This window comes from Camelus dromedarius, chromosome 18 (genome assembly GCF_036321535.1).
Source record: "Camelus dromedarius isolate mCamDro1 chromosome 18, mCamDro1.pat, whole genome shotgun sequence".
NCBI classification, from domain to species: domain Eukaryota; kingdom Metazoa; phylum Chordata; class Mammalia; order Artiodactyla; family Camelidae; genus Camelus; species Camelus dromedarius.
The window spans coordinates 9,206,063-9,734,091 of record NC_087453.1 but is presented as its reverse complement, the minus strand read 5'-3'; the positions used below and the strand labels follow the sequence as shown (position 1 = coordinate 9,734,091).

The 528,029-nt window shown below is 44.1% G+C and overlaps 8 protein-coding genes, 1 long non-coding RNA gene and 3 other non-coding genes across 28 annotated transcripts; 8 read left to right on the top strand and 4 right to left on the bottom strand.

Moving 5' to 3' along the window:
- The first annotated feature begins 59,925 nt into the window (after nucleotides 1-59,925).
- ARFGEF2 (ADP ribosylation factor guanine nucleotide exchange factor 2) lies at nucleotides 59,926-144,115 on the top strand. Of its 3 annotated transcripts, none has more exons than XM_010978636.3 (39): nucleotides 59,927-60,145; nucleotides 73,414-73,444; nucleotides 74,098-74,221; nucleotides 80,865-81,011; nucleotides 81,952-82,131; nucleotides 82,474-82,708; nucleotides 90,699-90,767; nucleotides 92,407-92,558; nucleotides 94,887-95,017; nucleotides 96,261-96,495; nucleotides 97,123-97,222; nucleotides 97,978-98,117; nucleotides 98,884-98,992; nucleotides 99,674-99,857; nucleotides 101,528-101,639; nucleotides 102,160-102,365; nucleotides 104,344-104,428; nucleotides 104,533-104,704; nucleotides 105,315-105,466; nucleotides 106,520-106,648; nucleotides 107,703-107,861; nucleotides 111,053-111,200; nucleotides 112,420-112,519; nucleotides 116,651-116,691; nucleotides 116,794-116,963; nucleotides 121,050-121,201; nucleotides 124,224-124,396; nucleotides 124,807-124,967; nucleotides 125,524-125,654; nucleotides 125,801-125,930; nucleotides 128,181-128,316; nucleotides 129,178-129,316; nucleotides 129,420-129,474; nucleotides 130,572-130,686; nucleotides 133,297-133,427; nucleotides 136,630-136,798; nucleotides 137,808-137,946; nucleotides 139,712-139,829; nucleotides 140,401-144,115. In XM_010978636.3, the coding sequence occupies exons 1-39, from the start codon at nucleotides 60,025-60,027 to the stop codon at nucleotides 140,575-140,577; spliced, it is 5,358 nt and encodes a 1,785-aa protein (XP_010976938.3). In that variant the 5' UTR covers nucleotides 59,927-60,024; the 3' UTR covers nucleotides 140,578-144,115. The 3 variants fall into 3 exon arrangements, with proteins under 3 accessions (XP_064353080.1, XP_010976938.3, XP_031289509.2); XM_031433649.2 differs by having other exon boundaries at nucleotides 59,928-60,145; nucleotides 82,474-82,627; XM_064497010.1 differs by lacking the exons at nucleotides 129,420-129,474; nucleotides 130,572-130,686; nucleotides 133,297-133,427; ... (2 more) ...; nucleotides 139,712-139,829; nucleotides 140,401-144,115 and having other exon boundaries at nucleotides 59,926-60,145; nucleotides 128,181-128,302; nucleotides 129,178-129,312.
- Nucleotides 144,116-152,411: 8,296 nt separating this feature from the next.
- On the top strand, nucleotides 152,412-187,709 carry CSE1L (chromosome segregation 1 like). The gene is made up of 25 exons (XM_010978638.3): nucleotides 152,412-152,541; nucleotides 160,330-160,425; nucleotides 162,832-162,974; nucleotides 164,999-165,100; nucleotides 165,176-165,321; nucleotides 165,674-165,764; nucleotides 167,332-167,439; nucleotides 168,858-168,950; nucleotides 170,742-170,909; nucleotides 171,032-171,161; nucleotides 172,052-172,117; nucleotides 172,469-172,671; nucleotides 173,127-173,211; nucleotides 174,219-174,280; nucleotides 177,933-178,069; nucleotides 179,070-179,173; nucleotides 180,438-180,535; nucleotides 181,767-181,917; nucleotides 182,056-182,264; nucleotides 182,669-182,766; nucleotides 182,862-182,947; nucleotides 183,373-183,454; nucleotides 184,729-184,875; nucleotides 185,848-186,079; nucleotides 186,994-187,709. Exons 2-25 carry the CDS (start codon nucleotides 160,335-160,337, stop codon nucleotides 187,081-187,083), a joined length of 2,922 nt encoding a protein of 973 aa, XP_010976940.2. The 5' UTR covers nucleotides 152,412-152,541; nucleotides 160,330-160,334; the 3' UTR covers nucleotides 187,084-187,709.
- A 7,275-nt stretch (nucleotides 187,710-194,984) lies between these two features.
- Nucleotides 194,985-244,540, bottom strand: STAU1 (staufen double-stranded RNA binding protein 1). 12 transcript variants are annotated; one of them, XM_064496999.1, is made up of 16 exons: nucleotides 244,291-244,527; nucleotides 234,756-234,826; nucleotides 228,453-228,741; nucleotides 226,662-226,786; nucleotides 223,519-223,675; nucleotides 221,452-221,590; nucleotides 220,285-220,450; nucleotides 210,804-210,902; nucleotides 203,931-204,317; nucleotides 202,759-202,902; nucleotides 200,712-200,858; nucleotides 199,321-199,396; nucleotides 198,782-199,101; nucleotides 198,043-198,165; nucleotides 197,189-197,274; nucleotides 194,985-196,515 (listed from the first exon to the last, which is right to left on the bottom strand). In XM_064496999.1, the coding sequence occupies exons 3-16, from the start codon at nucleotides 228,655-228,657 to the stop codon at nucleotides 196,500-196,502; spliced, it is 2,190 nt and encodes a 729-aa protein (XP_064353069.1). In that variant the 5' UTR covers nucleotides 228,658-228,741; nucleotides 234,756-234,826; nucleotides 244,291-244,527; the 3' UTR covers nucleotides 194,985-196,499. The 12 variants fall into 12 exon arrangements, with proteins under 12 accessions (XP_064353069.1, XP_064353070.1, XP_064353071.1 ...); XM_064497000.1 differs by having other exon boundaries at nucleotides 203,931-204,299; nucleotides 244,291-244,526; XM_064497001.1 differs by having other exon boundaries at nucleotides 204,087-204,317; nucleotides 244,291-244,525.
- Nucleotides 244,541-275,108: 30,568 nt separating this feature from the next.
- On the top strand, nucleotides 275,109-291,583 carry DDX27 (DEAD-box helicase 27). Its single transcript, XM_010978647.3, has 21 exons — nucleotides 275,109-275,279; nucleotides 276,936-277,082; nucleotides 278,235-278,294; nucleotides 278,561-278,726; nucleotides 279,324-279,367; nucleotides 279,493-279,579; nucleotides 280,268-280,373; nucleotides 281,487-281,660; nucleotides 282,336-282,486; nucleotides 284,552-284,651; nucleotides 284,788-284,929; nucleotides 285,845-285,998; nucleotides 286,794-286,875; nucleotides 286,987-287,164; nucleotides 288,337-288,443; nucleotides 288,640-288,742; nucleotides 289,461-289,555; nucleotides 289,651-289,774; nucleotides 290,305-290,392; nucleotides 291,246-291,320; nucleotides 291,449-291,583. The coding sequence occupies exons 1-21, from the start codon at nucleotides 275,187-275,189 to the stop codon at nucleotides 291,465-291,467; spliced, it is 2,295 nt and encodes a 764-aa protein (XP_010976949.1). The 5' UTR covers nucleotides 275,109-275,186; the 3' UTR covers nucleotides 291,468-291,583.
- A 1,320-nt stretch (nucleotides 291,584-292,903) lies between these two features.
- On the bottom strand, nucleotides 292,904-319,155 carry ZNFX1 (zinc finger NFX1-type containing 1). 2 transcript variants are annotated; one of them, XM_031433638.2, is made up of 14 exons: nucleotides 319,011-319,155; nucleotides 316,771-316,885; nucleotides 310,567-312,375; nucleotides 306,604-306,735; nucleotides 305,132-305,280; nucleotides 304,361-304,510; nucleotides 303,214-303,328; nucleotides 301,901-302,151; nucleotides 300,112-300,251; nucleotides 298,954-299,108; nucleotides 298,440-298,585; nucleotides 297,519-297,629; nucleotides 297,096-297,191; nucleotides 292,904-296,420 (listed from the first exon to the last, which is right to left on the bottom strand). In XM_031433638.2, the coding sequence occupies exons 2-14, from the start codon at nucleotides 316,829-316,831 to the stop codon at nucleotides 293,982-293,984; spliced, it is 5,754 nt and encodes a 1,917-aa protein (XP_031289498.1). In that variant the 5' UTR covers nucleotides 316,832-316,885; nucleotides 319,011-319,155; the 3' UTR covers nucleotides 292,904-293,981. The 2 variants fall into 2 exon arrangements, with proteins under 2 accessions (XP_031289498.1, XP_010976950.2); XM_010978648.3 differs by lacking the exon at nucleotides 319,011-319,155 and adding an exon at nucleotides 317,477-317,635.
- Nucleotides 319,156-319,729: 574 nt separating this feature from the next.
- On the top strand, nucleotides 319,730-323,208 carry LOC105087865 (uncharacterized). Of its 2 annotated transcripts, none has more exons than XR_837044.3 (5): nucleotides 319,730-319,753; nucleotides 320,083-320,198; nucleotides 321,133-321,209; nucleotides 321,583-321,666; nucleotides 322,976-323,208. It is a non-coding gene; the product is annotated as an uncharacterized LOC105087865 (long non-coding RNA). The 2 variants fall into 2 exon arrangements; XR_837045.2 differs by having other exon boundaries at nucleotides 322,968-323,208.
- On the top strand, nucleotides 319,926-320,016 carry LOC116147555 (small nucleolar SNORD12/SNORD106). Its single transcript, XR_004131114.1, has one exon. It is a non-coding gene; the product is annotated as a small nucleolar SNORD12/SNORD106 (small nucleolar RNA).
- On the top strand, nucleotides 320,980-321,070 carry LOC116147557 (small nucleolar SNORD12/SNORD106). Its single transcript, XR_004131116.1, has one exon. It is a non-coding gene; the product is annotated as a small nucleolar SNORD12/SNORD106 (small nucleolar RNA).
- LOC116147556 (small nucleolar SNORD12/SNORD106) lies at nucleotides 321,339-321,430 on the top strand. Its single transcript, XR_004131115.1, has one exon. It is a non-coding gene; the product is annotated as a small nucleolar SNORD12/SNORD106 (small nucleolar RNA).
- Nucleotides 323,209-349,689: 26,481 nt separating the features above from the next.
- LOC105087866 (somatomedin-B and thrombospondin type-1 domain-containing protein) lies at nucleotides 349,690-359,505 on the top strand. Its single transcript, XM_031433637.2, has 4 exons — nucleotides 349,690-350,321; nucleotides 352,793-352,871; nucleotides 355,248-355,424; nucleotides 359,037-359,505. The coding sequence occupies exons 1-4, from the start codon at nucleotides 349,991-349,993 to the stop codon at nucleotides 359,152-359,154; spliced, it is 705 nt and encodes a 234-aa protein (XP_031289497.2). The 5' UTR covers nucleotides 349,690-349,990; the 3' UTR covers nucleotides 359,155-359,505.
- An 18,096-nt stretch (nucleotides 359,506-377,601) lies between these two features.
- Nucleotides 377,602-469,919, bottom strand: KCNB1 (potassium voltage-gated channel subfamily B member 1). Its single transcript, XM_064496998.1, has 2 exons — nucleotides 469,332-469,919; nucleotides 377,602-387,290 (listed from the first exon to the last, which is right to left on the bottom strand). Exons 1-2 carry the CDS (start codon nucleotides 469,896-469,898, stop codon nucleotides 385,281-385,283), a joined length of 2,577 nt encoding a protein of 858 aa, XP_064353068.1. The 5' UTR covers nucleotides 469,899-469,919; the 3' UTR covers nucleotides 377,602-385,280.
- A 10,965-nt stretch (nucleotides 469,920-480,884) lies between these two features.
- On the bottom strand, nucleotides 480,885-515,730 carry PTGIS (prostaglandin I2 synthase). 2 transcript variants are annotated; one of them, XM_031433635.2, is made up of 10 exons: nucleotides 515,606-515,730; nucleotides 507,385-507,508; nucleotides 505,464-505,642; nucleotides 503,585-503,728; nucleotides 500,883-501,034; nucleotides 495,330-495,511; nucleotides 489,175-489,343; nucleotides 488,057-488,238; nucleotides 486,718-486,869; nucleotides 480,885-484,199 (listed from the first exon to the last, which is right to left on the bottom strand). In XM_031433635.2, exons 1-10 carry the CDS (start codon nucleotides 515,677-515,679, stop codon nucleotides 484,055-484,057), a joined length of 1,503 nt encoding a protein of 500 aa, XP_031289495.1. In that variant the 5' UTR covers nucleotides 515,680-515,730; the 3' UTR covers nucleotides 480,885-484,054. The 2 variants fall into 2 exon arrangements, with proteins under 2 accessions (XP_031289495.1, XP_064353067.1); XM_064496997.1 differs by lacking the exon at nucleotides 515,606-515,730 and adding an exon at nucleotides 514,927-515,017.
- Between the last annotated feature and the right edge of the window lie 12,299 nt (nucleotides 515,731-528,029).

Genomic DNA, 528,029 nt, shown 5'->3' with positions numbered 1-528,029 from the left:
CCTTCTCCCTCCTTCCCCATCACATTCACCCCTACCCTCCAAGATCTTTAGTGGGGAGCCCTGAGATCCATGTATATCTCCAGGACAGGGGCCTAAAATAGGCTATAGCTCGGAAACATTCTGCAAAAGAACAGAGAGAAAAGAGGGGGAAAAAAACTTTCAGTTCAGCAAGTTAAAGGGGAAAAAAAAAAGCAATCGTAACGATAGGGAAATTCTCTTCGACAGGGACAATTTTAGAGTTTCTGTTACCATGTACTTTGCAAATAGTGGGAAATAACCATTTCGTTTCTGTTGCATAAGTTTCACAGTTGTGGGGAAGAAGTTAATGCTGCTTGGAAACATTAGAGAGTTCCTTCTTCCCTGATGAGACGCTCTCAGATTCTGCAGGCTCAGGATTTGAAGACCCCCTTCCCAAGCTCTGCTTTAAAAAAAAATGATAATAATAATTAAGATAAAGCAAGCATTCTTCTGTATAGCACAGGGACCTAAATTCAACATCTTGTAGTAGCCTATAGTGAAAAAGAGAATATGAAAATGAATATATGTATGTATATGTATGACTGAAACATACTGTACACCAAAAATTGATACAACATTGTAAACTGATTATGCTTCAATAAAAATAAATATATATATAAAGCAAGGAAAAGCAAGGGGTGGGTTGTTTTTTTTTTTTTCCATCCCAAGCTGAACAAGCCAGTTGAGAAATGAGTTATCGGACTGCCCCTGCCCAGGATTGCCAATCATTTCCCAAATGCAAATGAGTTCTCAGTAAGGCAGGCCAGCTGCCCAGGGAGCCTTTCCCCCATTCAGAGCACCAAGAGCAGCTTTCTGAGAAGAGAAAAGAGGTGTCTCCACCCATGGCATTGGACAGAACAACGAGACAACCCAACCCAGTGCTGGACACGCAGGCCAGGGTTCATTTCTTCAGACCAGAATATAATTCTCTTGCTGATAGTCTTAGCTGAGCCATCCCCAACTGCCCAAGTCAAAACTTCTCCAAAGGAACCTTGCTGTTGGAAGCAGATAACTCCAGAAGGCTCTGAAGGTCTGATTCAAACATCATAGATATCAGATTAAGTCAGGGCTCCAGAGCTTTGCCAAATCATATTCCTGCCAGAAAGCATTGGAAATACAGCCCGGAGAAAATAGAGAAAGAAATGCTTAGGACCCTCTGTTCAAATCCTGGCTCCTTTACTGACATGGTACCTTGTCCTTTTCCAGCCTTTGGAAGTTGTCGTAGCTCTAGAGACCAGGTGCCTGGGTTCAAATATCTGCCCCACCAATTCCTAATTGTGTGACTTTGCACAAGTGACTTTGTCTCTTTAGACTTTGATGAATCTACCTGTAAATAAGAGACAAAAATGGGCCAAAAGGGGTTGTTGTGCAGATCAAAATACTTAATAGATCCAAAATCCTTAAACTTCCTGGGCCTGATACTCAGTTGAGTGTTAGCTATTGTAACCAGGTGAGGCCATGATGTTTGGAGATGTGGCAGCCATCTTGACACCATGAGGGAGGACATTGCTGACCAGCTGATGACAAAAATGACAGATGGAAAGAACTTGAATCTCTGATGTCGCTGAGCTCCTAAATTACCCAACTGTGGAACCACCCTGCCTCTGGACTTCTTGTATTATAAGATAAAAACATTTCCTTATTGTTTAAGCCTAATGAGTCAAGTTTTCTTTATTTGCAACCAGAAACATCCTAACTGATTTGCTTCCTTTCACCTAGATTTCTCCCTACTTAGGTGACCTGAATCCTCTGTTTATAGGATGATCAAACACCCCAGTTTGCATGGGACAGTCCCAATTTGTACTTGTTGTCCCAAGATAACTATTGTAAATAACATCTCAGTTGGGATGATTATGGTCACCTTACCCTTTGAAATAAGCATTGCCCACTTCCTACTTCTGTCTTAAAATGCAGATGCCCCAGAGAGGTCTCTCTCCACCACGTTGCTTTCCCAATGAAGCAGGGATCTAAGGTTTGTAACATGAAGACGGGATTAGGGGGGGCGGGGAGGGTAAAAATTAAGAAAAAGATTCAGAAATAGATTGGTGCATAAAAGGTAAATTCTACAACTTAGACGAGGCCAGAGATTGACCTGGATGGTGTATCTTGAAATTCTGCAGCGAGGGCTGCCAGATGGTTTCCGCAGACATACTGGACACACATTTATATGTCTGGGTTTTTTTGGTTTTTTTTTTTCAGTTTGTTTCCTGGACTGAAAGCTCAAAAATAGGGCTGCCCAGTCCAAATCCAGACACCTGGCAATCCCAGTGGTAACTTTTACTGAAAGTTAATGGTTTCCTCTTTAGCCAGCAGAAACACAAACAGCCACACCCTCTTTAAATGCCATTTATGCTGCAGCCTGCCTTCCAAATTTCCTGGTCAAATTGCATTCCTGGAGCCTCTATTGAAAGGGAGAAAGTTCTAATAACAACTATTACCATTTTTTGAGCATTCACTATGGACCAGGCACTATTAAGATGTGACATCAAATTTTTACAATTGCCCTTCATGGTAGTTTTTATCATTATCTTTTACAGATGAGAAAACTGAGGCTCTGAAAGGAACCCAATCAATGGCCGTGTATTACTGAGGATAAAGACAGGTGCTGTGCAAAGACCCAAATAGTAACACATCTTTAAAAAAAATAAAGTTTATTTCTCTCTCACGTTACAGTGCAGGCATAAACAACCCAGGGAAGGAATGGAGGACTCAAAGTATTGGGGCCCAAGTTCCTTCCAACTTGTAGCTCCACCATCCTTAATGTGTGGTATCCACTGTGTGCTCCAGCACCACTTTCCAACCAGCAGAAAGAGAAAGGGAGAAAGGAAGGGAATACTGGTTCTTTAAATATCCCAAACCAGAAGTTTCATACATCACTTCCATTCCCACCCAACAGGCCAGAACTTTACCACCCAGGTGTGTCTGACCCCAAATCCATGCCAAGCCATGTCTCAGGTGTTCCCAGTGGACAGTGAGAATCTTGTTTTCATCACAGAAGAATGCCAAGCACACCTAAATATTAATTGAATGAATGTCTCCATACTCATTTTGGCCTCCAGGTTGAGAGAAACCTCACCATGAGTGCCGACACTGCTCTGGGCAGCAAGAAGAGTGAACAAAACAGGTAAGAGCTCCTGTCCTCCTGGAGCTGACATCCTAGGGACAGAAGAGATGGCCAGTAAAGACCCCACTGTGTAAAGCACAAAAAATCTTCCAGATCATGGTAAGGACTGTGGAGATAAACAAAGCAGGTAAGATGACAGACAGGGAGTGCTGGGCCAGTGAACCCCAGGGGGAGAGAGAAGGCTTCGCTAAGGAGTTGACATTTTGATGAGGAACCAGAAGCGATGAGGGAGCAGGCACTGTGTGTGTTCCAGGCAGAGGGAACAGCAAGTGCGAGGATTTGGAGGCAGGGGCAGCCAGGACTGGAGAAAGCAACGGAAAAGGTCATAGTAGGAGATGTGATTAGAACAGAGAGGAAAGTCAGATACATGATCTGTGTAGGTAGCTGTAAGGATTTTGGCTTTTTCTCTGGGTGAGTGGGAGCCATGGAAGGTTCTTAACAGAGGAGAGATCTGATCTGACAGGTTCTAACAGGACTCCTCTGACTGCTCTATGGGAAAAGACTATAATGGGATAAGGTCAGAAGCAATGAGACCTGTGAGGAGAATACTGCAATAGTTCAGACGAGAGATGTTGATGATTTGCACCAGGATGGTGCCAGGGGAGATAGGGAGAAATGGTCTACTCTGGGTATATCCCAAAGATGGAACCTATAGGATTTGCTGAAGTGCTGGGGGTAAGAGAAACAGAATTCCACTTGACTCCAAGGTTTTAGACCTGAGCAACTGAAAGGATGGGCTTGGAATTGATCAGGACGGGAAGAGTGCGGGAGTGTTGCAGCAAAGTGTGTTACACCTCAGTTGTGACAGCAACCTGGATCCGGGCGAGAGACCAAGCAGCACTCGGAGAGTTGGAGAGCTCAGGTTTATTATGCTGGTGGGCCCGGAGGAGTTAACACTACAAGCTCTGGACCCCGTCTGTAGGTTTACAGAGGCTTTTATAGGCTGCCAGTCTATACTTTGCAACATCATATGTAAATAAGTTGTAACAAAGTTGACTAATTAGGAACAAGCTTTGTAGAAATGGACCAATCAGGAGTGATAGAAATGGACCAATTAGGAGTGATAAGTGAACCAACCGGAAGGTAGTTCAATGCAAATGATGTACTACAAATGGACCAATCAGGAGTTAGCTCAGGGAACCAATAGAATCTTAGGGGTAAGTTCCTCTTTCCTAGAAGCAAGCAGTTTCAGAGGCAAAAAGGGAGGCAATGCTGCTTGGCCAGGGAACCGAATGGTGCTGTCGGGAGAGTAGTGGCCCTGCCTGGAGGTCCTGCTGTCTTTTTCATGGGGCTTCCCACCTCAGGAGGGCTAGGTTTGGGGGAGGAGATGGAGAATTTGGTTTTGACCATGGGAGATCACAAATTCAATAACCAGGTAGAGATGTTGAGTGGGCAGTCAGAGACACGACGTAGCGATGGAGTCTCGCATGACCTTGTTTCCCCTCAAGAAATGGAGCAAAGAGCAAGTTCCCAGTTTCGCACAGTCAATTCCTTCTTGGCCCCGAGCATCCCTTTCCTCATCTGTTCAGTGGACTCATTAAGACTCCTGCTCTACCAGCTCTCCAAGGGAACATGAGGACACAGCGAGATCGTGCAGACCCCAAAAGGCTTAAGAAAACTGACGAATGAAATTTCTTCCCCTACTGCCCATATTTAGGTCCTCAGAAATGGGAAACTTAAGCAGAAAAAAAAAAAATACACAGATTCAAAGAAAAGAGAAGTCATGGCAGAGAAAGAACTCCATATAGCTCCCTGCAACCGTGTGCATAAATTTTGAAAACATAATATGGAGCTAACGAAGCCAGATATAAAGGCACATTTTGCACGATTCCACTTATACAATGCTCAAAAGCAGACAATATTAGACTACAGTGCTTAGAGGTGTTCACTAGGATAGCAAAGCTATAAAGGAAAGAGTGCAGTGTCTACCATACAAGGCAGGGCAGTGGCTTTCTCCCAGACTGGTGAGTAGGGGTCTGGGATTCGGATGAGTCATACAGGAGCCTTAGGGGGCTGGCAGTGTTGTGTTTCTTACCCCAGGTGGTGATTTCATAAAGGTTCACTATATAATAATTTATTACAATTTACAAGTATGTTATCTACACTTTTCTCTCTGTGCTCTCAATTTCTCAACTTAAAAATGCATCAAAACCCTTACAAATAGGCATACACACCTACGTTCATATCCTTTGACCAAGTTATTCTCAGTCAGGGAATCTAAACGACAGAAATAATCACACACTCACACAAACTTTGATTCACAAAGATGTTCACTACAGTGTTACTTATAATAGCTCATGGTTATTTGAAAAGACCTAAATTCTCACTAATAGGTAAATGGTTAAATACATTATGGTATATATCCACAATGTGGGAAATTATTTAGCCATTTAAAAGCCTGCTATCAAAGTATATTTAATGGGGGGGGGGGTAAGATATAGCTCAGTGGTAGAGTGCATGCCTAGAATACACGAAGTTCTGGGTTCAATCCCCAGCGCTGCCATTAAAAATAAATAAATAAACCTAATTACTTCCCCCCAACAAGAAAAAAAAGAAAATACAACATACTAAAAAAAAAGTATGTTTGATGTAATAGGAAAATGATCATGATACATGAATAAATAGGGAGGGAAAAAGTGGAATCAATTACATACAGACTGTGATCCCAATATTGTCAATAAATATTACATATTCATACCAAAAAGACAGGGAAAATATGCAAAAATAACAATAATAGTTACATCTGGGCAGTGGAATTATGGATATCTGTTTTCTTCTTTACACTTTTATTTCCCAAATTTTTTACAATTGATATATATTACTTTTATTCTTTAATATGTTGCTTCTCCTGCCTTTTTTTTTTTTTAATCTGGACCCTAGATGCGCACAATTGGTTAATCACTCTCTTCAGGCCATGGCACACCGTCAGTCACATCAGAGTATGGCTTCTACTTTGTTTCATTTTCACTTATTTTTGCCTGCATCACCCATCTCCACTCCTCCTATTTTCCCCTCTCCCATGGACACCCACCTGGGTATATTTAAAGTGTGTTCTTTCTACCCATCTGCCATACATTTGTTTGGATATATGTATGGATATCCAAATAGACATAGTAAAAGATACATAAAGAGAGAAAATGTTTTATGGTTGGTTTTAAATTTTTGCGTAAATGGCACAGAGTTACGCATCCCATGGTGTCTTACTTTTTCACCCAACATCACGTTTTTGAGATCATTCCTTGTTACTCTTTGTAAATATAACCCATTACTTCCGACTGTTGCTTAGTATTCCACTGTGTGCATGTAACATGGTGGTAGACTGCTGGCTGGTCCCCAAATGCAGTTTCCCGCTCTTCCAGGACACAGTGAAGGACTACATTTCCCAATCTCCTTTGCATGTAGGTGGAGCCACAGAACGGAGCTTCAGTCTATGAATGCAGCAGATGTGATGCATCTCCTTCAGTCTTGGATCATGAAACCTCTCCCATGCCCCCTTCTCCATGATCTTTTCCCTTCTAAACTCATTGGGATGATGACCCCAGAGTGACCTTGGAAGCCATGGGTGGAAGGTGGCAGAGCCACCCTGGGTGAATGGGTCTGAATGGCTGCATAAGAAGGGAGAGAGACCACCAGTCCATGACATTCACCTTGGTGCAGGTTATGTGAGCCAAAAGCGAAGCGTCCATGCGGTCTGAGACTTTACATGCTTTAGAGTCTACTATAGCAGCTAGTATTAACCTTAACCAATAGAACTGTGTTCCACTTATCCACATCCCAGTGCTAGACACTACTGCAGACTCCTTGAAGCCACACTACAACAAACATTCTCACACATATTTCCATTTGTATCTGTGAGCAAGGTTTTAACTTGTTAACCAAAAATGGAGTTGCTGAGCCACAGAGTTTGTGTGTATTTTGTGTACCCCTGATCAAAGCAATGGCAGGGGCATCCACTTTGGGGGGCCATGACAGCAGAAGCTTTGATTTTCAGTTCATCCCAAGTCAACATTGCCAGTTGGGGTGACCCAGCAGGGTCATCACTGGAGCCATCCCACAGGCGGCCTTTGGCATTGCTCTTGGGGCCTTCGCTGCTAAGACTGACCTCACGGGCACCCTTGAGATTCTGTGAGCTCCCTATAACCGTTCATAAAATTACTAAAGTGAGTTCTGTTGTTTCCAACTGCAAACCCCTGACCTATGCTAGATTGGGGACTGGCAAATGTTTTCTGCAACCGCCAGGTAGTAAATAATTTAGGCTTTCAGGGTCGAACAGCTTGTGTCACAACTATTTGATTCTGCTGCTGCAGCCCTAACCACAGCCAAAGACAATATGTAAATGAATGGATATGGCTGTGTTCCCATAAAACTTTATTTATAAAAACAATAGCCAGCAGGCTGCAGTTTGCCAGTCCCTGAGGTAGGCAAAAAAGAGGTCTCTCCTCTCTCTAAATCTCTATGTAGATATTATGTCATGTTTCCTGGGCTTAGCTCTTTGATAAGCTCCTTTCCTCAGTCCATTTTGGGGTGCCATTCAGAGTCCAGCACATTACCTTGCCTACAATGGACTGATGGAATGAATAAAGGAGTCAATGAATGAATGAATGGCATCGATTTAGAGGTGGTCCTAATGAACAACCCAGGCAAAGGCCAATCAGAACAGGAGCCAGCTGTGGACCAGCGGCATCCAGTTCTGCTCCACTGAGCCCCATCTCTGCTCCCCAATCCTCACACCCACCCAACCACGCTTCACCCCACATCCCTGGTAGGCCCCAGTTTAGGGGTTCAGGTTCCAAATTTCAGAAGCTAATGAGGGTCAAGGGCAACTGTGGGGGACTCGGTGCTCCAAAGCAAACTGTGTTCCAGTGACTAATTCATCTTTCACTCCCGATATTTTTATTCATCGCAGCAGAAATGTGTATGAGTCACAGCGCCTGTTAGAGAATTTTTTTAAATGCATCATCGTGTGTGTATCTTCAGCCCGCAGACCTGCAAGATCTGGGTGCTGTTGGCAGGGGGCTAATGATTTCAGCAGCTACAACAAAAGCTGTCAAGTCACACTAACCAGGACTCCTTTTTCCCACTCTCATCAGCATCCAACAAATTAAAAGATAGAAAAAAATAATTGATTCAGCATCTGATTGAGGATGTGGCACATAAATACTGAGGCCACCACAGGCTTACAGATCCTCCTACCAAAACCTCTCCCTTCTTTTAAGACTCTGCCATAGCACCTCCTCCTTTCCAAAAGCCTTCTTGATTAATCTGACCTCAAAGACCTTTTTCAGCTCTAAAGCCACTGTGATTTGTGAATCAAATCTCCCCATCTTCTGATCACATCTCTGCCCTGCAGTGGATTCCTGCAGCCCTTTCTGTAGAAAATTCCTATTCTACTCCTTTCTATCAATTTTTAGCCTTCTTTCTGGAGTGTGAAGTCACTTCCACGTGGATGTGTTCTTTCCAGCCTGGTGGGGTGGACAGAGCCGATTTGAAAATCATTAAGAGATGCAATCAGATCTCCACTTGGCCCCTGGCTGGTTGTGTGACTTCGCCTCACAAAGCCTCAGTTTCCCCATCTATAAGTAGGGGTGACGCTGATAATCATAACAGAGTAAATGTTGCTAATGTTTCCTGAGCCACTCGACTACATGTTCAGTACAGACAAGGGTTTTTAATTTGTTTTGCTCGCTGCTGCATCCCCAGGGTCTGAACAGAGCCTGGCTCTATGTAGGTGCTCAACAAGCATGTGCTAAGAAAATGAACAAATGAATTGTTTCCCATATTTGCCTGCACCATCCTCCTAAGACTGAAGACACCATTTTTTGCAAACAATAACCATTTCCCCATTTCCTTGTCAAAACTCCAAGTTTGGTGACCATATGCTTCTGGGGAGAATGAACCCTTTCCCACTTGCAATGGTAAATCTTAAAGAGTCTTAGCCAATTATGAGGAACAGACAAATGACACATTTTTAGCTAGTAAGACTTGATGCAATAGGACAGGGGCTTCGAGTTTTTCTCTCTCTTAGAACAGGACTTAGGAAAGAAAAGGGATTTCTTCTTTTCTTCTGGCCTGTGGATGTTGCATGAAGACTCCATGTCAGAGCCATGGCAGCCATCTTGGACCCACAAGGAAAGACTGTGCCATCATGGCGGATAAAAAGGGCCTGGCCCCTTAATTCTGCTGTTGAGCCACTGAATTAACCACTGAGCACCTATTATATACCAGGTATTATGCTAGACACAGGGGGGAAAGTAGTGAATTTCATCCTTTGTGAAGTTTATATTCTAATTGGGAGAGAGATATTAAACAAACAAATAAACACATACCAATGATAGCTAAGAAATAAACAAGGTATTTTCACAGGGAAATATAGGAAGGCATATACCTAGATAGGGTTTTTCACAAAGACTCTCTTTAAAAAGTAATGGTTAAGCTGAGATCTGAATGCTGAGTCAGAACCAGCCCTCTGAAATAGGAGAAGATCTTCCCAGGCAGAAAAAAAATGGCAAGTGCAAAGGCCCTGAGGCTGAACCACATTTGGAACATTCCAGGGGCAGCAAGGAAGCCAGTGAGGTGGGAACAATGAGTAATGAGAAGACTAGTAGGAAATGAAGTCAGATTAGTAATATGGAGACAGTAGATGCATGAATTATATGCTAAGCACACAGGGCAGCCAGGGGGCCAGGGGAGGAATTTAAACAAGGGTGTGATATGACCTGACTCAGGTTTGGAAATGGTCACACTGTTGGGTGGAGAACAGCCTGCAAAAAAAAAAAAAAGATCATAACCAACCCTTTTATAATACTGTTTGCCAGGCACTGTTCTAAGCACATTTCATATATTAACTCACTATATCCTCATAAACAATAGGAATGATTATGGTGCCACTTACAGATGAAGAAACCGAGAGTCAGAAAGGCAAGGTGACTTGCCCAGGGTCACACTGAGTAAATCAGAGCCAGGACTAGAGGAAACAGGGAGCCTAGCTAGAGGCTATGGTGTATAGAGCAAGCGGGGGTTGTTTGGCTTGCTCCTGACCAGCAGTACCAGAGACAGAGAAGGGCACGGATCAGGAATACAGTGTCAAGACAAAAAGGAAAGACCTTTCTGGTGGTGTGCGCAGTATCCTGTCTGTACCTTCTGATTCCCTTCTCCAGCCGAACTTTCAACAGGACCCTAGCTGGAAGACAGGTCGCTGCCTCCCAGTGTCCTCCCTGCCCACTTTATGGGTGGAGGTCTCCACCCTGTACCTGGGCATCTTGTTCATCTCACATGACCAGCCCCGCTTTGGAGAACTGCCCGACGCTGCTACGACTGTCTCCCACCTTGGTCTTGCCCTTCCCCGCCACACCTTCGCCTGGATGCGAAGATTAAAAGCCGCCAAAAAGCTGGGGCCGCAACGCCTCGATCTCAGAGGAAAGCACTTTGTAGACGCTCCCTGAGCCTCAGCAAAACTTCTATTGTGTTGCGGAGACTGAAAACCAGCGAGTGGCCCAGATGCTCCCTGGCCAAAGATCCCGCGAGCAAACACTGCGTCCCAGCCCCGCTGCTGGTCTGAGCTCCCGGCAAGGCCAGAGGGGCCGGAGGGGAGCAAGATGTGCGCTTGACCCTGCGGTCTGCTGCAGGTTACAGCCTCTACCCACCCATGCAGCTCACTCAAAGCCAACGAAACCAGAAAGGGGGAGAAAGCCGGTGGGTGGTGTCCAGCTTGACCTTTCAAGGAGAGGCAGGAGTTTCTACAGAGTGTCCGGGAGTCCCCTAAGTATCTGTTCCCAACCTCTAGGGGCCAGAAGGTCACCCTCCCGGTTCCTCATCACCCCGGGATGGGTTCAGTGTTGGGTGGACCGACCCTTGCCTGGGGCCTGCTCTGGGGCTTTCTAAAAAATGAAGTGCACAGACCTGGACAGGGAACCCACCTTGTGCAAAGCACAGTGTTAGGCTTTGGGGATTCAGAGAAAAGGAAAGCACCCTGTCCTCCAGGGGCAAGGTGGAGGTAAGATGAGTTATGCAGAGGCAGAGGTTTGGAGGCAAAATCAAGGAAGCCTTCACGGAGGAGGGGGGGGGGCTTTTTCAAGGGCTCATTTAGAGACAGAGAAGATGCCCCATGTGCTCAGCACAATTATAAACTTTTTGACTGCATAATCTTTTGCCCTGAATTATTTTTGTTTTCCACAGTAATCAGCACTGAATATTGATGCTTTCTAGTTAATTTTTGTCAAAAAATTAAATTCTTGCCCTCCTCCCTCTCTCTTTCCTTCTATAAAAACAAAAAAATTTTAAAAACCCTCCTCAAAATAACTAGGCAAAATGTGCACAAAAGAGGCATATGTTCTTTTTTTATGTAAATGTCTAGTCCGTGTCCTTTTCTTTCCTTTTTTTTTTTTCCTGATCACTAAAGCAGTATATGTACATTGCTGAAACTTTTGGAAAACCCCAGATGAGCATATGAAGAAAATGAAAATCACCTACATTTTCATCATTTAGAAATAAACTCCCTTAATATGTCAGAGTATTCCTCTCCAGGCTTCGGTGGTTATTACTATGAGGTGAAAGTCACTACAGTGAAATGCACAGACCTGAAGTGAATGAGTCAATGAATTTTGACAACTCCCTACACAATGTACACCCCCCATCAAGACCTGGAGCATTCCTGTCATCCCAGAAACTCCCCTCAGGTCCTCTTCCAGTCAACCCACAACCCCCACAGGCAACCATCCTTCTGATTTCTATCACCATAGATTAGTTTTGCCTGTCGTGTAATTGGAATCATATGGTATGTGCTCTTTTGTGCCTGGCTTCCTTCACTCAGCATAATGCTGTTAGATCCATCCATGCATCAATAGCTTGTTCCTTTTTATTGCGGAGTAGTGTTCTAGTGTGTGGATGTCCAGCGTGTTTGCCTAGCCACCCTGTGATGGTTTTTTATGTTGTCTCCACTTTGGGGCTGTTAGGAATAAAGCCACTCTATTGGTGGACACATCTGTGTGTGGACCTAGGTCTTCATTTTTCTTAAGCAAATACTTAGGAGTGGAATTGCTAAGTCATAACGCTTAAGTTTTACCAAAAATTGCCAACAGCTTTCCAAAGTGGTTGTCCCATTGTTCTATTTCCGCCAGCACAGTATGAGGGTTCCAGTTGCTTACTATTATTAATTTTTCATTACACAAATAATACATGAGTGTTATCTCCCATAGAGTTAAAATGCCTTTGGACAATCACCGGGCACCTGCTGCTCCCCCTAGAATAACACTGTCAGCAGTATGGGGTGCTTCCTTGCAGAACTTTTCCTATGCATTTATATACATAAATAAATACCCAGTGAAAACACATCGTATTATTTTGTGGTGATTCTTTCACAAAAATGGGAAACCATCTCCCATTATATATTTCTTCATTACATTTACCACCCTTGGCATACAATTTTTTCCCTGCCTCTACCCTCCCCCAAGGTAGGACATTAGCTCAGTTAAGGTAAAGAGTTTATTTTGTTCACTGCTGTATTCCCAGTACCTTGAACAGTACCAGGCAGAGAGCAGATGCTCCATAAATATCTACTGAATGCAAGGAGAGTGTAGATATTGTTCCGGAACTCTCTTTTTCCCCCTCTATAAGTCATAGATCTTTCTGAGTCAGCACTTAGAAATCCATTTCCTTTCTTAACTTGCTGCATAGTATTCTGTAATAGGAATATGCAAATTTTCTTTGTCATTCCCCAATGGATGGACACTTGGGCTGCTTCTGGTTTTCCATTATTAGGAACACTGCTGCTGTGAACACCCTGTGCTTGCCCTCTTGGGCACAGTATCTCCTTAGAACAGTAGCCCAGGAGGGAACAGCTGGGTCGGAGGGTCTATGTAGTGTATATTTCAGTAAAATTGGCCAAAGAGGCAGGATTCTACCACCAGATACTCCAAGATCAACACATTGTCCAGTTGAGACATGGGGTGGGGGAGTGGGATTAATGATAAATGGATAGAGTATCTATGATTTGGCCAAATGGGGGCAGTGGGAAGATGTAGCATCAGAGTTGTAGTGGGAGAGTTATTATGCCCACACATCCTGAAGCCAGACGCTCTAGATTCAAATTATGGCCACCATGAAGCTGTATGACCTCAGGCAAGTTACTCAACCTCTCTGTGCTTCAGTTTCCCAACTGAAAAACAAGAATAATAATAATAGCCACCTCCAAGGACTGTTGTGAGAATTAACACGTATGTAAAGAGCTTAGAGCAGGGATGGGCACTTGTTAAATATTCACTAAGTGTCATCTGCTGTTACTGTTTAACAACCAACGTGTGTTTGTGTTTAAAGAACACCTGCAACTCACTTCAGTCATTTTCTTCACCTTCCTGGCCCATCTCGGCGATGGCTTTTCCATCCACAGACTTAGGGCATTTATTCCAGGAGAGGGAGGAGAGGCCTGGGAGGAGGGGGCCAAGGGGAAGGGGAATGCAGGGAGGAGCAGCTCTACAGGAACCAAAGGAGTTTCCAGAAGCAAGGGCTGTTTGTTCTGCAGCAACAAAAGCCCCAGAGGTGAGTACAGGGAAGACTGAGAAGAGGCTGTAGCAGCCTGGCAGCAGGGGAAGTCACCAGTGACCTTTGGGAGGAGGTTGGGGCCAAAGCCAGCTTCACAGGGCTGGGGCCAGGGCCAGTGCTTGGGAGACGGAGGTGGTCAGAAGCGCCAGTGCTCTTCTGAGAAGTCTGGCCGGACTGGACTATATCTGGAAGGGGAGAAACCATGCATTGATTTTTAAGGTTAGGAGATCTAAGCAGGTTTAAGGGGAAAAAAATATTTCAAGAGCCGCAACTACAGGGTCTGAGAGGAATGGAGCCAGGGCTGGTATATTCAGGGCCTGACCCTCTGAGAAAGTTCCCACTGTGGTTAGATGTTCCACAAATTTCTACTGAACAGATAACCATGGGGAGGGAAAAGGCCGCTTACCCACCCACCTCTACATTCACTAATTTCATTGTAAGATACCAAGAGATAAAAAACACAGCCCCCACCCTTAATTAAGGGTGGATTCCAACCTAGTTGAGAAAAACACACAGGAACACAAAAAAAGTAAAATCATGATGAAAGATTTAAAACATGAGAGACAGACCTGGTTTAGAAGAAAGACTGCAGAAGGCTTTGGTGGCCCAGAGGGAGATATTGTGATATTTGACTTGGTTGCCATCCGTTACATAGAGGAAGTTTTCACAATAAGATCTAAATTTCTTACACCCCCACATCCTAAACATAAGCAAATTCTACAGCTCCACCTTCGACATGCAAGTATCCAGAGTCAGGTGACTTTTCCCCACCTCCATTCTCACTCACCTCCTGTCCATTTTCCATAGGCAGCCAGAGGACCTAAGTCTGGTTCTCTCCCTCCTCTGCTTAGAACTCTCCATGGCTCCCACCTACTCAGAGTCAAAACTAAAGTTGTTACAGTGGCCCCAAGGTCCTACACGGTCTGCCCCCATTACCTCTCTGCCCTTAGCTCCTTTGACTCTCTCCCTTCTTCCCACTGCTCCAGCCACACAGGCCTCTTACTGTTTCTAGAACATTCCAGGCAGGCTCCCTCCTTGGGGCCTTTGCATTTGTTTCTCCCTCTGCCTGGACTGCTTTTCTGGGCAGGAGGGGTTACTGCACAGCTCATTCAGTGAATCTTTCCAGCCTTTACTCAAATTCGCCCCTGCTCAGGGAGGTTTCCCTGCCACTTATCTAAATTTACACTGATTCTGACACTTCCGCCCCCTGCCCTACGTTGTTTCTTGCGCTTACCACCATCTAACGTGCTCCATGGTTTATTTATTTTTTTCACACCTGTTCCTTGTGAGTTTGCAAGCAATGTCTTCAGGCTGTTTTGACCCCCTTTGGACTCTCCAGTGTCTGGAACAGTCCTGGCACATAGTAAGCTCTCTGAAAACACTTGTGTAATAAGTGCATTTCCAACTTCTCTTAACAATCAGAAGAATTTGGCAACAATGGGCAGGAACTACATGGCGAGGGGCCACCACTTTTCTGTTCACCGCAGTCCCCACCAGCCAGCTTCACTCCTTGCTTTTGTCCCCTGCGTAGCTGACAGAGCAGTGCATAGGGAGCCAAGAGCCCAGCATTTTGATCCCTACTTTTCTGTTAAATCTCTTTTTCCCTGCCACCTCCCCATCCCTGCACCTGCCAGCCTCTCTGCGTGGAACACCCTTCCAGAAGAGCCTGGCAAACTCCCTTCATCTACTAAATCAAGGGTCGACCAAATCCAGCTGCCAGCCAAATCCAAGCCGCCGACTGTTTTTGTACAGCTTGGGAGCTAAGAATGGTTTTTACATCTTGAAATGGCTGGGAGGGAAAAAAAAAAAAAAAACAGAAACGAAAGACTACTTCGTGGCACATGAAAATTATACGAAATTCAAATTTCAGAGTCCATAAATAAAGTTGTTGGCGCGCAGCCCCGCCCCTCCATTTACCTGTCGTCTGTGGCTGCTTCTGCGCTGCAATGAACAGAACAGAAGGGCAGGGCTGAGCGGTGCAACAGACACCGCGTCGCCTGCAAAGTCTACAACATTTTATCTGGCCCTTTACAGGAAACATTTGCCAACCGGGGTCTAAATCCCTCCTTGAGATGGAAAAAAACAAAAAACAAAAAACCACCAACGTCTTTTTCAGTCTTAGCTCCTCTGTGAAACCTTCCCTAGTTCCTGGGACCCACTTTGACCTAGGGAACCACCTCATGTTACTGCACACCGCACACTCAGTGGCCATTGTTTGTTTGCTCTATTTGTCCCCTCCCTCCTCAAGGACCTGGACCTCCAGGCTGAATCCTCTAGTATCAAGCGTATCGCCTGGCTGTCAGTAAATACTGGTTAAACTTTTCTGGGCCACCTCTTCCACACTCTGGGTTCAGTTTTCTCATCTGTAAAGCGGGAGCGTTGATCCCGAAGATCTCCAACACAGCATGGAGAAAGCACACCTGAGTCCTGGCTGGACTGTACAAGACTGTTTGCCAAAAAGGATGTTTGGTTGTTTGTTTGTTTGTTTTGTTTGTTTTAAAAAGGGCATTGTGAGAGCACTAAAGGGCACAAACTCATGGACTGTGGGCCTGATTTCAGCCCAAATATTTTTTGCCTGCTCTGCAACTGTTTTAAATTTTCTTTTATTTCCATGCCAGTATAACCTAACCTACTAGAAACCGGCGCACTTCGGTCAGGAGTAGTGTCTATCCTGCCCTTGGGGGCACCTGAGTTTGCCATCTCTGGATGGAGAGTTAAAAGGTCATTACAGCCACGATGCCCAGGAGCCCTAAAGAAGCGTCTGGAGTCAAAGGTGAGGAATGTAGTTAGGCCAGTTGTTCCTGGATGGATGTCAGAATCACCCAGAGGGTCTACAGTGCAGATTCCAGGCCCGGCTCAGACCCACTGAATCCTACTCTCCATAGTTTGCAGCACTGGATTTGGATTTTTTTTTTTAAATTCTCCCCAAATGCTTATTCATCGCAGGTGGGAATACATATCAAATCAAACTCTGCCGATGTCAGTTTGTCTGTACCTGTCAAAATTATAAATATACCTACCTCTTGATCCGGTAATTCCACTTCTGGGAATCTATCTTCCCAACCAGTGCTTCTTAAACCTTAATATGCTTACAGATCCCCGAGGTATCTTTCTGCAGTGCAGGTCCTGACCTAGCAGATCTGGGGTGGGGTCTGTGATGCTGCAGTTCTAACGAAGCTCCCAGTTGATGCCCAGCTGCTAGTCCTGGAATATTTTGAGTAGCGAGGATCTGCATCTCCCCCACACACATACACAGGGATGCAGGTGCAAGATGCACTCATTATCCCATATTCTGTCATTGCAAGTATTGGGAATAAACTAAATGTCCATCAACAGGGGACCAGCCAAATAGGTGTATCCCTATAATAGAGCATTACATGGCCTTGAAAAATATCAAGGAACCTCTGTATGTACTGGCACAGACTGACCTCCAGGCCATATCATTAAGCAAGCCCCAAATCAAGGGGCAGAACAGCAAGTGGAGAGTGCACGGACTTGTATGAGGGGGGGTGGGTGGGGGAATATTTCTGTTCGTACTGATGTATAGAAGCACGGAATAGCCTGGTAGAAGAAACTGGTAACTGAGTGCCTCTGGAGACGGGAACTGAGTGGATGGATAACAGGGGAAAGAGGGTGACATTTTCCTTTACCCATTTGAATTTTGAACTATGCAAATACAATGCCTGTTCAAAAAAGAAATAAAAATTTAAATTATAATGACGCCTAAATAAAAAGACTCACCATGTGCCTCTTTAGAGAAATCTCACAATATGTATTTAGACCATCAGAAAAGCAGTCCCAGGGTGGGTCACCTCCTACCTCAGTACACCATGTGCATATGAGTGTGCACACGCATGCATCCAGCTTTGAGGACAGTCTGTGCAGGGTGTTGGCAAGCCTGCTGGGTTTAAACTCTGCAAACCTCTGTCGGATCCCACTTCTACCAGCCGAGTGGCGCAAAGCAAGACATTCAGCCTCAATAAGCCCCTTTTCATGGGGATGATCAGAATAACACTGGCTGCCCTGCAGACCTCTGCAGGTGGAAAGTGCTTCAAAAACGGTCAAGTACACACATAAAAAGACTAATTATAATATGAACCCTGATGGTGAGCAGTGGGTGGGGCAGTCCCAGCTTGGTTTCCATGGGGTCTCGTGCTTACCTCCCAGGGCACCATGCAAGGTGGAAACCCAATATCTTGACCTTTGCAGTCAGGCAGCTGCTCTGAGCAACCCCTGGCAGTGCTAATCTCCAACTCTCCTCCCACCATCTAGTCCAGCTGCCAGGCTGAGTCATCTGGGGCCGAGGGACAGCACATGACCTGTGTGTGGGACTGGTGTCAGAGTGGTGGTTGGGGGAGGATGGAAAAGGCCACAGAGGCTGCCACTCCCCTCTCAATGGGACATTTCCTGCCTGAGAAAGAGATCTAAGCCTAACCTTAGGTCTTGAAGTCAGCTGGCTGCCTGGCTGTCTGGTAGTACTCCTCCTCCAGGAAGTCCACCGGTATGTATGTGTGTGTACAAAGAGGGGGAGAGAGAGTACAAAGGGATGATAATAAAACTAACAAATATTGAGCACTTACCCTGTACCACTCTCTGTCCTAAGTATCTCATAGTTTAAACTCAGTGAATCTTCATTGACATCAGCAACATCATCATCCCCACTTTCCAGACGGAGGCCCAGGGCAGCTAGTTAACTCATCCCAGGTCACACAGCCCAGATTCAGAGACAGGCAGTCTAACTCCAGAGCCCCAGCACTGAACCTCCCAGCCACAGGGAATTTCATTCCTGGAAGGGGTTTTTCAGGCGTCATTTATGCTGGCATCTGCCAATGTCACCTTGGGCAAGGTAACTCTGAGCTTTGTGTTATAGAGCCTCAGTTTCCTCAGCTGAGGAAGGCTCATGGTAGCAGTTCCCACCTTTCAGAGCTGTTTGGAGGCTTGGTGATGAGATATGGAAGGTCCTGCACACAGGACCTTTCACCTGATATTAACTCTTCTGAAAATCATCACTGTTGATCTGATTAACACACCTATTAGTATTCAGTACTCTTGAATGAGGTATAGAAAATATCCAGGCCTGTGCAAAAAGGAATCAAGTCTCTCTTCTTAGCAGTTTTTCCGTATCATTCATCTGTAACATGTAACCTAAATACCTTACCTTTTTTCCTGTTTCTGTCAACCCCTGTAAGAAAGCAAGATAGGGTTAACGAGGGAAAGTCTGTAGATCCTGGCCATGATCAAAACCACTTTTTTTTTTTAAAGACGTCAAGAATCTTGATTTCTGCTGAGAGACTCTCTCAGAAGAGAAACCCATACAGGGCACCAAGTCCAGCCTGGTGACGGGGGAACAGATGAAATTTATCTTTCAAGGTCACTTCCACCTCTGTGTCCCCAGGGAGATTAATTCAATTCAGCAATTACTTAGTAAGTGTGTAGGCTGTTCCAGGTTCCTGCTGGGGACTGGTGAGAAGTGCTAAATGAGACAGACAGAAATCCCCATCTCGCAGAGCTGACATTCTGGGGGAAGAGTCAGTCATAAACAAGTAAAGAGATCATTTAACGTCAAGTGTCAAGAAATGCAATGAAGGAAAAGAAGACACAGTAAGAGCATGGAGAGTGATAGGAGTAGGGGGCTGTTATTTTAAGCCAGTGATGGGGGAGGCCTCTCCGAGAGATTTGAGTAGAGAGCTAATAAAGTGAGGGCAGCCCAGGAAAGAATATTCCAGGTTGAGGGAGTAAATGGCATATGCAAAGGCCCTGAGGCAGAGCCAGGAGACAGAATTGTAGGAAATGAGTTTGGATAAGCAGGTGAGGCTTTGCTTCTCTCCTACTTTCTTCTCTGCCAAACTGGGATAAAGACAGCAGCCTGCCAATCCACCTCCACCAGGAGCCTCCAGGACATAATGGATGGGAAAATGCTTTGAGAGGGAGACCAGGGACCAAATGAAATGTTATTAATGGACATGCTGTACAAGGCCCATGCCAGGGACACTTTGGGACAGTGTCATTTCTCCTCCCTCCTGGAGATTCTGTTATCCCAAATACCACACTGAGAGAGCCAAGTTCAAACATTTCTATTCTGTCATTCAAGAGATGTAAAAGGTAGGGCCCAGGGAGGGGAGTTCACATAGCACATTTCTGCTAGAGCCCCAGTTTTCAGGACTTGGCTCCAAAGTGTAACAAATATTGAACCATCCCATTCTCAGGTGAAGATGAGAGTAAATAAAATCAATAGTCTTATCTCCTTAAGAAGTTGTTACTTCCCTCAGGGCAAGAAGGAGGTAAGACTGTTTGTTGAGGGGTAGGGCTGGGGGAGGTACACTTTGCAGAGCAAATTACATGTGTTAAATGAGCAGCTTCTCCCACAGACGGTTTCTTTGCTCTCTGCAAGCAACTTCTCATTTGTGTGTTTCAAGATATTCCCCTAACCTTCCTAGGTCTTCACAGCCCGTGCTGAGCAAGATTAGAGAAGGCTCTGGGCTCTTTGTCACCTTTTCACGCATGAGGACACTAAGACCCAGAGTAGCAGAAATAACTCATCTGAGACTATACAGCAGGTTTATTTGTTCAGCCAGCAGATATGCATCATGGTGGACAGGAAAAACATTGGGGAGCAGACCACATAGAAAATAACATAATGAATAAGATAATTTCAGAGAATACCAAGAGTTACCAGTAAAATAAAACAAAGCGACTGGCAGGACTAATTTAGCATGGTCAGAGAAGGGTTCCAGGGAGGGTGACATATGAATGTGGCCTGTTAAGAAGCAACCAGTCTTGTTCAAAGCCAAGCAGTAGATGGTTCTAGGCTGAGGGATGGCACATGCAAAGGCCCTGTGGCCAGAACAAGCACAGTATTGGAGTAGCAGAAAGAAAAGGCCATTATGGCTGGAGCAGAGCAGACCAGGGTGAGGGAAAGGGGGGAGGATATCAAAGAGGTGGGGTCAGGGCTTTGCAGGCCGCTGTGGAAAATGTGGATTTGATCCTACGGGCATGGCTGCCAGTGGAGGGCCCTATGGTCTTAAAACTCATATCTTCAGAACCAAGGCTCACTCTTCCATGGCTCCCTTTGGCCTCCTGCACATCCTGGTACTTCCTCAGCTGACCCTGGAAGTGCCCGGTTGTGAACTTAGCCCATGACTCTAACTTTCCCCCTCCCAACCCTCAGCTCTGATTTCCCAAAAACTCACTCAGCATCAACTGCCTTTCTCACAAGCAGGCAGATCTTCACCTTGGTTTCTCAAGTTCATGCTCTCTGAGAGCCTTGCAGGAGATGAATTTACATCTCCCTCCTCCCTGGCAGCAGCAGGAATTGGGGGTGGGGAAAAAGAGCAGAGAAGTCATTCAGGAGTGAATCTGCCTGCAAGTTAGGTAGAAAGGTAGAGAGAACACGGGCCAGACCTGATGTGAGGGGCTTATCAGCCCTGTCCTGGGGCCTGCTTCCGTGGGCCAGAGCTGTCTCCTCTGGCCTCACTCCTAGTGTTAGATGGTGGCAGATGGGACCCCAGAGTGAGGCTCGCCAAAAGTGACCAAGCAGAAGGGACAGCATCTCAGGAATCCTGGTGGGGGAGGTGGGGGTCTCAGCTCCCCCCACCAAATCACCATCAGGCCTCCAAAACCGTTTCTTGGTGTTATCTTTCTTGGATGTAGGCACTTGAAGGCTTTTTTTTTTAATTGAGGTATAATTGATGCATAACATCATATTAGTTTCAGGTGTGCAGCATAATGATTCGAAACTTGTAAATATTGCAAAATGATCACCACAATAAGTCTAGTTAACATCCATCACCACACAAGGTCGCAGATTTTTTTTCTTGCAGTGAAAACTTTGAAGATCTATTCTCTGAGCAACTTCCAAATACACACTACAGTATTGTTAACTGTAGTCACCGTGCTGGACATTACGTCCCCCAGACTGACTGATTTCATATCTGGAAGTTTGTACCTTTTGACCCTCTTCACCCATTTCACCCACTCCCAGTCTGCAACGCTGGTAAGCACAAGTCTTCTCAATATTTATAATAACAGCTCAGACTTATTGAGCACTCACTGAATACTATGCACTATATTAATACTTCACAGTTTTAACTCACGAAAACATCTATGTCAAATGGAAATTAAAAGATTCTTAGAAAACTTGGTGATTTTTATGGACTTCAACAGGCCAGCTAACTCAAAACAACTACAAAAACAAAATCAATGCCTTTGTTGAACCCCCCTTCCCTGCCCCCCATGATATGCTACCTGGAAGACCCTCCCACACGATTGCACAGGACTGCTCTGGAACCTTCCTTCAGGAAGTCCTTCCAGACACAAATCAAGATGCCTGCCTCACCTTATACCCACTGGGAAGGCAGCTATAATAAACAGTATTGGGGAGGACGTGGAGAACTTGGAGCCCTTACGTACTGCTGATGGGAATGTAAAATGGTGCAGCCACTGGAAAACAGCATGGCGGTCCCTCAAAAAATTAAAAATAGAATTACCATATGATCCAGCAAGTCCTTTTCTGGGTATATACTCAGAAGAATTGAAAGCAGCAACTCAAACAGGTATTCGTATACCCATGTTCATAGCAGCATTATTCGCAACAGCCAGAAAGGTGAAGGCAACCCAAGTGCCCATTGATGGATAATGGGTAAGGAAAATGTGGCACCCACCACAGAATATTATCCGGCCTTAAAGGGGAGAAAATTCTGACATGTGCTACACAGTGAATGAACTGTGAGGAAACTATGCTAAATGAAACGAGCCGGTCACAAAAGTACATACATCATAGATGAGAACGAACCACTGATTGTCAAATAGTTATCAAACAAACAAACAAAACAGAGTGAACAAACCACACTTTTAAAACTGAGTCAATACTTTTAAAAAAAAGTAATAGACTTCTTTAGAGCCACTTTGAGTTTACAGAAAAATTGAGGGAAAAATAGGAAAGTACGGAGAGTTCCTCTATAACTTCTCAACCCTGCCCCAAGTTTCCCCTATTATTAACATTGGTGTGGTCCTTTTGTTACAGTTGATGAGTTAATATTGACACATCATTATTAGCTAAACCCATAGTTTACATTACGGTTCACTGTATGTTGAATATTCTGTGGGTTTTGATGAATGTACAATGACAGGTACTTACCATTGTAGCATCATACAGCACAGTTTCAATGCCCTAAGATTCCTCTGTGCTCTGCCTGTTTATCCCTCCCTTCCCTTCCCTGAAACCCTTGGAAGCCACCAATTTTTTTTTTACCATCACCATAATTTTGCCTTTTCCAGAATATCATGTAGTTGGAATTTCAAAGTATGAAGCCTTTTCAGATTGGCTTGTTTCACTTAGTAATATGCATTTGAGTTTTCCTCCACGTCTTTCTGTGGCTCAATAGCTCATTTCTTTTTAACAATGAATAATATTCCACTGTCTGTATCACCATTTATTTATCGATTTACCTATTGAAGGACATTTTGCTTGCTTCCAATTTATAGCAATTGTGAATAAGGGCTTATACATTTGTTCTTGTTTTTGTTTTGTTTTGGTGGGCAGAGGTAATGAGGTTTGTTGGTTTGTTTGTTTATTTTTAATGGAGGTAATGGGGATTGAACCCAGGATCTTATGCGTGCTAAGCTCACACTCTACCACTGAGCTATACCCTCCCCCCGCCATTTTTAAATATTTTTTTCAATTGTAAAAAGCAATGACATATGATTGCCATAGATTAGAGAAGTGTAGATAAACACTGAGAATGAAATAAAAATCTCTCATTTTAAAATGAAGAAACTGAGGCTCAGGGAGGGGATGTGACATGTTCACTCAGTCATTCCTCCAGTGAATATTTATGGAAGACCTACTATGTGCAGGTATTATCCTGGGGCAGGGGACACGGCTGGGAACGAGAAGATTAGGTGTCCGCCCTCCTAGAGTTGACATTCTAGACAGAGAACAACCAAGGAAATAAATAAGTAATATGAATAATGAAAAACAGTTCTTGTTTATTGTATACTCTCTTCGCGCCAGGCATTGCTCCAAAATCTTTGTGTGCATTAAAGCAGTTAATACCTGCAAGCACACTGGGAAGAAAAACTATCATGATCTCTTTGCAGATGGGAAAACCAGAGTCCAGAGAGGTTAAGTCACTAACCTAAGGTCACACAGCTTGAAAGTGCAGGGAGCAGGATTTGAAGCCAGGTGATGGGGCTCCCAAGTCTGTGGGCTTACCCATGCTCTAAAATTAGGGGGATCATTTTAGACCAAGGATTGGTGGCAAAGCCCAGGGTTAAACCCTCATCTTCAGCTTCTTTGTGTCTGTTTTGTGCTGGGGCCCCTCTGCCTTTCAGGGTACTGGGAAGCCAAACTCCATTGTTCTTCTGGCTTCTTCCAGTCTCTTAGCTATGGTCCCTGGGGGTTGGCAGGAAGGGCTCCTGGCTGGCCAGGGCTCCTAAGTGCAATCAGATCCCCTTTATTTTTAAGCCATTAAATCCCTGATGACAAACGCTGCTCTTCGGAGGACCAGGCTGACCTGACCAAGAGAACAGAGTCGCTGGCTATGGAAGAAAGCTACTCACCTCAGCCGGTGTTTTTGACAATCAGGCAGGGAGGGGCGGTCTCACCCAACTCTACTTCCTGCCCTTGCGATTCAAAGTCAGCAGCAGAAAAAGCCAAAAGTTTGTAGAGCTGTGTTGGCAAGGCTCTGGGGAAATGTTTGGGTAGTCTCGGGCACAGGGGTGAGAGAAAGTTGCTGTAGCTGCTTTGAAGAACAATTGACAACTACCCAACCTCAAAGGAACACAGCCTTTGACCCAGCAACCCCGGGGCTGGGGGCTCATCCTGCAGACATCCTCTGGATCCTCAAGCATGCCTGTCTAAGATAACACATGTACAAACCCATACATAACAGCAGTTTGCAGCAAGAGAACTGGAATAGCCCTGTAGCTCACCCATGTCTTAAACAGGTTCCTGGTGAAATAAATAAGGTCCGTACTTGCAAAGAAATTCTATACTCTTGTTCAAAAGAAAAAGTCGGCCCTCCACGTGACTGAGCTCTCTTCTTTGTGTCTTTTTTGTACTGGGGCCCCTCTGCCTTTCAGAGTTCTGGATAAATTGTTAAGAATAACAAGATAAATTGTTAAGGGAAAAAAAAGCAAGCTTCAGAACATTATATGCAATCTTGTCTGTACCAGAAAGAAGCAGGGAGAGAAGCTATGTCTACAGAGGTGTTGAATCATGAAATAAGGCTGGGACTTGGGGCCAGGCATCCTATTTCTGCCCCCCACCCTGCTGTGTACTCCGTATCCAAGGATGCTGAACATATACAAACATCACTTTATATGAGGGAATTGAGCATCCACGGATCTTGTTACCCATGGGGGTCCTGGAACCAATCTCTCCTGGAGACCACAGGATGATTGTACTCAACCTCTCTGTGCCTCTGTTTCCTCAGCCATAAAATTGGCTCCTAATAGCTGGCTGGACTTGTTGGAAGGATCAAATAAAATAATCTACGTAAGAGGCTCTGCTCAGTGTCTAGGACATAGGAAGTGGTCAGTAAAGAATAGCCATTCTAAGAATAATGATCAGCATTATGCACAAACTTTCTCCAGAGGACGACACACAAAACTGGGTACAGGGGCTACTTCTGGGAACTGAAGGATGCTGGTGGGACAGAGGACTGCTGACTTTCAGTGTATACTCTTTTTGAAGCATTTGATTTTTTTCTTTTCGCCTTGTGCATGTTTCAAGAATATTATTTAAATAGGGGAGCAGAGCAAATTCCAAGTGAGAAGGAGCAAGTGAATTTCAGATGGTTTTCCAGGTGGGTTTTCTGAGTGACCAGCAAACTGGGCCCCATGGTTCACAGTCTGGCTGCTCATGGGCACCACCTGGGGGATCGTTAGGAGGGTGGGACCTCAGTTCCACTCAGACCTGCAGAAAGAGAATCTGCATCTTGACAAGATGTCCCGGTAAGTCACCCGCGTGTATGAGGTTGAGAGGCACTGATTTTCAGGCTGCAGCCCTGGGGGAGCCTCCAAAGTCCAAAAGACAAGTGTTTTTCAGTTTTGTGTCTCAGCCGAGCAAAGGATGAATGGAGTGAGTGGCTCCTCTCTTGGGATGGTGGCGGGGAGGGGAGACAACAGGAAGAATTCAGAACTCTGCCCTCTCCCAACCAGAGGCTGTAGCACGTGAGGTCTGAGGCGTGTGGCTTTCAGCAGCTCCCCACTTAGGGTTTAAAATAACTTTCTGGTTAAAAAAAGAAAGGAAGGAAGGAAGAAAAGGGAACCTCCCACTGCAGTCCCCGCAGCCCCGACATGAGAGGGAGGCCTCTGCTCCCCCCACCCCAGCCCCAAGCCCACTTTCTCTCTCCTTGGAGACGGAGACGGAAGCATTGCTCAAGGAGAAATCAAGTGGCAGATTCGTAGAGCTGAAGGGCCTCTAAGAGAATCCACTTGAAGCTTCTTGTTGAACAAGTGGGGCAATCAAGGCCCAGAGCGGGGAAGTGGTTTGTCCAAGGTCACACAGCAAGTTAGGGGCAGAAATAGTTCAGGAATCATAGAGGTAGGAGAGACCTTGAAACCACCCATTTCAGAGTTGCAAACTGGAGGCCACACAGGTAGTGCCTGAAAGGGAAGAGGATCATCCGTTCCATCCCACAGGCTGCAGAGCAGGGACATGAGCTAAGCTGGGCTCGTGAGAATCGGTTCTGGAACTTTTGTTGGTGCTGGGTGCCATCTTTGCATCTATTTACAGGAGTAGAGCCTGCCAACATTTTTTCTTTTTTAATTGTAGGAAAATGTACGTAGCATTTACTATCTTAACTATTTTTAAGTGGTCAGTTAAGAGCACTAAGGACATTCACATTGTTGTGTAATGAGCCTGCCACCCTTGACAGAGATATGGGTATAAGAAGTGCATCACTCTTTTAGTTCTTGTCTAAGAAAAACTGCAGGGAGCGAAATGATAAATGGCAACAGGCAACAGGGAGCAGTGGGGACTGTGGCAAAACAGAGGAGCATGCAACCCCATCTGAGAGGCGGCCACTACTTAGCTCCAGCTGACTCTTGCCTGCGGGAACGCTAGTTCCTTTCTATGTGAAAACCCCTGATGTTTTAAATTTGTTTTTCAAAATTCAAAACTGAAAACATTTTAAAAAGGTAAATAGAAAAATTCTCCCTCGCACTTGGGTCCCCCACTCCCATAGGTGACAGTTGTTGCTTTCTTTTTTTAAAATTGAAGTGTAGTTGATTTACAATGTTGTGTTAGTTTCTGGTGTACAGCATAGTGGTTCAGTCGTACATACATATATACATATTCTTTTTCATTATAGGTTATTACAAGGTGTTGAATATAGTTCCCTGTGCCTTGTTGTGTATCTATTTTATAAAGTTTGTATCTGCTAATCCCAAACTCCTAATTTATCCCTCCCCCCTTTCCCCTTTGTTAACCATAAATTTGTTTTCTATAACTTGATTTCTTTGAATACTTAGTTTCTTTATAATTATATAAGCAAATTGTGACATATACATACATTTTTTCTTGTTTTCTCCATTTTTACACAAAAGAGAGCATAATAAATGCTTTGTTTTACATCCAGCTTTTTGCTGAACAATTTACCCTAGAGAACTGACCTAATCAGTACCTGGGCAGTGTCCTCGTAGTATTCTTTTCTATGGAAGATCCATACTTGATCCAACCCATTCCCCACGAATAGGCACTGGGCCGTTATTCGAAACTGTTGCATTACAAACAATGCTGCCTGAATGACATCCAACATAGATCATTTTTGACATGTGTACATGTATCTGTGGGCTAATTTCCAAAAAGGAGAGTTTCTATATTTGCATTCTTTATATTTAACAAATTTGCCAGATTGTCCCTTCATAGTGAGTCTACCACCAGCCATGTTTGTCCAAGGTCACACAGCAATGTATGAGCCACTGTTTCCTCACAATTAAACACTTTATTGTTTTAATGTTGACAAGTAAGCTAAAATGAAACAAAATTAAAACAATATGCATCCAAACAGACATGCCCGTGGGTCGCATCAGCCCCAGATTTACCAACTTCAACCCTTCAAAGCCAGAAACGTTGGTTGGCTTGCCTCAAGTTGCTCAGTTAATGAACTGCAGAGTCAGGATTCGAATCTTGACAGCCTGATTCCTATGCCTAAACTTGATCCACTTCCCAGCCAACTACCAACTTGGGGGGCCCTCAGCTTTGGTGGTAAGAAACTAGGGCTTCTGTGGAGTTACTTTGTCAGCTTAACTGATTGAAAAAGTCCCAGGCTTATTTGCAAATGGTGACTGTAGATGGAGCTGTCCCCATGCCCAGCAAGTACCCTCCTCTCAGATGTTATCAGTCAGCTTTTTCTGTGTAACAGCAAACCACAAAAATCTTATTTATTTCTGTTCTTTTAACCTAAGTCCCTTCACCCAAGTGCTTGAGGAAGCCCTTTATTGTAGAAGTAAGTCTGCAATTAAAACCCAGAAAGCAGCTTCAGACACTGACAGACATGAGCCCCACTCCTGGTTCAACCTCTTGTAAGCTCTATGACTTTGGATAATTGTCTCTTTTAAGCTTCCCTTGTCCTCAACAGTAATCCAAGGATAATAACAGTCCCCACTTTGAATTGTGGTAACCGTAGTGGACACAAAATAAGTACCTTGAACATGAGAATCAGGCCCAGCTCACCAAGACGCTCAGGCTACAAAAGGCTCAAAGGAACTGGGTCTGCGTGAGAGGAGGGACTCTCCTTATACTCCTCCACGTCACAGGCTCATAGGTCAAGAACAGTGGACAAAATCACCCATTCTCACAACATTGTGATTTTTTTCCTGTCATCCCCATATAAATGGATATGTGTAACTTGCATACACATGTAAAATAATTCCTTTATATTTATGTTGTGTTTATGCAACTAGATTGAGAACAGAGACTGTCTTCAAGTGGGCAAGACAGACATGGGAACGGCTAAATCTTTTGCAAGGTAGAAAGAAAGAAACAGCGGCTGCCAAGGGCCATGGGGAAGGGCAACCCATTCCAGTCAGAGCCTGGAAGGGCTTCTGGACTCTTCTGAATCAGCCCTGGAAGGAGGGTGAGGGGAGGTTAGAAGTGCTAACATTTATTTAACAGTTATTTGCTTGGCATTCTCTTTCCTGATTTAATTTTTTTCTACTGAGGTTTTTTTTTTTTCTCTCTTTGAAAAATAACACAAGTGTGTAGGTCAGATTTTGCATCAGAACAAAACTCTCATTTATTTCTGGCTCATGCATCTGTGGACTTTGGGAGGAGCTACTGTTGATCTCATGATCTCAGAGGAGCCTCTGAGCAATGGGTTTGATTTAGATATGCCCCACATGTCACTCACTTCGGAGGGACTAGTGGGCTACCCAAGGCATGTTCTTCTCATAGTGAAAGGCAGGAGCACAGGGGACTAGCCCCACTCCACTGGCACATTTCAAGCCTTTGTTTATATCATGTCCACTAATATCCCGTTGGCCACAGCCAATCACGTAGCCTAGGGCAAAGGCAAGAGATGAAGTGCATCCCTTCCACAGAAGTAGAGGAGAGAGGGCACACATTTGCTCACCAATAACTGAGTCTGCCACAACCAGAAATACGTGAATACAGTTGCATTAAAAATTCAAACAAGAGTGGGGTGGGTATAACTCCATGGTAGAGCACGTGCTTAGCATGCATGTGGTCCTGGGTTCAATCCCCAGCACCTCCGTTAAAAAAATAAATAAATAAAATAAGAAAAAAATTTTTAAAAATTTCAAACAAGAAAGTATAAAAGCATAACAAGGGAGGAAAATTCTTTACCATCCTCTCCATCCACCCCCACTCCCCAGCCAGACATGATCACCCATCAGTTTGGGTTGAATCCTGTCAGACTTTTTCCCACACTTTCACACACACACACACAGGAAGTTTTTATTTTACACGTGGAGCTCACACTCTATGTATTTTCACATGACAATTATGAGGATCTAATTATTTAACTATTATATTGGCCCCATGATTAGGCTTTTTGAGTTGTCGTTTTACTTTTTTTTTTTTAATTGAAACATAGTTGATTTACTATGTTGTATTAATTTCAGGCATGCAGCAAAGTGATTCAATTATACATAAACATATATATATTCTTTTTCAGATTATTTTCCATTATAGGTTATTATAAGATATTTAATATAGTTCCCTGTGCTGTACAGTAGGTCCTTGTTTATCTTTTTCACCACACCAGGTTTTATTTGTATTTGAGGCTGAAATCATGATTGTAGTTAATCCATAAAGAATATTTTGACCGTTTCATTCAAATACATGTTCATAATTAGTGTATTATACTTTGTTAGTTTTTTTAATTCTCACTTTTTATTGAAGTGTAGTCAATTTACAATGTTAGTTTCAAGTTTATAGCAAAGCGATTCAGTTATACATAAACATACATATATATTTTTTTCAGTTTCTTTTCCATTACGACTCACTATAAGAAATTGAATATAGTTCCCTATGCTCTACAGTAGGTCCTTGTTGTTTATCTATTTTGTATAGTAATGTGTATCCTTTAATCCCAAACTTCTAACCTACCCACCTCTTCCCCACTGCTAACCACAGTTTGTTTTCTATGTCCATGAGTCTATTTCTGGTTTGTAAATAAAATTTGTATTTTTTTTAAGATTCCACATATAAGAGATGTCATATATCTGTCTGACTTACTTCACTTAATATGATCATCTCTAGGTCCATCCATCCACGTTGCTGTAAATGGCATTATTTCATTCTTTTTATGGGTGAGTAATATTCCATTATATATATACATACCACATCTTCACCCATTCATCGATGGACATTTAGGCTATTGTAAATAGTGCTGGAGTTGCCGTTTTGTAAATGAGGAATCTAAGGTGAAGATGCTCACCCAAGATCATCCACCTCTTAAACAGCTAAACCAGGATTCAAACCCAAGACTTGCCAAAAATTATTTTCATTACAGTGAGGCTGCCTCTATAAAAGGGGGATACAGCTGTGCCATCAAACTTGTTACCAGCCCACTATGCCTATCCTCTGGGATCACTGAGAAGGAAATGTGTACGTCTGTGACTGTGTTTGTGTGTGTGTGTGTGTGTGTTTGCAAGTGTGCACGTGCGTGTGCATGCTGAGAGTGAGTGAGTTTTAGGAAAAGGAAAAAGGAGTGTTCACTATGACCAGACTGTGTTTGGAGCTTTGAGAGACATGATGTAGAGAAAAGACCCTCACCCTCAGGTCACCTATAATTAAGCCAAAGAAACAAGGAGTCTTTCTTGAGGCAGTTTAACAGCACAGCAAGATGTGCTGGTTGGAGAATTGGGTGCTGGAGGAGGACACGGGCCTTAACTACATTCCTAGAAAATGGGAAGAATTTAGAGAAAGGAGCAAGGACCATCTTGGCATGAATTGGGAACAGTGGTGATTGCTACACTCACAGGACGCAGCAGGGGTGATGTGAGTTTTTCACCAGGGGGTTAATTTAAATCGGGGTCAGGAAAGGCTTCTTGAGGGACTGACATTCAAGTAGAAACCTGAAGACTGAGTGGGAATTAGGCAAAGAATAAGGGAAGAGAGGGGACAGCAAGTGGGAAAGCCTTGACTGAAACTAGAGGGGGCTGGGGCATCCGAGGAAGAGAAAGGATTCCTGGGCAGTAAGGTAGAGGGTGGGAATGGAGGCAGGGAAGTGGTGTGAGTTAGGCTGGGCGGTCAGCTGGGGCAGGGTTTGCAGGGACTTTAGCTGATCTGGGAAGGCGGCTAAGAGGGGAGAAGTGTGGCGGGAACTTGAGCTGGTGCCAGAGGATGATTGCACGTTTGTGTGACTGCGCAAGAATGATGTGGTGATCGTATAAGAGAGCAAGGTCAGGGCAGTACGTGGCTCTGAATCAGGGCCAGGGTAGGTGCTATGTAAGTCCTGGGATGATTCCGGATATGATTTAATCTGTTCAGGTCTGCAGCTAAAAATTCAAGGTTGCAAAAGGGTGCCTCAAATAGCAAAACTTGAGAAGCCCTTTGCATGGAGTTTGAACAAAGCACAAAAGAGACAAATTGTGATGTGTTTGTGGTGTGGAATAGAGGAGCAGATCGGGAAGGGATTAGCATTTGGAAGATGCGAGTGCCCGGCCAGAGACGGGAACAGGTCAGAGGGTATGAGCTCAGATTCCTGGAGGAGAAGGACACGAGGGAACATTAGGCGGTTCAGCTGGGGGTGGGCTGTGCAGAGCCTGCCACACCAGACACGGGAGCTGAGGAGCAACAGGATCAGATGGTTCATAATATTCTGCTGGGCTCACTCTGTGCTCTCTCGCCCCAAGGGACTAGAATGAGACATTTGGGGCCTTTCCCCCCTCTTCCTCCACACAAAGACACACTTCTTGGGGAGGTCACGGTGGCAGATGGGGGTGACAGATCCTGTAATCCTATCCCCAATCCCTGGGTCAGGGAGCCCTTTCCCCAGTGGGCTCCAGCCTAAGTCTGCTGTTAAAACAGAGGTTGGAAAACTGTTTTTCTCATCCACCTGGCCTCAGGTGGATGGGATGGAAGCCAAGCGGAGTCCTCTGGAGACAGCTCTGGCTGCAGGATCGGCCCCTTAAAGGACACAAATGAAACCCAATTCAACATGAAAGATGGCGGAGGTGGCCAAGTGCTGATCTTATCAAGCTAACTCCTCCTTGGAATCAAAGAAAGGGAATAGAGCCTTCCTTGTTTTCTCTCCTTTTTCCTTGTTTTCTCTTCTTTTACGTCCTGGTTAATTGCCGGACAGGGGTCTGTGAGATGGCAGATGTCAGGGACTCTCAGACTGTAATCTGGCCTGGGAGGCAGGCAGGTTTCCCAGCCACCTGGATTTTTAACATTTTCTTGTTGGAAGTCACATCCTCAAGCAAACTGTTGAACACCATTTGGGGGAGGGACAGAAAAGGTACAAGGCTGTTTTTGTGTAAAAGGAGTCTGTAATCTACATAAAGGCAGGAAAAGAGGCACAGGTTCTTTATTGATCTCACACAACTGTAAGCTCGTTAGGAGCAAGGAACTAATCAAAACCACCCTGGCATCTGTCTCTGGAACCAAGCACATAATGGGGCTCAATATACATGTCTTCTCATTCAGATTTCTTTTACTTGTATTAGAAACCCAGCTCAAAATAGCTTAACTGAAAAGTGAAACACATTGACTTACTGAACTGAGAAATCCAGGGCTAGAATGACTTCAGGTATGGCTGGATCTAGGGGTCGACCGATATAATCAAGGTCAGGCTTTCTTCTTCCCCATCACTTATTCCTTTGTTCTTCATGATGGCCTCATTCTCAGATAGATTCTTACTAAGCGGTGGCTCTTAGTGGCAAGAATTATGTCTTTAACAACCCCAGTAGGAAGAGTTTCTTTTCTCCCAAGATCTACAGCAGAATTGCCTGGACTGGATTTTGCTGGACTGATGTGGGTCACAAGCTGATTCCTGACACAATCACTGGCCAGGGAAATGGAATATGCTGATTGGCCAAGCCTGGGCCCCATGTCCATTCCATATTTGTTACATGAATAAATATGAAAGGCTAAAGATAGCAATATAGTAACTGACATTTGAACAACAGAGCAACTAGAGTGATTCTTTTTAAAACCCACATCGGATCATTTCACTCCTCTGCTCTGAACCTTTCATTTCACTCAGAGCAAAAGCCCAAGTCCTTACAATAGTCAGCAAGGCCCTACATGATCTGCACCCCTGCCCAGCTCCGAGTCCTCACTGACTTCCTCTCGCACTAATCTCCCCTTGCTCACTGTTTTCCAGCCAGGCTGTCCTCCTTGCTGATCCACAATTAGGCACATAGTAGCCTCAGTTTCTTTATTAATAAGATGGGAATGCTTATAGGAGACGTGACATTTTGTCTGCCCTGCATTCCTCTTCTTCTGACACCTCAGGGACATCCCCTCACCCACATGTGTTTCTGGATGTGTTGGCCCCCCGCCCAGATCCAAAGATGGACTTGTGACTGACCAATCAGAGCATTCCAGCAGCGTTCCAAAACCATTCACAGGGCTTGGTTCAGGGATGGACATGTGACCCAAGTCAATCTAATGAGATTCAATCTTGACACTTTCATAGATAAAAAAGCTCCCTTTATGCTAATGACGTTTGAATGATAAGTATTAAGCAACCAGAACTACCACATGGAGAGGAGTCTACTTGACAAACACCAGGGAAAGCAGTGCAGTGAAGCAGGGAGAGGAAAACCGAGTTCTGGTGGTATCTTTGAGCCCCTGGATGTAGACATAACTGAAGCCCGCCAGACTTTACGTGCCATAGAAGATTCTCTTCTTTACTCAAGCCAATTTGAGTTGAATTTCAGTCCCTTGTAACCAAAAGACCACATTGAAAGGCTGCTGTTGTAAGGGTTAAATGAGATTGTAAATTATAAAGTGCTAGGCACGATAAGTGCTCAAAAAGAGAACCACTATTAGTAATATTTTATGATTCTATCTTCCGCACACGTACTGAAATCTGTTTTCACTTTTAAAACTTTTACTTAAGAAAAACATGTTTAAAATTCTGTGTCATCAGGGCTGATATTCACTTGGTATCAGTGTGGCCACCTGGGTTATTAGAACACTGAAATATTTTCATAATGGTCGATGAGTAGCACCACTCTGAATCTCCCAAGTATTCCCTGGATCTCCAGGATGCACCCAACCCCTTTCCTGGGACTCCCTAGCCCAGCCTATAATCTAGCACCTAAAGGGTTAACACCAGGGCTGGCAGGAGCTTCCTGGACCCGCTCTCTGACTAAGACCTCCTCCAGGCTACATATTTTTGATATCACCTCTGGGTACATCTATCAACTTTTCGATATGCATGTATTGGATAGAAACTAAATTATCAACAGCTCCACGAAAGAGCCTCACCCTCCAATCTCTCAAATCACCAATTATTGCTAATTGTGTAACCTCTCCCGACCCTAAAGATATCAGAGACATAGTTTTGCACACTGGTGACTAAGCAGGCATGGGCACCTGGCCAAGTTCCTTTTTTTCTCCCTGCCTGTTACCTTGTAGCGCTCCTTCCTGTATTTCTACATCACGGTCGTATTTATGATTCCTAGTGGCAATCTGATATTCCTTTGTTTTAACACACTATGGCTGGCCTAACCCTTCCTCCACAGTGGGACATATGGTCCGCTTTTGTTCAGCTTTTCAAATTTTCAAAACTAACTCTGTTGGAAATTGAATTTCCATGTGGTGCCCATCTTTTGGGTAATAAGCAACGGATTTCCTTCCCCATTCAAACTTCAGTTTTGCAAATCACAAGACACAGTTTAACTTTTTGTCTGCAAGTGATTTCGTTGTTGCTCTTTGAAATAAGAATCCATGTGCTTGATTGTGTAATGCTGCCATTTAATAAATTATTTACTTTGACTCTAAGTCCATAAAGGATTTAAAGTGGTTTATAAAAATATGTACAAGATGAAATCAATACATGAGGGAATCAGGGAGAAGAAAAAATAAGGAGCAGTTTATCTGATAGGTATTGTGCTCAGCTGCTGGTAAGAGAGACCAGAAATAACACTGGTCCAAACACCACAGACATTTATTTTTCTCTTATACAACTGAAATCTGGAAAAAGGACCAGAACTGATGTGGCAGCTCCACAGTAATGGAGGAGACAGGCTCCTTCGAGCATCTTGCTTCGTTATCCTTAGAATGTGGCTTCCATCCTCAAGGTTACCTCATGGTTCAAGATGGCTGCAGGGACTCCAGCCATTGCAGCCCCATTTGGGCATGAGGAAGACGAGACAGAGAAAACCCTGCAACCTCAGCTTTCTTTAAATAGCTTCATGGAAGTTCCAGTCCCAAAAGTCTGTTTTTCTATCGTTGGCCAGAATTTAACCCTAGTTGCATAGGGAACTGAGAGGTGCGGTCTCTTAGTTATGCACATTGCCACCTCAAATGAAATCAGGGCTCAGTTACAGTTACAAGGGAAGAAAGGAGAATGGGTAACAGGTAGGCCACTAGGAATCTCTGCTACAGGTAAGAAAATGGAAGAAAGCCGAGAGTTCAGCTGATTCACAGAACTGCCTACTATAAAGATGTTTTAGGTGTCTGGCTGCCAGATTGTCACTGAGCATCCTAGTGACGATGGCAGAAAGGAGCCCATGACTAAATAAAAGTGTATTATCTAAGCAAAGAAAGCAAACCCATTGCTCAGAAACAGCAAACAAACAAACAAACAAAAACTTACCTTCTCCCAATACAGAGGTTAAAGAAAGTCTATTCACAGGTCTTCATGAGGAAGACATGGGACATGGTGGATCATATCCTTAACAATATTTCTGCTATAAAGGAACAACATGATTCTGGGATTTGCTTCAAAAACTCAGGGCAAGGGAGTGAGTGGAAATATAGCTAAAACCAGATAGGCCATGAGTTGAAAATAGCTGGACTGGGTGATGGAGACATGGGAGTTAGTTATGTTTCCCTTTACTTTGGTGTATCTTTAAAATTTTTCCGTAATAAAAAAAGATTTAAACTCTGCAATAAATCCTTTCCTACAATTGCTTTATAAAATGTTCCTTTTAATAAACTCGCTTTTAAGTTTAATTAACAGACAGTTTCTATCATATCTACTCTCATATTTTTTGGCCTTCTTAACTACCTTATTTATTAACTTACTTTTTAACAGTTTTATTGAGATATAATTCACCTCCTGTACTATTCACCCTTTTTTTTTTTCTATTCACTCTTTTAGTGTGTACGCAATTCACTGGCTTCTCACAGAACTGGACAACCATCAGCATGATCTAATTTTAGAATATTTTCATCACCCGCAAAAGAAACTCCATACCTATGAGCAGTCACACCCCACTCCCCTTTCCCCAACCCACCCCAAGCCCAGGACAACCACTGGTCTACTTCCTGACTCCATGTATTTGCCTATCCTGTATATTTCCTATAAATGGAGTCATACGACATCGTATTTGGTGTATGATTAGCCTCTTTCACTTAGCATAATGTTCATCCGTATTGTAGCATGTGTCAGTGCTTCATACTTTTTTACAGCCAAAGAATATTCCATTTTATTGATATACTACATTTTGTTTATCCAGTCATCATCAGTTGATGGACACTTTGGTTATTTTCAATTTGGGGTTATTATGAAAAATGCAGATATGAGCTTTCACATATAAGTTTTTGTGTAAATATGTGTTTTCATTTCTCTTGGGTATATACCTAGGAGTAGACTGGCTGGGTCAAATGTAACTCTATGTTTAACATTTTGAAAAATTGCTGACTGTTCTCCGGTGTGGCTACACCATTTTACATTCTCACCAGTAACGGTTCCAACTTCTCCGTAGACTCACCAACACTTACTATGACCTATCTTATTTATTTTAGCCATTCTAGTCGGATAAAATAGTCTTGTGGCTCTAATTTCCCTAATGATTAGTGATGCTGACCCTATTTTTACGTGATTATTTGCGATTGTTTATCTTCTTTGGAGAAATGTCTATTCAAATCTTTGCCCACTCTTCAATTGGTTTATTGTTTTTGTTTTGTTTTTATTGTTGGGTTATAGGTGTTTTTTTTACATTCTGGATACAAGTCCCTTACCACATATATGATTTGCAAATATTTTCTACCATTCTGTAGCTTGCCTTTTCACTTTCTTGATAGTGATCTTTGATGCACAAAAGTTTTTAATTGTGATAAAATCCAGTGGATCTGTTTTTTTTCTTTACTCACTTGTGCTTTTTTTGGTGTCATGTCTAAAAAGGCTTTGCTTAATTCAAGGTCACAAAGATTTGCTCTAATGTCTTCTTCTAAGAATTTTATTGTTTTTGTTCTTACTTTTAGGTCGATGATCCATTTGAATTATTCATTGTGTGTAATATGAGGAAGGGATCCAAACTGTTTCTTTTGCATGTGGATATACAGTGGTCCCAGCACCTCTTATTGAAAAAATTATCCCCATTGAATTATCTTGGCATCCTTGTCAAAAATCAACTGACTAAGAGTAAGGATTTATTTCTACCCTTTCAGTCAATTCCTTTGATCTATATGTCTGGCCGCAAGCTGAAACCACATTGTCTTGATTACTGTAGCTTTGTAGTAAGTTTTGAATTCAGGAATTGTGAGTCCTCCAGCTTTGTTCTTTTTCAAGGTTATTTCAGCAATTCTGGATCCTTTGCATTTCCACATGAATTTTAGGTTCAGCTTGCTAACTGAAAAGAAGCCAGCTGGGATATTTATAGAAATTTCTTTGAATCCATAGGTCAATCTGGGGAATATTACCATCTTAACAATATTAAGTCTTCTATTCCATGAGAATTGGGTGTCCTTCCATTTATTTAAATCTTCTCTAATTTCCTTCAATAATGTTTATAGTTTTCAGAATACAAGTTTTGTACTTCTTCTGTTAACTTATTCCTAAGTATTTTCTTCTTTTTGAAGCTATTGTAAATGGAACTGTTTATTTAATTTCACTTTTGTATCTTTCATTGGTACCTTATAGAGATGCAATTGATTTTTATATCAATCTTATATCCTGCAACTTTGCTGACCTTATTAGTTCTAATAGTTTTTAAAGGAATTCCTTACCATTTATAATGTATAAGATTATGTCATTTTCAAAAAAAAAGGAAAACAGTCCTTCTTCTTCCTTTTCAATCTGGATATCTTTGATTTTTTTTCTTATCTAACTGACCTGGCTAGAATGTGCAGTACAATACTTAATAGACACACTGAGAGAAGACATCCTTGTCTTATGCCCAATCTTAGGGGGAAAGCATTCATACTTTCATCATTAAGTAGAATGTTAGCTGTGGGATTTTTGTGCATGGCCCTTTACTGGTCTGAGGAAGTTCCCTTCTATTCCTAGTGGGTTTTTTTTAAATCACAAAAGGGTAATAGATTTTGTCAAATGCTTTTTCTAAACCTACTGAGATGGTCATGTGGTTTTTGGCCTTTAGTCTATTGATGTGATATATTATACTAATTGATTTTTGAGTGTCAAGTCTACTTTGCATTCCTGGGAGAAATTCTTGGTGTGTAGTCCTTTCTATATATCTCTAGATTCAGACTGCTAGTATTTTGTGGAGGATATTCGCATTTATATTTATAAGGATATGAGTCTGTAGTCTCCTATTCTTGTGATGTCATTGTCTGCCTTTGGTTTCAACCTTATAGAATGAGTTGGGGAATGTTCCCCGCTCTTCTAATTTTTGGAAGAGCTTTTGCAAAATTGTCATTAATTCTTCCTTAAACATTTGGTAGAACTCACCAGTGAAGCCATCTGAGGCTGGCTTTTCTTTGTGGAAAAGTTTCTGATTACTAATTCAATCTCTTCATTTGTTATCAAATGTATTCAAATTTTTTGTTTCTCCTTGAGTCAGTTTTGGTAGTTTGTGTCTTTTTAGAAAGTTGTCCATTTAATTTAAGTCATCTAATTTTTTGGCATAGTTGTTCATAGTGTCTTTTTATAAACCTTTTTATTTCTGTAAGGTCGGTAATGATGTCCTCTCTTTCTTTAGTAGCTTGAGTTACTTTGTTTCTTCATCAATCTGGCTAAAGATGTGTTGATTATGTCAATCTTTTCAAAGGACCAAGTTTTGGTATCATTTATTTTCTCTATTGTTTTTCTATTCTTCATTTGATTAATTTTTTCTCTAATATTTCTTCTATTGGCCTTAGATTTATCCATAATATTTTTAAAGTGGCTTTTCTAAATTATTTTCCACAGGGCCATGGATCTCATTTGGTGAAGAAAAAGGATTTTTCTGATCAAATGATTTTGGGAAACACTGGATTTGATTATATTAAGTCATTTCTTTTGCTTCTTTGATTTTAACTGTGGAGCTTCTCAGAACCCTTGCTATTTTTTTTTTTTTTTTACTAATATTGAGAATTTCCAAGAGGGGTTTTATTATGCAGGATCTTCAGCAGTTCTTTGATTAGGAAAGTCATTTTTCTATAAGGCAAATTTGGATCCTGGAATTTTGTGAAACTCTAAAGTTTCCCAAAGTTTTACCATGCATAAAGACTTTATATGGCTAAGATGTAGACTGACCATATAATTTATCATCAAAACAAGCACACTTCTGAGACTGAGGGGGGTGGCTATTAATAGTTACGGTGGAACAACAGGTGTAAAACCCAACTATCCTGGGTTTTAAACCTGGACAAATAGCTGCACAATAAAGAACCAGAACACCTGTGTTGGACTCCCAGGTCCATCATATCCAACTGTGTGACCTTGGGAAAGTTGCTCAACCTCTGTCTGCTTTTGTTACCTCAACTATGAAAGGGGGGAAATTATAGTATTACTTCCTTTGAGTTAATGCATATAAAAAACAGCATAGTAAGGAGTCTAAAATTAGCCACTATCATCATCATCTCCAATACCATACATCATTTGGATCTAACAGATATAGCCAAGATAGGGACACTGTCTTGTTTGATTGTCATAGCTCTGGTACCTGGAACAGAGTGTGTGTGGTACATTGCTAGTGCTTAATAAAAATTTCTTCAATGAATCCATGCCAGTGAATGAATGAATGACTAAATAAATAAAACATCAGAGAAGGAGGGCTTTCGTTTAAGAGCTAATGGCAACACCAAATACTGGCAAGGATATGGAGCAACAGGACTTCTCATTAATTGCTGGTGAGAATTTAAAATGGTACAGCCATTATCAACTACATTTCAGCAAAAAAATAAAATTTAAAAAGATGGCACAGCCACTTTGGAAGGCAGTTTGGTAGTTTCTTGCAAACTAAACATACTCTTGCCATACCATCCATCAACCACACTCCTTGGTATTTACCTAAATGAGGTGAGAACTTACATCCATATGAAAATCAGTACGTGGATATTTACAGCAGCTTTATTCATAATTGCCAAAAACTTTGGAAACAAGCAAGATGTCCTTTGGTAGGTGAATGGGTACATCCAGACAATGGAATGTTATTCAGCACTATAAAGAAATGAGCTATCAAGCCACGAAAAGACATGGAGGAACCATAAATGCATATTGCTAAGTGAAAGAAGTCAATCTGAAAAGGCTACATACTACAGGATTCCAACTATATGACATGTGGAAAAAGCAAAACTAGGGACATGATAAAAAAAAAAAAAAAAAAAAAGATCAGTGGTTGCCAGGAGTTAGGAGGAAGGGAGGGATGAATCTGCAGAGCACAGAGGATTTTTAGGGCAGTGAAACTACTCTGTATGACACTATAATGGTGGGTACACGTCATTATACATTTGTCTAAACCCACAGAATGTACAACACCGAAAGTGAACCCTAATGTAAACTATGGACTTTGGATGTAACGATGTGTCAGTGTTAAGTTCATGATTGTAACAAATGTACCAGTCTGGAGGGGAATGTTGATAATGTCGGGGAATGTCAGGAAGGCTGTGTACTTTCCCCTCAATTTTACCATAAACCTAAAACTACTCTTAAAAATAAAATGTATTACTTTTTTTAAAGGAAGAAATTCCAGAAGCCTCCATGATATGGCCAGGAGCATAGCAGTGCTCTGACAGGTCCCCAGAGGATGCTCATCCAGAGCCTGGGCCTCTCGATCCTTCTGCCTGGCAGTAGCCACTTGCAGAACCCAGACTAAGAACAGCAGCCCAGTACATCCCCCTGCAGGGACCTCCCTGCATCCCCAGGCACTGCTCAGTGGGATCTGGTCACCCACAAGCACTTACCAAATTCTCTGGGCTCTGTGTGTGATCACCCTCATCTTCCCAGGCCTTGCTCTGGCATTTCCAGGGAAATGCCCAGAAATCATCAGTTCTCATCTCATCCAAGTGTCTGACACAGGGAATGGGGAGGAAGCTAAGGGACAAAGGGAATTTGGCCAGGATTACATGGCAGGCACAGGAGCTGAGCTGGGACTTGTTTCAGCGGCCCTACCCCAGGCTTAGCTCAGCCTCACAAGTAAGTAAAGGACAGAAATAAGAGCAAGACACAAATTCAAAAAGATCTGTGCACTCCAATGGTCACAGCAGCATTATTCACAATTGCCAAAATATGGAGGTAACCTAAGTGATCACCAACTGACGAATGCATAAAGACAATGTAGTGTGTGTACATATATACACACACACACTGGAATGTTACTCAGTTATTAAAAAAGAAGGAAATCTTGCCACTTGCAACCTCCAGAGTGGACCTGGAGCGTATAATGCTTAGTGAAATAAGTCAGACAAAGAAAGCTAAATAGTGTATGTTATCACCTATACGTGGAATCTGAAAAATAAAATGAAGGAATATAATAAAACAGTAACAGACTCACAGATACAGAAAAGGAACTAGTGGTTACCCAGCAAGGGGGTGGGGTCGGGGGCAAGATAGGGATAAGGGATTAAGAGGTACAAACTACTATACGTAAAATAAATAAGGTACAAGGATGTATTATGCAGCACTGGGAATATAGTCATATTTTATAACAACTTTAATGGAGTATAATCTATAAAAATATTAAATCACTCTGTTATATACCTGAAAGTAATATAATATTATAAATCAACTATCCCTTAATAAAAAAAATAGGAGCAAACATTTACAGAGCACCAACAACATACCTGGCACACTTCTGAGCTTTTACAAACATAAACTCATTTAATTTTCACGCCAATCCCACGAGGTAAACACTATTATTACCCCCATTTTATAGACAAGGAAACTGAGGCACAGAAAGGCGAAGTCAGTAGCCCAAAAGTCAATAGCTAATAAAGATCAGAGCTAGGTTGTGAACCCAAACAGGCTGGATCCAAGGCTCAGGCTCTCGATCACTATGTGTTCTGCGTCCTGTGTTCACAGTGCTTTACAGTTTGCAAAATGCTTTCAGGCATACACCATCTCATTTAAGCCTCACAACAACCGCTGGAGGTAGGTAGGACAGCTATTCCTATCCCTATGGGGTGTGGCAGTGAGGGGACAGCAAGTGAGAAAGTTGAAACCCAGAGAAGGCAGGTGAGTTGCCCAAAGTCACGTAATACACAGAGTAGAACCTGGAGGTGGATGGGCTTGGTTCAAATGCCAGCCCTGTTCCTGACTGGCCACATGACCTTGATCAAGCCAATGCATACCTCTGTGCCTCAGTTTCCTCATCTTTCTTAGAGTTCTTACGAGGATTTAGTGAATTCATACATGGAAAGCACTTAGGAAGGGGCTTGGAAACTGGGCTGGGACTAGGGTGAGGCACGTGAGCAACTTGCTCTGGTGCAAAATTTAAGGGGGAGCCAAAAAACTCAGTGATTAAGATAAATGGTATTTGTAATGCCCTATTTTTAAAAGATCAAAATGACTGTAAAAAATCCATAATGAATAGAAATATAAACATTTTAAATAGACAGGGGCTGTATCGCAGCTTTGCCTCGTCTCAGGCTCCCACAGGCTCCGCACAGCGCTGTTACTGATCCTGTCCTTACCTAAACTGTTGGTAATTTGTTCATTGCGGAGTTTTCGTATTCATCTTGATTTTTGTAAATACTGCACTAGAAATGTCATTTCTCCCAATTATGGAGTTTGTCTGGCTTACTTCAGCCTACCTAGCCCCAGCCTGGATTTGCAGAAAGGAAGCCCTCATTACAGGTGAGCCACTGTTATTGCTTCTGCTGGTTGAATGCTGACTCTGCACCAGGAACTGTTATGAAGCGTTTTATAAACATAGATCTGCTCAACACCAAGGAGAGAAAAACAGAAACAAAGTTGAAAAGCAAGGGACGGGATGGGAGAAAATATCTGTTGCTTATACAGGCCAAGAATTAATGCCCAAACTATGTCAAAAACTGCTACAAATTCAAGATAAGGGAAGGGATTGAACAGGTACAAGCTCCTACACATAAAATAAATAAGGCACAGGGATGTGGGGTACAGCACGGGGAATATAACCAATGTTTTATCACAGTTTTAAATGTGATAAAACAATTAAATGTGATATCACAATTTTAAATGGATTATAAACTATAGATATTGAGTCACTATGTGTAGCTGAAACTAATATAATATTATAAATCAACTGTACCTCAATATAAATAAATAAACTTTTTTTTTAAAAAGAACTCTTACAGATTAATTTTTTAAAGGCAACAGCAGGCAAAGAAGAGAAGCAAGCAATTCACCAAAGAGAGAAGACAGATGATCAACAAAAATATGAAACAACTTCGATCTCACTAGTTATGAAACACACATTTTGAAACTGCTATTATCAAGTATTGGCAAGGGTGTAGGGACACGGGGTTTTAAACCGACAGCAGCCTCTTTGGATGGAAATTTGACATATCTAATAAATTAAAATTGCACACACCCTCTGGCTGAGCTAACCTACTTCTTGTCTACCCCAGGGAAAAACAGGCCCACGTGTACAAGGATGTTTACTGAGACTTTGCTCATAATGGCAATACATTGGAAACACCCTAAATGTCCTTCAAGAAGAAAAGTGAGAAAGACACGGTAGTATGGCCAGCAACCCCACCCCTACTGGGGAGCCCAGGTCTATGGCAGCAGCTCTGATCACCTGCCCTGGTCTACGGAGGCCAGCCCTGCCCCTAGGTTCTCACACCCGCACTTCTCCCGTGGGTTTGGTGAGTGGAGCATTCTCTGGGTCCTTCTGCAGAACAGACTTGTAGGGCAGGGTTTTAGTGTCTCCACTCTAACAAATCTGCATTTAGGGGCCTTGGATCTCTTCCTTCATGGTCTGCTGAGGCAGTTCTGGCATTTCTATCACACTTGGTCTGAGTCCGCATTTTTTTCAAGCTATCCTCCTGGGAGTATGTGAGCACCATCCATCTCCTGGGGAAATGCCAAGGTGTTAAATCAGAGGGAAATACTCACCACGGGTAAACTCGCCCATATCCAATATCCCGTTATCTCCCTACATGCCTGCCCCTTGACCCAGCGCCCTCTGGACCCACTCCATTGGTCCTCTCTGACTCTGGTTGGTATGTGTGAAACTGATCATGCAGCCTCTTTGGTGTCTAGTCCCCCTCCTCCCTTAGCAGCCCAGTACATCCCCACATCGGGCTGCACTGCAATTTGACTCTTGGAGATAGGGGCGGGCCCTGTTTGTTGGATCTCCTAATCTAGAAGTGTTCCAGAGTTGCAAGTCCTCAGCATAATGGTTGCCTCCAGCCTCTGGAATCACACAGCCCTGAATTTGAGCTCACTTCCCAGTTGTGTGGCTGTGGAAATTTACTCATCCTCTGTGAGCCTCCGTCTCCACATCTGTGAAGGGCAGGGAACTGCACCAGCCTCACAGGGTTGTTGTAAGGATTAAACAAGACAGCACCTGAAAAGTTCCCCACAGAGCATCTGCGAGGCTGGACTGCACCGTTGGGTGAGCCCTTCCAAACTTGAGACTCTGTAAATAGGAAGAGATGCTTCCCAGAAACCAGTGGGGAATTGAAAGCACTGTCAGGCATTGGGGGAGGGGATGAAAGGGACTTGAGGGGGAAAAGGAAACGCACACTGGGTTCCGCTGCAGCTGTGCGGTGTGCATGGGGTTCTCTCCAGATGCTTCTCTGTTGTGGGTATTCTCCTGCCCACTGAGGGGTTAGTAACATCCCTGGCCTCTACCCACTAGATGTCAGTAGCACTCCCACCCCACTTTGTGACAACCTAGTATCCCCCGGGGGAGCAAAGTCATCCCCAGCTGAGGACCACTGCTCTAAAACTAATTAAGATTCCCAGTAAAACTGGGATCGTGACATGATAATATCTGCCTTGTAGGGCAGCAGTACGGATTGGTATTTACGATGTGTTTACTGAGCACTTCCTACAAGTCAGTGGCTGCGCTGACGCTTGGCGTTCATCAGCTCATCTAACTCTCTAGACCATACTACTTGCCACTGCGATCCTTACCCTCACTGTCTGGATGACCTACAAACTTCTCTCTTTCCTTCAAATTCAAATCCAACTAACACCTCCCAAAGGGTTGTTACGGGCAAGGACCAGGGGAGATATGGTACATATACGATCTTAATGGTTTCTGGGTGGATTTGGCCGAATGAGACACACTTGCTGGAGATCGGAGGGTGAAAGGAAGGGGGGATTCAGGGCGTTTTTCCTCCTCTCTCTGCCTCCGACAGCAACTTCAGCAGCTTCTGTGTCTCCTCTGCAGCTCCAGCTCCTGTAATACAGCCCCTCCCTCAGGGGTCCTGGCTCCAGCTGCCTGTCAAAGCTTCCACCAGGGCGCCAAGTCTCCAAGCCAGCAACACCAACTCCTGTTTTTACTCCTCCTTCTGCAAGGGTGGCAGCCTCTTTCTGCTACAGTTAATCACCAAGCTGCCTAACATGGCCTTTTTGGTTTCTCAGCTCTTCCATTTCCCACATAACCAATTCCTATATTGTAGTCCCTCAGGTTGAATACCTGGAGGTGTTTCTGCTTCTCTGATTGGACTCTGCTACACACCCTTCTTCCTGAGTTAGACACACGACTGTCTGGAATCAGACTACATTTCCCAGGCTCCCTTGTCACTAGGTGTGGCCACGTGAATAACTTGTAGCCAATGGGATGCAGCTCAGTCCCATGGTCAATGCAAAGTCCTCATCCAATTTGGACCACTCAGCAGCATTTGACAAAGTTGCTCACTCCCTCCTTTTTAATTTTTAATTGTGGTAAAATATACATAACATAAAATTTGCTATTTTAGCCATGTTTAAGGGGACAGTTCGGTGACGTTACATACATTCATATTGTTGTCCAACCATCACTACCATCCAGCTGCAGAACTTTTCATCTTCCCAGAAAACTCTATACCCATTAAATTCTAACTCCCCATTCCTCCCTCCCTGAGCGCCTGGCAACCAGCATTCTACTTCCTGTCTGTCTGAGTTTAACAGTTCTAGGTGCCTCAGAGAAGTGGAATCATACAGTATGCATCCTTTTGTGTCCAATTTATTTCACTTAGTATAATGTCTTGAAATTTCACTCATGTTGCAGTCTGTGTCAAAACTTCATTCCTTTCTAAGGCTGAATAATATGCCATTGTATGTATGTATCACTTTTTGTTTATCCATTCATCTGTGAATGGTCATTTGGGTTGCTTCCACCTTATGGCCATCGTGAATAATGCTGCTATAAACATGGGTGTATAAACACCCATTTGAGTTCCCTGTTCTCAGTTCTTTTGGGTATATATCTAGAAGTGGAACTGCTGAATCATATGGTAATTCTACGTTTAATTTTTTGAGGAAATGTCATACTGTTTTCTAGTGGCTGCATCATTTTACATTCCTACCAGCAATACTCAAGGGTTCCAATTTCTCCACATCCTTATCAATGCTTGTTATTTCCTCCTTTAATAAAAAAAAAAAACAGCTTCATAGAGGTGTAACTTATATACCATGGAATCACTCTTAACAATTCAATTTCAAAATTTCACTCATTTTACAATTCAACAATTTTTGTGAAATTTACAGAGTTGTGCAGCCATCACCACCATTCAATTTCAGAGTATTTCCATCACACTAAAAAGTTCCTTCAAACCCATTTGCAGTCACTCCCCATTCCTGCCAAGCCAGCCCCAGGCAATGCTAGTCTACTTACTGTGTGTACACGTTTGCCTTTTCTGGACATTCACATGGATGCATTGTGGTCCTCACGTTGTAAACGTATCAGTACTTTGTTCCTTCCAGTTGCTAACACTATTCTATTGCACTGTTTGTTTGTTTTTATCCATTCACTAGCTGAAGGACTAGGGTGCTTCTGCATTTTTTCACTTTTTTATTGTAGTAAAATATATGTAACATAAAATTTGTCATTTTTAAGCATACAATTCAGTGGCATCATAATGTTGTACAACCATCATCACCATCTATTTCCAAATTTTTCACCAATCAAAACAGGAACTCTGTTACTGTTTTTAAACAATAATTCCCCATTACCCTCTCCCCTCTGAGTTCCTAGTAACCTCTTTTTCCTGTCTCTATAAATTTACATATTCTAGGTATATCAAGTAAGTGGAATCATAAAATATTTGTCCTTTTGCATCCAGATTATTTCATTTAGCATGTTTTGAAGGTTCATTTACCTCGTAGCATGTATTAGTATTTCATCCTTTTTAGGGCCAGATAATATTCCACTGTGTGACTAGACCACATTTTGTTTATTCATCCATCAGCTGATGGACATTTAGGTTGTTTCCACCGTTGAGCTATTGTGACTAGTGCTGCTGTGAACAATCCTGTACATGATCTTGTGCACCTTGTTTTCAGTTCTCTTGAGTACACGCCTTGGAGTGGAACTGGCTGCGTCATATGGCAATTGCATAGTTTCACAGCTTTGGGGTCTGTGCTGGGTGTGGCGGGACAATGGTTTTCAGCCTTTTGAACTTCTCAAAGTCAGTAAAAATACAAAACAAGTGATTTGGCGATCTACCTAAGACGATCTACTTTTTATATTGCCAAGTAAAGACTTTAAGATAAAAGAAAATTAAAGAAATATTTTCATCATTACTTCACAAAGAAAGAACATTTTAACCGCCACTAAAAACAGAGAAAGATATTACAACATTAGAATAAACAACAATCGTTTAAGTCTGTAAAAATTTTACTACATTGTTGTTTTCCCCAAAGTACCATGAACTGGTTAAAAAAAACCTTCTCATTGTCTAGTTAGGCCATGCATGTGTATATGTATAGTAGGGGGATGTTGGGTAGCCCAGTTCTAGAAAATTCTGAGATGTGTAAAAAGTGGTTCTTGCCCAAAGAAGCTTCAGGCTCCAAGAAGAAGAAAAAAAACAAGATAATTGCTTTAATCGAGGCACAAGCAACAAGAGAACCCAGCGAGAGAAATTAGTTTTGACTGTGGGAAAACCAGGTGGGGAGCAGAGATGTGAACAGGCTGAGATGAAGTCCATGTGCCCGTATGCCTGGGAGATAATTTTTACCAGGCCAGAGAGAATCTGCAATTCCTAGAGTCTTGGTGCTCTTAGGAGTTGAGAGATTCTATTGCCAAATAATCTCTTCCAGTTGGGGCATTAATAAAACAGTGGAAAGACTTGGTTCCCTCTCCTCCTGGGCCGCAGAGGCTCTGAGAAACATCACCTCTGGTAGGATCCAGCATGGAAGTTAGCCTTAAAGTGCCTGCCCCCCCGGGGGCAGGTTTGAGAGGGAAGCAGCAGCCCCCAGGAGGGTCAGGAGACATATGGGGTCCTAGCACCATCGTGAATGAACAAAAGGTACCTGGGCCAGCAGACCTCAGAGGGCTGGGCTCCGTTGAGACTCTGAGACCCCACCGCCCCCAACCCCAAGCTCCTAAATCCCCTTAAACTGGGGGGATGGGGCGTACAGGGCAGTTGTAGCTGAACTCATTTCGGGAAGGAATTACCCTCTTAGCTTTCCTGTCCCCCAACTCACCGCTGAAAGCACAGAAATGAGGAAAGGCCATAACAGAGAAGGTAATGGATGACAGAGGTCATAGGGAGGATAGGGCCAGTGCATCAGAATCAAACTGGGCTGATTTTCATGCGAGACTGGCAATGAAAATAAATAAGAAGATGTCTCCAGACTTTTGTAAAATGGGCTCATGGAAAATTGTGGCGAGGGAGATTTTTTTCTGATTAGCTCTGGGGAATAAAATAAGCCAGTGCCAAATTCATGCACAACATAGCTATCATATGTTCTTCTGGTGCCAAGGTAGCTCATGAGAGTGAAATTTTAAGGCAAGATGAGGAAGTCAAAACATTTTTCCCTCCTTTTTTTCAGAGGGAGTCAAACAGGACCAGGAGGCGAGTCTATCTGAACTGCCTGAACATTGGCGCCCTCTGATGGCCAATATGTAAGTTGCATTAAGGTTGAGGACGGAGGTAGGGTGAGGGTCTTCCCCTTTTAGGAAAAGAGACAGATTGGATACACTAAGACGTTTTGGAGATGCTCACATTGCTTAAGAGGACTGTCCATTCAAAGGTGTAGTCTTGGAGTTGGAGTCTATAACATCCTTCTCCTGAAATCACATTTTCCTATGCTCCTTGGCTTGATAAATGGCCTCACCATCTCTCGTTCCCCAAATAAGAAACTCGGGGGTCATCCTAGACACCCTGCTCTCCCTCACCTCACATTCAGGTAGTTCCTGAGACCTGATCATTTAACCTTCTAAATTTGTCTTGAATCCGCCTGCTTTCCACCACCTCTACTGCTACTGCTGCTGCCGCTCTGGTCCAGGCCACCGCCGTCACCTGCCAGCTGGGAAACAGCAGAAGTGTTCCTGTTTCGAGTATTCTCTCTGAGACCCATTCTAGCAGGGTGATCGTACCCTTTGTTGTCAAATTATTTTTGATTAAATAACTGTTCTGGTTACTGCAGAACATACAACCTCAAAACTTGGCAGCTTAAAACAACAACAATCAGTACCTCTTACTGTTTCTGTGGGTCAGGCATTCGGTAAGGGTGGGGGTTGGCAGTTCTGGCTGGAAATTTCTTCTGTGACAGCAGTGTGACAATGACTGGAGCTGGGACCATGGGAGCCGGAGCAGCTGGGGGTGGGGGGAGCAGGTGGCCCCCCATCTCTCTCTCTCTCCACCCGGGCTCTCCACGTGGGCTGATGGGCTAACTCACAGCATGGCAGACGCAGGGCAGGGTGCCCGTCACACGGCAGCTCAGGGCTCAGGTACAAGTGTTCCCGTGAGCAAAGTGGAAACTGAACCTCCATTTATGATCTAGCCTCAAAAATACATAGCATCATTTCTGCCCTACTGTGTGAGTGGATACAGCCTCAAAAGCCCAGCCAGTTTCAAGGGTTGAGGACACAGACCTCATCTCTCAATGGGAGGAATGTCCGAGAGTTTGTGGCCGTATTTTCAACATGCTGCAATAACTAATTCTTGGTAAAAATTTAAAATATGATACAAATAGGTCTTCAGCCACCCCCGGTCTCACATTAGTTTACGTGTTTATTGTCTGTTTCTCCACATTAGAAACTAAGCTTGATGAGAGTAAGGACGCAGGCGTTTTTCTCACTGCAGTGTCCCCAGTGCCTAGAACAGGGGGCGAGAACCACATGGTGATGGAACAGAAGGAAATGTCACTCTCCTCTCTGCCTAAATGAGGCCAAAGCATCCGTCACCACCCAGCTCACTCCCTCCTCTGTGGCTCTCTTAAACTCCTGCCGTTGTGATTTGCCTATTCACTTGGAGTCACTTAGTCATATACTAAGTTGCCAAATTTTAAAACCCAAGTGCCTTGTAGAGTTGATGAGCTCAGCTGTGGGAGCCTGGCAGCCTGGATTCAAATCCCAGCGCTCATGTGTGTGACCTTGGACAAGAAACCTCATAAAGCCGTAGTTTTCTCTCCCATAAAAAGGAAGTACTATTACTAAGAATCTCCTGGGGGTGGTTTTGTGTCAGTTTAAGCCAAGCTCTTAGAACAGCCCGTGGCCTGTGAGGCGCACCATGTGTGTCAGCCACAATTAGCTCTCACGTTTCTGCATCATGAGAGTTATTTTTCCAGTGTATTTTCTTTATTTTTAAAACAGCTTTGTTGAGCTTTAATTCACGTATCACACAATTTATCCATTTAAGGTGTACAATTCAATGGGTTTTAGCATAGTCACAGACTCATGCCACCATTAACCACGATCTAATTTTAGAACATTTTCATCATCCTCCAAAGAAACTGTACGCATTAGCAGTCATTTATTCTTCCCCTCCCTCCCTAGTGCCTAAAAGCCCCTAATCCACACTCTGCATCTGTGGGTCTGCCTACATCCATGACATTTTATTTCTTGTTTTGTTTCACCTTGACAGTGTCTCATTTCCCACCCTCAATCATAATGAAGCATAAGATCCAGGAAACCCTGCCTTCTCCTCTTTTGTGTCCTGTCCTGAACTTCAAATAGCTCTTCGCCCAGTGGGTATCTACTGATAAAGTAATAAACTGGCCCTTTGCGTGAGAACACATACGGAGGACCTACTATGTGCCAGGTAATGTGCTAGGTGCTTTATATACATTAATTCATATTACACACACACACACATTGCTATGATCCCCATTTTACTGATGAAGAAACAGAGACATGAGAGGGTGAGTAACTTGCCCAGGGCAACACAGCCCCCAAGTAGGCAAAGCCAGAATTCGAACCCAGACCATTTGCACCTGGAGTCTACACTCTTTACCACTGCACCATACTTCTTTTGAGGCCAAATGCATGGGATTTCTTCACTTATGATCAGTCCCAGGAGACCTTGCAGGTGTTTGGGAGAAACTGGTAGCTGTTCTCAGAGATGGTCCCCACCAGCCAACCTCTTAGTATTGCCGCCTGCATGTGTCTCCTCAAACATTTATTCTGGCCTGCCCTCACGACTCAATTTAACCACTAGAAGTCAGTGGAAGGGATGCTATGCCATTCCAAGATTAAGCAGCTTCAGCTTTGTACTTTGGGGAGCCCTGAGCACCTCCATAAGAGGTCTGGCCACTCTGCTGGCAGAGACTGTGCAGTGAGGTCACACAGGGAGAGGCCCTGAGTCCACGTGGACAGCCCTGTCCTGGCGTCTCAGCCATCCTCTCCATGGTACCAGATGTGTCAGTGAAAATTTTGGACATCCTGGCACAGCAAGGCCCCCTTATGCAGCCCAGAACTACCCAGCTGATTCCAGTCAACGGCAGAACTGTGAGAAGTTATACATTGTTCCTGTAAAAGGCTAGGCTTGAGGGTAGATGGTTGGGCATCAGTAGATTGTGATGTAAGGCCACTTCCCTGGGTAAAAGGTCCAGAGAGGGTCTGATCTCAGGATTCCACAGCCAGCTGCCCACATGGTGATGAGGGCAGAGCACAGGGCAGAAGTCTTGAGATCCTGTCCCCGCTGGTAGTCAGGGTGCAGGCTCACGACCTCCGCTCAGCCCAGCAGAGGTGTCAGCTCAGGACATTGAATCAGGAGTTAGCAATGCAGAAGGGCAGGAGGTTTTGACTTGTTCTGCAAGGGGGTGATGATGGTACTACACCAGCATCTTGTTTCCAGTGACAGCCAATAAGATAAGGCAAGAATGGAGACCCATATCCAGTTCGGACAACAATGGCATCCTTTCCAGAATCTTCTTCTGGTGTAATTTCTGATCCCCTAACATCCCTCACCTCCCATTTATTTTCTGAACCTGGATCTCTACTCTTCTGATTAGTTTCATAAAAGACCTGTCATCATTCTGATAAAGCTCTTTTTCTAACTAAGTTAGCAAATTAGTATATTGATTAGGTTCGGTTGCACACATAAGAAAAATCCAAAGCAACTGTGACTTAAACAAGACAGACAATTTTCTCTTTCGGAAGGAACTACAGAGGTCAGCAATCCATGGTCTTCAGAGATCCAGCATCCTTGTGTCTTGGTGTTCTGGCCTCCATTTTAGCACATTTGCTTCATGGTCTGAAATAGCTGCTAAAGCTCCAGCCACTGCATCCACATTCTGGCAAGAGGGAAGAAGAGAGGACGAAGAAGGACATTCCCCACTCTTTTAAGGAGACCTCCTAGAAGTCTCATTTAACACCTTTGCTTATCTTTCATGGCTAGAACTTAATCGCAAGACCACTGTTAGGTATGAGAAAGGCGGGGATGGATGGTCTTTAGCTGAGCAGTGAGGTACCCAGCTAAAAACGAGGGTTATGTTCCTAAAGAGGAAGGAAAGAATGACCATTGTGGTAGGCTACTAGAAATCTCTGCCTTGGTCTGTCTCTGCTGTGTTCAACCACGAAGCTTGCATGGAAGAGCCAGACCAGTCAGTGGCCACAGGAGAGCAAAGGACCTTGACAACAGCTGTCGTGTTGACCCAGCTGGTTCCCAGCCTAATTTTCTCTAATTTCCTTTTCCAAATTCTTTTTCTCCTCCCTGTTTGTCTTGAATCCCCACTGGCTCTCCCTGGCCCCTGAGTCCCTCAGCTTTCTGCTCTATTTTCTAGCCTATGGTTCCACCCCAGTCTAGCCTCCACGCCATTCTGTGCACCATTCTTTTCACCTGGAAGGGCCCTCCTTGTCCCTCTGGCTCATCTAAAGTTATCTGTGGGAACGTGTGTCATGCCTTTGGCCACTCTGTGTTTGGGAGATTTCCCACCTCAAGTGTGGAGGGCAGGGCCAGACCTGACCTCCAGCCTCCCTTGTGACAAGGGGCTGGCGTGTGGCCTTGGCTTTGCTGATCAGCCCCTCCCAGATCAACCTTCAATTCAGAGATGAGTGACATGAAGAAGGCCCACCTGAAATTCCTCTGGTGAGAGTAGCAGACAGGCCTGCAGTTTGCAGAAGTGGGAGTCCTGGAAATCCTCAGCGTTGGCCATGTGGCCTGTACCCCAGGGTGGTGGCAGTGGCTCTTTCTAAGGTAGCCCAGCAGTGAAATGTGGACATTGCATCCAGCTGCAGAGCCTCCAAACCTGATTCTCTGGCCCTCCCAGAGTTTCTATCAGTGTCTTAGGATATTTTAATAAAACTCTTTTCTGCTTAAATTATCTAAATTCTATCGTTCACAATTCAGCACCTTGTCTGATACACTCACAGTCTGGATATTAGTTCCTTCCAGCTGCTGTAACAAGTGGCCACAAACTAGTGGCTTAAAATACCACAACTTGATTACCTTACAGTTCTGGGGTTCAGAAATCTGAAATGGGTCTCAACTGGGCCAAAGTCAAGGTATCAGCAGGGCTGAGCTCCTTTCTGGAAAATCTGAGGGAAAATCTGTTTTCTTGCCTATTCCAAATTCGACAGGCAGCCCACACCCCTTGGCTTGTGGTCCTCTTCCATCTTCAAAGACAATAAGGGCATCACTCTGACCTCTGCGTCTGTCATCACATCTCCCTCCTCTGGCTCTAATTCTTCTGCCTCCCTCTTTCATTTATAAGGGTCTTTAGAAGGGTCCCTATAAGGACTCTTGTCATTATATTCAGCCCACAAAGATAATCCAGAATAGTCTTCCCATCTCATGATCCTTAATTTAATCCCATCTGCAAAGTCCCTTTTGCCATGTAAGGTAACATATTCACAGAGATTCCAGAGATTAGCACGTGGGTGGGTATCTTTGGAGAGCTGTCAGTCTGTCTGCCACAGTTGGGTTCCCCAGAGGCTCATTCTGAGATAAGGGTTTGGATGCACATGGTTTATTTGAGAAGCACCAGTCAGAGAGTGGGGAAGTGAGACAGGGAAGGGAAGGAAGCCACGACAGGGTGAGCAGCCACAGAGCTGTCTGTTCATCACTGGGTGGCTCTCCCCAGGGTGTCAACCCACTGGCACTCTGGTCTTTCCCAGGCTCGGCCAAGCACACATCTGTGTCCAGGGAGAGTGCTCAGGCCAAGGGTCTGGCATATTTAAAAACAAGAAAGTACCAAAACAGCATGTAGCAAACACTGTCAGTGCCCCAGCCATCTGCCCTGGGCACTGACCACTCCTGGCTGCAGAAAGCTGCTCCCCATTAGGCATGGGGCTTGGCCAGCCTGTGTGCAGGGCACTGTGTCAGAGCTGAAGCCACCAGAAGCAGCCCTTAGGCAATGATGGGTGGGAACTAGGTGAATGTATACCCGGCTCCCTCATCCCTTGGCTGGGATAACTCTGAGGCATGTCTACACTGGCTCCCAGAATTCTCCAGTGGGATGGAGACCCAGATGCCCTCAGTGGTGACTGGCTTGATAATCACACCTGCCTTGGCCATGTCCCCACCCCTCCTGCTGCCGTGTCCCGGGATCACCTCTCAAACACACTTGAATCCCTGTGTCAGGGTTCTCTTCTCGGGAAGCCCAAACCAAGATCCAGGGACAAACAAACAAACAAACAACAAAACCCCACACCCGTGGTGTGTTAAGTATTTGCATTGGGCAAGTTAACACTTTTTGAGTGCAGCTGGACACATGGACATAAACAAGCAGAATACAATTGCTGTACACATAACCTCCTTTGGAGAGAATCTCAAACATCTACATTTGAGGCTTTTCCTAACTATGAGGCCCCAACCAAACGGTGCTTCTGCCTCGAGCCCCCTCCCACCCTGCTGACAGGCATTGAGGGGGCTGCATTTGAGTTTTGCCTTAAAGTAAACAGAGAAAATAAATTTGTTTCCAAGGGAGCGGTGACACAGAGGCGCTGTGGGAGCAGGGCAGGTCTTCCAGGACGGCTGGGCGGATAAAGAGGCTGTGTACAGTGGGAAGAAACCGACTGGCAGCTGGAAAGGCCCGCTGCAGGCACGGCCCCAAGTGCCTTGGATGACTGGGTGCTTGTTACCAGTCGAGACATTACTCAGAGGAAAGCAGTAGTCAAAGCAGACACTGTTGGTTGCCAACTTTATCCGTTAGGACTAGGTTCAGCTACAAAAAACAGGGAACTGAAAATAAAAGGTACATATTTCTACCTCATGTAAAAGCCAGGGGGTCAGCACCCCCACAATTAGCATGACTCTCCAGAATGTCAGGGACCCAGGCGCCTTCTCTCTTGTTGCTCTGTTGAGAAAAACTTCTATCCCCAAGATTGCCTCATGCGTCCAACATGGCTGCTGGACAAAGAGAGGCTGGGAGTGGGGTTGCTGGGTAAAATGCAATGTATCTAGTTAAATTTAAATTTCAGGTAGACAGCAAATACTTTTTAAAATGTAACTATGTCCCAGGTATGGCATGGGACATACTTATACTAAAAAAGGTGTTCTAATGTTTACCTGAAATTTCAGTGTAACTGTTGTAACAAATTACCACAAAGGTAGTGGCTTAAAGCAACACAGATGTATTCTCTCACAGTTTTGGAAGGCAGAAGCATAAAATGGATCAGCAGGGAGGCGTTCCTTGGGGAGGCACTAAGGACACTTGCTTCTCTGCCTTTTCCAGCTTCTAGAGGCTGCAGTGTGCCTTGGCTTGTGGCCCCACAATCACTCCAACTGCCTCCATCATCACGTCTCCTCCTGACTCTGACCCACCTGTGTCTCTCTTATGAAACCTCTTGTGATCATATTGAGCCAACCAGAAAATCCAGGATAACTTCTCTATCTCAAAACCCTTAATTTGGGGGGAGGGTATAGTTCAAGTGGTACAGCGCATGCTTCGCATGCATGAGGTCCTGGGTTCAATCCCCCACTACCTCCTCTAAAAATAAATAAACCTAATTACTTCCCCCACAAATAAAATAATTAAATAACACAGTAATAAATAAATTTTTTTTAAATCATCTATTTAAAACAAAACCCCTTAATTTAATCACATCTGCAACATCCCTTCGGCCTTTTAACATAATGTACTCACTGAGGATTAAGATGTGGATATCTTTGGGGGCCATTATTATGCCTACCATAGAAACACCGATGTTACTCCCAGATAACCCGCTGATTGAATGATTAAGTCCTGTGGACCCCAATCCAGCAACCTCCATTCATTCATTCATTCTATAAGTGGTTATTGAGCACCTCCTACGTGCTCTGGGCAGAGAGCTGTGAACAAGATAGACAATGTCTCCCTCTTCATGAATGCACACATTACCTCCGTTCACTATTCTAGAAGGAAATTCATAATGAAATCTTCCTACGCACATAATTTTTTTAAAAAGATAATGACCTAAGAGACAAAGATGAAACAAAAGGAAAGCAATGTATAATTTGCAAATCTTATTTCAATACTTAAGTGCTCAGGCACAATTACACTAAGAGATGTAATAAAGCAGTCAGCTGCTGGAATCTAAAAGTCGAGTCCCCTGAATTACAACAGCTACAAATGCAGGCTGACCAGGGGTGCCATTGGGGCAACTCAAATACCATGGCTGGCATCAACGGTGGTGATGTAGTTTTGAAACGGTGAACGGCATTTGGTAAAGTTCCAGACAAAATACAGTCTTCCCTTGAATTACAATCGCAGTTGCATTCCTGGAAAATTCAATATATATTAAAACCATACCAAAAATTCTTTGTGTTCATATGTAAAGCAGATGTAGGTTCAGATCATTATCAATAGGTTTTTCACCTCCAGGAATGTGCAGTCCAGCCACGCGGGACAAGTATAACTCTGCTATCTGGGATTGTCCAGCTGTTTGCAAGATGTCGTCAAGCATTCCTGCTCCCCCAGTCATGATAATAAAAATACTCCCCCTACAAAATTTCCAAAATGCCCCTGAGGGTGGCACTGCCCTCATGGAGAAGCACTGATTGAGAGGCACAGAGGTGCTTAAGCCAAGCCCTTGATGGGAATAAAAAGGAATCCAGACTGGCCAGAGAGTCCTGACAAGGAGGAAAGAGGGGAGAGATGTGGGCAGGGAAATCGGCCATAGTGAGACACTCAGACTCAATTCCAAGGGCATTGGGGCGTCAATCACCACAGAGTCTTCAGCAGAAGAGTGACGTGGCTTGATCTCATTCTACGGGGTGGCTCAGAACATGTTACTCAGTGGACTGCACTGCATTTTTCTGAGTTTCACACATTCATTTACTCATTCATTCGACACATGAGGATCGAGGGGTGCCTCAATGATGAATGGATTCCTGTGTAACAAGCTATTCCCAAATGTGGTGGCTTAAAATATCAATTTGTTGTTTTCCACTAATCTGTGGGTTAGCTGGGCAGTCCTTCTGCTGATCTCCTCAGGGTTACTCACGCTGCCGAATTCAGCCAGTGGATTGGCTGCAACTGGGCTCCGCTGGGAGCCCTGGAATGACGGGCCTCTCTGTCCTTATGCTCTTTCTTCCAGATGCTCCCTGTCCCTCTGTGGCCTACACCCTACCCTAGTCAGATGATAAACAAGTCCACAAGTGAAAAAGGTCAGAAAGTGCTATAGGGAGAAAGGGGCTACTTTAAACATGGGGGTCAGGGATGGCTGCCCTGAGATGTCTGAGCTGAGACCTGAGCATCCGAGCTGCCTGCGTCAGAAATTTCTGAGATTTCCAAGAAAGATACTGTCTTTGCATGAGCCCAACAGCACCACAGCTCCCCTGGGGGAGGTGGCCAGTGTACGGTGGCTGTCCAGGCTCCAGCGGACATCACCAAAGCTGTTCTGATTTCGCTGGCAGTGGGAAGGATGGGGCACTGAGGGGAGAATATCTGTCTTCTCGCCCTCAATGGCAGGCTTGTGTGACACTGGCCATCTCTGTTGCTTCTCCTGCCAGCTGCCCCCAAATACCTGCTGCCTCATACACTCACTGGGGGGAACTACAGGTTTACAAAAAGAGGTGGATACACCGCACAGGGAGGTGCACTCAGGGTGGTTCTCCCTGGCAGCACCGTGCATAGATGTGGCACTAGAAACACAGAAGTCCACTGGCCTGGATGCCAGGAGTCAACTCTACTCCAGTAACAGGAGAAGTGTGTGGAAAGTGTGTGTCTTGCCAACAGGACTGGCAAAATCCTGTTTTGGGAGCGTGTGCATGAATACACCTTTCAACCTCTCCCTGCCTCTCGCCCTCCCTCTGCCTTCTTTCACCTGCCCTTTCACTCCAACTCCTCCCTCCTCTGCTCTCTCCCTCTCCTAGTGTGCCCTTCTCCCCCTTCACCTCCCTCCCATTTCTTTTTCCATTTAATTCCCCATCCCTCTCCTCCTAACTCCCCCTTCCTTTTCTTTCTCTCCCTCGCCTCCTCCTCTCTTCTTTTCCCCTCCCTTCTGCTCTTATCCAAACCTCTCCTCTTCCTCCCTCCTCTCTCCTCTCTCCCCATCTTCCCCTCCCTTTCCCCTCACTTCTCTCACCTCCCCGCCTCCCCTCCGGCCTTCCCGCACCATCTCACCTGCTCTTCTAACCCCCCTAGCTTCCTCTCTTTCCTCCTCACCTCCTCTGACTCCCTTGTCACCTCTCACTCACTTGCCACCTTTCTTCCCATCTTCTCTCTCTCCCTCACCTCCTCTCTCTCCTCTTCACCTCCTCTTGCCCCTTTAGCATCTCATTCTCTTTTTATCCAGTCTTCTTTCTCTCCTTCATTCTTCTGCTCCTCCTATCTCCTCTCCTCTCCTCATCTCTTCTCTGACCCGTCGTCTCCACTCTCATTGCCTCTCTTTCTCCTCACCTTCTCTCCTCTCACCCCATCACCACCTCTCCTCCCTTTCACCTCCTTTCTTCTATCCTTCACTTCCCCTCCTACCTCCACCCACCTCTACTCACCTCCCCACCTTTCCCTATTCCTTCCTCCACTCTCAAGGCCCCCTTCCTCGCCCACCCGGCATCGCCCCGCCCCTAGCAGTAGGCCCCGCCCCGCCTGGGGTCACGGGGTCGACGGACGCGCGGCGGCCGTAGCAGCCCTGCCAGTCACGTGGTCACGTGACGCGCTCCAACATGGCGGCGCCGTGGGGCCGCGGCGTCGCTTCCTGACGGGGCGGCGCGGACGGACGCCGGGACGCCGGGCCCGCAGCCTCGCTTGCCCGTTCGCTCGCGCCGCCCGCCCGCGGGGCCGCCAGCCCCCGCCAGGGCCGGGGCCATGCAGGAGAGCCAGACCAAGAGCATGTTCGTGTCCCGGGCCCTGGAGAAGATCCTAGCCGACAAGGAGGTGAAGCGGCCACAGCACTCCCAGCTGCGCAGGGCCTGCCAGGTGGCGCTCGGTGGGTGAGCCGCCCCGGCCCGGCCCCGCGCCGGCCTCCCCATGCCGGCCGTTACCCTACCCGGCCTCAGGCCGGCCTCTTGAGCGCCGCTTCCCCTCCACCCCGAATCCCACCCTCCCGGCCTCCTCATTACTCCTCTGGGGAAACTGATGCCCTGGCAGCTCGGGACTGGCCCAAGGTCACCTGGCAAGTTGGTGACAGCGTAGGCTGGCTGTCCAGCCTCGTAGCCCAGGGCTCTTGCCACGACTTCTTGCTGTCCTGCTTCCTGGTTCCTCCCCTCACCACCCTCAGAAGCAGCAGCTTTTGCCCTAAGTTTTTTCTTTACGTGGGTTCTGCTGGTTGGAGTTCCCCTTTGCGAGCAGAGCAAGTGGGAAGAGCCGCCCAGCTGGTTTAGGGCTACACCTGAGGCCTACTTTGGAAGTGCTCAGTTAGTGAATGTTTTCCTTTCATTTGGGGATCTCCCGTAAGTCCCTCCAGGAGGGACTGCACCTCCCAGGTATTGTAGTGTGCAGGAGCTCTGCTCGTTCCGGGCGGTCCACTGAAATAGAGGGCCTGTGAGGGCAGATACTTGTCTGTTTTATTCACCGCTGGATCCTCTGCGTGTGCAACAGCGCCTAGCACACAGTAGATGCTGACTGAATGGACCCACAGACTATAGGAGAGAACTCTTGATTCATAGCTCCTTAAAGCCTTGGCAGTTGATTCCAGCATCAACATCCAATCTTTTAGTTTCAGTCATTCAACAAGTATTTATCAAATGCCCGCTGCGTACCAGGAATGGTGATTGGCACCAAGGATACAGTGGGGAACAAGACAGACAAGGTATTTGCCCTTAGGGAGTTTATACTCAGGGAGACAAAATAAGTAAATTTAAAAATTAGACAATTTTGAATACTAATAAATACTTTTGTAAAAGTAACTTTTTAATAATTAATTTACTTTTGTAAAAAACTTTTTGTAAAAGAGCAAGATGTGATACAGAGGGCTTGAGGACTACTTTTTATAGGGTTATGAAGAAGTAATCTTTTCTGAGAAGGTGACATTTGAGCCAAGTACTGAAAGACAGGAAGTATCCACCGTGTGGAATTCCAGGGGAAGAGAGTTCTATGCGGTGAGGATCAATACATTTGACCAGAATTGGCTTCAAGTTACTTTAGCACCCCAGTGCCTTTGGTTTGAAATCCATAAATAGACCTGTTTTCCCTAACAAGTCACCAGGTAAATGGAAAGTTTGGTTTTCCGTGACAGAGTTTGAGGTTACCATCACCTTTCTCCCTTCATTTGGTGCAAGGTACTCTGGGACTCTTGGGGCCTAGGAATGAGTTTGTGAACTTTACACTTTTCTGGGAGGAATCCTCTGGCTTTCATCAGATTCTCAGGAGAGTCTGAGGCTCCCTCAAGGATCAAGAACTATTGATGGCAAAGGTTGTTGCTTAGATAACCCGGAAACACATGCTAGACCTGTGAATTCAGGATCAAGTGGAGGGATTTACTGAGATTTAGGTTTGTAAAGCTTTTTTATTCATAAAACCAAGACTAACTGTTGGATATTGTTTTATCTGGAATGTAGGATAAGCACTACAAAGTAGTATGTTAGGCAAAAGCCTGATACTTAACAACTCCACTTTGAAATCTGCCTGGATTCTATCCTCTCAGTGTTACTTTAAGAGCATTGTTGCAGAAGTTTCAGAATAGTTATTTGGCAGAAAAGTTTTCATTTCCCCCTTTAGAAAACTTAATATCAAATTTTCACCAAATTGTATTTCACATTGTTGGAACCTACTTATAAAATTGTCATGTAAGTCATAAAGGGTCATAACATTGAGAACTTACTAGGTAATTTTGCATCATACATCAACATCTTTGTTGAGAAGATTTTTCCCAAATTGTGGAATGCATATTCAGTGTTTTAGTAGTGAACTGTAAGAAATAGCCTACACTGAAAATATAAATTCTCCATTAAAAACATTTTTCTTGTCAAACAACACAGACAAGTTAAATAAAATATCCCATATAATGTTATTTGAAAAAAAAAAAAGGGAATAGCCTGTAAAGGAACTAATTGGACCAGAGGTTAATTGAATAGCAGATTGGTATTGTGGTTCATCATCATCAGATTGATTAATAGGAGCTATTATAAGGGAACCTGTGTAAAGTATTGCATTAAACTGAGCATCTTTAAAAAATTTTTTTAAAATAGTACTTGTGTGTCATTGCTGTTAAATAAAAATGACTGTTTTTACTTATAAACAGAAGAAAACATATAGCAAAGTATCTGGTGATGTTTCGCTCTGCATCACAAGGCCCAGTTCTGTGTCCAGTAAGAGGAGCTGAGAGGAGCCTGGGTACAAGAAGGGTTACGTTATGGCTGGTGTTTTAGAGCTTACCGTGTGTAGATTACCACTCATTTTGATAAGAGGAAGTGTAAACGGCCTCTCAGAGTTGTAATGCTTGAATAATAGGAGCATTTACAGGAAATAGCTTCTGTGACATTCCACCAGTTGTAGCATATTAGGGGGAGGGGACCAGGGATGCACTGGGCTGTACCGGGTAGGAGTTGGGAGTGTCCTCTCTGGACTCAAGACTGCCTGGGTTCAAATTCCTTGCCTTCCACTTGCTGTCTGTGATCTTGGACAACTCTTATGCCTTCCTCATAGGGTGGTTATACAGCTGAAGTTAATTGAAGTTAACGTGCAATAAACTTGGCATGTATAAAGTAGGTGCTCTGTGAAGGCTTGCTGCTGTTACTTATTTTTATTACTTTAAGCTGGGACAAACCATAGACACTGTAAGTGCTCTGGCTTGACATTCTTAACCGACGTTGGTTCCTCGTATAGGGATGACTTAACTGCTGTATTTGGTTTGTAGATACAATAAATAAGGATGTAATTACATGACTAAAAGGCTTTGTTTATTGGAGTATTAACTTGCTAAGCTCAATGAAGACAAGGGTTGTACCTTGTAAAAGCAGTGATGATTAGGCTGGAATAGATTTGGAGTAATAATCTTGAACCTTTCAGCTCTCCAGTTGGGGCACATAATTACATTTTTAAACCTCACTTTCATAACCATCTTATTTAAGAGCCATTTTCTCCCATGATTTCATTTAAGTTACATTTCTGGTCTTAAACTGTATGAAATTTGGAGGCTTGACAAGAATAATCTGAGTGTTTTTAAATTGGGTATGGAAAAATTTGGAGGTCTGGAAAACTTTAACTAAATTGTTCTAACAGTACTTCTCATATATGATAAGATACGCAACATCTTATTTAATAATTTAATACCCACAAAATGCTAAGTAAGGGCTGAGTGCCCTGTAATTGCTAGCTGTCATTAAACATACCTATGTTTTTCATACGAAATTGAGTGGCTTTAAAAAGTCACTTATTTCTTAGAGCAGTTTTAGGTTCACAGCAAAATTGCACGGGAGGTGCAGAGAATTCCTATATACCTCTGCCCCCACACATCTGTGGCCTCTCCGTTATCAGCATCCCTCACCAGAGGGGTATGTTTGTTATAATGACGAACCTAACGTTGGTGCGTCATTATCACCCATGAGTGACTTTTTAAAATCACATATTATATAATAACTGTATGGTATCTACCATGTACTAAGTATTTCTGTGTTCCAGGCGCAGTGCCGTTTGCTTTACACGTGGTTTAGTTCTTACTATTATTATCCTCATTGAGGCCTTAGAGAAGTTGGCTGACATAACTCAGCCAATAAGCAACGGAGCTGGGGTGTGAACGCGGACAGTCTGACTCCAGAGCCCAAGATCTTAACCATGACTGTCATGCTGTGTTGCTTCTCCATATGAAAGTTTTTGCATTGTATATAAAATACTCAGAGAAGTCATAAACGGTCATTATACCGCAGGGCAGTTTCTATGCAGTGAAGTTTTGGTGAAGTTTCAGTAAGTGAAGCATTCAGTAAGTGAAGAGACCATATTTTTTGTAGTTGAATTTTGAGATGTAGTATTTGACAGCCTTTAATTAAAAAGATTACAGCTTTTTTTTTCTGCAGCTTTTTACTGCATATGTCTTTGGCTTAACGTAGGGACTAACAGTAAGAAAGAAATGAGGATAAAGAGCTGATTTCCTATAAATTTCATTTGAGTTAAGTCTTTCTGATTTATGACCTCCCTCTTCATCAGCAGTAACTCCCTCTTACTCATTCTGGAGTTGTGACATGTAACTGATGTCCGTCCTTGAGTACAGCAGGCAGAGGGAAACCAAGACTCAGAGCAGCTTGCCCACAGCTGCACAACCAGGTGGGAGACAGCTGTAACATGTAGTTGCTGTATAAATCATAAAATCCACTTTGAGATTTGCTACTCTGACTGGTTCGTATATGGGATTTAGAGACACGTGAGTGATCTTAGCTTGAGCTGATTGGTGGCACAATGGAGGTGGAAACCAGAAGGTGGAGTGGCTTGAGGCATGAGTGAGAGGCGAGCAGACAGTGAGCACACACCTCCTTCCCAAAGTTTGGCTGTGCTGTGAAGAGGCGGAGGGAGATGTGGATCATGGGAACTTTTTGGTTTTCTTCTTTTTCTTTCTTTAAATGTGGAGAAGCCTTGAACTTGTTTAAATGTCATTGGGAAGAAGCCCATTGAGGGAGTACATTCATAAGTTTAGTTATATATTAACTTACAGAAAACATACACATGTCTGTATAATATATGGTAAATTGTTTATTTCCTCAGTATAATGTTGTTCTTCTAACTTTGATGTGTTGAAAATAACTATTCTCACCATTAGGAAGAACCTAAAGTGCAACTTTTGAAAAATATCAAAGATATCCCTAAATTGTCATAAAGTAAGGCTTTCAGTTGAAATACAGAACAAAACCTTTAATGTTAGCAAATTCTGTCATTTTCATGACAGATTCTGTTTGTGAGTGCTGTAGATTATGAAAGTGTTGAGAAATACTAGTACTCGGGACCCTGACATTACTTTTTGTTGAAAAGCTTTAGAGTGATTCCTCAGGAGAAGGTCATCTGTCTAGAAGCAGCACTAAAAATTGCATGTGGTTATCGAAAAACATTTATTTATTGGATTGGCAGAAAAATCCATTGGGAGCTTATTGATTAGTCTTGTGACCCTGGACTAATAGCTTCTTGGAGCCTTGGTTTCCTGGGATGAGAAAGGTAGTAAGGCCTGTGTCACAGGATTATTATGAGGGTTAGGTGAACTAATGCAGGAAAGGGATTGACGCAGTACCTGGCACCTGACAAGTGACCGACTGAAATTCAGAGGCATTGGTTTTCCCGTATTGAAAGGAGAAGGAACTGAATGCTTGTTCTTCTCTGCCTCCCTCGTGGGTTGGTTTATGGACGTTTTTGCTGGTCTCTGACATTTTGACACTGGCGAGGCAAGTGGTTGGAAGAATTTAGAGCTCAGTCCGGCACTTGTAAACCTCAGGGGAGACCCTGTAAGCAGTGCTGGGGAAAACAGTAAGACCATTCTTTATGGAAAAGAGCGAACTTGTGAGAACGTGTGCTTAATGAGCAAGTACATGGTGGCTCCTGTGTAAATAGCTCAGGACTGTGTTTAGTTCTTACCATTTTCACCAGGCTTCGGGGGCCTGCCAGGAAAATACTTGACTTTCTTTCCAGCAAGCTTATCTTAGAAAATACTTAAATGTTTGCTAATTCATTCCTGGAGTCTTCCTGTAAGAAGCTTCTTTGGGTATACTGTCTTGGTTGTAAATGAGTCTTTTAGCCTTTTTTAAATTAGGTATTTCATTAGGTTTTATAGCTTTGTGGGGAGAATGGCCTTCTTGTGCTAGGACATAAAATTCTTAAATTTTCCCTCAGTCCTAAGGAGTAGTCAGTGCATACTTGTTCTCTATATAGTCTTTTTGTCTGTTGACTAAACCAGGCTGACATGTATTCAAAAGATACTTATTTGGGTGGCATACCTGGTGTCATGATACAAGGGAAATAAAACAAAGATCCTGTTCTTGTGGAGTTTGCAGTTAATGGGGAAGAAGGGCACTGTTCAAATGATCATGTCCTCTGAGACCTACTACCAACCTGACAGGTTCTGTGAAGGAGAGAAACGTGGTCTCAGAAGGGGAGTGAACAAAAAGATGAGGAAAAGCTTCCCTGAGGAAGTCTTGAGAGCAGAGTGATAAATAAGATTAAGTCGGTTAGGGTGAGAGGCATTTTGGCAGCATGGGGACATGGCAAGCATATACAAAGGCCCTGTGGCAGAGAGGAATGCAACCGTTAAGGAAACTAAAAGATACAACTGCTTGTGAATCTAGAGTTACCTCAAATTTTTAAAAAGGTTTTAATAATAATAATTAAAAAAAAAAAAAGAAACTAGAAGAGGCTGCTATGTGGTTGGAGCATGGTAAATGAAGGGGGAGAGTATTTGGGGCTAAGGTGGGAGCGATAGGCCAGGGACCCTCCTTGGAAGACATTGGAGATGATGGTGAGGAGCTTGCTTTTTAGACCAAAAGCAGTGAGATAACACTAAAGAGCTCTAAACAGGGAAGAAGATGATGGGATGGCAAGGTTTGTATTTTGGAAAAATCACTTGAGCCATTTTGTTCAGAACATCTTAGAGGAAAACCAGAGGGACTGCCCAGGGTCATTGAGGAGGCATGTACCGTCATCCAGGGAAGAGATGTTGATGGCCTGGACTTAGAGCAGTGCCAGTGGAAATAGAGCAAAGTGAATGTCTTTCCCATTTGTCTAGAAGGTAAAGCTAACAAAACCTGGTGATGAATTGGGTAAGAACATGAGAAAGAGAATCAATAAGGCTGTTGAGTTTTTGACTCACCCAACTGGATGGATGAGTTCTTTAAGATGGGAGTGGGAAGACCATCTGGGGAGAGGTGGGTGGAGGAGGTTGATCTGAGCTGGGACTTGGATGTGTTCAGTTGCACCTGCCTTTGAGCATCCAGTTGGACAGGTGGAGTAGGAACTGGATGGATGTATGAGCCTGATGTTCATGGCAGGCCTGCACTGGAAATCCAGATTTGGGAGTCATCAGAGCTCAGGTGGGAATTGAAGGTGCAGGTGAGGATGAGAAGACCTGGGGAGAGAGTGTACAGAGAAGGAAAGGCAAGGAAGCTTGGGCCTGAGGAACCCCGGCCTGCCTGGCTGGGCAGAGGAGGCTGCGTCTGCCAAGGAAAGGGAGGAGAGATGGCGCAAGAAGCAGAGGGCAGATGAGAATATGTGCTCATGAAACCAGAAGTAGAGAACATTTCAGGGAGGGTGAGGTCAGAAAAGTGAAATGCTGCAGGGAGTTCAGGTCATGTGGAGACGGGAAACATGCCCATCAGATTTAGAGACATGTGGGTCATGGGTGACCTTAGCTTGAGCTGTTTTGATGGTGCAATGAAGGTGAAAACCAGACTGGAATGGGCTGGGGCATGTGTGGGAGGTGAGGAAATAGACGGTGAGCACACACAACTCTTCCACAAGGTTTGGCTGGGGCGGGAAGGGGAAGGGAGAAAGATGGATCATGGGAGTTTTGGGCTTTATTTTTTCCTTTGTTAAAAGATAGAAGAGACTTGAACTTGTTCAAATGTCATTGGGAAGGGAGCCAGTGGAAGGAGAGGTTAAATAATGCCAGAAAGAGACAGTTTATTCCTTCAACAAATGTTGAGTGCCTGCTCTGGGCTGAGGAATTCCTGGATGCTGGAAATTCAGCAGTGAACAGAGCAGACCAAAGTCTGTTGTCACAGAGTTTATATTCTGCTGAGTGAGATGGATAAGAGAACTGATAAAAGTATGTCAAGGATGGTAAATACTGTGACTGAAGATTAGAAAAATCAGTATAATATGAAATAAAGCAGGTAGGGGATACAGAATCACATGGAGGGATAGGGTGGCAGTTTTAGGTGTCAAGGGCAGGCCTTCTGAAGAGATGACCTTTGAACAGTCATCGGAAGGAAGTGAGGGAGCAAGTCTTGTGGATATCAGGCGAGGGCATTCCAAGCAGCCAAATAGCAAGAGCAAAGGTCCTGAAACAGGAACACACAACAGGTAAGCTGGGGGCAGGGTGAAGTGAGATCAGGGGGACAACAGAGGACCAGATCTTTTAGAGGCTTAGAGGCCAAGGTCAAGATTGAGGATTTTACTCAGTGTGAGATGGGAAGCCAGTGGGGTGTTGAGCAAAGGAGCAGATGTTACCAGATTTACATTATAATGGTTACAGATCATCTGTTTTGAGCAGATGTAATCTGATTTACATTTTTAAGGGAATCCCTCTGACTGCTGTGTAGAGAAAGATGTAAGATGGGTGGAAGGGTAAGCGCTGAAGCAGTGAGACAGGTTAAGGAGGCTGTTGGTCCAGATGGGAGAGGATGGTGGCATAGCCTGGTGTAGTGGGGATGGCACAGCGTGGTGAGAAGTGATCAGATTCTAGGTGGTGCGGAGAGCGTAAGTTCTTCGGAAGGCAGGTGGGGATGGGAGACTGCAGAGGTGGAGGGATTGGGCACTGTTTTCTAGCAGGAGAGAGCGTGAAAAGGAAATGTATCAAAATGCTAACTGTGGTTCTCAAGCTAGTAGGGTTAACAGGTGATTTTTTCATTTTCTTCTTAGTGTATATTTCTGTATTACCTAGCTTCTCTTTAGTGAGCACCTGTTACTTCTAAAGTCGGGGAAATAGTCTCCTTAGAGTTTACATTTATATTTATGTGACAATGTGAGGCAAATCTTATCTTAAATTCACATACTTAAAATAGATATTCCCCTTCTGCCTGTAATAACAATATTAGTAATAATTTTGCTGAGTTTTTACAATGTTCTAAGCATACTAAACTCTTTTAATGCGCTCTCTTCTGCTAGGAACAGTTGGTGTCCAATGCCTCTCGTCCTCTCTCTTTTGCAGGGTGGGTGCAGAAGTGGGTCAGTTTTTCGATTGGCTAACAGGAAGTTGAGGGGGTCTCCTTGTGGTGTCTTCTAATTCCTGCATGAAATAGGAGGCTGTTCTATCTATTGTAAGTAAAGAGGAATGTTGGTGATTAAGAGAGAGACGGGGTATTTGAGGAGAGTAGAGAAGTGTGCAGTAGTCTTTGTGGAGAGTTAGAGAAGGGGGGCTTAACTGGCAGTATTCAGGGTGCCATTGTGGTTGGTGATTAGGGCCTTTGTAGACTCACTAGCTTGCCCTGTGGTCAGAGATCTGGTCGTTAGGTGGAGGCAGTCGGAAGGAGATGGTCATATAATTTAACTTGGGGTTTTGCCAGAAGTTAAGACTAAAGGTCAGAGGGAGTCAAGCCTGTTGTTTTCCTGTCATTCAGGTAACAGTCTTGCTCGGGGGGATCCATCCTGGAAAATGAAGAAAGTGGAAAGCTGGCAAGTTGGCTTTGTTGAGTCTGACAGGCCAAAGAAGGGTCCTTCTTCTGGAGCTGTTAGTAGGTCAGCTGGAAGGAAAGAAGGCTGTGGGCAGAGAACAGGCAGGAGCTGGAAGTGGCACAGTTCCAAATGGAAACAAGATTCGGTGTGCCCAGCCACACCAGGCTGCCTCTGAGCGGAGGAGGAGATCAGGGGAGGGAGAGCTGGAGGAACTGAGGGCAGCGTTGTTTTGCATATTAGGGAGGAGTGTTGTAGATCAGGTGTGTCAGGGGCAGTTGAAGGTTCGAAGGGATGTGGTGGGACTTTGGGGGAGTTGACTAGTGATGGCATTGTCGAGGTTGGTGATGGTCCCTGTTGGACTCAGCTTGGGAGTGGAGCAGGGAATGTGAGCCCGTGCCAAAGTCATTGAAGAAAGGGGAGGTGTGACCCGAGAGGTTTGTGAATGACAATGATGCCCAGAAAGGATTTCCCCAGGAGTGAGCTGCCCCGCCCCGCCCCACCGGGTCTCTCACCTTTCCAGCCTGCTCATTTATTGCTGCTAATTGCCCAGTTGGTGGTTAGGAAAGCAATGCCTGTTAAATGTGGAGCAATAAACTGGAGCAGGTATGCCTCACCATCTGCTCCGCTTCCTTCACCCCTCCCTCCTTTTCCTTCTCACTGTCAGGGGGCTCTCGAGTATTGGCTCTGGAGCAGACGGTTGGGGTGTAATCCTGCAGTAGCACTTCCGGGCTGTGACTGTGGGCAGGGGACTTCCCCTCTCTGTGCCCAGTTTACACACCAGTATACAGTTATGAGAGGAGTGCTGTTGTCCTCCTGAGTTGTAAGGAGGACCAAACAGGCACCTGCCCCTGGTGAATGTTAGCTATTATGATGATGATTTGTGTTCCACTAATTTCTTCTTTCCCTTGGCTCTGTTTGGTTCCACTGATGGGACTAGAGATTTTGCACTATTGCTGACTCCTGTTTTAAGATAAGATCAAGAGAACTGACAATTATTTACCACCTGTGTCTGCCTGCCACTGCCTTAGCCATTAATACCTTGGGTTTGTCAAGAGAATTAACCTGCATCCAGCTGCCTGGTTATAGTCTCTGGAGCGTATGGGGCTCCTTTTTATCATCCTTATTTTTTTTAGAGTAGGAAATCGAGTTTTAGGGAGGTTTAATAACCCACCTGGCATCATTCAGCTAACATATGTCCATGCCAGGACTTGAACCTAGTTCTCTCTGAATTTCCAACCTGTTTCCTGTCTTTTACCGCTCCAGGCTGTGTGAGGCGTTCTTTGCCCCATGCTGCACACCTTTTCCCTGTTCTTTTTTCTGCCTCTTTCTAATGGGAAAAAAATTGTATTATCCAAATATATCTAGAAGCCAACTGTTAGGGGAGACCATGTGAAACTACTGTCTGACCACTTCCAGCTTTTGTGTGGTTCCTACTGATACATCTCTCTGCCTCGACTGTTCGCAGTAGCCTCTTGATGGGCCCAGGTTGTAAATAGGTGCCCTGAGGCCGGATGGGGCTCAGAGAGTAAGTAGGACCAGCACCAGTGCTTCCAACTATGGTCTCAGCATTCACACTTTGAATCGGTGACAGCAGAACCAGCATTTACATTGTTCCGCATTTATAGGTTGTAGAGTAATTCTGCGTGCTTATTTGAGAGCCCTGGTACCCAAGAGGTTACGAACACGGTCCCTGGGGCCTAATTTCCTGGGTTCAAGTCCCAGCTCCACCTCTTACTAGCTTGTAACCTCTCTGGATCTTGTTTCTTCATCTGTAAAATTTAGCAGAGTTTGGCCTGGAGCCCTGGTCCTCTGGCTCCTTAGTTGCTCTTTGCTCTTTGGCCAAGCAACGTTTAGTTTGTATAAAACGTGGATGTTTTGTCTTCACTGTGCTGGGCATAGTCCTTAAAAGCTACTTTTATCCCCTGCAGTTACTTTTCTGCAACCATTGAAGTACTTTCTCCTTGATTCTTCCCTGTCCCTTGAAGCAAAGGTTGCAAACTGGAGTCCAAGGTCAGGGCAGCCTGCAAACCAGTTTTATTTGAGCGCAGTATTTCTTTAAATCATTGAAATTGCTTTGAATTATAGTTGGAGCTTTCACTTAAAATCCAGATTCTGACTTCTGGAAAGATCAGAACAGGCACCTCCGGGCTCAGTCAGCTGGCACTGAGACTCTGCTGGGGCGCCCCTTGTCCTGTTGGGTGGGGAAGGGGACCTCCCTGCCCCCGATGTCTTAACGCCCATCCATGTTTCTTTGGGAGGTTCCCTCCCTGGCCTCAGTAGGCCTTTGCTTTTATTACCCTCGGTGCCTCAGTGAGCACGTAGCAGTCCTGGTGATTGATTCACTGATCAGTGGGTTGGCACCCATGGCATTCCAAAACAGACTATTTTAGAGCTCAGAGGCCAGCAGACTCTCTCAAAGGCCTAATTGCTTCAGATACACTTAACATCTAAACTTAACTCTGATAAGGTGACATGGTTGGAGGAAAACCTTACATTTAAGACCAGGCAGCAGTGCCCCTTCTGCACGTCACAGAGTGACAGGTGATATTACCACCAAGCAGAGCCTTGACGTTCTGCATGTTGATTTCTGCAAGCTGAAAGCTTGGCCACCAGCCTCCCAGGCTGGATTTCCCGAGCCACTCCCGCAGCCTGGGGCCTCAGCTAGAAGCCAGAGCTGCTTCCTTAGTGAATTCTTGTCCTTGAAGGGCAGGAACCATGCCACAGAGCTCTCTTTAGGAGACAGTCACAGGCCTTATGGTCCATGAGCAGAATGTTTGGGATTAGTCATCTGGGTGTGTCTCCTGTTTTCTTACACATGTATAGTAAGAGCACATGGAAAGATGGGCTTGAAGGTTAAAGTTGCTGCCTCTAGTGAGTCCAGTTACTCGTTTTTTCATTTCCTAAGGGTCAGTCTAGAATGGAGTTGTCCAGGAAAAGGAAATTTTCACTTCTAGAACTGTGTTCTGGGGCGGCTAGAATAACTAATGCCATGTGCAAACTAGTGGCTTTCAAGAGACTGTGTAAAGAATGCTGGCCTTTTGGGGGTTATCTGAATACATGGCATTCAGCTCGACCCGCTTCATTGGCCTGCTCTGGTAATATGGTGAGCCCGCCAGCCTGACACGTAGGGACATGTCGGGAAGTTAGGCATGTTTAGATGGGATGTTCTTGTGTCCATGGCACAGAATCTTGTTCTCCTGGACGTAAGACTCTCTCTCTGAGATTGTGATTTTTGAGTATTGACACTGTTTCCATAACCATAACCTACATGGTAAAAGTTTTTAAATTAATTTTAATTCATAAAAATTACATATGCCTTAGCATAACAATATGAATGTACTTAATGCCACTGAACTATACACTAAAAAATGGCTAAGATGGTAAATTTTATGTTATGCATATTTACTACAGTTTTTGTAAGTGCTAAAGAAAAAGTATATATATCATAGAAAATGTGGAAAAGAGAAAAAAAACTCGTCATCCCCTTACTTAGATAGCTTTCAATAGTTTGTTGTATTTTTCTGTGGATACACAGTTGAGATGTTATTGTATTACCATAATATTGAGTTAGCTATCGTTAACATACATTTTGCAAATGGAACGTGGACTGTGGGGTCAAAATGCCTGGGTTTCGATCCTGGCTCCTAGTTCCTGACGTGTAGCAGGAGACAAGTTACCAAACCTTTCTTTGCCTTGGTTTCCTCATCTACACCAGTGGTTCTCAGCAGGGGCAGTTTTGCCCCAGGGGACCCCGCAGCACATAGTAACTGCTATGGAAATGGTTGCTGTTATTAATGATGTTGTCATCATTTTTATCACCTCATATCAGCATTTCTTTACTTAAAAATCTTCATAAACATTCTTTTTAATAGTTTCAGAGTATCTTTTGGTAAAAGTTTTCTTTTATATCCATATTGCATGCTCCTAACATGCCTTTCCTTTCTTCCCCACCAGATGAAATTAAAGCAGAAATAGAAAAGCAGAGGTAAGCTGGGGCACTTTCTCCTTGCTGAGTGCAGTATGAAGGGAGCAGCCTTGGCTGTGGGAGCCGCATTCTCTGCATGTTTTCTCGAATTTCTGATCCTCGGGGTCTCCTAGCACCGCACTGGGCACACGGCATGACCCTGTATGTGTCTGAACTGATACCAGGTTACTGGCTCAATAATTGCATATTTGGAGGAAAGGATAAGGAAGGTCAAGTTAATGCTGTTGTACCTTTTATTGACATAAGGGGCACAGCCCTTGTCTCCTGTATGTCCTGCTTCCTTAGGCAGGAAGACAGATTGTCCTGTTAAGTGGCTGCTCCTTGTCTTCGTAGTAATGCAGCCAGTGAGTCACGTTTCAGAAATACAGCTCTGACATGGCAGATGCCAGGATTCAGTCCAGGATGCTGACGATACAGCTTGTTAATCCGAGACCTTGTTCTCTGCATGTGGCACTTTGGTGTTTTTTGCTAAAGCATGTGTTTCAACTTTTCATTGTCTAGCCGCATAGGTGCAGTTTGCAGGCACTTTTAATTAAATGATTGCACGTGGGATGAGAAGTTAGCGTGAGGTGTAGGAAAAGCAAGCCCTCTTTTTGTTTGTTTGTTTGTTTTTTTCATTTCCCCTCTCTGGCCATCTCTTGTTTTTTTCCTAGGCTTGGTGCCGCTGCACCACCAAAGGCAAACTTCATCGAAGCTGACAAGTATTTCCTTCCATTTGAACTAGCTTGCCAGTCCAAGTCCCCACGGGTGGTCAGCACATCCCTCGACTGCTTGCAGGTACCATATTTCAACTTGATAGTATAAAGGATGTTCTCTCAAGCCACAGGTGTCCTTACACTGGTGCTGTGTCAGTGACCCCCTGGTACTCAGAATGCTTTTAGGGGTGATGGAGAAAGGTGCATTCCAGCCTTTCCTTCTGAGGTCTTCTGAGGGAGGGAAGAATGAGGGGTCTGACCTCTTTATCTAAAAAAGAATTTATTTCTCTAGAAGTATTTTGTTGACCTCTCTTATGTATGTTTTCCTAAATGAAACCTTTAGCATTGATTGGAATATTTGGTACATACACGGGCACGTAACGTATTTTTATGCAACTTCTTTATTGATGGCATTCATAACATTATATTCATAACATCAAGCAGAGCGATATAGTCAACTCTTGTTCTTTGTGGTAATGGTCTGTACTGTCGCTGTGAACACTGAATTAGCAAATGCTGGGCCATTGTTCCTAGAAGAAATACAGTTAGGTTCCTGCGAGCCCTTGGTCACAACATGTTCATCAACTCATCAGAATATAACTTTATTCCTTGTGTGTTTCTGTTTAAAGGCACTTTATTTAATATATATTGTTGATTTGTTAGCACTGAATTCATGGTCAACAGCACTGCCGCATGCCTGAACAAAGCTTATCCCACGCCATTTCTCTGTTGGACACGTCCTTCTGCCTTCTTGCTCTTAGGAACACTAGACAGCACTATGGTTGGGGGCCATTTTAAATGGCGAAATCACCAGCGAAAAGGACAAAAATGTGAAGAATGTGGCACCAAATAGATAGCAAAAAAAACACTGCTTACAGTGTGAGAGGTGAAACAAGAAGGCAGAGTCTCCTTATTCCACGGGGCATTGGTGGTTCAGTGGTAGAACTCACACCTCCCAGAGTCTCCTTATTCAACCTCGTCTGGAACCTTGTGCATCAAGTGATTTAATTCAAATTTTTCACTGCCCAGCGGTGACTGCAAATGACTGCAGAAGCATCCCAACTATTGATTTAGGGCTTACAATAAATTTTAGTGAGTGGGCGCATTTGCAAATACAGAATCTGCAAATAATGAGGATCCACTGTATTTGGGGCCACAAGCAACCTTGTTGTAAATTAGTTTTTTACTGATGGAGAAGCAGGAGTGGAGAAGTTGGGGTGACTTGTCCAATAGTGTGCAGAAGTGAGGGACAGAAACAGGACTACAATTTGGGTTTCTTCATTCCTGCTTGTATTTTTTCTTCAGATCTACTCCTGAGACTTCTGGTTACTTCAAAGAATATTTATTTTTAACCCCAGTGGGCAACCTACATCAAGAGAAAAGAGCTTGATAAATTTTTTAAAATACATTGAAGAGATCCACAGTTTACCAGTACTTTGTAGAACAGGGTTAGTGAATAGATTCTGTGTTATTACTGCTTAGAAGCTGTATTGAAAAAAATACCTGGAACCTTGTCTGAATTTCTTGAGGAAGTGCCATGATTGATTGGTTATGTCTGCTGAGGCACAGGGCTGCCAAGTGGCGGTGGGCATGCCACATTTTTGGCATCTCTAGTCTAATATTTACTCTATTAATCTTTCTTCTTTGATGTATCTATACTTGAAAATTGATGACAGTTTCTTCACAGAAGCAGCTCTTCCAAATGAAAAGCCGTTTTCTCATTCAGTATAATTCTGTCCAGATTGTCCTATGTGAAGCATGTCATGAGCCAAGAATGTTTAAATGGCAGGCGCAAATCCTACTTCTATCCTAAAATATTTGTTGCTGTGAACATTTTCTGAGGGAATTTGGCATAACTTTAATTTTAGTTGTTTCGTCCTCTTGTTAAGGTTTAGTTTGGAAGTGGGTGCTGATAGTTGAGATTATTGACGTACTGAACAGTGGCTCACATATCGAGTGCTCAGCCTGTGCTGGGCCCTGTGCTAAGTGCTTTATCCCCATCAGCGTGTTTAATCTTCCCAACAACTGTCTGAGGTTCTTGCTCTTATCCCCATTTAGAATCAATGAAACTGAGGCTTAGAGAATAAAATGGCCAGCGCTGTCAGGTTCCCCTGGCCAGGCAGTGATGAGGTTGGGTGGGTTTCTAGGACTTGTTTTCTAGTCTCTGTTCCTAATCAGGGATCCTTAAACTACAGCCATGAGCCAAATCTGGCCTGCTGCCTGCTTTGGTAAACACAGTTTTATTGGAACACAGCTATCTTAACCTGTTCAGGCTGATACAAGAGAATACCACAGACTGGGCGGTTTAAACAAGACACATTTATTGTCCACAGTTCTGGAGGCTGGGGAGTCCAAGATAAGGTGCCAGCTGTCTAAATTCCCGGTGGCCTTCTTCCTGGTTTGTAGACCACCAGAGTCTCAATGTGACCTCATGCGGCAGAGCAGGCTAGCTGTCCGGTCTGCTCTTACAGGGCATTAGTCCCGTCGTGAAGACCCCACCCTCTTGACCGCACCTACACTTAATCACACCCTAAAGGCCCCCACCTTTTAATGCCATCATATTGAGGGTTAGGATCTCGGCGTAGGAACTGGGGAAGCACAGACCTTCAGTCCGTAGCAGCAGCCGTGCCCTGTCGTTAATGTGTTATCAGTGGCTGCTTTCCAGCTACTACCACGGCTGAGTTGAAGAGTTGGAATGGAAACCTGCAAAGCCTAAATATTTAGCACGTGCTCCTCTACAGAAAAAGGTTGCTGACGTCCACTGTTAACTATTACCCCGTAGTTCTGTCCTCTTTAAGTAAAAATATGCTGTGTTTTCCTGGAAATAGTCCGTTTCTGGAACTCTGTGTACATGTGAGTCTGATTTCTGATGGAAACATTGACATCCTGGTTTACTTCAGCAGCTTGAGTGAAGTACCTGTCCCGAGGGTTATGGCCCATGATTAGCTTTCTTTTTTTCTTTCAAGAATGGAGGTTCTCCATAATTTAGTAGGTACACGTGGATTTCTTTGGTTAGTGTACAGAATGCAGAATATGTTGTCCTTTTTATGACATTGGAGAGTGGCTGGGTGCTCCCTGGAATACTGAATGAAAAAAAATTCATTTCCTCTTGGGGTTTATCCTTGCAGAGCCTGTTTGGCTGGCCTTTCCCAGTGTGGGTAAGGTCACTTCTGCCTTGGAAATGGAGGGCCAGCATCTAGGGGTAACGGTTGATTTTGGCAGTATTGAAGCCAGCTGCAGTCGCGTCCATATTGTGCCCTGGGCGTTTTCAGGCGTCCCTCTCTGAGCTTGGAGAGGTGATGGGGTGCTTGCCGGTTTGGTTTGCCCTGAGCAGAGCTTAGAATTCCCTCCCCCACAGGGAGAAGCCTAGAGCCTTCCCTTGCTTCTCGCTTCTCCCGAGTGATAAAGACTGTCTGTGTTCCTTTCCTTCATCACCTGGTCTCCACATACCTCCCCAAGGCCAGGAAAAGTGTAGGGGAAAGAGGGTTGGTTCAGTCTTGTCTAAACTAGTGAGTGATCTCCAAGTTTTTCTGGGCACATATCAATAATAAAAAGTATTTTTGAGACTATCCTCTCAGAGTATTCATTATTCTTTAATTAGAAGACTCCTGTTATTAAATTACATACATTATAAAACGTATAAAAATAGACCTTTTAAAAGGATAAGATTAAAAAAATAGATCAAATTAAAATTCTGATATTTTCTTTCTATATCCCAGTGAAGGCTGTAGGAAATCACTGGTCTAAGCCATCATATTTATACCACGAGCGTTATCCTTTAGCTCTTATTTCTAAAAGACTTTGGAGTCTTTAATGCACATTTTAAAATCTGTTTGTAATAACATAAGCTGTCCATGACTACGTTCTCTGTTAAATTTTCTTTTAGAACTTTGCAGATAAGGCTGAAGTCCTGTGGACCACTAGCCCTAAACCCAGTTTGCCTGTTTAGGTGTATAGTTTTCCTTCTTTCTTTCTTTCTCTCTTTTTTTTTTTTTGTTTGTTTGTTTGTTTTTTAACATAAATAATACCACTTGTACAAATTTTTCTGTGGCTTGGTTTTTCCAACAGTGGTTTTTAATGTCTATTAGAATACTGCATGCAAATATGGGGCATTCCTTTTGACTGATACGATATGTTACGCCACCGTTTTACTTACCCCTTCCCCTGTAGAGGGGCATTGACAAGTAGGGTCACAGTGAGCATCCCGGCGCAAGCCGTCTCCTGGACACAGGTGTCCGTGAGCCAGCTCCCCTAAGGTCTCCCTCCTCTGCCCTTTCCCCATCCCCGCTTTGCATCGGCCAGAGACAGGCAGGAACTTCTCCTCTCCACCTCTGTCAGTCCCCCAGAGTCCAAGCCACCACCATCTCCTGGGCAGCTGAGGTGGCCTCCTCACGGGTCCCCCCTTCCACGCCTGTGGCCCTTCAGCCTGTTCTCCACTCAGGAGAAGGACTTAGAAATGTATCCCAGTTCCTGTTCATCCTTTGCTCAAACCTGCCAGTAGTTTCTGCCTCACACGCTGTGCAGTACACTTCCCTCAAATGAGCTTGCCAAGCACACTCATGCCCCCGGACCTCTGATATGTTTCCAGGCTGTTTTCTATGCATTTACGAAAATACTTATTCATGCACAAATTGTTTCTGTTTTCCAAAAATGAGATAACGCTATGCATTATCACTGCAACTTGCTTTAAAAAAAAAAAGTTTTTGGCTTTGGTCTCCCCCCACCCCACCCCCTGCTGCCCCCAAGGCTATAAACTCCACGAAAACAGGACTGTCTTGCTGTTGTAACCCCAATTTCTGGCATAAGGAAGGGTGAGAAGGAAGAACTTAGAAAGACCCACCGGACACAGGAACTGTGCTTTCTTCTGGCCCTGTCTCACTACACAGACAAGGGAGTAAAATTACACTTTAAACCCTTTTCTATTTGAATGGTAACGTGCCTTTTAAGGAGTGCACAGAGTGGGGAATACTTCCAATGTATTTTCATATTTGAATTAAACACCAGGAATTCACCTCCATCTTTGCTTTGCACCATCATTGTTGGGTTCTGTGTGGCCTACTTTTCAATATTCACATTTTAGGAGTTCGTAGACCATCCTACTCATAACCCACTGCTCAAAACACACTTGAGTCCTATAGGAATAAGGAGTGAGCAGTGTCCAAAACCAGAGCTCATTTACCAAGTAGCCAGCGCTACCCTGACAGAAGCCTGCACATGTGGCCACAGTGAGAGGGGATGCGGTAAAGGGCATCCTGACTTGTTTTTCAAAAGGACACTTGAACCCCTCTCCATCCTGGCCTGGAGCTCTCTGGGCTGAGGCTTGGACAGCTCATTCCTGCAGTGTCACACTTATGCTCCCAGCCACTGTTTCTCAGTCTGGTTTTCCTTCTCATTGAATGGCAGCGCTCGCGAGGCTAATGATGGGGAAAGCCCTTGAGAAACAGCATCAGGGCTCAGCAGGGCTGTGGGTCTTCCTGTCGCGGTGTGGCGGCACCGTGGGTCGCCTCAGGAGCTGTGTCGCTTTGTGCAGGAAGAGGCAAGAATGTGACACACCAGAAACCAAAAAGATAAAGAACAGGGCAGTGTTTGTGATAGACACTGGAAGCAGAGGCTTCCTTTGTATCCTCGACGTCCAGAGGGGTTGTAGCAGATGAGAGGTTCTTTCATCTGGTCACCCATCAGAATAGCCTGGATAGCTTGGGGAAAAACCTCGGCTCCCAGGCTCCACCCCGTAGGCTCTGGTAGAGTAGGTCTATGTTGAGGCGCAGAAATCTATAAGGAGTGCCCTCGGGTGACTCTGAATCTCAGCCTGGCTTAGCCACCATCCTGACCTTTGAGTTCACTCCCGCCTCTCAGATTCTCCAGGGTAAAATCCAGGTCATGAGTGAGGTGGCCCAGGCAGATGGCCCCTGTCCAAACTGACCTGTCACCTGACTGAGAAGGCACAGCCCAAGCAGCCACTCGTCTCTTTAGCCACATGGGTGACATGCAGTTTGATAATGTAGGTGCAGAATTCAGTTAGTGTTTTTCCTTTAATTTTTGGAATAGAAAATATACCGACATGATTCAAGATTCAAAAAGAATGAAAGCAAGCGCTACAAAAATGTCTTAGTCCCGCCCCTGCCCACACTGCTGCGCTCTCCCTGAGCTCAAGCAAAACGTATTATTAGTCTCTTATGTATCTCTCCGTTTGAAAAAAAAATACTTTTTTTAAACATCTTTGAGATGTAATTCACATGCATACAGTTCACCCATTTGAGACATACAGTTCAGTGATTTTCCTATATTGTCAGGGTTGCGCAGCCATCTCAGCAGTCTCATTACAGGCCATCTTTATCCTCAGAAAGAAGCCCCGTTTTGCTTAACAGCAGTCACTCCCCATTTCCCTCAAATCCCCCCAGCTCCAGGGAGCCGCCAACAACTCTGTCTCTGTGATGTATAGTTTCAACCCCTCCATTGTTTACACAAGTGGTTATGCACTGGGGGCTGTTCCACACGTGCCTTTTCCACTGGACATTCTTGCACTGTCACGAGGCCCTTCTGCCATCGAGAGTGAGGCGACGTGCTGCTCTCGGGGTGGCTGTGCCCGCCGCACCCCAGGGGAGCAGAGGGATCTGTGGCAACCGGAAGTTAAAGGCAGTGCTCACTGCCTGCCTTTTAGTGTCGTGGGCGGCCTCAGTGCTGGCCAGACACAAACTTCTCATCTCTGTTCTTTCTGTGTTTAGAAACTCATCGCATATGGACACATCACCGGCAACGCCCCCGACAGTGGAGCCCCCGGGAAGCGGCTGATTGACAGGATCGTTGAAACTATTTGCAATTGTTTTCAGGGCCCTCAGACGGATGAAGGAGTTCAGTTACAAATAATTAAGGTATTTCTGTCTGTCTGCCCGGTCTGGATTTTGAATGAGAAAGCTCATCCCCCTAGGGGTTTAGATTTCTAATTTACCATGTGTTAGTTGTCTCAGGAGGTGCTGAGCTGGAACAGAAAAATGTAAGCATCACTTAGATCTTTTGTTAAGTGTCAGAATTTATTAGCATGGTCTGAGACAGGAAGAGTGGAACCAGGTGTGGTTTCAAAGTAAACAGTTCCGCTAATAACTACACAAATTGCTGGTGAATTAAATTGACGTGAAATCCTCTGGTCTTTTCCCTTGAAATTCTAGATTTCTGGGCTGCCGTTTCTCAGCAGGTCCTTGTGTTGTTGCTTTCCTGCAATTTGCTCCTGTCCTCTTGTCCTCCTTTCCCATTTCCCTGTTGCATTTCTGCTGCCAAGAGTGGCTTGGAGTGGGGTGGTCTGTCTGTCTGTCTGTCAGAGTACAGATCAGGGTGGGTGTGGTCAACATTTCAAACCTTAAGTCCTGAATTTGCTTTGTGAGGGATGGCTTCGTGTTAGCCACACCTTGCCTAAAGCTCCCTTGAAAATCCACCAGGGAACTGGGAAACTGACTGCCTGCCCCCCACCCCATCAAATGTGTATATTTTATGATTAATATAGGTGAGATCAAGCTGGAGCATTTTTCCTCCTGAGAGGAGTGTCTGTATTTTTGGCTTTTTAAAGAGTAAGCGGGTAGAAAGCAACACAACTTAATTACTTCAGATAATTTGGATTTTATGAAGTCAATTATAATTTTTTATCTCAGAGCAGTAGGGAGTTGGCTCTTGGTACTAATCATCCAGTTTAATTTGCAGAGCCATCTTCTTAGACCAAATCAAGTAAAAACAGAGCCAAACCCTGTAGAAAAGTTTGGCTGTGATAGGATAGGTGGGGGGTTTGCTCCTGAAGGTGAAGATTGCGGGTTGTTGTTTTAGGCTCTCTTGACGGCAGTGACGTCCCCGCACATTGAAATTCATGAGGGCACGATCCTGCAGACGGTTCGGACATGTTATAATATCTATTTGGCCAGCAAAAATCTCATCAATCAAACCACTGCCAAGGCTACCCTTACTCAGATGCTGAACGTCATTTTCACCCGCATGGAAAACCAAGTGGTGAGTGGTAGCAATTTTCGGTTGCTGGGGCGGAATACCATCCCATACTGTGAACTGTTTCATGTGTGGCCTAGGTGCCTGGTGAAGATTCACTAGCATTTTAAAGTTTATCCCTTCCTCCTCTGCATTCTCTGTTTTTGTTCTTTAAAAAGCAGAGAGAGGATCTAGCATGGGTTTTGAAATTTGCATTCAGAATTTGCTTTGAATTTGTTGAAGGAATTTATTTCCTTTTTTAAATTCTCTCCGTTTGGAAATTTTTTATGCAACAAGCTGGTATATTTTCTGTTCCTTATCAAAACCCTAGAGCCATTTAGATTGAATCCCTTTTTTGTTGCCTTTCAGTTGCAGGAGGCCAGAGAATTAGAAAAACCAGTCCAGTCGAAACCCCAGTCCCCTGTGATCCAAGCTGCAGCCGTGTCCCCAAAGTTCAATCATCTGAAGCAGAGCCAGGCACAAAGCAAACCAACAACTCCTGAAAAGACGGAGGTAACCAATGGTGAGCATGCCACAAGTGCTTCTGGCAAAGTGAGCACGGAGAACGGAGATGCGCCCAGAGAAAGAGGCCCATCGCTGTCAGGTACAGCCCGTGCGCTGTCCCCATCCAGCTGGGACAGGGAGTCATCCTGTACCCAAGGGGCAGATGAAGGAGTTGTCTGATGTCATCGCAGGAAACCTCTGACAGCAGCTCTTCTATTTCTGGGCTTTCCCCTTGACTTCCCCTTTGCTTTTCTCTTACAAAACACAGCCAGCAAGGCCTGGTGTCTCAGGCCCCATGGGTACAGTTGGGTAGTTTTCTCTAGATAGTTCCTGGAATAGCTCTAGCTACTGCTGCTTAATTTCAGCTTCAGTGCCATGGGTTCAGCATGGAGCACTTGTCTCCCAGTAGTTAATCATTCGGGTGGGTAGTCGCTCAGTGTCAATCTTACCCTCCCAGAGGAGGACAAAGGCCTCATCTGTCATGTATCCATGGGCTCTCCCACTGCCCAGCAGTTAGTTGCTATTTATGGATGTTTGTGAAAGGATCTAGAAGGTGGGTGGGTGGGTGGATTCATAGAGAAACAGATATATAGATAGCTTTGTTTTCTTCTTCTGAGACCAAATACACTACTTGGTTTTGTGTGCTTTTTTAAATGAAAGAGACATTGCACACCTGATGAATAGTCTGAAAGTAAATAAAGCATGAAGCGTGAAGTCTTGGATTGAGTTGTCATAGAAGATTGTTTCTGAATGTTCACATCTCTCTCTAGGCAATTTGTATGAACCAGATCCTAAATTCATATACTTTTTTAAGAATATACCTTCTTCCCAAGTGATTCTGCCAAATAACTCTTCACTCTCACTGGTAGAAGTGCATACTTCTACGTGAAGTATCTGACCCACCTTTATAACTCATCTCATGTCTCCTTCTGCCCCATTATTAGTAATGACTTCTGTTGGTGGCCAGAGGGCCCCATAGTTCAGCAGCTTTTGTTCAACTGTAATTTATCAGAGTGCTTGGCGTCCAATGGGAACAGACCAGGTGTTGCTAGAATGTGGCTCTGTGTCAGTTCGCTGAAGGCAAAGATCAAAGGGAGTTGCCATTAGAACTGTGTATGTCTCAGGGTGAACATAGTTACTCAGTCCCGCTGTCTTGTGTCTTGGAAGGTGCTCAGAAACTCCTGCCCCCACCCTCTGTATCTGTTGTCACCTTTGCCTTATTAACTCTCAGGGCAAGGACCAGGCAGGTTTTTACTGTATTCCTTATCAGGCTGTGGCTAATCAATAATTATTAATATTTATGCACACTGTAATAAGCGTGGCTGTGCGGATGTGGAAACAGGTCTCTCTGAGCTGCATTAAAGTGCTTCGACTACAGTCCCTTTTATACCCGGCAGCCAAAGTGATCTCTTAAAAGCATGAATTAAATCACTACCCTCCTCTACTTAACCCCTTTGATAATTTCCCATCCTGTCCCACTCAGAGTGAAACCTACGCCCGCCCCATCCCCAGGGCTTCCAGGACCCTGTGTGGCCTGGCCCCTGCCCCCTGCCCATCTCTCTGTCCCCTTCTTACCCTTTCTTTCCCTTGTTTGCTGTGTGATGCGCAGCGGTGTTTCTGGTTCTTGAAAGTGCCCTGCTTGCTCTTGGTGCCTTTGCGTGTACTGTCCTTTTCCCGTTCTCCTCTTATCTTCAGGTCTCTTGGGTCTAACTCTGAAGCTCCCCATCACTTCTGTCCCATCATCCTCTTTTATTTTCTTCATAGCACTTAATCACTACCTGGAATCACTCAAGAGTTTTGTGTTTACTTGTTCCCAATCTAAGACCTAGGCCACCCTGTTCAGCGTTATGTTCCCAACACCCGGAATGGTTTCTAGCACCCATGGCAGACACTCAGTAAATATATATTTTTTTTAAATGAGTGGGGGAAAAATTAATTTCTAGAATGCAGCTTTGCAGAAACACAGTAACTTAAAATTCTGCTCCAAGATAGAATGCTCTACACTTAGTATATTGCTGTGGATTTTGTTGCCAGTACTTGGTGCCCTCCGTGACGCTTCTCCCAGGATGTGGGAATCAGATTGTTTCTAAGAATCAAATCGCAAACCTACAAATGGTAGGTCAGAATGGAGGTGCACTGTCACCATTAAAAAAAGTGACCAGCTTCCAGTTCTCCAGATGTGGCCCTTAAGAAAGAATGAGTCCTTCAGGAGGATGGGTTGAGGAGCCTGGGAAGCCTGGGAGGAAGACAGCCTGAGAGGCAGGTGGTGGAGGTGCCGGCCCAGGGGACACAGGGTCCTGGGTCTGAGTCCAGGCGAGAGGCTGGGCTCTGGAGCCTCAGTGACAGACAGCACGTCCAGCTCTCCTGCGGGCTCCATCGTGTAGGAATCGCCATCACGTGGCCACCCCAGACTAGCCAGTCATTGTGCCAGGCATGGTGCTGGCTAACTGGGCACTCCACACACATTGTCCTGTTTCACTGGGAACCGTCCCCTGGCCTTCTTGGGATAAGTTGCCTCCCAGTGAAATTCGTGTAGATGACAATTCACTGACAGACCAGAGCATCTTTTTCCCCTTAGCAGTTTTTCATCCCAAATTGATAAATCAACAATTTGTCAGTCTTATCAACCTGTCCAAGAAGTGGATCAGATCGCTCTTTGTAAACTCACAAAATGAGATTTTGAGCCTGTGCCTTGCTACCTTATGTGAATTTTGGGGCCTGGCCAGAAACCTTCCCTGGAGACCACACCCTGTTTTCCATTCATACCCCTTCTGATGGCCCAGCTCTTCTTGTCAATTTCTTAAAAAAAAAAAAAAAAGCTTTATTGAAATACAATCCACACTGCCTAAAGTGACCCATTTAAAATATACAGTTCAGTTCTTAGTATCTTCACAGCGTTGCACAGCAATCACCACAATCAATTTTAGGACAGTTTTATCACACCCAAAAGAAACCTTGTACCCACGAACAGTCACTTACCAGTTTCTTTTGAGTTCATTTTGAAGATTCTGACTTTTTAACTCCCAACATTAGACTTTAGCATTTTCACATTTATAGAGCCAATAAGTAGCTGTTGTAGGTGCACAGTTACCTATGTGTTCACGGATTTTTTAGCTGCCTTTTTTCTTCTTGCATCCCATTCTTTAAGGGAAAAACAACCCAACTCTTAAATATTATGAACTAGAGAACATGCGTCTTCCCTCAGCCAGTTGTGGAGGTTCTGATCCGACACCCTCAGTTCAGATCATGACTCCACCACTCGGTAGCTGTGTGACCATGAGCAAAATCTTTAACCTCTCTGAGCTTCAATTTCTTCATCTTTAAAATGAGAATACCACTTGTACTTACAGGTTTGTGAGAATTAATAACAGTGTCTGGCACTCAGGGCTCTATAAGTATTTGCTGATACTACCTTTAAGATTAGTTTCAGCTTAAAAAAATGAGCTAGTTTAGAGAAAAATTAGATATTTCATATGGTAGTCAGATACGAGGGTGGCAGGAACAAGGCAGCAGCATAACATGAGCCTGTTGCCCATGTTAGCAACACCAATCCTCTGTTTTAGGAATTTTATTATTTTTGTTGACAAAAAATAAGTCTCAGACTAACACTTTATAAAAACAAAATGTACCCACAGGTCCCCCTTCTTTCTGACTTGTTTTTGACACAGTCTGCTTTATAGGGAGGCTTTTCAACTCATTGCTTTACAGTATTTTTATTAGCTGTGTAATGTACATTTATTTGGGGACAATGAGTTGCCCAATGTATTTCTTACTGTTGAGGAACCATATTGGTGTGTGGCCAGAATGTGACAACAAACAGCTTTGTGCCCTGCTTTTTCCCTTTAGTTTTCTTACATACGACCAAATGCTTGGATGCTGGACATAACCAAACCCTAGTTTTTAGGAAACTGGAGTATGTCATATTTTATTGTTATCACGTGCTCACACTTGTCCTTTCCAACTCCAGGTCTCCCTTCTGCCACTTTGCTTTTTCCCTAGCACCATGCAGAGAGTATTATTTATTTAGTTATTATCCCAGCTAGAGTATAAGCACCTTGAGGATAAAGATCTTTGATTGATTGGTTGTTATTTTTTTTAACTGAAGTATTGTTGACTTACAATCTTATAATTGGTTTCAGGAGTACAACGTAGTGATTTGATATTTTTATAGATTATGCACCATACAGAATTATCACAATATTATTGACTGTATTTTCTGTGCTGTACTTTGTGTCCCTGTGACTTACTTATTTTATTTTATAACTGGTAATTTGTACCTTTTAATCCCCTTTACCTATCTTGCCCAAACCCCTTTCCTCCCTTCTAGTAATGGCTAATTTTCTGAATCTGTGAGTCTGTTTCTGTTTTGCTATATTTGTTCATTTGTTTTATTTTTATTTTCCACATATAAATGAAAACATGCAATATTTGTCTTTCTCTGACTTACTTCACTGGCATAATACCCTCTAGGTCCATCCATGTTATCACAAATGGCAAAATTTCCTTTTTATGGCCAAGTGGTATTCCTCTGTGCGTGTGTGTGTGCACGCGCGCGTGCGCGCATGCAACATACCTTCTTTATCCATTCATCTGTTGATGGGCACTTTAGTTGCTTCCATATCTTGACTATTGTGAATAATGCTGCAATGAACATTGGGGTGCATGTGTCTTTTCTAATTAGTGTTTTTGTTTTCTTCAGATGAATACTCAGGAGTGGGGCTGCTGGAGCATATGGTAGATCTATTACTAATTTTTTGAGGGACCTCCGTGCTGTTTTCCATAGCGACTGCACCAATTTACATTCCCACCAACAGTGTACAAGGGTTCCTTTTTCCCCATATTCTCACCAACACTTGTTAGTCCTGGCCTGCCTGTATTTCCTGACTTTCCTAGTAGAAAGGTGGCCATGAGACCAAGTTCTAGCCGATGAGCGGCCAGCCTAAGTAACTGGGGATGGCACAGGCTTCCAGGAGGGCTCCTTACTAAGGGGTGTGACTCAGCTGAGAGCCCTGTTCCTACCCCCTTCTCCTTCTTCCTGCCTGGAACAAAATGGCAACATAAAGGAACCATAAGGTGACCCTGAGGATGAGAGTTACATGCTAAGGAATCTGAGATGGGCTTTCCCGTGTCTCTATTTTCTGTCTGGTGAAACAGGGACCATGAGGGATGGGGGTATGTGGGCTCATAAGATGCACTCACTCCATTCAGTCAACAAATGGACTGCCTGTGTTTAGCACTGATACAGGTATTTGGAATATATCACTGTTTAGAACAAAGATCGTTCATCAAAAAGATGCTCACAGCTAATTCAGAAGTTTTAGAAAGCAGTGCATCGGCACAGCAGAGGAAACAACAGAGAGAAAATGCAACCTGCGGACTGGGAGAAAATACTTGCAAACTGTACCTCTGATAAGGGGATAACATCCAAAATAGCTCAGAAACTCATACAACTCGATAGCAAAAAATAAGTAAATAACCCCATTGAAAACTGAGTAAAGGACCTGAATAGACAGTTCTCAAAAGAAGCCATACAAATAGTCAGGAGACAATTAAAACGGTGCTCAGCTTCACTAATAATCAGGAAAATAGAAATGAGAATCATGATGAGATACCACCTCGCTCCTATTAGGATGACTGTTGTCAGAAAGATGAGTTGTTAAGGATGGAGAGAAAAGAGAACCCTTGTACCCTGTTGGTAGGAATGTAAATTGGTGCAGCTGTTACAGAAAACAGTACGAGGTTCCTCAAAAAATTAAAAGTAGATCTACTTTATGATCCAGCAATCCTATTTTTGAGTATATAGCCAAAGGGAATGAAATCAGGGTCTTGAAGAGAGAATCTAAACCTCCCCATGTTCGTTTCAGTGCTACTCACAATAGCCAAGATATGGAAACAGCCTAAGCATCTGTCAAAATGATGAATGGGTAAAGAAAATGTGTTTTATACACACACACACACACACGCACGCACGCACGCGCACACAATGGAATATTATTCAGCCTTAAAAAAGAAGGAAATCCTGCCATTTGTAACAACATGAATGGACCTGGAGGGCATTATGCTAAGTGAAAGAAGCCAGTTACAAAAAAGACAAGTACTGCATGATTCCACTTACATGAGGTGTACCTCGAGTAGTCAGATTCTTAGAGACAGAGTGAGAATGGTGGTTGGGGAAATGGGAAGATGTTTGTCAGGGGTACAAAGTTTCAGTTATGCAAGATGAGTAAGTTCTGGAGAGCCAGTGTACAACAGTGCGACCATAGTTAACAGTACTATGCTGGGTACTTGAAATGTGCTGAATGTAGATCTTAAGTGTTCTCACCACCAAAAAAAAAAAAAAAAGAGGAAAAGGAAAAATATAAAACTGTGAGGCAACGGATGTGCTAATTGGCTTTTTGTAGTGATTATTTTATAATGTATACATATATCAAATCATCAAGTTATACACCTTAGATATATAGATATATAAAATTCTTGCCAGTTATACCTCACTGAAGTTTGCGGGCGGGAGAAGCGTGTGTAGACTAAACAGTGCATACCTGCAGACCAGGTGTACCCAGCGGCCACCGCTTTACAGCCTCTGATCTAACTCACCAAGCCTGCAGCAACTCTGATAAAATGTATTCATAAAGCTGATACTTCTTGGGTGTTGAATGTGTACAAGGGACTTTGGAATGTATAACAGAGATTAGAAACTGTTGTCATAATTCTGTTAAATCATAGCATCAGAGAATGTTGGAATTGGAAAGGAGCTTGGAAATATCTAGTTACGTGTTTACCAGATCGTGGTTTGGACGGGATGATTTTAGAAGACTCGTAGGTGAATGGTTTTTATTTGAATAGTTACACATTTGTTTTAGCATGCATTCAGAAAATATAATTGGCATATGAAACCTGTGGTTTTGTAAACATTAATTATTGCTTAAGACGAGGTAAAGAGCTTTGTTAAATATATATATGTAATAAAGTAAGTGGTGCACGAACATGGCAGAAATTCGAAAAGTTGTATAAGAGTGACTAAAGCATGGGTGACACTGATCTCGACTAAATCATCTCATTTGGAAGAAGAGACAGGTTTAGAAGATTTTGACTGTGGCTGCAGGCTTTTCTAACTTCCATTCAAGTAGTTTTTTGCCTTCTAAGAAAAGCATATAACATCAGTATTTTTCATGTAAATTTGCTTACTCATAAAAATAGTTACGATGGTTTTATTTGTCAGTTAGACCTCAGTAAAGCTGGGGGTGGGGGCAGGGAATAACTAAATAGTTATGGTGGGTTAAGTGCTCAATGTAAATGAAAATATTTCATGCTGCTTCTCTAGGACCTAGAGGACCAAGCACAGAACCCATAAAAATAGTGGCTTGATTGAAAATACTCATTAAAGAAGAGCTTAAAGGGTTATTTTGGTTTTGTTTATTTAACATGATGGCCTTTTTGTCCATGATGTTTTATAAATCAGTGATGTTTACTTCTAAAAATCTAGTCAAGTGCTGTTTGCTAGTTCTCCTAGAACTAGTTTTCTACAAAAACAAAAAACAAACAAGCAAAAAAACCTGGTACTGAATCTCTTCCACTTAAACAGTTAACATTTTACAGAACAATTCAATTTAAAATTTAGTAAATTCTCAACTGTCACATTAGAAATCTCACGCTAAGTTTTGGGTTTACAGTGTGGGAAAATGAAGCAGCAGAAGGCACGTTATTTACCAAGGCTCTGGAACTCGAGGGGAAGGGGCGAGACAAAGCTTCACTTTTGTTCTGCCAGAAACCATGACTGGATAAAATCCAGCTCCTGCCTCCAACCCGGGGGTGGTGGAGAGGGCCCTGGGCTGAGCAGCTGTGACTCAGGAAGGAAGAGGGTCTGAGTGTTCCACAAAGGGAAGACAGAGTCATAGCAGATGCTGCCCACGAGTTTGCAGAGTTTGCAGGGCATGATCAGATTTGGCTTTGGAGAGTGCTTCTTTGCACCCTTGCCTTCTGAAATGTGACTCTAGAGAACGTTGACTTAATCTCCTTCTCCATCTTCCTTTGTTTTCCCTGGAAATGCCCACGTGTATGTGTTCGCATTTGTATTTGGTGTTTGTGTGTAGGGACCGAAGATGGAGCCCAGGAGGTGGTGAAGGAGATCTTAGAAGATGTGGTCACATCTGCTGTTAAAGGTAAGAACCAAGAACCCAGCCTTTCCTCCTACTCATTCCTCCACAAAAGTCCTCAGCCAGACGTTTTAGTGGAGGAGTGTCCTCCAGGGAGCTCATGGGAACTGAGTCTGTCCATCTTTCATATGTAATTCAGAAATTACTTGTTAGTGATGGATTTTATTCCCACTCGGTTTGGGTTCAAGAAACACAGTCTGACAGTGTTAGGGTTGAGTTCTCCACATGGAGACACAGAGGACTGTTTCCGTATCATCCAGGTTTTTCTAGGAGTGGGCAGTGAGCCCTGAGGTGGTGAATTTCCATGGCCAGCCATTGATGTGTCCAGGAGACAGGTCCCATGTCAGCAGGTATCAGAAGCACAGGGAAGCTTTGTTTGTTTTGTTGGACTTTGTTCATAACTCCCTCAGTTTTTGGTGTGGCTTCACTGGATTTAAACTTGTAGAGCTCAAAATGTCTACTAGATGATTTTGTTTGTTTGTTTGTTTTTACCCAAAATCTCAGGTCAGTGCTTATGTGTTGAACACTCAGCTCCAGTGCCAAAAAACTATTAATGGGATCAGAAATTGATAAATTAGTGGTTGCAATCAACATGTTTAAATGAAAGAGAATAAAATGAAAATAAAATACAAACTGAAGGCATTGCATATAGTAATGTTAAGCATTGTTTTGTGAAATGTGTGTTTCAATGATGTATTTATATGTGCACATGTATACTGGGTCATAATTTTTAAAATGTGTTTCTTACTGAGGATCAGGTCAGAGAAATTTGACCCACTGCTCTCAGCCCTATCTTTTTGTTAATTTAAGGTACCACCAAGCTATATACATAAATTTCATTATTTGTTTAACTCTGTAAAAATGTCTTTAAAATAGAATAATTTTATTTCATACTCAGATTTTTTTTTCTGGGGCCCTCATAAGAAGTCCTCATGTAATGAATACTTGCCTGTCTTGTTCCCTGCAGTATCCCTCAGCCCCTAGCACCGAGCTTGGCACGTAATAGGCACCTAATAAATATTTGTCAAATGAATGTCTGCCTCGAAAACTGTTATGGAAGATTGTGCTTACTAAGTTGTTTGGTGTCCCTTGTATGTATAAAGATCCACATGGTAGATTCCTCATACAGCTCAGCTGTTCTGCTAATCATCAGATAGGCTTTCTTTATTTAATTTAATTCTTTGTCTTTTCCTTTTCCACATGGCTGCTAGGAAGCTCAAGCCTATATTTTTTCCCCAGTGACTAAGGTTTTCTATCATAACTGTCAGACTCTTTTCATTTACATAACTCTTGTTCTTTAACCCCTATATTAAGAGCCCTTTAAAAAAAATCTGTGCTTTTTATGTTTAGTTATTTCTAATCTTCTTTGAAAGTAGGTAGGGTTACGCAGGGCTGCTGTATTGCACAATTCTGGAAGCATCACTGACCTGGACCACAATATGAACAAAGGCACCTGGGAGTGGGGCTGTGGGTAGTAGACATGCAAAGCCAAAGCACTGCTTTGGCCAAACCTTTTTCAAAATTATGTCAGTCACAAGGCAGTGGTGCAGGGAAGGGGGAAAAGCAGTTGCTAGTTCTTCCTGGTCTCAGGCCAGCTTATAGGGTAAGTACTAACTTGGTGATGACTTTTGCATTGTATTTTAAGAAGCAGCACAAAAGCATGGTCTGACAGAGCCGGAGAGGGTCCTGGGCGAACTGGAGTGCCAGGAACGTGCTGTTCCCCCAGCAGCTGATGAAAACTCACAAACCAATGGGATAGCAGATGACAGGCAGTCCCTGTCGTCGGCGGATAATCTGGTATGTTGGTGATCCTCTATCAGATGCATTTCGATTTGCTTTTTTAGAAAATGCAGAATTAAATCTCTATCAGAAGAAGTGAGGGAAAACCAGCAGGCCCTGTTCAGTAATTTTGTCACACCGTCCCGGCCTGATAGTCTGTGTTAGTTGGTTCCATTCTTGAAACACGCTGATGGTGGGTGGTATATAACATTGTTGTTAAACCCTGTTTATTCAGACTGTTTAAAACTTATATATCTCCTGCCCTTATTCTTTTCTCCCAAAATGGTACACATTCATTATAGAAAAATAAGAAAATATTGAGAAGGAAAAATAAGGAGATAAAACTCATCCCTAATCTTCTGACCCAGAGGTAACTCCTCAGTAACATCTCACCTTTATCCATCTAGATTTTTCTCTCCCTCTCTTATTTATTTACCACTTAAATGTAATAATACAACATACAAGCTGTTTTATAACCTGCTTTTTCAACTTAACGTATATTATGAACATCCTTTCAGGCCCCCATGTCTGCTACGTTATTTTTTTTTTTAAACAGCTTTGTTGTCTTGAACATATAAACAATCAAAACAGGACAAAATATGATATTAACATCCCATCTGAACCCACTCTCTCTCTACACCTTTTCACCAGTGTTTCTCTACCTTTTAAATTATCCCCCCACCACACACACACACAGGAGCTTTTTTATGTATTTCTTTTTCCTAATCACCACCCCCGTTCACAAAACTTTAAAGCCACTGATAACCTAGGTAGCTGTTTATGTACTGTATGTATATCTGTGCTTTATACCTAAAAAGAATAAGATTTTTTTCCACATACCCGCTGCCAGGAACCAATTTTTGCCCCTGTCTTAGTCTGTTTAGGCTGCTATAACAGAATGCCGTAGACCGGGTGAATCGTAAACAACAGAAACGCATTTGTCACAGTTCTGGGGCTGAGAAGTCTAAGGTCAAGGTACCAGCAGTTTCAGTGTCTGCTGAGAGCCTGTTCCTGGTTCATAGACAGCTGGCTTCCTGCTCTGTCCTCACGTGGCAGAAGCGGCGAGGGAGCTCTCTGGGGCCTCTTTAATAAGGACACTGGTCCTATTCATGAGGGCGCCAACCTCATGACCTAACCACCTCCAAGTACCATCACAGTAGGGATTAGATTTCAACATATGAATCTGGGAGGGACACAGACATCCAGTCCCTAGCAGTCGTCTTGGAGTTGTATCATCCCCATTAAGGATGCGCTTATTTAGGGATGTACTTAAATCCGTCCGAGGGACTTGTGTCTTACATACTAGGCTGCAGTTTGCTTTGTTCGCTCAACACTGTTTTATGGATATCTTTTCACATCAGTGCTGTGTATCTGTCTAGATATATATGTCTAGCTAATTTTTTTAATAATCATGTGAAATTCTATCATAGATTACCATAATCTATTTAACCAATTCTCTGTTAGGTTTTGGGGTTATTTCAGTTTAATCACAGGAGGCAGTTCTACAGTGAACATCCTTACAGATAAATCTCGTGCCCGTCCTTAATTCTTTCTTTACGAAAAATTCCTCCAAGTGGTACTGCTGGGTCAAGAGTTGGAAGCTTTAAGGCTTTTGTTCCTTAACATCAAATTAGCCTGCCAGGAAGGCAGTGCTTGAATTTCTACTACCTGGAAGCTCTCGGCATTCCTTTTCCCATTCCCTCATTAAAACTGGACAATTGCATTCAGATCTTTGCAGATCTAGTGGGAGAAAGAGCCTGCCTTAATAATTAGTAGTAAGGTTATTTAGGTTTAGCTGTCATTTGCATTTCTTGGTGAATTGCTCACTCATGGTTTTTGCCTGTTTTTCGTTTGGGAGTAGAGTTTCTGTATTCCCTTAATGAATTATGAGAACTTTTTCAAGATATTCATCCTTGTCGTATTACAAATATTTATTTAAAAATGTTTTAAATGTAGCTAACTTAAAGAAGTTTATTTTAAAACATCTATCATTTTCCCCCATTTTTCCTGCAATAGTATTCTTAGGAATACCTTTTTACGCAAGCTAATATAGACAGTTACCTCTATTTGTTTCAGGGTTTTTTTTTGTGGTTTAACCTTCCCTCATTTATCATTTTAAACCATCTACAACCACTGTTTGAAGTACAAGGAACGAGGCTTGAGAATTGCTGTAATGACTCCCCCTAAGCTTCTGTTTTGACATATTGTCTCCTCCCCCATAACCGTCACTTCCCCCACTGAATGCATAATGTAAATTTTCATGAGATAATTACATTTCTTATTTTTGAAAAGAGTTATTCTTTTGTTTGGACCTTTTGATTTTTCTCGTCTTTGTTCTAATCTTAGGAATCAGATGCACAAGGACATCACGTGGCAGTGAGGTTCTCTCACATTCTGCAGAAGGATGCCTTCCTGGTGTTTCGCTCCCTTTGCAAGCTGTCCATGAAACCCCTTGGTGAAGGTCCCCCGGATCCAAAGTGAGCAGACAGCAGTTCTTGGCCATCTATAACCCAGATGATCCAGGAGACTCTCTAGGGTTCCAAGAAACCCCATGCCTTGTCCCCTGGTTGGTGTGAATGCAGAAATCCATAGGATGGTTTTACAACCTTTCAGACTTGCAGGTCCCTAGTCTTTTCATCATGAATTGTCTCTGTGTCCCCATCAACCAAGATTACTGTGCCCAGTTTTGCTTTCCTTGGTTTATATGCTAAAAAAAAAAATTGTTATAGTGAATATTCACCCTCTTTTTACTGACTAATGAACTTAATCTCGTGATCGGAAAGTCCCCTGTCAGGATGCATACAAACCTCAGTTTCCTGCCCTGGTTGGAAACTTTGCTTCATGGATACAGATTTAAGCCCCACATTCAACCCAGGAAGGCCGGACCTTTAGAGTGAAGGAACGACCACAAGGGTGGTAGTGCTGTGGAGTGTCGAAGCAGAAGTTCTGGAGCCATGGTGAGCTGCATTCAGCCCTGGCTCATTTGAGCAGTGGCTCCATGACCGTATGAGTTACCAAACCTCACCTGAAAAATGGGAATATGGAAAATCACCTTATAGGATCAATTACATAAAAAGATAGAATGACATCTCGAGGTGGGGGGAGCTTGCACTTTTATAGAGTTTTATAGTCATTATTATTATTATTATTATTATTATTATTATTATTATTATTATTATTATTATTATTATTATTACTCACTAGTAATAATCTTCACTCTTCTGTTGAGACTGTGATGATCATTAGGGAAAGGGCTCTTGGAAGTGTCCCTTTCTCTCCATCCCCGTGGCCAGGGTGGGGAGCATGAGGCAGGTGGAGGGAGAGCACTGTTTCCGTTGTCTCTGAAGGTGGAGCGGGACAGATGTTTTAGTCTCTCATGACTGACATAAAGTAGTTGGTTCTGTTAGTTTAGTGGCAGAACCAGCTTCCCAGAATCAGTTTGCACTTTCTTACCCCTGCTGTCTTCTCTGCTTTATGACAGGGAGAGGGAAGTAATGGGAATCGGCAGCCCTCGTTTTGAAAGGCCTGCAGGTTCTGTGAGAACCCACCTCATGCCATCCGCCCTCATTCTCTTGACATTTAGGTCCTGTCACCAGTTCTTAACTCCCCGGCTTCTCAGAAAGTCCTGCTCACGGATAGAGGAGTGCGACCTTCTCAAGAAACACCCTTCTTAAAATTTTCTCTTTTAGCACTGTCATGGTTTTTCCTGTTCTCTGCCAGATCCCACGAGCTGCGCTCCAAGGTGGTTTCTCTGCAGCTCCTGCTCTCCGTGCTGCAGAACGCCGGCCCGGTCTTCAGGACGCACGAGATGTTCATCAATGCAATCAAGCAATATCTCTGCGTGGCGCTGTCCAAGAATGGCGTCTCTTCAGTGCCTGATGTCTTTGAGCTCTCTCTTGCCATTTTTCTTACTCTTCTTTCAAACTTTAAAATGCACTTGAAGATGCAGATAGAGGTACAGACTCCAAACTGATTTTTTTTTTAATTTGATGATGCTTTTACATGATGAGTTAACCGCTGGCAGCATAGTCACCAGGAATCAGTACTTGCTGGCACCCCAGAGAAGAGCTTTTTGAGTGAGAGAATACGTTTCTATACAAAGTTACTGCCCCTAAATCTTGTGTGCCGTCCATTTGAACCAGAGGTTTAAACTGTATGGTCTGGGTATTGGGCTCAGTCCCCCAGACGTGTTTGTTTGGCCTATAAATTGTTTGAAATAACTTGAATTAGCTTCCAAGTTGAAAAACCAGATTCTCCACAAAAATGCAAAATTCTGATTTTTCTCAAAAAACTGTAACACCAATCCTGCCTTTCACATGACAGTTCCCGGTGGTTTCTCAGGAGCAGTTGCTCCCTCGAATAGAGCCCTGCTCTCAGTTCTCCGTGGTCTGACCCGATTAGCTGTTCCCGCATGAGGCCGGGTTCCAGGGCTGTTCCGCAGCCTGTCTGCGCCCCTCTTCCCCCTGCCCAGGCTGCTTCACTCAGGGGCTCTGCCTGTTCTTCAAAGATTTTGGGGTTTTTGAGCCCTAATTTAAACTGTCTATTAATGAGTGTCCTCCTTTGGCCTTTCCTTATCATATAGGTCTTTTTCAAAGAGATTTTCCTGAACATTTTAGAGACGTCAACGAGTTCCTTTGAGCACCGGTGGATGGTCATTCAGACCCTGACGAGGATCTGTGCAGGTGTGTCCGCCCTGTGGGGGCTCGTCCATTTGACTTGCCCAGAAACACTTTTGATGCTTTCATTCTCCCAAGTCCAGATTAAGACCTTTAACTCCTTCTTTTAGAGTTTTAATGAAGTGCTGAGAAAATTCTTAACCTTAAAGGCTAATGCTAGCCAAACGACCAGCCCCCGCCCCCCCCCCCCCAGTTCTCCTCCTTTAGAAGGTGACCAAGATTGGTTTGCCTGGGACCTTCTGGGTTTTGCATGGAAAGTCCCATGTCCTTGGAAACTCCCTAATCCTGAAAGACCAGGATACTTGTCACCCTCCCTACAAGCTGAACATGGTTTATAAGTCACAGGGTCCCAGGTATTGGTGCTGCCAGGCCTTGACTGGATGCTAAGGTAAATTTGGATTCCCTTTCACTATACAGTTGTGTGTCTGTAAACCGAGCATCTGTCATCAAATGTAACTTCATAAAAGTTACACAACTTTAAGAGGTGGATGGGGCCCTGGCTCTCCCTTTTTTGATGAGAGTGAGCCGTGCGAAGGTGGAATGTACCCCTGGAGATTTCAGTTAGTGCCAGGGCAGGCCTGGAAAGAGGGCTTCCCATGCCCCCAGTACTCCCGCCGTACATTTTCCTAGTGAGGTGTGTCCAAGCTGAGTTAGTAATTCACTGGGAAAAGTTTTTGACAAGAGAATCTCATTTAATAAGAAAACATAACTACTATCTGTGTCCCATCAGAATTTCTAACATCCGTGTGTTATTTTCCAAGATGCCCAGTGTGTTGTAGATATTTATGTCAACTACGACTGTGATTTAAATGCTGCTAACATTTTTGAGCGCCTCGTAAATGATTTATCCAAAATCGCTCAGGGAAGAAGTGGACACGAGCTGGGAATGACACCTCTGCAGGTAAAAACACTGAGAACACTCACTCATATTTAAAGTTCATTCATTTCAATAAACATTTATCGAGCACCACCATGTGCCCAGCACTGCCCCTGGGGTTGGAGGCCCAGCAGAGAACAGAACCCAGACACGTATGCACATGTGCACGATTGTTACAGTCCCGACACGTAACAGCAGGCAGTGGAGAAGTCAGCTGCAGAGGGCAATAAAGCAGGGATAACAGAGAGAGGGTGTTGGAGCTGAGGTTGTTGCCATTTTAAATGGGGTCACTGAGTAGTCTCCTGGAGAAGGTGACCGTGGAGCCTGAGACCTGTAGGGAGTGAGCACACTCCCAGTCACCTTCCCGCAGATCGTGTGGAAACAGGATCCCAGGCTCCAGTAGCTGCAAAGGAGATTGCCTCTTATTAAATTGCCTCATTGTTAGATTTTTTAAAAGGGGGCATTTTAAGAGGTTTTTTTAAAAAAAATTATATGGCAATGAATGTGAACTTCCTTTTAAAAATTCAAATAACACTCTTCATTTTAGGAAAGCACACATCCCGTAGTTTTGCGGCTAGGGTGTTTGTAATGAACAGCTTTAAAGATGGTCAGGGTATTTGTAATGAGCCCTCAATATTTCTGTCACCTGTTACCTTTCCCTTGGATTTTGTACTTAATAGCACTGAATGTCAGAGATCAGCTCGTGTCCTCCCAGGGTTCCCGGTGCCCTGTATGTGTCTGCACTTAATTCATCAGCTAAGTCTCTGTGCCGTGTCACTTTGTCATTTAGGAGCTCAGTCTGAGGAAGAAAGGCCTGGAGTGCCTCGTGTCCATCCTCAAGTGCATGGTGGAGTGGAGCAAAGACCTGTATGTGAACCCCAACCACCAGACCAGCCTCGGTGAGGGAGCCCTGCCGTCCCCACTCCCTTCCCCGTGGGCTACTCACGGCTGTTGGGACAAGCTGTCTTGGTAGAGCTGTCTTAGAATTAGCAGAACTTTAGTTTGCGAAAAACCTGAAGTATGTTAAGGGTGCCGTTATTTAATCCATCTGGAATTTGTGGGGGGAACAGTGTGATTTGTGCTGTAATTTCATTTTCCCAGTGAAGAGCCAGTTATCCCAACATATTTTTTTAGTAGTCTCTGCTTCCCTCACTGATCTGAAGCACATCTTTGTGATATATACCGCATCCCCTGTGTGCATAAATCCTTTTCTGAATTTTCTGTCCTGCTCCGTTGATTTGTCTGTCCTTGCACCAGCGCCGTGCTTTTCATACGCCTGGAGTTCTGCAGTGAGTTTCAGTTCCTGCTAGGACAGGTCCTCCTGCTCACTGTTCCTTAAGCGTCTTGACTGTTTTTGCACTTTTATTCTTTCCTGTGGATTTTTGCATTATCTTATCAAGTCCCACAAACAAGTAAGTTGTTAAGTGAAGTAACGGAGTTACATCAGGGTGTTCGTGATCCATACAGCACAACATTAGTGTTAGAGGCCTGGGAAAGGGAACTGCAGAGCCAGACCTCAGCTCATCCCTGTCTGTGTCCCATCTGCTTATTTGGTTTCCTTTGCTTTTATGTCATCACAGGTCAGGAGAGGCCCACAGATCAGGAAATGGGGGACGGGAAAGGCCTTGACATGGCAAGACGGAGCAGCGTGACATCCATGGAGTCCACAGTATCCTCGGGAACTCAGACAACCGTCCAGGATGATCCAGAGCAGTTTGAGGTCATCAAGCAACAAAAGGAGATAATTGAACATGGCATTGAGCTGTGAGTGTGGCTGTTGATCTAGCTGAATCTCTTGGGAACCTTGCACTGACTCCTCAGGACTAAATGCCTGTTACAAAAGACTAGAGCCGGGCCTGATCAAGCCAGGCTGTGAGTGAGTGAAGGAGGGTGTGAGAGAAATTTAATAGCTTTGTGTGGTTGATGCCCGGTCTTTAAAAAAAAATTTTCCTAATTAAAAAAATTAAACCAGTTTAGAAAATACAGAAAAGTATAAAGCAAGAATGTTAAAAATCACTTATAAAATTACTACCTAGAGAAAATCACTATTAGTAACATTTTTTTCTATTTATTATGAAAAATTTCAACATACAGAAAAATTAACTTTTGCCATATTAGTGTTAATCTGTGTATGTTTCCCCCTCCCCCTGGATCATTTGAAAGTAATTTGTAGCCATTATAATACTTCAGCTCTACATTGTTGAAAAGTAAAGGCACTCTCCCATATAGCCACATCATCATCATTGCAATCACTGGTAAATCTTAATGTTTCTTTCCAGTCTTTTACACACAAAAATAAATAAACACACAATCTTACATCCTGTCCAACTTTTGAAAGCTCCGTTGACTTAATAAACTCAATTTATTTTAAAGGTTGATGTTACAATACTTATTTATTAAAGGGTTGATCTCATTTCCACTCTCACTATCCCAGCATCCCCCCAGTCTGTTCTCCCACAGCAGCTAAAATAATCTTTTAAAAACTGAAACTAGATCTTATCACTCCCCTGCCTAAATCATTCCAGGTTTCCCAATTCCTCACCACACCCTAATCCAGTTTCCAGCCTCCCTCACTGACCTCATCTCCTTCCAGTACTCCTGAGTCACACAGTGCCTTGCAGTCCCTTGAACACCCCAGGGTCTTTTTGCCACTGCACCCTCTGCTTGGAATATTCTTGGGTCTTTTTCATCCTTTAGGCTTGGCAAACATCTCAGAGAGGCCTCCTGTAACCAACGTCATCTAAACAGGTCGTGAGTTTGTCTCTGTCCCTGCACCATATTCATATCCTTTCCCCTCAGCCCTTGCCACAGTAATAACAGTACTTAAGCACCATTAAATCCCAGAGTGGACAGTCTAGGGCTGGTACCGTGGCTCTTATGGACGTCAGAGATCCAGGCTCCTTTTATCTTCCTGCTTCGCCATCCTGAATACAATTTTCATCTTCACTATTGCCTCATGATTTACTGTGACTGCAGTACTCCAGTCATCACACGTGTATTCTGGGGAAGGAGACAGAACAAAAAGTACATACTTCTCAGCCAAGTCAGCTTTGTTAAAAGTCCTTCCTAGAAGTACCCACACCTCTTCTGCCCATATCTCAGTGTCTGGAACTTTGGCACATGGCCATGCTTTGTTTCAGGGAAGCAGGGAAATGTAGTTTTTACCCCAGGTAGTTGTGTGTCCAGCTAAGCATCTAGGTTTTATTAGTGTTGGAGAAGAGGAGAATGGATACTGGGTGACAGCCAGCAGATTCTGAACAGCTAGGTCAGAACTTAAAGGTGAAACTAAGAAAAGCTGCCAGGACACACAGGACCTTCCTAGCTGATAAGTGACAACTTGTTCATGGTGTTATTACAGTTTGCCCTAACCCCAGCTTTTTCCATCCTCCAGATTTTGAAATAAGCAACCTGTGTTCTGTCTCTTCTTGAAACAGTTTCAACAAGAAACCCAAGAGAGGGATCCAGTATCTCCAGGAGCAGGGCATGCTGGGAACGTCAGTTGAAGACATCGCCCAATTCCTGCACCAGGAGGAGCGCCTTGATTCTGTAAGACTGGGGGTTGGGCGCTTGCATGCGGCTTCTGTCATGTGATTCTGAGACCTTGATGGTTTTAACGTAGAGATTGGCCGACCCTCAGTGCAGCGACTGTTGTCATCACCGCTGCTTAGGAAGGTCCTACTCATCCCTTTGGCCAGTCTTGCAGAAAGCTCTTTAAAGGGAATAAACTAAGCTCCAGACAGGTAGTTGTGTATTTGGAGGGACAGTGTCAGAGCTTAAAGTGTCCCTTGAATGCTAGAAATTGTTATGGGTGCCCATCTGCAACTGACCTCCCTCCTTAGTGTACCCCATCATTCTTCCATTTTTTAGTCTCTTTTGCCTCCTCCTCATCCTTCATGGCAGGACAGATTGAACCTGGAGTGGTTGGGTGGGTGGGCAGACCCAGAGATTCAGCCTGTTCTGGGTGTTTAGAGCTGGGGCATTCTGCTTCCCGCATTTGACCAAAGCATCTTTAACTGGGCGTTCATATTTGACAGTTTGTAGATGTGAATGAGTGTGTATGTTTCAGACCCAAGTAGGTGATTTTCTGGGAGAAAGCATGAAGTTCAACAAGGAGGTGATGTATGCCTACGTGGACCAACTTGACTTCTGTGAAAAGGAGTTTGTCTCAGCCCTGCGGACATTTCTAGAAGGTTTCCGCCTACCTGGGGAAGCCCAGAAGATTGATCGGTTAATGGAGAAGTTTGCTGCAAGATACATAGAGTGCAACCAGGGGTGAGCACCGTGTTTAAGTCCCTTCTGTGCCATTGTTTTGTTTCCCTCATAGCACCAATCTTAATGTGGTTAGGGGTTGAGTTTAGTCTTTCTAAATCCATATCAAGCTATTAAAGGTTCTGTTGACTATGTGCCAGTCACTGTGCTAAGGAATTATCTCACATAAGATCTCCCAGCAACTGTTTGTGTGCCCTTCTACAGGAGATTGAGGACCAGAGAAGCTAAGTAAGTTGCCTAAGACCACACAGCTAGAGCCCATGCTATTAAGTATGACAAAAGAGCAATTTTATGAGTTGAGAAGAGGTACTCAGTCACCTCTTCCTTAATCAAGAGCAACTCCCTGACTTAATATACGGGGTAGATCTCAAGGATTTTAGTTTTCCTTTGATTATATACTGACGAGCAGGTTACAGAAATGCCTGTCTATCTTATAAAGCCTACTTAAGTATATGATTTCATCTTGGAGTCTTTTTTTGATGTGTTCATGTTTTCATAGGAAGTGGAAATTGAAAAGAGAGCTGACCTTTATAAACACTTCCTGTGTGTCAGCCGTGCTGTGAGTTTTACGTGCATTTCATTTAATTAACAGTAAGCCTGGGAGTAGCATCCCTGTTTTATAGGTGAGGAAACAGGCTCTGAGAAATTGAGCAACCTGTCCGAAAATTAATCAGCTAGTAAGTAGCAGAGCAAGGATTGAACATGAATTTGTCTAACTCAAAAGCTCATGCTCTTTCCCCTGAAGGTAAGACTGTCTGTAAAGTAGATAAACAGCAAGGTCCTGCTGTACAGCACAGGGAACTGTATTTAATACTTTGTAGTAGCCTATAATGAAAAAGAATATAAAAAGGAATATATATGTGTGTGTGTATATATATATCTGAATCACTATGTTCTACACCAGCAATTAACACAACCTTGTAAACCGACTGTATTTCAGTTTTAAATAAATAAGTAAATAAACTGAAAGAGAAAAAAAGAATGTCTGAATATACTATGAACATGATGTGGAGATTTTTCAGTGGAAACATTATGATAACAGTTTTGCCTCTCAGGTCAACTTGGTTTTCATAATTCTTGGTCCCAGTCCTCCAAGTGCACAGCGAGCTGTCCCCATGAGATGCCATGGTCAGCAAAGGCAGCATCTGGTCACTTTAACCAAATGGATACTAGAACACGCTGTGAAAGCAGAATCAGATGTGATTTACTTTAAACATATCTCTTGTGTGGACCCAGAGACCTTGGTCTGTGTCCCTTAATCAGTAAATATGTGACCCAGTTAAATCTCACGTCAGAATGCAACCTTTACTTTCTTCAGAGCTTCTCCTTTTCCTCTGGGGGGCAGTTTGGATAGACGAGTTTTTCTTCAGCCTCATATATCACAAAGCTGTGCATCTACAAGTTTTTGTCTTTTCTTGCCATAGGACTTCACCAGTGTATTGTTTATTAAAACAACATAAATATTTTCCTATATATTTCTGCTGTTAAATATAGTGGATAATGTAAACTTTAAATAGCTAATAACTGGATGGGAGTTTTAGTCGTCTTTCTACCTGGTGCCTGGCACAAAGTGGATGCTCTCAGGAATAGGACCAAAGTGAGGCAAGTGACATGCTGAAGGTACAGACTGTAAGGGGCCTCACACTCAGGGTCAAGCACTGCAGGGTCGACACCTGGGGGCAGGGGAGCCTTGCATGCCTCACCCTAGTCCCAGCCCCAGAGGCTCCATAAGGATCTTCTTAAAAATTTGACTTAAAACTGCTTAATTCAAAGAAGTCCAAATCTGACGTGTATTCTTAGTTAGCTTTTTCTGTACTCTGGGTCATTCTTTATCACTCGGAGATGGAATCATGAAAACTCTAGATCGTTTGGCATCACATGGAGCAGTGGGCCTGCTTTAGTGACGCTTGTCTCCTGTCGCCCTGGACCTTCCCAGCCTCATGCGTGTTCTTACGTCTGGAACCTTTTTTTCTTTTTTCAGGCAAACACTGTTTGCTAGTGCGGACACTGCATATGTCCTAGCATATTCGATTATTATGCTGACTACAGACCTGCACAGCCCCCAGGTAAAATATTTTAATGATTTATATACTGTAATGGCTAAGTAAGTAGCTTTATTTGGACCATTGGATGTCTTCTAAATGGTTTATTAATTTTGTTTTAATTTCAGGTAAAAAATAAAATGACAAAAGAGCAATATATTAAAATGAATCGAGGTATCAATGATAGTAAAGATCTACCTGAAGAATATCTCTCAAGCATCTATGAAGAGATCGAAGGCAAGAAAATTGCAATGAAAGAAACAAAAGAACATACAATTGCAGCCAAATCTACTAAGCAGAGTAAGGTCTAATGGCAGATTATTTCTGTTAATTCCAGTTTTTGAGTATCAGAATGCATAATTAAGTTCCCTGAAAATGAATTTAGTTTGCATATCTAGCTATCCGAATAAGAAATGTGATTACATTAGTTACTGTGATTATGTTGGCTCTCTCATAACATCACTTATCTTCTTGCTAATTTTGCAGTTAGTTACAAGAGGGAATTTAAAATAATCTGAGAGCTAAATTATTCCCCCAAAAGATTCCTTAAAACTTTGCTTTAATACCAGTGGTGATTGTGCCAACTTTGATCAGAATTCTTAGTTCAGGCCCCCGTGAAGCTGTCGGTTTCTTTCCTTAAGAGCAGCAGAGTGCTGTGTTTTAGACACACACTCCAGAGCCACGCTGCCTGGACCCAAGTCCCAGCTCTGCTGCTTATTAGCCGTGTGATCCTAGGCAAGTTACTTAGTTTTTGCGCCTCATTTCCCATCAGTAAAATGGTAATACTTGTAACGGATGCATGAGATGTTTGGAAGGATTTGTGAGTTCATTGTAAACCTTTTGAAATAGCCCGGCACACAGCCGACACTCAGTGAGCGTTAGCTGCAATGATTCTCTTACTTTCTTGTAGGTGTAGCGAGTGAAAAGCAGCGACGGCTACTGTACAACTTGGAGATGGAGCAGATGGCTAAAACAGCCAAAGCCCTGATGGAGGCCGTGAGCCATGCCAAAGCCCCGTTTACGAGTGCCACTCACCTGGACCACGTCCGGCCCATGTTCAAAGTGAGTGTGCTGAGAAGATAAGACATGGCTAAGCCAGATTCTAGAGTTGACCAGCCAGAAGCTAGCCAGCAAGTTGATAATGGCGAAGAGACTGAGGAGAGGAGAGGCCAAGTCCAGGTGTTTCTTTCTGAACAGTAATTAGAGCAAGTCCTTCATGGAGGTTCTTTGATGACACTGGGGATGCTGCAGACAGGCTGAATAGTCAACATGTCCAGTTTGAACCCTGCCTTTGCCACTTTGTAGCTCTGTGACCTTGGTCAGGTTACTCAGCCTCTATGATCATCATCTGTGAAATGGAGACAGATACAGAGTGCTGCAGGGCTGCTGGGGGGATTGAATGAATTAATAATTATTCAGGCAAAATTTTATGTGATATCTCATCTCAGTGGCCTCAAGGTTAGTTTATCAGTTGAGATTAGGTGGAAGTAAAAGACAGTATCCTGAGGTCTCTCTGTTTTAAAAATGTCTAGAAAAGATACACATACATAGCATTCATTTTTCTTTAAGATGTCCTTATAGTAACTGTTAATAGCCTGTTGGTCAATTCTAGATTTTTGTGAGCTTTTATTTTCAGGAAATTCACAAGAAAATTGGAGGAAAAGTAAAGTCAAAATAATTTGAACTAGGAATATTTCAATAAACTAAGTTTAAAGAACCTAAATTTCTTATAGATTTTACTTTGCATGCCAACCTCTGATTGGTAATGGATGCCTGCTGCACTGTGTAAAGGATTCTCGAGCCCTGATTAGCCTCAGCAGAGAGTGGGGGGGGGTCCTCTGATTAGTGATGTCTGCCAGGAGCACACAAGTAGACATGGTGGTGGCACACTAGCCACGCATTTGCCATCCTTTCTTCCGAATTGTACATTTAGCAAATGGCCTATCTCTAGTCGGAGCTTTGACCACAGTTTAGGAGGAGTTATTTTATATTGTGAATGAGTCAAAATAGCTGTGAACTTTGCATCCTGGCTCTGCTCATAACTGACAGTGTGGCCTGTAAGTGCTCTTTCACACTGAAATTCTAGACATTATTGAAATCTTCCTCCTTTGGTAGCTGGTGTGGACGCCGCTGTTGGCCGCCTACAGCGTTGGACTGCAGAACTGTGACGACACTGAGGTGGCCTCCCTGTGTTTGGAAGGCATCCGATGTGCAATCCGGATTGCCTGCATCTTTGGAATGCAGGTGGGTGTAAGTTAGCAAAGCTCCAGAGATGCTGGTGGGCTGTGTACTTTCAGATTTGGCAAAATTTAGAAACTATCAAACGTTTCCAATTAGCCAAAAACGTCTCAGCAAACTCCTTAGTCATGCCCACTGAGAGGAAGCCCACAGATTTGTGGTGACAACAGCCTCATTAGGGGAAAAAACTGTAGATTTGAATTAAAACCTTCTTTGAAGGTAGGTGGGGTCCACGCTACTCAATTGAATTTGACAAAGCAGGCTTCCTATCCATCTGCCTAACTGCCTGCCCTGGTGCTTAAAATACTGTTTTTCCTTTCAAGTTCAGTTTATTATTATTTCTGTTATATCCAGGTCTTCTCTGGGGGAAATAAATAGTTCAATGCAGAAGGAATACGTCTGTATATCTTTTGACTCTTGAAGGATTCAAGCAAATAAAATATAATTCTCACACTGTTAAGACACCAGGAATTTTTCAATCCCATGCTTCATTTTCTAAGTTGTTAAGAATTTGCACCCATTCATTTTGAAAAGCTCAGTCTTCTGTTCCTTTTTATTTTATAGCTAGGCATTTTCTTTTGGACCAAAACCCTAGGCTTTGACATCAGATAATCTGGGTTTCAAACCCCAGCTCTGTTGCTTCTCTAGACATGTAACCTTGGCCCAGCTAGCTTCTCCCTAAGACACCCTGTATTTCCTCATTTATAAACTTGAGAAAATAGACCTACCTTGCAGAATTGTGGCAAATACTAGCATTTGTGTGACAATCTTAGCATTCAACAGAGTCCTCCCCCACTCCCTGCAAAGGGCGTGGCACATGGTACATCAGGTGGAGGTCAGTTGCAAAGAGGGCTAGTTCTTGAACAGGTGATGTGCAGGGAGCCTCCTCAGGGTGTTCTGGTAGCGGGAGGACAGCAGCGTGGAGTAACTGGCACGTTTGTGTAAAAGCCTGTCCACGTGTGCACGGAGGGCATCAGGGAATCCAGGCACAGGCCCTTCTACGTGAAAACGGTCTCGCTCAGGGCGGGGACTCAGCGTTCTCCCGTCACTTCCGTTACAGCTGGAACGAGACGCCTATGTTCAGGCCCTGGCACGCTTCTCCCTGCTGACGGCCAGCTCCAGCATCACAGAAATGAAGCAGAAGAACATTGATACCATAAAGACACTCATCACGGTGGCTCACACTGACGGCAACTACCTCGGGAATTCCTGGCACGAGGTGTGTATCCCTTTGAGAGCCTGGTGATTGCCTTTTTTCAGTTAAGATGAGTCCTGCTCTCCTTTGATTTAGTGTCAGTCTCTGGTTGACTCCATTTTTCTTGAAGTCAAGCCTAACTTTAACTGTGGGTTTTGTCTCACCCCCAAATAACTCGTGTATCAGAAAGTTAGGCTCCCTAGGGCCACGGAGAGTAAGATGCCTTGGATGCACCACCTCATAGGGTGTCCCCATCCCCAGTGGCCAGTGTCCACACGGAGTGCGCTTCTGTTATGACAACTTTCTTCCCACATCAGCACCACTTTTCCCAAGTCCTTCCACCTCCTGAGAGCTCTTACTGCCAGTGAGTAGATTTAAGGCAAAGCCTGAAGCCTGATTTTTCTCCTAATTGTATCAGAAAAGAAATGGTCACCATCTACGGTGAGCCTATAGGGAGATTGCCAGTGGGTTTCCATTTTTATTTAACTAAACCATATTCTAAGAGTCTCACCTGAAGAGAGAATTATTCACGTGTACAAACGTGTTTGAAAGGTCATTTATCAAAATTTTAGTTGTTCTAGGGAACAGTTAGGTTAGAAATAGCCTACATGTCCCAACAATGAGAGATTGCTCGTTTTTAAGAAAAGAAGTGTGAGGCACCACCATGTCGAGTGTACGCAACCACGTAAAGCGACGTTGCTGAAAGGAGAGGCAGCCAGATGTTATGTGCTCCCTGATGGAAGCACACGGCACCACCTAAGAAAGGTTTTTGCCCAGAACTCCATCCTGAGTCAATTCCAGCCTCTACTGCCAGCTTTCAGGAAATAGAGGAGACAGAGGAGCACAGTAAATGGTTAATGGGAATGCAGTCTGAGCGCTCCAGGATATGACAGATCCTTGGAGCAAGTGATCAGGTTCTTCAACAAATAAATTGCAAGAAAAATAGTAGTTTGGGCGACAGGGGGGAACCTAGATTAAAAGAGACTTTAGAGAAAAAAAGATAAAGATGTCATTAAAGACTATCTAATATTGTAGGAAGATGATCACAGTATATTAAATAAAAAATCATTATAAAACATTGTGAGGCATCGTCCCTTGTGCCAAACGTACACAGAGAGTGAGTGAGGTTTGAAAAGACAGACAAGAATGTTAACACCCTGAGAGTGTTAACACCCCATCTGAATGACACAGTTATGGAGGTGGTTTATTTTCTCCTTTTTATGTTAAATTGTATTTTTTAATTTCCTAGCCATCTACAGCGATTACTTTTTATTCTGGAGAGAAAACTATAAATGAGTCGAGGTGAGAGCTTGGAGAGTGGTGGGGACCGTGATGTCCCAGGAGAAGAGCTGCGCTCCGCCGCCTCCTGCCACAGGCGTCACATAGTTAGGAGGCGCGGCCCAGAGCCAGCCGGCTGGACCCGATCTGGGTACCCGCCTCTTCCTGCCTGGGTGGCACGGCAAGTTAAGCAGTCTTTGAGCCTCACCTTCCTTCCTCCTCTGTGAGGTGGTTGTGAGAATAAAAGGAGTTAATACGTGGGAAAGGGCTTAGAACGGTATTTGGCAGGTAGTGAGAACTCAGTAGATCCTAGCTGTTGTCACTGCTGACATGGCACTCACCTCAGTCCCTTGTCACCCCATCTTTCCTTTCTTTTTCACATCTCTGCAGTATTCCATATTTGAAAAGATGGTGGGGGGTGTTGTTTTGAGTTGTGGCTTTTTTTAAGAAATAATGTCCTGTTTTCTAAAGAGTCACAGTACTGGTGAATCGATAAATAGCTGCTTTCTTTAACCTGAGAGAGATTAGTGTGGTGCTTTTGCTGGTGGCCAAGTGTATGGCTGTACCTGGAAATTTAAAAATGAATCAGCCACCTGGTTGATGGTCAGAAACCTTGAGGCTTCGGGTTAGAGTCCATCAGGCCTTGGCCGTGAGTGTTACCGACATGCTTGAGATTCGAGTTATCCTGGCTCTAGAAAAGGGAGGATGTTAACAGTTCACTAGTAGTGATTTAGTAGCACCGAGCCATGTGGAGTGATCAGGGGATGGCTCTCTCTGGTAGAATTAAGTACCTTTCTCAGTCAAGAGGAAGGCAATTTATAATTGAAAATACTCAGCAGTGGTCAGTGGTATGGTAGAGTCCCATACTCTGGGATTGGATTGTAAGGTCACCATGAAAAGCAAAACTCAGCTTTAGTCAGAAGTCCCCATGGAATTCCTTAGGAGGGGTTTACCTGGAGATCTACATGCCATCCCTCAGTAAGTTTCATGCAGCCGGTTTTTGCTCCAGTAGAAGTTGAAAACAGTCTCTGTTTCTCCGGGTAAGCTCCAGGTGGGAGAGGGCTCATGTGCAGGTACGGGTTCTTGAGCACCTGAACCACTCCACAGGGCTGGAAGATACAGTCTTTTCTCCTACTGCGCACCCATTCTAGGGCACTTTCTCATTTATTCAGTTAATCAAATAATAATCGCCAACTATTTTAAGTGCTAGGGATGCAGCAGTGAACAAGACAGAGTTAATGCTCTGTTTGCCCTTAAGACAGAGAACAAACAAATATATGGCATAATGCCAAAAAGTAGTAAATACTAAGAAAAAAATGTGTAACCAGGAGATGGAAAAGGGGAGGGTGTGTGATCTCATGTCTCTCTGAGGGACACATGTCTAAGCTGGGCATCTGAGGGATGAGCCATGGGGAAGACCATGTTGAAGCATAAGGAACAGTGAGTGCCAAGGCTCTGGGCTAGGACTAGACGTGTCAAGTTAAAGGAGCAGCAGAGAGGCTGGGGAGGCTGGTGTGTTGTGTATCTGAGCGGTGGAGTGGGAGGGCAGAGGGGTTGGCTAAGTCAGACTAGGTGGTGCGCTTACTGAGTGGTGTGGTGGGTGAAATCCCATTCTCCAATCAGATGCTTTTTCTTTATTGAGCACTAATTAAATTTGCATAATAAAACATTTATGTAGCATAACTGTATTTTGCCAGTTTTTCTTTTGCTTGTTTTTTCTTTCCCTTTTTAATAGGAAAAAAAAAAGTGAAGTTTGTCTTCCAGACCCAACCAGGTTTCCCAGCCGGAATTAGGGCAGGCCATCTTAAGAGCCTCAGATTTTGTTCTTCTGAAAAGCTGCGTGTTTCAAAGAACTCTTTAACGACTAATGTAAGATTATAGTGCCCTTTTCGGGCTATGAAGTGGGAACTCATTCCTTCATACCTTCCTTTCCTTAGATCTTGAAATGCATCAGCCAGCTGGAGCTCGCTCAGCTGATAGGAACCGGAGTGAAGACCCGCTACCTGTCTGGGACTGGGCGTGAAAGAGAAGGGAGCCTGAAGAGCCACACGTTGGCGGGAGAAGAGTTCATGGGCCTTGGCCTCGGTAAGACCCCAGGCCCCACGGCTGGCCGTCCTGGACTCACGGGTTAACCAGAATGAAACTCTTCTCGTCTCATCAGGACTGTCACGTAGATCATCTCCTCCTTATGTGCCAGATGACAGTGTGTTTGCCAGTGGAAATGGAGGCGCTGCCTCAGCTCTCTAAATTGTGATTAAACTGTCGAGTAAATGCCTATGTTATCAGCAGTGGCAGGGTGCATTACTTTTCTTTCTATACATATAACTACGTGGGGGTGAGGGGAGCCATTTGCTTTAGAAAGGCTGCCTGCAGCCTTAGTACGTGGTATTAGAGGAGTGGGTGTGCATGTCTCTAGGTTTTAAAAGGTAGATTCAGCCTCTCTTCCATGTTCATTTGGGGGCCTTTTGTTAGATGGTATTCTTCTGAAAGTAGAATTATTTTTGACTGCATATTGAACTGAGAGACTCCCTTGTCAGTGATACAACATCATCATAACAGTAAAAAGGGCAAGCAAATGTGCCAGGTCGCATTCTAAGTGCTCGGTTTATATACTCTAATTTATTTAATTTTTGTAACAACTCCGTGAGATTGGGGTTATCATCATCCTCATTTTGTGTAAATGAGAAAAGTGAGCTACAGGATGTGAAATGACTTGAACAAGGTCACATTAGGAGGAAGTGGCAGAGATCAGTTCCAAACCCAGGCCACTTGATGCAGAGAGCAGGCTCCTAGGTCGTTCATACCGTGGTTGAAATAATGCAGTATGGTTGAAATAATGCAGTATAACAAAAGGACAAACTATGAAAATGGAGAGGTGAAATAGCAACTACTTCTTAGGGTGTATGTGAGGGTGGGTGACTGGAGTGAGACCCTAGAAAGCGCCCCAAGCCTCCAGGAGGTGTAAACCATTATGTGTTCTAGGGGCTCTGGGTTAGCACTGATCAATTTGAATTTCTAAATATAAGCATTTACTACTATGAAAATGTAGAAGACTATTAAGAAAGGGAGATGTTTGGTACAAACAAGGGAGCTTGTAACAAGAATGTATTCTAAACACTAAACACCACAACCTAAGTTTAATTTTCTTCTGTCATCAATTGAGGTTCTTTTGTTGTTTGTTTGTTTTGCCTGCAAATCATTCTCATTTATGTCTCTTGTCTGTTCACATTGATGTCACCAGATACTTTGTTCTAAATAGCTGATGGTTTTTGAAGCACTTTTGATTTTGTGCATTGTGTTTCAGGTAACTTGGTGAGTGGTGGAGTGGATAAAAGACAGATGGCCAGCTTCCAGGAATCAGTTGGTGAGACCAGCTCACAGAGTGTGGTCGTAGCTGTAGACAGGTAATGATTTTGTTCTCTGGTGAGAGTGGATTACCCAGTAGCTTGGCATCTTCTATATGGTTACTGAGTGTGAATGAGTTCTAATTTGTTTGACTGTTAAAACTATTGTCAGCTCCAGATCACTCAAGCTAAGAAAGATTAAAAGTGGCACACGTGATCCACAACTACTGATTACCTTCAGATTTATTTGAATTTTGACCTTGAATTGTATCATAACCTTTTTAAAAATAATTTTAACTTTGTGACCAAAGTCATGTCAAAAACAAGCATTTTTTGTTTGTGCTAATGTTTTAAATTCCCTTGTTTCCTTGGTGTAGAAATTACTTTTTTAAAATTTCAAGACGAGTTTAGGATTTAAAGCCTACCCATAAGTGAATGTTGGCCGAGTTGACATTTTCCATTTGTTTCCTCAGAACCTTCCTATTGTTTCTGTTTACTTAAAACTTGACCTCAACATCCAAGAGAAACAAAAGCATTCTCATTTGAAGATACTCATTAGGTACTAGTGCTTAAAATATGAATTTTCTTAAAATCAACAAACTCCTGAAAATTACCATTGAATAATCACGTACATTAAATATAGATAATTTTGAGGTGATAGCGGTATGGAATTAATGACATAATTTGTATTACTCTCAGAACAATTTCCTTAGCATTTTAAACCCTTTATCAGCATACTTTTCTTACCTTGCTCCTATTACTTCTCTGCTTCTCTCCAACAGAGATATTGTCTGTAACATACTTTTGATGGGTTTTCTCCACTTTTTTCCGCTTAGGTTTAGGCTAATAGAACAAAATATTTATTCTGCCATTAACCACACATTTCTTTCCTGTTTCTCTGCCTTAGCCAGATAGCAGACAGTAGCAATTTTGCCTAGTACCTTTTTGTATGCTACTCCATTTTTTTAAATTGAGATATAATTCACATAAGATTTACTCTTTTAAAATGTACAATTCAGTGGTTTTTAGTATATTCAGAGTTATGCAACCATCACCATTAATGCATTTCAGAGTATTTTGATCACCCCATGAAGAAGCCCCACATTTATTGCAGTCGCTCCCCATTTCCTCTCCCACCAGTTCTGGTAACCACTGACCTACTTTCTGCCTGTGTGGGTTTGCCGATTCTGGACATTGTTGAATTGTCTGTTTCTCCCTTTCAGTGCTGTCTTTTTTGCCTCATTGTTTAGGGGCTCTGTTGTAGATACATATATATTTATTGAGGTTTTTTTTTTTTTGACAGATTAAATATTTTATTATAAAGTGATCTTTGTCTCTAGCAGTTACTTTAGTTTTAAGTCTTTGCTGTCTAATATTAGTGCGGCCACTCTTGTTCTCTTTTGGGTACTGTTTGCGTGCTGTATCTTCTTCCGTTCTTTTACTTTCAGCCTACTTGTGTCTTTGATTCTAAAGTGAATCTCTTTAGACAGCATATAACTGGACCATATTTATTTTAATCCATTCTGCCAGCCTCTTCCTTTGATTTAATTCATTTACATTTAATGTAATTGCTAGCAGATAGGATTTAATACCTGCTAGTTTTAAGTATGTGTTATGTCTCTTTTGTTCCCTTGTCTCCATTATTATTGCTGTGTTTTGTGTAAAGAGATTTTTTTTAGTGTATTGTTTTACTTCCCTTGTTAATTTTATTGTCTTTTTAAAGTTATTTTCCTAGTGATCCTTGAAGATTAGGATTAATAAATCTTAACTTTTAATATTCTTCTTTGAGTGAATAGCAACTTAATTTTAATAATATGAAATTGGCTCCTGTTCTCTCCCTCCTTTTCTGTGCTATTATTGTCATAAAAATTATGTCTTCGTGTTTTTTGCCCGTTAGCACATTTGTAATTCCTACTTTTGCTATTGTCTTTTAAATCAGTTAAATAAAATGAGTTACAGACAAAAAATGCATTATCGTTTATATTTCCTACGTGGTTACCTTTACCAGTGCTCTTCATTTCTTCATTTCAGTTATTATCTGTTATCCTTTCATTTCGACCTGAAGAACTTCCTTTAGTATTTCTTTTGGGCAGATCTATTCACAATGAATTGCCTCAGTTTTTATTTATTTCAGAATATTTTAATTTCTCCACTTTTGAATGTTAGTTTTGCTTGATATAAAATTCTTGGTTGATAGTCTTAATTTCAGCACCTCAACTATGTTATCCCATTGCCTTTTGGCCTCCGTTGTTTCTGATGAGAAATCAGCTGTTAATCTTATTTAGGATCCCTTATATGTGATGTGTCTGTTCTCTCACTACTTTCAGGATTTTCTCATTGTGTTTGGCTTGCAACAGTTTGATTGTGATATATCTGAGTGTTGATCTCTGAGTTTTCCTTACTTGGAGTTTGTTGACATTCTTGAATGTGTAGATTGTTGTTTTTCATAAAAAATTTGGGAAGTTTTTAGCCATTGTTTCTTGAAAATTTTTTCAGCCTCTTTCATTATGTGTATGTAGGTATACTTGATGGTGTCCCCCAGGTCTCTGAGGCTTCCATTTTTCATTCATTTTTTAAAGTTCTTTTTTATTTCTGTTCATCACATTGAATAATCTCATTTGACCTGTCTTCAAGTTTACTAATTATTCCGTCAGCTCAGAACTGCTGTTGAGCCCTTCCAGTGACTTTTTCATTTCAACTTTATAATTTTTAACTCCAGAATTTCTATTTGGTTCTTTTTTATTATTTTAGAGTATTTATTAATACTCTCTATTTGGTGAGATATTATCCTCATATTTTCCTTTAGTTCTTTGAACATACTCAGAGTAACTAACTGAAAAACTCTGGTGAATTTAATAACCTGGGCTTCCTCAGGCATGGTTTCTGTTGTTCTTTTACTGTGAACGGGCCATCTTTTCTTGTCTCTGCATTTTTTGCAATTTTTTTGTTGAAAACTGGACATTTTAAATAATGCAATGTGGCAACTTTGGGTATCAGATCCTCCACTTCCTGCTCAGGGCTGGTTGTTGTTGTCCTTACAATTTGTTTAGTGATTTTGTTAAGCTACTTATATAAGTCTATATTCTTTTCACATGTGGTCATTGTCTCTGCTCAGTTAGCCTTGGTGGTCAGCTAAGAATTGGACAGATTCCCGGGACTGTTAGATCCCCTGGCCTTTGCTGAGGGGTTCTGTGTGCATTTTGGGGCTCTCTTTTGCTGCTCAGACAAGCTGTTTACAACTCTGCCTTTGCCTTGACTTCTTGTTCATGGAGAGCCTTAAGGCCAGCCAAATGAGAGCTTAGGGACTTATCATATCTTTCCTGGGTGTGTGCAAAGCCTTACACACTCAATGGCTGTCTAGAGTCCCAGGAATGTGTTGGAGCTTTTTAAAGCCACCTATGGACATTTCATTCCCAGCTTTTCCTTTTAAGTTTTTGGCCAGTTTTTTGTTTGCCCCAATTGTTATTGCCACCTCGGGTAAGCTACAGTGCTAAACACTGATTGTTTTTGGTAAAAGGCCCCTGGGGGAAAAGACTGTTTGCATTGAATGAAGTACGAGTTAGGTCAAAAGATTACAAATCCTGTAAATGTCAGTTCTCAAAGAATGATGTTTTGGGGGCACTCCAAGACTTTTCTGTTCTCGCAAGTGGTTATCATGCTCCTGAGTTCAGTTACTGTGACTTTGAAGCTGTTGGTTTTCAAGGCTCCTATGAAGCTGGAGATAGTGGAAATAGACCAAGTTAAAAATACCACAGTTTGTTACTTATACTGAGATTCAACCATTTTTTTTAAATAAACATTTTTTAGGCCTTTGGTAATTTCCAGAGTTTAGTTCTGAAAAAGTTGATTTTTAAAAATTTTTTCCAGTTTTTTGATTGTTGCTCTTATGGAGGAGCAGCTTTTTAAGGTCATCACTCAGCCACTCCACTGTCGTGACATTACACGCTATATTACATTTTGACTCTTCCCCCCATCCCTTTGCTGTGTCACTTCCTCTTTCTATCAGTATAAGCACTTCTGCTGCCACCTCAGCTCACTGACCAGTTGTATACCTCTGATGCCTCATCATTTATTTTAGTGGAAGTGCCAGACCTGAAATGTTTCCTTTCCATCTTTTCTAAGTGTTTAAAATAGAAACTTCTGCTTCCATAGCTAATTTTTATTTTATTATGTCTGGAATTTTCTTCCTAGAATTTTTACGGGGTCAACCAGACTGGATGGAAATGCAATAGGTACGTATTTGACTCACCTGTGACAACTACAGAAGCCTCGTGTTGTGACTGTCTGACCGTTACTAACGAGGCCTCGCATGTGTTGTTGGGTCTGGCCTGTAGTTGACTTTGTCCGCTGGCTGTGTGCCGTGTCCATGGACGAGCTGGCTTCCCCCCACCATCCCCGCATGTTCAGCTTGCAGAAGATTGTGGAGATATCATACTACAACATGAACCGGATCCGACTGCAGTGGTCCCGAATATGGCATGTGATTGGAGATCACTTCAATAAGGTAACCCTTCAGATTCAAAAACCACCCTATCAGCGTCCAAAAAAGACAGGCAACTAATGTCAAAGAAGAAGTAATGATGAGGGTTTAGGTGCCTGTGATTCATTTTCCCTGTGGAGTCAAAAACAGCTCATAGTATCCTTATCTATTGATAGAACTCATGAAGAATGAATTAAAAATCTATCGGTATCAAAACTACTTTAATAGCCCATATTTAGGATGTACACTAACACCACAGAAATCGTTACAGTCACTAGATGAATGTATTGGTGTTTGAAAGCATTGCGAAATCCTGAAGCACCTTCTGGATGACCCAAGATTAAGTTATGTTGCATATAGTTTCACTATAAACATCACTACCTTGTATTCTGGCATCCATGGCCACCGCTCTTCTGAAACCTTTGTCAAGGAAACTAACATTTATTTAAATGAGAAACAAGTCAGAGACTTCTGTGCCCTAAAACTGACAACTACTGAGAGAAAACCAGGCCTTTCTCCACTAGGGGTTTCACTGTATACATACAGACACATGTATATTGAACCAGTGAAATCAATATACGTATTATGTGTATGTCTGTATCTGTAATGTCATTTGCTTTATAAGGGAAAACTAACAGCTTAATAACACTGTTGTTTCCTTCCAAAACACGGTCCATGATTCCAAAAAAATTTCCTTAGGCCTGGAGATACAGAGTTATAATGTAAATGCTTAAAAATAGTGTTAATAAAAGATAGCGTATCCACAAGAGAACTGCTCTTCCTACATTGACTAGAAGAAAATCATAGAGGGGAGGAAGTAGCTCAGTGGTAAAGTGCATGACTAGCATGCAGGAGGTCCTAGGTTCAATCCTCAGTACCTCCATTAAAAATAAATTTTAAAAAAGCCTACCAACCCCCTCCCCTCACCCACCAAAAAAAGAAAGAATCTGCCATTGGGATACAGAACAAGCAGTAGAGTGCTGGCAAATGATTTGTAGCATCTGCCGATTTCTGTGGTATAAATGCCCCACCACGATCAACTGAAAGCTAGCAATGTGATGTCACTAAGTGTGGATTAGGAAGGGTTGGGCACTGTTGTCTCTCCCAGGCAGCTATTCTAGAACCTCACTGAAATGAGGCATTGTCACATGTAATCTTTCTTCTAACTTGGTCCATCAGCTAATCAGAGTTCTTTGTTTACTTTGCTTCCTTATCAGCTCAAAGTAAGGCACCTCCAAGCACACCATCTGCTTAACAAACTGTCAGAGTGCCTTGTAGCAGGGAGTAAACAGATGAGGTCCCTGCCCTAATGGAGGTCATTTGCGTTTTATGATAAAATTACTGATGGTAAAGGATCAGGTAGTGCGATGTGTCAGGCCTCTCTAGAGGTGATCTTTCATCTGAGCCGTCAGTGAGGAGGCAGCCCTGAGAGCCTGCACATGACCCAGAGCAGCTGTTTGTTGAGTGAATAGTATCACTGTCAGCTGAAGCAGTCATTCAGCTCAGCAACCATGTTTCCCACAATTCTGGGTAAATAAATTCTTGGTGGACCAGTTGGCATCATTAATGTGAACTTGTTTGAGAGAGAAAATGTAAACGATTACCATGACTGTACCTTGTAGTCTCATCCAAGCCTATGACAAGCTTGGGATCTAGGCTGGCAGATAGTAATTAAGCATGTCGTGGTTGTCAACCTCATTACAAATGTCCATTCCATCTAATCAGTGCTGTTAAGCACAAAGTTGTGGAAAACTTAGTTGCTCAGTCTGGGGCTCATCATTCTTTCCACCAGCTCAGAAAGCTGTTCTGTTTCCCCTCGGGAACTGGAGCACATGAGAATCTGTGGGTTTAAGGAAGTGGACGACTGGTACAGCTCTCTGGATTCTAGCATAGTCATTGGGACAGTCACATGTTTCCCTTCTTCTAAACTAGGGCATGTGTGCTCCCAGGGTGTGCTAAGCTGCACTGTAAGCATGGTGTGTATTCTTGAAGCAGGGATTCCTGAATCCTCCTGGAGTTTTAGGCAGGGAGTAATATTCTCATTAGTCTCTAATTACATCAATATTACATGAACATTTTAAAAAACGTTACAGCAAAAAACACCTTTGACCATCCTCATCACCAACAGACCCTCCCCTAAGCTAATTATTTTTTATCAGTTCAGTATACAAACATATCTTGGAGATGCTGCGGATTCAAATCCAGACCAAAGCAATAAAGTGAATCACATGAATTTTTTGGTTTCCCAGTGCATAAAATTGTTATGCTTAGTCTATACTGTAGTCTGTTAAGTGTGCAGTAGCATTATGTCTAAAAAAAATGTACCTTAATAAAAAAAATATTATTGCTAAAAAATGCAAACCATCATCTGAACCTTCAGCAAGTCATAATCTTTCTGTAGTAACATTCAAGATCACTGATTACAGATCACCGTAGCAAGTATAATAAGAATGAAAAAGTTTGAAATATTGGAAGAATTATTAAAATGTGACACAAAGTGAGCAGATGCTATAGGAAGGATGGTACTAGTTGACTTGCTCAACACAGTTGCCACAAACTTTCAATTTATAAAAAACAGTATCTGTGAAGCTCAATGAAATGAGATGTGGCTGTAAATCTTTCCATTTTTCGATGCACATATATGTGTATGTACTCATAGAAATGTAGATAATGTTGTCTTGGTTTGTTTTGTTTTTTTAAAAAAAATGTAAGTAGTATTACATGTATCATTTAGTGACTGGCTGCAGCAGATCTCCAGAACCCTTTTCATCTTGCAGAGCTGAAACTCTGTACCCATTAAACAACTCCCCATTCCTTCCTCCCCCTATTCCTGGCCACCACCGTTCTACTTTTTGTATGAATTTGACAACTCTAGGTACCTTGTGTAAGTGGAATTATATGGTATTTGGTTTTTTGTAACTGCCTTATTTCACTTAGCATCATGTCCTGAAGGTTTATCCATGTTGTATGTAGCATGTGACAGAATTTTCCTTTTTTTTTTTTAAGGCTGGATTTATTCTCCCTTTTTAACTGCCAAATATTATTTTGTGTATATGAATATACCATTATGTAGCCATTTTCCTATTGATGGTCCCAATTTTTTTTTTATTACAAATGATACTGCAGCATTTTTTAAAGGTTTTTTTGTGGGGGGAGTGGTAATTAGGTCTACTTATTAATTTATTTATTAAGTTGTTTTTGTTTTTATTTTAAATGTAGGTACTGGGGATTGAACCCAGTACCTCGTGCATGCTAAGCACTCACTCTACCACTGAGCTATACCTGCCCCACCTCCTCTGAAGCATTACTTTTGTTCAAAGTAAAACATTTTCTGGTCAGACCACGTGTGGGTGAAATTCCTTGCTTGGAGCAGGCTACTGCAAAGTGCCCCGATGCCTTGGCAGGGCTTCCAGTGGGAAACATTTCCTTGCTCTGCTCTTTGGGATTCTTCTTGAGGGAAAGATCTGAGAAGCACCAACTGAATATGTATACTCATAACTCCAGTCCCTAAAAGTAGGTAAACCATAGATAGGTACAATTTTAAGGAAATTGAAAAGCCTCAATATTTCTGCTGGATTTTTCAAGGCTGATGATATTCATTTATAATTTCTTGCTTTAGGTGACAGACATGGGAAAGTATGAAGAGGGTGTACAGAGACTCTAAAGCCTTTTGACCTCTTTTATATATTGAATAAAATTAAATAGCACTTGGTGGAGGTTATTTAATGGGTAGAGTTTCAGGTTTGCATGATGAAAAGGGTTCTGGAGATTGGTTGCACACCAGTGTGAATGTATGTAACATTACTGACTGAACTGTGCACTTAGAAATAGTTCAGGTAATAAATTTTATGTTCTGTGTATTTTGCCACAATTTTAAAAAATTACATAGCACATTTTGAAAGCATATTTAATCAAATGTGCAATACTGATCTTTCACTGTTAAACTTAAAACCATATAGGTCATAGCCAAGAAACACCTTTTTTTTCTCCTTAGGTGTTTTATCCCAGAGCATTTGTTTTGAAGGCAGGCTGTCCATTGTTTATGTTCAGAGCCCCGTACCCACCGTTGCTGCACTGTGCCTATTTCATCTCGCCTCCTGTCCTGCTCAGGTCGGCTGTAACCCCAATGAGGATGTGGCAATCTTTGCTGTTGACTCATTAAGGCAACTCTCCATGAAGTTTCTTGAGAAGGGAGAATTAGCCAACTTCCGCTTCCAGAAAGATTTTCTGAGGCCCTTTGAGCATATCATGAAGAAAAACAGGTACGTGCATTGTTCTGGCAGGCCCTTGGCCATACCCCCACTGGGGGTCTAAAAAGGCCTCCTAACACTAACCACGCAATTAATTTTTTCCTCCCTTGTTGGTGGAAGCAAATAAAATGAGCAGACTGTGATTCACATGTATTGTCACTAAATCACCCTAAGATCTACATGTAACCTTTCCCAGAAGATTACAGATTACATCACTGCAACTAGTGGAAGTGTGTCATGCATCCTTACTGGGGCTGGTACTGGCATAGTTTGGAGATAGAGCCACTGCCAAAGCATCCTTGGGCAGGATCAGGAACTGTGGGACCCAGCATTTCTGCCCCGGGGAGCTGGTAAAAAGCCAGCATAGCTGTCCCTCCGAAGCACTCCCTGTTCATCCACTCACTTGGCCTGTATTTTTTTTTTTTTTACTTTTTTTAATTGAGTTATAGTAATTTTACAATGTTGTGTCTAATTCCAGTGTAGAGCACAATTTTTCAGTTATACATGAACATACATATGTTCATTGTCACTTTTTTTTTTCCTGCTGTGAGCACTTGGCCTGTATTTTTTGAGAACTCTGCTATTCTCAGTGCGTACGGCAATAAAGAAAGCAGTCAAAAACTCCTGTTTATGATTTGATGATCATTGCAGCTGAGCCATGGGGATACAGGTGTTCATCACCCTATCTGTCTACTGTTGTGTATTTGACAGTTTCCATAATAAAATATTTTTAAACCCCTGTTTATATTCCACTGAGACAGCTACAGAAACGAAAAATGCTTAGTGAGTCAGTGTCGGTGATTGCTCTGAAGAGCATTCAGTCACAGTATCGGGGTGAAATAGAAGGACTCCCTTATGTGGGGCAGTCAGCTGACGTGTGTTTGGTAAGGTGAGCCTTAACCAAGGTGAGGAACAGGCCAGGAGTGGCTCTTTGTGTCTTGGGAAGAGTGTTATGAGCAGATGGAGGAACAAGAGCAGAAGCCCTGTGGTGGAATGTCCTTGGCATAGTTAAGGAGGAGCAGGGAGGCTAATGTGGTGAGTGTGGAGTGAAAAAGGCAAAACGTCCTAGAAGCTTAAGTCCCAATCTTGTAGGACTATCAGCCTTTGTAAGGACTTTGGCTTCTTCTGTGTGAGAGATGGAAGCCATTGGAGGCCTTTGAGCAGAGAAGTGAAATGGCCTGACATATTTGAAGGATCATCCTGCAATTTGTTCATGGAAAACGAGAGGCAGAAGGATGAGTTAGGTGGCCATTGGAGTTGTCCAGGTTTGGACAGAGGAGGTAGCAGTGGCGAGGCCCCATGGGACTGGATTCCACATACATTTTGAGAGGAAAGCCTGCAGCATGTGCTGATGGGTAAGCTATGGGACATAAAAGGGAGAAATGTCAAGGATGACTTTTGGACATCACCCTTCATGCCTGCCTTTATCCCTAAAGAGTATATTCTGGATCTGCTGGGATTATTTTATTTTTTAAAGAAAATGAAGGCTCACAAGCTCAAAGGCTTTAAGCCAACATGGGCAATTTTGGGGCAGCAAATTAAAAAGGCAGCAGAAAAGTCTCCTTGACATGTCTCTCTGTCTCTTGGTGTCTGTATTCTTCACAACATTGCTTATTTTAGGAGAACCAAAGTTAAGCCCCTTCCAGAGTCTGGCATCAGCCCTGATACTAGCATATGCACAGAAATGCTGTCCTGCCTTTGGGAGCACTGTCGAGAGTGGCCGAGGAGTCCGAGACCTCACCGGGCTAAGCAGAGTGCTCAAGCCTGCCTGGCACCAGAATCCCTCATCTCCTAACTGCAGCCTTCCCTGCCCATCCTGCTGCTGCCCGCCCAGCACTTGAAAAGGGCCCCAGGAAGTTTAGAGTCACATGTCACCAGCTGACACTGTTGGATCTGTAACTTGCTGTAACGTTTTCAAAAGTATGTTGGTGGTATGCGTCACGAACCTTAATATTTTTGTGCCCTTTGACACAGTAAGTCTGCACTTCTTTAACTCTTTCCTAAGGAGTTAATTTGAAATACAACAAAATGCTGTGAATCACACAAAATAGTCTTTGAAAATCCAGAAACCACCTGTCTATACAAGAGTATGGAGTAAATATTGGTACAGCCCCAACATGGAATACTGTGCAGCTGTTTAAAATGCTCACAAAGTTAACATGGGAAGTGCTTAGTTGTTTAGTGAGAAGGGCAGGTTATAGAACTGGACAGACAGTGTAATAACAAAGAGTATATGGTGTATCTCTCTGTATGAAATACCATACCATCATATAAAGGTATCTTTTCCTTAATGTTTTTTCCTGCATTTTGCAAAACATTGTCATCATATATTTTAACAATCAGGCAAAACCCATTTTAATAAATATGTATAGTCATTGCCAACAAGGGAAACAACCATGAATTCATTTGTATTATGTATTAAAGTCACCCAGGTATGTAGTCAGTTCTCCGTTATCTGCAGGTGGCAAATCTTCTTTGTGGACTTCTAGGCAATTTTTAACTCTGTTTTGACTTTCTCCTTGCCTTCTCTAAATGAGCTTTCCTACTATCAGTTAATATGGGTCCTGCAGACAAGCATGAATATTATCCTAAGCCAGATGAAATTTGAAAGACAAACCTGCAATCCCAAAACCACTCTAATGTCTTCCAAAGCTAGTGCCATAGAAGGTCATGTAGCTCCTCTAGCTAGCTGCAAGGGAGGCTGGGAAATTGAGGGCCTGGCACATGAGACAAGACTGTCATGTTGTCTTATACTATTTATTATGATGAGATTGGGCATGTTGCTCCCCAGAAGAAATCAGATTTCTATTATTAAGGAGGTGGGAGGATGACTGCTGGGTAGGCAACTAACTGCCACACTGACTGTCTTAGTATTTTTTCTTCTCATTGTCTCTAATTTTTTTAATAAATGTGGATTACTGCATGCTTTAAAAAAAATTTTTTTAAGTGCTACTTCTGAGCAACAGGCTGTATTCATTTATCTTCCCACTGTCCAAAGTACAGATGACAGGCTCCTGCCCCATTCCTCCTTCAGGTCTCCAACCATCCGGGACATGGTGATTCGCTGCATTGCCCAGATGGTGAACTCCCAGGCGGCCAACATCCGCTCAGGCTGGAAGAACATCTTTGCTGTGTTCCACCAGGCAGCCTCAGATCATGATGGGAACATCGTGGAGCTGGCCTTCCAGACCACAGGCCACATCGTCAGTAAGTGGCTCTGTGCCCTCTTGACTAATGTCCCACGTGCAAGTCTAGAAGGGTGACCACTTATTTCCCATCTGTTTTACTCCCAAAAGGGGCTTCCTTGTTTTAGCTACACTGTTGTGTGATAATGTGCTTAAAAGCGTGCACGTAGTCAGCACTCAGTAAATGTTTGCTGCATGAATGAATATTTGGGCCCTTGTATCGTTGCTTGAGCTCAGGAACCAGTTTAGTTTAGCCCACACTATACTCAATGCATTCATTCTTGAATAATTTAATAAGAAGCTCTGTGTTCCAGAGATACTTACATGCTGTTCTTAGATTTTGACAAAAGTAATCATCTCTGGGGGTGTGTGTGTGTTTAATCTTCATTTCTAGGTCCTCGTCTTATAAAAACTATGCCTTTGTTTCCCCAGCAACTATTTTCCAGCACCATTTCCCTGCGGCTATTGATTCCTTTCAAGATGCTGTGAAGTGCTTGTCAGAGTTTGCCTGCAACGCTGCTTTCCCTGACACCAGCATGGAAGCGATTCGGCTCATCCGCTTCTGTGGGAAATACGTCTCTGAGAGGCCTCGGGTACGTCTTTCCTCGCTCGTACGGGCAGTGAAGGAAGGAGTCATGGGCAAAAACCCTCGCTCCTGGCGAATAGCTTTCTATCTCCTCTTTTATTTCTGCCTGCTTCTTGGAGTTGTTGTGAGAACTGTTAATCCAGGTAAAGCACCTTCACGGTTATTGACCCATAGAAGCACTTAGTAAAAGCAGCTGCAGCCGCTGCCGTTACTTTACGTAATATGTGTTACAGTAACGTTCCAGAAAGACCTACACTCTTGGATCATCCTGGATATTTTGCTATCACCATTTGACCTTTATTGCTTTTCTTAAAGTAACACCTCCTGCCCCCAGGATTCTTGTGATCCACCCACTCAGTTCACTCTAAAACCCACGAAGGTCTGAAGGTTCATGTGTCCTTGGGACAGGCTTGTCTCAGTCTCCTCAGGGTTTCTCATCGTTCCCTTGCTAAATGGATATTTTTAGGAGATGAAATATTCAGGGCATGCATTTCGTGTCGTTCTGTTTCAGTTCCTTCCCTTCACTTGCTTAGTCTGCCTCTGAGGGGTGATTCTCATTGTAGGTGCTACAAGAATACACAAGCGACGACATGAATGTGGCTCCTGGCGACAGAGTCTGGGTCCGAGGCTGGTTCCCCATCCTCTTTGAGCTCTCCTGCATCATTAATAGATGCAAGCTGGATGTACGGACAAGGTACCATGTGCCCGGGTGGCCCCTCTTCCTTCCGCACTGAAAGAGCCTCAGTCACCTGCCCCCCCGGCCCCTGCTGTCCCACCTCTTCTCTGCTGGTCTCTTCCCCCACCCATTCCCTCCTCCTCGCCTGGCTTTGTTTCCTCCAGAGGACTCACCGTCATGTTTGAGATCATGAAGAGCTATGGCCACACCTTTGAAAAGCACTGGTGGCAGGACCTGTTCAGAATCGTGTTCAGGATTTTTGACAATATGAAACTCCCCGAGCAGCAGTCGGAGGTAGGTGATGACCAAGGCGTTACCCTGGATGGGATGGGAGAAGAGCCCCTCTGGCCTTTGTCTGCCTCTGGGGTCGCATCGTCATCCAGAGTGCACGAAAGTCTTAAATACTGAGCCATTTCAGGTGTGTTTTGAAAGTGGAAGCACCCTTCCTGGCACTGTTCTGCCAGTATCCACTGGTGCTGAGACCCTCCCCACATGGGGAACCGTAAGAGGGAATAAATCAGTCTCCCGACTCAGCCCTCGGGCACTGGACCCGCCGGTCAGCAGGCACCTCACTGGTCCTCTTGCTTACTCGGTTCATACTGACTTCTGAACAGTCAGTAAAAAAAATGGATTGTCTCTGGTCCATTTAAAAATCCATTAAAAGGATTTTGAGTGAAGTTACAGTTGAAGATCATGTTGGCAATATTAGGCCATTTTTTTTTTTTTTTAAAAAGGACGTCTCTGTGTGTCTTTGTTATTTCTCCTCTAGGGGTAGGGAGTCCCAGGAGAGGATACTCTTTCCCATGGTTTTTAGATGGGAGAGTAATTTTTTCACCTTCTTTTAGAAACAACATTCCCTCCCACCCCCTGGTATAAAATTAACATGTTTAATGAGGAATGTTAGCAAGATACAGAAAATTCATAGTTTTTCCATTGAGAAATTAGAGTTAATGTGGCCAGTTTCCCTAAGTCTGCTACATGATTCAGATATGGTTGAGGTCATAGTAGAGATACAGTTTTCTAATTTTATTTTAAAGTAATTTTAAGTTTTCTTCATTATAAAACAAAAAAAGAAAAACAAGCAAAAATTAAACACCCACAGTTCCAGTCTTCCACAGGTAAAAACCTTCTTTCTTAACTTAATACGTATTTTTCCAGAACTGTAACTTTTCATCTGCAGTGTTTTTAAGGGCTGCAAAGCATTCCTAGCTGTGGATGTTCCATAGTCCATGGAAAATTGTTTTCAGTTTTTCTTTCCTTAAGCAGCACTGAAGTGGGCGTTTTTTGCAGCTACCCTTGTACTTGTTATTTATTTGTGATCTGACTGTCAGGTTTGGGGCTTGCACGTTACTGAGGCTTCTTGATACATACTTCTGAGTTGACCAGAATAAATCTGTAATCGTTTACATTGCTGTTTGCAAGTCATGAGAGTTCCTGTTTCTCCACATCCACTCCAGCTCTTTATATTTGAATTTTTTTAATCATCAATTTCATAGGCCAAGTGTATCACCTTAAAAAGTTCCTGAACAGATAGCAAGGTTGTGTATTTTCCTTCCTGTCACTGGTCATTGCATCTCTTCTTTTATGAATTGCTTTTTCATATCCTTAGTCCATCTACTGGGTTATTTATTTTTTTCCTATTGATTTATGAGATTTTGTAGCATAAGAATGATATAGCCTATCCTTACATATATTGTGGATGATTTTGCCCACTTGGTGTCTTCTTTGTTTTGGAAAATACTGGCTTTTAAGTCAGCTAATGTATTAGTTTTTTTCCTTTATGGTTTCCACTTTGGGAATCATGCTTAACAACCCTTCCCTTTTCCATGATTTTATAAATCTCTCTATATATTTCCTTTGGTAATTCCATGGCATTTTTGTTTTAATTTTTTTCTTTCAGCTTTTTGAGATAAAATTGGCATAGAGCACTGTGTAAGCTTGAGATGTCTGTAGCTTAACGATTACCACAGTCAGTTTAGTTAACATCCATCATCTCATGTAGATGGAAAAGAGAAAGAAAACTTTTTTTCCTTGTGATGAGAATATTTAGGATCTACTCTCTCAGCAACTTTCAGATCTTCCAAATGTTGTTCCTCACCTCCCCAGGATTTATTTATCTTATCACTATTAATTGTACCTTTCGACCCCTTCATCCATCCATAATCTCATTTTCATTTTTTCCAAATCATTCAAAATGTTTGTGAATATCACTTTAAATGACTGTTTAATGTTCTGTCATATGGATGTACTCTATTTAATCACCACCTTATTGAGCATTAGTTTATGTCTATGTTTACAGTGTATAAATACCATTGTGGTAAACATCCTTATTCATGTTCCTTCACCCACAGATCTTTGATTATTTCCTTAGGGTCCATTCCTGGAAGTAGTGTTAACTGCATCACTAGATGTGAACATTTTTAAGACAGTTGGTACATACTGCCAAATTGCTTTTCAGAACAGTTTTGCCAGTGATATGTGAGAATGCCCATCTCACCACTGGGAGAGTGGCTTTTAAACATTATCTTTTAATTGTTTTTCCAGAAATCTGAGTGGATGACAACAACTTGCAATCATGCACTTTATGCTATTTGTGACGTATTTACCCAGTTTTATGAAGCTTTGAATGAAGTTCTTCTTTCGGATGTATTTGCACAGTTGCAGTGGTGTGTAAAGCAAGGTACTCTGTGTGTGGTTAGGCATCGTTTTTCTTGACACAGTCCTTAATGAGAGATTAAGTTTGTCAATATATAGTAGCATGGATGTAATACCAAGGAATGTAATATATAATTTAATTACTGAAAATGAGTATTTCTAATTTAATTAGAACATAAAACGGTCTCTCCACCAAGTCAGTTTGTAAAGCATTTCTTACAAGATAAAATATACTAATTTTATATTTTGAAAGATGTACCTTTGTATATTACTATTCTTTCTACTTTTGTATATGTTTGAAATTTTCTATAATAAAATGTTTTTTAAATGTACTGTGAGAATCAAGATCAGTAGCTTCATCAATAAGCACTTTTTGTTTGAGTGCTTACGTATTTATCTTAGTGTGTATTAGGAGAAATACCCACATAGCACGTTAGACTTGGATCCCCTCGATAGTTTTGACTCAGGACAAGGTTAATATGAAGGTTAAATTTTTCAAAATAAGTATTTTAAAATAAATGATCAGTTGATACTGACACAGCAAAAATTGGAAATGTAACGTTTGAGTGACTAACTTTTTAGAAACACTGGTCTAATATTTTCCATCTTCTTTTACCATTTCTCATACAAGAGGCCAGTTAATTAAGTAGCAAAGTGTTGAGTTTCTTCCATCTCTAGCAATAAAGCTATGGTAAATAATTTTACTTTTTTATAGCCTACTTAAACTCTAAAAATTTTAGTATCATCTATAGTGGTGCTTCATTAATTAAAAGCCTACAAAACCACCAGTTGCATAGTCCCTACCTCACAATAGGAAGCAGCAGCAGCCAGGCTGGAATCCAAACAGCATTTGAAGTTCAATGATAGATGTTGTTTTATTTTACAGATAATGAGCAATTGGCTCGATCAGGTACAAATTGCTTAGAAAACTTGGTAATATCCAATGGAGAGAAATTCAGTCCTGACGTCTGGGACGAAACATGCAGTTGTATGTTGGATATTTTCAAAACCACCATCCCGCACGTGTAAGTGTTAATGTGATCGCTGCTGTTTGTTCTGCAGTGCTTGTCCTGAAGCGCGGGGCTGCCTTTCACACTGATCATTTTCCTTCTCTTGCCTTCCCTTTAGTTTGCTGACATGGAGACCTGTAGGAATGGAGGAGGATGCAGCAGAAAAACATATGGTAAGATTTTTTTTTTATTGTCTTTTCTCTGATCACATATTATCGAAAAAAATTTTTTTGAATAAGGAGCCAAAAGAATTTGTGCTTTTCTCATGGGAAGTGAGTTTAAAAGGTTGCAAGATCTAAACACTATATATGTTCATTAGCATGTTTTTTAGAAAGTACAGAAAAGTATTAAGCAGATAAGTCAGCTTCAATCAGTAAAAACCACAAAGAATTTCTGTTTTTTTTCTTTATGTGACTGAGCACACACAACCCACATACTTGAAATTTAGGCTCACTTGGAACATAATGCATTACTTAGCACCACTGTGGGCATTTTTCCATATTCTTAACTGTTCTCTGAGAAAGCCTCTGCAGTGGCTGGCTGTACATTGTTGTAATTTATTTAGTGAATTCTCCCTCATTGGACTCTCAGGTGAGTTCTGGTGTTCCGGTGTTGTAACTATCACTTTGGTATAATTATCCGTAATTTATTGCCCTCCTGTTGAAAGAGTGCTTTCCTCTCCACCGATGAAATAGTAGTTTTTATTTTTTGTGTAAGGCCACATAAAGAAGTTCTAATCCAAGTCTCACTCGAAAATACTTTGTTTATCGGGAGGGGTTGTATTATTAACTTCTATTTCCAAAAACTACAAGGTCATTAGATTTTCAAAGGCATTTGGGACATAGCAACGTGAAAATGAACCACATTATATAAACATTTTCTGTTTTTTCAATCTTTTTGCTCTCAACTTTTTTTAAAAAGCTTCTGCACTTACTTATTTTTGAACTTGATCTCATTAAAATTTTGTTACACTCATCATGAAATCATAATATGTAGAGAAATGCCCTCTAAGTTGGAATAAGAAAATGTGAAATTTGACACTTGATCTTAGCCCAAAGGCCGAGAAGCGATGAAAATGTGAAATTTTAATGGGAAGGAAAAATAATTGGAATTTGTAATCTCTCCCATGCAGCCTTTGAGAAGCATGTGGTGTAATTATACTTAAAGCTGAGCAAGAAGTTGAGTCGGCAGTGTTACAACAGGCACGGCTCTGTCCGGGTACTTGTGGATGGAGAAATGCACGTTGAGTTTCTCTCTGGTTTACTTTTAGGATGTGGATCTGGACCGTCAGTCTTTAAGCAGCATAGATAAAAATGCCTCTGAGAGAGGCCAGAGCCAACTCTCCAACCCAACTGATGACAGCTGGAAAGGCAGACCGTATGCAAGTAAGGCCACTTCTGTGTTGTTTTGATTTATTCATTTTAGGTAGGTAGCACATTTATGTGATTCAGATATTCAGAAGGTACAAAAGGGTAAACAGGATAAGCCTTTCTTGCACCCCCGCCGTCCCTGTGGCAGCCGTGTCTCCAGTTTCTCGTGTACCTTTCTAGAGACACTTTGTTCATATGTAAGCAGACGCATATCCATATACACAAACATACACATATGTGTCTCTGTTTGTATATGAATTCTCTTCCGCTCCTCTTCATGCAGGCTGTAGAATACCATCTATGCATTATTCTTTTTTCACTTAATATAGATCATCCGAAGTCAAGTACCTAAAGTGCTCTCATGCTCTTGAATACCACTTTATGTTGCCTCAGGTTGTAGACGTACTATTATTTGCTTAATTGGGTTCCTACCAGTGGACGTTTATGTTACTCTCAGTCTTCTTCTGTTGTAATCAGTACCGCAGTGAATCACCTAATACATGTGTTGTTTGTGAGTCTAACTGTACGGTAAATTCCCAGAAATAGGATTGTTGGATTAAAAGAGAAGTGCATTTGCTATTTTGACAGATAATTCCAGACCGCTGCCTGTTAGTTTGTACCTGTTTGCATGATCTTTGGGAACATCTAGGTGATATTTGGTGTTTTTTGAGTAGTTTTAGTTTGCAGTTTTCTAATTATAAGTGAAACTGAGCAGTTTTTCATGTGTTTAAAACCATTCCTGTTCTCTTTTCTGTGAACTAACCTGTTCATAATCTTCACTCATTTTGTATTGTTCATGTTTTTATTGGCTTGGGGAAGACTCTGTGCGTTAGAGATCCCTTTTCTGGATATGAGTTTCAAATTACCTTTACCAGTTTATCTCTTATTGTTGCTTGTCGTAGGTTTTACTGTCTGTCATTTTTTTTTTTAAAGGATTAACAGTTGCTGTGAGCCAGGCACTGTGCTGTGTGTTCCGTGTGTGATCTCATGCGATCCTTGTGCTTGCCCTTTGAGGGGGCTACTGTTTTACATTTGAATGAACTGGGACTTAGGTGATGTGATTTGCCACCATGTGGTAGAGTTGGGATTCAGACATACTTTTGGCTGACCAAGAAATGGGAACTTTTCTGGTGTTAATCTGGTCTTCTAAAGGTTATGTTTCCCCATTGTTTTTCTTCATAGCAGTTTCACCCTCTTCTCAGCACTCCAGGCTGTAGGGGTTAATATTGACATTAACTTATGAAGCAGCACATTAGACAAAGTCATGTGTGGTCACCATTATCTTTTGAAGGCATGAAAAACAATCACCCTAAGAATCCATGAAAGAGACACCATGTTGGAGACGGACAGGCTGTTCCTCAGTGTCTGCAGCACATCCTGTCTCTCCAGTGTGCGGGGAGAGGACAAGCTGCGTCCTCGTCAGCCCCAGATAAAGGGGTCGGCATGTGTGGGAGGGGCAAATGGACATTTCTTTAAATGGTGTGGTAAGTGCAGCAAGATGTTTATGCCCTGAGAGGTGCCTGGGACTTGAGACCCCTGCCATTCCTCCAAGGAACAGTGCTTTTGTCTCTCCCAGTCTCCTGTCTCAGCCTCTCTTCTGGATCTAAGCTGAATTAGAGCAGCAGGCAGAATCTCTTACACATCATCCGTATTGTTTTCTTTCCTTCTTTTTATTTTTGGTCCAAGATGGTGTCATTGAATTGGCACAAGTTAAATGTCTGCTGCAATTCCACTATATACTTTTTCAATTACGAAACTAACTCTGCATGGAGAATTTTTATATGTATATATAGTTTCTAAGCCACTTTCAAAAGCTTGACGATGACCCAACTCCTTGTTTTTATTTAATATTTACTATTTAATATTTTCAACATTCTGATTCGATAACAAGTTGAAAAGGAAGCTCTACTTCGACTATAGTCAAATCAGCCAGCACTTACAAAGTGCCAGACATGGGCCGTCCCTGAGCCCAGGGATTAAGATGAGATGTTAGTCAGAGTCTAGTCAGCAGACAGAAACCACATCAACAATTTGAACAGGGAATTCTACATTAAGAATCGCTAACCAGTCAAAGATAGCTAACCACCAAAAGAGGTAGAATTCAACTCTTGAGGGGTATGGAAGTAGAAAATGTGGAAAGCAGACAGAAGGTGATCCAGAAACTCGGAAGTCTACCTTTGGAGAGTCCAGCTACGCAGGAACCTGTAGCTCCTGTGGTGACAGCACGGGCCGGAGCTGATCTGTGGGAGTGGGTCTCCAGGCAGCAGGGAGACGTGCTGGAGGACATGGGGCCTGCATAGCTGGCGCCCTTCCCTTCTTCAGGCCTCTGCACAGATGGCACATTTTCAGAGAGACCTTTCCTGACCAGTTTGTTTAAACTTGGAACCCTCTCATGACACCATCCGACCTCATCCCCATCCCTACCTTACGTCCTCATCGTTTGACGCACTGTATTTTTTTTCAGTAGTTTGCTGTCTGTCTGTCTCTGCTGTGGAAACGGGTTTTTGTGCAGCTTATTCACTGCTGTGCCACAGCGTCAGGAACCGTGCTGGCGCATAGTAGGAGCTCAGTGAGTTCAGTACTGGCTGAATCGTTATTAGGGTTAATCTTTATCATCTAACATAGATCAGAAACTGTTTGCCAGCCTCCTCATCAAGTGTGTGGTCCAGCTGGAACTGATCCAGACCATCGACAACATCGTGTTCTACCCTGCAACGAGCAAGAAGGAAGATGCCGAGCACATGGCTGCTGCCCAGGTAAGAGCAGGCCCGGAGGAGGGCGCCCTCATCTGTGGGAAGGCTGCTCAGGTGCAGTGGTGCGCAGGGGCACGCTCGGACAGGCTCCTGTGCTCATCTCTTCCCAGGCCAGCGCTCAGTGACACGGTACTCGTAGCTTAAAATTGGCCCTGATTGGGGTATTAACACCACAGAAATCAGCAAACACTAAAAATCAGGGATTCCTTCCTTTTTTTCATTTCCCAGAGAGCCAGTTTACCAGCACGCCACTGATTAGATCCCACCCTCCACCCTGGTGCTTCAAAAAGTGTGTTACCAGTCCCAGGAACTGTTTCTTATAATTGGTAGCCAGTTTAACCATAAATCACTGAGAGGGAAAATATGTGGATAAAGGTACCAGTTCTTCCTTCAGAAAGTTCACTCTTCTGTCTTGCATGCAATCTTTTATATATACCGTACGCTTGGAAACAGAATTCATTGTCCAAAAACTGGACTGTCACCTTACACCACTGGTTGCAAACTTAAGTGCTCCAGGGGCTGGTGGGTTCTGTGAGCGCCCGCGGCAGGCTGGGTGGGACTGTGAAACCGGCGAGTGCCAGCCCAGCCGGGGCCTCAGCCACCCCCCAGCTCCGGCGGCTGACACTGCTGCTCTCAGGTGGGGCAAGCTGCGAGGGTCTTCCGGGTTTTCCAGAGGAGGCAGAACCAAGATTTTTTTCATATAGGGATTCTCCTGTTTATTAAATACTGTCGTTCTTGATCAACAAAGTACATCTGTGGGCCAGATCCAGCCCAAAGTTTGTCCCTTTTTTTTTTTTTTTTTTTTTACTTTTTAAGTACACAGTTGAGTGGCTTTAGTATATTCACAGAGTTGTACAAACATCTCCACGGTCTAATTCCAGAAGATTTCTATCATTGCCAAAGGGAAACACCTAACCATCAGCAGTCACTCCCCATTCCCTCCCCATTCCAGCCCTTGGCAACCACGATCTGTTTTCTGTCTCTGTGGAATTGCCTAATCCAGATATTTCATGTTAGTGGAATCATATCGTCTGTAAGCTTTTATGTCTGGCTTCTCTCACTTAGCATAACGTTCTCCAGGTTCATCTGTGTTGTAGCCTGTATCAGTGCTTCATTATTTTTATATGTGGCTGTGTAACCTTCCATTGTATCACTGTACCACATCTTGTTTATCCAGTTGATGGACATTTGAGTTGTTTCCATTGTCTGGCCATTATGAATAATGCTGCTATGAACATTTGTTTAGAAATTTTAATGTGAACATATCTTTTTAATTCTCTTGAGTATATACCTAGGTGTAGAGTTGCTGAGTCATATGGTAACTCTGTGTTTACCTTTTTGAGGAATTGCCAGACTGTTTTCCAAAGCAGCTGGACTATTTTACATCCCATCAGCAGTGTATAAAGGTTCTAATTTCTCCACAGCCTCACCAGTAGTTGTCTTTTTTTTTTATTATTATCAGTATAGCAATACCAGTGGGTGTGATACTTCATTGTGTATCTCATTGAGGTTTGGATTTGTTTCCCTAATGACTAATAATGTAGAGCATCTTTTGTGCTATTGGCCATTTGTGTGTCTTTGGAGAATTGTCTATTTCAATCCTTTGCCCATTTTTAAGTTGGATATTTATCTTTTTATCATTAAATTGTAAGAGTTTTTGTATATTCTGGATGTTGGTCTCTTATCAGACATTCATGATTTGTACCTCTTTTCTCCTATTTTGTACATTGTCTTTTCAGTTTCTTGATGCTGTCCTTTGAAGCACAGAAGTTTTTAATTTTGATAGAGTCCAAGTTACTATATTTTTCTTGAGTTACTTGTACTTTTAATGTTATTTCTAAGAAAACATTATCTATTCAAGGTCACAAAGACTTAGGCCTACATTCTCTTTTAAGCTTCCTGATTTTGGCTCTTACATTTAGGTCTTTGATCCATTTACGAGTTTACTTTCGTATATGATAGGAGATTTTGCACCCTAAAGAGCATCTACCTTCATTCTTTTGTACATAGATGTTCAGTTGCCGCAGCACCATTTGTTGTGTAGGCTATTTTTTCCCACTGGATTGTTCTAACACCCGTAAATATGAGAATTTATTTCCGGATCTCAGTTCTGTTCCATTGATCTGTGCCTGCCTTTATGCCATTACCACACTGTCATGATTATTTGATTACTTACTTTAGTAAGTTTTGAAATTGAGAAGTATGAGCCTTCCAACCTTGGCTTCTTTTTTCAAGATTATTTTGGCTATTCTGTGTCACTTAACATTTCCACACAAATTTCAGAATCAGCTTGTCGGTTCCTGCAAAGGTATCAGCAGGGCCTTTGATGCGGATTGCATTGAATCTATAGATCACTCAGCCCTTTTGCAACGTCTGTCTTATAGAGGGGGATGTGGTCCATTCCTAGAGGGCTCGACAGATACAAAATCCGTAAACATGTCTCACATTTTAGGCAACATGTTCAATGAAAATCTAGCACTCCATACCTATTTTTATGGTTTTTCCCTTCACATTTGAAAACATAGTTGTCAAACTTTTTAAAGTTCATTAATCACCTGATGAGGCTAAAGATGCCACTTGGGCTTTGGTTAACAATTTCTGTCTTTCAGTATGTTTTGAGACACACCTGTCTCATGCAGTGCAATTTTTCTCATTTTCCAGTTGCTCTTTTTTTACTGCACATATTTTTTAATTTACATATATGTACTGTTCATTGTTTCTAAGAACATTTAGAGCTTTAGCTTTTTAAACTTACGTAGTTACCAAAGGAATAAAGCAAACCACAAGATAAGAATTAATTCAAAAAGATATATACACCCTGCTGTTAACAGCAACATTATTTATAATTGCCAAGATATAGAAGCATCCTAAGTGCACATCAATACCAATTTCTTGATAAAATAAAAAACAGTGCAATCCTGTAGTGAAATAAATTGAGAAATCACACTCCTGTTCACACAACGAAGGTAGTGCTGACGAAACTGAGACTTCGGCCGGCAAAGGCCACCGTCATGCAGGAGCCCAGGTGTTCTTTCCCTGGCCACTGAGCAGAGTCTAAATGGGAGACCGCTCAGGGTGTTGAGGAATGAAGTGTTCCTTCTACAGAGGATGAGCTCTGGACAGTTATGATGGCCTCTATCTGATACCACGATATCCAAAACTATTCCACCTTCTTTACTTAGCTCTCCTGTCCTCCCCTCTTTAGCAAGACACACTGGATGCAGATATCCACATAGAGACAGAGGATCAGGGAATGTATAAGTGCATGTCTTCCCAGCACCTCTTCAAGCTGTTGGACTGCTTGCAGGAGTCTCATTCATTCTCAAAGGCCTTCAACTCCAATTATGAGCAGCGGACTGTCCTGTGGCGAGCAGGTAAGGAAGGCTACACCGCAGGTCGGACAGGTGGTCACACTGGTCACCATCCTAAAACATTAAAGCCTTTGGAAAATTCCAGATATGGTACACGTAGCTGGAATAACTTGCCATATCTTCATGCTTGAGGTAGAAAGAGATGCTGGATATGTTTCATCCTAGTACCAGGAGTACTGCCTGGCACACGGAAGAGTCAGTAAGTATTCAATGGAAAAACAAATTGATAGAGAGTTGAACTGATCTGGCAAGTCAAGAAATGTTACATTAACTTGAGATTGTGTAGCTAAATGTGATATAAAAAATGTGATAGTCTAGGAGAAACAGAAGCATTCATCCCTTTTTTGAGACTTTTGTGGATTCTCTTTCCCACCTCCACAAGTTAAGAACCTGAGTCCTGGAGGTGGGTGTGTGTGTGTAGACACACACGTATATATGCAGATGGGAGTCTCACTTGGTGAACTTTGCACAAAAGTGATACTTTATATAATTTTTATGTTGTTACCATCACTTTTTCTCCCCCAAGTACCTATTTTAACCCACAATTTTAAAATGTCATTTTTCTCTATGGCTTTAAAATATCTAGATGTTTTGTGTCTTTGACTAAAATCAGGTTTTGCTTCTCAGAGTGGTTTACATGTCTCTATGGCTGATTGGTACTGCTTTGTTTAAGAAAATGCGTTCTTACGCACTTCGTGAAGAAAAAAAAATCTTGCAACTTAGAAACATGCTAGAATTCTTAAGAGCTTTTACACTTGAGAAGATAAAATGAATGACTTCTCCAGCCAGCGAGCAGAGCCTAAATGGAGAGCAGCTCAGGGCGTTGAGGAGCAAAACGTATCCTGTACAGAGGAGAGGAGGTCAGGGCTGCCTTCATCTGACATCACAGTTGAGCCGTATTAAGAATGTGAGCTGTTTCAGTGTTTCCTGAAGTAACTAGATTAGGTTCCCGTGTGATTTCTCAGCATCACCCTGGAAGTGTGCACTATTTATATGACTATCTGCTGTCTAGGTTTTAAGGGCAAGTCTAAACCCAACCTCCTAAAACAAGAAACCAGCAGCCTGGCCTGTTGTTTGAGGATCCTGTTTCGAATGTATGTCGATGAGAACCGCAGGGATTCCTGGGAAGAAATACAGCAGCGACTTTTAACGTAAGAAGAATGGTTTCTGGTTGAATTTCTTACCTGTAGCACACAAAGTGCTTCACAACAATGTTGTATTTGAAAAAAGTAGATGAAAAATACCTACATGTTGACGCCCTCACACACTGTTTTCCTTTTTGTTTTTTCTTTCTATTTGGTAACTCTTCCATTTGACTTTGTTTAATGCCCTGAAGAGGGCAAGGCCCCATTTTTCATCCATATGTTTCTTAAAGCAGAGAAACATGGTCTGGAGAAGCTGAGCTCAGAGTCATCAGGCCCAGAGTGAAGCCCTGACTAGGTCCTCTGCAGAGCGCGGGCTGCCCTAGCGTTCCGCCTAGTCCTTCTTTCGCAGAGGAGCACATTAGAGTCCCGTGGGTACCAGGATGTACTTGGGTTATGTGGAAATGCAGCATTTGGGAGACAGTGGAAGCCCTGGAGAGAGCCCCCTGCAGAAAAGTAGATCTTTGCCACCCAGTTTCTTAGGCAACTGTGAGCACGATGCTGTGTCTGAGCCTCCTTTCACTCCTTTAAGATTTAAAAACAGTAACATGCAGTGTTGGCAACCGTGCGATAAAGACATGCACACTCCTGCACTGCTGGGGGCAGTGACAGGGTCTTTCTGGGAATCAGGCGGCATTATTTATCAAGAGCCTTAAAACAGTCAATCTCTTTCTTTGACTCAGTAATTCCACTGTTAAAGAAGCAGGATCCCCACACAGAACATTCATTACAGACTGACTTATTATAAAGAGAAAAAATTTAAAACATTTCCACCGTAAGCCCCCCTGGCTAGCTCAGTTAGGAGAGCATGAGACTCTTAAAACAGCTCCACTGTGGAGTTGATAACTACATTTTGGTGTATCCTATGATATAATATTACACAGCCATTAAAAATGAAGTTTTTTAGTGGGGAGGGTATAGCTCAAGTGGTAGAGCGCATGCTTAGCATGTACGAGGTCCTGGATTCAACCCCCAGTACCACCTCTAAAAATAACCTAATTATCTCCTCCTCCCAAAATAAAAAAATAATAATTTTTAAAATAACACAATAGTAAATAAATAAAATATCTATTTTTGTCATGAAGTTTTAAAAAAATAATTTTCCTTCATATGGGAACATGTTCATAATACAAGTTTCACCACCAAAAAAAAGCAGGATGTGAAACCATATATACTTGTGATTTTTCAGCAAATGTTTTTTAAAAATCATACCCAAAAAAACTGGAAGGTAGCATGTCAGAATATTGTCATGTGTCCCTTAAGATGATAGAGTGATGGGAATTTTTTTCTCTTTTATAATTTTTTGCACTTTTCAGTCATCTTACAATGAGAATATGTAACAAATCATAAACTGAAAAAAGAATTAATTGATTAAAGGGGACACCAGTAGCTCATTTCAACTTCTGTCAAGCCCAAAAGAGAATTACCTACATTGTCTCATAGTTTCTCTAAAGGAGGTACATCAGTGTTCAGTTCTTAGCACAACACATTTTAAAAATAGCAATTGTGTGAGATGTGAGAAGAGAAAGCCAGCGCCAGGCCTGCACGAGGCTAGCATTTAACATACTTCATTATATCTTCACAGCACCCCTTGAGTTTGGTACAGTTATTCAGTCCCACTTTACAGGTGAGCAAATCACTTAGCCTCAGTTTCCTCAGCTGTAAAATGGGAATAAATAATTGTATTTGCAGGAGTAAAGAGTTCTCCACGTCAGTGGAACTGTCAGCTGTTCATCTTTTGTTTGATGTGCCTCCCCCTCTCTGATTCTCCTAGTGTTTGCAGTGAGGCCCTCGCCTATTTCATCACGGTGAATTCTGAAAGCCATCGGGAGGCCTGGACAAGTCTCCTGTTGTTACTTCTAACAAAAACCCTCAAAATAAATGATGAAAAGGTATAAACAAGTGATGTCTCCACAGTCTGGGTGGGCTTTTTACTCAGCGTTTGAAGTTAACTACCTTCTCCATCCTTCCAAGGGTGGTTGCATAACCACCGCGTTCTAGGTGTACTGGAGAGACCTCAGTGCATTACGGACAATGGATGCCTGAGGTTACTGGGGCTTTTTGTCTCTAAGAACCCTAGTTGAGAAAGGCTGAAGTTGAGACCAGGCAGGTTGCTGTTAAGCAGCTACAGTGATTTTCAGTGTGGCTTTGTTGGAAGAGAGGGTTGAGATTGTGAAACATGAGTTTAGAACTGAAAACTTGATTTATTAAAATGAATGTTGACTTTGGTATCAAGGCTGTCCCCAGATAATTTGTGTTTGGAGTTCAATATAATCAAAAGAAGTTTTAATTTGCAAATTTTTTGTACTAATTTTCTAATAGCAAGAAAAAGCACAAATATTGCAAGAAGTTCCAGGGTGAGACGAATACTTTTGAAGAACTTGTGCTGAGAGATAGTTCCACGTCTAATTCTCTCTCTCTTTCTCTCTCTCTCCCTCTCCCTCCCCCCTTCCCTCTCTCAAGTTTAAAGCACATGCTTCAATGTACTACCCCTACTTGTGTGAAATTATGCAGTTTGACCTGATTCCTGAGCTCCGAGCTGTTCTGCGAAAGTTCTTCCTAAGGATAGGTGTTGTATATAAGATATGGATTCCAGAAGAGCCATCACAGGTACCAGGGACCCTGTCACCAGTGTGGTAGCCCTGGCCCCTGCGGGCCACCGCTCCAGCTCTGCAGAACTGTCACCATGCCACCTCCGCCTGCCACGTCTCGGGAGGGGTCAGACTGCAGAAAGTCGGCATCTTGGAGCTCAGAATGGCCCGGATGGAGATGGGCTCTGCACCGGTTCCGCCCGAGGCCCTGACTCAGGCGTTGTATTTCTTTACACCATCGCGTACCCAGTTACCGCAGTCGGTGGGGAGTCTGTTTCATCTCTGTCATCTCACTTTACCGACTGAACTCTGTCAGGTCTGCTGTCACACATGCCATGGTTTTCAAGCAAAGGCCCACGATTGGCTGTAAATGTTCTGTCAGAGGAAGTCACTCTCCTTGAAGATACTGAACATAGCTGTATAGGTTCATGATTCTTAGAGAGTATGTTAATAAAATTTTTTGTAACGGCTAAGCGCCACCTCAAATACGCTGGGTTTTTTGTTGTTTGAGTGTGCTAGAGAAGTTTGAGTGTTTTTGTCAGTTGTGAGTCAGCTGTAGTTATGTTAGTTTGGGGAAAGGTGGGGGGAAAAGGGTTGTTTTCTTTTTTTCTCTGTTTTGTTCATGTCTGGGTGATTTTTAAAACATTTTACAAAAAAAAGATATTACTGAGGATTTGACTGAAGGCAGAGTTTAGTAATTAAGTTAGAATTAAGAGCTTGCAAGGTTTTAAAAAAAAAATGTAGTGCCTCCTGGCTCTCTTTAGTAACCTGGGGAGAAAAAGTCTATAGGAAAAAGTAAACAATTTAATGAAGATGATTAGTCTTCCTTGAAGTAAGTATTTGTGGAAGGGTATTAAATTAAAATTTCCAGAATACATTGTCCATCTAATATATGAAGTAGTAACAAAAATGAAGTAGTAATTTAAGAGAATTAATTTATATTTGAGTAAACCTTTTATTTTTACCTCAGAATAGTGAGTGTACCAGTTGTTGGTATCCCTGCTTGGCACCGTTTCCACGAAAGGGGCCCTCGAAAGAGGCCTGGGCACCGGGCGTGAGAAGGGTGGCTCCCGGGAACCTCTGAGCCCTGTGTCACGTCGTGGGTTCAGCCAGAGCGGACCTGTGTTGTTGTGAGGCCAGCACAGCTGACTGCCACCTGGCGGGAGGGAGCATGTGTTCAGTGCTCCTGCTAATTTGAGCCTAAGAGCTGAGTCCTTTGGCAGGGTTAGATTCTGGGGTCCTTATTATGTTGATGATGGTGCAATAACTCTTAACTGCAGCAGAACTGGATTCTGGTGCAGCCTACGTAAAGGCGGGCGGCCTGCGAACACGGCCCGAAGCCTGCAAGCAGTATATTTGGGAGCTTGATTTATTCTCAGTCAGTGAGAAGGAACACGCGTTCATCTCTGCCCTCCCATCCCCTGCTCGCCGAGGGCAGCGCTCAGCATTGGAAATGTCAGTTACCAAACCTTCAGGTTGCTGCCTGCGCCCTGTAGTCCTGCAAATTGGGTTGTATTGATGTCAACTCTGGTGCCTTAGAAGTTAGTAAGCTGGGAATCAATCTAAAAAATCGGATACTTTTTCTTTATAGAGAAGGACTTCTGGTGCTTTTGTTTACTAAGAGACCGATTTCTTATATTTTTTGTGTTTAATAGCCTTGAAAATGTTTGGTTTTGGCCAGCAGCACTCTGTCGACTTTTTTCTTTCCCCAAAAGTGTTTTAATTTCTCTACCAAAGAAAAAAAGAGCAGGTTTAGGTTTTTATGTTATTTACCTACATGGGAGAAGAAAGGCTGTGAAATTAGCAGGAAGGGACTGTGGGAGAGTATTTTTCTGTGATGGAAACTGTTAGCACACTTGTCGTCCTGGTCCCAGAATCCATTACGTCTTTACACCGCAGTGTGGAGCCTACATCCTAAGACTGACTTGCCGGCACTGTGGCGCCTCACAACCTCGGCGAGTCAGTCCCCATCAACACGTGCGCTGAAGGTGTAAATGGGGAGCATGCAGGTTTGTTCATACTTAGATTTTCTGTACAGCTGCGTCCCTAGTTGGAGATTTTTCTTTTCCTTCTGAAGCTCTCACGACGTTTTCGTCACTAAATGTGACCGCAAGACTTTGCCCATGTATTCCTGCCTTCTCTTTCATCTTTACCTCCTCTTGCAGAGTGGGAAATGTGTAAGCACATTTTGTTCCTTGCTGAAACGTTCAGGTTTAAATTTCTTTTCAGCTGTGTTTCTCAAAAGATTCAGTTTTCTGAGTGAGGCATTTGAATTGTACCAGCATGGACCTTTTAAAAACTGGATGTAAAACGATTTAGGGTGATTTTTCTTGTCGGTGGACCGTGACATACAGAGGAAATCCCTTACCTCCAGTGATAAGCCATTCAGCCTAAATCCTATTTTGTGAATAAATCTATTCTAGCTCGCGGGGAACGTGGCTCGTGCCACTCAAACACTAGTGAACGGGGTGTGTGTGACTCTAGCACCGAGCCGGGGTGCCATTCGTTAACAAGGTTATTGAGGAGAGCGAAGCATTTCCAAGGCCTTATTTCTTTCTCAGAATGCTTTAAGTGTTGATTATTTCTGCTGGGTCTCTAGAAATGATTTTGTTTGTTACAATCCTGCTGCTTTGAGCAATTTCGTTTTTCTTCATTGTCCTTTAGGGAGATCACCAGCTTTGGCATCTTAACAACAAACAGTGGATGGGAAATCTTATTTCTAATATGCATCTTTAAAGTCAAATACACCTTTTCCCTGTTACTCCTCATGGACAACCAAAGAACATATATTACGGAAATTGTATAATAATAATCTGGAAACAACAGTTTCCTCTGAGAGGTGACTTTTGTACAAAACACACATACAAAAAAACAAAACAAAAAAAAAACCTGAATTTTTCTGTTGTTCTTTTGTGATTATGGCTGTACATTTAGTAGTCTTTATAGTTATTAAAAGGAACCTACTAACAGATGCAACTATGAATGTCTCATTCAAATGTTTGTTGTTATGATGCACATGGATATTGGTTTAAACAGAAGCTGGATTCTTAATAAAACTGAATTTTCTGATTTCTGTTTTAATATTTGTGTTAAAATAGACATAGCTTGAACTCACGTGAAATCCTGGAATTTTGCTATCAGCAGCTTTGTAGTTTGGGAAACAAGGAAACCAAAGCTGACTATTTAAAAGAATGACTATGTATGGAAATCCTTGCTCTCAAAAAAAAGACACTCATCAAAAGTGTAGTTTTTCTCAGTGTTCTAATTTTTTAAAAACTTTATGCACATTTGCATCAAATATTTCTTTATGTGCAAAATGTATGTTTTACCTCCTTAAAATGCCTAAAAGTTAGATAATAGCTACTTTTCTTTAATCTATACACGATGATTAAGTGCATTTAATATTGGTAATTTAATGAAAAGCATTCCTTGCCCAATGGATGTATACATTTTTGAAAGAATAAGCAGAATTATATAATATGAAATGCTATGTAAAGTTTTCTATGTAAAATATTATGTACAATACGTTAAAATGAATATCTCATGCTTTAATCAGGTGGTAAATCAATAAAGTTTTAAAAAGTAAAGCTGCTTGTACTATAGTAATTAATTCATACCAAACCATGGTTTTGGGTTAGTTCTTGTGGCAGGTATAAGCTTGTGGTTTTCAGTTGGTGGTATAATTTGGCCTTTATATTTAACTAATATAATTATTAATGGGAGAACATTAATTGTGGGTTTTCATTTTTTTTAAGTAAAATTCCCCTTTCACCTTCCTTCCTTCTCACTGAGAAACGGAAAAATGTCTCGTTACGAGGTCACGAGAAGATTCTTATTTATCCCATTAATTAGTCTGACCTGTGGGTTCATTCTCAAGAGAAGACAGAACTCTCCTCCTGCCGGCATGGAGGCCAGGGCCACAGAGGAAGGCTCACAGGGTGGGCAGCGGGGCACTGAGTGGGAGATGAAGCTCAGTTTCATGCAGGGAGCCGACATAGGACGACAGGGAGTGCTACGCTCAGCTTTACTGCCTCCCAAGTGCACAGTCCATTCTTTCTGAAATATCTGAAGTTATAAATCATGCTCGTACTTAAAATAGTCCACTGCTGAAATTGACTAAAACGTGGTCGTCCATATTAATTCCCTGGTAAAAACTCTCTGTGGCTCCACATTTCACCTGCTTCCAGGCAAGAACAAAGGGATGGCCCTTTGTTTCCAGTCTTTATCTCTTCAGAGCAGACAGTGCCTGAGTTTTATCTAGAGCAGTGGTTTTCAGTTCTGCCCGCAGGGAACACTGAGGACCCTTGGTAATGTCTGAAGACATTTTTGGTTGTCACAACTGTGGCAAGGGGTGGCTGTGCTACTGGCACCTAGTAAGTAGAGGCCAGAGATGCTGCTAAGCCCCTCCCCTCCCCGCGCCCCACAAGGAATCACCCAGCCTCAGTGTTTGTAGTGCCAAGGTTGAAACACCCTGAACTAAAGTGACCTCCTTCCTCTGCGTAACAAAACTCTCTCAGCATGGTGCTGTAGGACCTAAAAGTCCATCTGTGGCAGATACTTTCGGCTTTCTTTGGCCTTCCTGCTTACGCATGCTGAGGGCATGCTGAGGTCACTGGTTGCGGAAGGGCACAACTCCAGCTTATTTAAGCATTTTGAAAGGTAATTTTAGCATCGTACCACACGTGTATGCTGCCAAGAAACTGGAACACGTTTTAGGCAAAAGTATGTTTTCTTTTTCAGAGGACTAGAGTGGCCCCCTGGAACCTTTTTTTTGCAAACCTGTGTAACATGCCTGTTACCCAGTCTAAGATACCTGAATTGTCCTTGGATTAGTGATTTATGTCACATCTTAGAAGCATCCAGCTTAGTACATGTAGCTGCATGCCCACAGTAAGAGGAGGAGGAGAAGGGGTCGGTCGGTACTCCCCAGGGATTCTGGCAAAACGTGATTTTATCTATTTAAATGCGTACTTCCAGACAAGTGCCAATCTTAACGTGCTCAACTGAAGACTGAGCCTTTGAGGATAATTTTATACAGTAGTCAATTTTCATCTTTCCGGGAGATTCCCAGTGTTTGCATAAAGCTTCTATAGCCTCCTCTTTTTTAACCTAATTCAGATTTGCCTAAAGCATTTATTTTGATTTATGTCAAGAAATACCCATGTGTTCTAATAAACTTCTTAGCTTGAGTGAATTTGAGCTTAAATCAGGGCATATTGATTTCCTTCTCCAGAGCACTGTGGATTTCTGAGAAGCAGGCAAAGAGCAAGCACCAGTCTGTAGGAGAGAGGCCAATGGACAGATCATGGAAGCTGGAAGGAAGAACTCTGCAGAAGGTTTTGTGCTAGCTTTCTGCCCTTTGGGGCACTAAGCAGGCTATTAATGTCATTCATTCATTAACATTAATGATGCTAGTGAACATCATTAACAGTTATTGATGTTGACTGCACTCCAGACACCTTACTAAGTGCTTTGCATACAGGAAGTCTTTTAAACTTCACCATAACCATATGACATAGATAGCAGTATTAGACTCCTGTTAGATGAGGACAGTGAGGCCCAAGAGGCCCACTGAGGCTTGATCACAATTGGAAAGTGGCAGAGCTGGGACTCTGACCCAGCCACTGTCTTCAGAGCACACACACACCAACCACACTACATTTCACTTCGCCGGTTCATCTGGGGAAAGGGGCGGGAAACCAAGCAGGGCATCCGGCAGAACCCAGTCCTGGTCTCTGAGGAGCTTCTGTTCCAAGGCCCCTGTTTGTAAATTGAACTGCTTGGGTATTACAAACCCCTGAGTCAGAAACAATCAGTACCCGATCTCTTAAGCTACCTTTGTAGGGCTATTCCTTGGGCCTCTTCCTGACTAGCTCAGACATTCAGAAGTCAAGGAAAGGAATGGTGTCTAGCAGAGACAATGTAGGGCCCATAAGCCCTTGTGATTTGTGCCTTCGTTTTTCCACTTGATTACACACCTTAAAAGTCACCAATTTGTGACTGCTTTAGCATTCCACACTTGCTCCTGCCTCAGGGTCTTTGCCCTTGCTTTTCCTCTGCCTGGAATGCGCTTTCTCTGGAGTGCTTCATGGCTAATTCCTCTTCCTGGGTTCAACCCAAATGCTAACTCCTGGTTGCCCTCTTGGTGTTCTCAGAGCTCACTGCCATCTGCTGTGATCTGTTTAATGTGTGTCTCCCGCTGGAAAGGGGGAATGGAATGGGGGCAGGAACTGTGGCTATTTGTGTGTGACAGTCTCACCAGCTGGAACACAATACCAGATAGAAAATTCATTCAATGAATTTCTGGTGAAAGAATGCAGGGATTTTTTTAAAGTGGAAATTCTAGGATGATCCTGGGACAGTTCACAATCTCAGGGCAATGCAGTTATTTCCTGTGCTTTCTTGGGTTGATGGCAATTCCACTCTCCATTTGCCTCGCTCAGCTTGAAGAGGCAGCTGCCACCCAAAGACCCACTTCTGTTCCCACATGGTGGAAATCGGTGCTGGGCACCTGCTTTCCCCTGAGAGCATTCGGGAAGGTGCTCAGTCCTCAACTCCAAAGGTGCCCAGAGGGCTCCAGTTTGAAGCTCTGTAGTCTCTGGATTCTTGCCAGTCTCACTTTGCCCCTCCCCTCCACCAGAAGAGAGAAAGAGAACTTTATTCCTCCTGTTAGCCTTCTCTAGTGATCACTTTTTATGCTCTTGCCATTTCAGCCATTGTTTAGCCTTTTTTTTTTTTTTTTTGTCATTTCTGTGATAGCACCTCCCACCAGAGCAATGATCAAAGTAATAATGACCATTTACTGGATTCTTAATGTGTCAGGAATTTTCTCTGCACACATCATCCCCTTTAATCCTCACAACCACTCCATAAGGCAGGTACTATTATTCTCATCACATCCCATTTTTTAACATGGGGCTCAGAGAAGCCAACAAACTTGCCTACGGCCACACTGCTGGATGTAAAGCCCCACAGGTCTGGCTCTAGAGCCAGCCTCTTAACCACTGTCCCATACCACCTCTCCATGCTTGACAGCCATTAGCCCCTGTCCCCATCCCTCTCCTCCACTGCATCCTTCATGTTCCCTTCAGCCCCTCCCTAAGGAGGGATCTCACACAAGGGCCAGGCTATTTGATGTGCTGGAGGATAGACACTTGTAGGTCATTGGGCACTGGCTCCAGAGGATGGAGAACACAGCCCACTACTGACATCTGCTGGCTTTGGGGCAGAAATACAAATGTGGGCTCACATGCAGGAAGTCTAAATTTTAGTTTCGAGGTTATATGTCAAGCTAGTAAGCTTCTGAATAAAAACATTCTAACCTCCTTCTTTGATAAATACCTTTGTAATGCCTGGAAGTTCAGATTCAAAAGTCGAATTTTCAGCTTCCCCAGAGTTCCATACCAGAACAGAGCATCATGGGGAGAAGTGGCTTTTGTCCTGTACCCTTTCTCTCCCCTACTCAAGCCTCAGTCTGCACCACAAGGCTTTGAATATGTGTGCATGTATGTGTGCATGTGTGTACATCCAGCTCTGTCCAAACCCGCTGCAAACACAAGTGCCCCCGAATCACACTTCCAGCTTGGGGATGCTCATGTCTGCTGTGCACTTGCTCTCAGAAGTGACCAGCCAAGAGGTTTCCACAGACCCTGGAAGAAGGCTCAAGGCCTAAGAGTGGGGACTTCCAGGGTTCTCTGTGACTGAAACGTGGTCTGAAAAGGGGTGGCATGCGTTCCTGGTGAGCACGGAAGCACACCCACTTGGCCCACGGCCCCCTCGCCTGCTGGCAGGGAGTGGCTGGAGGAAGGTCAGAGTGGAGCCCTCTAAAGCGCAGGGGCCAAGGCAAGGGCCCGAAGGCTTGCCCAGGTCTAAAGTAGTACCACCTGGGAAAGCGGAGGACTGGGGACAATGGGAGGGCATCAAAAATACCCTTCCAGCGGTCATAACAGATGGTCCTAACAGCTTACACAGTTGGGCTCTGACTGTTTCCCAGGTGCTCTTTCGTGGGCTTCATACGTATCAGCTCTTTAATCTTCACAATCACCCTAAGAGATAAAACAGTATTTTTAACCCTATTTTAGAGATGAGGCAACCAAGCTCGGAGTAACTTGCCCAACGTCACACAGATGGCATTGGGAACTTAACCTGGTGGTCTGGCTCAAGTCCACGCTCTTAACTAATGTGATACAAAAAGATGAAAGAAGAGTGGCAATAAAGGATGGTGAACGGTATGTCAATTGTATCTCCATAAGGCTGGGGTGGGAGGAAGGCAAGGAAATTGTTAACGGAACGAAAGCAGGTCCAACAACATTGCTATCGGACAAGACAAAATGGGAAAAGGAAACCTATGAAAGGGCCAAAGAGGACTATTTCACATTATCAAATGATAGACTTCACCAACAAGAAATGGCCTGAAACTTTATCTACCTGACAGCATCAGAATATAAACTACTGAAGTACCCTTTAACAATAACACAGCCAGAATCACTATGGGAGACTCACATGCCTCTCAGAGAACATCAGATAAGGAACATTTTTTTAAATAAGGGGATCGAGGACTTAAATATTCACTATATTGCCTACAGCCAATGTCCTAGTTAGCGAAAGATCAAATGCTGTTTTTACTGTGTGAAGTTTCTACCATGTGCACGCACGTTTAAAAAGGAAGAACATTGCCTCCGTTTTAAAAAGATAAGAAGTGACAATCTGACACTTCTCAATTTTAGCTATCAACTCTCTCCTGCATCTCAGCTGGGCCTTAAAAGGAAGTCTTTCCATACAGTAGACACATTGTTTTTATCAGGGTTTGGAAAGAAAGGAAACTACATGCATACTCAGTTGTTGCTCCTTAAAATGGCTGAACTATTTTCATTGGTTTCCAACACAGCAGCAGCGGTAGCAAACCTAAGAGTGTGTGTATGTGGTAGGGACAGAGGATAGGGATTCCCATCACCCGTGCAGGGAGAGTGGGGAGGGAGGCCACACAAGCCTTTCCATGGCCCTTACCTGCATGGTTCTTGGCAAAGGGCAAAGAGCCCTGCTGGAGCCATGTCCACAGACATGATAATCTTGGCACAGCTCGAGGGCTTCCTGCAGAAACTGGCAGTGATACTAGACAGACACAAGACGTCAGCCAGCTTCCTTCCTGACTGGCTCTCAGGGATAAAAAGCTGTTAAGTCATCAGGGTCGCTCTCCCAAGGACTGGAGGAAAATGTCCAGGAAAGCAGATTAGCAGGATCAAGGTGACTACTTGTACTAGTGGGGCAATGGTAAGAATACATCTTTTTCACCAGTGTCCTAAAAATGTACACTTTTCTCAATGGACTTCACCTATTTAGGGCTTTTAATTCAACATTCAGCAAATATTTACTGAGCAGCTACCATGTGCTAGGCACTGGGGGTACAGCTGTAAATAAGATAAAGTATAATAGAGTCCTTGGGCAGGTAGTGGTAGAGGGGACGATTAAAAAATAGACAGTTAATCGCAGGGAGTGATAAATGCTAAGAAGAAAATGATATAATGGAACTAGGGCTGCCAGATAAAATATAGGACACCTGATTCAATGTGAATTTCAGATAAATATTGGTTTGTTTTAGTGTATGTCCCATGCAATATTTATACTAAAAAATTATGCACTGGTTTTCTGAAATTCACATTGAACCGGATGTCCTGTGTTTCATTTGCTAAATGTGGCAACCGTAAACACCTCATTTTTGGGAGGGGGCAGAGGAGGGGAGTGGGCAACTTCAGTTGGAAGAAAGTGGAAGGCCTCTTTGAGAAAGTGACATTTGAGCTGGCATCTGAAGGTACAGAATAGCCAGTTATTCAAGAATCTAGAAGAGCATTACAGGCAGAGAGGGAAGAGCAAATATGAATGCTCTGAGGTAGGAATAAGCTTGGAGCTTGGAAGAAGGGGAAAGGGAGGTGGGGGTGGCTGAGCTGAGTGAGGGGGGAGGGGGAAGGAGGAAGGTGATGAGTCAAACAGCTTGGCAAGAGTGCCAGATCTTGTAGGGTTTGTCGGCTACAATAAGAAATGTTGAGTAATTTTACCAAAAACTTTTATTTATAATCCTTTCACTCAAATGGAGCAACTTTTTACATTTTCTGCATAGGAGATGCTTTTATATGCTTGTAGCGAGGATGTGGTCAGGAATAAACAAAGCCATCAGGACTGGTGCAGAGGTGACTGGACGTTTTAAAGAGAGAACGAGGGATGAGGGGAGAGGGAGGCTCAAGTGAAAAGTTACGAAGGGTTGGTCAGTGTAAATGTGATTAGGCTAGCTGTGTCTGCGAGCTGGCAATCATCAAAGTTAGGCTTCTAGCCTCACACAGAGAATGGGAGACAGAGACCCTGCCTTCCTGATGATTACATTTCAAAGGAAGAGCTTTCAGGTCCTTGAGAAAGACACTCCTGAATTGTAGGAGACACATATATAATATCTCCAAGGAATGGAGGAAGAGTTCACAATGTAAGCCCTTTACAGTAAAGCTCTAAGAAAGGGAGGTTGGGGCCCATGCTCAGGTCTTGGTTAGAAAAAAAACAGTACATTCTCCTGGCAACACTGAGCTTTCTTAAGCAGTCATGGGAGAGGCCGGGGCACTGGCATCATCCGAGCGACACGGCCTTATGCTGCTAGAAGCCAGTTTTGAGTTTGGTCATCTCTTAGCGTAGAGGTTTGGACAGAGTCATTATGGGCTGAGGGCTTTGCTGTTCTCAATGCCTATATAATTTTGTGTTCTTATATGTGTTTCCTTGAATGATGATAAAATAGTGTGCCTTTCAGTCCCAGGAGTAAAAAGCTAGCAATTCCAAGGATTGGCTGAGTGGAGACAGTTGGTCCTGTTTAAGGAGGAGGAGGTGGTGGCCAAAACTGAAGGTTGGGATTTCCGGAAGTCACCACTGGTTCCTCTCTTTCCCGCACTCAGTGTATCATAAGATCCATGGGCTCTACATCTGTCATAAATCCTGAGGCTGTCCACTTCTCTCCATGTGCACTGCTACTTGCCCTAGTACAGTCCCAACATCTCCCTCCTGGGTGCTTCCAACAGCCTCCTCACTGGTCTCCCTCCTTCAAGCTCTTCCCCCAGTCCAAGCAATAACTGGTGTGGGCCTTTTAAAATATACCTTTGGTGGCCGTCCTGTAACGCACGCACTTAAGACACAGTCCAAACACTGGCTTATGAGGCAGCCGTACATCATCTGGACCCTGCTGGCCTAACTTCATCTCCTGCTAGGATCCACTTCATTTTTTAAAGCCCCAGCCTAGCTCAGTCCTGCCTAAGAGCCTAGAATGCTCTGCAGACTGATCACACTGCTGTCTCCTTTTGGAAATTCAGGTCAATTGTCACCTGTTCGGAAGCCTCCTCTGGCCCATCCCGTTGAACTCATGTCACTGCCTGCCATATCATCCTGTTTTTTTTTTTTTTTAACATTTTTTATTGATTTATAATCATTTTACAATGTTGTGTCAAATCATATCATCCTGTTTTTAAATCCTCTTCGTTAACACTTACCAAATCTGAAAGTATTTCACTTGTTTATTCCGTTTCTTCCTCTAAAACATAAGCTCCATAGGGGGGCAGAAAGTTCTCTTCTGTCTGAGACGCTTTGGATATGATTTTGGGCAGTTCGCTCAACAGTTTTACAAGGCCTACTGCGTGCCCGACTCAAACTAGGTCACAGTCCAGCGGCCACTCGCCGAATCTGTGCTCACCTCAGAACAGGGATTGTGACGCCCCTTAGAGCGGTCAGAGACAAACGGCACTGTTGCTTGTGACGTCAGCGCAAACACAGAGCGGGGCCGTGATTGGCCATTCGAGTTTGGGTGGGGCCGAGAGCCCTTGGTCCCGCCCCCCGCCTCGGCCCCGCTCACGCATGCGCCCTGGCCGCAGCCTCGCCGCCGCGCCATTTTGCCGGGGTTTGAATGTGAGGTGGAGCGGTGGCAGGGGTGGGTAGTGCCGACTACGGTCCGCGGCTGAGATTCCCTTCTCCGTTCCCGTATTCCCACGAGGTAAGGCGCGGGCGTGCACAGCTTGGCATGGTGGCCTCTTGGGACCCAGCTGGGGGAGGGATGAGGCGCTCCCGACACTTCCGAGCGCTGGAAAGCAGGGACCGCACCTCTGGGAGAGAGTGGAATGTGGGCCCGTGCCCCGGGCGGTGCCCTCGGTCAGGGTCTTTCCTTTCACTGATGGGTCTCGCCTCCCCTCGCGGCGTCCCCAGGCCTGAGGCCCTGGCCCTGTGATCCCCGGGGCCTGCGAGGGGCGAGGGCAGCCCAGGCGCGGCCTAACGCGAGCGGCGCGAATGCCCGCCCCTTCCCCTCCAGCGCTGCGCTGATTGGCCGCACCGCTCGGGATGGCCTCTTCTCATTGGTCGCACCCGCGCGTCCGTTTTCGGCGCTCTCGGCCATCCGCAACGTGAGCAGAGTGCGGCGGAGAGGCCTGTGGGCTGCGAAGCGGCTGTGCGGGTGTGCCGGCCTCTGTACGGACCGCCTCTTCCCCTGGCCTCACTTTCTAATTAAGGATACGGTGGAGATCCACCTCCCCGTGCTTCAGTCTTCTCGACTGTAAAATGGACATCGTGATATCACTTTGCTGAGTTGCTCATGAGGAATGGATTGTAGTCTTTGCTCCGGGGTCCATGCACTTGCCCAGTAACAGACAGTAATGGGATCCGCTTCTTAGGGGAAACCCTGTGGTGTGGTAGTTCGGAGCATGGAATTCGGCTTTGGAAGTAAAAGGCCTAGGTTGGTTCCAGATTTAGCGCGCCCCCGCTGCCCCCCACCCCCCCGGGGGGGTTACTTAGTGCTAGTCACTTCATCGCTCCACTTCATTATCTGCAGAGTGGGATTGAAAACACCTACCTCGTAAAGTGGCTGTGAAGGTCCACTGAGTTATTACCGTGGTTTACAAAGTCCTGCTTAGGTGACCATTGCCCGCGTCTCCCACCCATCTGTTCTCCTTAGCCATTGTAGCCATGTTTCTTATCTTTTTCTTAAACGTTCCGGGCGCTTGTCCTCGCTAAAGCATTTGGACGTGACTTTCGTTTGCCTGGAAATTACCAACATCAAATCTTTGCAAGGCTGGTTCCCTGTCCAAGCTTCGCTCACCTTATGCCGCCTTTGACTAACCTCTCAAAGGACCTCATCCCTTCAACTCTTCATCACATCACCCTAATTTTATTTACTTCATACCTTTTATCATTATCTAGAATCACTTACACAGTTTACTTGTTCATTGTCTTTCTCAGCTCCTGGCGTGTAAAAAGGAAGGACTTTGCCTGCCTTATTCATGCTGTACCCAGGTGGCCAGTGCTTGCCACATGATAGATGCAAAGGTATTATTCCTTGGAGGCACAGAAAGGGACTTTTTACTCTTGGATCCTAGTGCTCCTTTTCTCCTCCACTTGGGCCCCCCTAGTCAATTTTTTGGCCCCTTTTTGGTGTGTCTTCATTTTTTGCATAATTCTTGGGATTCTTGACCTACCCAGTCTTTTCCCTGTTAAGACCCTTTATCTTTCGTTTCTTTCCGTCAGTGCAAGGGAATTCTCTCTTCCCTTCTGTTTACTTTGATTTCTGCTGGTTGGGGGCTAGGATAGAAGGAATCCATTTCCTATACAGGGTTAGATGGGTTTGAGAGCGGTGGTCTACCTTTGGTATTAATTTGTTCCTTTAATCATTTAATAACTTTAGTGAGCATCCACTTAATCTCTGGGAATACAGTGAAGAAACAAAAATGGACGAAGTCCCTTCCTTCGGAGAGCTTATATTCTAGTGGAGGAAAGAAACAGGAATACACATAAATGAATTAGATAATTCTAGATAGTGACAAGTGACAGAGTGATGTGATAGATGAAGAAATCTTCTCTGTGGAGGTGACATTTGAGCTGAGACCAGGTATGGAAGGACGAGGAAAGAGAATATTCCAGGCAGAGAGAATAGAAAGTACAAAGGCTCGAGGACGGGAGCAAGCTTGGAATGTTGGAATATTGGAGGAAAATATCCAGCTTGGTAGAGTAATGTATGAAGCGAGAGGTATCTAGGGGCGAAGATCGTGTAGGGCTTTGTAGACAATGGAAAAAGCTTGGGTTCTTCTAAGTGTCATGTTCCTGTGATCAGAAAGCAGAGGGTGGGTTGAGGTGTGTTCTTGATGTGTGTGCCAGATAATTTTCATTTATTGGATCTCTCTCCCTTTTCCCAGATGTAAGGCCTCAGGAATGGTTCTCTAATGTGGAGGAAATATCTAAGAAAAAGCACACATCTGGGATCAACTTATGTCACAGATGTCTGAGATGGCCTTGGAAAACAATCTTTTATTCTGAAAGTTTCCATCTGTAACTGAGGGCCTGTGGGAAGAGGCTAGACTTAGGTCAAGCCATTCATTTAACAAGAAGAACTTGAAATTTAAATAAGTCTGTCATAATTGATCTAGTGTGGTACATGTTTTTTGATTTTTGTGTATTGGTAGGAATTTCCAGAGATAACTCGCTGGAGAAGTAAAGTATCACCTCACTTCTCATTTAAAGGCAAAAGAGCAAGTGTTTCATTTCTAGTGTGAATCTTTATTTTAAAGTCAATAACACTTTTTACATTTCTATATTGCTAATAGTTCATAGTATCAAAATACCTTCACCTATGGCCAAATAATATAACTTAATTAGACCGTAATCTTGTTGATATATTATGAATACCTGTGGCATATTGCCTAAAATTACCTAATTTGTCACACTTTCCCAAATCAGGGCTAAGCTTGGGTTTACAGACATTATCACTAAGGAGACAGAAGAAGAATTTGTTGACAAGTATTTAGTCCCTTAACTTACATTAACAATATGGGGTCTATATGGTGTTGTATAACTTACAGGGATTGTAGTATGCATATTTATATTCCACCCACCCATCCCTCCCCCATGGACACACATTTTTCCCCCACCTTTTTTTTTTTTTTTAAGTCTTATCCTAGCACCTCTCCGTTGTCATTTTTAGGGTCATTCTGTCATGTGGTCTTAGAATCAGATATCTCCAGCTCTTCTTATTTGTCACAGTCAATTGACCAAAATAAATGTGAAGCATTCTTCACTATAGTGTTTTGATGGGAAAAAAAAATCAGTAAAGACTACGTAGCTTTTGAATATAGCACAGAAATACTTAGGTATTTAGTACGTGCCCATCACTAGGGAGATTGCAGTGAACAAAACACAGAGTCACTACTCTTGTGGAGTTTACAGCCTAATAGAGGGGGAAGCATAGTAAAGACAGCAAATTTGTGTGCCTGATAAAATTTACTTGGAAAAACAGAGTAAGAGAATGGTGAGTGGCCAAGGTGAGTGCCCTTTTAGATGGGCATCTCTGAGAGGAGATGACATTTGAAGAAAGACCTGAATGAAGTGAGCAGTGAGCCACAGAGCTCTCCAGGGGCAGAGCTGTCCAGGCAGATGGGACAGTAAGTGCAAAGCCCTGAAACAGAAGTGCAAGCACTGGCAGATGTGAACAATAATGCAGGACAAATTGCAGATGCACATCTTTATTGAAGTACTTTCGAATGAACAGAAATTTATTATGGCGGTAGGTTGGTCCTTTGTTTATCTGACAGATGTAACTGAGTACCTACATTGTGTTGGGCCTGCTAATAAGTGATCTTCAAAGAATAGTCTCCAATCCCAGGCCACATCCATGTTTTAACTGCCTGATTGACATATTGATTTATACATTAGTTTGTGCGACAAAGAATGTCTACTGTGTGCCAGGCAGTGTTGAAGGTCCTGGGCATAAAGATGAAGAAGACAAAGTCCTGCCCTAAGGAGTTTACAAAGAAGAGATAACAAGTAAATCAGAGATATCTCAGATGATGATTAATGCCCTTAACAGTGTAACAGGGATGAGGTAGATGATAGTCGTGGAAGGCTCTTTTGGGTTGTTGACTGTGGGCTAACAGCCAAATTATGCTAAATATCAAATTAGAAGAAAGGGCATTATTGCAGGCAGGGAGAACTGTCTTGTCTGGTTTGAGGAACAGAAAGAAGGCATTTAGGGCTGGAACATAGTGACAGGGAGAAGGTAGGAGATGAGATTGGCAGGTGCTAGATTGCATGGGACTCTTTGTCATGAAGAAAGTTAGTGAATAACAGATTTATTGAGGAATGTATTTAAAAATTCAACAAAATAGATTCTGTTAACCTCTGTAAACCACACCCCCCTCAACACACACACAGTTTCTAACATGTTGCCTTGCATAAATCTTACAAGGTAGAATAATTTTCATGTGGCAAAGAAAGACCCTTTTTTTTTTTAAGCTCATGTAGACCGATGTAAATGATTTTGCTTGGCCACAGCAAACTTTCATGATTTTGTAACAGATTCAGCATTTTAACAGAAAAAAGAATGGGAAATCAATTGATTAAATCACTGCTTTACGAAGTGTGTTCCATAATTGGTTCTATGGCCACGTGATGGGAGGACCTTGGATTAAACAGCATTAAATGGATAACTTACTGTTCAAGTTCCTGAGGCCTTTAAAGTGAATCTCCAAAAGAGAAGGGATATGACGCACAACACTTTCCAAACTTTTGATATAAAAGCCAGAAAGAGTAGCCTCTCAGCTTGTGTGTGTGGTTGACTGGGACTTGATATTCAGGCCCATAGAGTGAGTGGTCTGCCCTGGGTCAAAGGAAGTGAATATATGGGCGGTGGAATCTACTTAATCAGTCAGAATACCGGCTTCCCTTGTGATTAAAAACATTTTCTAGTTCAGAGAAAGGACTGTATTGAGAATACAAATAGTTTCAAACAGATCATTCTCCTTAGCAGGTGGTGGTTTCTGGCCATGGAGGATTGCTTTGCACAAGCACAGCATTAGCTGTGGCCCTTTGTAGAATTTTGTAGCTTTTTTTTGTTGTTAAAAGTGAAGAGATGAAGCATTATGGCTTTTTAATTTGGATCTGACTTGTTCAAAATCTTGGTCATCTTTGACTTCTTCCTCTCCTTACTCATCTGGCTGCCCTATTTTTCACATCACCCTTCCTATTACTGTTCTGAGTGCTTACACTCAAGTTCCGTCCTCTTGTCATTATCATTTCCACGTGAGAGAAAGCCTTGGGTAATAGGAATAGGGTAGACCCATGGAGTCAGACTGATTTGAATCTGATCTTGTTTGTGACTTGGGGCAACTTAGTTAATCTCTCTTTGATTGTAAAGTGGTTATTGCAAGAAATGATAGGAAGCATATAAAACATCAAGTACTGTGTCTGGCTCATAGGTGTCACCATTCCCCCACTTTATAAAAGTGTCTTAACAGATCTTATTCGCTTCCTCTGCTCCATTCTATATATAAAAAACATTAACAGCCTCAAATTCCTATCCTCCAGTTTCATTAAGTTTTTACCCATTTAAAAAAACCTCTGGTGTCTTCCTCTTGTACATTACATCATGAAACTCTTCAGCTAAGTGTTGGAAACCTCTATGATCTGATCTCAACCTCCAAGTCCACTCACTGTTCCCCAAAGGAGCTAACTATGCATTCTTCCCCTCTCTGTGACTTTGCTCACACTATTTCCTGTATGAAATGGGTTCTCATTTTACTTTGCCTGTCCAAATCTATATATCCTTCCAGTTCACAGCCTCTGGGAAATCTTGGACAGAAATACCCCATTGACTTTTCTTAGCCACCTATCAGTTTAGTTGCTGTTGGTGTGATTCATTTGGCACTTATACTCCACGGGGACAAATGTGTTTCAGAATTCAGATTTTTTATTTTATTTTATTTTATTTTATTTGGAACGCACATACTGTAGATTATGAAACATCCCCAGGAGGACATGGGGATGACCCTGCAATCAAACACGTTAGTGTATCTTTAGTGAAACAAATTTACATACTAAGTGAGATTAAGTGGGTTGTATTTATAGCCTCAGGCAGTTCAAGCCAGGTTTTGCTGCCAGGTGCCACAAACTTGTTTAAAAAACCTTTCGGTTTGTAAATTTTTGAATCTCAGAACTGCAGAAAAGGGACTATAGGTCTGTGGTTGTTATTTTCAATATTCAGTTGTATCTTGTCTTCCAGCTAGGCTTTGAGAGCCTGAACTTGATTGCTTTTTGTCATAGATGTTTTTTAACTATAATAATAAAATTTTATTAACTGATTGTAAATGTAACACATATAGATAGTTGTAGGATATTAGGAAAATCTAGAAGACTATGAAGAGAATGAAAATCCCCTTGTACATCGTGTAGACATTACCACTGTTTATATTTTGGAGTGTATTTTTAGTTTTTCTATGTATTTCAGTATGTGTAAGTTTTTTTTTAAGATAATTTGAATTATGGTATATTTGACCTTTTTTTCTCTTAGCTTTATTACATTTTACAAAAACTTTATGTACTTAATTTGTTGTTGTTGTCATAGAAGCCCCATAATAAGTCATAATTTGGTGCATGGTTGCCCTAAAAAGGCTGCATTTCCCCAAGAGCTGTTAAGTGGCTTTGACCCTAAAAGCAGCTTATTAACAAGATCTAAGCAGTAGTCAGGCTTTTTGAGATAGGCTTGTTGAGATATGACTTGTCATGAATTCGTCCATGCTGTCACAAATGGCAGGAACGTCTTCCTTTTGTGACTGAGTAATATTCCATTGTATACGTATACATTTCATTATCCATTCATCCAGTGCTGACTGTTGTTAATAATGCTGCAGTGTGCAGGGGGGTGCAGATACCTTTTCAAGTTACTATTTTCCTTCTGGTAAATATCCAGAAGTGGAATAGCTATTTTTAATATTAAAATATATTCTATTTTTAATATTTTGAGGAATCTCCATACTTCTTTCCACGTGGCTGCATCAGTATACATTCCCACCAACAGAGCACCAGGTTTTCCTTTTCTCCACATCCTTTCCAACACTTGTTATTTCCTATCTTTTTGGTGATAGCCCTTCTAACAGGTGTGAGGTGATAGATGTCTTGCTGTGGTTTTGATTTACATTCCCCTGATGATTAGTGATGCTGAGCACCTTTTTATGTATCTGTTGGCTATCTGTATGTGTTCTTTGGGAAGATGTCTATTCAGCTCCTGCCCATTTTTAAATTGGATTTTTTTTTCTGAATTATATGAGCTTTTATATATTTTGGATATTAACCCTTTATCAGATACGATTTGCAAGTATTTTCTCATTTGGTATATTGCTGTTTCATTTTGTGGATGGTTTCCTTTGCTGTGCAGACACTTTTTAGTTTGATGTAGTCCTACTTACTTAGTTTTGCTTTTGTTGCCTTTGCTTTTGGTGTAGAAAGTAGCTTTTTGATCATAATCACAGCTGTCATCTTCTGAACCCCAAAATTATCTCCCCAAGTGCAAGTTCTCAGTATATGGTTTGTTTTCAGTACCTATGGTTACATGTTGTACATAAAGGAATTTATTCCAGTTTCTTTAATCTTAGAACTCTGTGGGATCCTTACTGCTTAAAATTTTAATTTCTAATGGTGGGGCTTCAGGAAAAAATCCTAGTGAGTCCTGTTTTTTACCCTTAACTTGCCCTTTTTCATAGCATTAAATCAGATAAACTTTACGGTGACTTTGATCAATTCTTCAATTTTGTTTTTCTGTGCCTATCTTTGAAATTATATTTTTTCTTCTTTATCTCAAAATTTTTTCATCACTGTTTGAAAAAAGCCTATCTTATCTTCTGGAACCTTGTCTCAGCTAAGAGTTAGGCTTATATAGCCCATACCTAAAACATAAATGGATGATTTTCATAGAAGGGGAGACACATAATATAAACGGGTTCTTCTGTGTAAATCACTGTGTCCCCTTTAGGTTCCATGGCAATGGAGCTCAGCGATGCAAATTTGCAAACGCTAACAGAATATTTAAAGAAAACTCTTGATCCTGATCCTGCCATCAGACGTCCAGGTAAAGAAAATGAATATTTTTTGTGGTTGATTTTATTCTTAAAGGACAGCTATGGGAAACCTTTGTGCATTCTGCCTGTTTGTAAATTTAAAAAAAGAGAGAGAGATTCATAATTGGATTCTTGGAATAGTTTATTTCTCATTCTCCAGCCATAAAGTGTGTGGTTTGCTGCTTACAGCTACTGTAACATATGGTGGTATGGGGTTTTTAAAGAGATTTTGGTTTGTTTTTTGAGTAAAATAGCTTTTATTTGGTATCTTCTGGGATAAAAAGGACTGGCATATTTAGAATGTTACGTCCCTTGACTTTTCTGAAAATCCCCAACCTGCCTCTTTTAGAGATATAATAATGAGGGCATAGAGATAAGAGTTAATTGCCTAAAAAAGTGATTAAGTGAATGAAACTAGGTAATTTGATACTGTGTCTTAATCCCCATGTTGGGTTTGACTTAATTAATGTATTTTAAGACCTAGGGTTCTTCCCCTCCTCCTTCCCACCATCCTGATTTTGACAAGTTTTAAATAGAGACTTAGTATAAGTTTAGAATTGCAAACTCAAATGTCCACAGAAGTCGGACATGAAGGTAAGTGAGGAAGTCAGGCCAAGTGGGGCCTGGTGATAATGGTGTTATTGTATGCCTTGGTTAAGGGGCAAATATTATTTGGAAACAGCTAACTCTGGGGGATTCAAACCAGTCTTTCAAGATCAGATTTCCAGCTTTGCTCGAAAAAATAAGGATATTTATATGAAGTATAAATTCTCATTTTTATTTGATAATTCTCATTTTTAAATGATAGCAAGTAACTTCAAAAAAATCTGAAACATGGTACAAACCAAACAGACTACCTCTGAGGGCCAGGGGTGTCTTATGAGTAGCAAGTTGATGATCCTTGATGTAAGTCATATTAACCAGAATTGCTCTTAATCTGCTTCTTCAGAATTTACGAATGTGCATTCTCATAAAGAGGAGGCACCCCATGAAGACCCAAATAAGTGCATGCACATGTGTTATATTTTATGTATGTCATATATGATAAATAGAATTGTACACATGTTAATTGTACACGTTAATGCATCCATCCTAGTCTAGAAAGGCCATTCTGATTTTCTCATTAATGCCTAAAGAAGTAATTTGTTCTTGGAAAAAAGGAAATTAATGGCTCTAATCTTAGACTTCCCTGGAAAACCTCTGCTAACACTGATTATTAAAAATTATTTTTTTAATCATTGTGTCTTTGTAAGGTGGGGATGCTGTTGTTTCATGAATCCAGGACAAAATGTAGGAATAAATTTATGTTTCTAAGAAGAACTACAAACATAGCATTTCTCAGGGATTGCTGGACACGAAATACTGACCAACCAAATACTGAAACAACCAAAGTGTTCTACTAAACTGTACAAACCATACAAAACCATAGTGTGTCCCTTCCTGAAAAACATTTTTCTGTTCAGCATTCTTTATCTTTCAAGAAACACATGTAGACACAAAACAGGGAGGGTTTGAGGATGGAAGTTAAACTCTTGGGACTCAATTTAGAAAGAAGAAAGGTATTAAATCACATGAAATCATAGAAAATAATACATGCTAACAGCAGACCTTTTCAGTAAATACTGGAACCTTGGAATGGATGTTGGCTTATGAAGCTTAAGATAAGAAAAATTAGAAGTGCTGTAACCCTGCACTGTGTGCTCAGTAAACCTAGGAGATTTACTGTCCCTAAGCGTAGAATGAGTTTAAAATATGCAGGTAAAATCTTTGTATGAATTTATTGCTGATAATAGAAATGTTTAGTTTGAGAGGAAAACTGAGGGCTAGTATGGTAGAATAAGGACTGGACTAAAACTTCTAGACAAGTTAGTTAACCTCAGTGGCCTTGTCTTTAAAATGAGGATACTACTGCCTACCTCTTTGGGTAGTAGTGACAACTTAGTATGTGAGTAAAGCACCAGACCCATAAGGGTAATAGTAATGTGTATTAGCATGACTTAACCCATCTACTCTTAATCACAGTATTATAAAAGAAATATTACTACCATTATTAATAGTAATCTTTCTGGAACAAGACTGGGAGTATGACTTTTGCCCTAAGATCACTTAATCTCTCTAAGAAGCAGATTCTCCTTCACTTGGAATGATCACAAACTTTATAGGTTTGTGAGAATCGGGTACATTAATGGATGGTAAAGTGATCTGAAAACTGAGGTATTATATACGTTTAATACGACATCATATATAGTCCATTTAATAGATAAGAAAAGTGAGGTCAGTATACCCATGATAGGTTCCCTAAGGGAAAATATTCTTTTTGTTCATTTTTTGATGCTTCAGTTAGAGATATGCATAGTTCACATGAAGTCTTAAAATTTGATTCTAATAACAAATCTAACATGGAAATTGTTTTGCAGCTGAGAAGTTTCTTGAATCTGTAGAAGGAAATCAGAATTACCCACTGCTGCTTTTAACATTACTGGAGAAATCCCAGGATAATGTTATCAAAGTATGTGCCTCAGTAACATTCAAGAACTATATTAAAAGAAACTGGAGAATTGTAAGTATTCTGTGAATACATAGTTTAATACCCTGCATATTTACAAGATTTCTGTATGCAGTGTTCCTGAACGATTCAGACACAGATTAAAGATAAAATTAAACAGGACCCTCCTCAACAAAATATTAGCAGGTCAAATCCAAAAATATACTAAAAGTGTAAAAATACACACCATGACCAAGTGGGATTTATCCCAGGTATGCAAGTCTCGTTCAGCATTCAAAAAATTAATGTAATCTATCACATCAGTCAACTGAAAACAATAAATCACGTGATCATATCAATAGGTGCAGAAAAAGTATTTGTCAAAATCCAACACTCATTCATGATAAAAATTCTCAGTAAATTTAAAAATAGATGGGAACTTTCTCGATTTGATAAAGGCTACAAAAAACCTATAGCTAACATCATACTTAATGGTGAGAACCTTGAAGCTTTCCCACCGAGATCGGGTACAAAGCAAGAACCCTTCTTACCACTCATTTTCAACGTTGTTGGAAGTCCTTGATGATGCAATAAGAAAAGGAAATATACCAATGGGGAGGGAGGACATAAAACTGTCTTTATTCACAGATGACATGATCATCCATGTAGAAAATCCAAAAGAACTGACAGAAGTTAAACAGGATATTTTCCCAAAGTTCCTATTTGTTTAAATCTATATAGATTAAATCAGTTTCATCACCTAGGTTGCTATAGAGTGTGAGACTTGGTTTTAACCTCCATTTTGGTTGAAATTTAACTTTGGTTCCCTGTCCGTTGAAGGGACATTATGTGGGAAGACATAGTCTAAATGAATAATTGAAACAATTTCTATTGTGGACAGGGAGAAATTATATAAAGCTGAAAAGCCACATTTTATTTTTATATATATATAAATGTGTAGAATGGAAAATAATTTAGATTTCAAGTTTTTGATAAGAGATTTGTCCTATGTGGGATATGGAAATAATTTCTAATTATAAGGTGAATCCTATTGTGCTGCAAGTTTAATGATCAGTGTAAAATTATACATTGAGAACGTATTTTCCCTACCTTAGCTTATGACAGTAGTTCTCAGTTGGGGGTGATTTTGCCCACCTGGGGATATTTGGAGGCATTTTGGTTGTCACAACAAGAGGTGGGTGGAGTTGCTGGCATCTAGTGGGTGGTTACCAAGGATGCTGCTACACATCCTACAATGCACAAGAAAGATCCCCACAAGACTCACCTGACCCAAGATGTCAGTAATGCTGAGGTTGAGGTAGCTCTGGGTTAGGATAAAGTAAAAAAAAAAAAGAAGAGAATTGTTTCCAGTGATAGCAGTATTAATATTTAGAAAGTATTAAAGTTGATAAAAATGATCAGTTTTTCTAAAAAGTCCATTTTAAATCTTAAATATTGAGAGTCTTTTTCCTCATTCCATAAAATAATTTAAAAATAGGAAATACGTTTTTAAGCTTGTATAGTCAGGTGTTACCACATGCAGTGAAGAAGTGACTTGGTGAATTTTAGAATGTTTAAAAATCCATCTCTCTGCTTGGGGACATGATAGCCCTCTCTCTTGATTTGTGAATCAAGTGAGACTTCCAGAATCTCTTTGGATGGTATAGTTCTGGATGCATTCAGACTGGTAATGGTCAAGAAGTTTTCATTGACAAGACCTTTGACTTAAAAGTGAGAGTCCAGTTGAAGCTTTTGAAGATGAATTTGGGCTAAATGGCATATATCTATATTTAACCCTGATCTCTTTAGTTTACATACAGAACTAAGATTCTTAATTGGTGTTAGAGAGTCAGAGAAGCTAATTAATTTGTACATAAAATATTTGCATTTGGGGTGGAATGTACATTTTTTCTGCAGCAAAATGCTTTCATCAAATTATTAAAAGAATCTGTGACCCATTTATGTAGAAAGAAGGCCCTACCTTCCCTATGTTTTTCTTAGGAAACTGGGAAATGAGAAATGGTTCTATTTTATCTACAAACCCATATAGTCATGGATATGGATTTTATTGTACTTACTCATTTGTGTTTTGCTTTTAGGTTGAAGATGAACCAAACAAAATTTGTGAAGCCGACCGAGTAGCCATCAAAGCCAACATAGTACACTTGATGCTTAGCAGCCCGGAGCAAATTCAGAAGCAGGTAATGTGAGGCTGGGCTTTTTAGGTAGGCGTGTGTGAAGAGCTTTCATCTAATTAGTCTTTTCCCTCTCCCCAGTTAAGTGATGCTATTAGCATTATTGGCAGAGAAGATTTCCCTCAGAAATGGCCTGATTTGTTGACAGAAATGGTGAATCGCTTTCAGAGTGGAGATTTCCATGTTATTAATGGAGTCCTTCGTACAGCACATTCTTTATTTAAAAGGTATTGGTGTATAAATTCATATTTTAAAAATACTTTTCTTTCAAATGTTTTCACTTATATATATTTTTGTGACTATTGTCATTCCTTTATGATAATCCTAGACTAAGAGCATAAGCCTCTCAGCTCATTATTGTGTTTGTTTCTTTTAAGTAGGATGTTTATTTCATATTGCCCTATTACTTGTGAAATACCTGGTCTTGCTAAACTGTGCTTGGTTCCTTTAAAAAGAAAACCAAGAATTTGCTTTTTATTTCAGAAAGCTGTCTAGCCATAGATTTTTCTCTAATCTGTCCTTGAAGACCTAAAATCAGTTAACAAAAACTTGTTAATTTACGTATTTTTAATTTTCTAGATACCGCCATGAATTTAAGTCAAACGAGTTATGGACTGAAATTAAACTTGTTCTGGATGCCTTTGCTTTGCCTTTGACTAACCTATTTAAGGTATGTAATAACATCTTGGTATTTTTTAATTGCTTGAATGTTTGTATAAATTTTAAGAGATTGCTTTGAAAGCTTATTTGATAGGAAAAAGAAAAAGAAAGCTTATTTTTATAGATAATGTTTAGAGCAGCATTTTCTTTTGAAAAATTTCAAACCCACATGGAAATAGAGAGGATGGTATAATGAACTCCCATGTATCGATTACTCAAGTTTAACTGTAAACAGCATTTTGTCCTTAATTAGTTCCCTCCCCTTCATTCTATAGGAATATTTAAAAGCAAATCCCAGGCATCATATTATTTCACTCAGGTATTTGAGTATGTGTCTCTAAAGGAATAGATTCATATTTTGATTTGACTGGTTATGGACTTTAGTTAATTCATGTATTTGTACATCGTCTTATAGTACATAGGCTACTTCGCTAAATGTGTTCTTCATTTTCTGAGAATCCTTTAAGATTGAAAGAGAAGTGCTGTTAACTTTTTTTCCTGGATGAGGAAAGAGGACAGTATCACATAGCTAATAAAAAAAGAGAGCCAGGCCTGAAACCTAGTTTTACTGCCTTGAGAAAAGCCATTCATTTACTGTTTCCAGAAAGGAAAGTTGTTGAAAGTTGATATTCACAAATTGCTAAATTTCAGAGTATGCACAGGATTTTTCACGGTTGGGATATCAGACTGATAGTACATTTTTGTTTTTAAATATAAAATTGGACAAAATGGGGTCAGTTTTTTTCCACCTACTGGATTGGCAAAGTTTCTTATTTCTTTTTAATAACATAAACAATTTTAACGAGAGTTCAGTGAAATGAACACTCTCATGTCCTGTCCACTGGATTATAAATGGTAGTAGCCTTCTGGAGTTTGACATTTTAATTAAGAAAACCTTAATGTTCGTATTTCCTAACTCTAGGATATAGGAAGCAACATTTGTTGAATATCTTTTACATAGTGGGTGTGCACAAATTACTAGGACCTTTTATGTATATTTTCTCATTTGATTCTCATATTCTCTATGAGGTAGGCATATTCTTTTATTACAGATGAGGATGTTGAGGCCCAGTAAAACAACGAGCTCAAACTCATGCTCATTATGAGTAACAGAGTCTGGGTTATATCCAGGTCTGTCTGGCTTCCAAAACCCATGCTCATGGCATAGCATCGGTAATACACTTTTTGAATCTCAAACTCGAAGAACTAGAGGTGTGCACAAAGTTTTTTTGCAGATAGAATAATGAACAATTGGAAACAACCTGAATGTCAGGTGACAAGGGAATTATTTAATGAGTGCATATAGAGACAGTTTTGTGTAATATATTTTTATATATGCACAGAGGAGAGTAGAAGGATCTAGACCAAAACATTAATGTTGGTCTTGTCAGTAGTGCTATGATGGACAATTTAAAAATAGATACTTTAACATATTTTTCAAAAGTCTTAAATGACTGTGCCCTACTATTTAAAAGCCAAATTTTGGCGAAGATAGATAAGTAGTTTCAGCCCAGTGCAAGGCTTTTTCACTTAGGTTTACAATCCACTAAATCCATGTTCCTAAATTCCTTTCCAAGGCCACTATTGAACTCTGCAGCACCCATGCAAATGATGCCTCTGCCCTGAAGATTCTTTTTTCTTCCCTGATCCTAATCTCAAAACTATTCTACAGTTTAAACTTCCAGGTAAATTTTTGTTTTGTTTCTCACCTTTGATTCTTATTCTTTGATGTCAAATATAAAGTTTTTCCACTTGATAAAGACTTCTTTGCTAGCAATGATTATTTTTTTATCTAAAAGAAGACATTAATGTTTTTCTTTTCCCCCCATTCTTTATCTACAAATTGTGTTCTGCATTACAGTAGTTCCTAGAGATGCTAGTGGGTGGATGTTTCTTGGGGGAAAGTGGCATTCTGTTAATCTAGTAGGTTAGGCTAACCTCATCTCATAAATCACTCTTGGGGAGTTACCCTGTGTTCTACTTTATTGAAGACACAAAGATCACATTCTCAGGCCTTCCTCTTTTGTTCATTTAAATGGGTATTAACACTGGGGCAACCATGTTTTGATTAGAGGCCTCTGACTAGCTTATTCAGAAAGGCTTTTAATGGAAGCATATCTGGGAGACCAAAGGCTAAAGAAGCAGATTTGGGAAGCTGTATGAACTAGTGACATTTCTGAGGAAGCACAGCCACAGTCTTATAGCAGAAAATGCCTGGTCACTCACTCTGTTGCTACTGAGAGGTAGTGGCCTCCAATCATTCTTTCTGTTCTTGAGTCATTACTTTGACTTAGGAACGTGAGGAGAGTCTTTATTGGTACAAATTACTATACTGAGATACAGAGGAAGGACCTGGCCTTTTCGTTGCTCATAGCCAGAGCCAAGAAACTGGACTTAATCTTTACAACATGGCTATACTCACAGTGGTAGGGAGAGCATTCCTCAGAAGGAATAGGGAGAATGAATGGGAGAGACAGCCCGAAATAGCATGCCTTCATCAGTGTTCAGCTGGACAGCATTTTGAGAAGTTCTTGATAGCACTGTTTTTGTTTATACCTTCTTTAGAAATGCTTCCTAGAAGTCGAGTAGAAGGAGGTGCTTAATAACTTGTTAGTCAGGGAAACCAAAGGAAGGGGGCATATAATCTTTACCTTTGGGGGCTTATCCCTCATTAAGAAGGCGGTACTGTGCCACAGGAATTCGGTAACTGCACAAGACAGTAAGCCTAACTTGGTGGTCGTCTCACAGTAATAAATGCAGTAGTTCAGAAAGGAAAAGGAATGTATTGGTAAACACTGAGTTTTGTGAGGAAAGTCTTCAGTCTTAGCTGGACCCTGAAGGAATAAGTAGATTCAGATTGGGACAGGAAATAGAGGTGGCCTCATTTATGGTTGAAAGCTTACGGAGACAGAATGATTTACTCAGCTACCAGACCTAGTTGGAGCCGAGAATTCTTGTCAGAATAGGTAATGGTTGGCTCAGCTGAGAAGTGTGGGCTTGAGTCTAAGCATGTGGAAAATACTGTGTGTGGTGGGGAAAACTTTTTAAAATAGAATACTTAATTATTTCTACCAAAAGTCTCAAGGCAGCATTTATTCTTCAGGATCTCCCTGAATTTTTTGAAGATAATATGGAAACTTGGATGAACAATTTTCATACCCTCTTGACATTAGATAATAAACTTCTACAAACTGATGTAAGTATTGTTTAAAATAGTTTCCAAGTAGGCTTTTTTTTAAATTAAGGACTTGAAATATAATGTTAAATGTCAATTGTATCTCAATTTTTTATAATGTTAAAAAAAATTATTTGAGTACTCTCTGAAAACATTGCAAAGAGGATAGACTTCAAAAAACGTTATTTGAGAACATTGAGCATTCTAATTCCTTAAAAATTATTTAATCTTGCATTGTTAATAGGTTGAATTCTAAGAATGCAAGTAATAATTGATTTTGTAGGATATTCTACGTTTGGTTGTTTGTAACGTGCAGAATTACTCTTCTTATAAGCCTCGCTTAAAGTCACAATTTACGGATAAGGCTGTTTTATTACATTATTGAAAGTAAGACCTCAGGTATTCACATTGTGAACATTTTATGAAATGAAAAATTACTTTTATGAAAATCCATTTTTTAAATAATTTTATGAAATGAAAATTAAACCTCTGTGATAGTAGCCTCTTTTGAAAAAGTCATGTACAGTGTGGGAAAGAGGGGACATGTTGAAAGTTGGTAATGTGTTAAAGTTTCTGATCTGGGTTTTGTAATACATACTTTTCAACATACAGCATTTATTCTGTCTTATTCATTTGCTTGTTTATTAATATATTTATGATTTACCTCTTAAACAAAAATTTTAAAATATTAAGAATACTTCAACAGCAGATAAAATAAAAATTAGAATTGGTGGTTCAAATCTGTTTGGGGGGTGGGGTGTAGAGAATCATTTCTTTGGGGGTACAGCAAATTTTGTCTCTGAGATTTACAAGCAACAAAAAGCAACCAAAAAAGATTGGGTTTCCATAAAATAATTCTTGCAGTTCACTAGGGAAAAAACACTCCCTCAGAAAACAGCTTGTCTTTACACTTAAGTCTAAAAAGAAGTTCTCCAGATGGGGTTCTTAAGGGCTCTGTCTGCCCATTTAACCATGTTCTACCCTGTGTCATCCACCTGTGCAGCGGCCCTTATATTTATGCCTTGAAGGAACTATTAGGGAGTTCTTTTTTATCTTTACTCAGTTTGAGTTCTTTTGCACATAACTCAAAAGGCATTTGTGGGATGTTGTTACATATAGTTAGGATAATTATATCCATCATTGCTGTGGTTTGGAGTGGAGCTGGCAAACTATTCCTGTAAAGATCCAGGTAGGAAATATATTTGGCCTTGTGGGCTGTACACGCAGTACTATAAATTACATCAATGAAAACAAGGAATGATGGTGGCTGGGCTTTAATAAAACTTTACTTCAGGAATTAGGCAGCTGGTTGACCCCTGCTTTAGATTGTTTAATATATACATATTTTTAGATTGTTTAATATTTTATAACCAAAATATTTTTTGTGACAGCATTACTTTATTGGGGGGAGGACACATTTTAAAATATTTGGAAGGAGAACCTTCAGGGAGATAGCAAGGCAATTAACCATGTTACAAAGGAAGGTGAGATGTGATCTTTATCATTCAGGTTTCTGGAGGATATATTATTTTAGTGTAATATGTATTTTATAATTCAACAACCAGAAGAAAAGCCTTTATTTAACTTGAAAACTTTTGAGAAGTGCTTTCATTAATAAATAAGAAGTATTTCATCTTTTATTTATTTGAAAGACCAGGCGAATAAATTGGCAGTGGCATAAATGTAGTTTACAGCACTTAGCTTGGAATATAAATTTTTTTTAAAGAGTTCGTTCAGGAATTTCAGCTTCTCTCCCTATTTGTGGTAGCGTTGAAGTTGTATGTTTGAGTTTTCCATTTTCTCTTATGTGAGGATGAAGAGGAAGCAGGCTTATTGGAGCTCTTAAAATCCCAGATTTGTGATAATGCTGCACTCTATGCACAAAAATATGATGAAGAATTTCAGCGGTACCTGCCTCGTTTTGTCACAGCCATCTGGAATTTACTAGTTACAACAGGTCAAGAAGTTAAATATGACTTGGTAAGATGATGGTGGAGATAAATAATTAAGACATTCCCTCCCCACCTCCCCCCCGCCCCTCCCGAAAAAATAAGCAATTCGGTTTACTTTTTAAAATATGCCTATTTTGTGTTTTATTGCAGTTGGTAAGTAATGCAATTCAGTTTCTGGCTTCGGTTTGTGAGAGACCTCACTATAAGAATCTGTTTGAGGACCAGAACACGCTGACAAGCATCTGTGAAAAGGTTATTGTGCCTAACATGGAATTTAGAGGTAATTGTCTCAAGGTGTAGATCTTTTTTAGGAGATTAATTAGAAGCTTGGTTTTTTTAAAGAGTATGTTAGTATATATTTAATAATTTAAAATTTAAAAAATTTAATAAGTCTTTTTCCTGTTGCTTTTTGTAACATATTCAGTCTAAGTTTTGTTTGGTTTAGTGTTTCACAGGGCAAAAGCTGTTTTTAAATAGTTGTCTTGAGACTAGCAGTGGTTGATAACTTTTAAAGACAGAGTTGAAGCCCATTTAGTTTTTGCTTAAGGTTAAGAGCCCTTACAGTCTGTATTTGTATACAAAATGTCTTCCTTACAGTTGGGAAGAGTGGGTAGTAGATGGGAAGGAATTGTGTATCAGAGCAGTCATTAGGTCATTCAGTCTGGGACAGAATGAGGAATAAAGGATAGCATCACACAGGGTTTTATCTCCTTTTGTGTTTCGATAAAACTATTTAAAGGGGAGATCTTTATTCTGATACTGTGTGTCCTGCTTGTTTTGGTGTTAAAATGACTTGTACTAAATATGGTGATTACAGCTACTAGGTCATTTGTTTGTTTAATGTCCTTATCTGGCAAAATAAAAAGTTGGTATTGCTAGATTGGTCACCAGTACTTTTGAAAGTTGTTGGTGAAGTCCAGTTCTGAGGACGCTCGCGCTGGAGCAAGTGAGCCTGTATCAGCTGTGTGCGTGACCTGCTAGCCGGCCTTTCCGGGCGGCGCTTGCTGCGCTAAGTAATGGTTAAGAGAATGTGAAGCAGTTATTCGTTAGGAAAGAACGCTTGGCTGTAGAACTTGGCGATTCCGCATACTCTTCTGCGTGCTCAGCTGTAAAAGTAGAATGACTTGTCATGTCTTTGAAGAGGTGATCTGAAATGTCGTCTCTTTGTAGCTGCTGACGAAGAAGCCTTTGAAGATAATTCTGAGGAGTACATAAGAAGAGATTTGGAAGGATCTGGTATGTATTTTGGTTTTTAGCTGTCAGTCTCTCAGCAAGCCCGTTTTAAAGTTGCTCTTTTTCTAATGAATAGAGGGAGGTGGGGGAGTTTAACTTGTACATAGTAAAAGGTAGCTCTTACATGAGCTGTATCAAAAGTTGAATCGTTTCTCTTCTCTTTTTTGTATACTTAGTGTTGATGATACTACTGTGACCTTTTAGGTTCACTCTCAGTGTATGTTTAGGGGGATGTTCTTTTCATTCTTTTTGTTGCTGATGGCTGTCAGATGGCAATTTGTTTTCTTATAAACTTGATGAGTTGGTTGGTGGTGGTTTCTTCCTCCCCTGATATATTTCTGCTTGATTTTATAGATATTGATACTAGACGCAGGGCTGCTTGTGATCTAGTACGAGGATTATGCAAGTTTTTTGAGGGACCCGTGACAGGAATCTTCTCTGGTTATGTTAATTCCATGCTGCAGGAATATGCAAAAAATCCATCTGTCAACTGGAAACACAAAGATGCAGCCATTTACCTAGTGACATCTTTGGCATCGAAAGCTCAAACACAGAAGGTGAACCTTTTCAGCATAGTTTTGTTTCTAAAACAGACTTACCAGTAACCGCAGAAGTCACAAAGAAGTAATAATATTTCTGATGATTCAGCCTACTCTGCTAGGTAATGTGTTAGCTCTGATCAGAATTCATAGCGTCTCCACAGATGACTTTATGTTGCTGTATTAAGCACTGAAGTTTCTTATGGACCAAAAAATTGGACAGATGCTGCACTTGTTCCCTTAGCTGAGACTCAATGTATAAAACATGCTAAACTTAAATTTAGTTTATCTTGAATTTAGAGAACTTTCTTTATTATATATTAAAATACTCTCATTTTATATGTAAGCAGTTTATATTTTGAAGTGTTCATCCCCATTTTTAACCTGATTTTCTAAATTTGCCTAAATTTCCAGTGTGGTAGCTGCATACAGATACTTCAGGTTATTTCACTGTTTTTGAATTTGTTTTTTAGCATGGAATTACACAAGCAAATGAACTTGTAAACCTGACTGAGTTCTTTGTGAATCACATTCTCCCTGATTTAAAATCAGCTAATGGTGAGTTTTGTAAAATGTCTTTAATACAGCTTAGACTGTATATCTGCAATTTTTATTTGTATCGTTACCTTAAACTACAAAATGAGTAACATCATGGCAAGAGTCATGATGCAGGCTCTGTGTCACCATGATGCTAAAAACACTGGCCCCTGTCCACGTTGTGGTTACTTGTTTTATTGAATAAAATCTCAAATGGTTTCCCCAGGTCTTGCCAAGGTGAAATTCACTTTCTGTAAGGAAAATGTTGCTTATATAGAGGGAAAATAGGAACAAGTAAGACTAAATTGTAACCCAGCTTTGTTAGCCTAGTACATAACTATACATATAAAACCGTGTGTGGGGGGGGGGGTGTGAGTACACATTAATGTATTAGAAATTATACTTTGGTTTTTGTTTTCCTTCTCATTTAAAATACGAACTCTTAAAAACAAGTAAATTTAAAGTACTTGAAACTAATAGATATTAAGGGTAATTTCATGTTTTATGAAAGTATGTCAATCAAGATTTTATATATATTCTTCTTTTTAAAACTTTGTGGAAAATTTAAATACACTAAAAGGTAGGGATAATATTGTAAAGAACATTCATGTTACTATCATTCAGCTTCAAGAATATTTAACAATTGGCCAGTATTCTATCCCTTTCACTAATTTATTTCCCACTACTAGAACAATCTCAACCAGAGACACATGCTTTTGATTCAGAATAGTTTTAATTCTGGAAAAAGATACCATCATTAGTTCATGGTCCAAATTATTTTTATTCAGTTATATAAGTAACATGTTGATTTGTAGTAAAACTTAAAAGTAAGGGGAAAAAAATAAAATTACTTACAGTCTTACCAGAATTAATAACTGTGTAGTAATCATTACATAATTAACTAAGCTTCAATTATTTGACATTTTGTTTACCCCAAATCATGTTTTAAAAATCTGATAATGTTGTCACCATATTGGGAGTAACAGTCTTAGCACTTAAATAACTGTGACTTTTTATTTTTTTAATAGTGAATGAATTTCCTGTTCTTAAAGCTGATGGTATCAAATACATTATGATTTTTAGGAATCAAGTAAGTAGCTTTTCATTATATGTTATATGCCACTTAATCGCTTAAGAGTTCTATTGTATACCAGCTTCTTTTCCCTTCTGTGCAATCTTATTTAATATCTACATCTAACAAAATTAACAATAACTCCTGAAGAACTTAGGGTTCCAGACCATGCTTAGTTTTCCTCAGTTTCTTAAAAATACTGTTTTACAGTGACCAAAAAAATTTCAGGTCCAAACAAGGTCTATACATTGCTTATGGTTGATTATATCTCATGTCTCTTAATTTACAACAGAGAGGTCCTTCTCTTTTCTTAACGCATATTATCTTTTGGAGAAAGCAGTAATTTATCTTGTGGAGTTTCTCATTCTACTTTTGGCTAATTGCATCCTCAGGCTCAGTGGTATAGTATGTCTTGTTCCTCTGTTCCCTGTATTTCTAAATTGGTTAATCTGAAGGGGTTGATTAGATTTTTTATTCCAGGTGGGGGAGGTGGGAAGCAAGAATTTGTCGTGGGTGTATTTTGTTTCATTAGGACACATACAGTGTCTGGTTGTTCACTTTCAGTGATTTTAAAAGTGATCATTGACATATTTTTTAATTTGAGATATAGGTAACCTAATATAAAATTCACCATTTTAAAATGTATACTTAGGCGGTTTTTAGTATGTTCATTCTTTTGTGCAACTCCCACTACTGTCTCGTAGATTAATTACCAATCTGAAGGAAAAACAGCATAAAATGTTTGTATGTTTTTCCCCTTTATCACTTCAGAGTAAGGAGTTTAGTGCCTTACAAGCTTCCGGGTCACTCCTGAGGGCCTTCTGATGCTCTGGTTGTTCCATCTTTGGCCAGTTGGGGCTGCATTATGTAGGTTCCTGTGTCCTCTTGACATAAACTTAGTAGCCTTTAACAACTTCCCTTCTTTCCTATGTGACAGAATATTTCAGGTTCATCTTGAACATTTCCTGCCCCAGGCCTGAATTAGCTACCCTTTAAAGGTTCATATATTTCCCAAATATTTTGAGCCCTGAATAATTTGTGGATCCTGAAGTATTTAAGTTAATTTCGAGCATAAATCTCCTTTATCAAACTTAATCTTCGTATCATTCCCCATTTTGATCGATTATACCCAGGCTCCCACCAACTGCAGCACCGTGGACCACAGAAAGGAAAACAGATCCACACCTGGGGCTGCTGTTCATGCAGGAGTACTCTGCTTCTTATATTGGAAATACAGGGGGCAGCTTTAAATCACCGACTCTGCCATTTAGTTACTGTCTGTAACAGCCTCCCCACAGTGAGGACAGATAAATTCTGTCAGTTCTACCCACTTCAGGACACAATACCATCTTGACAGTTTCCTGAAATGGAAAAAGAGTGTAGCTCCCATTTACTAATATTTTACTATTTGCCAAGTACAATGTTAATGCTTGTGATGGAATCCCACCTCATTTAACTTATATACATTCAGTTATTGGGCCTCAGCAAGGAGAATGAAAGAAATTCCACCCGCTTATGCTTGTCACTGAGCAGACACTTACTAGAGAGGGGAGACTCCAATCTGCTGTTCCCTCAGTGAGTCTCAGTTCCTTCAGCTCTCTCTTTTCTTAAAAGTTGATATATAATTGACATATTATGTTAGTTTCAGATGTACAGCATGATGATTCATATTTGTATATGTTGTGAAAAGATCACAGTAAATCTAGTTAACATCCATCACCATGCATATGTTTTTCTTATCATGAGAGAAGTTGAGATCTACTCTCAGCAGCTTTTAAATATGCTGTATGGTGTTAACTAGTTACCGTACATTGCATCCCCACAACTTATTTTATAACAAGAAGTTTGTACCTTTTGACCCCCATCATCCATTTCACTCACTCCCCACCTTTGGCAACCATCAATCTGTTCTCTGTATCTAGGGGTTCATTTTTTTTGTTTTTTTAAGTTTCACATGTGAGAGTATATGGTATTTATCTTTCTCTATTTCGCTTAGTATAATGCCCTCAAGGTCCATACATGTTGTTGCAAATGGCAAGATTTCTCTTTTTATAACTGAATAATAGTGTGTGTGTCTGTGTGTGTGTGTGTGTGTATACACACACCACATTTTCTTAATCCATTCATTGACTGATGGACACGTAAGTTGTTTCCAAGTCTTGGCCATTGTTAATGCTGCTGTAAACTGAGGATGTGGATATCTTTTTGAGTTAGTATTTTTGTCTCCTTTGGTTAAATACCCAGAAATGGAATAGCTGGATCATGCGGTAGTTCTGTTTTTTAATTTTTTGAGAGACCTCCATACTTCTTTCCACAGTGGCTGTTATCAGCGTACATTTCCACCTACAGAACACACCAGGGTTTCCTTTTCTCACATCTTTGCCAACACTTGTTATTTCTTGTCTTTTGATAACAGCCCTTCTAACAGGTGTGAGGCAATAGATATCTTGTGGTTTTGATTTACATTTCCCTGACGATTTGTGATGTTGAGCACCTTTTCATGTGCCTGTAGCCATCTCTGTGTCTTCTTTGGGAAAATGTCTGTTCAGCTCCTCTGCCCATTTTTTAATTGGATTATTTTCTGCTATCTAGTCATACGATCCTTCTGTAAGCCACTGTAATTTTAGTGACAGAAAACAAAACATGCACAGTCCATCCTACTTCCTCCAGCACCACCACCAAATTACACTGTGGCCATCTTGCAAATTATTTTAAACACAAAAGCAAAAATAGAGAATAATACAGTGATACTCACATAACCAGCACAAACCTTAACTCCAGGCTGTAATGACTGAAACTGCACACACAGTGGTGGCACCCAGGGCGTTCTCAGCCTATTTCCATTCTAGTTCCTCTTTCTCCCCAGAGGTAATGAATGAATTCAGTGTGGTTTATACCCATATAAGTGACTGTTCATGGTTTTACACATATTTGTTTCTACAAAAATTCTATAGTATTATATAGGTTTAAAATTTTAATTGATACCATGCTATAGGTATTAGTTTACACATTTAGTTTTCTTTTGTGCTTAACACTGTTTTTAGTAGATGTGTTATAGTTCATTTTTAATAGCTGTGTAGTATTCCATTATAAGAATATGCTACAGTTTATTTCCTATGGATGATCCTTTAATTTCTTGATTTTATAACTTTTATGTGTCTTTGGCAGGGATCTACCAAGGTTACATGCAACCTTGTGAAGCTGTTCTGTTTTAAAGACTAGTGGATGTTCTAAAGTTGTAGAGGTTTTTATTAAAGATTATTATGTTTATGTTTGTGCCCCCCCCCCCCTTTTTTAAGAAGGCGAAAATGAGGCACAAAGAGCTTGAATGATTTTTCTAAGAAATACCTGCCAGGGAAAAGTATAGTTCTTAAGATTAATAAAATCAGTCTGCTTCTCCATGATATTAAATGTTTTAGGGCATGTTCACTTATCTACAAGATTTTACCCCAATCATAGCTTTATGCTTAGAGAAGGAGAATTGGAAAATTGGATGTGAACTGAACCACCATGTTGAGGTAGAAGTTTTGATTTCTCACCTGTATCATCTCCATTGTAATAGCTGGAAACACACACTTTTTAGAATCAGCAAATCCTTCTCTTCCAGTTGGCTGATACTTACGTGATAGCATCAGTGAGTTAGAGCATGTATATCACTATTTTTTTCCAGGTACCAAAAGAGCACCTTTTACTTTCTATTCCTCTCTTGATTAATCATCTTCAAGCTGAAAGTATTGTTGTTCATACTTACGCAGCACATGCTCTGGAGAGACTGTTCACTATGAGAGGCCCTAACAACGCCACCCTGTAAGTATTTGATTCTGTGTATTTTTTCATCTCAGGGTGGAGACCATTCTGTACTGTTAGAGATACCTGGATATGTTCATAATTTCATTAGTAGTTAGAAAAATAAATGTGTACATTTTATTCATTTATACTGTGTCTCATTCCAAAAGGATTTGAGACCACATGCCAAAATAGATACATTATGACAGTAACGTCATATAGAGGAAATTGGAGCAAAGGAGAATAATGGGGGTGTGAGGTTTAAAACAGTTATCCAGAGGCATCTCAGAAGTGGGCCTTCCTTAAGCGAATACTTGTAGAGTGTTCTTAGCAACATCCTGCTGCAGAGTTACTTTCCCCTGGCTGTGTATGTAACCTTACTCAGTGCTGAGATTGACACAGCTGAGTGAGAGTAATTCTCCAGGGTCCACGGTAGTAGCTCCTCTGGCCCGATCCAAGGATGAGATGCAGTGGGGGATAGTCTGCCTGTCTTTCAGGCCATTCTTCAGCAGTGTTACTTCTTGAAACTGAGCTTTGGGTAAGAGAAAGAAAACATTCTAGGTTCTTTTCTTCATCAAGAACTTGAAGTACAGATATGCTCAGTGGCCAGTTAAGGGTTGAAAGGATATCCTTTGAGATGAGTCAAGAGAGTACTTGTCTTCAGGCCTGGAATTTATACAGAAAACAGTTCTGAACCTGCTCCATCTTGAGGAAGACTAGGTGACTGAAAATCTGAGTTCTGTTCTCGATGGTGACAGATGCGAACCAATAAAGACCTGAACAGCTTTAGATGATGTTGGGTTTGCCTGTTAGGGGCTTGTTTAATTGTGTTTGTTCCCATGTGCCTTCTTAGGAGCTTAATATGAACACATGTCAAAGAATTCTGAGCTGTGTGCTGATTGTCAGTGGTGGGAAACAGCTCGCTTTTGTAACAAGTGTGATTTTTAATAGTTGCCAAAGGTATTCCTAAGTGACAAGCTCAAGAGTTGGCAGTGACTGAAAGCTGTTTTTTCATCTATAGCTTTACAGCTGCAGAAATCGCACCGTTTGTTGAGATTCTGCTAACAAACCTTTTCAAAGCTCTCACACTTCCTGGCTCTTCAGAAAATGAATATATTATGAAAGGTAGGCCGTTTCCCTGATGTACAGACCCTGAGTATCTAATCTCGGATTACAGGGCTCTAGTCTATGAACCAGATACTGTTTGTCAAGAATTAGGTAGGTTTAGATATTTTTAAGTGAAAAATACTGTTTTGTTTATTGTTAACAGTGTTTTCAGGGGAAAAAATGTTATGTTAACTCAATATAGAACTCTTATTAAAGAAAAGGTAGCAGATTCCTTTTTACTTTTTCTAGGTTGAATTTCTTGAGGGCATAGATGAGCTCAGATAACATTTATTGACAGCGTGCTCTGCTAGGTCTTGGTGTGAAACCTGGGTATATCTGGTAGACCCCACACAGATCTTGCCTTCATAGACATACTGCCAAGGACATAGGCAGCTGTGACCACCTGCCAGATGTTACAATAGGAGAGTGTCTTGGTAAAAGTTCTCAGACAATCTTACTCTTATTCACGGTTATATTCCAAGATTCTAACACAGTGTCTGACTCGTAGGAAATGCTTTTCAGAGAAACCGTCCTTGATGCCTCTGGCTTCAGTAAGGATCCCTGGGGTGTGGGTGTATGTGTGTGTGTATCTAGGTGAATATTTGTGTGTGTGTTTTTACTGCTGTTAATCTGGTCTTCATTGCTATGTTTCTAGGGTATGCAAGAGCACCCAGTATGTAAAACCTCAATAAATACTGTTGTATGAGTGGATGATAAGATTCTGTGCCAGCCCAGGGGAGGGGTACTGATCCATCCTATAACCCTTCGCTTTCTCTAAGAAGTTATGTCTAAGCTGAGATGAAGGATAGGTAGCTGCTAGCTAGTTGGAGGGTGAGTCTGGCATCACTGCAAAGTTTAGGAGGCGAGAGAGGATAACTTTCAATCCCATATGCCTGGCATATAGTAGGCTCTCTACTTAGTAAACAGCTGTTCTGTTTGTACAAAAACAATTACACATTTTTAGCTTAATATATTTATGCCCCATGCCAAATGTTTTTAGACATCTATTAATGAGCAGTTAATTTTGCGGTCACGTCAATATTTTTATTGTCCCTTAAGCCTTCTGGAAATAATTTTTCCCAGCAAAATTTTCTTGCCAATCCTTGGCCTAATTTTAAAAAGAAGGGAAATTTAGATAATTTTTAAATGGAGAGAACTACGTAGGGGTTGTTCAAGGGTCTTAAAATTTTAGTTGATGAATCAGTTGACTTTTTCCCCCCCAATCACTGTTTTGTTCTGAAGTTTAACTAAACTTTGTTTTTGCTCTTTTTATGTTTTCCAGCTATCATGAGAAGTTTCTCCCTCCTCCAAGAAGCCATAATCCCCTACATCCCTACGCTCATCACTCAGCTTACACAGAAGCTGCTAGCTGTTAGTAAGGTAACAGAACCAGTTTTGAAAGTGTAGTTGCTTTTTAACCTGAATGCTCCAAACTTTGAGCCTCAGAACTCCCTGGCAATATGTTGGACAAGGAAAGATCTATGAATTCTTCCTGACCAACAGTGTATCATTCTGAAAGTGTGGGGATGACGCTAGCTTGGAGACGTGGCGTCACTCATCTTTAAGTGTAGGCTCAGAAACTTTGACTTTTTTGTTCTTATTTTAAAAAGTAACATGTTCTTTGAAGGAAATTGAGAAAGCACAAATGATTTGAAATGCTCTTCGATGGAAGAAGTAGGTTTTGCACCAAATGGACAAGAGGCTATTGAGAGACGTCTGTGAAAACTGGCGGCTGAAGTCCCTTGTGCCTGGTCTTCCTTATTCCCCCAAATAAAGTTCACTCCTTTGACTAGAAATTTTACAGATATTTTGATCCATATTTAAATATTAATACCAAGTTTTAGAAAATAAAAAATCAGTTTAAGGCCAACCGAATTCCTTTGTAGATTCTTATTTTTGATTACTCTATATAAAAAAGAGATGAATTCATTAGGAAGGATCAAAGGGACTTTGAGAACAGTGATCATTTTTCCACTGAGTTCTAGGTAAGGGTCTTGGGCTTACTTGGGTTTTGGGGAATTGAGAAAAAAGAGAAGCAGGGTCCCTTCGCTTTCACCTGCCCCCACATATACACACAATCTGAGTTCATCACTTTACGTGGTAGCCTTCCAAGGATTTTGTTTGAAAAAGAAAATTGAAAACAGCTGATACGAAGGATCGTCACTGTGTAGCTAGAGACATACTGAGGCCACGAGGTCCTACACGAGGCTAGTGGCAGAGTCAGCCTGTGTCCCTGCTTGTTTCTTCCCCACTGTCCGCGTCAGCCCAGGAGAGCACGCGGGTTTGAGAAGGTCCCTTACAAGCGCTGGGAACCGAGGCTTGTGTAGTCACCTCCTGGTGACCCTGAAGTATTTTTTCATAAGTAGGCTTTTGCCTATTTAAAAAAATCCAAACAAACAGGCATTAACGAGTATTTTCTGAATTTTAAAGTCAATACAAAATTTTAACATGAATGTAGGCTTTTTAAGTATAATTGGTATTTTTTCTTAATACTGATTTTTAAAAAGATAGAGTCTCTTTTAATGTTTTTAGTAAGGTTAGATGTGTTTTAGATTCCTTCTAGTAGTCACTTGGATTATTAGGGTGATAAGCTTTTTTTTTTAAATTTCAGAACCCAAGCAGACCTCACTTTAACCACTATATGTTTGAAGCAATATGTTTATCCATAAGAATTACTTGCAAATCTAACCCTGCTGCTGTTGTGAATTTTGAGGAGGCTTTGTTTCTGGTGTTCACAGAAATTTTACAAAATGATGTACAAGGTAAACAAGTTATTTTCCTTCTCGTTGAATAAAATTATTAAAGTGATGATAAAATGCAGTCCGCCTAAGAGATACGTGCCTTTTGTGTCAGAGCCATTAATTCTGAAGCTGACAGCTGGCTTTAACTTTTATCTACAGAATTTATTCCATATGTCTTTCAAGTGATGTCTTTGCTTCTGGAAACACACAAAAATGATATCCCGTCTTCCTATATGGCCTTATTTCCTCATCTCCTTCAGCCAGTACTTTGGGAAAGAACAGGAAATATTCCTGCCCTAGTGAGGCTTCTCCAGGCGTTCTTAGAGCGCGGTTCAAATACAATAGCAAGTGCTGCTGCCGACAAAATTGTGAGTCATGTTTACTGTCATGTAACTGTGATTTTCTAAAGTAGGAATGGCGGACGTTTTTTAATTTTAAAAAAGTTAAAATTTCTTTAAAATTAATAAAAAGGGAATTAATCAGTAGAAATATTAATATATATTTTATTAGAACTAGTTATCCTTTAGTTAGTTATCTCTATGGTGGGAAATTTAAAAAAAAAAAACCAAATAGGTTAATTTCAAGAATTTAACTTTAAGGCCTTATCGTGGTGGGACTTTGTTTTCCTCTACACTTCAGAAGTGAGAAATAAAGAGAAAATGCTATTTAGATTATTACAGCATGCACCTTTTCCTAATATATATTACCTGCTAAACTTTTGCAACAATTAATCCTTGCCTCATTAATTATTATTTAATTTAATTTGTTGTAGCCTGGGTTATTAGGTGTCTTCCAGAAGCTGATTGCATCCAAAGCCAATGACCACCAAGGCTTTTATCTTCTAAATAGTATAATAGAGCATATGCCTCCGTGAGTATGAATATAAGCTCATTATACATGTAGTTGAGGGTTCTGTGAGGTACTCAGAAAAATAATTATACTATTGGTTTTATTCAATTCTTTAGTGAGTCAGTTGACCAGTACAGGAAGCAAATCTTCATCCTACTATTCCAAAGACTTCAGAATTCCAAAACAACAAAGTTTATCAAGAGTAAGTAAAATATTTTTAGTGTTCCTACAGAAATAAGAAAAGTGGCTAAAACCCTTAGACTTCATGCTTACATACAAATTTTTCTATCAGTTATAAGTTTTATATATGAAATATTTTAAGATGCTTGTATTCTCCCAACACTGAATGTTTCAATATATTGTGTTCCAAAGGTTAGTAAGTTTAAATATCAACATTTTTTATAGATTATAAAGAAATATAAATCAGAGATTGTATATAAAGACTTATGACTGAACTATAAAGGCAGAAATTCTCTATGTTAAGTTGTATTAAAAGGCCAGTATTGATGCCAGAGTTAATCATTGAGTTTTGATGTTTATGAATGTCTCATTTGGCAGGCTTTCACTAAATTTCTTGTTAAGTGCAGTGAGTCCTCTGTGTTGATACTCCCCATCTCTTTTCAACAGGTTTCTTAGTCTTTATTAATTTGTACTGCATAAAGTATGGGGCGTTAGCACTGCAGGAAATATTTGATGGTATACAACCAAAGTAAGTATGTTTTTATTTTTCTATTTTGAAAAGCAAAAAAAAAAAAAAAAAGAATTTTTAGCACAAATTAGTATCTCTATTTTATAGATGATTTTATAGTTCTTGAATCAGTAATAGTATCTTCATGGTTTTCAAAATGTTCTTGGGGAGTTGGGTTGTAAAGAGGAAAATACTGCAGACATTTTCCTAGTTGCCAGAAGTACCCCGTACCCCAACCCCTGCCCCTGGCATTTCTCTGCAGCCCGTGTTCATGTTACGTTACATGGCTGGCATTGTCTCTGGGAGCCTGCCTCTGAGAAGGCCAACAGTGTAATTTTTCAGATGAGAAAAGTTTAGAGCAGTAAAACTTTTTATTTTTGACTTAATTTCGTATATATGCCTAAGAATGTAGCTCGGCAGCGTTTCTGGTTTAGTAGGAAAAAGAATGACGTAAAGAATGATAGAGAAAAACTCCTTGGAGAAGAACCTCAGTTTAGGTCTCTGTATGTTTGGATCCAAAAAATTCCAGACTGACTGAAATGTAAAAATTGTATTAACCTGAAAGGTACCAGAAAATATGGTTTCCAGCTTTAGAAGATCATGATGAAACCAGCAGTTTTATGCAGTGCTAGTGGGTGCCTGAATTGGCATGGTCTTTCTCAAGGGCAGGAAATACACACTTGTAATCTAGAGCATCCAATGTCCATGCTCTTTGATAGCTGCTGTTTCCACTTCAAAGAGTTTAATAAATTCTTAATAAAATAATGGAAGTATAAACTGAGAATTTTACATCATTTAGAATTATGAAAAACTACTTCTGTGATGTTTGCAACAACAGTCATTGGTCAAATCATTTTTTTAAATTCAGCCATTAACATTTACATACTTAAAGGTATGTAAGCATAGAAAGTTGGGAAGTTTATAATCCAAAAATGTTAAAACTGGTAATTGCTGGGTTGAGGGGTGATGGTGATTCTTTTTTCTTGTTGCTTATCTCTTCTGATTTCTAATTTTTCAAAGATTTATTGAATAATCTAAAAAAATATATAAGACCAAAAAAAGGCTATAAAGATTTTACTTAAGTATGGGCTTAAGATAGTGTTCACAGAAGATGACGGCAGTTGGTCACAAAGTAGAGCTTGATGTTTTAATTTTGTCATTTCTTTGTCTCTTCCATTCAGCTGACCAAAATCAGCAGCATTGTTACTTTGTATTTTATTATATGCATAAGGAGGCACTGAGTGTTTAGTTATAGTGGTAATCTAATACTGAGTGGATTTATTTTGCTTTAATAGAATGTTTGGAATGGTTTTGGAAAAAATCATTATTCCTGAAATTCAGAAAGTATCTGGAAATGTAGAGAAAAAGATTTGTGCGGTTGGCATAACCAAATTACTAACAGAATGTCCCCCAATGATGGACACAGAGTATACCAAGCTGTGGTGAGTATTCCATTCTAAAGTTGGGGTAATTACAGTTTCCTTCCCCGAAGACTATAAAATTAACCAGACTTACTCTGTTGGGGGTCAAGAGAATTGGGTTCTGATCTTAGCCTCCCCCCTAGCAACCATCAGATCCAAGACATGACTTGTGGATCCTTCTGAGGCTAGAAAGATCTTGTTTTCTGATTAACTTTCCTGTGGGGGAATTTATGGACCCCTGTGAGATCCTGGGTTAAGTCCCTGGTCTACATGACGGTTGCCTCCTGTCTGAACCAGCTTGTCTCTTTTATATATATATATATATGTGTGTGTGTGTGTGTGTGTGTGTGTATGTATTTTATTTATTTATTACTGTTTTTCGTTTGTTTGGCAGGGGGGAGGTAATTAGGTTTATTTGTTTTTAGAGGAGGTACTGGGGATTGAACCCAGGACCTCATGCGTGCTGAGCATGCACTCTACCACTTCAGCTGACCCCTTCCCACCTGCCTTAAGTCTTTAAGAGGAGACACTGAATACACCAAGAGATCTCACGTGCTTGTGCTCGGTGTCTGGCTGACTTGGCTTTTCTTCCCCTCTCGCCGCTCCTTTCCTTCTTAGTTTCACTCAGGCAGCCTCTTCCATCAAGCGATCTGACAACTTGAGGCTTATTTCTTCTAAAAGCATTAAATCACCTTGGTTTGGCTTGAGGCACATGGCCTTCTAATTAAGTAGCCAGGCCTGGGTCACACAGCCAGCTTTGAGAGCTCTGGGGATGGAGCTGTTTCCAAAAGAGAAATTGGGGTACTGTGGGCCAGAATTGAAGAGTGGTTTCTGGATGGGCACAAGCATTGATGTGCTGCTTAATTTCAGAAGTCCCTCTCTACTCTTGAGACTCTGAGTCTATAATTTTGTGTCCCTGAGGAATTGCTTCTTGTTTATTTATTGTGTAATCTTCAGAGTAGTTACTTAAATTTTTGTCATCTTCCAATCCAGGACCCCTTTATTGCAGTCTCTGATTGGCCTTTTTGAGTTACCTGAAGATGACACCATTCCTGATGAAGAACATTTTATTGACATAGAAGATACACCAGGATACCAGACTGCCTTCTCACAGCTGGCGTTTGCTGGGAAAAAAGAACATGATCCTGTAGGTCAGATGGTCAACAACCCCAAAATCCACCTGGCACAGTCACTTCACAAATTGTCTACTGCCTGTCCAGGAAGGGTAAGTGTCTTTGCTGTCAGAGAACTCTTGATCAATGGTGACCTTTATGGGAAGGCAAGAGGGTCGTTCTGGTGCCTGTTTTCATTGTTCAGCAGAATCAGACAGTATCTGTAGGATTTTACAGTCAAGGCTTTTTTTTTTTTTTTTTTTTTTTTTTTAATTAAAATGACAGTCTTTTTTTTTCTTATATGATGTGCAGGTGATTTTAGGAATAAAGACAAAGCAGAGGATAAATGCTTTAAACAGAAACATATTTAATTCCCAGATTGAAATAATCCTATTATTAAAATGTAGGTATTGATTTTTTTTAACTGCAAAATACTCAGGAATAATGGATCATAGAGTAAATCTAATAATGGCTTTATAGTTGTATTAGCTTATAAATTTTATCAGATAATCTATATTTTTCATTGTTTTATGATGGAAAACTTGAAACAGACTTAGAAACTATAATAGACACTCATGTGCCGGCTTTTATTTTTTTATTGAAGTATATTCAGTTTACAGTGTTGTCAGTTTCTGGTGCACAGCGCAGTGTTTCAGTCATACATAAACTCCTTTCCATATTCTCCGACTTTTGATAATTAGATCATTTCAGAGGAAGCCTTAGACATCGTGTCTTTTCACCCATACATACTTCGTTAGGCATTAGCAACCAATAGGACCTTTTTTTTTTTTAAGCAACCACAATACCACTATCACACTAAACAATAAAATAATACTTCCTTATGAATCCACTTTTTAGACCTACCCATTTTTGAAGGTATAGAAGCAGTTGAGTTACTCTGGGCATCATGTGAATAGTTACTGGTGATGGACTGCCCTTCCCAGAGCTGCGGCAGCTCCCCCGGAGGAGGGGTGGGTGTTGGTGTGTCAGGATCTGTCATCCTGTGTGTGTTTCCCGTCTCCGGTAGGTTCCATCAATGGTGAGCACCAGCCTCAACGCAGAAGCGCTCCAGTATCTCCAAGGATACCTTCAGGCGGCTAGTGTGACACTGCTTTGAACTGTTTTTTGAATTGGCTCCTTAGTCCAGGATGGTTTCTGAGGACATCATGTAGACTTCTGAGCACAGCTGCGTGAAAAAAGAAAGCAAGTTTTCGTTTTGAACTTGTCACAAATTCCGTCTTGTAAAGAATATTAAATGTTGCTTTAAGCTGAACCTTGACAAATTAGGTGGTTTGTGTGATCATAAATATAAGTGGGTGACTTTTTCAGTTTGCAGCTATAAAGACAAGTATTACTAGTTCAGTGTACGACATTGATTTGAGCATTTGCACTGTTTGGATAATTTTAAAATTTTGACAGACACTGACTGTGGAGACATTTTGTCTTACTAAATCCTTTGAGGTTGTTGCCATTCGTATTTCTCTTGTCCTTTGTATTTTTGTCTGTTTCCTTAAGCTTTTATTGGAAATGTGAGTAAGCAAAGAAATCACTTGTGTAACTTGCCAGGAAATGCACATATCATAGTTTTAAACCTGTTATCAGCAATAAAAAAAAAAAGCCCTAAAATATGTACCTAAGAACATCTTAAGGACAGGTTTTTGGTGCTGGTATTTTTATAATGAAGTTTCTTTAAATCTTTCCTCTCCTGGACTCCATAAAATAATAATTTCTAAATAATTCAAATTCAGATGACTTAGTCTTTTTTACAAAGGAAAGGGGAACAGTTACTACAAGTTTGGGGCCCAGCTGTTGGGACCTTCTAGGTAGACCAGTTCCAGGCAGCAGCGTGAACTCTGGGTAGGTGGTGTCCTCTGTGGATTGGACAGAAATGCTCTGCTGGGCTTCCCGAGGCTGTTGGGGCTGCTGTAGACGGTGTGGATGCTTGTTCTTTTTTCTCTGCAGACGGGAGGTCAGTTGGAACTTTTCACACGGTGGCATCTTAGAACTCTAGGTCTAGGAGCAGCCTGCAGGTTTGGATCCATCCCGGTAAAGGCTGCCAGCCTGGCCCCTCCCTGGACCAGATTGGACCAGGTCCAGGGGTCCTGTGGCCTTTGTCCTTGGGGAATAAAGACTCAGACTGTCGGCATTTGGAGAGGCAATATTTACATATGCTGGAATTGTTCATTGTTTAGTGCAGTTAAGCTGGAATCCCTTCTGTGCAGACTACATGGGTTTTTTCCTCCCACACGTCAGGCACCTAGCCTGAATGCTTTATCTTCGTCACATGCTGGTTGTGGTGTTAGAGAGATTTCCAGCTTAACCTAGTGTGCCTGCACCAATCCAGTTTTTTCAGTTTTTTATTTTTGTTTTGACATAGTAATGGAAGCATTAAACCTTACATTACTACAAGGCTTATTAAGTGGTCACTCGTTGGCAGATGGATACTGAGAGAGCATTGGCATCCATTTTTAAACTACAGACAGTTTATACAGGTGAAAAGTCTCAAGTGGCAAACAGAATTGGTGGTGATGGTTTATGTCTGTCTGTCACTAAGTCCTTTGTTTTGAGGACTGACGCTGAGATAGGCTCCTAGACCATCTGGCTCCGTGCTTGCTAAAGCTGTTGGTTAACAGTTAAGTGAATGCAGGCAGTTACTGTTCTGGAGGACCCCCGTTTCAGCACCTTAAACTCAGAATACTGATCAAGGTCTGGATTTTTTCCTTTCTCAGTTAAAACAATTGAATGGGAGACGGTTTGTGTTTGTAAATGTACCTATTAAAATAGCTTCTGAAAAGGAAGGCTGGCACTGGTACTCTCTTCATTAACCCTAGCACGATTCATGGGTATTCTGTTAATGATTTTTTTTAACGGTGTAAACTGCAGTTTATTATTCTATCATCTAAGACAATTTTTCTATCCAGCTTATGAAGACTGTCAGAGGTGGTAGGCTGAAGTCGCTGTGGTGTGCTTTTGACGAGTCTTGGTGACTGCACCTCAGTGTGGTGCCAGTTCTTTTTGTGTGTAGAGCAGGGTTCATATTTTGGGACCAGGCCAACCTGGGTTTGAATTACAGCTCTGCCACTGACTGAGACCTTGGACAGATGGCTTGACCTCTGTGCTTTTATTTCCTCTTCTGAAAAACGAGGAGACTACCGCTTACCTTCAGGATGGTTATAAAAAAATGAAACAACATGAAGCACCCAAGAGAACCTGTAGACTACTAATTAATAAAAAGCTGCTATTAGTTCAGCTGTTTAAGTTGGGGGGAGACTTGGCTGGGAGGAAGTGTGTGTGTTACCGAGCAGGGTGGAACACCGCCTTGTGTTACCAGCCTGTGTAGCAGCCCTCGTAGGTGGCAAGGCTTTGTGGAGGAGTCCTGGCCTAGGCAGGGGCCTCACTCTTGAGCCATTTTTCAACATGGGGCAAATGGCATTGCAAAGTTCCTCATGAGAGCCTCCTGGGGAGGCCACTGATTCTCCCTGTTGTTGGAGTGTATCTTCTAACAATCTGATTTTTAAAGTAACACTTCTAATTATAAATGTGTTTTCTTTGTGGAAAATACAGGAAATATTTAAAAATTAAAAATCATCCATATTCCTACCTCCATTTCAGAAAAGCTGTGTTGGCTCTGCATCCCAGTTCTTGCTTGTTCCTTGATTGAGAAACTTGGTGGCCTAGAGGTGTGATGAGGCAAGACTCACTCTTGGGTCCACCCTAGGGTATTCTTGGTAGGAGCTTCAGGGACCTGTTGAAAATAATCCAGTTTCCTGTGGACTCTCTCTGTAGCTAAGAACTCGGTAACAGAGGAGGAACCCACTGCCCTCCCCTCACCCACCTGCCTCTGGGCTTGCTGCAGGATAGGTGGTAAAAACTTTTAAAAAGCTCAAGTGTGGCTGGAGAAGGCAGCCACCAACTATAAGTCAGCTTTCTCCCTTATAAAGTGGACGATGTGAGAGAAGAACTTGGCAACGCGGAGGAGCGAGCCACCACAGAGACGGGAAAGTTTCTCAGACCTGTTGCAAAAGGGAGAATGATGGAAAGTGGGAAGCAAATTAGAGGTGTGGTTCCCTTGCACAGCGAGAATGGCCCATCTCCCCGCCAGCAGCTGAGTCTACCCTTCTGCATCTAGAGAGGCAAATGCGGCTCCCAGGATACTGGGTTTCTGCAGCAGACATCAGCTTGAGAAGACAGATCCTAAACTGTCTCTAGGTGGGTCCACAGGGCAGTGAGGTAAGACTGTAGCACGCACAGGTCCTGCTGCTCTCAGATAGAGCACGGTTTACGTCCTAGGAAGGCCGGCCAGTCCCACAGCTGAGAGCCAGGGTCGAGCTGGAGCCAGCCCGTGCGGAGAGCTGCCTCGGTCACGACTAGATCTCAGGCTGGACGAGGGCCCTACGATGGTGCCTGCTGAGAGAGCTCCCGAAGAGCAGCAGGGTGGGGGCAACAGACTAAGCCAGCTGCCCAGGGTGGGCATTCCAGACGCCTGTCCTAGCGGCCTGCTGAGGAAACTGCCTTCAGTCCCAGGGACAGACCAGCTTTCAGTCTCGGGGGCCTGAAACAGCGAGGCCAAAGCTGCCTGCCATGCAGCCAGAGGCAGCATTTCTCAACATGATTCAAAGGATCTGGGTTTCTATCCAAAGGAGCATCTACCTTTTATAGTGTTTTGTATTAGTTTTTAAAAGCACTAGCAATTTCATGGGCGTTACACCCCTAGGACCTTGTTTGTTAGAAATGCACTTTCCTGGCCCCGCACCTGCTGCCTCGGGGCCCCCGGGAACGGGACCCGCAGCCTTTCAGCAGCCAGCCCTCCACGGGGCCTGATGGTCACGCTCAAGCTGGCGAACAAGGACTCAGGATGAAGTGAAAGTGAAGCCAAAAGACGTGTGGGTGTGGCGAAAGCTGTGAACACTGCTAGGGTCTAAAGTTTCATGGCCTCAAAAAATAAGAAAGGGTCATATTTTAAAAATAATACAATTAACAGCTTTGGTTTTGCACAAAGGGTGGCAGATGTTAGATGGGTGAGGCAGGCAGGGCCCGCAGGGGCTTCAGGCCTCAGTGGGCCTCTCCGGAAAGCGCTCCCTCCCGTACAGCTGAGACGGATGCAGGTTCTTGCTCTCGTGGAGCCTCCATGCTTTTTCTTGGGACAGACTTGGAAGTGACTAGGGTCTGCCTCCCAGTGCGGAGAGCCCTGAGAGCTGGACAGAAGGACAGAATGAGAAAGAGTGCCCGGGGTAGAGGAAGGCTCCGAACATCTCCAGCAGGGAATCAGGCAAACTCCTCTCCACCAGCCACTCTGACTGGTGGGACTCTAAAGGCAAACTGGGAGCAACCGGCTTCTAAGTGTGTCTCTGGCCTGAGAACAGGAGCTGTTTACTAGGTTATTTACTGAGCACTGACTGCACTGCACACTCTGAGGAACTACTTACATGTTAATATTCACCCACCTACTTACATCTTGGCCCTTCGTGAGGTTGTCTACTTACAGGTGCTCTTCCCAGCACAGAAGCTGTGTCCACATGGGATCCACCGCCTCCCAGGCTGCTCCTCTGGCCTGGCCAAGGGGAGCACTGACAAAGGTTGTCAAACCACCTCAGAAAGAGCTGGGCCAAGTCTGGGTCCACTCAGGCTTTGGGGAGCTCAAAGGATAGACCAGTTGCCAACAAATGCTCTAGGCCCTACCTTCCCAAACTGCCGTACAACATGGTCAAAGATCAGTGTGTTCCCTGGGCTAGGGAAGGTCTGAGTATTTCCAGTTTTCTTAGCTGGATTCAGGATTCAACCTGGCTTGCAATGTTCTTGTCCATGAATCCAAGGAGCCAGACAGGAAAAGAAATTACTAGGGTCCAGAGGAAAGTGCTCAGGCATGCGTTCTCATCCACCAGCACGTTTCTAACAATCTGCCAGGTAAGCATGTGCTCAGCATACACGACAGAGACACCAGGCAGACAGGCCCCCGGCGGGTGTTTGCACAGAAAAACAGAGGCCCAAGGGAATCACAGCCTCTCAGGCCATTTCCTGGGGAAGACTTTTGGCAGCTGGAGCCAAAACAATTAAAAAAGCAGATCAAGTCTACAGGATTCTGACAGATCTCATTCCAAAGTGGCACCAACTGCCCACTAATGCTCCGGGGTTGGCAACGTCAAAGGTCAGAGAGGCACTCCCACTGCTGCTTCTGCAGCCTGTGGCAGTCAGGACACCCACCAGGAGCACAAGCCTGCATCCAACAGACAAAGGCAGAAGAAGGGACAGGAGCAGGCAGGCCCTGGTGGAGGGGCGTGGGGGGCATGCACACTGGGCCCTGCCGGGGCCCCGCCAAGCTCCTGGCTGTTCAGAGCACACCTCACCGCTCAGCACCACTGTGTGTGCGCTGCAGACACAAACGTGAAAGGTGCGTGGGAAAGGGGGTGGAATAAATGACAGGATTTGTGTTTGGATACAGGGCTTTTGGGGGTAACTTCCAAATTTTCCACAACTTACTTTTAAAAATCACTTTTTTTAATTACCACAATACAAAGACTGTTTTACAGTTCGTTATTCCAGGCCTAGTAGGTGTTCCCATCAAAGTAGGTTTTTATGAAAATATTTGTAAAAGAATGGAAAAAGGAAATTATTTTTAAAATATTAAATGGGTTATTATGCACATATTTATACAAATTTCCTAAATTATATAATTTTTGCTAATATAAACTGGGTGCCATTTAAGTTAGTAAGAAGTCTGATTAAAATAATTTTAAAAATTAGTTTCAGATATATATCCTATATATACTTTGAATATATACATTAAACATAGCACTGCAAGCACACAGTGACAAATTCCAAGAAAACGCTGTACTGCTTTGATGAACTGAAACTCCCACCCCCTCCCGTCTTTGCGTTAGCCTTGCCTCTTAAAAGAACACACATTTCCTTAAAAGCCTATTTAAGAAAACTGGCTAACTCCTCCCAGCCAATCCAGCAATGCTTAAGTGCTTGACAAATCCATTATTTATGGATTTGGAAATTTTAAGTTTTTCTTGTCTGTTTTTAAAGGCACACAGACATTTAAAAGCACTTAAGCCAGAGACGGTTAAGTTTCATGCAAAAAACAGCCATACAGCTCAGTCCTTGGGTTTACTTCCTGGTGGCCATTTCCTGCTGAGCTCGTATTATGAGCTCCTAGACAGCAAGCAGCAGCACACCGCTTCCTGGGGATGCCTAGGTTTCTTTTCCCACTGGTCACACCAATCCCAGACTTCCTCCAATCTCTTAACAGACCTTGGGATCCAAGCCAAGGTCGCCGTCACTGGGCATTTGCCAAGAAAGCCGTGCATATTAGCTCAGTCAGCTGTGGTAGGAAGTCCAGATTCAGAAATGACACTTTTCTAAGAGACACAGTTCACACTCTCCTGGTTTAAGAAGGCCTTTAAAAATAATCCCCCCAAAACAAAACAACAAAAAAAACCCAACTATGGGGAAATCATCTTTACTCATTAAAATCTTGTGATTTAAGAGGAAATTAACAAAATCGTGACCTAATGTCAGTGCACCTGTTGTGGGGTGATCAAGTCCCAAGTCTGTCTATCCCAAGGACCCCAGGAGCTGCTCTACCTTTGAGGATCGATGCTCCACAAATCCTCAGACCCACCAGCTTTACTGCGGTTGACTTGCAGCTCCTTTGTTTATTTCAGACCTGCCTCTCAGGCGCCTTCCTGTCTGCTTTTCTGCCTGTAGTCTGGAAACCAAGACTGCATATACTGTCTAAACGGCTGAAGTACCTAGTTTTGACTCAAAGTTTCTTGCAACTCTTAGAGATCACGTTGGGATAAAACAGTACAAACTTTCGATTCCCAAGCAGCTCTCAGAGCGCAGAGACAGCAGAGATCATGCAGGTGAGTGAGTCCTCAGCAGGCGATGACAGCTACAGGGCCTTCCCAGAGGCAAGGCTGGTCTGAGAGTTTACAATGTAAGAACAGTCAAGGACATCCCATCTGGACAGCCTTCCAAAGCAACCAGAGCTACACCACCTTAAAAAAAAAACCTCTTGTCCTAACAATATCCCAGACATTAACAGAAAACCGTCCCTTTTTGGAGTGATGTCAGTGAGGGCCCATTGGAAACCAACAACTAGAAGTTGTGAGTTACTTCTGAGAATGCCCTTCCCATCTTCCCTTCCCAGTGTGGAGGGCCGCTGTTGAACGGGAGGCTAGGAGGGAAGAGCTGGGTGGAGGCAGCACGCCCCCAGCAGACAGCTAACATCACAGGGCACGAGTGGCAAGTGGAGGAGGTGGCAGGCAAGGCTGGGAGACTGGCTACAATCTCAGTGTTGGAGAAGGTGCTAAAAAAATACAGGGGGGAAGGCTGGAGGAACCCTGAGGTGCCGGAGGTATCAGTACAAACGCATGGCTTGTAAGTAGATACACAAACAGATGTTTGTACCCATCCATACACTCAGATGTGTGTCCCAGCCATCTGGGGGCCTAGAAACAGCACCCCAGGAGCCATGAGCTCTCAGAGCGCTCAGATCTGTTTCTAAATGTGATCTGTCACTAGCGGGGATCAAGGCTCCTCGGAGAAATGCTGAATTCAGGGCTGGAAAGGGAAAATGCCTGCCTTCCTTTCACTGCCTTTATCCCTGCCATGCTGAGTCCCCTACGACCCTTCAGCATCTCGCACAACCTTTGGGCACTTGCAGTTATTCTTGCAGTCCAATTCAGAGGCTCGTGTCACAGTGAACAACCCTGATGAGTATCTTCCAAAATTTAAAACCAGAAAACCACCAGCCCACTCACTCCTCAGCCAGGCTAGGATACAATGCCTCACCTTTACTCCAGGCCCAAGCGTGCCTGAAGAAAGTCACCAGCAAGCCTCCCTCTTCCTCTTGGGTCATTCCCTCAGGTGACAAGGTCAGGGTCAGAGAGGCCCTCCCTTCACCCGGGCACCCACACGCCTCTCACTGCCAGCAGTGCCTCCATGCCATGCTTCCACAGCTCACTCACATCTTCCCTTACTTGTTTAATTACTGCTCAACAGGACCAAAAATTCATTAGTAGCTGTTTATTGATCAATGGTTTGATATAAAGTTATTTCAGATCTTCAGAATTTTGCTCAAATGGAATCACAAGCATTACAAAGTTTTTTCCTTAAAAATAAAAAAAGGGTAGGGGCAGGCTGGGAGGGACCAACCTAGCAGTAGTGGCATTTGAGAATAAATTAACAAAAAAAAAAAATTTAGTATTACCATTTATTGGTGACAAACACTAAGTTTTACTTACATTCCATGGGGAGAAAAAATTCCAGAGTAAACGATGAATCAAAGCAGTACTTAACTTGCAAGGCTACCGTGCTTTTCATCTGGACCATATGCAGGACCTTGCTGCACACATTTCTGTGCACAGCAACACGACATCAAAAGCAACACAGTTATAGAGATAAACATGGGTCATTCTTTTCAGCCCTACATGGAGATGTAATCAACAGTATAAAGCACTCAGGGAAAATCAATCTGCAATTGAGCATGGGCTACATGGAGATCATATCCTGTAGTGTAGCTGTGTCCTTGAGTCTTATGTATGTACACACAATTTTTTAATAATCTTTAAAACAAAGATCAAAGTTCATTTGTTTAAGTCCTGTTGCATTAACAAAAATAAAATAGAAAAGGAACCAAATGATCATTTAAAGTTTAAAATTCCTAAACTGTCCAATTTACACAACTGTAGGAGACTTCATCAAGGGCTCCTGAGAAGTCCAGGACTGTGTCAGCTAAACCAGAGGGCACAGAATCTGCATCAGTGAATGGTCCTGGGTTAGTCCAATGAAATAAAGATGTATAACCACATGTACATGGATATGATCTTTGCCGGTTAGATTACTGATAAAGTCAGTCTCAGACAAGTTTCTAAACTGTGCTATGTAACTAGATACAATTGAGAAATTCTCAAATGAAAATTTATATAGTGTCGTTTCAATCAAAAGGAAATAATGAAACTAAGAATACATATCTCTTTTGGAAGAGAGCAGTGGTGACGGTGTGGGCACCGCGGGAGGTGGCGGGCCAGAGCACGCTACGGACGTCAGCCAGCGCTGAGTAGGAAGCATTTGATTTTCTCTGGTGCTTTCAGCTATTTCCAGCGTGGGTGTCCAGGGTCTGTCCCAACGTGTTCGAGTGAGCCAGTTGGAGAAGGGGTCGTGCTTTCTGTTTCTTCTTTCACACAGCAAGAAAACAAACAAACAAAAACACACCCAAAAACAAACAAAAAACCCACCAAAACCAAGCACTGGGGTGCCTGGGGCATGGCCCTGCTGGTTTCCCAATGGACCAGGGCTACTTGGCAGGCCCGCCCTGCCCCCCGAAGCTGCTGCTGTGTTGAGGGGAAAACCATAGCCACGCCGCCTCCATGTGTGCCCGCCGTCTTCACCACTGCTGTCTCCCGTCCTTTACCCATCGTGTCTCTCAGCCCACTGGAGGTATCAGAAATTCCAAACTTTCAAAGCAGTTTCAGTATGTTCAGTATATATGTTGGGATTTTATAATGGTTCATGGCCAGATAAGATTCAGCACCTCCCACACCTTTAAGGAAGAAAAAAACAAAAATGATCCAAGTTTTGAAATTAAAGAGAATTAAGCAATGTTAATAATGAAATTAGCAGGGGGGAGGGGGTATAGCTCAGTGGCAGAGTATATGCTTAGCATGCACAAGGGTCCTGGGTTCAATCTCCAGTACCGCCATTAAAAAAAAAAAAAAAAAAAAGAAATTAGCAACATTGAGAAGTCAGGCCCCAGTTTATGATAACTGGATTAAAGTTTTCCCAGGATATACTATCAAGTGAAAAAGAAAAGAATGTGTATAGTATGCTATCTCTAGGGGGAAAAGGAAGAGAGTAAGGAAAGAAATATATTTGCATAAAGAAACATATAAGAAGGGTATGTAAGAAACTGATGAAAATGTCATCTCTGGGTGGAGACAGAGTGACATGGGTGGGAACCGCATGAGGGCCAGATCAACCACTGTGTGTGTTCACCATTTAAAATAATGTTGACTTCTGAACCATGTGAATGTATTACCTATTCAAAAACTTTTTTTTAAAAAAGTAGAGATCTCTACCCAAAACTTGAAAACCTTTTAGTGGAAAGGGACGGAAAGTGACTTAGACAAATGTTTCACTACTAAGTTGAGCAGACAATTTGAATTTATTGCTAATGAGGAACAGAACCGCCTTTCCATGTAAATCAGCTCACTCACACAGACATTGGTCCATTTCCTGTTCTTGGCATCTCTGTATTTTGTTGGTCCAACTCAGACAGCAACTTTAAAATGTTCAGTGCAGCCTAGCAGGAATGAAAAGGAAAGTCATTTGATGGCCACTGCTCAGGACCACAGCTTGAAACACTGAATGGGAAGGCGAGGGATTCTCCTACTGCCCAATAAAACAGGTGGCCCCACTAAATAACACTTCCATGTTTGAATTTTTACTTAAAAATACAAATTTTTAAAAGTTACCAATTACTACCTCACTGAATCACAACCTCTGTTAATTTTATTATATATTGTCTTCAAATATTTTTAACCTTGTGGTCAGCAGACTGTACAAATATTATATCTTGCTTAAAAAAAAAACTATCAAGTTTCCTTGTTAGAATACATTACCTTCAGTGACATTAACATGACAGATACATTGTATATGTAGATTTTTAACTTATGTAGATTAATCAATTCCTTTCCTCAGTTTTAGTATTTCTTACAAGAATTTCATCTGAACAGAATGCCAAAACAAGGGGCTTTCTACGGCTGCTAGAGCCTGGGACTGCAATTCTTTGTTCTGGTAAGAGATGAACTGAGTACAGTAACTGGAGGAGTGCCAGGATCCAAGTCTATCCCTCAGGTCAAAAAGGGAAGAGGGGAGTGGGGCTGGCCAAAGCCCATGAGTTCTGATAAACAGAATGAGAAATTAAGGCAGTAACCTAAGAAAAAAGGCTTCAGAACTATGAAATCTAAAAAACAAGTAACTAGTCTCCAAGCCTTTGAGAGACTCCTTTTCCTCCCTTGCTGAGGCCAGCAACAAGCCGGAGCCAGGCCCACCGCGTGGGGTAACGTACCATATCATGGCAGGACTCCACGTCCTTTCCGATACCGTGGCTGATCAGGGGTGGCTGAGAGGAGCAATTGATAAGAGATACAAATTCGTTCTTGTTGTTTTTGGGGAAGTCTTTGTATTCAACCTACAGAGGAAAAGATAACTGAGGCAGAGGCAGGGAAGCGGGGAGCATGAATGGGGCACGGGGCTGCAGCTCTGGGCCCAGCATCAGGGAGACGACACTTCTTCCTCCCTGGTCTCAGCCTGACGTCTGCACCAACTACTGCTCCACAAGCACAAGAGACTGTCTGAGGGGACTGCTGCTAAGGGGCACTGAGGGCTGCAGGCAGGAGACCAGGGCCCCAGCTTCCAGAATCTTCCAGGAACCTACATGTCTACTCAAAACCCTAGTCTGGAAGAAGCCATGTTCCTTCCTACCAGGCAGAAAGGGCCAACACAATGAATCGGTTCTCACTTAAGTCTAAATGTGTAACTATCACTGGATTACAGGCTTTGTTGTTATGGTTGGCCTGGATTTTTAAATTTTTATTATCCAAGGTTGAGGATTTTCTCTTACTATACAAGCATCTAATACTTTCCAAGCCTCCCCTCTCCTCCTCAGGACCACCCTTTACCATGCTTCTGCCAACCATCCCCTTAGACAAAGAACTTGGTTTAAAAAACAACATACTTAGTTCTGAAAGAAACCCAGAGGTAACCGCACTGAGGTACAGACCACACAGCTCTGACCTAACAGTTACCTGGAATCCCTGGACTCTGGAAAGATAGTCCAGCTGCTCAGAGGGTCTTGTGAGGGGTCCATGGGGTACGTGGCCTGAAGAGATGTTATTCTTTAAAATGGTCTCGGCTGTAGGCGACGTGCCCCCATACAACAATTCACGGGCTATCATGGCAGTTACCGTGGCCTTGGCAGGATTTGGAGCTACCCTGGTGAAATCTTTGGTGTGATGTCCTTGACTGACTCCTACGGCCTGGGCAACCTCGGGCACCATGGGAAGAATTCCAGCAGGCAGCTGTTGATGACTAAGGTAAGGCATCCTAAACTCATCCTCTTTACTGCCTGGGGAGGGACACACAGACAAATTAACACACGTCCATACGTGCTGCCTGGAAAGATGCTCTACAACCCAACGCTGGCCCTCCCTCGGCACACACAACGGCACAGGGATGACGCAGAGCCGAACACTGCACACTCACTCACTGGGTGTCTGCTATTTCCAGGAACCACACAAATCCCAGAATCACATTCAGATCAAGACAATATTAACATCACACTTACTAGTCCCATTTTCATCCCCAGAGCCAGGTTCAAAAAAGGTTACTTTTCTTCCATCCCCTGGTTTCTTTATGGGTGTCTTAAAAAAAAAAAAAAAAGGCCATGAGCATAAATCAAACTGTTGAAAAATTCATTCCCACTGTCCAAAACTACACAAACTACAACCAGCATTAATCTTGGTTTTAAACTTTTGAAAAATGAGGGAAATCGGCCAAAAAGCCCTCCACCAAAGCCCCACCACTGGTTTGCTTGTGCTGCTCAATGTGCCCAATGGCAGAGCCACCTGCTTTCTCCAAGGTACACTCTCAGTCACAGCAGCCTGTGCACAGAGGGCATCTCACGAAGGGTTCCCCTGCTCTGTGCTCATGAGCAGAGAGGGGAACATTTAACCAGAAGGAGCCAGAAGATGTTAAGTTGATAGAGCTGACCAAGAAAGAAACCTTTAGGTTAAAGCTGAACAGTTGAATAAACAAAGAACATTTCCTGAAGCAAATGTCCAACTAAAAGATAAGGTGACATATCCAAAGATAATGTAGGGGAAATGCTACTAGATAAATATTTTGCCAAACACAGGATCTCTTTTCTGAGAAGGTGAAGGTGCCTATGATGTTCTCAAGTCTTTGGAATGAAAAATCTGAAAGCCAAGTCCAGGATCTCTGCAGATTCTGTGATAAGAGTGCTTGGGACCCCGGTTATTAGCATTAACCATGTGGCCACAGCTGATGCCATTTCTCTTTGCTAACACGACTGGCAGACATGAATGAATCAGGCCTGGCATTTTCAAGTTTGTCCTGAAAGGACCATCCAGTAACTGCAGACAGGGTCAGCGAAGGCTTTCATAAAGGGTACTGCTTCCCAATCTTTGCAGAAATGCAATTTTCAATATGGGATTATTTTTAGCTAATGTTCAATTCATAAAGAAAAAGAAATCCCAAATCTAAACTATTTGGCCCTGACTCTAGTATCACACTGTCTCAGTGTCCCAGAAGAGCCTACTCCACAACTAACAGAAGCCGAAGATGGTTGAATCTTTTATACAGGCCTCGCTCTAAGAGTACAAGTGATAGAACCACACACACATTACTTTCAAGCCCAATTACTCATCATCCCACAAACAGAGAAGAGAAAGCTGCCCTCCAGCAAAGCATCCCAGGCCACAAAGATACTGAAACAGTAAGGACTTAACCCCGAGCCATGCTTGGAGCCATGGACATGCAACTCCCCTTCTGACCACATTGTAAGGATCCGCTGCTCAGCAGGGCTGCATTACTGCCAGGAGGATGAAGGAAGCCTTGCCCTGAAGCTCAGCCCTGGAGGAGCCAGGGCCCCCTTGTATGAGGCAAGAAGGTCATCCTGCAATTAGAGAGCAAGGACACAGAGCCCCCCACAGTCACCTTCTCCTCTGATTTGAGGGCTGGTTTGGTGGGCTGGGCCTGCGGGACTTTGAAACCAAGGATCTCCAGCATGTTCTCGGCTGCATTGCGTTTGGCCACCTTCTTATTGGTGCCTGATCCTTCTGCGGTGTGGTTTCCCACCTTTACCTGCATACAAAAGGCAGGACTCAGAACAGTGCTTAAGCCTTCAGAATAAAGACTGCTTGGGGACTGACAGGCTGGCAAAAAAACCCAGAATGGTAGAAAGCTGGATAGCTTAACAGCGGTGCCCTGGAGCTGGCTTGCACCAGCCTGAGAGAGCCCATTGTGAAACATTCAGGACTTTGGAGAGCTGGTTGTTAAAGTCAGCCATTATCAAACATTAAATTATATGAGCTTATAATTAAATTATTTTAACAAACAGAGGTAATAAGCACATGAAACTCATCACTTCCTACCTGGACTCTACAATTAACTGTGCTTTTGAGGTTTTTAATAGTATCAGTTGTAAGTGTATGGCGTCAACATGCTGCTAGATGTCTCTTTCCAACTCTGTCATCAGAGCTATAGTGGGAGTATTTATACCAGAGAAATCTGCAAATACTACATATCAAGGATTAAGTTTTTTCTGTTGATTGTCTATTCTTAGACTTAAGCGATGGAGAAAAAGTTAATGCAAATTAACTTTAAAAGCGTTTTCAAGTCTGCAGCCATGATGACACTGCAACCAGTACAAAAAAACTAAAGCTTCCAGTCTTCGAAAATTACTCTCTGATTCAGCAGAGGAGTCATTCATACCGTTTAAACGAATGAGGTTCTGACATGTCTTTGTTGTTTTACTTATTTGTTAATATAAACAGAAATGTCAACCAGTACTCACGCTAGAACCACACTCGTTTGACAATGACATGAGCAAACCTCCTTGCTGAACTGGAGAGGAATAAAGCAGTCACATCACACTGCCATCCATGATTGTCACACTGAAGTTATAGATGTTTAAAATTTACAATAAAGAGTATTTATTTATATTAAAATATAATAATGAGTATTATTTATAAACTGTGAGCTACATTTCCTTCCTATCAGTAAAATCTATAACATACACATATGTAAGTATAATATGTATGCATATATGCATACAGATCGCCACACACATCTTCCTCCCAACATACCGCCTCCCCTCAGAGTTGGCTACTAAACATATTCTAGCACACGTCACTGCTTACAGTCCCCTTCCAAGCTGGTCTTGACCACAGACTGAAACCAAAAGCCGCGTATGACATAAGAGAGTTAAGGAAACCTTCCCTGGCCTGTCAAGATGGGACTGGCGTTGAATCATCCTAACCTGGCATCCACCAGCCATGTGATCTGGGCAAATTACTGAGCCTCTCGGCAAGCTACAGTTTTCTCCTGTACAGTGGAAGGGTCATCACTGTTCTTGCCCTCTGACTGGGTAGGTGAAGCACACCAGGCTGTCGGTGCTTTATAAGTTGTCAACCGCTAGCTACACAGGGTTAAATATTGTTTTTCACCAGAAAACACTATTAAATTCAAATCACAATTAAATTAAGCTGCCTGTGTAAATATCTGTTTAATAAACCAAGCGCAAGGATAAACACTGTACATATCTGAAGTGTAATCCCAATGTGAGGAGGAGCCAACCCCTGACTCCAGATTCTACAGAAGGATCAGGGGGAACAGGAAAAGATCTTTCATATAATTTATAAAACCTATCTTCTGAGAAGAACAATATAAAGCTTCAAGAAGTAACAAACAAAAAAAAAAGTCGTCCACGGTTCCACCCCTCAGCACTCCTCTAACCAGGTACAGTGTGTCTGAGCTCCTACGTGTTGATACTGCGGCCTCTGTAGTGCACAGACAAGCACATGTTTTAAGGCACTGAATTACTGCAAATGATGTGGTCTTATTAACAGTAATGTTCGGTGGAAGGGAGCAGCCCACTAACCCTAGCCTCCTCTCCTGGGGAAGGTGTCCAGCCCCTGGACCTCGGCAGGCCCTGAGACCGCATGTGGTCAGAGAACGGCCGCCCACAAGCCGGCTGACCCACCTGCATCACAAACTCCCTGCGGCGTGGGAGGCCTCGCTCGGTGAGGAGCAGGTACTCTGGCTCCTTCTCCTTCTTCGCCTGCTGGATCTGGGCCAGTCTGCTAATTGGGTTCATCCCCTGGCCATATTCTGGGCTGCTCTGTAGCTGAGGAACAATTAATGTAGAAACCATATACCACGTTAGTCACAGAAAAGACCTTGCCAATTCACAGACCAAGACATGACAGCTGATTACTTGCATGCTGATCTAATGGCTCAAAATTAATCAGATCTTTTTTTAAACCTTTTAAAATTGGAAGATGCGTAATGATTTTCTATGATTGAGATGATTTTAAGATCTTCTTAGCAAACCAACATCAACATTCACTGTTGTAGGCAAGCATCAACGTAATGTCTGCCTTTTAACAGTAAATTTCAACATACGATAATAAAGAGGCAGAAAAAAATAGATTCTTCCTAAAACTTCCCAAAAGTCTGTATTATAATGTTGGGTTTCCACTTTCTGGACAATGATTCAAAAACCAGAAATCATTAAAAAAAAAAAAAAAATTCAAGCTGACGCCATGTGGAAAGAACCTAAGAATCCCACAGTTACTTCCTGGTGGCCACCTTTAGCGCCAACGAGTCCTCACCCGCTCACCGATAAGGAGTGACTTCCAGGATATATTAAGTGGAAAAAGGAAACTGCAAAAGTATGCTAGCTTTCATATGTACAGAATGCTAATTCGTGTGTAAGAAAAATGTGGATTGTGATAGAGCATAAAACTATATTGACAATTCTAACTTTACAGATTGTAGTGTTCATAAATGTCTCCAAATGGACCCATCCCTTATGTGGGAGGGTGGGGGGTAATATAATTTTTTGATAGGTCCACTAGCATAACTCAAAAACCCAAAAGAGTAAGAGAGCATGCGGTGCAACGTCTCACTCCTCTGCTGCCCCTGACACCTCTCCGAGGCCCAGGAACCCCCTGCATGCTCAGAGCCGTGCGGCAGACAATGACACAGAAGCAGCACGATTCAACTGCTCCCCCCAGAGGCGGGCAGTGTGGCTGCTGACACGCAGCTCCTCCCTGTGATCACAGGGCTGCAAGGACACCCTCATCCAGACGTATATGGCCGCCCTCAGGGGCCTCCACTGAACCCAGTGCAGGGTCCCTGTCGTTGCCTAACCTGGGGCTCCAGTGGCAGCAACACACGGTGGCCCCTGTAAAGGCTCTCCCGGGCCCGGCGTGGGCGTGCTAGCTCCCGATCTCCTTCACCAGCCTTCTCAACTCCCACCTGTCTTCGGGCAATGAAAACGCCCTCTTCGTTCAGAAGTGTTCTTACCCTGACTATGGATTTTGTTTTCTTTTTGATTCTGGGCTTCACTCGCTCAACTGTAGGCAGGGGCGGTAATTTCTTCAGCTCCTCAAGAACAGCTATAGCAGCGTTTTTCTTTGAAATCTTCTTGCTCTTCCCTTCACCTTCCCCCACAAACTCCCCAACCGACACCTTGGTCACAAAGCTCTTCATGTGGGGTGGGCCACTCTCCCGGGCAACCTGTTTCAGAGGGAAAGACTGAGTGAAAGCGTGACAGACACTTACTACCAGCTGCAAGGCACACTGCTTAGCACACCACTCCACATGAAACACAGGAAAAGGGGAATTAAGGACAAGACCCATTAATGTTCTTAGGTCTGACAGGTCCAAAACAGTTAGGAATGGAACAGGGAAGCATTTTCTACTCCCACCCACCCAGGGTCACAGACTGTCTTGAGTTTAGTGTGCTCCCCTGCAAATGGCAAAGGACACTGGCCCAGCAAAGCCCAGGAATGAATGTAGCACAAAGAGTTCAAGTTTAGTATTTGCTCTGAGCCTCCAGCCAAGATTGAGCTTATTAAATGTTTGCTGCTTTGCAGTTGTAAAAAGAAATGAAAAAATCTCCAAGTTTAAAGTGATTTTCAGCACATAGTAAGTCTAAACAGCAAACTGCAAAAGAGTAGATATGGTACCTTAACTTCTCTGTACAAAAAAAAGAGGGGAGGTTTATATCTATGTAAACATATACACACATATAAATAGACATGTGTGTTTATATGCTTATTTTTACAAAAAAAAAAAACTCAGAAAGGATAAAGCAGAAACCAGTGGAATTATTTCCTACAAGTGGGAGAAACTGGGGTAGAGAAAGGACAAGATGACACTTCTGAATATATCTTTTTGTATACTTTTGGCTTTTAGAAACATCTGGTGTTACATATAACTAAAAATATAAAAATACGTCGACTAGGATGGAAAAAAACACTCAACAGAACCCTAACTACATATTAAAGTGATTATATAATCACACAGAAGGAAAATAAAAATCAAATCTAACCTACATTAGCCAAGACACCCTTGAAAAGAACAACTAAGTAAACAGACTTACACTGTCAGATTTCAAAGTTTCCTGTAAAGTTATAGCAACTACAACATCATGGTATTATTTAAGGAAAAACCAACAGATCAATAAAACAGAAGGGAATGCAGAAATAGACCTGTGCTAGGCGGTCTCTTGATTTCTAGCAAACACACCAAAACAAATCCAACGTCTTTTTCAAAAATGACATGAGAGCAACCAGATACCCTGAAGAGAATTAAGGGCCAGGAGCCCTGAAGGGCTGGGCTGCTGCTCAATGTAGAAGACAGTAGAAACACTTTCCAGCCTCGCTCAGGGCACCTTATCCTTAATCCCAAGGGAAAAACTAAGCAAGATCTCAAACTCAACCAAAACCAAAAATTAACTGAAGCTATAACACAGACCTAAATATAAAAGTTAAAGCTTTCAGAAGAAAACATAGGAGAAAACCTCATGACTAAGGTTGGCAAAGAGTTCTTGAACACAAAAAGCACAAACCATAAAATAAAACTAGAATTCCTCAAAATTAAACACCGCTCACTAAAAGAACATTCAAAAAATAAAAAAGGGAACCCACAGAATGGGAGAGAATATTTGCAATATATGTACCAAAAGAATTATATCCAGAACATTTAAGGAACTCCTAACAACTACTCAATTAAAAAAACTACTTCAACAGCTACTTTTGGCAAGGACATGGAACAAGCGGTTGGGGTAAAAGCTAGTACAATCACTTTGGGAAAGCTTGACAGTTTTTATAAACATCTATCCTTTGACTTAGCCATGCTGAGTGCACACAGGTAACCAAGAAGATTTTGCAGTTTTATTCATAATAGTTCCTAACTATCCACCGTCCATCAAGAGGACAATGGATAAATTAGTTTAACATTCATACACCGGAATACCACTCAGCATTTAACTACTGATACACATGGATGAGCCTTGCAAACATTCTATTGAGGATAAGAAACAACACCAAACAGTCTACACTGTATCATTCCATTTATATGAAGTCTAACGACAAAGAAAATGAATCTACAGTGACTGCAGAAAGCAGCTTCTTCTGGGTGGAAAAGGACACAGGGACTTCTGGAAGTTATGATAACGTTCTATATCTTGATCTGGGTGGTGAACCATGGGTTTTTACACATGTTAAAATTAAGTGGGCTGTGCACTTAAGATATGTACATTTTACTGTATAAGAGACTGTTAAGCATAGGGAAAAATATCCAAGTAAGTTTGGAAAACAATTCTTTGAAGATATAATGATAAAAAGAATTGCAAAAGTGACTCAGACTTTACTTGGTAGGTTTGTTGTTGAAAGTATGGGTAAATATATTGATGTTGTTGGGAGCCAGATTCTCATGATGGGAAAAAGAAGATCCAAACATGGAATAAGGAAACAGAGAGGAAGAACTTTGTGATGCGGGATTGAAATCAGAGGCATAAACTTGTGATTTTAAAAACAAGACACCTATTTCCTAGCACTACCTGCTTAACAGGGTCTAGAAGCAATGACTCTCCAGCAGCAGCAAGCACCCCTCCATCCTCATCTTGGCCTCCACACTCCACTCTCTATCAAAGGGAACCACAGCTCCTTGGAGGAACAGCCAAGATCATTTCTATTAGAATTTCTATTTCCATTAGAGTCAAACAAAGCTAGAGCAGGGCAAGTTCAAAGTAAGGCTAAAAACACTGCTGAACCAGAAAATAAGAAAGTTCTCAAAATCTGAAGAGGGAAGTTGAGAGTAAGGATGCAGGGAAATTAGATACCCACACACATACACAAGCAAGAAGAAAAGAAAAAAGAATCTTGACTCTTACCACATAGTATATATGAAAACTGTAACTCAAAATGAATTAATAAACCTAAATTTAAGAGCTAAAACTGTAAAACTTCTAGAAAAAAACAAAGGAGTAACCTTAGGTTAAGCAAAAGTAACTTAGGACACAAACACCATAAGCCATAAACTAAAAATCTGACAAACCAGACCTCTTCAAAATTAATTATTTCTCCTCTTTGGAAGATACTGTTTAAAAATGAATAGACAAGCCACAGACCATGAGAAAATATTTGGAAAATACGTATCTCATAAAAGAACTGTGTTCAGAATATATTAAGAACCTTCAAAACTCAATAATGAACAGATAACTCAACTAAAAAACTGACGTAAGATATGAACAGATACTTCTCCCAAGATGTACAGATGGTAAATAAGCATATGAAAAGATGCTCACTATCACTAGTCTTCACGGAGATGTAAATTAAAACCACAAGTTACTACACACATTGACTAGAGTGACTAAAATTTTTAAAACTGACAATACTAAGTGTTGAAGACGTAGAGCAACTAAAACTCTCATACATTGCTAGTGGGAAGGTACAATGAGACAACCAGTTTAGAAAACACAGTGGCAGCTTCCTATAAAGATATAAAGTTCAAAAGTTAAAGATACATTTATTACACAACACAGCAAATCAACTTCCAAGTATTTCCCCAAGGGAAATGAAAACATGGTATACAAATACATGTACGTATTTATGGTAGCTTTATTTATAATCACCAGCAACTAGAAACCACCCAAATGCTCTTCAGCTGGTAATGGATGAATAAGTTGTGGAATGTCCATATAATTAAATACTACTCAAAAATTTTTTTAAAAGGAACTCCTCATACATGCAGCATAATGACTCAAAATCTGCATTAAGTTAAAGAAGCCACACAAAAAGCAATATACTCTATAATTCCACGTATGTGATATTCTGAAAAAGGCAAAACTGTAGGGACAGACATCAGATCAATGGCTGCCCAAGGCTGAGGGTGGAGGAAAGGGACTGACTGCAGGGGGACAAAGTGGTAACTTTATGGGGTGAGAAATGTTCTTTAACTGTGGTGGTGGCTATGCAAGCACACCATCAAAACACATTGAACTGCATACTCAAATAGGACAAATTTTATTACTGTACATGAATTATACCTCAAGAAATCTGACCCCTCGTCCTGCTTAAAAAAAAAAAACAGATAGAAGCATGTCAAAGGACACAGGAGCCAGTCTAAATGGCAATTTGAACATCAAAATGGCTAGCAATAATAATGGAGTTATACTCTGAATACATCTATACTAATACAAATTAATGTAATATGGAGGGATTTATAGTAGAATGTCAACTTGGACATGCAGAAAATCAACATTTGACATCCACCACAGTAGTAACTGGTACTAGGAAGAATTATCACATGCTCCCTCCCTAACAATGCTTTCCACGTTCTTGGATCAGGCTCAAAAATTAAAAGCAGCCACCCTGATGGATCACTTCAAATTCACAGCCCTATCCTGGTCCCTCAGAAACCATTTTCATTGTCTGCTCACATCACCACCCCACCAATCTCTACCTGCAATTTGACCTAGAATGTATTTAGTGAGATCAAGTCACAACTGCCTCCTGGTGAATGTATCAATCAGCATCACGTCTGTTAACTAAAACTACGTATTTTATCAAAAATCAAGCTGTATACAATTTTCTGGAAAACCTGTATAAATAGCTCCTGTCTTCTCCTGTTACATATCTAACCCAGTTTTCTATGTGACACATCTTACTATCTGACAAAAAAATAGCTGTTCTATTCATATATTCAATAAATATTTCCTGAGCATCCAGTATATGCCAGGGACTCTTCCAGGTGCCAGAGACAGAACTGTGGGGAAAAAATGAAAGCTCTTGCTCAACCTAGTAATGGAAGTTAATAGGAACCTTTGATATTTAAAAGCTATTCAATATAAGTACTCATACTAACAAACTCAATACCACACAAACTGTCATGTTTTAAGTTATTACTCTAAATTATTACTTGCAGAGATAATCACCACCAGAGAGCACTCCCTTAATTTCTTTTGTGACTACCTGACAGTTCCCTGCTATACGCTCCCTATTCCTGAGAACACAAGTTTGAAAGCCAAATCTAAACCTTAAACAAAAGTAGAGGTGGGACAGAAGCAATCTGGTCCCCAGATACCACAGAGCAAACATATAAAATGGCTCTGACTCCATCAAGGTTCCGCACAGCTCTGCGACTCAGGCACAGCAGCTATTAGTGTGAGCCGGTGACAAGCCTCACAAGGATCTAGGGCCCTGGCCCCGGCGGCCACCTCTGAAACCCTTAGGTGACCAAGAAGCCAAGTATCTCCCACTCCCACAACCTCTGAACCCCTTCCTCTAATCTTTAAAAATCCATTCTTGTGACACCAATCCCTCAGCAAGAGGGAAAAGAGCGTTTCTTCTCTTTCCTGCAACATAGTCTCACAAAGACCTTGTGACTTTGTGGAGTGAAGCTCTCGCCTAGTTCCCACCCAATAACTAGCCCTGTCATTCTGTATGTCCCCTGTCTCATCGCCTCCTCAACCCCCACCTGCCACCCCCAATAGAGGGAAAAAGACTGGAAGGGATGGAGGGCCGGGTAAGGGGATGTCAACCCTAGGTCCACCTGGTGCTCTGTACTCTGGAAGGTGGATCATATAACTGGTCTTGCCTGCCAGGGCAGGGCAGGGATGAGGTGGGGGGATTGTGAGGTGGCCCTGTGATCCAAGTGCAACTGCCATTGCCACCTGTGCCCCATGGCAGGCAGGTGAGCACTGCCAGGTTGTACGTTAGAAGTCATCATCACTCAGCTGACAGACTAAGGACTGAACTCAGGAGCCAGTGTAGGGCACTGGTACGTAATAGGAGAAGGCACATATTTTACCAAAGTCAGACGAAATTTGGGAATCACCTGAAACTGCAAAGATGCTACAAAATTAAAATATTTTACAGGATAAAATTTTCAGGTAGACTTTTTAAAAAAGAAATAGGCCAAAAGAAGTTCATGAACCACTTAAAATTGTTTTAAGCAGATGTCCCACCTCAAATTGCATTTACCTAAAGTAACAAATATGGGAGTTTAAAGCTCTCTGGAAGACTAAACATATGCTCTTTATAACTCTGAAAGACCAAATACCTGATAAAGAAATCTATTAAAACTCAACCTTGCATAACCAAACACAGAAATCAAAGGAAAGGATTTGCAAACTATCTGCAAAAATTAGGGAAACTTTAAAAAAAACTCCCCCTTACCTGCCTAATCTATTTGGACTCACTATGTCTTTGAAGGAAACACAGACCTAATGTATCTTATTTTCCATTTTGAACTAACAACCATTAACTGTTTTTAGACCATAAGGTCTTCAACAACAAATGAAGTTATTAAATGGAAAAACTGGACACTGGACAATGACAAAACCTATGTCTTTTTAACAATTACTCTGACAAGATTTTTAGGGATCACTAAAGGGAGATTCTTAGATATTTTAGGGGTATCAGATGCTTTTGAGAGTATTATGAAGGCAATAGATCCTCCCTCCAGAAGAACACACGTGTGAACATAAACACGACCCCCTTCAGACTATTTCAGAAGGCCCACGGACCTACTGAGGCCATCCATGGACCATCTAGAGATCCACGGCTGCCCTGGGAAGAAATATTGCTTTGCTAAATATAAAGTTTCAATCTTAAATTTGAAGGTTCACATATAAGTAATTATCATTCCAATGTTATTCAGGAAAAACACAATTCCCAGGATGAATGCCAACAGTATTTTATAATCGAGAGTCCTACACATAAATAAGCTTACCTCAAAATTCACAGGCAAGTTCCGTTTAAGTGCAATCTCAAACACTTGACTTATTTCAGATTTATTGAGATTTTCTTCTTCTGATTCTCTTCCATTTACCTGAAGGAAGAATAATCGTTTACTAGTTAACTCTTGTTAAAGCTGTCAAGGTCCCAGCTGTGATGATAAACCTTAAAAGCACTGAACCTAGGCTTTATGCACTGAGCACCAGGAACAAGGCCACATGTGTACCACGTGTCAGTGGAATTAAAAAGTTAACAGAAAGTGTACTTTCATGGTCAGTTTGTGCCTCATAAATCCACCATAAACAATCCACACATAACTGGCCTTTGGGTATGAATCAACCTAATCGTGGTACAGGGAGAGCCATGGCCACTCAGAGAGGGACTCCTGGAGCCCCCTTGAGGACTGGCAAACCACATTTTGGAAAAAGTCCAAGTACAGTCTATGCGGGGCACGGCAAGGACAAATACGTCTCTCCACTTAGGTGTGCAAGTTTCTTATTTGGACAAAAACTCCCCGGAAGCCACTTTTTAAAAAAAGAGGCAGTGGAACAGTTACAAAACTGCCATGTGTCTCATCCTTAACTGCTGATGGACAAAATGCAAGGTGTAAACTAATAAAGTTCCCCGAACAAAAGCTGAGACTCCAGCTTTGTAGCAAGGTTCAGTCCTCCACAGGCTGGGATTAGAGAGAAGCAGAGATCTTTCCTATGTGTGTGGATCACATGGATTCTCTACTGTGCAGCAGTGATAACGTGAGAAACAGCGAAGTGACCCCAAAACATGTCAAGACAGCTCTGTTTTCTTATACTGGAATGCTTTTGTCAAAAAAAAATTTGTAAAATCTTATTTTCAAGGTTAGAACTATCTGACAGGAACCCATGGCTGAAATCCCTGAACAGGCAAGGTGTAGCACTATCCAGGATTCTATCTGTTGTGCAATTCCTTAGGTTTATCAGGTAGGTCCTATACTTCACACAAGATTGATATTTCAAGCTGTAATTAAAAGGAAGTTTTTTAAAAGTTAGAAAAATTCTGAGTTGAAAAAAAAAAAACATTAATACAACCAAGAATATACTCCTGTACAAGTAAATTTATAACAAACACTGTAATTCTTTCTCTCCTTTCATGATGATGATGTTTTCTTTCTAATCTGGTTTGATTTCACTCGCTGCCTACTCAAAACTGTTTGCATAGCAATTTCTGGTGGTTTATTAAGCCAAACACACTTTTAGGTTCGTTGTTTAAATTCTAAGGAGAAAGAGGGCCTGTCTTTTTATGAGTGAATCCTGAAAGCCAGAAATCTTCAAGCAAGGTGTTTTAGAAGGCTGGGGTTCCACAGAGTTTTGGTTTGACAGTTACTTTTTAAATAGGTTTAAACAAACAAAAAATACTGTATTTTAAAAAGCAAGCATGTTCAACAAATGGTGCTGGGAAAACCAAATATACACACACACACACAAAATGAAGCTGGACCCTTACCTTGTATCCCATACATAAATTAAGTCAAAATAGATCAAAGACCTAAACACAAGAGCTAGAAGTATAAAACTGAAGAAGAAACTGGGGAAAAACTTCATGACACTGAATTTGGCAATGATTTCTTGGATATGACACCACAAGTACAGGCAACAAAAGAAAAAAAATAGATAAATTGGCCTTCACCAAAATTTATAACTTTAGTACATTAAAAGACACTATCAAGAGAGTAAAGACAACCCACATAATGGGAGAAAATATTCACAACTCATATATCTGATGAAGAATTAATGTCCAGAACATGTAAGAACTCCTACAACTCAACAACAATGCAATTCAAAAACAGGGAAAGGACTTGAATAGACATTTCTCCAAAGAAGATATACAAATGCTCAACATCTCTAATAGGGAAATGAAATCAAAACCACAATGATATACCACTTCACACCCATAAAGACAGCCAAAGAAAACAGCAAGTCAAGGATGCAGAGAAACTGAAAAATTTGTACACTGATGGTGAGAATGTAAAATGGTGTAGCCTCTTTGGAGAACAGTGTGGTGGTTCCTCAGTTAAACACAGAAATACAATATGATTCAGCAATTCCTCTGCTAGATATATACTCAAAAGAACTGAAAGGAGGGACTCCAACAGGTATTTGTACATCAATGTTCATAGCAACAGCCAAAAGATGATAACCACCCAAACATCTATCAACAAATGAATGGATAGGCAAAATGTGGAATATTGATATAATGGAATATTAGTCAGCCTTTAAAAAGAATAGAATTTTGAAACATGCTACAGCACAGATAAACCTTGAAAATATTATTATAAGTGAAATAAACCAGGCACAAAAGACAAATATCCACTTAGATGAGGTATTGAGAATAGGCAAATACAGAGACAGAAGTAGGACAGAGGTTTCCAGGGGACAAATACGGGGGAAGGCAGAGTTATTGTTTAATGTGCACCAAGTTTTTCTGTGGGACAATGAAAACGTTTTGAAAATGGATAGTGGTGCTAGCTGCACAACACTGAAAATATATTTAATGCCACAAGACTGTACACTTAAAAAATGGTTAAAAAGGCAACTTTTATACTTCACCTTAGTTTTTTGAAAAGCAACAAGTGTTTCATATCAAATATTAACACACTCTAGAGACTGTCAATACATTAACTTCTGCTAACAGATTAACTCATTTTTGTACATAACCAAGCTTCTTGACAGCTGTTTATCTGAAGAGTATCCAGAGATTTTTTTTTTAATGAGCTACTTAAAAAATGGTCTATTCTCATGATAAGTAACTATGTCAGTGAGAATGTTCTCCTTATGTGCAACCAGAACCAAATTTGGAAATAAACCAGGTGCTGAGGCTGATAAGACTTCCATTGCCATGAATGTACCCTAATTTTCAACTTTTTTGTTCATTATACCACTCAATTAGTTTTAACTTTTATTTTTAGTTATGACCCATTTCAAACATACAGAAAATCACAGATAATAACAGGCAACTGTGTTGGATTTAACGAATGCTAGCACTAAGCAATACTGATATCAGTTTTTTTTTTCTTTTATAAGGAAAACAATGAATGCAGCCTTTACTCTCCTCCCCAAGGCAGAGTTAAGTTAACCACTATTCGAAAATGGGACAGTGGGGGGAGGGTACAGCTCAGTGGCAGAGTGCATGCTTAGCATGCACAAGGTCCTGGGTTCAATCCCCAGGACCTCCATTTAAAAACAAGAATTGAAAGAAGAAAAGAATTAAAGAAAATGGGACTTGATCTTTCCCAGCCACAGGGTTTTTTTTAAATGGACAAAAACAATATGTACTGTAACTCTGTGTTGTGAAAATTCACATAAATCATTCTCAGTGACTGCCTTTATAAATATTATAAAACTCAAACTTACACACTTTACTAATGAAATGTTGTATTTCTATTATGCATACTGAAGTTCCACACAAGTCTGATAGAAAATAATGGTCTACTACTAAATTCTAAACTCTCAACCAGTGGTTCTCAACCACAGCAGCATTAGAATCACTTGGAAGCTTTCAAGGACAGACACCAGAGCCCTGCTCCAGGTAAGTGAACTCAAATTTTTGCAGGTAGGGCCTAAGTATCTGTTTTATATATGGTATTTGATTTTTTTTTAAGTCCCCAGGTGATTTTACTAGCATCCATAGTTGAGATTCACTGCTCTAAGCCACTGTTTCCAAAGGAATTTCAGAAGGGACAAAGCAGCCACTAAAATAAAAATGCAAAACGGGAAACAAAGATATACATTTATTTGGTACTGAGATTATGTTGCTCTTATATGTAACTAATTTTAATATTATCTGAATTGGACACAATGTTGTGATGAGGGGAGCAGCAAATAACTCAAAACAAATCCACAAATACCATTCCCAGTGAGATGGGGAAAGTGCAGCAGGCCCTTAGCCTAACCTTCATGAAGTGGGAATTACTGTTAATATCAATCCCACACTGTATGGTTCAGCAATAAAATCTAGGTAACACTTAAAGAAAAGGAAAAACAAAAAACAAACAAAAAAACCACTCTGATCCATGCTTAACCCTCAATATGGCAGGAAAGAATAGTCATCACCATTTACCATCTGGCTTCAAAGGACCCTATTTACTTTTCTATATTTACACTTGATCTTAGCCAACAGGCTGAGAAGCGATTATTTTTCTATATTTAAAGTCGTTTTACAAACATACAGCAAGAATAAAAGGATAACAAGTCATTTCCTTGGAGATTTTAATACGAAATTAAAATAAGAAATCCAAGTTTTTATTTCAGGTTTGTAGTTTGGAAGGAAGGCAAATATACCCAAAATGGGCAAGGTCCTTTAAATGTACCTAACTGATCAGCAACTGACACATCAAACCTAGAGCACAGCCCCCGGTAACAAGGCCAGATTTCAAATTCATCTCCACAGGTTCTAGCTTATCATGATTCTGATTCTTCTTATACTGCTATTGGCAAAGCACATTCTTTGGAAACTGACACATAACTTTGTTGAAGAGACAACAGCCATCTTCTTTGCTCCATAACTACAAAACGCTTTCATTTCTAGATTTATAAAAGCCAAAAGAAGGATCTAACGATTTTTCTCATTGTTATATCATCAATTTCCTTCCAAAACACACACCTACTTCAGCATGTGTCCACTTACTTTGTAGACATTAAGTGATAAAGGGGGGGATAGCTTAAGTGGTAGAGCACTCGCTCCAAGGATAAATAAATAAACCTAATTATCTTCCCCCACCAAAGAAAGAAAAGAAAAGAATTGTTGACTTCAAAAAAAAACAATGATAAGAAACTCTGGTGGCCAAACATCATAAAAGATGAAAGGCTGTCGTCACACAAATTTTTTAAAAAAATCAAAAACATGATAGTCTGGTTCTTGTTGCAAAATACTATGTGGCAAAGTCCTTCCTGTTGAATGACTGACCAGAGAGAATACACATTTCTTTCTTATACATCACAGAAATACATAGTTCACTTGCCAACTTTTGGGTTTAGGAAAACTTATCCAAGATATCATCTGAAGATTCCCAGTCTGAGTCACTTCAACACTCAATCTCACCATCATCATTAGACTCTAGTCTGTCTCCGCATTCACCTTCTGATTTGTCTAATAATAAAAATGTCTTCTTCCATCAGTTTTGTTCTCTTTGTCATTACAGATGGAAAAAGAAAAATTCTGAATTTTCACCTGGGTTCAGTGAAAGCTAAAAGTAGATTAAAAAGATGGTGTCTCCAGTCTTCTTTTGTATCTTCTTGAAAGATGATGTGATATATTAGGCAATGGAATAAGAACACAAAAGGATGATGCGATAACAACAATTATTTCACTATTGTATCATCCACCCAGGGATTTCATTATTCCATTTTCTTATTTTAGTGTTGCTTATTGCGTATTTGGGAATATATGATCAACAGTGCTGAAATGATATATATGTAGGATGACAAGCAGTAATGTTTCAAAACAGGAAAACATTCCATAATGTAAAGATTTATAAAATGGGCCAAAGGACCCACAGGATCACTTTTAGACAGAACAAGTTTTATTTTACGTTCAAAAATATGCTTTCTCTTTGTTCTTTTTAAGCCCTCTAAAAAACAATAAAAGTCCTATAATACTAATTCTTACAGAACTGGAAAAACCTCAAAAATAAAAATTGGGTCCAATGGACCATGAAAGTATAATGAAAATTAAAGTCTCCAATTGTCTTAACCCTACTTAAATATGTCCCTGGCTCAAGTGAAAATAAGGACTCACGATCAGAAAGGACTGCATTTATTTATTTTTACAAAAGCAGTATTAAAAACAAAAGACTTCAAACAGTACAATTTTTTAAAAGTCTGTCTTCTATAACTACTACCAAGAGAAAACTACTTTTAAAGCTTGACATAACCTTCAAGATAGAAACTATGTCCATCCAAACATATACAGATGTATACAGACAGACAGACACACACACACACAGCTGGAGCTTTTGTTTACTTAACAAAAACAGAATCACACTATACACGTAACAATAGCTCTGGATCTTGATCTCCCCCATTCAATAGATTATGGGCCTCCTCTGACGTCCATGTATAGAGATCTACCACACTCTAGTACTCCCTCGGTTAGATGTATTTATTTAACTATTTCCCTACTAATGGACCTATTAGGCTACCTCCTGTTTTTCTCTGTTACAGACATTGTAGCTATGACCACCTTACATCTAACAGCTCACTGAATAAGTTATCCTTTATCAGCACAAGTCACAGAATGGAACAGAATGGAATAGAATAGAACAGAAGTGCTTTCCCAACTCAGGACCTTTGCATGAGCTGCTCCCTCTGCTGGGAATGTACTTCCCCTGCTCTTTTGCTTATCTTCCTCAGAAAGGACTTCTCTGAATGGACCATTATTACTCTGACCTAAACAAGACATTCTGTGCTCTCATGATACGTGCTACTTCCATCCTAGCACTCACTGCACTTTCTGATGATACTGATGTTAATGTCAGTCAACTCCATCAATCAAGCTCCACATGGGGAGAGGCAGTGCTGTTGTGTACCTCCAGGGCCCAGCACAATGCCTGTCACCAGGGGCCACACCTGTCTTGTAGACAGAAACTGCTGGCTTTATTGGCTACGTTATAGAGAAGATGAACTGATTCACCATACAATCACATGCTCTAAAATTTTCAACAGCAAAATGGACAATCTGTTTAAAATGATAATTTCAATGCTGGCAGGCTGTGGGCTAACAGGCCACTCAGGCCTCATTAGCAGAGGCCTAAAATGGTACCATCTTCTTGGTGGGGAACTTGGCCGTATACATCACTATGCAACTCCATTTCTAGGACTGTGGCTCACAAAAATAATCACAGGCATACACAAAGACAACTACAACAATGTTCTTCACTACCTATGTTATAACAGGTAAAACTACAAACAACCTAATTAACCAAGCCTCTGTTATTCAAAAAATAAACTGGTATGGGCACACAACGGAACACTTTGCAGCCATTAAAAAGTGCTTAGAAGCATACTGAATCTGAGTCCTCCACAGAATTATAAGTAAATGACATGGTAACATTCATAATAAGCATTTCAGTGGAAAAAAAGGTGGTTACTGTACAGTATCATTCCATTTTTGTGAAACAGACAGATGCGTGTATTTACTTATGCATGCACTGACATCCACCAAAATGTGTATATTGACTATCTACAAATGGTAAATTTATACATCATTTGTTTTTCTTTTTTTTTTTTTTTTGAGTTTTTAAATTTTTTAGTTCACAGGCATTACTGGTAAGAAAAAAAATTAAAGTTACCTTTAAAAAATGTCTCTCTTGCAGGAGAGGGTATAGCTCAAGTGGTAGATAGAGCATATGCTTAGCATGCACGAGGTCCTGGATTCAATCCCCAGTACCTCCTCCAAAAATAAATAAGTAAACCTAATTACCTCCCCAACAAACACTTAAAAATTTTTTTAAAGTCTCTCTTTACCTCTTGGTGCCCACTCTCCAGGTGGCCTGGTAGACCAGAGGCAGCTCATTTAGGGGGAAAGCCTAGTGTTTCATTTATTACTTCAAAGAAAAAGTCACATCCTAGTTAATGATTCTCGTTTCTGAAGCACTGGCTGAGGCCAGTCTTTGGGCCATTTCTGAAGGGAACTGTCTCTAGTTCAAACCATACAGAACTAGAAAAGGGGCAAAGAGGAGGAAACAAGGGGCACGAGTAATGACCATGTCTCCCAGCCAAGCTCCTTACAGAGGTCAGATGAGCCAAAGAGAGGGTGTCCACTATAGCCTCTGCCCGCAGGCCTGAGCCAAGCAACTGGTCTAGAGAGTGATGGTCAGCTCTGAGCCACTGACAGGCACCTTCCCTTTGCAGCAATATGGGGAGTACATACTTCCAAGGAGGAATCAAAGGGGGGAAAACTGCCTGGGACGCACTGAAAATACTTAGGACCTATGATCCCCAAACCCTAACTGTGCTTTAGAGTTACTCCAAGAGCACGCTAAACAGAAAAAAAAGCAACGGCCAGACTCCTAGGTCTTGGCTGAGACCAACTGTATTAGACTCGTGTGGGTTGGGCCAAGGAATTTTTTTTAAACTTCTTAAGTGCTTCTGAAGCAGACAACCCACATACCAGTGTTCAGCAATAGTTTAACAACTGTTGGCTAGAGGGAACCAAGAAATACCTACTCCATCTGACTCCAATTAGATTAGCACCAAAGTCAAGTCAAAAAATGAAAAGCCTCTAAAAACGACTCAGCTTTCACTACCTTTTGGTGTTTTCACAAATCTTACCACTGAGAGGCTCATCCTTTCACTTCACTAACTTCTCTTCTAAGTTACAGTTCATTGTCTCTTATTTGGTCCTCAGTGGACCGTGGAAACAGATGATCTCTGTTAAAATGCGAGATTACACTGAAGATGGAAATGCACTGTAACAAAAGAAAAACAAAACCCTCCTGGGCGGCCAGCCATGAAGCCACAGAGCATCATCCTGAGCTGAGTCACCCTGGAGGGGAGCAAGATAAAATGGACCTTAGCAAGCACCCAGCCAAGCGGCCACTCAAGTCCGTATCTATCATCACACATTTAGTTAAATGTTCTGTGCAATATCTTCTTATTCTTTGAGACCTGGTTTCTTGAGGAAGAAAAGTCAAATGCTTCCCAGGGATACATTTAGGAGGCATTTCATGCTGTGATTAAACAGAATCATGAAATCTCAGTGTTTTCTACTCAGTGGGTTTCTTCTGAACCTCTGGTGAGAAGACTGCTTTACAGACATAGTCACAAATGCTCTGGCCCCTCAGTGCATGGAGTCAGATTTTCTAAGACCCACATTCCTATTTAGTCACAAAGAGTTAAAATCCTTTACCTATTGTGATAACTTTAAAACACAGCCCCCAAATCCTTTGATACTCCTCTCATTCAGAAGTAGGGTTCTCAACATTGTGAATGTACTAAAAGCCACTGAAACGTATACTTAAGATGGTTAAAAATTGTGAAATTGTTTTTTTTAAAAAGGAACAAAATTATGAAATTATGTTATGTGAAATTTACTTCAATACAAAAAAAAAAAGTGAGATTCTGTATCTCCTCTTTTTTGAAACTGGGCTCTGTGCCTTCTTGACCTGTAGAATATGGCCAAGTGATGCTATGTTGATTTCTAGGTCCAGGTCCTAAGAAACTGGCAGCTGCTTCCATTTCCTGTGTTCTACTATGCTCACTCTTGGAACCTAGCCACCATACTGTGAGACTGACTTTCTTGCTAAGAAATTTTTTTAAAGGGGAAAAAAGGCAAGATAGTTACCAGGTAAAAAAAAAAAAAATCACGTAAGCTATCAAATAACAAAAATTATGGACAGCTCTCAATGTATCCTCTTAGAAAAAGTAACTAGAGATGACGTCTTTCCTACCACCCTCCTGCCACACCCAGAGTGTCAGGGAGCCCCAGCTCTGCTCTCTCCTCACCTCCAGCCTCTCAGGCGGGGGCTCGTTCTGCAGAATCCTCAGAGCTTTTGCAGCAGCATCATGTTTCGCAGCCTGTCTCGTCTTCCCTTTCCCATTAAATTGCTGTCCTCCCACAGAAAGTTCAACTTGATAAAGTAAAGGTGGTACTGGAAATGGGTAAAAGTACCTAAAAATAGAAGGGTAAGGAAAATTAGTCTTAGATGGATAAGTCACTCAAATATTCTCTGCCAAATTCCAGGAATCTCCTTCATCATAGGTCCTAACCACATTAGTGTTTGCCTGCCAATAATGACTCGTCATCAGTCTATCCAGAGATTTCATATGTTCACGATGGAGAATTGCCACACAGTATGAGCAAATACTGTTCATGCTGCACAAAGTACATGACTTACAAATTACATGAGCTCAATTTATAAAACTAACCCATATTTACAAAATCTAAAATGGATTAGGCTTTGGCTGAGATAGAAAACTCGGCTTACTCCATTTTCTCATATCTGAGATTCATATTTCCATGTCTCCTGAAAATGTTGGAAATTTTTAAACAGAAGTCTTTCAGAGAGGACCCTCATTTCTGGAAATCCCAACAGCCTATAGCCTGGCAAAGGCTGGTTTCTTCCATTTCAGAGTTTCTATTTTTAAAATGGCTTTGACCTCCACAACCCCCCACTCCAAAGAAGGGCAGGGTAATAAAGGCCTCCATTTTGATCATCCATCTATCCTCTAGTGTCTTATGAACATGAACAGATTTTTAACACATGACATTTTGGGGTTTAAATTAGTATTGTAACTGCACTGTACACCAAAGCTATTTACAAAGCACATAAATAAATTCAAAAGTCAAAAAGTACCCAATAATCAATAATCAGGAAATCTATGAATGCGAGAATCGTGTTACAGGAATCATGTTCAAATATGACTTAGTTGTACAAAAGAGTTACAAAGGTGATTTTTTACCAGACTGCTTGGGGCACAAACCGTACTGCTAGTGAGGAATGTGCTCAGGCCCTTCCCAATGATAGGCGTTAAAAGAGCATCAAGACTGTTCCACTGACACCAGCACAGTTAAGACTGACTTTAGCTTTTGGCAGAGCAAAGAGGGCCAAACCATTACGTGCTCTACAATCTATACATCTTATTATTCCATGAAAATAAAACAATACATACCTTGGGGGATAAGCACCTCCTCTCATGTTGTAGTTATAGGTGGACTGCATCCGAGAATAAGGATCAACAGGCTTATACATTGGTTTTTTTCCAAGTTTCATGCACAGTGCATTTAGCTCTACAGTAGGGGTTATGCTTTCTGCAACACAGAATCAATGTAAAGAACTGGTTTTCTTCTTGTATGAGAATGATACTCACTAAAATCAAAAAGAATAGCATGCTTTCTACTAACTGGATTCATGATGCATTTCATGGAAGGATCTAAGTACTTCACTGCTAGGCATCAGGTCAGGAAATCCAAGATTGCTATGATTTGTAGATATTAATACACAGTCAACATCATAAAATATACTATAAGAGCTTTTAGGGGAGCAACAATGTAATATAAGGTGTCAGCAGTGAAAGCCATACATTCCAGTTGTCAGAAATAAGTTCCAATACATATCAAATTCCATGATTAAAAAATCCCACAGGACTGTCCAAATCATTTCATTGTTTGGGATTATTTAACCAATATAACTCTGTACTGACTGACTGGCTTACACTTAGAAGGATGTCTGTACACACTACTTCATAAAACGATGCATTTACTCCATACTTGCTGGAGGCAAAGCAGTGTGCTAAGCTTGAGGAACATAATTCTTGCCCCAGAGGAGCTCAAAGAACACAACACACTCAAAGAACTACATTACAACAGGATGTGTGCTACAAAGAAAGGTACAGAATCACTGAGGAGGAGACAAGTAAATTCTATCTGGAGAAGTCAGATGAGACCCACAAAATATTTAGATTATTTCCATTCCTGAAATTTATAAAGGGATTTGACTTGTGGTAATACTTGTTAGGAAAATGAGTTCTGTTTCTATATACAACAGGAGCAAGTATATCTTCAGTTATTTCAGAATTATCAACTTTAGGAAATATACATTATTCATTTTCATTATTTTTTTTCCTCTCGGTTCATCCAATTCATAAACCTTTAAAAACCATTTAAAAAGAAGACCAGCCTGGAAAGATTAGTGTCAGTGCACAATCACATTTAAAAACAACACTTTCATATCAAACACAGAACAACACTAGCAATGGCAAAGTTTCATTTAAATGCACATAAAAATTCACTTTAAAATGCCTCTTCTGGATGTAGAGGAAAATAAAAATAAGTTGATTCTGTACCATAATTGCTATGACTAAATTTGGTGCATAAATCAAATTGGTAAGGATATCTTTGGGTTTACAATCCGAAGGTCATATGAGTAACCAACCTCTCTCTAGCTAACATCAGAACTATATATTTTACATAATTCAAATAGTTGCATTTTAAGTAAGAGCAGCTCTGACCCATAAAATTTATCTGCAGTGGAGAATAAATTTGAAGAAAGAATACAACAGAGAAATCAAAAGCAACAAGAAAGGTGTGATCGAGATCTTCCCAGATTCAGTCCCTCATGCACAGGGCCTGGGATGACTTCCTGTACTTGAGGGTAACTCTGCTAAACAGCTACTTCTGCCTAAGGCCACCAGGTCAGTGGTTCCCAACCTCTCACCAGATACTCTTCTTCATCAGTATTTTCCCCACTTAGCTCCCTTGCTTGGAAAGGTATTATCTATTGATGTGTATTTAAGAAATAAATATTTAAGTTATTTTCTCATTATTGTTAATGTTCAGGAGACACAGAACTGACAATCAGGGCTTATGCCTGACATGTTATAAACAATATTACCAAACTGAAGTGAAATGATTTTAGCTAAAACCTACATTCTTGGCAGTCTACACAACCTTATCAAAAGAGAGAAAAAAATGTACTTTTGTTCTTAGAAATTGTTTGATGACATCCACCACCTCCCATGACCATCTCTCCAGATCATTAGGAATCAATGGACCTTAGATTGGGAACCACTGCTTTAGAGTAAGGTTAAGATTCTGAAAAGGTAAGCATTTGCCACTGGTAGTGCAGAATCTGTGCTTTCAAAATCAACAAGTTAGTTAAGAAAGAATTCATATACATACTAAATGGGTACCTCTAGACACACTTTTGAAAGGAACCTGTCTTGGCCCACGCATAATACCTGGATTCCTTCCTTCGCTACGAAAAGGGCGGACTATGGGTTTAGGAAATTTTGTTCCTTCCAAAGCTTTGGCAGCAGCTGTGTGTTGGGCTTTTTTAATACTAGTTCCTTCTGCTTCCCAGTGCTGATCTCCAAGTGTTAGCTGTACTGTAAACACCTACAAATGAAAATTGTGAGCTCTCAATTCATGAAACCTGATGTTCACTATAATATGTCACTTGGATCTTGAATATATTTTATGGCCATGGTTTAAAAGGCCTGGTCATTATCTTGGTAATTTATCCCTTCACCCCCTTTTTCGTTATTTTTATAAACACAAAAAGATACATATATCATTGACTTATACTGCAGAGCACTCCTTGAAAAAACTATGCTTTGAAAGATGAGGGTAAGTACTGAGATTTTAAAATGTCTGTTTATATATTAAAATACTAAATGCTGATTATTTGGAAGCCATTCAAACAGGAAATGTCTTCCCATTACTTCCCATGGAAGAAATTTGGCAAACTTGCTTTAGACACATAGTTCAGTACCTCACATAAATTAAGACAATACTTGTTTTGATGTTGCAATGTGTTTGTAGACTTTTGTCTGAAAACACAACCCCATTAGAACAAAACCTCAAATAAATTTGGGAATGTCAGGTCCTAAAATGCCTTTTTACTTTCCTAAGGCTGCACTATCCAGACACTACCTCCACTTTCAGAAGAGAATCAGATCCACAGCAAGCAAAGATCTAAAAACATTTCTGAACTCAATTCTAAGGAGGCATCCAAAACAGCCAACTTTGTCCTCAACAAATGCTGATAGTGGCAAGCTCTTTTTTTCCTTTTTAAGTAAAAGGTAACCCATGTGCACACTCCGTTTGTAAAACTAGGTTATATTAATCCTATCAGAACTGAACTAATATTCTGTAAAAACAAAACAAAACTACAAACCATCATAGCACAATGATCCTTTAACTCTAGTGTGCATCTGAAGAATAACCTGGGAGGCCTGGTAAAACACACGCCCGGGATTTAGACTGGACAGCACCAGAAGAGACCCACACACGTGCATGCTTAATGAGCTCCCAGAGTGATTCTAAGGCACTTCACAATTTGAGACTCACTATTCTGGCGCTTTTATTCTTCTGCTTTCCTTTATCACTGAATATCACTTTATTTCATTTACAAGCAATCCACATGAGAAATGGTGATCTGAGTATGTCTAGGTCATTTAAATTCGGTGCCTAAAGGGATGGGGCCAACTTGCCTTCATAGCTGATTTTTCTTGTAGGTCTTAACTCCAGGATTCCCTCAGTGCATAGTTTCCACTAAAGGGGAAAAATTAAAGAATCTTTCATGCCCCTTGAAACATTAGGGAGTCTCCTGCATTTTTGCCGCAGTTAACAAAGTTACTCATTTAAGCATCAGTAACATGAACTCAAAACCCTGGCTGGCCTGAGAAGTCAAACAGCAGAAGCCTGCAATGCTGTGCAATCCCTGGGTCATTTTCATGGTCCTTTCATGGAAAGACATTGAAGAGGAAAATGCTAAAAAAAACAGAAAAGAGTTAATTTCATGATCAGTCTTGCCTTTCTCCAGGACTGTCCCCATCGGCGTTGCTGCCACTCTGCTGCCTTCTGTGTGGAGTGTTGGTAGTGAAGTTAGATCTTAGTTCAGACGGAATTTAAAGTACACCAAACCTCTGACTTTTTAAATAGGCTATCATCTAGGGAAGGAATAACTTTTCCTCTTTGAACAACTTGTAAATTAAAAAAAAAATGCAGTTACAGATTGAACACACAGCCAAATTACCTAAGGTACTAAAGTTCAAGTGAGAAAATACATATTTTAAAAAATATCAAAAACAGTTAATAAAGGGAATCCCAAAGTTAAGGTCTGCAAAAAAAATCCTGTAGAAGAAACAGAACAGTTATAAAAAGAGGCTAATTGCCTTCCAAAAGAAACATTTCAAATATAATTGTGCTTAGAATGTTAAAGCTAGCTTCATGTGAGTGGGAAATTTCTGTTTTTCTTAAATGCACAACTGCTCAATAATAATAGCTACCATTTCTTAAGTATTTATTAAGTGCCAGGCATTGTGCTCTACACTTTAATATATATTCTCACAATAGACCTATTTGGTATCAGTATTACTATCCCCATTTTACAGATAAGGAAATTGAAGTTCAAAAAAAAAGTAGCAACTTGCTCAAGATCACACAGCTAGTAAGAAGCTAAGATTCAAACTGAGATCTGTCTGACTCCAAAGGCAACTAACCTAACTGCGCTATCCTATGGTGTCTATTTATGATTGTGGTTGATGTTACTTTTAGTCAAATGAAAAGAGAAACTTAAAATCATTCAAAGTTCGAGGTTTGCATGCCACGAAAAATGAGGCATAAAAGAGACAACTCATCCTATAAAATTATTTTACTGCAAGGCTAGGATCAGAAACAGGAGGCCCAATTCCTTCTCTCTCATACTATCCTCCCCTACTACAGCTGCAAAAAGCCAGATATACAAACATTTAAGTTCCAAGAGGTACTTAAGAGGTACACTGGCACAGATATCAAATAAGTTTAAAAGACTGAATTCCTGAATAGTCAAAATTCAAATTAGTCAGTCTTTCATCCTCTAAGTAAGGCGAATGACAAGGATACTGAAATTAGAGACAATTCAAATACTCATTGGGAGATTAATTTCTATCTCTTATTTTCAAACCTTGTATCTGGATTGCTAACAAGTGGCAAAACTGATTTCTCGTTCACCTCCTCGCCCCCAGCCCAGTCTAAGGTACACTTGCAAACAAGCAGGAAAGGAGCCAGAGGCAGGCTGCAGCCAGGAGGCCCAGAGCCTGGACAACTCATAGGGAATCATTCACGGGTGCTTGGGAGTTGTCTCTATTCAGAATCCTAAACAACCACACACTGACTGGAGTTTTAAAAGCCAAATATCCCAGAAGTATTATCTTTTCTTAGACCCATTCTGCAAGGATGAAAAAAGTAACCTGCCAAAAATCTGTACTTTTGCATCTAAGACAACCGCAGAGGTTTGAAAATACATATTCTGAATCACAGCACCACTTGCAACTGTATAAAAAGAAAGAAAACATTCCTAGCGGGTTATAAATGCATAAGCAGTATGGACAATATTTACCTTACAGTGAGCTGGACCTTGCTCACGCAAAAGCTTATACTCAGGCTGAATCTTGTTGAAACGGGCTAACTCATTCACAAGACACATTGGGGTTTTCTCTTTGGGGTGTGCCATGTTAGAAGGAACTGAAAAATAATGTAAGAGCATTGAAGTCAACCAGCAGTATATAAGACTGCGGCTCTCCCAGGGATATGAATAAAGAGGGAAAACAAACTGAAGGTCTAAGGACTTAGAACAGCAGTGATGCAAAACTGCAAACCACACTGGGGGCACCTATCTGAAGACACAGCCGAGATCTTCTCTGAACCAGCTGAAGCCAGGTAACCTAGTAGAGGGTGTGTCTTCAAAAGAGACAGAATAGAGAGGAATAACTAACCATTTCAGGCACGTAAGATTTGAAGTCAGATGAAGCACTGCTATTATAACCAAGGGAATAACAAGGAGGTCTTTTGAGCAGAGACACACACACACACACACTGGTTACCGCAACCGCTGTTAGCTGTACCCTGTTCGTTATTTCACAGAATTCAACATGCCGATGCCATTGCTCAAATGACAACTGTCGTTTTCCACACAGCTAACTTCTCATTCCCGGGGCGTCCTCTTGTCTTATCTCCAGAGGCTGCTATCCTCAGACCTTATCTATTTCTGACAATTATATAAGTTAAATAAAGCAGCCTTGGTGGGCAGGAGTTTTATAAAGTCAACAAAACATGGATATAAAAGCACATTAGAAGAAAAAGCAAAAAATCCCAGACGGCTGAAATAGTCTGTGTCATGTCCTATTAAGATGGTATTCAAATAGGAAATCTGGGGAACACTGAATCTGTAGGGGACTATGACAAGTCAAGAATGCTACCTGGTGAGCCAGTCCAAGGAAGTGTAGAGGTAGCGTGATAGACGCCATGCAGCTGAGAGTGGGACAAGCTAAGGCTCCAAGAACAGATTTATAAAGTAAAAGGAATGAGAGGATGAAGGAGGAAATGCAAAGGAAACTGTCAGGCATAAGGGTTGAAAAGAATTTGTTACAAGGTGACTCCACTATAGAGACACCCATGCTGATACTCCATTCAACTGGTTTTGCAGCTCTGAAGGGAGGTGAGGTTTGGGGAGCAGAATATTGTTTTTTAGGGTTTTTTTTTTCCAAGGGTTTCAAGTCTTTTCTGAGTAATGAGCACATTTAGTTCATTTTTATTTTCCGATATTTAAATTTGAATGCTTCTAAACCTATTTCCTTTTTAAAAATCTGTTTCTCTGTTTAGTTTCTAATTGGTTCTCACTATGGTTTCTTAACTACCTCTGGAATCTCAATTTAAACTTGCTTGTTCAAAATAAAAATTAACAAATGCCAACACACTCCTTTGCTTTCCAGTAAATCTGGCTGCCCCCTTGCTTGAGATAAATCTTAGAGACATCCAAAGGGGGTTTACACCTATGAGTCAGTTCTGGGAAATAATTTTAAAAGCAGAATTTTCCCATACAACAGTGAGTATCAAAAGTGGTATTTACTGTTCAGTTCTTTCTGCCAGCCACCACCTTCTAATAGACTAGGCTTAAAGCTTAGTATCCAATTTTTTTTCTTATTCTTTGAAATGGGCTGTCGAAGGCCTCCATACTCAATATACAACCAGGTGTTTTACATCTGGGATAAAGAAGCATGAGCAGTGATACTTTCTTCTGCTTCTTGAATGTAAGTGTACGAGAGCTCCCTATATCTGCAATCTGCTTACAGATCAGAAAACAGGCTGAGAAAACATTTGAAACAGAAGACACTTGGAGTCATACGCTTACCTGCAGCTGCACTGGTGGATGTAATAGATGCAGAGGGTAAAGCAGAGTTTTGAATAGGTCTACCTGCATTTTCAGAGGGCAGAGAGCTAGTAGTAGAAGGAATACTCATCAAAGGCTGTGAGAGAAGAGACTGGTTCTTGTTCAGTATTTGGCTCCCTGAGAGAGCAGCAGATGGGTTCTGAACTTGCACTTGAACTTGAGACATGGTCACTTTCAACAAAAGTGAACAACTGCAGGTAAACAGCTTTCAGTGCAGGTTAATTCAGTGCTATGAAGTCTAAGGTTCTACCTGAAAGTTGTAAGGGAAAGAAAATAAAAAGGTAAATTATAGAGGAGATATGTAATTGCCAATATTCAGTCAAAATCGGTGTCACCTACTCAAGTATAAAATAGCCCCATTTAGTATGTAGCTATGTTGATGTATTAGAAATGGGTTTCTCCATGATATACAGTAAGGTGCACTGGCCTTGTGACTTTCTCATGGTGTTTTTAAATGACTTACAATACCCACATGCTCATTTGACATAGAGAATCAGTAGGGTATAATAACATTTATTGTTGAACATTAAGAATTATAAAATACAGCTTATATTCAAAATGCAAATTTAAAAATATTAAGAGGTTTCCCATTGTATACGGAATATGGTAAAGGTCTCTGGTCTCAAAATGAGATGAAGCTGAAAGCAAACTGGGTTCGTAACACCATTAATAGGTGAATGTAAAACACTGTTTCCGTTTTAGGACAATGCACTCAGATTGGCACCCTTAGAGCTTTCCTTTAAGTTGACTGAAGAAAGAGAGGAATTCCTCACTTTTGCTACTTCTTTTCCCTTATAATATAATGATAAAAGATTTATCTTCCTAAGAGGTTTGTTTGAGATGGTCTCATTTATTTACAGAACCCAAACAAGAACTGCTGCAACCACATCAATGCTCATGATTCTGAGAAATTATTTGAATAATACAGAACATTCTACAGTATTTGTACTATTAAAAGTAAAAGTGGAGATGAAGAAAAACAGGAAAAGGTTTCAGACTGGCAATTTTTCTGGTGTGGCTGGTAGGGACAGGGCCTGGGAGCAGAGGAGATTGTTTACTGCATCTTGTAAGTTCCTAAGGCATTACTTCTAAATCCATAAAAAATTCTTCTCAAGTCAAAAATAAGGACAATTCTCCTCATTTTCATGGCCATTCCACAAGGAGCTGAAAACGTTTAAGCAAATCAAAAGTACTCAAAAATAATCAGTAAGCAACAAACAATAGAAAAAGCGAACCAAAGCAGAGACAAGCAAACTAACAAACTAGAAGTTCTATTACAGAGTAATTGTTACTTTAATTTTTAAAAAAAGTCTCAAAATGATTTTAAATTAAAGCTGGACCTCTAGAAAGAGAAGAATGACCAGAGCAATTAAGATACTTGGGGAGTCCTGGCACATTCTCTCTTGCTGAGAGCAAAAAGGACTACAATACTCAAAACAAAAACAAAAAACCTCAGCTAAAACATGACTTTGGGTAATACAGGCATAAACACTGCCTTATACAACAGAGTTCCCCAACTGCAGTTGTTCCTTGTTTACTTTTGGAATCAGAACAAAGTCACAGCGAAGATCCACTGAAGAGCTAGATAATGGTCTTAGCAGACAAGTTGCCAGTGTCAAGAAACAAGTCCTGAACTTTTTAGAAGGCAGCTACGACCTTCACCGTTCTTATTTCATTCAGCTGCCAAAACATAAGTATTTCTCTCTCACTCTTCCCCTTCCTTCTCTTATTCACTTTCTCCCTCTCTTTCTAAACTCTGTTTTGAGGGCATTTTTCTACTCCTCCCATTCCTCCTAAAAAATTTAGTGTACTCACAACTTCACAACACCAACCACAGGTCACAAGTCAAAACATAAGCCAAAAGCACAGTGTTTGCCCCAGAGTCTACCTGCATCCCCAAAGGAGCAACCCAACTCTGCCCCGGGTGGCTCTGAAAGCCTTACACTGAATGAATGAACTAAATTGAGAAAAGGCGGGGCCCAAAGGGATCTTTTTTGGCTAATGTTCTCTACAGCAGGCCGACTGCCAGCATTTCAAGTCAAAGACATAAATTCATAGGTTTTCCAGACGTTGAGAAAGTGAACAAACAGGCTTTTAATTAAGACTGCCCCAAAAATGTTAACCTCAAGTACACCTGGAGAAATTATATCTTTATGACAATTGGTTGAAACAAGTAGTTCAAAACTCCAAAAAATTTTTAAAGGCTGCGTATTTTACAAATTTTTAATTTCCAATATGACCAATAAAAATTCAACAAAAACAGCACTCATTTTTAGCCATCTACTAATTTAACATTTCTATGTGTCTTTAAGTCCAAAAAGAAACTCTAAAGTAGTGGTTCTAAACAGGGGGCAATTTTGTTCCCCAAGACATGTTACAATGTCTGGATACATTACTTTGTTGTCACAACTGGGGGACTGGGAGAACCTACTGGTTATCTAGTGGATGGAGGGGGGCAAGGATGCTATTTTGAGTACATATATACAAATCCACAGTATATAATCTTAATAATGTATTAAGCAGCCTATATTCTCAGACAGGAAAAGAAAATCCCCTTTTCATCTCAAAAGGCACTAAAAAATTGATGCTAATATTTTATCCAAACAGATGTTCCTCCCCCAAGAGAAGCCAGGCAACAACCATAGTTGTGAGTGGGGGGAAATACATGGTTTACCCACATAATTCAAAGAACAAATAAAGCTTTTCACCACTGCTATTTATATATTTCATAAAAGCATTCAGGGGAATTATGGAATTTCAGAGAAACCACTTTTGTATAAATTTAGAACCTGCTGCTCAATAGCACTCCATCCTGAGATTAAATCCTTAAATGAAAACTGGACTTTTCTTTTAAATCTGTCTTTAATAATTGTTTTCCATCAGATGAATTAGGGACCCAAGAGAGATTAAAATGCTTTATTGAGAATCTTCTTACAGAACAATTTTTCACACACAGCAAAATTAGGTTAAAAAGTTTGAAACACAAAGACTCCAGTTTTCCCTGGCACTGTAAACACCTCTGACCGCTAAGCCTGTGTTGCACTATTTCCTGGTCTCCTGCCTCCATCACAGACGAGAGCCTTTAATCTCCTAGTTTTTACTATTTGAAGAGCTTGAGATACCAACTCAAGAATAAATGTTCAATCTATCCTCAAATCCTAAATTTATGGAGTACATATAAGCACTGTAACACTACATGAGAAGCGATATGAGTTAAGGGTACCTCTTTTTAAAAGATTCCTTGTTCCAAGACCCCCCAAGTCCTAACTTTGGCTTGGTGACACAAAAGTCTTCTCACAAAAATAGTCTCACCGTAGCTGGCAGCTTCCATTTTCCAAGTGTCAAGTACTTTTTAATGCATTGTGGGAAAGGGGAATATGGGCACATGGATTCTTTAAAAGCATTTTTCAAAATTATACATGACGTGCTAAAAAGTGATCAGGCACAAAACACATATTCCTAACTCAGTAGTGAATCTACCAACAATAGGCCATACTGAATGTACAGTCTGAGTGATTTAATACATAAGGCAGATTCTCCTAAAAACAGTTTACAGAGCCATCTGCAACAGTGCTTAGTCCTAATCACTTTCAACTAACACTGTTAAATCATGGCAGTATGAAATACCTACTTTCGCAATTATGGAAAAGCATAATCTTTATTATCCAATTTTTAACCCAATAAATACATGACATAAAGTTTCCAGACTTTTGTGTAATCAAATCATTCCCCTTTGTAATAAATGACATTTCCAAACAAGATGTGGTTTAAAATACAAAAAAGGAAGGAAGGAAGGAAAGAAAGAAAGAAAAAGAAGTCATCCCAATTCCAGACAAGCTTTTAAGATAGCCACAAACATTTCGTTAAATATCTCCCCTTCTCTCCTTCATTACATCTTATGTAATACAAGTACACAAATACAAAAGAATATTCCAATTCCTTGCCATGACAAAGCATTAGCAGTACCAACAGCAAGTTCAGGATATACTCATTCACTATCAACAAAAATTTATTAACCATCTACTACATGTGAACGCTTTTATGGCCAACTGTACATCCTCAAGTGCTAGAATCTACTTGTTAAACTTTTCCTCAAAGACAAGAAGAGATCTCTCAGTGGAAATTTGTTGACAACATAAAAAAGAAGTTAAGGAACAAACCACTTTTCCTATAAAAGCCTTGAAATACACCTAAAATATCCACATCATTCCCTTATATTCAACAGTTCCTTCCAAGATTCTTTTCTGATTCATCTTTCTAGCTACAATGTGGTTATATGTTTTCTGCAAGTAAATTCACTATCCCTCCACCACCCGCCACCACCACACTCCCTACCTCACCTTCCTCTACCAGCACCCCCCATCCCCTGCCCTGGACACCACAATTCACTGACTCCAAACACTATCCATACACCTACATACAGGCAGAGCAACCACAAGTACAGAGACATGGCAATCACTACTGTCCTACATAATAATTTCCAAAATGACGATATCAAGCAAATAATGTCCAAAAGCAGGCCTGTATATCAAACCACACAATGATAAAAGGTTCTTAAAAAGAAAAATGACCAAAGTACTTAAAAGGAAAAAAAACCCAAAACTCCACAATGTACTTGATACTCAAGAGAAAGAAAAGGCAAATAGCCATGATGAGGCACAATCACTTGCAAGACAATAAAATCAGCCAAAAATAATGCCTGGAAACAACTCAGACTGTTCAAGACCTTTGCATCCAATACAAGTGACTGAATGTGGCCCAGCTCACATATGGCTCAGTGCCAAGTAGGCAACAGAGGATTTTCTTTCCACACAAATGTAACCACTGGGTGGTCCATTTAAAGAAACACTTCCTAAAACAGAATTCATTATTAATTGTTCATCATAGAAAAACCATACTAAGCGAAAAAAAAACTTACCTCTGAAAACTAACAAGCTGTTAAAACTTATTTTCTTTCCTAGGTTTGAAACCTTATCAAGTTACCCTCTTTCCTTCCCTAAGAGAAATTTTAAAAAATAACCAAATGCAAACATTTGTTATTTTTGCAAACAAGAAAGTGTTTTTAAACCGAAATAAGTATCTATTTATGATTTGTTGGAGTTTTAAGAGTAGTACCGTGTGACATATTCTTGAATAAGAAGGGGCTTCATGCCACACAGTTAACTGGCTTTTCCTTTCAGAAAAGGGAAATTTTAGTCTGTAATCATGTGCCATCTACCTAGAAACACAACAGCATTTACTATCATCCTCATGCAAAACAGACAAGTGCCAAGACCTAGTTTCTAAGAAACCAGCCTTGCTGCTAAATAGCAACCAACAATGTTAAATCAGATCAGACTTCTGAACTGTGGCTTTCAGTTCTACTTCTAACTCAGACAGCAGCTATACGTTCAATTCTTGGCAATCCATTGCTCGGTGCCTCGGTTTCCCCCAAAGCACTCTGTTACAAGCTATTTGACAAAGCTTCAGTTGTAGGAATCGGAGAACCAACGAAGAATCCTGAGGCATGGTAACAGTTACTCTGTTCTTTGAAAAGAAAAGCATTATACAAATTCAGTGCAATGAGTGCATATCCATTCCAAGCTTTGTGTAACTTCTCTAAATTCCTCATGCATCAATTTCCTCATTCCCAAAGAAAGTGGGTTTAATTTGTCTACCAATTACTACCTCAGAAATATGGTATGATGATGTACTTTCAGCTCTTAGAGGGCAAGAACTAAAAACACAAAGCAGTGTCAATGCTTGTAGTGTGTTTTGCAGTGTCCTGATAAAGGACTGTAAAATCCTAAACACTCTTATAGTCAAACTTCTTTGGTCTAGACGATCACAGGCAGCCAGCGGTAAACAGAACTTTATTCATAACCCTATCTCATGACAGAAAACAACGCTGAATTATTTCCACAAGTTGGAAAACCAAGCTTAACATAAATAATCTGAGGAATTAAAGGCAAACTACAAAAGTTTCTATGACCAAGATGCTACTGAGTTATGTTTAACAACGATCTCAGATGTCAATTTTCATGCCTGTATATTTAAAGTATAGGGTGGTGTTGGCTAGGTTTTACATCCTTGTCAACAATTTTCCCTGTATTTACTTCCTAATTAAATTCCAAAAGGAAAAAGAAATCAAACTGCATAAAATTTCTTCTGTTTCTCTAATATTATGGCCAGAAAAAAAGTCATTTTCCATGCAGACCACTGAAGAATTCAAAAATATTACAGATTATGAACAGGCCTGAAATTATAGAGCCAAATGACGTGTACCTTAAAAACAAGTGCTCCAGGAACAACGTTGTTTTGGTTCAGTTCTTAGAGGTTACGTAGTTGGGAAACTCCTGGAAAATAAGAAACAACAGTAATTTACTAGAGTAGATCTTTTTCTGAAAATAAAGATACACATTGCTAAAGTTTTGGGGAAATCTAAAATTTACAAGTATATAAGTTTCAGGGTGAGGATATAACTCAGCGGCAGGGTGCATGCTTAGCATGCACGAGGTCCTGGTTGGAGTCCCCCAGTACTTCCAGTCAATCAATCAATCAATCAATCAATCAATCAAGCTAATTATCCCCCCTCCAAAAATAAAAAATAAAAAAACACAGTTATCTAAAAAACTAAAACAAAAACAAGTAGGGAAGTTTCTTAAAGCATGATGTCATGGCTTGAAGCAGCACACTGTAGTCTACAAAAGACACAACTGCCTGGGAACAGGGTAAAGAGTACTTTGCAGAGACATGAACATAAGAGACAGTAGAAATTTCCTTTATAAGTCTAATTACTTCCTGCTAAGAGAGCTGTGAATACTCTGGAATTAAATTTTAAAAAAGGAACTGGACAGCTAATATTGTCCAATCACACAAACCTGTTTTGTTTTTTTTAAGACAGCCTGTATACAAGCCTGATTTTTAAATTTATAGGTTTCCCCCTCCTTCAACTACTGGCTAAATATTTTATTCACAGACATCCTTACCATACAAATGGTGACAAAAATACAATTACATGGGAAAATTTACAAAAAGGCACTTTGTACATAAATATCCTTATATTAAATTGCAAAATACAAAAAAGTGTATTACCTCTAGTAAATTCAAATCACAATCATTCTTTAGAACGGATTTCAGGTGACATGAGAGTTTAATTTTCAAACTCTTGGGTTTCATTCATCTACAGGCTCCCCCTATTTAAATGGCAGTAGTCAGTAACAAATTGGATTCCTTACCTTGAGATCCTTTTTTGCATTTTTACAACATAATTTTCCTCATTTCAATTTCACACTGTTACTGTGATTTAATAAACAATAAAAAGTAGCTGTTCACTGTCCAAGTAATTTCAGAAACTGTCCAAATAATTTCATGAGCTCTAACTGGTCCTACAGTATTTTAACAACCCACGTTCTTCTTTCTGAAAACAGTATACTATACTAACAATTCTCCAGTCTAGAACCCTATTGTTCCACAAGCTCATCCATTCAAAAGATTAGTATGAATGAGAACTGAAAAGGCCTCTGAGCAGCCCAAACAAATGTTTAAGGCCACCTCATAGAGCCCATTCCTTTTACCAGGGGGGGCTTTCCTCAATTCAAGCCCATCTATGCTTAATGATTATGGTAGGCTTGGTTTTCGAGTTTTCCAGCCCAAATCTGAAGTTAAAAAAATTAGAATGGAAAAAAGGAGCTGCCAGAGTCAGACATCATGACAACACTGAGAGACAACTGCCAACAATTTAACAGCAAAGAAAAAAGGGGGAGGAAAGAGAAATACAATGTCTGCAGACACGTGGATTTCTAACATCTCTACACAAATGATATCTGAGATTCATATACACCTTCACACCTCCATGAGCAAACTTTTTTTAATCCGCAACCATTTCCAAAGCCACCATGATGATTACCAGAACATCTATACAGCACTTACTTACTCCAAGCAGCAGGGTTAAGCCCAACTCCCTTTCTTTTCCACTCAAGAAGCATACTAGAACGCAAGGGGGTGAATTAAATTCATCGCTTTATTCACTTAATAAGTAAACATTGAACATCTACTATTTGCAGGCACCATTCTGGGCACTAGAGAGAGAGGAATACACCAATAAGATATAGTCCCTGTCCTCATGGAATTCACATTTATATAGGAATAACCTTGGACCCAATACAAATTTACATAACTAATTCACAGTGGCATTTTAATTAGTAGTAACAAATCATTTATAATACATATCACCTCATAACTAAAGAAGACACAAAAGAACATAAACAGTCCCTTGGCAGCAAGACACTGATTTAGGATAAGGGCAACCAGCTATCACATGGCTACTTGGGTGAAGAAGAGAAAATCCCTCACTGGAAATCCAAGTTTGGGTCCCAACTCTGGTGCTCAGATGAACTACCCTAAGCAAATTACTCTGTAGACTTCAACCTTTTAAATTGGGCTACTACCACCAATTTCATATGATTAATGAACAATAATTACATGATTCCTGGGTGGATCTACTGGAAATGTAGGTGAAACGCTTGTAAACTATAACATGTCACACCAAAGTTAGCTGTTAAACATCACTTTCTTAGGGTACACGGTAACCAATATTATAAAATAATATTAACAAACCATGTTCAAAACGCTTTAAGAAAGAAAAAATGTAGCAAACTTAGAAAGAACCTCACTGCTTCAAAAAAATGCTTTTTACTTTATTCTTTTTTATGTTTGGTGCTTAAATAGATACATTCTCAGTTAACAGGGAAACTACTTCCTTGAAGCAGTCATACTCTAAATGTTACAGACTGTAAAGCTTTGCTCTACTACAAACCAAAAGGAAACGTATTTACCTATGTTTGACCGTCATCTAGGTAAAGGGTCATGGAGCGTCAACGAGCAGGTTAAACTGTGCAACAAAGAACATAAGCCTCCAAGAATAATCAGACTTATCATTACATATAAATTATCTTCTGACAGAGGAAAGGACTGCTTAGCATTTTGTACCAAATCACAATGGCATTAGCAGACAATGGCCTTATTTGTACCAGGGTGGAATCTGCAAGGGTAGAAAATTCATGCTTCAGTTAATTTTGATCTATAGAAAGCATGGACTTCAAAAAAGCAAAAACGGGAGAGAATCAGACAAGATCTAGTTAGATCATAAAGCTCAAGCCTGAGGGGAGCTGACAGAGTAACAATTTAACAAGCATTATCTGCTCACTTCATTCCCAGAAAAGACACATTTCCAACACCTTTTTATGATTGAGACACACCTCAGCTGAGGTTAAAAACACAGAATGCAAACTCATAAACTATCTCACGAAAACCCCAAATTCAAAGGCAAATTTAATTTCACTGACCTAGCCTCTTCAGACTAGCCATAAAAGATGACTACTGCCTAAGAGAACCAAAGAGGCTTCTCATTCAAGGAGATCACCCACTCAAAGAAAGTAAAAAAGAAATTGTTTAGAAGGCAGTTCAATACCAAAAAGAAAGTTACATTAAATATTCTGAATACCATTAGCCAGGAAATGAATGTTAGAAATGGCTGGGAAGCAAACAGAGAAACAAAAATTAACTGCAGGCTTAGTTAACTCATTTCCAATAAAGCAGAATGTATTTCTAAAGAAATTCATTTTCTTAGCAACAACCTTGTCTATAGTTAATAAATCATTTTTAATAAAATTCATAAAGGATTATAGCAATAATTTAGCAAGAGAACCTCCTTCAACACAAAGTCAAATGAAACATCCTCCTCCCCATTTACTTCTAATCCCCACCTCGAACCTTTGAATCAGCTTAAAAGTTTTAGTTTAATTTGACTGCAGCAATCTATCACCACAAACAAAAGGAACCTGTAAATCTTTAAACTGTTTCAAGGAAGTGACCAATAGCATTAATTAAAAAGACTGAGTATTACTGAACCAGACTTTTTTCCAAATTGATCTACAGTCCTAGTGAACAAAATTCATCCTAACTGCAGTGGGTAGGAGAGTAGGGGAGAAAGAACTGACACATAGAATAAATTATCCTAAACAAAAAGCACCTGAGAATAATTAGAGACAAAGTGTGGTTCAGTGGAAAGACCTCGGGACCCCGCTCTAGTTACCTGGCCTCCTAGATGGGCCTCAGTACCTCAGCTATTACAACCCTTCCTCGCAAAGGCACTGCGGAGTATCAGAAATACAACATAAAGCATCTACTTCAACCTTTAGCACAAAGGAAGAGCTCGATGAACAGCAGCTTTTATATTATTACATAAATTCAACCTGACCTTTGAAATTCCTTTCCTGCATCAAATAACTCTCACCCTGTAATCCTAACCTGGCACATGGTAAGAGCTCAATAAATAGTAGCAAACTTTATTATCCAGCAAATTCACTAATTCTGTCCTCAGTCATATAAACATCTATAAGTATAAATTTATAGTTACATACCACTTGTAAAAAACATTTTAAATGAGAATAAAGAACATGCTGACTAAAATCAACCCACACTCACTGGGCAACCAGTTCTAACACTACTTCAAATATAGAGACAATCTGATGAACAACCATTTCCATTTCGGGAAAAGACCCCAGGGCACTTAAATAGATTTTTCTTAGACTTTGCAGTCCAGCAGACATAACAAAAAGCCCCTAGGACAATTATGACCTCTGTCCACAATGATCTGTTTTGCTTCCATTACTGTTATAAACTCACAAAGTCATCACACTTCTCTTCCAAATTAGATTCCAGATTAAACAGAGGCAGATGGGCTACAGATTTAATATTTAGAAGACTAATTTTTAATCACAAGCAAAAATACTCTTGGACAGATTTTTTTTTCTACTTTGGTTTCAGTAAATATACTTCGAGGGAGCCCCCTGAATATACGCCTTCAACAAATAACTGAACATGTGTGATTCCAGAAAATATAATTAAGTCTAAAGAGAATTTGTTTCTTCCTCCACTTATTTGGTGACATAAATCACTTTACATCAACCTCATTCCCTACAATGGAAATGTAAATATTTTTCAAATAACATAAGCTATTTGCAGTAATTTCCCCATTTTACCATTTTTTAAAGTAAATAATTCTCTTTGGTAAGGTTTTTTACAGTTCAGAGCATTAAGCATTAAGTCAACAAAACATCCAAGCCATCATCTGGTGGCACTTGTTAAGATCAACATAGCTACATATTTATAACCCTATTATCTCCTTAGGTTAAAACAAAGGATTTGGTCAACATTATTCAAACTTCGTAATACTTGATTTATAGGTAAGCACATCTTCATGCAAAAGTTCATTAAACAACTTCCTTTAAAAAGCAGAGTTCTGTAATCAAAGCAAAATTAGAAACAAAAATCAATAAAGCTTTTAAAGATCTAGGAATACCTTACAGAACTGTCTCAATTTAAAATTAACTGTGGTAGCTATGCATGCTGTGTGCTGTTTTAATTTACTTAGAAATGTATTGAAAAATAAAATGGATAAATGAATTAAAAGAGATGGACAAATGGAACAGACATGTGATAAAGCAAATATAGTAAAATAATGGCAGAAAGTAGGTGGTAGATACAGGGTGTGCACTGAAATTCTTTAAACTCTATTATATGTGTGAAATCTTTCATAATAAAATGTTGGGGGAAAAAAACTATAGCAACTAACATGTATTCTCATGGTTCAATCTCTAACTTGTACACTATATTTTTTGGAACAGAATAAATGCTTGATTTTGACCAGGTTTTATTTAAGGAACAGCTCATACAAAAAAATTACACCAGAAGCATTTTAACCACAAAGGTCTGTCACCAGAAGTTAATTTGAAACAATCTGTTACAGTTCTAGTGTGAAACAAAATCTGTCATAAAATTCTCTAAGCATTTCTGAAGGCCCCAAAACTCTGTTCTGTGAGAAAGCAACTCCAAAAGCTTTCATTTGATGGGGAGGAATCTACATTTCCCCAAATTGAGCAACTGTCATTAAGTATGACATCAAATAAGTATGACATTCAGTTTGGAGGCTCATAAACAAGGCCTCTAGAATTGATTTATGACACCCCATAAAGAGATATCTTTTTCATGAAAGTTTCATCTTTATGCTGGTGAATTTCAATTTTTTCTTCATCCATTAAAAGGGCATCGGAGAAAACTGTCCTACAAGCTGAGACCCACTCTGTGCCTCCTATAGTAAATACTGTTGTTGTCTTATTCGGGGAGAGACTCCCGGACGAAGGAACACAGTATAGCCCCATGTTTAATGATTACACATGGACCGTTAATGGGTTAGACTTCAGAATTGGGGACGGGGGTGGGGGAAGTTCCATAAGTCACGTTCACTTCTAAACTTAAGATAATGTGAAGGAGGGAAGGGTATAGCTCAGTGGTAGAGCGTATGCTTAGCATGCACGAGGTCCTGGGTTCAAACCTCAGTACCTCCATTAAAAAGCAAATAAATAAATAAGTAAACCTAATTACCAACCACCCCCCCAAAAAAAACCCCAAAACACACTGACGTGCAAGATACTGTGTTACAAATAGGCTTTCTGGCCGAATCTTAAAAGAAAGCACTCTAATCTGAACAAACTGTTTTTATGGTAACAATTCCAAATACTTAAAAATTTTACATAAAGCCTACTAGGAAGCAACTAAGCATTTTTTAAAATAAAGCACATTTTGTGTCCTTACTTAGATACCAAATTGGGTTTTTCTTCCCCCTAATTTTAAGAGGTATACATATCCCTCCTCATCTCCCAGGTTTTAGTAACTAAAACATAACATACATGTTCACTGTACTTGATCAAGAGCAAAAGTAAACCTACACAACTGAAAACGATGATGCTACAGGTCTAAAAGTTGAAAATTTTTCACTATCAGAAATTTTAAAAATAAATAACGAATATAATTTTTCTGTCAACTTCCATTCTAGGAAAGATCGCCTTTTAGATGATAAAGAAAAACATGAACATGCTGTGAATTCATTCATATTTACTAAATTGGCTTGTAAATATAGCAGACTGGGGAAGGGGCGGTCTTCGGAAAGTAATTCCACAGCAGTTCTGAAATCAAAATCCTTTGCTAATTCTTAACCTAAGGTGATAGCAGTATATTTATACAACTACTGTAAAGAAACTTGGCACGTTTTATTATGAATTATTAACTGTAGTTTAACTTTGACACAAAGTTATTCTCCATTAAAAGTGGTTTAACAGGTAGGGCTCCACTAAAAAACAGGATTAGGGATATCTGTATTTCTGATTGCTTTCAATTATAGTCATTAATAGCTCAAGAATTGTTGCTTTTGCACACAAAGAAGCAAGGCAGTATTTTGGATGACTTTGAGGAGGATAAGGACTGAATCAAGTGCTGCTTGGTTTGGGTTTTTTTTTTCCTGCTATACAGTAATCATGTATATATAAGCAGAGATAAGAAGCATAACAAAATGAGAACTATGATTCCACTAAAAGTAAATTTTATGACCAATTAAGAGTCTGGGGCAATCTGGGGGGAGGGAAATAGCTGAGTGGTGAAGCACAGGCTTAGCATGCACAATGTCCTGGGTTCAACCCCCAGTACCTCCACTAAAATATATAAGAAAAAAAAAAAAAAGAGTGTGGCAATCTGGTAAAATATGATACTCAGAATTATATGATATTCAGATGGGCTATTTCAAAATAACCCAGTTTGGGGGAAGGGGTACTACATGAAAGAAGACTGACCTTGGCTATGAGTTAATAATTATCAAATCTGGGTGACCAAACCATGGGGGTTCTCTATACTATTTGACTGTTGTATGTTTTCCCTAATAAAAAGTTTTTTAAAATTAGATTATTGACTGCAGTGTTAAAACATCATTTCCCTGACACTACAGTAATTTTGATACAGCAGAAGACATGCTTTGTATTCCTTGTACACTTGTTTGCTTAGGTGTTTTTAAAGAGTCATCAAAACAAAGACTAGTGGGGAGGGTATAGCTCAAGTGGTAGAGAGCATGCTTAGCATACATGAGGTCCTGGGTTCAATCCCCAGCACCACCTCTAAAATCAAAGAAATAAGCCTAATTACCCCCCAACCCCAAAAAGATTCTAAACTATTTCTTGATGGTAAGACTGTGGCAGAAAATTCTAGGAAAATGGTAAGACTGTGGCAGAAAATTCTAGGAAAATGTCAAAAACAGGGAAGCCACTTTGCATCCCCATGTGTTATTCACAAATGGGTGTAAATCAAAACAGTTCAAGTTCAGTAAGGAAATTTACTACCTATGATTCAGGAGGATCATTCAGGAGAGCAAACACACAGGCTTACTCTTTTGTAAATCTGAACTTCCATAAGTTGAATTTCCTTAGTGAAGGGTACACCTATACAACTAAGAGCAGAATTAAAAGAAACTCAGTATCCTTAAATAAAGTTGCTGTTTTAAAAATTCCACCTGTCACTAGGATCACTGAAACTGCTCCCTCTTCAATCCAACTGTATTTTTAGTTTTTACTTCAACAAGGAGCAATGTAATCTACATTTGCTAAGCATACTGATTCCTGAAAGCCCAAAATTAACCAAAAATCTGGTCTATTTCCACTACCCTCTAAACAATTAAAGCTACAAGCAGAAGGGAAGAGTGACCTTAAAAACGTCCCCACAGCCAGAGAACAAAAGCAGAACAGACTGAAGCACACATCTTCGCCCGAACAGAAGAAAACTTCCACATAAGCAATACTGCAACACGGACGTGGGGCAAGGGCTTAAAAGGAAAGTCGGCCAACAGGGACGGAGGGGATAAAAGCAAAGCTGCAGTGAAAAAAAGTTAGAAGTTAGAGATGCAGTGCAAGAACGGACAGACATTTTTCAGCTTCGGACACTCGCCTCCAGAGCCTGACACAGAACAAGTGCTCAGGAAAGGTTTGCTAAACTCAAGGAAAGCTTCTGCCAGGAACTTTCCCAGAAATGGAATGACAACAAGAAGCCGGATGACGGCAGAAAAACGGACAGGTTGCTCATACTGAGGGAGCTGGTGAAAATCCTGCAGTTGGCTCAGCGGAGGAGATGGAAATAACAGCATCTATCTTTTACAGACTGCCTACTTACAGAGTGTCCCAATTAAACGTACGCCCCTTTCAGATGTTAACAACCCAAAACAATGTCCGGGCGCTGGCGGTAGGCACGCTGAATATTTCTGCCTCTAAAAAACCTAAACGGGTAGGTAGGTCAACTTCTGTCCACTCGACCCATTAAGTTATACCTTAATATCACGCTAATAAATTATGCAGACGGTTTATTGGGACACGCTGTGGGTCTGGCACTCTGATAAGCGCTTTACACGCCCCATTTCACTGAACCTTAACAGCCTTAAGAGGCAGGGAAGGCATTAGCCCCTTTTTCCAACCAAGACACAAAGAGTTTAAGCGACTTGCCCAAGGGGACAGAGCTGGGATTTACACCCGCATCGGACACCTGGGCCGCGCTCGTAACCATTACGCTACGAACCCGTCTGAGGAGATTTAGATACTCCGGACCTCAGGGACTTGAAGCGGGGATCCCCCCCACCTCCCGCCCCGGGAATAACTTCGGCATCCCAGCGCGACAGGAGAAATGAGGAAAGGCGGCATGGCACCTGTTTCTGGCTGCAGCAAGGGGTGCTGGGACTGGGGCGCCCTGGGTCCAGGCCGCTAGGCGCCCTGAGGCGGGGGGCACGGGAGAACCCGCCTCCTCCGGGAAGGCCCCGCGGGCGGGAGAGAGGCCCGGGGAAGGAGGCCGGGCGCGCGGGCCCGCCGAGGCCTAAGCCCCACCCGCCGCCCATCTCCCCGAGGCCGCGGGGCCCGCGCGGGCCCCGCCAGGCCCGGCCTGGCCGCCTCACCTGGCTGCTGCCCCGAGCTCGTCCCCCGGCCGGCGGTCCTGGGCGGCGGCGAAGGCGAAGACGACGGCGAGGATGGGAAGGAGGAAGGAAGACAGGAGACGAGGAAGGGACGGCAGGAGGGAAGAGGCGGAGTGGCCGCGGAGGAGGCGGGCGCCGCCGGGCCGGGGGTCAGAGGAAGGGGGAGCCGAGCCAGACGCGGCTGCCGCCGGCGCAAACGCTGAAGAGTCGCTCCGGCGCCTGCAGCCCGGCAGGAAGTGACGGGGGAGGGGCCTGCGCCCGCCCCCGGCCCCCGCCCGCCTCCATGCCGAACCCCACCCCCACCCGCGGCCAGGACCACAAGTCCCGGCGGGTGCTGCGGCCGCGCCTGCGCTCGCAAGGTACGCCGGGAGCCTAGTTGGCAGGCGCCTAGTTCCGCCTGAGCCTCTAGGCCTGCTCTGGGCCCCGGGGGCTGCTGGGAGTTGTAGTTCCTCTGGGAGTGGCAGGCTTTTCGCAGGACTCCAACGGAGGCTGGGCCTTCTTTCCTCCTTCCGCTTCGCTCTTACCTTTTTCCCTTTGCGTGTCTCCTCTTCCTGGGTGTTCGTTACTCTTTCATCTCCTTCCCTCAATTCCTACTTTAGTAAATATTTATGAAACACCTGCTAAGTGCAAAGCACTGCTCGAAGAGCTTAGAATATAGTGGTGGTCAAACAAAAAATCCCTGCCTTCATGGAGCCTACGTTCTAGTGAGAGTAAAACACATAATAAAATCAGTAACTTTTATAGTGAATTAAAAAGGCAAGACATGCAAGATTACTGTTTCTTTATACAGCCCTAGATAAATTAAGTAGTTTTTTGCAGCGCTCTTATATGAGAGGTTCAGGTTTGGAAGTGGGGAATCATGGACCTCTAGAATTACGCTCAGCAAAGAATAACGTACACATTGTGAGAAATCCAGGAAACAGTGAGTGAAGGGACTGCAGGTGTCCAGGCCAGCCTTTCTTGCTCACTCTACGACTACTTAACCCGTTACTTAAAAAAAGTTTATTTTCTCTACCTCTCTCTCAATATCTTTCAATTTAACTGTTGCTCAATCTTTCTTGCCAAGGCAATACAGTTTAATTTGCATAAATTCTTGATATGGAATGCTGTGGCTGAAGGGGCCTCTCCAAACAATGCCGTGGGACCTTGCCCCAGCCACGGAGGGCTCTTTTCTCTGGACCAGGCAAGCCTCCTTACTTTGCCTCTTATAAAATGCAAAGAGACTGAATTTTAGGACACCGAAAACAAAGGAATTTCACTGTCCGTGAAATTTAAGTGCCCACCTAAGACAGTACTAAGCAACATTCAGATACTATCCTGCCCTCTGCTAAAGGTGAATTTTTTTCCTTTCTAACTTCCAAGCCATCTAGATTCCATAGCTCACTTCGGTAAAGGAGCAGACACAGGGGTTTCCCTAAGCCTAAAGCTGAGGTCCTCGCACAATTTCTCCAAAGATGTAAAGGTAGAAGGGAATGTTCTGACCCATTTGACTGTTACCCTGGGGACCCAAGTGACGGGCTTATGACTTCTAGTCTCAAATTTCTTCCCTCCTTCTATACATTGAGATGAAGATCCCTCTTTTCCTTTTTTTTTCCCCCCAACCCAGACTTTGGATTTTATTCTGTGACTTGGGCCTCAGCAGAGCTGGGCCTCCATTTCCCTCTTAGTTAAATAGAAACAATAATTTCCTGTTTTACCCCAGGGTCATGAGAATTAGTAGAGCTTCATACCCTGTCTCATCTTCTCCATCTCAAGAGTGACAGGATGCTCCTTAGTGTTGCAAAGTCCTAAGTGTGCTGCTCTGAGCAGCCAAGGCTACTACCTGCTCTCCTTAGTGACTGATCACCCGTCATTCTGGGGATCACTTGTCCTTACAGCACTGCCTCCCCCTCCTTCTCCCTAATACCCCTCAACCACCGATCTTTTTACTGCCTCCTGCAGTTTTGCCTTTTCCAGAATGTCATATTGTTGGAATCATGCAGTTTGTAGCCTTTTCAGATTGGCTTCTTTTACTTAGTAATGTGCACTTAAGTGGCCTGTTTCTTTTAATGGCTTGATAGTTCATTTCTTTCTCTACTTTTTAATAGATACATTAAATAACAAGGAGTATAACCTTTAGCTAAATATCAACTTCTTATAGGACTTTTATGAGCTTTGCATGTTCCCATTCCTTATTACAAATACACAGAATTTATCTTCTAGGAAGGAACACACAAGATTTCACATAACTTACTTCATGGTTACAAATTCTAACTTCCATCTTCCTCTTTCAAAAAAAAAAAATTCCTTTATTTGTCAAGAGTCAAGAAAACTTCTGACCCTTAGAAGAGAATCTGACTGACAGTCTCTAGTTACAAATGAAGAAAAACAAATCTAAGTGACCCCCTCCTGAACCCCAGCCAGCTCACGGCTCACCTATGCCTCAGTTAAATAAAATTCTTTGGTTACACAAGGTGAGAGTTCATAGATGTTCTCAAAAAAAAAACAGAAGTATTAAATCTTCAGGTGGTTGTTTTACTTTTCTCTCCTTTTCTTTCTTCTATGTTTTTAGCTTTAGTCACTATCATTCTAACCCATACATAATAATCTGGTTTGTGTCATCTCCTTCAAAATGAAGCAGATTTGGCTGCACAGAGCCTGCTGAGTGGGAGTTGTGCCCTACAGATAGGTACTTTTATTTCACCACAGTCCCTAGTTTGCCCTCATTTCTCATGTACTCTCCCATTCCTGTTGATATTTGAGTTTGTAATGCCTGGCCTACAGTGTAACTGCATGAACGGAATGCTGGTCTGTGGAGCAGAAGACTTATCAGAAAGACAATGAAAGAATCTCCAGATGCAATCGTGATAAGCACAGGAAGCAAAGGTACATGGTGTTGTGAGGGCATTATGAAATCCTAGTTTCAGCGTTTAGGGCCAGAGCATCCAGAGCCATGGTAGCTTTAGCAAAGATTGGAAGGGACATGTAGGTGGTACCTAGGCAAAAGCAGTGCAGATGTTCCAAGTAGGAGGGAAAGGATGTACAAAACCCTGTGGTCCAGGTCCCAGTTACTAAGCTACAAAACAAACCACTCCCAAATTTAGTGGCTTAAAACAACAGCAATCATTTTTATTGTCTTTGTAGATCTGTGGGTCTGGAATTCGGAGAGAGTTTGGCTAAGTTTTTCTAACTCTGGGTCTCTAATGTGGAATGGGACCACTGGGGACAGAGCACCAGGGCCTTTCTCTCTCTTCAGGAAGCCTTAGGGCTTTTCCATGTGGCCTCTGAGCGGGCTGCTTTGAACTTCCTCACAGCATGGCAGCCTCTGGGCCATCAACTTGTTTACAATGGCAGCTGGAGGCTTCAAGAGTGAGTATCCCATAGAGCTAGACAGAGCTGCATTGCCTAATGTGACCTAGCCTTTGTTGTCATATAGAGCCACATTCACTGTTGTTTACTGGCTACAAGTCTAGATCCAAGAGTAGAGGAATGAGACTCTACCTCCTCATGGGGAAGTGGAAATGGCAGGTCTCCAGTTTAGAGGAAACTCAGGACCAGAGATGCAATGTGTGAGTGAGTAGCATCTGGGAGGTAACTGAAGACTTGGGTGTGGATGTTAATGGATGTTAACACCTGGCAATTATCTCTGCTCCAATCTCATAGCCCCTTAGCAGAACTTTGCACCCTTATAATTATTCGATTATTTGCTGAGTTTGCTCTGTCTGGCTAGGACTATGTGATCAACTTTCATGAGAGCAGGAACTCTTGGACCATGTCTTGGTCACCATGGTATGTATCCCTGACCCTTAACACAGTATCTGGTACACATAAATTTCCGTCAACTACTGAAGAACCACAGCCTCTCTTTCTCTGCTGGAGTCTCTAAAAAACAAGGAACACCTGTAGGACCGAATGCTGTATGTCAAGGTCACCTACAGTATATGTTGCAAGGGGAAACAAGTTGAGAACGACCTGCTAGTCTAGATGAGTAATCCATGGGATTATTTGAGGTAGACCGATCTTCTAGGGCTATTTCAGAAATCTTCAGGGAGCCAACTGTTAGAGGATATGGTGGAAGATCCCATTTACAAAGAAATTTTTAAAATTCCTAGGAATAACTTTCCAATAAAAATGCACAATCTATGTGAAGAAAAAATTTTAATTCCACAGAAAGACACAGAAAAAACTTGAACAAATAGAAATATAAGCTATGTTCTTAGCTAGCAAGAATCCACATCATTAAGCTACCAAACATTTAATGAGATTTAATCAAGACATTTAATGAGATCCCAAGAAAAACAAACAGGATTTTGTTTCGGAACTGGATGAGCCATGTCTAAAATTCTTACGGAAAAATTAACAAGAAAACATTTCTGAAAATGCCTGACCACGTAGTGAACGTATTATAAAGCCTTACTAATTACAACTATTAGGTACTAGCACCTAATTAGTTCCACAAATCAGCGGAAAAGAAAATAAATTCCCAAATAGACCCAAACACATGTAAGCATTTAGTATTAAAGGTGGTATTTCAAATTGGTTAACATGGACTTCATTCAGTAAGTGATTTGGGACAACTAGCCTCTGCAAGAAAAAAACAGAATTAAATCCGTACTTCATCCCTTATACCTGGAAAAATGCAAAAAGGAGCAAAGATTCAAATGGAAAGAAGGAAACCATAAAGGTACCAGAAGAATCCCTGGGAGAATTCTTTTATAACCCTGAAGTGGAGAAGATTCTTTTAACTGTAACACAAAATTCAGAAGCCTTAGAGGAAAAGTTCGATACAGAATCATTTAGCTTCATGAAAATATAAAATATAATCATGGGAAATAAAAAGACAAATGACAAAGTGGAAAAAAATTGCATCTGAATCACAGAAAAGGCAAATTTCATAACACATAAAGAGGACCTAAGAAGTTGGGGGAGGGAAATTAGATGAAGGTGGTCAAAAGGTACAGACTTTCAGTTAATTATAAGATAAGTAAGTATGAGGGATATAATGTACAACATGATAAAGATGGTTAACACTGCTGTACATTATAAATGAAAGTTGTTAAGAGATTAAATCTGAGCCCTCATCACAAAAAAGATTTTTTTTCCTATTTCTTTAATGTATCAATATGAAATGATGGATGCTCACTAAACCTATTGTGGTAATTGCTCCATGATGTCTATGTACGTCAAACCACTATGTTGTACACCTTAAACTTACACAGTGCTCTATGTCAACTATATCTCAATAAGGGGGAAAACAAAAGAGTTTATATGAATAACAAAAAGATTAACAACTCAATAAAAAATGGATAAAGATAGCAGCAAACAGTTCATGGGAAAGGAAAAACAAATTGTTCTTAGAAATAACAATATGAATTCAAGGAAAAACAGATTGTAATAGTAAAAGTTTGGAAATAATATCAATGTCCATCAACCAAAGAGTGGCTAAATGAATTATGACAAATTCATACAATGGAATAATAATCAGCATTTTTTTTAAAAAAAAAAGGAATGAGAAAAGGCACTATAAAGAGAATGAAAAAAGACACAGACTTGGAAGAAAGAATTTGCAAATTACATATCTGATAAAGGATTTGTGTCCAGAGTACACAAGGACACTTAAAACTCAACAATAAGGAAACAAATAACCCAAAGAAAAAAATGGTCATAAGAACTGAATAGACACTTCACCAAAGAAGTTATAGGGATAATGGTGTCAAAAAAACATAGGAAAAGATGTCATTAGGGAAATGCAAATAAAACACACACACACACATACACACACACAAAATGAGATGCCATTACACACCTTACAACACCAAATAGAATGCAGAGCAACAGGAATGCTTATTCATTGCTGACAGGAATGCAAAACTGTACAGCCACTTGGGAAGATAATGTGGCAGTTTCTTATAAAGTTAAACATACACATGCCACACAATCCAACAATCCTAGTCCTAGGTATTTACACAAGTGAATTGAAAATTTATCTTCACATTAAAATCTCACACTGATGTTTTACAGGAGCTTTATTCATAACAGCCTAGCCTCGGAAAACCAAGATGTCCTGCAACAGGTGAACAGGTAAACAAAAGGTGGTACATCTACGCAGTGGAACACTACTCAGAAATAACAAGGAAAAGGAGCCAAGTTTGCGGAATAACACAGATGAATCTTGCATCTCTCTAGGTGCAAAAACAAAACCCAGAAGCCTACCTAGTTTTTATTCCATGTTTATGACATTCTGAAAAAAGCAAAATTACAGGGACAGAAGACAGATCAGTGGTTGCGAGGGTTGGGGGAGGGGGAGGTAGTTGACCAAAAGGCTACACAGAAGAATTTTTAGGTATTGTAGGTGACTGATCTGGTCTGCATGCTAACGAAGTGGTAGATACATTACTCTCCATTTTTCAAAACCATTACAGAGTAAACTTTACTGGATGGAAATGTTTAAAAAATCAACAAAGATTCCAAGATGAAATGAAGACTATTAACAAATGAATCTCACTGATGGGGCAGGGGGGAAAAAGGAGCTGACCTAATTAACTTTGGAAAACGGTGCTTTGACTGGAAACTGTAAAGCTAAAGGCAAAAAGAACTGCATGTAAACACTGCACTCTAGTTGGTAAATTTGCTTCTTGCAGGGCTGAGAAATGTAAAAGTATTGTGAATTGAATAAAAACAAAATTACATATCAAAATTTGGGGGATGCAATTAAAGCAATATTTGGAGGGAAATTTGTAGCATTAAAATGCTCACATTAGAAAAACAGAAAAGTCTCAAATCAAGTCTCTTAAGAAACTTTCTTAAGTCTCTACCTTAAGAAACTAGAAAAAGAAGATTAAACCCAAAGCAAGCAGAAGGAAAGAATAAAGAGCAGACATCAATAAAATTTGAAAGCAGAAAAACAGTAGAGAAAATCCATGAAACAAAAAGCTAGTTCTTTTCTTTTACTTTTTTTAGCCAGGGGGAGGTAATTAGGTTTACTTATTTTTTTAATAGAGGCACTGGGGATTGAACCTAGGACCTTACTAAGTGCGTGCTAAGCATGCACTCCACTGCTGAGCTATACCCTCCCCACAAAAAGCTAGTTCTTTGGGTGAAAAAAATCAATAAAATTGATAAATCTTTAGCCAAACTAATCAAGAAAAAACAGCCAGAAATTTTGTGGTAGCTACAGAACACATATGTTTGTTAATGAAGAGACCACCTCTGGATTCCAGAGGTCTGGAATGAGACATAAAAAAGTGATAACAGTATTTGCCTCTGGAGAGAAGGACTCAATAGCGAGGGATGAAGTGGGAAAAATATTAAAAATACCTTTTAGTATTCTTTAATGTGCATATATAATTACCTACTAAATGTAAATAAAATGCCTTATTTTATAAAGAAAACATCTTCATTTGGGGGCTGGTACTTTTAAAAAGTATAGTCATTCATTCATTCAATATTTGGTATTTATTATTTCCATGCATTTTTATACTTACACTGCAAATAAAGGCTTCCTAAAATAATATTATCTTGTATATTTTAAAAGTTTAGATAAATGGCATGATACTATTTGAATTCTTGTATGACTTGCTTTTTTCCCCTCAACATTCCATCTTTGGGTAGTTCATCCATATTTAGCTACAGAGCTTTAAAGTAATATATTTAAAATTTTGTTTTGGGGGTGGTAATTACGTTTGTTTATTTATTGTTTTAACAGAAGTACTGGGGATTGAACCCAGGACCTCATGCATGCTAAGCGTGTGCTCTACCACTGAGCCATACCCTCCCCCTACAGAGCTTTAGTTGGTTTACTTTCACTACTGTAGGGAGCATGCCACCAAATGAGCATACCATCTTGTATTTACCCAGGCTTCCACTGAGGGACATTTTGGTTAGTGCCATTTCTTGCTATTGCAAGCACTACTACTGTCAGCAGTCTTTTGTATCTCCTCATACGCTTGGTAGATCTTACGGTCCCAGTATTTGTAATTGGCTGTTTCACCAAACATTCCTGAGGTGCCCTTATCAAAGACTATCTTACCTGTTGATTTTTAGAGGTCTACGAACTGTAGATATAACTTACATCCCAGTGTAACTTTATCCCAGTGCACGTAGACTTTGGGAAAGTCGGGGGGGTCACAGTCACTCAATGATTTATTTATTCCATAGAGTCTTAGATATTTACTGAGCATTAACAATGTGCCAGACACTGAGAATACTGAAATGAACAAGACAGGCTCCTGTCCTCATGGAGGTTACGTGAAGAGCTTATCTCTGTTTTTCTCTCTTGGTCTTTTTCTCTTGCCCATTGTCCTAAAAAATTTTCATAGGGTTTTGTTATAGGGATGTTATGGACTCCGGGTGAGTGAGTGAGAAGTAGTGATCATGAGTTAGTTAGTTCTAGGTCAACAAAGTGGCCCCTGCTGGCTTAGCTGACCTGGTTAGCTCTCAAATTTAATACCAAGTAACCCAGTGGGAAAAACAAATCCCTCATGATGAGTTTAAACTGATCCTGCAGGAGAATTCATTGCTTAACCCAAGGTTATTTGGAAATAGGAGGGTGTATTTTCATATCATACTGGAGGCAGAAGGCTAAAGGGAATAATTTTCTCTGTAACATTAGAAACATTTTTGGTCAGGCAAAATAACTTTTGGCGTTGTGCAAATTATTTCTCATGAAGAGCACAAGTGCTTTTGTTATATTCAAATATTACCTAGTCTCTAGATAATTTCTGTTCTACTACAATTCTTTAAAATTGAATTTCTTAAATATTATGTGTTCATAGTTTATAGAGTCAAGTAGTTTTAAGAAGCTTATCATGAAAGACAACAGCCCCGCCCACTCACTTTGAACTCTCACAGCTCTTTTGGTTTCTTCCTTCATATTTCTAAATGGATATGCCTGTACAGATAATTCTGGATTCTTCCATTTAGACTTCTTCTGTTGCTTACTATGGTATATGAGAATTTTGTTCTCTTAGTTCTGTTTCCACCCACTCCAACACACAAATTTCCCCTTCTCTCCTCCTTCCAATATGTTTATACCGTAATTCTAGATTCAATCAATATTTACATTATTAAGGCTGTATAAGTAGCATTCACCACTGAGTGTGTAGAGCATTATGGTTAAATTTCATTTCTTACCTAAATTTCTCTCCCTGAAGTTCTTAGTTGCCTTGGTTTTTCATTTTCTTGTGTAACAGGATGTTAATAGGGAACTATTTCAGTCTCAGTTTCAGCGGATGCTTCCCCATTCCAAAGTAAGTTTACCTAGGCGGGACTTGTAAAAGAGGTGATTAAAAACTGGTTACAGCAACTTTATTCATAATTGCCAAAACTTGGAAGCAATCAGGATGTCCTTCAGTAGGTGAAGGGATAAACTGTGGTACCTTCACAAAATGAAATACTATTCCACACTAAAAAGAAATGAGAAATGAGCTATCAAGCCAAGAAAAGACCTGAAGGAAATTTAAATGCATATTACTAAGTGAAAAAAAGCCAATCTGAAAAGGCTACTTACTGTATGATTCCAACTATATGACATTCCAGAAAAGGCAAAAAAAAACTATGGAGACGGTTAGATGAAGGTCAGCGGTCGCCAGGGGCTTCAGGGGAGGGAAGGCTGACTAGGCAGAGCACAGAGGATTTTTAGGACAGTGAAACTATCCTACTTGACACTATAATGGTGGATCCATGTCACTATACATTTGTCCAAACCTATAGAATATTTATCACCAAGAGTGACCCTTAATGTAAACTATGGACTTTGAGTGACAATGATGGGTCAATACAGGTTCCTGATTGTAACGAATGTACCACTCTGGTGAGGGATAATGATAGTGGAGGCGCCTGTGTACGTGTGGGAGCAGAGCATACGTGGAAAATCTCGGTACCTTCTGCTCAATTTTGCTGTGGATCTAAAACTGCTCTAAAAAACAAAGTAAATTAAATCTACTAAATTAAAAAAAATGAAAACTGATTTTGTTATCTTTGGTTCCTTTCCTATTCAAGAGCATAAAAGGGCTGAGGCTGAAATTTCCAGAGATTAAAGAATATCTCCCGAGAGAGCTACTGAGGAGATGTGACGATACCTTTGCCCATTTGTGGGACGGGGAGGAGGAGGATGGTTTTTTTTTTACTTCAAGCCTAAAGAGAGGCACTTCAGCCAGGCCTCTTGAAGAGCTTGCTGTGTCTCTGGGAGCTCAGGTGACGCAGTAAGTGGTGTCTGACTCACGCCTGAGAGGTGTACATGAAAGGCACTGCGGCTGGCCAGCTGCTTTGATAGTGGCAGAGAGAAGAGGAGGTGGTGTTCAAGGGTGCGTGACAGTGTCCTGAGGACCCGACTGGGCTGTGCTGGGGAAACACTGGCTTGGATCTTGCCTAAGAGGTTTGCCCTGTGGTGTGAGGTGACCCAACAAAAAAGGCTGGATGCCTGGGGGCTGAAGGCAGAATTGTAAGCAGTCATCAAATCAAGGGCTCTTCAGGTTGACCGAGGCCCCACCCATGGGGGGGGATGGGGGTGAGATGGGAGAGGGTGGAGGAGTAACTCTGAAGCAACACAAATGCCAAAAGCATCCTGGAAGAGGTAGAGTCCATTGCGAACACCTGCTGACGTCGGAGGGTGCCCACACTGCCTCTTTTCTTCTGCCTCCATGGCCCCCCTCTCTCCTGGAGGAACCAGAGGCAGACTCCTGAGTGGAGAAGGCTGGTGGAAGGCCTGGGTGGGGAACTAGAGAAGCCCACTAGGCCTCCCCTTTGCATCTCAGGTGACCAGCCCAAAGCAGCAGAAGGGGAAATGATTTTATTTTAAATAAATTTGTAAGTTTTGACTCATTAGAGTGAATCAAATGAATATGCAACCATTTATGCTCACAAAAATGGCAATTTCATGTGATTCAGCTTAATGCAGAAGAGTGGACTTCTTTTTAAACAAATCTGGGGGGGTGGTAATTAGGTTTATTTATTTAGTTTTAGAAGAACTACTGGGGATTGAACCCAGGACCTCATGCATGCTAAGCCTGTGCTCTACCACTTAAGCTATACTCTCCCCACTAAGAGTGGACTTTTAAATTACTGAACTGAGACTGTTTGGGAGTTTTAAGTGATGGAGAGAGTTTGATGACCTAAGAGTGACTGAAAAAGTCATGAGATTTTCCCTAGACTTCATTCAAGGGTATGAGGGGAGAACTGGCTTCCCAGAGACAATCTGAACATGCAAAGAATAAACTTTGCATCCAGGAATAAATTTGTTTTCTGCCTACACCCCATAGGTCCCATCTGTTCAACAAATTGGCACACTTCGTTTTCTATGTGTTTATCACCAGTCGATCCACAAAATCTCTGACAGGAATAGAAATCTCTCAGCAGATTCCAACACATCAGGTAACCTATCAACTTTTTTTTCTTGGTGACATTCCCCCACTCTACGGTTCTCTTCTCCTGCTCTGACTGCAATTGAGATCCCTCTCTAGATCTGCTGGAAGCTGCTGCACGAGCCCCTCCTTTTGCCTCCTTCCTGGCAAAAGTTTCCATAAATTCCTTTTTCATAGCTTTCTCCCTCATGCTCCATTCACTTTCTGAGAAAGGGGCAAACAAGAGAAAATTATGAGAGCTTACAAATCTGGGAATGTCTACATTCTATCCTCACATTTCATGGATAATTTGGCTGGGTATAGAATTCTAGGATAGAAATCATTGTCCTTCAGAACACAGTTTTTCTTTCTCATACAGGCAGGGTGGGTAGCAAGGGAGAAAATCTGTTTCTTAGTACATTACACTTAGACGGGAAACCAACTTTTCTCTTACTTCTTCCTTGTCTTTCTCTCTGTTTCTCTTTCTTCTCCTCCCCCTCCTCCTCTACCTCCTCTGCTTCCTCTTTCTCTTTATTCTTCGGGATGGTGATGGGGAAAAATTCTACATTATTGAGCTGTCAAAAAGCACATGACTGTTTTCTTAACATAGATTTGTGTTTAAATAGCAGAAAAGAAATTTGGTACTTACACTTTGTGCTGTGTTTGAATTACTGTCATAGTGAAAACACACATATAATCCTGTGTTGATTTTCTCAGTTAAAAAATTTGCTAGTACCTTGATAAATGACTTTTCTATCATTCCTAATACTACAACTCTTTCCCTTTTTTAAAAAATTGAGGTAAAATTCACATAACACAAAATTAACTGTTTTACAGTGAACAATTCAGTGGCATTCAGTATATTCACATTTTTTGAGCAACCACCACCTCTATTTAGTTCCAAAACATTTTCATCACTTCAAAATGAAAATGTGTACCCACTAAGCAGTTACTCTCCATTCTCTCCTCCCCCAAATCTCTGGCAACCATGAATCTGCATTCTGTTTCTATGGATTTACCTATTCTTGACATTTCATATGAATGGAATCATAAAATGTGACCTTTAATGTCTGACATCTTCCACTTAGCATAATGTTTTCAAGGTTCATCCACATTACAGCACATATGTGTAGACCTTCATTCCTTTTTATAGCCAAATAATATTCCACTGTATGGATATGCCATAATTTGTTTATTCATTCATCTGTTTATGGATGTTTGGGTTGTTTTCATCTTTGGCTACTATGAATAGTAGTGTTATGAGTATTTGTGTACAAGGACTTTTTTGAGCACCTATTTTCAGTTGTTTTAGATACATACCTAGAGGTTGAAATACTGAGTCACATGGTAATTCTATGTTTACTTTTTGAGGAACTGCCAAATTGTTTTCCACAGCAGCTGAACAAGTTTTACATTCCCACTTGCAATGTACAAGTGTTCTAATTTCTCCACATCTTTGCCAACAATCGTTATTTTCCCTTTTTAAAAATTATAGCCATCCTAGTGGGTGTGCAGTGGCATTTCAATATGCTTTTGATTTGCATTTCCCTAATGTCTAAGCATTCACAAGTCTATCTTATCTAAAAGACAAAAACATAATAAGCAAACAAAAAAAAATCTCTTAGTCCCATTTTCTCTCCAGCTCCATCCCATTTTTTTCCTTCCCTTCACAGCCAAACTTTTATTTAAGAGTTTGCCAGTACTTTATTAAAAGATTACCTTTATTAAAAGAGTATCTTTTCATGGGCTGTTTGGCCATTTGGATATCTTCTTTGGAGAAATGCCTATTCAAGTCCTTTCCTCACTTTTTAATTAGGTCATTTTTCTTTTTCTTTTGAATTGTCAGAATGCTTTATATTTTCTGGATATTCTCCTTAATTTTGAGGCTATCTGAATTTTCACTGTTGTAATGTCTATTAACATGTGAGCATTACACAATGTGGAAGAGAACATTTGTTGCCTAACGAAATCCATTTCCCCACTTTTTTGTAATAGAACCCCAAGTTTATTTTTAGAAGAACTATGTGCCCAGAAACAAATGCCATATTTTCTAGTCCCTCTGTTTCCATGCTTGGCCACATTGTCAAGCTGAAGGTATCTTTTAGACATCCAAGTGGAGATATTTGTTAAACAGCTGAAAATTCAAGAATGGAGTTCAGGAGAGAGGTAATTCAGCTTTGACCCTGTTGTCCCCTCCCCACTGCCTTCTTCCATCACATTTTGGCAACTCGCTCACATAATTCCCCTCCCCTCACCATCCTAGTGACCTCAACATTCTCACATACAGCCAATCTAAGATCCTGGTCATTGAGTTATAGGACCTTCTCATTTCCAGCAACCTTCTCCTCCATCCCATCTCAGTCACCCATCCTATGGCCATACGCTGGGTCTTGACATACCCAAAACATCATTCTACATTCTGGATACAACCCTTCTGGCTTCCATAGTCAATGACTAAGACTGTTCTTCTAGCTCATCAGGGCTCCAGTCTACTCACCTATCTAGCTTCTCCCTTTCCATCAGTTTTCTTCATCCTTCATGCTCTTCCTTATTTAGCAAGATTTTATGGCCCGTCATTTCGATAACACTCTTTCCAGTACCCTAAACTCCTATGACCATTTGCATTTTGGTTGTACTTGCCTATCAAAATCTGTCTATGTGCTTTGTCAGTGTCTATATTGGAAAACTCATTCATCTTCCCTGAACAAAACAAAAACCCACCTGCACCTAAACCAGTCTTCTTCCAGTTGCCATAGGAGTGGTTGGTGTTTCTCCTATCCAAACCAATCCTTATTGCCTCCTCTCCTTCATGTGAACCTTACACTATCAGTGATTCATTTTCTATTCTGGATATCTAAGCATTAGCTCTCAACTAGATCCTTCCAGTCTTTATTTAAGCATTCAGGAGTCTATCTTATCTAAAAGACAAAAACATAACAAGCAAGCAAACAAAAAATCTCTTAGTCCCATTTGCTCTCCAGCTCCATCCCATTTTTTTCCTTCCCTTCACAGCCAAACTTTTTAAAAGTTTGCCAATACTTTATTAAAAGATGTCACTAAATCCAATGGGCATTTTCAGATCTCTTGTTGCTTGATCTTTCACCAGCATCTAACATGGTACATCACTCTCTTCTGGAAATATTCTTCTCCCTGGGCTTCTGGACCCTACTGTCTTCTAGTTTTCATCTATTTCTCTGATCACTCCTTTTCTTTTTAAGGTCTCAGAATGAGACAGATGAAAGTGTTTTGCAAATCTGTACACTGTAATTAGCAGAAATCATTAATATTTTCATGAGAGAGGAAAGCATATGGAGCAAAGTTGGAAGGCAAACTGGAAAATGAAAGTAATGGCTTTGTTGAAATGGTAGGATATGGGTGTTATCTTCTGTCTTTCTCAAATTTTCTTTATACTCTGTTTTGTTTTAGGTTAACATGCATTAGTAGTGTTTTAACAACAAATATAAATCAAGCATATTTTTTAGAAAAAAAATCAATTCATAATACCAGTTCTAAGAATGTAAATGTTGGCTACAGTATGGTAAACTTGGTGTGGCTACGGGAGGAAATGAGAACAAAGCTATTCTTCAAGGAAAAATTTTATTTACTCACAGGTCCCAGAGAGGGGATCACTGTGTGCCAGGCATGATCACAGAGGAAGCATGGGGTATTGGTCAAGTGGCAGAAGACAAGAGAGAGGGGAAAGCCTGAGCCAGAGCTTTTACTGGAATAAGAGTAAACAGTTTAGGATTGATGAGTTTAAATAATGCCAGTGGGCTCTGGGCTACAGGGGTGGTCTCTGGTTGCCTGGTCTTGGGCTGAAGTAGGGAAGGGGAAATACTGGCGTGAAGAGTGAGGTGGCTGGAGCTATAGAGTAGAGATTGGTTGGTTTACTTATGAAAGATGTGCTCAGAGCTGAGCCCTTTGCTATCTCTGAGAATACAGTAGCCCTGCGAGGGGCAGCCTCTCCCCATCAGTAAGCTTTCGAAGATGTCAAAACATCAGAAAATACAAAAACTAAAATACACGATTAATACATCACTTTCCAGGGAATTGCATTTCTCCTTCAGATGTTGACCTGATATTCTCCATCAAATAGGAGAAGGAAGGATATTGCTTTGACACAAGACAGCCAGGCACTGCATGAAGCAAGCATGTTACAGCTGCAGCTGTTGCATGCCTAGATCAAAGGCCATGGACAGTATTACTTAGATTAAATGTCCTCTATACTTAAAAGAATAACATTACCCAAGGCAAACAAAGTATACCAGTGAAGCAAAAGCTTTTTGGCAGGTGTGGGCATGAACTGAGCTTCTGAAAGGGAAGAGCTGGCTGGACAAGTTTTTGTTTGTAAGCCCTAGGAGAACACAAAAGGAAGTAACAGCCAGCGGGGTGGGAGAAGGAACATCCTTTGGTTTTCTCCATTGAGAGATAAAGAGGGAGAATCACGGCTCAGTTAATGTTGTGATAAAGGGTTGTTGTAAGGAGTTCAGGTTTTGGTTTTAGATGGACTTGGGTTCCAATTCTGCATTGGCCACTCATTGGCTTCTTTGGACAAGTCAGTTAATGATAATAAAAAACATTTATGGAGCACCGTGTATCAGGCCCCCTTTTAAGTGCTTTACATGTATTAATTAACCTCTACAGCAATCCTGTGAGGTAGGTACTATAATTTCCTCCATTTTATGGATGCAGAAACTGAGGCACAGAGTAGCAAAGTCACTTGCTCAAGATAAACACACTTTTATTAAGTGGAGGAGCTGTTTCCGACGGAGCCTGCCATATATCCCATATCTTTCCAGTAAATTCCTTTTCCTGCTTGACCTAGCCAGAGCAGGTTTCTGAACTCTCAAGTGAAACAGTAAATTACGGGTTTTTTATGCATGTTGTCACACTTGTATAAAGAATTTGGTGCCATATAAATGATAGATATTATTTATGTTCAATGGATATATAAGAAAGATTGTAAAGTGAAGAAAGGATTTTTTTAAAGTTTTTTTGGGGGGTTGGAGGTAATTAGTTTTTTTTTTAATTATGATTATGATTATTTTTAAATGGAGGGACTGGGGATTAAACCCAGGATTAATGTTAAAGTAAGTTAATTGAGAAAATATGAAACTTCATTGGAAATTGGTGTTTGAATATTTAAAAACAATCTCAAATTTACAAAAAAAGCTGTGAAAATGGTTCAGATAATTTTTTTTTTGTCCTTAACCATCTGAGAGTAAATGCTGACTTGATACCACATCATCCCCAAACACTTTAGTGGGTATTTCCTGCAACAAGGACTTTCTTCCATGTGATACACACATCCAAATAAAATGAGTATGATATAGGACTATCATCTGATCCTCAGACCCCATTCAAGTTTTGTCAATATGCCCAATAATGTAACTTGGAGCAAAAAAATCTTTGCGTTCAGACTGTTCTGTCTGGAACGGTTCTTCAGTCTTCCCTTGACTTTCTTGTCCTTTTAAGGATTTTAAACATTGTAGGCCAATTATTTTGTAGCATGGTCCTCCATTTGGGTTTAACTGAGGTTTCCTCATGATTAATTCAGGTTATGCATCTTGGGCAGGAAAATCAAACACTGAGAGTGGTGTGTTCTCATTATATCTGATCAGGTGGCACATGACTGGGGTTTGTCCCATTGTTGATGGTGTTCACTCTGATCACTTGATTAAGGTGGCATCTGTAGAGTTACTCTTTTTTCCATTTTATTAAGGATTTTGTGGAGAGGTACTTTGAAATCAGATAAATATTCTATTCCTCATCAGACTTTCAATTTCTTTTTTATTGAGGTATAGTTGATGCACAATGTTATATAAGTTTCAGGTGTACAACATAGTGATTCACAATTTTTAAAGGTTACACTCCATTTATAGTTGTTATAAAATATTGGCTATATATTCCCTGTGCTGTGCAATATATCCTTGTAGCTTATTTATTTTATTCACAGTAGTTTGTACAGACTTTCAGTTTATTTTTCTCTTTTACTCAACAGGTTATAATCTGTTACCTATTTTTAATTGAGATGTAATTCACATACCATAAAACTCACTCTTTAAAAAAAAAATTCACCCTTTTAAAGTGTACAATTCAGCAGTTTTCAGGATACTTATAGCTTTCTAATTCCAGAACATCTTCATCACCCCCAAAAGAAAGACTGCACCCATCAGCAGTCCCTCACCATTCCTCCCTCTCACCAGCCACTGGCAACCACTCATCTGCTTTCTGTCTCTGTGCATCTGCCTGTTCTGGAACATTTATACAAACGGAATCATAAAATATATGATGGCTTCTTTCGCTTAGCGTAGTGTTTTCCAGGTTCATCCCTGTTGTAGCATGTATCAGTACCTCGTTCCTTCTTCGTGACGACTAATATTCCATTGCATGGATATATTTACCGCATTTTGTTTATCCTTCATCAGCTGATGGGCATTTGGGTTGTTTCCATTTGTGGCTATCATAAATAATGCTGCTATGAACTTTCATGCATATGTTTTTATGTGGATAGATGTTTTAAATTCTCTTGGGTGCATATATATATCCAGAAGTGAAATTTTTGGACCACATAATAACTCTATGTTTAACTTTGTGAGGAATTGCCAAACTGTTTTCCAAAGGGGTTTTATATATTCCCATCAAATATGTATGAAGGTTTCAGTTTCTCCACACTCTTGCTGACAGTTCTTACTGTCAGTTTCTTTTTTGATTATGGCCATTTTAGTGGGTGTGAAGTGATAGTTCCTGTGGCTTTTATTTACATTTCCGTAAGGATTAGTGATGTTGAGCATCCCTTTGCCTTTTTGCCCTCAGCCTCTAATAGGCTGTTTCTGATCTTTCAAGTTTTAGAGTGAAGGGCATCTCCCCATAGAGGCCTGCACTACGTCTTGCATGTAACATTCACTGCAGCTGCCATTAGTATCATTCTGTATTTCCAGTTCTTCTCCTTTTCAGCACTTTATTTTTTTTATTTTTTTAAAATTTGACCACCAGCCTAATTTTAAAAAGTCTTCCTAATGTAGCACCAAGGATGGTTAGGAGTGTTCTAAAGCCAAAGTTTAAGTGGATCAGAACATGTTACCTAAATTGTCTTGGTGAGCACATCCAGTCCTATGGCTCTAATACCATCTATATGCTGAAGACTGTCAAATTTCTATGTCCATCATTTCTCACCTGGAGTTTCATAATAGCCTCCTAATTGATCTCCCAGCTATTACACTTTAAAAAAGTTTTTATTGATTTATAATCATTTTACAATGTTGTGTCAAATTCCAGTGTAGAGCATAATTTTTCAGTTATACATGAACATATATATATTCACTGTCACATTTTTTTCTCTGTGAGGTACCATAAGATCTTGTATATATTTCCCTGTGCTATACAGTATAATCTTGTTTATCTCTTCTACATTTTGAAATCCCAGTCTATCCCTTCCCACCCCCTGCCCCCTTGGCAACCACAAGTTTGTATTCTATGTCTATGAGTCTGTTTCCGTTTTGTATTTATGCTTTGTTTGTTTGTTTGTTTGTTTAGATTCCACATATGAGCAATCTCATATGGTATTTTTCTTTCCCTTTCTGGCTTACTTCTCTTAGAATGACATTCTCCAGGAGCATCCATGTTGCTGCAAATGGCGTTATGTTGTCGGTTTTTATGGCTGAATAGTATTCCATTGTGTAAATATACCACATCTTCTTTATCCAGTCATCTGTTGATGGATATCTAGGCTGTTTCCATGTCTTGGCTATTGTAAAGAGTGCTGCTATGAACACTAAGGTGCAGGTGTCATTTTGAAGTAGGGTTCCTTCTGGATATACACCCAGGAGCAGGATTCCTGGGTCATATGATAAGTCTATTCCATCTTTTGAGGAATCTCCATACTGTTTTCCACAGTGGCTGTACCAAACTGCATTCCCACCAGCAGTGTAGGAGGGTTCCCTTTTCTCCACAGCCTCTCCAGCACTTGTCATTTGTGGATTTTTGAATGATGGCCATTCTGACTGGTGTGAGGTGATACCTCATTGTAGTTTTGATTTGCTCTCCTTTTCAGCACTTTAGATAAGACCGTAGTTTCCTGTCTGTCCCCTTGATGTTGAGTGTGGCTGTATGACTTGATTTGACCAATAAAACATGAACAGAAGTGATATGTGTTGTTTCTGAATAAAAGAGCTAAGAGGCAGTTCACTCATCATATTTCTCAAACTGGTGATCCTAATGTTTTTCTGATGAGTTTGACAGCTGTTCAAAAATTTAAACAGAGAGTTAACATATGACCCAATAATTCTTTTCCTAGTACCCAAGAGAATTGAACACATATGTCCACACAAAAACTTGTACATGTATTTTCACAGCAGCGTTATTCATGATAGCCAAAGAAACTGGAAGCAACCCAAATGCCCATTAACTGATGAATGGATAAATGAAGTCTGGCATATCTATACAATGGAATATTATTCAGCCGTGTATAAAAGAATGAAATACTGGTACATGCTACAACATGGATGAACCTGGACGACATGCTAAGTGAAAGAAGCCAGTCAAAGATCATATAATTATATGAATTGTCCAGGAGAGACAAAAAGTAGATTAGTGGCTGCCTAGGGCTGGGGTGTGTGGGGGAGGATTTCTGAGAAATCTTCATTTTGGTGCCTCTTTCCCCACCTCTGGTTCTCAGCTTTGGAACAGTTCCTCTTATCAACATGCCTTCTTTTCTCATCTCACTTATTATCTATTTGTACTGGTATTACAACCCTCCAAGGGTATGACCTAGGACAAATTCCTTTATCTCCCTGTGCCTCAGTTTCTTCAGCTGTAAAATGGAGCTATGAGAGCACCATTAGGAAGGTTACACTTCAAATTCATGAGCCAAGAGGAGAGTAGGAATGAGATGGCAATATCCTCAGTGTCTAGAACAGAGTCTGGAACAAAGTAGGAGCTCTATAGATATTTATGGAATTAATGAAAACGCTATGTTGGCAAACTGATCTTGAGTTGGTACCACCATTCAGTAGTAGAATACTGCTCAACACTAATTACTGAGAACATCCACTTTGACTCTCTGAAAATAAAATCAGTTAGAAGCTCTCTGCCTTGAATTGGAAGGGGGAAACTTGGTACTCCTAAATACATCTAAAGTTCTGGGATTGATGTTAGACCCCCAAAGAGAAAAAGGAAGAAATCATTTTTCCTTTTTTCCAGTCTGTTCTTTGTAGACTTTTGTTTGGAGAAGAGATAAGAAATTAGGTGGGGATGGTAAGGAGTAGGAGTGGGACTGACAGTCAAAATGAATTTTACAAGCAAGTGCAGCAAATCTCTAAAGGTCAACATCTTTGACCTCCAAGGATCTCGAGGATTTGCTCATTCTTGGGCAAGGTTGTTAGGATTTCCACATCTACCCAGATCTTATCAATTGCAAATCATTTTGGGGAATTAAGATGTGAAGGCAGCCTGGATTTGGCTCCATCTAATAAATATTTAATGAGGCTTATGCCCATGGGGCACCCTGCATGGTGCAGGGAGCAGCACAGCACTCATGGAACACAGTCTGGTGGTACCAGGATGGAGGCAAGTAGATATAAGTCAATGTAAAACATGCCTCGTGCCATGACAAGTCCAAATAGATCATCCTGGCATTCTGGGGAGAAAGAGATCTTATCTGTAGGTGGAGAGAGCAATAATAGGGTTGCTAAAGGAAGCAGCACTTCCAGGGAAGTTTTATTTCCTGGGGAACATTGCACAAGCCCTCCTGAGAGCAGATGTACTTCTTTGACTACTTCCTTGTTCTCAGTATGACTTTACCATTTGTTTTATTCATACCATTTCTTTTAATCATATTCAAATCCACATTTTTCCCCCTCAAATTGAAAAAAGTGACAAAGCTCCTCCCCCGTTCCTGGTTACAAATATATGGTGGTTGTTTTTTTTTGTAATCAAGTATTACAGAAAACTATAAAGAAGTAATTAAAAATCACCCATAATTTTACCTACCAGAGATAAATTGTGGTGTATGTGCCTCTTGATTGTGACAGATTTCCCGCTGCTCTCAATGGCTCTTATCCACTTCTTCCACAGCAGTAGAACTCTAGAATTTTAGTTGGGCATATGGCTACTCTGGATAAAACTTGTTTTTCCCAGGCTCTTTGCAGGCAGGTGTGCCCACAGACTAATTTCTGGCCAATGGGAAGGAAATAGAAGTCCGGGAAGTGTGATTAAGGGTAGGATATGAGCTCTTCTTTCCCTGCCCCTTCCTTTATGCTTTCTGGAATGAGGCCTGATGGCTGGAGGTTCAGCAGCAATTTTGGACAACTGTGGTGGAAGCCATGTGATGATGATATGGAACAAAAGGACAGAAGGAGCCTGGGTCCCTGATTACTTTGTGAAATCCCCCTATTTGCCCTTTCATCCAAAAGAGAACTCAGCATTGAATTTATTTGATTCAGTCCCTATTTACCAAGTTTGTCAGTAAATCCAGTGTCATCTCTTCTTGGGGGCTCTTTCCCATTACTTGGAATCATGCAAAACCAACCAACCAACCAACCAACCAACCAACCAACCAACCAACCAAGGTTCCCATAATACAACAAAACTCGGGATGGCCGAGTTTAGTTTTCCACTCATGATCACTGCTGATTTGCTCAGAGACCAAGTCCAAGACCAAGTTCCAACAAAGTCAGAAGACTCTGCTCTTAGTATCCACTTACCCCGTGCAAACCGTGGCCACACACAAACCCTTATCAAGGGACTTGCTGACTCCCTGGTGCTACAGGAGTGAGAGATGGAGGTCTTGAATATTCAGAAACTCAGCACCCTCTGTCCTCCCAGTCCTCCTGAAGTGAATGTCTGTTATTCTTTACTGCCCAATATCTTTGGATTCCTTCCTCTCCCAGTTTTTGGGAATATCCCACATCAATTCATGCTTCTCTAAGACTGAGACTGTGGGAGCCCATGATTGGGTTAACAAATTCTAACAATCCCAGCCACTTATCTCCTTAAAGAAGATGTGCTTAGTACCTGCCTTGAGGTTTTAGCAATGACTCAGGCCCCCAGCTATAAACGCTGGGCGTGCCTGCTGTTAGTCTTCTATCCCCAAAACAGCCTTGGGCTGGAATGGTAAGAAGCTGCAGACTCAGAGGTGAGAAGGCTGGTTAGCCAATGACGGGTAAGATCCCCTGAGGGGGCAACCTAAGACAGGCACAGCCACCTGAGTCCAAGAAAATCTTGTCAAGCAGCTGATTCTCATACGTTCCGCCCTGATAAGCTGAAAGGCTCAACACGATTATGATTCACCAAAAAGGGTCTTCTAACCTTGAGCCAAACACCAACAATAAACAAAGCCTTTGTACTCGTTGTGATCCCACCCTGTCCTTCTCTAAATTCCTGCTTCGACTGTACTCAATAAATATGAGAGATTTGAGAGGCTCGGGGAGTTGGCTCCCAACTCCCTCTCACTCTCTTAACTTTTCCCCAGAGTCTTGAGTAATTCATTCCGTCTCGGTGGGACTTCTGCTGGCCAGAACCCACAACTGGTGATGAACCCACATGAGACTAGATCACCAGTCTCAGGATCTTTGCAGCTGAAGTTCAGGCTTGTGATCTAAGCTCCAACAATCAGGGAATCAGTGCTTGTCTTCCATGGGAAGCAGAGAACCATTCAGAATCTACTATAGCCAGCATGGAGGCAGAGACTCTCAGCTTCACAGGCAGCAAGGGGTCTCTGGTCCTGTAGTCAGTGGACAAATCATGATGTCTAGAACCAGCAGTGACCTCAGTGGTACCTCAACCAAAGGAGATCTGTGGAGCAATTTGGCCATTGTTTCTGGATGTAGCCTTCAGGTCTGAAGATTCTTCCTTCCTTCCTCCTTTCCTCCTTTCCTCCCTCCCTCCCTCCCTCCCTCCCTCCCTCCCTTCCTTCCTTCCTTCCTTCCTTCCTTCCTTCCTTCCTTCCTTCCTTCCTTTGTTTCTCTCTCTCTCTCTCTCCCTCTCTCTCTCTATCTATCTAGAGATATCTAGATAGATGTATAGATATACAGAGAGACAGAGGAAGAGCAGGAGACGGAGGGAGAGAGATTTATTATAAGGAGTTGGTTCACATAATTATGGATCTGGCAAGTCCAAAATCTGTACAGTGAATGTCCCTGTTTGAGTCTGAAGACTGGAAGTTGCTGTAGAATCAGGAGCTGATGTTCCAGTTTGGCTGAGGCCTTGAGGCAGGAGGAATTAATTCTCCCTTACTCGGGGAAGGGTCAGTCTTTTGTTCTATTCAGGCCTTCGGCTGATCGGATTAGGATCCCTCATATCATGGATGGTAATCTGCTTTACTCAATCTAGTGACTGAAATGTTAATCTCACCCCAAAACATTCACAGAAATACCCAGAATAATGTTTGATCAAATATCTGGGCATCCTGTGGCCTGGTCAAGTTGACACATAAAATTAACTATCACACTGATCAAGAAACAACATTCTGGGACTAGATCAGTTGCTCATCTTCAACTCACAGCAGAAGCTTCCATCTCTTTCCCATGTTAGAGAACCTCCATCCTGACATAAACATTAGGCCACACTCTTCTCACAACTCTAAAGCCACACACCTCTATCGCTTTTTCCTCTGGGTCTCTTCAGTTTAACCTTCCTTGATGGGCCTGAAGTCCAGTTACCCCCTATTTTCTCGGTGAGTCCACAGCAGCAAAAAGCACAAAACACCAACTGTTTTCCTAATGACTCATCCGTATTGCAGATACAAAAATGGAATCTTATCACACATATTGTTTTATAATCTGCTTTCTTAAGATATTATAGATACTATTCTATGTTAGTATAAATGAAGCTACATATTTTTTAATGGCTAAGGTTTTTCCTTGTAAGAATGTACCACAGTTGAGTGACTATTTCTTTATGGTTACACAGTAGGGTCATTTACAAGTTTTTCACCGTTACAGATAGTGCTTTGATATACATGTGATTTTGTATACTTGTCTGAATATATACTTTTTGGCTTATGTATCAGTCAAAATTCAGTTATGATACATAAACTATACCAGTCATCTTAATAGAGAAAATTTAATGTAAAGAATTGTTTAAGACCACAAATAGCCAAGGCAATCTTGAGAAAGAACAAAGTTGGAGGCATCATGGTTCCTGATTTTAAAGTATATTACAAAGCCATAGTAATCAAAACAGTATGGTATTGGCATAAAAAAGACAGATATCTCAATGGGACAGAAAAAAGAGTCCAGAAATAAACCCACACATATATGGCCAATTAATGACAAAGGAACCAAGAACATACATTGGGGAAGGGGCAATCTCTTTAATAAACAGTGTTGGGAAAACAGAGCAGACACATGCAAAAGAATAAAATGGGACCACTATCTCACACCATACACAAATATTAACTCAAAATGGATTAACAACTTGAATATAAGACTTAGAACCATAAAACCCCTCGAAGAAAACATAGGCGGTAAGATCTTTGACATCAGTCTTGGTGGTGAGTTTTTAGATTTGACACTAAAAGCAAAGGCAACAAAAGCAAAAATAAACATGTGGGACCACATCAAACTAAAAAGCTGCTGCATAGCAAAGAAAACCATCAACAAAACAAAAATTCAAACTACTGAATGCGAGAAAATATTTGCAAATCATATATCTGATAAGGGACTAAGAGTCAACATATATACAGAACTCAAATGATTCAACAGCAAAAAAAAAAAAAAACCAAAAAAACCCCAAACAATCTGATTAAAAAATTGGCAGATGATCTGAACAGACATTTTCGAAAGACACAGATATGGCCAACAGGTACATGAAAAGGAGTTTAACATTAAAATTCATCAAGAAAATGCAAATCAAATCCAAAATGAGATATATAAATCTGTTAGAATGGCTATCATCATAAAGACAGAAGTAACAAGTGCTGGTGAGGATGTGGAGAAAAAGCAACACTTGTGCACTGCTGGCGGGAATGTAAATTGGTGTGGCCACTTTGGAAAGAAGCATGGAAGTTCCTCAAAATATTAAAAATAGAACTACCATATGATCCAGCAATTCTACTTCTGGGTATTCATCCAAAGGAAATGAAAACAGTAACTGGATGAAGACCAAATATATATGAGAAATACATTTTGGTCATCTGAATATCCAACTATTTATCTCTTGTAAATCACAATAGTGCATCTTCATACCACGTGTTGAGAACGTAAAAGGCAAAAAGAAACACTAAGTATTACGGAGGTAGTAATTGCAAGAAGCATCCCAAGAGCTGGGGAAAGAAAAGGAAGAGGCTAGAATTATTAGAACTAAGAAGTTTAGAGAAGGGGTCTACACAGCTGAAGTTCAGATCTGCAAAGAGGCACCAAGTGGCCTGAGCCCAGAGGAAGTTTCCATGGGTCTGGAACCCAAACTACGGTGGAGCAGGAGGCAGCATTACTCAACTATCGCGGGTGCTCTGGGTGGGTACAGACAGTGAAGCTGGGTCCGTGAGTGTTAAAAAGAAAAACAAAAAACTACAGACTAGAATTAACTTCAAACTGGAAAGAATGACCACCTCCAGGGAGAAGAGCAGTTAGAGTGACTCTCAGAGGAATGGAAGCAAACCAAAAGCAAGTCCTTTCTATCTTCTCCAGCTCTCCGGTCTCTCCCACGCGCCCCCTACTGGCAGGTCCTGACGGAAGGCCAATAGCAAAGTATATACATATATTCATTTATGCAGTAACAACGCATATTCACTTAGTAATAACTGATATTATCAAGCACTTCAGATATGCCAAGTGCTGTTTTAAATCATGCCATCTAACAACTCTAAGAGGTAGGTGTTAGGCTATTGCTATTTTACAGGTGAGAAAACTGACGCACAGAGACATTAATTTGCCAAAGTCAAAACTAGTAAGAGGTGGAGACAGGACTTCAACCTAGATAGCTACTTCTAGAAGCTGTGACCTCAACCACTCTGCCAAACTGTCTTGTTAGCAAATATTTATTGAACACCATCCCCGTGTGTGCCAGGCAGTGGAATAAAATGTTGAGCAAAAAACAGACCCAGTCCTCATGGAGCTGGTAATCTAGTGGGGGAGACTATTAATGAGCTCACTACAAATGAAAGTAAAGTTGAAACTGTACCTGATGTTCTGAAGGAGAACTGCATTGATCATGAGAGCCTTTTATTTAAAAAAAAAAAAAAGTGGGTTTGAGATAGTTAGAAGAGGGAATAGGGCCAAACCCAGACCAAGGAGGGGCTCGGAGGCCCAGGAGGAGGAGGTTTTTCTTTATCTTAATAAACAATGGGAAACTACGCAAAGATTTTCAGCAGGGCATTGGGGTTGGGAATGGTGAGCCAGACTGGATGCAGGGAGGCTGGTTATGAGCCTATTGTCCAGGTGAGAGGTAATGGTGGTGGTAGAGACGGAGAATTACGGAGGGTTATAAAATGCTTAGGGAGTAAAATTCAGAGGACATGGTAATGATTTGGAGGTTGGGAAGGGTGTATTGAGGAAGAGGGGAAAATCAAGGATGAGCAGTACTGTTATCCCCCAATGAGATGGGGGATGGAGAAGAGCTGTGACTGGACCAATATTTAGCTAGAAGACTACACAGATCTTAGAAATGACTGGATATCAAATGCTAAAGATGAAGATACTGTGTTTTCAAGGATATAACTCGATATAACTACACTATCAAAAATATTTGCCAGTAGCCACATGTGGCTATTTAAATTAACTAAAATAAAAACAGAAAATTCAATTCCTCAACTAGCAACATTACAAATGCTTGACAGGCACATGTGGCTAGCGGCTATCATACTGGATAGCACAGATATAAAACATTTTCATTGCTGCAAAAATTCTAATAGTGTTAATCTAACAATTGGCATTTATTTGATGTTTTGCAATAAACGAAGTTTGTTCATCTCTATCTTTGTCTTTAATTCCATATGATGTGGTTTTCTAAGAGCTCAAGGCAGGGCTCTAAACACTGACATCTCCCATGTATTATGTTGACCTCTAAGGCAATGTGACTCAAAATGTGGACTGTGCCTGGTGCCCTTTTGTAAACCGTTCATTACCTGCCCAGGACACTCTAAGTACAGAAATTGAGAATAAAATTTCAGAAAGTTTACCAGCAAGCTGACATTGCCACAACATTTTTATTGTATTTTTACAAAAGTGCCAATCTGCAATGGATTGGAATTTTAAAATGCCGTTCCTTCACTACAGATTGTGCACTTGCAGTACTGTTCCAAGGCACAAGGATGAATTGGACATGGTTCCTGCCCTCTGGAGCTCAGGGAAGAGTGGGGGGAGCCAGAGTTGACATAAGACTCAAATAGTTGAGTTGAGTAAACATTGACATACAGACTTGATAGACATCTGAAAAACGATTCGAAAACACACAAGGACATTCATTCACTCATTTGTTCATCAATGACTGAATGCCTATGGTGTATTAAGCACTAGGGAAATACCAGTGACTAGGACAGACAAGGCCCTCACTCTTGTGGCGCTCCTATCTATAAAGGCTATAAACATGCTCACCAAATAAATAAAATAATCTCAAAGAGTGCAAAGTGCTACAAGGAAAATAAAAGAGGGCTGACACACAGAGCGACTGTAAAATCAGTGCTGCTGATTTATGGGGTGGTGAGAGAAGGACTCGCCAAAGAGGTATCATTTGAGTTGAAACCTGAGGACAGGAAAGAGCCAGTCAAGAACTGAGGAGACAGAACAGCATTCCAGGGAGAAGGAACAGTCAATGCCAAGGTCTTAAGGTATGAGTGAGACCGCCCTGTGTAAATAAGAAAGAGGCCAATGTAGCTGGAGTGCAGGGAACAAAGGGGAGAGAAGTAGCATAAGCTGCAGAGTAGGCTTCTACCTGACAGGGGCTACACCGCGTTGCCCATGAAGGAATCCGGATTGTATTCTAAGTGCGGTGTAAAGTTTAAGCAAGGGACCAAGGCAGTATGATTTAGGTTTTTAAAAGATCTCTCTGTTGTGTGGAGAATGGATTGAAGGGAGCCAAGAGCAGAATCAGGGAGATCAGTGGGAGGCTGTTGCAGACACCCAGTTGTGAGGAAATAGGTGGTGGTGGCAGAGGTGAAGAGAAGTGGACAGAAGGTGAATCAGATGGAGCCTCTGCTGCACATTGTCTGGAGCAAGAGAGTTTACTTGGGATGATTGGATGGACATCAGGCGGCTGAGGAGGCCCCCATAACTGTATTAAAAATTTTGTATTTATGTGCTTATGAGGGTTTTTTTTGTGTTTATGAGAGGCCATTATTATCTCTAGTTGAAGAGACATTGGTTACTCAGCCATAAAAAAGAATGAAATACTGCCATTTGCAGCAACGTGGATGGACCTAGAGAATATTATGCTTAGTGAAATACGTCAGGCAGAGAAAGACAAATACTGTAGAGTATTTGTCTTATATGGGGAATTTATATGGGGAATTTAAAAATAATATATGGGGAATTTAAAAATAATACAAGTGTATGTATATGCAAAACAGAAACAGACTCACAGATAAAGTAAACAAACTTGTGGTTACCAAAGGGGAGAGGGAAGGGAGGAGGGACAAATTGGAGGTATGGGATTAACAGATACGAACTACTATATATCAAATAGGTAAGCAACAAGGACATACTGTACAGCACAGGGAATTATACCCATTATCTTATAACCTAAAATGGAGTATAATCTGCAAAAATACTGAATCGCTATGCTGTATACCTGAAACTAACACAATATTATAAATCAACTATACTTCAATTTAAAAAAAAGAAAATTAAAAATAGAAACATTAGTCTAGACACTGACACTCAACTAAGTAGTAGGAATTCTTGTTTTTGTTTTTGTTTTTGTGGGGGAAGGTAATTACATTTATTTATTTATGTATGTATTTTTTAATGGAGGTACTGGGGGTTGAACCCAGGACCTCATGCATGCTAAGCATGTGCTCTACCACTGAGCTATACCCTCCCCCCACGTGGTAGGTGTTCTTTATTCACAAGACTGCATCCGAAGCCAGAATATGAAACTCATCACCATCACAAGCACTATTACAAGATATCTGAGGCTGTAACAACAAATAAACAAACATGTTGGCAAGAATGTAGAGTAATTGAAACACTCAGACATTACTGGTAGGAATGTAAAACGGTGTAGCCACTGTGGAAAACATTTCGGTGGCTCCTCAAAAAGCTAAACATAAAATTACCATATGACCCAGCAATTTCGCTCTTAGGTATATACTCAAAATAATTGAAAACAGGAATTCAAATAGATCCATGTATGCCAATGTTCATTACAGTATTATTCACAATAGCCAAAAGGCAGAAACAACTCAAGTGTCTATTGACGGATGAAATGGATAAACAAAATGTGGTAGATCCATCCCATAGAACATTATTCAGCCATAATGAAGTTCTGACACAAGCTACAAGATGGATGAACTTTGAAAACCCTCTGCTAAGTATAATAAGCCAGACAAAAAAGAACAAATATTGTAATTTCAGTTTTCATGAAATATATAGAACAGGCAAATTCAGAGACAGAAAGTAGATTAGAGGTTACCAAGAACTGGGGAAAGAGAATGGGAAGTTATTGCTTAACGGTTAACAGGGCTTCTGTTTGAGCTCATGGAAAAGTCTGGGAAACATACAGTAATGATGGTTGTACAACATGGTGAGTGTACCGAACACCAATGAATGGTACACTTATAAATAGTTTTTAAAAACATGAATTTTTTGTGAGACAACTACAACTCTGTGGCAAGTAGAAAGTGTTGACATGGAAGGAGCAAACACCTACGAAGGAAGATAGGTAGTCCATGAAGACTTCATGTAGAGGGTGGTGCTTAGGGAAAGTTAAGTCAGTAAGATTTCCACAAGCAGAAAAGAGAGGAAAAGTTCCTGTTAAGCTGTGAGAACTAGTTTCCTAGGGACCCTGGAGCCAATGCTTGGGTTATAATCCCTAAATACGTGGTTCTGTGATCTTGGGAATGTCTATGTGCCTCAGTTTCCTCATCTGTAAAAGGGCGACAGTAATGGTACCATTTGCTAGGGTTGCCGTGAGGATTAAATTAGTTAATAAGTGTAGAAGTACTTACATTTTTTTTGTTTTTTATGAAAATAGATGTTTATTGTGGGAAAAAATCTAAAATGAAAATAGAAATCACTTATAATCCTACCATCCAGAGACAATCACTGCTAACGTTTATTGTATTTCCTGATACAATTTTTTGTACATAAATACACAGAGCTTATCCACGCACCTCTTTAGACTTCCTCCGCACCTCGCACACTTCTCCAACCGTCTCACCGCTTTCTGAGCACCAAGATAATAGAATTTATTTAACACAAACCCCGCCCTTTGAGCGCGTCACGCAAAACCACGCCCCAAGTTGCCGCATGCGCTCTGCAAGAGTTTGGGGGGGAAGTGCACGGCAGGGGCGGCCTCCAAACGGAAGTGGTGTCAGCACATGCGCGGTGACGACGCGGAGGCCGCGGAACTCTGAGGGCCTGACGGCGCGCCGCGCTGGTTTCCGGAAGTGGCTGTTGAGGCAACATGCTTGCGGAGCTGGGTTTAATCGGGACCATAGGCGACGATGATGAGGTGCCGGTGGAGCCCGAGACTGACTCCGAAGACGAGGAGGAGGAGGTAAGAGCTATCGCGGGTGGGAGCGCGGCGGCGGGCAGTCGATGTCCTTGACTGCTTCCCTTCCCCGTGAAGCCTCAGGCCCCTGCCCCAAGTGCTCAGCATTCTCTGCCAGGCCGGCAGGTGTGCCTGGGTCTCACTCGGACCCCCCATATCCTCCTCAGTTTGCTCGCCACTAGCTTTTACTCACCTTCTCGCCTGTGCCCGTGCCATTCCCTGTTGCCTTGAACTCAATACCCATTCACTGAACTGATATGTAATCCAGGGTCGGTGTCATAGAGATCTAGAGTCAGTCCTGGGTCCTACTCAAGGAGCCCTGGTTATCCATGCGTTCATAAGTCAGTACTTATTGAATATTTACACGTGCTACACCAAGTGTTAAGCATCAGGACACAGCAGTGAACAAGATGGGCAAAGAACACCACTCTCCTGAAGCTTATGTTGAAGTGGGGAGTTAGAGATGTTAAACAGTATGGCAGTTAAAAGGGGATCAGTGTCACGAAAAGGTATACTCACCCTTTATAAAGATCCAGCTCAGGTGATTTCTCTTCTGCGGCCTCATCTGCCCAAGGACACCTCCGTTTCGATGTCCCTTGGCCTCTAAAATTCAACTTTTCCAAAGCTGAACTCTAATCTTCCTCCCCCTCCCCACCTGCTTCATCTCAGTGGAGAAATCTTAGAGTCATTCAGCTTCTTCATCCTTTCTCCCCACCAGTGTTTTGCAGGCTAGCTCAAGGATCTCCCTTAAGCTTTTTCCCCTCTCAATCCACACTTTTCCCTAGTCAAGGCCACTGCCATCTTGCACCTGAATACCCACAGCCCAAACATACCTGGTCTCTAGCGCTTTCTCTTGCCACTCCTGTAAGTGTATTTTCCACTTAGCAACCGGAGTGATCTTTTCACTTCTTGAATGGAAAACCACCACGGAAAAGGACTGAAGCAAATTTGGCAAATGACAATGCAAAACTCCAAGTATGAAGTGCTATGCAACCATTGGTAGTTAAACTAGGCACGAGAGAAATGATATAGAATTATTATTAGTAATAAAGTTTTGAGTCAGAGTTCTTTTGAGATTGTTTAACTCAGGTAAGAAAAAAAAAATGTCAGTATAGCACTTTTTAGTTTCCAGGGCTTTTTCTTCTCAGTTTATCCTCCTGAAGCCATAGTTCAGCCAGTCCCCCTTCCTTTCCAGTTTCCAAATGTAGGAGTTTTTAAAGTTATTTTTTGTTTTGTTATTGAGTTTTAATTTAATTAAGTTGTGGTCAGAGAACAGAGTCTATATAATATTGACTTGGGGGGAACTTACTGGAGATTTGCTTAAAAGGCCTACTGTGTGATTCATTTCTGCTACTATTCCATATGTGCTTAGAAAGAATGTGCATTCTCCAGTGCAGTGTTCTATGTTCATTGGAATGAAGCTTATTAATTGTGTTGTTCAAATTTTCTACAGACTTACCCATTTGTTTTCTGCTTGATGTGTCAGTTACTGAGGTGTGTTAAAAATCTCCCAGGACAACTGTAGGTTGGTCTGCTGCTTCTTGTCATCTGTCTGTTTTTGCCTTGTATATTTCTGTTCCCTTATTGGATATCCTCATTTCCTTCTTTTCCTAGTGTTCTTTCATCTCAGTCCCATAGTCATTTGCTTCTCCCTCTTCCCAGGGGCCCATTGTGCTGGGCAGAAAGCAGAAAGCCTTGCAGAAGAACCGCAGTGCTGATTTCAACCCTGACTTTGTTTTCACTGAGAAGGCGGGGATGTACGATGGCAGTTGGGCCATGGCTGACGTCATGAGCCAGCTCAAGAAGAAGGTGAGACTGATAGTGATAGGCAGCTCCAGGCCGTGGGCTATTAAGGTTGGGCAGTGGGTTGCAGGGTCCAGTGGCTTAGGAATACCAAATGTTACATATAAATTGCTTGACATAAAACATGGACATAGCTATGTTAAATGGTCTCTTTTTCAGCTGTTCACTCCTTGTTTTGATTATTAGAAAGAAATCTTTTTTAATGTCAGTTTGTAACAAAGAACCATCTAGTAGGTATCCTTGGTAGTAGTTTTTGATACAGCTAGACTCTGCCCCACAGATACTGTCATTCTTTGTCACTTGCCAGGTGACGTCACGTGGCCTTACTGTTTAAGGTCCCTGGTTCCCACACAGCACAGCCACAAACGTCACTGTCATCTGCTTGTTTGCCGATCCCATGCTTTTCTTTGAGTCTGGTTAATAAATAAGCAGATGATGTGTGAAAGTTATTTTTGATTTCATGCATTTCCAAGAGAAATATTGCCTGCTCAGAGCAGTTTAATCCAGACTCTGCTGGTCCTTGTTCTGACTGAAATAAAGCAGCATTGTGTTTTCAAGGTCATGTCATCTTGAGAGGATGTTTTTTCTTTTCATATGGACCCCCATGTAATTAAAGTCTTGGCCTTATAAAGCTTATACTCTAGCAGGCTGGAAAATGACTAGACAAGTAATTACACAGTTAATTGTAGCTGTGGTAAATGCCCTAGCAGTTTAGGGTGCTTTGAACGTGCATAAAATGGGCCTGCCATTACTTAACCTCTTCTTTTTCTTAAGTTTTAGCAATATCCAGTATTACCTGAATTTGCTCAGATTTCAGCGTTTTATTTGAGAGGCTAAATTATGTCTGACTGGCAAGGGGAAGAGTTTTTCTAAGTAGCATTCAGATATAATGTGACATCTCTTGGTCGTTGTATCATTCTGAATAGTAAACACCTTCTGAAATGTGGATGTTCTTACTGGTTCCAAGTAATGTAAAGTTTTTTCACAAACAGATAATTTATTTAATTTTTTGTGTGTTCATAATCTACAGATTGATTAATCTGTCCAAGGACAAACAAGCGTTTCCTATATTAATATGAGACCCTGCCTTCAGAGAACCTTGCCTTGCCTCTTTCCCATATGTCTGTTTCTTTTTCATCTCTTTATTTTTTTCTGCAGAGGGCAGCCACGACATTAGATGAGAAGATTGAAAAGGTTCGAAAGAAAAGGAAAACAGAAGTGAGTAAGCAAAACAGTTACTTCTCTTTGTAAGTAAAGCCCTGAGCTTTACTCTCAGCACGACCCCACTGTTTCTCTCTGAGCCTGGGTTGGAGTGAGGCTGGTAAAGGCAGGCTCCTCTGTGTGTCTGGTTAATATTCACTAGGAATCTGCATAGTATTCTTGCAGGCTGGGGAACATGATGTTGTTCTTTGTAGATTCTGGATTTCTTTAAAGTTTGTAGTTGCCTTGCTTTATTACAGTTTTTTTTTTTTTTTTTTTTCTAGGCTAAAGAAGCCAAGTCTGAGAAGTTGGAGAAAGAGAAAGAAGTGAAGGAGGGTTCTGAACCGGAGGAGCAGGAAGACCTCGAAGGGAAAGATGAGGAAGGCTCAGAAGATGAAGAATCAGAGAGTGACTACTCGTCAGGTGATGAGAATATCCTCACCAAAGCAGGTAGGTGATGCTGTCAGAAATGGGGACAGGAAGTTGGGAAGTGTTTGTTTGCCTTTCCTTTGTACACTATCCTATGCTCTTCTGCAGTTACACGTAAGATCTCCATATTGAGCTCCGTTCTTTTAGCTTTTCTTTTTTTCTTGGGATTTTGTTAGGGTGGTTGTACTTTGCAGGCAGAGTTTGCTCTTTTCCTCATCTCCAGTCATACCCAGCTGCTGGCACCCCTATGACTCCAACTTATTTGGGGCGCTAGGTCCCCCACATCCCACCTCAGATGGGTCCAGCCGCGTAATGAGTGCTCCGTAAATATTTCTTGCAGAAATGAGTGCTAAAGCATCATTATATAGCACAGTGGTTGAGAGCCTGGTCTCTGGAACTTGCTGAGTTTGTTTCCTATCTGACCTTGGATGAGTGACTGACCTGCGCAGCCGCATGACGTCCTCATCTGTGGGGTGAGGCTGATGACAATAGCTCCCCAGGTCTTGGCGTGGATTCAGTGAGGTGTCCATCCACATCCCACACTTAGGTCCATGTCCAGCAGGCTGTGAGTCCTCAATAAATATGAGCCCTGATTATCAGCTCTCTTTTTCTCCATAGATACCCTCAAAGTGAAGGAGCGGAAGAAGAAGAAGAAAGGACAGGTGAGCATGGGCTTGGATAACAGTGTGTAGCTTGTTTTTACAACCTGAAAGGATTTTAAGGTCATTTAGTTTTCTTGGGCCCTTTTTGCTGAATTCTTATTCTGTCTTTTGATTTTCTGGTGCAGGAAGCAGGAGGATTTTTTGAAGATGCATCTCAGTATGATGAAAATCTCTCATTCCAGGACATGAACCTTTCCCGCCCTCTTCTGAAGGTAGTGGCTTCTTTTGTCAGCCATGGGATTCTTGCAGTCTCCATGTAACTGGGCTCCCTGCCCAAAACTGCACCCTTCGCCTCCTAAACTCTGTTGTGCACACAGCTGTCAGAGAACCCTACACACAGGTTCCGTCTTGACCTTTATGGCCCTGCCCCATGTGGTCCCCTCTGATGATGTCTTTTAGTGCTCATTCTGCTCTGGCCACACTGGCCTCCTCAGTGGCCCTCAGACAGGTCAGGCATCTTCTTCCTCAGGGCCTTTGCACTTTGTGATTCCTTGTGCCTGGAAGGTAGTTCCAGAAATCTGCTTGAGGTGCTCCTCACATCTTTCAGGGTTCTCCTTGGTCCCTTGCTCAGTCCTCTTCCCTAACAACCCTGCTGTAAATTACACTCACCCCTCCCCTCCTGCCCTCCAGCAGGCCCTTCGACTGCTGTAGCTTTCTCTGTAGCATTTACCTTCTTAGGAGGTATGTTTGTTTTTTTCTACCAGATTCTAAGATTCCTAAGGGCAGAGTTGCTATTTCTTTTGTTTCCTGCTATATCCTCAGTACCTAGAATAGCTTCTTGCACACAGTAGGCTGACTGAGTGGCTGAGGGGGATTGAAACCTGTTTGGAAACCTGCCTTGTTTGTTTCATGCTGAGACTCCCCTTGCCCCTCCTATCTGACCCTGTCTTTTCTCTTCAGGCCATCACAGCCATGGGCTTCAAGCAGCCCACCCCGATCCAGAAGGCATGCATACCGGTGGGTCTGTTGGGGAAGGACATCTGTGCCTGTGCAGCCACTGGGACAGGTGAAAAGGATAGGGACTTGGGGGTGGGGGAGGGAGAGGAGGAGGCAGGAGGATGTTCAACACAGAGTAGGCTCTAGGTTGACTTACCAAGAATCCACTTTGCTAAATATGCACACATAAATTTTAATGCAATAAACATTATATATTCTGTATAGTAACTTCCTTTTTTTATCCACTTTTATAAAAAATACATTTCTTTATTTGGAAAATATATAAGTTGATTTTCACAATGTACTTTCTAACCATAAATGTTCAAATCAGATCAAGCATAAAAAGGAAAAAAACTAACACTTTTTCGTACAGCTTTTATCACATTTTTTTCCAATATATTTTCACATAATTCTTTCAAGTAACCATCAGATTTATAAACTCATTTTTCGGAGCCTAGTACTAAGTCTTTCTCAGATAAGTAACTTTCCTTTTTTAAAAAACTTAATATATATTTTTCTATTCCTTTAAAAACTCTACTTTTTAAAAATAGAACAGTCACTGGTCACAGGTTTCAGAGGGTCTGGTGAAGGTCATCTTTATTTAATCCTATCAGGGTGTGTCTGTGACCATGACCACCTGTCACTCCCATTATAGGCCCCATCATAGCAGTAAATATTTTATAAAAGGTCTGTTTATCACAACATTGTATGTTAGTACAGGTAACTATATAGTCATGTAATAGAATAGAAGAGAAATAGTCATGGACTAGGATACTATCCAACCAATTTAAAAAAGTAAAGAATACTTAAATAGGAAAATATATGTTAAGTTTTTTTAAAAAGGGAAGTTACTAAACAGAATATATAGTGCTATTCTATTAAAATTTATATTTTTACATTTCTATTAAAAAAAGATTGATAATATAGATACCATTACGTGCATTCTTATCTGTGGTTGGCTGAACGGTGGGTGATTTTTATTATTATTATTATTATTTTTTTTGTATTTCTCAGACTTTTTACATTGACCACATGGTATAAAAATCAGAAAAAGGTTTTATGAAAAATAAGTGGCTTCACTTCCCTCTGAGCAGAGATGTAGGTTTTCTGTGCGCAGGTGAAAACTTGAACCTGGGAGGGACCGAAGCTCTTCTCATTGCTCTCCTGCTGCCCTTCCCTCCAGGTAAAACGGCAGCTTTTGCCTTGCCTGTCTTGGAGCGTCTGATCTACAAACCCCGCCAGGCTCCAGTGACCCGCGTGCTGGTGCTGGTTCCCACCCGGGAACTGGGCATCCAGGTACACTCCGTCACCAAGCAGCTGGCTCAGTTCTGCAGCATCACCACCTGCCTGGCTGTGGGTGAGTGTCTGAGGGAGGGCTGGCTGCCCTGAGAAACTTAGCATGTGGAAGATGGATGTGCCCCACTGTCTGAGGGTGATGGGGGCCAGAAAGCCTATTTGTGAATGAATCCACTTAAGAACCAGATGACACATTGTAACTGACTATACTTCAATTAATAAATAGAAAACAAAAAACCAGATGTCAAGGTTTCATAGTAAATAGTGGGGAGATGGGAGGCGGTTTGCAGCCTTACAAAATGATATTTCAAAATTATGAAAAAAAATTTTTTCTTGGTACTGAGCAAATTTAGGATATAATTTTTGCTTGGCATGAGTAATGAATCAAATATTATTTGGGGCAGAATTTTTCTGATGGTATTATATGAGACCATAAACTAACCTTTATTTTATCCTCCTTATGCGGTGGGAGCTGTAGGTGACGTGGAAAGGTAGCAGTTTCGCAGCTGCTTCTCTCATTCCTTGGATGGTTGAATCGTTCTAATTGGAAGTGCCTTTGTATCATCATCTTTTTTGGTTTTCGCACTTAGCACAATTGTAATTAAATAACCTGTCTCTCCCAGTGTATTGTAAAATCCACATGAGCGGGGCCTTTGTCAGTCTTGTGCTCTGCCATTTGCTCATCAGTACTGGTGAATGACTCAGCTGGCCACCTGGTGGGCTCTTCCCTTTGCAGGTGGCCTAGACGTGAAGTCTCAGGAAGCAGCCCTTCGGGCCGCACCTGACATTCTCATCGCCACCCCGGGCCGGCTCATCGATCACCTCCACAACTGCCCTTCCTTCCACCTGAGCAGCATCGAGGTGCTCATCCTGGATGAGGCTGACAGGTACACCTGACATGGTGGGGTCCCAAGAGCCACAGCCCTGATGGGAACCTGCACTCCGCATTCTCCTACATGCTCTCACCAGTTCAGCTGCTCACGTGCACCTTTGTCCATCTTAGCCTGGATTATCCTGCTCTCTTTCTGTCCCTTTCCGTAATGTGATGGTTAAGGGGGAAGGTAAGTCTAATTCGGACTCTGCCTCTTCCTGAAATTGGGAAATGTTACTTAGATTCTCAAAGCAAAACCTTTTCTTGTTTGTAAGCGCGGATAAGTACCCATCTCATGGTGTTGAGGATTCAAGGAGTAACTCTGGTAAAGTGCCAGTGCCTAGTGAGGAGTCAACAAACAGCCTCTACTACTGTGATGGGGGCTCCCTCTCTCCTTCCCCACTTCTTCCTTCTCTCTCCCTCCCTCTCTCTCTTCTTTCCTTTCTCTCACTTGGGTCCCATCAGCTCACCTTTTCCTTCATGACGTAACAGAATGAACTCTTAATGAACTGGACTAATGTGGAGGTAGCAGGGAAAGAAGCCTGTTCAAGTTCACTCTCAAATTGAAGCATCTCCAAACTAACCAGATCCTTAACCAAGCTTCTTATCCTCTACGCCTCTCCCCTTCTTCCCATCCCAGTGAAGGGCAGATCTGTCGTTCCTGTTGTTCAGGCCAAAATTCTTCAGTACCATCCTTGTCTCATTTTCACCCCCTACCCAGGACATCCACTGGTCAATTCCGTCCGCACACGCCCACTTTAGGGCTTCTCTTCTGCACTTGTCATTTCCTCAGCTTGAAATGACCTCCTTTACCTCGCCAGGTTTCTGCTCCAGTTGTCACTTACCTGAGGGTCCTCTGCTGGCCACTCCCTATAACAGTTTCTGCCCTCCCCTCATACCATCATCTCATCCTTCCCTTCCTGCCTTACGTTGTCCAAGGTGCTACACCTCCTTGACCCCTTGCACTGTTACCTGAATGCTCGTGGGGTGGCTGTGTCCCTCCTCTCCCCAGAACTTCATGTTCGAGAATGGCCGGCTTTGCGCTGCTTGCTGCGACATCCCAGCGCCCAGGGCTATGTCTGGAATCTAGCAGATGCTCAGTCGGTGTTGAATAACTTATTGGCCCTCTCGACCATTCTTGAGGCCTGAAGGAGATAAAGGAGATCATTCTAAGCCTAGGGAACACCATCTGATTTAGGTTTTAAATATCAAAAATGTCAACACCTATGGAAAGTTTCAGATTAAGGAGACCAAGGAGACATGACAACTAAGTGTGCTACCTGATCCTCCTGGAGCCTGAACTGGAGGAGAAACAGTCAAGGATTGGATCAGTTGAAAAAACTGGAGTCAAAGCAATCTCACAGGTTATTATTACCTGCAAAGACAAAGGTTCCTTTACCAGGGGAGAGAGCTGGCAGACACCACCTTAACCAAGGGGCCAAACTCACATCCACTGAAACAGACTGACGATCTGTCTCAGGATGGATTGAGAGTGAAGTTCATGGCTGCATCTGCGCACGTTGTCCCAGCAATGATTGTTGAATCTAGTCACTGGGAAATAATTAGATGCAGAGTGTGGAAAAGCGTGAGGAGACTTTCTAGACTAAGGAGACTAAAGAGACATGACAACGAAGTACAACATAGGAACTTTGATTCCTGGACTAAAAAAATAAGACAGCTGTAAGATGACATCTTTGGGACAGTTAAGGAAATTTGAATATAGACTGTACTTTGCTTTAGGTAATATTCAGACACTTGAATTTCTTGAGTGTGATAATGACATTGCATATGTAGGAGAAGGTCATTGTTTTTAGGAAAGATGTGCTGAAATATTTAGGGGTCAAGGGTCGTGATGTCTGCAGCCTACAGTTGAGCAAAAGAAAGATAAAGCAAAAGTGGCCAAATGATAATTCTGGGTGAATCTTGGTAAAAAGCTAAGATAACACTAGTAAAATAAGTAAATTAATGAGCCTGGAACATAACCATTGGTGTATCCAAACATCGCCTGGCTGGTGTTTTCTGCTCGAGATAGCCTCGAGCTCAGTGCATTTCTCTGATTCCTCCCCTCCCCTGCTCGCCAGGATGCTGGACGAGTACTTTGAGGAGCAGATGAAGGAGATCATCCGAATGTGTTCCCATCACCGCCAGACCATGCTCTTCTCAGCCACGATGACGGATGAGGTGGGCTGTCAGGAGCCGGGCAGGGAGTGGAAGGACAGTGCAGAGGCCCCCGGGGCTGGCTGGGCTGTGGCAGGGGCTTGCCTTCTTCCTCGCCTCCTGGGAGGCCGGTGAGCATCCCTGTCTTTGTGCCTGGCAGGTGAAAGATCTGGCTTCTGTCTCCTTGAAGAACCCCGTGCGGATATTTGTGAACAGCAACACGGACGTGGCCCCCTTCCTGCGACAGGAGTTCATCCGCATCCGGCCAACTCGGGAAGGGGACCGGGAAGCTGTTGTGGCAGGTGAAAGCCCAGAGTGGGGCTGAGCAGGGTGGGGCGCTCGGCTCCCCGGGTGGTTGTCCCCAGATGCCCCCTCCATCCAGTACCCCCTAACTCAGCGTGATACTGCTGCCCGGCTGCCCCCACCTTCACCACTAGTTCTTCCTCCCTTTCTTTCAGTGAGTCCCCTCCCTCCCACCATCCAGTCCTCTTTATATCCTGCTGAACTACCCACCTCCCCCCAGCTGGCCCTCTGGCCCTCCATCCCGGCCACTACTGTGTTGCCTGATTGTTGCAGCAGCCTCTTACCTGGCTGTCTGCTTCCACCCTATCCCTTGGTAGTCCCGTCTCCACACTGCAGATCATTCCAAAGGACCATTTATAATCGAGCATTCGCTCCTGTTCCTTTGCTATTTAAAACCCTCTAGTGTCTTGCGTTGCTCTTAGGCTGAAATCCACGCTCCCTAGCGAGTTCCATAAGATGCTCTGAGACTTGCCCCTGCCTGCCTGGAGCCCCCTGCCTGCCTGGAGCCCTGGCCTTAGCACCTCAGCTCATGGTGCTCCAGCCACACTCACCTGTTTTCGCTTTTCAAACCCACCAAGCTTTTATGTTTTATGGGGCCTTTTACGTTTGCTCTTTCCTGTACCTGGAATCTCCCCCCAAGTCTTCTCATGGATGAGCCTGTCTTGTCATTCAGCCTAATGTCACCTCTTCAGGAAAAGTCAGCCCTGAAGCCGCCCCATCTTCTCTTCACTCTCTCATGGCATTTACCCCCCTCAAGAACTGGGAATTGGCTTCCCTGTCTCTGCCCAGGAGTGGGAGCTCCACAAGCAGGGACCTCACCTGCCTCCCCCATGCCAGGCACAGCAACCACTTTGCAGCCGAGGAGGGAGTATGTGTTGGAGGCGGCTGCCGGCTCACTTTTCTCTCCCTGGCAGCTCTGTTGATGAGAACCTTCACCGACCATGTGATGCTGTTCACCCAGACCAAGAAGCAGGCACACCGCATGCACATCCTCCTGGGGCTCATGGGACTGCAGGTGGGCGAGCTCCATGGCAACCTGTCACAGACGCAGCGGTTGGAGGCCCTCCGGTAAAGTCTGGGGGGGCTGAGGCTCCTAGCCATCCTTCAGAGTGGGCCCTCTTCATTCCCGAGGGAAAATACTACCCAGAGATCGTGTTAGAGCAATAGCAGGGGACATAGCACAGTTCCTCATTTCAGACATTTTAGCCTAACCGTTGTAAGCTCATGTCTAGATACATTCAGAACTTGGACTTTGTAGAAAACCATAGTCTTGCCCCAGGACCTGGGTGTGGGAGCTGCTGGGATCACAGCCGGAAATTCTGACCTGGGAAGATGCAGCACACGTTCTGACTTCTGCAGCTTTTCCAGAGCAGTGCCCATGCCTGGGTCTGCTAGAACGAGATCTGGAATCAAATTCCAGACCCTGTGCTTTTTCATGTGATTCCTTGTTTACTTCTCGGAGAACTGAGTCACCTTGGTAGGCAAGGAGGAACCCTTTAGAACTCTCCACCTATGCATATTCATCGTAGGCAGCTGAGTGTTGTTTCTTAAAGAAAGGCTGTTTTGAATGCTGAGATATTTGCATATTCTACTTCCCATAGTCCGGCTTTGTGGTTCCCAAACTTCTGTATTTGTAGGAATTGCTGCTTAAAGTGCTGTGCAGAAAACTACGCTTGCTCTGTGTTGTGGGATGTTTAGGGGGCTTGTAAGTATTGGAGGGGATGACATTTAGGATCTGTCCCCACTGTGATGGTCTAGACTCTTCTGCTTGACTCCGGAAGGGTTTGTGTTCTCTCTGCTGGCTCAGACCCCTGCAGAGTACTGGGGTCAGATATCCAGCCACATGTTTGTGGTTATTTCCAGGCGCTTTAAGGATGAACAGATTGATATCCTCGTGGCCACAGATGTAGCAGCCCGTGGACTTGACATCGAGGGGGTCAAAACGGTGAGTAGGTCTCATCCTCCTTGAGCTTTTGGTGGGAGTCCTTTTGCCTCCTCATGTCACCCTCTCTCTGCCAACTCCGGGTCTGACTGATGCTTCACTTTGGTCTTCCAGGTCATCAACTTCACGATGCCCAACACCATTAAGCATTATGTTCACCGGGTAGGTCGAACAGCTCGTGCTGGCCGGGCTGGGCGCTCGGTCTCTCTGGTGGGGGAAGAAGAGCGGAAGATGCTGAAGGAGATTGTAAAGGCTGCCAAGGCCCCTGTGAAGGCCCGGATCCTGCCGCAAGGTCAGCAGGCATCAGTGCAGCAGCTCAGGGGGTTTGGATGCGTGGGGAATGTCCTAGATCAGATGGGGTGGGGGGAGCAGAGGATAACAGGTGAGAGTGCTTTGCAGTTAGGAGCCAGATCTGAACCCCAGCTCTGCCACTTCCTTGCTGTGAGGCCATGGGCAGGTCTCCCCTGGCCTCTCTAGGCTTCAGCCTCTCTGTGAGTGAAAGGGAGTGAGGAAAGACTTGTGCCCTAAGTGCCCTACTCGTAGCTGTTTGCTGGCCTTTGGGAAGAGAAGGTCTCTTGAGGCAACATCCCCACTAACTCCTCCCCTCCTTCCTCTCAGTCGGGGCAGAGGGTGGGGAGGGGGTCCACACTAATTCTTTTTAGATACCGTTCATTCTTTTTGTTGTTCTCATCCATAGGGGTTATATAAAGTACATCCTTAAGAAATTCTTTTTAATTACAAAAATAATATGTAATCAGTGTTGGAAATAAGTAAATCAAATAAGAGCAAAAATGTAATTATATGCGAAAGAGCTCACCACTTAGCATTTAGATACGTAGCTTTTCAGACCTTTTCTTCCATTCATAGGTTCTTTTTTTTCCTTTTCATTTAAAAAATTTTCACTTAATTTATTCAATCTGTTGCTGTTTATTCTAGTCTAGGTATTGGGGATACAGCAGGAAACAAAACAGCTGATACTCTGATGGGGAAAGACAATGAATAAGCTAATAGTCGATGTGATTGAGAATGATGTGAGAAGTGCCTCCTTTAGAAAAGCTGTTGAGGACAGGCCTTGAACAGATGGCATTTGAACTGAGTCCTGGATGATAAGGATGAGTCAGCCATGGGTGGTCTGGGGACAGAGTGTGTCCAGCAGAGAAAACCAGGGCAAAGCCTCTGAGATGTGAACACACTTGGTGTGGGAGTAAGAGAAGGAAGGCCAGAGGGCCCAGGGCATGGTGAGCAAGGGGGACACAGAGGTCAGAGAGGTAGGCAGGGGCCACATTTAGGAGTTTGGAATTTATTCTGGGAATATCAGGAAGCCTTTGCGGAGGTGTTAAGCAGAGAAGTCATACATTAAAAAACCTCAGTTTTCTATGTCACTGAATACCCATCTGCCGTATTTTTATCAGCTACACTGTATTCATCCTTATTTTAAAATTTCTTTTGTTCTCTTCCCTTGAGATGTCATTCTCAAATTCCGGGACAAGATTGAGAAAATGGAGAAAGACGTGTATGCAGTTCTGCAATTAGAGGCTGAAGAGAAAGAGATGCAAAAGTCTGAAGCCCAGGTGAGGCTGTGGGGAGCTCTCTGGTCCACCATGCTGCTCGTAGGCAGACTGCATGGGCCTCTGCTGGTCTGCCCTTCTGAAATGCTGTCTGCCAAAAGGCTCATCAGAGCCCCAGGCATTTGCAGACTGGCTCCTCCTGCAGCTGCCATGTTATATATCATCAGATGCAAGTTTCACCCTTTTGTTGTCCCCACAGATCAACACAGCACAGCGGCTCCTGGAGAAGGGGAAGGAGGCTCCGAACCCAGAGCCTGAGAGGAGCTGGTTCCAGACCAAAGAAGAGAGGAAGAAGGAAAAAAGTATGTCAGGGAGGTTCCTCAAAAAGCTAAAAATAGAATTATCGTTGGGCCCAGCAATTCCTCTCCTGGGTCTATACCCAAAAGAATTGAAAACAGGAAGCTAAGCGAATCCTTGTATGCCGGTGTTCACTGAAGCATTACTCACAATAGCCAAAGGGTGGACACAACCCATGTCCATCAACAGATGAATGGATACACAGAATATGGTATGTACGTACAGTGGGATGTATGATTCAGCTGTGATGAAGTTCTCATACTGCTGCAAGTATGAACCTTGAAAACATGCTCAGTGAAGTCATCTAGACACAAAGGGACAAATATCTGTCATTCTACTTATATGAGGTACCTAGATAGACGCATTCATAGACACAGAAGGTAGAATAGAGTATCACCAGGGGTTATGGGGAGGGAGTTATTACTCAATGGCTACAGAGCTTCTGTTTGGGATAATGAAAAAGTTTTAGAAACAGAGAACAGTGATGGTTGTACAATATTGTGAATGTAATTAATGGTACTGAATTGTACACTTAAGAATGGGTAAAATGGCAAATTGTATGTTACATATATTTTGCCACAATTAAAAGTAAGGAAGATGCTTATTTAGATACATATATAAGCCCTTAAGTACCAATTTAAAATATGTGTACTTCTTATTGTAAGTTTAAAAAAAGATTTTATAAAATGGTACCTGAAATCTCATACTCTCCTCCCATCCCAGTTGCCAAGGCTCTGCAGGAGTTTGACTTAGCCTTAAGAGGAAAGAAGAAAAGGAAGAAGTTTATGAAGGAAGCCAAGAAAAAAGGGGAGATGACAGTGAGTGGGTCCCCTCTGGAGTTGGGTCCCTGCCCAGCGTCATGGGTCAGCGCTGCCTGGTCTGTTCCATACTCACATGTCATTTTTCTCCCGAGGCGGAGGAAAGGTCCCAGTTTGAAATCCTCAAGGCACAGATGTTTGCTGAGCGGCTGGCCAAGAGGAATCGCAGAGCCAAGCGGGCCCGAGCAATGCCTGAGGAGGAGCCAGTGAGGGGCCCTGGTAGGCAGATGGGAAGCCCGAAGGGGCTGGTAGGAAGGTTCTGCCTGAAACCTGTGCTTGTGGTCAGGGGGAAAAGAGGAAGATGGTAAGAGCCCACGTTTTTTGAGTAGTGAGTATGTACCTGTGTACAGCTGTCCTTTTATTGGCTCCAAGTGGTCAAGTGACTCCATGGTTAGTAGGAAGAGCTAGGATTTGAACCCAGGCCTTTCTGACTCTGGAGCCTAATCCTTAGCAGCTGCCACTTGGAGGAGGGGGTCAGAGTAGAATGAAGCAAAGATGTTTTCAGCCCATTTTACATTTAGGTGGTCCGTTCCAGTTCTGGACTCTGCAGTCATCCTCTGGAGTGGTTCTTCACACTTGGTACTCTGAGTCCTTAACTCTTTTCTGCTGGGATCTGATGTCTTGCTTCCATATCAGTAAAACATCAGGCCAGAGCATCCCCTGAACTTGGAACTATTACCCTGAGCTTAAGGGGATTTAGGAGTTTGGACCAAAGAGGACATGTCTAATACATTTCTCTCTGTGCACAGTGAAGAAGCAAAAGCAGGTGAAGAAATCTGTATTTGATGAAGAACTCACCAACACCAGCAAGAAGGCCTTGAAACAGTATCGAGCTGGGTAGGGCTTTAAGTCATCTTGGAGGTCTCTATCTTCTGATGAAAGCTCTGAATCTTCTCTCTTTCCCCACTCCCACTCCTCATACACCCACAGCTTTATACCACAGACACATCTCGTTTTATTGCACTTCGCAGATATTGCAGTTTATACAAACCGAAAGTTTGTGGCAATCTTGTGTCATCAGATGTTAGTTAGCATTTTTTAGCAATAGAGTATTTTTTAATTAAGACACGTGCATTGCTTTTTTAGACATAATGCACACTTAATAGACTATAGTATAGTGTAAACATAGCTTGTATGCACTAGGAAACTCAAAAAAATCCATGTGACTTGCTTTATTTCAATACTCACTTCATTGCAGGGGTCTGTAACCAGACCTGCAGTATCTCTGAGGTCTGCCTACATATAATTTCAAGGGCTTCCATCTACCCTCTCCCTGCCAGCCCAGGGTGAGAATTAAGGGACGTGTTAAGACTCTCCTGCCTTGGAGATGACATGGCATATTTTTGATTCAGAAATAGCTTTCTCTCAGGGGAGTGACAGAACCCCAAACAAAGCATCCCAGTCTGCTCTTGGGCATGTTGTTCCTCCCCACATCCTCTGGGCTGGGGTTGGGGGCTGGGTAGGCCAAGTTTTCCATGTAGTTTTCCTAGAAGGAAAGGCCTCTCCCAGTCTTGTTTTGAAGCTGGGCCTTGACTTCCAAAAACCCGTTATCAGAAATAGACACAGGCTTAGAACCTCAGGCCTTGAAAATGACGCGTTTGTGGTGCTGTTTTGTGTGGGAGCTGGTGGAGCAGGTGGGGTGAGACATTGCTGGTTTGTTCAACATCTTGTTGTCTTTTCTCATTCACAGCCCATCCTTTGAAGAAAGAAAACAGTTGGGCTTGCCCCACCAGAGACGAGGAGGAAACTTTAAATCTAAATCCAGGTACTGTTTGCAGTTTTGGAATGCCAGAGGCTATGAGTGGGGTTGGAGAAGAAACCTGTCCTGGAAAGTGAGCTCCTTCCTCTTTCTGGTCTTGGGGGTGGTCTTTATTCTGCTCATTTTCTTCATAGATACAAGAGGAGGAAGTAGCCGTGGTGGCTTGAAGAAGCTCGTGGAGCGGCTCTTAGATCCCTTCCTTTGGGAAGTCATCCTGGCTTGGTCTCTTTTCTCCATTTGTAAAAAAAATGCTTTAAAACTTTAATAAATCTGTGTCATTTGTACATTAAAGAAAGGGAAAAGTTGGGGGTGATGGTGGCATGTAGCTGGTTCCTAAGCATCCTTGTTAGCCAAGGCACCTTTCCTGCTGATTAGCCACTATATAATGAATATATATACATTATAATGTATATAATGAATATACCAAATGGAAGAAGGTATTTTGGGGAGGGTGAAGAAACCAATCTAACTGTGTGTATCTTATTCCTCTGTCTCTTCCCTCAACAGCAGTCTTTGTCATTTATTAGCTTGGCACTGCCATATATAGCTGGAATGCATCTGTATGCTTGTAGAGGAGCTGGATGTGGAATGAGGAAATTCTTGCTAGAAGTTCTCTTCTGTCGATGTCCTAGAACCAAAAGCTGTCATTTATTGAGCATCAGCTGTGCACCAGACATCCTGTGTACTGAGCACTGTCTCATTCAGTTCACTACACCTCTAGAAGCAGGTACTATTTGTCCCCACTTTGCAGATAAAGAAGCAGAGGCTTAGAAAGATGGAGTAACTTTGCAAAATTGCAGTTGGGAATCCAGGTTTTTGGAACCCTGAACGTATACCCTGACTCTTTACTGTGATGTGGAAGTGCTACTGGAGAGATGGAAGCTCAAAGGGGACAAAGTATGCCCGATAAATTAGCTCCTTGTTGCAAAAAAAAAAAAGCTTGTACCCTGCAGAATGGTGCTTCTCATCCTTTTCTCGATGAAAGGTCCTTTTGACAAGTAGATGAAAGCTAGGGGACACTCCTCGAGACGACTGTGATTGCAGTTTATGTCATATATAATCTCAAGAAGTACACAGACCTCCCCTCTAGCTAAAAAATTAGTTATCCAGTAGCACACACCCTCAACATTAAAGATTATGTTCAGTGCTATTCATTTAGGCTGCGCCTAAAAGTTGCCAACAAAGGGTTCCAGTTTAGTAAATAGCACACTCACAAGATGGACTGTGGTTCAGACTGTATGTGCTTAAAGAAAGATCCCCGAGTTAGATTTAAAAAAAAAAAACAAACAAAGTGCAGAACTACATACCTTTCTAAGGGCTATACGTTGCATATGCATGGACTGATTATCTCTGGGAGGACTCATGAAGCTGTTAACAGGATTGCCTCTAGGGAAGGAAACTTCAAGTATACCTTGTTTGCACAGGCTGAAACATTTTTTACCAGGAGTTAAAAATGACTTAGCAGTTAAAAAAAACCCATACCACAGAAACAGAAGAATGACCTCCTTGTAGGCAGTGTCTCCATTCCCATCCTCACTGTCTCAAGCCGCCTGAGCTGTTTTTAACAGTTGAGGACAAACACGGATCACTGACTTTTCTCAATCATTGTTTTTATTAATTGGCTTTATAGGCTAAAGTGCATAGTAAAGACAAAAAGGAAATGCGTACATAGGAAAGGGATGTTTTTCTCACCAACATTAGAAAGACCTGAGATGACTAAGTGTCAGTTCTAGGAAACACTGGACTGAGGGAATATGTATGCAGGCAGCAGGCCTGGGGGCTGGCTTCTGGTATGGATCTGGGACCTGCAGAAGCTGCTGGCATGCTAACCCTGCCCAGGCAAAAGCTGCAATAGAGGGTGTTGGGACAAAGGATTACACTTTGGATAGGTGCTGCTGGTACCAAACGTGACTTTAGTTCCATTCAGGGCCTCAGGGAACCAGTGTGGCTACGGAACCCCTACTGCAGGCAAAGAAACCTCCACCTTCCCAAAGTGCAAGTCAGTCACAGGAAAGGCATGGGGATCACTCCTTAGGGAGCCTGGGCCTGCTGCATTAGCCCCCAGCTGTGGTCAGTCACTTGCCCCCACTCTCAGTGACTGTGTAACTGGGGCAGGATTAGTCAGTGAAGTCTGCCTTTCACATGCCTCAGTCCTCTGGAATGAGGGTGCCCAAAGAGGAGGGGAGGAGGGATTCTTGTGCTCCTTGAAAGGACAAGCAGTTCATAAACGACTCCTCTGGGCTTCTGTTTATTGGAATGGAAGTTAGTCTGCAAGTTAGGGCCTGGCAATTAGAATGAGCCTGCTTCACAGAGCTCTTACCTGCCTCTGGAGCACTGCAGAAAATACATCTGACTGAGTCAGGACCCAGAGATACCACGAGGTAGCCCTGGGTGGAAGCCCCAAACATGCTCCAGGCAGTCTGTCCACTAACTTGTAGGAGAGATAAAGAGGAAAAATCTGTTAACTTTGCTCAGTTCTGGAGGTAAAGTGCTTACTCTAGCGCAGGGGGAAATCTAGAAACAAATGTGGGCAAGCCCTAAAAGTAGACCCTTAAACAGGTGCTAAGACTAAAGAACAATAATAAAAAACAAACTTCTGTTCCTTCATGAGGGAGCCAGCCCCAGCCAGGTGGCAGCCAGGGCCAAAGGCAGCAGTGAGCCCTCCTCCTACATCATCCTCTGGATCTCCTCAAAGTTCATCAGGTTGTTGGCTGTGTCAGACCAGGCAGGGTGCTGGGCTCCATCCATCTCAGAAGCAAGCTGATTACTTCTTTCCAGAGTATGATTTATGCCCCCGATCACTTCCTTACAGTCAGGGCATGTGCTCCTCTGCATGGCTCCCCCACAATCGCTAATCACATATATGTGGCCATTGGGGCACTTGAACCAGTGGCCACGAGGGAAACCCATGGCCTTGACGATCTGCACTCGTTCTTCCTCTGAGATGCCCAGGCCAGAGCAGGGAAGGGTGGCTTTCAAAGCTTCCATCTTCTTCTGCACAAGCTGTTCATCGGCACGGGTGAACTTGGACGTTTTCTCAAGGATCTTCCGGACACTGGAAACCTCCTCTGCTACGCTGCCTCTCACCCTCCCCTCTGCCATCTTGCAGCGGCTCAGGAGGTTCACCAGGTACGTGAGCCTCTGGATCTCACTTTGGAGGTCATCTAATTCCTGGCTGGTGAAGCTCAGACGCTTCTTGGCTAGCCACTCATGAACCTGGCCTAATCGAGTCCTCACTTTGTTTTGTTCTAAGGCATGCACTTTTTTCAGGGAATCCCATAGGCCAGCCAGGTGATTGTAGAAGCTGATATAGTTCTCAATAAGGCCCAGGTCCTTCACTGACAGATTTTTCTGGGCCAGCTTCTCTTCTAACATCAGGAAGTCTTCAGGGAGTAGCTGGAAGAGAAGGTTCTTTCTCTCCAGTAGTGCCTTAAGTTGTTCCTGGCTGGTTGCAATTTCTCCTGCTGAGCCCTGGATCTTTTCCTTGACGACTTCAATCTCTTCCAGTCGCTGTTTGATGCTGGTTCCGTACCTCAGGTTTTTGCGGATGGGCACCTGGCAGATAGGGCAGACCTTCAACCTGATGGCAACTTCATCATCCTTCTCATTCATGTAACGGTCCAGGGCTTGCACCTCAAAGATGTGGCTGCAGTCTTCCAGCTGTACAAACCGGGCATCTGGCTCATCCTCAAAGCCAAAGAAGATTTGGGTGACTTCTTCCTGGTGGCAGACACGGCACTTCTTGGGGCATGGTTCTCCACACAAACCAATGCAGGGGTGGCCGCAAGCCAGCAACTTGGTACAAGGCACATAACACGGGGGTCGGTCACAAGGCTCAGAGCAGAGTTTGGTACACTGGTAGTGCTGGCAGCGCCAGACACAGGGTTCTACGCAGGGGCTGCACAGTTCCCCACACTTCTTCTTGCACTGGCTGTGGACACAGCGGTTCTGACAGGTCCGCTGGCAGGGTGGGCACTCGCCAGTGCATGGCTCCTGGCACTTGTGTGAGCAGATGAGCAGGCGCTTGCAGGGCTGCTGACAGCGCTCATGGAAGCGCCCTTCGAAGCAGCTGTGGCAGGAGCCGGGGCAAGGATGCCCGCAGTCCAAGATGGCACCACACTTGGTGGTGCACTTGACTGGCATGTCATACATGAGGTCTTCCACATGGCCACACTTCACCTGTTGGCTGTGTCCACACTTGAGTTTCACAGTGACCATTTCTGAACACAGCTGCACACAGTCCTCACCGCATGGGTGGCTGCATCTGTGCCCACATTTCAGGACCTTGGGGCAAGGCTCTTGGCAGCAGAAATCTGACTCCGGCATGGAACAAGGGACCATTTGTTCATGGCCGCACCGGAGAATGACTTTGGGCACCTTCACCTGACAAGGCTGACACTCCTGGAAGCAAACAAGGGGGCACCGATGCCCATCTTGGCAGATGACCTTCTGGCACGGCTTCATGCACTGGAACTCCTTGTGCGAGGAGTCATAGGGGTGACAGGCACGGGTGCAGACATGCCCACAGCCTAGCCGGAATTCACAGGGTAGGCTGCAGCCTCCTTCGGGCACTTTTTGGAAGTCAGAAGCTTTGGATACTAAGGTGTGGGTATCAGGGTGGTTCTGGCAGCACAGCCGGATCGCAGGGCCTATTTGACTGTTCTCTCGAAGGGTATGGATGATCTTGCTCCACAAGGGCACCTTGGCCAGCATCTGCATGTTTCCAATGCAATACATCCCCTTCTTGGCGCGGGATAAGGCCACGCAGATGCGGTTGGGTATCTGGAGAAAACCCACCTTGCCCTCCTGGTTGCTGCGCACTAGCGAGAGGAGGATGATGTCGTTCTCCTCCCCTTGGTATTTGTCCACCACGTGAACCTTGACACCAGCAAATGTCTTGGCAGGCATGAGTTTGCGCAGACAGAAGAGCTGCCCGGTGTAGGTGGTGAGGATGGTGATCTGGGAGGGCAGGTATTCCTGGCACAGGAAGTACTTGCACAGCTCCACCACAAAGCGAGCCTCGTGCTGGTTCTGGTGGCTTTTGCCTTCTTGGATTTCCTGTTCAGGAAAGTTGTGTTCTACAAAGAAAAGGTTGGAAGAGACCCCCTGGAAAAAAAAGAAGTGACGTGTTAGAAGGTTCACTCATGGTAGTTTTTTCTTTTCTATCTTCACGTGCATTGGCCACTGACCCTGTTCCAGGGAGATACCTTAGAAGGCTTTTGTATACTCCGTACCATAGTTTTTAAATCTGAGTTAGTCACCATGTGCTTTGTTTTGGGGCCATGGCAAACAGTAAAATACATAAAGAATTAGTCTATTTTAGTTTTCAAGATACTTATTTGATGTCAATATTTATAACAGCCATCCACAATCCACCTGTTATAGTCCAGGGAACAAGGAGCAGCTATGATAATGAGGCTGAAGAGAAAGCAGCTAACTTAGGAGCATTCCACTGTGCTGAATGCTTTATATACATTGTCTCCTTCAATGTATAGAATGTACTGTAATGAGGCAGCAGCAATTATTCTCACTGTATAGAAGATGACCCTGAACCTCAGGACTGGTATATAACTTGCTAAAGCTTACACAGCTACTAAGTGGCAGAGCCGAGATTCAAAAACCCAGGTCTGTATTCTCAACTTCTGTGCTGTTCTTCCTCTTAATAACCAGTTTTTTAAAGTTGGCTCTATTCCCTTCTGAAAGCCCTTTTTCGTCCTGAGGAAAATATAATGTCCTAGGTTGCTCACAGCATCAGAGAAAGATCAGGTAGGAAAGATTCACCTTAATCTTCTCGTATTTGAGAACAGAGGGATGGTTCTCCAGATCCTGGTAAATGTGGGGGGTCAAAAGCTGTGCAATTTCCGGGCGCATGCGGTGCTGAAACAAGACACGTATGTCATTAAAAACATGGGCAGAGAATAAACAAGACAGTTTTCTAAAGACTAAGGTGCTGGTGGAAAATCTGGTGTCATAACATTTGAAAAGAATAATAGGGAGAAAAGAGCTAAATATAAACAGCTCCTTCATCCAACACAAACAACACAGACTGATCTTATGGTATTTTAAAACAGAAAACAAAACAAATCTGACAGAGTCATTTCATTACTAAGCCAGCTTTATTTTTGAGACCTTTCTTGCTGGCAGTTGGTAGGCTCCCAGGAGCCTTCTCCTGGACATCTGGTAATAAGAGGTTTAGTTTCTCACCTGGTAATTCAGACGGACAAACGGAATGTTTACTTTCACCAGCCGTTCAAAGAGGGAAACCTCAAGGTTGAAATTCTTGGCCAGATCATACACGTTGGCACTGGGGCGCAGCTGAGAAGAGAATAATGGCCATTAAAAACATATTTTAACCATCCATCCATCCATCTACCCAGCTATCAAATGTTTTTCAAGTGGCTTCTATGTTCCAGGCACTGCTTTAGGTGTTAACAGACTAAGGACAAACAGTGACAAAAGCCGTGAAAGCAAGAAAACAAGGATGATGTGACAGAGTGCCCAGGGGTGGAGGTTCTTTATATAGGCCTCTCTGAACAGTGACATCTGATTTGATGCCAGCATGGAGGAAGTTGCCGGTCATTCAAAAGGCAAGCCACGAGAGGGAGCATGAAGAACAGGGGATGGGAACACAGTGAACAAGTGAGATGGTAGTATGAAGTGAGGTCAGAGAAGCACGCTGAGAACACTTGCCTTTGTAGGCCACATTAAGAAGCTGGATTTTTCTAATGAGTGCAGTGGGAAACCACTGGAGGGTTTTAAGCTGGGGACTAATACGATCTGATTTACTTTTTTAAAAAATTCACTTTTGCTCCTTTATGAAGAATGGATTACAGGGTGGCAAAAATGGAAGCAGCAGGATGTGAAGCATGCTGTTTTAACAGTCCACTTAAAAGGCCATGGTAGTTAGAAAAGTAGCAGAGACAACAGATGAAATAGATGATGCTACCTCTAAAATATGCCCCAAATCTAAGAGCATCTGCTCTTAGACTGAACATGGGAGGTGAGGAAAAGAGGAATCACAGAAAGCCACTAGTAAGCTTGAGGACTGGTGAAGCAGAGGCCAGGGTCTTGCTGTCTGATTCCACCCCACAGAGAGCCAGCCATCTTCCAGGGGCCCTGCCCTACCTGCTGGTGGTCCCCAATCAGAATGAGGTGCTGGCAAGCTTTGCTCAATGTGGCAATGGTGTGGGCCTCAAGGACTTCAGCAGCTTCTTCTACAATGACGATCCGAGGCTCCACCTTCTGCAGGATCTGGCGGTATTTGGCAGCACCTGAGTCAAGAGAAGAAAGACTCTGAGCTGATGTGTGGACTCACGGTGCCACTGGGCTTCTAGATTGGTGACCCTTAAGCCCGGGTCTGTGACAGCAGTCCTCACATTCACTCAAGGCTGTGGTGACCACCATATGAGAATGAGTGCTGCGGGGTGGTCTCCAGAGCATTATCCTCATGTTCTCACCTTTGAGGTTCCAAATGCAGCAGAGTGGGTGGGTGAATTTCACCAACAGTTCCCTAAATACAGCTTGCTTTCAATAGCTTTTTATGGTATTTTCTTCTAACCTACTAAACAAGTTTCTCTTTACCTGTCCTAGATAATCTGATAGGAGCTTGGCACCAGGAGTGAACCCCATGCTTTCTTACCTGTGGTTGTCATTCCTACAACCTGAGCATCTTTCAGGATGTGCAGGTCTTCCTGGAGTCTCAGCTCAGCCATTCTCTCTGCTGACGTGCGGTACTGGCGTTCATAGCTGAGGATCTTTCGGCGGGTATCGGCCTGGTACCTCTGAAGCCACAGCCTGGAGAATGTGGAGAACCAGGGAGAGGAAGCCATGTGCTCTTTGAGAAGGTGGAGGAACCCCCTTCAGTGTGCCCTGCACATTAAGTGGAACCAGGACCCCTGAGGAGGTTACAAGCCACACAGAAAGAGGGAGGAGAGACCCAGGTGTACAGGGAACCAAGAGTCCAAAATGTCCAACAAAAAGATGTGCAGAGAGATATATAAGTGGTCAGGAGCTAAGAAAGGAGGGGGATAATGAACAGAAGTTAATTATTGGGACAAAAGTAAGGACTTTAAAAGCTTCAAGAATTTCTTACAAATTTTCCCTGCTCCACTCCTGCCTGAGTCCCCGCCCTTGCCCTCCCCTAATTTTCTGCAAGTAAAACAGATCATGTCACACTCTGGTATAAAACCTTCTAATGGTATTCCTCAGATAAAATCTGCATTCACCTTCCCTGAAAGGCCCTGCACAGTCTGGCCCCTGCCCACCTCTCTGACCTCAATTTCCATTTGTCTTTCTGAGTCACAGCCATGCTGGCTGCCTTCTTTCAATTTCTCAAACAAACATGTTTCCTCCCACCCTGAGGCCTTCACCTATGTGGTCCTTGCGAGCTCATCTGCACCCTCTTCCCCTCTGGCCTTATTAATCTCTACTCATCTTTCAGATCTTGCCTCCAATGTTACTTTCCTGGATACCTCAGACCAGCTCAGCTCCCGTGTTAATATTCTTAGCACTCCTTGCTCTTCTCTTTCTTGGTGTTGATGCCCATTTGTAACTTTTCATTTGCAGAATTAACTAATCTGTCTCCCTAGATAGACTCTAAACCCCATAAGGGTAGAGCCAGTTGTCTGTTCTATCCTATGACTAGGTCCTAGCACTCAGCTCAGGGCAGGTGGTACTCAATCGTTACTTAACACTAATGTTGAAGAATTTCAGGGCTTATGTTCTAGCAACAGGAAAGGAACCCCCTGGGGAAATTACATGGGCTGGCTAGGGCCAGGGAGGTGGGTGGGCATAGTACCTATACAGCTGCCAGCGAGAATTCAGGTCCAGTTGCCAAACGTCCTGGATTTCATTGGCCTCAGCCTCAGTCATGGTGTTCAGTTTGCGAAGTTCATCCTTGACTTTCTTCTTCATTTTCTTTTTCTGGCTGCGCTGGGTCTGCAGAAACCAATACCAGTCAGGGTCACTATCTGAGTAGAGGTGAGCCTGGTTCTAAGCCCAAGGTAGGGGCCAGACAGAGCACATTAAAAAAAGGAGCTGTCACCTCTGATGAACTTCTCTGAGTGTCTTATATTCTCCCAGCAGTTATTCCATTGTAGAGTGGCAAAATGAGGGCTCTGGAGCCAGTTTACCTGGGTTCAAAGTACCATCTATCTCTTATTAGTTGTGGGTCCTAGACTGAACCTCTATGTGCCTCCATATCCCCTTCTATAAAATGGGAATAATAACAGTACCTCCTCATAGAGTTGCTGGATTAACTGAAGGAGTAAATACATGGAAAGCACTTTAAAAGCATGCTGGCACTAGTAATCACTGAACATCTTTTGACTACAGTCTGCTTCTCATTCCTAAAACATATGGGTCATTAAAGTAGCAGAGAGCAAACCTATGTGTCTCTCTTGCTAAATGCCATACAGGTTCTGCTAATATGGTCTTAATGCCATCATAACAAAAGAGTACATTAAACAAGTGGGTGAAAGGCACCATTTAGGAGAAAGTGCTCTCCCCTGGCCGTTTCTGAGTCTGAGGCCATGAGCCTTTGGAAAGATTGTCATGCCAAATGGACGTCACAATACAATGGACCTCTCTTCACTTCAAAACCAAATAATCCAACTCCTCCTGCAGCCACATGGCAGAGAAATGCTCCATCCATGCTTCCAAGTATTGGGATCATGATTCTGTCCATTACATATGGTGATGTTGAACTGAACTAGGAGATCAGGTTCAAAGCCGGCAGACTGGAGAAAGTTGCATTCAGTCAAAGTTGCCCTTGAAAGGCCTTTAAATGAGGTTTTCATTAAAAGGCCTTTAAATGGAATGGGGTTCAGTGCTCTATTGTCATAGTAACATGTAGTAAATTCTGAGGACCACTGGGTTCTACCAAAGTAAGGAGCAGAGGGGAAGTCTGGGCATTTATACTATTTTGGCTCTAAGAGAAATATCAAATTTCAAGGTGAATTAAGGATGAATATTCCATCCAGCCTATATAGCTTACTTCATTCTGTTTTTCTTGAATCCTCTAAAATCTTAATGCATGTTCATAGACTTGTCTGTAGCTGATAAGATAATGTCCATGAAAGCACCAAACATTGAGATCATGTTTGATGTTACTTCATGAGAAACACTTGGCTACCTGCTCCTTTCTAAGTTAGCATTTCTTCCCAGGGCCCTTCTAAAAGGTCGTAATTTTTATACTCTTGAAAACTGGACCCAACTAGAATTAGGTTATAAAAGAGTAAAGTAAGCTAATTATGAGGATGAAGTGAATACACTGCAACAGAAGTGGGTGAAAATAAGGGGCTGCAGTTCTAGTCAGAACAGATGCTCTCTGGGGGAGGGTACAGCTCAGTGGTAGAGTGCACGCCTAGCATGCACAAGGTCCTGGGTTCAATCCCCAGTACCTCCATTATATAAATAAATAAACCTAATTACCTCCCTCTCCAAAAAAATAAATAAATAAAACCCAAAAAACAGATGCTCTTAGGCCTGTTTCAGGAGATCTAACCCCCACCCACCTGGCAGTAAAAACTGAACTCCCATTTCTTACTCCGTTAGGGCTTTCGGGGGCCATGAGGAAGTGAGTTTACCTCCCACTCTCCTGCAGCTTGCTCCTGCCCAGCGGCTGTCCTGGGGCCATAGTTGTCTAGCCTCATGGCCAGAAGCACTTTAGCTAACTCCTGGACTGCCCCATTCTCTTCCTTCTTCCGCCGCCGGGGCCTGACCACCTCTTCCTCTTCAATCACCCGGTCTGCTTGAATCAGGTCGGCCTCCTCTGCGATCTCAATCAGCGAACTGTCCTCTTCCCCTTCTTCCTCCTCCTCCTCCCCTTCTGCCTGAGCTAAGAGAGGAAAGCAGGCAGGACAGGGTTGGAGACTCTTGAAGCCAAGGGACAGAAGAGGGCATTTTACAAGATCTTAGAGGCATGAAGACATTCTTAAGAGGTTTAAGTGGTTACCTCTGGGGGAGGGAAACGGGGAAGAATGACAGGGGAGAGAGACTTAGGTTTCCTTACACATTGTTTTGCTATATAAGAAAAAAATCACATGAATGTATGTATGCCTTTTGAAGGAAGGTTTTACTTATGTCAAACACACATACAAAAAGGAGAGTATACAGTGTAAATGTGCAATTTAAAGGATAATAAAAACACATAAAATGAACATCCAAGTACCTTCTACCCAATTTAAGAAGCAAAAAGTTACCTATTTCTCTGAAGACCCTTGTGGGCACTACTAACCTGAATTTTATATTACTCATTTCTCTTTTAACTTTACCACATATATAATGTCCATATAGCTCTAAACAACATATATAGTTTTGACTTTTCTGAACTCTATATAAATGAAATCATATTGTATATATTTTCCTATAACTTGCTTTTTGCAATCAGCATGTTTTTGAGACATCTATGTTGCTGTATATCTGGTAATTCACTCCTTTTTACAGTTGTATTTGTTATCTGAATAGACTGTAATTGATCCATCTGTTGTACAAATGTGGATGGACATTTGAGTTCCTTCTGTTTTTCTATTATCATAAAGTGGCTTTGCCAATTAATATCCCCATTAGCATCGTATCAGAGTTCCCACTGCTCCACAGTCTTATCAGTGTGGGATTATATCAAACATTTTAATTATTGCCAATCTAGTAGGTGTGTAATACTACATCATTGTAGTTTTAATTCCTCTCATTTCTAATGAGCACTTTTCGTTGGTCATGAGGATTTCTTTTGTGATGTGTCAAAAGTCTTCTATCTAGTTTCCTATTAAGCTATTATTTGTCTTTTTCTGATTGATTATAGCTCTTCATAAATTCTAGGTATTAATTTAAAGTCCTACTCTTCTAGTCTGTACCATATTCCATCTTAATATGTAGTTCTAGGTAGACATACACTTCTTACCTATATTTTCAGGTCCCACTGGAGCAACACTTTGGGTAAAAGAACCAACACCCAGACCCAGCCATTCCAGCATCATGGAATGCTTCCAGCCCTGGAAACAAACCCATTCGCTATCCTGAGGAAGGAAGAATTATCAATCATGAGAATTCTATGACAACTAATATGAAGGAACAGTCTTCTCAAACGATCAAAAAGTAATTCCCTTAAAATTTAGAGGCTGCAAATTGGTAACCTTTGGGTAACTGGACCATTTAATATGACTTGCATAAAATTTTAAAAACAAAAATTTCCTGCTTCTCTTGACAGAATCAGGAGCTATGGCAGCAATGAGCCTGTATTCCTGAATTGCAACAAATGGCTGAAGTGGGTTGCTGCCACCCCTTTTCCCGTTTGCCACAGTCCTCTCTACTTCCCAAAATCTCACAGCTAGTCTGCTTCAGTCATTTATAGGACCTGACTGACCCCTTTAGGCTTTTGGCTTTGTAACCCTGGAAATCACCAACCCATCGATAGAAGAGCTACCATTTCACTGAATTCCTGGCCAACCACTTTATAGAGATTGTGTCAGATACTTATAATAATCTTTGAAGGCAAGCATTATTATTATTCCTGCTTGACTGCTCAGGGACCCGAGGGTCACACTGACCAGAGCCATACAGTCAGCCTGTGTGACTCAGGTCTGTCAACTCCCAAGCTCTCTATATGTGCCAGGTTGCCTCACTGTGATTTTATTTCATTTAACAAGCACTTAGAGCACACTTATTAAGAGGTTTACAAATATTGACTTGTTTGTTCATAACAATCCTGTAAGGATTAAGTAGATCTGTAAAAAACTGCCATTTTTGCAAGTTAAATTTACAAATACTGGAAACTTCATATGATTCAACTTAATGTTCTTTATCCTCACTTTATAAGAAGAAACAGGCACAGAAAAATTAAATGACTTGCCTAGAGCAAAATCAGGATTCAAATCCAGCAGACTGGCTCCTGAGTCTTGTTTTGGATTAGTACACTCACCTGCCTCTCCTTACAAAAAGGAACTTTTCACATCATGGTAGCATCAGATTATAGCTAATGCTTTGGACTGCTACTTCTGCTGAAGGCTCCCTCCAAATACTAGGACAAGAGAGATACTTGCACCTCCTACCTGTATTGGTCCATTCATCAGGCTTTTCCAATGCTGGAGGGAGATGTACTTCTCCAGATGCTGTTCCCGTAGTACACCACGCATGGTACACTCCAGGGTCTGGGCCCCTTCATGCAGCTCTTGTTCTGACTCCTTCATCTGTGTCATGATCTGCCGAGAACAGAGGGAAATAAATGGTGAGGAATCATTATGCCCCAAACTCAGTCCCTGACTTGAGGGAAAACAAAGCTAAGACAAGAATAGCCAGAACGGAGAATAAATAGACCAGTCAACAAACCAATTTCCCAAAGCACATTACTGTAGTTTTAAAACTAACGGATTGGTATCTAAAATATCTAAAAGACTCCTACCAACTAGTAAGAAAAGGGAACAAATAATACAACAGAAAATAGGCTGAGCATACTGTGGTGGATACTTCTCTCTTCTTTCCTTAGTAATAAGAACTCAGAGTTTTGGCTGCCCAACTAGAAGATGACACTTCCTTGATCAACAGGCTGTAAGCAGAAGTGCTATGGTTGGTTTTGGGGAAGTAGCTTTAAGATCCTGGCAGGGGCTGGGAGGCAGGGTGTGCCTTTTTCTGTCCTTTCTCTGTCTTGGATTATGAGGGCAAAGGTCACCCCATGGAATTAGCAGAATGGAATGCTGGAAGGAAAGCTGGATCCTTCACAGCTTCGTGGAGCCTCCCTATCTCTCCCGCCTGCGCACCCAGAAAGCACTGCTCTCTTGGTTGTTCCCCTTGAGCTATCTCAGATATCCAAAGCTGGGACTTACACTCATGTAGGCCCTTCGGAGGTGCATGGGGAGGTTGCGGCGGAATTCCCGCTTGTTCCTCAGCTCCCTGAGGGTGAACTGCTTCAGGATTTCACTGTTGCTCCTTCCACCTACCCGCACAATGCTGGTCTTCTGACACTTGTAGATGCCTAAGGAGCAAAGTGGAGCATGGCAGAGCTGAGGGGAGCTATGCTGGATTCTCTCACGTGAGAGCTGTATGTGTTTGGGATGTTGTTGCAGCTGGTCCCTTATGGTACAAACTGGTACTTATGGGAAATCTACCCCATTAATGAACAAGAAGGCCCCAGAGATGATGTGACTTGCAGAGCAGTATTGTGCTTAAAGAGCACAGGCTTTAGAATCAGACAGCTGGGGACCCAAGTCTTGGCTCCACCACTTACTGCTATGTAACCTGGGGCAGGTTACTTAAGTTGAGCCTCAGCTTCTTTGTCTGTGATTTAAATACAGTTATACTTTCCTTACAGGGCTATAGTCTGGGTAAATGAGAGAATATTTTTGTAGCTCTCAGGTAGGGCCTGGCACAAAGTAAGCCCTTAGTAAATGTTCTCTCATTCACTCTATAGATATTTACTGATTGTTTATTATGTGTCAGCTATGTGCTAGGTTTTAAAGATACAGCAATCAAAATACAGATTCAGTTCCTCATTTGTTCTCATGTCTCACAGTCTGGCAAAGAAGATACACATTAAACATTTAATCATAATAAAACTTAATACTATAAATACATGATACTGTAAGTATATAACAGGAGTCCTTAACTAGTGTGGGTAGGGTACAGATCTAATTCTTGAGGATCAAATTTAAACTGAGACTCCAAGAATAAGGAAGATTTAATCTAGGTGAAAGAAGGATATAAGAGAATGAAAAAATAACAGTCAACAAGAGGAAAAATACACTTATTCATTCATTAATGCAATTAGTATTCTCTGAGTGCTTAGTATGGGCCACAATCTTTGAGTATAGCAAAACACAGGACCAGTCTTCACAGTGTGTAGTCTAGGGTAGAGACACATACAAATAAATTGTTACATATCTACTAAGTCTCTCAAGAAAAACGCAAAGGGAGTCTTAACTTTGTCTGGGGGTAAAAGGGTAGGCCTACATGAAGTGAGACCTGAAGAATAAGCTGGAGTCAGCCAGGCTGGACTCATCAAGATGGAAAGAGAGCGGGAGAGAAAAAACACATCCTTGGCAGAGGGAACAGCATGGACCAAGGGAGAAGCTGGAGGAAGTCAAAGAACTGTAGACAATCAGCGTTGCTGGAGTTAGGGAGAACAGGAGAGAGGCAGGAAATGAGACACAGAATTAGGCTGGAGCCAAACACACACAAGCCTTCCAGCTCATGGTAAGGACCATGGCCTTTAGCCAAAGAGCAACAGAAAGCTACTGAAGCTGCCCATGGTTCAAATATAAACGTCTTAATAGGGAACAATTTTGCCAACAGACATTACCTTCCAGAAACTGGTCCAAAGCATGATTAGTATAACACACAACCAAGATGGGGAACTTCTGGAGGCTAATTTGCCAAACAGGCTCGTTGGTTAGAAGGGCCTGAACAATTTTTAGACCCACGTAGGTTTTTCCTAGAAAACAAGGAAAAAGGAGAGTTAAAAAAACTCAGAGACTTTCCAAAAGGAGTAATTAGTTACCCACAGCAAATTATTATTATTTAAAATTTTAAGTTAATACACTGAGATGGTTTAAAATCCACAAAGCATAAATGTATATATTATGAAAAGCCTCCTCACTCTTCTGTCCCCAGTCACCTAGTTCCTCTCTTGGAAGCAACCAGTGTTACTAATTTCTTGTGTAACTTTCCAGAGATAGTCATTCTGTGTATATACAAACAAAAACGAATATATAGTTTTTTTGAGCCTTCTCCCTTTCTTTTCTGAATACAAACAGACTATTTCCCCTGTTCTGTTTCTTGCTTTTTTTCACTTAATATATCTTGGAGATAGTTCTCTATCAGTAAAAAAAAAAAAAAAAAAAAAGATATCAGTTAAAAAAAAAAGAAAGAATCCTTTCTTTTTTTGTTTTTCAGAGCTGTAAGGTATTTTTCTGTTTCCTACTGATTGACATACATGTTGTTTCCAATCTCACGTGGCAAATTATTTACAAATGCTTTTAATATATCACAACAGACTTGCCTTTGTTATAAGAGGGAAAAACAGAAATCAACATTGGAGTTAAGAGTTATGGCCTCATTGTAAATGGCCAATAATCAATTAGTTGTCTATAAACAGCTAAATTCTTACATTGTGTCAGGCTAAGATAGCCACTGTCCTCAAAAAACTCAAAAGTTGAGTGAAGAAGTGATACAAAAAAAAAACCTTTTTAGTATAGCATGGTAAATTACAATTTTTGCTCCTTTTTTTTTTTTCTTCAAATAATATATATTGAGTGCCTAAACAGGTGTTAGACACTGGGTTAAGTGCAAGAAATACAATCGTGGCCATGGTTCTTATTTCCTGGACCTTACAGACTTGTAGAAGAGAAAGACAGTTAATCACACAAATATAAAAATCATAAATGGGCAGGGTATAGCTCAGTGGCAGAGAGCATGCTTAGCATGCAGAAGGTCCTGGGTTCAATCTGCAGGACCTCCATTTGAATCAATCAAGTAAGTGAGCAACCAATCAATCCTAATTACCACCCTCCCCTACCTGCCCCACCTCCCCCCCCACCCCCTGCCTACACACAAAATTAAAATGTGAGAAATGAGAAATACATAGTACCAATAAAACATATAATTGGGATTCCGGCCTACTCAGTAAGGTTAGAAGAGTCTTCCCTGGAAAAGTGATAACTGAGTAAGAGTGGGCAAAGGGGAGCAGGGATGAACTGGTTGGGAGGTTCCTAACATCTTCCAGGTGAGTAAGGACCTAGGTCTGCCTCCAGCTAAGTTAAGTAGGCCGACTGGGGAGAAGTTTCAGAGATAAACTTGACTGGAACTTGATAATGGTTTGGTGGGGGTGTGGAACAGAAATGGATAACTCTTTTGTTCCTAGTTTGGAGGATTAAATAAGGAACGGATAAGGAGCCCTGAGGAGGAAGGAAAATTTTTGTAATTCAATACTTACCCACCCCTTCCCACTGCTTCCTCTCCCTTAGAATGGGTACTTTGTAGGATTTCCACCTCAAAAATGACCCCCTTTTCTACTTCTCTCTCAAACTCACAGGTAGGCTCTTAGTAGCTGCGTGCGTGCATGTGTGTGAGTGCGTGTGTGTGTGTATCTTAAGCTAGCCCGAAATGATTGAATGATTACTATACTTGGAACTAGAGATTCCCAATTCAAGTGATAACATTTAGGGAAATTATTTGCAACATGCATATTTTGAATATACAAATAGCTCCTACAAATCAGTAAGAAAAAGAAGCCATTCAACAGAAATACGGGCAAATATGAAAAGGCAATCCACAGAGGCAGTAATATATAAATAGCTAACAAACACAATAAGGGATATTTAATTTCACTCTTGATTAAAGAAATACAGATTAACTACTATGATACATATTTCCAGAGGGCAATTTGGCAATATCTATAAAAAACAGAAATTCACATATTTTTTGATACAGTTAGGGATTTCTCTCCTGGATATATTCTGTTTGTGTGTGAAATGACTCACAAACAAGGCTATTCACTGAATTATTGTTTGTATTAGTAGATTTTTCTATAGGGAACTGGTTAAAGAGATTATGAGCTATCCACACAAATGGAATATTATGCAGTCAAAAACAAGAGATACTACATATGTGCAACAATATGAAAGGATCACCAAGATATTTTATAAATGAGCAAAGTAACATGCAAAGTGTTTCTAGCGTAGTGGGTTAAAAAAAAGTGGGGGGAAGTAAATATGAGTATGTATTTGCTTGAATATTCATAAAATATCTCAGGAAGGATTAACAGGAAGATAATAACACTGCTTTAGATAAAGGAACTAAGTGGGATGGTAGGAGGAGAGATATGGACTTTTTAAAATATTAGAACAGTTTTTTATTAAAACATAAAATTAAAATTAATAATGAGTCAAAAAACCTCTCAGATCAGCAAAAACTGCTAATGAGCAAAGAAGACTGATAACGTACAACAATGTTGGCAGCATACAAAGGAATGGGAACACTAATTCATTCATTCTTGGTGGAAGTAAAAACTGGTACATCCTTTTTCTAAAGCCCTGAAAGCACCACTTTAATTATGCATATTTTCCCATCATATATGGGTGTTTATCAGAAAAAACTTTCCATTGTTACAATAATTTTTAATCATGAATTGCCATTACTTTATCAGCATTTTTTAAGGAACTTTTCCTGTTTTTCTTTTCCTTTTCTTTTTTAAGTATTCTTTTGGGAGGGTAATTTAGCAGTACCTACTGTAACTATTAATGTAAATTTCCACTTTAGGGAAGAAAACTACAGAAATAACAAGTAGAGTACTCAAAGATAAACACACAGATATAGATATATAAACAGTTATTAAGCACTGTATGTAATACCAAAAAAAAAAAAAATCATGGTGCATTCATACCCCAGAGTGAATGCATGCATGGCAGAAGGAGTAAGGTACATTTCTACATGTGACTGTAGTGTAAAGAATGTAAAAATGTCCCTAACATGTTGTTGTATACATACCTATAAATTGTAGAACACTATATAGAGCATAATCTCATTTTTGTTATTAAAAAAACAGAAAAAGTGTACATGTATGTATGTAAACATATAAATACACATACAGACACAAAGATGTATCAGTTTTAACCTGGGAGAACATCTGGAAAGATACATATCAAACTGCTAATAGCACTTATCACCCCAGGGGATTACAGAGTGGCACATGGGCAAGAAGATATAGGGAGGTATACTTCCAAGAGAAGCAAGTACAGTGTGGCAGACAAAGAAGGCAGACTGCCTGAGTTCTAGTCTGTGTCTGCCCCTTACCATCTATGTGAGCTCCAACATATTATTCAACCTCTTTTTGCCTTAGTTTTTTCATCTGTAAAATGCAATGGTTTCTACCTCACACAGCTGTTGTGAGGATACAAGTTAACATATGCAAAGCATATAAAACAGTATTTGCCGGACGGTGCTATTATATGCTTGGTATTATTTAATTTCAAGTTATATAAAATCAAGCAAATCAATATAGCCTTTGATGAAGCAGAAGTAACACATCTTCCTAAGTTTGACCCCTTAGCAGTCTTCTAATCTTGTGATTTTTGGTCTATTACCATGCACATTGGTGTGGGTCCTCATTGGAAAATCACTATGCGCAGCTACTTTTTAAAGAAGTTTGATGTCCATTTCAGGGGAATGTTTTTAATTGAGACATTCTAGAAACCTAGAATCAAGCCTCCCTTAACCTATCTCACAAGGGCAGATGTCATATGCTCAGAAAAGTTTTCTCTCTTACCTGTTCCAGGAGGTCCTTGAATAATAGCCAGTTCCCTTGTGAGAGCAAACTGCAAGGCTTCCATCTGGGAGTCATCCAGCTTCAGGGCTTCTTTTGAGGGCCACTGGCTGGGGTCTAAGACATTAACTCTGGGATGTCTCAAGCTCTCGGTGCTTCTCAGAGATTTCCCAGTGGCCGAGGGATTCTTAATTAAGGGAGTGAAATCATATCTGCCTCCCATTAGCAAGTACCTTGGCTCCTTCACATAAGACTCACACTCCACAATGTTCCTCTGGAAGGGTACATCTTCCTCCTGGACTTCCTGGAGTCCTTCCAGGACGTGCCTATAGGCCTCAAAGTATGCAGTTGTCTCCACCATGAGGAAAGAGTCAGAGGGCTGGACCTCTGCTAGTAGCTGTTGGCTCTGCTCATTGAAACAGAGCTGGACAATTCCTCGGCAGAGATCTTCCTGCTCCCGGTTAGACACAGTAGCAAAAAGAAATGTCTCAAAGTTGTCCTTGGACATGCACACCAAGGACCCATAGAGCAATCGCTTGGAATTCTGCCAGCGAACAAACTTCAGTGGTTTTGTGTCAAATTGCACCTTGTAGACAATGCCTGATGATGAACACATGGGGGTGATAATCCTGGTATCAAAGTAGATTCGAATATCATCAAACTTTCTCTTCCTCAGGCCTTGGTCTTCAAAGTTTTGGAGAAGTTCCAAAATGCCTTCTCGTAGGGGTCTGACAAAATCCTCTCGCAGAAGTCGGAAGTGGGTATCCAGATAGACAGCAGTGCTGTCATATTTTCCAGAAATGATGTTGGGACGAAGGAATGGCCTCTCATCCAAGTGCACTTCATTGTAAGTGGGGTAAATGGGAATGGTCCGGTAGCTCTCAACATGGTCTTCTGCCCCATGCTGCACAAGAGTATAGGTGTCCACTCTTAAAGTGCCCTCTCGCCTCTTTTCCTGCAGATGTTTAATGATGGTCTGGACCTTTTCCAGGTTCTTCTCTGTCTCCTCTTCTATGTCAACACCAGAGGCTCTCAAAGCATTAAGAGAAGTTGGCAGGAGGGAAATGAGCATGGAAGTTTCCTGCACAGAGCTAGCAGGGAAGACACTTACAAGGTCCTGAACAAGGGAGATGATGTTGCCAATGTGTTCTGGATACTGGTTTCGAACATCAGGGATGGGTTCAGTGATCATCCCTACCACATAAGCTGGCAAGCAGACTTTGAGGAACTGGGAGTTCTTCAATATGCCCAGGACATGGAGAACACTGTGGCGGTCCATTTTGGAACTGCAAGCCTTCCGAAGAACCTGGCAGATGAGCTCAAGGAAGTTGGATTTCATAGAAGAATGAGACAAGAGCTCCTTCAGTCCTAAACTTGTGGCAAGTGTGATGACCACCTCAGAGGGGTCTTTCTGTAGAAGACTTTCTAGGAACTTGTAGCCCAGTTTCTTCACCTGCTGTGGCTGTTCTGCAGGCTTTTGATGGGGGGTCCGCCACTGCTGAAAGTTTTCATCAGACCGTGGTGGTCTGCGGTTCCTTCCCTCCTGGTTGCCATTTCTTGGCCTGGTGTCATTTTCCTGACCATGTCTTTGGCCTCTAGGTTCATCATTGGCATGCCCCTCCTGGTTCCCCCTTTCCTGATGTGGGTTCCTGCCCATGGCCGCAAATCTTTCTTCTCTTTGCCGGTGAGGAATGGGGTGGTTGTTGGCTCTAGGATGCCTTCTGGGCTGGTTGGCTCCTCCTCTGAGAGCATTGGCTGGTGGGTTATTGGCCTGATTTCTAGCTCTTGGTGGTAATTCTCCATCCATAGGTCCTAAACACAATGGGAATATTGGGTAAGCACAAAAATCATGGTGTGAGAAAATTCAATAGGACAATAATATGAACATACTTTCATTTTTCAAAACAATTGAGGAGCTTAGGTTTTGTTCGGAGAGAAAAAAAGGTTTCCTACCAAGTCATGTAATAAATGTAAAATAGATAACTACGGTTGCTCTGTATATTGTGAAAATACTGTTTTTTTCAAAGGGTGCAGAATTAAAAAGGGATAAACATTTTTTGAGTGCCGAATACATGATAGAGAAAAGATAATCATTTAATCCTCACAAACTGGGATTATTTCAGAGGCTCAAAAAAGATCATCTCATTGCTTCTAGTCTCTTGCCAGTACCAAATAATAGTGAGAGTATGAGTTTCACAGTCAAACAGACCTAGTTCAAATCTTGCCCTAGGTATTTCCTTACTGCATAACCCTGGCCAAGTTGTGTAACTTCTCTAAGCCTCACTATCTGGGTTGTTGTAAAGATTAAACATTTATAAGGTATTTAGAATACTACCTGACACATAAAAAGCTCTTGTTAATGTTAGCTATTACCAGCAGCACTAGCAATAATTTTTTATTGGGAATACCCTATTGACTTCTAGGGCCATTGGCTCTGCCGCTAAACAATTAGGCAACAACAAGTGGGATAAAACTATAAAGGGAAATGCTTCTTGAACTTTGCCCAACATCAGATGGCAAAGGGTTTCCTCTACCAAGTTGTTTTTGAGCCAATTAATAGATTGTGAAGGAAACTGAATAATAAAACTCAAGTTCTGTTTCAGGAAACCGAAAAAAGAAACTCAACTTTGATTTAGGAAACCGAAAAATGAAACTCAAACTTTGGTTTACGAAACTGAAAAATGAAACTTAACTTTTCCTCCTCTCTGCAGCATGAGTTCATCCACATAGTACTTATCTATTATCAATCCTCAGACAGGGAGGCGTGGGGAGGGAGGAGACATACCCAGCACACACAGGAAAGCCATCATCATCCTGTGGATGAAGCCGAACTTGTCTTCCTTGATCTGCCACACATTTCATAAGTGACCTTGGCCAACATTCCCAAGTCTGTTTTTTTTTCACTTTCCTTTCCTTTAAAACTAATTCTGGAGCTGACCCAACTTAGCAGAATGATTTGGAGATTTTAAAAACAAACAAACAAAATAAGACTGTATACAACGATTTAATGATAACAAATGTCATAAAAGTTTCAAATGTACATCATATTCAAGGTGATTTTACAATTTCATGCCATCAAATTCCAAATCCGTTGATGTACATTTTCCTTATTTTGCACTTTTAAAAAATTTTAATGTGATGAGATAAAGAAAAATTTGGTAAGATATAAATACTGTACTACTGAACTCTAAATTTGGGGGGTTTTTTGTTTTTCTTTGTTTGCTTGTTTTGGTGGGGGAGGTAATTAGGTTCATTTATTTAGTTAGTTGTTTTCATGGAGGTACTAGAGATTGAACCCAGGACCTCATGTATGCTAAGCTTATACTTTTAACTGCTGAGCTATACCCTCCCCCCAAACTCTAAATTTTTATACTTGTTACTTTAATATTTACTTTTCAAAATCCAAGATATCAGAAGAAAGTTCTGCTTTTAATATTTTGGTCTGATTAGAAGACTCAATGTTTTGGAAGAACAGAAAATTGTATCATTTCTCATCCTTTCAACATTCACATAGCTCAGAAAATAGAATTTTATACTTCTTCCTCATTTGTGCCACAACTGAAACTCAGATGACATGATGCAAACTTTGGGAAAGGCCAGAATCTATTTAGTTTAGTTCTGTTTTAGAGAGTCCTGAGCAAACAGAATAATCACTGCAGTAGAGTGATGCTTTTGGAACGAACTTTGCTTTGGTGACTAGGACTCTAAACACATACTTTTAAATACATAGCTACTAGCTATGTGTGGCTGTTAAGCATCTTAAATGTGACTAGTCTCAATTAAGATTTGTAAAATAACACATGGCATTTTAAAGACTTAATAGCAAAAAAGTTAAAATATCTCATTAAATTTTTTATATTGGTAACATCTCAAAATAATAGTATTTGAATATTTGGGAGTATAAATAAAATATTAAAATTATTCAAGTATTATGAATACTAATAAGAAAAGATCTATGCACCCCTACGTTCACTGTAGCATTATTTACAACAGCCAAGATACGGAAGCAACCTAAGTGCCTGTCAATATATGAATGAATAAAGATGTATGAGATTAACATATATATGTAGAGTATTACTCAGCCATAAAAAGGATGAAATCTTGCCATTTGCAACAACATAGATGGACCTAGAGGATATTATGCTAAGTGAAATAAGACAGAGAAAGATAAATATTGTATGATTTTACTTATATGTGAAATCTAAAAAACAAAAGAAATGAACAAACACAACAATAGTCAGTAATTATGTAGTATCATTGCATAGTAACAGATTGTAACTAGACTTACTATGGTTATTTTTAAATGTATAGAAATTCTGAAACACTATGTTGTGTAACAGGAACTAACAGAATGTTGTAGGTCAATTATACTTCAAAAACAAATAAACTCATAGAAAAAGATCAGATTTCTGGTTTCCAGAGGCAAGGGGTGGGGAGAAGGGGAATTGGATGAAGGAAGTCAAAAGGTACAACTTTCAGTTATAAGGTAAATAAGTACTAGGGATGTAATATACAACATGATAAATATAATAAATATTGCTATGTTACATATGAAAGTTATTAATACAGTAAATCCTAAAAATTGTCATCATAAGGAAAAATTTGTTGTTTCTATTTAAATTTGTATGTATATGAGATGATGAATGTTCACTAAACTTATTTTGATTCAGCCATAAAAAATAAAAAATAATAAAATAATTCCTTTTGCAACAACATGGATGGACCTGGAGATTGTCATTCTAAGTGATGTAAGCCAGAAAGAGAAAGAAAAATACCGTATGATATCACTTAAATGTGGAATCTAAAAAAAAAGACAAAGGAACTTATTTACAAAACAGAAACAGACTCACAGACATAGAAAACAAACTTATGGTTACCAAAAGGGAAGGGGGTGGGAAGGGATAAACTGGGAGTTCGAGATCTGCAGATAGTAACTAATATATATATAAAACAGATAACAAGTTTATACTATATAGCATAGGGAACTATATTCAGTATCTTGCAGTAACTTATGGTGAAAAAAATATGAAAACAAATATATGTATGTTCATGTATGGCTGAAGCATTATGCTGTACAGCAGAAATAAACACAACACTGTAAATTTACTACAATAAAAATATATATATACAAAAAAACTTGTTTTGGTAATCATTTCATGATAGATGTAAGTTAAATCATTACTCTGTACACCTTAAACTTATATGGTGTTAGTATGTCAATTATATCTCAACAAAACTGGAAGAAAAAAACTCCAAAAAAAGTACTATAATAATAAAATATATTCAATTATAGTATAAAATGATATTATTGGGATATACTGGCTTAAATAAGACAAACTCCACCTTTTATTAAATTAGTATTAAGTTTTTTAAATGGATGTCACCTGTTTCTTTTTGATTTTTAAAATGATGCCAGTAGAAAATTAAAAATTTTATTTTTGGCTTGCATTATGTTTCTATTGGATAATATTGCTCTAAACCAGAGTTATATCCATTTCTGACACCTCATGACTACCTTTGCTAAAGTGAACTGTACCCATTTATCAGCTCTCTTATGGAAAGGGGAGGGCTGTCTGGTTTCTGAGTCATTCATGCTGTAGCTAGGGAATAAACCATTCTTTACCTGAAAGGTGCAGTCAATTTCGGTGGGCCTGCTTATTGATAGGGAATTTCCTTCCCATTACAGATCTTCTTTGATTTACAATGGGGTTACTTCCCAATAAACCCACTGTAAGCTGAAAACATTGTAAGCTGAAAAAGCAGTTATACACCTGACCTACCAACCATCACAGCTTAGCCTAGCCTACCTTAAATGTGCTCAGAACACCTACATTCACCTAGAGTTGGGCAAAATCATCTAATATAAGCCTATTTTATAACCAAGTGTTGAATATGTAATTTATCTAATACTACACTGAAAGTGAAGAATGGTATGGTTGTCTGGGTGTAGGATGGTTATAAGTGTAACAGCTGTTTACCTTTGGGATAGCGCAGCTGACTGGGAGCTGCAGCTCGCTGCCACTGCTCAGCATCACGAGAGAGTATCTTACTACACACATATCTAGCCTAGGAAAAGATCAAAATTCAAAATCTGAAGTATGGTTTCTACTCAATGCATATCACTTTAGGTCCGTCGTGTAAAGTAAAAAAATCGTAAATGTAACTATCATCAGTTTGGGACCATCTAGGGTAGAAAATCTTGCTCACCTCTGTGGTTAGCATGAAGATTTCTGCGCCTGGCCTCTGGACAAGGTCTTCTGTCCTCCATGTCTGAGTTACCCGATTTCCTCCAGGTTTATGTTACTTTCAGTTACCTGGAAATCTGCACAAGGTGAGAGTTATTAGCGCCCTTGAAACACAGCATCTAGCAGAAAAAACTCCAAAAAGCATCAAGCTAATCCTTCTGCCTCTGTATCTTAATGATTTGTTAAGTAAGAGTTAAACACAGATTTTAATCTTGTGCACAAGTGTTCAACTCTGTGAACACCCAATTATAATATAAAATACTAAATTCACAATTTAGGATCAAATTTCAAAGAATCAAATTTCCCCTTCTCTTTATCCTTGTATTTTCTTGGGGTTGAGGGAGTGTCAACAATTCCCATTTACAATTCATGTTTGGTTTATGCCTTTAGCCAAGTTACTTAATCAGTTGCTAGGTTTCATTTTCCTCTTTTATAAAGTAAACAAATATTGTTGCCAGGATACTAAGAACTACATTTTTATTAATCCAAAATCCATGTGTTCACCAACCCACCCGGCATTTACATCATATAGTACTCTCTATAGCTTATAGGACTCTATAGTTTGTAAACACTTGAGTTATCCCTATCCTACTCTTTGGAACACAGACAAACTGATTAAGCCCTCCACTCTACTGAATCAAGAGAAAGAAACAACATATTTCAATTACCAGGAGGCTTAGCATCTATGGGATGTTGTTTCCTCAGGACCAGCTAGAATCTGCAGTCCTTTTCTTCTCCTCTTTCTTCTACCTTGATGGTTTTTGACAGTAGTGCCATAAGAGGAAGAGGAAGCCCCTTTTAAGGGAACTTCTCAATCCAACTCATACACATCATGTGGGCTGGGGCTAGGGAAAGAGTCGGTGACTGAGGGTCCTCAGCAAAGGGACTTTTTCAACTGTCCCTCTCACTGAGTTTTAAAATATTCATAGTTGGAAACTGTGAATAGATTTGGCATTATATGAAGAATAGCTTTTAACCTCATCAGAAAAAGGAGTCCCTTTCCTTCCAGCTGGGAATATTTTTGGTGAATCTCAACCCTCATCTTATCAAACCCAGCTCTCATGGCACAAGTTCAATATTTAGAGGTTTTTTTTTAATTAAAAAAATTATCTGAAGGGAAAATCCCTACTTCCTCTTGTTGAAAATACTCAAATAGAAACTCACAAATTTTCTGGGCTAAAAGAAACAGAAGAAAAGAAAAAAGGAAAGCACAGAAAGGGAGGAGCAGAGAAAAACAGGAAATGCTACGAAAAAGCAGACTAGAGTGGGTTTCTTTGGGAATCAAGGCCTAAAAGGGCAGGAAGAAGAATATCAGTGATGGTCAATCTGGTATAGGAGTTAAATTAGAGAAGAATGGTAATTACCATTGTGGGATCAAAGAGGTTAGAGCTGAGTTTCAAGGGGAAGTCTCCAGGGTCCTGAGAGAGTACAAGAAAGGATGGAGGAGTCTCTTGCACCGGGGAGCCCAGCAGGTTCTTATGGAGATATTGTAGGGTCAAGGGAGAGCCAGGGTTGTGTGGGGACATGAAGGCGCCATGGCAAGGCTGACGCGGGGAGCAGCAGGGAGATGGGGGAGAGGGGAAGGGGTTTGGGGGCCTCAAGAAGAGGGTGGGGCTGAGCTCAGCTGGGAGGTGCTTGCTGAAGTGATGGGGATGGGGATACAGGAATGGGGAGTCTAGGTGCGGAGGGTGCTTCTAGAAGATGGGGGATGAATGATGTGATGGGCGGTAAGGATGGAAGATGATGAAGAGGGGTTTGGCATAAAGTGAGGGTGAAGACGGGGGACAGAGGAGAACTAGATGATGGGGCTGGAGGCGGAGGCAGTGATGGAGGCGCTGGGGGCAGAGGAGGTGAAGGGGGCGCTGCGGGAGGAACCGGGGTGCCGAGGTGGGGCAGAGACGAGTGACGGAGGCGCTGGGCTCCGAGGAGGTGATGTGGCGCTGGAGGGGCTAAGAGGGGCACTGAGGAGAGGGGACAGTAGAGGTGGATGCTGGGGGCGCTAGGAAGTGATGGGGGCTCTTGGGGGGTGACGGGTGCTGAGGCGGGTGATGGGGACCCGAGGGGCTGAGGAGGTGGCGGGTGCGCTGAAGCGGGCGTCGGGACAGAAGTGGCGGCAGAAGCAGGGGGGAGCGGCGCCGGCACGTGGGGTCGCGGCCGGCGGGAGCAGGTGCCGGGCTGGGGCGCGGGGCAGGGGTCGCTCACCGGGTTCCAATGCGTCCTCTCGCCGCCACCGCCGCCTCAGACTGGTGCTGGGACTCGGGCCCAGGCAGGTCGGCTGCCCCGCCCGGCGCCGCGCACTTTCGGTTTCCCTTCCCCGCAGACACTGGGCGGGGCGAGGGGCCGGCCAGGAGGAGGAGGAGGAGAAGGATGAGGAGGAGAAGGCAGAGGGGGCCGGGCCTGGGCACAGCCGGCGCCCCAGCCCTCAGACCCGCCAGGGGCGGCGGAAGCGCGGGCGTCGCCTCAGCTCCCCGCCGGCGGCTTCGCCGGCGGGCTCCGGCGGGCGCTGCTGAGGGGAGGGGACTGCGGGGGACGGGTTAACAGCACCCAAGGCCGTCGCAGGCCTCAGCTGTCCCCGAAAGAGGGGGGACCAGGCGGACGGCTGGATGCGTGTGAAGCGCGACATGGCGGCGAGGCCAAGAAGCCCTGGTGGCCTCGTGTGTACAGGGAAGGGGCGGGGATAGAGCTGCCTGGACAACCATTAGGCCCTCTCCGGCTGGGCGGAGCGGGGACTACATTTCCCATAGGGCCTCTCCCGGCGTGGGAGGGGAAAAGGAAGTGCCTTGGGTGCAGTGCGCAGGCGTGAGAGGCACCTCGGGCTATATAAAGGACGCTCCAGCGCTCGTAGTCCTTTCGCGTTTGCGGCGCTTTGGTGTTTTTATCCTAGTTTATCCGCTCTTCATCCGGTGTCGTTCTGTGCCAGGAACTTCGGTTTACTACCGTGTGTGGTGAGTGGAGACTGCTCATCGAGATCTCTACCTCTTTTTTTGTCTTTGCGCCATCGCCGTAGCCGGTGGCTACCCCCTGCTCTGACCCTACTAAGTAGGCTTTAGGGCCGTGGAGGGGCTTAGCTAGAGCTGGAAAAACCCACGCCTTCTGTTCGGGCCTAAGGAGTCCTTGGCTGGTATAAATGATGACTTGACTTTTTTCCCCGTCAGATCGACAATGTTGATGTCTTTAATTATTTGCCAGTTAGTTCTGATACACCAGCCTCGAAAGGCCCTGCCATACTCTTCTCGACTCTGAAAGATGGCGGTTGACGACCTTTCTTTGTTAGTTCGCAGGTTTGCACGGTCAGAGCCGACAGAATGGATCTTGGAGGAGGGGGCCGTTGCCGGGCCTTCCGGGGAGCCACGTGTAGCCGTCCGCAACCTTCAGTCTCCTACCTCTGTGGTAAGCCTCTGTCTCCTGGCCTGTTGTAGGAAAAGCGTGCGCTGAGGGAATTCTTCGTTTGCCAGGCGACCTTGGCGGGGAAAAAGAAAGGAAGAGTAAGGACAACTCATTAGTATATTTTAGTTATTAGGTCTTCTTTGAGGTGTTCTAGGTATATTTTTGTAATTCTCAAAAAACTTTGGGTTTGTTCGAAAGCGGAAAAATGATTTGACAGTGAACAGGTGTTAAATTTTTAGTGTCCTGACAATGCTCATGAAGGCACCGTGTTGGATGCCTTCGCTTTATTTGTTCTTGATAAACAACTTGCTTTGGTACTTTTGTTTCCAAGGGGATGGATTATGTGCTATTTTCTTGAGGAAAGCCAAATGTGTTTCTGTTGAAACTAATCCCCTACCCCCTAACGTTTAAATTCACTTGAGTCCAGGAATGCCACCTCAGTGGGCGTTTTGGACAGTTTTTCTTTCATCTTACTGTCCCAGAGTCTTTGAAGTCAGGTTTTTTAGTGATGATATCTTGCTTTAAAATGCAAAATCATGGCGCTTGGTCAAAACCCTGCAATCACCTCTCAGTAAAAGCTAGCCATTTTTCCGCAGTTCTTGTCAGCAACACTGGCCTCTACGAAATGTGAGTTCAGAAGGCAGGGGTGTAGGTCTTAGCTACATTTTTACTGCCTGCAGCAGGACGCAGAAGTGTTCAAATACTGCATAAAATTTGCAGAGAAACAGACCAATCAAATCTTATTCCTGACTCAGAGGTCTTTTCTAGAAACCAAGAGCTTCCTACTGGCATATATGATGACTGAACTTTTTTCCCCCACTGATCGACCATGTTGATCTAATTTCTCTAAGCCAGTTTATGTCTGATATGCCAGCGTGAGCAGCACCTTTGTCCCCTACTCCCTTGGGCATCTAGCTAATTGGAGCTGCTGTGTCAGTTTTTATATCAGGTTAATTGCTGGCAGAAAGCAGACTTTGAATGGACCAGGATGAATCCAGGATTGGTAAAGAATTGGTAAGTGATGTCCATATGTCTCAGTGTGCCCACATGGCTGAATAGATATAGGACCTGTAGATGGGAGGAGGAATTAACTGCTTTTAAAGGGGCTATCCCTTTTGCATTCCAATTTCTAACTCAAACATGGCCATTGTAGCTGATGACATAACTTTTTTCCCCATCAGATCGACCCTGTTGATCTAACTGAACTATTAGCCAGTTTTGTCTGATGCATTGGCCACAGAGCAAACGTTTATGTTTTCTGCTTACCACCACCAGACTATTGACTGCACGTGAACTTTTTAGTGGAAATTGGGATTGCTGTATAGGCTTTTTACCTCTTCCATCGTTCAGGTCATTTATCTTGGCTTCATCTGTTGACTTCCTACAGGTCTGGAGCCCTGTGTGCCCCAGAGCAGTGAGTAGGTTGATTGCAGCCTGATATAACCCTCGGCTTGGTTCTGTCTTGTAACAGGTGAGGATTCTGCAAATTGTTACCCAAGTGTTAACTCCCTAGTAAGATGACTGTTAAATGTGCTCATGGTAGAGAGTTGTTGCCCACTTGAGAGTAACCTCTGGACCCAGTTCCAAGCTGTGTATAAAACAGGAGGGGGAAGAAATTGACACAACATACTAAACTGAGTGTACTTCAATTAAAAAAAAAGATAGGGCAAAATTGCATCCTTGGCAGGACTGTTGACCTGTTAGTACTATTATGTCTTTCCCTAAGAAAGGAAAAAGTAAAGTTAGAATTAACTTGGCAGATAGTACAAGAATAGAGGCGCTCCAAATCACATTTGAGTTGGGATTAAAATTACAAATTTTTTTTGGAATAATTAAGTTCCTCATGCTGTTGGCTGAAGGCCAACCTCAGTTCTTGCTCTGTGGGCCTCTTCAACATGGCGTCTTGCTCCATCATAGCAAGCCGAACAGACAGGCAGGCCACACCTGAGTCTTTTTTAAACGCTGGGTATGTGTCTTTCCATGATTGGAACGTAACTCCCTTGAATATCAACTGTACTGATTAAGGAAAACTTAAGCTAGACCTGTCTGAATCGGGCCTTGGTTGTAGGCCTTTAAACTGGCCTATACAGCCCTTAAATTGTGCGTCTTAACTGGCTGCGTTTGCCCGATTGATCCCCTGGTGTGCTTAGGAGCCTTATGGTGGAAAGGGAGCAACATCAATGATAGCTTCCCTCCTCTTGAGTGTGTTGACTACAGTAGATGTGTCTCTTGGTGATCAAGTCCCTGCTTTATGAAAAATCTGAAACATGTACAAGCTCAATACCCTAAATTTAAAATAGTTGCTTTTGTTTACATAAGTGCATAGATTTTTGCCATTTGAAAGTTGTTGCTTTTATGACCCTTAATCCCTAGACTGTTCATTTGAATTCCTCTAAATTCAGAAGTAAGACTATCTTCCTATATACCTGATCATTAATAGCCAAGAAATAAATAGTTCCCTAATGTCTGCTAATCAGTTCATACTCAGATGACCCCATTTGTCCCTAGAGTATCTTTGTATGCGTTTCAAGTGTGTTAAGCCCCTTTAGTACCCTGTGTGGTCCTGGTTTTTCCCTCCTTTTATTTCTAGTTCCTGTGCCTGGGAAGATTATAGGTTGAGGTTGAGCATTTTGACATCAGGGACAAATAGACTTGAGTGAGGTGTCAGACTCGAGATAAGACTTGAAAGAGATTGGTCTGGGGCTTGACTGTAGATCCACCTTGTTACAGAAGTCTTAGTACTGGTTGTGATGTACTTTTTTTCTTTTTGAGTATTTCAGTTTATGGAGTTGGAACACAAGATCTCTTGAAAAAGATTGTCTCTGCTTTCCTGAGAAAGCGTGATAGTTCTGATGAATCAGTCCAGCAAGGCTGTGTAACCCACGTGTCCGGAGCTGAAAAGCTGGTGTCTGCTTTGAAGAATCAAGGATTATTATATTGTTAAACTTGGTGAAGTTTTCTAACTTAGAGCCTTTCTATCTGGAGAAAGACAATAAAATGCTTTAAATTAAAATGTTGTATATGATCATTGGATACTCAGCCTTGAACAGGGACAATATGTAACAACCAAATTGTTGGTGGGTGCATCCCACACTTGTCCACTTAGGCCTTTACAGGCTTTTGTGCTTTACAGGCATGAATGAGATAAGTGTGATTGGGCTACATCTAACTTACATTTTTAACTTTAACCATGGAAGCTTCTAAACAGACTGGTCTAATAATGGGACCAGTCTGGTTTCACTGTAATTTCCCTCTGTCCCCAGATAATTGAGTAATCTGAGAAAGGATTCCATTTTTGTTTTTTTCCCTAACGTTGTGCTTGCAGAATTCCCGGTATTGACTCAGTCCCCTCCTCTTGTGAGGACCTAGTGCTCTCAATGAATAGAAAACTAGCAGGAGGGGATATATCCCTTCTGATACTAGGTTATAAAAAACATGACTTGTTTACATTCAATTGCTGTTTCTCTTCTGTCTCATTCCTTGGCTTGCTCACTTTGATGAAACAAGCTACTAAGTTGCAGTCCAAGTACCAAGGAATTGAGACTGATCTCCAGCCAGTTGCAGGGAACTGAATCCTGCCAACTAAATTTGGAGGCAGATCATTGCCTGGTTTTTGGTGACTGGAAACCCTGCTGACACCATGATGCCTGTGAGAGGCCTTGAATTGGGACCCAGCTAAGCTGTGCCTGGATTCCTGACCTATAGAAAATGAGGTTGAATGTTTCAAGTCACTCCATTTTGGGAGTAATATACTCAGCAATAAATGGTATAGAACATAAATAGTACAGAATTCCATAATCAAAAGTCCTCTAATGGTCTTGAACATTACCAACTGCAAGCCAACTGACCTTTCTTACATCAATTTCTTAGGACACTGAAAGCTCCGGCTGTAGCCTACATCTCCAGTCTTGTTTCCCTTCATGCATTTAACTTGTCCAAAACTGAACTGAGTGATCCCTTCCCCACCAAGTCTGCACCCCCTACAACCATTTCTACCCCTGGTATTGGCAACAGTCGAGTTGCTCAGGCCAAAAATCTCAGATATCTTTGACATTTTGCTCATATTTCCTGTGTGTAACCCTCAGCAAATCCTTCAGGTATATCTGATACCCCTTTTAACCACCTCCGTTGTTACCACCTTCCAGATCCAAGCCACCATCATCCAAGCTTTGATTACTGGTCTCACTTCCACCATTGCTCCCTGTGAACTATATGCAGCCGAGGTGCCCTTGAAACCAGAATATCGTGCCACTGTCCTGCTCAACCCTCCAGTGTCTCTCCACCTCAGTAAAAGCTGGCGTTAAAGGCCTACTCCAACTTCCTCTCCCTCAACCTCTGACCTCATCTCCCTTCTCAGGTACTCAGGTCTCCTAACCCTCTATCACTTTAGGTTCACTTGAACCTCAGATCGCCTGGATGATCAGCCCTAGCCCCCTCAGATCTTTGTATGGTTCCCCTCATTCACTCAAATGTCACCCCTGGGACCTATCTAAAACCTTCCCCTCCACTTTCTATTCCCTTGTGTTTTTCTTTGTATTTACCACTGCCTGATGAATAGTGCCTGTACATATACAATATATATGCATCACATATGTATTTATATAGCAGGTATGTTTTATCATTTGTCTCCCACATTAGACCATGACTCCATATAGATAGCAGGTCTCCCTCCTTGGTGGCCCCTCTGTGGCATGTGCCACAGTGCCTGGCGCATAGTAGGCCACTCAAATACTAAATGAAAGAATGAATTAGACACTTGCGGCGGGACGGTGCTGAGGCACGGCGGGACGGTGCTGAGGCACCAGCCATGGACACTCATCACAACAGCCTGTGAGGAGAGAACTAGCATGATTCTCACCCTAATTGCACAGATGAGGAAACAGGCTCAGAGCTACAGTTCCCCAGCTCTATATGAGAGAGAATCGAGTCACAACTCTTACTTGACTCCTTTTCTCTCTACAAGTTACTGCCTTTTACGAGAACAAGTGTTTTCTGTTCTTGCATCCCCTGCAGTTTCTAAAGCTATTCCTTACACAGTAACGACTTGCCTGAAGTCACACAGCCGGTAGGTAGTGGTGTCAGGACTTGCACCCTGTCAGTCTGGCTCTCGAGTTTGTAACCCTTGGCTTCATTGCCGCCTCTTACTGAAATGCAGTCTAACTGATACAGGAAGGAGCCAAATCCTGGTTCTTGAAATCTCAAATGCTTTTGCTGGACTTGCTTGTTGGTGACAAACCTCTGAGGTCAGAAGCGGTCCCAAATGCCTGCTACCCAAAGGTCAGAGAAGTTCCGTAGAGAGCTCCTGCCCGCTTTGAGTCTCGTGGCTTTACAGCTTCCCTGAGCCCCAGGGGCAATGATAAGCCTTAGATACTCAAACTCTGCATCGTGTCTCCCCAGCTTCAGTCCCTCCCAACATTTGATGTTTTACTCTCCTACTTCTTCGTCCTTTTAGCTGAGGGATCTTGGGCAAATTGCTTGACTTCTATATGCCTCAGTTTCCTCATCTGTGAAATGGGTTCATAACAATGCCTACCTACTTCAGAGAGTTGTACGGTTCAATAAAATCAAGTCTGTAAAGTGCTTTGCCCAGGCTTGGCACGTAACAGGGATACAGTTCATATCTAGCGAATAAATGAATCTTCCTGCAACATTGAGATGGAAGATCAGTGTTGGTGAGATATAAGAAGTGTCTTCATTGAGTGCCTACCATGTGCCATACTGTGTTAATTATTATCTCATTAATCTATACCCCAACCTTGTTCATTAGGATCCCATTTTATCCCTTCCAGGCATCAGCTTGTGTCTGCAGGGGGCGCTGTGGGCACACATTTCTCCAGCCTGTGGAGAGATGCCACTACCCAGGAAGGAGGGAAATGGCCCCGCAGTGGCCTTGCGGTTGGGCAAGCATTTCAGATCCTGCCGCCAGCACTTCTGGGGTTGGCTGCGGCAGCAGAGTCTGCGAAGGCAAGTTCCCCAGGCCTGAATCTTGGACTGCTGATAGTGCGACCGACCATCACTCACCATGCAATCAACCAACCAAAATGAAATTTACCCACAATCCCTTCAATCTAACACATCAGTAATCAGCTTTCACTCTTCCACATTCCCTTCTGTTCTCATTATGTTATTATAGTGGGGCAGCTTGGTAGAGCTTCCAATTTTTAAAGGAAGCCAGAAATTCCTAAAATGTTGGCAACCAATTTCAATTTTATAAACTGAAGACTGAACAGTGCATACATCTGAGCCTCCTATGGCCTGGAGGTCACCAGTGTAAGACCTCTGCAGTTTGAGCTGTGTCCCTTTCAGCAACCGTCCTTGTCATTCCTGGGCCAGCTAAAACACACGATGCCCAATTATATTTGAATTTCAGATACACGTCTCAACTATTACATGGGACATACTTACACTAAAAAATTGTTATTTATCTGAAGTTCAAATTTAACTGGGTGTTCTGTATTTTTATTTGCTAAATCTGGCAACCTTATTCCAGGGAGCATCTGGCTTGGGATGATGCATCTGTTCTTTAAGATGAAGCCTTGATGGACCTCATACCTTCTGAGGAACTTTCGTTATCTCTGCCAACTTGGTCTTTTCCTCCAAGATCATCTTGGGGGAAACCTGGGTTTATAGAATTTCCCAACAGTTTACTATTTGTCTTCAAAGTCTGGATGGGTAGATTTGGCAGGTCCTGTGGTCCCCTGGCTGGACCCTGATCAGTTCCTCCCGAGGTCCCAATGTGAATTAATTGCAGGTCTGTTTAGAAGGCAGCTGTCTTGTCTTTTATCTGTTAGTCATGGCAGAAACAGACCATCTTGGGCTTATTTATATCTGTTGCTTTCTTAAAAAGAGAGAAAAGGAGAAATCTGGATCCTGTTAGTTGGCAGGCTCATTTAAACAAATGGTCCTTTTGCTAAAACAGACTGGTACCACAGGGCCACAGTTTGCAGGTGGGAGGGTTTGGGATGGGGGTGGTCCTAGTGGGTGAGAGTTTTTTTCTTCTTTTTCTTCTTCTTTTTCTCCAGTGTTAAAATGATGGCATGTGCAGTCTGGGACTTTGGTGTCACTTTTGGCTCTGCCCAGGTTGACCTGGTGTTTTTACAGCTAGAGGAGCTACCTACTGAGTTGGTGGTATTTATCATAGTATGTCCTAGGCTGCCTCGGACATGTCACTGTCCCTCTGTAATAAGAGCAGAACAAATCTGACTTTATAGTGGATCTATTCCTTTAGTTTTGACCACTGTGTCCCATGTTCTAGGCTTAGTCTTGCCAGCTCTGCACCTTTTGTAAAACAGTGTTGCCTTTAGCCTGAAAGAAACAGGAGAGCCTATTCTGGGGGCTCTGATCTTTAAGGATGTTAGCACTTCTGCACTTATGTAGAGATGGCAAGTTGCAAAATAGAGACTAACCTTTGCTTTGTTGGAGGTTTACAGAGACACCAGGGCTGACCCACATGGAAGGATGCAAGAAGAAAGAATTCCTGCAGCAAGTTTGCAACAACCAACCACACCCCCTCCCCCGTTTTTTGTATGAAAGGAGCCTGTTTTCTGACTGGAGTAGAATGGTTTTCCAAGACATTAGTCTGCCATCCTCTCGGTCTGCTGGCTTTCCAAATAAAGTTGCTATTCCTTGCCCCAACACCTTGTCTCTCGATTTATTGGCCTGTCGTGTGGCAAGCAGAACGAATTTGGACTCGGTAACACCACTGTTTGGTCAAGTCCAAACATACCTCTCTAAGCTCCATTTCTCCCTACTTGAATCACAGTAGTAACAATGCAATAATGGCAATGCCATTTATTGAAATTTCCTACCAGCCTTCATGCTAGGTACTTCACATGTAAATAATTTATTTCTCACCTCAATGCTACAAGGGCAGTAATTTTATTATTCCAACTTTACAGTTTAGGAAACTGAGGCTTGAGAGGGAAAGTGACTTACTTAAGCCACGCAGTTAGCAACTGCCTCTGCCAACAGCTTCCCTTTCCTGTCCAGGTCCCCTCCTCACCCTAGTCCACCTTGCTCAGCGCTTTGCTCAACAGCAGTAGCAGGGACACATCTTTGTCAGCTCTGAGTCCTATGGTGGGAACTTCAGCCAGAGATGGTGGAAGGGATGGAGAGTGAGGTTAAGCTATGCATTCCCCTGGCTCTGCCCTAGGGGTGCCTCTCCAGCTCCTCCACCTCACTGTCCTATTGGGCTTTGACATTCCTTCCTTGGCCCCTTGTCATAAATGGGTCCCTCCTCTATTTCCAGGGTTTTGCACTAGCTCCTGCGGTCTCCTTATATTCTGTGGGCACCCTTGTGTTCTTCTGGAATTGTGCTCTTAGAATTACTTTGTTTACAGTGGACCAGGACGGGTAGAGAGGCAGAGCTGGGGTTCAAACCCAAGGACTCCAAAATAACCTCTTTGCTAGTGACCTCCCAGAGCTGCTTGCTGGTTGCTCCTGCCAGGCACAGTGTTTTCACTGTGGTTTGGAGGATGATCTACTCTCATTTCTATCACTTTCCTCCAACAATTACAGAAAATGTTGCTAAATGCGTTCTCTGTGTCTGCTAGTGCATGGACTCTATTAAAAAGAAATCAAACACAATGCTAGCTTGACTGGCTTGTTCTTAGGAACAAGCTCCGAGTAAACCCTTGCACTCCCCCACTTCGATCCCCATCCCATCCCCATCATTGTGCAGGGTTTTGAATGGACATACATTTTCAACTCTTTCGGACGAATACCAAAGAGCATGATTGCTGGATTATATGGTGAGAAAGAGTACATTTAGTTTTGTTAAGAAACTTCCAATCTCTCTTTCAAAGTGTCTGTACCATTTTGCATTCCCACCAGCAATGTATGAGAGTTCCTGTTGCTTTGCATCCTTGCTAGCATTTGGCCTTGTCAGTATTTCATATTTTGGCCATTCTAATATTTGTGTAGTTGTAGCTCACTGTTACTTTAATTTGCATTTTCCTGATGACACATATGGAGCAACTCTTCATAAACTTATTAGCCATCTGTATGTCTTCTTTACTTTTAAACTTTCCCACACGCATTAACATCCTGGGATCTATCACTTCCCAGCTGTGAGACTTGGAAAATCATGTCATCTTTCTTGGCCTCAGTTTTCTTAACTGTAAAATGGAGCTCGTGATAATGTCTCACTGGGATGCTGCAAAGATTAAGTGTGGAAAATGTCTGGTGTGAAATGCTCAGTAAAGATCTGTGAAATGGACAAACTCTTAATGCCCACCAAAGATATTAGCAAAACAGGAGAATGAGTGGAGCTGGCAACTTAACGGCATGTTATTAAATTGAATCATGGGGTGTTGCCCCTAGGGCATTATTTTTTAAATCTGGAAAAAGTGAAAAAATTGAGTTCTCCCTCTCTCTCCTTCTTACATCCACTTAAAAGAATTGTAGTTTTTCTTCTCCTTCCTCCTTTCCCCCTTTTAAATCATCTTTTTCAATATGCTGAGTTCCTGCTTAAGCAAATGCAGTCCCAGGTTGAGAAGTTCCCCCTAGTGAAAAATCTCCTAATTTGTTGATGATTACTGGAAAAGCTGGCCAGTTGCTGGTTACAGGAAAGTGCTCAGCCTCAGATGATTTTTCCGAGCAGTAAATTTGATCTGATGCAAAATCCTGCATGGTGCTAAGCTCTTAAGAACTCTCTTGATGCAGAAGAGAACAGATCCTCGGCAAGATGCACCTAACCCCAATAAGATGCTGAAGAAAACTATCCCCACTGGGGCACTGGGTTATTTAAATGATTTTTCATCCTGAATCTGTAAGTAGCAGTGCCCGATGATCTTGACTGACCAAGGCTACTGGGAGTATAAAGTCAGGTGATAGATGTGAATCACTAAAAAGACCCCTAGTATGTAGCAAGTACTCACAAAATAATTGCTATCATCTTTATTTCTAACCTTTGGATTTCTTATGGGTAAAAAAATATTAACTTATGATCCCTAACTCACACTGTTGAGAGAATAAAAGAAAGTAGTTTATAATTCTTAAGTCCTGTGCAAAGTCAGTGTGCCTGGCTCTCCCATGTACTAGCTGGGTGACTTTGGGCAAGTTGTTTAACCTCTCTATGCCTATTTTCTCATATAAAACATGGAAAAATGCTAATTGTACCTACTCCATAGAGTTATTGTAAGGACTGTATACAGCAATATTTGTAAACCTCTTAGGACAATGCCTGGCACATAAAAACTTAATCAAGGCTAGCTATTTTTTGTTATAAAATGGGTTTTGGGGTTCTTAGCCCTTGGTGCAAAATGTGATGTGCTAGGCAGCTTCTAAAGTTGGTCCCAGTGATCCTTGCTTCTTGGTTTTCTTCTATAATCTCCTCCTCTTGAGTGTGGCTTGATTCTAATGAATAGAAGATGGCAAAAGCTATGGAATGGCACTTCTAAGATTAGGTTACAAAAAGGCAGTGACATCCAACTTGCTGACTCTCTTGCTCTCACTTGCTTGCCATCTGGGAAACTAGCCTCCATGTTGTGAGTCCTCATGGCAAGAAACTGAGGCCCTCAGTCCAACCACCCGTGAGGAGGTGAATCCTACCAACAACCATATGAGTGAACATGGAAGTGGGTCCTTCCTCAGTCAAGCCTTCAGATGAAACTGCAGCTCTGTGTGGCACTGTGACTGCAGCCTTGCAAGATATGTCAAAGCAGAGGTGCCCAGCCCAGTTGCACCTAGATTTCTGGCCCATAGAATTCTGTATGTTGTGTATGCCCAGTAATAATTGTGCGTGTGTTGCTTTAAGCTGCTAAAATTTGTGGCAATTTGTAGAACCTAATAGATGACTAATATATATGGCTCTGCCATTTTCTAGCTGTGTGACTCTGAGTAAGTGACTCTCTGAGCCCCAGTTTCCTCAGCTGGAATGTGGCAGAGCCCCCAGAGATTGATGGGTATCATAGGCCAAATGTCGTGGAGTTCAAATAGAAATGAATTGACTTGACTTGGCTACATTAAACACACTGACATTTAGGGAACATTGTCAGAGAAAATGTCTCACAGATATGTAAATCTGAATAACCATAGTTTGTCTGTTAATTATCATTTCAAGTAAAAATAATGTTCCATTGCAAATCAAAACTACAATGAGATATAACGTCACACCAGTCAGAATGGCCAACATCCAAAAGTCTACAAATGATAAATGCTGGAGAGGGTGTAGAGAAAAAGGAACCCTCCTACATTGTTGGTGGGAATGTAAATTGGTACTGCCACTGTGGAGGACAGTATGGAGGTTTCTTAAAAAACTAAAAATAGACTTACCATATGATCCAGCAATCCCACTCCTGGGTATACATCTAGAGAAAAATACAGTTCAAAAAGACACATGGACCCCAGTGTTCACAGCAGCACTATTTACAATAGCCAAGACAGGGAAACAACCCAACAGATGACTGGACAAAGAAGTTATCGTACATATATACAATGGAATACTACTCAGCCATAAAAAAGAATAAAATAATGCCATTTGCAGCAACATGGATGGACCTGGAGATTGTCATTCTAAGTGAAGTAAGCCAGAAAGAGAAAAAAATGTCATTGTGATATAACTTACATGTGGAATCTAAAAAAAAAAAAGGACACAAATGAACTTTTCTATAAAACAGAAATAGACTCGTAGACATAGAGAACAAACTTATGGTTACCAGAAGGTAAAGGTGGGTGGGAATGGATAAATTGGGAATTCGAAAATTGCACCTCTTAGGGAGTGATAGAAATGTTAGCTATCTTGATTGTGGTGGTGGTTTCATTGCTGTATATATCTATCAAAATTCATCAAATTGTACATCTGAAATACGTGTAGTTTACTGTACAGGAACCATACCACAATAAAAGTGTTATTTTAAAAAGTTAAAAAAATAATGCTCCATGAAAAGTCAGCTAGTACAACTTACAACTTGGTCACACAAAGAGCTTTTCCTCAAGACAACCATCATACACGGTGCAGAGTGGAAGTCCTTTATATATACTTTCTACATAATTTTAAAATTTTACTCAAAGGTTGAGAATTAATAAAATTAATAATTTGTACTGCTTTGTTAAGGAGTATGCCAAATGAAACTGGCTTTCTTTTCTTTTTCTTTTTTAACTGTGGATGTATAGGGCTGAAGCACACAATGATTACTAGCAGAGTTTGGTGCCACTGCCTTGATTTACACTAAGGAGCCTGAAGTTTAACCCACCACTACTTTTGTACTATTGGTGTGAATGTCAACACAGTGAGAAACGTCACATCTTACTGTCATTATGAGAATAGTTTTGACCTTGCAGACCCTCTGAAAATGTCCTAAGCACAACACTTTTAAGAACTACTGATCTATCCCATACACCTCATTCAAATTTTGCCAGTTTCTCTACTAACTTCTTTTTTCTGGTCCAATATCCTACCTAAGATCACAAGGTGCATTTAATTGTCCTGTCTTCTTAGACTCTCTTTAAATTTGGAACAATTCCTCAGTCTTTGTCTTTCATGACCTTGACACTTGTAAAGGGTCCTGGCCAGTTATTATGTAAAACATTCCTCCATTTAGGTTTGTCTGCTGTTTCCTCATGAATGAATTCAGGTTATACATCTTTTGGGCAAGAATACACAGAAATATCGCCATGTCCTTCCTAGAGAATATCAGAAGGCACATGATGTCAGTTGGTCCCCTTATCAAGTGGATCATTTGCACTTTCCTTATTCCAGCTCTGGAATCAGTCATTTCACCAAGGAGCCCTGGTTCCCTTTATTGGAGAAACCAAGATCTAGGCATTAAGTGTAATCCTTGCTTCTAGGCCCCTCAGCAGACAGAGCTAGGAAAGATGTGGCTTCTGATCTCATAAAGCTTTCATTCTAGTTGGGGACACAGTCAATAAACAGGTAAACAGAGAGGAGATAATTTCAGACAGCAGTAAGTGCTATGAAGGAAATAAAATAAGAGGATGGGGCATAAAATGAATGGAAAGTTGCTTTGGTTACAATATTCAAGGAGGGCCTCTCTCAGGATGTGACATGTAAGTCAAGACCCAAAGGATGAAAATGAGCTGGGCATGAGAAAATCTGAAAGGGATAAGCATTGTGAAAATAGGAACAGAAACTGCAAAGTCCCTGAGATGGGAACGAGTTTGGTGAAGCTGCCCAGAATTGTGTTTAATATTCGTCTTCAGCTGCCAAAAAACCTGTCCATTGATGGAACTCGGGCCCCAGACACATAGAACTGACATCAGTTAAACACTTATCAGACCTGAACTCATGTTAATGTGGAGTAAAAATGGAAAACTCCAGACATTTCTTTGTAAACACTTGACGTGTTTCATTTGCTTTGGAGGAACTTTCCTCATTTCTAACTAATGGACCTCCAATTTCCCAGACCCTGTCTGCCAGAGAGGGAAACTGAACTGGAAAGTCAACCGTCCAGAGAGGGTCATGCACTTGGCTCCACCCTGAACTTCATCATTTACCAGTGGAGCCAGCTAGACATTTGGCAGGAAATGGTGCAGATAACATTTTCCTGGTGCCATTTGCATTTGGGGTTGGATGATATCCAAAAGCACCTGGGAAAATTTCAGTTTTATCAGGCATGCATCTCTTCTGTCAGATGGGGGCTAGCCACACAGGAAGTCACATAGATACCTATTTCCCACTGAATTAGCGCTGTCCTTAAAATATATATTATTTAAGATAGAAACACATGCAAAGGCCAAGAGGAAGACAGCTTGAGGAAGTGGCTAGATCACTGTATTGGACATCAGGGTACTGGGGTTCAAGGCCCAGCTTAGGCGCTGACTGACTCAACCACCCTCATTTATAAAAATTTACCAGTTTTCGACAAAGTGGCAAGTACTTTCTAGTTATGTGACTTTAGGCAAGTGACTTTACACCTCTGAGCCTTGTCCAACCTCTGAAAAATTCATTAATAATATATATTTATGGTAGACACTGCTGGCTCCTAACCAACAGCCATTCCCCCCTACCCCCGCTGTGTTCTTGCTGGCAGAGCTTGTCTCCTTCCACAGAGGCAGAGGTAGCCAGGCACCCACTTTCCCAGCCACCTTTGCATTAACACATGCAACTTATCTCTGACCAACAAGATGCAAGGGATACCTGGCGAAGGCGCTTCTGTATGCAGTGCTTATGGCATCTTTTCATGTGATTATTAATAACGAAACTGAGTCCCCCTAAAACTGAGGTCCCTTACCAAGTTTATGATTCATCTCTCTATCCAAAACTTTATTCCCTTTCTTGTCCCCTCTGACCTCAATCCTGTGCTCACTGAACACTAATCAACCAGAGTCAGACGACTAAAATTGCTGTTGTCGATTAACATCGTTAATGTAGTAAAATTGTTATTATAGACATCATTATCAATCTACAAACCCAGGTTGTTTCTTCAGGGCAAGGTGAGCTAACCGACCCCTGGTTGGAGAATCATAAACCAGAGAAATCTTGACTCTTAAACTACAATTAAGAAAGGTCACGGGAATGTCACAAGATGATGGTTAGTCCCAGACACTTTGTTCTTCCCCTTTTAAAAAAAGCCCCTCAGGGGAGGGTGTAGCTCAAGCAGTAGACTGCATGCTTAGCATGCACAAGGTCCTGGGTTCATTCCCCAGTACCGCCATTAAAAAGAAATAAACCTAATAACCTCCCCTAGCCAATAAAAAAAAGCCCCTCACTCAAAGACCAAGTGGGAGTGGATCTGAGGCTTGTCTCCCACTCCCTTGCTTGGCGCCCTGAAATAAAACCTTACTTTGCTGCAAACACCTGCTGTCAGAGTTTGGCTTTCTCTGCTGTGGGCACATGAGCCCTTGCTGTTACAGTAACATGATTTCATGCAATTATTAGGTTGGGCAGGAAGCCCCCAGAAAGACCCAGAAAATCCAAGGCATATGTGCTGCTGTATAGGTTAGAGCTTCTCAGACTTTATTGCGGGGATCTTGTTTAAAATGAAGATTTTGCAGTGGGGCTCAAGATTCTGCATTCCTAGTGATAAAGTTAATTCATATATCAGGACCCACAAAATGGAGGCTGCCACAGTGGCCCAGCCCATGTCACAAATCTAAGCTGAAGTCAGCCTGCACTTACGAGAAACACCTGTCAAGGAAACATACACCGATCACCGATCGCACCGATCACACCGAACACAGGTCACAATCCTCCAACTCAGCTTTCGCTAGCTTACCTTACCCCGGGAAACAGGACCTCCTAGCCAATCATGCCTCCTCTAATGCTCTGTAAAACTCGCTCTTGCCCCAGATCCCTCAAACAGTGTCCCAACTGTGAGGCACTGTACTTCCCTACACCATAGCTTGTTTGCCCTTGAATAAAAACATCAAACTTGTTACTAAATTGTTTTAGTTTAGTCATTTGAGACGCACAAGCTTTCAGGAGCAACCGACGCGGCTGGTTCTAGGACCACACTTTAACACAGGGTATGGCATTCCTCTGGACACGAATAGGAGAGAAGCCAATTATACATGACTTAAATAAAAAGGAAAGAAGTTTCCAGGGAGGCAGTTTAGGGTTGGTTGATTGAGCAGTTCAACAAGTTCTTTAAGGACCTCAGGCTCTTTCCCGCTTTCCCCTCCCCTGCCCTGTGGTTGGCATTTAGTCCTCAGGCTTGTCGCGTCAAGGTCATGAGATGGTTCCAGGGGACACCCAGACACTACTGTTGAGTGTTTCAAAGAGGAACACATCCCTTCCCGCATGTTTCCCACTGTCAGTGGGGAAGTCTGTCCCAGAGGCCCCCGCCCCTCTGATATGCGATATGCATGCTCCAGGGGTACCCTTTAAAAGGCTTTACCAGAATGCTGCCTCAGAAGCTCCCAGCCATCTTCTCCTCACGTCTGGGTGGCCAGAGTGCATGCCCTGCTCAAACCTAAACCAATCATTGGCAAGGGGATAGGAGGAATGTGATTGGCTTAGACCTCTAGTTCTTAAAGCAGGTACTCAGACCAGCAGGATCAGCATCACCTGGAAAACTTGTTCCACGTGCAAATTCTTGGGCTCCACCCTAGACTTCCTGAATTAGAAAGTCTAGGGGTGAGGCCCAGCAATGGTGTCACAAGGCCTCTGGGTGATTCTGCTGCAAACTGGATTCAGCCCAGGCGACACATTTGAGTCATCTGGGCAACTCTTAAAACTACCACTAGATAGAGATCAGAATGGTGGTTACCTATGGAGGTGAGCTGGGATATAGACCTTGAAAGAGTGTGATCAACCTGTCCTGGTTTGCCCAAGACTTTCTTGGTTTTAGTACTGAAAGTCCCAGGTCCCGGGAAGAAACTCTCAGTCAGTCTTGGGCAAATCAGGATAGTGTGTCATTTTACTTTGAAAAGGCAGAGGGAACTTTATAGGGTGCTGGAAATGTTCTATGCTATAATCTGGGTGTTGGTGACATGGGTGTATGTGTGTGTAAAAATACCGAGCTGTCCATTTAAAGTTAGTGTACCATACTAAATGTAAGAAACACTGATGTCTAGATAGTGTCCCAGATCAACTGAATCAAAATCTCAGCTGAGAATCCCAGGTAGTAGGATGAAAACCCTCTCCAGATGCTTCTAATAATGTTCAGCTAGGTTTGAGAACGAATGTGTTCACATCACCAGAGATCTTATTAAAATGAAGATTCTGGTTCAATAAGTCTGGGGTGGTGCCTGAGGTTTTGCATTTCCAACTGGCACCCGAGCGATTCCAGCTCTGGAACCTGTTCTGAGCAGTGGGGGCCAAGCCAAATCCAGATTTATCTTCTGGGTCTGGGGACAGGGAGAGTGGCACGCCCCCCAAAACATCTTGGTGCTGTTATCCAGGAAGGAAGAAAGCTGGGGGAGAGCTGGGCCAGCTATGGGGTACCAAATCTAGAAGCACACACCTGGGCAACCTCACCAATGCAGAAGCTCAGACAGCTGTTTCCAACCCCATGACATGCCAAGAGGTCACGTTCACCTGAGTCCTGGGCTTAGCCAAGCCAAGACCAAGGCCCTCAGCCTGGGTTCAACTCGATTTCCTAAAGTCACCCAGGAAACTGCCCCTCTGGAGAAGCCAAGTGTGGCGTCCAGAGGTGCCCTGTCCCTCTGCCCCATGGATGCCATGGAGGCTTGATACAGGGCTGCCAGCTGATTTAATTACCCAGATGGGAAGTTGGCCAGGCGAGCCCAAACCTTGAGCAGAGATTAATGACTCCATTATCTTCCTGGGCAATCATCCCATGTGGGCCCCAGCCCGGAATGTAGATATAGGTGTAAATAAAGTCCCTGTTCTGAGGGAGCACATTTTTCAATGTCTCCAGATGGGAATTTGGCCCAGAAACCCTTGGCTTAATTCCAGGAGGTGTCTTTGTTTAGCAGAACAACCTGGGGCATGTGATACAGGCCTCCTGAGCGCTAGGCTGAGGCTTGGGGCAAAAAATGTATTGCTGTTTTTCTTAAACTCATAAGTAACACATGCTTGTTGTAAAACATTTAAAGCTGGATACATGTAAGGTAACACGTGGTAGTTTTTGCCCCCCGCTTCCCACTCCCTGAAGATAGTGATTATTAACTGTCTGGTGTGTATTCATCCAAACATACATCTTTTTTTTTTTTTTTGGTCCTTTGTTCTTTTCCTTCGATTCAATTTTTTCCCCCAACTTTATTGAGGTATAATTGAAATACACAATATGGCATGTATTTAAAGTGTATAATTTGAGTAGTTTTGATATATGTCAAACCCTTGAAAACTTCATCACAATTAAGATAATGAACATATTCATTGCCTCCCAAATCCATCATCCATCCTCGTGCCCCTTGGCAACCCTCTGTCCCTTCCCCCCCACTACCACCACTAACCTACTTCTGTCACTATAAATTAGTTTGCATTTTCCAGAATTTATGTAAATGAACTCATAAGTATGTATTCATTTTTAGGTGATGGGAGCTGGCTTCTTTTACTCAGCATGATGATTTTGAGGTGTCAGAGGGTCAAGAATTTGTTCCTTTTCTACTGCTAAGAAACATCCCATTGTATGGGTTTTTTAAGATTTGTTTATTCATTCATCTGTTGATGAACTTTTTAGATTGTTCCCAGTTTTTGATGATTACAAATAAAGCTGCTCTGAATATTTAAGTACAAGTCTTTGTGTGGACAAATGCTTTTGTTTCTCTTGGGTAAAATCCTAGGAGTGGAATGTCTGGGTTGTATCCTCTGGTAGGTACATGCTTACCTTTTCTTGAAAAACTACCCAACTGTTTTCTAGAGTGGTTTTCCACACTTTGCATTCGTCTTGGCATAGGAGAGTTTCATGTGCTCTCCATTCACACCAGCACTTGTTTTATAACCAGTCTTTGTGATGTTCTACCTTCTAACGGATGCGTAGTGGTATCTCATTGTGATTGTAACTTGCACTCCCCTAACGATGTTACTGAGCATCTTCTTATGTGTAACTACTGGCTGTTCAGGTCTACTCTTTTGTGAAGTGTCTGGGAGCAGGGGGAGGGGGTGGAAGGGGTTTAGAGCTGCTAACACTGAGGTCCTGGTGAGATACCTAAGCACAAATACCAAGCAGGCAGTTAGACACTGGAGTCTAGACTTCAGAGGAAAGGTTCCGGTTGGGGATGTAAAGTCGGGACTTGTCAGCTTATTGGTGTTTAGAGTCATGAGAACAGATGAGATCACTAAGGGAGACAATGTAGACAGAGAAGAGGCCAAGTCTGAGATTTGGGGCACTCGATTAATTTGAAGCTGGAAGATGAGGAAAAACCATTTAAAGAGACTAAGAAGGGGTGGCTGGTGAGGCAAGGGAAGGAAGAGGAGACAGTGTTCACCGGCAGCAGCATTGCCGTGGCTGGCCTCTGAAGATGGCCCGTCAAGAACCACACACTCTGCTGTTCACGCGCTTGTGTGGCCCCCTCCCGCGTGCACCCTGGGCTGGCCCCGTGAAGCCAGCAGGAAGTAGCAGAAGTGATGTGCCTGACTTCTGAGGCTCGGTGGAAAGAAGACGTGTGGCCTCCACTTTGACTTTCAGAACAACACTCCCTTGGATAAATCAGTTGCCATCGAAGGAGCTGGACGACCTTGAGACTGCCATGATGGGAGGAAACCCAAGCTAGCCACGTGGGGCGAAAAAGAAGGCCCTCTAGTCCTTCCTTGCTCATCCCAGCCATATCGGGCAAGGCAGCAGACAGGTGAGTGAGAAAGCTGTTTGGGATGTCCAGCCCAACCGAGCCTTGAGATGACTTCAGTGGCAGCTGCTTTCTGACTGCAACTGCATGAGAGACCCCATGCGAACCACCCAATCAACTGACAGGACTGTGAAAGATAATGATAGGTTGTTATTGTAAGTCTCAGAGGTCTGGGGCGGTTCGTTCTGCAGCAGTCAACAACCGGGACAGACGTGAGCAGTGAAGGGAGACTGACCACCCCCACCCAGAGCCCAGTGCCCTGCACCCAGAGCCATGTGAGAGGGGTGTGCTCCATCCACCTCAGCTGGACAGTTCTCTGCATTCTGATGGGTCCCTGCTAAGAGGAGAATAAGCTTCTCTTTGTGTCCACAGATGTGGCATCTGCCAAGAGCCCCACACTCCCCAGGGCCCTTACAAAAGGATAGCAAGGGAGATTTTCTGGGAACTAGGTCACCAGCTACTTGGATGCTTCAAACCTGGCAGGACAGAGAGAAACCAGATAAAGGAGGCTGGAAACTACAAGAAGCTGCTGGTCCTTGTCATAAGGGACCTCTCAGGGACATTCCATGGTCAGGAATGGTTGCCTTCCCTGACTGGACCCTTCCATCAGTAGAGACCACCTCTCTCTGCCTCTGTCTCTCTTTCTTCTTTCTTTCCTTTTTCTTGGTAGTTAAAATACTTGTAAATCAATATTATATGTATGTGTGTGTTTCTAGTATATGTTACATACATATAATGTATATTTGATTATGTATGTAATTAAAAGCCACCATCCCATCCCACCCTTCCCACCTCCTATTCAGTTCTCTAAAGGCAATCACTTAACTTCGTTTTCACATGTATTTGAACAGATATTACCAGGCACGGCGAATAGATGTATTCAGGCACAACATAAACATTTCAAAAGTTACCTCTCTCCAAAGCAATCACTCTTACCAATTTATTACATCTCTTTCCAGAGATATGCTATGCATAGGTCAGCATATAATATAAATATCCTTCAAAACAAAACAGAAATGGTAACATGCTACAAAAACTGCTATGCACCTTGCTTTTTCCTCCTAAAATGTATCTCAAAGATCTTCCATATCAGAGCATAAACAACTACTTTGTTATTTCAGGAGACTGCACCATATCCCATTGTAGGGTTAGATAATAATTGATTTAACCAGCCCCTATGAGGGACCTTGAGGTTGATGCCAGCTTTTTCATGTTACAGTGAGGCAGCAAAGAACCTTGTACTCTCATTTTCCTGCACATGCGTGCCTTTACCTGTTAGGATTCCTGAGTCCAAAGGTACGTACTTTTGTAAGTTTGATAGATATTGACAAACTGTCTCCCAAAGAGATTGTACTGATGTACTTGTCCACCGACTTCATAGTCAAGTGTCCCTTTCTCCATGTTCTCCCCAATTCCATTCAAATAAAAATCAATCGGTAATTGGTAAGAAATGGTATCTCTGTTCCTTTGCCTTTAAAACGTCTTATTAGAAGGCTGAGTATCTTCATATGCTCAGGTGGCATGGTAACCATATCTGGCCTTCATAGCTATTTCTTCTAATGGTTATTGCCATAGAGCTAAATAATGTCCTTTTGTGAACATTTGTTACTAGCTTTATATTTTTATTAGCTTTAGATATTACCTATTGATTTTGGCTCCAATACACGAGGATTTACCTCATTTACAGTATTCTCTGTCTTTCATGGCCTCTGTCTTTCTGACCTTTCTTCCTTCTCTTTTTATTTATGAAAAAAATATTGCTGGCTTTCCATGTATGAAGTGATATGTTTTCTTTCTAAACAGACTTCATTTTTTAGAGTAAAACTGAACAGAAAGTACAGAGTTCTTATAAACTCCCTGCCCCCTACATGCTCAGCCCCTCACCCATCAACATCCCCCACCAGAGTTGCTCATTTGTTGCAAAGGGTTGAACCTACATCCACACACTATTATCACCCAAAGTCCATAGTTTATGTTACTGGTTCACTCTTGATGTTGTAAGTCCTATGGGTTTGGACAAATGTGTAATGATGCATATCCACCATTACAGTATCATACAGAGTGTTTTCACTGTCCTAAAAATCGTCTGTGCTCCACAAATTCATCCCTCCTCCCCCATACCCTTGGCAACAACTGATCTTTCTGTCTCCTGGTTTTGCCTTTTCCAGAACATCATATAGTTGGAATCATGCCGTATGTAGCCTTTTCAGATTGGCTTCTTTCACTTAGTAATATGCATTTAAGATTCTTCCATGTTTTTTCATGGCTTGATAGTTCTTTTTAGCAATGATTCATATTCCATTGTCTGGATGTACCACAGTTTATCCATTCACTCACTGAGGGACATCTTGGTTGCTTCCAAGTTTTGGCAATTATGGATAAAGCTGTTATAAACATCCATGTGCAGGTTTTTGTATGGACATAAGTTTTCAGCTCATTTGGGTGATTACCAAGGAGCACGATTGCAGGCTTGTATCGTAAGAGTGTATTTAGTTTTGTAAGAAACTGCCAAAACTATCTTCCAAAGTGTCTGTACCATTTTGCATTCCCATCAGCAACGTGTGAGAGTTTCTGTTGCTCCACCTCCTCAGCGGCATTTGGTTGTCAGTGTTCCAGGTTTTGGCCACTCTAATAGGTGTGTGGTGGTATCTCATTGCTTTTATTTGCATTTCCCTAATGACACGATGTGGAGCATCATTTCATATGATCCTTGCCATCTGTATTTTTTCTTTGGTGTAGTGTCTGTTTAGGTCTTTGGCTCATTTTTTAATGGAATTGTTTGTTCTCTTGTTGAATTTTAAGAGTTCTTTGTAGTCCATTATCAGATACGTCTTTTGGAAATATTTTCTCCCAGTCAGTGGCTTGACTTCTTTCCCTTTTGAGTGATCAAGATTTGTAACAAATAAATCATTTTAAATTAAAAAAAAATGCATCAGTTTAAAGAGGAATATTCAGGAAATGGTTGTCAAAGTGGTAAGAATATATAGCAAAAAATAAAGGTGTATCTAAGGGACTCAGTTTCGGGCAATTCTGATGATACACCAAGAGCCTGGTACAGAGCCTGGCTCCCAAGCGCCTTACCTGGCAATTCCTATGCTTATTATTACTATTTTAATAATATTGGCAGCTATTGTTGGCATTATTGCTATTATAATTACGGCCGTTACTGTTTTTATGGCTACAACAATACACTGTTGTTAGCTATTACAATGTATCGTTTTGATGAACCTCTGTATCGCTTTCATCTCCCTGGAGCCTTGGGGCAATGGGGACCCCTGCAAAGCTGCTGCGGTTATTATTACCATTATCTTGCAATTTCACCGCCACAAGCGGTGCAAAGTTTGGATAGGACGAATGGGGGGTGGATAACAGTTTCGCGACACGTAGGAGGTGGGTCTGGGGATCGGTCGGGCAGGAGCCTCCCCGCCAACACGGGGCGGGCCGCGCAGGGTCTGTGCCCGGCGGCCTCCGGTCCCCAGCCCGACTCCCGCTATGGCCCCGCGCGGCGCGGCGCGGATCCTGCCCCTGGCTCTCTTCCTGACTGCGGTGGCCGCGGTGTCCTGGGCGCGGGGACCGCCGGGCGCGCTCTGGCCTCGGCAGGGCTGCGCCGCGCTGGGCCGCTGCTGCCCCGGCCGTGACCCGACCTGCGCGCCCCGCGGGCCGCGGCTCTGCTTCTGCGACCAGGCGTGCGGAGCGCTGCGGGACTGCTGCCCCGACTACGCGCGGGCCTGCCCAGGTGCGCCCCCGTGAGCGTGTGGCGTTGGCGGGGCTCCCCTCACCGAGGGGAGCGGGGTACCGGGGTGCGACGGAGTAAAGAAGAAAAGAAGTTGCCTTTGGAGGGGGGTCCTAGACCTGGAGAGGCGCACGGGCAAGGGGGACGCGGGCGCGCAGGACACCAGGGGAGGCGCGGGTTGCGAAGGTGCCGGCGGAGAAAGATGAGAGGGCGGTGGATCCGGCCGCGCGAATCCTGGCAGCGGTAGGGGCAGAATGGAGAGAGGATGTACGGAGAGGAGAGGGTTGTTTGGGAAGTCAGTGTGCAAGGACTGCGCGCAGGACTTGGGGGCCAGAGTGAGGATGCAGGGCTTGCGGAAGAGGAGAGCAAGCCAGGCACGTGAGTGAAGCACCCAACAGAAATAGGCATATGTGGGCGCTGAGCAGCGCGAGAGAGGAGGGGGCACACGCGCTAAGGAGGACGCACGCGGCATGAAGGGGTAACAGGGAGGAGGGGTTTCATTGGCTGGGGTAGGGTGCCAGATTTAGCAAATAAAAATGCAAGATCCTGGTTAAACTTGAATTTCAGATAAATAACCTATACCTAGTAAGTATACTTATGTCCTTAATATTGCATTAGTCATAGTTATATTAAAAATTTGCTTTTTCTGAAAAGCAAGTCTAACTAGGCGTCCTTTATTTATCTAGCAGCCCTGGCTGGGGGAAGGGCGTGGGGCATGGAGGGGTTCGAGGGGAAAGTGGGAGCTTCCCAAATTGCAGCAAATGAAACTTCCCCAGATTAAACTTGTGGAAGATCTGTCTTGGGAACACTTTTGTACTCATCAGAGAACACGTGCAAGCCATGGGGTCATTCAGAGTGGGGATGAGGTTCTTGGTTAAGCTGCAGCCACAAGGGATCCCCAGCGACAGTGCAGGAGTGGGGGTCCCAGAGGGGAACAGTCAGAGGGATCAGTGATAACTTTCCCACAGTCTGATCCACACCTACAGAATCACACAATGTTATCGGCTCCCAAGCGTTTTTTGTTTTTTCCCTTTGCATAAAGAGCTTGGGCTGGTGGGTCCAGCAGCCTCAAAGCTTTGCCCACCTCTTTGATTTGCTCCTTTGGGAAGGCGTCAAAAAGGCAGTTGGTCTAGGATCTGACCCCTTGTCTGGGCCTGGCGGAGCTGAGGTCTTTTGAATAGACCTGGGAAAAATTCACTTTTCCACCTCCTAGGGGAGCATAGCAGAAGGGGACATGGGGACCAGTTAGGAGGCAAAAGACAGAGAGGAGTATGTGTTTTTTCATGAGTGATTTAGGTAATAAAGTTGATCGACTTCAGGAATTGATTGTGGTAAAGAGAGATGATGAGGATGACCTAAAAAAAAAGGGTGAGGGAGTTGAGTATAGCTCAGTGGTAGAGTGCAAGCTTAGCATGCACAAGGTCCTGAGTTCAATCCCCAGTACCTCCATTAAAAAAATTAAAAAAGAAAAAAAAAAAAGAACCACTAACTTTCATTGAGTACTTATCAAGTGCCAGGGAGGTACTGTTCTAGGTGCTTTAAATAGTCTCCTTTAAGCCCATAACAACCCTATGGAATAGATAGTGTAATCATGCCCAGTTTACAGATGAGGCACAGAGACACAGAGGTGCCCAGCTATTGAGCAGCAGATCTGTGATTTGAACCCCAGCAGTCTGGCTCCAGATCACAATATCATATGGTTGCTTGAGGGTGGGAGGGACTAAAGCATATTGTAGGAGGGACACTTGAATCTACAGATGAAAACAGGAGCCCTTGAGGTTGCCCACATTCAGTTCAATTACAGTGCTGGCTACCTGCTAGGTGCCCAGCTCAGCTCAGATTGGACTCTGGTCCCCCTCAAGCTTATAGTCTATTTTTGGGAGACAGGGTGGATGTGAAAGAATAAACAATCTCAGTCAGAGCGAGATGAGGCTTGGAAATGGTTGGTGAGGAGGGAGTGGAGGCGGGTTGGGGGTGTGTGTGTGGAGCTGGAGCAGCTAGGAAAGCCTTAAAGGATGGACACCATTACTTCACATTTTCCAAGTTCCTTATTGAATGTTTTCAAGTATTCTATGCTCCTTAATTCTCACTTCAACCCTGTAAGGATCAGAGCCCCCATTTACACTCTTATATAGTCATTGTACTAGTCAGTACTCTTAGGGTTGTGGCACAGCTCATATTACTTAAGCTAAGAAGGGAATTTGATCCAGGGACTCCAAGGATGTCATTAGGACTCTGTCTCTTTCCACCTTTCTGCTCTGCTTGTATTAGCTTCAGTCTCAGGCATGTTGTCACCAAGTGTTGACAAAGGTAGTACCCAAAAGCTCCAAACTGGTGTCCCGAGTGGAATAAGAGATCCTTTCCTAGTTGTTCCAGCAAGAATCCTAGGGGTCGTTCTCGTAGGCCCGGTTTGGGTTACATGCTCATCCATGATCCAGTAAATCACTGAGTCTAGGGAGAAGGAATATATCAGTTGGCCATGTCTGGGTCACAAACCGTATTCCAGGAATAAGAAGGTGAGTTCAGTTCTATCCAAACTATGTGGCCTAAGAGTGGGGAGGGTTGGTTCCTCAAAAGAAAACCTAGGTGGTGTTACAAGAAGATGGGGGTAAGGTGGCTGGGAGGGCAGAAATGACAGCTGCCCACTTCTGAGCTCTGGGGGACCCTGCATTTCAGAGATCTCAAAAGTAAAAGTGTGCGGAGACATAACAGGAGGAGGAGGCAGGTGGTGACTGTGGATGAATTGCAGGAACACTCAGATTTTTAGCTACTGGCCCTGGAGGTCTCTGTGATGCACTGTCACAAAAGACCTTTTGTGAAACCACCTCAATAAGAGACAGGAACCACTAAAAGATTTCAGGTGACAGGCCAGAACTGCTTTCCAGAGGAATCCTTCTGGTAGACAGGAGGATGGATGGTCAGGGCGCCGGACAGTGAGGTTCAGAGAAGAAGGTGGAGTTTGATTGTCTAGAAAGGCATTTCCTGATGAGTCTGGGCCTGTTGGAGTAGGGGGCAGAGGAATCCAAGGGGACTGTGGGAAATTCAGTCTGGCTCCAACTGGCTCAGCCGGCAAGATGTTATCTGGGTCTCCAGAGCTGGAAGAGCAACCTGAAAACCTCCCTCCAACCCCCCTCTTTTTCAGCTACACTGATAAACTAGAATTTCTTTTTGTCAGAAAAAGGTCGGATGGCCTTTGTTTTGAGAAACACCGCCATCTGGTGGTGCCTCTTTGCAATGACAACCTGTGTTTTTTTTTTTTTTTCTTCTTTGTTGTCGCTAAGGCACAGATTAGCTCATTCAGGATTCACTGACTGTTTAACTTACTGGGTGCCTATGTGTCAGGCCCTGTGCTTGGCCCTGGAATTCATCAGGGAACAAGGCCGCTGCCTCCACGGAGCTGACATTCTAGTTGAGGAGGCTGACAAGGCGTGAATAATCAATCTCATGGATGTATGGAGGTTGCGACTCTAGCTTTAGGTGAGGTGTGATGACAATTCCCTGGGGGTGTCTGCTGCGCATGCTGCTTGGTGACTTCACAGATGCCAGCAACGTGGAAAGTATCTATATAGGGTGGCATCCTTCCAATTTTCTGCCAAATCTCTCACCTGCCTGGCAGAGGATCATGGTGGGGCTTTGGTGCTTCCTCTTGGTCCAGAGGTCCGGCCAGTGCCTGAATCTGGTCTGCAGTCTCCCTTCCAGGTTGTCCAGCCACTCTACGAACACTGCCAGTGACACAAAACTCACTTTTTCTAGTAGACTTTTCTATTGTAGATTCTCGCTTGAATGACTGCAGTAGCTGTTTTGCTGGTTTCCCTGCTTCTGCCCTAACCCTGACCCAGCAGCTAGAGACATCCTGTTAAAACCTGAAATGTGATCATGTGACTCCTCTGCTCAGAACTTGACAATGGCTTTTCTTCATGCTTAGACTAAAATCCAGCTTCCTTACAATAGTCATCAAGGCCCTGTATGCTATCACTGTACCTTTCTCTTGCTGACGTCACCTCCTGCCACTTTGCTTCCTGCTTTTTATGCTCTGGCCACACTGGCCTCCTCACTGTCCCGCAGCATCTAACTCTGACCCTCCCTCAGGGGTTTTGCACTGCCTGTTCCCTCTGCCTGGAACACTTTCCCCTCAGATACTGACACAGCTCCCTCCCTCTCCTCCACAGATGTCCTTTGTCATGGAGGTCTTCCTTGACCCCTTTATCTAAGACAGTGTCTTATCACCTCCTACTGCCACTCTTATTCTGCTTTGTTTATTCTCAGAGCATAGATCCCTAGGTGTCATTACATCATATATTATATTGTTGATTGTCTGTTTCCCCCACTGAATGTCAGCTCCTCCAGGGCCGGGACTTTTTCTGCTTCACCGTGTTCCTGGCACCCGGGCAGGTGCCTAGCACATAATTGGCCCTAAGTAGTTTTTGAATAAACGCATAGTGCTCTCTGTTGTATTGCACACTTACGATCTGCTCAATGCTTCACATTTGTCATTGCACCAATCCTATGAGACTGTAGTTGGAATCCAGACTTGTCTGACTCCGTCTTGGCTTAACTCATATATTCTGCCCCCTTAAGATGCACTTCTTCTGTGAGATAGTTTTGACAATAGTGCAAATACATATACATATATATACATGCATTGGGGTTCTGGCGAGCAACAGATGGTACGCCCGGAAGAGTTGAATGGGACAGAAATTGACAAGGCCTTCGCTTGCAGCGGTGGGGGCAGGGGTACAGGAGGGAACGGTGTTATAGGAGGCTGGTGAGGGCAGGATCCATGGCTGAGGGTCCCCCCATGTGAGAGAGGCAGGTGGGGTGGGGGGCAGTAAACACCTGGGCTGCACTCTCCTCCCTGCCAGTGCCTCCCACTGGCTGAACTCGACTGGCAGCCAGGGAGCCAGGGAGTCTCTGTGATACACAGGCTTCCCCAGGGGGCACAGGGCACAGAGAAGGATGCTAAGGTTGCTGTGAGGATTACGTGAAGTCTGGTACGTGGCTTGCCTGGTCCAGCAGCAGTGAAATATTGATGTCCTTATTAGGTGGATGTTGAAAGCAACAGATGACTGTTAGGCTGTCTTCCTTTATCTCCTCCCTCCCTCCTGCTGTGCATTTCAACTCTGTCAAGAGTTGAGTTTCATGCAAGGAGTATGTGACTTCCCGAGGTGCCAGGAGCAACACTATCTGTTTTTACAACACATTCACTTCCTTCCCTCAATTCAAGGAGGGACACTTTTTTTCTCCACAATTTCAAGTTGTTGAACTAGGACATGTCTCATAGCTGGTGAATGTTTTTCGTGAGGACAGACCTGGTCTTTCTTCACCACGGTATCTCCTGCACCTAGGACAGTGCCTGACTCACAGGAGAGGCTCAGTAAATATTTGTGGAATGAGAGAACTAATTCTGACAGTAGTGATGCTGTATGTGCATGCATGCATGTGTGTATCTCTGTGTCTGTGTGTGTGTGTGTGTGCACATGTGTGTGACTGTCAAGGCTTGCTGGCCAGAGCATCCATCAAGAGAAAGTCCGAAGATGCTGTATTTTGGCCAGTCAGCCTCCCCTGTCTGGTTTGGTCCAGTCCTGGACTGGAACTGTGGACTTGGATGAAGAAGCTGAAGGTCTCAAAGGTCACATCATCAGAAAATACCTACTCACTGGGCCCCTGACTGTGGTAGGTACAGGGAGCATCTCAGGGACTTGGACCCCCAGCAACCTCCTTCTCTTATTATGAAATATTTCAGACACACCCCAATATAGAGAGAATAATAAAACAAACCCTCATGGAAAGCCAAGATATAAGCCTTGGTGAATATCACTTCTGCATTCCTTCCCTTTCTCCTCAGAGGTAACTGCTATACTGAATTTGTTATTTATAATTTCTGCAGATATATATATATATATATGTATATATATTCAACATATATAATCAATTCTCATGACTGTTGGTAGTTATATTCTATAAAATGCCCACAAACACTGAATTGATGAATACAGAACCATTGCTCCTGGGGGAAATATGTACAAACATGTCTCACAAAGATTATAATCTTAAATTCTGAAAACAGTTCCGTCTGGTAGATCCTATTTTATTTTACAAAAGAGAGAAACGAGATTCAGAGGTGCTAAGTGACCAGCCCAAGGCTGCCCCACTAACAGGTGCCAGAGTTCACACCCCATCCGCCTGGTCCCAGAGCCGCAGCTCCTCGACCCATCCCACGCTGCCGCCTGCGGCCTCCTTCCAAGAAGGCAGGTCGGCGCCTTGTTTGACCTCAGCTGAGGCTGTGCACTCAAAAACTTTGCTGTTCTGTGTGTATCTGTGCATAACTGCGGAAGCACCTCCAATATTGATTTTGGGGTTACAAAAAATTTTTAGCAAATAGATGAATTTGCAAATACTAAATTTGCAAATAGTGAAGACTGACATATGTATATACGTATATATGTACTTAGGTGCATATACAATATCATATATTTGTGATATAGTATATATATGTAATATGTATGAATATTACCTGTATGAGTTCTTAAACACTGTTTTGCAGGTTTTAAAACTGCATAGTGTCACACCAGAAATAGCTTCTGCAGGAGGCTTCTTTCCATCCACGATGTCACTAGTGTAGCTCTTTGCTTGTGCCAGGAGCAAATGCTTTATATGTCACACCTGGGTGACCCTCAAGGCCACCCTATCATGTGAATCCTGTTCTTATACCTATTTGACAAAAGAGGAAACTGAGGCACAGGGAGGTGAAATCAGTTGCCTTTAAGCATTTAGGAAAGGTTTGTTGGAGGGAATGAGTGATGGAAACCACTGGAATGATCCCCAACAGGGTGATGGGTAAATAAAACAGGGAATTCTAAGTTCAGGTAGCTGTATAAACAGTTGCCATAGAGAAGCTTTTAAGGAAGGCATGGATTCACGTTTGCAAGAGTCTAGTGCTCGGTGTGGTGTTTTGTGGGGTTGGGCTTGTGGAGAAGGTGGAGTAGACTTGGCTGCTGGCCAGCTTCCACAGACGTTGCCCTTGGAGGTGCTGCCTTCTCTTCTAGCGGTCCCCTGCGTTGTGGCAGAATGGAGTGGCTGGAGTCGCTGTGTCAAGCCCTGCCAGGTCTCCTATCGTGTCCGCCAGAGGCATGTGCTGCAGGAGCCAAAGAACGGGGGCGCCCCCTGTCCCCCACTGGAAGAGCGGGCTGGCTGCGTGGAGTACTGGAGCCACCAGGGAGTGGAGTGCCAACAGTCCTTGTGTGAGTTGGGGTGGCTCTGGGGGTGGCTGTCAGTAGGAACAGCCTGGCTGGGCTGCAAGGCCCTCCATCGTTTCCTGTGTGGGGTTTGAGTTTATGGTGGAGCTTTGTCTTTCTTTGCTCTGATCCCCCTCCTCACCTTGTGAATGAGCTCTCACTTCCTCTGGGCATCTCAATGTCTTCTTTGTACTCATCTCCCAGTGTGCATTAGGGCTTTGTTTAAATGAAGATGATAGGAAACCTAACTTAAACTGATCTGAGCAAAAATATGTAGCTCATGTAACCAAAATTCCAGGTTTTGCGTTCAGGCTTGGCTGGATCCAGGAGTTTAAGCAATGTTGCCAGAAATCTCTCTCCTTTTCTCAGCTCTGTTTTCCTCTGAGTTGGGCTCATTCTCAGACAGGCTTTCCTCCTGCAATGATCTTTGATAACTCCAGGCTGGAAGAAAATGCCTCTTTTCCCTTCGTTTCAACAAATGTCCTAGGATGAAGTCCTTTTGGCTTGTCTCGGGTCAGACGTCCACTGCCGAACCAATCAGCACAGCCGGAGAGATGCAGTGCTCTGGCCGGTCCTGGGGCACATGCTCCCTTTGAAGCTGGAGGGGTGGCCCAGCCTTGTCTGAATGAGACTAAGCGAGGAGGGCTCTCCAAAGGAAAACTTGGGAGAATGGATGCAGGATAGGCCAAACAACAGATTTTGGCTATATTGCATGTCCTGACAAAGGATTTTTATGTCACTGTAAAAAATAGGTGATGCCCATTTTATAGCTGAAGAAATTGACAAAGAAAGTGAAGGGGTAGGAGGGTAGGCAGCAGGGCCAAATTGCCCCCTTCCAATCCGTCCCCATGCTACAGCCTGACAGGGAGGGAGGTCATTCTACAGCTCAGATCTTACCATGGTGTCACCCTCCTGCTTTAAATTTTCCAGTATCTACCCACTGCTTTCAATGTGTTCTGGCTTTGGCCTCCTGTGACCTCATCTCCTTGCTTCTTCTGCCTACGTTTTAAAGGACCATTCCGACTGCTGTGGGGACAGCAGACTGACGGGTCAGAGGGCAGTGGGGAGGCCAGGGAAGAGGTAACTACAGTGGTGCATGCAAGAGAGGATGATGTCTGGACCAGGGTGGTGGCAACGGGGTGACGAAAGAAGGAAAGTCATTTTCTGCACCTGAAATCCTTCTCCTTCTCCCCTGCCACCCACATCTAACTTGCCTGGTTCATCATTTCCTGCATAGATGTCAGTTATCTCCAGGAAGATTTTCCTGATTGCCCCTACTATCTGCAATGCACTTTGCAACATTACTTGACTCTGTGAGGCCAGTGTTATTATACCAATTTTACAGAAGGGGAAACCAAGGCTCAGGGAGGCACAAAACTTACCCAAGATACATGGCTCATTGCATATCATTTTGTTTCACTCTGACAATAATTGTATGATATAAGTTCTGGTGTTACACCCATTTTTCTGATTAGGAGACTGAGGCTCCGAGAGGATCAAGATCACTCAGCTATAAGAGGAAGAGCTAGAACCAGAACCTGAGCTTTTCTGGGGCTCTGCTCACTGCTCTAGGCTACACCAAAAGCAGAACTGGTTGTTGGAAGAGAAGAGAGAAGGGAGGTTGTGAATTAAGTGTGTTTGGCAAAGACCAAGCCCAGTCTTTATGGCAGCAGCAGGGAGAGGGGCCTGGGATGCCCTGGTGTGACCCTTCTCTAGGTCACAAGCATTAATTAGTTCAATACCATTTCTTGGATTCAGCTCCATCACTCAGGAAACGGGGAAGGGTTGGACTTCCTTTGGCATTTTTTTCTCCTAAGGAATCACCAGCCTTTTATGGACTCTCAGTTCTTTTGTGTTCTCCTCTGTCTGCTCTAGGAAGGAAGAGACTTGGAAGTTAGCCCAACAAGATAATTTTCTTAATTCATTTATCCATCCATACCTCTGGAACCCCTTTCCTCTATCCTTACATCTTCCCACCCATTCAGTCATCTATCTTCCTGTTTCTTTTATTCCATCATCCATCCACCTGTCATCTCTCCATCCATCCTTTCCATCCATCATCTCTTCTCTCAATCATCTGTCTTTCCTTTTTTTCAACCTCCCATCTTTCCATTTATTTACCATCACCCATCCATTCTTCCTTTCTTACATTTCAGCCACCCACCCATCCATTCATCAGTTATTAACTCATTTATTTTTTTCACTCACTATTCATCCATTTGAAGAACTTTTTATTGAGACCCACTATACAACCACTGTGCTAGGCCCTAACTCTCAGAGATAGATACGATCCTGCCTCCAGCATTGCATAAACGGTCCTTGTGGGGACCATCTGCCCAGTTACAAGATCTCCCAGCCTCCTTGGGGCTGCCATACAAGTGACTCGGACACTGGGAGTACCTAATCCTGCTTCCTGTGGTGTCACAGTCTGTGGGGGTTGCTAGGATACCTAACTCTGTTTTCTCCTTGGCCCACAGTCCCTGCTCTGATAACCACAGGCAACTATGGCAAAGAGAGGGAAAAGCGAGGTGCCCCCAAGGATCAGGAGACAGTAGGGTAAGTGGAAGCAAATGAACTCAGAGTCAAACTCAAATCTGTGAACATTTTTCCTTGGATGAAACTTTGATTGTGTCTCTCTTACTTTGATAGCTTCTCCCCGTCTCCTTTCCTGTTACATTGTAAGCTCATGAACTTTGAATCCTTTAATAGTTGGTCTCTACTCAGCTTCACTCACTCACTCATTCACTCAATGTTTGTTTATATGACAGGTACTGTGTTAGGCCTTGGGGCTACAGCAAGAAACAAAAAAGGACAGAAATACTTGTCCTCATGGAGTGGACGGTCTAGTCAGAGGAGGCAGACAATAAACAGATAGCATGTCAGATGGTGCTAAATGCTATGGAGAAAAGTAAAGCAGGGAAGGGGTGGGTGCGTCAGGGACATCCTTATTGAGAAGGTGATATTTGAACTAAGATATCAAGGAGGTTATCTGGGTGAAGAGCCTGATTGGAAGAGGGATTAGCAAGTGCAAAGGCCCTGAGGCAGGGAGGTCATGCCTGGTGTGTTCAGGATCAGCAAGCAGTTCAGGCTGGAATTCAGGGAGACTGAGAGAGTAGGAAATATATACTGAGGAAGGGGGTCAGATCACACAGGGTCTATAGGCTGTGGTGGAAAGTTGGGTACTTTCTTTGTATGAGATGGGAGTCATGGGAGGGCTTTGAGCAGAGGAGTGACATGCTGTGACTTAGGTTTTCACAGGATCTCTGGATGTTATTCGGAGAATCGATTGCAGAGAGGCAAGGAAGGAATCAGGGAGACCAATGGGGAGGCTACTGTCATAGTCCTCATGAGAAATGAAGGCGGTTTGGACCAGGGGGGTAGACCTGCACCTTTGAGGGGTGGGTTTCAGAGACTGGAGTCAGATGGCTGATGATGCCAAGCTTGCAGGACAGTGCCTGGCACCTGGTGGATAGTCAAACATGAGTTGAAAGCATAAGATGAGCTAAGGCAGTAGTAACGGAGGTGGAGAGGAGAGGATTCCTTTCACTGCAAGTGACGGAAATTCAGCTCAAACTGGCTCAAGTGAAAAGAATTGTTGGTCTATACAACTGAGAGGAAGAGTTTGAAATAGCATTACTTCAAGTATGACTGGAGCCACAGGGTCAAATAATATTATGAGAACTCCCTCTCCCTTTCTCCTCTCCCTCTCCCCCTTGCCCCATATATTGGCTTCATTCTCTGGCAGCCTCTTTCCATGCATCACCAGCAGCTCCCAGTCTTCCCAGCTTAGCAACACCAGCTAAAGGAGTCCTTCCAGTCTCATTGTGTCATTTCTAGAGGAGACTCTGGTCCTGCTTGGATCCCAGGCCATCAGGCCCAGAGGATGGAACCCCCTTGATTGGTCAACTTCAGTCATCCGCCCACTCTAGGGGCCAGAGTGGGGAGCCAGGACCAGGCACCTGGACTGATTGCTCCCGCAAGACCACGTAGGGTGAGGACAAGGGTTCTCCTAATAAAGCACCCAAAGAAAGCGTGTTGGGAAGACAAAAGTTCCAGTTATCACAGGCTTCTGGTGAGGAACAGATTCCTGAGGAGTTCTGGGGGCTGCTGACAGGAAGGGGCTCCCCGCTGGCCCAAAGGGCTGTTGCTGAAAGAAAACATCCACTCCTTGAGCCGCTCAGAGGCTGCAGCCACCAGGGGGCAGCAGCCTCACACAGTCACCCCAGGGTCCTGGACAAGCTGCATCTCCTACTGCTCCTTGTAGAAAAAGTAGGGTAGAAGTAAAATTTTGGCAAATTGAGTCTTAATTCAGATACCCCAGAATGAGGAGCTTCCCTTTTAAGTAATTCTTGCGGTGAATTTTTTTGTAAAGTAGAATCTTTTGTAAAATGCAGCAGAGTGCTTATTGAGGCTTTTTTGGGACTAGGAGGTTCTGTTTTAGGGACTACCACTTATTAGCTGTGTGACTCTAGGCAAGTTATCTTTCTGGTCCTCAGTTTTCTAATCTGTAAACTGGGGCCAGCATCTACCTTGCAGCGTTTCCCTATTCCACTGGACCAAATGATTCATTCACCAAATTTTTTACTGAGCCATGTACTAGTTTGGGAGTTGGACACACAGTGAACACAATCAACAAAAATTTCTGCCTCTGTAGAGCTGACATTCTGGTGGGGGAGACAGACGAGAAGTGAACTATACAGACTTTGGGATATGGTGCTTAGAAGAAGGACCAGCCCATGGAGTCCCTCAAGAATATTAAAACAGGAGCCAAGTCTCTTGTATGCAACCTGTTGATGCAGAATAGGCTGCCCAAAAGGTTTCCATAGCAGGGAGAAATTGTACCAGCCTGGGTCTACATAGGGCTAGGAACACAGTAGGTGCTCCATAAATGCTCACAGGTGTTCGGGGTGGTGTCTTCCTATGTGGCTGCAGGTACTGTGTCCAGTTCCGGCTGGGGCCCATTCTACGGAGCTGCCAGCAGGTGAAGGCACCCCATGCCCAGTGGATGAGGTATCTGACCCAGGGCCACACGGTTTGTGTGAAGTGTGAGTGGCCTGCCCAGGATGCCAGGAGCCGGCGCTGCTACGGGGATGGCGGTGGGGCCAGAGGGTAAGAACTGGGACTCGGGCATGGGGAAGTGTGAGAGCAGAGCCTGTGGCTTCTCTGCTGCCTGAGAGATGGAGGTGCTTCGGGAACAGGATCCTGAGCAGGCACCAGGAGGGTCCTGGTCCCAGAGGAGGAGCAATTCCTGTCACTTCTAGCTGTGTGACCTTGGGTGATCAAATAACCTCTCTGAACCCTAGTTTCCTCATCTGAAAATGCAGATAATAAGAGGTCCTCCCCATGGGGTAATGATGACAGTGAAGCAAGATTGTGCAAATGGAAGACTTAGCACAGCTCCTGGCATCTAGAAAGCACTCAAGACAAGGGAGCTGGTATTATTTTTGAATCCTCATACCTTATAAGCCAAGTTTGGTTCCCCTCATTTTATAGATGGGGAAACTGAGGCTCAGAGAGTCACTGTGACTTAGTCAAGGTCACACAGCAGAAGTTGACCCAGATTTGGCTGATATCATCCCCCTAGACTCCACCCCCAGTGGCAGGTGTCTTGGAAGGTACTTAGCATTATGATAGTAGCTAACAGTTACTGAGTATTTAATATGTGCCAAGCATTATTCTAAGTTCTTTATGTTTGCTCATTCACTTCTTTATTCATTCATTCAATAAATATTTGTTGAGCACTTACTACTGAGCATGAGCCAGGCAATGTTTTGGACACTGGGAGATGCAGTGAACAAAGCAGCTGTGGTCCTGTCTCTTATGGAGACATATTCTGCTGTGAGGAGGCAGACGTTAGGCAAGTTAATCAATAATTTGTCAGACAAGAGTTAAATGTTAGGGAAAGAAAGTAGAATCAGGGGGAATTTATAGGGATTGTTATTTTTGAAGGAAGATGACCCTGAGGAGGTGACATTTGAATAGAGAGCTGAAGGAAATGAGGGAGGTAGCCATATGGGTGTTTGGGGGGAAGGGTGTTCCAGGCAGAGGGAAAAGCAAGTACAAAGGCCCTGAGGTGGGAGCATGCTGCCATTATTGAGGCCAGAGTGGAAAGAGTCAGGGGGAGCGTAGAAGGAGGTGAGGACAGTGAGGACACGTGGACACACGGTATACTGCTGAAACATTCCGAGAGCCCGAAGTGGACACTTTCAGGATCCTTACTTTCCAGATAAGGAGACCAATTCATGAAGAGGTGCCCAAGGTCACATACCTAGCAAGTGGCAGAAGTGGGCTTTGGATCTAAACAGCTCAGACTCCTGGGCCAAGCTCTAAAGACAAGTCTAGACTGTTTCCCACTGACTGTGCTTTTCCAGGGCAGGGATTACTAAACTGCAGAAATAAGAGCTCTCTCTGGGGTCTGTCCAGGGAGTTCTCCCCTTCCCAAGGATGTTAATTTCCTTCTTTCTAAAAGTGAGCAGCCCCGCTCACTGCAAACCTAGAGCAGGGAATGCCAGATGGGGTGTTAGGGACAGATGTATATGAACAAGATGCACTGGGACTGCACAGATCCAGGTTCAAGCCCCATTTCTGGCCCTTACTAGGTATGTGACTCTAGGCAAACCCTCCTTCTGACCCTGACAGTCCCCACTACTTGGATTGCAGGAAGGATCCTGAGCCCTTTGCACAGCACCTGGCTTCTTGTAGATGCTCAGTAGTGGAAGCTGCTATTGCCATGTTTAACCTATACAATGGACACAATAATATGTACTTTGTGGAAATCAGATGTAATAAATGTGATGAGCCTGGCACATAGTAGGTGCCCGATTAATGAATGGCAGACAGTATCATGATACTTTAGAGAGGCCCTCTTTGCCTGTCTTCCTCCAATCTCTTCCCTACTTACCTGTCCCAGACCTGAGATTCCACCATTAGAGATTCATTCTTTGGGCTAGATGCTCACATATTAGAGACTTAGTTTACCTATCCATCTTCAGATAAGCCTTTCTAGCCCTAAAACTCAGATTAATCTGAAGCTTCTCTTTTTGGATGCAAATACTCCAGGAACATGGCACTTTGATGAGGCTGAGATGAAGGCCACAGGAACCGCTGCCTCCACTAGGCATGGACAGGAAGTGGAAAGCAGAGCCAGGGCTGTGCCAGAGAGGGGCATCTCTCCCTGCTCCCACCCCAGCCAGGCCAGGCTCACAGAACAGGTGATGGAAGGTCTGACTAGGGCATGAGCTCACCAGGCAGGACTGGACAGAGGAGGAGGATCAAAGCCAGGATGGAGAGGAGCTGCCAGCCAGATTCTTTCCATGGGCAGCTGGTGAGGGCGGGCATGCAAAGGGTCTGGGCCCAGGGAGGGATAGCCTGCCAGATGGGGATTTTAGGAAGGTTTATTTAGTGTGAGAAGTGTCTCTGAGTTTGGGACAAGCAGAAGGAACACCTACCATAGTCATGCACCTACTGTGTGCTGGGCACCAAGAGGGTGCTTTATATATGAGCTCTCATTCAGGCCTCATAAGCCCTTTTGAGACAAGGGACATTAATTCCATTTTCAGTAGTGAGGATGGCAATAATCATGGTAACTTTAAATGCTATCCTATGTAAAGTGCCTAATAGGTGCCAGGCACTGTGCTTAGAAGCTTAGAATAATAACACAAAGAGTGCTATTATTGTTATTTTGCATTTTTAAAAGATTTGAATTATACCTATAGAGAATTGGCTAAAACATATATGAACAGTTTAATAAATGTTTGCAAAGAGGATACACCTGGGTAGTCACCACCGAGGAAAGGAAGGGAACCTTACTAGCCCCCCAGCACCTCCACATACCCTCCTACCACAGCCCCTCCCCTCCCCACAGAGGAAACCTCCATCCTGACTTTCATGGTCATTCATTGTACAGTCTTCTTTATAGCTTTACTCACCTCAGTGCAGATACCTAAACACTAGAGTTTAACTTTTTTTTCAAGCTTCACATAAATGAAATGATGCAGGAGGTACCTTTTGGAATTCGGCTTCTTTTGCTTGACGTGAAATTTGCAAGTTTCATCCGCGTGGCTGCCTCGTAGCACTGGCTCCTTCGTTCTTGTTGCTGAAATGGTTAGCTATTAGCATCATGATCATTTTTACTTTCTCTGCACACAGCATCTCATAGAACCCTTCCAGCGCTTCAGAGGGGTGGAGATTATGGATATCTGTTTTCTACTGAGGAGCCAGAGGCTCCTAGAAGCTGGCTCACGAACCCACCACCAATTCCAGGACCTGTGTTCTTAATCACTCCACTGTGTTGCTTCCTAACAGAAGGGAAAAGGGGCACAGGGAGGTTAAGCAACTTTCCTGGTGTGCCCAGCAAGGACGGGAGAGCGTCACCTCACCAGACCCTACGAGCTGAGTCTGGACTGCCCCGTGTGGCCTCTAGGGTCAGCGGTTCTGCGGTCAGCCCAGGGCCAACTTCTCCATCAGGCACAGTAGACACAGGGCCCAGTGCCCATCTACTTTCACAAAAATGCTGTAACTTCTTTCAAAATCAGAAAGCAAAAAAGAATAAGATGTGATAACAATGAAGATCTGATACTGAATCCAGCCCAGATTATATTTATCTCTACACAGCGCTGAACTCTGATTTAAAATATTTTTGCGTGGAGAAGGGGCCCCTGAGGCAAATATCCCTGGCACCTAGGAGAGTCATCGCCACTGAACCAGCCCCATGTCTTCCAGGCACCAGCTGTTGCTGTGGCAAGCGGCCGGCCACCCCCGGTGCCGAGGGACCTGGGAGAGGCTCGGGCAGCTCCGGGACTGTTCCTGCCCCGAGGTCCACAGGCTCGTCTTCATCTAGCCACAGCTGCCCCTTATCTTCCCAGGGCCCCTCTTCCCAAAGCCTCCCTGGGTGGTAGGGAAACCCCCCAGGCTTGGGAGCCCACAGAATGAGGGAGCAGGGAGATATCTGCAAATTTGAGACTGAAGGAACAAGCCTTGTCCTTATGCTGACACTGAAAATAGCTTTATATTTCCACTGGGTGCCAGCTGAGTCACAGCCCTACTGCCCTCTCCCTCTAGGTCAGGGCTTCCCAAATTTCATCTCCTAAACACACCCCTATGTTTTGCCCTGTTTTCCTTGCTTGTACCCTTTTTTTGGACTCTCCACCCCCACCTTTTTTTACTTAAATAAATTTATTTTAAAAGGAAACTTAAATATATGTGTGTAAAGAGGACATTTTTAAAAAGTCACAACTAGAGATGAAAATAAATAGTAGTAAACATTTATTAAGTACCTACAGTGTGCCAAGCAGTGTCCTAGCCCTTTACACATATTGACTCATTGGATCCTGAGTTAGGTACACTTGTTATCCCCATTTTGCATGTGAGGAAATTGAAGCACAGAGAGGTTAAGCCACTTGCCTGGGGACACACAGCTAGCGAGTGGCAGAGCAGCGATTTGAAACCCATGAGCTACACCTACTGCTAAGACTTTCTGCACTAGTGGTACATCTTCTCCATGAGGTAAGGTTTTTGGTCTGTCTTGTTCTCAGGTACCCCCATGCCTAGAAGAGGGCCCAGCATGCAATAATGCTCAATAAATATTTGTTGAATAAATGAAATGAATTGGTGAACAATCAGTTGCCATAATTAGAAGGCAATCAGAAAAAAAAACCCATAAAGGAGACCAAACAAGTCTGGCAAGGTCTCATTGCCCAAGGAACCGAGCATGAAGCCTGTCCTCTCCTGGTTCAAACAAGACACTAGTACGTGTTGGAGAGAGAGTGAGGAGACACTAGTGTCTAATGGAGACGAGGTCCTTGACAAACTAGAAGGGAATTCCAAGGGACTTGAAAGGGAGCTGATTTTCTCCCCTTGGGAGTCAACTATTATTAATATGTTTTAACACCTTTATTGGAGATCCAATTCACATACCATACCAGTCGCTCAACGTGTACAATTCAGTCTTTTTTAGTATATTTGTATGATTGTATAACTTTGTCTAATTTTTGAACATTTCGCATCCCCCCTAAAAGAAATCTTGTCCCCTCTGTTAGCAGTTACTCCCCATTCATCAGACCCCTCCAGCCCTAATCAACCATGAATCTACTTTCTATTTCTATGGATTTGCCAATTCTGGACATTTCATATAAATGGAATCACACAAATGGCCTTTAGAGTCTGGTTTCTTTCACTTAGCATAATGTTTTCAAGGTACATCCATCTTGTTCTCAGTTGTTTAATGCCCTGTCCCGGGTTCATGTAAAACCATCTCATTTACGAGTCCCTCACTTGGGGGAGCATGGCCGTGGTGAATAAAGAAGCGTGCCGGAGCCCTGGCTCCCTCCTGCTCCTCGTGGAAGTGTGCCGGCCCAGCTCTCCCTGCCTCTGGGCCCAGCAGCTCCCAGGATGGGGGTGGGGGAGGGGTATGTCTTTCCGCTGTCCTTGGGGCTGGGCAGGGACTGGCCCACATGTCGCTGCTGCTCAATCCTCCTTCCTAAATCAGGACTCCGGGCACTCCTGGGAATCACTGTCTGTTCCCCTCTCTGGGAGTGTGAATGAGTCACTGGGCAAGCATTTCGGCAGCACCTGTGTGTGTCGGTCTGGGGCCCGAGGAGCTGGGGCAGTGGCAGGGAAAGAGGTGGCCGGCCTCTCAGGAGGCCAGCGAGGGGGCTGCCGGACTCACACCCAGGCCAGGTTCCCTAGAAGCAGGCTTTTCCTGCCTCTGCCCTTATCCTTGTTCTGGCTGCAGGAGGCCGTTTTATGTGGAAATCAATTTCTGTGTTTAGCTGCTGTCTTCCCAAGAAGACTGAGTACCTGAATCGCCCAGGCTCTGAAGCATATTCTTTTTGGAATTTCTCATAACTACTGTTGGAAAATCAGCCCCTAAGGACCCTGTAAGGTAGCTGGTCTTCCCCCCATTTACAGAAGAGGAAACCAAGGCTCAGGAAAGTCGAGTGACTTGTACAAGTTGTCATGATTAGGAAATACTGGAGCTGGGGTTTGAACTGGACACCAAAGCCTGTGCTCTTGACCAAACAGGGAGGCAGAGGCTGTAGTGGGGACACCGGGCCATGGGTACCAAGAAATGGGACATTTACCTTGGGTGCTCCTTCTGGAGTGTGGTGCTGTGTTACCGCACCAGGTTCACTTTGCCGAAACGCTGAGACACCGAGGTTCACAGGGAAGCGCAGAGACAGGAGAAAAACCTACCTCCTCGAAGGCGAAGGCGAGGAGGGGCTGGGGTATTTCTGGGATAAAGAATAAAGCGGCAGGGCGGTCTGAGGCCTGGGGAAAGGTGATTGGGAAAAGATGCTGTCATTTTTGTTCTTCCCAGGTGCAAACAAGCTACAGGCCTCCCCACGTTCAAAAATGAAGGCGCTTAGCACAATCTGAGGGTTGAATTTTCCACCCTCTGATGTCAAAAAGTCACCAAGGGAATACTCACGCATGCCCAGGTGAAGGCTTGGTGGTCCTGTCCAGCTGTAACCGGCTCAGCTGGAACGAGACAAAGCTGACTCCAAGTTCCCGGAAAACAACCCGGGCAACTGTCTTATTGTTTAGGCTACTTGCCCTTGGAGGACACGCAGGTCCTTGATTAGTGAAGTCAGGTGAAATGGATATGACTCATTACCCATGGCTTTGGCTGGCTCTTGTGCAGAGAGTCAGGGAATCTGCCAGGGGAGGGGGAGGTGTCTCTATCCAACCAATCCTAAAAAAAAGAAGCTCAGAAATGTGTTGGAGTTGGAGATGTGGAGCATGCAGTGTGATGTTCCTGGAGCTTTGCCCCACACCAAAGCACCTCAAGTCAAGGCCCTTTGGGGGATGGGTGACAGAACTCAACCAACTTTAGCAAAAATGGAAACTTATTGACACATGTAATTTAAAATATTCAGTATAGATCTCCCTTCAGGTATGGCTAGATCCAGGGGTTTAATGATTAATGCTGTTGTATCACTTTCTTTTGGCCCTGCTTTCCTGTTTGGCTTCCTTCTTAGGCAGGTGTCTTGTGGTGGCATAGATGGCCACCGGGAGCTCTAGGCTTTCTTCCTCCGAGTTTAGTATCACCGAGTGGAAGAGAGTTTCTCATTTTCAATGGCCTTAGCCTTGGCTAAAGTCCTGGGGTTGCTGCTTATTGGCCAGGCTCATCTTCCATGCTCATCCCTGAACCAGTCAGGCAGTGGGGAATGAAATGCTCTGATGGGCTGGGGCTGGGCCAGTTGTGCACCCCTGGAGGTGGGAGAGGGGTCAGTCCTACTTGAATCATGTGGACCAAAGGGAAGGGATAGTTCCCCTAGGAAAACTCAGAGTGCTGGTATCACAAGCAGCAGGAAGTGGGCTGGGCAACGGACGTTCTCCGCTTGGGAGGTGGAGGAGCTACCCCCCAGCTAGCTGTGTGACCTTGAGTCAGCCCCGTCCCTCCTCTCAGCCCCAGTTTCCCCCATCTGTACAGCAATGATCTCCTTGGACTCATCCAGCTCTGAACTTTTGAGGCCAAAAGATTACATCTAGCCAGCTGCCCAGCATCCTAGCTTGACAGATCCAAGCTGTGACTTAGGAATGCGTGGCTTTCGCACACCCTGAGTTTGAACTTGGGACCAGACATGCAGCCTCCTGTTCCTGCCCATCCAGGCAGGGTACAGCCTGTGACGGTGGGAGGGAAGGGCTCTGAGGAGGTTTCTTTGCACATCCCCAGCATTCTCCATCTATAATTGGCTCCAAATGGAATGATCTCATCCCTGAACACTGAGGAAGAAGGGTGGGGGTGGGGAAAATCGCATGCTGGCAGCATCTGACATAGTTTGTGACTAACTCGTTTCCCTCTGGGAGAGAGAGACGATCTGCTCCCCCAAGACGTCATTAAAGTTTGAAGAAAAAAAAAAGTCTTGGTAATAGATTGAGGAAGCCTCTAGCTTTTTGGACTTTTGAGAGGCCCAAGGCATTTCTTCACTCTGTCCAAACCAGGTATCTTCTGACTGCTGCTCACAAGTCAGCGTGACCACTGTTCACATCAACCCCTGGCCGGAGACGAGGTGAGCACGGCCAACCGTCAAGCGATTTGTCCCATATGGATTCCTGGTGGAGTTCAGTGGCTGGCTGAAGCTCATTTAAATGCCCATACATTAATTGTGAAAGATGAGCTCCCGATCAACTTTTTAAAAGCTTGTCACAGCACCATCTGTTTGGCGTTTGTCACTATTGCATTACATAAGAGGAAAGACATTTTTAAAGAATGCGGCTGCATTTAGTAATTGGATCGCCGGAGAGGAGCCAAGCTGGGGAGGATGGCACTGTGATCTGGGGTGCGGCGGCCTCCCCAGGTTCCACACCGTCTTGGCAGAGACCTAAGTGCAGGCCAGTTGGAAGACAGGCCCGTGGTGGCTTCTTTTCCTCTTGCCTTCCCTCCCACCCACTCTCTCGTATTTTTCCCTCCCCCCTATTTGTTCTGCCTCACATTTGCCCCTGTGATCAATTCTGTCAAGTATTAGCGATAACCAAATGACTTCACTTCCCTAAGTCCCAATTTCCTCATCTGGAAAGCAGGAATAATAATACAGTGCTGCTGTGAGGTTTAAATGCATTGACACCTACGGTGCCTGGCCCGTAGTGAGCGCTTGCTAAGTGTTAGCTATCATACAAAGCTGTGTCTGATACATCAAGGGGCCAAATACATGTCCATTTTCTTTCCTTTCCCACTGCCTTCTGTTTGATTTAACAAATATTTAGGAAGGGCCTACCTGAGAGGCAGCGCTGGCTTCAAGGATGTGCATCCTGGACAGTCATACAGGGCCTGCGCTCCGAAGGGCCCTGCACTTGGATTATTTCTCTGTTGTTGCTTTCTTGAGATTCTTCCTCATATTTGAACCTGGGGCCCCGCACTATCATTTTGCCCTGGGCCCTGCAGATTATGAAGCTGGTCCCACCAGGACGTCTAGAATGATACTATGTTTTATTGGACTGCTTGAGATTGGAAACAAACAATTCAGTCCACATTTTAAAATTTGGAGAGTTCACATAAAAATCTGATGTATTTTGGAAAATTAGAATGTCTTGCCATAGTCTGTCTATATTCCCACATGCCTCCGACAATGGGCTGAAGCTGGTGTGGGGGGGTGCCCTCTAGAAGGGGCACGTGCTTTAGTCCCACGGTCCCCACCACTCCTGGAGGCTTTGAACTGAGTCCCTTTGCTCATTTGCAGAGCACCTGGGATGGTGGCTGGGGTCATGGGCTTTGCTGCCAGGTATATTTTCAGCTTTGCCATTGACCTTGGGCAAGTAGCTCTTTGTCTTAGTTTTCAATCTGTAAAATGGAGATGATTATGAGAACAGTATGAAGATTAGATTAGTTAATACATGTAAAGCATCTAGACATTGTTGTATTATTATTGGTGTTCTTTTACTCTCACCTGGTGCAGAGGTGCAGACTCCATGTCTGGACCTGCAGCAGCTGCCTATGAGCTCTCTTTCCTCCTGACATCCTGGGCAGCATCCCTGGTCAAATTTCATTTTCTCTCCCTCTACCTGCAGCATCGGGGCTCACACCTTGGAGTTGCCCTCCTAGAGTTACAAGCATCACTTTGAGGGAAGGGCCTTTTGTTCCTTAAATAGGCCAAGTCATCCCTGCTGCAGGGCCTTTGTACATGCTGCACTTCCTTTTTGGCTATCTGCTAATTCTGGTCTAGCTCAAATGTCACCTCTCAGGGCGGCCACCCTAAGTAGCTCCTGCCCCAGTACCTCCCGTCATACATGTTCAGCTGTATTACCTTCTTTTCAGAATTTATTTGTCTCTCTCCCAGAGGACCTGGCCTGCCTTGGTCATTGCCATGTCCCCAGCACCTAGACCATTGCCTGGCACATGATACGTACGATAATTATTTGTTGAATGAATGAATTAATAGGCTCATTAACTCTTCATGGCCACCCTGTAACATAGGGTCAGGAGGGGAAGTGACAGCTCAAGGTCACATAGCCAAGAAGGGGCAGGAAAGGAGGTGGGGACCAGGTGCCCTGCTTCTACCCTTCCTGTGGCTCTCAAGTGGGAAAAGGATAGACATGTAGACCTTTGGGCCCACCCAGCCACCCAGAAGGGGTCAAGTATGGAGTAAAGCCCAGGCAACAGCTTCTGAGTGTGGTAAGAGTGAGCCAGCCAGGCAGCCAGGAAGCAGGACTGTTTACAGGAGCTGAAGACCATTGCCATGACAACTGGACAGCCTACAGCTTCCAGCTGTCATCAGGGATGCAGGTTTGCACTTGGCTAGGATGCAGTGAGGACAATAGAGATAGAACTGGCAGATAGAACTGGGGGGAAGGCAAGGCCCTCAGACACCCAGGCTGGGGGAAGGAGGTCTCTTTCCTGAGAGTTGCCTGAAAACTAGAAGGGCCTGGTGACACGACATAAGAGAGAGTGTGTGTGTGTGTGCGTGTACGCGTGCATGCATGCAGAGGGAGAGTCTGGGCAGCGTGGAGCTGGGAAGCTGGGTTTGAATCCCAGCTTTGCCACTTCTGCATGGTGACAGCTTGTGCAAGTGATTTAACCTCTTAGTGCCTTTGTTCCCTCCAGTGAAAACTGGGGCTAGAAGATAGTACCTTATAGGACTGCTGTGATGATTAAATGAGATAATACTCATGTATACATCACTTAGATAATACATCACTTAGAATGTACCTTTCATTGTTACTTAGTTCTGGAAATCAACTTACATCTGACTTTCGGTTGCCTTCCTCCTGGGGTAGTGGGACAATTGATCTCAGTCGTTCTCAGGGATCCCCACTTCGCTGGCTTATTTCATTCATTTAACAAATATTTATTGAGCACACACTCTGTGCCAGGCAATGTTCTAGAGGTTGGGAACACAACAGTGAACAAAGCAGACAAAATCCCTGTCAGCGTAGAGCTGACATTTTAGCAGGTTAGACATTAAATATGATAAAAAGGAAAATATATGTCAGACGGTTTTAAATGTTAAGGAGAAAAATAATGCAATGTTGGGGGATATGGACTGTGGGTGGGGAGTTGCAGCTTTAGACAGTGGTAGGATATAATGGTGTCAGAGGTCAGAGCCTCACTGAGAAAGCATAGGTTGAAGGAGGCAAGAGAGGGAGCTACATGGTTATCTGGGGCAAGAGCATCCCTGGCAGCGCAAACAGCAAGTGCAAAGGTCCTGGGGCAGGAAAGTAAGTGTGGATGAAACTGTGTTGTGCTGTTATATCTCTTGGCACATGTGCACGTGTGGTGTTATGTGACACATACTTAGTGCTAGATGATGATTGTGCATCTATGAAGGACGGAGATGTTTGTACATGTTTGTTCATACACAGGACTGCTGTGTCCAGCCACAGATGCTGCCTGCACAATGCAGGGGATGCCATCCATAAAGATTATAGTGGAATGAGACCTCCTGGGGCTGTGTAGTACAGTGGCCCTGTGCAGATTTATAAGTAAATATACAAAAACATGTCTGTGAAAATGTCCATATGTGCATGTGTCTGGACATTTGGACATAAGTGATATGTAAATGTGTGCATATGGATATGTCTTTATTTAAAATGTCAATATTTTGATTATCAGAGATTTTTGCAATATTGATTTTTAAAAAATATTATTTATTTTGATTGCTTTTTGATACCCCTTTACATTTTATGCCACGGTGAGTGCCTCCCTCTCCTCTCCCTAGTGCTGGCCCTGCTCTGCCCGGGGATGGAAAATGAATAAGGGGGTCTGGCTGAGGTGGGGAAAGCCATTCCTTCCAGTTTCTTCCAGCATCTGTGCTCATCAGCACGTGACCAGAATCCAACCCAATCTGAGTACCTCTTGTTCCTTTAAAACAAGATTTATTGAGTGCTGATACGTGCCAGAGACTCGCATATATTATTTTGTTTTATCCTTACAAGCATCCTCTGGTTTGTCCGTTCAGTTGCATATGTACTTATTTATGGCCTACTATGTGCCAGGAGCACCACCTGGTATTCTTGCTGGCCCAGCATACATTCTTTGTTTTCCTGGTAACAGCACCCCAGTTTTTTGGGGGGAACCTAGCCTTTCCCCTCACAGTCCAAATGGTTCAGCCTGGGCTTTCTGCACCCCTCCCCCTCGCTCCAGGAGTGGGCATGTGGCCTGGGGGGCCCAGTCACATTGTCCATCTCTCTGGCTATAACGATTGGTTATAGGATGAGCATATGACCCAAGTTGAATCAGAATGAATCCTAGGACTCTTGCTGCCCTGTTGGGTAAAAGCTCTCTTTCAACCAAGATTTCTAGATGTAAGAATAGTATAACCCTGGAGTTCCTAGTAAGGATCCACTACATGGAGAAAGAAAAAACTGAGCTCTTGGCACCTTTAGAGCCCCTGGATCCAACTGTACCTGAAGCTATTGCCCTAAGACTTTCCAGTTCTAAGAGTTTACAACTGTTTTTTTAATTAAATCAATTTAATAGGACATTTAAAATCCCGTGTGTGGCATCTTTACATATTTTCTCCTTTAATTCAGAGTTGAACTCAGTGGAGAAGAGGCTAAGTCAGTGGAGAACTGACTCTCAGGGAGGTAAACGACTTGTCCAAGGTCATGCAGCAGGTCAGTATTTGAAGCTTGGATTCGAACCCAGGTCTCTCTGACTCTTGAGCCTTTCTTCCTTCCACATTGTCCAAGCTCTGGACAAGAGGGTCTGTGGGGATAATAGACAAAAGACCAAATCTCATTTTGGATACTATTTTTCTGTGTGACCTTGATCAGATATTTCTCCAATGTGAACCTCAGTTTTCCCATCTGTAAAATGGGGAACATAGTAGTGCCTATACCATCTGTTTGTCATGAAGGTTGAATGAGATAGATAACTTGTGTAAGTTAACTTGCGTAAGTTAAGTATTTAGAACAGGGCTGGGCAGGTAGGGTGAAAATGAGCTATTATTACCATGGCTTGTTTTTGGAGGAAAGGAAGGATGTCTGGTGGCTTCATCCTTGCCTGCAGCCAACATGCTCCCTGCCTCCCTGCTGGTCCCAGGTTCCCAACAGCCCTTGGGTGGTGCCTTCATCCATCTCCTGCCAGATGCACAGACCTGGCCCACTTACCCAGGAAGCAGGCACTTAAGGAGCTGCTTCCCCAGTTTCTCTTTTAATTTTCATTACATAAATTTCACATTTCCTGGAATAGAGATCTTGAGTGGTGGGACTCATTTGGAAATCGAGTCAGCAAAGGCCTCATTTATATTAATGGGGCCTCTAGTCTGGCTGGCAGGGAGGCCAAGACAAGGATGGATGGTAGTGACTCCCGGCCGAGCTGCTCCAGACTGAGCTCTCCGACACTGCCTTGGAGGAGCAGATACCTCAGGTTTAGCTTGGACCATACTCATTATGTGATAGGCTCTGGGATGCAAGGCTGTGTTGTTTCATGGCTTAAATCCCCCAATGGCTGCCCACTGCACTTAGAGTAACCCTGCTTAACAAGTGCTGTGTGATGGACCCTGCTGACCTCTCCCACCTCCTACCCACTGCTCTTCTCCTTAGTCATCTGTCTCCAGCCAAACTGGCCTCCCAAGATTGTTCCTACCTCAGTGCCTTTGCACCTGCTGTGCTTTCTTCCTAAAGAGCTCTCCCAGCTCTTCCAGTGGCTATCTCCTCCCATCAATCAGATTTTGTCTTACTATCACCACTTCTGGGAGGTCTTCCCTAACTGCCTGTCTAGAGTGACACTCCCCAATCATACTATATCACTGCCTGTTTCATTTTCTCCACAGCACAGGTGCCATCTTGGAAGTGGGTCCTCCAGCTCCAGATAGACCTTTCGATGACTGTAGCCCTGGTCAAAATCTTGACTGCAACCTCATCAGACAGTCTGTCCTAGAAACATGCAGCTAAGCAACTCCCAAATTCCTGAACCACAGAAAATGTGTGAGATAATAGATGTTTACTGTTGTTCCAAGCCGCTAAGTGTTGGGGTAATTTGTTATGCAGCAATAAGTAACTAATACATTTCCTCATCTGTAAGATGAGGATGATGATCATTTCACAGAGTTGTTGTTGGTGATAATTTTATAATACCCATGATGATAATTTCATAGGTTGATTTTCAGAGAGTTGTTGCTAAGAATTAATTAGCAAATGCATGTGAAGTGCTTGGAACAGGGCCTGGCACACTGTCAATGCTCAATAAATGGTAACCAGCATGATTTTATGTTCTCTGTGATTTGTGGCATTGTGAGGAGCTCAGCCTGGATGATAGATCTCCATTAAGGAACAGACAGAGGCCCCAGGCTGCCATGGGAATAATAATGATGGTAACAATGAAAGCTTACCATTATTGAGCACTGATTGCATACAAAGCCTTGGGCTAAGCATTTTACATCTTTTCATTGAAGCCCTCCAGGAGCCTTTTAAAGTAAATGCTGTTTCTCCCCCCCCGCCCCCCCCCATTTTACAGACTAGAAAACCAAGGTCCAGAGAAAGGAAATGACTTGTCCTAAGTCACATAGCAAAGAAGTGATGTAGGCAGAATTTGACCTCAGATGCTTCAGAACCACTAGATTGAGCTGCAGCTTGAGTCCTCCCCACCCTGCCGCCAGCGCCAAAGCCTGTCATTCCCGTTCAGCAATTTCCTGTTTATTAGCACAGGGTTAAATGCCAGCCCATCTGACAACTGAATCACTTGTTCCCGTATTTCCCACTTGCAGAGGATCAAAGCCCCTTCCCCTTGGGAGACCAGAGGGTAGATTCCCTCAGAAATTTTGTTTTTTTTCTGATTCCAATATCCTCTCCCAGACTCTCAGCTTTGATATCCAGGATTGGGAATAAGAAGCACCCCCCCACCCCACCGAAAAGCACAAGAATATGTGCCTGGCCTTAGCTCCCTATAGTGTCTCATCAGAGGCTGTTTAATTAGTCCCAAACCTTTGCAGCCTGGCTCCTCCAGACATGCTGCCAGCTGGCTCTTCACAAACAGCTTTCCTAATATTTGCTGTGGGGACATGTGGCCATCAGGAGGGGCACGTCCCCAGACAGGCGATGAGCTCAGGACATGGGCATCGCCACACCTGCTCCTCTCTCGGAGGACAGGCAAACAGCTGTGCAACCAGTGACAACACAGCCTTTTTTGAGCTTGGGTCTTGTATGTGTACCAGTGTGTGGGCAGAAGGGCAGACAGGGGCCAAACCAAGGCTGATGGGGGCCTGGAGGGAGGGACAAGGACGTTTTGCACCTGCAATGTGGCAGTGGCCTTGCTGGACACGCTTTCCTTTGCACCATTGCTTCTCAGATACTTTGGACCATGAGTTGCAAGAAGAAGTATTTTGCATCATGACCTGTCTCACACACACACACACACACACACACACACACACACTTGAAACAAAGTTTCATGAATCTATTCTCTCCTAGTCTCATCTAGTCTATATCATTCTTTCATCCAAAGTGCTATTGGTGACTCATGAAATAGATTTCAAAGTCCCCTAATTCCAGGATTCGTAATCTGGATTTGTGAACCTGGGTAGGACAAAACTCTATAGCTTTATTTTCACTGACCTCTAGCTGAAATGTAGCACTTCCTCCAGTTATAAATACAGGCAACAAATCTTAGTGGTATTAGCAGAATTTGTGACATTGTCACTAACAAAAATCACAGATTATTTTGCATCTCATTATAGATGTGATCTATGCCTTGAAATAGCATTTAAGTTTCAAATTCACTACCTCGAAATTATGGTAGTTACTAGATCCATTGCCAGGTCTTGTTATTTAATTTGCTAAGAAGCACATTTATTATTATACCATGTATTGAAAAATACTTTGATAATTGCATTGCAACAGGAATGGTTTCTTTTGTAAACCTGTGCGCTTTATGCATTTAAAATTTAAGACGGGGTCAGTTGGCTTCATTAGACAGCACGCAAAGTTTAAGAACCCTGGCCCCAGTGGGTCCCAGCTCACCAGTGCTGAAACACTGACCCAAGCTGTAAGCTCCAGGAGAGCAGAGCCCTGGAGTCTCACTGGTGCCCCGAGAACAGGCACTGAAACCGCATCAATGGCCACTTACCACGTACCAGCCTCTACACCAGGTGCTTTACACAGGCCATTTGTTTTAATCTTTACGCCAACCTTGTGAAGTAGGTACTTCTGTTTGCCCCATGGCTGTCTCTGCCTCTTTGCCCAATTTCATTTTTCTTCCTAGCACCAGACGTGTCATACATTTTAAGTCTGTTGATCAGCAGTCTTTCCCCCTAGGATGTGCATCTCTTTAAGGCAGGTATTTGCTTTGCTCAAGGCCATATCCCCACCCCCACCCCTAACCCAGACAGGGCTGGGACCAGGGTGAGCTGAGTGAGGCACTCATCTCTGTGCAAGATTTAGGGGGTGCCTAAAATTCAATCATCAAGATAAACAGCATTAAAAAAAATTAATGCAAAAAACCCCACTATGAACAAAATACCAGCATTTCAAATAAAGACGGCACCCAGTTCTACGCTGGTACAATTCTGCCTTGCTCACCTCATCCTATTCTTGGCCCCAAAGGGCTTCATTTATAACTGCTGCTTAAGTGAATTAGCCTTATACTGCAGATGGGAACACTGAGGTCCAGAAGCTAGGGACCTCCTTGATGTCATATAACAACTAAGTGGAGGAGTCAGGATTTTGAATCCACGCAGTCTGGCTCTGGCGGGGCCCTCTCCAACCCTGCGCTGCTCTGCCTGCTGAATTACTACGCTCGATCCTTTTGGCAGACTCAGTAACCAGGCAAAATTGGACAGATCTGGGTTAAAGTCTTAGCTTTGCCACTTCCTAGCTAGGTGTTGGATGTCCCCTTACTGCTCTTTGCTTCAGTTCCCTCAGCTGCAAAATGCAGATAATAACAATGTCTTCCCTGTAGTGTTTCGTGAGGATTCAGGGAGATAACACATGGAAAGGGCTTAGCAAAAGCATCTGGGACGCAGGAGATCTTGGGCCACACCCTGCCTCTTGCAGGCATCCTTGATCTGTGTGTGTGTACACGTGTGTGTGGTTTCTTTGAAGCCTTCTTGCCTGTTTCTGAGGTGAATGAGTGTGGTCTCCCTCTTTAGATTGTTACCTCCATGAGGGCAGGGATTCTGTCCAATTCAGCTTGGTATCCCCAGCACCAGAGGACCTATTTAAAGTGTTCAATAACTACTTATAGAAGGCAAGAAGGCATAAAAGAGAGAAGAAAATGAAGAAGGGGAAGTAAGGAAGGAAGGAGGGAAGGAGAAAGAAACAAAGGAGAGAAGGATGTCTTAAATCATCTCAGAATTGCAATGCTTACCCATAGCTGACATGTAGAAGTTGCTAGTATGTGTTTGTCGAGTGAGTGATTACTATAGCTTTATAGTAAGTCTTGAAGTTGGGTAGTATCAGTTTCCCAGCTTTGTTCTTCTTCAATATTGTGTTTTCTATTCAGGATCTTTTACTTCTTCATATAAATTCTAGAATAAGCTTGTTGATATCCACAAAATATCTTGCTGGGATTTTGATCGGCATTGCATGGACTCGCCAGATCAAGCTGGGGAGAACTGACATCTTGACAATATCAAGTCTTCATATCTGTAAGCATGGGCTATCTCTCCATTTGTTTAGTTCTCTTTGATTTCATTCATTATACTTCTGTAGTTTTCCTCATGTAGATCTTATACATAGCTGTTAGATTTATACCTATGTAGTTTTTTGGTTGCTAATGTAAATGGCATTGTGTTTTTAACATTTCGAATTCTACTTGTTTATTGTTGGCGTGTAGGAAAGTCATTGGCTTTTGTATATTAATCTTGTATTCTGCAGCCTTGCTGTAGTCACTTACTAGTTCATGAATTTTTTTCTGTCAGTTCTTTTAGAACTGTTCTGTGCCATATGTACATATATAGAGGTATATGTGCATATATCTACATATACATAGTATACATAATGAAATACATTGTTGATATTATTATTTGTTAGATCAACTGAGAAGAAGGAAAATAAAAGTTTTTATTTTATCTTCACTTATTCCTTCTTTGATGGCTGTTCTTTCTTCGTGTTGATCTGAGTTTCTGACTTTTATCATTTTCCTTCTCTCTAAATAACTTTTTAAACACATTTCTGGCAAGGCAAGTCTACTGGCAGGAAATTCCTTCAGTTTTTGTTTGTCTGGGAAAAATCATTATTTTTCCTTCACTTTTGAAGAATAATTTTGCAAAGTACAGAATTCTAGGATGGGTTTTTTTTTTTTCTTTCAACACTTTAAATATTTCACTCCTCTATCTTCTTGCTTGCGTGGTTTCTGAGGAGACGTGGGATGTAATTCTTTCCTTTGTTCCTCTATAGGAGCTGAGTTTTCCCCTTGGGCTTCTTTCAGGATCTTTTCTTATCTTTGATTTTCTTTTTCTGTAGCTTGAAAATCACATGCCTGGGTGTAGTTTTTTGTCTGTCTGTTTGTTTGTTTTTCATTTCTCCTGCCTTGTGTTCTCTGAGCTTCCTGGAGCTGTGGTTTGGTGTCTGACATTAATTTGCGGAAATTCTCAATCATTTTCTCCAATTATTTCTTTTGTTCCTTTCTCTCTTTCTTCTCTCTCTGCTCTTCCCATTATGCATATGTTAAACCTTTTGGAGTTGCTCCTTACATATTCTCTTCTATTTTTTTTATTCCTTGTTCTCTTTGCTTTTCAGCTTTTGAATTTCCACTTTGCTGGAGGGAGGAATTTACATTCTACTGGAGGGAGGTAAACAATAAACAAAATAACAAATAAAATATAATGTGTCAGAAGATGGTAACTGTTACAGAGAACCATCACACAGAGAAGGGAATGGATTGTGAGACGCATGTATGGCGGGGGGGATGGGGTTGTGGGGGAGGTGGCTATTATAAACAGGGAGTGAGCCATGTGACTAGGCTGGAGAAGATGTTCTGGGTAGAATGGATAACCAGAGCAAAGTCCCTGGGGTAGATGTGTGCTTGGTGTATTGGAAATTGACTGGCAGCTACTGTGTCTGATGGGGAGTGAAGGAGGTAAACAGTATTAAAATAAGAGGTCAGAGAGGGTGGAAGGGCCTGGGAAGGGGCCAGAAAGGAGCAGCATCATTGGAGAGCCCAGGGTGGGTGCGTTTGGGGAACAGCAAGGAGGCCAGTGACAGTGGAGCAGAGCACCCTCAGGGCGAGTAGGGGGAGACGAAATCAGAGAGGCAGGCAGGGGCCAGGGGACGTATGGCCTTGTAGACTCTGCCAAGGACTTTGTATTTTACTCAAAATGTGACGGGAAGCCTTTGGAAGGTTTTGACAGTGAAGTGACGTGGTCAAACTGACAGTGTGACAGGCTCCCTCTGGCCACTGTGTTGAGAAGAGCCTGAAAGGGACCAAGGGCAGAAGCAGGGAGGCTGGTCTGGAGGCTGCTGCAGTCATCAGGCAGCAGACGGCGAAGGCTTGGCCCAGAGCTACGGCGGCGGAGGGGTGAGGAGTGCAGCTTCCAGATCTATTTTGAAGGCAGAACCCACAGGAGCCGCTGGCAGGCCATTCACTTCAGCACTGTGTTTGTTACAGCCAAGGTTTGGAGGCGACCTGAATGTTCAGCTGTAGGAGACTAGCAAGTCCTCTGAACAACAGAGCAGGACACAGGCTTACAAAAGAATGGGGAGACTCTTTGTGTGCTAATAGAGAATGATTTTCAAGATATATCAAATGACAAACAGCAAAGTACAGAACAGTGTAAATGCTGCTCTTTGGGATATAATAAAACAAAACAAACGCGCGCGCACACACACACGCACACACTCATATGTGTTTTTGTCTTTGGCAAGATTGTCTCTGGAAGGATATATGAGAAACTGGTAGCAGTAATTGCCTCTGGGAACAGGGGAATGGGATCTAGAGGTGCAAGGGAAGTTTCACTTTTCACTATACCTTTTTGGGTCTTGGATTTTGTACCTCTTCCAGTGGTTCTCAACTAGAGGGGATTTTGTTCCTTGGGGGCCTTTTGGTTGTGTCTTGAGACATTTTTGGTTGTCACAACTGGGGTGCTCTTAGAATCGAGTGAGTCGAGGCCAGAGATGCTGCTGAACATCCTACAGTGCACAGGACGGCCCCACGACAAAGGGTGATCCGGCCCCAGATGTCAACAGTGCGGACGTTGAGAAACCCTAGTCTACTGAAAAAATGCAAGTTCTTCTTTTTTAAGGACAGCCTTTCATTTTCAGATTATATTGAGGTGGGGTGGGATTTGAAATATCCTTCCTTTTACTAGGAAATGGTGACAGTACATGGCAGTTCCTTTCCAACATCTTTACTTGGCACAATACCATGCCAGCAAAGCTTACATACTTTCCCAAACTGAACTGGCAGTTCTACTGGCCTATGAAATTCTAAAGTTGGAAACTACTCTTCCTAGACCTTGGAATGTAGTGGTTTTAAAATTTGTCCACAAAGTCTTCGATACTTCTCTCTTTATGAGGTGCCATTCCTCTCAAGCATGAGCTAATGAATAGAACTTGGTAGGAGGGAGGCTGTCTGATTTCTCTTCCATCACTCACTCTGGGAGAAGCCAGCAGTCATGCCGTAAGAACATTCAAGAAGTCTGTTAAAGACATCCACATGGTGTGGAACTGAGGCCCCCTGAGCTGTGCTGGAATCAGATCTTCCAGCCTTAGTTAAGTTTTCAGATAACTGCAGCTGATGTCTTGATTGTAACCTCACGCCAGAACTACTCAGCTAAAGACCCTCCTGAATTCCTGACCCACAGAAACTATGAGACAATAAATGTTTCAAACTGCTAGGTTTGGGGGTAATTTGTTACACAGCAATAGATAACTGATAGAGAAATCATCAAGCCCTGTCAATCATGTTGGAGGTCACAAAAGGGCAACTTAAGAGCAGGGTAGCCTGTTCACAGATGTTTTCATTTGGCTACTACCGAAGGGGAAGAAGACCAAAGGGGGGAAAAATTAGGACTAGTTAACACTAAAATGTTGGGATATTTCCCATAAAAATCAAGATTTCTGACTTCTCTGAAAAGATCTGAAGATCTGACATTGCCAGGCCTACATCCCTGTGTGGTGATCACCAGCCTGAGATGAACAGAGTTCACTCCTTTAGACAGAGAGTACAATCTTCGCCACACTCACCACCACTCCCTTATGCCTCTTAGCTAGGTTGCTTTACTCATTTATGTTACCTGTGTGGCTCCTGTAGGCATTTGAGCTTACAACTTGTATTGTGAGACATTTTTATGAGGAAGCAAAGCCAGGAATACCTAGGCATGGTTGACATGAGAGACAGATGACTGGAATTGGGGCCTCATGAACACAGCATGGGTTGGGTTACCACTGCTTACATATTGGGATAACAAATCAGTTATATTTTCATGCCTCCTCTCTTTCGAAAGAAGAGAAACAGTTAGCGCTGCCCCTTCAGGTCTCCAGGCTCCTAAGTTCAGCCTCTCTTACAGATCTTCACACCCTCATGTCTCTGTGCCCTCCAGAAAATAAACCAAGTCCACCAAGCTTGTTTTCTCCATACCTTTTTATTGAACTCTGCAGACTCATTAAGGGACCATTTGCTTAGAAATTCTTAAACATTTGGACGTATTTTACAAGACAGGACAGCAGCTGGAGGTCACAATTCCATCTCATCACATGCAGAAAAAGACACTGGGTTTTTTGTTGTTTGGTTTCCTCATGAATGTGTGTGTGTGTGTGTGTGTGTGTGTGTGTGTGTGTGATGCTCATTTTCAGCTTTACAGGAAGGACTAGAGACGTCAAATGACCGGAGATGAACAGGACCCACGAACACGACCCTAAGAAAAGAGCGGCTAAGGACATTGGTCATTTATGGCTAATGTGATTGGCTTGGCCCCCATTATGGGTGGGGCAATCAGAATGGCTTTGCTGGCAGAAAAGCCTCAACCTCTCCCCATGGTTCCTAGGAGAGACAGAGGGTCTTAGCTGATGGGATTGGGGCGCATGCTACCACGGTGGTTATTGGGCTCAGAAAAAAGGAAGACCCTTTGGCTCTAAAAGCTGGAGGACAGGCTGGCTCTCTTTTCCAGCTGGACTCCCATGGCTCAGGGAATGCAATCCAGTTTCCAGATATCAGCTCCCACATTCCTGCCCCTAGCAAGTCCCAGACCAGGGGAAACCCTTACCTTGGACCCTTGGCTTAGCCTATTGGAAAGCCACCCTGTGGTCTCCCATGGGCTACGTGTGAGCTAAACTACAACATGAGGCTGAAAAGGCGGGGCAGGCAAGCTGGAAGGAGACTGGGGCTGCCCCACAGGCCCCTGGATGTATAACTCTGAGAAGGCCCTTCGGGCAGAAAAGGGTCAAATTTGGCCGTCATCGTGGCCCCCAATTGAGTCAAAGAACAGATGGCATTGGTGAGGCTTACAGGCTTCAATGGGAGGGGCTTCCCATTTCTCCTTCCTTCCCAGTTAGCAATACATCAAGCAGGTGAGAATGAATGAATTCTCTATCCACTCACACATTCACTCATCCATTCAGAAGTCAATCATTTACACATTCACTCAAAAAAAAAAAAACAAAACAAAAAAACCAAACAAACCCAACACAGGTTGGGTGACCACTATGTGCCAAAGTCATTAATTTGGGAGATGACCCTGAGTTCCTTGATCTTGGATTAAAGCCAGGACAGGCCTGGAAAGCAAAGGGGCCAGCGGCCCAGCCCAGCAGCTGCGGGTCATTCTCCGCCCCACCCCCAGGTGCCCTGAGCTCAGATGTCAGGCTTATCTGAGAGAGACCCCAAAGCCCTCGTGAGGACCAGGGGGCCTGAGCCATCCTGTGAAGTCCAAACCCCATCTTCTCCTGTGCTTCCCTCCTTGTTTTCCAAACCTGGATTAGCTTAGGGAGGCGGGAAGTATGCGGGGATCCATGCATGACCCTTGAGAGCATCCTAATGGGACAGAATTGGAAGTTTTCTCCATTTTCCAGAGTTGTCAGGTCTTCGCAGCCACTAACTCGAGTTATTCTTGGAGGTCAGAGCCTCAGAGAGGGATCTTGGAAACTGGATTTTTGTTCCATTTTGGTTTGAGAGGGAGACAGTTGCTCAGACTATCCATCCAAACCCTTTGCCCTGCCTCATCCTATAATGAAGCAACCTGAGACTGCCTGGACTCAGGGTCACTCGAGGATGAAGCCCCGCCTCCTCCAAGCCACCATACACAAGTAGGCGGAACTTTAAAATCTCTTTTGTCAAATGCTCTCTTTGGAGGAATGCAGTGTCCAGACTCACGTGGGAAGGGGCTACGGATGTGGGCGAGTGGGCACTCTATCCAGAGGGAGCCGATGCCTGGTTTTGCCGTAAAACTGGATTACCGCCGTCTCTCTCTTTTGGCCCTTCTGGACTTACTTCACTGGGTGGGGACTTTTCAAGGATCTTGAATGGGATTTCCTGTTTTATTGGCCAGAAAAAAAAAGCCCTTTGGGGATTTTTGCCATTTGCTATTGCCTGGCCAGTTTGTTCATTAGGCAGCTGGCGAGTGGGTAAAAGATAATTGTCTCTTGTACAGAAAGCCTGAGGCCTACGAGGGCACAGGGTCTGGGCAGAAGGGCTGAAGCACCGTGAGAAGGCCGGCTAGAGATGGGGGTTGCTCCTTGGCTGGCCTGGGGGAAGGGGGGATGAGCTGCATCCCACACAGCGTGGTCCCTGTTAGGACACTGGGGATGAGTTGGATAGGCGACAGACGGGGTCGTTAAAATTGTCCAGGATGGGGAGCAGAGAAGATCAGAGAGAGGATCCTGCTGCCCCTTCCCTTCCTGACACCCCCTCAGAAAGCTAGAATTTGAATTTCTGCTAACTGTGCTCCCCACATTTGCCCCAGTGGCTTGAGCCTGTGCTCAGATGTTCAAACCATGTACACGCGCGCACACATGTACCAAAGGGGTGGGGTGTGCGGTGGTAGAGAAGAGCTTCCCCAGGTGTTCAGCCCAGTTGGCATGCAGTGCTAGGGTCCCTCAGCAACATCCATTCTGCACATCAACTAGCCTCTCTTTAAACACCTGTGGTGTCGGGGAGCTCATTACCCGACACGCATCAAGGTCCATGGTTAGGTAGCCTCCTATTAGAAGTGCTTCCTTAATTTGAGTCAAACTGACCACCCCGTCCCTTTCATGCAGGAGAGCCTCTCAGAGACTTGCGTGCAGCCAGCCTGTGTGCGGGTGGTCTCTTCTTTAGGTGAACTGCCCCACTGCACTTCATCCCTGCCAGCCTTCAGATCTTTCCAGGATCTTTGTAGGGATGAATGGAGAGTTAAGAGTTAGCAGTGAAGACGAGGGGCCACCCAATTAACAGAGCCCCTTCCAAATTCCTTTCTTCAAGGTGGCATTTTGGAAAGTTCAGGAGAAATTCTTGATGAAGACAGTATCAGGGACAGTGGATGGAAACTCAAACTCTGTGACCTCTTTCTAGATGAAAGCGGCCACAGGCAAGGGTGTTTGCTTCTCTGGGCATCAAACCTGGCAAACCCAGTGGGGGTGGCTCACCGCCATCTGGGGGTCCTCATTTGGCTCAGATCTCTGACCAGGGCAGAGGCCAGAGCCCTGAAGCTGACGGCGAGGCAGGTGGGATATGAAAATGGACAGATGCAAGTTAGAGATTATCTGGGCTTTCTTCATCTTCCTGCATGAGCTGATGGATGGAGAATCTCTTTCTGTGGAAGATCTTACTTCACGAGACATCCTCTGCCCATCTGAGGCCTGGAACCTGTCCAGTGGGGAATTAAATATCAGGACAATCCAGACACTCTCCAAGGCCTGGATAGGTGGAAGCTGGAAAAATACGACTGTCCTCACCACGAATCTCTGGTTCTATGGAGCCAGGCAGCTGGAAAGGGAAGGGGAGATGAGACGGCAGATTTTGGGGACACATCTTCTCAGGATTTGGCTGCAAGCTTGTCTGGCCACTGGTTTTTAGTGAGGCTGTTGGAAATGGATTGAAATGAAGAACTGATAATTTTCTCTGAGTTTTACAAGAACCTGGAAGTGCTCTGACCTTCAGATCCAATTGATGTTCCAGGGGACTAGGGCACAGGACGTGGAGACAGGCAGCCAGGAGGGGTCGTTCTGAATTTCAGAAATGCCAGAGGGAGTTTTTCTTGCATGAGATTTTAGATTCCAAGATCTCTGGGAATGAGAAAACTCAGCCCCTTGAGATTCCAAGAAGGGTGTGGGGGATGAGCTAAACCAGCCCACATCCCATCCTGATTTTGAGGGCCATCTGTATCCCTGCTCCCCCTGATCTCACTCCTGCATCTGTGCTCTGGATTCTTAAGAACAATAAATAGAACAGACAGAATGAGTAAAGTAACAGGTCAACAGATTCTAGGCCTTGTGTCAGGAAATGCCTGCCTGAGGAAGTCAGACCCCAAAGTCTTTCCCCACCTCTGGAAAATCAGAATCAAAAGGAAGAAAAAAAAAAAAAAAAAAAAAAACAGCCCAAGGGGCAATGGGAGGAAGTGAAAAAGACCAGAAGATATCAGCTGCGATAATGACCAACAATAAAACTCCTAAGATGTTATTCTGTATTACAAAAGAAATTAGACTCAATGGCCCTATTATAAATTTGCTAAAAATACATACATATATATATATATATATATTTCATCTGAACAGAAAAATAGACTACTTTGAGATACTTGGATGTCCTATGATGTAGTCAGTCACGCATCAGATACTTCTAGAGCCAGAAAAATGGCAACAGAAAATGCAGAGGTAACTCTTATTTCTGGGTGTGGCCAGAGCTGGTCTGGGTTGCCCGGGTGGAGTGAAAGCATTTGATTGCTGTCATATAAGCAGTGGGAGGCGAGGATGTTTCAGCTCAGGGCTGGAGGCTCTCTACTGTCCTGCTGGGGGAGTCAGAGGAGCCCCCTTTTTCCTCCTGCCAACTTTGCAGCCACAGCCGTAGACAAAGTCCTTTCCCAAAGGATCATGTCCTAGAGACATTTTGCAGTGCTCTTATTGGATTCAAAGTTACTTGACTGGAGGCTGAAGTCTGGGGTTATGTTACTTGAACCAAGTTGGCAGAGAAATGAGGAAAGGGGAGAGAGAGGGAGAGAAACCTGGCTTTAAAAAACTTCCCCCTGCCCATGAACTACACACTCCAGCGAGGACTTGGAGCAAGACAGAAATATACAATAGTTACAAACATCAACAATACATCACAGTTTTACAGAAGAGAATACGGTTCTGTTTTTCCATCCGTAGAAACGTGGATCTTACCAGGAGAAAGGGCAGGGATGAGGCTTACAGTTACTAAGACGTGGTGGAGAAGAGGTTGGGAATCACTGTGAAAAAGTCTGTATAGCCAGCAGTTCTCAGCGGGCAAGCCAGGTGGGCTGAAGGGAAGCGGCCTCCTCGGGATTTTGCTGTTTCCCCACCGCCATCTTCTTCCTTCTTGATCCCCAATGCTTTTAGAGAAAGGGCCATCAGGGAACAAATGTTCTTCCCTCTTTTTTCTTTCCCCGTTAAGTGTGCTTAAGAAAAAATTCCTAAAGAAGGCACTGAGAAATCTACTGCACCAAAGTCCCGTGGTTTTTCTTTACCCCAAGGTAAAAAGGTGAATAAACGGATTCCCCCAGAGCTTGCCCACCTCTCTCCGCTGGTCGTAGCCGGTCCCCTACGTGATCAGGACACGCAGCCACCTGGTCCCTAGCCCTTTCTGATAATGGTGGGAGTTTGGCGGGGTTCTTGACAAGTTTTACTGAATTTGCCAAAAGGACCAGGCAGCCATCCGCCTCCAGTCTCTAGATTCATTTCTTCGGGTTGACTTTTTTTTTTTCCCCTCCACTTTCGTTGGTTCAGGAATGGGTGGGACCTGGACCACCAAGTTAAAGCAATATTTGCCTCCAAACCATTGCTTTTCTCTCCTCCGTCAGCACTTGTCTATCAGGGTTAGCTTCTCAGTGGAGACTCTCAGGTAGATTTCCCAGTGCACGTGCAGGTACAGGTAGGGGGTACACATATTAAAAACCTGGGTATGTTCCTTTTTGGCAGGTGGGGGCCTGCGAAAACTTACAATACTCTTATTTTGAATCGGCACAGGGTAAAAGCTATGTTCCTACAATACATCCACAAGTAAAAGGAAAACCCAAAACAAAACGCAGTACTTTCTAAGCATAGTATATGCTGAGTTTCAATTATTCTGTTTCTATAAGAACTCTATAGGACTCTGGCTATGAAGCCTGAAAAGGTAGGTTCTTAATACTTCTGAATTCATCCTTCAAAAGTGACTCAGTAAAATGCTACTGTAAGTTCAGACAAAATACACGAGGAGGAAAGGGCTAGGTCCTGCATGACCACACAAGGCAGAAAGGGCCTTTGGTTACAAGGAGAGTTGCACCAATTGGTTATTAGTTTTTAAAAAAAAGAAAGAAATCATTTCCAATCTGTACACTTCTTGACTGCTTCAATCAGCAAATGAAATGCCTCGATTTGAAGAAGGGGTGGTAAGTTCCTTCTCGCTATAGATATGGCTGTATTTAAACATGTTCACTTTCCTGATATGTAAAATAGACTATATTATTTATTAGTATTATTATTATTAATGTTTACAGGTAGCATCAGCTCTAAAAATATCTGAATCGGAAATCACAACTATTTACTTTTATCAAAAAGCATTTGTTTGTTTTCCCTGAATTTTCACGTTTGTGCTGATGGCGGACGCAAATGGTAATGGAAACAGAGACACGTGAGGTGGCCCGGGGAGGACTGTGCCGCGGCCATTCCCCCGTAGGCCCCCAGCTCGTTCTGTGTGCTCAGCCAAGCACCCAGGGAGCCCTGCTGCCTCCTCTCTCCGGTGTGCCGCTGACACAGGAAGCCCTCACACTCCCTGCCCCTTAAACCCCTGTACATTTGCTGCGAGAGCATTCTGAAGGTACTTTCAGAGTCCAGATACTTTGTTATCGCAGCAAAAAACAGGACTGCACCCTCTTGGAGGGACCTACAGTCCTTGGAGACGCTGAGAAGCAATATGAACCGGGTTACATATGCAGCAGAGAACATGCATTTTTAAGGGCAGTGGAATGACCCCATGTCATCATACCTGTGACAGGTGGCCCAACCTCAGGCCACTGTGCAGAAGGCAGGCAGAACGACTCCGTGGTGTTTGTGTACTGACAGGTGAATTGTGCCATTGGACTAACAGGCAGAACAACAACGTATTCTATGAAGGACAGGCAACCCACGTTTTGTTCCATCAGGACGACGTATGCCTGGCACTGTATTGAGGACCGGCAGAGCTACACTATTGTACTTGGGACATCATTCATCAACACTGTATTAACAGAACGACATACTAAACACAAGCAGATCAATAACGTGTCATCTTTACTGACAGATGGCCAACAGCATGGCATTGTGCTAACCAGTGGCTCCACCCAATGTTACTGAACCGAGGAATGGCCAACACCACCATGCTGTTTGGACTAAAATCAGGCAGACCGATGCCAGGTCATCAAACTAGGACAGGAGGACCAACACCAAGAAATAGACCAGAACTGCTCACAATGCACATGAATACTTATTGCTTTTGTCTGTACTGGCTGCATTGATGGCTGCAGAAAGGAGAGCTGAGCTTTTAGTACAGACAGTGACACTGAAAACACACCAACAGCTGGTTGACAAGAAAGAGAACAGAGTAAAACACCCAGTGCCCAACTGTCTACTTCGTTCTTCCGAGATGTTCATGTTTCCTGCACACGTGACTTTAGGAGGCCCCACGCAAGGGCCAAGTACCCTTCCTGATGCAAGAGGGTTAAGGGGAAGCTTCAGGGGGGCAGGGAAGGAGCCCACAGACTTTGACTTGGCAGACAGCAATACCAGCACAGTATCACCCACCGTGGCTGGACACACGCGTGTAGCGAAAACCCAACTAGAGTCCCAGTGACTGGCCCATGGGAAATCGTGCTTGTTTTAAAGTGCAAGATGTTGACACTGTCCCTGGTAGAAACCTATTTGAAAAACATAAAGTGCTTTTTATTTTGACTTTTTAAAAACTTGAATACCACAGGAAACAAAAAAGAATTTCTATTATAGTAAATGCTTTCCCTGCCTCAGCAGGAAGTATGTTCAAAAGTCTGAACTGGGCATTTTAATTGGGGATTTTTTTTCTTTCATTTTTTTTTTCAGGATAAAAAAATCAGATTTTTATTCTGTTCTTCGGTAACATACAGTCTCTTTGAATAAGCTATTCTGTTGCATATTTGACACTGGCATATCTTTTGAGTCTACACTAGCGATGTACAGAAAGCATTTTCATTCTACAACCCTAAAGCAGTACTCAGAGTTCATACTGTTGGCTGAGTGCCCGCGTTCTGAACCCTTCCCAGATTGCCAGGGGGGCAATTAGAATTGAGTACAAGTGGTGCAACTCACCCTGATGATATCTCAAAATAAAATCTCAGGTACTACGGAATACTGAAGTCAATGAAGACATTTGAGTAAGGGTTTTGTGCTGGGACTGTGGCTTACAGTGCAGCTTTCCCCACGTCACGAGCAATTCCCTTTAGCCTTCTAACCATGGGATCCATCCAGGAGGTGATGGACAGAAGTTCCTAGAGGTGACCAGGCAACACCCGAAACCAGATTGGTCAACCCACTCTTTTAACACCAGCCACTTGTTCCAGCGTGCTTCTCCAGCTGAAGCCAGGAGGGATGGAGATGCTGCCCTCAGAGGCTGTGATGGAGAGCCACGAGAGAAGGATGGGGAGTAGGTGGCCTTGGTTATGTCTAGAATGTGGAAGTGGTGGCTATGAGTTCTGCTCTTGTCATCTTCCAAAGAGGGCAGTGGAATCATTACAAGGAGGCGCCATACCCTATGGCTTGGCCAACTTCATTCTGATGGACCTTCTCCGGCTCTCAAGATTTTAAGGGAGCTTTCTCTGGAGTCTCTCTTTCTGGGGGCTTTGCAGAGCCTTTCTGTTTCAGAGTTCATGCAGCAGGTAAGAGTTCTGCAGCAGGTAAGCTGAACAGCACTCCTCTTTGGACCTTGCCACAAGTCTCTCCTCCATGTGGGGTGGTTCAGATGCTCTGATCCTGTGTGCTTCCATGGGCTCCTCCCCCCGGCAACACGCGGACGTCGGGGGAGATGTGGTTCTCAAGTTTGCACTTTTCCTGACCACTGGGAGCTTTTCCAGTCAATGCTTCTGTAGAGTAAATACAGTTCTGCCTTAAGAACTTAGGGGAGGAGGGTAAGGGGGAGCTTTCAAAGTGGTTCTTCTCTGATCTCATCCCAACACTGAACTTGGGACTGGTGCTCCCATGGAGGCTCTTGGGAGGGCTGGAGTCCACACTGTAGAGCACTTGCCCCTCATCATCTGTGTCCGCGTCAATGTACTGGTGGACACCTGCTTCGAAGTTGAATGCTATTGCTGTGTGTTTCTCGGGCGACCGGGGTGGGGTCCTAGCACTTGCTGTGGTGTAGATGGAGGACTCTGGACTCAGCACAGGCCTGTCCAAGAGTGTGGCACACTCCAGTCCAGCAACAGCTGCTGCAGCGCCCCCCCGGTTCCTAAGAGGGTCATGGTACATCCCCAGAACGGGGACTAATGGACTGGGATCACCCTCCATGAAGTTGACTTTAAGTGCTCGAAGCTTCAAGGGGTTGGTGGTCTTCATGGAACTCTTGGGGCTCTCGATGAAGAAAGCAGAGCGATGGCTGACATCAGGGGTGGGGTTGGCCTCCACAAACCTACCACCAGTGGCACCCAGAGCTCCCCGCCAGCCTACCTCAGGGGCCATGCTGCCCCCAGCCTTGCTGGGGAGTGATGCCAAAGGGCTATGAGAGAATCTAGTGGCTTCAGGGAAGTCTGTGGCACAGCTAATGAAGCTATCAATGCTCGACATGCTTCGCATGTCAATAACGCCCTCTGTACGAGTGGGCAGAGGGGCCACGGGGCTGGGGATACTCTCCATTTCAAGTTCTTCCTTTGGTTTGCTCTGTGTTGCTGACTCCTTCGTATTGAGTATGGGCTGAGATTGGGTCTTGGCCATCTTATTGTACATGTCTTCCAACTGCTGAACATTCAGGTGCTGAGGGCTAGAAGATGATCTGGCCTTCTCAGGGGATCCCTGCTCCTTGGTTTCAAAGGACTTACTTGAGCTGGTTTCAGACAGTGTCCTCTTTGTCCATTTCCATTTATTGGGAGACAAGTGATTATCTTGCACTTTTTCTTTCTGACCCATATTGTCTCCATTTTTCTCAACCACAATGTCCATCATCTCAATGCTCCGGGGGAATGCATCCTTCATGTTCATGGATACGATGCTGCCATTCCTCTTGGCTCTCTCCAGAGCCTCTCTCCGCTTGATTGCTTTCTCCTGCCTCTTCTGCTCCTTGTAGAACTCAGAGAAGTTATTGACAATAATGGGGATGGGAAGAGCAATCACCAAGACTCCTGCGATGCAGCAGAGACCCCCCACAATTTTTCCCAGGAGAGTCTTGGGGTAGATGTCTCCATACCCAACAGTTGTCATGGTGATGGTGGCCCACCAGAAAGAGGCTGGGATGCTTTTGAACTTTGTGTCATCCTCATCCTTCTCGGCAAAGAAGACGAGGCTGGAGAAGATCATAATGCCCATAGCGAGGAAGAGGATGAGCAAACCTAGCTCGTTGTAGCTCCTCCGCAGGGTGAAGCCCAAGGACTGGAGGCCAGTGGAATGGCGTGCAAGCTTCAGAATGCGGAGAATACGCATGATGCGGAAGATCTGGACCACGCGGCGGACGTTCTGAAACTGTAGCACGCTCTTGTTGGATTCAGTGAGGAAGATGGTGACATAGTATGGCAGGATGGCCAACAAGTCAATAGCGTTGAGCGGGCCCTTGAAGAACTTCCATTTTTTGGGTGAAGAAAGGAACCGCAGCAGGTACTCCATGGTGAACCATGCAATGCACACGGCCTCCACGTGGGCCAGCTGGGGGTTGTCTGTGGTCTGGCCAAACTCGTCAAGGCTCTGCAGCTCGGGCAACGTGTTGAGTGACAGGGCAATGGTGGAGAGGACGATGAACATGATGGAAATGATGGCAAGGATCTGCGAGGAAAAGAGAGTGGGATTTAGTTATCAACCACCAATGGGATGGTCATCCTAACACTCTCGGTCTACAGGACGCTTCTCAACACTCAAGAGCATTTTCATATCGCATTAATCACTTAATGACTGGATGTTTGAGCTAAAAAGATTATTTATTCAAATCCATTTAGCATACAGATGTGAAAACCAGACGCAGAGAATTAAAACGATATAAAACTAATCATCAAGCCCAGGAGTCAGCAAACTTTTTCCATCAAGGGCCAGATAGTAAATATTTAGACTTTGAAGCCCATGAATTCCTTGTTGGCAACCACTTAACTCTGTAGCTGTAGCATGAAAGCAGCCTTAGATAATGTAGAAATGAGTGAGTGTGGCTGTTTCAGTAAAACTTTATTTACAACAACAGGCAGTGGATTGAATTTGACCTGCAAGCCATAGTTTGCTGTCTCATGATCTAGACCAGTGGTTCATAACTATTATGGGATGGGGTACTGCTCTCACGACACGTTATTAATGATCACAACAATAGTTAACCTTTATCGAGTGTTCATGGTATACTTGGTAGTGTGTTTGTCACTTTCCCTGCAGTACTTCATTTCGTTCTTACAACAACTCCATTAAGTATCGTGCCACCAACGAACAGATGAGGAAACTTAGGCTTATGAAGCCACTAGGTTGCAGAGCCAGGATTTTAACCCAGGTCTGTCTGACCCCAGTACATGAGCTCTTAAAGCTGTGTTAGAAATGAGATGAAAGCTACAGACATTTTGGCTAAATACACATGGTTTTGCAGGTTATTTCCAGGGAGGCATAGACATCCTGGTCTCATGTTATTAACACCTGATTAGGACTACGAATTTCTGAGGCTGAGGATCACGGATCAAGAGGAGGGTCTGGCCCAGAGAAAGGGCTCACTGGATGTTTGCTGGAATTAATGGAACTCTAGCCAGTTACAGCTTATGCAGAAATGCAAGCAGATATGATAAATTGCTCTGGGGTCTTTTCTTCAAAAATATAAATTCAATCACATCACTCTCTTATGTAATAAATCTGTAGGATTCTTCAGGAAAAAAATTTAACTCCTAAATTAATCTAACAGCCTTCCTCCCCAACTCCCCCAAAAGCTGTCCACTCTTCTGATAGACTTGCCCCTCTGTTTTTGCTGCCCCTGCTCAAGGGCTGGTCTGGTCTCCATGCTTGTATCCTTTGATCCTGGGTACCGCTGACTGGCCCAGAGGTGGACAGAAAATCCAGGCTGAGCTGAACCAGCCTACTGTGGAAAATCTGAGTTCAGGGATCCAGGAGTGAGTGGATTATGGGATGGAGAGCCTCTGAATTAAACAGTCAAGTACAATCTAGGCCTAAAGCAGCTTCATGATAAGCCCAAGCCTCAAGCAACTTGTCTCCCAAGTTGCAGGGGAACAGAAAAGCCATAAAAATCAGAGAAAGCCGAACCTTTGCGAGAAGTCAGAGATTAAAGGGAAGAGGCAGAGAGGAGTAGTGAGGACACAGGAGGTTTGAAAAAGGGTGTAGAGAGCCACAGTTAGGAGCTTGGGCTCCGGTGTCAAGCTGTTTAGGGTTCAAGTCTCAACTGCCACTTCCTTACCTTGAGCCAGGTATTTAACCTAAGCCTCAGTTTCTTCTTCTGCAAAATGGGGTGATAACAGTCTTTACCTCAGAGAGCTGCTGTGAAGATTAAATGTGTTAACACATGCAAAGCACTTAGGACAGCTTCCAGCAGCACCTAGTGAATGTCTAATAAGTGTCAGCTATCATCATGGAGGAAATATCTCAGTCCACACCACCCTTCTGCCCAGACCACTCAGCTTCTGAGCAGCTGGCTAGTCTTCGCTTCTAGTCCTTGTTCTGAAACTGCCTGCTGTATCCTGGAAGTGAACACCGCTGCTGCTTGGGTGAGCATGGGAGGAGGTTCCTGTCCCCTGCAATGAATCCTCAGTCAGGACTCGTGGTTGCCAAGACCCTCTGCATTGTGACTCTGACCCCTCTCTTTGGCCTCTCAGGCCACAGGTTCCTAAACGTCACGTTTCTCCAACCACACACTATTGGTCAATTCTGCAGGTCTGTGTTTCTTCCTCTCTGTCCAGTGAACTCCAATTCATCCTTTAAAACCCAGCCCACATGGCCCCTCCCAGCAGAGGTCATTTCTGGAGGGGCCAGCCACTCCATCGTCTGGTCTCCTTCATCATTTTGCCATGCCTTGTGGGTATTTATCACACATAGCCTATTACAGGGGTAGGGGTGTGTGTGTGTGTGTGTGTGTGTGTGTGTGTGTGTGTTCGTTCATTCCTGCCCAGAATCTGTGAGCTTTGGGGGGACAGGGATGGGTTCTGAGATTCACCTCTGCACCCCCAGCACCTAGCCTAGGGTGGCTCCTCCCACTGTGTTTGTTGGCTGTGGCTCAAGTTCACGGAGCACAAGTGGAAGGGCCAGACAGGATTCAGTTTTCAATCCGGCTACTGTTTATTAATGATTTGCTATGTGTGAGGTATTTTGCAAGGTGCTGGGGCTACTGCAGGTAGCAAGAGAGCTCTGGTGTTTTCTAGGCCAGCTTGGAAGATGAAAGCATTTCCCCAACCTCAGCTGTTCTACCAAATTCCTGAACTTTTTGCTATAGCTGTGTCCGACATGTCCCATATCTTTAAACAAAAACAAAACAAAAAGCTTTTGAGCTTCAATTTCTTGATTTGCACTCATTGAAAAAGCAAAATTTTGTAACTTTCTAAAATGACATACGTCACATGTTCAAAAGTAGATCTAATTTTTATATATTTATGAACCATACTCAAATGAATACCTCTGAACCCACCATCAAAAAACAGAACGTGTAACAGTATGTGTGTGTCCTTCACCATGCCTGAGAGAAATCGGAATTTTTCCTCATCCCTGTTCTTTTCTGTATAGTTTTTAATACAAATGTATGTGTCCCTAAATAAATTATTGTTTCATTTTGCTCGGTTTTGACATCATATTGTGTGTTCTGCTACACTTTCCTTAAGATTGAAAAAAAAAAACTCCTCACCTTCTTTGTTTTATTTTAGCCTTGTCCTGAGAAATAATATTTGTTTTTAAACTGCTGATTTTGCATGCTAGGGATATCTGTATCAAATATTCATTAAAGTAAATAGGTGACTGTTGGAATAAAACATTCTGGCAGCACACTTGGGAACTCCTGCATCGAGGTTAAGAGTGTGGGTCCTGGAGTCGGAATCCAGCTCTGCCATTTATTGGCTGGGAGTCCTGGAGCACTGAAACTTTCCTTGCCTCCAGTTTCCTTATTTGTCAAATGGGGATCTTCTAGTGGTTCTTCACGGGGGATGATTTTGACCCCCCCCCCCCTCGCCAGAGGACATTTGGCAAATTCTGCAGAAATTTTTGGTTGTCATGACTTGGGGGAGGAGTGCTTCTCGGAGCTGGTGGGTAGCAGCCAGGGATGCTGTTAAATATCCTGTAATGCACAGGACAGCCCCCACAATGGAGAATTATCAGGCCCCAAATATTAATAGTACCAAGGTTGAGAAACCCTAGGACATACCAGTGGTCAGCCCCTCAGACGCTGTGGAATAGGGGAAAGGAAGCTGTGTATATACAGCTGTTAGCACAGACCTAGGCACAGAGTAGTGGGTCTGACCTCACAGGGCAGCCAGCCAGGATTTTGGGCTGAGCCTCCCAATGGAGCTGCTGCAGTTTCTGACTCCTGGCCTGGAGGTGAGGCTGCAGGAGAAGGAGTGGACTCCGAGGAGTCTGTTCCTTTAAGAGCGGGGATGTCTCGGTTCCCCCAGAGGCTGGCAGGGGATGCCTGCTCCAGTTTCCAACCCTCAGACGACTCCAGGGAAGGCCCACGTAATTGATGTCTGCTGACAGACGCATGAATTATGCACCCAGTTATTGTCAGTCCTTAGCGCTGTTATTCTAAGGCGGGCACCGCCTTTGTACCTAAGAATATGCTCTCCCCTCCCCTCCTCTCAGCCTGAGGATGCTTAGGAGAGAAGAAAATGGGGCAGAACCCTCACTGCATCCTGGACTGGGGATGTCCGCTGCTCAGGGTTGGGTTGGGAGGGTCAGAGTGTGGCAGGGGCTCCTTCCCTTCCTGGTGCAAGCTCACATCAAATAGCACGTGTGCTAATCTGCTGTGAGGGTCTCCTCTGACCCTCCCCTCTTACATTTCTTTCTCTTCCAGACCCACTGAAGCCCTTAGGGTCAGGGGTCCACTTCCTGGCTGGGGAGCTTCTGAACATAAGAGCCTCAGTTTCCTCAACTTTAAGATGGGGGTTGGTGGTCTGGGCAAGGCTGCAAAGAGAATTCAATGCATTCACAAGGCCCTTAGATCAACTTGTATTGCTTTTATTATTTTCCAGCCTTATACTTATTTATAAGCTGGTTGGACTTGGGTTTGAGGACTAGTGCTGTTACTCCCCTCTGGCTGTGTGGCCATGGGCAAATCACTTCCCCTCTCTGAGCCTCCATTTCTTTATCTCTAAAATGGAGATGAAAGTAATTGAGCACTTACCACTTAATAGCCATTAAATATATATTATATTATCACATTGCTATTTGGGTAACTTATTGTCACGCTTACCCCCAGCCTCTGGACTGGTTGCTTTTGGAGGCCCAGAACTAGGTCTGTGGTCATTGCCTGGTTAAGGCAGCAGGTATCTTCTAAACAGTCTTGAACCCAAGTGAACAGTGTTAATCTGGTCTCTGGGATGGGTCCCAGGGATGGGGGACCAGCCAGCACTGAGTCCTCCCGGGCCCAGCTTAAACCCCTGACCAGACCTCTGCATTTCCAGCCTTGCTTTCCTGGGATCTGAACCCAATTGGGTTTGGGCAGGACTCCAGGAACCCAGAGAGCAGAGGCAGGAACCAGGACCGGGACTCAGGTCTGTCCCCAAATTCCCTCCTTGCGAGGAGGTTCTGAATCCTGCAGCCCACTTGTCTGCACCAAATGTATGAGGGGTCTTTGGCCCTCTCAGAGACAAGATTAGCAGGTAGGAGTACCCAGAGTGGGACTCAAGAGTGCTGGAGCCAGGCCCTTCTCATCCTAAAAAAAGCTGTTGGCTCTGGTGGTTGATCACAGGATGCCTACCTTTGGCTCCAGCAATAAACAGACTGTTTATCATTTGCTCCGCACACTCCCCTGCTCTTCCAGGAATGTGGACAAGGCACAGAACGTCTGTACAGAAAAGGGCCCAGACTCCTCTCTGGAAAGATGGGGAGACTCAAGCAGAGAAGGGAAGGGGCTAGTCTACGGTCATACAACGCATCAGGGGTCAGGTCTGTATAGTGATGCCAGAAGCTCTGGCGAGCTGAGCTCCACCAAGTGCTCAGGTCCTGCAAACTGCTCTCATACATACACCTGTTTCACAGCAGCATTACTTCCAAGAGCCAAAAAGTGAAATCAACCTGAATGCCCATTAAGCGATGGATAAACTATGGTCTAGCCTACAAAGCAGTATTATTCAGCCATAAAAAGGAATGAAATACTGATACATGCTGTAATGGGGATGAATCTTAAAAACATTATGCTGAGTGAAAGAAGCCAGACACAAAAGGCCACACAGCATGTGATTCCATTTATATGAAATGTCCAGAAAAGGCACCTCTATAGAGACAGAAAGCAGGTTAGTGTTTGCCGGTGCGGAGATAGGGATTAACAGTGAATGGACATGAGGGAGCTCATTGGGATGATGACGATGTTCTAAAACTGATTTAAGGTGATGGTTGCACAACTTGGCAAATTGACTAAAAAATCATTAGATTGCTCCCTGGACTATGGGTGAATTATATGCTATGTAAAAATAAGCCTCAGTAAAGTCATATAAAAAGTTGCTTTCCTTAAAGAGTATCCCATTGCCTTTAATCCTCTCAGCCACACTGATGGGCCACAGGAGAGAAGCAGAAATCTGAGCAAGCCACAGCCCTGCTGTAAACCCTGCAGTGGTTCCTCATGTTCTTGGATAAAGTTCCAATTCCTCTGCATTTAGCTGGCGTATATTTACTGAGCACTTACTAAATGCTATGCTAGTGGTTGGGGATGTAGATGGCCTTAAGGAGCTGGTAGGGGAAGGCAGACAAAAAAAAACCCCATAAACCAATAAAGGAGCAAGATGATGTCAGAGAGTGTTATTGAGAAAAACAAACCAGCAGCATCAGTAGAGAAGCACTGGAGGTGTCCACAGGAGGTTGGGTGGTCAGAGCAGGCCTTTCACAGGAGATGCCCTGGTTCTGAGACTTGAAGGTAAGGAGTGTGTCATTCAAAGATCTGAGCATTCCAGGTAAAAGCATGGCATGTGCAAAGGCCCTGGGGTGGGAATGAGCTTGGCATATTAAGCAACAGAAGGAAGCTCAGTGTGAGTGGGGCTGCGTGAGCAAGGGGGACAGTGGGAGGAGATGAGGTCAGAGAGGCAGGAAGCATAATTAGATTTGGATTTTATATTAAGACCACCTTCCTTTTCTCTCCAGATCATTTCCTCCAATTCCCACTGCATAATCCATACTGAATCCTAGCAAAGCCACTTACAATTCCCAAGGCGCACCGCCATGCTTCCTCACACCTCCAGATCCTCGCCAATGCTGTTCTCCCTGCCTGGAGTGCCCTTCCTCTTCCCTTCTCCTGGCTGATTCCTACTGCCAGTTCAGTCCTCGGCTCAGGGGCCACTTGCTCCAGCGAGCCCTCTCTGACCCCCAGGTCTGGGCTGAGAATGTCATCCTCTGGACTCTCACAGCCTCTGGGCTCCTCCTGTTACAGCACTGACCTTGCTAAGTTGGAATTTTCTCCTCTGTGCCCTGCAATAGAATGTCAGCTCCAAGAGGGCCCAGGCTGGGTTTTCTTGCACTGCTGTACCCCCAGCTCCTGAAAAAGTGCCTGGCACAGAGCAGCCACTCTCTAAATAGTTAATAAATGAATGAACAAGCCAAAGAATGAAATGGAGGCTCAGAGAATGAAGTGACTTTTCCAGGGCCACACAACTTGCAAGGGACAGATCTGGGACTCCAGCTCAGGTCTGGGTGTCTCCTTTTCAAGGACGCAGGAGGTGGTGGCTTCTGGACCATCAAACCTTTCGCTCCTTTTATGGTACTTCCGCTTCCCCAGCTTTACGGGGGGATTACAGATGGGGAGTTTTAATCAGAAGGGTCACTGGCTCAGATCCGATTAAGGGGATTGGGAGCAGGCTGATGGTTTTGGCTCCCTCTCCTACAGGTAGGGGCCTCTGGTGAGAGTTGGTGAGAAATTGGAGTCAGAAGCCTGCAGGGGGTACTCATGGGCACAAAGGAACCCAGGGATCCTGTGCTTGGACAAGAGGATGAAGGCCTCAGGGTGAGCCCGGCAACAGGGGCCTTCACCATGAGAGGGCAACCGAGTCACAAAGGTGGAAACGGGGTGCAGTTGCACTGCTCGGGGTGTCCCAGGCGTTATAACCAGAGGTCTTGGGACTGAGAAATTTATTTTTATTTTCCCAAGTTTCAGAGTTAGGAAATTTCACATAAAAATCTAGATTTTCAGATTCCCTTGGATCATCAGATGCTGTGTCTACATTCAGCCTGCATTCCTGATGGCAACCACTCGCCGGTGCTAAGGAACAGCTGCTGCTTCAGACCGGGCAAGGCCCTCCCAGTGTGCCACAGGCCCCTTCACCCCTTTTTAAAATCTGTCGGGTGTCTGTAGGGGTTGGGTTTGCCAGCCCGGACCCACTGCTGTGATACTGAAGACAGCAACACTTACTGATCTGCTACCGTATGTGAAGAACTTTCCAGACAAGATCTGCATCTACTTGCATAAGCCAGGAACCTAGGGGTCACGTTTGCCATATCCAACCCCATCCTTTGCCTTCATATCCAAACCATCTCAAGTGTTGTCCATTCTGGCTCACAGCTGTCTTTGGATCTGTTCTGTTCTCTCCATCTGCTAAGCCCTACCCTAACCCAAGCCACTGTCGCCTCCCATTAGGCCACTGCAAACAGACTTCTTTCTAGTTTCCCCAAAGCCACTCTGGCCCATTATGGCGAAGACCACTAGATGTCCCCAACATCTACTCTTCCCTTCTTCCGTTGTAACAGGGTTTTAGCTGGACCAAGGGCTACCCAGAACGAAGACGACATTTTCCAGCTTCCTCTGCAGTTAGATATGGCCCTGGGACTAAGCCTGGGCAATGGAATGTGAGCAAAAATGATGCTTGTCCTCTCTCTTTTTCCTCTTTTTTTTTTTTTTTTTTTTTGCTGGCTGGGAGCCGGATGTCATGGGCAGAGCTGGGACAACTATCTCAGATCCAAGATGGAAGCTAATCCCAGCACCAGACTAGCCCTTTACGGAAAAAGTTTGCCAACTTCTGGTCTACCTCATAATATCTCATAATCTCTCTCTCTCTCTCTCTCTCTCTCTCTCTAAGCCACTGTATTTTGGGGTCTCATGGTGACAGTTGCTTAGTCCATACCCTGTCCAGCTCTCCAGCCTCGTCTGGCTCCACGCTGCCCTTTGCTGTCTCATTTCAGGCACATTAGCCTTCCTTTGGTTCCTCATAGTCTCTACAATCCTTCTTGCCACAAGGACTCTGCCCATGCCATTCCTTCTGCCTCAAATGCTTTTTCCTCCACCCTGCTTGGTTAACTCCTACTCATCCTTCTTATCTCAGCTCAGGCATCCCCTCCTCAGAGAAGCCTTCCTTGACCAGGTCACATCCCCAATTGCAGGTTCTAATAGCACCATGTCCTTCTCCTCATAATGCGACTAAGTTGCAGTTTTACGATAATGTCCACCTCTCTCCAATGTAAGCAACCAGGGGATAGGGGTTGTGTCTCAATTTTCTCAAACTTGAATCCTCAGAGCAACCAGTAGGTGCTCAATACATGTTTATGGAACAAAGGATGTCATTTTATCCTGAAAACAACCTGCAGGTTATGCTGTGTTCCCTTCCCCCTATTTTGTAATTGGGAAAACTGAGGCTTAGAAAGACAATATCCAAAGCAACCATTAGGGAAGTGGTAGAGGCAGGTTTTAAACCATGTCTACTAGACTCTGAACCCCCCCTTTTTTTTAAAGAAAGAAAAAAGAAAAACACTGAAGATCTTTCTTATCCCAGCATCTGGGGTCTGGGTTATGGTTTTTAAAATATGCCCTCACTTGAACCATCTCTCCGACGTGACCTGACTCCTCCCTACAAGCTCTAGGTTGGGTACCCTCTTCCTAACAGGTCAATGAAGTTCCCATGAGCTTTGCCAAAGCAGGAATTCTGGAAGCTGGTTATAACGTCCTGCCCATCTGAGAACAATGCCTCTAAGGGAGGTGGGAACTTGACTCTGGTCCCTCCAGGGGAGGAGGTGATGGGGAGAAACGTGAGGCAATGTCCTTCCTGCCTGAGTGATCAATCACCAATTCCCGATATTCGCCGAGGGCATGAGGAGCTGAGGAACGGACTGTCAGTCTTAACAGTGATGAATGGCATCGGTCCATCCTCCTGCAGAGAGCAGTGTACTGAATTAAAAACAAGGAGCACAGGAGATGTTAGGCAAGGACAGTCTCCACAGGTTCTGCTGAACCACAAACCGGCCCCCTTGCCCCCAAGGCTGGAAGGATGGAGAGCGGGAAGGGTGGTCTCTGAGAGCTTGGCCGAGGTGGCTGGGGTTGCTGAAAGAAGCTAGATGTGTTAGTCTGGATGCTGGGATTGGGTACCACTCTGGCTAATGTCAGACTGATAGCTCCATGAGTGGTCATTCTTAACAACAGCCAGATCTGTTGGTTAATGCCCAATATACATTTAGAAAGAGGCATCTGGGTGGCTTAACAATAGTTCTTTTTCATGTAGCAGTTTAGTCTCAATAGAGATTTCTATTGAGGTAAAATGGATGTGTGGGTAGTTGAGAGACCTACTTTCTAATTCTGGCTGGGCATCCTTAGGCAAGCGTCTTCACATCTCTGATCTTTTCCATGAAATATCCACCTAGGGTCTGTTCCTGCAGGAATGGAAGTCTCATGCTGAGAGACTAGAGCTACTAGATCCTCGAATCACCACTTGGAAGAGAGCTGTGCTGGGTTATTACGAGGTCCTTAGTGGAAATTACAAGTCAGAAATAAACTTGGACATATATAGTCATGAGATTGTGTGTCTGTATGCTACTGCAGCATAATCTAGGGTATTCTGACTAATTTGTCTGGTTGAGTTGGAGCACAGGCTCTATCCTCTGGTTTTAGCCAAACTAGTCCTTGCAGACAAAGATAAATGGCTTACAAAGATCCTTGCAAAGAAAAACAGCTTGGAGACAGTATTAATAATGCAAGCCCAGGCGAGCGTCAAGACAATAGCTAAACTGACACTTCTGGTATGAGTCCTTCAACAGTAACAACGTGAGGTTAAAACCAATGATGATCTCGTAAGATAATGATGATCAGGGAGGCTCTGTAATAAAGATTTTCATCCACTCTTTTTTACAGTAAACACTGTCTTCATTCACTCATCACACAGGGGAAGAAGGCAGCATAAGTGAGTAAAGCAATGAATGAATGAACTAGACAGAGGCACCAGAATGTATTAGTTAAGAACCTAGACCTGCATTTTAATCCCAGCTTCTTGATTTTCCAGCTGTAAGACCTTGGGCATGTTAGTTAACCTATCTGAGTTTCAATTTCCTCATCTCTGCAATGGAGACATCCATGGTTCCTGCTTCACTGAGGATTCACTGAGATTTTGCCTGGCTGGCACACAGTAAGGGCTCAGTGAATGTTAGCTGCTCATTTGTTTTAAACCTGAGAGGAAGACTTCAGCTCGATATAAGACTATTCTAAGGTGGGAGCTGTTACAATTAGCTATTATTATTATTCATTGAAGGGAGGCCAAAGGAAAGGATGGAGTCAGTGAGACCCTGCATTTGGACAGGGTTCCCTGTGTATCCCTTACACAGCTATATAAACTTACATAGGGAACTTCATCTCTCTGATTCTCAGTTTCCTCATCTATAAGAAGGGAATAATTATACCTACATGGTCAGGTTTTTATTAAGATTGACCTCATTCTTTCATTCACTTATTCATGTACCAGGTAACCTTTTAGGCCCTAGAAATAGAGCAGTGAACAAGTCAGGCAAAAACCCGAGCTTGTGTAGAGCCTAGCATCTTGTAGAGGGAAGGGATACAGAGCAAACAGTAACAAGGCAACTGGATAATTTCGGGTGGTGATAATTGCTATGAAAAAGTGAAGTGGGCCAGTGGGAAAGAGAGTGACTGTGAGATGGATTTACTTTAGCTGAAGTGGTCAGGGAGGGGCTCTTTGTGGAAATGACATTGGAGTTGAGACCTGAATAGTAAGGAGGAGCTGCCATGTGACCATCAGTGGGAAAGGCATTCCAGGAAGAGGGAACAGTAAGTGCAAAGGCCCTGGAGTGGGAACGTTTGGGCCAGTGTGGTTAAAGTAGGGTGAGTGAAAGGGAGAGTAAGAGGAAATGAGGTGAGAGAGGTAATAGTGGATGTTAGAGGGCTTCCAGGCTACACACACTAAGTGTAGAACATGCTATGATTATTATTACTATTATTAGCAGCAGTCTTCCTCTGACTCCCTTCTTGATGCCCCACTAAGGACCTGCTCTGGAAAATAAAGACGATCATCCCTGTGTCCCTGAAGAGCCCCCTAGATATTCAGCCAAGAATCCTATCAGGTCTATTTAGCCTGAATCCCCGGTATCCCTGATGTTTCCTCTTAATAATTTTCCATCCACTGACCCCCACCCTGCTCCTTTGCTGTAAATTCCCACTTGCTCATGCTGTATTCAGAGTTGAGCCCAATCTCTCTCTCTGACTGTAAAATTCCACTGCAGTGGTCCCCTGCTTGTTGATGGTCCTGACTAAAGTCTGCCTTACCATCTTAACATGTGTCATCATTTTTTTTTTTTTTAACATCTTCCTTCTCTGGACTCCGGTAGCTTCTTATTTTCCTGTTATAAAAGGGAGTCAACAGAGCCCGCAGCACCTTGTCATCTGGGGCTCCTTGGGCCTGGAGAGCCCTTTCCCCACTCCCTCTCTCTCTCACACAGCTTGCTTTCTCACTTCTTTTAGGACTCAGCAGAAATGTCACCTCCTCAAAATACCCTTTTCAACTTTTCCCAGACTGAATTAAATGCCCTTCTGATGTGCTACTCAACTCTTTTATTGCCCCTGTCATAGCAGTCTTTTTAAGGTAGAAACTAGGTCTTGTCACTCCTTTTCTTTCAATAGGAAGCCCTCCAATGGCTTCCTATTGCATTCAAAGTGAGATCCAGCCTCTTGGCGCTTACAAGGCCCTGTCTGATCTCACCCGTGTTGGCCTCAGATCTCTTCTCCTCTGCTCTCTCCCACGCAATCACTCTCCTCTAGCAACACTGGCCATTTATCTGCTCTTCAACATGCCAAGATCATTCCTGCCTCAGGACCTTTGCACTTGCTGTTTTCCCTCTTCCTGAAATGCCCTCCCTCTAGATTTCTCTATGGCTGGCTCTTTCTTATCCTTCACATTTCTTCCTTAGAGAGGCTGCTCCTGACAACCCGATTCAAAAGAAACTCCCCACTCAATTTCGCCACACTGTTTTATGTCATTGGTGATTTGCCACCATCTGCAGTCATCTTGTTTATTCATTTGCTCACTCATTTATTTTCTGCTTCCCCACTTCCCCAGGTTGGCACTATGAAGGCAGGGACCATGTCTATTTTGCAAGCCTGGATCCCCACTGCCCAGCACAGAGCCTGGTATGGAGTTGGCACTCAACAAATACTGGTGCAGTAAATGAATGAATGAACGAACGAATGAACGGATATATGAGTGGATGGTTGTTGGGTGGATGGATGGGTGGGTTTAGAAGCTATGGCCCCAACTAGACACCCTAATGCAACAAATTTTATTGAGTGTTCACCCTGTGTGAGGCACCATGGGGAAACACAAGCTTGAATTAGCAGCTCAAGTCAAATAATAATGACGTAATAATAACAGCTAGTATTTACTGATGACTCACCGTGCCAGGCACTGTGCCAACTGCTTTACACGGGCGGTCTCACTTACTCCTTGTGTCAACCCTACTCTCATCATCCCTGTTTTGTGGTTGGGAAAACCGAAGCACAGAGAGGTGAGGCTTCACGGAGCAGGAATCACTGGGGCTGGGCTTTGAGGGCCGAGATGGGTTCCATCAGGCAGAGGTGGGAACAGGAGGTGTTCTGGGTGGAGGTAGCCTCATGTGCAAAGGCTTGGAGGTAGAGAACGACAGTCAACCTAGTTCGGCTGGGGCGGGCGCCCACAGAGAGAGAAGGCTGGCAAGAGTGAAAGCCACTACCTGCTGAGCGCCTACTGCGTGCCATTTACTCACTCAAGGCCTTTACTCACAACCACCCCAGAAGGTATGTCTTATCACCTCCACTTTTCAGAGGACCAATCTGAGGCTTGGAGCAGCTAAATAATTTGTCCAGAGTCACACAGCAGAATTAGGATTGAACTCAGGTCTGCCTAACTCTGGGGTGGGCACACTGGGTCAGAGGGGTATTCAGGGGTCCACGAGGGAGAAGATAAAGGGCAAGCTGTTAATTGAGCATTCATTAAGGGCCAGGCACAGCATATTATCTCATTTAATTCTCACAAGTTCCCAGGAGGCAGGTGTTTTTGTAGTTTTTATAGTTACTGATGTTCTGGACTGTTTAGTATTTTGGGGGGTGGTGAGGGTAGGGAATCAATTCTCCTCTACTCCTGTGTATTGAGTGAAGCTGACCCTGTTCCCCTGTCCCACGGGTAAGAATGAGACTCAAGCTTACCAGTTAGGGTAATCTATCCCCCTGGACACACAGTGATTGGTTTAGCAGTGTGGGCATGACTCAAACTGGCCAATCAAGCTTCGTCCTGGGACTTTTTCTGGAATTACTGGGAAAGAGGTACTCTCTTTCATCAGAGACTGCCGAGTTGACAGGATGTCAACCCACTGGGGACGAAGAATAATCTTTGGCTCCCCAGAAAGAATCTGCCCAATGGAGAGGGACTCCATACCAAGAGATGAATGCAGGTTTCTGATGACACTACATGAGCACCTGGATACAGCCATTTCTGAAGCCATTATCTCTGGACTTTCCAATAATATAGACCAATTAGTCCTCTTTTTTGATTTGGGTTTCTGACCCTTGCACATAAAAATTGACAAAATTCTTATCTTCATTTAATAGGCAAGGTAATTAAGATTCATAGAGGGTAAGTGACTTGCCCAGGATCAACCAGCTAGAAAGTGGGTGAACCACACTGAGATATAACACAGAAGGTGCCTGGCATATTTAAGAGGACCTCAATAAATGCCAGTTCCCTTCCCCCACAGACCAAGGAATGGCAGAGTAGAGGACTGGAAGAGATACACCATGTGGAACTCCAAGCTGCTGGTCAGATTCCGGATTCCATCTGGAAACCTCCAAACTGTGTTGGGGTCTGGCAGGAGTGGGAATCAAGGCTTAGGAGTTGGCAAATAAAGTGAACCAGCTGCCAGGATGTAAGTGTTTAAACAAAACTCCTGAGGATCCCACTCCCTCCAGAATTGCCATCTGAGGGTCCTGGCTGCAGCCCAAGGTTTCCAGGGAAGGGCCCGAGGTCCTAGCACTTGAAAATTTACACTTAGCAGGAGCACGCCTCGATAATGGTTTCAGTATTGCCAGCATTCTGCAGTCATTTGAACTTTTCAGAATTCCTTTACACTGGAGCTGGACAGAGAATAAAAGGTTTAGCATGCAAACACTGACCCCGGACAGAGTTGGATTGTAATCTTGGCTCCCGCCAGCTGGGTGACCTCTCTGAGCCTTGGTTTCCCATTGTCAGAAATGGACAAGACTGGAGGAAGGAATCAAAGAGGTAAAAGTTCAGAGTCTGGAATCTCTTTAGCTTTCAGGCCATGCAAGTGAGTTCTACATGCAGACTGAGCCCTGGCACGGACAACCCTGTCATTGCTCTGAGCCTGAGTTTCCTCATCTGTAACACGGCGATCAGACCAGTCTTCACCGCACAGGTGTTCGTGAGGCCGGGATGAAATTATGGTTTGAACACATGGCCCCCAAACTGCCACTTGGTGCCAATGAAGGGTTAGCGGCTGTGACAAGTGTGAACAGAGGCCCCTCTCCAACTGGAGACAGGCCTACCTACAGACAGGTGGTTTTGGCCCACGAAGTGAATTATTTACTAACACTGATTTCCCCTACAAATCCAGAATTCCAGCTTCTCAAAGAAAGAATCTGAAGCTCTGGCTACTCCAGGCCCATGTTCCCCTGTGAACCCTGGGCTGGGGCTGAGTGCCAGCTAGTCCAGGCCTGTGCTTTTAAAGTCTTACAAGCAGCCCATGCAAGTTGTTTATAAGGCCTGCTTGGCCTCTGCAGGGATCTCAGTTTCTGAGCCTAGGAATAAATCATTAGAAGTGTGGCCAGCGATGAAGGAAAGGATTACACAGTGCCAGGGAAACAGTCATGGGCTCCTTAAGGAATGCTGGGCCTGCAGCTGGGTCTGTGGAGTGCTCTGAGCCAGGGGTGCAGGGCTGGAATCCCCTCCTGCTCTAGCCCCTCACCCATCCGTACTGCGGCCTGCTCTTCCTGGTCTGCAGGAAAGCCATGCTGTTGCTTCCTTAGGGCCCCTAATGCATTTTCTCTCACTTCCAGACCTCTCTGAAGTCTCACTACCATTCTCCACTACCCACTCGGTGAATAAAACAAAGTGATGGGATTAAAAAAATAGGAGGGTAGGAGAGGAGTGACTACTTAAATGGCCAGGGAGGGCCTCTCTGAGGAGCTGACATTCGAGTGGAGATCTGGGGGATGTGAAGGAGATGGGCATGGGGACATTTGGGGATAAGGTGTTCAAGGAAGAGATAACAGCAAGTGCAAAGGCCCTGAGGTAGAGAAGAGATTGTAGGAGGAAGAGAAAGGAGAGCTATGTACCAGGAGCTGGGAGGAAGGCAGTAGGTGTCAGAGATGAGGGCCAAGAGAGAAGTGAAGAAAGCCTTAAGGACCTGATTGATTGTTTTTATTCTGAGAACCTCACAAGTCACAGGGGGATTCTCAGCAGGCTAATGACATGGCCTGATGTAGGTTTTAAGATCCTCCAGCTGCATTTGGTAACAGCCTGTAGGGAGATTGGAATAGAAACAGGAATCTAAGTGAGGAGGCCTGGCAGGTGTCCAGGTGAGAGATGGAGGTGGCTGCTGAGAATACAAGACAGATTTAAGGCATATTTTGGAGGTGAAGCGAACCAAATTGCTGACGATTCAGACATGTGAGGTGAGGGAAAAAAAGAGTCAAGGAGGAATCCCAGCTTTTGTCCTGAGCAACCAGGGGGATGGTGGTGGCATTGCCTGAGCCAGGGAGGACTGGGAGGAACACACTGGAGCAGAACAGAGGAGCACCTGGGGCCAGATCACAATGGGCTGTGACCACTGGCTGAGGGTCTGGAGGAGACCCTGCAGGCAAAGGGGAGCTATGGAAGGAAGGCTTTTGAGCAACAGCAGAATATTCATCCAGTCATTCAACAAACATTTGTGGGAAGAGGTGGCCCACATTCTGCTCTCTCCCAGACAATGAAGGTCCCCTCAACCAGCAGCAGGTTACGAGGCACATATCACCTTCCTGGGACCAGAGTGTGGACAAGGACATCTCACCTGCTGGCCCATGGGTTCCCTTCCCCTCCTCCATCTCCTGCTTTAGGAGCTGAAGTACATTTAAAAATCTTTATTTACTCACTGATCGCCTGTCCTCCCCTCTAAAAGCCCCATGAACGTAGAGACAATCTTCATCACTTCTGTGTCCCCAGGGCCTAGACCTGTGCCTGGCACATAGTAGATGCTCCATAACGACTGACTGAGGAACCAAGTTTTAAAAAAAAGCTCCAGTCTGCCATCTTGAAGGAGCCCGTGGGAGACTAGCAAGCACCGGGACAGCAGTGGGACACCGCAGACATTCAATACACAGCAATGGAACCGCACAGAAAACACAGGCACACTGTCTGCAGCCCTGGCCCGTTGCTGGTGGGTTTTGTGGCTTCCCCCGGACACGACGGGCCTGAGGGGTGGGGACAGAGAGTCAGCCTGTCACCCACCCTCCTGAGCCCCTGTCTCAGGCCTGGACAGGGTAGGTAGGCGTGGTGTCTGCACTGATCCCAGCTAAGCAGCGGGACGTATAAGGATGTGTAATCCGAGACCTGAGCGTCCTGTCCTTCCGGCTTTAGCCTGACCTTGGCTGGGATGACCCAAGTCAGGATGGTTCCCCAAGGGCCCCCCGGAGCTGAGACCCTCCACAAAGCCAGGGACAGAGACCAAAGGCAGCCCTTTGGCACTCAGGGGCAGACAGAGACTGAGGGCACAGGGTGGCAGGCTCACCTAGGCCTCCCCTGCCCTTCACCCCTGCCAAAGTGGAGAGTGCACCCCTGCACCCCTCCCCTACCCCTGCATCTCTGTCCCGGAGTTCTCCCTGATGGGGAAATGCTGCACAAAAATATTGTGTCAGGGAAGAAAAGAGGCATTCATTCATTCACTCATTCATTCATTCAGCAAACATTTATGGAACCTAAACTACGTGCCAGGCCTTGTTCTACATTCTCAGGACATCGCAGTGACCAACACAGACCTTGTCTTCACATTGCTGACATTTGGGTCGGGGGAGCAGATGTTAAATGAGGGAACATAAATGAACAAGGTTGCTTCAGATGCTACAAAGACAAGAAAATGGGCTGATGGGATAGAGAGTGGGTGTGGGGAGGGCATCGTTAGTGGTGGTGGTCAGGGAGGGCTTCTCTGAGGAGGTGACATCAGAGCTGAGAACTGAACGAGAAGAATCCAACTGTATGAAGAGCTGGGAGACGAGTGTCCAGTCAGAGGGAAGAGATTTTTATCCTCATAAGTCATATAAATTGGCATGATTACCTCCATTTGTTGAGTACTTACTATGTACGAGGCCCTGCTATAAGCAATAAGTTGTTTAACACTCAAAACAATCCATTATTGCCATCCCATTTTGTGGATGAGGAAACTGAGCCACAGAGAAGTTAAGTACTTTGCCCAAGGCCACACAGCTAGCAAGCAGCAGAGTGGGGATTTGAACCCAGGCTGCTCTATCCCCCAATTTATAAGTTGTTCCCTATTCTCAGAGCACAAGGAAGAGAAAAACTAATTGTTGAGCACCTGCCAAGCACCAGGCCCTTTGACCTCTGTCATCTTTACCTGGTCCTGCTTCTGAAGGCCATGTGCATCTCTTTCCTCTTCTCCTGTTACCACCTTGTCCACCTCCAGCTCCAGGTTGGTCCAATAAGCATCTTCTAACCCTCCCAGACACAGTGATTGGCTGAGGGATGGGCATGTGACACAAGATGGGCCAATGAGAGGAAGTCCTGGGACTTTGGATATAATCCTGGGACTGGAGAGGAGGTTCTCTTTCCAAGGGGAATGTCTAGCTGGGAGATTGGAAGCCTGGAAGCCCAGAGAGCTTGCCTGACAATGAAGCTCCCTCAGGGGAAGGCAGAGACCAAAGATGGAGAGAGACTAAGTTGCAGTGACAAGTCCTGACAATATGGTTCGAGGGCCTGTGTATCTGGGCCAGAAGCCAGAGCTACTTCTGGACTTTCCAGTTGCTTGAGCCAATAAATCACCCTCCCTTTCTTTTCTAGCTTGAGCCAGTTTGAATTGGATTTCTGTCACTTGCAACTGAAATCAGAACATTTCCCCCCATCCCTCTGTCCTGAAATGTCTTCCCTTCTCATCTCTCCCGCTACCAACAGTATTATTCTTACCACCACCAGGAATATAATCATCACTGCCATCACCAATACAATGACTACTTTCGTTAACACTTCCATCACTACTGCCAGTAACAACACCGTCATCACCACCACCAACATAATGACCACTTGGGGCCATTATTGCTCCTATGACTGGTGCTGGAACTACTACTACTATGACCTCTATTAATGTCACACTCTCCATTTGTAAACCTCTCCCCAGTGTATAAAGTTCACAATCCATTGCAGGGGCGAGAAAACTGAGGTTTGCAAAGGTGATGGCGTCTGCCTACAGCCATAGGCAAGGCTATTCCAACCTCCATTCATTCATTCACTCACCCTCTCATTCATTTATTGATGAAACATCACTGACTGCCTTCTGTGTGAGGATGGGCTCCATTAGAGCTGGGATGCACCAGTGAACACAGACCTGGTTCCTGCCTCACTGAGCAGCCAGTCAGGGGGACATTCCAAGAAGCTTCCTCACAGCCCACATAGGAAGCCTGGCCAGGATCGTCCTCTCCTACTCAGGGTTCTGAGACCATAAGGGAGGAGCCTGGTTTGTGGGCAGGATTGAAGGACTGCTGTGGATTTCCCCTCTTACCTGAGCTGCCTTGGACAACAGACTCAGCCTCTGAACATTTCTCCCTGACCAGGCAGTAAATCCTTTGTGTGTGTGTGTGTGTGTGTGTGTGTGTGTGTGTGTGTGTGTGTGTGTGTGTGTGTGTGTGTGTGTGTGTGTGTGTGTGTGTGTGTGTGTGTGTGTGTAGGGTGTGGGGTGAGGTGGTGAGGGAGCCTGACTTTACTCCTCTGTCTATGCACAGTACCTAGCATGGGCAAGGCACACAATAGGGGCTCAATATGTGCTTATTAATGGATTATTGTTCAGAAGCAGAACTAGGCTTCCTTCCATTCATCCTTCCATCCATACGCCCAACTTTCTATCCCTCATTTATCTAACATAACCCAATTCCTTCCTTTCACCTATCCTCCATTCTTGTATCCATCCATCCATCCACCCAGCCACTTATCTGTCTACCCTCATCTGTCCACTCATCTCTCCATCCATCCATGTATCCATCTATCCATCCATGTACTGTCCATCTTCCCCCTCCCTCTCTTGCCTTCCTTCCATCCATCTGTTCATCCATCCACCCAACTTTTCATCTATTGATTCTTTCACTTTCCTTCTTCTCTCTTCCTTCTCTCCCTTCATTCTTTCCTCCTTCCACTCATTCTCCATTGTTCAATGCATCCATCTTCTACCCACGTATCCAGCATCCAACATCCTTTTGTTTTCTACCATCCATCTATTCATCCATGCATCCTTTCCACTCATTTCCTGTATTTGTCTTTGTCTCCATCTTTCTTTTTTTAATCAATTATTTATTCATCCCTCAAGCATGGCAGGCCCTGTGTCAGCTGTCAGGGGTAAGGTAACCACCACTGGATCCCTTCCTAGGAGAGATCACATTTGAACCAGACCAGTGGCTGCTCAGGACCAGGCTCCCTTCCCTGTCCCTATAGTCTGTCTCCTGAGCCCTCCAAGGGACCCCAGCTCTCATCCAGGCACTTTTTTTTTTCTTGCCTGTGTTTGGAATCTTCCCTAGAGTTCCAGCCCACAGACCAGGCAGAGATTATAAACACAGCCACTTTCTCCGGCTGTTCCTAGATCTGTTCTTAACCCCTGCTTTCAGAGAACACAGCCCTGGACAGGGCCAAATTGCTGCTGTGTACAAAAACAGAACGGCACTGCTTAAGCACCTACTGTGTACTGGCATAATGAGGGGTATAATGAAGAAGACGACCTAAAATTTCAGAGCCTGAAGGTCCCTCTCTGGTTCGACCATTTCCTTTCACCCATTTGGGTCAGAGGCCAGGAACAGCCCGGAGAGGAGGGTGACTATCCAAGGTCGAAGGCCAGTCTGTGGCAGAACCAGGACTAGACCAGGGGTCTCCTGACCTGGTGCTCTGTCCCTCACCTGACTGGTTCCGGCCCCTGCTCATTTCCCTGGGCAGTTTAGGATGATTCCAGCCTCCAGGTTTTTGCTCTTGCTTTGCCTCTTCCCAGCCTCTTTCCCTAGAAGGTTAACATTTTCCTGACTCTTAGCAATTTGCTCTGAGCTTGCAAGATTGAACAAACAAAACCTTGATTCTCTCAGCCACTTTCTGAGGCACTCTGAATTCCTCCAGGACTTCTTATCATCCCTGACAACCCAGTCCCAATTCCTTGCTTCCTTTTAAAAGTCTTCCTTCCGGTTTCCATTGTAGTGGTCTGCCCCTCCCCCTTACCGCCAGCCAAGGGTTGAAAGCTCAGCGGTCACCAGGGCCCAGGCAGGAAGTGCAAACAACTGAAGCTGGCTGGATGTAAAATTCCAGGAGAGAGGAAGGTGCGCAGGCCACCTCTCACCAGCTCCAGGAGGAAACAGAGGTGGCCCAAAGGTGGCCTAATTTTCCAGCTTCTCAAGAGAAACAAAAAAATCTAGTTTTTCCCCATGAAATCTTCCAAACTGTTAACGTTGGCAACTAATTAAAATATGTAAATGCAGTTCAGTTCAAACAACACACATTAGCAGGCTAGATCTGCTTCTCCCTTCACAGCCTCATCTGGTAGCTGGTTCCCTCCTCCCCCACAAACTGCCACAAGAGATCCTGGCTCCAGGAAGTGCTTACTGCTTTGAATACAAATGACATAATCATAACAGTAGCAGCTACCACAAATTGGATATCCAAACACTCAAATCACCCCTGTGAGATATTGTTGTCATTTTACAAATGAAGAAAACAAGAGGCTCAGAGAGGTTAAGGAACTTGCCCAAGGTCACACAGCTCAATGACAACCTGGATTTGGGCCCAGGTCTGGGTGACCTCCAAGACGGTAATCTAGCCCAGTGGTGGTGGCACTGTCCCCTAGGAAGCATTTTGGAAATGTGAGGGTGGGCAGGCATTTCTGATTGCCACAGTGATGGGGTGGGTGTGCTACTGGTGTTCAGTGGGTGGGAGCCAGGGATGGAAGAAGCCCTGTGATACACAGTCTTGTATCATGACATCTCATCCTGCCTGCAATGCCAACAGTGCTCCCAGTTTCTCTCTTCCCCCACAATGGCAGCCATTATTGTGTGCCAGCTGTATGCCAGGGATTTGAGATCCATGAGGTAGGTACTGTTAGTATTTACAGTGGGAAAACTGCAGCCTGGAGGTAGGGGCGGTGGGGGGGGTGCTTGACAAAGGTTTTTTTGTTTTGTTTTGTTTTCCTATTATCCTTTTTATTCTTAGAAGTGGTAGTAGGGTCAAGACTAGGGTGAAAACATTTAAGGGTGCAAAATGAAGGGAGTCTCCCAAAACTCAGTAATCAAGATAAATAATACTTCGATGCAATATTTTAGAAAATCAAACTTAATGCAAAAAAAAAAAGCATGGTGAACAAAATATCTACATCTTATATAAAGACAGGATCTGTCACGTTGAGGCATCTTGGAGTCTGAAGGAAAAGGAAAAATCAGCAACACCGATCCTGGACTTTTGTCCCCAGACAGGTGCCTTGCTTGCCACACCCTAGCCCCACCCCTGAGCGGCAGAGTCAGGGTTCGAACCCAAGGCCACCCTAATGGTCCCCTGCCTCTCTATCACCACCCTCAGTAAGACGGGGAGTGGGGAGGCCAGTCTTCCACTCGCTACTCGCCAGGCCTTGATTGCAACTGGTTAAATTATAGGCCCCAGAAAGCTGTGATTTGTAAAGCAGAAGACAGACAGGCCTTTAATTAGAGCCAGGCGGGTGGGTGGCTGGCTAATACTAAGTTCCGTAATAAGAGCTGTATTTTTGAATTCGCTGGCTTGATCACACACATTCTGGAGGCCTCTTTGGAAACCTGTTCATAGAAAATAGGGTAAATAGCTATTTCTACCCCAAGAGAAGGAAAATGACTTTGCAGCAGGGTGACTATAACAAGGTTGGGCTCTAGGGGCAGCGGATCTGAGACAAACTCCAGCGCTGCCACCGACCTGCTGTGTGGCCTTGGGCAAGTCACAGCCCTCTCTGAACTTCTGTTTCCTCATCTGCAGCATGGAGATGAGAAAGACCTACCCTCAAGGTGGTGAGCATAATTAGAAATAATACACAGTAGGTGCACATCCCTCATGGGTTTGGGTCCAGGGATAACTATATAAAATGAATCATCATTTACTCTTGAAAAATCCTGCCTTTAAATTGGGAGGACCTAAAACCTGGAAGCTCAAAAGGCAAGAACTAATGTAATTTCAGTTGTGGTCTCCTTGTTTGAGGCCAGGAGGTACATGTCTAATGGGGGCCGTTAGGGAAAGGTGAAAAGATGAAGGAGTAAATGAATTTTTCTTTTTCTGCCTCTCTTCCTTCTTAAGCAAGAAAAATCCAGTTCTCATGAATTAGATGCTGGGGTAAGGAAGTCAGTTCGAGCTAAAAGTCTTCGGCTCGTAGGAGCACTCACTATGGTTCTGATTCTGAGATACAATTGCAGAGGTTCCAGACCTCATGAGCTGTCTACTTCCGGCTGTAACCATCTGTAGGAGCTGGCTGAAGTCCACAGAGTGAGTCTGGAGTGGCTGAGAATTCACAGTGCGTTCAGTCAAGGGCTGCTGACTTCCTTGGGAGTCTTTAGCCCGGATGAGTAGCAAGGCTGGTTCAGACTGGTCAGGAGGTAATTCGTGCTGGTGTTGCCTCCTTTACTTCCGAGGATAATTACCGAGGATGTGCACAAATTGGAAAAAAAAAAAAAAAACTACAAGCTGCTCTTAGTGGATATATTTATATTAGTGATTTATATTAGTAGATAATATAAATCAAGGGTAAATAAACCATTAGGTTGAGAAGAGAAGGACCAACAGATAACAAAGTGGCCTTCTACTCAGAGACTGGCTGTTAGCTGGAGGTTGGCTCCAGTGATTCTCAGGGGTGTGGTACTGCCCACAAGGGCAGGTGCTAGAAATGTGCGAGGACGTCCCGAGGATGGGAGGACAGCCCAGGCACTCGGGGGGCAGCGGCTGGCATGCCAGGCGACCTGTAACACGTGACACAGTTCTGCTTATGTCTTCCCGAACCTAGACTCCACTCCATTTTACATCTAAACACGTCAAATACCTTCTGCCAATGCCAAGGTTTTAATACACCCTGAATTTTCCAGAAATGCAACCATTGGCTACAATAGCCAAAGAGCTGTACTTTTCACCCGTTCAGAACTTTACCAAGAGTTACTCACCACGTTGGAAAAACCATGTAGCTCGTGGCAACGCCGCTTGTGGTATCTGAGCTGCTACTGCACCTGCAGCCCTGCTTTTGGGACTGTCATACTCACAGTGTTTCTATGTATAGCGTGAGCACCTGACACCTTCATCGTGTTTTCTGGTGTCATTGTCGTGACCAGGCATTTGCAGACTGAAATGCATACAAGTTTAGGATAAATTATTTTCCTTGTAATTCTCCTTTCTACTAAAGTTAGGGCATTACGTATAGTGATTTGGAGGGGGGAGTGATAGTTACATAGGTAAAGTGTGTTATCTATGAGTTTTCTTTTAGGGCAGTAAGGGGTGAGAGGAGTTAACAAAATATGTTACATAAAAAGGGGGCTTGGGGTTTTAGGGGGTGCGAGCCATCACCCTGAATGTGTGTGCATTTATACATCTTAGCTTCTCAGGGCTGTGTGCCTTGGCCCTCCCCTTCCCCTCAATGAGCACATCTCTCTGCTCATGCCTTTAGGGCCGGGCTGAGGGTGAGGCAGGCACCGTACAACCCCAAGAGAGAACATCTTGAATTTTACGCCCTGGGCGCCTCGCCCGCCTCATCCTCCTCCTGGCCCCACCAGCATGATTTCAGGTGTTCGTGTGACTGACCACCACCTCGCTGGGAGCTCCAGCGCGGGGCCCAGGCTGCCGTGCTCTTCGCTGAGCCTGCAGTGCCAGCACCCTGGTGCTTGACGCACTGTGGTCACTGGTCGAATGAATGAAGGGCTGTATATTTCATATATATGTAAATAAAATTTAGTACATTTTAACTTTATGGCAAGACTAAAAGCAAGACCCAGTCCTCCTTCCTACCTGGTAGCTGGAAGACAGACACACAACAAATTATTGCAAAGCCGAGTGAGGGGGTCAGGGGGAGGTGGGGAGCCCACTGCCTGGGAGAAACCAAGTCCATCTAGGGGCGGGGCGAGGGAAGACTTCCTGTAGGAGGCATCACCTGAGCCCTGGGGGAGAGCAGTTTGCCAGGCAGTCACCGCCCATCCAGTCTAGCCCCTTATTTTGTAGACGGGGAAACTGAGTCTGGTTCTAGGTCCAGCTCTGCCACTGCCCTGGCAAGTCTCTCCCCTTCTTTGGGCCTCATACCCCTCAGTCTGTACAATGAATGACCTCTAGGGTCAACCTGACCTTGCAGACAGAGATCTCAAACTGGGGCAGCTCTCAGGCTGTCTCTCACCTGCTGATAGCTGTCACCTGCCTGATGCCAGGACACGTTTGAGCTGATCGCCTTTGTCTGAGGTCTGCATGAGGGCGAAAAACTTAATAAATTAGATGCTAAGGTTTTTGATTACACCTGAGAGCACTGGTTTTCAACCAGGGACGATTTTACCCCCAGAGGGAACAACTTACCCCTGTCGAAGGTTTTGGTTGTCACAGTGGGCGTGGAGTGGGGCGGGACCTGATACCGACATCTAGTGGGTGGAGGCCAGGGTTGCTGTGGAACATCTCACAATGCACAAGATAGCCCCCTAAACAAAGAATTCTCCACCCGTGCTGAGGCTGAGGCCCCACCTAAAAATCAAGTCCTTCTTCTGGGCCACGTCAGCTCCTGGCAAGGTCCCATCGGATCCCATTGTCTTTCTACTTGGCAATTAATCACCAGTCTTTCTCTATAGTCTGGAATTGTCCTCTGTGTTGTCACCATGCTTTCTCCCTCTAGGCCTGGGCTCCCCGGGAGCAGGGCCTGCCACTCCAACTCACCCTTTGACTTCTCTAATTCAAACCTTGAAGCACCCTGGATATAGGGCCTGTCTGTTTTGACCCCTCTTTTCCACATGAGCAGAAAGAGCACAGAGAGTGTCACTGGCTTGACCAATGTCACACAGCAAATGAAGTGCAGGGGCTGGGATTTGAACCCAGGCACCCTGACCCCCAGCTCATTCTCTGAAGCTTTGTTTCTAATACTTGACCTCCTTAGGGGTTCTGGTTTTCTATACCCTCTCTGCTCACCACTCTCTATGTCTCTCTGGTTAGAACTGAGCTCTAAAGTTACATTGGAAACAGACACAGAGGCTGTCTTTGAATCTCCTCTCTTGGTGATGTGCTGAGGCTCTGAGTTCGACCTAAGAAGGACTTTCTGACAGTGGCACATTCGGGTGGGACAGAAGAGTAGCATGAATGCTGGGGATGAGACGGAGTGACGCACAACATGGGGGCTGAGAAAACAGGCTTTGGAGTCAGAACTGGGTTCTAGTGGTTGGGTTTCACCCCAGATCTAAGACAAATTTCTTTACGTCTCCAAGTCTCAGTTTCCCTATCTGTGAAATGGGTGCAGTGATCCTTCCTCAGTCATTGAGTTGTGAGGATCTGACAAGAATACACACGTGGAGGGCTGGCCCTTGTTCAGTGAGGGGGCCTAGGGTGGCCTTTAGCTCCAGGGTCTGTGGAGGCAGGGGGATGACTGGAGAATTCTAGAAGGTGACAGCGTGTCTTCTTCTCCAGAGGGAAGAGGAAGGAAGAGGCCCTTTCAATTGCCTCGTTTTCTCTTTTAAGAATTCTCCCCAACACACCTCTCTGCCCACTTTCACGCCACAAAGTTATTCTCCAAAAACCCTGGCCAGCAGCCCCCTGGGCACTGAGTACTCGACCAAGGGCTTGGTTCTGGCCCTTCTCTGCCTGGGACACATTTCTCATTGTATGTCCATTCAGTCACCATGTTCTGACTACTTCCTGTGTGCCAGGCACCGTGCTGGGCTCTGGGGGCATAGCAGTGACTGAGGCAGGAAGTCACAGTCAGCAGGAGAGGAGGAGGAGTCCACGGACAGATAACTAGGGGGTCAACAGGCAATGGGGAGACAGTGCCTGTGGGAGGGAGGAGGCTGATCAAGAAAGGCGCCTGTTAAGCTGAAGCATGAGGATGAACACAGCAAGAGAATGGAAACAGCAAGTGCAAAGGCTCCGAGGCAAGAACAAGGTATGTTTCAGGGCCAAAAAGAGGCCAATGTGGAAGAATCAAGGGAAAGAGAGGTCAGAGATGATGATGGACAGCCAGGCGGGAGCCAGAGCACACAGGGTTTTGAAGGCCAGAGTGAGACGCTTCCAATGTCTTTGAAGAACCCAGAGGAAGAAGAGGCTCTGGGCCCTGGGTGGAGGAGCTGCCTTTCTCCCGGGAGTGTCAAGGCTCAGGGGTACCAGCCTCAACCTTGCCTTCCTCCTTTGCTTGGGCAGCTTTCCCTGCCTGGAACGTCCTTCCCTTTCCCCTCACCTGTCCAACTTCTCCTCAGCCCACCCTTCCTCAGGAAACCCTCTCTGACAGCTGTAGCCTGTGGGGAACTCTTCCTCCCCTGAACACCCCTCTGACACTGAAATCCTCTGGGGGATTTTGCTGACAATGTAGATTCCTTAGTCCACCCCAGAGAGACTGATTAAGGAGGTCTGTGGTAGGACCTAGGAATCTGCAGTTATAACAAATTCTTCCAGATGATTCCATCACTGGGTCTTGGAGAGACACAGCTGCTGGCCTTTTCCCAGAGCCATCTCAGGCAGCAGAGCAGGTGGTGTGTGTATGAAGGGGGAGGGAGGGGACAGTCAGCAGGACCAGAAGATGCTGGTTTAAAATCTCAGCTCTGCTACTTACTCAGCTGGGCGATCTTGGGTGAGTGCCATCATCTCTTTGAGCCTCAGTTTCCTCATCTATGAAATGGGCACTGTCAGAAACCAGTAAGTGCAAAGGCCCTGGGAAGGGAGGACCTTTCAGGGCTCCCATAACTTCTAGTGCACATCCCACCAACAGGCTGTGCTATAGTCATCCATGGGGTTCTCATTCCTTAGGCAAGTGGCTTGATTTCTCATTTGAGAAATGGGATAGGAATAGTACTCTCTTCTTAAGGCTTTCGTGAGAATTGATGAATGCCCCAAGGTTTCTTAGGATGGTGCCTAGTACATAATAAATGGTGCTCAATAAATGGTGGGTCTGTTTCCTGTCTTCTCTGTAAAGAGTTGGCCTCCAGACTGCATGCTTCCCAAGGTCAGAGGGGAGCGTCACCGATGACTTAATGTGCAAGAACAGCTTTCTCGGGTGGAAGTTTTCTATTTCTCACACTGCTCTTATCTGTCTTTTTATATTCCATCCATCCATCCATCCATCCATCCATCCATCCTTCCATCTACCCAACCATTTATCCATATACTTATCCACCATCTATCTCTATCCATCTATCATCCATTCATCTATCTGCTTGTTCATCTATCATTCATCTATTCACCCATCCACATACCCACCCACCTGTCTATTCATCCCTCCATCCATCCATCCATCCCTCCCTCCCTCTATCCAGTAAGCATTTATGGAGAGCCTGTGCCAGATTCTGGGGATACAGAAACTAAATAAACTCCGTCTATGCCTTTGAGGATCCTGAAGTCCGTAAGTTGCTTTGTAAAACATGACAGGGACTATGCAGTTTGAATTTCTACTCTGCCACCTCTGCCAGTTCTCTCGCCTGACCTTGAGATAGTGACTTCATCTCCCTCAACCTTAACTTTTTCATCAGTAAAACACAGGTAATAAACTCTATCTCCAAAGATTAGATGAGGTCAGAAAGATAAAGTACTTTTTACAGAGCTGGGCACATAATAGGCATTTAAAATATGGTTCCTATGATTCTAAGTGGAAACTGGGAAGGTTTCTTGGAGGCTTCTAGGCTTGACTCTACAGAAAGATGGAAAGAATTTGGATATGTGAGAGTTAAGAGGGGAAGGGGAATTCTGGACAGAGGACACAGTAGGAGCAAAGGCAGAGGCAGGGAAACTCAAGGTTCACAGAAGGGCCAAGAGAAGAGGAACGCTCTGCTTTCCTTCCCTCAGTCTGCTCAGGGCAGCAGGGTCCAGAGGACTGGAAAAGCAGGTGGGATGGGGGGCGGCGCGGGATGGGCTCTCAGGGGTGAGAGCCTGCAGTCCAGGTGACCCAGATAGCCACAGGCAGACGGAACTGGGTCATGGGAATTAATCTCTGCCACACAGCGGGCTCCCCTCCACCCACCATCTGGGCTGGCGGGGCCTGGCTGGTTGGGAGATTTGTTCTGACACCTAGATGCCCCATGGGAGCCTCAGACTCCACAAGGCCAAGCAGCGCTCTTGATCCCCGACTATCTGCTCTTCGCTGGATTTTTCCTGTTTTGGCAAATGGCACCTTCATCCTCCCAGATCCTCAGGCCACCCACTCAGGAGCCCTCCTTGACCTCTCTCTGTCCATCAGCAAATCCTGTGGGCTCCACCTTCAAAACAAGTGGATCCAGAGTCTGACCTCTGCTCCCCACTTCCACCGCACCACGCTGGTCCAGCTCACCAACGTGTCCCAAAAGGACTACTGCAGTGGCCTCCTCACTGACGTCCCTGTGTCCTCCCTCACCCCCGCAGTCTGTTCTCCACTCAGAACGATCTTTGAAAAACACATTGACACTGTCACTGCCCAGTGTCCCATTGCACTTGGAATAAAAGCCAACGGCCTCACTGTGACCTCAAGGCCCTGCCTGATCTGTCCCTCCCAATCCAACTCCACCCTCTTGCTCATACTGGCCTCCTAGCTGCTTCTCCAGTGCCTCAAACTCGCTCCAGCCTCAGGGCCTTTGCACTTACAGTTCTCACTACTCCCCTCCCCCAGATCTCTGCAGGTCTCTTTCCTCCTCACCCTGAGGTTTCAGTTCAGATGTTACCTCCACTGAGAAGCCTTCCTGACCATCTTGGTAAAGTAGCTTCCTCCTCACTTGTTATCCCAAGACCCTCTTTAGGGATTTGAAAGCACTCGGTTATTTCTTTGACTTGTCGATTGTCTTGCACGGTAGGATGAGGGGACAGGAACTGTGTCTGTCTTGATCCCCTGGTACACAAGAGGTGCTCGATAAATGCTTGTTGGCCTTTCCCAGTGGGGAAGTTGAGGAGACCTCTCAGAATCAGAATCACACAGGCATGGGAGCACTTTTGAGACAGGAGTGGTGAGCTTCCTAGCGATCATCAGAGCCCCCGTGCCTGTTACACAGGCATGGAATCTGAGGCCCAGAGAGGGGAAGGAACTGGTCCTCAGGCACACAGCCCTGCTATGACAGAACCAAGGCTGGGACCCAGGCTTACCCCGGCTCATGTCTTAGCCTCTCAGCGGGGGGCTTGTTCCTCATCAGGGCCTCACAGAATTCCCCGATAGCCAGCCGTGCCACCCCAGGCTGCCACCCTGTCCGCCTGCCTCCTCACAGCCCTGCACCAGCCACTCCACCTTCCTCTACCCGACATGGGGATTTCTTCTAGGCTTGTTGGCTTCTGGAAAACCCAGGAGGAAGCAGAAAAAACAGCAGCCTTCTCGCCTCCGGGGCAGAGAGGGCACTGGAGAGAGGCAAGCTCTCTGGAGTAGGGGGAGGTGTTGCTCTGCCTCCAGGGTCACAGCCAAGGGTAGCCCAGCCTCAGAAGCCCCCGGCCAGACTCAGCCCTGCGTCCTGCCAGACCCTGGCTGCCCAGAGCCCTCCTCAGCAGTCAGATGCATATCCCCCAACCCACCGCCCACCCGCATGTCTAGATGGGAAGACAGGCAGGACTCAGGCCCCGTCAGGCCAGGGTTTGCAATGCTCCTTGGTCCAGTGACCTTGGACACCCTCTTTCTCTGAGCCTCAGTCTCCTCATGTGTAAAATGGGGTGAAACTACTGATGTTGCACAGAAATCAATGGGAAATCTTTTCTTGCTTCCTGCAAGAAAATAATAGCAACCAGTTTGAGCACCTACTGTATGAACTTTCCTAAGTGTCTTAATTGTGGCTTTCAAACCTTCTAGAAGGGGACCCCTGGTAAGAGGTGCATTTACAAAACAATCCCAAGAGCACACCCACCCTGATACAACACTCATCCTTATGACAATAACAGACTCTTGCATTTTTGTTCTTGTTTTTTCAATGGCGGTTGCGACCTACTAAATTGATTTTATGACCCTCAATTTGAAAAGCACTGTGTTAGCTCATTTAAGCCTCACAAAACCTTATGAGAGAAGAACTATTAATATCCCATTTTTATAGATCAGGAAAGGGCTTGGCTGAGTAAGTGATGGGGCTCCCAGGCCAAGTCAGCCTTCAAACCTTAACTGCTGTGCTCAGCTGCCCCTTTAAGGGCTGGGAGGTAAGCAGGGCCCCTTCCTGGGATAGGGTGATGGAAACCTTTCCACAATTCCCTGGCAACTTCCCTTCCTTGGCCCCAGGCAGCTCCTCTTTTGGTTTCCCTAAGCAGGACGTCAGGTTAGTAAAACAGATCCCAGAGTTTAATTAAAATAATGAGCTGTGCCAAAGGCAGGGCGCCAGGGCCAGCCAGAGTGGGGAAGATGAATTACAGTTTTGTTTGGGGAAGAGGTGGGGAGGGAGGGAGGGGAGAAGACGGGGGCCTGTGAGGGGAAGAGAAGGTGAGTATGAGAGAAGGGAAGAGGAAAGAAGGAAAAAGAGGAGAGAGGCGGGAAATGAGGAGGGAAGAGCAGGAGAGAAGAGAGAAAGAAAAAAGAGGGGAGGAGGAGGAGGAAGAAGAGAAAGGGGGAGGGAGATAGAGGAGAAAGAGAGACAGACAGACAGACCTGAGAAAGGCAGTCGTGTTTTGATGTGGCTCTGCACACACTCCTGCTTCCTCTAACCCCTCCTCCCAGAGAATCCCAAGATCAGAATCTTCTACAAGATCGAAATCTGTCACTCCTCTGCTTTAGAGCTCTCTATGGCTCCCCAGTGCCTTCGGAATAAACCCAGACTCCTTCCAGTGGCTCTCGAGGCCTTGCAGGATCTGGCTCCTGCCACCCCTCCCACTCTCTCTTGTCCCCACTCTCCTCCTCCCCTCCCCGCAGCCCTTGGGAACTCTGGCTCCTCCTTCAAATTCTCCTTAAATATCACCTGGGGGCACAGGGCTGAGCCTGATGGGCAACACCCAGTTCCTGAGCTCATGGTTCAGAGGGGGAGCTGGACAACACGCAGATACTGGATGAAACGGTAGAAAATTGAAGGCGGGGATCAGCGCTGGGCGGAAGAGCGGTGACCGCCCTCTGAGCGCCCTTCCTGCAGGCCCTGCTCAGAGCGTGCACGCACTGCATTCTGTTCATGCCCCGAGACGGAACTGGGTGCGATTATCACCTTCACCCCCACAAGCAGTGAAACAGGCTGCACGCAGCTTATTGAGATAGAGCTGGGTTCTGGCTTTGAAACCACCAGGCTTCGTGGCAGCTCCAAATAGTGAGGAGATGGGCAGGGTGGACAGATGGGTGGGGGCACAGAGGGAGAGATATTTGGTGGCCTGAGAAAGTGATCTCCTCAGAGACAGAGGGGCTGGCCACGCAAAGACGGAGGGGAGAGTGTTCTAGGATGGCTGATGTGGTGGGATATTCTGAGCCCTGCCCCACCTCAGTACCTAACCTGTTACCACCCTTCTTAAAATGTACATGGCCCAGGCTGGTGTGGGCATTGGGGGAGGCCAGAGCCAAGTCCACTGAAGGCTTGGTGGGTTCCAGCCCCATGAAAGGGCCCTGGGATCTTTCCTCTCTGAAGGTGACCTTGGAGAAAGGTTTAGGGGACTCAGGGGGGAAGGGGCTGCCAGTCTTTCCAGCAGCCCAAGGTCAGGGGAGGTCCAGGAATATAATGTCTTTTCAGTTGTCACACATGTGGCTTCATTCCTTCACTCACTCCCTCCTGCCTCACCACGGCCCGCTTGCCCCTGAAGTCCTCTCTAACCTCTGCTCACACTCCTCTCCTCCTCACATGCTCCACTCCAGCCACAGTGACCGTCTGGCCATTCTCCCAATATACTGACTCATTTCTGCCCCAGGGCCTTTGCAGTAGAATCCCCTCTGCCTGGAATGTTCTTCCTCCATTTTGTGATGCTGTCCTTAATCAAGCCTCGGCTTCCAGGAAGGGATTGCGGGTGTGCAAAAGAGGGGCCATTCTGCTCAGACCTCACAATTCCTAAGGGTCTTAAACAAGAGTTTTCATGATACAGATATAAGCTTACTCACTGCACCTCTATTTATTGAAACAACTTCAGTGTCCATCAACAGGGGAAAAATTAAATCAATATTGGGCTACCCACACAATGGAATACTACACAGCTGTACAAAAGAGCAAAGGGGCCCAGTGTGCGTAAATGGGGAATAATCCCTGAGGAATGGTGTTAGCAGTCCCAGTAAGATGAGAACAACGTGTGTAACTAACTAGCCCCCATTTCAATAAAACAGAGAACGAAGGATCTACACACATATGAGTTTGGATTAACTTGTGTATGGAAAAACTGTTTCTGGAAGGGATCAGAAGAAATGGGTGACAATGGCTGCCTCTAAGGAGGAGGGAGGGGGACAGGGGCAGGAGAAGGACTTTTCACTGTGTGCCCTTTTGAACACTTTGACTTTCATACCAAGAAAATATATCACCTATTCAAAAAACTGACATTTCAATATTTTTAGAATTTTGACCTTAACTCTAAATGGGTTACATACACAAACAGTGATGGTGACGGTGACGTAAAAAGACTGTGATTGTCAACCACACCACCTTGCAGCCATTACTGGCTCATGCCTAGAGAACGGTACGAATTTATAATATAAATACATAAAACAAATCCTGAGGTTATCTTGTGAGCCTCATGCGTACACTGTGTCGTAATTTTGTGCAGGTAGGTCAAAAGCATGAATTCATTCAATTTAATATTTTAAATGTACCATAACTTTTGAGACATCTTCATTTGGGAGCTTTTAAAAACATTAATTAATATACCAGGAATCTAATAAAATAGGAATCTTCCAGGCTTCTCTTGGCCTGAGGGACCATGTCCCAGTTCTCCTCAGGGAGAGACCTGAGAAGCTCAGAGAAAAGGACCAGTAAACACTAGTCCCTCATTTGGCCGCTCCTGGGGGACAGTGCCAAGTCCACCAGGATGCAGAGGCAGGGCCAGGGCCACCCCTGGTGACTGGGGGCAGGAGGGATAGCAGCCTGGAAGGCTGGTCTGGCTACGAACTGGGGGGGCCATCTTGTGTTGCCTCTTCTGGAGACTGCCCCTCACAGAGCCAAGCAAGAAGCTCTGCCTGGTTCTGTCTGACTCCACAGCTCAGGCTTTTTAGCAACTAAATCTAGTGAGAGGTGTTGATACTGTATGTTTTCACTTAAAAATCTAAAAAATGAAATAAACAAATCAATATAACAAAACAGAAACTGACTCACAGAAACAGAGAACAGACTAGGGGTTACCCCCGGGGAGAGGGGTAGGGGATGAAGAGGTATAAACTAGGTATAAAATAAATAAGCTACAAGGATATACTGTACAGCACAGGGCATGTAGGCAATGTTTTATAGTAACTTTAAATGGGGTATAATCTGTAAGAATATTAAATCACTACATTGTACACCGGAAACCAATATACTGTAGATCAAATATACTTCAATTAAAAAAAAATGTTGATTTAGCATGGCCGTGGCCTGAATCGAAGTCAGTTTCCCAACAGTCTGCAGGACAGCAGAAGTAACCACATGGCACCACTAATAAGATACACGAATTTACCCCGTTGTAAGCGTCACCCTTCAATGTCCTCAAAGCTCGTGCCCAGCCTTCATCTTACATCTCACGACCACCCTAGGAGGTAGCAGGGTGGGTTTCATAATTCCCATCTTACAGATAGGGAAGCTGAGATTCAGAGTGGGGAGGGGACTTGTCTAAGGTCACACAGCTGGAGAGTGTCATACATGGTAAGGGTCCTCAGTCCAGAGCTCTGAGACATCACCTGAGGGAAGCCATGGTGGGCCTTGCTTGGTGCCTCATTCCCCAGGGCATGAATGGGCAAGGCCCCTTCTCCCCAGGTGGGCAGAGGCCAGACGACTCTAGTCTAGACTGTGCTGCTGAGCCACCATGACAGAGAATCTCAGAATGTGCAATGGATCAGCGAGACCTGTCAGATCTGCCTTCAAGAGGTATCTGGAACGTGCTCACCACTCGTTGCCCCCACAGGTGTCCCCAGGGCTGGACACCCCGACTTAAGGCGGGGGTTACAACTCACTGTTGGTGTGTTTCTGGAAGACAGCCAGAGAGCTCTGGCCATTTCCTCCTAAAAGCTCTGGTGAAAGGTGAGGAGAGACGTGAGGTTTCTCTGGATTCCAGGTGCTTAAGGGCCTAAAGCAGCCACGTGCATGTTGTCCAGCTGACTCGCCGGGGGCTCACCACAGTCCTGAGAGGACACTGTGACCCAAGGCTGGGCAAGAGGCCTGGATTTCCAAATACACAGCCCCTTGGGAGGGGGATGGAGGGCGGGGACACTGGCCTAGGGGCATAGAGCAGCCAGGGTAGGGGCTTGCTTCACACTTGGCCCATGAGGCAAAATGAAATTTGGCTCAGACCAACTCCAGGCACACAAGGTGGTAAGGGATGTCTTGTTCTGGGGCAGGCCCTTATGGTGAAATAGTCCCGAGGAGCATTTTCCTCCAAAACCCTGTGATGTACTGATGTGCTGTGAACTTGCCAGCCAGTGAGTCTTAAAACTTCACCTTCACACCCTTCACCTCTCCTCCATTAAGAGGTGAGGTTTCAGTCCTTTCCTCTTGAACTTAGACTCTGCAAATTCAAGACAAATTCAGTAGATTACGGCAGAAATGATGCGGTGCCCGTTTCAGGACCTAAACTTTGAGAAACTGGCATCTATCACTTCCTGTTTCTTGGTATGATCATGCTTGGAGCCCAGCTACCATGCTGCGAGGCAGCCCACGCCCCTCCACGGAGAGGAACTGACAGCCAGGAACAACTCTCAGGGCTGGGCTGTGTGAGGGAGCCTCAGCCGAGGGGCCCCAGTGGACGCCAGGTGCGGAGTCGAAATGACCCAGCCCCACCCACCCCTGCACATGTTGCAGATTCAGGAAGGAATGAATGAATGATCTTGTTTTAAGCCACTCATCTTTGGGGATGGCTTGTTACGTGACAGCAAGTGACCAGAACACCTTCCCAACTTGGAAGGCATTCCCTGCATCTCACAAGGACCCCAAATCCAGATATAGGACTTTAAGAACAACAGAGAGGACTGGTTATTTGAAGACAGGCTATTAAGTCAGAAGACTTCATCTGCTGAATTTCCCCCACCCCTCTCCAGTTTCATCAACTAGAATAGCTAAGAACAGTCTTGGACTCTTCCCTACTTGAGACAGAATCCTCTACTAACCAAACACACTCCAGGAATGAAGGTGGCAAATGTGGCAAAGATGTTTTCCTTTAATTCAGGATTTTAGATATTTTTCATGGAGCATGGAATTATCTGGTAGCTACAGTCCTGTTTGGAGTATCAGAGGAAATAAGGCCACTGTATAGGAAAGCACCAGAAACCTCTCTTCTGCTCCTCTCTTCTCATGATTATGCAGGGCTACCATGGAGATGGAGCTCAGAAGAGGTGGGGGAAGTTCAGCCTCTGAAAGCTTCACCAACGCCTCTCTCTCTAGGACTTGGACTGGCTCCATGGAAGTAGGTTTGCCTGCTTTTCATGGAACTGAGTTTGTCACGTGGTTTTAAAAGTCTCTAAAACTCCATCTGCCAAACCCTCTCTTATCTGAAGATGGCTAGAACTCCCCCAAAGAGCCACAGCGACAGGACAAAGCCCAGGGAGTGCGAGTCAGCACCCGCCCTGGAGTGGACAGCGCCCCCAAAATCTCTTGTCAGCACCATTAGGGAAAATCCTCAGGAACCCGCTGAAGGTGACTGGATACAAACTGTGGTCTCTCCGAAGAATGAAATACTACTCAGCAATAAAAAGGAATGAAGTACTGACAAGGCTACACCACGGACGAACCTCCAAACATTATGCCAAGCGAAAGAAGCCAGACACAAAGGCCGCACAACATAGGATCCCATTTCTATGACACGTCCACCAGAGGCAAATCCACAGAGACAAAGAGCAGATGAGTGGCTGTCTGGGCCTGTGGGTGGAGGCGGGGAGTGAGCGCATGGAGGCGTGAGGTTTTTTTGGGAAATGTTCTGAAACTGGATTAGAGCGATGGCTGCACAGCTTCGTAAATTTACTAAAAATTACAGAATCGTACATTTAAAATGAAAGAATGTTATGGTATATAAATTATTCCCCCAGTAAAGCCATTTTAAAAAAGAACCCAGGGAAGTCAGAAGGAGGAGACAGGGCGGGGGCCTGGGAGTTTTTCAGGCCTCGTGGCGCACAGGAGATAAATGGGTGGGTACTGGTTAGAAGGGGTGGAAACTGTAATTTTCTTAGTCACCTAAGTGGGGAAATCATGGAGCAGAAGGCCTCTGACTTTCTACTAGTTAAAAAGAGGTATCATGAGGGATAAAAACTGAGACTCATAACAGTAACTGCTAACACTCATTAAGTGCTTATTCCATGCCAGGTGCTATGCAAAGCACCTTCCATGTATCAACTCTTTGCTCCTCCCAGCAGCCCTACGAAGAGGCGCTGGGTGACAGTTCTCCATGGGTCCCTCAATGTCTGCCTGTCTTCTGAGCAAGAGACACTGAGAGCTCTGTTCTGGACAATCTTCTCAAGGATGTCTGTATAGCAAACAGCCTTGGAAGACAGAAATAGCATCTCCCTCTGGGGCAGAGAGCAGAGTTGTTTCTCAACCAATGTAATCAAGATAATGTCTCCCTTCAGGGCAGAAGCTGGGCAGGTTTGCCAGTAGCCCTCTTATAAGACTGGGGGTTTCCTAAGCTTGGGGATCCTCAGTTGTGACAAGCCCAGGTGGCATAGCATCCACCTGGTTGGCCCTGCAGCGCCCCCGTGGAACTTGGGGGCAGAGAGAGTTGTTGCGAATGTGAAGCTCATGCCACCTGCTGTGCTGTGAGTAATAAAACCCTTCGTCTCTGACCCAAGGTTCTCTAGTCTTCGGCCAGCATCCATGAAACTGAGGCAGGCTCACCTGGTAGGTTGCAAGCAAAGTGAAATCTCAGGCGCTCCACACTTCCTGATACCTGGCACTGACATCATCCCCATTTTACAGATGAGGACTCTGAGACCCAGAGGAGTGAAGCTTTATGTTCAAGGTCACACAGCTAGCAAGTGACCGCACTGGGACTGAAACCCAGACAGATTGGAAAAGGCAGGAAATCTCAGCAGGGGATTGGCGAAGGTAACACCTGGGAGTGACAGGAGCTGCAGGCTCTGAAGATACACAGAAGGTCGTGCCTCTCAGTCTCCCAACCCCACACACCCCCAGATGCTGCCTGTCCCCACATCCGGCTGCTGGGGCTGAGCAGCCAATTTGGGACGTCCGCGATATATTTAACGGTGAGTCACACTCTCCCCCAGCAATCAGCAGTGGCAGGCTCGGGAGGATGCAGGGAGCATCTCTGGGAATCCATGCCTGAGGGTCGCCATGGCAACCCCACCCGACTTGCTTGCCAGCAGCTGGGATGCCAGTGCCTGAATCAAGGCAGAAAACAGTCTCATAGGCCAAGAGTGGAAGCAGGCCGGCCACGTGCCATCACCAGTGGGTTCACCAGGGGTTGCTGCAGGGGTCCTGAGGACTTGGTGATCAGGAAATCTCATGCGCGCGCTGCTGAGCTTGGAGTCCCACCACGGAGGCCTGGTGTCCCTGGCCTGCTGGGATGGGGGATGAACACCATCTCCTCCTGCCTTGGTTCTTCTTGGTTTTCCTGCCTCTCTCATACATACCCACCCTCAGGAAGACTCATCTCCAACTGAGGCCTCTAAGTGCCATTACAACAGCTAGAGACTGATGTAAAGTGGGGATGGTAACCACAAGCCAGTATCTTCCCAGATAATTCTGAAGACTTCAGAACCTTAGACAAAGCAGCCACACCCACACTCCCACACCAAATATGAATATTCCAGTAAAAGCAGTTTGGAATTCATTCATTGATTCATTCATCAATTTGTCGTCTTAATTGTTCATTCTCAATTAAAGTCAGGTTCCTACAGGTCCTATGTAGACATGCACCTGGTCATTTATCCCCATCTCCTTCTACTCTCCCCCTTTCTTACTCCACTCTAGCCCACCAGCCTGAGTGCTGTTCCTCCGACATAGCAGGCCCTTTCCTGCCTCAGGGCCTTTGCACTTGCTCTTCTAACTTCCTGGAAAGTTCTTCCTCCAGATAACCATAGCCTGACTCCCTCACTCCCTTTAGGTCTCTGTACAAATCTCATGTCCTCAGAGACATTATCAAGACCACCCTAGGAGAAAGCACCCAACCCAGCCTCAAGGATAAGGCCAAATATATCTATGTGACGTAAAACACAGCTTGTGACTTAGTTTCTTCTATTTGTCACAAGGAGACGGAAATTGAAAATTCATGGCCTGTAAATTGAATCTGGCTTTTGTCTGGCCTAAACAGCGTTTCTAAAAAATTGAATTAGTTGGTAACATTCATAAAATTTGGGAATTTCATTTTAAAATCCCAGCTTTCAATTTCTCTTGCAAAACTGGAGGATCAACCTACACATTCCTGCATCTGTAACAGCAACTGGCTGAGAGTGAGCCGCGGCCATCCCTCCAGACAGAGCATGAGAACTGCGATCTGCCCGGGGCCGACTTGGCCCTCCTCATTCATTCACGTGGTCACATACAGCCTCTGGGAGTCTCTGCACTCACACTCCAGGTCTCCTCGCTGAGGTCACTAGGGTCTCTAGTTTGAGATGGAGGGAGGAAGGCATAGCAATTCTTTTGCTTTAATCAGCTGGAACTGAGTTTCTAGACTAACCTGGGCATTCTAGGTGAAGGCACTGGGTATGCAAAGGCACGAACTTGTAGGGCAAGTTCTAGGACTGCCGATAAATAGTCTGGAGTGGGAAGAGGCCAGCCAAGTCATTTGGGACCAGATCCTGGAGGGCCTTGAATGCCGTGTAAAGTCCTTCAGCTTCTCCTGAGGGCGTGGGGAGCCACAGAAGATTTTGGAGCAAGGCAAGGGCCACGGTCAGAGTCAGCACTGGTGTGGGGAAGCAGGAGTGAGAATCAGCCTCGATATCAAGTCTGGCTCAGGGTTCTCTCAGAGCCAAACCCCAGGCTGGAGTCTTCCCCTGCACCTCAGCTCCCAGCTCCTTCCTCTGGCTTTCTGATAATAACAGTGTTTTCAGTACAGATGTTCTGTGTCCCCTGCCGGGGATCACTCAGCCACCCTTCCAGAGAGAAAACAAAAAGCAGTGTTTTTCTGTGTCTATTTTAGACCGCTGCCTACATCTTTGTTCTTCATGAGGAACACACACTCCCAGGGAGGCCCTTTTCTCAGTTGTGGCCCAGTAGCCAGGTCTGGACCACCAGGCTGGGTTCCATTATGGGAAAGAACCAGCACATGTGATGGAATCATGCCGGTTACTCTGGGAGCTGCCTGGGGATGGTGGTGTCATTAAGCACCAGAGATGTGGAGGTGAGGGGGAAGGAAGCTGTCACCCCAGTCCACATGCCCATCCTAGATGGACCATCTGTAACTATTCTGAGCAGCCAGGAAGAGCCCACTCTCTTTGTCTCCTGAAGATGCTCCCTGAAGTTTGGGAGTTTGTATCATATGGTACGTTTGTGCCCGTTTTACTGATGGACTGAGAGAAGTAGGGACTCTACCACACCTGGGTGGATCCAGGTCACCCATTTTACAGGTGGTGATACTGAGGCCTGAAAAGGAAGCAGGTTTTGCTCAAGATAATAGAGCTGTTGGCTACAATCTGAAAAGATGAGAATGTAAAATCTCTGAGGGCATGCAGTTTGCCTTGGTCACAACTCTATCTTCATCACATAACTTTGTACCTGGCAAATAATCGGCCCTTGACAAATATACGTTGGATGAATAAATAACATCTCTACAGCTGTTTTCAGCTTTTACAAATAATTCTCACACACATGCCCTGATTTTAACTGTCATGATTATCTTTCAAGCCAGGACTGGCATTTGTCCTCATTTTGCAGGTGAGGAAATGGAGGTTCAGAGAGGTTTAGTTGCCTACCTGAGATTACACAGCCTGGAAGTGGCAGGCTTGAATCCACAGCATCTTACTGTGGGCTGAGGATCCCTTAGAATCTTCAAGTAGAGGAAGAGACTTTGGGAACACCCAGCTCTGAGGTCAAAGCCTTGATCCACAAGGGTAGCTCTGACCTGAATTATACTACACAATCTGGGGCAGGGTAGGGAGGAGGGAGACCAAGAGAGCTGCTCCTCAAAACGTTAAACAGAGTTGCCATTTGACCCAGCAATTCCACTCCTAGGTATAAATCTAAGAGAACAGAAAACCTATATCCATACAAAAACTTGTACATGAATGTTCACAGCAGCCTGTTTCATAACTGCCAAAAAGTAGGAAAAAACCCAAATGCCACTGATGAAGGATAAACAAAATGTGGTATATCCATACAATGGAATATCATTCACCCATCAAAAGGAATGAAGTACTGACACAGGCTACAACATGGATGAATCTTGAAAACATTATGCCAAGTGAAAGAAGCCAGACGCAAAAGGCCATGCAGTATATTATTCCACTTATATGAAGTGCCCAGAAGAGGCAAATCTATACAGACACAAAGCAAGTTAGTGGTTGCGAAGGGCTGAGGGGAAGCGGGGATGGGGAGTGACTGCTAATGGGTGTGGGGGTTCTTTTGGGGACGATGAAAATGCTCTAGAATCAGACTGTGGCGATGGCTGCACAATTCTGTGAATATACAAAAAAAAAAAATACTGAATTACATATTTTTAAATGAGTGAATTTCATGCCATGTGAATTATATCCCAACCAAATCATTTTTTAAAAAGGCCGAGAGAAGCATTTCCACGACAACAAAGAGTTTTAGAAGGGGCAACACACAAATGAGAAAACGTCCCAGCACGGGCAGCCTCATGCTGGCTTCTTGGATGTCTCAGTAAGGATTTCAAGACAGAATTTTAACCCTAAGCCCCAACAATGCACCTGAGGGCTTGTTCCTAGAGAGTTGGGAATCTGCAGGACACCTCCTTCAGGCAACACTTCCAGATATCCTGACCACGGATGAGAAAAGGAACCCAGCGTGATGACTGGGCAGTATTCAGTGTCCAGGTGCTCTGGTTACTGATGTCTTAATGAAGTCATGCAACAGCCTTGCTGAGTGCAAGAGAGCATCACCACCTCTATTATCCAGGCAAAGAGATGGAGGCTCAGAGAAAGGAAACCACTGGCCCAAGGTCACATAGTGTGTGATGCCCTCAGCTACATCACAGTACCAGGGACTTGCCCAGATTCACTTGGGGCCACTTGCTGGGGGACCCCAGTCAAGTTCCTTGCTCTCCATGGGCCTTAGTTTCCCCATCTGTACCATGAAATCCCAGCTCCCTGTCCCCTTCACTGTCCTGGTGGGGGCTTCAGCCAGAGCATCCCCATCTGCCTCTGATATAATGATTCTCCACATTTCATCACATTTCATTTGAACAAAGCCAACCATTTTTCCTCAGGACCCCACCCAGGGATTCTAGGCTAAATCTGTGCTGTTTTTCTTGACTCTGTCCTTCTAATGCCTGGCACTGCGGCCTCTGTAACCACTTCTCAAATAACCCTGATGTTGGGGGGTTAGGAAGAAGACAAGGTTGCTGTCTTGTAAAGCATTGGCATGATGCGAATTCACAGGTTTTCTTTCTTCAGCGCTAAATGAGATACTTTTCAGGGGTTCCCCCTTTACTTTTGAAGTTCTAGATTCAGCTTTGGAGTATGCAGACCTGAGAATTTCCTACCAAAATGTACAGACAAAGCTGCAAACATACACCCCTTCCTGTCTCCAATCATCCATCTACCCACCCACCCACCCATCTATCCATCCATTTCCCCATTTATTCATTCATTCAACAAAAATTTACTGAGGGCCTATTCATGTGCCAGGCACTGAGCTAGGCACAGTGGAAGAAAAGATAAAACAAGATTCTTGTCCTCATGCAGCTCACAGTCTGGATGGAAGGAAGGAAGGCAAGCCTTAGTAAACACACAAAATATAAACATAAATTGAAATGAATGCCACCAAAGAAAAGTTTAGGATAATAAGGGGGACCTAATTTATATGGGGGGCATGGGAGATCTCTCTGAGGAAGTTGATATGTGAGATAAAGTCTGAAGTATGACTTATGCTTGATCAGTGAGAAATGCTCTTGATTCAAGAAGTAGAAAATACTAACTAAAAGAGGCTCAGACAAGCAAGGGATTCATTATCCCACATAATAAAATGTCCTGAGATAAGAGTTAGCCCATCATTGAGAAGCATAACAATATCACCAAGAATCCAAGTTCTCTACCATCTGTTCCACCATCCTCAGAGGACTGGCTCCCTTCTCAGGCTGTCTCACCTTCATGGACCCAAGGTAGCTGCCATTGCACTGGCCATCACAAGAAGACATGATCACAACCAAGAACAGGAAAAAAGTCCCTCTCACCTTCCTATCATTTTCTGAGATAGAGGAAAACCTTCCCAGAAACTCCCCAGCAGATTTGATGGGTGGCATCACATACGCACACCTACACCACCACTGGCAAAAGGAATGGGGCCACCCAGATTGCCTCAAACCAGCAATTTTTACCCAAGGGTAATTCTTCCCTCCATAGGACAATTTTGGTGCAATAACTGTGCACATGCATGTGTGTCAGGGGGTGCTAATCACATCTAGTAGGTAAAGGCCAGGGATCCTGCTAAGCATCCTGTAGTGCACAAAGCGCCCACAACGTAATTATCCACATACAACAGCGCCGAGGAGGCCGAGGAGGTCGAGGGGGCCGCCATTTTATCAGCAACGTCTGCTCAGATCACAAAATGGCCGCCCAACCAACCAAATAAAATGGCCACCCCATGAACATGTCCTGTTTGGCCCACACAGTTCTTAAAAGAATTTATGATTTGCCTTCTTTGCCAACAATAAAAATAATTGGGACAGTGCACCTATCATCCAAACTTCCCACTTCTCTTAGACAATCGGAAGGCTTGGCAGCACTGCGCCCATTTTTCTGCACGGCAGCCGTTTCCCGAAGCTGGGCAGTGGCTGCCCCTTTCGTCAGGACAGGAGCCTCCATCCCAGCCCAGCGCCCTCCGGGCACAAGCGTGAGCGGGCGAGGCCCCCGGGGACCCCCGGAAAGGAACCCTCGCCACGTTCCGTCAGAAGGGAGCGCCTCGTGACCATGGCAACACGCTGCCACGTGTAGCACATCTTCCGTTCGAAGTGGAGAGACGGCAAGGACGCCTCCCTTCTCGGCTCAGGCAACATCAGCTCCTGGTGCCCCCGCACCCGAGAGCCAGGAGGAGGGGGGGGGGTGTGCTCCGTCTTCTCCAATCCGGGTCCCAAACGCAGGTGCCCCTGAACAGCCGCGTTTGTTCAACCAAGCCAGAGCTGGGGCGTTGGGAGGGGTTGATTTAGACTCCATCTTATATAAAAAGACCAGAAAATGTTTGATTAGAGATAGAGGAAGGCGTGGGTGTCCGAGACGGGGCTGTGTTTCTGGGCAAACGTACACACTTCCTGAGGCCTCCCTCCCCCTGCGCTTCCTCTGGGCAGAAGCGCAGGCTCTCCCGGCAGCGCAGCGCAGCCACCTCCCCCTCGGCCATGACCCCAGCCCTTCCCCAACACCCTGGAGTCCCCAGTGCCTCCGGCCTGTTTCTAGGCTGCTTACAGAACCAGAAGGGGGAAAAAAAGGGAATGAAATGAGCGAATCATCCAGAAATAAAGAAATGCCCCACGCAGCATTTCCCTTTGAAACTAGAGGCTGAAACCCCGGAACAGCAGCAGAAATCGGAAGCCTCATTGAGAAAAGCAGCAAGGAGAAGAGTGCCAATTAGCACCCAAGTCCCCTCCTGGGAGTGAAAACCATAAATATTAAGGGCCATAATCACCTGGTGGCCATTTTACTGGGAGTAAATAACCATGTTAGTGGCAGCAAAAGGTAACAGTGCCGCTGGCTGCATGCCAGTGTGGCCCGCCAAGGTGATGGCCTAAATCAGGAGAGACGGGTCCAATCCGTAAATTGGGGCAGCGGCATCCCGGACAAGCGGGGTGAGGGGCAGGGGGTGTGGCCGACCCTCTCAGCATCTGCAGTCTCTATGCAGGGACCTGGGGCAGAGCTGATCTGACAGGTGCAGCTTCAGACAAGTGAAGTCTGGGAAGATAAAGCTTCCATGGAGAGGTGAGGCCAGGCGGGCAGGGGACAGGGGTCTCAGGGGAGGCGGCCCCAAGGGTGCAAACACTTCAGCTCAGGGCAGAGGGTGGAAGTCCTGGATGCTACCCATCCTTTCCTGTTGCAGCCTTGATGTCTTTGATATGTGATGCAGCCCCTTCTATCCTTCCTCTGCCTTCCTCCCCCTCCTCTCTTCATCCTCTTTCTCTGCCTCTATGCCTGCCAGGGCAGACTTCTCAAGTAGACACGGGAGATGCCGAGCATGGGGCTCACCTGACTTCTAGGGTCTCCTCCCCTATTTCTGTTACAATTAAAAGGAAAACAATGAACTTTCATTAGACTGCAGAAAATATTTTAATCTGCAGTATTAATCTATTCAGCTTTATATCAATGCAGCCATCAAATGTAATGTTTAATAATTTTTATGGAGAAAGGCAGAAGTGCTCAGGGCCCACCAAACTCACACGTTCCTGCCTTCTGTCGTCCCCTCTTCTCCACCTCCTTTTCCTCACCGTCCTCCCATCCCCCCTTTTCCTTCTTGACCTCCTTCTCTTTCTCCGTCTCCTCCCCCTCCTCTCACTAAGCATGGGATCTTAAGCAATCAGCATTGCCTTATGGAGCCTCAGTTTCACCCTGTTTAAAACAGGCTAAGAACAATAATTAATAATAATCACGATTCAGTGAAATAACATCAGGGAACACTTTTGACAGAGTGGTACTCAGCAGCGGTACCTCCGTTCCTTTCCAGGAGGTTCTGGGATCCTGGGAGTCAGAGGCATGATTTATTTGAAAATCTCAGGGGACACAGTCCCTGGTAATGCACCTCCCCACCTCCACTCGCTAAATGCACCATCAGGCCCTCTCTGTCCCTACTTCCTGGGCTCTCCCATTCTTCTAAAGGATAAATGCTTCCCTTGACCCTTGGAGAAAAATCACAAGGCCCTTGATTAGACTAGATAGATCAAATAATGCCTCCAAATCCCAGCAGAAAGCAAGCATCCATTTGGCTGGCTCTGGCAAGAGGGGGTGCTCCCAGCTCCTTGTCAGCCAGGACTGGATGCATAATTTACAGAACTCAGTGCAAAATGAAAATGCAGGGCCCCTTGTTCAGAAATTATGATGATTTTCCAGACAGTGACAGTAGAGCATAAACAAAATGTGGGGCCCTCCTGAGCACGGAGCCCAGAGCTACTGCAGGAGTTGGGAGCCCATGACGATGCCCGTGGTCAGCTTGGAGCTGCATGCCTGAGGGTGGGTGTCTGTGCGATGGGGAGGGGAGAGCAGTGATGCTGACTCTGTTTCATTCCCCACCCCCACTCCACTTTTGCCTAGCACCGTGCCTGGCACACAGTAGGTCACCTACAAGTTCACTCACTTCTCCTCTAAGTGTTGATCGAGCCTACAGAGTCAGATGAGACCCCTCCCTGGGGGCTGTGCCCTGGACACCCTCCAGCTTCCCCCAGACAGAATGATCCCTGGCTGCAAGTTATGCTGGCCATAAGCACCCCCACCCCTGCTCATCACACATATCATAGGCCAGGAGTAAAAAGAAAATGAAATAATAATGGTTGAAATAATAAAAGTCAAAATCCATTAAGCACATACAAGGTGCTGGTCTAAGCTAACTGGGTCTATCTTTGCCTATTTTAATTCTCACAACAACCTTCTGAGGTGGGTCCTATGATGATCTCCATTTGGCACAGGAGGAAACTGAGGCACAGAGAGGTAAGGGCACTTGCCCAAGGCCACACAATCAGGAAGCTGCAGACCTGGGCTCCAGTGAAGGCTGATGTTAGGCCAGAGCCAGAAGGGAAAGGAAGGGTCATGTTACCTGTTCCCAGCCTCTGGGCAGGAGACCCACAGGCCCCTAGGAGATGCCTTCTCCCAGGAGCTGGGTAGAGGGGATGGATGACAGTAGAGGAGTGTGTGGCCCCTGAGAGCGTGTTGGGCCATGAGTCCTTAGACGTGTGTTAGAATCTGGGTTCTACCACTGTGTCAACCTGGAAGGTCACTCACCCTGATCGGCACCTCCCCCCAACTTTGCTGACCTCACCTCCTGCACCCTCTCTTCACTCCTACGCCAACACACTGGCCTCCCAACTGATCCTAGAATCTACCAGATGCATTCCCACCCCAGGACCTTTGCACTTGCAGCTGTCATTTCTGGAGCACCCTCTATTCACATGGTTCCTTATTTTTCTGGCTTAAATTCAAGGAGCATGAAGTATGTGTGTGTGGCAAGGGAGGATAATCTTCTCTGTGACAGAGAGGCCTTCTCTGACTGCCTCATCTGATAATATACGTACACCGCTTTGAACAGCACCCAATACTTGGTAAACATCACAGAATTGCCTAGTACTATTACTGACATCTAAATTCGCAGCCCCTCTACTTCTCACTCAGCTCTGCCTTTCCTCCTCTAGTCTTCATCACTACACATCTCCCTTCCTGAAATTATCTTCCATGTTTGTCTACTTGAGTACCATCTGTCTCTCCCACTAGCTCCACTGGGCTGGGACTTTGTCTCAGTCACTTTGGACCCAAGTTAGCACAGGGCTCAGCTGGTGTCCCAGGGCCAGGAAGTCACTGCTCTGAGCCTCACTTTTTTCAGGAGGTAACAGCAGCCCCCACAAAGACCAAGGAGCGAATGGAAGGAGGGGAGACCAAGCCACAGGTCTGTGATACTGGTGAGGGGACTGCAGTGAGTCCTTAGAGCTTAGCCCAGAAAGCTGGCCACTGCAGCTGCCAGTCAGCACGGTGGGCTGCCCTGACGGTCCGGCCTGGCCTAGGAGACTGCGCAGATGTGGACAGCATCCTGGGTGGGGTTGGAGGTGGGGGGATGTCACCTGGGCTCCAGACTTCAGTCCCACCCTAGTCTGACAGGCAGCTGAGGGGGCGGGACCACGTGGACCATTGTTACTAGATTCACTCCCTCAAGAAATATTCATGATTAGCCACCTGGGAAATGCAAGTCAAAAGCACAGGGAAATCCCACTTCACACCCAGTAGGATGACTAGAATAAAAGAACTAGACAGTACATGGACAGTAGCAAGTGTTGTAGAGGGTGGAGAGGAACTGGAACCCTCACGCAGTGCTGGTGGGAATGCAGGACAGTGCAGCCACTTTGGAAAACAGTCCGGCAGCTCCTCAAAAGGTTAAACATAGAGTTACCCTGTGACCCAGCAATTCCACTCCTAAGTATACACCCAAGAGAAATGGAAGCCCACGTCCACACAAAAACTGCCGCGTTATTTATGGTAGCCAAAAGAGGAAACAACCCAAATATCCATCAACCAACCAAGGATAAACAAAATGAGCTCTATCCATACAATGGAATATTATTCAGCCGCAGAAATGAATGAAGTACTGACAGATGCTACATGGAAGAACCTTGAAAACATTATGCTAAGTGGAAGAGGCCAGGCACAAAAGGCTGCATATTGTATGACCGCACTAATGTGAAATGTCCAGAGGAGGCAAATCCACGGAGACAGAAAGTAAATTAGTGGTTGCTTGGGACTGGAATGGGGTCCGGGAAATAGCAAGTGATTGCTGGTGAGTACAAGGTTTCTTTTTGGGGTGACAGGCATGTTTTAAAATTGACTATGATGACGGTTGCACCACTCTGTATGCACTAAAAAAAATTGTTGAATTGTACACTTTATATGGGTGAATTGAACATCCTAATAATATCTCAACAGAGCTGTTATATGTATGTAGTTAGACATAATATATTTATGAAGTATCTACTGTGAGTCAAGTGATGAAAACAAAACCCTGCCCTATCAGGAGGCTAACAAGGAACAGACAGGGGAACAAATCAAAGTGTAATTTGACTTGTAGTGATAAGAAAAATATAGCAGGAAGGGAACAGAGGGACAGATGGCAGGGGAGAGGTACTGTGGACAGGAAGGCCACTCTGAGGAGGTGACATGTGAACAGAGACCTGAATGAAGAGACTGAGGGAGTCACAGATATCTGGTGGAAGAATGCTAGGAGAAATGGCAAGTGCAAAGGCCCTGAGGTGGGAGCAATAATCCAGGGCACCTGGAGTATAAGGAATCAGAGGGAGGGTGGTAGGAGGTGAGGTCAGAGAATGGATGGGGGTGGATCACAGAGGGCCTGGTAGGCTGTGGGGAGAATTGTAGCTTTATTCTGAGTAAGGTGGGAGCCATGGGGGAGTTTCGAACAGAGGAGGTATGTAAGTTTTCATGGGATCCCTCTGGCTGGGAATGGAGAATGGACTTCAGTGGAGAGGTGGGCAGGATGGAAGCTGAGAGACCAGGGAGGAGGCTCCCACAATAGACCAGGGGGGAGATGATGGGGGCTTGGCCTAGGGGGTGGAGGTGTGGGGTGTGGTCAGGTGCTTGGTGTGTAGTGTACAATCCCACCCCTGGTCTTGCTTGGACCTCCCCACAGCTCTGCCATCTGCAGGGATTTTATTGCCATTTTACTTGACCCAGTGGTTAGCCCAAAGAGGAAGGGGCTTCCTACCTAATGAACAGCCTGAACTGCTCAGACTCTCCAAGGTCAACACCCAATCCACAGCTCCTACCCAGAACCCTGGGAACTCCCATGGATTTGTAGATTCAGGATCCTTACTGTTTCTCCCTCCTGTGACCAAGTGTCCTGACCCCATCTGGGTCCGGGCTCAGCCTCCACTATCAATTTCCATGAGAAACCCAACCCCACCCAACACTTCATCATTCTGGCAGACTCAACTAAAGACTCAGTTTCTTCATCTATAAAATGGGCAGAATAGATACTTTGAATGGCCACTGTCAGGGTTAAGTGAGTTAATGTATATAAAAGCCCTTAGAACAGTGCCTGGTGACATGGCTGGCACTCAGTACATGTTGGCTATTATTATTATATATTATGTATTATTGTGTATTATTATTGTTGTATTCTGATTAGTGGTGAGGGGTATTTGGTAGGTCATGGGGTCGGGGGTGTCATGTATTAAAGGAGCTGGTCTAGAGGTAATTCTCTTCCCTCGCCCAATTCCCACCAGCAAATTTCTCCCTTCATCTCATGAAGCAGAATTTTGCTCCCTTTCTGGGAAGCATCGGCTCGATCCACCCACACCCCATGGCTTGTGCATTTCCAGAGGTCTTAAGGAGCTATCTCCCCAACAGCACTGGGCCCCTGGGAGGAATTCTCCTGCCAGCCACTAAAAGATTGTGTTTATCTGTATCTTGTTCAAGGAAATGGAAGCACAGGAAGATAGAGAAATATGCCCAAGGTCACAAAACTTAGATGTGGTGGAGTTGGAAATTCAATCCACATTTAATGTTAAATCAAGTGCTTAAAGATGGAAAGCCAGTTTTAGTGAGTGCCTCTTATGGCTGGGCATTTTGGATGCATTGTCTTTTTAAAAATTGTATTTTTACATAGATTATGTTTTTTGGAAAAGTTAATACATGCATACAGTTTGAAAATCAAAAAGATACAAGAGGATATACAGCCAGGTAAAAGGGATCTCCCTTCTGTCCCCATTCCTTATCTCCCCTCCCAGGGGACAACCACTGTTCCCAGTTTCTTACAGATCCTTCCAGTGATGACCTATGAATGGCAGATCCTGCTTACCTACCCAGTATCCACCCTCCACCTTACTGACAGAATCCCAACTTTGTTCAGGTGGCCATGTGCCCAGAGAAAAATACTCATGTTCCCAGACTCCCTTGCAACTAGGAGCAGCCATGTGACCCAGTTCTGTACAATGAGATGTAGGCAAAGTCCTTGGGCAAGGCATTCCTTTCCACTCCCCCTAAAAGACAAAGCACCTAGAGGAGACAACTTCTGTCTTTTTATTTTCCTTTTGCCCTTTGACCTTTTCCTTCCTGCCTGGAATGTGAACTTGATACCTGGAGGCAGTGCAGCCATTTTGAGACCATGAAGATGAAAGCCACATGCTCTGAATGGGGGAGAGGGAAGAAGGAAGATAACCGTGTCCTTGAGCAGCTGGGCAGGCACTGGTCCACCCAGCTCTGGACTTCTTCTTGTGCTTGTTCAAACTACTGTTGTTGACTTTTCTGTTCCTTGCGGCTGCATGCCTTCCTAACTGATATTCTGTATAAAAAGCAATTACACTTATCTGTATTCTTTCTTCCCCACAGAAGTGGTAGCAAATACTACACCCACCCTTCAGGATCTTACATTTTACTTCTAATTAAGTATCTTGGAGGCTGTTTCTAATCAGTACACACAAAGCCCCAGACTTAATTACTGTGTCAAAGATTTTGTACACATGCCTCATTAAGGCCTTCACCGGTCCCCTCTTAGGCCATATTTGGATTGTTCTCAACCTTGCAAAGATTATCCAGGTACATATTTCATCTCCCACATGTGAGGGCGTATCTACAGGAGTAGGAATGCTGAAAGGGCCAGTGCCTTTTAAAAGCTCCTAAATGTTGTCAAATTGCCCTGCAAAGAGGTCTGGCCAATTCGCATTCCACCAGCAATGTGTAGAGCACCCACGCATTGTCCCTAATCCTTTCAACAACAACAAAATGCTAATGTCTCTTTTGCTGAGGCTCAGGGAATTGTATGTGGTCTATCCAAGGTCACAGCAGGTAACTGGTGGAACTGGGATTCAAACCAAGATCTGGCTGATGTCAAACCTGTGCTTGTAAACACAAGACACTGCTTCCCAGGCAGCTAGGATTCTAGAGATTCTCATCAAAGAGGGAAGAGTGAATACAACCTTGGGTACTGGTCTGTGCCTGAGAAGGGTCTTTGGGTGGAGCTGCGGAGGGTATGTCCTAGGCTGGCTTTCAGCTCAGATCTGCCACTGCCTTGCTGTGTGAGCAAGTCCTGCCGCCTCTCTGGGCCTCGGTTTCCCCACCTGTAAAATGGGTAGCTTGGCGTTGTTGGTCTCTAAGACCTTTTAATGCTCAGCTTTTGGAAAGTTTTCAATGTCTAAGGGTCTCCAGGGAGCTGCTGTTTCAGCCTCCAAAATGGAAACAGTCTTCTGGGTCATTTTTCCTCTATTCCTGACCAATCAGAGGTCAATAGCGTCCAGGGGGTTCTATTTCTATCTGTGGACTGTGGTCACACTCCCTGGAGGAAGCTGGGCTGCGGGAGTGGGGAGCAGCCAGGGGCCTGGCTGTGCTGTTCTCTCCGCAGAGCACATCTTCTTCCAGCTCTGACACCCAGCCTCTCAGGGCAGTGAATCCAATTATGGTTTCATATACTGAGAGTTTACCATAGGTCAGGCACTTGCCAAAGTGTTTTACAAATATAATATACACCCATCTGGAAGAGAGGGCCTATTCTTAGTGCCTTTTTACAGATAAGGAAACAGAGGCACAGAGAGGTTAAACAGCTTGCCTAAGGTCGCTCAGCCAGTAAAGTGGAAGGCCTGGGGCTGGCTTCAGGAAGTCTGGGCCAGGGTCCGTGCCCTAAGCACCACAGCACTGTTGACATTTTGGACTGGATCATTCCTTGTCTGGGGGCCATCCTGTGCATTCTAGGATGTTTAGCAGCGTCCCTGGCCTCAACTCACCTGATGTCAGTAGCACCCCTCCCGAGTGTGACAACCAGATGTCCCATACATTGCCAAGTGTCCCCTGGGGATCAAAACACCCCTGGCTGAGAACTGTTGCCTTAACCACAGCTCTAGAGGAATGAATTCTGGGTCCATGTGGGAGTTCTTACCCTCCCGACCCCAGATTAGGCTCCTGGGAGGCATTGCCAAAGACCAAGAGACCTTTGCCAGAGGACCATGCCCTGTGCAGATGATGGAGGTGCTACAGGGCAGTCTTCTCTGAGACTGGTGATGGGAAACTCACTGGTAGGTAGCAGTATGCTGGTGGAGTGGGTTTGGAGGTCAGCTGTGTGACATTGGGCAAGTGCCTTAAACTCTCTGAGATGTAGTCTTCTCAGGCAAAATCAGAGATAATCACTTGCAGAGTTGAGGTGTGAAGCAGGTATCACCATTATAGGTGAGGCAAAATGAAAGCCAGAAACCACCTCAATATAGGGTCCAGTTAAACAAATTATGGTTCATTCATGGCATGGAAAATTATGTAGCTGTTAAAAACAAATGAGGTAAATGTGTTTTTGCTGATGTGGAAAGATCTCTAAGATTTCTAAATTTATTAATAGTTAAAAAGAAAGGTACAAAGCTATATGTATGACATAACCCCATTGGTATTAGAAAAAAAATTGAACTTTCAACATATCCTTATTGAAAACCTACTACTTGCAAGGCACCGTTCTAAGCAGTGCGAACACGTAGTGGATAAAATAGACAAAAATCCCTGGGTCCGTGGTGCTTGTGGAATACAAGCATGAAGATACAAACACAGGAAGATTTTATAATAAGAAAATGTTTTTTCTGAGCCTGGAGATGTAGGGGTGAGATTTCTATCTTTCCATTGAATACCCTTCAGTGTTGTTTGAATTAGGCTTCACTGAGTGTGTGTGTTCATTTTAATTATCAGTTTTTAAAAAACTGGATCAAAAAATTAGAGGCAAAGCACAGTGCCTGGTTGCCTTTACTATGACCACGGATTCAGTTAACTGTTTCCTGAGCACCTACTATGTGCAGATACTGTGCTGGATGCCAAGGACGCGGTGGTGAGCAAGAAAGATAAGACCTCAGCCCTCGGGGTGGACACACTAGTTGGGGGGACAGAGATGTTAGAGGAGTAACTACAGTGTCGTGAGTGTCACAGTGATGACGTCCAGGGGATTATGGAGGCATCAGAACTTAACAGAGCGGAAGCCTACAGATCTGGGGAGTTGCCAGAGGTCAGGAGCCTGGGCTGCAACCCTCCCTCCTCTAACAGGACTCCCACTGTGGGCTGTTCACAGGGCGTGGCCCCGTGAGCTAATACAAACAGCTAAAACCAATTGAGAACTTACAACCAACCAGGCACTCTGGTGCACTTCACATACTAATTTACTTAATCCTTACTATAACTCTATGAAGTAAACAGGATTTTAATCCCCCACTACAGATAAGAAAGCTAAGGCACAGAGAGGATGAATAACTTGCCCAAGGTCACACAGCTAGTAAGTAGGAGAACCAGAATTGAAACCCAGACCCCAAACGTGTAACTACTTCCTTTTATGACTTTCTTCTCCTTTCCCCCCTCTTCCTTGCTCATTGGGGGCAGTGCTCTGCCTCCACATCCTCCCCCAGATATGGGGATGGCCCTCTGGCCCCACCTCCAGCAGAACAGGCAAGGATGAGAGAACCACTGTCCACAGCCTCCCTCAGAGCCCAGGTGGAGGGGGGATAAGGAGGGGCGGGCCCCAGCAGGAGCACACTGGTGCCTCTGCCGGCCTGTCCTTTAGGGACAAGGACCTGAGTTGACTCTTAGGGCCCAAGGATCCAGGCTGAATCTAAATTCCAGTCCCTGAGCCCTGCCGTCAGTCAAAAACTGAATCCTGATCTTGGTCACACTGAATCTTGACCACAGATTCCTTCATGACCCTGGTCACAACAGGGCTCTGACTTCGGTCACAGTCTGAGCCCTGGTCCTGGTCACACACTGACCTTGGTCTCAGACTGAGCCCTGACCCTCATCACTGACTAATCCCTGATTCTGGCCACAGAGTCAACCATGACCCGGCCCTCGGGTGAGCCATGGCTTTGGTCACGTGCTGATCTCTGACCGTGGTCACGACCGAGTCCTGACCCTGATCACACGTTGAGCTTTACCTTGGCTTCATGTGCACAGTTGTCTCCAAACGCTGCTCTCTACCGTCCAGGGGTCTGGGAACTTCCAGACCTCCCTCTTCGCCCCATCCCTGAGCCTGGATCAGTCCATCCCTCCATGTGCAAGGATCACCCAGCCTGCCATCTCCCAGGGCCAGTCGGGGGGACCTGGGGAGCCCTAACAAAGACAAGGCAGACATAATTAGGTGGAACAAAATTCCTGGGAGCCCCCTTTCCATCCAGAGGCTTTCAAACCCCTATTTCTCCCTGCCGATCTCCTCCCGTGTTCACGCACATATTTATCCTGAAATAAAATTCAACAGCAGAATTCTGTCTTTAAGGAAGGGAGGTCAGACAGCAGCCCCCCCGGCAGCTGGGCAGAATTCTATTACCAGGAGGAAGTGCTGCCAGCAAGAAAGGACTGTGCCCTCCCCTCCCCACAAAGCGTCACTCACCCCCCCCCCCGCCAGCTTCATCTGAGGGCTGGGAGGAGGCGTGCGGACAGAGGAACCTGTCTGCCCAGCAGCGACCCTCAGACAGCCGGGGTCTGCCCCCGGGGGGCCTGGGATCAGCCCCAGTGTCTGAACAAGAGTGTAAAGATTTGATGAGGGTCCCCTCTCCAAGGGTGGCAGGGCCTGGGCAGTGCTTGACACATTGGGAGAATGGCCCTGTGGCCTCCTTGAAGGACGATGTTTCCTCCTTAAGGCCCCGGGGGGCGGGAGGGATGGGGTGAGGAACACTCGTTCATCACGCCTTCCTCATCACCCGCTCCCTGGAGTGCAAACATCTGAAATCGTGGAGACTGAGCAGATGCTGAGTTTTCCACCCAGTTCCCCTCTTTCCTCTGGAGGGGAGAGGACTTTAGCTCCTCTGGAGGCTGCGTGGGAGGGGGAGGGTCCAGCTGTGTGTCCTTCAAGCCCCACCACTGCCCAGGGCAGCCTAGGGTTGTGTCCCAGTTGAGGAGTCAAGAGTCAAATATCCAGTGAGCCAGTCAGCAGGACACGGAGGTGGGAAAACGCCAGTCAGCCTGTTGGCCATCTTGTCAATCAGACAGAAAGAGGTAGATGTCTGGCAGCCACTCAGCCACTCAGTCAGGCACATGGTCAGACAACCAGGCAGAGACACAAGTGGTCAGTCCGTCAGTTGGACAAGGAGATGGGCAGACAGACCTATTTGTTACCACCTATCAGTCAGATACAACAGACACCCAGCAAACAGACAGGCTGTCAGCCCTCTTGCCAGTCAGACCTGGAGACAGCCAGCCAGGCAGTCAGTCAGACCTGGAGATGAAGATACAGGCTCCGCCATTCATCCAACCGGACACTGTGGAAAACGGACAGCCCAACAGACTGTCGGCCAGTCAGACCAACAAGGAGGCAGGCTGATCAGGCAGCCAGCCAGCCCGCCACTGGGTCAGACACCCAGGCGGGCAGACAGAGTCAGACACTCAGAAAGGCATTTAAATAAGGAGATGGACAATTTGCTATGCATCCAATTAGTTAGATACAACTGACAGGCAGACAGGCAGGCAGGCAGACAGACATCCATTTAGTCAGAGTTCCGACAGCGCAGTCAGAGGGAGCCACTCAGTTTTACAGCCTCTCAGCCAGCCTGGGGACAGGGGGACTCGAGCACGCACTCAGTCGGCACACAGCAGTAAGGCAGGTGAGTCAGGCAGACACCCAGGCGGGCAGAAGGACACAGAGAGCCACTCATCCAGTCAGTCAGACCCCCAGGCAGGAAGACAGACAGACCAACAGTGACCTGGGCATGAAACCATCTGGTAGACAGATAGATCATCAGGAAGACAGGCAACCGTGTGGCCAGTCAGTCAGACAGCCCACCGCTAGTCAGCGGTGTGGTGGACCAATCAGACCATCAGACCCAAGCTGCCGCCTGGCCAGTGACCCAACTGGTCCTTATGATCCAGGCTGGACAGGGTAGTAGCTGGACCCTGTGAGGGATCCTGGCAAATGGAACAGGTGGTCCTGAGCTCACAGAATAACTGGGGGTCTGAACACCCCTCGCAAGACCCTGACACAGACACCAAAGCAGTCAGGGAAAGCTTCCCAGAGGAGGAGGGAGGAGGACCAGGCTCAGCAGGCAAGAACAGAGCATTCCGGGTGGTCTAGCTGCCCATCGCCCAGCCAGGATTGGAGGCGGTTTTCCTGTTTGGGTCTCCTCTTTCCCTAACCCCAGCCCTCTTCTATCTGTGGGCGTAGGGTCCACACACATTCCCCAGCCTCTTTCCTCACCATGCCCTGCCCCATCCCAGGAGCCATCCCCTCTCTCCCTCTGAAGCACGTGGAACACATTGCCAGGGCCTGGGAACACCCCAAAGACTTACTATTTTTACAGGCTGCAGGGTTAGAAAAGGGCCAGTGTGTGTGTGTGTGTGTGTGTGTGTGTGTGTGTGTGTGTGTGTGTGTGTGTGTGTGTGTGTGTGTGTGTGTTTGGGGGTGGTGTGCGGAGTCCTTGGTCAGACCCCCTCCTTTCTCACAGCTCTGCCAAGTTCTTCCTTCCTCCCTCCTCCACCAGAGCTGGGGTTGGGGAGGCCCTCCCACCTCCCAGGCCACTTCCCATTTTGGGAATTGGGTTGAGAACTATGCAAGGAGACAGAAATAATTCCTTTTTCGAGCCTGGCCAGGGCCACAGCAGCCCAAACATTGGCCCAAGACCAGTGCTGGGGAGGGGCCTCGGAGGGGGCAGATGGGGGTGGGGCTGAGCCCTGGGGCCGGGGGAGACAAAGGCCTGGGTGTCCAGAAAAGCTTCCTCACCCAACCCCAGGGCTAGGTACCAGAAATCTGGGAGACTCAGAAGCTCCCACTGGGGAATTACCAGGCCAGAAAGGGCTGGGGGTGGGGTATGGGGAGCAGGATAAAGAAAGAAGCAGCAAGAGGTCACCAAGGCCCCACTGGCAAAGACGACTTGAAAAATGGGCCATTTCTGGAAGTCTAGAAGGGATCTCTGTGCCCCCTCCCACAGGCAGACAGGGTATCTGCAAAATGGGGGCAGACCCACCAACCCCTCAAGTAATAGATGGTGGCCAGGACGCATCTAGCACACAGTAGGTGCACACGAAGTGCAAGTGTCTTTCTGATGAGAATTCAGATACAGCCAGCTTAGCACCCCTGCACCACTGCCTCCTAGCATGTGACCCTGGGCTAATCAACTTGCTCAGTGTCACATTTCACATCTGTAACATGGGAGCAATAACAAAACCTACTTTCCAGGGTGGCTACAAGGATAAAATGACATGACAGGGGTAGAAAATCGAGCACAGAGTAGGTGTACAATGCATTTTAGTCCTTTTCCTTCTCAAAGCATTATTATTATCTCAACGTGGTCTTACAGCAACCCACCCAGAGGCAGATCTCAGTCTACATTTTCTAGGTGACACCCACCTGGAACCAGCCTTTTCTCTCTAAGCCTCAGTTTCCCCTTCTGGAAAATGATAGCGAAGGATCAGAGGAGATGTCCCCTTTCATCATTGTCATCACTAGAGTCTCTGGTGATCTCCAACATTTGACTGCACCATTCCCAGCATGCATTGTCCCCTTCTCAACCTCTCCCCAGTCAGCTGGGGATCCAGATGGTCCTCAGGAAGCTACCTCCACCCTGCCCCAGGGATAAGCCAATGAGCACATTGCATCCCCCAGGATAAGCACACAGCATCCTCTAGCCACTGGGATTGCTCAGAGTGTGGCATGTGTCTTCAGCTAGTGCCATGGGGTTGACTTCTGAGACTTTTGCTGGAATGCTGGGAGTTCTCTTCTGACTGACATGGTGTGCAAATGTGAAGCCTAGAATTACCTTTGGGGCTCCCTTGAAGGGAGCTACCCCAAGAGCACAGCTGACTCACAGATAAGGGCAAAGCAGAACGAATCCTAGACATTGAAAAGACACTGCGACCCCTCTTTCCACCCCTGGATCAAAACTCGCTGAGACATTTCAGTTACAACAACCAATAAATGCCCTTGTTTATGCCAGTTTGATTTGGCTTTTTGTTTCTTGCACCCAGATGCATCCTTACAGACATATCTCCTTTACCAAACACTTTTTGCCAGTTTTAACCCGCATCATGACCTTTCTAAACAAACACGATTGTTCTTCCCATTTTAGAGATGAGGAAACTGAGGCGCAGAGAAATGAAGTGACCTGCTCAAAACCACAGAGCCAGAAAGTGTCAGCACTGCCATATGAATCTGGAAGTGTCTTGTGCTCCTTTCTTTATGCTACACGATCTCCCAATTTCTCATCTATCTCTGAGCAATAGAGAGGGAGAAAACCAGTAGCTACCACCAAATTCCACTAATAATTTTCTTGGGGAAGACAAATCTCATAGTGCCACAGCCTGGAGATCATTCATATTAACCTTCCCCCAACTTCTATTTTGTAGAAGGAGAGTGCCAGGCTCAGAGAGGGGAAGGGACACCGGGCGCAAGAAGCAGATTGGGAGCCACAGCCTGGGAGAGCAAGAAGATTGTTCCTGGGACAACAGAGGGGTCACCTACCCTTTCATGTCCTCCTAGAGGGCTTCCTTCTGGTAACAAATCACCTCACCCCTTGGGGAACAGTCCCTCTGCTCTGGAGCCATGTGGTTTGGTTGAAGCTGAGCCCACCTTTAGCTCCAGACCTGGCCAATCAGAACTGTGCATTCCCCTGGCAACAATGATTGGCTCAGTTTGAGCACATGACCAAATCAAGCCAATCAGAGGGAATCCTGGTTGTTGGGCAGGGACTACTGGAAAGAGGTGCTCCTTAGTCTGAAACTCCAGGCTCAGAGCCTGAGATGGGTCACTGTGGCTAGCTATAGTTTAATAATCTAGTTCATTTTCACGGTATTCATTTTTTTTTAAATTGAAGCACAGTCAGTTACAATGCATCAATTTCTGGTGTAGAGCATAATGTCCCAGTCATGCATATATATACATATATTTGTTTTCATATTCTTTTTTCATTAATTCACGGTATTCATTTTTAAACGTGCCTTCTATTTATGGTAAGCAACTCAACCCAATTTGCTGGGACCCGCGCAATTTTAAAACTGCAAAGTTCCATGTCCAAAGAACCACCTCAGTCCCAGGCAGATGGGAACAGGGAAGGCTGGTCACCCTACTTCAATTTATGGGTATCTGATATTGGTTTTCCATTAATGGCAGATTCTTTTTAAAATGAATTTAAATTTAAAAATGAGCTGTTTATAGGAAAAATACTAAGAAAACAACAGTACCTTTAGTGAAAGGAAATGGCAAAAAGTATCATGAAAGCTGCATGTGAGTGCCTGGCAGTGATGGGAGACACACGTGCCTCGAAAGTCTGAAGACCAAAGCTCAGTTCCTGGGTCACTGGCCTGCTGGCTCTTTGACCCTGGAAAAATGATCACCCTCTCTGAGCCTCCACATCCTCCCCAATGCACAAGGTGGTGGAGAGGAAGGAGGAAAGACTGGCATGGGCAGGCAGGCTCTGTTCACACCCTTCAAGTGTGGTCTCTTCACAGGGCAAAACCTGCAGCCAAGAGTAGCTCACAAGTCGTTGCGGGAGGCCCATCATCCCCACTGCTGCGCTTGGCTGATGGAGCCATGTCTGCAAATTAGCCACCAGTCAGCCAAGACGCCCTTTAGAGATGCTAATAGCCTGGTGTCCATGAGTCCCCACTCCTCCCTGGCACAGGCAGCTGGCTGTCAATCTCCTGCCATTATTGTCTGCAACATCGCTTGATCTGTCTACACAGACTGGGGGCCTGGCATGCTGTTAGCATCTAACTATGACCCAGTGCATGGAGTGTGGACCATTGATGCACCTGCATGTAGCACACAGGTGCTGAGAGACACCCGTTCCTGTGGACCTCACTGTGGATGCATGTGCACCCTGGTACATGCCTGCTTAGGCCTTCAAGTGTGGGAATGAATGAGTCTGCGTGTGTGCTCTGTGAACCCCTTATAAGCCGGCACAGAAAGAGCGAGCCCCAGACAGGTAAACATAGTCCTGTGGCACACAGGCCTGCTATGTGGGGTTACAGACCCCTGTAAGCCGCCCAGAACAGTGCCTGGCATGTGGTTAATTAGCCCTCAGTAAATGAGATCTCTTAATGATCTTTTTCCCCCAATACTCTCTTATTTGAGGTATAATTTACACATAATAAAACACAAATGTTTTATGTGTTTCAGTGCAGTGCCTTTTGATAAATAGATACACCTGTGTAGCCACCATCCTAATTAAGGTACATGTTTCCATTGCCCAGAAAGTTCCCTCAGGGGCCCCCTTCCAGTCAATATCTCCAGAGGCACCCAAGTTCTGATTTCTCCCACCAAAGTTTAATTTTGCCTGTTCTTGAAGCTTCTACAGAGATGATGAGTGTTACGCATGCTCAGTCATGTGCAAGCAAGTATGCACGGCCACACACACTTGCACAGATGTGCGTGGAAGCTCAGGGACACACACATACACACAGTCAGAAATGGGCATTTGAGCTGTAAATCTTTCGGTTTCAGTCTGCAGCTCAGATTAGCCTCCCCAGGTCCTGGAGGCTAAGGGAAGTGGGAGACCTCCTGGCACTGGGACCAGACCATGGGGAGGCTCCTTCAACATCTCCTTTAGCTCCTCACTGGATGACCACAGGCAAATACTTAAAATCTCAGTTTTCTCCTCTGTAAAATCAGATGACTAATATCCCCCTCCCCTGGACTGACCACATACTATGTGCCAGGCACTGTTCTAAGGGCTGTGCAAGTCCTGACCCACTCCATCCTTCCAGCCAGCTTAAAATCTAGACACAGTTATGACCCCTTTCTTATGGGTAAGGAACCTGAGGCACAGAGAAGTATAGCAGCTGGTCCAAGGTCACACAGCTAGGAAGTGGTAGAGTTGGATTTGAACCCAGTATGCCTCCAGAACCTTCACTCACCAGCCTTCCAGTACCCTTCCTCATGGGGAGACTGTAAGGGTTATTATTTACATCCATGCCCTGGAAAACACTAGGTACTTAATAAATAATAGATGTGGCTACTACCAAGGACATTTACATCCAGTATCTCAGTGATGCCTCAGCACAATCCCATTTTACAGATGAGGAGACTGAGGCTCAGAGGAGTCAGTGGCAAAAAAATCCAGGTCTTCTGATTCTAAATCCCACATTCTTTCTATTCTCCCCAATAGGGATAGCCTATCCCACGAGGAAGAGACTTTGTTTACTGTGCTCCCAGCACCTAGAAGAGTGCCTGGCGCATACTCAGCACTCAGTAAATGTTTTTTCCAATGAATGGGTACAGCAGGGAGCTGGGAGGAATCAACAAACCCACGGCCCTCCTTTATAGTTGGCGGATACGGGACCTAGCAAGGGGGTGTGATGGCCAAGGTCACACTGTGCCTTCGCACCACTGAATCTATCATTTCCTCCCTGCCTGGCTCACCCTCTCTACTTCCTGACCTGAGCAGCCCAAAAGCCTTGGGAGCCCCTGAGACACCCTCAAAGTCCACGTTAATGGTGAGCTGGCACAGGGCCTCTCCCAAATTCATTATGCCGTCCAAGGTCAGCGCGGAAGGCTGCCAAACTAAACCTCAGAAAATGCCCGGCCGGCCGGAGGGAAACAAGGCCCAGCTTGCCAGAGCTTTCGCGCTGGGGACGGGGAGCATTCCTGGGAGAGAGGGTGGGGAGGAAGGGCCAGATCAGCCTTTAAAAGCCCTTTGTGCACAACTGCTTGAACTGCAGCCCCCTCTGACCGTCATCCCCATCAAGTCAGCAGAAGCAGCAAAACCCTTCAGTCCACCAGGACAACGGGGAGTGGCCTGGGGTCTGTGCTTGTGGGGACGGGGCCAATGAGATCCCATCCTGAAGATGGGGGGGAAATGGGAGGAGGGCGGGAATGCTGGGGGGAGGGGCAGACGGCCCCAGACCGAGGGTCACTTTCAGTTACCGGTCCCTTGCGTTTGTACAAGGATGTGAGTTTTAAACACACAGTCACTTCCCCTCGTGCCTGTTAAGTGAGTGTCCCTAGAAGCAGAGCCTGAGAGCCTTACGTACAAGATTCGCTGAGGAGGTACCTTTAGGAGACAGCGAGTGAGTGAAGCAGGGCCTTCAGGGCAGGAGCTGTAGCAGGATGCGGTCTTAGTAGGAGGCTGGCTTCAGCCTGATCCCATGGGGAGCCCAGCTCAGGAGCGTAAACCGCACTTGGAGTTAATCTCACCTCAAAGTAAGGAAGCTGAGCTTTTGTACCCCTGACTCAGTGAGCCATTGGCTACAGCCCCCTAGCAGGTAATTCCCATTGGCCGAGGGCAGTTGTTGAGGGGGAGCAGTTATGAGAAGGAGGCCGTTGTTGTTGTAACTGATCAGCAGCTGGTACTCAGGGCAGTGCCGGGTGGGGTGCAGGTGCACCTGCCTGGGAAGGGGGTGTGGGTGAGGCGCCTGCAGCATCCACTACATTGACTTACTGCATTAATTCATGACTACCTACACCTCCCCCACTTAGGGCCAACACCTGGAAGAAAATGAGGAAAAGACTGAATTTGAGCTGAGGTGGTTTCCAGCACCCTCCCTTGATTGTAGGCCATTGAATCCCGTATTTGAAAACTAAGAAATTAAAAGAGAAACTGCACTTCACACATCTGGGCTCAGAGAGTATAAGTTAGAACTCTTCCATTTGTAGGATTTCAGAAATCTGCGAGACACTGAGGGTAGCGTGGCAGAATCAGAGCTTTCAGGCTCTCTGCGCTGATCTGCCCGCCGGGGAGGCCCCACCAAGGGAAGACAGGACAGGGCCCAGCTGGAGGACCAGGCTGGGCAGATGAAGTTACAAGGTGAAGAAAGACAAAGCAGGCTGGCCAGGCCTCAGGGGAGGCCCTGGAACAGGCCCTGGGAGGACGATCTTGTGACACCTGATCTTGTGAGAAGCTGACTTGGGGGAGCAGGAGCTGTGGGGCAGAGGGTCTTTGGGAAGGCGAGGGCCTGGCCTGCTGCCCCCATCCCAGCTGCCCCCATCCCAGCTGCAAAAGGCACCAGACCCTTGGGCCCTGAGCAGGCCCAGGGGCAGGACCATACCTCCCCTTCACCCATGCCAAGCTGAAACCCCCTCACCTGGGTACTGCACTCTACAGTGAGCAAAACACCTATTAACTCAGCATTTTGAAGTGGGTGAGTCAAAACCCTACACATGGGGAAACTCAGGCTTAGGTGCGGTGACTTCACTCATTAACAAATGTTAAGTGCCTACTGTGTGCCACGCACTGATTGAGGTGCTGGGGATACTTCAGTAAACAGAACAGAAACCCCTGCTCACATGGAGCGTATATTCAAGTGGGCCAGGAGGAGGGTGGGGCAGAAGGGAAGAGTAGCTATGGAAAAAAAAAAAAGCAGAGAAGGGAGAAAGAGTGCAGGGGGCAGAACTTGCCGTTTAAAAATGGATGGTGAGAAACAGAAGGACTCCAGCTTTGGAGTGAGGCAGTTCAGATCCCAGCTGTGCCATGTACTCAGGGCAGAGTCTTGGGCAAAGAAGGACATGGCCTCTCTGAGCCTCAGTTTCCTCACCTATGAAAAGGAGGCTGCAGTGGGAAGGGCGTGGCTTGTGTGGGCTGGATTTCTGGAGAAGGGGCTTTTATAATGAACCCTAAGGCAGAGGCAGTATGCTTTTAAAGGGCACTTCAAGGACCACGGACTTCAGAATCAACTGAGATCCTTGTTAGAATGCAGATCCCAGGCTGCCTTGAGAGATTTTGATTCTGTGGTCTGGGGGGACCACACCTGGGAATCTGAATTCTGTTGGGGTTTGAGAATCCCTGACCTGGGCTTGGGTGTGGGCTGAAGGAGCCTGTGGCTGCTTCCCTGATGAAGACTCATGGGTCCTCAGAATGGAAATGCCCTTAAAGATCACACAGCCCAGCAATATGCTCCCAGGTTGCAGATGAGGAACGTGAAGACCAGAGAAGCTGAGAGACTTGACTGAGGCCACACAGCTGGCCAGCAACAGAGCTGGGTCTGGGACAGTTGACAGATAGATGGAGAGGTAACAGCCGGTTCAGGTAACAAGCAGTCGGACCTCAGTCGGGGGAGGATCACGGTGAGAGTTGAATTTCATCCCGGAATCTTACCCTTCTGGACTGGGAGATGGCTGAGTGTTTCCTTCCAGTCCGAGAGTGTTAAATGACCCTCCTTGGACTCCTGCTCAGTTAATTCCTTGGAGAAAAGGAAGCCTGCCCTCGCACACACTGACCGGCACCCTAGCTTCCCAGTGTGCCCCTTCCTGCAGCCCAGTGGACTTGCTGAACCCCTATGAGTGCCAGCATGGGACACGCACCACCAGTTTCAAGTGTGTTGAAGTCTGGATTTCTCAGCCTCGATGTACACCAGAATCACTTTGGAAGCTTCACAAAATACCGATCCCTGGGTCCCATCCCCAGAGATTCTGATTTAATTGGCCTTAGGGTGGCCTGGCATTGGAATTTTTCAAAGATCCTCAGGTGATTCTCACGTGCAGCCAAGACTGGGTTAGCTCGACAGGGAAAGACATTGAATCACACTGATTCAAAGTGAGAAGGTGATAGCCTTTCTGATTCTCCTTCAAACCTTCTGACTCCCTTAAGGGGAAAGTCCCTGTTTGAAGCTAATGGAACTTTCACATCTCTCTAACACACAAACGTCTCCTGTTTGAACCCAGAGAGCAGGTGTCAGCTCCAGCATCTGGCTAGAGTTTCACATCATGATTTATAGCTAATGGTACCAATTTTTCATGATATCAAATTTCCTCCTAAAATATTTATTATACTTAAATAGGTAAATTAAGTTAAAGAAGAATATTAGCAGTTAATATTAATTAAAGAAGAACAGCAAATCCTATTTCAGGCATTTCCTCTGCACCCAATGGTGGTCCATGACTCAAGCAGGTTCCCCTACTTAAGTCCTCCTCTGGCCATGGGGATTGGTTCAGAGATAAGCACATGACACAAATGTGTCCAATCAGAGCCAACTCTGGGATTTTTTGCTGGGACAGCCAGGGAAGAGGGCCTTGCTTTCTGCAGGGGTTGGTGCTCAGAGGATGGAGTTTAGACAAAATGTCAGTTTAGAGAGGGGAAGTGACCTGTCTGAGGCTCCAGGCGCTAGCGGTGGAGCTGGGATTTGAACCAAATCCATCTGCCCCCAAAGGTAGTGCAACTTCCAACTACACCATATTTCTGGTGAATTTGCTGGAATCTTTCATTTAGAAACCTCCCTCAGAACTTCTGTTTCCTGAGTTTAGAGCCTTCATATGTGGCATTTGCTTTAGGAAAACTCAATAGCACCCTATGAAAGATAACCCAAGTAGGTAGCTTTAAAAAGCTGATAGAAGACACTAATTATCATTCAATACATCCTGAGCACCAGAGAAGATATTTGGCTGTTTGTAAAGAATTTGGTGCCCTTGTTCCTTTCAGTTTGAGATGATAAGAGTCTTCTGGTTGGAGTTCCAGCTAGATATTTCAAATTATTTCACCCACTCCCCACCCAAAGCAGTGCGATGTTTGCTTCCTGCCAACTGTGACTAACCTCTGAATTCTTTCACCCATCAGTTCATTCAGCACAATCTTACAGACTGCTTATGTGGAGGCAGGCACAGTGCTAGGTGCAGGAGAGACAGGTAAACACAACAGGTAAGTCCTGCCATCAGGGAACTACAGTCCACATGGAGCAAGGGAAGGCAGAGTAATCAAATAATCACCGAAATGGATGTGAGATTACAGTGGGAATAAGGGCCATCCTACAGAGGTACACAGAACTTTGAAAACCATAACTGGGGGACTGATTCAGAGATCATGGAAGGCTTCCTGGTGGAGGTGACATTTGATCTGGGCACTTTAGGATGAACAAGCAATAACAGGGTAAAGAAGAGAGGAAAAAGAATTCCAGGCAGAGGGAAAGAATGTGCAAAGGTCTGATACAGGAAGGAACTTACTATGAGATCAGTGTGACTGGACACAGGGAGCCTAAGAGACTGTGGTGGGAGATGAAGTCAGAGAGGTGGGGGACCTGGACATGTGGAAACTTGCAGGCCACTAGGAGGAGATTTAACCTCTCCTTCCACCCCATTCTCCAGCCAATCAAATGGAAATAACCCACCTTTCCCTCCCTCCCTCCCATACATCATAAAGAGGTGGAAAAACCCCACTGCCCTTATGATTTCTGGAATTTGAAAAATACAACAAAACATCCACACAATTGGGGTTCTTTAGTAACTTGGGGTGTTTGAGCTACTTAAGGAGAAAAGGGAGAAGAGCAAAAAGAGAAAGATAAGAAGCCTAAGAATACAAGGAAGAAATGAACGAAGGAGAGTGATGGAGAGCTGAGCAGTGTGCTGGTGCAGTGCCTTGGCTCTCGAGGTAGCAGCCTGGTGTCAAACGCTGCCCTGGCCCCTCTTAGCTGCATCATTGGATGTGTTACTCTACCTCTCTGGGGCTCAGTTCCCGCATCTGGAAAATGGAGAGAATAATAGTACCTTCCTCCTAGGGTGATGTGAGGGCCACATGAGTTAACGTCTGTATGAGCGGTATAGGCAGGTTAGCTATGTGGATGTTATCAGAGAAATGGGCTGGGTGGTGCCCTCTAAAGTCCTCAGAGTTCCCAGGAGGCCTGGGCTCAGCCTGGACAGCTGGAGGGTGAGAAGTAACTGAGGAGACAGAGAGCTCACAGTGACGGGAAAATATGGGACAGGTTTTGGAGGGCAGCTAAGAAATCTTCCTAGGAGACTCAAACTCTTCCTCCCTTGGGTGGGAATGTCTCACATCTGGCAGGAGGGCCCAGGTTCTGCATTTTTTCTGAGTAAAAGGAAAGGGACTCTGGCTACCTCCTCTCAGGAACCTCCAGTTCGGGGAAGATTAGCCCCGGAGTATTGAACTTTGGAATCCAAAAGCAGTGACCAAGGGAGGTCTAATGATAAATTCTTGAAAGAAATACCAGGGCTCATTATGGGGCTTAGAATGACATCAAGTTTGGGAAGTCAAGGGAAGGGTGTTTAAGCAGAATTTTTAAGGATGAATTAAGAAAGCCAAGGGGGCCAGGGTAGGGGCCACAAGATTGTTCTAGCTAACATAGCTTGTGCAAAGGCCCTGAGGTGAGACCCAAAATGGTGTTCTGAGGATCTGAGAAAGGAGATAGGGAGTTACATGATGTGTGTGTAATGTGAAGGTGGGGTGGTAGTTCTTATAGGCCCTTAGTTGCTAGATGAGGATTTTGGAAATTATCCTGAGAGCAACGAGAAGTCATAGAGGGGTCGATGCCTCTTCCTACTGCTGTTCCCCTTCATCCCCATCCAAAAACTGTATGGGTAGAGAGGATGAGATTGGAGATGGGTTCTGCATGGAATGATTTGAGAGCTTGGAAAACACTCTAAGACTATATCAGAGGGGGCAACAGTGATTCATTCATTCCTGTATTCAACAAATATTTATTTAGTAACTACTATATGCTAAGCACAATTTTAGCACAGGAAGATAGAAGTACCACCTGACCAACTCCCTCTCTAATGGAGCTTATAGCACAGTGGGATGAGACAGACCAGAGCCAGATGAATATATAACGTTCTTGGTAGTGGAACAGGCTATGAGAAAAAATAAAGGAGGGTAAAGGAATGCAGTGAGAAGATCAGGGGAAGGGTGTGCTGCAACCATTTACTAGGGAATGTGGCCCATCAGATCATCCTTGCACCGAGTATCCCCCAAATGTCCACCCTTTCCACCAAGTATCCCCAAATGTCCATTATGTGTACCATTGTAAGCAGAGTTTAAAGTTGAGTTTTTTAAACTATTGTTTTAATGGAGGTACGGGGGATTGAACCCAGGACCTTGTGCATGCTAAGCACATGCTCTACCACTGAGCTATACTCACCCCCGTAAAGTTGATTTTTTAGCACCTCTCCGCCCCACAATCGATGAAGCTCCCCCTCCAGTTGGCACCAACAATGCATTCGTGGTGACCGCACTGACCAGCAAACTCTTCCACTTCCCACCGTGTTTCTGCCAGCCACACGTGGGGAAGCCGCAAGCCCTTGGCACTTCTTTCTCACCCTTGCCTGACACTGTTTGCCTTTCTCTGGATAATAGGGTGCTGAGCTCATCCAGGTGCCTCCCCGGGGGGTTGGCAAGGCTGCACCCCTGGGCCTGTTCCAGGTCCGCCAGCTAGAAGAAGTGGATTTAAGCAGAGTTTGACAACCAGCTCAAGGGTCTTCGGCAGGGGTGGGGCAGGGCAGCTGTTCCTCAGCTGCCTTCCTGAGGATCACGTCACCTCTGCCAGCACCACCTGAGTGGATGGGTGTCAGAAACAGTAAGAGAAAGAGGTGGAAGTAACGGGACCTCGCTGGCTAAATGGAGGTTAGCCTTCTGTGGGGACCTTCTGTGGTTTGCATTTCTTCAGGAACGGCCGCCAGGAGGGTGGATGATGAAGCGTTAATGACACACACAAGGGATGAGACCCACAAGCTGGGAACAAGAGTTCTGACTCCAAACACCAGCGTTCTAAATGTGCCTGCCAGAATTCCGGTCGTGAACGCCACTGAAGCATCCTCACCTTGAACTTCAGAATTCCAACTGACCATGAGTTCCAACCTGAAACATCAGTGTTCTGACCTTTCCCACTGGAGTTTTCAATCACAAATATGGACACTCTGGCCACGTACTCCTTGGGTCCAATTACAAATATGAGGATTCTGACTCATATGGCAGCCTTCTGACCTTGAACCCTAGAGTTATGACCTTGAATGGCGGTGCTCCAACAATGAACATCGATCACAGCAGGGGTCTCGAGTGGCAGAATTCCAACCCTGAACACCAGAATTCCAGTCCCAGCCACCCTAATCTCTACTAAGAATTTCTGAAATCCCAGGCTTTCCAGTTTGAATTTGTAGAGCAGACATTACTCCATAAGGATATAAAATTGAATTCTACACAATAAACTCTCCCACAGGCTCAAAGCCCCCCAAAATAAGCCAGGTGCTTGGATGATGATGAAGAGGATGAAAATAACTGTCTGAATGATGCTGGCTCACATTTGTGCACTGAACACTTTACATGCTATATCTCATTCCATCCTCTGGACCGCCTCAGGGAATTTCTTATTTCCATTTTACAGAGGAGGAACCTGAGGTTCAGAGGCAGTCTGGTTTGATGGCTTAGTATTCTTGTGCTTTTCCCAACCACGTCAGCAGATTTTTCCTCCTGCTCTTTTTGGAGGCTGGGTAGGGGAATCTTGCATCCTATTAGCTAATAAATTTAGGACTTACCTGCAAATTTCTATGACTTGTGTTGGCACTCACTAAGGATGGGCTGCCTTGAGTTTTGAAGTCAGCTCCCACCTGATTAAAGCAAGGTTTGGGGTAGCTCCCTTTCCTCTCTCCCTCTTGAGAAAAGGGAGAAGGAAAACCAACAACATGAGTGAAGCATCTGTGCTCAGCCAGCGCAGTGCTGGCCCCTCTGGCACAGGGGAGTGCATCTGTCTTTCTAGTAGCCCTGCTTGGCAAGTTACCATACCTATTTCCCAGCTAAGGAAACTGAGGCCAAGAGAGGTGACGGGTCTGTCTGCCCAGGGTCTCATAGCTCATATGTGGCAGTGTTAGTCTTATGAACCCAGGCCTCCAGAGTTCCAAGCCAGAGTTCTTCCCACTCATTCTACCAGGGAGATGGCGTATGAGAGGAAGGAAAACACTGGCGAAGAGGAGGGACAGGTCACTGCCCTGAGTGGGCCTAATCTCAAAATAAACCACTGAGACATTTTATCATGGAAAGAGTGGAAATGCCTTCAAGTCCAAACTGGTCTTTCAAGGTCAGGGAGGGCCTTTCAGAAGAGGTGACATATGAGCCAATACCTGCAGGATAAGAAGGGGCAGCTGTCTTTGCAAGATACAGAGCCAGCGGCCCAGAGAGGTTAAGTGATTTATTCAAGGTCACACAGCTAGCTTGTGCCTTCCTGCCCTTCCTCCAGTCCTCCAACAAATCCCCCCTGACAAAGCCAGGTGGTCCCCTGCATCAGGCCATGAGGTGACTTTGGAACACAGGTCAGCAAACTTTCCCTGTAAACGCTGTTGTTACCAAAAGCAACCACAGACAATATGGTGGTGGTGGTCCAATAAAACCTGATTTACAAAACAGGCATTCCACCCTGCCTTAGAACACAGAAATGAGTAAGATATAGTCCTAGACTTTGAGAACACCTTGCATTAGTTGGAGTGATACAACAAGTTCAGAAGAAAATCGAAAACAAGAGGGAGCATGTTAAGTGGCACAGCAGAGTTAGAATTTGTAGAAGGTCACTTCTTGCAGCTCAAGAAGGAGAGGAATCAAGTTCAGGTTCTCAGAAAGGGCCACCTGCGCCCCTCTTTGACCTTGGCATGTTATTCTCTGTCAAAACACCCTTCTTCTTTCCTTCCCAGCATACATATTACACTTTGTGATTATTCTTTCATTTATTTTTTTATTTGTTTAATGCCTATCTCCCTCTGCCAGGCTACAAACTCCATAATGGCTGTGGATTCCTTTTGCCAGCTTGCATTTATTTTCCCCTTTCTTGATAACAGTATTCCAGTTTTTTTTTTTTTTTTTTTTGGAAGAACTGCCTCTTTCCCATTCTCTATCTCATCCCAGCACCAGCATTTGTCATGTGACCCAGGCCCAGCTAAGTGACTGGTTCAGGGATGGACCAATGAAAATCAGCCCTGGGCTTTTGCTGGAATTATTGGGAAAGAGACTTGCTTTTTTTCCCCAGGATGGAAGCCTGGAATTGCTGGATGCTATCTTTCCAGCCATGTTTGTACAGCCTGCTGAGAAGCCAACATGGAGAAGAAGAGACTTCGATGGATTGGAGACTGATGCTTGATGACATATTTAAGCCCCTGGATCCAGCCTTGCTAGGAACCTCACCTAATCCCAGGACTTTTCAATTACATTTTTGGCTTAAGTCCACATGCATTTTTGTCACCTGCAACCCAAAGAACCCCGACTAATAGATACACAAATGCTTCTCAAGCAACCTGCATATAGTAACATGCAATAAATGTTTGTCACACAAACAACAGGTGGCACTGAAGCAGGACCTCAAAACATGCACGTATAGCCACATGAAGTTGTAAGGACCAAAGAAATCTAGACAGGAAGTGAACTTTGAAACCTAAAGGATTGTCCCAGGAATAGGGAGAAATGACTAAATCAAATTTCAGTCAGTATTTCAAGGAACAATAAAGGATGTGTAAACATATCCATGGCATAAAAGATAGAAGAAAATTGATCCATTCAAAGAGACAGTGGGAATTCCAGACACGCTGAAGGCTGGTTCAACATGATCTTATCTCCACCTTTCTTTCTGCTTCTCCCATGCCCTTGGCAGGGCGATCACGGGCTGCTTCTTTGGTACAGTTGGGTCTACAAAGACTCTGAGAAGCAATACTGGCCAAGGTCAAGGGCCCCAAGGACCACACATGCCTTGGAAAGACTCAGGAATGGGCCCTAGGTAGCAATTAGTGAACTGTGATGGTCTATATTTAGAAGCTGTTTGATTCCAAGTCCATTTACCTGGCAGATGTGAGTGATGGTGTGGAATTGAAAATGTAACATTATTCTCTCAGAGACAGTGTCTGCCTGCCAGGCCACAGTGGGCAATTATGGTGGAGACCAACCTTGCTGCAGAGCAAAAATAGAGTAGTCAGGGTGTAAGAGAACTCCTCAAGTGTCTAATTTAATTGTGCCTCCTCTCTGTGAATGGAAGTCCAGAAGTCACTTCTTCCTGGCCCAGGAAGTGTAGGCATGGTAGTGTACAAGGAGAGACATGGAAGGTGGGAGGAGATGGGGGAGGTACTCCTGGGAGACCCTTGCCTTGTAAGGGAGACCCCTCTGATCAATCACCATTAGATCATGCAAGTTTGCTCATCCATTCACTCAACAAACATTTACTAACACTTAATGGCAATAACAATAACAATCATCATCATCATCATCACCACAGCAAGTGTTAACTTGTACTGAACTCTTCCTGAGTGCCAAGGACTTCTCTGAGTGTTTCGTATAGATTTGTCACAACAACTCTGGTTGCTGTGAGGCTCCCCAAATTATGGATCAGGAAATTGAAACCCAGAGAAATTAAGTCATTCCCCCAAGGGTACATAGCTTGAATCATCATTGAGCTGGGATTTGAATGTAAGCAGTCAGGCTGCAGAGCCTGCTCTCTTAAGCATTCCTGTCTCTCTGTGGGCCAGGTCTGGCATCCACAGAATAACTCATAAGCTCATCTTCACAGTGTTTTGTACAAGGAAGGTATGAACATCAGGTTTCCGGAGCACAGAGGAAGGAGCAGGCAGTGCTGCCTGAAGCGGGTGTGGGTGGTGGAGGGAGGGAGAAGCTGGGCCTTGAAGGGTGAGGAGAGAGAGGCTGCAGGCAGACAAGATGAAGCAGGGGGTGCAAGGCGGAGGAATCAGCTTGGCGCAGAGCAGGACCCGGGAAGGATGAAGTACCCGGGAAATGTACCCAGGGCAGCAAATGGCGCTGGGACAACTGGCCACTTGCAGAAGGATGAAGTTGGTCCCTTTCCTCAAACACATACAAAAAAACAGCTCAAAATGGATCAAAGGCCTAAATGCAAGATGTAAAAGTATAAAACTCTTCGAAGAAATCATGACAAAAAAGTTTCATGACCTTGGATCTGGCAATTATTTCTTGACAACAAAAGAAAACATAGACAAGATGGACTTCATCAAAATTCAAAACTTCTGAGCCTTGAAGGACACAATCAACAGAGTGAAAAGGCAACCTACAGAATGGGAGGAGCTATTTGCAGATCAGATCTCTGATAAGGGGTTCATATCCAGAATATATAAAGAAACTGCTACAACTCAAATCACTTGAGTAGGTATTCCTCCAAAGGAGACATACATGTGGCCAACAAGCATACGAAAAGGTGTTTAACATCACTAATCATTAGGGAAATGCCAATCAAAACGACAATGAAATACCCATCAGGATGGCTACTACAAACAAAACAAAACCAAACCAAAAACCCCAGAAAGTAACAAGTGTTAGGATGTGGAGAAATTGGAACCTTTGTGCACTGTTGGTAGGAATGTAAAATGGTGTAGCCACTATGAAAGACAATATGGCGGTTCCTCAAAAAATTAAAAAGTGAAAAAAAAAATAGAATTAACACACAATCCAGCAATTCCACTGTTGGATATACACTCAAAAGAATTGAAAGCAGGGTCTCGAAGAGATATTTGTACAGCCATGTTCCTAGCATTACTATTTGCAAAACAGCCAAAAGGTGGAAGCAACCCAAGTGTCCACTGACAGATGAATGGATAAACAAAATGTGGTATATCATTCAGTCTTAAAAAGGGAGGAAATTCTGACACGTGCGACAACATGGATGACCCTTAAGGATATTAGGCTAAGTGAAATAAGCCAGTCACAAAAGCCAAATACTCGACCTAGGGTAGTCAAATTCATTGAGACTGAAATAGAAGCGGGGACGCCAGGGGCTGAGGGGTGGGAATGGAGTTATTGCTTCACAGGTACAGAGTTTCAGTTTTGCAAGATAAAAAAAGTTCTGGAGATTGGTTGCACGACAATGCGAATATGCTTAACACTACTGAACCATTCATTTAAAAAGGGTTAAGATGGTAAATTTCGTTATATGTATTTTACCACAAATAAAAAAAATCACCCAGAGATTGTGTTTCAACTGTTGGGGCTGGGCATGAGTCTTCGTCAAAGCTCAGGTGATCCAGATGTTCCAATAGGGCTGAGCATCACTGCTCCGGGAAGTGTGCCCGATTGATTATTCCCACTTCCCAGCCTCACACAGGTGAGGTGCCTTGTGGGCTCATACAGCCAGGAAGCCATGGGGGTGGAATTTGAACCCAGGCCCATACCCATACCCGCAGGAATATGTCTCATATGCTAACATTACATCTTATTTGTTATTTATGTCATCAGGGAAAATTTTAAAGGAGAATTGGTGTTCTGGATCTGAACATGTGAATTCTGGCTCCCGCCCCTCCTGCCTCCAATTTGGGGGCTGGAGTGTGCCTGGCCCCATCCGGTCATGCCCACCTCTACCAGAAACACCCAAATCAAGAATATTCCACTTAGGGGGGAAGATAGGGCCTTATCTATTTAAATTATCTATTAAAATAATGCTTAACGTTAACCCTGTGTCTCCAATAGTCCCATCCTGTAGCCTTTGTGGTCAAGGTCATAATGTAACAGGAGCCAGGAACACTCCCAAGTCAGGTGGAAGGTGCTGAACACCTCTCACCTCCGCAGCACCTCAGTTCCCCAAGGTGAAAAGGCATCCTGGAGCTCACTTCCCACTTCCTGAATGTCATTCTTACCACGCAGAGGCCAGATTGCGGGCTTACATTCAGGGAGTCCTCCTATTTGCTGTGTGACCCCAGGCCAGCCACTCCACCTCTCTGGGCCTCTGTTTCCACAGCTGTCAGGTGAGGATAATTATCCCTCCCTTGTAGGGTGACTGTGGGAGTCAGACACTGCGGTGCATTAATGCTCCCTGCACTGCGCCAGGCCCACCGGGAGCAGAGCCATGGCTGCTGCTGCTACTGTGTTTATTTTCTCCAGGAGATGAGGCTGAGGCTGACTGAGCCCAGCCAGCCCTGGAATTTCTTCTTTTAAGATGATCCCTGGTAGGAGTTTGAGGTTTCCCACAGGTCTTTGATTGTACCCCCAGAACTAGATCCTAACACAAGGATCTGGGTAAAGTGGCTTATGTGGGAAGTGATCTCAGGAAAAGCGGGTAGGGGAGAGGGCACATGAGACAGGGAGGGGAAAGAGGCCAAACAGGGTATATTATCAAGCAAGGAACCACTGTGGGCACCTGGGGCTTTAATTCTGCTGATGAACTCTGGGGGCCAGTGTGGACCATGCACCTCTGAGTTATACCCCCATCTAGGGGGAGGGAGCTGGATTATTTATACACCTTTCCCCATCAGACATCAGTTGAGGGCTGCTCCCTCCAGGTGGGGCATTAACTCCCTGTCTTTACTGGACTCCACTGGCCAGAGGAAGTATCTAGGCAAAGAACTGAAGGTGCTGGTAGCTGGGAGCTGGGCTAGTGGCACTGAAATGGTACAAGCTAAAGGGATATAGGTGGGACACTGACTGTATCTTCTTTATCAGGATCAGGTCCGTGTTCTGCTCCAATTGCCTGAGTGACTTGAGCAAGTTATGTAACCTCACCTCATAATGAGCATGTATCATTTTATAAGAAAAATGAATTTTTGGAAGGGATTTTATTTCTCTGGCAGGATAATCAGGAGGATTAAGTGAAACAATGACCATTAACAACGAAACAAAACAAAAACCCCTAACAGTTACGGAGGGCTTTCTACGTGCCAGATCCTACTTGAAATGCTTTGCATGCATTAATTCTGGTAGTGATTCAATGAGGCAGGCCCTGCTACTGGCCCCATTTTATGAGTGAAGGAACCAGGGCACAAGGAGGTGCAGTAGTTTGCCGCAAATCACATGGTTAGTAAGTAGAAGGGTCAAACTTTGAACTTGGGCAATCCAACTCTAAAATCAGGGCTCCCATCCATGATGCTATCAAGTATAGGAAGTGTATGAAGTGCTGGGTATGGAGCTGGTGCTTAATGCATGCTGTTCTCTTCTAGTTAATTAAGTTTTGGCCAAACTGCTCATTCGGCCAGCACTTTTCCTACCTAAGCATTTTCACAATCTCTAGCCTTTTGTAGCCTTTCAAACCCCCTGAGAGACCAGCTGCCAAGGTATGCTCCTGGTCAAATGTCCTGGAGGAATGGGAAGGTCTCTGAACCTCAATTAGGGTAACGATGAGGACAGAAGGTCCTGGCCCCTGATCTTTCCCCAACTTGTTGTCTGACCCAGGCAAGTCCTTGAAGCATCCTCCATGTTTCCCTTCATCAAATCAGGATACTGGCTTCACGAAACGCAGCTCAGGCACTTTACCTGCACTGTCATACTTAACCCTCCAGGCAACCCTGTGAGGTGGCTTTTATTATCACCCTCATCGACAGATTAGGAAATGGAAGCTACAAGAGGTGAGGTGATTTTTCCAAAGTCCCGAACTAGGAAATGTCAGGGCTGGGATTCAAACCCAGGTCTGTGTAAACCCACAGCCAGGATTCTGAATCTCTGGTATGTCGTTTCCCAGGAATAAACAAAAACACCCAGGATGACTAACCCAGGGCCAGCAAGAGCCTCAGCCAGAACACTTACAGCACTGGAGGGGGCCCACGGTTTCCGAGTTGATTTCCCTATTATTCTTGGTGATAAAACACAAATTCCCTCCGGACCAGGTCAAAGAAGCAGAAGCAACATCACACTAAATTAGGCATGAAGTCCCCAGGGGGCAGGCAGTGATCTACAATCAACAGCACTGTGATAGGGGATGTTGCCAACTAGCTGTGTAGCTAGAACAGAGGAAATCGGTGATAATGTTAATCATCACCATTGTCACTTACAGAAGGCTCCCTACCACATGCCAGATACTGGGTTAAGCTCTTTATGCAGATTATCTCCAAATGGCCCTAAGAGGTGAGCTGTCTTATAATTCCCATTTTCCAGATGAGGAAACTAAGACTCAGAGGAGGAAAGGAACTTGCCCAAGGTCACATTCCTGATAAGCGACGTAGCTGAGAAATGAACAACAAATGTTAGGTTCCAGAGCTGATTCTTAATCAAATCTGTGGGGGCAAACTATTGACCAATGTCCCTAAATAAAGAATACTCCCACTTTGGGATGTAGTAGTAATAATTCATATGTGTAAAGTACTTTCTATTTGCAAATTACATTCACATCTGAAATCTCACTGAATCATCAAAACAGCCCCAAGAGGTGGGCACTGCTATCAGCACTGTTTGGTGGATGAGCTCACTGAGGCTCAGAGAACTTGAAAGATCTGCACAAGATTCCAGGATTCAAGAAGCACAGGCTTGGGAACCAGACCAATCTGGGTTCAAACCCTCGCTCTGCCATTTTCATTCCTCCGACACACGTTCACTGAGCACTTAGCTGTGTGAGCTCCGGCGAGTGACTTCCCCTCTCAGAGCCTCCATTTCCTCTTTATAAAAGAACATTAATACCACTCATGAAACCCATTCCTCCCCATCTGAAAATGCCAGACACTTGCTTTCTCAGGCTTCCCTGCAGCTGGAGCATGAGCATGTTACCTGACCGTGGCCAGTGGGATTTAAAAAGAAGTAGCCAGGGGGCTGCTGGGAAAGGTTTGCCTCGCAAGAGGAAAAGTGGCACATAAAAGGCCACGCCCTTCTTCACTGGTTGGACATCAGGTGCCTACATGTGAAGGCTGGAACTGGGTAGCCATCTTGTGATATGAGGCATCCAGCCTGAGGACCAAGCCACCTGCAGGAGTTGGAGTAGCAGAAAGTCGGAAAGAATCTAGAATCTTAATGGCATCATGGAATCATTAACACAAAACCAGCTACCTTGGAACTTCCTATTAAGTGAGAGGATGTGTCTTCCTCCTTATAAAAGCCACTTCGAGTTTTCTATTCTGTGACTTGTAGCCCAAACTGGCAGACTACTTTGACTGAATTGTTGGAGGGATTCAATGAGATATTGCATATAAAGTACCACTAATCAGTACCTGGCACAATAAACAGCAGCTATGCTGGAAATTAGGAAATCATCTCCCTTAGACTGTTCCAGGGACCACAGACACTCCTGTCCTGGCAAATTAGTTCCCTCTCTCTCTCCTACTGAGAACAGCCAGCAGAGTTTTCCCAGAAAGCAGAAACCCAGCGGTGGCTCAGCACCACAACCCCGTCACTCTGATGGGGCTGACCCCAGCTTCCAAACAAGAATCAATCACACTGCCTTTTGCCTAATGGATTTTGATTTTCACTCCCCTGACAGGGAAGGCGAGGCCTGTGCTTTGGTTTGTCTCTGTGTTGCCAGAACATCCATTAATTATTAACAGCGGCAGCTCAGCCTCCCAGCACTGCTATCAGAAGGAAAGGGTTTGCTGCAACTCAGCCCACCCAGTCACAGAGAAAGGACTCTGGCCTCTTTATTAGAACAGTAAGTCCCACCTACTGTGCGCTGGGCACTGTGCTAACTTTTGACAAACATGATTTCATGATGACCCTGCAAGGCGGGCCTTTCATCCATATTTTATAGGCAGGAGGCTGGGGTGTGGAGAGGTCTTGTCTAAAGCCAGAAACTGGGGAGGTGGTGGAGCTGGGCTTGGAACCTGGGTCTGTCCCTGTTCTTAAACATATGGGGTATGGCCATTTCTGTACCTCACAATCACCCAGCAATGACCCTCCATCTGACTTCCTATTCTGTGACCGCTGAGAAATTTCCACAGGCCTTGATGTTCTGACAAGCAAAGCATTCAAGTTGGGGGGCTCAGTGGGGTTGGGATAGGCAAAGTACAAATGATTGAAGGAGGCCCAAGGCACAGAGAACTGGGTTGCAGTTGAACTGGGAGGAAGGAGTAACAGATCCCTGGACCCTTAGACACAGTGACTGATTGCTTGCTCCATTCATTCATTCCACATATAGCTATCTGGAGATCCTCTGTGCCAGGCACCATGATGGGTGCTGGAAACAGAAGAGTTGAGTACAACTCATGACGCTTATGTTCTCATGGGGGAGGAACTGAGAAACACAAAGGAGCAAATGTAATTTCAGGATGGCGCTTAAACTCTATGCAGGAAAAAACACTGCAAGATGTGACAGAATGTAGGGGTAGGGAGGCTGTTTCAGACAGGGATCAGGAAGGGTCTCACTAAGGAGGGGACATTTGAGCAGAGACCAGCTCCAATGAGGAATAAGGAGAAGCAGCCAGCCATGGGACAGTGTAGGAAAGAGAATTCCAGGTGGCAGCAACAGCAAGTGCAAAGGTCCTGAGTTAGGATAAAGCCTGACCTGTTTAGGGAACATCAAGGAGGTCAGTGGGGCTGAAACTTGAGTGAAACAGAGAGAAGAGATGAGCTCAGAGAGGTCATGGGGCTGGATTCGTGGTGAGGGGTTTGGACTTTATTCTGAATGTGATGGGAAACCTCTCCGGAGCATTTAAGCAGATGAATAATGTGATCCAATTTACATTTAGAAAAGCTCACTCTGGTGGCTGAGTGGGGAATGGATCGCAGGGTGCAAAGGCGGAAGCAGGGAGACTGGGAAGGAGACTCTGCTACTTAATCACTATGGAAAGAACAGTGTCTTCAAATTCACATTTGAATTTGAATTTCTGGCTACTCCTGTTTGCCTGCTGTGCGACCTTAGGCAAGTCACTTAACCTCTCCGATCTTCCCTATTTGTGAAGGGTGGGATAATAAAAGAGAGCTGGCATAAGGACTAAATGTGTTGTTACACTTCATACACAGTAGACATGTGATCAATGGCAGTCAGGATTTCTATATTGAGGGCCAGTGAGCCTGCCTGCCTCATCATTTCAGCCTTGGCTGCAGAATATCCTAGACCGTCCATCTGCCAGGACAAGCCTGCAGCCCGAGCCTGGGATCACAGAGAGGTCACGAAGCTCGTCCCTGTGAGCGGATTAACCCGAGGGTGAGATGAAGCAGTTTATTCCCAAACAGCGCCTTTTGCAAGCCTGGGCCCCCTGCCTTGCTGCCAGGGGCCAGCCCAAACACAGCCCTTTGCCTGCTTCTTTTGATGGAGGGTGACACTCCCCTTTCCTGCCTCCTTGTCTTAGGGACAGGGCAGGGAGAAAGGAGAGTCATGTCTGGGTCTAAACTGGGTGTGGAGAGGAGGAACCCATGTCAGGCCTGGAAATAGCAAAATAAGTCTGTTGATCCTAAGCCGGTTAAGGGTGAGTGACTATGTCTTAAGAGAGAGGCTTTTTGTACACGAAACCAGGGGCAGGATTATAGCAAGGGCTGGCCCACAGAAAAGGAAACCAGGCCTAGGAATCTCTACGTCCTCTTTAGGGTATGAAGTGAGAAAACCTGGCCTCTCTCCAAACAGCTACCCACTCCTACATTCACTCTCAAAGGCCTCTCCTTGGGTGGCCAGATCTGGAGAAAGGATACCACAAACCCCCTCCAAACTTGGCTCTGCAGGTGGGCCTTCAGTAAGGGGTCAACTGAGTCAGGGAGGTCCCACAATGAGAAGCCAGGCTGGACAGGAGGCAGCCCTAGCTGCCTTCCTCCTTCCTCCTCCCTTTTTCTTTTTGCTGTGAATACATTTACCTGCCCGTCTTCTTTGGTCCCACTCTCAGAGAATGGGTTATGTTCAACATGACTTTCCCAACTTGGTCTTTCTGGATTTTGACATTAACACCTCTCTTTTCTGGGCTCCCCCTGGGCCCCACATGGCCTCTTTTATAGCACTGCACACACTGTGTTGTCATTTACTCCCAATTCCCAGCACGCTGGCCACGTGAAGACAGGCCCCCATCTCTCCAAGGCATCCCTGAGTCCCAACCTGACACAGAGAAGTTGCTCATCAACAAATGACCTCCCACACTGGCCTGTCCCCACCCCACAAGACTTCCTCAGTCCCTTACGGCCTCTGTTCTTACCCAAAAGCACACAGGACTCCATGGCCCACCCAGTGTGATTGAACCCATTTCTGTCTTTCTCCTGCTTTATTTTTCATGCCTCATATTTTCTCCCCTATTTCAAAATTTACATCCTCTTCCGACAGCCAAAGCATCTTTACAAGCTGCATCAAACCATTCTTGGAATCAACTCACAAATAAAGAACAAGCCGGGGTGACCCTTCGCCCACAATCATCACAGCCAGCCGCATGTGTCATGCATGCACATACCCGCTCCTCAGAGTCCATTGCCTCATTTTTGCTTCTTATGTTAAAACTGACTGAGAGTATCTCAATGTCCTCCAAGCATGTCAGTAAGCTGCCTTCATTCCCTCTTTGGGGCAAAGTGGGGTTATTAATATAGGGATAAGTATTAAAATTGCAGGGTGACCCCCCTTCCAGCCTGGGTCTGGGCATCCACAAGGGAGCATTGTGTAGAATAGACCAAACTCAACTCTACTCCATCCCAGCAAGGCCTTATTGTTCCTCCATGCCCTGTTATTTTCAGTGTCTATTCTCTTGCTGTGAGTTTTCATAAGTCTCTGTAAATCCTTTTCTCCAGCAAAGCTGGGGTATAAAGTATTGAATAATAAAAGGATGAGGTGACAAATGCCACACAGGAACAGTCTGAAAGGGTTTTTGGTCCTCACCTCTGAGGTCTCAGCCATAGCCCTTCCTCTTTTCTGGTCTTCATATTTGGGAACTAAGCCAGGGACCCCAACCACGGTCCTTGATCTGGGGACACAGGCAGAACCCCCAGCCCAGCAGCCCCCAGATTTCAGACTCACCTTGGCAGCCACGGAGGAATTGGGCTTCTCCAGTAGGTCCCAGAGCTTTTTCCTCTTCTCTGCGCAGCATGTGTTATCAAACTCCTCGCCCTCCCGCTCCCGTAGGGTCTCGGCCTCACGCTTGAGTTCCTCGTTCATCTGCTCCTTCTTCTGGTGGTAGCGGGCCTGGCAACAGGACTCCAGGTAGATTTCATCGATGCCCCAGTAGTCAAGCTCTTGGCTGAAGCTGAGTGCGCACATTTCCTCCATCATGTGCAGCCGCCCAGTGCGGTAGAAGTTGAGGATGGAGGTGAAGGCGCCCGGATGGCGGTCGAAGAAGTACTCATTGTCGTCGAGGCTGTAGTCGTCGCACACCTCAAGCAGCGAGTCATGCGTGTTGCAGTCTCGGAGTTTGCCCAGCCGTGTGCGGGGCAGGCGGTCCAGGGTGCGCCAGAGCACCTCGTGCGCCAGCCCCCCGACGTTGAGGCGGACGCGCCTCGAGCACGCCTTGCTGCGCACGATCTCCATGGGTTCGGGTGGCAGCGAGCTGGTGGAGCGGGAGCCATGCTTCGTCATGCCCGCCGGCATCGCTGGTCCGGCCGCCCCCGCCCCCCCCGCCCCCCCAGGCCGCTGTCACTGGACGGCAAGGCCCGCCACCGCGGGGGAGGGGGGCAGGGAGTGCTGTGGGCTGATGGGGGTGCAGGGAGCCGCGCGGGCGCGAGTCACGGCCGTCTTCTCACCTCCATCCCGACGGCTGCGAGGCAGAAAGCGAATGCAGGTCAGCAAACGGAACTGTGCGCGGCCCCTCCCCACCTCTCCACCTGGGCCCCAGCCCGCCTGACCTTCCAGGCGCTTAAGCCGCTCAGGCCGGCAGAAAGGTTGGGCGCTGTCCCTCTTGCCGGTGCTGAAGTCTGCCCCACCCCGTGGATAAAGGAGGGGCCGCCCTTTGGGGCGGGAAGAAGGCCCCCAAGAGGCGCCCCGGGGGCCGGGAAGGCCCCACCCCGGGCTTCTGAGGCCTAGGCCCGACCCAGCCGCCTGGGGCGCTGTCCGCCCCGTCGAGTGCTGAAACTCATTTTTCCCTGGGTATCCCCGTCGAGTCCTGGACCTGGCCCCGCAATGGTGAGAAGAGGGGCGCTGCATGAAAAAAACTTAAAAAAAAAAAAAAACCCGACAACTCATCTTTTCCTTCCTCCGCTCCGAGGTAATTAGGATTTGAGGGCTGGGGTGGTGTGGCAACGGAATTGCTTTTTAGATTTAAAGATCTTTAAAGATTTGGGGGAATTCTGGCGTTTCAGGTGCCCACCTGTCGGAGGTCACAATAGACGGGGTGGTCACGACAGCCCTGCTGTCCTGGAGCGACCCCTCTCCCCAAGCCACGGGAGCATCTCTTGAGGTCGCTCCGGCGATGAGATGAACCCTGGAGACGCAAAGCCAAGCTATGCCCCGGGTCCCGCCCCTCCTTCTGCACCCCCTACCCCAAGGCAAGAGGGGCGCACAGAGTCCTAGGGATCCACCTGCTCCGTCCTCGCTTCTTCCCCGCCCCCTTCTCCTCCTCCTCCTCCTCCTACTCCTCCTCGCTCCTCTCCCGCGAAGGCTTTTTATAACTGCGGGTTCTGCGCCTTTCCCGGGGCTTGGAAGGGAAGGGGTGGGGGAGGTGGGAGGCGGGGAAATGAGCTGAATTTTCTGGCCTTTTCAAAAGGAGCCCTCCTCCCTCCGCGCACTGGTGATTTCGGGGGTTCCTCTGAGCCCCCAGGCATAAGAAGCTCACGCCCTATCCTCTAGCCCGGTAATGGGGATAGCGCGTCTTTCCTGGCCCTGGACCTTGTCCGCCCCCACCCCCACCCCCCCGCAGCCTGAAACCGCGGAGCCCGGATAGACCAACAGGCCGAAACACGGCAAGCGAGCTCCCTTCCTGTGTCCCTCTGCGCCCCCGCCGCGCGCCCCAACACTCACCCCCAGGGCGGCCGCCTCCCGGGGCCAGGGACCGCGCATCGCCGCGGCCGCCCGGGCGCCCCCGCCCGCGGGCAGCGGCGGACCCGGGGCCGGGCCGGGCCCGGCCTAAGCCGGCCGGGCAGGCGACGCGCTGAAGCTGCAGGCGCCGCGGGGCCGGAGCGCGTTCTCCAAGCCTGGGGGCGAGGGCGGGCCCTGGGGGCGCGAGTGGCAGGACCGAGATCCGGCAGCACGTTCCGTTCCACCTCCTCCTTCTCCTCCTCCTCCTGCTCCCGCGGCAACGGTGGCGGCTGCTTGGGAGAGATCAACAAGTCGGGTCTGAGCTTCGGCTCCCCGCTCGCTGCGATTCTGTCCCGCACTTCGGAGAGCCCGGAGTCGAGCACTGAGGCGGGACGGCGCCACCTGCGGGTCGGAAGCGTGCGTGCCGCTTAACTCCTGCCTGCCCGGCCCAGCTGACTGGTGAGGCTGGGGGCGGGCTGAGGGTTTGGGAGAAAGAGATGTACCTAGAGGTCTAGCCCTTCCCACCTGGGCTACCTCCACTGCCTGCCTCTCAATCCCGCCTTCCTTCATCGGGTCAACAACGTGGCTTGAGCGCCTTCTGTGGGCAAGGCACTACGACAAGCGTCTAAGATACAGCTCTGAACCAAACGCAAATGTCCAGACCTTGAGGAGCTGGTTGGAAACAGACCAAAACCAAAAAGTCAAATATGTCAGGTGGTGATAAGATATGTCAGTGTGAGGATACTGAAGCAGAGGAGAGGGATAGAAGGGCGGGGGGTGGCGGAGAAGATTGCGATTTTAAATAGCCCTTTCTTTCATGAGCTTCTATTCTAGATTCTGAAATCTAATTCTAGAATTGAATTCTAGATTCCAGTGGGGGGAGGTGAGCAATGAATGTACCAACAAAGAAATGCGAATGTGGTGGTTGGTGATAACCTCTAAGAACAAAAATAAGCAAGGTGACAGGAAGAGAGAGTGAGGGGTGAGCTGGTGATTCGTTCATTCATTCATTACTTTGGACAGCTGATTATTGAGAGCTTCTCAGGTCCTGTGCCAGGTTCAGTAAAGAACACGTCCTCCCCTGGAACTCTCTGCCCAGTGGGGGAGACAGAATTGATCAAATCATTTCCAGAAATGAACATAAAACCGAAGGATTTACCTGGAGAGGTGAGCAAGGCCTCTCTAAGGATGCCATAGTTGGGCCCCACGTTTACTCATTTATTCTTTCAAGTACATATTTACTGTGTGGTAAGTGAATAGGTGCTGGGGACACAGCATTGGGCCCCCTGTTCTGGAGGAGACAAACTGAACAAGCCACAGTGCCCTAAGGTAGATCCTTCCCCTTCTGGCCCTTCCTTTCATTTCTAAAATTAAAAGATTCATTTCCATAGAGTTGCCCATAATATTATTACACATTTTAAATCTGTTCACTTTCGTCACCTCCACCATCATGATCCTTGTCCAAGGGCCATCGTCTTGTTGGTAGAGACCAGGGATGCTGCTAAGCATCCTCCAATGCACAGGTCAGAGCCCCACAGTAAAGAATTCTCCACGTCCATCAACAGATGACTGGATAAAAAAGATGTGGTGTACATATGTGTGTGTGTGTGTGTGTGTGTGTGTGTATAATGGTATACAACTCAGCCATAAAAAAGAATACAATAATGCCATTTGCAGTAACATGGATGGACCTGGAGATCATCATTTTAAGTGAAGTAACCCAAAAAGAGAAAGATGCCATAGATACCATTTATATGTGGAATCTAAAAAAAGGGACACAAATAAACTTATCTACAAAACAGAAACAGATTCACAGACATAGAGAACAAACTTATGGTTACCAGGCGGTAAAGGGGGTGGGGAGGGATAAATTGGGAATTCGAAAATTGCACTTCTTGGAGAGTGATGGAAACGTTAACTGTCTTGATTGTGGTAGTGGTTTCGTTGTTGTACACATCTATCAAAATTCATCAAACTGTACATCTAAAATATGTGTAGTTTACCGTACAGAAACCATACCACAATAAAGGTGTTAAAAAATAAAATAAAATATTCTCCAGCCCTGAATGTCAATAGTGCCAAGGTTAGGAAACCTTCAATTAATTTAATGGAAGGCAAAAGTATTTCCCAGTCTGGAAATGCTATCCTCTCAACCAGTAATTAGTGAGCATCTACTATGTGCCAACTATTATTCTGAACACTGAAGACACAGTGAGAATAAAACAGGCGGTCCTTATACTCATGGACTTATATTCCGGAGGGGGAATACAGTTAATAAACAAACAAATAAATAAACCAGATAATTTAATTGTGATAAATGCTGTGAAGAAAAGTAAGCAAGAAGAAGTGATAGACCATGACTGAGAAAGGCATCAGCAAGTTTAGATAGAATGATCAAGCAGAAAGCCTTCCTGGAGGAGGTGACATATCTAAGGTGAGAAACCAAGGACAGGAGAAGACAACCGTGTGACATTCTGAGGAAGGAAGTACAGGCAGGGGAACAGAAGGGGCCAAAGCCCTCAGGTAGAAATGAACTTGGGAAGGGAGGTCAGAGCGGTGGATGGAACCAGGCCAGGCAGAGTCTTGTTGGGATTTTATTCTCGAGGTTAAGGAATGAGTTTGAGGTTTTTCTTAATAATGATGGGAAGCCATGGTAGAATTTTAAGCCAAGAAGTCCCATGTGCATGTGGGAATGGCTGGACAATTTCACAGCCACAGGGCTCTGTCAGGGGAGAGTCTTACCCCAGCCCAAGGCTAGTGCTAGATATTCCATGTCATTCAGATTCGTCATTCCAGGTGACTCAATTTTTGCAAAGTTCGGGCTCTGGCTCCAGATTCAGATAAAGAACTTCTGGGTACACCTGGATCTTAGAAGTGCAGCCAAATCTCTGTAACTTTTTAGCAACAGCTCTGTTGTTACTAGTTGTTAATTCTTATTTACTCAGTGCAAAGAATTCAGTGCAAACTTACTCAGAAGTCAGTATTGCCTAGTGGCTCAGAGAGTGAGTTCTGGAGTCAGAATGACTGGTGCCATTACTTGCAGAATGACCTTAGGCAAGTGGTTTAACCTCTTTGAGACTCGATTTTTCTCTGTGTAAAACAAGAATGTAAACTATTATGAGGAATTTACACAAAGCACTAACTCATTATTAGCTCTCATTAGCTGATGGATTGTAGGTTACCCAAGGGCAGGAGGTGGTCTCTCTTGTTCATCTGGAGTAACAGAACACGTAACTAACAGGGGCTTAAAGAATAAGGATATTTAGTTATCTCACACAAAAATTCAGAAAGAGGGTGGTGTGAGAGTTGATGCAGCGGCTCAACTGTGTTATTAAGGACCCAGGTTTTGTTTTCCCCTCGCCCCCGCCTTCTACAATATATTGGCTCTTTGTCTCAAGCTTGTTGCCTCCTAGTCACAAAATGGCTGCCACCACTCCCAGCGTCAGTCTCTCTAAAACCATATTCAAAGGCAGAAAGAAGGAGATGGCTGAGGTGGCCAAAAATAATTCTCCTTTTATGCTTTTTTCCACCCACTGACAAGTTCCATACCATGGGTCACATGGCTGCTCCTATACCCATCACTGCCAAAGGAAATATGATTCGCCCCAGAGGGCTAGGCCAAGTACTGCCCTTACAAAATTGAAGTTTATTTAACAAGGAAGAAGTGAAGATTAAAGTTGGGTAGGCAACCAACAGTGTCTGACACACTGTTCCCATAGTGCCCAGCACAATGCCAGGTACAGAGTTACTGCTCAATAAATAGTTGTTGAATGAATAAATATATCCTCTTATATGAGGGGATATTAAGAAATTTATGAATAAGACACACCTTTGACTCTAGGAGTATCCAATCCTATTGGTGGGGATGTGAGGAAGATATATAAGAAATAAAATTGGCAAAGAGTTCTCTTACAGCCCCTCTTTCTGACTCCAAGCTTTTCATGAGGAGACCCCCTGAGATGATTCAGTTTCAAGTCAGCTAAACTGATATTTGTATATACCTTTTTAAAAGAAATGGCTAGTATGTAAGCAGTGTTCAGTCCTCTGGGCAATCCCCTACGCCAAACAGCAGAGGTCATGAGCTGGTTATCTGCAGAATTTTGTTGTGTGGGTCATTACAGTTTTTGTTTGTTTTTTAGTTTGAATCAATCTTTAAATGTCAGAGGAGTTTACATGAAAATCTGGATTTCTGGCTTCTCTTGAAAAATTAGAGGAGCTGATTAACACTGGCCCACCTTCCTATGTAACATGGTAATTACAGCTGGCACAGAGTAGTGGCTCGTCTTAAATCACAGCTGCCCCTATTAGGCAGGATATGCTCTCTACTTTGCTACAGTCTCCACTTCTCCCTAATGTTCTTCATTCAAGTCACTTTTCTCATTTATGTTACTTGCCTGGCCTTGATATAAATTTAAGTCCATGCTTTTTGCATACAAAGGCCAGGGAAGTTCAAAGAAATTGTCTTGCCATTCTGTTTTCCCAGGCTCTGCATAGTGCCCAATTTAGAATTTTTATTTTCTGGATGAAAAGACTATAAATTATTTGAAAGCATCTGGGCTTCATTCCTTAGAATTTTCCACCATCATAAACAGAGAGATTATCTAGAAATAAAGCCAATAGAAGGTAATGTAGATCCCTGAGACTGAGATTCTGAATCCTGACAACATCATCAGAGCTTCTGGATCCAGCCATGCCTGAAGGCAGTGCCTTTGGATTTTCCACTTCTGTGAGCTAAAGCCAGATTGAGTTGTGATTTTGTCATTTGTGTCACAAAGAGCCAAACTGATACGATTTTCTCTCCACTAACCAGAAGTTTACCATCTCCTTATAATGTACTTATCAGAAACTATGAAAAAAGAGTACTAGAACTTGGAATAATCTATAGAGAAGGAGCCCTGCATTAAGACTTCAAGTATAACCACCTCATTTTACAGATGGGAAAACTAAAATGCTCATCAAGAGGAACAGCATCTCAATGGTCAACCAGAGAGTGGGCAGCTGAGTACTGGACCCAGGTCATAAACATCTTCTGCTCAGGCCCGCTGGGCAGACTTCCCACTGAGAGGTGTTGAGAATTTTCCTCAAGGCTGAATGAGGTCAAGTCAGCCTAATTCATCCATCTAAATATAAATGAATCCCCCTTTAAGCTGGGCTGGCAAGAGACATGTTCGTCTGAAGTCAGATTTTTTTTTTCCTTGCACTCCATAATCCCAGCTATCACTTATTTCTAATCCCACTGAGTGTTATAGTCAGATTTCCCGGCACTTCTGGGCACTGAGCAAGACTAATTAACCCCCTCTCCCTCTGCCCATGGACCCTTGGGAAGGAATAACTGTTTTATGAGGGTGGTTATGGGGTTACCCAAAGGCTCAAGGGAAATAATTGACATCTGAGCAGACATCACTCAGGACAACTGCTCTATGTTATGGCCTTGCCCAGATAAAATTCCAGCAGCCTCAGGGATTTTTGCAGCAGCTTGGACTCCAGTCTTCTTGCCTGTTTCTCTTTTGTCCCAATAATAATAATAAAACTCAATAATAATAATCATAATCATGTTAACTGGGGTTAATGATAGACTCTACCTCCCAGGGTTGCTGGGGAGACTAATGAGATAATGCATGTGACAAGCTTAGCAGCGTATGTAACACTAGCAAGTACACACTAATATAACATTAGTAACAATACTAACAACCACAGTAATAGCAGCTTACATTGATTAAGCACTTACTGTATACCAAGCACTGTACTGAATACTTTGCATGTGTCTGACACCATTTAGAATTCTTTCTAGCTTTCTCATCCTTGGTCTCAATATTCTAACATAAAGAAGACCTATTAGCTGCTGGATGATCCTTGAGTGATCAGATGTTTGAGTCTAGTGCCTGTTCTATGCTAGCCTGATACCTTTATCAAGCCCTTGGTTTCCTGGCTCAGGTTCCTGGTATGTGGGTGAGTGGGTTCCTTGGTTTTCTGTCCAATCCAAACATTCATCCATTCATCTTTTCATCTTTTGCTCATCAATCCAACCACTCATTCATCCATCCACATATTCAGTTACCAAACTATCTATACACCCATTTATCTACCCACTCACCCATCAGTCCATGCACTCACTCACTCATCCATCTTTCTTTCCATTCATTCACATATTCTACCCATCATCCATCTTTCCACCCACTCATTCACCCACCTACCATTTATCCATCCATCTACCTATCCAATCATCTGTCTTTCCACCCACCTGTCTATCTGTCCATTCATTTATTCATCCAACCATATACCCAATCACTTACCCACTTACTCACTCATCTATCGATCGGTCTACTGACCCATACATCTATCTACCTCCTTATTCATCCCTTCACCCACTCATGCAGCCTAAATATTCATGCATCTACCCACCACTCACCCAGCCACCCAGCCACAATCTACCCACTTACTCAGCCATCCCCACCCATCTACCACCTAACATTTGTAGTGTTTACTTCATATAACACTCCATGCTAAGCCCTGGTATGGTCTCTTGAGCCCCCTGCCTGGGAGGAAAGGTGGACTCCACACAAGGGTCCCCCACAGAGGGAGATAGGTAAACCTGTATGTGGTCCACTGAGCCCCTTCATGGCCTGGACTTGGCCAAAGCCATTGACTCCCAGGGTCTGTGGCCAAACAGTGATTAAATACAGGATGAGGATGGACTGAGACATGGGCTTCCAGCAGAGCAATTAGAGGTAAACTAATATCTGTTCCCCACAGAGGAGCCTGAGGACTCCAAGATGCGAGAGAAAAGGAACAAGTCAGCAATAGGACGAAAGCAAAGCCACAGAGATCATGAGCTAATTAACCTATTCTCCTAAGATAGTATTTCATTAAAATCCAGCCCTCCTGCCCTTTAAGGACTGATGTCTCTCCTACCTCGCCTCCATTGCCCTTTTCCACTCTGTCCTGATCTCATCTGCCTCCTCTCTGATCTCCCTTCCCCAATTTTAAACTTCCTTGAACCCGACCTCCCCACCTGCAACCAGGATTGACCTTTAAAGGCACAAGTCTGATCATGTCACTCCCCGGCTTATAATCCTTTATGACTCCTCATTATCTAGGATAAAGGATAAACTCTCCCAAGATGAGAAAAAAGCCATTCATTCACTTATTAGCACATATTTCCTGAGAACCTACTAGGTGCTGAGCTTAGGACGCATGCTGGGAATGCAGCAGTGTTGAAACCAACCTGCCCTCCTGGAGCTCACGTTTAAACAGGAGACATAAACACAGACCTTTAAAAATAATCTAATATTAATATTCACTGTGAAGGAAATAAGTAAAAGTGTGAGAGTAAGAACAGTGGGGAAAAGGGAAGAGGGTATAGCTCAAGTGGTAGAGTGCATGCCTAGCATGCACAAGGTCCTGGGTTCAATCCCTGATACCTCCTCTAAAAACAAATAAATAAACCTAATTACCTCCCCCCCCCTAAAAAACCAAAAAAGAATAGTGGGGAAAATAATGAAGTGACTTCAGCTGAAGAACTCCCTGAGAGAGTGATGATGCAGATGAGTCTTAGAGTGATCACCAAACCATAAAGGTAGAAGGGAGAGCAGAAGCAAAGGTCCTGGGGCAGGAGGGAAGGTTGAAGGAGATGGAAGATGGCAGGTATGGCCAGGGTGGAGTGTGTGAGAGCAAGAGTGGGCTGAGAAGGAGTAGGAGAGAAAAACAAAGGAGGAGAGAAAAACCATGTAGGCGAGGGTTGTCTGCAGGTGTTTGGATTTCATGGCAAGAGCACTGATGGCTTTTAAGCAAGGGAGTATCTGATCTGATATTTACTTTCAGGATGTAAAAGGCTGTTTTCGAGGCTCTGGAGGCTCAGTTTCTGCTATGCTCAGAGCCTCTGAACTTAAGCACAATACGTAACAGGCACCCTCCCTCATGCCTTTTAGTAGTCACTCTATTTCTCCCCATCCCTCTGCCCCTTAACTCCTAGAAATCACTAACCTACTTTCTAACATTATTGATTTGCCTGTTCTGGACTTTTCACATAAACGGAATCATACAATATGTAGCTTTTTGTGACTGGCTTTTTTTGCCTAGTATATGTTTTCAGGATTCATCTATATTGTACCATATACCAGTACTTCATTCTTTTTGGTTGACAAATAGTATTCCATTGGGTGAATATACCATGTTGTGTTTATCTACTCATCAGTTAGTTGATAGACACTTGGGTTGTTTCCTCTTTGGGGCCATTTAATATCGACTCTTTGAGTGGTTGTATTAATTCTGATCTGGAACCTACCTTTCTGTGTTAGGAGTATTCAAATATCCTTTTGTAGATGGACCATGGAAGTAAATGACAAATGTATTCCTTAATGTCTTTACCTGGCAAAATAAAACCCTACAGTCTTTCTGTTGACTTTTATGGTATGGGAGTCTGAAAGGTCAAAGTCCTGGAGTTACAGACCTCTGATATAAAGTCAATGGCTCAGGGAAGCCAAGTGTTGTCCTTCTGGCCTTGCATGTGGCTCAGACCATGACTGGTAAACAGGAAAGCATAATGTAGCACTTCTCAAGCTGAGATACAGTGCCCTTCCAGGGGCATGTACTGGTCTCCTGGAGAGAAAGACTACATCTCCCAGCCTCCTGTGCAGTAAGGAGTGTCATATAATTAAATTGTGACCAGTAGGAGAGAAGCAGTAGATTTTTTTCTTCTTTGCTCCTCTCTTCTTACTGCTGGCTGGAATGTGGACAAAATGGCTGGAGCTCAAGCAGCCATACTGGACCCTGAGGTGGAAAGCACTGGCTACAGATGCTGGAGGGACCAAAAGGAAGAGGTCTGCTGACTGTGGAGGTGCCACACCACCTCTGGTCTCATGTATCTGCATGAGAGAGAAAGAAATGGCTGCTGTGTTGAATGTAAACATTTTAATGTGTAAAATGTTGCTGTGTTACGCTCACAGTCAAATCCAATCCCACCAAATATGCTTCCATGGCCCCCCCACAGACGAGGAAACTGATGTGAGGGACATTTGCCTCAGGACATTATTTTCACTCAAAGATTTGAGAGAAAAAAACCAATTTACACTTTGCAATTTTTCCTAAAGCTAATTCATTTCTCCTCTTCTTTTTTATATTAGAACACATGCATACATTTGCATGGACAGAGAACATTCAGTGGATTTTTAAGAGACTTTCTCTGCTTGCCTTACTTTGGGTTGTGAGCCTCGTCCCCAGGGTCCTCGATGGGCATCCAGTCCCTCCTCTGCCATCAGGAGGATTGTTGATAGAAAGATTCTGAACACGGTCTCAGGAGGCAGAGAGACTTGCATTTGAGCCCTGTGACTACTACTTATTAACCACGTGTTCCTGGACCAGCCACTTCACTCTCTGACCCTCAGTTTCTTCCTCTGTAAAAATGGAGATAACAATGTATGACTTGGAGGGTGGCTGGAGGACTGACTTGGTTCTGTCTATGAAAGGCCCTGTCCCAGAGCCAGGCACACAGTAGGTGCTCTGTGGTCCCTTCCTAGGTACTAACCTCACCATTCTGGACACAGCCGACTCAATCCGAATCACACTCGGAGGCAGTTCCACAAACAAGGATGATTTAATATATTTCAGCACATTTCCACTCAACAATTTATGAAAATAGAACTCTTTATTAAAATAGCAAGGCGGAACAATCACTGCTACTCACAAAACACTGTCTTTAAAAAAAACAAACCAATAAACATCCAAATCAATGGCACTGGGCAAGACAGTTCAACTCTCAGAGCCTGTTTCTCCATCTGGAGAATGGGCAGGTAGGAAGTCACCAGCTCATTGTGGGCGGGACCCACTGATGGGAGGAGATGACCCTGGATGGCCCTTGCACCACGTGTAATGCACACCCAAGAGGTGGGCAGCGTACTCCTCTTCCTGTCCCTTCCACCCCGTGATTGTCAAGGATAAAGTCTCAGGGTGGTGCTGGCGCGGCTTTAACACGACTGAAACACTTGTTTCATTTTGTATCAGAGAAGAGACAGATCTCAGGCTCTGAGCCTTGGTGACTCCTCATGGAGGACCCCTCCCCAGCAGATTTATTTTTCACAGTCACCTTCTATTTTTGGCAGCAAGTGATACATGTTGTCAGTTACCGGCAGTGGAAAAAGTTCCCTTTTTAAACATATTTAAGTTGAAAAAGAGTGTTTAAAGGAAAATGTCTGATAAACAACAATACAAAATACAGCAAAAAATAATAATCATGACAATGGTAAAGAAACACTGCATTAGATCAACCTATGAGGGCTTCTAATGTATGTTCTGCAATTTTGTGATTCTAAAGCAGGTATGAAGAAATACAATGGTGTCTGGGTACCTTCCTCTAAGTAACCAGATCCAAGGGGCTAACCCACTCATCTCTCCCTCTTTCTCCATAACTTATAGTTTTTAAAAGGAGAAAAAAGAAAAGAAAGTTAATAAAGATTAAAACAAGGGTGGGTTTAAAGCTTCATCTCCCAAACTATACTTCAATATCTCCAGTACGAACTGGAGCTGCCTGGTGGGAGAATCGTCTCGTCTCTTCCTTACGATTGTGGCTCCAAGGAAGTGCCACCTTTAAAAAGAACAGGCCCTTTTCTGAACATCAGTGAGACTGTAGTCTCAGTGACAAAGCAGCCCTGATTTGGGAGGGGAAGTCAGAGGGCTTTTCCCCAGCACATCAGGGTAGCAGCCACGCACAAGAGATCTTCCTGGAGCTATTTCTGCTGGCCTCCTTCCTTCCCTTCCAAGCCAGGATGAGGCAGCTGAGGGTTGCCATGGAAACCGGCTCCATCCTCCCACAGGAGGCTGCCAGCCCTGATTTCCTGCAGAGTTAAGAAGCAGGCAGCAGCGGGGGTCACCCAGGCGTGAAGATGGGTTTCCCTGGGGATATCCTGCCTCCTGCCAATCATAGCATCTGTCTGGGAATCCTGAGGCCACCTGGAGGCTGAAGGCCAGGGAAACCCCCAAGCCCCCGTGCTACTCCAAGAAGAGACAAGACCCTGGAACATTCAGAGATCTCAGGTCCTCTCTCCTCCCTCCAGCCAAAGCTACAGGGTCCCGGCTATGTGTGTGTATGTGTGTCTACGTCTCATGGGATGCATCCACTTATAGGTGCCTCTGGCTCTGTCGGCTCCCTGACACCAAGCAGAACGGCCCCTCCACCACCTCCTTGAGCCCATGGAGCACAGAGCTGCCCATCTAGCATTTGCGACTGACAGTAAGTCTGTTTGCAGAATTCTAACAGTTTACAAGCTGTGTGACCCTGGGCAAGTCACTTCACCTCTCTGAGCCCATTTCCTCATCCATAAATCCTCTCTTCACAGAGGTGATATGACAAAGTAGAAATACTGTGTCTGCTGTTCCTGTCACAGGCATTTAGAGTGTCCTCAATGAACAGGACCTAATATTAGTAATACTTAGCATCATATAAAGGTTTCCAGGTAATTTTTCTTTTGATCTGTTTTTTTCCCCCGTAAAACAGAAGCAAGTTTTCATCATTGATCTTTTTGATCAAGGTGGGAGTACACTTAGGATAGGATCCATTGGTCTGAGGATCAATTAGCAGGTTCCCACCACCTCCTACAATATCACCTCTAACAGTGGGAACAGGGTTCTCAAACATGAGTGCTTTTGGAGGAACAGGAGGTACCATGAATGGAGAAGCAGATCAAGTAAAGGTCCTGATGAACCAGAGCGCACTGCCCCAGATGAGGGAGGCAGCTGCTACTCAGCTCTGGTCCATGGTTGTCCTTGGGAATATGCCCAGTGTGGACAGATCTTTCCAGTTTTCAAGAGAAGCTGGACATTTTGAATCAACTTTCCCAAAGGTGATAAGATAATAGCGACGTAATTTTTGTAAGTGTAGGCCACACAGAACAGGTCTGCAGTCTGCAGGGTGTCCACAGCTGGAGCGTCTGGGCTAGAGTGTAGGAAGCCAATACGTCCTCTTTCTGTTTTGGTTTGACCAGTCCCAGGAGCCCTGGCTGCTTCCTTTCACGGGGGCCATCCCATCTGGACTGTGTCTTGCTAATTCCCTGCTGGAGTCCCAGCACTGGGAAAATCCATCCCCTCTGAAACCCGAAACTCTAGTGCAGAGAAGTCGGCTGCTCAGAGCCCAGCATCTGGCGGGCGCTCCCGCCCTGCACTGTGGGTGCACCAGCCTCGGGACACCCTCCCGTGTCTTCTCAAGGATCAGTGTGAATAGAGAGAAGCAGGAAGTGTCTAGCGAATGGGGCACCTAGGAAAGCAGAACCTAAGGGATTCCTTGGCTTTAGGCAGTTTAATAAGAATTTTGGGACAGAGTTTATTTCAACAGACACACTGCTAGGCCCTGAATGGCCTTTTCCTGGCCAGCATCTGCTTTGACTGGTTAAGCCCTGAACCACACCATTGTCAGGGGCTTGGACGGCGGCCCCTCAGGGGCTGAGGGCAGAGCAGTGAGGTCTCGTTTTGCCCTGTCTGCCCTCACTTTAGCAGATATCCTAAAGGTGAGAGGAGCAAGGGGGCGCTGGCAGCAGAAAGAGCCTCATTTTGAAACTAAACCTTTGCAGCAGATAATCTGTAGAGCTCTGGGTGTCTTTGTCCCCCTTCTGTCAGCTTCCCTTCTTTCCCCTCCCCCAGACACAGCCTTCCAGGAAAACAAAACAAAACAACAGGGAAGGAGTAATGGTGGCACTGTTGGGTGTTCAAAGCTCTGCACCCAGGCCCAACGCAGGCACAGAAAGTTGGGCAATGGGCGGTGGGCTGGGTGGAGGCGCGCACCCGCGGAGCCCCGTCTGCCCCGGAGCTCACGGCCGGGTGCGGTAACGGATGGGCACGTCGTGTTCTGGCTGCATCAGCCCAAAGCCGTACCTGCTGAGGTCAAACTCAGGGATCTCCACATCCGGACTGATCAGCTCCAGGTCAAAGTGCAGCAGCACGAGGAACACGAATCTGCAGGGAGACAGCGTTCAAGGTGTGACTTGGGAGGGTTGGGGGGGGGGTGGTCATCCGGACTCAGGCAGGAAGGCGATGGCTTCCTCCTGAGTCTGAGCCCAGCTCTCACTTCGGGAAAGGTGGGAGAAGGAAGGTGAGAGAGCAGAGCACGAGTGCTTCCTGCTCACCAAAGTCCATGAGTTCCTGGTCCTGGCAGATGGGCTGGGGGCAGAAGCGTCCTATGTCAGTTCCATGCCAAAGCATTTCAGAGCCAGTGCGTGACTCCAGCTTTCTCTGCTGCCTGGCAGCTGTGTGGGCCTCACGTTGAGATGATGAACGGGGAAGATGGAAAGAACCCAGCCCCTGAGTCCCTGCTCGGAGGGGAGGAGCCCCCCCAAACCTACAGCCGACCTGTGTGGGAACCAAGCTTTTGTTGGACAAGCCAGTGAGACTTGGGGGTTGTCTGCTGCAGCAGCAGAGCCTTGCTTCTCCTGATTAACAAGGACAGTGACCCTTCCTGATTCTTCCACCATACTCATCCCACCCCTTCTCTGCCTTAGGGCTGACGCTAAACCGTAGCTGCCTTTGTGAGATCAGAAACAGGCACCCCTCCCTCAAGACATCTTACTGTGGGAAAACTGTTAGAATAGACCAACTCTGCAAGAACAGGCAGGCACTCTTTGCTGCCATCTTCCGGAAAGCTGTCCTAACAAGCACACAAACCCACGGATGATGTAATCGGCGTGCCCGTAAAGGTGGTGGCGGCCCCAGCTGATGTTACCTGGTTCCTGCCCACCTGCGATCTTACCACCACCTGTGCTAGTAAAGGTCAGACTGGGTCCTCTACTGCTCTGGGTCCTACCCGCCTCACCGCGACCCAGGTGCCCAATGCGGGACAGAGCACACGGCAGGGGTTCTTTAATTTTACTGAACAAGTGGAAAAGAGGGAAGACGAGGGAAGAAACATCAGCGCCCTGGGAAGGAGAGCTGGGGGCAGACCTGGGCTCCGTCTCTTAAGGGCGTGTGACCCTTGTGAGGTCTCTTTCCCCCTCGGGGCCTTGGTTTCCCTGTCTGGTCAAAGAGGGTCAAAGAGGTGAGATGTGTCCCTTCCAGCTTTGAAGCTGCAGGACGGTAGAGGATGAGTTTACACGAGGAGGGGTGGTTCTGTACCCACACCTGGATTTGGATCCTGGTACCTCCACTTACCAGGTGCCTGACCTTGACAAATGATTTGACCTCTAGCGTCAGTGACAAACTGACCACCTCGAAGGTTACCATAATGATTAAGTGAGACAAAAATAACAGCAAACTGGGGGGAGGGCATAGCTCAGTGGTAGAGTGCATGCCCAGAATGCATGGAGTCCTGTGTTCTATCCCCAGTACCTCCATTAAAAAAATAAACCTAATTAGCTCTTCCCTGACCAAAAAAACCCAAAAAGAACAACAAATTAACTAATTCATTGACCACTTTATGCCAGACCCTGTGCTAAGCATTTCATATCCATCATCTCTTTTTAATCCCTCCGAAAACTTCATGGAGTAGGAAATGCAGTCGATTCTGCTACCATAGTTGCTTTGAACACATGAATTCATTCCAGTGGCATTGATCTACTAGGGTACGAACGAAGCATAATGCAAATTGCACATTTCCTTACGTGTCATTTCATCTGCCAGAAACACTAGGAGAATAACAAACCACACTCGGTTGAACCCAGCTGAGCAGGAATTCATAAAACGCACACACCTAAACTCTATCCACCAGCAACCTCAGCTCACGGGGTGGGTGGTGAGCCTCGCCATTCCCCGCAGGCATCTGATCTCAGACACCCCTCCTTCCACACTTCACTGCAGCTCACAGCTCCATCCAACACCCGCTTCCACGGCAAACTTCAGGTCGTTTTCACAGTAAAGCGCCATATTTATTGTACGTAACACTGAGGTGTTTCTATTTATTCCATTTAACACGTGTGAGCCTGTACCACCATATCTTCCTAGGTGCGTATCTTTTTGTGTGTCACTGATGACGTTTTTGAGTGTTGGGCCCCACCCCCATCTCCTGCACAATCCTGTGCTTTTCGTTGTGTGATTTCCCGTGGTGCAGTGATTTTTAGGAATGCCGGTGAGACATTAGAGCAGAACCGGCTGTCTTATGATCTCCATTTGACTGCTGAGAAAACTGAGGCCAAACGGTTAGTGTAATGTGTCCATTCACCAGCATAATGCCCGCACATTAATAATAGTGGTATTCGTCATTACAATGATAACTAACTTTTATTAAGTACCTATTGTGAACCAGGCAGTGGGGTAAGTACCCAGAAAGGTCCAATTCATGTGTTCCAACACCCCTAGGATGTCGTCTGATCAGTACCCCTACTTTACAGTGGAGGAAACAGAGGCACAGAGGTTACCCAGCTGGACAGAAGGACAGGGTGATGTCATAATATCTGGTTCAATCTGTCTGTGATCAGGGGACCAAGGCTCGTGGGCCCAGGGAGGAGAATTTACGAGGCACTCGGCTCCCCTTCCGGGTACTCACTGTTTGATGCTGCTGGTGGCGTAAGCCCTGCCCAGGCACTGGTTGTGCCCCGCTCCCCACGGCATGCTGTAGTTCTTCAGTCGCTTCCCATCCTTGTAAAAGTCTTTCTTCTCTGATCCATCAGGGTTCAGGAATCGGTTGTACTTAAATACCTGAGACAGGAGGGAAGTCCCTTTCTGACGCCACCCCCAAAATCAAAACATGCCTGCACGAGGGGGCGGTATAGCTCAGTGATAGAGCACGTGCTTAGCATGCATGAGGTCCTTGGTTCAAAACACGCCTGCACAAAGAAAAATGAGCAAGGATGTTCATCACACTCGCATGTATAAGAGAGGAAAACAGGAAAGAAGGTGAAGTGCAGTTGATAGGGGACTGGTTAAAAATTACGGCAGCTGTTTACAAGGCTGAGCTTGGTCTGAGCATGCTGACACAGAAGGAACATTTAAGACTGGTTGTTGAGTGAAAAAAGCAAGTTTTGGAATAGCACGTATTGTGTGATCCTGTGCACACACCTGCCTATTCGTATGTGTGTGAGTGTGTTGTGGGTATGTCTGTAAAAGCATGATATTATCTGAGGGACACACTTCCACCCACTGTTAGGGAACCCGTGGAACTGGAGAGGAAGGGGAACGAAGACAAATCTCCACTTTTAAATATATATGTCTACGTATTTCTATAAATATATATTACTCTGCAATTTAAAATAAAATTATTTTTTTAAAAAAGAGAATGCCAGTTTCCTTTGGTTGCAGTGTAGAGTGGTGATGTGAAGACTATCTGAGCACAGGGCTTGTTGTACAGAGGAGGTGAGGTGCTGAATGAAAGATGGGGGGAAGGATGGTGAATGGACAAGTGGATGGACAGATGGAAGAGTGAGTGGATGGATGGATGGATGGAGGGAGGGAGGGATGAATGTGTGGCTGGGTGAATGGATAGATGGCTGGGTGGGTGGATGGATGGATGCACAGCACAGAGCCTGGCACGCAGGGAGCACTTACATCTGTTGTGAAAGTTTGCACCATGTTGAAGTCCAGAGAGAGGGAAAAGTGTTGAGAAGCTGACATTAGAACATTGTGAAATCAGGAAGAATTGCTCAGCTGTCCCTTGCAAAGCACTCATTGTATGCCTCGTGCTATTTTGATGTCTTACATGATCACATTTCATCCTCCTGACAACCCAGCAAGGTAGGTGCTCTTATAACGACCACTTTACAGGTGAAGAAACAGAGGCACAGAGAGGTGAAGAAATCTGGGCAAGGTCACACAGCAAAGAGCAGAAGTGGGCTGCCACTCAGATCCAGCACTGACTTTGCCCCCATGATCTCTGGTATGCCTTTTACCTCTGGGTCTGTGTAGATTTCTGGGTCCTTCTGGGGACTCAGGAAGGGGAAGAGGAGGAGGCGGTCACCACGTCGCAGGGAGAATTCCCGCCCATCTGCCATGCGCAAGGCCAGGTCCACCACGACCTCGCGGGTGATGAAGGGTGCAGCGGTGAGCCTGAGGCTCTCACTCAGCACGCTGTCTGCACGGGGCAGGGACAGGGGAGAGTCAGCCACTGGAATGCCACCTCCAGGCCTCACTTTACAGAGGCAGGTAGGGAGGCTCGGAGAGGGTGTATGAATTGTCCACCACCACAAAGCAAGGCCAAAACAGGCCAAGTGATGAGATGTGACTGCCATGCTCTTCAGAGACCTTGGATGTGAGGGTTTGGATCTCACCCTAAAAGAAGCTGTGAGGGATGGTGGGAGCCAGGGAGATGTCAGGGAAGGCTAGGGAGAGAGCAGGGCCAAGAATATTGGCTGTGTCTGCCTGCCCAGCATACATTCCCCTTCTGGAAACAGTTCCCTGGTTTTCTTCTGGGGACCACCCCCTCTCCCACTCTAAGGGGTTAAGCTGTTGATTCCACACTCAACACCTTGGATTGGGCTGTGACTGGCTGATGACAGCATCCCAACCGTCTGAACCCCATGATGGGTTCAAGATAGGTAATGACCCCAAAAGAGCCAATTGGACACAGTCCTGGGACTCTGGGTAGGGACACTGCAGAGAAGCACACCTTCACAGGCCAGGAACAAGTCAGCCCAGAGCCAACCCAGTGGAAAACGGGGCTGAGGATGGAGAGAGACTGAGATCTGATGGTCTTGTTAAACTACTTAGATCCACCTGTGCCTGAAGCCAGTCCCTCTGGACTTTCTAGTTACCTGCCCCCAAACAAAGTCCCTTTTCTGCTTCAGCCTGTTTAAGTTAGGCTTTCTGCCACTTGCAACCAAAAATCTCCCACTGAAACCATGAGCCTTGGATAGTGCAGACCAGGGCATGGAGATGTCAGGTCTATGAAGGCAGGAGGACTCTCGGTCAGACTGATGCAACTTGGACGACGGGAGCCCATGTTGGGGGGTGGGGCTTGGGGGCCCACGATGACCCAGTCTTTGGGAACGTCTCAGAGGGTGTGTCTCACCAAGCACAGGCGTGCTGTCCAAAACCTTCTGTGGGAGGGCAGTCATCTGCGACACGGACGGCTCCGCTCGAGAGAGGACAGGCTCGAGCTCCGCACGGACGGCAGCCAGGGCCTCGGGATTCTTGAGGAGGAAGAGCAGGAGCCAGAAGGCAGCAGGCCCCATGTTCCCCTGCATTGAGGAGGAGCCCCCAGCACACCATCAGGAGGGCGAAGCTGGGGTGAGAGCTGACGGGTCTGTGCCATGGACACAGGCCTGGGCTCCCAGCCCTGCTTGACCCATGACTCTTCAGCCTCAGGACGCAGCCCAAACACGCTTTGTGGCTTTGGCGTAGCCCAATGCCTACCTCAAGGCCATTCTTGGCATCCCTGACCTTGAGCAAAATCATTGATCTGAGGTCACACAGGTCATCTCCAAAGCTAATCAGTGTAAATGCTGGTAATATGAACAAAGTTTCTCAATTAAGGCTACTGTTAACGTCTGAGGGTGAGTCCTTGGTTCCAATTCCCCACCCTTTCCCCTATCCGTGCATGTTACCATGTGACTCCACACCTCCTCCCATTAAAGGGGCAGAGTGTATTTCCCCAGCCCCTTGGAGTTGGGCTCAGCCATGTGATGTGCTTTGGCCAATAGAATGAGGCAGAATTGACTGACCAGCAGTTCTAAGTCTAGGTCTTAAGAGAGCTTTTGTGTGTCCACTTGCCCAGCAGCCGGCTGGTCCCAAGAGGAGGATGAGAAGCACAAGGAGCAGAGCTGAGCTGTCCAGCTCGGCCCGGTCTAGACCAGCTGATTCCCAGCAGAGCCTCTGACAGGTGAGTTAAAGAAATGCTCATCGGGGTACGCCACTGAGTTTTTGTGGTTGTTCGTTACGCAACAATAGCAAATGGATACAACATGTGAATGTTGGCTTTCAAATATCTGAGTGTTGTGTACATATATAGCAAAGCAGCAAGGATCAGTGATGCCTGTGATGTAAAACGTCCCAGTTGTTAAGTAATCAGAAAAATGGATAAAATTTCTTGCTCTAAGACTTCAACCTTGGCTGAGTATTTTAAGACTGTTATTCAGCATGTGGCTAAAATGTGTGTGGGGTGTCCTTAAGTGAACTCTAGACATAGGTGGAATACCAATTCACCTCCATTTGGAGGAAGATTTTTGTCTACCGTAAATGACTATCCTAGCCAATCTTAATAGTGGAACATTAAGTAGTCATTAAATGTCATGTTTATCCAGAAATTCTATTGCAGACATAACTGCACGTGGACCAAAGGGCATTTGCACAAGGATATTTACAGCAGTGCTGATGTAGCAGCAAAAGACTGGAAGCAACCTCAATGCCTATCAATAGGAGATCAGTAGATAAATGATGATCTGTCCACAGGATAATGACATTGGACGCTGTTAAAAAGGAGCTGACTCTGATAGGGGACTGTAGCCAAGACAGGGGCTTCACTGTGCTGCTATTTGTGTCTATGTTTAAAGAGGGATATATATGAAGAAACACAGACCATCTCTAGAAGGAAACTCGAGAACCTGGCAGCTGAGGTTGCCTCTGGGACAGAAGCTGAGAGGGGGAGAGGCGGTAAATAAATGCACTAAAGCATCAGTGGTGGTGAAACAGATTTTCTTTCTTTCTTTAGCTGCCATGAATTCAGCACCAAGGAGGTGCCAGGTTCCCTCGTCCAATCCTCCCATCAAGCAAGCACCGTTAGCACACCTTTTACTGAAAAGGAAAACTAAGCAGTCCCTAGTCCCTCCCCACTGCCCAGCAGGTAGTGAGGGCTCAGTGGTATTTGTCCAGTAAACACCTGTGTCTCTTTGGGCTAGGGGCCTCCGAGGCAGCCTGGGAGGTGGGCTGGCAGAGCCCTGAACCAGGATCAGAACCAGGCAGAGCTGGGTTCACCTGCCCACTTCCTGTGCCTCTGGACAAGCCACTCCCCCTTCTGGGTCTCAGAACCTCCCTTTTGGTAAAATGAGGATAAAAACATGGCCACACCTGGGGCGGCCTCAGGGAATACAAGCGAGCCCCAGAGGCTGAGCACAGAGCAGGTGCTCAAATCTGGTCCCCTCCTTCCACCAGCCCTCTCCCGGGGGTTTCAGAACAGATGGGGGCCTTGGACTCTCGCTGAGATTTCCTCCAGCACCTCAGGGCTGCCTGAGACAAAGCAAGGTCACTTGCTGTCCATCACTTAAATAGCCAGGGGCATGTAGGTGATAAATAATTCAGCTTTGGGCTAACTCCATGCCAAGGCCATTTCATCTTGCCTGGATGGTCAGATGGGGGCCACCACTCACTAACCGGAAAGCAGGAGTGGAACAAGAGGCTGCTCAGTTAACTCTGCTTCCAGGGAGAAGCTGTGGCAAGTTAGGGAGGTGACAAAGACTGCCTTCCACCCATCTGCACAGATGTGAGTGTGCATGTCTGTGTGTGTGCATGACCACACAACCATAAGAGATCTTTAATCCACTACCCTGGAAGATGTGTTCTCCCGTGAGGCCCTGCCTCAGTTTACCCAGGATGACATTTCCGGTCTAATCTTATTCCCTCCCGCCGCAAAGTCCACCAGCCAGCAGCGCCTGTGTTCTACTTTTCTGTGAATGGCAGTAGGTGACCTCCAGGGGGCGCTCACTGTGATCAGACTCCGTGCTCAGCGACTCTCGTGCGCCACCTTGTGGACCTCGCACCACACTGTCAGTCAATAGGAATTGGGGACACCTGCACAATCTTCCGCCTTTGGGTAACAGCACCCATTTTCCTTTGGGAAAACTACCTCTACTTCACTATAAGTCCGTGTGGATCGTCTGGGACTGAACCACCCTCTCCAGACCTCAGGTGTGGCCATGGGACCCAGCCTGGGTCACTCAGTCAGTGATGGACTTAGAGGGAACAAGTTACCTGGGCTGGGCCAGTGGGTATCAGACTTGGGGCTTGTGCTAGAATTTACAGGACAGAGGCGCCCTCCTCCACGGGGACTGCCAAATTGCCAGGAGCCGCGGGTGGCCCTCACTGCCACCATCTGGAAAAGCCCACCTGAGGCTCGAGGAATGGAGAGCTGAGGGGTGGGACATTACAGATTACATTTCTTGTCATTGTTTATGATTAAATTTTTTTCTAAGGGAATTAAAAATTCCCTTAGTGCAAAGTGGAATCCTGGAAGAGAAAAGGGACATTAGTGGAAAAACTGGGGAAATCTGAATAAAGTACAAACTTAATTAATAGTAATGTACCAATGCTGGTTTCTTAGTTTCCCCAAATGTACTGTAAGAGGTTAACACTGGGGCAAGCTGGGTGAAGGGTATTTGGAAACTGTATTATCTCTGCAACTCTTTTGTAATCTAAAATTATCTCAAAATAAAACCACTGAAGGGGAAAACCCAGTTCTCTGTACAGCTATTATTCTTACTGCCTCCTCTTTTCAGATGGTGAAACTGAAGCCCAGAGAAGTGAAGTGACTTGTTCAAGGTCACAGGACTGGTCGGCAGTGGAGCTGGGATTCCACCCAAGTCTGTCTGACTTGGAACACTGCTTCTGCTCTCCACCCCTAGGTCACAGTGCCACCATGATCACTATTCCAGCTGACCATCTGCAGACCTGGCGCCCCTGCAGCTCCCACAGTCCCCACCCCCCACCACTCAGGACCACCGAGGAGTTCCTGGGGCCATGGCTGCGGAGGCCAAGCCAGATGTGGGGAAGGAACAGAAGAAGGAGACTTGACGGATGGGGCCGTGGGAGCTGACTGTGTCCACAGTTCACGGTGTCAATCCCAGCATCACTGTGGTCAGCAGAGCCACCCGCTGCCTGACAGCTCAGAGCTGGGAGGGCAGCCAGGACCATGATGAGCCTTCCACGGCAGCCTCAGGGAGCTCTCCTCCCTCGCTAAGTATTTGTCTAGTATGTTTTCTGAGCTCTGGTTATCTACTGAACACAGTTACAGGATTTTACGTGCATCATTTCCTTTCATCCTCACCACAGCGTCACCGAAGCCCTGCTGTCTCTTTCACAGATGGGTAAACTGAAGCACTGAGAAGTTAAGGGACTGACTTGCTAGGAAGTGGCAAAGTCAGGATTCAAGTTTAAGCAGGTTGGTCACACAGCCAGTCCCCTAAACCACTGGGCTACACAGCCTCTTGGCCCTGCTCTCAAGACTGCAGATCTTGGGGTCTCCCTTCTGCCTGAAATCTGGGCGCTGCCAACAACTCAGCCTCAGAGGATTAACAGTAATGCACCAATGCTGATTTCTTAGTTTCCCCAAATGCACTGTGGCTCTGTAAGAGGTTAACACTCTTACAGAGGACATCCTGTCCCCAATTCCCATCCAGTTCTCCTGGCCCCAGACTTTCTGCCACTCAAGCCCTCAGGCCAGCATCCAGTTCTGCTGACAGAGGTCACTTCCATAAGGGATTCTGGGGACAGTTTGGAGCTCCAAGTCATGGCCCATAAATATGTTATTAGACACTAATGGGGCCCCAAATGCTGATTAAACCCAGCCCCCAGCCCTTGTCAGCCTCTGCCTGTAAGGACAGTTAATGGCTCTGGAGAGAAAACTAAAAATAAGTTGTAAGTCGATGGGAGAGGAATTACCCAGAAATGTTGGCCTATGCAACTGTCACTGCCGAGGTGGGGCCGAGAGAAGGAGGGGGCTCAGGGGCCAGGGCCAGGGTAGAAGCCAGGCCTGGGGATGCAGCATCCTCAGCCCTGCTTTCTCTTATTCCAATATGTGGTCCATTACCAATGCCACCGGCACTGTCTTCCCTTCCTTTCCAGAATCTAACCACTTCCTCCTCATCTCCATGACCACCACCTGGTCCTGCCACCATTGTCTCTTCGCTAGTGTCCCTGCTTCTGCCCTTGCTCCTCAGATCCTGTCTCTCCTGTGCTCAGAACCCTGCCAGGGCTCTCACCTCACCCAGAAAAAGAACCCAAGTCCTTACTAGGGCCCACGAGACCCTCCATGATCTCTTCCCTCAGTCCCACTACCCATCCTCACTGTGCTTGGCCACACTCAACTCCTTGCTGTTGCCCAAACACCTGATGTGATCCAACCCCAGGGCCTTTGCACCTGCGGTTTCCTCTACCTGGAATACTCTACCCTCACATCTTCCCAAAGTCTCTGTATCTAGTTCTTTCTTATTATCCAGGGCTCAGCTCAGACATCTCCTCCTCAGAGAGGCCTCCCTGGTCACCCTGGCCAGGATAGACCCCCCCAGGACCTATCTAGTTATGACCCTGTTTTAGATCCTGCATATCAGCATCTAAAATCACCCTGTATGTGTTTCCTTGATGTCCGCCCCACCCCCATCCCTTGCTAAAACATAACCAACACAAAACAGGGTCTTTAAGGTCCAGAGTAAGTACTCAATGGAACTTTTAACTGAGTCTTCAAAATAACTGGTCTGCACACTTCAGTAATGCTAAGGTCATGAAAAACCATGAAAGGCACCGAAACTGTTCCATATTTAAGAAAACTGAAAAGGCAGAATGACTAAATGCACTGTGTGATCCTGGATTGGAGGCTGGACCAAGATGAGCCATAAAGGATATTACTGGGACAACTGGCAAAACTGGAATATGGACTGTATGTTAGATAATGACCCTGTGTCTGGGTTAACCGGCCGCAATTTGATCACCGCACCATGGTCACGTAAGGGAATATCCCTGCTCCTTCGAGAGGCATGTTGAAGTACTTGGGGGCAAAGAATCATGATCTTTGTAACTTATTTACAAGTGGTTCAATCAGATAATCACAGTAGGAGAGAGAAAGCAAATGTAGTCAAATGCTAAAAATTGGGGAATCAAGGTGAAGTAGATATGAGATCATTAAACTACTCATACAGCTTTTCTATAAGTTTGACATTTTTCTAAATTAAAAAAAAAACTGAATAAATGGTCATGTTCATGAGACTGAGAGTTAAGAGGGTCAGGGAACTGGGGCAGACAGCCAGGTGTGTGTGCGCACGCCCACACAGGCACACTCGCACATTGCACCTACACGGGCACATTCACAGCCCCGTGCAGGCACACGCATATGTACTCTTGGGTGCGTGCCTGAGCGTGCCTGACACCTGACAGCACACACACACACGTGTGTGCACACAGACACACACACACACACACAAGCACAGGCACAACCTCACGTCCACACCTGCTCACACCCACCTGTGTGGCCCAGAGCTGCAGCACCAGCGCCCGCGCCCGCATCTCCTCCGACACGCCCATCTCCTCCAGGTGCAGCAGGTAACTCTCCAGCCATTTGCTCCGGTGGGCCCGGGTGGCCAGCCTGGCTGGGGACAGCAGCTTCCACAGGTGACCTTTGATCTTGCATACCCGGTCCTTATCCCCTGCAGGGATGGAGCACAGAGGATGGGGGTTACAGATCCACCTCCAGCCCAAGGCCTCCCAGTCCTGACCTCCTAAGAGGCCAAGGGTCTTCTGGGTCTTACTCTGGTCGGGGTTGGGGGTAGTTCCTGTGAAAAAGAAGCTACAGGGACAGGCCCGTGGGAACCCCAGCGGGAAGCCCTTTAAACATTGACCTGGCCCAGAGTAGTTGCTCAATAAACCTTTGTTAAATGAACTGGTTTCTTTGCATAGCAGGGAAGGGACAGGAAACAGGGAGCTGCATTCTCCCTTCCCAGGGTCTGATCCCAGAGCCCACGTGCACGTGGAGACCCGGCGAGCAGACTCAGCACAGCTTCACTCAGGAGACATCAGAACCAACCTAGCTGACCAGCAAGCCAGGGCAGATGGCTCTGGCGTCTCAAACTCAACTACCTGCAGGAAAGGCAGGTACAGTGAATGAGGGGGGCCAGGAAGGGGCCCAACGGGAGGGTCGGAGGGTCGGGTCCGGGCGGCCCTACTCAGCTCCACCCACCAGCCCCTCAGGCCTGACAGTGAAACGGCCCAGCACGGCCAGGCAGCCTGGGTTTCCAGAAGAAGCTGAAATCCAGATGTTCACGCGTAATCTTCTCATGTGATTTCAGGTTAGTATCTACGTAAGGAATGTGTGATCACCGCGCAGGCCACAAAAGCGTCTCAGAAGGTCAGCTTTGGCTATTGGATCACCTGTTCGCAATCACCATTAAACAAACAGTGGTGTGTTCACAGCCTGGAACACCGTGCAGCAGTGAAAACCAATGAGGAAGTTCCTTATGTGCAGCCCTAGCCAGGCCCACACAAGCAGACTGTTGAGGAAATAAAGCCAGTTGCTTATTGTTTATACACTATGTTAACACTACAAGATGATGCTATATTTACATATACACGCGCACATTTAAGATCTAGTTTTTCCAAAATCACCCTTGGGAAAGGGCGAGCCACTTGGATGGCTACGAAATTCCAAAGTACTAAAAACTCTTGGGCAAATCACTTTGTATCTCTGAACCTCAGTTCCCCATCTGTAAATTGGGGACAACCTGGCTCATAAGACCATTAGGAGGACTCAAAACAGAACACACGTGGTACTGGCAGGGGTTTGCTACAGTCCTGCCACTTTTTAAGGTATTATTTATCAGCCCCAGTGTAACGACTCAATGCTATGAATCAGAACTGCCAGGCCCGTGTGACTGGTAACTCTGCTGGAACCAGGAGAAACAGGTTCGATCCCAGCCCTCCATGCTGTGTGGGCTCTGCGGAGGCCCTGTCCATCTCTGGGCCTCAGTCTCCCCATCTGTAAAACAAGGGGGCCTAGGCTTAAAAACACCTCTATCCCCTGGACACCTAAGGGCACAGTCCAGAGAGGCCCCCACATTTTTAAAGTTTTGTCTTTTACCTTTAAAATGCTTTCAATTTTTGCATTAGACCTTGTGATTCTTTGATATAAGAATGCCTCCCCCCCCCCTCAAGCAATACATTAGCCAATAATCCAGGGAAATGAATATTCCAGAAAGAAGCAGTATGCTTCACTTGGGGCTCTATTTAACTCCCTCTTGTGTGAGAAGCACCAGACTCATGGTCTAAGGGTCCCAAGAGGGTCGATTTTCTTTTAAAACATGTGTATATTTTTTAAAGCAGAGGAGGAGAAATGCTTGCAAATGGTAAATAACAACAGCAGTAGCAGCAACAATAATAATAAAAGAACAAGAAAGAAACTCTAGGAGTTCAAGTGGACATACCCCAAAAGAGTTTCTCTCCATCCCATCTCAGCCTTCCCAGAGGCAAAAAATCTATACATGTCCCCACATTAAACACACCCATAAAATATACCCACTGCTCTGCACCCATTTTCATAACAGCAGATTTTTCTCCTATAGCAGCACATCCCATTCCTTCTTACAGTTGCACAGCTTTCCTTTGTGTGGAAGCATAATTTATTTAATCAGCCACTACTGGTGGACATTTAGGTGGCTGGCAGGGTTTGCTGTAACAAGTGACACGGCAATGAATATCTGTGGATCTCTGGACACGTGTGAGCATTTCTGTAGGGTAGTTCCGAGAAGTGGCAATACAGGGTCAAAGGAATGTGTATTCTACATGTTGATAGGTTCTGCCAAATCTCTTCTAAAGGAGCTGTACAGCTTCACATGCCCCACAGCAAGGTCTGGGGGCTGTTCTGTACCCCACCTCCAGGCCCTCGCTGAGAAACCTCCCCAACATTGTCACCTGCTGTCCACACTGGGGAATGCAGTCTTCCTTACTCAGCGCAGAGCTACTCCCAAAGTAACAGGGAGGGCCCCCCTCTGCATCTACCCAGACTCCCCTGGAGCTTCGTAAGGTGGAAAGGGCAATGGAGAAATTACTCTTTCCTGGAGAAGCAATCGGTGCTGGGATGTGTCAGTGCTTTACGCACAGGATTTTGCAATCAAAGTTTCCATTTTGCTGGCTCTGCCACCCACCACGCTGTGTGTCTATGACAAGCGGCTTCACCTCTCTGAGCCTCGTTTCTTTACACAAAATGAGTTTAATAATACCAACCTTCCAGCACTGATAGCAGGATTCAATAACATAAGAAGTTGCCTCTAAAAAGACGTTAAGAGTCATGAACAGGCAACTCACAAAGAGGAAAAGCAAATGGCTGGAAACAAAAAAAATTTTCATCACAGCAGTCAGGGATGCCCATAAAACCAGATACCCCTTTTTGCCCATCAGATGGGCAAGGATTTAGAGACTGATAATTGCATGTTGACAACAGTTGTGGGAAAATGCAAATTAAAACAAGTTACCCACCTCTGCCCATCAGATTGGCAAACAAGTGGAAAGACTGATAAAATCTGATGGGGAATGAGCAGACTCCTTCACTTCGAGCAGGCGTATGAATTGCTTCATGGTTTTGGAAATGATGTGGCAATAGCACATAAAAATTTTAATGTGTATGACTTCTGACCTGGCAAACCCACTTTCAGGAAACTGCTAGAGAGAAATAAAATCACCAGCTGGTAGAAGATATACAAGTACAACGAAATACTATAATAGCCACGAAAAAAGAGGAAATAATTATAAACATCTTTTGGAGGGAGGTGGCTGCCCAAATACCGACCTGCGAGCGCTAGGAAGACGTTTGGATTTTTAAATGGTGATTTTACTTCCTTCTATTTTGCTTGATTTTTCTAGGGTTTTCTAGGTATAGTATCAGATTATCTGCAAATAGAGATAGTTTTATTTCTTCTTTACTCATTCTTACACTGGTAAATGATTTCTCATATCTAATTGCATTGGCTAATGCCTCTAGAAGATGTTTGTATTGACAGGGGAGAACATACAGCTATATTGTTAGGTTAAAAAAATAAGTTGCAGATAACAGATATAATCCCTTTTTGTAAAAACTCACAGTGACACCCTAGATATGTTTGTCTGTCTGCATTTTCAAAATAGAATATGCTTACAAAACACTGTGCAGGGATGTATCAGCATGCTAACATTGGTTTCCATTGGAAGCTGAGCTTGGAAGAGTAGTATTACTTTTTACTGTCGACATCTACCACAGGAATATGCTTCTTTCTTAATTTAAACAATCAAATGTGTTAAAGTTTGATTTTTTAAATACATAAATAAAGGAAATGGGGGTAATGAGCTATCGTAAGCCCTGGATGAGATAATGCTTAACCTAGTATCTGGCACATAGAAAGTGCTCAACAAATAGTGTTTTTTCTTATTATCTCAGCCAATCCTAACAGCCACTCTCTAGGAAGATCTTACTGTTCTCCCCATTTTACAGACGAGATCACAGAGGCACAGAGTGAATACACAAGAGCCAGTAAACCACCTCAAGCCATCTGAGCCCAGAGTCTGTCTCCATCACTCCCTTCAACTGCCCCTCTAGAAAAAAGACCTGAGGCAAAAAGAAGTTAAGTAACTTGCCCCCAAATCATCAGCAAGGAAGTAGCAGAGTAGGGATCTGAATCCAAGTTTTGCTGCAAGTGTCTGAGACCAGGACACACAGTATTTCTCAACCTACCTGAGGTACCTGTCAAACATGCAGTTTCCCAGCCTCCCTGGAGATTCTGATTCAAATGGACTGGGGTGGAGCTTGGGGACTTGTGTCATTATTAACAAGGGTCCCAGAGGATTCTTCTCACGGGGAAGCTTGAGGCACAGTGGCTAGGGGACAGTGCAGCCCAGTGTTCCTGCAGCCCCGGCACACTGAATCCAGCAGGAAGCTCTTTGCTAATACTGAGTTCCCCTGGAGCCACGATAATGAATGAGGTGGGTTTTTCAAACGATGTGGAAAGTCCTAGATGTAGAATTCAGTGAAAACTCCAAGTGGCAGAGCAATTCCTCCAGTGTGCTATGTCGCTGTTACAAAAGCACGGGGACCGTAACTCAGAAAAATGAAGGCATGTGTGCCCGGAAGGACATGTACAAGAATGTTCACAACAACCTAATTCACAGCCCCAAACCAGAAACTACCCAGATGTCCATCAACCAGGAATGGATAAACAAACTATGGCTATTACTCTAATAAAATACTACACAGCAATGAAAAAGAACAAACTATTAATCACACAACAACTTGCATGAATCTTACAGGCATGAAGTTGAGTGAAAGAAGTCAGACATGAAAGGGCACATATTGTATGATTTTTTTTATAGGAAGGCCAAGAACAGGTAAAACTAAGCTGAGGTGAAAGAAATCCATACAGTGGCTAGTTTAGATCTACTTCTCAGGTATGCATTTATGACCTGTGTGCTTTCCTGTATATAAATTATACCTCTGTGGGAAAAAAAAGAAATTAAAACCCTTAAAAATAGAAAACAATAAAATAACACACAAACGTATGTGTGCATGTGTGTGTGTGTATCTAGAGAAAACTCTGTCAGGAGATACTCCAAGCTAGTAATAAGGGTCACCCCTGTGGAGGGGAGGGGTGGTGGTGGGCTGGGATGCGGAGAAAGCAGAGAACTCTTTTATTGTTCCCTCTAAATTAGTCTATGTGATTTGAATTTATTATAACTAGCATAAACGATTTGTAAAAAATTTTAAAGCAAATTAAATCTTAAAACAAGAAAAGGAGCACACACACACACACACAAGGTCCCTAGGCCCCACTCCAGATGTGCTGTATCAGAATTTCCAGCAGGAACCCCAGCTCCGGTCCAAGCCCTGCCTCCCCAGCACTGTGCTCTTGCATACCCCGAGTGGCAAGGAGCTCACTGCCTCCCAGGGCATTAGAATGTCTTTCTGCCTATGTGGCCTATGATCCTTCAGCTTGAGGGTGGACTCCTCCTCTGGGTCCCTCTGTCAGCCCTGCCACCCACCAGGGCCCCCACAGTGCTTACCCACTGACAGTGAGCCACGTGCCAGTTTGGGGAGCATCAGGTCAAGCTGGCGGAAGGTATGGAAGACGTCGGCTGAGTGGACGCGGTCCTGGGCCTGGCTCTCCTGGGTGTGCGGTGGGGCCTGGACACCATACAGAGTCAGGTAGCCAGCTCTGGGGGCAGCAGACAGCTAGTCAGGGGGTCGTCCTTGGATGCTCCCAGCCAAACCCTCCCAGGGGCTACTCACAAGCTTTTCTTCACTCGCACTTCTGAGCAGCACCTAGTCTTCCTACCATGTGACAGGGACCGTTCTGAACCCGACAGTCAGGACGAAGGAAAACAGACAAGACCCTCACATCCTCATGGAGCCGACACTCTAGTGCCGGAGTCAGACAGACAGAGAAGTGAGTTTTATGTGCTCAGGGGGAGGGGGAGCGGCTCGCGGTTAGGCTGAAGGATGAGAAGGAACTCAACGTGGGGAGAGCTGAGGGAGGGGGCCGAGGCACAGGGAAGAGCCAACCTCCCAAGGCAGGAAGGAGATGGGGTGTTGAGCACTCCAAGGAGCCTGGTGAGCAGAGCAGAGTGAGGGGTGGCTGGTGGGGCGAGAAGCGGGCACCGATCAGGAAAGGAAGTTCCTGCCTCTGGAGAGGCAGTCAGGGCAGGCTCCCTGGAGGAGGCAGGGTCTGAGTTGAGCCCTGCAGAATGAGCTGGGGGAAGGGGTTTGGGCAGAGGGCACAGGCCTGGGACCACACGAACATGTACCACCGTATTGGTGTGTCTGTCATCCAACTTGCCCATTCCCTTTCTATTTCAGGGGCTGCAGATGGAAATGAAAAGGCTCAAGGCTGCTGCCAACCCGGGAGGCAAGAGCTGCAGCCCAGGGATCCATTTACATCTGCCCCCTGTGTTGTCCCTGCTGTTCCCATGGGCCGAAACACACTCAGCTGCCATCACATCGTCCCCACCTCCCCCAGGCCCACAGCTTCCTCTCTGACCTCTTTGCCCCCACAAGGACACAAGATGGCAGAAGCCAGGAGACCCGGGAGTTGTCCTGCTGTGAACTTGCTGGGCGGTTTTAGCTGCACCTCTCTGGACCTCAGTCTCCCCCATCAAACGATGACAGGGTGGGCCAGACCAGCATCACCCAGATCAGCTATAGCCGCTGACAATGTCCACACCACTTTAGGGCGAAATGAGAAAAAGCGGACGCATCAAGGGTCCCACCGGAGAGTGCAGGCTCAGCATGCAGGCCTGCCGGGACCACAGCCATGGGACTCTGGGCAAATGACTTAGGCTCCCCAGGCCTCAGCTTTCTAATCCATCAAGCGGGGTTTGTAAAGTATGAGCTCTCTGACTTGTAGAGCCACTGTAAGGACCAACTGCATCAGCACACATTGAGTCTGTATGTACACACATATGTATCATAAGTGTTCCCGTGGGCTCATACGTTTCAACGAATGCCTGCCCTTTATTCTGAAACTGTGTGGTTCTAAATTTTTGGGGGGTTGAAATGTCTTGATTTTGTGAGATGCTGGTCATTAATGGCACCAACAAAAACATCGAGCCGTCCTTACTGGTTCTCTTTCCCTCGCCGCCCGTGGCCACCTTCCTCCATCCCCGCCACCACCGAATCAAATCTTTCAGCAGGTCCCCTCAACTCCATCCCCCAAAGCTACCCAAATTGTCACCACCTCCCCTGTCATCTCCTGGTCCAGGCCACCATTCTCAATCACCCGGGCAACAACCACAGCCCCCTAACAGGTCCCCCCACTTCCCTCTCATTGCCACACACCTGACCTACGGTCTAATCTCCACCTGGCAGCCAAAGAGAGCTTTTAAAACTCTAAGTCCAATCATGTCATGTCCCACCTTAAACCCTCAATGTCACTCATCTTACTTAGAACAAACTCCAAAGCCTTCCAGGGCCTTGTGGCTCCATGAGACCTGGTTTCTGCCAAGTTCTTTGACCTCATCCCCCTGCCCCTACCTCCTTGGCTCATTAGGCTCCAGCCCATTAGCCCTCCTGCCAAGCATCTTCCTACCTCTGGGCCTTTGCACTTGCCATTTCCTTCGCCTAGAATCTTGGCATGGGGGGCCTCTTATAGGCAGACCTCAGCTCTGAGTCCAGGACCTCAGAGAGACCCTCCTTATCCGTCTGCTTAGAAGAGTCCCCCAGACACTGTCACCCCATCTGTGAATCTCTGTATTTCTCACTCTCTGACATAACCGTCTGTGTTTATTGATTTATTGTTCATCTCCCCACCTAGTGTCAGCTCTGTGAGTTTCGGGACTTCATCTGTCTTCTCCCTGTTGAACCCCCAGTGTCAGGAATAGTGTCTGGCACTGCTGAAGGAAGGAACATTCAGTCCTACAGTTCTTAATATAAGCTTACAAGGTCTGATAAAAAGTTAAAGTCCTGGGTTTGTCTCTCAAACATTTTGTTTTCCTGGTCTGTGAAGTTCCAAGGTCTGGAAGCCACAGGAAAAGATGGTCTCTGAAGTCCTGTTTGCCACTCCCTCCCTGGGTGACCAGGTCCCCTTTTTGGCCTGGGTCTCTTTTACAGCTCATAGACTGAGTCAGGCAACCACTCGGGGTCCCAGATGCAACATGTCATCGATCAACCTTTGCTTTGAGTGTCCCAAACTGCTCCCCCCGCCACAGAGTCCTCCTGGTTGCCCTGGCCACTGCTGACGGCTGGCCCAGGTCCAGAGTGCGGGGCTCACCGGAGTAGGAAGCTGTAGGAGAAATCGAGGAGACCCATCTCACGCCAGCCACTGCCTGCTTCCGCGGTGTCGCCCAGCAAGAGAGTGTGGAGGTTGGTGTACATGGCCTCCGTGAGTGCCTGGAGTTCCCTGTGGAGGAGAGTCCTGGGGCAAGGAACAAACGAGTGAGAGTGTCGCTTACAAAAGGAAATATATGCACACGGGAGCCTCCCTCCCCAAATCTCAACAGGACTCCAGCTCCCCATTGGCAGTGGGGGCCTTTGGTAGATCGGCTTAAACAAGGTGATATTATTATTTCTCTCATCATCGTCAACAACAATAGTTACTATTTACTGTACTAAGCACAGGGATTTCATTTCATCTTTTGATATCCCTGGGGGCAATGGTTACTACTATGATACCCATTTTACAGATGGAGAGACTCAGGGACAGAGAGGAGAAGGACTTGCCCAAGGTCACCTAGCCAGTAAGTGATCTCGATAGGATTGAAGCCCTGGTCTGCCCAGCTCCAGAGTCTGAACTCTTAAAGTGCATCCCCGCTTGGGGCACAGAAGCTTGAATAAGGAGCCCACAGACTTCTGGAAGAGAGAGAACTAAGAAAGCAACCCTTCCTCCTTGAGATTCAAAGTTAGGAAGGCCTGTTTGGTAGTTAAAGTGTCCCTTGACCAAGGACTGCTAATAAGACATGACCCCAAGTGACCACTACCTGAGGAATAGGGGAGTCTGGCTGGTGACCTGGTCTCAGCATGTGTACCTAGGAGCCTGAGAAGAATCAGTTCAGGGAGAGCATGTGGCTGAAACTAAGCCTCCACAGTACAGTCAACACTGAGTCATGACTGAGTGTACCATTAGAAGTCAAGAAAGGTAGGATCTTCCATCTAACTTTAAGCCCCTCTACATTCTGCAAGGACCTAGACCAGCAGGTGAAGTGTCCATGGGGCCGTGCAGAGCTGATGTTCAACAGTGACACCTTGTGGCAGAAACAAGAACAGCGCTAGCGTAAGAATCAAATGCTCCAGGTGGAAGAGAATGAGCTGTGGAGTCTGCAGACCTGGGTTCAAATTCCAGCTCTGCTACTTACTAGAAGTAGACCTTGGGTAAGTCACTTCACTTCCCTGAGCCTCAGTTTCCTCACCTGTAAAATACAGATAAAAATACCTACTCCTGAGGCTACTGCACAAATATGAACACGTGCCTATCAAAACCTGGCATTCACCGGGTGTCTTCAAGTGGAGGTCGGCATCATTCTGTGCCCCTGCACCTAGAAGGGTGACCAGCATATAGCAGGTCCTCTGGTGTTTGCTGAATTAGTAAATGTGCTCACAGGTCTTGTTGATGTAAGTATCCCTTATGCTTCAGGACTTGCACCACCTCCTAGCTGTGTGACCTCGGGTGAGTTACTTCTCTAAGCCCCTGTGTCCTCATCTCTAAAATGGGGCTGCAAGTTACTTACCCTCCAGCATTGCTATGAAGACTCATGAGATCATGCATGACGCCAGCACAGAGTATGGACTCAAAAATATTAATCACTCCACCACCTCCCTTTATTTGATAGATGTGGAAACAGAGGCTCAGAGAGGGGGAGTGACTTGCCAAAAGTCACACAGCTAGGTAGTGGGAAAGCTGGGATTTGAATCTAGGCCTGGCTGACCCCAGCCCTGGTCTCCTTCTACTAAAATCAGGGATGCCTCTTAAGAAGTAAGGAGTTCTTCTTCAGCCCAATTCTCTTGGGTTATCTTTGTGCATTTTCTCAAAACAAAATGTCTTTCCTGGACACCTGTGGTGGAAACAAGATCAGCCCACACAGGACTTGAACTCCACAGGCAGATGCCAACCGCCCACCCTGGCCCACGCACGGGTGCCGTCTGCGGCCACTCACGGTTTCATCTTGGACTTTTCATCACTGGGGCTGTAATGCGGAAGCTGCACATCAAAAATCCTCTCCATGAGGAAGACAGCGTAGGCGTGGAAGTCCAGTCTGGTGCGAGGCTCCCACACCACCATGTCATAGGAGTGTGGGTCCAGGAGGACAGTGACATACCTGCCCCCCACCAGCACCTGGGAAGTTGGCAGGGATGGAGTGAGGAGTTCAGCTATGAACAATAGTCGTTCTCAGTGGGCAAGGGCTTACCCTGTGCCAGGCACTGGCCCCACCAGGTACTTAAGTCCTCTCATCTACCCCTCACAACCACCCTGTGAGGCAGGGACCAACATTCACCCATTTATAGCTCAAAAGTAAGGCTTAGAGAAGGGACATAATGTCCCCAAGATCATACAGCTGAGAAGTGGCAGAGCTGGGACTGGAATTCGGCACTTTTCTGAACCAAAGGTTATGCTCTTAACCGCCTCACTTTTAAGAATCTGCCTCGGTTATCTTAGTTACTGTAATATCTCCAGCAAACCAGGAGAGAGTCTGCACACAGAAGACAGAGGATGATGTAAGCGCATCATAGGTGGATGGGTTGGATGGATGAATGGTTGGCTAGCTGAATGGATCAATGGACAGATGGATGGAAGGGTGTTGGTGGATAAATGCTAGTGGACACAACATAGGTGGGTCGGTGGACAGATGGAAGGAAGGATGGAAGGAAGTTTTTGGGTAAATGCTAGTGGATGTGAAAGCAACACCCACTTCTTTGGAAGGCTGAGCTCTGCATGCAGCTCAAGAAGGGAAGGAAGCAGCACTGGAGAGCTGTAATCCTGCAGCCAACAAAGGTCAGGGGATTTTCCCTCAAATGTCTGCGGAGGGGGTCACACAACTCTAACTGGGCCATTTTCAAAATGTCATCTGTGAATCACGTTACTCAAATTCTCTTATAAAAATACAAGTCAATATCCAAGAAAAAATGCTACTGGATGGATTATTAGATGGGTGGATAAATGGAAGGATAGATCACTGAATGTATGTTGGGTGGAAAGAAGAATGGATGGGCAGCTAGAGGTTGCTTGCAAACTAAATGTATGAATGAATGTTGAGCACATGGATTGCAGGATGCCAAGCGGATATTGGGTAAAGAGATTGAAGGATGAATGTTGGATGGATGGAAGATGGCAGGATACATGGAAGGTGGTTGTTTGGATGCTGAAGTGGTGGATGGACAGCAATATAGACAGATGTATATCAAGTGGACAGACACTGGATATTGAATGGGTAGGTAATTGGATATTGGGTGGTAGTAGCAGATGGATGGAAACATGGGCAGATAAATGGCAGAATTGAAGTTGGTGAAAATTAAATATACGGATGAAAGATGGGTGGATGGTAAGTACATGAGTGGAAGAATGATGGATACACTTGGATAGACAGATGGAGAAATAGATGATGGATAAGTGGATGGATAGACGGATGCTGGATAGATATTTAGAAAGATGGATGAATGAGTGGGGATACATGGAGGCTTGATGGAAATGGGATGTATGAGTGAATATTGGGTAGATATCAAAGTGGAAGAAGGCTGCTTAGATATTGGGTAGACAGGCAGAGGGACAGATGTTAGATGGATGGGTGGATGTTGGATAGATGGAAGCTAAATAAATGGATAGAGGTAAGTTAGATGACTGTACAGGTATTGGATAGATACTGAATGACTGCACAGCTCAATGCTGGGAAGATGCTAGAGGGATAGTGAAGGGATGGATGTTAGATTACTGTTGGACGTACAGGTGGACAGGTGCATAGAAAGTGCCTGGACCACTGGATGGTTAGTGTATGGATGGATATTGAAGAAATCAGTAGGCACCAGCTATAAAGGCCCAGCTGCTCACCCCCTTCCCTCCCAAGAGGCACAAGGGGCACTTACAGTAAAGATATCACCATGCTTCTCCTTCATCCTAGTGAGGAAGCTGGCAGCATCTTTTCCAAACTCCAAGGCATGGCCCAACCAGGGGATACTGCCCAGGTCCAGGGGAGGCTCACCAGGTCGCCTGCAGAAGCAATAGCACTTGTCACCATTTGATAAATCAGGGAAGAGAATAAAAAGTGTAAGGCATGGGGTGTGATTTTCAATGGAGAGGCCATCTTCCTGGAGGAGACATTTAATCAAAGACTTGAAGGTGGTGAGGGAAGGAGCCACATAGGAGATTTTCTTCAAAAGAGAAGCTTCCGGGCTGAGGTCAGATCGTGCCTGGTGTGTTCAAAGAACAAGGAGGAGGCCAGTGTGACTGGATTGGAAAGAGAAAGGAGAAGCAGCAGAAGCTGAGGCCAGATCAGTAATGGGCCAGACCAGGCCTTGCAGGTGGCTCTGAGGACTTCAGCTTATGCTCTCAGTGAGGTGGGGCTGTGGGGGTGTGGAGCAGAGCAGGGACATGATTTGGCTTACGTTTTTAAAGGACCCTTTTGGCTGCTGAGCAGGGAATGGACCAAAGAGGGTTGAAGCTGAGGGACCAGTTGAAGTTGATACATATTAGGGGGTCCAATCAAGGTGGTGATCTCTCTGCAGATAGGAGAGCTTTCCAGAACCCAGGGGTACAAGGATACCGAGTTCTCTGCTGGAGTGAGCATGGACCAGGGTTCTGTCATCTCACACTTCCTGTCATGCCCACAGAGAAAGGATGAGGCTGGCGAACGTGGTTGGGTGGTAGGAGGTAGAACAACTGGCCTCATCAATGACCCCATCACTGACCCCACCTGCCTTTCACCAGCTCAGAATGTGCAGTATCTCAGGAGGACAGAGGCCAGGCCCACAGCCTGTGGGGATGTCCCAGGGGTACAGGTAGCTCAGCCAGGGGTAGGAAGGTTGTGTGTGTGATATTCAAGGTCAAAAATCTCATCTGTGAGAGCAGAGAGATGCCTCTGAGGATATGATAACAGTATTTGTAGCTCACTGTTGTAGATGGAATTCTAAGATGACCACAATGACCAACACCTTCTATAATATCCTCCCACTGAGTGGGGTAGATGGTACAGTTGACTTTAAGAAAAAAACCATTCACCTTAGTGGGCCTGACCTAATCAGGTGGGGACAGGGCTCTTCCTGGCAAAAGAGACTCAAAGCATGAGAGATTTGACATAAGGGAGCTTCTCTGTTGCTGGCTTTGAAGATGGAAGGGGCCACATGTCAAGGAATGCAGGGGGTCTCTAGGGGCTATAAGTGGACCTTGGCTGACAGCAAGCAAGGAAAGGGGAACTTCAGTCCCACAACCATGAGGGGCTGAATTCAGCCAGACTCCTCCTTGGAGGTTCCCGATAGGAAGGCAGCCTGGCCAACACCTTAATGTCAGCCTTGTAAGGCTCTGGACAGAGAACCCAGCCACACTGTGCTGGACTTCTGACCTACTGAAGTGTGAGCTAATGAACTGGTGTGGTTTTCAGCTACTAAGTGTGTGGTGATTTGTTATGCAGCAAGAGATAATTAATACACTCAAATTTATAATTGCACTTTCAATGGGCCCTGCCCTTGGCCAAGTACTTGTTATTTGAGCATTTCATTTCATCCTCCCCTACCACCCTCTGAGGGAGGGACTACTAGCTAAGGAGAGCTACATCATGATCAAAAAATGGGCCTTATAATATTGCGGGGCTGGTGCTCATGGCAGATCCTGGGAGGTCCCTAACCCTAGGCTAGGGCCCTGTTTTAGTCATAGAATTATCAGAACCACTGGATGCAGAGAGCTCCCTCTACTGAATGAGTGAATGAGTGAGTGAATCATCCCATCTTTTCTTTCTGTGGATTCATTCACTCCTTTACCAAATATTAACTACAAAGCAGGTACCTTCCTGGGAGCTGCAGATACAGCAGTGAACAGGGAGGATGAGGCGATGTTTTTCATTGCAAACGATAGGAACTCAACTCAAAGTGGCTTGAGCCCCCCCACCCCCCAAAAAGAACGCAATTTATTGGCTCAATCAGGGCAAGACCAGGGTTGAAATCCTGGCTTCAGGGAGCTGGTGGGGAAAACACCTTCAGGTACAGCAGGATCCAGGAACTCCAAGGATGTTGTCAGGATTCATTTCACTCTATCTTTCAGCTCTGATGTCTGCTGTGTTGGCTTCACCCTCAGGCAGCCTCTCCCTGCATTGTGTCGGGGTGGCTCTTAGCAGTCCTGACATCCTGCCAGCTCAGCCATCCCAGTGGGAGTCTCTTTGTCAGTGGTCTTAGTGAAAGTCCGGCTGACTCAGGTTGGCCTTGTTTAAGTCAGATGCAAATCCCTTTACTAATCCCTGAAGTCACATGGGATGCTCACGTTGGCCGGCCCAGATGTCCAGCCAACTCCTGGAGGTGGAGTTGGAGACTGGAGCAGTTTCACTACACTGATAAGTAATTAATGGCCTCCCTGGACTCAAGTCCTTTGCAGTTTATTCTACATGGTCTGGCCCTGAGGTTTGAGCAACAGCTATATGTCAGGCCCTACGCATCTTCCAGATGTTTCCTGCTTGGTAATGATGGCTGATACTTGATGAGCCCTGACTGTGTAACAGCCGTATGAGGAGGGAACTGTTACTATCAAGTCCATTGTACAGCCGGTGAAACTGAGGCACTGAGGCGTTTGCCTGAGGGCCCACCATGGAGGATCTGGGTTTCTAATCCAGGCAGGTCTGGCTGCAGAGCCCACATTCCTGATGCTACCCTGGCCCCAAGTCACCCCAAGTGGACATTTGCACATTCACTTTGCAGATGAGGAAACTGAGACACAGAGAGGTTTCAGCGACCTGCCCGAATGCAAGTCAAGGCCTGAGATTTACCCCTAAAACCTCTTTTGGGGTGTGGGGAGGGCTGGGACTTCCTTTCTCTGCTTTTTATCCTGGCTGCTGCCAGAGCTCCCCAGCAAGCCTGGTGTTATTTCTGGCAGCTTTCATCTTTCCCCAGAAAAGTTCCAAGGAGGCGCAGACAAAGGCAGGAAGCTGGAGCCCAGGTGCCTGACCCCTGATGTGCCAGCAACTCCTCCAGCCCCTGGGCCTTGAGTCCAACTCAGGCCCAGGTCACATTCCAGAGTGACTCAGCCGGAGGCCAGTGGGGGCGAGGAGGCTCTATTTTGGGGTCTGTGGTCTCCAGCCTCACCCACTGACACTCTCACTGTTCTGAGGCACTGCCAGTCCCTGGGAGTCAGGAATGCAGGGTTTGACTCTCTCGTCTCCAGCTCCTGCCCACACAGTAGATGGTCACCTGCACTTCCTGGTTCAAATACCAAGGCATCTTTTCTGAGTCTCCCCTGGAGCTTTGATTCCCATCATGTGGGTTCCCCCCAAATCTGCCCATTCTCTGCTCACAGACCCCAGCGCCAATCCCATCACCTGTCCTGTCTCTCCCACTAGAACTTTTGCAAAAATCAAGGAGAGAGTCAAGCATGGATATCACCCACCTTTGGGTCCCTTGAAGTATCACAACCTCTCTGGACAGACGTCCCATGAGGGTAGACACTTCTTGTAGACCCAGCACTTAGAACAGTGCCTGGTACATAGCAGATGCTTAATAAATATGTCTCAGATGAATGAGACATGCACACAGTTGTTGCTCAACGGAAGCACGTCTCCTAGACTTGCTGAGAGGGTTAAGGGAGCTAATGCAGGTTAAGTGCCCACCACAAAGCCCACGATCTGGAGTGCCCAGAGCAGAGGCTGCATCACTTAGCTGTGTAATGTTGGTGGACTACCTGACCTCTCTGTCCAGCAATTTCAATTCAATTCAGGGCCTCAGGGAGGATATAATGGAGGAACAGAAGGGGCTGGTTGCTGCCCAGCTGGACTGGAACAACTTGAGCTTCTGTTTAAACTGCTTAACCCACTCTTTCCCTAGGGCTCAGCCGCAGGCTGTTTGCCGTTAACCAAGGGTCTCCGTAACCATCTTCCACTCCTTCCTCTCACTGCCTCCCACTGTGTAGAAAGTAAGTCATCTTACTCTAGTTTTGTAATAGACATAAATTCATAGAATTGCTTCTGAGCATAATGGGAAAAAAAAAAAACCAGTAGGGCAAGTATAATGATAAATAGAACAGCTGCAAGTTGGAGGGCAATAGGGAGTGGCGGAGACTGTGACAAGGTTTAGAAAGGGTTCTACTACTGAGTCCCAGGCAAGAGTTGCTAGATCTTCCAATTTTTCAGGAGAAGCTGTAAATCTGGAGTTTTATGTTTGGAATCCCCCAATTTTCTCCCCTTGTACTGTGTGATCCGCACCAGACCCACCTGGGGCTGAATCCAGACATGGACTATCATTTGGTGACCTCTGGTTAGTGCATGTTGGAATGAGACAGATTTATTTGTGCCTAGTAAATTCCATATCCTGCAAGGGCCCAGATCAGCCCTTGTGCCACTAGGAACCCTCACCTGATGCCGCTGTGGCTCTCTTCCCTCTAAAACGGGAGTTTCCCCCTCAGGAGACCTCTTCCAATGCTCCCTATAACTGTCACACAAGCCCAAATGGGAAGAGAGATGCATTCAGCCTGCCGGAGCGGCTGGGGCATGAGAGACCAGCTGCACCTCAGAGCACAGACAGAGAAACTAAGGCCCAGAAAGCAGGAAGGATGTTTCTGATACCCATACGGCAGATCATTAGTCCTGGTGGGCACAGGAGTCAGACTCCTAGCCCCCAACCCAAGGCCTCCAGACTCCCAGCTCACTGCCTCTCCCAGGAGAAAGCACTCCTGGTTACTGGGCCGGGTTTAAAAGCTCCTTGCCATAATGGCAGAAGTTTGAATTTGGACTGGGAGTTAGGTGCCATTAAAAGAATAATTTAATACATATTCTCAGGCAGAATAACAGAATAGTGCCTGTCATTGTTTTTTTGACATGCATGCTGAAATACTTAGTGGTGAGATACCATGATATCTGTAATTTCTTTAAAAATGTTAACAACTGTCCAATCGAGGTGATGGATACAAGGGGTTCTTATGGTATTCTTTTTATTTTTCTGTACAGTTGAAAATTTTCATAGCTAAATGTTTTTTAACTAAAAAATAAATAAATAAAAGACAAATAAAGACAAGATTTGTTGACTGACTAAAGTGGTGCTTTTTTTTTTTTCTTTTTTAAACTGGGTAAAGCATGAAGTTTGGAACCAGCTAGATATAGGATATAACTTCTGTGTGGCCTTAAGGAGGCCACTTAGCCTTTCTAAGTATCAGCTGTAAGGTGAGCTGATGGCTGTTACCTCGAGGGCTGGTCAGGAAAAAGGAATGAATAATGAAGAGTGCAGGGCCTCGTGTGTTTGACCCAGACTTTTGATCGCTGTCTACACACAGCCTCATCTACTTCTTTTTCCAACACTTGATTATTTGTCCTTCCTTAGGAATCTTCTGGTCATAGCTGCATCTCTTACTATCTTAACATCTTGTGATTTGAGAATTTTGAGCATTCAGATCACTTATAAAATGTGTGGGAAGAGTGAAAATTCAAATTTTCCTGAAAAGCAAAAATTCTGGCAGCCCAGATTTTTAATCCAGGCAATATTAAATAAGTTTCTTAGCCTCTTTGAGCCTCACTTTCCTCCTCTGTAAAGCAAGGGGTGTGGCGGAGGGTATAGCTCAAGTGCTAGAGCACATGCTTAGCATGTACGAGGTCCTGGGTTCAATCCCCGGTACCTCTTCTAAAACAAATAAATAAGTGAACCTAATTACCTACTCCCCCCCAAAAAAAAATAAAATATTAAAAAAAAAAAAAAAAACCAAGGAGTAACAAGAGTGCTCCCTTGCTGAGATGGGAGGAGAAAATGAGATTGGGGGCCTAAATTGGGGTCCTTGAGGGGCCTCCCCAGGAATCATGCAACTGTCTCTGCAACCATCAGTGACCCCCATACTCACACTTCTCACCAGTACTCACTGTTGACATCCCTAAGCCACCCACTGGTATAGAAATCAACACCTCGCTCTCAAAGATAAATTAGCTCTCTGGAATAATAGCAAGAATTACCTAAAATAACATTTAATTGGCATTCCCTCTAAACCAGTGATCCACTCTCACATACATGAGCATCATCATCATCCCCATTTTAAAGAATAGAAAACTGAGGTAGAGAGTGGTTATTCAACTTATTCCTATTTCCGGAGGCTGCGAGTTTCCATATGCTGAGCACCCAGGTACCTGCCTCCCAGAATCCATGTATTCTATGACCACCCTCATGTATCCCAGAGAAAAAGCACAGACCAGGGGGCCCCACAGGATGACCACAGGACATTGTCTGAAATAGCAAAGAACACTGGAAATAACTTAAAAGTCCACCAATAGGGACAAGAATAAAAAGGGAAAAAAAACTCTGCCAGCTCTTCATACTAAGGAATACTACACAGAAGATCAAAAGAATGAATTAGATCTCCACGTAGACATGTGAATCGATGTCAAAACTAAAATCTGGAGTGAAAACCGCAAAGTTACAGTCCGAAAACAACTCTATACAGAGTTACCCAAAAGCCTCACAACTTAGGAAAAATAATTCATTTCTCCATAGGAAAACTTGTCTGTTGACTTTTTCTTTTTTGTTTTCAGTGTTTCCAGGCAGATGATTGAATGCATGGTTTTAAATTTCACCTGGAAAGGTGTCCAGTGGTTGAAGAAAAATACCGTGAGCTCATTGTTTAGAAATTCAACTAACACATTGTTTAAAAATAAAAAGTTTCCAGAAAACTTCTGGAATTTTCAGACACTGCTGTATATGCACACACACTTCCACCGCCCTGTGTTATCTACAGGCTAATGTCTATGTTATAAGAGGAATTTTTAAAACAGCTGGAAGACTGAAGAGTTATGACAACCAGAGGCAGTGAGGTACCCTGGATGGGATCTTGGCACAGAAAGATGTTAATGGAAAAACTGATGAAACTCAAATAAAGTCCGGGCTTTGGTTAGTCATAACAGGCTGGTGTTAAATTTTAGTTTTAATGATTGTACCCTGATAATGTAAAACGTTAACAACAGTGGCAATTGTGTGAGCGGTATTTGGGAACTCTCTGTACAACTCTTCTGTGAATATGAAACTGGTCTAAAATAAAAAGTGTATTTTTAAAAAGATCTGGAAGGTTCCTCCTACATTAATCAACAGGAGAGGTCCAGAATTGTCTGAAACGTGGTTAGAAGGGCTTCCGTCTTATCTATAATGGGATAAATGTTTGTTTTAAGTTAAATGTATTCCTTGTGAGATTCAAATCAATTTTTAAAAATTTTTTATAGAAAGAAAAAGGCCTACTTTCATCTCCTTGATTTGAGATGGATGCATTTTACTTTTTCTCCCAAATTGCAGATTCTCAATTGAGCAGGAGAACCTTTGGGACTAGGAAACTAAGACATGGGGTCCTGGTTCTTCTCTGCCCAGGCTATGGAACCCCAGCAGAAGGGAGACCCCCTTCCTGGGCCTGAGTTTCTCAAGCAGAGGGAAATACAGAGCCTACCCAGCCCCTTCATCCAAGCCGGGGCAAACCTGGGGAGGGTGGTTCCAGCGCTGGTAAGAGGGCATCCTTCAGAGCCTCTGCCTTCCCGGCCTCAACTCTGCCACCTGTGTAATAGGGGTGAGAAGCAAGGTGGCCCCTTAAGGCAGCTGAGAGCGAGGCGAGAATCTGATACCGAGTTGGTGAGGGATCCAGGTAGAGGCTGAAGAGCAGGAGAGGGCTTCTTCCACCGGGAGTCACACAGCCTGTCCACAAACCCACTCTGCGCCCGTGACTCTCGGTCCCAGGCATCGTGCTCTGGGCCAGGCCTGGCCGAGCTGAGCGTGTACGGTGGGGGACCAGCCTCCTAAGACCTCTGTCCTGCACCTTCCCAACCGCGTCTCCCCACTTTGCGCCTTCTTTGCAGCTCGGCCTGGTCCCCTCGCCCGGGATGGGGCGGGAGGAAGAGCGCGGGAGCCCCCTCTGCAGGACGCCGGGTCTCCCACCTCCGAGGGGCTCGCCCAGGGGTTGTGGGGGACGGTGGGAAGGTGACCCCCTCCTCCCCAGGGGACTGGAGTGGGGCTCCGCCGTGGCCCTGCCGCCAGCTCGGCGACCCCCTCAATGCGGCCGGGGTGCGGGCTGGAGCGGGGACGCCCCCTTTGTCTAGCCCGGGGGCAGCGCGGGCCGGCCGGGCTGAGGGGAGCCGGGGCGGGCCGGGCGCGGGGTACTCACCGCGTGCGCCGGCGGGTCAGCAGCAGCAGCAGCAGCAGCGCGGCCAGAAGGCCGAAGACCACGGCCCAGGACATGGCAGGGCCGGCGACGAGGCTGCGGCGGCCGAGCGCGGGAGGCGGCGGGGCTGGCTCGGGGGCCACGGGGGCGCAGTCCCGGAGCCGAACCCGCCCCCGCGCCCCGCCCGCCCGCCCGCCTCGGGGCGGGGGGCGGGGCCGCGATCCCTCCCAGGTCTGGAGGGGTGGGCAGGGTCGCTCTACGAGACCCTCTTGCCCGACTCCCTGGCCCAGGAAAGGGGAGGGAATGTGGGTGGAAAATGTGGATGCGGAGGAGAGGAGATGCGGGTTGGAGGGGAGGAAGGAGGATGTGGTGGGAAGGGAGGGGTGCTGTAGGGGCAAAGGAGGGGATGTGCAGGGAGGGAGGGGTTACACGGGGCGGGGGCGGGGGGTATTTGGGGAAGAGGAAGGAAGGAAATATAGGGGGCAGAGGGGTGTTGGGGATAGAGAAGGGAGTGTGAGGATGGGAGGTGACGCGGTAGGAGAGCAGAGATTGTGGCGGGAGGGGGCGAGTGGGGGCGCTGTCCGCCACATTCCTCCGAAACAATCTCCACCACTCTAGCCCCCTCCTCATCCCATCCCCACCCCAGAAGGGCTAGAGACCGTTAGTTTTCTATTCTGTTGGTCCTGGGTAGGGTTGGGCTGGATAATACCGCCCCCTCCATTGCCTTCAACAACTACAGTGGAACGCGCACAAGAGCTCAGAGCATCTGGCTGAGTCCCCCGTCCTCACCTGCTATAAGGAACAGACCAGTGAATGTTCTTGGAGCACAGCAGGGGCTCAGAATACGGTGCCATGGTCACAATTACCTGGTGCTTGGGGTGCTGGCCTCTGGTGCCGGCGGCTCTGCAAGAGACGTGCCTTGGGCACTGGCAAGGTTTGGACCTCACTCCGCCCTCAGCGCTCCCTACATGCCCCCCACTCCAATTTACCCCTGGGAAACCTTGGGCAGGGAACGTACCCTCTCTTAGGCCAGTTCCTTATCTGGGAACAGACAGGTCAGAGTTGTACTTTCCCTTAGGGGGTTGCTGTGAAGAATTGATGAGAGCTTGTCAGTAAAGAGAATTGCAAACTCTGAGTGCTTGGCACGTGTGAGTTTTGTGAGACAATGGGCAGAACGTGGACCTGGGAAGGTCCGATGCTAATCCTATGTCTGCCGCTCACTGCTGGGTGCATTTAGGCAGGTTTCATTTCATCTTACAATAGCCTCCTGGATGAGCTGTTACTCCTCCCTGGCCTCCTGGCTTCTGCCCTTGTTGATCTACAGTCCATTCTTCCTGCAGTTGTCAGACGGATCCTGCTAGAACCGAAATCAGGTCTTCTACCTGGATCCTGCTCAGAACCTTCCATGGCCCCACCTCAGAGCCCAGCCGACAACTTTACAAGGTCCTATAGGAACTGTGATCTGTCCCCTCCTGACCTCATGTTCCTCACTCTCTGCCTCATCCACTCTGCTTCAGCCACAGTCATCTCTCATCCTGCCCTAGATGTGCCACTCACTCCCACCCCAGGGCCTTTGCACTTGCTATTCCTTCTGACTGGAACACTCTTCTCTTGAGACTTGTGCAGCTGGCTTGTTTCATCACGTCCCTAGTCCCTCTTTGCTCAACTGTTATCTCCTCCAAGAGGCCTTCCCTCACTGCCTGGTCTAAAGCGGTCACATCAGCTCTGTCTATTGCCTTGAACTGTTTTTCTTCTTTTTTCTTTTTTTGACAGAACTGAACATTTCCTGCTGTCACATTAGAGATTCATTTATTTGCCTGTTTAATGTCATCTGTCAAGGCAGTTGGATGACCCTCATGTAGCCTCAGCAGATTCAGAACATCAAGAGACAAAAGGAGTTTCTTGAACTTCTTGTTTATTTATCCAGCTTTATCCACCAGTGAAGCCAACAATCCCAAAAAGGCCACAGAACAGGCCTGGAGGGTTTTCTCCAAATTTGGGGAGCCCCATGGGGAAGCCTTCTGGCAGTGGGGTTCACAGCCCAGCTTGGCCAGTACTAAACCACATGACCCCAGGCAGTCTGTTCCACCTCCCCAGGCCTCGGTGCCTCATCAGTGAAACGGGGATGAAGTGAGGAGTAAATGGCCTAATCCAAGTGACACACCTGTCAGAGTGCCTGACACACAGTGAACATTAATGAAAGTCAACTGCCATTAGCACTTAATCCTTCCAATTCAGCCTCTCACCATATAGGGGGTCAAGGCTTTGTCTCAGTTTTCTCATCTGAAAAATGGGAAGAACAGTTCCTTACTCATAGGACCGTTGTGAGGACTAAATTAAATGATGAGAGAATGAAATCACCCAGCTCAGGGCCTGGCACATAGTCGGTGCTCAGTAAATGTTAGCTCAGCAATCCCATACCTCTGGCTGGAGTGAAAACCACCATTACCTCAGTCCAAATCCCTCTGAAATAGCATGTCCCTCTTCACCCCTCAACACAGGGGCAAGCCCCTGCTCCAGGAAAAGAGGCCAACTGCTCAGGCACCAAAAAGAAAAGACTGTTTTGGGGCTCCTGGTTCTCTCCAATTTTGTTCAGGAATCAGGCAGGTGTTTAGGAAGATGGACCCACCCTCATCCTAGGGAATGAACCATCATTGGTCTGAGGCAGCCAGAGATATCTGTCTTTGCAAGGGATTGGTCCAGGGGTGGCCACATGAGCACCATCTGGGCTTTTGTTGGAGGTTTCTGGGAAATTTTTCCTCCCTTTTTGCCTCATTTTCTTTGGTGGGGGTCATTGTGTAAGGACATGATGGGGGAGGGTATCATGAAGGAAGGCCAGGAAAATTGCAAAGCCCCAAACCACAGCTGCAGAAGAACCATGCCTGGAACCACTTACCTCTAGACATCTTGTTTAATGAGATAATCAAACGCTTATGTTGCTGGAGACACTATGAGTCAGATTTTTTTCTTACTTGCAGCCAAAAACATTCCTAACTAAGATGACTTGCAGTTATGGCTGTGGTGAGGACTACATGAGGTAACCGTGCATCCAAAGCACCTCTCACAGTACTGGCCCATCGGGAGCATTCAAAAATGTTGCTTCATCCCATTATTTTTGCATTCTTTTATAGCTCAGGTTTTCTATGCTTATCAGGCTAATAGGGCATTCAATTCTCTGGTTATGGAATCTTGCAGGAACAGGCAGGCTCTGAAAAGTGGCAGAAATCCCAAACTCCCCTGAGCTGTGAGGACTGACAGGGCCCTGCAGAGGGTAGGGCTGACATGACCTCAAGAATGAAGAGGAGGAAAGATGACCCCAAGAGTAACCCTTCAGCCTATGGTGAAGTGCTTGAGAGCTAGGTTTGAATCCCAACACTGGCCACTCACTTGTCATGTGAAACCTAAGCAAGTCACTTCACCTCTCTGAGCCTCAACTACCTCATCTGTGCAATGGGCGTGTTGCTGGTAGCGGTGATGACAGGGAGCCACTCAGCCCTGAAGCCTTCATCTGAGGAGTGAAGCCCACATTTCTGGGGGACCTCAGGAAACTCCTCCTTCCATCCAGCTCTACCAGGGGCTGCCACCCAAAGACAAGCATCCAACATTCCCCTGTGGGCGTTTCAGTGTGTCCAGATGTCCACTGTCCAGTAGAAACAAGACATCTGAGCAACTTTCCAGGCCTGCCCAGCCTCCACTCTTATCTGGTTGCTGCAGGGTCATAAGAATAAGTTCAAACCCCAACTCCTTCAGCAGAAGAGAGCTCTGCCTGAGAAACCCTTTCCACCCCATGCGCCTGCTTCCTCTCTTCCAGGGACCAGGCCTGGTTCATGTCTGCATCCTAAAGGCCCCAGACCAATTGTGTCGGGAAAGGAAAATATGTGTGCTGCCTTCTTCAAAGCTGAAGCTAGAGACGGACCGTTTTAAATACTTGTGTATTATAGCTCTAACTTCAGTTGGTAACTTGGGTCATTCAAAACACTTTCTTCTATTTCCTCATTTAATCCCCACAAAGGCCCTATCAGATGCGTACTATTATTATTCCCAGTTGGCAGATGATGAAACTAAGGCCCAGAGAGGCTCAGTAACTTACCCAAAGTCACACAGTACTTCCTTTCATAGCCTGGCACATGGGAATTTGATGCCCCCTGAGGACAGGCTATTTTCCCTGGTGTGAACACACCCTGGGCTTTCCCACTCCCACACCTCTCCTCATGCTCTTTACCTGCCTGGAAGCCCCACTTTCTCTTCCACTTGGTTTATCCAAATCTGTTACGGGAAGGTGTGTTCGTTCAGGTCCTCTGATACAGCCAGGATGAAACAAGACATACAAGAGATTCCCTCGGGAAACGGGCAGGGAGGAAAGTGGGGAGGGAGCCAGAAGAGGCTGGGAGAGAGGGAAGGAAGGAAGGAAGATTGGTTGGTTTAGAACTGCCAGAGGGCAGTTCTTAAAAAGTGTAATAAGGCTAACAGGAAGTCCTTGAGCCTCCAGAGGAGCCCTGTATTTCCAGAAAGGAGCCTGCCTTGGGACCCCTGCATCCCTCCGTGATTAACTGCTAGCAGCCCCAGGGAAGCATGGCCTCCACTCAACTGTGGGGATGAATCCATGGTCCATTTGTCAGTCAGGCTCCACACTGAAGACCTGAGAGGTGCATTTTCACAGCTGCTGAACTAATGAAGTACATCTACCACCTAAAACAACAACCAAAAAGCAGCAACAAAAAAGCTAACTATTCGTGTTTCTATAAGCACGAATCACATCAGTGCAAGAAGATATTCTTCTACGTACAGTAGCTGGGCCAGGTTGAGAGGCGGAGGGGAAGGAAAGACCAAAACTGCAGAATTTCTGCTGTTTCTGTGCTGCTGAAGAGAGAGTGGCCAACTCAAGTCTCCAAGCAAGTAAGGTAAGTGAATGAAGCCAGTCTGTCATGCCAGGGAGGCAGTAGGGAGGGGTGGGGACAGTGGAAAACTGGAAGGCACTGTTCCATCCAAAAGGAAGCTGCCTCTACTCAGTTCAGCCAACTGTAGCCACACAGAAATACATGCCCAGTGTGGCCAGGTCTTCTGACTCAAGAGAAGCCAGAGATAATGGTTCACATTATTTTGAGACACTGTAGAGGCCAGCAGCACACATCTGCCACCTGACTTTGGCCCTGAAGTTTAGCTGTGCCAAAGGCCAGTGGCTTAGCCATTTTGGTTATGCAAAACAGATCTGGAGTTGGGAGGCTGAACTAAATCACTCTGTAGAATTAAGAAAAGATAATGGAGTTTTAGGGAGACGCTTGAGGTGACAGAAAATCAGCCAAGTGAGATTCCCTGTGGAATTAGGAGTGCCAGACCACCACCGTGATTGGAACCGTGTAAAACCGAGTGTTTGTTTGTTGTCTTGGGCTATGGAATAGCAACACACACACACACACGTCACCTCCAGTTGTCCCCAAATGTTCAGGAACAGTCTGCTAACCACATAGGGTGATCAACTCACCCTGGCTTGCCCGGACTTTCCTGGTTTTCATCCTGAAAGTCCCACGTCCCAGAAAATCCCTCAGTCCTGAACAACCAGGAAAGTTTGTCGCACTATCAGCACACTCTGTGGTGTGTGAGAGTGGATAAGTTTGGCCGGAGATCGGTTCAGGGCTCTGGCAGCCATCTGGGGATCTGAGGAGAGTCATTGCCAAGTCACACAATTAATTAACTACTTCAGAACCGTCCTGTGGTAGATGAGACCATGGTCTCTAATTCTGACACTCTTCCCACATTGGAATTAGACACTGACACCCTTTGCCACATGTCTGCAGGGCCTCCCACTATGACCCAGTGCTGGGGCTTCGGGTGTGTGACTGGCTTCGACCGGTGGAAGGTGAAGAGGTGATGGATGCCAGTTTTGAGTCGAGGTTTCAAGAGGAATCATGTGTCTCCATGTGGCCTTCCTGGTTTCTGCCATTGACCATGATACTCAAGGCTGAACTCAACCTGCGGCCTGACGCCAGACTTCCCAGCTGACCTGCAGACCTGTGAGTGAGAAAAATGAGAATTTGCTATTAAAAGTCATGGAGGTTTTGAGGGTTTTGTTAGGCAGCAAAATCTGACTAATCCAGGCTTTATCTCTCAATGTTTTGGAGTCAATTTGGCTAGATGTTATTTGTACCAGTTCAATACAGAATAGGCTACTTTTCATGCTTTGAGACTTGGCTTTCTCATCTGTACAAGGGAATAATGACAGGGCTTCCCTCCCATGGTGGTTGGAAGGATTTGAGAATATCATGGGTCTAGTGCATACAGCAGGCACTTAATAAAAGGGATTTTATTAAAGAAGTATAGTTCTTTCAGTACATACTTGCTGTGTATTTATTTACCAGCACTGTGCTAGCCTTTTTGTCAAGAATTCTAGAGGACAAAGCAAAGAAGGCAAACCTCCCTCATTTGCTCCTGTTCACATAGCAGGGGAAAAATCACGTCTGCATCAGAGGCAGAGGGATGGGGGAAATGACCTCTTTTCTAACATCCAGGCCTTGGGGCTGAATTGTCTCTATGATGGGGCATATCTGTGGGTTAGGAGGTTTGAGGATCTCTAACATACAAGGATTTCAGCTGTAGTAAAGCCATCCTCCAGCTCCTCCTCCAGGGAGAGCCAGGATTATGCAGGGAATGCGGTCGGCATAAAGCCCAGAGGCAGGGGGCAGCTACCCAGACGCAAGCAGGGCTGAACGGGGCAGCCTTCTGTCCTACTTTCCCAGGCTAATTCCACTTGGGCCTCATCTCAGCCTGGGAGATGATATTCGGGAGTGGTCCCACCCGTGTTCCTGGCTATCGACTGGTGGGGATGGGTGCTGGAGGAGAGGAGCTGCAGCAAGACTCCCCTCCTTTGCTTTCCCCAGGACAGGGGAACAGGCAGCCTCGTGGCTCCCAATCAGCTGCCTTGGCACTTTCGAGTGGAAAAAACGAGGCAGCCAGAGCTTAATCTCCCCAACTCCCCGTTGTCCTGCCTGAGCGCCAGCCTGACTCAGAAGACAAGGGAAAAAGAGATCCATGTCGATCTGATATGCAGACAGCCCTCAAGACCCAGATACACAGGGCCCTCCTGCCCGCCGCAGCCCTGCAAGAGCCTCAGAACCTCTGTTTTCTCTCGTAGAAAGTGGGGGCAGCAGTCATAGCTGCTCTGCTTGTGTCCCAGAGGAGCCGAAAGGACCCCGGGAGAGAATGGGAGAAGGAAAGTGGCTGCAGAAGGCAACATTTCCCCCTCTCCTTCTAGAAATCATACCAAAGCATCAGAGAGAATGAAAAAAACAAAAAAACAAAAACCCACAAGCTCCATTTGTAGCAAAATCATTAGATAATTATAATCCACAGACTTCATAGTATATGTGAAATTTCCCAAAAGCAGCTTTGAAATAGAGCAGAAGCCATAAAGGAGGTGCTGAGTGGGTTCAGTGGTGGCAAATCTCACACAGCATCAGCAAAAATGCGCTTTCTGGGGATGAGTGCTTGCCTTGAGCTGTACTCCTTGTTTATAAAAATGAGTGTAGGGACAGGGGTGTGTAGCAGCAGCCGTCTTCTGGGCTGGATCTCGTTTGGTTCTTGGATCTGATTCTTAGAAACAGAGATGTTGTAACAAAGAATTACAAAGAGAAGACATATTTGCAGGGAATAGTCTGTCTCTTTGTCAGAGAGGAGGGCACCTTTTCGTAACCAAGGCCAAGAAACTACCCTCCTTCTTCCCAGCACCCCCAGGAACAATCAGCCAATAGCCGACCCAGGAAAATCAAGTCTTTCCAATGACAAGTTTAAACACAAAATGATTGAAAGAACAAATACTTAAAGATATAACTCAAGAAAACTTGAAAGAAAAGAAGGCTTGAATCTACACATTCAAAGGTGACAATATGTGCCAGAGAAAATGACCCATAGTGGCCAACACTAAACCACATGCCAGTAGAGTTATTATACATTAAGGATAAAGAAAGAATCCTTTAGACAAGCAGACGAAAAGCAAGTTCAATACCTGGGAGTTGCAGCATAGAATTCAAAGCTGATACATCAAGTGATCAAACTGCAAGCGTATTTCACAGTACAAAAGTAAGCAACAAAGATTGACTAAAATTAGGACATGGAGAGGAAGAGAGGGGAGAAGGAAAAAATGTAATTTTATAAAAGGGAACTAATAGATACTGTCTTAAAAATAAGGACAAAGGATATCATAACATGTTATATGCATAAAGGTCATCATCAGACAAAAACTCCAACCTTTCCTAAATGTTGGAAGAAATACCTACAGAAATTAAAGCAAATTTTTAAAAAGCCTGGCTTCTAGGGTAAGATTTTTAACTACCCGCCCCCACCCCTGCCAAAAGAAACCCCGAATGGCACAATTCAGACTACCTATATCACCACTGCAATACATAGAAATGTCCTTAGTTATGGAAACAAAAAAAATTTCAGATTGAATCACAAAGCAGAAGCTGATTTTATATTGTACACAAGACAGTCACCTAAAACAAGTGGTTGAGAAAGATTAAATGTGAAGGGGGAGCAAAAATATGTCAGGCAAATGTAAACAAAATGAAAGGAAGGATTACAGTCTTCCATGAGATGAAATCGGAGTAGGAAAGTATCGCACAAGGCAAAGAAGCGCTCTGTGCAGAACTAAGGGTACAACTGTCATCGAAGATCGATGTGAGCGTCCGTGTACCCAATGACTCTCAGGTCACCTTGCTCTATAACTGCTTGTTCTAGGAGACTTTAAGTCACTTCTCTCAGCCTTTGAAAGATCAAGAATACAGAAAATGAGGATTTAGAAGGCAAAAAATAACATAATGAACATTCACAAATATAGGCCATATGTCAGGCTACAGAGAAAGCCTTGGTAATTTTTTTAAAAGTGGGATAGTGCAAATGCTATGCTCAGATCACAATGCAGTGAAGTTGGAAATCCATAATAGAATAATTTAAGAGGGCAGATTCACCTAGAAAAAATTTTAAACTATCTCTTTAGTCAAAGAGGAAATAAAACCAATAGTGGAGAATTCTTAAAACACAGTGATAATAGAAATTCTACGTATCTCAACCTGGGGGCTTCAACTAAGGCAATTTTCAGCCATAAATATCCTTATCAGCTTTAAAGATCACTAAAAAAAGAAAAAGAAAAAAATTAATCATTTGATTCAAAAAGTTTTATGAGAAGGAATTACTGAAGAAAATGAACTAAAGGAAAGCAAAAGTAATTATTATAGATAAAGCAGAAATTAATGAGTTACAAAATAGAAAAAAAAATAAGTTAATGAATAAATCCCAAAAGCTGGTTCTTTTGATGATGATGGGGAGTGGAGGCAACAACCATAAAACAGATAAACTACTAGTGAACGCAGTTCAGAAAAAAAATGTACAAACATAATAAGAACTGATAATGGGAGACTTTACCATGGAAAAAGAGAAGAAAGAATCACATGGGTCTATTTACTTCACCTCTATATAATTAAAATTGAAAATATGGATGAAAAGGATGACTTTCCAGGAAAATATAATTTACCACTTGGCTTTGGAACAGAGGAAAAACAGACCGATTCCCATAGAAGTGCTTCCCGAACGTTAATGGACGTACAAATCACCTGGCCTGCTGTTAAGTTCAGACTCCGGCTCTGGGATTGTGCCCAAGATCCTGAATTCTATAAAGTTCCCAGATGGTGTTGCTGTCTCTGTGTGAGTGTCAAGGCCATCGAAGAAATAGAGAAGGTTATCAAAGATCTGCCCACAAAAAAAAACTGCCTTACGTAGTTTCAAAGGCAAATCCTATGAAACTTTTAAAGAGTAGATCATTCTAAGGTAAAGCTGTTTGAGAGCATAGGCAAAGAAAGAAAACTTTAAAATTATTTTTATGAAGTATCATGTTGATACAAAGCCTGAGAAGAATTGTGCAAAGAAAGTAACAAATTTCACTTGTAAGTTTTGATGCAAAAACTCGAAATAAAATGTTAGTAACCAGAACCACAAGCACGATAAAATAATCATACATCATGACCAAATGGTTTTTATTCCAGGAATGCAAAGCTAGTTCAATATTACAAAACTTATTCATGTAATATGTGAGAAGAAAAGGTCATATTATTCTGTTTAGGAGCTAAAAAGACATTTGAGAAAGTTCAACATCCATTCTTGATGAAAACTCACACCCACAGATATATTCATAAGTAAGAATTCATGGATACTCAGTGAAACAGAAATAGATATTTACCTCTTTAACATGGTAAAATAACTAGATTGTACTGTGTAGCACAGGGAAATATATACAGGATCTTGTGGTGGCTCACAGCAGAAGAGAATGTGACAATGAATGTATGTATGTTCATGTATAACTGACAAATTGTGCTCTACACTGGAATTTGACACAACATTGTAAAATGACTATAACTCAATAAAAAATGTTTATAAAAATTTTTTTAAAAAGCGAAAAACAAAACAAAACATGGTAAAATATATCGGAGTACATCATGCTTATTGGAGAAACTCTAGTGGCATTTCCACTGAAGAACCAAGACAAAAGTATCCATTTTCACCGGTATAGTTTAACACAGAACGGGATATTTAAGACAGTGCCGTAAGTACTTGTCAGTACAACTGGATGGCAAAAGGGAAATAGGGATATAAAAACAGAAGAGGTGAAGGTGAAATTGCCAGTGTTACACATAAGAAATGATTCTGTGTGTAGGAAACCCAAGATAACTTAGTAAGATGTCCAGATACAAAATTAGCACGCATAAGTCAGTAGCTTTCCTATATTCAAGGAAGCATCAGTTGAAAGATATATTGAAAGAGAATTTCCCACTTACAATAACAAAATTAAGATTAAATACCTAGGAATAAAATTTAACAAAAGATGTGTAAGATTTACTGAAGAAAACATGACATCACTATGGAAGAACACACAAAAAGTACTTCAACACGTAAAAGGATACACCATGATTTTGGATGGGACGTTTCATCATGAAAACAATGTCTGTTGTTCCTTCATTGATTTGTAAGTTCATTGGTACCACAGTAGAAGTACCATCAGCCTTTTAACCAGAGAAGCTAATTTTAAAATTAATCATATGGAAAATTAAACAAGCAAAAATAGCCCGGAAATCTCTGGAAGAGAGAGGAGCAGCATTATAAGATGTTAAACCATGTCACAAAATCTCAAAAATTCAAGCTTTGTGGCACTGGGGTCTATCAATAGACAGATTAATGGAACAAAACTCAAAGCCCAGAAATAGATCCAAATCCATTCAGGAATTTAAGATGTGATAAACTTAATGTGGCAGGTTGTATTTTCTAAAAATACTTGGAAAGGATAGTAACAGATCAGCGCCAGGGACTTGAGAAGCAGCAAAGGGCTGGGTCTTCAGGGCACCACCTATTTCTCCTCTTAGCATTAGTTCCCCTTACATTTCTGATTCTCCCAAGAGAGTCTGATTGGCTGAGTTTGGGTCATGTGCCCACTCAGATCTGGGAAGGGTGAGTGTCCAAAGGAGGACAAGAAAGTGGGGTGAGAGGTCTGGAAGTTGGGCAGGGAGGCTGCACGCCCATTTTACAGATGAGGAAAGAGAAGCCCAGAGAGGGACGGGGGTCGGCAAGGGCACAGAGCCCAGGGACGATGGAGTCTGGGATCTAACCAGAGGCCACAGCTGCCTTTTCCCTTCCGGGCCTCCAGCTGGCAGGAGACAAGAGCGCATTGTGCTCCCGGCAGGGACGAATGGCTGGCTCCCAGGGACGTGCCTTGACCCAGATGAGGCCTCCGGGGGTACAGGAAACCACCTCAGACTGAGCTGCATTCAGGGGTCGAAGTTTCCTCTTCTCCCTCCCCCTGCAGTGAACAGACTCCCCCTTCAAATGTGGCCTCACCCCTCAACTCCAGCCCTAGGGGTTTTTTTTAGGAGAAGCCAAGGGAAAAAAAAAGCCTATTTTTCCAATATGTAAAGCACTGCATGCACCAAATAAAGCACGTCCAAGGTGGAGGCAGCCCAAGCATGGCTAGTTGGTAAGTCCTGGAATGCTCTTTTCTGCACACAAAAATTAAAGCCCTATTTATATAGATACCATTAGGGTTGCACTAGGGTTGCAAACTTCCTCACTTTGAATTCAGATATGCAAAGAAAAATCTAGTGCAATGATTAGGATCAAGGGATATTCTGGAGCCAGAGGACCTGGGTTCAAATCCCAGCTCTGCCACTTCCTGTGTGGCCTCAGGCAAGTCATTTAACCTCTCTGGCCCTCAGTTTCCCTTGGTGGGGGACACATGTAAACAGTGTCCTGCATATAGTAAATACCACAAAAGGCTCTGCTACTGTCCTCTGTCCTGGGTCCGATCTTGTCATGAGCTTCACACAGTAAAAAATGCAAAACCCTGAGCCAGGCTAATTATTTAAACTGTTCAGGGAAGACCGACTTCACTCAA

Bases quoted from the DNA above. Each gene is read 5' to 3' on its own strand.
- ARFGEF2 (XM_010978636.3), top strand. From the start codon at position 60,025: ATGCAGGAGAGCCAGACCAAGAGCATGTTCGTGTCCCGGGCCCTGGAG. The intron at 90,768-92,406 runs GTAAGAACCAAG...TTGTATTTTAAG, and splicing joins GGTCACATCTGCTGTTAAAG to AAGCAGCACAAAAGCATGGT. The intron at 101,640-102,159 runs GTAAGACTGGGG...TGTATGTTTCAG, and splicing joins AGGAGGAGCGCCTTGATTCT to ACCCAAGTAGGTGATTTTCT.
- CSE1L (XM_010978638.3), top strand. From the start codon at position 160,335: ATGGCAATGGAGCTCAGCGATGCAAATTTGCAAACGCTAACAGAATAT. The intron at 173,212-174,218 runs GTGAGTTTTGTA...TTTTTTTAATAG, and splicing joins TGATTTAAAATCAGCTAATG to TGAATGAATTTCCTGTTCTT. The intron at 174,281-177,932 runs GTAAGTAGCTTT...ATTTTTTTCCAG, and splicing joins TTATGATTTTTAGGAATCAA to GTACCAAAAGAGCACCTTTT.
- STAU1 (XM_064496999.1), bottom strand. From the start codon at position 228,657: ATGTCTCAAGTTCAAGTGCAAGTTCAGAACCCATCTGCTGCTCTCTCA. The intron at 202,903-203,930 runs GTTAGGCAACGA...ATTGTTCCTCAG, and splicing joins TGCTGCCACTGGAGCCCCAG to CTACAGAGCAGCCCAGAATA. The intron at 200,859-202,758 runs GTGGGTCAGCCG...TTTTGTATGCAG, and splicing joins GCAGGGAGTTTGTGATGCAG to GTAAAGGTGGGAAACCACAC.
- DDX27 (XM_010978647.3), top strand. From the start codon at position 275,187: ATGCTTGCGGAGCTGGGTTTAATCGGGACCATAGGCGACGATGATGAG. The intron at 285,999-286,793 runs GTAAAGTCTGGG...GGTTATTTCCAG, and splicing joins CAGCGGTTGGAGGCCCTCCG to GCGCTTTAAGGATGAACAGA. The intron at 287,165-288,336 runs GTCAGCAGGCAT...TCTTCCCTTGAG, and splicing joins GGCCCGGATCCTGCCGCAAG to ATGTCATTCTCAAATTCCGG.
- ZNFX1 (XM_031433638.2), bottom strand. From the start codon at position 316,831: ATGGAGGACAGAAGACCTTGTCCAGAGGCCAGGCGCAGAAATCTTCAT. The intron at 304,511-305,131 runs GTAAGTCCCAGC...TGTTCTCGGCAG, and splicing joins TCCGAAGGGCCTACATGAGT to ATCATGACACAGATGAAGGA. The intron at 298,586-298,953 runs GTAAGAAAGCAT...CTCTTGACTCAG, and splicing joins TGTAGGAATGACAACCACAG to GTGCTGCCAAATACCGCCAG.
- LOC105087866 (XM_031433637.2), top strand. From the start codon at position 349,991: ATGGATTCACGTTTGCAAGAGTCTAGTGCTCGGTGTGGTGTTTTGTGG. The intron at 352,872-355,247 runs GTAAGTGGAAGC...ATGTGGCTGCAG, and splicing joins AAGGATCAGGAGACAGTAGG to GTACTGTGTCCAGTTCCGGC. The intron at 355,425-359,036 runs GTAAGAACTGGG...CATGTCTTCCAG, and splicing joins GATGGCGGTGGGGCCAGAGG to GCACCAGCTGTTGCTGTGGC.
- KCNB1 (XM_064496998.1), bottom strand. From the start codon at position 469,898: ATGCCGGCGGGCATGACGAAGCATGGCTCCCGCTCCACCAGCTCGCTG. The intron at 387,291-469,331 runs GTGAGTCTGAAA...TTTTCCTCGCAG, and splicing joins ATTCCTCCGTGGCTGCCAAG to ATCCTTGCCATCATTTCCAT.
- PTGIS (XM_031433635.2), bottom strand. From the start codon at position 515,679: ATGTCCTGGGCCGTGGTCTTCGGCCTTCTGGCCGCGCTGCTGCTGCTG. The intron at 503,729-505,463 runs GTGAGTGGCCGC...TCCTTGCCCCAG, and splicing joins GAAAAGTCCAAGATGAAACC to GACTCTCCTCCACAGGGAAC. The intron at 486,870-488,056 runs GTAAAAGGCATA...CTCCTGTCTCAG, and splicing joins AAATCTACACAGACCCAGAG to GTATTTAAGTACAACCGATT.